Source organism: Schistocerca cancellata, chromosome 12 (genome assembly GCF_023864275.1).
Source record: "Schistocerca cancellata isolate TAMUIC-IGC-003103 chromosome 12, iqSchCanc2.1, whole genome shotgun sequence".
Classification (NCBI taxonomy): domain Eukaryota; kingdom Metazoa; phylum Arthropoda; class Insecta; order Orthoptera; family Acrididae; genus Schistocerca; species Schistocerca cancellata.
In genome coordinates, this window is record NC_064637.1 from 136,243,501 (window position 1) to 136,820,216 (window position 576,716).

Sequence of the window (576,716 nt, forward strand, 5' to 3'; positions counted from 1 at the left end):
TCTTACTGGCCGATTGCATCAACGTAGATTCTTATTCTGTGTTCTAGTGTGCTGCTTGTACTGTGTCTGCATACCGCATCACGCGACAAGGGCTTGCAGACGATAAATGTAACCGTTTCAGAGAGAAAAGCGACCACTGTGACGATCTGGCGTTATGTCGATTCGATAGTAAATGACGGAAACGGGAGAATTTCTTAGGTTTTTACTACATATTAACACTTTACACAATTTCTCGTGTTACCTGGCTGCCAGTCCTCGGTTCATGCAAAATCTTAAGGTCCTCGGTCTGGTCCAAGGCACCAAACCGCCCAATAATTCATTAATCGATAACTAAAACTTGAAATGTAGCTCTTCTTACTGGGCGATTGCATCAACGTAGATTCTTATTCTGTGTTCTAGTGTGCTGCTTGTACTGTGTCTGCATACCGCATCACGCGACAAGGGCTTGCAGACGATACATGTAACCGTTTCAGAGAGAAAAGCGACCAATGTGACGATCTGGCGTTATGTCGATTCGATAGTAAATGACGGAAACGGGAGATTTTCTTAGGTTTTTACTACATATGAACACTTTACACAATTTCTCGTGTTACCTGGCTGCCAGTCCTCGGTTCATGCAAAATCTTAAGGTCCTCGGTCTGGTCCAAGGCACCAAACCGCCCAATAATTCATTAATCGATAACTAAAACTTGAAATGTAGCTCTTCTTACTGGGCGATTGCATAAACTTAGATGCCTCTTCAGTGTTCCACTATGCCGCTTGTAGTGACTCTGCATACCGCATCACGCGACAAGGGCTTGCAGACGATAAATGTAACCGTTTCAGAGAGAAAAGCGACCACTGTGACGATCTGGCGTTATGTCGATTCGATAGTAAATGAAGGAAACGGGAGATTTTCTTGGGCTTTTACTACATATTAACACTTTACACAATTTCTCGTGTTACCTGGCTGCCAGTCCTCGGTTCATGCAAAATCTTAAGGTCCTCGGTCTGGTCCAAGGCACCAAACCGCCCAATAATTCATTAATCGATAACTAAAACTTGAAATGTAGCTCTTCTTACTGGCCGATTGCATCAACGTAGATTCTTATTCTGTGTTCTAGTGTGCTGCTTGTACTGTGTCTGCATACCGCATCACGCGACAAGGGCTTGCAGACGATAAATGTAACCGTTTCAGAGAGAAAAGCGACCAATGTGACGATCGGGCGTTATGTCGATTCGATAGTAAATGACGGAAACGGGAGATTTTCTTAGGTTTTTACTACATATTAACACTTTACACAATTTTTCGTGTTACCTGGCTGCCAGTCCTCGGTTCATGCAAAATCTTAAGGTCCTCGGTCTGGTCCAAGGCACCAAACCGCCCAATAATTCATTAATCGATAACTAAAACTTGAAATGTAGCTCTTCTTACTGGCCGATTGCATCAACGTAGATTCTTATTCTGTGTTCTAGTGTGCTGCTTGTACTGTGTCTGCATACCGCATCACGCGACAAGGGCTTGCAGACGATAAATGTAACCGTTTCAGAGAGAAAAGCGACCAATGTGACGATCTGGCGTTATGTCGATTCGATAGTAAATGACGGAAACGGGAGATTTTCTTAGGTTTTTACTACATATTAACACTTTACACAATTTCTCGTGTTACCTGGCTGCCAGTCCTCGGTTCATGCAAAATCTTAAGGTCCTCGGTCTGGTCCAAGGCACCAAACCGCCCAAGAATTCATTAATCGATAACTAAAACTTGAAATGTAGCTCTTCTTACTGGGCGATTGCATAAACTTAGATGCTTCTTCAGTGTTCTACTATGCCGCTTGTAGTGACTCTGCATACCGCATCACGCGACAAGGGCTTGCAGACGATAAATGTAACCGTTTCAGAGAGAAAAGCGACCACTGTGACGATCTGGCGTTATGTCGATTCGATAGTAAATGACGGAAACGGGAGATTTTCTTAGGTTTTTACTACATATTAACACTTTACACAATTTCTCGTGTTACCTGGCTGCCAGTCCTCGGTTCATGCAAAATCTTAAGGTCCTCGGTCTGGTCCAAGGCACCAAACCGCCCAATAATTCATTAATCGATAACTAAAACTTGAAATGTAGCTCTTCTTACTGGCCGATTGCATCAACGTAGATTCTTATTCTGTGTTCTAGTGTGCTGCTTGTACTGTGTCTGCATACCGCATCACGCGACTAGGGCTTGCAGACGATAAATGTAACCGTTTCTGAGAGAAAAGCGACCACTGTGACGATCTGGCGTTATGTCGATTCGATAGTAAATGACGGAAACGGGAGATTTTCTTAGGTTTTTACTACATATTAACACATTACACAATTTCTCGTGTTACCTGGCTGCCAGTCCTCGGTTCATGCAAAATCTTAAGGTCCTCGGTCTGGTCCAAGGCACCAAACCGCCCAATAATTCATTAATCGATAACTAAAACTTGAAATGTAGCTCTTCTTACTGGCCGATTGCATCAACGTAGATCCTTATTCTGTGTTCTAGTGTGCTGCTTGTACTGTGTCTGCATACCGCATCACGCGACAAGGGCTTGCAGACGATAAATGTAACCGTTTCAGAGAGAAAAGCGACCAATGTGACGATCTGGCGTTATGTCGATTCGATAGTAAATGACGGAAACGGGAGATTTTCTTAGGTTTTTACTACATATTAACACTTTACACAATTTCTCGTGTTACCTGGCTGCCAGTCCTCGGCTCATGCAAAATCTTAAGGTCCTCGGTCTGGTCCAAGGCACCAAACCGCCCAATAATTCATTAATCGATAACTAAAACTTGAAATGTAGCTCTTCTTACTGGCCGATTGCATCAACGTAGATTCTTATTCTGTGTTCTAGTGTGCTGCTTGTACTGTGTCTGCATACCGCATCACGCGACAAGGGCTTGCAGATGATAAATGTAACCGTTTCAGAGAGAAAAGCGACCACTGTGACGATCTGGCGTTATGTCGATTCGATAGTAAATGACGGAAACGGGAGATTTTCTTAGGTTTCTACTACATATTAACACTTTACACAATTTCTCGTGTTACCTGGCTGCCAGTCCTCGGCTCATGCAAAATCTTAAGGTCCTCGGTCTGGTCCAAGGCACCAAACCGCCCAATAATTCATTAATCGATAAATAAAACTTGAAATGTAGCTCTTCTTACTGGGCGATTGCATCAACGTAGATTCATATTCTGTGTTCTAGTGTGCTGCTTGTACTGTGTCTGCATACCGCATCACGCGACAACGGCTTGCAGACGATAAATGTAACCGTTTCAGAGAGAAAAGCGACCAATGTGACGATCTGGCGTTATGTCGATTCGATAGTAAATGACGGAAACGGGAGATTTTCTTAGGTTTTTACTACATATTAACACTTTACACAATTTCTCGTGTTACCTGGCTGCCAGTCCTCGGTTCATGCAAAACTGGAGGTCCTCGGTCTGGTCCAAGGCACCAAACCGCCCAATAATTCATTAATCGATAACTATAACTTGAAATGTAGCTTTTCTTACTGGCCGATTGCATCAACGTAGATTCTTATTCTGTGTTCTAGTGTGCTGCTTGTACTGTGTCTGCATACCGCATCACGCGACAAGGGCTTGCAGACGATAAATGTAACCGTTTCAGAGAGAAAAGCGACCAATGTGACGATCTGGCGTTATGTCGATTCGATAGTAAATGACGGAAACGGGAGATTTTCTTAGGTTTTTACTACATATTAACACTTTACACAATTTCTCGTGTTACCTGGCTGCCAGTCCTCGGTTCATGTAAAATCTTAAGGTCCTCGGTCTGGTCCAAGGCACCAAACCGCCCAATAATTCATTAATCGATAACTAAAACTTGAAATGTAGCTCTTCTTACTGGCCGATTGCATCAACGTAGATTCTTATTCTGTGTTCTAGTGTGCTGCTTGTACTGTGTCTGTATACCGCATCACGCGACAAGGGCTTGCAGACGATAAATGTAACCGTTTCAGAGAGAAAAGCGACCACTGTGACGATCTGGCGTTATGTGGATTCGATAGTAAATGACGGAAACGGGAGATTTTCTTAGGTTTTTACTACATATTAACACTTTACACAATTTCTCGTGTTACCTGGCTGCCAGTCCTCGGTTCATGCAAAATCTTAAGGTCCTCGGTCTGGCCCAAGGCACCAAACCGCCCAATAATTCATTAATCGATAACTAAAACTTGAAATGTAGCTCTTCTTACTGGGCGATTGCATCAACGTACATTCTTATTCTGTGTTCTAGTGTGCTGCTTGTACTGTGTCTGCATACCGCATCACGCGACAAGGGCTTGCAGACGATAAATGTAACCGTTTCAGAGAGAAAAGCGACCACTGTGACGATCTGGCGTTATGTCGATTCGATAGTAAATGACGGAAACGGAAGATTTTCTTAGGTTTATACTACATATTAACACTTTACACAATTTCTGGTGTTACCTGGCTGCCTGTCCTCGGTTCATGCAAAATCTTAAGGTCCTCGGTCTGGTCCAAGGCACCAAACCGCCCAATAATTCATTAATCGATAACTAAAACTTTAAATGTAGCTGTTCTTACTATCCGATTGCATCAACGTAGATTCTTATTCTGTGTTCTAGTGTGCTGCTTGTACTGTGTCTGCATACCGCATCACGCGACAAGGGCTTGCAGACGATAAATGTAACCGTTTCAGAGAGAAAAGCGACCACTGTGACGATCTGGCGTTATGTCGATTCGATAGTAAATGACGGAAACGGGAGATTTTCTTAGGTTTTTACTACATATTAACACTTTACACAATTTCTCGTGTTACCTGGCTGCCAGTCTTCGGTTCATGCAAAATCTTAAGGTCCTCGGTCTGGTCCAAGGCACCAAACCGCCCAATAATTCATTAATCGATAACTAAAACTTGAAATGTAGCTCTTCTTACTGGCCGATTGCATCAACGTAGATTCTTATTCTGTGTTCTAGTGTGCTGCTTGTACTGTGTCTGCATACCGCATCACGCGACAACGGCTTGCAGACGATAAATGTAACCGTTTCAGAGAGAAAAGCGACCACTGTGACGATCTGGCGTTATGTCGATTCGATAGTAAATGACGGAAACGGGAGATTTTCTTAGGTTTTTACTACATATTAACACTTTACACAATTTCTCGTGTTACCTGGCTGCCAGTCCTCGGTTCATGCAAAATCTTAAGGTCCTCGGTCTGGTCCAAGGCACCAAACCGCCCAATAATTCATTAATCGATAACTAAAACTTGAAATGTAGCTCTGCTTACTGGCCGATTGCATCAACGTAGATTCTTATTCTGTGTTCTAGTGTGCTGCTTGTACTGTGTCTGCATACCGCATCACGCGACAACGGCTTGCAGACGATAAATGTAACCGTTTCAGAGAGAAAAGCGACCACTGTGACGATCTGGCGTTATGTCGATTCGATAGTAAATGACGGAAACGGGAGATTTTCTTAGGTTTTTACTACATATTAACACTTTACACAATTTCTCGTGTTACCTGGCTGCCAGTCCTCGGTTCATGCAAAATCTTAAGGTCCTCGGTCTGGTCCGAGGCACCAACCGCCCAATAATTCATTAATCGATAACTAAAACTTGAAATGTAGCTCTTCTTACTGGCCGATTGCATCAACGTAGATTCTTATTCTGTGTTCTAGTGTGCTGCTTGTACTGTGTCTGCATACCGCATCACGCGACAAGGGCTTGCAGACGATAAATGTAACCGTTTCAGAGAGAAAAGCGACCACTGTGACGATCTGGCGTTATGTCGATTCGATAGTAAATGACGGAAACGGGAGATTTTCTTAGGTTTTTACTACATATTAACACTTTACACAATTTCTCGTGTTACCTGGCTGTCAGTCCTCGGTTCATGCAAATTCTTAAGGTCCTCGGTCTGGTCCAAGGCACCAAACCGCCCAATAATTCATTAATCGATAACTAAAACTTGAAATGTAGCTCTTCTTACTGGCCGATTGCATCAACGTAGATTCTTATTCTGTGTTCTAGTGTGCTGCTTGTATAGTGTCTGCATACCGCATCACGCGACAAGGGCTTGCAGACGATAAATGTAACCGTTTCAGAGAGAAAAGCGACCACTGTGACGATCTGGCGTTATGTCGATTCGATAGTAAATGACGGAAACGGGAGATTTTCTTAGGTTTTTACTACATATTAACACTTTACACAATTTCTCGTGTTACCTGGCTGCCAGTCCTCGGTTCATGCAAAATCTTAAGGTCCTCGGTCTGGTCCAAGGCACCAAACCGCCCAATAATTCATTAATCGATAACTAAAACTTGAAATGTAGCTCTTCTTACTGGCCGATTGCATCAACGTAGATTCTTATTCTGTGTTCTAGTGTGCTGCTTGTACTGTGTCTGCATACCGCATCACGCGACAACGGCTTGCAGACGATAAATGTAACCATTTCAGAGAGAAAAGCGACCACTGTGACGATCTGGCGTTATGTCGATTCGATAGTAAATGACGGAAACGGGAGATTTTCTTGGGATTTTACTACATATTAACACTTTACACAATTTCTCGTGTTACCTGGCTGCCAGTCCTCGGTTCATGCAAAATCTTAAGGTACTCGGTCTGGTCCAAGGCACCAAACCGCCCAATAATTCATTAATCGGTAACGAAAACTTGAAATGTAGCTCTTCTTACTGGCCGATTGCATCAACGTAGATTCTTATTCTGTGTTCTAGTGTGCTGCTTGTACTGTGTCTGCATACCGCATCACGTGACAAGGGCTTGCAGACGATAAATGTAACCGTTTCAGAGAGAAAAGCGACCACTGTGACGATCTGGCGTTATGTCGATTCGATAGTAAATGACGGAAACGGGAGATTTTCTTAGGTTTTTACTACATATTAACACTTTACACAATTTCTCGTGTTACCTGGGTGCCAGTCCTCGGTTCATGCAAAATCTTAAGGTCCTCGGTCTGGTCCAAGGCACCAAACCGCCCAATAATTCATTAATCGATAACTAAAACTTGAAATGTAGCTCTTCTTACTGGCCGATTGCATCAACGTAGATTCTTATTCTGTGTTCTAGTGTGCTGCTTGTACTGTGTCTGCATACCGCATCACGCGACAAGGGCTTGCAGACGATAAATGTAACCGTTTCAGAGAGAAAAGCGACCACTGTGACGATCTGGCGTTATGTCGATTCGATAGTAAATGACGGAAACGGGAGATTTTCTTAGGTTTTTACTACATATTAACACTTTACACAATTTCTCGTGTTACCTGGCTGCCAGTCCTCGGTTCATGCAAAATCTTAAGGTCCTCGGTCTGGTCCAAGGCACCAAACCGCCCAATAATTCATTAATCGATAACTAAAACTTGAAATGTAGCTTTTTTACTGGCCGATTGCATCAACGTAGATTCTTATTCTGTGTTCTAGTGTGCTGCTTGTATAGTGTCTGCATACCGCATCACGCGACAAGGGCTTGCAGACGATAAATGTAACCGTTTCAGAGAGAAAAGCGACCACTGTGACGATCTGGCGTTATGTCGATTCGATAGTAAATGACGGAAACGGGAGATTTTCTTAGGTTTTTACTACATATTAACACTTTACACAATTTCTCGTGTTACCTGGCTGCCAGTCCTCGGTTCATGCAAAATCTTAAGGTCCTCGGTCTGGTCCAAGGCACCAAACCGCCCAATAATTCATTAATCGATAACTAAAACTTGAAATGTAGCTCTTCTTACTGGCCGATTGCATCAACGTAGATTCTTATTCTGTGTTCTAGTGTGCTGCTTGTACTGTGTCTGCATACCGCATCACGCGACAACGGCTTGCAGACGATAAATGTAACCATTTCAGAGAGAAAAGCGACCACTGTGACGATCTGGCGTTATGTCGATTCGATAGTAAATGACGGAAACGGGAGATTTTCTTGGGATTTTACTACATATTAACACTTTACACAATTTCTCGTGTTACCTGGCTGCCAGTCCTCGGTTCATGCAAAATCTTAAGGTACTCGGTCTGGTCCAAGGCACCAAACCGCCCAATAATTCATTAATCGGTAACGAAAACTTGAAATGTAGCTCTTCTTACTGGCCGATTGCATCAACGTAGATTCTTATTCTGTGTTCTAGTGTGCTGCTTGTACTGTGTCTGCATACCGCATCACGTGACAAGGGCTTGCAGACGATAAATGTAACCGTTTCAGAGAGAAAAGCGACCACTGTGACGATCTGGCGTTATGTCGATTCGATAGTAAATGACGGAAACGGGAGATTTTCTTAGGTTTTTACTACATATTAACACTTTACACAATTTCTCGTGTTACCTGGGTGCCAGTCCTCGGTTCATGCAAAATCTTAAGGTCCTCGGTCTGGTCCAAGGCACCAAACCGCCCAATAATTCATTAATCGATAACTAAAACTTGAAATGTAGCTCTTCTTACTGGCCGATTGCATCAACGTAGATTCTTATTCTGTGTTCTAGTGTGCTGCTTGTACTGTGTCTGCATACCGCATCACGCGACAAGGGCTTGCAGACGATAAATGTAACCGTTTCAGAGAGAAAAGCGACCACTGTGACGATCTGGCGTTATGTCGATTCGATAGTAAATGACGGAAACGGGAGATTTTCTTAGGTTTTTACTACATATTAACACTTTACACAATTTCTCGTGTTACCTGGCTGCCAGTCCTCGGTTCATGCAAAATCTTAAGGTCCTCGGTCTGGTCCAAGGCACCAAACCGCCCAATAATTCATTAATCGATAACTAAAACTTGAAATGTAGCTTTTTTACTGGCCGATTGCATCAACGTAGATTCTTATTCTGTGTTCTAGTGTGCTGCTTGTACTGTGTCTGCATACCGCATCACGCGACAACGGCTTGCAGACGATAAATGTAACCGTTTCAGAGAGAAAAGCGACCACTGTGACGATCTGGCGTTATGTCGATTCGATAGTAAATGACGGAAACGGGAGATTTTCTTGGGATTTTACTACATATTAACACTTTACACAATTTCTCGTGTTACCTGGCTGCCAGTCCTCGGTTCATGCAAAATCTTAAGGTACTCGGTCTGGTCCAAGGCACCAAACCGCCCAATAATTCATTAATCGGTAACGAAAACTTGAAATGTAGCTCTTCTTACTGGCCGATTGCATCAACGTAGATTCTTATTCTGTGTTCTAGTGTGCTGCTTGTACTGTGTCTGCATACTGCATCACGTGACAAGGGCTTGCAGACGATAAATGTAACCGTTTCAGAGAGAAAAGCGACCACTGTGACGATCTGGCGTTATGTCGATTCGATAGTAAATGACGGAAACGGGAGATTTTCTTAGGTTTTTACTACATATTAACACTTTACACAATTTCTCGTGTTACCTGGGTGCCAGTCATCGGTTCATGCAAAATCTTAAGGTCCTCGGTCTGGTCCAAGGCACCAAACCGCCCAATAATTCATTAATCGATAACTAAAACTTGAAATGTAGCTCTTCTTACTGGGCGATTGCATAAACTTAGATGCTTCTTCAGTGTTCTACTATGCCGCTTGTAGTGACTCTGCATACCGCATCACGCGACAAGGGCTTGCAGACGATAAATGTAACCGTTTCAGAGAGAAAAGCGACCACTGTGACGATCTGGCGTTATGTCGATCCGATAGTAAATGGCGGAAACGGGAGATTTTCTTGGGTTTTTACTACATATTAACACTTTACACAATTTCTCGTGTTACCTGGCTGCCAGTCCTCGGTTCATGCAAAATCTTAAGGTCCTCGGTCTGGTCCAAGGCACCAAACCGCCCAATAATTCATTAATCGATAACTAAAACTTGAAATGTAGCTCTTCTTACTGGCCGATTGCATCAACGTAGATTCTTATTCTGTGTTCTAGTGTGCTGCTTGTACTGTGTCTGCATACCGCATCACGTGACAAGGGATTGCAGACGATAAATGTAACCGTTTCAGAGAGAAAAGCGACCACTGTGACGATCTGGCGTTATGTCGATTCGATAGTAAATGACGGAAACGGGAGATTTTCTTAGGTTTTTACTACATATTAACACTTTACACAATTTCTCGTGTTACCTGGCTGCCAGTCCTCGGTTCATGCAAAATCTTAAGGTCCTCGGTCTGGTCCAAGGCACCAAACCGCCCAATAATTCATTAATCGATAACTAAAACTTGAAATGTAGCTCTTCTTACTGGCCGATTGCATCAACGTAGATTCTTATTCTGTGTTCTAGTGTGCTGCTTGTACTGTGTCTGCATACCGCATCACGCGACAAGGGCTTGCAGACGATAAATGTAACCGTTTCAGAGAGAAAAGCGACCACTGTGACGATCTGGCGTTATGTCGATTCGATAGTAAATGACGGAAACGGGAGATTTTCTTGGGATTTTACTACATATTAACACTTTACATAATTTCTCGTGTTACCTGGCTGCCAGTCCTCGGTTCATGCAAAATCTTAAGGTACTCGGTCTGGTCCAACGCACCAAACCGCCCAATAATTCATTAATCGGTAACGAAAACTTGAAATGTAGCTCTTCTTACTGGCCGATTGCATCAACGTAGATTCTTATTCTGTGTTCTAGTGTGCTGCTTGTACTGTGTCTGCATACCGCATCACGTGACAAGGGCTTGCAGACGATAAATGTAACCGTTTCAGAGAGAAAAGCGACCAATGTGATGATCTGGCGTTATGTTGATTCGATAGTAAATGACGGAAACGGGAGATTATCTTAGGTTTTTACTACATATTAACACTTTACACAATTTCTCGTGTTACCTGGGTGCCAGTCCTCGGTTCATGCAAAATCTTAAGGTCCTCGGTCTGGTCCAAGGCACCAAACCGCCCAATAATTCATTAATCGATAACTAAAACTTGAAATGTAGCTCTTCTTACTGGGCGATTGCATAAACTTAGATGCCTCTTCAGTGTTCCACTATGCCGCTTGTAGTGACTCTGCATACCGCATCACGCGACAAGGGCTTGCAGACGATAAATGTAACCGTTTCAGAGAGAAAAGCGACCACTGTGACGATCTGGCGTTATGTCGATTCGATAGTAAATGAAGGAAACGGGAGATTTTCTTGGGCTTTTACTACATATTAACACTTTACACAATTTCTCGTGTTACCTGGCTGCCAGTCCTCGGTTCATGCAAAATCTTAAGGTCCTCGGTCTGGTCCAAGGCACCAAACCGCCCAATAATTCATTAATCGATAACTAAAACTTGAAATGTAGCTCTTCTTACTGGCCGATTGCATCAACGTAGATTCTTATTCTGTGTTCTAGTGTGCTGCTTGTACTGTGTCTGCATACCGCATCACGCGACAAGGGCTTGCAGACGATAAATGTAACCGTTTCAGAGAGAAAAGCGACCAATGTGACGATCGGGCGTTATGTCGATTCGATAGTAAATGACGGAAACGGGAGATTTTCTTAGGTTTTTACTACATATTAACACTTTACACAATTTTTCGTGTTACCTGGCTGCCAGTCCTCGGTTCATGCAAAATCTTAAGGTCCTCGGTCTGGTCCAAGGCACCAAACCGCCCAATAATTCATTAATCGATAACTAAAACTTGAAATGTAGCTCTTCTTACTGGCCGATTGCATCAACGTAGATTCTTATTCTGTGTTCTAGTGTGCTGCTTGTACTGTGTCTGCATACCGCATCACGCGACAAGGGCTTGCAGACGATAAATGTAACCGTTTCAGAGAGAAAAGCGACCACTGTGACGATCTGGCGTTATGTCGATTCGATAGTAAATGACGGAAACGGGAGATTTTCTTAGGTTATTACTACATATTAACACTTTACACAATTTCTCGTGTTACCTGGCTGCCAGTCCTCGGTTCATGCAAAATCTTAAGGTCCTCGGTCTGGTCCAAGGCACCAAACCGCCCAATAATTCATTAACCGATAACTAAAACTTGAAATGTAGCTCTTCTTACTGGCCGATTGCATCAACGTAGATTCTTATTCTGTGTTCTAGTGTGCTGCTTGTACTGTGTCTGCATACCGCATCACGCGACAACGGCTTGCAGACGATAAATGTAACCGTTTCAGAGAGAAAAGCGACCACTGTGACGATCTGGCGTTATGTCGATTCGATAGTAAATGACGGAAACGGGAAATTTTCTTAGGTTTTTACTACATATTAACATTTTACACAATTCCTCGTGTTACCTGGCTGCCAGTCCTAGGTTCATGCAAAATCTTAAGGTCCTCGGTCAGGTCCAAGGCACCAAACCGCCCAATTATTCATTAATCGATAACTAAAACTTGAAATGTAGCTCTTCTTACTGGGCGATTGCATAAACTTAGATGCTTCTTCAGTGTTCTACTATGCCGCTTGTAGTGACTCTGCATACCGCATCACGCGACAAGGGCTTGCAGACGATAAATGTAACCGTTTCAGAGAGAAAAGCGACCACTGTGACGATCTGGCGTTATGTCGATTCGATAGTAAATGACGGAAACGGGAGATTTACTTAGGTTTTTACTACATATTAACACTTTACACAATTTCTCGTGTTACCTGGCTGCCAGTCCTCGGTTCATGCAAAATCTTAAGGTCCTCGGTCTGGTCCAAGGCACCAAACCGCCCAATAATTCATAATCGATAACTAAAACTTGAAATGTAGCTCTTCTTACTGGCCGATTGCATCAACGTAGATTCTTATTCTGTGTTCTAGTGTGCTGCTTGTACTGTGTCTGCATACCGCATCACGCGACAACGGCTTGCAGACGATAAATGTAACCGTTTCAGAGAGAAAAGCGACCACTGTGACGATCTGGCGTTATGTCGATTCGATAGTAAATGACGGAAACGGGAGATTTTCTTAGGTTTTTACTACATATTAACACTTTACACAATTTCTCGTGTTACCTGGCTGCCAGTCCTCGGTTCATGCAAAATCTTAAGGTCCTCGGTCTGGTCCAAGGCACCAAACCGCCCAATAATTCATTAATCGATAACTAAAACTTGAAATGTAGCTCTTCTTACTGGCCGATTGCATCAACGTAGATCCTTATTCTGTGTTCTAGTGTGCTGCTTGTACTGTTTCTGCATTCCGCATCACGCGACAAGGGCTTGCAGACGATAAATGTAACCGTTTCAGAGAGAAAAGCGACCAATGTGACGATCTGGCGTTATGTCGATTCGATAGTAAATGACGGAAACGGGAGATTTTCTTAGGTTTTTACTACATATTAACACTTTACACAATATCTCGTGTTACCTGGCTGCCAGTCCTCGGTTCATGCAAAATCTTAAGGTCCTCGGTCTGGTCCAAGGCACCAAACCGCCCAATAATTCATTAATCGATAACTAAAACTTGAAATGTAGCTCTTCTTACTGGCCGATTGCATCAACGTAGATCCTTATTCTGTGTTCTAGTGTGCTGCTTGTACTGTGTCTGCATACCGCATCACGCGACAAGGGCTTGCAGACGATAAATGTAACCGTTTCAGAGAGAAAAGCGACCAATGTGACGATCTGGCGTTATGTCGATTCGATAGTAAATGACGGAAACGGGAGATTTTCTTGGGATTTTACTACATATTAACACTTTACACAATTTCTCGTGTTACCTGGCTGCCAGTCCTCGGTTCATGCAAAATCTTAAGGTACTCGGTCTGGTCCAAGGCACCAAACCGCCCAATAATTCATTAATCGGTAACGAAAACTTGAAATGTAGCTCTTCTTACTGGCCGATTGCATCAACGTAGATTCTTATTCTGTGTTCTAGTGTGCTGCTTGTACTGTGTCTGCATACCGCATCACGTGACAAGGGCTTGCAGACGATAAATGTAACCGTTTCAGAGAGAAAAGCGACCACTGTGACGATCTGGCGTTATGTCGATTCGATAGTAAATGACGGAAACGGGAGATTTTCTTAGGTTTTTACTACATATTAACACTTTACACAATTTCTCGTGTTACCTGGGTGCCAGTCCTCGGTTCATGCAAAATCTTAAGGTCCTCGGTCTGGTCCAAGGCACCAAACCGCCCAATAATTCATTAATCGATAACTAAAACTTGAAATGTAGCTCTTCTTACTGGCCGATTGCATCAACGTAGATTCTTATTCTGTGTTCTAGTGTGCTGCTTGTACTGTGTCTGCATACCGCATCACGCGACAAGGGCTTGCAGACGATAAATGTAACCGTTTCAGAGAGAAAAGCGACCACTGTGACGATCTGGCGTTATGTCGATTCGATAGTAAATGACGGAAACGGGAGATTTTCTTAGGTTTTTACTACATATTAACACTTTACACAATTTCTCGTGTTACCTGGCTGCCAGTCCTCGGTTCATGCAAAATCTTAAGGTCCTCGGTCTGGTCCAAGGCACCAAACCGCCCAATAATTCATTAATCGATAACTAAAACTTGAAATGTAGCTTTTTTACTGGCCGATTGCATCAACGTAGATTCTTATTCTGTGTTCTAGTGTGCTGCTTGTACTGTGTCTGCATACCGCATCACGCGACAACGGCTTGCAGACGATAAATGTAACCGTTTCAGAGAGAAAAGCGACCACTGTGACGATCTGGCGTTATGTCGATTCGATAGTAAATGACGGAAACGGGAGATTTTCTTGGGATTTTACTACATATTAACACTTTACACAATTTCTCGTGTTACCTGGCTGCCAGTCCTCGGTTCATGCAAAATCTTAAGGTACTCGGTCTGGTCCAAGGCACCAAACCGCCCAATAATTCATTAATCGGTAACGAAAACTTGAAATGTAGCTCTTCTTACTGGCCGATTGCATCAACGTAGATTCTTATTCTGTGTTCTAGTGTGCTGCTTGTACTGTGTCTGCATACTGCATCACGTGACAAGGGCTTGCAGACGATAAATGTAACCGTTTCAGAGAGAAAAGCGACCACTGTGACGATCTGGCGTTATGTCGATTCGATAGTAAATGACGGAAACGGGAGATTTTCTTAGGTTTTTACTACATATTAACACTTTACACAATTTCTCGTGTTACCTGGGTGCCAGTCATCGGTTCATGCAAAATCTTAAGGTCCTCGGTCTGGTCCAAGGCACCAAACCGCCCAATAATTCATTAATCGATAACTAAAACTTGAAATGTAGCTCTTCTTACTGGCCGATTGCATCAACGTAGATTCTTATTCTGTGTTCTAGTGTGCTGCTTGTACTGTGTCTGAATACCGCATCACGCGACAAGGGCTTGCAGACGATAAATGTAACCGTTTCAGAGAGAAAAGCGACCACTGTGACGATCTGGCGTTATGTCGATTCGATAGTAAATGACGGAAACGGGAGATTTTCTTAGGTTTTTACTACATATTAACACTTTACACAATTTCTCGTGTTACCTGGCTGCCAGTCCTCGGTTCATGCAAAATCTTAAGGTCCTCGGTCTGGTCCAAGGCACCAAACCGCCCAATAATTCATTAATCGATAACTAAAACTTGAAATGTAGCTCTTCTTACTGGCCGATTGCATCAACGTAGATTCTTATTCTGTGTTCTAGTGTGCTGCTTGTACTGTGTCTGCATACCGCATCACGCGACAAGGGATTGCAGACGATAAATGTAACCGTTTCAGAGAGAAAAGCGACCACTGTGACGATCTGGCGTTATGTCGATTCGATAGTAAATGACGGAAACGGGAGATTTTCTTAGGTTTTTACTACATATTAACACTTTACACAATTTCTCGTGTTACCTGGCTGCCAGTCCTCGGTTCATGCAAAATCTTAAGGTCCTCGGTCTGGTCCAAGGCACCAAACCGCCCAATAATTCATTAATCGATAACTAAAACTTGAAATGTAGCTCTTCTTACTGGCCGATTGCATCAACGTAGATTCTTATTCTGTGTTCTAGTGTGCTGCTTGTACTGTGTCTGCATACCGCATCACGCGACAAGGGCTTGCAGACGATAAATGTAACCGTTTCAGAGAGAAAAGCGACCACTGTGACGATCTGGCGTTATGTCGATTCGATAGTAAATGACGGAAACGGGAGATTTTCTTGGGATTTTACTACATATTAACACTTTACATAATTTCTCGTGTTACCTGGCTGCCAGTCCTCGGTTCATGCAAAATCTTAAGGTACTCGGTCTGGTCCAACGCACCAAACCGCCCAATAATTCATTAATCGGTAACGAAAACTTGAAATGTAGCTCTTCTTACTGGCCGATTGCATCAACGTAGATTCTTATTCTGTGTTCTAGTGTGCTGCTTGTACTGTGTCTGCATACCGCATCACGTGACAAGGGCTTGCAGACGATAAATGTAACCGTTTCAGAGAGAAAAGCGACCAATGTGATGATCTGGCGTTATGTTGATTCGATAGTAAATGACGGAAACGGGAGATTTTCTTAGGTTTTTACTACATATTAACACTTTACACAATTTCTCGTGTTACCTGGGTGCCAGTCCTCGGTTCATGCAAAATCTTAAGGTCCTCGGTCTGGTCCAAGGCACCAAACCGCCCAATAATTCATTAATCGATAACTAAAACTTGAAATGTAGCTCTTCTTACTGGGCGATTGCATAAACTTAGATGCCTCTTCAGTGTTCCACTATGCCGCTTGTAGTGACTCTGCATACCGCATCACGCGACAAGGGCTTGCAGACGATAAATGTAACCGTTTCAGAGAGAAAAGCGACCACTGTGACGATCTGGCGTTATGTCGATTCGATAGTAAATGAAGGAAACGGGAGATTTTCTTGGGCTTTTACTACATATTAACACTTTACACAATTTCTCGTGTTACCTGGCTGCCAGTCCTCGGTTCATGCAAAATCTTAAGGTCCTCGGTCTGGTCCAAGGCACCAAACCGCCCAATAATTCATTAATCGATAACTAAAACTTGAAATGTAGCTCTTCTTACTGGCCGATTGCATCAACGTAGATTCTTATTCTGTGTTCTAGTGTGCTGCTTGTACTGTGTCTGCATACCGCATCACGCGACAAGGGCTTGCAGACGATAAATGTAACCGTTTCAGAGAGAAAAGCGACCACTGTGACGATCTGGCGTTATGTCGATTCGATAGTAAATGACGGAAACGGGAGATTTTCTTAGGTTATTACTACATATTAACACTTTACACAATTTCTCGTGTTACCTGGCTGCCAGTCCTCGGTTCATGCAAAATCTTAAGGTCCTCGGTCTGGTCCAAGGCACCAAACCGCCCAATAATTCATTAACCGATAACTAAAACTTGAAATGTAGCTCTTCTTACTGGCCGATTGCATCAACGTAGATTCTTATTCTGTGTTCTAGTGTGCTGCTTGTACTGTGTCTGCATACCGCATCACGCGACAACGGCTTGCAGACGATAAATGTAACCGTTTCAGAGAGAAAAGCGACCACTGTGACGATCTGGCGTTATGTCGATTCGATAGTAAATGACGGAAACGGGAAATTTTCTTAGGTTTTTACTACATATTAACATTTTACACAATTCCTCGTGTTACCTGGCTGCCAGTCCTAGGTTCATGCAAAATCTTAAGGTCCTCGGTCAGGTCCAAGGCACCAAACCGCCCAATTATTCATTAATCGATAACTAAAACTTGAAATGTAGCTCTTCTTACTGGGCGATTGCATAAACTTAGATGCTTCTTCAGTGTTCTACTATGCCGCTTGTAGTGACTCTGCATACCGCATCACGCGACAAGGGCTTGCAGACGATAAATGTAACCGTTTCAGAGAGAAAAGCGACCACTGTGACGATCTGGCGTTATGTCGATTCGATAGTAAATGACGGAAACGGGAGATTTACTTAGGTTTTTACTACATATTAACACTTTACACAATTTCTCGTGTTACCTGGCTGCCAGTCCTCGGCTCATGCAAAATCTTAAGGTCCTCGGTCTAGTCCAAGGCACCAAACCGCCCAATAATTCATTAATCGATAACTAAAACTTGAAATGTAGCTCTTCTTACTGGGCGATTGCATAAACTTAGATGCTTCTTCAGTGTTCTACTATGCCGCTTGTAGTGACTCTGCATACCGCATCACGCGACAAGGGCTTGCAGACGATAAATGTAACCGTTTCAGAGAGAAAAGCGACCACTGTGACGATCTGGCGTTATGTCGATTCGATAGTAAATGACGGAAACGGGAGATTTACTTAGGTTTTTACTACATATTAACACTTTACACAATTTCTCGTGTTACCTGGCTGCCAGTCCTCGGTTCATGCAAAATCTTAAGGTCCTCGGTCTGGTCCAAGGCACCAAACCGCCCAATAATTCATAATCGATAACTAAAACTTGAAATGTAGCTCTTCTTACTGGCCGATTGCATCAACGTAGATTCTTATTCTGTGTTCTAGTGTGCTGCTTGTACTGTGTCTGCATACCGCATCACGCGACAAGGGCTTGCAGACGATAAATGTAACCGTTTCAGAGAGAAAAGCGACCACTGTGACGATCTGGCGTTATGTCGATTCGATAGTAAATGACGGAAACGGGAGATTTTCTTAGGTTTTTACTACATATTAACACTTTACACAATTTCTCGTGTTACCTGGCTGCCAGTCCTCGGTTCATGCAAAATCTTAAGGTCCTCGGTCTGGTCCAAGGCACCAAACCGCCCAATAATTCATTAATCGATAACTAAAACTTGAAATGTAGCTCTTCTTACTGGCCGATTGCATCAACGTAGATTCTTATTCTGTGTTCTAGTGTGCTGCTTGTACTGTGTCTGCATACCGCATCACGCGACAAGGGCTTGCAGACGATAAACGTAACCGTTTCAGAGAGAAAAGCGACCACTGTGACGATCTGGCGTTATGTCGATTCGATAGTAAATGACGGAAACGGGAGATTTTCTTAGGTTTTTACTACATATTAACACTTTACACAATTTCTCGTGTTACCTGGCTGCCAGTCCTCGGTTCATGCAAAATCTTAAGGTCCTCGGTCTGGTCCAAGGCACCAAACCGCCCAATAATTCATTAATCGATAACTAAAACTTGAAATGTAGCTCTTCTTACTGGCCGATTGCATCAACGTAGATCCTTATTCTGTGTTCTAGTGTGCTGCTTGTACTGTTTCTGCATTCCGCATCACGCGACAAGGGCTTGCAGACGATAAATGTAACCGTTTCAGAGAGAAAAGCGACCAATGTGGCGATCTGGCGTTATGTCGATTCGATAGTAAATGACGGAAACGGGAGATTTTCTTAGGTTTTTACTACATATTAACACTTTACACAATATCTCGTGTTACCTGGCTGCCAGTCCTCGGTTCATGCAAAATCTTAAGGTCCTCGGTCTGGTCCAAGGCACCAAACCGCCCAATAATTCATTAATCGATAACTAAAACTTGAAATGTAGCTCTTCTTACTGGCCGATTGCATCAACGTAGATCCTTATTCTGTGTTCTAGTGTGCTGCTTGTACTGTGTCTGCATACCGCATCACGCGACAAGGGCTTGCAGACGATAAATGTAACCGTTTCAGAGAGAAAAGCGACCAATGTGACGATCTGGCGTTATGTCGATTCGATAGTAAATGACGGAAACGGGAGATTTTCTTAGGTTTTTACTACATATTAACACTTTACACAATTTCTCGTGTTACCTGGCTGCCAGTCCTCGGTTCATGCAAAATCTTAAGGTCCTCGGTCTGGTCCAAGGCACCAAACCGCCCAATAATTCATTAATCGATAACTAAAACTTGAAATGTAGCTCTGCTTACTGGCCGATTGCATCAACGTAGATTCTTATTCTGTGTTCTAGTGTGCTGCTTGTACTGTGTCTGCATACCGCATCACGCGACAACGGCTTGCAGACGATAAATGTAACCGTTTCAGAGAGAAAAGCGACCACTGTGACGATCTGGCGTTATGTCGATTCGATAGTAAATGACGGAAACGGGAGATTTTCTTAGGTTTTTACTACATATTAACACTTTACACAATTTCTCGTGTTACCTGGCTGCCAGTCCTCGGTTCATGCAAAATCTTAAGGTCCTCGGTCTGGTCCAAGGCACCAAACCGCCCAATAATTCATTAATCGATAACTAAAACTTGAAATGTAGCTCTTCTTACTGGCCGATTGCATCAACGTAGATTCTTATTCTGTGTTCTAGTGTGCTGCTTGTACTGTGTCTGCATACCGCATCACGCGACAAGGGCTTGCAGACGATAAATGTAACCGTTTCAGAGAGAAAAGCGACCACTGTGACGATCTGGCGTTATGTCGATCCGATAGTAAATGGCGGAAACGGGAGATTTTCTTGGGTTTTTACTACATATTAACACTTTACACAATTTCTCGTGTTACCTGGCTGCCAGTCCTCGGTTCATGCAAAATCTTAAGGTCCTCGGTCTGGTCCAAGGCACCAAACCGCCCAATAATTCATTAATCGGTAACGAAAACTTGAAATGTAGCTCTTCTTACTGGCCGATTGCATCAACGTAGATTCTTATTCTGTGTTCTAGTGTGCTGCTTGTACTGTGTCTGCATACCGCATCACGTGACAAGGGCTTGCAGACGATAAATGTAACCGTTTCAGAGAGAAAAGCGACCAATGTGATGATATGGCGTTATGTTGATTCGATAGTAAATGACGGAAACGGGAGATTTTCTTAGGTTTTTACTACATATTAACACTTTACACAATTTCTCGTGTTACCTGGGTGCCAGTCCTCGGTTCATGCAAAATCTTAAGGTCCTCGGTCTGGTCCAAGGCACCAAACCACCCAATAATTCATTAATCGATAACTAAAACTTGAAATGTAGCTCTTCTTACTGGCCGATTGCATCAACGTAGATTCTTATTCTGTGTTCTAGTGTTCTGCTTGTACTGTGTCTGCATACCGCATCACGCGACAAGGGCTTGCAGACGATAAATGTAACCGTTTCAGAGAGAAAAGCGACCACTGTGACGATCTGGCGTTATGTCGATTCGATAGTAAATGACGGAAACGGGAGATTTTCTTAGGTTTTTACTACATATTAACACTTTACACAATTTCTCGTGTTACCTGGCTGCCAGTCCTCGGTTCATGCAAAATCTTAAGGTCCTCGGTCTGGTCCAAGGCACCAAACCGCCCAATACTTCATTAATCGATAACTAAAACTTGAAATGTAGCTCTTCTTACTGGCCGATTGCATCAACGTAGATTCTTATTCTGTGTTCTAGTGTGCTGCTTGTACTGTGTCTGCATACCGCATCACGCGACAAGGGCTTGCAGACGATAAATGTAACCGTTTCAGAGAGAAAAGCGACCACTGTGACGATCTGGCGTTATGTCGATTCGATAGTAAATGACGGAAACGGGAGATTTTCTTAGGTTTTTACTACATATTAACACTTTACACAATTTCTCGTGTTACCTGGCTGCCAGTCCTCGGTTCATGCAAAATCTTAAGGTCCTCGGTCTGGTCCAAGGCACCAAACCGCCCAATAATTCATTAATCGATAACTAAAACTTGAAATGTAGCTCTTCTTACTGGGCGATTGCATAAACTTAGATGCTTCTTCAGTGTTCTACTATGCCGCTTGTAGTGACTCTGCATACCGCATCACGCGACAAGGGCTTGCAGACGATAAATGTAACCGTTTCAGAGAGAAAAGCGACCACTGTGACGATCTGGCGTTATGTCGATTCGATAGTAAATGACGGAAACGGGAGATTTTCTTAGGTTTTTACTACATATTAACACTTTACACAATTTCTCGTGTTACCTGGCTGCCAGTCCTCGGTTCATGCAAAATCTTAAGGTCCTCGGTCTGGTCCAAGGCACCAAACCGCCCAATAATTCATTAATCGATAACTAAAACTTGATATGTAGCTCTTCTTACTGGCCGATTGCATCAACGTAGATTCTTATTCTGTGTTCTAGTGTGCTGCTTGTACTGTGTCTGCATACCGCATCACGCGACAAGGGCTTGCAGACGATAAATGTAACCGTTTCAGAGAGAAAAGCGACCACTGTGACGATCTGGCGTTATGTCGATTCGATAGTAAATGACGGAAACGGGAGATTTTCTTAGGTTTTTACTACATATTAACACTTTACACAATTTCTCGTGTTACCTGGCTGCCAGTCCTCGGTTCATGCAAAATCTTAAGGTCCTCGGTCTGGTCCAAGGCACCAAACCGCCCAATAATTCATTAATCGATAACTAAAACTTGAAATGTAGCTCTTCTTACTGGCCGATTGCATCAACGTAGATTCTTATTCTGTGTTCTAGTGTGCTGCTTGTACTGTGTCTGCATACCGCAACACGCGACAACGGCTTGCAGACGATAAATGTAACCGTTTCAGAGAGAAAAGCGACCACTGTGACGATCTGGCGTTATGTCGATTCGATAGTAAATGACGGAAACGGGAGATTTTCTTAGGTTTTTACTACATATTAACACTTTACACAATTTCTCGTGTTACCTGGCTGCCAGTCCTCGGTTCATGCAAAATCTTAAGGTCCTCGGTCTGGTCCGAGGCACCAAACCGCCCAATAATTCATTAATCGATAACTAAAACTTGAAATGTAGCTCTTCTTACTGGCCGATTGCATCAACGTAGATTCTTATTCTGTGTTCTAGTGTGCTGCTTGTACTGTGTCTGCATACCGCATCACGCGACAAGGGCTTGCAGACGATAAATGTAACCGTTTCAGAGAGAAAAGCGACCACTGTGACGATCTGGCGTTATGTCGATTCGATAGTAAATGACGGAAACGGGAGATTTTCTTAGGTTTTTACTACATATTAACACTTTACACAATTTCTCGTGTTACCTGGCTGCCAGTCCTCGGTTCATGCAAAATCTTAAGGTCCTCGGTCTGGTCCAAGGCACCAAACCGCCCAATAATTCATTAATCGATAACTAAAACTTGAAATGTAGCTCTTCTTACTGGCCGATTGCATCAACGTAGATTCTTATTCTGTGTTCTAGTGTGCTGCTTGTACTGTGTCTGCATACCGCATCACGCGACAAGGGCTTGCAGACGATAAATGTAACCGTTTCAGAGAGAAAAGCGACCACTGTGACGATCTGGCGTTATGTCGATTCGATAGTAAATGACGGAAACGGGAGATTTTCTTAGGTTTTTACTACATATTAACACTTTACACAATTTCTCGTGTTACCTGGCTGCCAGTCCTAGGTTCATGCAAAATCTTAAGGTCCTCGGTCTGGTCCAAGGCACCAAACCGCCCAATAATTCATTAATCGATAACTAAAACTTGAAATGTAGCTCTTCTTACTGGGCGATTGCATAAACTTAGATGCTTCTTCAGTGTTCTACTATGCCGCTTGTAGTGACTCTGCATACCGCATCACGCGACAAGGGCTTGCAGACGATAAATGTAACCGTTTCAGAGAGAAAAGCGACCACTGTGACGATCTGGCGTTATGTCGATTCGATAGTAAATGACGGAAACGGGAGATTTTCTTAGGTTTTTACTACATATTAACACTTTACAACAATTTCTCGTGTTACCTGGCTGCCAGTCCTCGGTTCATGCAAAATCTTAAGGTCCTCGGTCTGGTCCAAGGCACCAAACCGCCCAATAATTCATTAATCGATAACTAAAACTTGAAATGTAGCTCTTCTTACTGGCCGATTGCATCAACGTAGATTCTTATTCTGTGTTCTAGTGTGCTGCTTGTACTGTGTCTGCATACCGCATCACGCGACAAGGGCTTGCAGACGATAAATGTAACCGTTTCAGAGAGAAAAGCGACCACTGTGACGATCTGGCGTTATGTCGATTCGATAGTAAATGACGGGAACGGGAGGTTTTCTTAGGTTTTTACTACATATTAACACTTTACACAATTTCTCGTGTTACCTGGCTGCCAGTCCTCGGCTCATGCAAAATCTTAAGATCCTCGGTCTGGTCCAAGGCACCAAACCGCCCAATAATTCATTAATCGATAACTAAAACTTGAAATGTAGCTCTTCTTACTGGGCGATTGCATAAACTTAGATGCTTCTTCAGTGTTCTACTATGCCGCTTGTAGTGACTCTGCATACCGCATCACGCGACAAGGGCTTGCAGACGATAAATGTAACCGTTTCAGAGAGAAAAGCGACCACTGTGACGATCTGGCGTTATGTCGATTCGATAGTAAATGACGGAAACGGGAGATTTTCTTAGGTTTTTACTACATATTAACACTTTACACAATATCTCGTGTTACCTGGCTGCCAGTCCTCGGTTCATGCAAAATCTTAAGGTCCTCGGTCTGGTCCAAGGCACCAAACCGCCCAATAATTCATTAATCGATAACTAAAACTTGAAATGTAGCTCTTCTTACTGGCCGATTGCATCAACGTAGATTCTTATTCTGTGTTCTAGTGTGCTGCTTGTACTGTGTCTGCATACCGCATCACGCGACAAGGGCTTGCAGACGATAAATGTAACCGTTTCAGAGAGAAAAGCGACCACTGTGACGATCTGGCGTTATGTCGATTCGATAGTAAATGACGGAAACGGGAGATTTTCTTAGGTTTTTACTACATATTAACACTTTACACAATTTCTCGTGTTACCTGGCTGCCAGTCCTCGGTTCATGCAAAATCTTAAGGTCCTCGGTCTGGTCCGAGGCACCAAACCGCCCAATAATTCATTAATCGATAACTAAAACTTGAAATGTAGCTCTTCTTACTGGCCGATTGCATCAACGTAGATTCTTATTCTGTGTTCTAGTGTGCTGCTTGTACTGTGTCTGCATACCGCATCACGCGACAAGGGCTTGCAGACGATAAATGTAACCGTTTCAGAGAGAAAAGCGACCACTGTGACGATCTGGCGTTATGTCGATTCGATAGTAAATGACGGAAACGGGAGATTTTCTTAGGTTTTTACTACATATTAACACTTTACACAATTTCTCGTGTTACCTGGCTGCCAGTCCTAGGTTCATGCAAAATCTTAAGGTCCTCGGTCAGGTCCAAGGCACCAAACCGCCCAATAATTCATTAATCGATAACTAAAACTTGAAATGTAGCTCTTCTTACTGGGCGATTGCATAAACTTAGATGCTTCTTCAGTGTTCTACTATGCCGCTTGTAGTGACTCTGCATACCGCATCACGCGACAAGGGCTTGCAGACGATAAATGTAACCGTTTCAGAGAGAAAAGCGACCACTGTGACGATCTGGCGTTATGTCGATTCGATAGTAAATGACGGAAACGGGAGATTTTCTTAGGTTTTTACTACATATTAACACTTTACACAATTTCTCGTGTTACCTGGCTGCCAGTCCTCGGTTCATGCAAAATCTTAAGGTCCTCGGTCTGGTCCAAGGCACATAACCGCCCAATAATTCATTAATCGATAACTAAAACTTGAAATGTAGCTCTTCTTACTGGGCGATTGCATAAACTTAGATGCTTCTTCAGTGTTCTACTATGCCGCTTGTAGTGACTCTGCATACCGCATCACGCGACAAGGGCTTGCAGACGATAAATGTAACCGTTTCAGAGAGAAAAGCGACCACTGTGACGATCTGGCGTTATGTCGATTCGATAGTAAATGACGGAAACGGGAGATTTTCTTAGGTTTTTACTACATATTAACACTTTACACAATTTCTCGTGTTACCTGGCTGCCAGTCCTCGGTTCATGCAAAATCTTAAGGTCCTCGGTCTGGTCCAAGGCACCAAACCGCCCAATAATTCATTAATCGATAACTAAAACTTGAAATGTAGCTCTTCTTACTGGCCGATTGCATCAACGTAGATTCTTATTCTGTGTTCTAGTGTGCTGCTTGTACTGTGTCTGCATACCGCATCACGCGACAAGGGCTTGCAGACGATAAATGTAACCGTTTCAGAGAGAAAAGCGACCACTGTGACGATCTGGCGTTATGTCGATTCGATAGTAAATGACGGAAACGGGAGATTTTCCTAGGTTTTTACTACATATTAGCACTTTACACAATTTCTCGTGTTACCTGGCTGCCAGTCCTAGGTTCATGCAAAATCTTGAGGTCCTCGGTCAGGTCCAAGGCACCAAACCGCCCAATAATTCATTAATCGATAACTAAAACTTGAAATGTAGCTCTTCTTACTGGGCGATCGCATAAACTTAGATGCTTCTTCAGTGTTCTACTATGCCGCTTGTAGTGACTCTGCATACCGCATCACGCGACAAGGGCTTGCAGACGATAAATGTAACCGTTTCAGAGAGAAAAGCGACCACTGTGACGATCTGGCGTTATGTCGATTCGATAGTAAATGACGGAAACGGGAGATTTTCTTAGGTTTTTACTACATATTAACACTTTACAACAATTTCTCGTGTTACCTGGCTGCCAGTCCTCGGTTCATGCAAAATCTTAAGGTCCTCGGTCTGGTCCAATGCACCAAACCGCCCAATAATTCATTAATCGATAACTAAAACTTGAAATGTAGCTCTTCTTACTGGCCGATTGCATCAACGTAGATTCTTATTCTGTGTTCTAGTGTGCTGCTTGTACTGTGTCTGCATACCGCATCACGCGACAAGTGCTTGCAGACGATAAATGTAACCGTTTCAGAGAGAAAAGCGACCACTGTGACGATCTGGCGTTATGTCGATTCGATAGTAAATGACGGGAACGGGAGATTTTCTTAGGTTTTTACTATATATTAACACTTTACACAATTTCTCGTGTTACCTGGCTGCCAGTCCTCGGCTCATGCAAAATCTTAAGGTCCTCGGTCTGGTCCAAGGCACCAAACCGCCCAATAATTCATTAATCGATAACTAAAACTTGAAATGTAGCTCTTCTTACTGGGCGATTGCATAAACTTAGATGCTTCTTCAGTGTTCTACTATGCCGCTTGTAGTGACTCTGCATACCGCATCACGCGACAAGGGCTTGCAGACGATAAATGTAACCGTTTCAGAGAGAAAAGCGACCACTGTGACGATCTGGCGTTATGTCGATTCGATAGTAAATGACGGAAACGGGAGATTTTCTTAGGTTTTTACTACATATTAACACTTTACTCAATTTCTCGTGTTACCTGGCTGCCAGTCCTCGGTTCATGCAAAATCTTAAGGTCCTCGGTCTGGTCCAAGGCACCAAACCGCCCAATAATTCATAATCGATAACTAAAACTTGAAATGTAGCTCTTCTTACTGGCCGATTGCATCAACGTAGATTCTTATTCTGTGTACTAGTGTGCTGCTTGTACTGTGTCTGCATACCGCATCACGCGACAACGGCTTGCAGACGATAAATGTAACCGTTTCAGAGAGAAAAGCGACCACTGTGACGATCTGGCGTTATGTCGATTCGATAGTAAATGACGGAAACGGGAGATTTTCTTAGGTTTTTACTACATATTAACACTTTACACAATTTCTCGTGTTACCTGGCTGCATGTCCTCGGTTCATGCAAAATCTTAAGGTCCTCGGTCTGGTCCAAGGCACCAAACCGCCCAATAATTCATTAATCGATAACTAAAACTTGAAATGTAGCTCTTCTTACTGGCCGATTGCATCAACGTAGATTCTTATTCTGTGTTCTAGTGTGCTGCTTGTACTGTGTCTGCATACCGCATCACGCGACAAGGGCTTGCAGACGATAAATGTAACCGTTTCAGAGAGAAAAGCGACCACTGTGACGATCTGGCGTTATGTCGATTCGATAGTAAATGACGGAAACGGGAGATTTTCTTAGGTTTTTACTACATATTAACACTTTACAACAATTTCTCGTGTTACCTGGCTGCCAGTCCTCGGTTCATGCAAAATCTTAAGGTCCTCGGTCTGGTCCAAGGCACCAAACCGCCCAATAATTCATTAATCGATAACTAAAACTTGAAATGTAGCTCTTCTTACTGGCCGATTGCATCAACGTAGATTCTTATTCTGTGTTCTAGTGTGCTGCTTGTAGTGTGTCTGCATACCGCATCACGCGACAAGTGCTTGCAGACGATAAATGTAACCGTTTCAGAGAGAAAAGCGACCACTGTGACGATCTGGCGTTATGTCGATTCGATAGTAAATGACGGGAACGGGAGATTTTCTTAGGTTTTTACTATATATTAACACTTTACACAATTTCTCGTGTTACCTGGCTGCCAGTCCTCGGCTCATGCAAAATCTTAAGGTCCTCGGTCTGGTCCAAGGCACCAAACCGCCCAATAATTCATTAATCGATAACTAAAACTTGAAATGTAGCTCTTCTTACTGGGCGATTGCATAAACTTAGATGCTTCTTCAGTGTTCTACTATGCCGCTTGTAGTGACTCTGCATACCGCATCACGCGACAAGGGCTTGCAGACGATAAATGTAACCGTTTCAGAGAGAAAAGCGACCACTGTGACGATCTGGCGTTATGTCGATTCGATAGTAAATGACGGAAACGGGAGATTTTCTTAGGTTTTTACTACATATTAACACTTTACTCAATTTCTCGTGTTACCTGGCTGCCAGTCCTCGGTTCATGCAAAATCTTAAGGTCCTCGGTCTGGTCCAAGGCACCAAACCGCCCAATAATTCATAATCGATAACTAAAACTTGAAATGTAGCTCTTCTTACTGGCCGATTGCATGAACGTAGATTCTTATTCTGTGTTCTAGTGTGCTGCTTGTACTGTGTCTGCATACCGCATCACGCGACAACGGCTTGCAGACGATAAATGTAACCGTTTCAGAGAGAAAAGCGACCACTGTGACGATCTGGCGTTATGTCGATTCGATAGTAAATGACGGAAACGGGAGATTTTCTTAGGTTTTTACTACATATTAACACTTTACACAATTTCTCGTGTTACCTGGCTGCATGTCCTCGGTTCATGCAAAATCTTAAGGTCCTCGGTCTGGTCCAAGGCACCAAACCGCCCAATAATTCATTAATCGATAACTAAAACTTGAAATGTAGCTCTTCTTACTGGCCGATTGCATCAACGTAGATTCTTATTCTGTGTTCTAGTGTGCTGCTTGTACTGTGTCTGCATACCGCATCACGCGACAAGGGCTTGCAGACGATAAATGTAACCGTTTCAGAGAGAAAAGCGACCACTGTGACGATCTGGCGTTATGTCGATTCGATAGTAAATGACGGAAACGGGAGATTTTCTTAGGTTTTTACTACATATTAACACTTTACACAATTTCTCGTGTTACCTGGCTGCCAGTCCTCGGTTCATGCAAAATCTTAAGGTCCTCGGTCTGGTCCAAGGCACCAAACCGCCCAATAATTCATTAATCGATAACTAAAACTTGAAATGTAGCTCTTCTTACTGGCCGATTGCATCAACGTAGATCCTTATTCTGTGTTCTAGTGTGCTGCTTGTACTGTGTCTGCATACCGCATCACGCGACAAGGGCTTGCAGACGATAAATGTAACCGTTTCAGAGAGAAAAGCGACCACTGTGACGATCTGGCGTTATGTCGATTCGATAGTAAATGACGGAAACGGGAGATTTTCTTAGGTTTTTACTACATATTAACACTTTACACAATTTCTCGTGTTACCTGGCTGCCAGTCCTAGGTTCATGCAAAATCTTAAGGTCCTCGGTCTGGTCCAAGGCACCAAACCGCCCAATAATTCATTAATCAATAACTAAAACTTGATATGTAGCCCTTCTTACTGGCCGATTGCATCAACGTAGATCCTTATTCTGTGTTCTAGTGTGCTGCTTGTACTGTGTCTGCATACCGCATCACGCGACAAGGGCTTGCAGACGATAAATGTAACCGTTTCAGAGAGAAAAGCGACCAATGTGACGATCTGGCGTTATGTCGATTCGATAGTAAATGACGGAAACGGGAGATTTTCTTAGGTTTTTACTACATATTAACACTTTACACAATTTCTCGTGTTACCTGGCTGCCAGTCCTCGGCTCATGCAAAATCTTAAGGTCCTCGGTCTGGTCCAAGGCACCAAACCGCCCAATAATTCATTAATCGATAACTAAAACTTGAAATGTAGCTCTTCTTACTGGGCGATTGCATAAACTTAGATGCTTCTTCAGTGTTCTACTATGCCGCTTGTAGTGACTCTGCATACCGCATCACGCGACAAGGGCTTGCAGACGATAAATGTAACCGTTTCAGAGAGAAAAGCGACCACTGTGACGATCTGGCGTTATGTCGATTCGATAGTAAATGACGGAAACGGGAGATTTTCTTGGGTTTTTACTACATATTAACACTTTACACAATTTCTCGTGTTACCTGGCTGCCAGTCCTCGGTTCATGCAAAATCTTAAGGTCCTCGGTCTGGTCCAAGGCACCAAACCGCCCAATAATTCATTAATCGATAACTAAAACTTGAAATGTAGCTCTTCTTACTGGCCGATTGCATCAACGTAGATTCTTATTCTGTGTTCTAGTGTGCTGCTTGTACTGTGTCTGCATACCGCATCACGCGACAAGGGCTTGCAGACGATAAATGTAACCGTTTCAGAGAGAAAAGCGACCACTGTGACGATCTGGCGTTATGTCGATTCGATAGTAAATGACGGAAACGGGAGATTTTCTTAGGTTTTTACTACATATTAACACTTTACACAATTTCTCGTGTTACCTGGCTGCCAGTCCTCGGTTCATGCAAAATCTTAAGGTCCTCGGTCTGGTCCAAGGCACCAAACCGCCCAATAATTCATAATCGATAACTAAAACTTGAAATGTAGCTCTTCTTACTGGCCGATTCCATCAACGTAGATTCTTATTCTGTGTTCTAGTGTGCTGCTTGTACTGTGTCTGCATACCGCATCACGCGACAACGGCTTGCAGACGATAAATGTAACCGTTTCAGAGAGAAAAGCGACCACTGTGACGATCTGGCGTTATGTCGATTCGATAGTAAATGACGGAAACGGGAGATTTTCTTAGGTTTTTACTACATATTAACACTTTACACAATTTCTCGTGTTACCTGGCTGCCAGTCCTCGGTTCATGCAAAATCTTAAGGTCCTCGGTCTGGTCCAAGGCACCAAACCGCCCAATAATTCATTAATCGATAACTAAAACTTGAAATGTAGCTCTTCTTACTGGCCGATTGCATCAACGTAGATTCTTATTCTGTGTTCTAGTGTGCTGCTTGTACTGTGTCTGCATACCGCATCACGCGACAAGGGCTTGCAGACGATAAATGTAACCGTTTCAGAGAGAAAAGCGACCACTGTGACGATCTGGCGTTATGTCGATTCGATAGTAAATGACGGAAACGGGAGATTTTCTTAGGTTTTTACTACATATTAACACTTTACACAATTTCTCGTGTTACCTGGCTGCCAGTCCTCGGTTCATGCAAAATCTTAAGGTCCTCGGTCTGGTCCAAGGCACCAAACCGCCCAATAATTCATAATCGATAACTAAAACTTGAAATGTAGCTCTTCTTACTGGCCGATTCCATCAACGTAGATTCTTATTCTGTGTTCTAGTGTGCTGCTTGTACTGTGTCTGCATACCGCATCACGCGACAAGGGCTTGCAGACGATAAATGTAACCGTTTCAGAGAGAAAAGCGACCACTGTGACGATCTGGCGTTATGTCGATTCGATAGTAAATGACGGAAACGGGAGATTTTCTTAGGTTTTTACTACATATTAACACTTTACACAATTTCTCGTGTTACCTGGCTGCCAGTCCTCGGTTCATGCAAAATCTTAAGGTCCTCGGTCTGGTCCAAGGCACCAAACCGCCCAATAATTCATTAATCGATAACTAAAACTTGAAATGTAGCTCTTCTTACTGGCCGATTGCATCAACGTAGATCCTTATTCTGTGTTCTAGTGTGCTGCTTGTACTGTGTCTGCATACCGCATCACGCGACAAGGGCTTGCAGACGATAAATGTAACCGTTTCAGAGAGAAAAGCGACCACTGTGACGATCTGGCGTTATGTCGATTCGATAGTAAATGACGGAAACGGGAGATTTTCTTAGGTTTTTACTACATATTAACACTTTACACAATTTCTCGTGTTACCTGGCTGCCAGTCCTAGGTTCATGCAAAATCTTAAGGTCCTCGGTCTGGTCCAAGGCACCAAACCGCCCAATAATTCATTAATCAATAACTAAAACTTGATATGTAGCCCTTCTTACTGGCCGATTGCATCAACGTAGATCCTTATTCTGTGTTCTAGTGTGCTGCTTGTACTGTGTCTGCATACCGCATCACGCGACAAGGGCTTGCAGACGATAAATGTAACCGTTTCAGAGAGAAAAGCGACCAATGTGACGATCTGGCGTTATGTCGATTCGATAGTAAATGACGGAAACGGGAGATTTTCTTAGGTTTTTACTACATATTAACACTTTACACAATTTCTCGTGTTACCTGGCTGCCAGTCCTCGGCTCATGCAAAATCTTAAGGTCCTCGGTCTGGTCCAAGGCACCAAACCGCCCAATAATTCATTAATCGATAACTAAAACTTGAAATGTAGCTCTTCTTACTGGGCGATTGCATAAACTTAGATGCTTCTTCAGTGTTCTACTATGCCGCTTGTAGTGACTCTGCATACCGCATCACGCGACAAGGGCTTGCAGACGATAAATGTAACCGTTTCAGAGAGAAAAGCGACCACTGTGACGATCTGGCGTTATGTCGATTCGATAGTAAATGACGGAAACGGGAGATTTTCTTGGGTTTTTACTACATATTAACACTTTACACAATTTCTCGTGTTACCTGGCTGCCAGTCCTCGGTTCATGCAAAATCTTAAGGTCCTCGGTCTGGTCCAAGGCACCAAACCGCCCAATAATTCATTAATCGATAACTAAAACTTGAAATGTAGCTCTTCTTACTGGCCGATTGCATCAACGTAGATTCTTATTCTGTGTTCTAGTGTGCTGCTTGTACTGTGTCTGCATACCGCATCACGCGACAAGGGCTTGCAGACGATAAATGTAACCGTTTCAGAGAGAAAAGCGACCACTGTGACGATCTGGCGTTATGTCGATTCGATAGTAAATGACGGAAACGGGAGATTTTCTTAGGTTTTTACTACATATTAACACTTTACACAATTTCTCGTGTTACCTGGCTGCCAGTCCTCGGTTCATGCAAAATCTTAAGGTCCTCGGTCTGGTCCAAGGCACCAAACCGCCCAATAATTCATAATCGATAACTAAAACTTGAAATGTAGCTCTTCTTACTGGCCGATTCCATCAACGTAGATTCTTATTCTGTGTTCTAGTGTGCTGCTTGTACTGTGTCTGCATACCGCATCACGCGACAACGGCTTGCAGACGATAAATGTAACCGTTTCAGAGAGAAAAGCGACCACTGTGACGATCTGGCGTTATGTCGATTCGATAGTAAATGACGGAAACGGGAGATTTTCTTAGGTTTTTACTACATATTAACACTTTACACAATTTCTCGTGTTACCTGGCTGCCAGTCCTCGGTTCATGCAAAATCTTAAGGTCCTCGGTCTGGTCCAAGGCACCAAACCGCCCAATAATTCATTAATCGATAACTAAAACTTGAAATGTAGCTCTTCTTACTGGCCGATTGCATCAACGTAGATTCTTATTCTGTGTTCTAGTGTGCTGCTTGTACTGTGTCTGCATACCGCATCACGCGACAAGGGCTTGCAGACGATAAATGTAACCGTTTCAGAGAGAAAAGCGACCACTGTGACGATCTGGCGTTATGTCGATTCGATAGTAAATGACGGAAACGGGAGATTTTCTTAGGTTTTTACTACATATTAACACTTTACACAATTTCTCGTGTTACCTGGCTGCCAGTCCTCGGTTCATGCAAAATCTTAAGGTCCTCGGTCTGGTCCAAGGCACCAAACCGCCCAATAATTCATTAATCGATAACTAAAACTTGAAATGTAGCTCTTCTTACTGGCCGATTGCATCAACGTAGATTCTTATTCTGTGTTCTAGTGTGCTGCTTGTACTGTGTCTGCATACCGCATCACGCGACAAGGGCTTGCAGACGATAAATGTAACCGTTTCAGAGAGAAAAGCGACCAATGTGACGATCTGGCGTTATGTCGATTCGATAGTAAATGACGGAAACGGGAGATTTTCTTAGGTTTTTACTACATATTAACACTTTACACAATTTCTCGTGTTACCTGGCTGCCAGTCCTCGGTTCATGCAAAATCTTAAGGTCCTCGGTCTGGTCCAAGGCACCAAACCGCCCAATAATTCATTAATCAATAACTAAAACATGATATGTAGCTCTTCTTACTGGCCGATTGCATCAACGTAGATCCTTATTCTGTGTTCTAGTGTGCTGCTTGTACTGTGTCTGCATACCGCATCACGCGACAAGGGCTTGCAGACGATAAATGTAACCGTTTCAGAGAGAAAAGCGACCAATGTGACGATCTGGCGTTATGTCGATTCGATAGTAAATGACGGAAACGGGAGATTTTCTTAGGTTTTTACTACATATTAACACTTTACACAATTTCTCGTGTTACCTGGGTGCCAGTCCTCGGCTCATGCAAAATCTTAAGGTCCTCGGTCTGGTCCAAGGCACCAAAATGCCCAATAATTCATTAATCGATAACTAAAACTTGAAATGTAGCTCTTCTTACTGGGCGATTGCATAAACTTAGATGCTTCTTCAGTGTTCTACTATGCCGCTTGTAGTGACTCTGCATACCGCATCACGCGACAAGGGCTTGCAGACGATAAATGTAACCGTTTCAGAGAGAAAAGCGACCACTGTGACGATCTGGCGTTATGTCGATCCGATAGTAAATGACGGAAACGGGAGATTTTCTTGGGTTTTTACTACATATTAACACTTTACACAATTTCTCGTGTTACCTGGCTGCCTGTCCGCGGTTCATGCAAAATCTTAAGGTCCTCGGTCTGGTCCAAGGCACCAAACCGCCCAATAATTCATTAATCGATAACTAAAACTTGAAATGTAGCTCTTCTTACTGGCCGATTGCATCAACGTAGATTCTTATTCTGTGTTTTAGTGTGCTGCTTGTACTGTGTCTGCATACCGCATCACGCGACAAGGGCTTGCAGACGATAAATGTAACCGTTTCAGAGAGAAAAGCGACCACTGTGACGATCTGGCGTTATGTCGATTCGATAGTAAATGACGGAAATGGGAGATTTTCTTAGGTTTTTACTACATATTAACACTTTACACAATTTCTCGTGTTACCTGGCTGCCAGTCCTCGGTTCATGCAAAATCTTAAGGTCCTCGGTCTGGTCCAAGGCACCAAACCGCCCAATAATTCATTAATCGATAACTAAAACTTGAAATGTAGCTCTTCTTACTGGCCGATTGCATCAACGTAGATTCTTATTCTGTGTTCTAGTGTGCTGCTTGTACTGTGTCTGCATACCGCATCACGCGACAAGGGCTTGCAGACGATAAATGTAACCGTGTCAGAGAGAAAAGCAACCAATGTGACGATGTGGCGTTATGTCGATTCGATAGTAAATGACGGAAACGGGAGATTTTCTTAGGTTTTTACTACATATTAACACTTTACACAATTTCTCGTGTTACCTGGGTGCCAGTCCTCGGTTCATGCAAAATCTTAAGGTCCTCGGTCTGGTCCAAGGCACCAAACCGCCCAATAATTCATTAATCGATAACTAAATCTTGAAATGTAGCTCTTCTTTCTGGCCGATTGCATCAACGTAGATTCTTATTCTGCGTTCTAGTGTGCTGCTTGTACTGTGTCTGCATACCGCATCACGCGATTAGGGCTTGCAGACGATAAATGTAACCGTTTCAGAGAGAAAAGCGACCACTGTGACGATCTGGCGTTATGTCGATTCGATAGTAAATGACGGAAACGGGAGATTTTCTTAGGTTTTTACTACATATTAACACTTTACACAATTTCTCGTGTTACCTGGCTGCCAGTCCTCGGTTCATGCAAAATCTTAAGGTCCTCGGTCTGGTCCAAGGCACCAAACCGCCCAATAATTCATTAATCGATAACTAAAACTTGAAATGTAGCTCTTCTTACTGGGCGATTGCATAAACTTAGATGCTTCTTCAGTGTTCTACTATGCCGCTTGTAGTGACTCTGCATACCGCATCACGCGACAAGGGCTTGCAGACGATAAATGTAACCGTTTCAGAGAGAAAAGCGACCACTGTGACGATCTGGCGTTATGTCGATTCGATAGTAAATGACGGAAACGGGAGATTTTCTTAGGTTTTTACTACATATTAACACTTTACACAATTTCTCGTGTTACCTGGCTGCCAGTCCTCGGTTCATGCAAAATCTTAAGGTCCTCGGTCTGGTCCAAGGCACCAAACCGCCCAATAATTCATTAATCGATAACTAAAACTTGAAATGTAGCTCTTCTTACTGGGCGATTGCATAAACTTAGATGCTTCTTCAGTGTTCTACTATGCCGCTTGTAGTGACTCTGCATACCGCATCACGCGACAAGGGCTTGCAGACGATAAATGTAACCGTTTCAGAGAGAAAAGCGACCACTGTGACGATCTGGCGTTATGTCGATTCGATAGTAAATGACGGAAACGGGAGATTTTCTTAGGTTTTTACTACATATTAACACTTTACACAATTTCTCGTGTTACCTGGCTGCCAGTCCTCGGTTCATGCAAAATCTTAAGGTCCTCGGTCTGGTCCAAGGCACCAAACCGCCCAATAATTCATTAATCGATAACTAAAACTTGAAATGTAGCTCTTCTTACTGGCCGATCGCATCAACGTAGATTCTTATTCTGTGTTCTAGTGTGCTGCTTGTACTGTGTCTGCATACCGCATCACGCGACAAGGGCTTGCAGACGATAAATGTAACCGTTTCAGAGAGAAAAGCGACCACTGTGACGATCTGGCGTTATGTCGATTCGATAGTAAATGACGGAAACGGGAGATTTTCTTAGGTTTTTACTACATATTAACACTTTACACAATTTCTCGTGTTACCTGGCTGCCAGTCCTCGGTTCATGCAAAATCTTAAGGTCCTCGGTCTGCTCCAAGGCACCAAACCGCCCAATAATTCATTAATCGATAACTAAAACTCGAAGTGTAGCTCTTCTTACTGGGCGATTGCATAAACTTAGATGCTTCTTCAGTGTTCTACTATGCCACTTGTAGTGACTCTGCATACCGCATCACGCGACAAGGGCTTGCAGACGATAAATGTAACCGTTTCAGAGAGAAAAGCGACCACTGTGACGATCTGGCGTTATGTCGATTCGATAGTAAATGACGGAAACGGGAGATTTTCTTAGGTTTTTACTACATATTAACACTTTACACAATTTCTCGTGTTACCTGGCTGCCAGTCCTCGGTTCATGCAAAATCTTAAGGTCCTCGGTCTGGTCCAAGGCACCAAACCGCCCAATAATTCATTAATCGATAACTAAAACTTGAAATGTAGCTCTTCTTACTGGCCGATTGCATCAACGTAGATCCTTATTCTGTGTTCTAGTGTGCTGCTTGTACTGTGTCTGCATACCGCATCACGCGACAAGGGCTTGCAGACGATAAATGTAACCGTTTCAGAGAGAAAAGCGACCAATGTGACGATCTGGCGTAATGACGATTCGATAGTAAATGACGGAAACGGGAGATTTTCTTAGGTTTTTACTACATATTAACACTTTACACAATTTCTCGTGTTACCTGGCTGCCAGTCCTCGGTTCATGCAAAATCTTAAGGTCCTCGGTCTGCTCCAAGGCACCAAACCGCCCAATAATTCATTAATCGATAACTAAAACTCGAAGTGTAGCTCTTCTTACTGGGCGATTGCATAAACTTAGATGCTTCTTCAGTGTTCTACTATGCCGCTTGTAGTGACTCTGCATACCGCATCACGCGACAAGGGCTTGCAGACGATAAATGTAACCGTTTCAGAGAGAAAAGCGACCACTGTGACGATCTGGCGTTATGTCGATCCGATAGTAAATGACGGAAACGGGAGATTTTCTTGGGTTTTTACTACATATTAACACTTTACACAATTTCTCGTGTTACCTGGCTGCCAGTCCTCGGTTCATGCAAAATCTTAAGGTCCTCGGTCTGGTCCAAGGCACCAAACCGCCCAATAATTCATTAATCGATAACTAAAACTTGAAATGTAGCTCTTCTTACTGGCCGATTGCATCAACGTAGATTCTTATTCTGTGTTCTAGTGTGCTGCTTGTACTGTGTCTGCATACCGCATCACGCGACAAGGGCTTGCAGACGATAAATGTAACCGTTTCAGAGAGAAAAGCGACCACTGTGACGATCTGGCGTTATGTCGATTCGATAGTAAATGACGGAAACGGGAGATTTTCTTAGGTTTTTACTACATATTAACACTTTACACAATTTCTCGTGTTACCTGGCTGCCAGTCCTCGGTTCATGCAAAATCTTAAGGTCCTCGGTCTGGTCCAAGGCACCAAACCGCCCAATAATTCATTAATCGATAACTAAAACTTGAAATGTAGCTCTTCTTACTGGCCAATTGCATCAACGTAGATTCTTATTCTGTGGTCTAGTGTACTGCTTGTACTGTGTCTGCATACCGCATCACGCGACAAGGGCTTGCAGACGATAAATGTAACCGTTTCAGAGAGAAAAGCGACCACTGTGACGATCTGGCGTTATGTCGATTCGATAGTAAATGACGGAAACGGGAGATTTTCTTAGTTTTTTACTACATATTAACACTTTACACAATTTCTCGTGTTACCTGGCTGCCAGTCCTCGGTTCATGCTAAATCTTAAGGTCCTCGGTCTGCTCCAAGGCACCAAACCGCCCAATAATTCATTAATCGATAACTAAAACTTGAAATGTAGCTCTTCTTACTGGCCGATCGCATCAACGTAGATTCTTATTCTGTGTTCTAGTGTGCTGCTTGTACTGTGTCTGCATACCGCATCACGCGACAAGGGCTTGCAGACGATAAATGTAACCGTTTCAGAGAGAAAAGCGACCACTGTGACGATCTGGCGTTATGTCGATTCGATAGTAAATGACGGAAACGGGAGATTTTCTTAGGTTTTTACTACATATTAACACTTTACACAATTTCTCGTGTTACCTGGCTGCCAGTCCTCGGTTCATGCAAAATCTTAAGGTCCTCGGTCTGCTCCAAGGCACCAAACCGCCCAATAATTCATTAATCGATAACTAAAACTCGAAGTGTAGCTCTTCTTACTGGGCGATTGCATAAACTTAGATGCTTCTTCAGTGTTCTACTATGCCACTTGTAGTGACTCTGCATACCGCATCACGCGACAAGGGCTTGCAGACGATAAATGTAACCGTTTCAGAGAGAAAAGCGACCACTGTGACGATCTGGCGTTATGTCGATTCGATAGTAAATGACGGAAACGGGAGATTTTCTTAGGTTTTTACTACATATTAACACTTTACACAATTTCTCGTGTTACCTGGCTGCCAGTCCTCGGTTCATGCAAAATCTTAAGGTCCTCGGTTTGGTCCAAGGCACCAAACCGCCCAATAATTCATTAATCGATAACTAAAACTTGAAATGTAGCTCTTCTTACTGGCCGATTGCATCAACGTAGATCCTTATTCTGTGTTCTAGTGTGCTGCTTGTACTGTGTCTGCATACCGCATCACGCGACAAGGGCTTGCAGACGATAAATGTAACCGTTTCAGAGAGAAAAGCGACCAATGTGACGATCTGGCGTTATGACGATTCGATAGTAAATGACGGAAACGGGAGATTTTCTTAGGTTTTTACTACATATTAACACTTTACACAATTTCTCGTGTTACCTGGCTGCCAGTCCTCGGTTCATGCAAAATCTTAAGGTCCTCGGTCTGCTCCAAGGCACCAAACCGCCCAATAATTCATTAATCGATAACTAAAACTCGAAGTGTAGCTCTTCTTACTGGGCGATTGCATAAACTTAGATGCTTCTTCAGTGTTCTACTATGCCGCTTGTAGTGACTCTGCATACCGCATCACGCGACAAGGGCTTGCAGACGATAAATGTAACCGTTTCAGAGAGAAAAGCGACCACTGTGACGATCTGGCGTTATGTCGATCCGATAGTAAATGACGGAAACGGGAGATTTTCTTGGGTTTTTACTACATATTAACACTTTACACAATTTCTCGTGTTACCTGGCTGCCAGTCCTCGGTTCATGCAAAATCTTAAGGTCCTCGGTCTGGTCCAAGGCACCAAACCGCCCAATAATTCATTAATCGATAACTAAAACTTGAAATGTAGCTCTTCTTACTGGCCGATTGCATCAACGTAGATTCTTATTCTGTGTTCTAGTGTGCTGCTTGTACTGTGTCTGCATACCGCATCACGCGACAAGGGCTTGCAGACGATAAATGTAACCGTTTCAGAGAGAAAAGCGACCACTGTGACGATCTGGCGTTATGTCGATTCGATAGTAAATGACGGAAACGGGAGATTTTCTTAGGTTTTTACTACATATTAACACTTTACACAATTTCTCGTGTTACCTGGCTGCCAGTCCTCGGTTCATGCAAAATCTTAAGGTCCTCGGTCTGGTCCAAGGCACCAAACCGCCCAATAATTCATTAATCGATAACTAAAACTTGAAATGTAGCTCTTCTTACTGGCCAATTGCATCAACGTAGATTCTTATTCTGTGGTCTAGTGTACTGCTTGTACTGTGTCTGCATACCGCATCACGCGACAAGGGCTTGCAGACGATAAATGTAACCGTTTCAGAGAGAAAAGCGACCACTGTGACGATCTGGCGTTATGTCGATTCGATAGTAAATGACGGAAACGGGAGATTTTCTTAGGTTTTTACTACATATTAACACTTTACACAATTTCTCGTGTTACCTGGCTGCCAGTCCTCGGTTCATGCAAAATCTTAAGGTCCTCGGTCTGCTCCAAGGCACCAAACCGCCCAATAATTCATTAATCGATAACTAAAACTCGAAGTGTAGCTCTTCTTACTGGGCGATTGCATAAACTTAGATGCTTCTTCAGTGTTCTACTATGCCGCTTGTAGTGACTCTGCATACCGCATCACGCGACAAGGGCTTGCAGACGATAAATGTAAACGTTTCAGAGAGAAAAGCGACCAATGTGACGATCTGGCGTTATGTCGATTCGATAGTAAATGACGGAAACGGGAGATTTTCTTAGGTTTTTACTACATATTAACACTTTACACAATTTCTCGTGTTACCTGGCTGCCAGTCCTCGGTTCATGCAATATCTTAAGGTCCTCGGTCTGGTCCAAGGCACCAAACCGCCCAATAATTCATTAATCAATAACTAAAACTTGATATGTAGCTCTTCTTACTGGCCGATTGCATCAACGTAGATCCTTATTCTGTGTTCTAGTGTGCTGCTTGTACTGTGTCTGCATACCGCATCACGCGACAAGGGCTTGCAGACGATAAATGTAACCGTTTCAGAGAGAAAAGCGACCAATGTGACGATCTGGCGTTATGTCGATTCGATAGTAAATGACGGAAACGGGAGATTTTCTTAGGTTTTTACTACATATTAACACTTTACACAATTTCTCGTGTTACCTGGCTGCCAGTCCTCGGTTCATGCAAAATCTTAAGGTCCTCGGTCTGGTCCAAGGCACCAAACCGCCCAATAATTCATTAATCGATAACTAAAAGTTGAAATGTAGCTCTTCTTACTGGGCGATTGCATAAACTTAGATGCTTCTTCAGTGTTCTACTATGCCGCTTGTAGTGACTCTGCATACCGCATCACGCGACAAGGGCTTGCAGACGATAAATGTAACCGTTTCAGAGAGAAAAGCGACCACTGTGACGATGTGGCGTTATGTCGATCCGATAGTAAATGACGGAAACGGGAGATTTTCTTGGGTTTTTACTACATATTAACACTTTACACAATTTCTCGTGTTACCTGGCTGCCAGTCCTCGGTTCATGCAAAATCTTAAGGTCCTCGGTCTGGTCCAAGGCACCAAACCGCCCAATAATTCATTAATCGATAACTAAAACTTGAAATGTAGCTCTTCTTACTGGCCGATTGCATCAACGTAGATTCTTATTCTGTGTTCTATTGTGCTGCTTGTACTGTGTCTGCATACCGCATCACGCGACAAGGGCTTGCAGACGATAAATGTAACCGTTTCAGAGAGAAAAGCGACCACTGTGACGATCTGGCGTTATGTCGATTCGATAGTAAATGACGGAAACGGGAGATTTTCTTAGGTTTTTACTACATATTAACACTTTACACAATTTCTCGTGTTACCTGGCTGCCAGTCCTCGGTTCATGCAAAATCTTAAGGTCCTCGGCCTGGTCCAAGGCACCAAACCGCCCAATAATTCATTAATCGATAACTAAAACTTGAAATGTAGCTCTTCTTACTGGCCGATTGCATCAACGTAGATTCTTATTCTGTGTTCTAGTGTGCTGCTTGTACTGTGTCTGCATACCGCATCACGCGACAAGGGCTTGCAGACGATAAATGTAACCGTTTCAGAGAGAAAAGCGACCAATGTGACGATCTGGCGTTATGTCGATTCGATAGTAAATGACGGAAACGGGAGATTTTCTTAGGTTTTTACTACATATTAACACTTTACACAATTTCTCGTGTTACCTGGCTGCCAGTCCTCGGTTCATGCAAAATCTTAAGGTCCTCGGTCTGGTCCAAGGCACCAAACCGCCCAATAATTCATTAATCGATAACTAAAACTTGAAATGTAGCTCTTCTTTCTGGCCGATTGCATCAACGTAGATTCTTATTCTGTGTTGTAGTGTGCTGCTTGTACTGTGTCTGCATACCGCATCACGCGACAAGGGCTTGCAGACGATAAATGTAACCGTTTCAGAGAGAAAAGCGACCACTGTGACGATCTGGCGTTATGTCGATTCGATAGTAAATGACGGAAACGGGAGATTTTCTTAGGTTTTTACTACATATTAACACTTTACACAATTTCTCGTGTTACCTGGCTGCCAGTCCTCGGTTCATGCAAAATCTTAAGGTCCTCGGTCTGGTCCAAGGCACCAAACCGCCCAATAATTCATTAATCGATAACTAAAACTTGAAATGTAGCTCTTCTTACTGGCCGATTGCATCAACGTAGATTCTTATTCTGTGTTCTAGTGTGCTGCTTGTACTGTGTCTGCATACCGCATCACGCGACAAGGGCTTGCAGACGATAAATATAACCGTTTCAGAGAGAAAAGCGACCACTGTGACGATCTGGCGTTATGAGATTCGATAGTAAATGACGGAAACGGGAGATTTTCTTAGGTTTTTACTACATATTAACACTTTACACAATTTCTCGTGTTACCTGGCCGCCAGTCCTCGGTTCATGCAAAATCTTAAGGTCCTCGGTCTGGTCCAAGGCACCAAACCGCCCAATAATTCATTAATCGATAACTAAAACTCGAAGTGTAGCTCTTCTTACTGGGCGATTGCATAAACTTAGATGCTTCTTCAGTGTTCTACTATGCCGCTTGTAGTGACTCTGCATACCGCATCACGCGACAAGGGCTTGCAGACGATAAATGTAACCGTTTCAGAGAGAAAAGCGACCACTGTGACGATCTGGCGTTATGTCGATTCGATAGTAAATGACGGAAACGGGAGATTTTCTTAGGTTTTTACTACATATTAACACTTTACACAATTTCTCGTGTTACCTGCCTGCCAGTCCTCGGTTCATGCAAAATCTTAAGGTCCTCGGTCTGGTCCAAGGCACCAAACCGCCCAATAATTCATTAATCGATAACTAAAACTTGAAATGTAGCTCTTCTTACTGGGCGATTGCATAAACTTAGATGCTTCTTCAGTGTTCCACTATGCCGCTTGTAGTGACTCTGCATACCGCATCACGCGACAAGGGCTTGCAGACGATAAATGTAACCGTTTCAGAGAGAAAAGCGACCACTGTGACGATCTGGCGTTATGTCGATTCGATAGTAAATGACGGAAACGGGAGATTTTCTTAGGTTTTTACTACATATTAACACTTTACACAATTTCTCGTGTTACCTGGCTGCCAGTCCTCGGTTCATGCAAAATCTTAAGGTCCTCGGTCTGGTCCAAGGCACCAAACCGCCCAATAATTCATTAATCGATAACTAAAACTTGAAATGTAGCTCTTCTTACTGGCCGATTGCATCAACGTAGATTCTTATTCTGTGTTCTAGTGTGCTGCTTGTACTGTGTCTGCATACCGCATCACGCGACAAGGGCTTGCAGACGATAAATGTAACCGTTTCAGAGAGAAAAGCGACCAATGTGACGATCTGGCGTTATGTCGATTCGATAGTAAATGACGGAAACGGGAGATTTTCTTAGGTTTTTACTACATATTAACACTTTACACAATTTCTCGTGTTACCTGGCTGCCAGTCCTCGGTTCATGCAAAATCTTAAGGTCCTCGGTCTGGTCCAAGGCACCAAACCGCCCAATAATTCATTAATAGATAACTAAAACTTGAAATGTAGCTCTTCTTTCTGGCCGATTGCATCAACGTAGATTCTTATTCTGTGTTCTAGTGTGCTGCTTGTACTGTGTCTGCATACCGCATCACGCGATTAGGGCTTGCAGACGATAAATGTAACCGTTTCAGAGAGAAAAGCGACCACTGTGACGATCTGGCGTTATGTCGATTCGATAGTAAATGACGGAAACGGGAGATTTTCTTAGGTTTTTACTACATATTAACACTTTACACAATTTCTCGTGTTACCTGGCTGCCAGTCCTCGGTTCATGCAAAATCTTAAGGTCCTCGGTCTGGTCCAAGGCACCAAACCGCCCAATATTTCATTAATCGATAACTAAAACTTGAAATGTAGCTCTTCTTACTGGCCGATTCCATCAACGTAGATTCTTATTCTGTGTTCTAGTGTGCTGCTTGTACTGTGTCTGCATACCGCATCACGCGACAAGGGCTTGCAGACGATAAATGTAACCGTTTCAGAGAGAAAAGCGACCACTGTGACGATCTGGCGTTATGTCGATTCGATAGTAAATGACGGAAACGGGAGATTTTCTTAGGTTTTTACTACATATTAACACTTTACACAATTTCTCGTGTTACCTGGCTGCCAGTCCTCGGTTCATGCAAAATCTTAAGGTCCTCGGTCTGGTCCAAGGCACCAAACCGCCCAATAATTCATTAATCGATAACTAAAACTTGAAATGTAGCTCTTCTTACTGGGCGATTGCATAAACTTAGATGCTTCTTCAGTGTTCTACTATGCCGCTTGTAGTGACTCTGCATACCGCATCACGCGACAAGGGCTTGCAGACGATAAATGTAACCGTTTCAGAGAGAAAAGCGACCACTGTGACGATCTGGCGTTATGTCGATTCGATAGTAAATGACGGAAACGGGAGATTTTCTTAGGTTTTTACTACTTATTAACACTTTACACAATTTCTCGTGTTACCTGGCTGCCAGTCCTCAGTTCATGCAAAATCTTAAGGTCCTCGGTCTGGTCCAAGGCACCAAACCGCCCAATAATTCATTAATCGATAACTAAAACTTGAAATGTAGCTCTTCTTACTGGGCGATTGCATAAACTTAGATGCTTCTTCAGTGTTCTACTATGCCGCTTGTAGTGACTCTGCATACCGCATCACGCGACAAGGGCTTGCAGACGATAAATGTAACCGTTTCAGAGAGAAAAGCGACCACTGTGACGATCTGGCGTTATGTCGATTCGATAGTAAATGACGGAAACGGGAGATTTTCTTAGGTTTTTACTACATATTAACACTTTACACAATTTCTCGTGTTACCTGGCTGCCAGTCCTCGGTTCATGCAAAATCTTAAGGTCCTCGGTCTGGTCCAAGGCACCAAACCGCCCAATAATTCATTAATCGATAACTAAAACTTGAAATGTAGCTCTTCTTACTGGCCGATTGCATCAACGTAGATTCTTATTCTGTGTTCTAGTGTGCTGCTTGTACTGTGTCTGCATACCGCATCACGCGACAAGGGCTTGCAGACGATAAATGTAACCGTTTCAGAGAGAAAAGCGACCACTGTGACGATCTGGCGTTATGTCGATTCGATAGTAAATGACGGAAACGGGAGATTTTCTTAGGTTTTTACTACATATTAACACTTTACAAAATTTCTCGTGTTACCTGGCTGCCAGTCCTCGGTTCATGCATAATCTTAAGGTCCTCGGTCTGGTCCAAGGCACCAAACCGCCCAATAATTCATTAATCGATAACTAAAACTCGAAGTGTAGCTCTTCTTACTGGGCGATTGCATAAACTTAGATGCTTCTTCAGTGTTCTACTATGCCGCTTGTAGTGACTCTGCATACCGCATCACGCGACAAGGGCTTGCAGACGATAAATGTAACCGTTTCAGAGAGAAAAGCGACCACTGTGACGATCTGGCGTTATGTCGATTCGATAGTAAATGACGGAAACGGGAGATTTTCTTAGGTTTTTACTACATATTAACACTTTACACAATTTCTCGTGTTACCTGGCTGCCAGTCCTCGGTTCATGCAAAATCTTAAGGTCCTCGGTCTGGTCCAAGGCACCAAACCGCCCAATAATTCATTAATCGATAACTAAAACTTGAAATGTACCTCTTCTTACTGGGCGATTGCATAAACTTAGATGCTTCTTCAGTGTTCTACTATGCCGCTTGTAGTGACTCTGCATACCGCATCACGCGACAAGGGCTTGCAGACGATAAATGTAACCGTTTCAGAGAGAAAAGCGACCACTGTGACGATCTGGCGTTATGTCGATTCGATAGTAAATGACGGAAACGGGAGATTTTCAGAGGTTTTTACTACATATTAACACTTTACACAATTTCTCGTGTTACCTGGCTGCCAGTCCTCGGTTCATGCAAAATCTTAAGGTCCTCGGTCTGGTCCAAGGCACCAAACCGCCCAATAATTCATTAATCGATAACTAAAACTTGAAATGTAGCTCTTCTTACTGGCCGATTCCATCAACGTAGATTCTTATTCTGTGTTCTAGTGTGCTGCTTGTACTGTGTCTGCATACCGCATCACGCGACAAGGGCTTGCAGACGATAAATGTAACCGTTTCAGAGAGAAAAGCGACCACTGTGACGATCTGGCGTTATGTCGATTCGATAGTAAATGACGGAAACGGGAGATTTTCTTAGGTTTTTACTACATATTAACACTTTACACAATTTCTCGTGTTACCTGGCTGCCAGTCCTCGGTTCATGCAAAATCTTAAGGTCCTCGGTCTGGTCCAAGGCACCAAACCGCCCAATAATTCATTAATCGATAACTAAAACTTGAAATGTAGCTCTTCTTACTGGGCGATTGCATAAACTTAGATGCTTCCTCAGTGTTCTACTATGCCGCTTGTAGTGACTCTGCATACCGCATCACGCGACAAGGGCTTGCAGACGATAAATGTAACCGTTTCAGAGAGAAAAGCGACCACTGTGACGATCTGGCGTTATGTCGATTCGATAGTAAATGACGGAAACGGGAGATTTTCTTAGGTTTTTACTACATATTAACACTTTACACAATTTCTCGTGTTACCTGGCTGCCAGTCCTCGGTTCATGCAAAATCTTAAGGTCCTCGGTCTGGTCCAAGGCACCAAACCGCCCAATAATTCATTAATCGATAACTAAAACTTGAAATGTAGCTCTTCTTACTGGCCGATTCCATCAACGTAGATTCTTATTCTGTGTTCTAGTGTGCTGCTTGTACTGTGTCTGCATACCGCATCACGCGACAAGGGCTTGCAGACGATAAATGTAACCGTTTCAGAGAGAAAAGCGACCACTGTGACGATCTGGCGTTATGTCGATTCGATAGTAAATGACGGAAACGGGAGATTTTCTTAGGTTTTTACTACATATTAACACTTTACACAATTTCTCGTGTTACCTGGCTGCCAGTCCTCGGTTCATGCATAATCTTAAGGTCCTCGGTCTGGTCCAAGGCACCAAACCGCCCAATAATTCATTAATCGATAACTAAAACTCGAAGTGTAGCTCTTCTTACTGGGCGATTGCATAAACTTAGATGCTTCTTCAGTGTTCTACTATGCCGCTTGTAGTGACTCTGCATACCGCATCACGCGACAAGGGCTTGCAGACGATAAATGTAACCGTTTCAGAGAGAAAAGCGACCACTGTGACGATCTGGCGTTATGTCGATTCGATAGTAAATGACGGAAACGGGAGATTTTCTTAGGTTTTTACTACATATTAACACTTTACACAATTTCTCGTGTTACCTGGCTGCCAGTCCTCGGTTCATGCAAAATCTTAAGGTCCTCGGTCTGGTCCAAGGCACCAAACCGCCCAATAATTCATTAATCGATAACTAAAACTTGAAATGTACCTCTTCTTACTGGGCGATTGCATAAACTTAGATGCTTCTTCAGTGTTCTACTATGCCGCTTGTAGTGACTCTGCATACCGCATCACGCGACAAGGGCTTGCAGACGATAAATGTAACCGTTTCAGAGAGAAAAGCGACCACTGTGACGATCTGGCGTTATGTCGATTCGATAGTAAATGACGGAAACGGGAGATTTTCTTAGGTTTTTACTACATATTAACACTTTACACAATTTCTCGTGTTACCTGGCTGCCAGTCCTCGGTTCATGCAAAATCTTAAGGTCCTCGGTCTGGTCCAAGGCACCAAACCGCCCAATAATTCATTAATCGATAACTAAAACTTGAAATGTAGCTCTTCTTTCTGGCCGATTGCATCAACGTAGATTCTCATTCTGTGTTCTAGTGTGCTGCTTGTACTGTGTCTGCATACCGCATCACGCGATTAGGGCTTGCAGACGATAAATGTAACCGTTTCAGAGAGAAAAGCGACCACTGTGACGATCTGGCGTTATGTCGATTCGATAGTAAATGACGGAAACGGGAGATTTTCTTAGGTTTTTACTACATATTAACACTTTACACAATTTATCGTGTTACCTGGCTGCCAGTCCATGGTTCATGCAAAATATTAAGGTCCTCGGTCTGGTCCAAGGCACCAAACCGCCCAATAATTCATTAATCGATAACTAAAACTTGAAATGTAGCTCTTCTTACTGGCCGATTCCATCAACGTAGATTCTTATTCTGTGTTCTAGTGTGCTGCTTGTACTGTGTCTGCATACCGCATCACGCGACAAGGGCTTGCAGACGATAAATGTAACCGTTTCAGAGAGAAAAGCGACCACTGTGACGATCTGGCGTTATGTCGATTCGATAGTAAATGACGGAAACGGGAGATTTTCTTAGGTTTTTACTACATATTAACACTTTACACAATTTCTCGTGTTACCTGGCTGCCAGTCCTCGGTTCATGCAAAATCTTAAGGTCCTCGGTCTGGTCCAAGGCACCAAACCGCCCAATAATTCATTAATCGATAACTAAAACTTGAAATGTAGCTCTTCTTACTGGGCGATTGCATAAACTTAGATGCTTCTTCAGTGTTCTACTATGCCGCTTGTAGTGACTCTGCATACCGCATCACGCGACAAGGGCTTGCAGACGATAAATGTAACCGTTTCAGAGAGAAAAGCGACCACTGTGACGATCTGGCGTTATGTCGATTCGATAGTAAATGACGGAAACGGGAGATTTTCTTAGGTTTTTACTACATATTAACACTTTACACAATTTCTCGTGTTACCTGGCTGCCAGTCCTCGGTTCATGCAAAATCTTAAGGTCCTCGGTCTGGTCCAAGGCACCAAACCGCCCAATAATTCATTAATCGATAACTAAAACTTGAAATGTAGCTCTTCTTACTGGGCGATTGCATAAACTTAGATGCTTCTTCAGTGTTCTACTATGCCGCTTGTAGTGACTCTGCATACCGCATCACGCGACAAGGGCTTGCAGACGATAAATGTAACCGTTTCAGAGAGCAAAGCGACCACTGTGACGATCTGGCGTTATGTCGATTCGATAGTAAATGACGGAAACGGGAGATTTTCTTAGGTTTTTACTACATATTAACACTTTACACAATTTCTCGTGTTACCTGGCTGCCAGTCCTCGGTTCATGCAAAATCTTAAGGTCCTCGGCCTGGTCCAAGGCACCAAACCGCCCAATAATTCATTAATCGATAACTAAAACTTGAAATGTAGCTCTTCTTACTGGCCGATTGCATCAACGTAGATTCTTATTCTGTGTTCTAGTGTGCTGCTTGTACTGTGTCTGCATACCGCATCACGCGACAAGGGCTTGCAGACGATAAATGTAACCGTTTCAGAGAGAAAAGCGACCACTGTGACGATCTGGCGTTATGTCGATTCGATAGTAAATGACGGAAACGGGAGATTTTCTTAGGTTTTTACTACATATTAACACTTTACACAATTTCTCGTGTTACCTGGCTGCCAGTCCTCGGTTCATGCAAAATCTTAAGGTCCTCGGTCTGGTCCAAGGCACCAAACCGCCCAATAATTCATTAATCGATAACTAAAACTTGAAATGTAGCTCTTCTTACTGGGCGATTGCATAAACTTAGATGCTTCTTCAGTGTTCTACTATGCCGCTTGTAGTGACTCTGCATACCGCATCACGCGACAAGGGCTTGCAGACGATAAATGTAACCGTTTCAGAGAGAAAAGCGACCACTGTGACGATCTGGCGTTATGTCGATTCGATAGTAAATGACGGAAACGGGAGATTTTCTTAGGTTTTTACTACATATTAACACTTTACACAATTTCTCGTGTTACCTGGCTGCCAGTCCTCGGTTCATGCAAAATCTTAAGGTCCTCGGTCTGGTCCAAGGCACCAAACCGCCCAATAATTCATTAATCGATAACTAAAACTTGAAATGTAGCTCTTCTTACTGGGCGATTGCATAAACTTAGATGCTTCTTCAGTGTTCTACTATGCCGCTTGTAGTGACTCTGCATACCGCATCACGCGACAAGGGCTTGCAGACGATAAATGTAACCGTTTCAGAGAGAAAAGCGACCACTGTGACGATCTGGCGTTATGTCGATTCGATAGTAAATGACGGAAACGGGAGATTTTCTTAGGTTTTTACTACATATTAACACTTTACACAATTTCTCGTGTTACCTGGCTGCCAGTCCTCGGTTCATGCAAAATCTTAAGGTCCTCGGTCTGGTCCAAGGCACCAAACCGCCCAATAATTCATTAATCGATAACTAAAACTTGAAATGTAGCTCTTCTTACTGGCCGATTGCATCAACGTAGATTCTTATTCTGTGTTCTAGTGTGCTGCTTGTACTGTGTCTGCATACCGCATCACGCGACAAGGGCTTGCAGACGATAAATGTAACCGTTTCAGAGAGAAAAGCGACCACTGTGACGATCTGGCGTTATGTCGATTCGATAGTAAATGACGGAAACGGGAGATTTTCTTAGGTTTTTACTACATATTAACACTTTACACAATTTCTCGTGTTACCTGGCTGCCAGTCCTCGGTTCATGCAAAATCTTAAGGTCCTCGGTCTGGTCCAAGGCACCAAACCGCCCAATAATTCATTAATCGATAACTAAAACTCGAAGTGTAGCTCTTCTTACTGGGCGATTGCATAAACTTAGATGCTTCTTCAGTGTTCTACTATGCCGCTTGTAGTGACTCTGCATACCGCATCACGCGACAAGGGCTTGCAGACGATAAATGTAACCGTTTCAGAGAGAAAAGCGACCACTGTGACGATCTGGCGTTATGTCGATTCGATAGTAAATGACGGAAACGGGAGATTTTCTTGGGTTTTTACTACATATTAACACTTTACACAATTTCTCGTGTTACCTGGCTGCCAGTCCTCGGTTCATGCAAAATCTTAAGGTCCTCGGTCTGGTCCAAGGCACCAAACCGCCCAATACTTCATTAATCGATAACTAAAACTTGAAATGTAGCTCTTCTTACTGGCCGATTGCATCAACGTAGATTCTTATTCTGTGTTCTAGTGTGCTGCTTGTACTGTGTCTCTATACCGCATCACGCGACAAGGGCTTGCAGACGATAAATGTAACCGTTTCGGAGAGAAAAGCGACCACTGTGACGATCTGGCGTTATGTCGATTCGATAGTAAATGACGGAAACGGGAGATTTTCTTAGGTTTTTACTACATATTAACACTTTACACAATTTCTCGTGTTACCTGGCTGCCAGTCCTCGGTTCATGCAAAATCTTAAGGTCCTCGGTCTGGTCCAAGGCACCAAACCGCCCAATAATTCATTAATCGATAACTAAAACTTGAAATGTAGCTCTTCTTACTGGCCGATTGCATCAACGTAGATTCTTATTCTGTGTTCTAGTGTGCTGCTTGTACTGTGTCTGCATACCGCATCACGCGACAAGGGCTTGCAGACGATAAATGTAACCGTTTCAGAGAGAAAAGCGACCAATGTGACGATCTGGCGTTATGTCGATTCGATAGTAAATGACGGAAACGGGAGATTTTCTTAGGTTTTTACTACATATTAACACTTTACACAATTTCTCGTGTTACCTGGCTGCCAGTCCTCGGTTCATGCAAAATCTTAAGGTCCTCGGTCTGGTCCAAGGCACCAAACCGCCCAATAATTCATTAATCGATAACTAAAACTTGAAATGTAGCTCTTCTTACTGGCCGATTGCATCAACGTAGATTCTTATTCTGTGTTCTAGTGTGCTGCTTGTACTGTGTCTGCATACCGCATCACGCGACAAGGGCTTGCAGACGATAAATGTAACCGTTTCAGAGAGAAAAGCGACCAATGTGACGATCTGGCGTTATGTCGATTCGATAGTAAATGACGGAAACGGGAGATTTTCTTAGGTTTTTACTACATATTAACACTTTACACAATTTCTCGTGTTACCTGGCTGCCAGTCCTCGGTTCATGCAAAATCTTAAGGTCCTCGGTCTGGTCCAAGGCACCAAACCGCCCAATAATTCATTAATCGATAACTAAAACTTGAAATGTAGCTCTTCTTACTGGGCGATTGCATAAACTTAGATGCTTCTTCAGTGTTCTACTATGCCGCTTGTAGTGACTCTGCATACCGCATCACGCGACAAGGGCTTGCAGACGATAAATGTAACCGTTTCAGAGAGAAAAGCGACCACTGTGACGATCTGGCGTTATGTCGATTCGATAGTAAATGACGGAAACGGGAGATTTTCTTAGGTTTTTACTACATATTAACACTTTACACAATTTCTCGTGTTACCTGGCTGCCAGTCCTCGGTTCATGCAAAATCTTAAGGTCCTCGGTCTGGTCCAAGGCACCAAACCGCCCAATAATTCATTAATCGATAACTAAAACTTGAAATGTAGCTCTTCTTACTGGGCGATTGCATAAACTTAGATGCTTCTTCAGTGTTCTACTATGCCGCTTGTAGTGACTCTGCATACCGCATCACGCGACAAGGGCTTGCAGACGATAAATGTAACCGTTTCAGAGAGAAAAGCGACCACTGTGACGATCTGGCGTTATGTCGATTCGATAGTAAATGACGGAAACGGGAGATTTTCTTAGGTTTTTACTACATATTAACACTTTACACAATTTCTCGTGTTACCTGGCTGCCAGTCCTCGGTTCATGCAAAATCTTAAGGTCCTCGGTCTGGTCCAAGGCACCAAACCGCCCAATAATTCATTAATCGATAACTAAAACTTGAAATGTAGCTCTTCTTACTGGGCGATTGCATAAACTTAGATGCTTCTTCAGTGTTCTACTATGCCGCTTGTAGTGACTCTGCATACCGCATCACGCGACAAGGGCTTGCAGACGATAAATGTAACCGTTTCAGAGAGCAAAGCGACCACTGTGACGATCTGGCGTTATGTCGATTCGATAGTAAATGACGGAAACGGGAGATTTTCTTAGGTTTTTACTACATATTAACACTTTACACAATTTCTCGTGTTACCTGGCTGCCAGTCCTCGGTTCATGCAAAATCTTAAGGTCCTCGGCCTGGTCCAAGGCACCAAACCGCCCAATAATTCATTAATCGATAACTAAAACTTGAAATGTAGCTCTTCTTACTGGCCGATTGCATCAACGTAGATTCTTATTCTGTGTTCTAGTGTGCTGCTTGTACTGTGTCTGCATACCGCATCACGCGACAAGGGCTTGCAGACGATAAATGTAACCGTTTCAGAGAGAAAAGCGACCACTGTGACGATCTGGCGTTATGTCGATTCGATAGTAAATGACGGAAACGGGAGATTTTCTTAGGTTTTTACTACATATTAACACTTTACACAATTTCTCGTGTTACCTGGCTGCCAGTCCTCGGTTCATGCAAAATCTTAAGGTCCTCGGTCTGGTCCAAGGCACCAAACCGCCCAATAATTCATTAATCGATAACTAAAACTTGAAATGTAGCTCTTCTTACTGGGCGATTGCATAAACTTAGATGCTTCTTCAGTGTTCTACTATGCCGCTTGTAGTGACTCTGCATACCGCATCACGCGACAAGGGCTTGCAGACGATAAATGTAACCGTTTCAGAGAGAAAAGCGACCACTGTGACGATCTGGCGTTATGTCGATTCGATAGTAAATGACGGAAACGGGAGATTTTCTTAGGTTTTTACTACATATTAACACTTTACACAATTTCTCGTGTTACCTGGCTGCCAGTCCTCGGTTCATGCAAAATCTTAAGGTCCTCGGTCTGGTCCAAGGCACCAAACCGCCCAATAATTCATTAATCGATAACTAAAACTTGAAATGTAGCTCTTCTTACTGGCCGATTGCATCAACGTAGATTCTTATTCTGTGTTCTAGTGTGCTGCTTGTACTGTGTCTGCATACCGCATCACGCGACAAGGGCTTGCAGACGATAAATGTAACCGTTTCAGAGAGAAAAGCGACCACTGTGACGATCTGGCGTTATGTCGATTCGATAGTAAATGACGGAAACGGGAGATTTTCTTAGGTTTTTACTACATATTAACACTTTACACAATTTCTCGTGTTACCTGGCTGCCAGTCCTCGGTTCATGCAAAATCTTAAGGTCCTCGGTCTGGTCCAAGGCACCAAACCGCCCAATAATTCATTAATCGATAACTAAAACTCGAAGTGTAGCTCTTCTTACTGGGCGATTGCATAAACTTAGATGCTTCTTCAGTGTTCTACTATGCCGCTTGTAGTGACTCTGCATACCGCATCACGCGACAAGGGCTTGCAGACGATAAATGTAACCGTTTCAGAGAGAAAAGCGACCACTGTGACGATCTGGCGTTATGTCGATTCGATAGTAAATGACGGAAACGGGAGATTTTCTTGGGTTTTTACTACATATTAACACTTTACACAATTTCTCGTGTTACCTGGCTGCCAGTCCTCGGTTCATGCAAAATCTTAAGGTCCTCGGTCTGGTCCAAGGCACCAAACCGCCCAATACTTCATTAATCGATAACTAAAACTTGAAATGTAGCTCTTCTTACTGGCCGATTGCATCAACGTAGATTCTTATTCTGTGTTCTAGTGTGCTGCTTGTACTGTGTCTCTATACCGCATCACGCGACAAGGGCTTGCAGACGATAAATGTAACCGTTTCGGAGAGAAAAGCGACCACTGTGACGATCTGGCGTTATGTCGATTCGATAGTAAATGACGGAAACGGGAGATTTTCTTAGGTTTTTACTACATATTAACACTTTACACAATTTCTCGTGTTACCTGGCTGCCAGTCCTCGGTTCATGCAAAATCTTAAGGTCCTCGGTCTGGTCCAAGGCACCAAACCGCCCAATAATTCATTAATCGATAACTAAAACTTGAAATGTAGCTCTTCTTACTGGCCGATTGCATCAACGTAGATTCTTATTCTGTGTTCTAGTGTGCTGCTTGTACTGTGTCTGCATACCGCATCACGCGACAAGGGCTTGCAGACGATAAATGTAACCGTTTCAGAGAGAAAAGCGACCAATGTGACGATCTGGCGTTATGTCGATTCGATAGTAAATGACGGAAACGGGAGATTTTCTTAGGTTTTTACTACATATTAACACTTTACACAATTTCTCGTGTTACCTGGCTGCCAGTCCTCGGTTCATGCAAAATCTTAAGGTCCTCGGTCTGGTCCAAGGCACCAAACCGCCCAATAATTCATTAATCGATAACTAAAACTTGAAATGTAGCTCTTCTTACTGGCCGATTGCATCAACGTAGATTCTTATTCTGTGTTCTAGTGTGCTGCTTGTACTGTGTCTGCATACCGCATCACGCGACAAGGGCTTGCAGACGATAAATGTAACCGTTTCAGAGAGAAAAGCGACCAATGTGACGATCTGGCGTTATGTCGATTCGATAGTAAATGACGGAAACGGGAGATTTTCTTAGGTTTTTACTACATATTAACACTTTACACAATTTCTCGTGTTACCTGGCTGCCAGTCCTCGGTTCATGCAAAATCTTAAGGTCCTCGGTCTGGTCCAAGGCACCAAACCGCCCAATAATTCATTAATCGATAACTAAAACTTGAAATGTAGCTCTTCTTACTGGGCGATTGCATAAACTTAGATGCTTCTTCAGTGTTCTACTATGCCGCTTGTAGTGACTCTGCATACCGCATCACGCGACAAGGGCTTGCAGACGATAAATGTAACCGTTTCAGAGAGAAAAGCGACCACTGTGACGATCTGGCGTTATGTCGATTCGATAGTAAATGACGGAAACGGGAGATTTTCTTAGGTTTTTACTACATATTAACACTTTACACAATTTCTCGTGTTACCTGGCTGCCAGTCCTCGGTTCATGCAAAATCTTAAGGTCCTCGGTCTGGTCCAAGGCACCAAACCGCCCAATAATTCATTAATCGATAACTAAAACTTGAAATGTAGCTCTTCCTACTGGGCGATTGCATAAACTTAGATGCTTCTTCAGTGTTCTACTATGCCGCTTGTAGTGACTCTGCATACCGCATCACGCGACAAGGGCTTGCAGACGATAAATGTAACCGTTTCAGAGAGAAAAGCGACCACTGTGACGATCTGGCGTTATGTCGATTCGATAGTAAATGACGGAAACGGGATATTTTCTTCGGTTTTTACTACATATTAACACTTTACACAATTTCTCGTGTTACCTGGCTGCCAGTCCTCGGTTCATGCAAAATCTTAAGGTCCTCGGTCTGGTCCAAGGCACCAAACCGCCCAATAATTCATTAATCGATAACTAAAACTTGAAATGTAGCTCTTCTTACTGGGCGATTGCATAAACTTAGATGCTTCTTCAGTGTTCTACTATGCCGCTTGTAGTGACTCTGCATACCGCATCACGCGACAAGGGCTTGCAGACGATAAATGTAACCGTTTCAGAGAGAAAAGCGACCACTGTGACGATCTGGCGTTATGTCGATTCGATAGTAAATGACGGAAACGGGAGATTTTCTTAGGTTTTTACTACATATTAACACTTTACACAATTTCTCGTGTTACCTGGCTGCCAGTCCTCGGTTCATGCAAAATCTTAAGGTCCTCGGTCTGGTCCAAGGCACCAAACCGCCCAATAATTCATTAATCGATAACTAAAACTTGAAATGTAGCTCTTCTTACTGGGCGATTGCATAAACTTAGATGCTTCTTCAGTGTTCTACTATGCCGCTTGTAGTGACTCTGCATACCGCATCACGCGACAAGGGCTTGCAGACGATAAATGTAACCGTTTCAGAGAGAAAAGCGACCACTGTGACGATCTGGCGTTATGTCGATCCGATAGTAAATGACGGAAACGGGAGATTTTCTTAGGTTTTTACTACATATTAACACTTTACACAATTTCTCGTGTTACCTGGCTGACAGTCCTCGGTTCATGCAAAATCTTAAGGTCCTCGGTCTGGTCCAAGGCACCAAACCGCCCAATAATTCATTAATCGATAACTAAAACTTGAAATGTAGCTCTTCTTACTGGCCGATTGCATCAACGTAGATTCTTATTCTGTGTTCTAGTGTGCTGCTTGTACTGTGTCTGCATACCGCATCACGCGACAAGGGCTTGCAGACGATAAATGTAACCGTTTCAGAGAGAAAAGCGACCACTGTGACGATCTGGCGTTATGTCGATTCGATAGTAAATGACGGAAACGGGAGATTTTCTTAGGTTTTTACTACATATTAACACTTTACACAATTTCTCGTGTTACCTGGCTGCCAGTCCTCGGTTCATGCAAAATCTTAAGGTCCTCGGTCTGGTCCAAGGCACCAAACCGCCCAATAATTCATTAATCGATAACTAAAACTCGAAGTGTAGCTCTTCTTACTGGGCGATTGCATAAACTTAGATGCTTCTTCAGTGTTCTACTATGCCGCTTGTAGTGACTCTGCATACCGCATCACGCGACAAGGGCTTGCAGACGATAAATGTAACCGTTTCAGAGAGAAAAGCGACCACTGTGACGATCTGGCGTTATGTCGATTCGATAGTAAATGACGGAAACGGGAGATTTTCTTAGGTTTTTACTACATATTAACACTTTACACAATTTCTCGTGTTACCTGGCTGCCAGTCCTCGGTTCATGCAAAATCTTAAGGTCCTCGGTCTGGTCCAAGGCACCAAACCGCCCAATAATTCATTAATCGATAACTAAAACTTGAAATGTAGCTCTTCTTACTGGGCGATTGCATAAACTTAGATGCTTCTTCAGTGTTCTACTATGCCGCTTGTAGTGACTCTGCATACCGCATCACGCGACAAGGGCTTGCAGACGATAAATGTAACCGTTTCAGAGAGAAAAGCGACCACTGTGACGATCTAGCGTTATGTCGATTCGATAGTAAATGACGGAAACGGGAGATTTTCTTGGGTTTTTACTACATATTAACACTTTACACAATTTCTCGTGTTACCTGGCTGCCAGTCCTCGGTTCATGCAAAATCTTAAGGTCCTCGGTCTGGTCCAAGGCACCAAACCGCCCAATAATTCATTAATCGATAACTAAAACTTGAAATGTAGCTCTTCTTACTGGCCGATTGCATCAACGTAGATTCTTATTCTGTGTTCTAGTGTGCTGCTTGTACTGTGTCTGCATACCGCATCACGCGACAAGGGCTTGCAGACGATAAATGTAACCGTTTCGGAGAGAAAAGCGACCACTGTGACGATCTGGCGTTATGTCGATTCGATAGTAAATGACGGAAACGGGAGATTTTCTTAGGTTTTTACTACATATTAACACTTTACACAATTTCTCGTGTTACCTGGCTGCCAGTCCTCGGTTCATGCAAAATCTTAAGGTCCTCGGTCTGGTCCAAGGCACCAAACCGCCCAATAATTCATTAATCGATAACTAAAACTTGAAATGTAGCTCTTCTTACTGGCCGATTGCATCAACGTAGATTCTTATTCTGTGTTCTAGTGTGCTGCTTGTACTGTGTCTGCATACCGCATCACGCGACAAGGGCTTGCAGACGATAAATGTAACCGTTTCAGAGAGAAAAGCGACCAATGTGACGATCTGGCGTTATGTCGATTCGATAGTAAATGACGGAAACGGGAGATTTTCTTAGGTTTTTACTACATATTAACACTTTACACAATTTCTCGTGTTACCTGGCTGCCAGTCCTCGGTTCATGCAAAATCTTAAGGTCCTCGGTCTGGTCCAAGGCACCAAACCGCCCAATAATTCATTAATCGATAACTAAAACTTGAAATGTAGCTCTTCTTATTGGCCGATTGCATCAACGTAGATTCTTATTCTGTGTTCTAGTGTGCTGCTTGTACTGTGTCTGCATACCGCATCACGCGACAAGGGCTTGCAGACGATAAATGTAACCGTTTCAGAGAGAAAAGCGACCACTGTGACGATCTGGCGTTATGTCGATTCGATAGTAAATGACGGAAACGGGATATTTTCTTCGGTTTTTACTACATATTAACACTTTACACAATTTCTCGTGTTACCTGGCTGCCAGTCCTCGGTTCATGCAAAATCTTAAGGTCCTCGGTCTGGTCCAAGGCACCAAACCGCCCAATAATTCATTAATCGATAACTAAAACTTGAAATGTAGCTCTTCTTACTGGGCGATTGCATAAACTTAGATGCTTCTTCAGTGTTCTACTATGCCGCTTGTAGTGACTCTGCATACCGCATCACGCGACAAGGGCTTGCAGACGATAAATGTAACCGTTTCAGAGAGAAAAGCGACCACTGTGACGATCTGGCGTTATGTCGATCCGATAGTAAATGACGGAAACGGGAGATTTTCTTAGGTTTTTACTACATATTAACACTTTACACAATTTCTCGTGTTACCTGGCTGCCAGTCCTCGGTTCATGCAAAATCTTAAGGTCCTCGGTCTGGTCCAAGGCACCAAACCGCCCAATAATTCATTAATCGATAACTAAAACTTGAAATGTAGCTCTTCTTACTGGCCGATTGCATCAACGTAGATTCTTATTCTGTGTTCTAGTGTGCTGCTTGTACTGTGTCTGCATACCGCATCACGCGACAAGGGCTTGCAGACGATAAATGTAACCGTTTCAGAGAGAAAAGCGACCACTGTGACGATCTGGCGTTATGTCGATTCGATAGTAAATGACGGAAACGGGAGATTTTCTTAGGTTTTTACTACATATTAACACTTTACACAATTTCTCGTGTTACCTGGCTGCCAGTCCTCGGTTCATGCAAAATCTTAAGGTCCTCGGTCTGGTCCAAGGCACCAAACCGCCCAATAATTCATTAATCGATAACTAAAACTTGAAATGTAGCTCTTCTTACTGGGCGATTGCATAAACTTAGATGCTTCTTCAGTGTTCTACTATGCCGCTTGTAGTGACTCTGCATACCGCATCACGCGACAAGGGCTTGCAGACGATAAATGTAACCGTTTCAGAGAGAAAAGCGACCACTGTGACGATCTGGCGTTATGTCGATTCGATAGTAAATGACGGAAACGGGAGATTTTCTTGGGTTTTTACTACATATTAACACTTTACACAATTTCTCGTGTTACCTGGCTGCCAGTCCTCGGTTCATGCAAAATCTTAAGGTCCTCGGTCTGGTCCAAGGCACCAAACCGCCCAATAATTCATTAATCGATAACTAAAACTTGAAATGTAGCTCTTCTTACTGGGCGATTGCATAATCTTAGATGCTTCTTCAGTGTTCTACTATGCCGCTTGTAGTGACTCTGCATACCGCATCACGCGACAAGGGCTTGCAGACGATAAATGTAACCGTTTCAGAGAGAAAAGCGACCACTGTGACGATCTGGCGTTATGTCGATTCGATAGTAAATGACGGAAACGGGAGATTTTCTTGGGTTTTTACTACATATTAACACTTTACACAATTTCTCGTGTTACCTGGCTGCCAGTCCTCGGTTCATGCAAAATCTTAAGGTCCTCGGTCTGGTCCAAGGCACCAAACCGCCCAATAATTCATTAATCGATAACTAAAACTTGAAATGTAGCTCTTCTTACTGGCCGATTGCATCAACGTAGATTCTTATTCTGTGTTCTAGTGTGCTGCTTGTACTGTGTCTGCATACCGCATCACGCGACAGGGGCTTGCAGACGATAAATGTAACCGTTTCAGAGAGAAAAGCGACCACTGTGACGATCTGGCGTTATGTCGATTCGATAGTAAATGACGGAAACGGGAGATTTTCTTAGGTTTTTACTACATATTAACACTTTACACAATTTCTCGTGTTACCTGGCTGCCAGTCCTCGGTTCATGCAAAATCTTAAGGTCCTCGGTCTGGTCCAAGGCACCAAACCGCCCAATAATTCATTAATCGATAACTAAAACTTGAAATGTAGCTCTTCTTACTGGGCGATTGCATAAACTTAGATGCTTCTTCAGTGTTCTACTATGCCGCTTGTAGTGACTCTGCATACCGCATCACGCGACAAGGGCTTGCAGACGATAAATGTAACCGTTTCAGAGAGAAAAGCGACCACTGTGACGATCTGGCGTTATGTCGATTCGATAGTAAATGACGGAAACGGGAGATTTTCTTGGGTTTTTACTACATATTAACACTTTACACAATTTCTCGTGTTACCTGGCTGCCAGTCCTCGGTTCATGCAACATCTTAAGGTCCTCGGTCTGGTCCAAGGCACCAAACCGCCCAATAATTCATTAATCGATAACTAAAACTTGAAATGTAGCTCTTCTTACTGGCCGATTGCATCAACGTAGATTCTTATTCTGTGTTCTAGTGTGCTGCTTGTACTGTGTCTGCATACCGCATCACGCGACAAGGGCTTGCAGACGATAAATGTAACCGTTTCAGAGAGAAAAGCGACCAATGTGACGATCTGGCGTTATGTCGATTCGATAGTAAATGACGGAAACGGGAGATTTTCTTAGGTTTTTACTACATATTAACACTTTACACAATTTCTCGTGTTACCTGGCTGCCAGTCCTCGGTTCATGCATAATCTTAAGGTCCTCGGTCTGGTCCAAGGCACCAAACCGCCCAATAATTCATTAATCGATAACTAAAACTTGAAATGTAGCTCTTCTTACTGGCCGATTGCATCAACGTAGATTCCTATTCTGTGTTCTAGTGTGCTGCTTGTACTGTGTCTGCATACCGCATGACGCGACAAGGGCTTGCAGACGATAAATGTAACCGTTTCAGAGAGAAAAGCGACCAATGTGACGATCTGGCGTTATGTCGATTCGATAGTAAATGACGGAAACGGGAGATTTTCTTAGGTTTTTACTACATATTAACACTTTACACAATTTCTCGTGTTACCTGGCTGCCAGTCCTCGGTTCATGCAAAATCTTAAGGTCTTCGGTCTGGTCCAAGGCACCAAACCGCCCAATAATTCATTAATCGATAACTAAAACTTGAAATGTAGCTTTTCTTTCTGGCCGATTGCATCAACGTAGATTCTTATTCTGTGTTCTAGTGTGCTGCTTGTACTGTGTCTGCATACCGCATCACGCGACAAGGGCTTGCAGACGATAAATGTAACCGTTTCAGAGAGAAAAGCGACCACTGTGACGATCTGGCGTTATGTCGATTCGATAGTAAATGACGGAAACGGGAGATTTTCTTAGGTTTTTACTACATATTAACACTTTACACAATTTCTCGTGTTACCTGGCTGCCAGTCCTCGGTTCATGCAAAATCTTAAGGTCCTCGGTCTGGTCCAAGGCACCAAACCGCCCAATAATTCATTAATCGATAACTAAAACTTGAAATGTAGCTCCTCTTACTGGGCGATTGCATAAACTTAGATGCTTCTTCAGTGTTCTACTATGCCGCTTGTAGTGACTCTGCATACCGCATCACGCGACAAGGGCTTGCAGACGATAAATGTAACCGTTTCAGAGAGAAAAGCGACCACTGTGACGATCTGGCGTTATGTCGATTCGATAGTAAATGACGGAAACGGGAGATTTTCTTAGGTTTTTACTACATATTAACACTTTACACAATTTCTCGTGTTACCTGGCTGCCAGTCCTCGGTTCATGCAAAATCTTAAGGTCCTCGGTCTGGTCCAAGGCACCAAACCGCCCAATAATTCATTAATCGATAACTAAAACTTGAAATGTAGCTCTTCTTACTGGGCGATTGCATAAACTTAGATGCTTCTTCAGTGTTCTACTATGCCGCTTGTAGTGACTCTGCATACCGCATCACGCGACAAGGGCTTGCAGACGATAAATGTAACCGTTTCAGAGAGAAAAGCGACCACTGTGACGATCTGGCGTTATGTCGATTCGATAGTAAATGACGGAAACGGGAGATTTTCTTAGGTTTTTACTACATATTAACACTTTACACAATTTCTCGTGTTACCTGGCTGCCAGTCCTCGGTTCATGAAAAATCTTAAGGTCCTCGGTCTGGTCCAAGGCACCAAACCGCCCAATAATTCATTAATCGATAACTAAAACTCGAAGTGTAGCTCTTCTTACTGGGCGATTGCATAAACTTAGATGCTTCTTCAGTGTTCTACTATGCCGCTTGTAGTGACTCTGCATACCGCATCACGCGACAAGGGCTTGCAGACGATAAATGTAACCGTTTCAGAGAGAAAAGCGACCACTGTGACGATCTGGCGTTATGTCGATTCGATAGTAAATGACGGAAACGGGAGATTTTCTTAGGTTTTTACTACATATTAACACTTTACACAATTTCTCGTGTTACCTGGCTGCCAGTCCTCGGTTCATGCAAAATCTTAAGGTCCTCGGTCTGGTCCAAGGCACCAAACCGCCCAATAATTCATTAATCGATAACTAAAACTTGAAATGTAGCTCTTCTTACTGGGCGATTGCATAAACTTAGATGCTTCTTCAGTGTTCTACTATGCCGCTTGTAGTGACTCTGCATACCGCATCACGCGACAAGGGCTTGCAGACGATAAATGTAACCGTTTCAGAGAGAAAAGCGACCACTGTGACGATCTAGCGTTATGTCGATTCGATAGTAAATGACGGAAACGGGAGATTTTCTTGGGTTTTTACTACATATTAACACTTTACACAATTTCTCGTGTTACCTGGCTGCCAGTCCTCGGTTCATGCAAAATCTTAAGGTCCTCGGTCTGGTCCAAGGCACCAAACCGCCCAATAATTCATTAATCGATAACTAAAACTTGAAATGTAGCTCTTCTTACTGGCCGATTGCATCAACGTAGATTCTTATTCTGTGTTCTAGTGTGCTGCTTGTACTGTGTCTGCATACCGCATCACGCGACAAGGGCTTGCAGACGATAAATGTAACCGTTTCGGAGAGAAAAGCGACCACTGTGACGATCTGGCGTTATGTCGATTCGATAGTAAATGACGGAAACGGGAGATTTTCTTAGGTTTTTACTACATATTAACACTTTACACAATTTCTCGTGTTACCTGGCTGCCAGTCCTCGGTTCATGCAAAATCTTAAGGTCCTCGGTCTGGTCCAAGGCACCAAACCGCCCAATAAATCATTAATCGATAACTAAAACTTGAAATGTAGCTCTTCTTACTGGCCGATTGCATCAACGTAGATTCTTATTCTGTGTTCTAGTGTGCTGCTTGTACTGTGTCTGCATACTGCATCACGCGACAAGGGCTTGCAGACGATAAATGTAACCGTGTCAGAGAGAAAAGCGACCAATGTGACGATCTGGCGTTATGTCGATTCGATAGTAAATGACGGAAACGGGAGATTTTCTTAGGTTTTTACTACATATTAACACTTTACACAATTTCTCGTGTTACCTGGCTGCCAGTCCTCGGTTCATGCAAAATCTTAAGGTCCTCGGTCTGGTCCAAGGCACCAAACCGCCCAATAATTCATTAATCGATAACTAAAACTTGAAATGTAGCTCTTCTTACTGGCCGATTGCATCAACGTAGATTCTTATTCTGTGTTCTAGTGTGCTGCTTGTACTGTGTCTGCATACCGCATCACGCGACAAGGGCTTGCAGACGATAAATGTAACCGTTTCAGAGAGAAAAGCGACCAATGTGACGATCTGGCGTTATGTCGATTCGATAGTAAATGACGGAAACGGGAGATTTTCTTAGGTTTTTACTACATATTAACACTTTACACAATTTCTCGTGTTACCTGGCTGCCAGTCCTCGGTTCATGCAAAATCTTAAGGTCCTCGGTCTGGTCCAAGGCACCAAACCGCCCAATAATTCATTAATCGATAACTAAAACTTGAAATGTAGCTCTTCTTACTGGCCGATTGCATCAACGTAGATTCTTATTCTGTGTTCTAGTGTGCTGCTTGTACTGTGTCTGCATACCGCATCACGCGACAAGGGCTTGCAGACGATAAATGTAACCGTTTCAGAGAGAAAAGCGACCACTGTGACGATCTGGCGTTATGTCGATTCGATAGTAAATGACGGAAACGGGAGATTTTCTTAGGTTTTTACTACATATTAACACTTTACACAATTTCTCGTGTTACCTGGCTGCCAGTCCTCGGTTCATGCAAAATCTTAAGGTCCTCGGTCTGGTCCAAGGCACCAAACCGCCCAATAATTCATTAATCGATAACTAAAACTTGAAATGTAGCTCTTCTTACTGGGCGATTGCATAAACTTAGATGCTTCTTCAGTGTTCTACTATGCCGCTTGTAGTGACTCTGCATACCGCATCACGCGACAAGGGCTTGCAGACGATAAATGTAACCGTTTCAGAGAGAAAAGCGACCACTGTGACGATCTGGCGTTATGTCGATTCGATAGTAAATGACGGAAACGGGAGATTTTCTTAGGTTTTTACTACATATTAACACTTTACACAATTTCTCGTGTTACCTGGCTGCCAGTCCTCGGTTCATGCAAAATCTTAAGGTCCTCGGTCTGGTCCAAGGCACCAAACCGCCCAATAATTCATTAATCGATAACTAAAACTTGAAATGTAGCTCTTCTTACTGGGCGATTGCATAAACTTAGATGCTTCTTCAGTGTTCTACTATGCCGCTTGTAGTGACTCTGCATACCGCATCACGCGACAAGGGCTTGCAGACGATAAATGTAACCGTTTCAGAGAGAAAAGCGACCACTGTGACGATCTGGCGTTATGTCGATTCGATAGTAAATGACGGAAACGGGAGATTTTCTTAGGTTTTTACTACATATTAACACTTTACACAATTTCTCGTGTTACCTGGCTGCCAGTCCTCGGTTCATGCAAAATCTTAAGGTCCTCGGTCTGGTCCAAGGCACCAAACCGCCCAATAATTCATTAATCGATAACTAAAACTCGAAGTGTAGCTCTTCTTACTGGGCGATTGCATAAACTTAGATGCTTCTTCAGTGTTCTACTATGCCGCTTGTAGTGACTCTGCATACCGCATCACGCGACAAGGGCTTGCAGACGATAAATGTAACCGTTTCAGAGAGAAAAGCGACCACTGTGACGATCTGGCGTTATGTCGATTCGATAGTAAATGACGGAAACGGGAGATTTTCTTAGGTTTTTACTACATATTAACACTTTACACAATTTCTCGTGTTACCTGGCTGCCAGTCCTCGGTTCATGCAAAATCTTAAGGTCCTCGGTCTGGTCCAAGGCACCAAACCGCCCAATAATTCATTAATCGATAACTAAAACTTGAAATGTAGCTCTTCTTATTGGGCGATTGCATAAACTTAGATGCTTCTTCAGTGTTCTACTATGCCGCTTGTAGTGACTCTGCATACCGCATCACGCGACAAGGGCTTGCAGACGATAAATGTAACCGTTTCAGAGAGAAAAGCGACCACTGTGACGATCTAGCGTTATGTCGATTCGATAGTAAATGACGGAAACGGGAGATTTTCTTGGGTTTTTACTACATATTAACACTTTACACAATTTCTCGTGTTACCTGGCTGCCAGTCCTCGGTTCATGCAAAATCTTAAGGTCCTCGGTCTGGTCCAAGGCACCAAACCGCCCAATAATTCATTAATCGATAACTAAAACTTGAAATGTAGCTCTTCTTACTGGCCGATTGCATCAACGTAGATTCTTATTCTGTGTTCTAGTGTGCTGCTTGTACTGTGTCTGCATACCGCATCACGCGACAAGGGCTTGCAGACGATAAATGAAACCGTTTCGGAGAGAAAAGCGACCACTGTGACGATCTGGCGTTATGTCGATTCGATAGTAAATGACGGAAACGGGAGATTTTCTTAGGTTTTTACTACATATTAACACTTTACACAATTTCTCGTGTTACCTGGCTGCCAGTCCTCGGTTCATGCAAAATCTTAAGGTCCTCGGTCTGGTCCAAGGCACCAAACCGCCCAATAAATCATTAATCGATAACTAAAACTTGAAATGTAGCTCTTCTTACTGGCCGATTGCATCAACGTAGATTCTTATTCTGTGTTCTAGTGTGCTGCTTGTACTGTGTCTGCATACTGCATCACGCGACAAGGGCTTGCAGACGATAAATGTAACCGTGTCAGAGAGAAAAGCGACCAATGTGACGATCTGGCGTTATGTCGATTCGATAGTAAATGACGGAAACGGGAGATTTTCTTAGGTTTTTACTACATATTAACACTTTACACAATTTCTCGTGTTACCTGGCTGCCAGTCCTCGGTTCATGCAAAATCTTAAGGTCCTCGGTCTGGTCCAAGGCACCAAACCGCCCAATAATTCATTAATCGATAACTAAAACTTGAAATGTAGCTCTTCTTACTGGCCGATTGCATCAACGTAGATTCTTATTCTGTGTTCTAGTGTGCTGCTTGTACTGTGTCTGCATACCGCATCACGCGACAAGGGCTTGCAGACGATAAATGTAACCGTTTCAGAGAGAAAAGCGACCACTGTGACGATCTGGCGTTATGTCGATTCGATAGTAAATGACGGAAACGGGAGATTTTCTTAGGTTTTTACTACATATTAACACTTTACACAATTTCTCGTGTTACCTGGCTGCCAGTCCTCGGTTCATGCAAAATCTTAAGGTCCTCGGTCTGGTCCAAGGCACCAAACCGCCCAATAATTCATTAATCGATAACTAAAACTTGAAATGTAGCTCTTCTTACTGGCCGATTGCATCAACGTAGATTCTTATTCTGTGTTCTAGTGTGCTGCTTGTACTGTGTCTGCATACCGCATCACGCGACAAGGGCTTGCAGACGATAAATGTAACCGTTTCAGAGAGAAAAGCGACCACTGTGACGATCTGGCGTTATGTCGATTCGATAGTAAATGACGGAAACGGGAGATTTTCTTAGGTTTTTACTACATATTAACACTTTACACAATTTCTCGTGTTACCTGGCTGCCAGTCCTCGGTTCATGCAAAATCTTAAGGTCCTCGGTCTGGTCCAAGGCACCAAACCGCCCAATAATTCATTAATCGATAACTAAAACTTGAAATGTAGCTCTTCTTACTGGGCGATTGCATAAACTTAGATGCTTCTTCAGTGTTCTACTATGCCGCTTGTAGTGACTCTGCATACCGCATCACGCGACAAGGGCTTGCAGACGATAAATGTAACCGTTTCAGAGAGAAAAGCGACCACTGTGACGATCTGGCGTTATGTCGATTCGATAGTAAATGACGGAAACGGGAGATTTTCTTGGGTTTTTACTACATATTAACACTTTACACAATTTCTCGTGTTACCTGGCTGCCAGTCCTCGGTTCATGCAAAATCTTAAGGTCCTCGGTCTGGTCCAAGGCACCAAACCGCCCAATAATTCATTAATCGATAACTAAAACTTGAAATGTAGCTCTTCTTACTGGCCGATTACATCAACGTAGATTCTTATTCTGTGTTCTAGTGTGCTGCTTGTACTGTGTCTGCATACCGCATCACGCGACAAGGGCTTGCAGACGATAAATGTAACCGTTTCGGAGAGAAAAGCGACCACTGTGACGATCTGGCGTTATGTCGATTCGATAGTAAATGACGGAAACGGGAGATTTTCTTAGGTTTTTACTACATATTAACACTTTACACAATTTCTCGTGTTACCTGGCTGCCAGTCCTCGGTTCATGCAAAATCTTAAGGTCCTCGGTCTGGTCCAAGGCACCAAACCGCCCAATAATTCATTAATCGATAACTAAAACTTGAAATGTAGCTCTTCTTACTGGCCGATTGCATCAACGTAGATTCTTATTCTGTGTTCTAGTGTGCTGCTTGTACTGTGTCTGCATACCGCATCACGCGACAAGGGCTTGCAGACGATAAATGTAACCGTTTCAGAGAGAAAAGCGACCACTGTGACGATCTGGCGTTATGTCGATTCGATAGTAAATGACGGAAACGGGAGATTTTCTTAGGTTTTTACTACATATTAACACTTTACACAATTTCTCGTGTTACCTGGCTGCCAGTCCTCGGTTCATGCAAAATCTTAAGGTCCTCGGTCTGGTCCAAGGCACCAAACCGCCCAATAATTCATTAATCGATAACTAAAACTTGAAATGTAGCTCTTCTTACTGGGCGATTGCATAAACTTAGATGCTTCTTCAGTGTTCTACTATGCCGCTTGTAGTGACTCTGCATACCGCATCACGCGACAAGGGCTTGCAGACGATAAATGTAACCGTTTCAGAGAGAAAAGCGACCACTGTGACGATCTGGCGTTATGTCGATTCGATAGTAAATGACGGAAACGGGAGATTTTCTTGGGTTTTTACTACATATTAACACTTTACACAATTTCTCGTGTTACCTGGCTGCCAGTCCTCGGTTCATGCAAAATCTTAAGGTCCTCGGTCTGGTCCAAGGCACCAAACCGCCCAATAATTCATTAATCGATAACTAAAACTTGAAATGTAGCTCTTCTTACTGGCCGATTGCATCAACGTAGATTCTTATTCTGTGTTCTAGTGAGCTGCTTGTACTGTGTCTGCATACCGCATCACGCGACAAGGGCTTGCAGACAATAAATGTAACCGTTTCGGAGAGAAAAGCGACCACTGTGACGATCTGGCGTTATGTCGATTCGATAGTAAATGACGGAAACAGGAGATTTTCTTAGGTTTTTACTACATATTAACACTTTACACAATTTCTCGTGTTACCTGGCTGCCAGTCCTCGGTTCATGCAAAATCTTAAGGTCCTCGGTCTGGTCCAAGGCACCAAACCGCCCAATAATTCATTAATCGATAACTAAAACTTGAAATGTAGCTCTTCTTACTGGCCGATTGCATCAACGTAGATTCTTATTCTGTGTTCTAGTGTGCTGCTTGTACTGTGTCTGCATACCGCATCACGCGACAAGGGCTTGCAGACGATAAATGTAACCGTTTCAGAGAGAAAAGCGACCACTGTGACGATCTGGCGTTATGTCGATTCGATAGTAAATGACGGAAACGGGAGATTTTCTTAGGTTTTTACTACATATTAACAATTTACACAATTTCTCGTGTTACCTGGCTGCCAGTCCTCGGTTCATGCAAAATCTTAAGGTCCTCGGTCTGGTCCAAGGCACCAAACCGCCCAATAATTCATTAATCGATAACTAAAACTTGAAATGTAGCTCTTCTTACTGGCCGATTGCATCAACGTAGATTCTTATTCTGTGTTCTAGTGTGCTGCTTGTACTGTGTCTGCATACCGCATCACGCGACAAGGGCTTGCAGACGATAAATGTAACCGTTTCAGAGAGAAAAGCGACCACTGTGACGATCTGGCGTTATGTCGATTCGATAGTAAATGACGGAAACGGGAGATTTTCTTAGGTTTTTACTACATATTAACACTTTACACAATTTCTCGTGTTACCTGGCTGCCAGTCCTCGGTTCATGCAAAATCTTAAGGTCCTCGGTCTGGTCCAAGGCACCAAACCGCCCAATAATTCATTAATCGATAACTAAAACTTGAAATGTAGCTCTTCTTACTGGGCGATTGCATAAACTTAGATGCTTCTTCAGTGTTCTACTATGCCGCTTGTAGTGACTCTGCATACCGCATCACGCGACAAGGGCTTGCAGACGATAAATGTAACCGTTTCAGAGAGAAAAGCGACCACTGTGACGATCTGGCGTTATGTCGATTCGATAGTAAATGACGGAAACGGGAGATTTTCTTGGGTTTTTACTACATATTAACACTTTACACAATTTCTCGTGTTACCTGGCTGCCAGTCCTCGGTTCATGCAAAATCTTAAGGTCCTCGGTCTGGTCCAAGGCACCAAACCGCCCAATAATTCATTAATCGATAACTAAAACGTGAAATGTAGCTCTTCTTACTGGCCGATTGCATCAACGTAGATTCTTATTCTGTGTTCTAGTGTGCTGCTTGTACTGTGTCTGCATACCGCATCACGCGACAAGGGCTTGCAGACGATAAATGTAACCGTTTCAGAGAGAAAAGCGACCACTGTGACGATCTGGCGTTATGTCGATTCGATAGTAAATGACGGAAACGGGAGATTTTCTTAGGTTTTTACTACATATTAACACTTTACACAATTTCTCGTGTTACCTGGCTGCCAGTCCTCGGTTCATGCAAAATCTTAAGGTCCTCGGTCTGGTCCAAGGCACCAAACCGCCCAATAATTCATTAATCGATAACTAAAACTTGAAATGTAGCTCTTCTTACTGGCCGATTGCATCAACGTAGATTCCTATTCTGTGTTCTAGTGTGCTGCTTGTACTGTGTCTGCATACCGCATGACGCGACAAGGGCTTGCAGACGATAAATGTAACCGTTTCAGAGAGAAAAGCGACCAATGTGACGATCTGGCGTTATGTCGATTCGATAGTAAATGACGGAAACGGGAGATTTTCTTAGGTTTTTACTACATATTAACACTTTACACAATTTCTCGTGTTACCTGGCTGCCAGTCCTCGGTTCATGCAAAATCTTAAGGTCCTCGGTCTGGTCCAAGGCACCAAACCGCCCAATAATTCATTAATCGATAACTAAAACTTGAAATGTAGCTCTTCTTACTGGCCGATTGCATCAACGTAGATTCCTATTCTGTGTTCTAGTGTGCTGCTTGTACTGTGTCTGCATACCGCATGACGCGACAAGGGCTTGCAGACGATAAATGTAACCGTTTCAGAGAGAAAAGCGACCAATGTGACGATCTGGCGTTATGTCGATTCGATAGTAAATGACGGAAACGGGAGATTTTCTTAGGTTTTTACTACATATTAACACTTTACACAATTTCTCGTGTTACCTGGCTGCCAGTCCTCGGTTCATGCAAAATCTTAAGGTCCTCGGTCTGGTCCAAGGCACCAAACCGCCCAATAATTCATTAATCGATAACTAAAACTTGAAATGTAGCTCTTCTTTCTGGCCGATTGCATCAACGTAGATTCTTATTCTGTGTTATAGTGTGCTGCTTGTACTGTGTCTGCATACCGCATCACGCGATTAGGGCTTGCAGACGATAAATGTAACCGTTTCAGAGAGAAAAGCGACCACTGTGACGATCTGGCGTTATGTCGATTCGATAGTAAATGACGGAAACGGGAGATTTTCTTAGGTTTTTACTACATATTAACACTTTACACAATTTCTCGTGTTACCTGGCTGCCAGTCCTCGGTTCATGCAAAATCTTAAGGTCCTCGGTCTGGTCCAAGGCACCAAACCGCCCAATAATTCATTAATCGATAACTAAAACTTGAAATGTAGCTCTTCTTACTGGGCGATTGCATAAACTTAGATGCTTCTTCAGTGTTCTACTATGCCGCTTGTAGTGACTCTGCATACCGCATCACGCGACAAGGGCTTGCAGACGATAAATGTAACCGTTTCAGAGAGAAAAGCGACCACTGTGACGATCTGGCGTTATGTCGATTCGATAGTAAATGACGGAAACGGGAGATTTTCTTGGGTTTTTACTACATATTAACACTTTACACAATTTCTCGTGTTACCTGGCTGCCAGTCCTCGGTTCATGCAAAATCTTAAGGTCCTCGGTCTGGTCCAAGGCACCAAACCGCCCAATAATTCATTAATCGATAACTAAAACGTGAAATGTAGCTCTTCTTACTGGCCGATTGCATCAACGTAGATTCTTATTCTGTGTTCTAGTGTGCTGCTTGTACTGTGTCTGCATACCGCATCACGCGACAAGGGCTTGCAGACGATAAATGTAACCGTTTCAGAGAGAAAAGCGACCACTGTGACGATCTGGCGTTATGTCGATTCGATAGTAAATGACGGAAACGGGAGATTTTCTTAGGTTTTTACTACATATTAACACTTTACACAATTTCTCGTGTTACCTGGCTGCCAGTCCTCGGTTCATGCAAAATCTTAAGGTCCTCGGTCTGGTCCAAGGCACCAAACCGCCCAATAATTCATTAATCGATAACTAAAACTTGAAATGTAGCTCTTCTTACTGGCCGATTGCATCAACGTAGATTCCTATTCTGTGTTCTAGTGTGCTGCTTGTACTGTGTCTGCATACCGCATGACGCGACAAGGGCTTGCAGACGATAAATGTAACCGTTTCAGAGAGAAAAGCGACCAATGTGACGATCTGGCGTTATGTCGATTCGATAGTAAATGACGGAAACGGGAGATTTTCTTAGGTTTTTACTACATATTAACACTTTACACAATTTCTCGTGTTACCTGGCTGCCAGTCCTCGGTTCATGCAAAATCTTAAGGTCTTCGGTCTGGTCCAAGGCACCAAACCGCCCAATAATTCATTAATCGATAACTAAAACTTGAAATGTAGCTCTTCTTTCTGGCCGATTGCATCAACGTAGATTCTTATTCTGTGTTCTAGTGTGCTGCTTGTACTGTGTCTGCATACCGCATCACGCGACAAGGGCTTGCAGACGATAAATGTAACCGTTTCAGAGAGAAAAGCGACCACTGTGACGATCTGGCGTTATGTCGATTCGATAGTAAATGACGGAAACGGGAGATTTTCTTAGGTTTTTACTACATATTAACACTTTACACAATTTCTCGTGTTACCTGGCTGCCATTCCTCGGTTCATGCAAAATCTTAAGGTCCTCGGTCTGGTCCAAGGCACCAAACCGCCCAATAATTCATTAATCGATAACTAAAACTTGAAATGTAGCTCTTCTTACTGGGCGATTGCATAAACTTAGATGCTTCTTCAGTGTTCTACTATGCCGCTTGTAGTGACTCTGCATACCGCATCACGCGACAAGGGCTTGCAGACGATAAATGTAACCGTTTCAGAGAGAAAAGCGACCACTGTGACGATCTGGCGTTATGTCGATTCGATAGTAAATGACGGAAACGGGAGATTTTCTTAGGTTTTTACTACATATTAACACTTTACACAATTTCTCGTGTTACCTGGCTGCCAGTCCTCGGTTCATGCAAAATCTTAAGGTCCTCGGTCTGGTCCAAGGCACCAAACCGCCCAATAATTCATTAATCGATAACTAAAACTTGAAATGTAGCTCTTCTTACTGGGCGATTGCATAAACTTAGATGCTTCTTCAGTGTTCTACTATGCCGCTTGTAGTGACTCTGCATACCGCATCACGCGACAAGGGCTTGCAGACGATAAATGTAACCGTTTCAGAGAGAAAAGCGACCACTGTGACGATCTGGCGTTATGACGATTCGATAGTAAATGACGGAAACGGGAGATTTTCTTAGGTTTTTACTACATATTAACACTTTACACAATTTCTCGTGTTACCTGGCTGCCAGTCCTCGGTTCATGCAAAATCTTAAGGTCCTCGGTCTGGTCCAAGGCACCAAACCGCCCAATAATTCATTAATCGATAACTAAAACTTGAAATGTAGCTCTTCTTACTGGGCGATTGCATAAACTTAGATGCTTCTTCAGTGTTCTACTATGCCGCTTGTAGTGACTCTGCATACCGCATCACGCGACAAGGGCTTGCAGACGATAAATGTAACCGTTTCAGAGAGAAAAGCGACCACTGTGACGATCTGGCGTTATGTCGATTCGATAGTAAATGACGGAAACGGGAGATTTTCTTAGGTTTTTACTACATATTAACACTTTACACAATTTCTCGTGTTACCTGGCTGCCAGTCCTCGGTTCATGCAAAATCTTAAGGTCCTCGGTCTGGTCCAAGGCACCAAACCGCCCAATAATTCATTAATCGATAACTAAAACTTGAAATGTAGCTCTTCTTACTGGGCGATTGCATAAACTTAGATGCTTCTTCAGTGTTCTACTATGCCGCTTGTAGTGACTCTGCATACCGCATCACGCGACAAGGGCTTGCAGACGATAAATGTAACCGTTTCAGAGAGAAAAGCGACCACTGTGACGATCTGGCGTTATGTCGATTCGATAGTAAATGACGGAAACGGGAGATTTTCTTAGGTTTTTACTACATATTAACACTTTACACAATTTCTCGTGTTACCTGGCTGCCAGTCCTCGGTTCATGCAAAATCTTAAGGTCTTCGGTCTGGTCCAAGGCACCAAACCGCCCAATAATTCATTAATCGATAACTAAAACTTGAAATGTAGCTCTTCTTTCTGGCCGATTGCATCAACGTAGATTCTTATTCTGTGTTCTAGTGTGCTGCTTGTACTGTGTCTGCATACCGCATCACGCGACAAGGGCTTGCAGACGATAAATGTAACCGTTTCAGAGAGAAAAGCGACCACTGTGACGATCTGGCGTTATGTCGATTCGATAGTAAATGACGGAAACGGGAGATTTTCTTGGGTTTTTACTACATATTAACACTTTACACAATTTCTCGTGTTACCTGGCTGCCAGTCCTCGGTTCATGCAAAATCTTAAGGTCCTCGGTCTGGTCCAAGGCACCAAACCGCCCAATAATTCATTAATCGATAACTAAAACGTGAAATGTAGCTCTTCTTACTGGCCGATTGCATCAACGTAGATTCTTATTCTGTGTTCTAGTGTGCTGCTTGTACTGTGTCTGCATACCGCATCACGCGACAAGGGCTTGCAGACGATAAATGTAACCGTTTCAGAGAGAAAAGCGACCACTGTGACGATCTGGCGTTATGTCGATTCGATAGTAAATGACGGAAACGGGAGATTTTCTTAGGTTTTTACTACATATTAACACTTTACACAATTTCTCGTGTTACCTGGCTGCCAGTCCTCGGTTCATGCAAAATCTTAAGGTCCTCGGTCTGGTCCAAGGCACCAAACCGCCCAATAATTCATTAATCGATAACTAAAACTTGAAATGTAGCTCTTCTTACTGGCCGATTGCATCAACGTAGATTCCTATTCTGTGTTCTAGTGTGCTGCTTGTACTGTGTCTGCATACCGCATGACGCGACAAGGGCTTGCAGACGATAAATGTAACCGTTTCAGAGAGAAAAGCGACCAATGTGACGATCTGGCGTTATGTCGATTCGATAGTAAATGACGGAAACGGGAGATTTTCTTAGGTTTTTACTACATATTAACACTTTACACAATTTCTCGTGTTACCTGGCTGCCAGTCCTCGGTTCATGCAAAATCTTAAGGTCTTCGGTCTGGTCCAAGGCACCAAACCGCCCAATAATTCATTAATCGATAACTAAAACTTGAAATGTAGCTCTTCTTTCTGGCCGATTGCATCAACGTAGATTCTTATTCTGTGTTCTAGTGTGCTGCTTGTACTGTGTCTGCATACCGCATCACGCGACAAGGGCTTGCAGACGATAAATGTAACCGTTTCAGAGAGAAAAGCGACCACTGTGACGATCTGGCGTTATGTCGATTCGATAGTAAATGACGGAAACGGGAGATTTTCTTAGGTTTTTACTACATATTAACACTTTACACAATTTCTCGTGTTACCTGGCTGCCAGTCCTCGGTTCATGCAAAATCTTAAGGTCCTCGGTCTGGTCCAAGGCACCAAACCGCCCAATAATTCATTAATCGATAACTAAAACTTGAAATGTAGCTCCTCTTACTGGGCGATTGCATAAACTTAGATGCTTCTTCAGTGTTCTACTATGCCGCTTGTAGTGACTCTGCATACCGCATCACGCGACAAGGGCTTGCAGACGATAAATGTAACCGTTTCAGAGAGAAAAGCGACCACTGTGACGATCTGGCGTTATGTCGATTCGATAGTAAATGACGGAAACGGGAGATTTTCTTAGGTTTTTACTACATATTAACACTTTACACAATTTCTCGTGTTACCTGGCTGCCAGTCCTCGGTTCATGCAAAATCTTAAGGTCCTCGGTCTGGTCCAAGGCACCAAACCGCCCAATAATTCATTAATCGATAACTAAAACTTGAAATGTAGCTCTTCTTACTGGGCGATTGCATAAACTTAGATGCTTCTTCAGTGTTCTACTATGCCGCTTGTAGTGACTCTGCATACCGCATCACGCGACAAGGGCTTGCAGACGATAAATGTAACCGTTTCAGAGAGAAAAGCGACCACTGTGACGATCTGGCGTTATGACGATTCGATAGTAAATGACGGAAACGGGAGATTTTCTTAGGTTTTTACTACATATTAACACTTTACACAATTTCTCGTGTTACCTGGCTGCCAGTCCTCGGTTCATGCAAAATCTTAAGGTCCTCGGTCTGGTCCAAGGCACCAAACCGCCCAATAATTCATTAATCGATAACTAAAACTTGAAATGTAGCTCTTCTTACTGGGCGATTGCATAAACTTAGATGCTTCTTCAGTGTTCTACTATGCCGCTTGTAGTGACTCTGCATACCGCATCACGCGACAAGGGCTTGCAGACGATAAATGTAACCGTTTCAGAGAGAAAAGCGACCACTGTGACGATCTGGCGTTATGTCGATTCGATAGTAAATGACGGAAACGGGAGATTTTCTTAGGTTTTTACTACATATTAACACTTTACACAATTTCTCGTGTTACCTGGCTGCCAGTCCTCGGTTCATGCAAAATCTTAAGGTCCTCGGTCTGGTCCAAGGCACCAAACCGCCCAATAATTCATTAATCGATAACTAAAACTTGAAATGTAGCTCTTCTTACTGGGCGATTGCATAAACTTAGATGCTTCTTCAGTGTTCTACTATGCCGCTTGTAGTGACTCTGCATACCGCATCACGCGACAAGGGCTTGCAGACGATAAATGTAACCGTTTCAGAGAGAAGAGCGACCACTGTGACGATCTAGCGTTATGTCGATTCGATAGTAAATGACGGAAACGGGAGATTTTCTTGGGTTTTTACTACATATTAACACTTTACACAATTTCTCGTGTTACCTGGCTGCCAGTCCTCGGTTCATGCAAAATCTTAAGGTCCTCGGTCTGGTCCAAGGCACCAAACCGCCCAATAATTCATTAATCGATAACTAAAACTTGAAATGTAGCTCTTCTTACTGGGCGATTGCATAAACTTAGATGCTTCTTCAGTGTTCTACTATGCCGCTTGTAGTGACTCTGCATACCGCATCACGCGACAAGGGCTTGCAGACGATAAATGTAACCGTTTCAGAGAGAAAAGCGACCACTGTGACGATCTGGCGTTATGTCGATTCGATAGTAAATGACGGAAACGGGAGATTTTCTTGGGTTTTTACTACATATTAACACTTTACACAATTTCTCGTGTAACCTGGCTGCCAGTCCTCGGTTCATGCAAAATCTTAAGGTCCTCGGTCTGGTCCAAGGCACCAAACCGCCCAATAATTCATTAATCGATAACTAAAACTTGAAATGTAGCTCTTCTTACTGGCCGATTGCATCAACGTAGATTCTTATTCTGTGTTCTAGTGTGCTGCTTGTACTGTGTCTGCATACCGCATCACGCGACAAGGGCTTGCAGACGATAAATGTAACCGTTTCGGAGAGAAAAGCGACCACTGTGACGATCTGGCGTTATGTCGATTCGATAGTAAATGACGGAAACGGGAGATTTTCTTAGGTTTTTACTACATATTAACACTTTACACAATTTCTCGTGTTACCTGGCTGCCAGTCCTCGGTTCATGCAAAATCTTAAGGTCCTCGGTCTGGTCCAAGGCACCAAACCGCCCAATAATTCATTAATCGATAACTAAAACTTGAAATGTAGCTCTTCTTACTGGCCGATTGCATCAACGTAGATTCTTATTCTGTGTTCTAGTGTGCTGCTTGTACTGTGTCTGCATACCGCATCACGCGACAAGGGCTTGCAGACGATAAATGTAACCGTTTCAGAGAGAAAAGCGACCACTGTGACGATCTGGCGTTATGTCGATTCGATAGTAAATGACGGAAACGGGAGATTTTCTTAGGTTTTTACTACATATTAACACTTTACACAATTTCTCGTGTTACCTGGCTGCCAGTCCTCGGTTCATGCAAAATCTTAAGGTCCTCGGTCTGGTCCAAGGCACCAAACCGCCCAATAATTCATTAATCGATAACTAAAACTTGAAATGTAGCTCTTCTTACTGGGCGATTGCATAAACTTAGATGCTTCTTCAGTGTTCTACTATGCCGCTTGTAGTGACTCTGCATACCGCATCACGCGACAAGGGCTTGCAGACGATAAATGTAACCGTTTCAGAGAGAAAAGCGACCACTGTGACGATCTGGCGTTATGTCGATTCGATAGTAAATGACGGAAACGGGAGATTTTCTTGGGTTTTTACTACATATTAACACTTTACACAATTTCTCGTGTTACCTGGCTGCCAGTCCTCGGTTCATGCAAAATCTTAAGGTCCTCGGTCTGGTCCAAGGCACCAAACCGCCCAATAATTCATTAATCGATAACTAAAACTTGAAGTGTAGCTCTTCTTACTGGTCGATTGCATAAACTTAGATGCTTCTTCAGTGTCCTACTATGCCGCTTGTAGTGACTCTGCATACCGCATCACGCGACAAGGGCTTGCAGACGATAAATGTAACCGTTTCAGAGAGAAAAGCGACCACTGTGACGATCTGGCGTTATGTCGATTCGATAGTAAATGACGGAAACAGGAGATTTTCTTAGGTTTTTACTACATATTAACACTTTACACAATTTCTCGTGTTACCTGGCTGCCAGTCCTCGGTTCATGCAAAATCTTAAGGTCCTCGGTCTGGTCCAAGGCACCAAACCGCCCAATAATTCATTAATCGATAACTAAAACTTGAAATGTAGCTCTTCTTACTGGGCGATTGCATAAACTTAGATGCTTCTTCAGTGTTCTACTATGCCGCTTGTAGTGACTCTGCATACCGCATCACGCGACAAGGGCTTGCAGACGATAAATGTAACCGTTTCAGAGAGAAAAGCGACCACTGTGACGATCTGGCGTTATGTCGATTCGATAGTAAATGACGGAAACGGGAGATTTTCTTGGGTTTTTACTACATATTAACACTTTACACAATTTCTCGTGTTACCTGGCTGCCAGTCCTCGGTTCATGCAAAATCTTAAGGTCCTCGGTCTGGTCCAAGGCACCAAACCGCCCAATAATTCATTAATCGATAACTAAAACGTGAAATGTAGCTCTTCTTACTGGCCGATTGCATCAACGTAGATTCTTATTCTGTGTTCTAGTGTGCTGCTTGTACTGTGTCTGCATACCGCATCACGCGACAAGGGCTTGCAGACGATAAATGTAACCGTTTCAGAGAGAAAAGCGACCACTGTGACGATCTGGCGTTATGTCGATTCGATAGTAAATGACGGAAACGGGAGATTTTCTTAGGTTTTTACTACATATTAACACTTTACACAATTTCTCGTGTTACCTGGCTGCCAGTCCTCGGTTCATGCAAAATCTTAAGGTCCTCGGTCTGGTCCAAGGCACCAAACCGCCCAGTAATTCATTAATCGATAACTAAAACTTGAAATGTAGCTCTTCTTACTGGCCGATTGCATCAACGTAGATTCTTATTCTGTGTTCTAGTGTGCTGCTTGTACTGTGTCTGCATACCGCATCACGCGACAAGGGCTTGCAGACGATAAATGTAACCGTTTCAGAGAGAAAAGCGACCAATGTGACGATCTGGCGTTATGTCGATTCGATAGTAAATGACGGAAACGGGAGATTTTCTTAGGTTTTTACTACATATTAACACTTTACACAATTTCTCGTGTTACCTGGCTGCCAGTCCTCGGTTCATGCAAAATCTTAAGGTCTTCGGTCTGGTCCAAGGCACCAAACCGCCCAATAATTCATTAATCGATAACTAAAACTTGAAATGTAGCTCTTCTTTCTGGCCGATTGCATCAACGTAGATTCTTATTCTGTGTTCTAGTGTGCTGCTTGTACTGTGTCTGCATACCGCATCACGCGACAAGGGCTTGCAGACGATAAATGTAACCGTTTCAGAGAGAAAAGCGACCACTGTGACGATCTGGCGTTATGTCGATTCGATAGTAAATGACGGAAACGGGAGATTTTCTTAGGTTTTTACTACATATTAACACTTTACACAATTTCTCGTGTTACCTGGCTGCCAGTCCTCGGTTCATGCAAAATCTTAAGGTCCTCGGTCTGGTCCAAGGCACCAAACCGCCCAATAATTCATTAATCGATAACTAAAACTTGAAATGTAGCTCCTCTTACTGGGCGATTGCATAAACTTAGATGCTTCTTCAGTGTTCTACTATGCCGCTTGTAGTGACTCTGCATACCGCATCACGCGACAAGGGCTTGCAGACGATAAATGTAACCGTTTCAGAGAGAAAAGCGACCACTGTGACGATCTGGCGTTATGTCGATTCGATAGTAAATGACGGAAACGGGAGATTTTCTTAGGTTTTTACTACATATTAACACTTTACACAATTTCTCATGTTACCTGGCTGCCAGTCCTCGGTTCATGCAAAATCTTAAGGTCCTCGGTCTGGTCCAAGGCACCAAACCGCCCAATAATTCATTAATCGATAACTAAAACTTGAAATGTAGCTCTTCTTACTGGGCGATTGCATAAACTTAGATGCTTCTTCAGTGTTCTACTATGCCGCTTGTAGTGACTCTGCATACCGCATCACGCGACAAGGGCTTGCAGACGATAAATGTAACCGTTTCAGAGAGAAAAGCGACCACTGTGACGATCTGGCGTTATGACGATTCGATAGTAAATGACGGAAACGGGAGATTTTCTTAGGTTTTTACTACATATTAACACTTTACACAATTTCTCGTGTTACCTGGCTGCCAGTCCTCGGTTCATGCAAAATCTTAAGGTCCTCGGTCTGGTCCAAGGCACCAAACCGCCCAATAATTCATTAATCGATAACTAAAACTTGAAATGTAGCTCTTCTTACTGGGCGATTGCATAAACTTAGATGCTTCTTCAGTGTTCTACTATGCCGCTTGTAGTGACTCTGCATACCGCATCACGCGACAAGGGCTTGCAGACGATAAATGTAACCGTTTCAGAGAGAAAAGCGACCACTGTGACGATCTGGCGTTATGTCGATTCGATAGTAAATGACGGAAACGGGAGATTTTCTTAGGTTTTTACTACATATTAACACTTTACACAATTTCTCGTGTTACCTGGCTGCCAGTCCTCGGTTCATGCAAAATCTTAAGGTCCTCGGTCTGGTCCAAGGCACCAAACCGCCCAATAATTCATTAATCGATAACTAAAACTTGAAATGTAGCTCTTCTTACTGGGCGATTGCATAAACTTAGATGCTTCTTCAGTGTTCTACTATGCCGCTTGTAGTGACTCTGCATACCGCATCACGCGACAAGGGCTTGCTGACGATAAATGTAACCGTTTCAGAGAGAAAAGCGACCACTGTGACGATCTAGCGTTATGTCGATTCGATAGTAAATGACGGAAACGGGAGATTTTCTTGGGTTTTTACTACATATTAACACTTTACACAATTTCTCGTGTTACCTGGCTGCCAGTCCTCGGTTCATGCAAAATCTTAAGGTCCTGGGTCTGGTCCAAGGCACCAAACCGCCCAATAATTCATTAATCGATAACTAAAACGTGAAATGTAGCTCTTCTTACTGGCCGATTGCATCAACGTAGATTCTTATTCTGTGTTCTAGTGTGCTGCTTGTACTGTGTCTGCATACCGCATCACGCGACAAGGGCTTGCAGACGATAAATGTAACCGTTTCAGAGAGAAAAGCGACCACTGTGACGATCTGGCGTTATGTCGATTCGATAGTAAATGACGGAAACGGGAGATTTTCTTAGGTTTTTACTACATATTAACACTTTACACAATTTCTCGTGTTACCTGGCTGCCAGTCCTCGGTTCATGCAAAATCTTAAGGTCCTCGGTCTGGTCCAAGGCACCAAACCGCCCAATAATTCATTAATCGATAACTAAAACTTGAAATGTAGCTCTTCTTACTGGCCGATTGCATCAACGTAGATTCCTATTCTGTGTTCTAGTGTGCTGCTTGTACTGTGTCTGCATACCGCATCACGCGACAAGGGCTTGCAGACGATAAATGTAACCGTTTCAGAGAGAAAAGCGACCAATGTGACGATCTGGCGTTATGTCGATTCGATAGTAAATGACGGAAACGGGAGATTTTCTTAGGTTTTTACTACATATTAACACTTTACACAATTTCTCGTGTTACCTGGCTGCCAGTCCTCGGTTCATGCAAAATCTTAAGGTCTTCGGTCTGGTCCAAGGCACCAAACCGCCCAATAATTCATTAATCGATAACTAAAACTTGAAATGTAGCTCTTCTTTCTGGCCGATTGCATCAACGTAGATTCTTATTCTGTGTTCTAGTGTGCTGCTTATACTGTGTCTGCATACCGCATCACGCGACAAGGGCTTGCAGACGATAAATGTAACCGTTTCAGAGAGAAAAGCGACCACTGTGACGATCTGGCGTTATGTCGATTCGATAGTAAATGACGGAAACGGGAGATTTTCTTAGGTTTTTACTACATATTAACACTTTACACAATTTCTCGTGTTACCTGGCTGCCAGTCCTCGGTTCATGCAAAATCTTAAGGTCCTCGGTCTGGTCCAAGGCACCAAACCGCCCAATAATTCATTAATCGATAACTAAAACTTGAAATGTAGCTCCTCTTACTGGGCGATTGCATAAACTTAGATGCTTCTTCAGTGTTCTACTATGCCGCTTGTAGTGACTCTGCATACCGCATCACGCGACAAGGGCTTGCAGACGATAAATGTAACCGTTTCAGAGAGAAAAGCGACCACTGTGACGATCTGGCGTTATGTCGATTCGATAGTAAATGACGGAAACGGGAGATTTTCTTAGGTTTTTACTACATATTAACACTTTACACAATTTCTCATGTTACCTGGCTGCCAGTCCTCGGTTCATGCAAAATCTTAAGGTCCTCGGTCTGGTCCAAGGCACCAAACCGCCCAATAATTCATTAATCGATAACTAAAACTTGAAATGTAGCTCTTCTTACTGGGCGATTGCATAAACTTAGATGCTTCTTCAGTGTTCTACTATGCCGCTTGTAGTGACTCTGCATACCGCATCACGCGACAAGGGCTTGCAGACGATAAATGTAACCGTTTCAGAGAGAAAAGCGACCACTGTGACGATCTGGCGTTATGACGATTCGATAGTAAATGACGGAAACGGGAGATTTTCTTAGGTTTTTACTACATATTAACACTTTACACAATTTCTCGTGTTACCTGGCTGCCAGTCCTCGGTTCATGCAAAATCTTAAGGTCCTCGGTCTGGTCCAAGGCACCAAACCGCCCAATAATTCATTAATCGATAACTAAAACTTGAAATGTAGCTCTTCTTACTGGGCGATTGCATAAACTTAGATGCTTCTTCAGTGTTCTACTATGCCGCTTGTAGTGACTCTGCATACCGCATCACGCGACAAGGGCTTGCAGACGATAAATGTAACCGTTTCAGAGAGAAAAGCGACCACTGTGACGATCTGGCGTTATGTCGATTCGATAGTAAATGACGGAAACGGGAGATTTTCTTAGGTTTTTACTACATATTAACACTTTACACAATTTCTCGTGTTACCTGGCTGCCAGTCCTCGGTTCATGCAAAATCTTAAGGTCCTCGGTCTGGTCCAAGGCACCAAACCGCCCAATAATTCATTAATCGATAACTAAAACTTGAAATGTAGCTCTTCTTACTGGGCGATTGCATAAACTTAGATGCTTCTTCAGTGTTCTACTATGCCGCTTGTAGTGACTCTGCATACCGCATCACGCGACAAGGGCTTGCAGACGATAAATGTAACCGTTTCAGAGAGAAAAGCGACCACTGTGACGATCTAGCGTTATGTCGATTCGATAGTAAATGACGGAAACGGGAGATTTTCTTGGGTTTTTACTACATATTAACACTTTACACAATTTCTCGTGTTACCTGGCTGCCAGTCCTCGGTTCATGCAAAATTTTAAGGTCCTCGGTCTGGTCCAAGGCACCAAACCGCCCAATAATTCATTAATCGATAACTAAAACTTGAAATGTAGCTCTTCTTACTGGCCGATTGCATCAACGTAGATTCTTATTCTGTGTTCTAGTGTGCTGCTTGTACTGTGTCTGCATACCGCATCACGCGACAAGGGCTTGCAGACGATAAATGTAACCGTTTCGGAGAGAAAAGCGACCACTGTGACGATCTGGCGTTATGTCGATTCGATAGTAAATGACGGAAACGGGAGATTTTCTTAGGATTTTACTACATATTAACACTTTACACAATTTCTCGTGTTACCTGGCTGCCAGTCCTCGGTTCATGCAAAATCTTAAGGTCCTCGGTCTGGTCCAAGGCACCTAACCGCCCAATAATTCATTAATCGATAACTAAAACTTGAAATGTAGCTCTTCTTACTGGCCGATTGCATCAACGTAGATTCTTATTCTGTGTTCTAGTGTGCTGCTTGTACTGTGTCTGCATACCGCATCACGCGACAAGGGCTTGCAGACGATAAATGTAACCGTTTCAGAGAGAAAAGCGACCAATGTGACGATCTGGCGTTAAGTCGATTCGATAGTAAATGACGGAAACGGGAGATTTTCTTAGGTTTTTACTACATATTAACACTTTACACAATTTCTCGTGTTACCTGGCTGCCAGTCCTCAGCTCATGCAAAATCTTAAGGTCCTCGGTCTGGTCCAAGGCACCAAACCGCCCAATAATTCATTAATCGATAACTAAAACTTGAAATGTAGCTCTTCTTACTGGGCGATTGCATAAACTTAGATGCTTCTTCAGTGTTCTACTATGCCGCTTGTAGTGACTCTGCATACCGCATCACGCGACAAGGGCTTGCAGACGATAAATGTAACCGTTTCAGAGAGAAAAGCGACCACTGTGACGATCTGGCGTTATGTCGATTCGATAGTAAATGACGGAAACGGGAGATTTTCTTAGGTTTTTACTACATATTAACACTTTACACAATTTCTCGTGTTACCTGGCTGCCAGTCCTCGGTTCATGCAAAATCTTAAGGTCCTCGGTCTGGTCCAAGGCACCAAACCGCCCAATAATTCATTAATCGATAACTAAAACTTGAAATGTAGCTCTTCTTACTGGGCTAATGCATAAACTTAGTAGCTTCTTCAATGTTCTACTATGCCGCTTGTAGTGACTCTGCATACCGCATCACGCGACAAGGGCTTGCAGACGATAAATGTAACCGTTTCAGAGAGAAAAGCGACCACTGTGACGATCTGGCGTTATGTCGATTCGATAGTAAATGACGGAAACGGGAGATTTTCTTGGGTTTTTACTACATATTAACACTTTACACAATTTCTCGTGTTACCTGGCTGCCAGTCCTCGGTTCATGCAAAATCTTAAGGTCCTTGGTCTGGTCCAAGGCACCAAACCGCCCAATAATTCATTAATCGATAACTAAAACTTGAAATGTAGCTCTTCTTACTGGCCGATTGCATCAACGTAGATTCTTATTCTGTGTTCTAGTGTGCTGCTTGTACTGTGTCTGCATACCGCATCACGCGACAAGGGCTTGCAGACGATAAATGTAACCGTTTCAGAGAGAAAAGCGACCAATGTGACGATCTGGCGTTAAGTCGATTCGATAGTAAATGACGGAAACGGGAGATTTTCTTAGGTTTTTACTACATATTAACACTTTACACAATTTCTCGTGTTACCTGGCTGCCAGTCCTCAGCTCATGCAAAATCTTAAGGTCCTCGGTCTGGTCCAAGGCACCAAACCGCCCAATAATTCATTAATCGATAACTAAAACTTGAAATGTAGCTCTTCTTACTGGGCGATTGCATAAACTTAGATGCTTCTTCAGTGTTCTACTATGCCGCTTGTAGTGACTCTGCATACCGCATCACGCGACAAGGGCTTGCAGACGATAAATGTAACCGTTTCAGAGAGAAAAGCGACCACTGTGACGATCTGGCGTTATGTCGATTCGATAGTAAATGACGGAAACGGGAGATTTTCTTAGGTTTTTACTACATATTAACACTTTACACAATTTCTCGTGTTACCTGGCTGCCAGTCCTCGGTTCATGCAAAATCTTAAGGTCCTCGGTCTGGTCCAAGGCACCAAACCGCCCAATAATTCATTAATCGATAACTAAAACTTGAAATGTAGCTCTTCTTACTGGGCTAATGCATAAACTTAGTAGCTTCTTCAATGTTCTACTATGCCGCTTGTAGTGACTCTGCATACCGCATCACGCGACAAGGGCTTGCAGACGATAAATGTAACCGTTTCAGAGAGAAAAGCGACCACTGTGACGATCTGGCGTTATGTCGATTCGATAGTAAATGACGGAAACGGGAGATTTTCTTGGGTTTTTACTACATATTAACACTTTACACAATTTCTCGTGTTACCTGGCTGCCAGTCCTCGGTTCATGCAAAATCTTAAGGTCCTCGGTCTGGTCCAAGGCACCAAACCGCCCAATAATTCATTAATCGATAACTAAAACTTGAAATATAGCTCTTCTTACTGGCCGATTGCATCAACGTAGATCCTTATTCTGTGTTCTAGTGTGCTGCTTGTACTGTGTCTGCATACCGCATCACGCGACAAGGGCTTGCAGACGATAAATGTAACCGTTTCAGAGAGAAAAGCGACCAATGTGACGATCTGGCGTTATGTCGATTCGATAGTAAATGACGGAAACGGGAGATTTTCTTAGGTTTTTACTACATATTAACACTTTACACAATTTCTCGTGTTACCTGGCTGCCAGTCCTCAGCTCATGCAAAATCTTAAGGTCCTCGGTCTGGTCCAAGGCACCAAACCGCCCAATAATTCATTAATCGATAACTAAAACTTGAAATGTAGCTCTTCTTACTGGGCGATTGCATAAACTTAGATGCTTCTTCAGTGTTCTACTATGCCGCTTGTAGTGACTCTGCATACCGCATCACGCGACAAGGGCTTGCAGACGATAAATGTAACCGTTTCAGAGAGAAAAGCGACCACTGTGACGATCTGGCGTTATGTCGATTCGATAGTAAATGACGGAAACGGGAGATTTTCTTGGGTTTTTACTACATATTAACACTTTACACAATTTCTCGTGTTACCTGGCTGCCAGTCCTCGGTTCATGCAAAATCTTAAGGTCCTCGGTCTGGTCCAAGGCACCAAACCGCCCAATAATTCATTAATCGATAACTAAAACTTGAAATGTAGCTCTTCTTACTGGCCGATTGCATCAACGTAGATTCTTATTCTGTGTTCTAGTGTGCTGCTTGTACTGTGTCTGCATACCGCATCACGCGACAAGGGCTTGCAGACGATAAATGTAACCGTTTCAGAGAGAAAAGCGACCACTGTGACGATCTGGCGTTATGTCGATTCGATAGTAAATGACGGAAACGGGAGATTTTCTTAGGTTTTTACTACATATTAACACTTTACACAATTTCTCGTGTTACCTGGCTGCCAGTCCTCGGTTCATGCAAAATCTTAAGGTCCTCGGTCTGGTCCAAGGCACCAAACCGCCCAATAATTCATTAATCGATAACTAAAACTTGAAATATAGCTCTTCTTACTGGCCGATTGCATCAACGTAGATCCTTATTCTGTGTTCTAGTGTGCTGCTTGTACTGTGTCTGCATACCGCATCACGCGACAAGGGCTTGCAGACGATAAATGTAACCGTTTCAGAGAGAAAAGCGACCAATGTGACGATCTGGCGTTAAGTCGATTCGATAGTAAATGACGGAAACGGGAGATTTTCTTAGGTTTTTACTACATATTAACACTTTACACAATTTCTCGTGTTACCTGGCTGCCAGTCCTCAGCTCATGCAAAATCTTAAGGTCCTCGGTCTGGTCCAAGGCACCAAACCGCCCAATAATTCATTAATCGATAACTAAAACTTGAAATGTAGCTCTTCTTACTGGGCGATTGCATAAACTTAGATGCTTCTTCAGTGTTCTACTATGAAGCTTGTAGTGACTCTGCATACCGCATCACGCGACAAGGGCTTGCAGACGATAAATGTAACCGTTTCAGAGAGAAAAGCGACCACTGTGACGATCTGGCGTTATGTCGATTCGATAGTAAATGACGGAAACGGGAGATTTTCTTGGGTTTTTACTACATATTAACACTTTACACAATTTCTCGTGTTACCTGGCTGCCAGTCCTCGGTTCATGCAAAATCTTAAGGTCCTCGGTCTGGTCCAAGGCACCAAACCGCCCAATAATTCATTAATCGATAACTAAAACTTGAAATGTAGCTCTTCTTACTGGCCGATTGCATCAACGTAGATTCTTATTCTGTGTTCTAGTGTGCTGCTTGTACTGTGTCTGCATACCGCATCACGCGACAAGGGCTTGCAGACGATAAATGTAACCGTTTCAGAGAGAAAAGCGACCAATGTGACGATCTGGCGTTATGTCGATTCGATAGTAAATGACGGAAACGGGAGATTTTCTTAGGTATTTACTACATATTAACACTTTACACAATTTCTCGTGTTACCTGGCTGCCAGTCCTCAGCTCATGCAAAATCTTAAGGTCCTCGGTCTGGTCCAAGGCACCAAACCGCCCAATAATTCATTAATCGATAACTAAAACTTGAAATGTAGCTCTTCTTACTGGGCGATTGCATAAACTTAGATGCTTCTTCAGTGTTCTACTATGCCGCTTGTAGTGACTCTGCATACCGCATCACGCGACAAGGGCTTGCAGACGATAAATGTAACCGTTTCAGAGAGAAAAGCGACCACTGTGACGATCTGGCGTTATGTCGATTCGATAGTAAAAGACGGAAACGGGAGATTTTCTTGGGTTTTTACTACATATTAACACTTTACACAATTTCTCGTGTTACCTGGCTGCCAGTCCTCGGTTCATGCAAAATCTTAAGGTCCTCGGTCTGGTCCAAGGCACCAAACCGCCCAATAATTCATTAATCGATAACTAAAACTTGAAATGTAGCTCTTCTTACTGGCCGATTGCATCAACGTAGATTCTTATTCTGTGTTCTAGTGTGCTGCTTGTACTGTGTCTGCATACCGCATCACGCGACAAGGGCTTGCAGACGATAAATGTAACCGTTTCAGAGAGAAAAGCGACCAATGTGACGATCTGGCGTTATGTCGATTCGATAGTAAATGACGGAAACGGGAGATTTTCTTAGGTTTTTACTACATATTAACACTTTACACAATTTCTCGTGTTACCTGGCTGCCAGTCCTCGGTTCGTGCAAAATCTTAAGGTCCTCGGTCTGGTCCAAGGCACCAAACCGCCCAATAATTCATTAATCGATAACTAAAACTTGAAATGTAGCTCTTCTTACTGGGCGATTGCATAAACTTAGATGCTTCTTCAGTGTTCTACTATGCCGCTTGTAGTGACTCTGCATACCGCATCACGCGACAAGGGCTTGCAGACGATAAATGTAACCGTTTCAGAGAGAAAAGCGACCACTGTGACGATCTGGCGTTATGTCGATTCGATAGTAAATGACGGAAACGGGAGATTTTCTTGGGTTTTTACTACATATTAACACTTTACACAATTTCTCGTGTTACCTGGCTGCCAGTCCTCGGTTCATGCAAAATCTTAAGGTCCTCGGTCTGGTCCAAGGCACCAAACCGCCCAATAATTCATTAATCGATAACTAAAACTTGAAATGTAGCTCTTCTTACTGGCCGACTGCATCAACGTAGATTCTTATTCTGTGTTCTAGTGTGCTGCTTGTACTGTGTCTGCATACCGCATCACGCGACAAGGGCTTGCAGACGATAAATGTAACCGTTTCAGAGAGAAAAGCGACCAATGTGACGATCTGGCGTTATGTCGATTCGATAGTAAATGACGGAAACGGGAGATTTTCTTGGGTTTTTACTACATATTAACACTTTACACAATTTCTCGTGTTACCTGGCTGCCAGTCCTCGGTTCATGCAAAATCTTAAGGTCCTCGGTCTGGTCCAAGGCACCAAACCGCCCAATAATTCATTAATCGATAACTAAAACTCGAAGTGTAGCTCTTCTTACTGGGCGATTGCATAAACTTAGATGCTTCTTCAGTGTTCTACTATGCCCCTTGTAGTGACTCTGCATACCGCATCACGCGACAAGGGCTTGCAGACGATAAATGTAACCGTTTCAGAGAGAAAAGCGACCACTGTGACGATCTGGCGTTATGTCGATTCGATAGTAAATGACGGAAACGGGAGATTTTCTTAGGTTTTTACTACATATTAACACTTTACACAATTTCTCGTGTTACCTGGCTGCCAGTCCTCGGTTCATGCAAAATCTTAAGGTCCTCGGTCTGGTCCAAGGCACCAAACCGCCCAATAATTCATTAATCGATAACTAAAACTTGAAATGTAGCTCTTCTTACTGGGCTAATGCATAAACTTAGTAGCTTCTTCAATGTTCTACTATGCCGCTTGTAGTGACTCTGCATACCGCATCACGCGACAAGGGCTTGCAGACGATAAATGTAACCGTTTCAGAGAGAAAAGCGACCACTGTGACGATCTGGCGTTATGTCGATTCGATAGTAAATGACGGAAACGGGAGATTTTCTTGGGTTTTTACTACATATTAACACTTTACACAATTTCTCGTGTTACCTGGCTGCCAGTCCTCGGTTCATGCAAAATCTTAAGGTCCTCGGTCTGGTCCAAGGCACCAAACCGCCCAATAATTCATTAATCGATAACTAAAACTTGAAATGTAGCTCTTCTTACTGGCCGATTGCATCAACGTAGATTCTTATTCTGTGTTCTAGTGTGCTGCTTGTACTGTGTCTGCATACCGCATCACGCGACAAGGGCTTGCAGACGATAAATGTAACCGTTTCAGAGAGAAAAGCGACCACTGTGACGATCTGGCGTTATGTCGATTCGATAGTAAATGACGGAAACGGGAGATTTTCTTAGGTTTTTACTACATATTAACACTTTACACAATTTCTCGTGTTACCTGGCTGCCAGTCCTCGGTTCATGCAAAATCTTAAGGTCCTCGGTCTGGTCCAAGACACCAAACCGCCCAATAATTCATTAATCGATAACTAAAACTTGAAATGTAGCTCTTCTTACTGGCCGATTGCATCAACGTAGATTCTTAATCTGTGTTCTAGTGTGCTGCTTGTACTGTGTCTGCATACCGCATCACGCGACAAGGGCTTGCAGACGATAAATGTAACCGTTTCAGAGAGAAAAGCGACCAATGTGACGATCTGGCGTTATGTCGATTCGATAGTATATGACGGAAACGGGAGATTTTCTTAGGTTTTTACTACATATTAACACTTTACACAATTTCTCGTGTTACCTGGCTGCCAGTCCTCAGCTCATGCAAAATCTTAAGGTCCTCGGTCTGGTCCAAGGCACCAAACCGCCCAATAATTCATTAATCGATAACTAAAACATGAAATGTAGCTCTTCTTACAGGGCGATTGCATAAACTTAGATGCTTCTTCAGTGTTCTACTATGCCGCTTGTAGTGACTCTGCATACCGCATCACGCGACAAGGGCTTGCAGACGATAAATGTAACCGTTTCAGAGAGAAAAGCGACCAATGTGACGATCTGGCGTTATGTCGATTCAATAGTAAATGACGGAAACGGGAGATTTTCTTAGGTTTTTACTACATATTAACACTTTACACAATTTCTCGTGTTACCTGGCTGCCAGTCCTCGGTTCATGCAAAATCTTAAGGTCCTCGGTCTGGTCCAAGGCACCAAACCGCCCAATAATTCATTAATCGATAACTAAAACTTGAAATGTAGCTCTTCTTACTGGCCGATTGCATCAACGTAGATTCTTATTCTGTGTTCTAGTGTGCTGCTTGTACTGTGTCTGCATACCGCATCACGCGACAAGGGCTTGCAGACGATAAATGTAACCGTTTCAGAGAGAAAAGCGACCAATGTGACGATCTGGCGTTATGTCGATTCGATAGTAAATGACGGAAACGGGAGATTTTCTTAGGTTTTTACTACATATTAACACTTTACACAATTTCTCGTGTTACCTGGCTGCCAGTCCTCGGTTCATGCAAAATCTTAAAGTCCTCGGTCTGGTCCAAGGCACCAAACCGCCCAATAATTCATTAATCGATAACTAAAACTTGAAATGTAGCTTTTCTTACTGGCCGATTGCATCAACGTAGATTCTTATTCTGTGTTCTAGTGTGCTGCTTGTACTGTGTCTGCATACCGCATCACGCGACAAGGGCTTGCAGACGATAAATGTAACCGTTTCAGAGAGAAAAGCGACCAATGTGACGATCTGGCGTTACGTCGATTCGATAGTATATGACGGAAACGGGAGATTTTCTTAGGTTTTTACTACATATTAACACTTTACACAATTTCTCGTGTTACCTGGCTGCCAGTCCTCAGCTCATGCAAAATCTTAAGGTCCTCGGTCTGGTCCAAGGCACCAAACCGCCCAATAATTCATTAATCGATAACTAAAACTTGAAATGTAGCTCTTCTTACAGGGCGATTGCATAAACTTAGATGCTTCTTCAGTGTTCTACTATGCCGCTTGTAGTGACTCTGCATACCGCATCACGCGACAAGGGCTTGCAGACGATAAATGTAACCGTTTCAGAGAGAAAAGCGACCACTGTGACGATCTGGCGTTATGTCGATTCGATAGTAAATGACGGAAACGGGAGATTTTCTTGGGTTTTTACTACATATTAACACTTTACACAATTTCTCGTGTTACCTGGCTGCCAGTCCTCGGTTCATGCAAAATCTTAAGGTCCTCGATCTGGTCCAAGGCACCAAACCGCCCAATAATTCATTAATCGATAACTAAAACATGAAATGTAGCTCTTCTTACTGGCCGATTGCATCAACGTAGATTCTTATTCTGTGTTCTAGTGTGCTGCTTGTACTGTGTCTGCATACCGCATCACGCGACAAGGGCTTGCAGACGATAAATGTAACCGTTTCAGAGAGAAAAGCGACCAATGTGACGATCTGGCGTTATGTGGTTTCGATAGTAAATGACGGAAACGGGAGATTTTCTTAGGTTTTTACTACATATTAACACTTTACACAATTTCTCGTGTTACCTGGCTGCCAGTCCTCGGTTCATGCAAAATCTTAAGGTCCTCGGTCTGGTCCAAGGCACCAAACCGCCCAATAATTCATTAATCGATAACTAAAACTTGAAATGTAGCTCTTCTTACTGGGCGATTGCATAAACTTAGATGCTTCGTCAGTGTTCTACTATGCCGCTTGTAGTGACTCTGCATACCGCATCACGCGACAAGGGCTTGCAGACGATAAATGTAACCGTTTCAGAGAGAAAAGCGACCACTGTGACGATCTGGCGTTATGTCGATTCGATAGTAAATGACGGAAACGGGAGATTTTCTTGGGTTTTTACTACATATTAACACTTTACACAATTTCTCGTGTTACCTGGCTGCCAGTCCTCGGTTCATGCAAAATCTTAAGGTCCTCGGTCTGGTCCAAGGCACCAAACCGCCCAATAATTCATTAATCGATAACTAAAACTTGAAATGTAGCTCTTCTTACTGGCCGATTGCATCAACGTAGATTCTTATTCTGTGTTCTAGTGTGCTGCTTGTACTGTGTCTGCATACCGCATCACGCGACAAGGGCTTGCAGACGATAAATGTAACCGTTTCAGAGAGAAAAGCGACCAATGTGACGATCTGGCGTTATGTCGATTCGATAGTAAATGACGGAAACGGGAGATTTTCTTAGGTTTTTACTACATATTAACACTTTACACAATTTCTCGTGTTACCTGGCTGCCAGTCCTCGGTTCGTGCAAAATCTTAAGGTCCTCGATCTGGTCCAAGGCACCAAACCGCCCAATAATTCATTAATCGATAACTAAAACTTGAAATGTAGCTCTCCTTACTGGGCGATTGCATAAACTTAGATGCTTCTTCAGTGTTCTACTATGCCGCTTGTAGTGACTCTGCATACCGCATCACGCGACAAGGGCTTGCAGACGATAAATGTAACCGTTTCAGAGAGAAAAGCGACCACTGTGACGATCTGGCGTTATGTCGATTCGATAGTAAATGACGGAAACGGGAGATTTTCTTAGGTTTTTACTACATATTAACACTTTACACAATTTCTCGTGTTACCTGGCTGCCAGTCCTCGGTTCATGCAAAATCTTAAGGTCCTCGGTCTGGTCCAAGGCACCAAACCGCCCAATAATTCATTAATCGATAACTAAAACTTGAAATGTAGCTCTTCTTACTGGCCGATTGCATCAACGTAGATTCTTAATCTGTGTTCTAGTGTGCTGCTTGTACTGTGTCTGCATACCGCATCACGCGACAAGGGCTTGCAGACGATAAATGTAACCGTTTCAGAGAGAAAAGCGACCAATGTGACGATCTGGCGTTATGTCGATTCGATAGTATATGACGGAAACGGGAGATTTTCTTAGGTTTTTACTACATATTAACACTTTACACAATTTCTCGTGTTACCTGGCTGCCAGTCCTCAGCTCATGCAAAATCTTAAGGTCCTCGGTCTGGTCCAAGGCACCAAACCGCCCAATAATTCATTAATCGATAACTAAAACATGAAATGTAGCTCTTCGTACAGGGCGATTGCATAAACTTAGATGCTTCTTCAGTGTTCTACTATGCCGCTTGTAGTGACTCTGCATACCGCATCACGCGACAAGGGCTTGCAGACGATAAATGTAACCGTTTCAGAGAGAAAAGCGACCAATGTGACGATCTGGCGTTATGTCGATTCAATAGTAAATGACGGAAACGGGAGATTTTCTTAGGTTTTTACTACATATTAACACTTTACACAATTTCTCGTGTTACCTGGCTGCCAGTCCTCGGTTCATGCAAAATCTTAAGGTCCTCGGTCTGGTCCAAGGCACCAAACCGCCCAATAATTCATTAATCGATAACTAAAACTTGAAATGTAGCTCTTCTTACTGGCCGATTGCATCAACGTAGATTCTTATTCTGTGTTCTAGTGTGCTGCTTGTACTGTGTCTGCATACCGCATCACGCGACAAGGGCTTGCAGACGATAAATGTAACCGTTTCAGAGAGAAAAGCGACCAATGTGACGATCTGGCGTTATGTCGATTCGATAGTAAATGACGGAAACGGGAGATTTTCTTAGGTTTTTACTACATATTAACACTTTACACAATTTCTCGTGTTACCTGGCTGCCAGTCCTCGGTTCATGCAAAATCTTAAAGTCCTCGGTCTGGTCCAAGGCACCAAACCGCCCAATAATTCATTAATCGATAACTAAAACTTGAAATGTAGCTTTTCTTACTGGCCGATTGCATCAACGTAGATTCTTATTCTGTGTTCTAGTGTGCTGCTTGTACTGTGTCTGCATACCGCATCACGCGACAAGGGCTTGCAGACGATAAATGTAACCGTTTCAGAGAGAAAAGCGACCAATGTGACGATCTTGCGTTATGTCGATTCGATAGTATATGACGGAAACGGGAGATTTTCTTAGGTTTTTACTACATATTAACACTTTACACAATTTCTCGTGTTACCTGGCTGCCAGTCCTCAGCTCATGCAAAATCTTAAGGTCCTCGGTCTGGTCCAAGGCACCAAACCGCCCAATAATTCATTAATCGATAACTAAAACTTGAAATGTAGCTCTTCTTACAGGGCGATTGCATAAACTTAGATGCTTCTTCAGTGTTCTACTATGCCGCTTGTAGTGACTCTGCATACCGCATCACGCGACAAGGGCTTGCAGACGATAAATGTAACCGTTTCAGAGAGAAAAGCGACCACTGTGACGATCTGGCGTTATGTCGATTCGATAGTAAATGACGGAAACGGGAGATTTTCTTGGGTTTTTACTACATATTAACACTTTACACAATTTCTCGTGTTACCTGGCTGCCAGTCCTCGGTTCATGCAAAATCTTAAGGTCCTCGATCTGGTCCAAGGCACCAAACCGCCCAATAATTCATTAATCGATAACTAAAACATGAAATGTAGCTCTTCTTACTGGCCGATTGCATCAACGTAGATTCTTATTCTGTGTTCTAGTGTGCTGCTTGTACTGTGTCTGCATACCGCATCACGCGACAAGGGCTTGCAGACGATAAATGTAACCGTTTCAGAGAGAAAAGCGACCAATGTGACGATCTGGCGTTATGTCGATTCGATAGTAAATGACGGAAACGGGAGATTTTCTTAGGTTTTTACTACATATTAACACTTTACACAATTTCTCGTGTTACCTGGCTGCCAGTCCTCGGTTCATGCAAAATCTTAAGGTCCTCGGTCTGGTCCAAGGCACCAAACCGCCCAATAATTCATTAATCGATAACTAAAACTTGAAATGTAGCTCTTCTTACTGGGCGATTGCATAAACTTAGATGCTTCTTCAGTGTTCTACTATGCCGCTTGTAGTGACTCTGCATACCGCATCACGCGACAAGGGCTTGCAGACGATAAATGTAACCGTTTCAGAGAGAAAAGCGACCACTGTGACGATCTGGCGTTATGTCGATTCGATAGTAAATGACGGAAACGGGAGATTTTCTTGGGTTTTTACTACATATTAACACTTTACACAATTTCTCGTGTTACCTGGCTGCCAGTCCTCGGTTCATGCAAAATCTTAAGGTCCTCGGTCTGGTCCAAGGCACCAAACCGCCCAATAATTCATTAATCGATAACTAAAACTTGAAATGTAGCTCTTCTTACTGGCCGATTGCATCAACGTAGATTCTTATTCTGTGTTCTAGTGTGCTGCTTGTACTGTGTCTGCATACCGCATCACGCGACAAGGGCTTGCAGACGATAAATGTAACCGTTTCAGAGAGAAAAGCGACCAATGTGACGATCTGGCGTTATGTCGATTCGATAGTAAATGACGGAAACGGGAGATTTTCTTAGGTTTTTACTACATATTAACACTTTACACAATTTCTCGTGTTACCTGGCTGCCAGTCCTCGGTTCGTGCAAAATCTTAAGGTCCTCGGTCTGGTCCAAGGCACCAAACCGCCCAATAATTCATTAATCGATAACTAAAACTTGAAATGTAGCTCTCCTTACTGGGCGATTGCATAAACTTAGATGCTTCTTCAGTGTTCTACTATGCCGCTTGTAGTGACTCTGCATACCGCATCACGCGACAAGGGCTTGCAGACGATAAATGTAACCGTTTCAGAGAGAAAAGCGACCACTGTGACGATCTGGCGTTATGTCGATTCGATAGTAAATGACGGAAACGGGAGATTTTCTTGGGTTTTTACTACATATTAACACTTTACACAATTTCTCGTGTTACCTGGCTGCCAGTCCTCGGTTCATGCAAAATCTTAAGGTCCTCGATCTGGTCCAAGGCACCAAACCGCCCAATAATTCATTAATCGATAACTAAAACATGAAATGTAGCTCTTCTTACTGGCCGATTGCATCAACGTAGATTCTTATTCTGTGTTCTAGTGTGCTGCTTGTACTGTGTCTGCATACCGCATCACGCGACAAGGGCTTGCAGACGATAAATGTAACCGTTTCAGAGAGAAAAGCGACCAATGTGACGATCTGGCGTTATGTGGATTCGATAGTAAATGACGGAAACGGGAGATTTTCTTAGGTTTTTACTACATATTAACACTTTACACAATTTCTCGTGTTACCTGGCTGCCAGTCCTCGGTTCATGCCAAATCTTAAGGTCCTCGGTCTGGTCCAAGGCACCAAACCGCCCAATAATTCATTAATCGATAACTAAAACTTGAAATGTAGCTCTTCTTACTGGGCGATTGCATAAACTTAGATGCTTCTTCAGTGTTCTACTATGCCGCTTGTAGTGACTCTGCATACCGCATCACGCGACAAGGGCTTGCAGACGATAAATGTAACCGTTTCAGAGAGAAAAGCGACCACTGTGACGATCTGGCGTTATGTCGATTCGATAGTAAATGACGGAAACGGGAGATTTTCTTGGGTTTTTACTACATATTAACACTTTACACAATTTCTCGTGTTACCTGGCTGCCAGTCCTCGGTTCATGCAAAATCTTAAGGTCCTCGGTCTGGTCCAAGGCACCAAACCGCCCAATAATTCATTAATCGATAACTAAAACTTGAAATGTAGCTCTTCTTACTGGCCGATTGCATCAACGTAGATTCTTATTCTGTGTTCTAGTGTGCTGCTTGTACTGTGTCTGCATACCGCATCACGCGACAAGGGCTTGCAGACGATAAATGTAACCGTTTCAGAGAGAAAAGCGACCAATGTGACGATCTGGCGTTATGTCGATTCGATAGTAAATGACGGAAACGGGAGATTTTCTTAGGTTTTTACTACATATTAACACTTTACACAATTTCTCGTGTTACCTGGCTGCCAGTCCTCGGTTCGTGCAAAATCTTAAGGTCCTCGGTCTGGTCCAAGGCACCAAACCGCCCAATAATTCATTAATCGATAACTAAAACTTGAAATATAGCTCTTCTTACTGGGCGATTGCATAAACTTAGATGCTTCTTCAGTGTTCTACTATGCCGCTTGTAGTGACTCTGCATACCGCATCACGCGACAAGGGCTTGCAGACGATAAATGTAACCGTTTCAGAGAGAAAAGCGACCAATGTGACGATCTGGCGTTATGTCGATTCGATAGTATATGACGGAAACGGGAGATTTTCTTAGGTTTTTACTACATATTAACACTTTACACAATTTCTCGTGTTACCTGGCTGCCAGTCCTCAGCTCATGCAAAATCTTAAGGTCCTCGGTCTGGTCCAAGGCACCAAACCGCCCAATAATTCATTAATCGATAACTAAAACATGAAATGTAGCTCTTCGTACAGGGCGATTGCATAAACTTAGATGCTTCTTCAGTGTTCTACTATGCCGCTTGTAGTGACTCTGCATACCGCATCACGCGACAAGGGCTTGCAGACGATAAATGTAACCGTTTCAGAGAGAAAAGCGACCAATGTGACGATCTGGCGTTATGTCGATTCAATAGTAAATGACGGAAACGGGAGATTTTCTTAGGTTTTTACTACATATTAACACTTTACACAATTTCTCGTGTTACCTGGCTGCCAGTCCTCGGTTCATGCAAAATCTTAAGGTCCTCGGTCTGGTCCAAGGCACCAAACCGCCCAATAATTCATTAATCGATAACTAAAACTTGAAATGTAGCTCTTCTTACTGGCCGATTGCATCAACGTAGATTCTTATTCTGTGTTCTAGTGTGCTGCTTGTACTGTGTCTGCATACCGCATCACGCGACAAGGGCTTGCAGACGATAAATGTAACCGTTTCAGAGAGAAAAGCGACCACTGTGACGATCTGGCGTTATGTCGATTCGATAGTAAATGACGGAAACGGGAGATTTTCTTGGGTTTTTACTACATATTAACACTTTACACAATTTCTCGTGTTACCTGGCTGCCAGTCCTCGGTTCATGCAAAATCTTAAGGTCCTCGGTCTGGTCCAAGGCACCAAACCGCCCAATAATTCATTAATCGATAACTAAAACTTGAAATGTAGCTCTTCTTACTGGCCGATTGCATCAACGTAGATTCTTATTCTGTGTTCTAGTGTGCTGCTTGTACTGTGTCTGCATACCGCATCACGCGACAAGGGCTTGCAGACGATAAATGTAACCCTTTCAGAGAGAAAAGCGACCACTGTGACGATCTGGCGTTATGTCGATTCGATAGTAAATGACGGAAACGGGAGATTTTCTTAGGTTTTTACTACATGTTAACACTTTACACAATTTCTCGTGTTACCTGGCTGCCAGTCCTCGGTTCATGCAGAATCTTAAGGTCCTCGGTCTGGTCCAAGGCACCAAACCGCCCAATAATTCATTAATCGACAACTAAAACTTGAAATGTAGCTCTTCTTACTGGCCGATTGCATCAACGTAGATTCTTATTCTGTGTTCTAGTGTGCTGCTTGTACTGTGTCTGCATACCGCATCACGCGACAACGGCTTGCAGACGATAAATGTAACCGTTTCAGAGAGAAAAGCGACCACTGTGACGATCTGGCGTTATGTCGATTCGATAGTAAATGACGGAAACGGGAGATTTTCTTAGGTTTTTACTACATATTAACACTTTACACAATTTCTCGTGTTACCTGGCTGCCAGTCCTCGGTTCATGCAAAATCTTAAGGTCCTCGGTCTGGTCCAAGGCACCAAACCGCCCAATAATTCATTAATCGATAACTAAAACTTGAAATGTAGCTCTTCTTACTGGCCGATTGCATCAACGTAGATTCTTATTCTGTGTTCTAGTGTGCTGCTTGTACTGTGTCTGCATACCGCATCACGCGACAAGGGCTTGCAGACGATAAATGTAACCGTTTCAGAGAGAAAAGCGACCACTGTGACGATCTGGCGTTATGTCGATTCGATAGTAAATGACGGAAACGGGAGATTTTCTTAGGTTTTTACTACATATTAACACTTTACACAATTTCTCGTGTTACCTGGCTGCCAGTCCTCGGTTCATGCAAAATCTTAAGGTCCTCGGTCTGGTCCAAGGCACCAAACCGCCCAATAATTCATTAATCGATAACTAAAACTTGAAATGTAGCTCTTCTTACTGGGCGAATGCATAAACTTAGTAGCTTCTTCAATGTTCTACTATGCCGCTTGTAGTGACTCTGCATACCGCATCACGCGACAAGGGCTTGCAGACGATAAATGTAACCGTTTCAGAGAGAAAAGCGACCACTGTGACGATCTGGCGTTATGTCGATTCGATAGTAAATGACGGAAACGGGAGATTTTCTTGGGTTTTTACTACATATTAACACTTTACACAATTTCTCGTGTTACCTGGCTGCCAGTCCTCGGTTCATGCAAAATCTTAAGGTCCTCGGTCTGGTCCAAGGCACCAAACCGCCCAATAATTCATTAATCGATAACTAAAACTTGAAATGTAGCTCTTCTTACTGGCCGATTGCATCAACGTAGATTCTTATTCTGTGTTCTAGTGTGCTGCTTGTACTGTGTCTGCATACCGCATCACGCGACAAGGGCTTGCAGACGATAAATGTAACCGTTTCAGAGAGAAAAGCGACCACTGTGACGATCTGGCGTTATGTCGATTCGATAGTAAATGACGGAAACGGGAGATTTTCTTAGGTTTTTACTACATATTAACACTTTACACAATTTCTCGTGTTACCTGGCTGCCAGTCCTCGGTTCATGCAAAATCTTAAGGTCCTCGGTCTGGTCCAAGGCACCAAACCGCCCAATAATTCATTAATCGATAACTAAAACTTGAAATATAGCTCTTCTTACTGGCCGATTGCATCAACGTAGATCCTTATTCTGTGTTCTAGTGTGCTGCTTGTACTGTGTCTGCATACCGCATCACGCGACAAGGGCTTGCAGACGATAAATGTAACCGTTTCAGAGAGAAAAGCGACCAATGTGACGATCTGGCGTTAAGTCGATTCGATAGTAAATGACGGAAACGGGAGATTTTCTTAGGTTTTTACTACATATTAACACTTTACACAATTTCTCGTGTTACCTGGCCGCCAGTCCTCAGCTCATGCAAAATCTTAAGGTCCTCGGTCTGGTCCAAGGCACCAAACCGCCCAATAATTCATTAATCGATAACTAAAACTTGAAATGTAGCTCTTCTTACTGGGCGATTGCATAAACTTAGATGCTTCTTCAGTGTTCTACTATGCCGCTTGTAGTGACTCTGCATACCGCATCACGCGACAACGGCTTGAAGACGATAAATGTAACCGTTTCAGAGAGAAAAGCGACCACTGTGACGATATGGCGTTATGTCGATTCGATAGTAAATTACGGAAACGGGAGATTTTCTTGGGTTTTTACTACATATTAACACTTTACACAATTTCTCGTGTTACCTGGCTGCCAGTCCTCGGTTCATGCAAAATCTTAAGGTCCTCGGTCTGGTCCAAGGCACCAAACCGCCCAATAATTCATTAATCGATAACTAAAACTTGAAATGTAGCTCTTCTTACTGGCCGATTGCATCAACGTAGATTCTTATTCTGTGTTCTAGTGTGCTGCTTGTACTGTGTCTGCATACCGCATCACGCGACAAGGGCTTGCAGACGATAAATGTAACCGTTTCAGAGAGAAAAGCGACCAATGTGACGATCTGGCGTTATGTCGATTCGATAGTAAATGACGGAAACGGGAGATTTTCTTAGGTTTTTACTACATATTAACACTTTACACAATTTCTGGTGTTACCTGGCTGCCAGTCCTCAGCTCATGCAAAATCTTAAGGTCCTCGGTCTGGTCCAAGGCACCAAACCGCCCAATAATTCATTAATCGATAACTAAAACTTGAAATGTAGCTCTTGTTACAGGGCGATTGCATAAACTTAGATGCTTCTTCAGTGTTCTACTATGCCGCTTGTAGTGACTCTGCATACCGCATCACGCGACAAGGGCTTGCAGACGATAAATGTAACCGTTTCAGAGAGAAAAGCGACCACTGTGACGATCTGGCGTTATGTCGATTCGATAGTAAATGACGGAAACGGGAGATTTTCTTGGGTTTTTACTACATATTAACACTTTACACAATTTCTCGTGTTACCTGGCTGCCAGTCCTCGGTTCATGCAAAATCTTAAGGTCCTCGGTCTGGTACAAGGCACCAAACCGCCCAATAATTCATTAATCGATAACTAAAACATGAAATGTAGCTCTTCTTACTGGCCGATTGCATCAACGTAGATTCTTATTCTGTGTTCTAGTGTGCTGCTTGTACTGTGTCTGCATACCGCATCACGCGACAAGGGCTTGCAGACGATAAATGTAACCGTTTCAGAGAGAAAAGCGACCAATGTGACGATCTGGCGTTATGTGGATTCGATAGTAAATGACGGAAACGGGAAATTTTCTTAGGTTTTTACTACATATTAACACTTTACACAATTTCTCGTGTTACCTGGCTGCCAGTCCTCGGTTCATGCAAAATCTTAAGGTCCTCGGTCTGGTCCAAGGCACCAAACCGCCCAATAATTCATTAATCGATAACTAAAACTTGAAATGTAGCTCTTCTTACTGGGCGATTGCATAAACTTAGATGCTTCTTCAGTGTTCTACTATGCCGCTTGTAGTGACTCTGCATACCGCATCACGCGACAAGGGCTTGCAGACGATAAATGTAACCGTTTCAGAGAGAAAAGCGACCAATGTGACGATCTGGCGTTATGTCGATTCGATAGTAAATGACGGAAACGGGAGATTTTATTAGGTTTTTACTACATATTAACACTTTACACAATTTCTCGTGTTACCTGGCTGCCAGTCCTCGGTTTGTGCAAAATCTTAAGGTCCTCGGTCTGGTCCAAGGCACCAAACCGCCCAATAATTCATTAATCGTTAACTAAAACTTGAAATATAGCTCTTCTTACTGGGCGATTGCATAAACTTAGATGCTTCTTCAGTGTTCTACTATGCCGCTTGTAGTGACTCTGCATACCGCATCACGCGACAAGGGCTTGCAGACGATAAATGTAACCGTTTCAGAGAGAAAAGCGACCACTGTGACGATCTGGCGTTATGTCGATTCGATAGTAAATGACGGAAACGGGAGATTTTCTTGGGTTTTTACTACATATTAACACTTTACACAATTTCTCGTGTTACCTGGCTGCCAGTCCTCGGTTCATGCAAAATCTTAAGGTCCTCGGTCTGGTCCAAGGCACCAAACCGCCCAATAATTCATTAATCGATAACTAAAACTTGAAATGTAGCTCTTCTTACTGGCCGATTGCATCAACGTAGATTCTTATTCTGTGTTCTAGTGTGCTGCTTGTACTGTGTCTGCATACCGCATCACGCGACAAGGGCTTGCAGACGATAAATGTAACCGTTTCAGAGAGAAAAGCGACCAATGTGACGATCTGGCGTTATGTCGATTCGATAGTAAATGACGGAAACGGGAGATTTTCTTAGGTTTTTACTACATATTAACACTTTACACAATTTCTCGTGTTACCTGGCTGCCAGTCCTCGGTTCGTGCAAAATCTTAAGGTCCTCGGTCTGGTCCAAGGCACCAAACAGCCCAATAATTCATTAATCGATAACTAAAACTTGAAATGTAGCTCTTCTTACTGGGCGATTGCATAAACTTAGATGCTTCTTCAGTGTTCTACTATGCCGCTTGTAGTGACTCTGCATACCGCATCACGCGACAAGGGCTTGCAGACGATAAATGTAACCGTTTCAGAGAGAAAAGCGACCACTGTGACGATCTGGCGTTATGTCGATTCGATAGTAAATGACGGAAACGGGAGATTTTCTTGGGTTTTTACTACATATTAACACTTTACACAATTTCTCGTGTTACCTGGCTGCCAGTCCTCGGTTCATGCAAAATCTTAAGGTCCTCGGTCTGGTCCAAGGCACCAAACCGCCCAATAATTCATTAATCGATAACTAAAACTTGAAATGTAGCTCTTCTTACTGGCCGATTGCATCAACGTAGATTCTTATTCTGTGTTCTAGTGTGCTGCTTGTACTGTGTCTGCATACCGCATCACGCGACAAGGGCTTGCAGACGATAAATGTAACCCTTTAAGAGAGAAAAGCGACCACTGTGACGATCTGGCGTTATGTCGATTCGATAGTAAATGACGGAAACGGGAGATTTTCTTAGGTTTTTACTACATATTAACACTTTACACAATTTCTCGTGTTACCTGGCTGCCAGTCCTCGGTTCATGCAGAATCTTAAGGTCCTCGGTCTGGTCCAAGGCACCAAACCGCCCAATAATTCATTAATCGACAACTAAAACTTGAAATGTAGCTCTTCTTACTGGCCGATTGCATCAACGTAGATTCTTATTCTGTGTTCTAGTGTGCTGCTTGTACTGTGTCTGCATACCGCATCACGCGACAAGGGCTTGCAGACGATAAATGTAACCGTTTCAGAGAGAAAAGCGACCACTGTGACGATCTGGCGTTATGTCGATTCGATAGTAAATGACGGAAACGGGAGATTTTCTTAGGTTTTTACTACATATTAACACTTTACACAATTTCTCGTGTTACCTGGCTGCCAGTCCTCGGTTCATGCAAAATCTTAAGGTCCTCGGTCTGGTCCAAGGCACCAAACCGCCCAATAATTCATTAATCGATAACTAAAACTTGAAATGTAGCTCTTCTTACTGGCCGATTGCATCAACGTAGATTCTTATTCTGTGTTCTAGTGTGCTGCTTGTACTGTGTCTGCATACCGCATCACGCGACAAGGGCTTGCAGACGATAAATGTAACCGTTTCAGAGAGAAAAGCGACCACTGTGACGATCTGGCGTTATGTCGATTCGATAGTAAATGACGGAAACGGGAGATTTTCTTAGGTTTTTACTACATATTAACACTTTACACAATTTCTCGTGTTACCTGGCTGCCAGTCCTCGGTTCATGCAAAATCTTAAGGTCCTCGGTCTGGTCCAAGGCACCAAACCGCCCAATAATTCATTAATCGATAACTAAAACTTGAAATGTAGCTCTTCTTACTGGGCGAATGCATAAACTTAGTAGCTTCTTCAATGTTCTACTATGCCGCTTGTAGTGACTCTGCATACCGCATCACGCGACAAGGGCTTGCAGACGATAAATGTAACCGTTTCAGAGAGAAAAGCGACCACTGTGACGATCTGGCGTTATGTCGATTCGATAGTAAATGACGGAAACGGGAGATTTTCTTGGGTTTTTACTACATATTAACACTTTACACAATTTCTCGTGTTACCTGGCTGCCAGTCCTCGGTTCATGCAAAATCTTAAGGTCCTCGGTCTGGTCCAAGGCACCAAACCGCCCAATAATTCATTAATCGATAACTAAAACTTGAAATGTAGCTCTTCTTACTGGCCGATTGCATCAACGTAGATTCTTATTCTGTGTTCTAGTGTGCTGCTTGTACTGTGTCTGCATACCGCATCACGCGACATGGGCTTGCAGACGATAAATGTAACCGTTTCAGAGAGAAAAGCGACCACTGTGACGATCTGGCGTTATGTCGATTCGATAGTAAATGACGGAAACGGGAGATTTTCTTAGGTTTTTACTACATATTAACACTTTACACAATTTCTCGTGTTACCTGGCTGCCAGTCCTCGGTTCATGCAAAATCTTAAGGTCCTCGGTCTGGTCCAAGGCACCAAACCGCCCAATAATTCATTAATCGATAACTAAAACTTGAAATATAGCTCTTCTTACTGGCCGATTGCATCAACGTAGATCCTTATTCTGTGTTCTAGTGTGCTGCTTGTACTGTGTCTGCATACCGCATCACGCGACAAGGGCTTGCAGACGATAAATGTAACCGTTTCAGAGAGAAAAGCGACCAATGTGACGATCTGGCGTTAAGTCGATTCGATAGTAAATGACGGAAACGGGAGATTTTCTTAGGTTTTTACTACATATTAACACTTTACACAATTTCTCGTGTTACCTGGCTGCCAGTCCTCAGCTCATGCAAAATCTTAAGGTCCTCGGTCTGGTCCAAGGCACCAAACCGCCCAATAATTCATTAATCGATAACTAAAACTTGAAATGTAGCTCTTCTTACAGGGCGATTGCATAAACTTAGATGCTTCTTCAGTGTTCTACTATGCCGCTTGTAGTGACTCTGCATACCGCATCACGCGACAAGGGCTTGCAGACGATAAATGTAACCGTTTCAGAGAGAAAAGCGACCACTGTGACGATCTGGCGTTATGTCGATTCGATAGTAAATGACGGAAACGGGAGATTTTCTTGGGTTTTTACTACATATTAACACTTTACACAATTTCTCGTGTTACCTGGCTGCCAGTCCTCGGTTCATGCAAAATCTTAAGGTCCTCGGTCTGGTCCAAGGCACCAAACCGCCCAATAATTCATTAATCGATAACTAAAACATGAAATGTAGCTCTTCTTACTGGCCGATTGCATCAACGTAGATTCTTATTCTGTGTTCTAGTGTGCTGCTTGTACTGTGTCTGCATACCGCATCACGCGACAAGGGCTTGCAGACGATAAATGTAACCGTTTCAGAGAGAAAAGCGACCAATGTGACGATCTGGCGTTATGTGGATTCGATAGTAAATGACGGAAACGGGAGATTTTCTTAGGTTTTTACTACATATTAACACTTTACACAATTTCTCGTGTTACCTGGCTGCCAGTCCTCGGTTCATGCAAAATCTTAAGGTCCTCGGTCTGGTCCAAGGCACCAAACCGCCCAATAATTCATTAATCGATAACTAAAACTTGAAATGTAGCTCTTCTTACTGGGCGATTGCATAAACTTAGATGCTTCTTCAGTGTTCTACTATGCCGCTTGTAGTGACTCTGCATACCGCATCACGCGACAAGGGCTTGCAGACGATAAATGTAACCGTTTCAGAGAGAAAAGCGACCACTGTGACGATCTGGCGTTATGTCGATTCGATAGTAAATGACGGAAACGGGAGATTTTCTTGGGTTTTTACTACATATTAACACTTTACACAATTTCTCGTGTTACCTGGCTGCCAGTCCTCGGTTCATGCAAAATCTTAAGGTCCTCGGTCTGGTCCAAGGCACCAAACCGCCCAATAATTCATTAATCGATAACTAAAACTTGAAATGTAGCTCTTCTTACTGGCCGATTGCATCAACGTAGATTCTTATTCTGTGTTCTAGTGTGCTGCTTGTACTGTGTCTGCATACCGCATCACGCGACAAGGGCTTGCAGACGATAAATGTAACCCTTTCAGAGAGAAAAGCGACCACTGTGACGATCTGGCGTTATGTCGATTCGATAGTAAATGACGGAAACGGGAGATTTTCTTAGGTTTTTACTACATATTAACACTTTACACAATTTCTCGTGTTACCTGGCTGCCAGTCCTCGGTTCATGCAGAATCTTAAGGTCCTCGGTCTGGTCCAAGGCACCAAACCGCCCAATTATTCACTAATCGACAACTAAAACTTGAAATGTAGCTCTTCTTACTGGCCGATTGCATCAACGTAGATTCTTATTCTGTGTTCTAGTGTGCTGCTTGTACTGTGTCTGCATACCGCATCACGCGACAAGGGCTTGCAGACGATAAATGTAACCGTTACAGAGAGAAAATCGACCAATGTGACGATCTGGCGTTATGTCGATTCGATAGTAAATGACGGAAACGGGAGATTTTCTTAGGTTTTTACTACATATTAACACTTTACACAATTTCTCGTGTTACCTGGCTGCCAGTCCTCGGCTCATGCAAAATCTTAAGGTCCTCGGTCTGGTCCAAGGCACCAAACCGCCCTATAATTCATTAATCGATAACTAAAACTTGAAATGTAGCTGTTCTTACTGGCCGATTGCATCAACGTAGATTCTTATTCTGTGTGCTAGTGTGCTGCTTGTACTGTGTCTGCATACCGCATCACGCGACAAGGGCTTGCAGACGATAAATGTAACCGTTTCAGAGAGAAAAGCGACCAATGTGACGATCTGGCGTTATGTCGATTTGATAGTAAATGACGGAAACGGGAGATTTTCTTAGGTTTTTACTACATATTAACACTTTACACAATTTCTCGTGTTACCTGGCTGCCAGTCCTCGGTTCATGCAAAATCTTAAGGTCCTCGATCTGGTCCAAGGCACCAAACCGCCCAATAATTCATTAATCGATAACTAAAACTTGAAATGTAGCTCTTCTTACTGGCCGCTTGCATCAACGTAGATTCTCATTCTGTGTTCTAGTGTGCTGCTTGTACTGTGTCTGCATACCGCATCACGCGACAAGGGCTTGCAGACGATAAATGTAACCGTTTCAGAGAGAAAAGCGACCAATGTGACGATCTGGCGTTATGTCGATTCGATAGTAAATGACGGAAACGGGAGATTTTCTTAGGTTTTTACTACATATTAACACTTTACACAATTTCTCGTGTTACCTGGCTGCCAGTCCTCGGTTCATGCAAAATCTTAAGGTCCTCGGTCTGGTCCAAGGCACCAAACCGCCCAATAATTCATTAATCGATAACTAAAACTTGAAATGTAGCTCTTCTTACTGGGCGATTGCATAAACTTAGATGCTTCTTCAGTGTTCTACTATGCCGCTTGTAGTGACTCTGGATACCGCATCACGCGACAAGGGCTTGCAGACGATAAATGTAACCGTTTCAGAGAGAAAAGCGACCACTGTGACGATCTGGCGTTATGTCGATTCGATAGTATATGACGGAAACGGGAGATTTTCTTAGGTTTTTACTACATATTAACACTTTACACAATTTCTCGTGTTACCTGGCTGCCAGTCCTCGGTTCATGCAAAATCTTAAGGTCCTCGGTCTGGTCCAAGGCACCAAACCGCCCAATAATTCATTAATCGATAACTAAAACTTGAAATGTAGCTCTTCTTACTGGCCGATTGCATCAACGTAGATTCTTATTCTGTGTTCTAGTGTGCTGCTTGTAGTGTGTCTGCATACCGCATCACGCGACAAGGGCTTGCAGACGATAAATGTAACCGTTTCAGAGAGAAAAGCGACCAATGTGACGATCTGGCGTTATGTCGATTCGATAGTAAATGACGGAAACGGGAGATTTTCTTAGGTTTTTACTACATATTAACACTTTACACAATTTCTCGTGTTACCTGGCTGCCAGTCCTCGGTTCATGCAAAATCTTAAGGTCCTCGGTCTGGTCCAAGGCACCAAACCGCCCAATAATTCATTAATCGATAACTAAAACTTGAAATGTAGCTCTTCTTAGTGGCCGATTGCATCAACGTAGATTCTTATTCTGTGTTCTAGTGTGCTGCTTGTACTGTGTCTGCATACCGCATCACGCGACAAGGGCTTGCAGACGATAAATGCAACCGTTTCAGAGAGAAAAGCGACCAATGTGACGATCTGGCGTTATGTCGATTCGATAGTAAATGACGGAAACGGGAGATTTTCTTAGGTTTTTACTACATATTAACACTTTACACAATTTCTCGTGTTACCTGGCTGCCAGTCCTCGGTTCATGCAAAATCTTAAGGTCCTCGGTCTGGTCCAAGGCACCAAACCGCCCAATTAATCATTAATCGATAACTAAAACTTGAAATGTAGCTCTTCTTACTGGCCGATTGCATCAACGTAGATTCTTATTCTGTGTTCTAGTGTGCTGCTTGTAATGTGTCTGCATACCGCATCACGCGACAAGGGCTTGCAGACGATAAATGTAACCGTTTCAGAGAGAAAAGCGACCACTGTGACGATCTGGCGTTATGTCGATTCGATAGTAAATGACGGAAACGGGAGATTTTCTTAGGTTTTTACTACATATTAACACTTTACACAATTTCTCGTGTTACCTGGCTGCCAGTCCTCGGTTCATCGCAAAATCTTAAGGTCCTCGGTCTGGTCCAAGGCACCAACCCCCCGAATAATTCATTAATCGATAACTAAAACTTGAAATGTAGCTCTTCTTACTGGCCGATTGCATCAACGTAGATTCTTATTCTGTGTTCTAGTGTGGTGCTTGTACTGTGTCTGCATACCGCATCACGCGACAAGGGCTTGCAGACGATAAATGTAACCGTTTCAGAGAGAAAAGCGACCACTGTGAAGATCTGGCGTTATGTCGATTCGATAGTAAATGACGGAAACGGGAGATTTTCTTAGGTTTTTACTACATATTAACACTTTACACAATTTCTCGTGTTACCTGGCTGCCAGTCCTCGGTTCATGCAAAATCCTAAGGTCCTCGGTCTGGTCCAAGGCACCAAACCCCCCAATAATTCATTAATCGATAACTAAAACTTGAAATGTAGCTCTTCTTACTGGGCGATTGCATAAACTTAGATGCTTCTTCAGTGTTCTACTATGCCGCTTGTAGTGACTCTGCATACCGCATCACGCGACAAGGGCTTGCAGACGATAAATGTAACCGTTTCAGAGAGAAAAGCGACCACTGTGACGATCTGGCGTTATGTCGATTCGATAGTAAATGACGGAAACGGGAGATTTTAATGGGTTTTTACTACATATTAACACTTTACACAATTTCTCGTGTTACCTGGCTGCCAGTCCTCGGTTCATGCAAAATCTTAAGGTCCTCGGTCTGGTCCAAGGCACCAAACCGCCCAATAATTCATTAATCGATAACTAAAACTTGAAATGTAGCTCTTCTTACTGGCCGATTGCATCAACGTAGATTCTTATTCTGTGTTCTAGTGTGCTGCTTGTACTGTGTCTGCATACCGCATCACGCGATAACGGCTTGCAGACGATAAATGTAACCGTTTCAGAGAGAAAAGCGACCAATGTGACGATCTGGCGTTATGTCGATTCGATAGCAAATGACGGAAACGGGAGATTTTCTTAGGTTTTTACTACATATTAACACTTTACACAATTTCTCGTGTTACCTGGCTGCCAGTCCTCGGTTCATGCAAAATCTTAAGGTCCTCGGTCTGGTCCAAGGCACCAAACCGCCCAATAATTCATTAATCGATAACTAAAACTTGAAATGTAGCTCTTCTTACTGGGCGATTGCATCAACGTAGATTCTTATTCTGTGTTCTAGTGTGCTGCTTGTACTGTGTCTGCATACCGCATCACGCGACAAGGGCTTGCAGACGGTAAATGTAACCGTTTCAGAGAGAAAAGCGACCAATGTGACGATCTGGCGTTATGTCGATTCGGTAGTAAATGACGGAAACGGGAGATTTTCTTAGGTTTTTACTACATATTAACACTTTACACAATTTCTCGTGTTACCTGGCTGCCAGTCCTCGGTTCATGCAAAACCTTAAGGTCCACGGTCTGGTCCAAGGCACCAAACCGCCCAATAATTCATTAATCGATAACTAAAACTTGAAATGTAGCTCTTCTTACTGGGCGATTGCATAAACTTAGATGCTTCTTCAGTGTTCTACTATGCCGCTTGTAGTGACTCTGCATACCGCATCACGCGACAAGGGCTTGCAGACGATAAATGTAACCGTTTCAGAGAGAAAAGCGACCACTGTGACGATCTGGCGTTATTTCGATTCGATAGTAAATGACGGAAACGGGAGATTTTCTTAGGTTTTTACTACATATTAACACTTTACACAATTTCTCGTGTTACCTGGCTGCCAGTCCTCGGTTCATGCAAAATCTTAAGGTCCTCGGTCTGGTCCAAGGCACCAAACCGCCCAATAATTCATTAATCGATAACTAAAACTTGAAATGTAGCTCTTCTTACTGGCCGATTGCATCAACGTAGATTCTTATTCTGTGTTCTAGTGTGCTGCTTGTACTGTGTCTGCATACCGCATCACGCAACAAGGGCTTGCAGACGATAAATGTAACCGTTTCAGAGAGAAAAGCGACCAATGTGACGATCTGGCGTTATGTCGATTCGATAGTAAATGACGGAAACGGGAGATTTTCTTAGGTTTTTACTACATATTAACACTTTACACAATTTCTCGTGTTACCTGGCTGCCAGTCCTCGGTTCATGCATAATCTTAAGGTCCTCGGTCTGGTCCAAGGCACCAAACCGCCCAATAATTCATTAATCGATAACTAAAACTTGAAATGTAGCTCTTCTTAGTGGCCGATTGCATCAACGTAGATTCTTATTCTGTGTTCTAGTGTGCTGCTTGTACTGTGTCTGCATACCGCATCACGCGACAAGGGCTTGCAGACGATAAATGTAACCGTTTCAGAGAGAAAAGCGACCACTGTGACGTTCTGGCGTTATGTCGATTCGATAGTAAATGACGGAAACGGCAGATTTTCTTAGGTTTTTACTACATATTAACACTTTACACAATTTCTCGTGTTACCTGGCTGCCAGTCCTCGGTTCATGCAAAATCTTAAGGTACTCGGTCTGGTCCAAGGCACCAAACAGCCCAATAATTCATTAATCGATAACTAAAACTTGAAATGTAGCTCTTCTTACTGGGCGATTGCATAAACTTAGATGCTTCTTCAGTGTTCTACTATGCCGCTTGTAGTGACTCTGCATACCGCATCACGCGACAAGGGCTTGCAGACGATAAATGTAACCGTTTCAGAGAGAAAAGCGACCACTGTGACGATCTGGCGTTATGTCGATTCGATTGTAAATGACGGAAACGGGAGATTTTCTTAGGTTTTTACTACATATTAACACTTTACACAATTTCTGGTGTTACCTGGCTGCCAGTCCTCGGTTCATGCAAAATCTTAAGGTCCTCGGTCTGGTCCAAGGCACCAAACCGCCCAACAATTCATTAATCGATATCTAAAACTTGAAATGTAGCTCTTCTTACTGGCCGATTGCATCAACGTAGATTCTTATTCTGTGTTCTAGTGTGCTGCTTGTACTGTGTCTGCATACCGCATCACGCGACAAGGGCTTGCAGACGATAAATGTAACCGTTTCAGAGAGAAAAGCGACCACTGAGACGATCTGGCGTTATGTCGATTCGATAGTAAATGACGGAACCGGGAGATTTTCTTAGGTTTTTACTACATATTAACACTTTACACAATTTCTCGTGTTACCTGGCTGCCAGTCCTCGGTTCATGCAAAATCTTAAGGTCCTCGGTCTGGTCCAAGGCACCAAACCGCCCAATAATTCATTAATCGATAACTAAAACTTGAAATGTAGCTCTTCTTACTGGCCGATTGCATCAACGTAGATTCTTATTCTGTGTTCTAGTGTGCTGCTTGTACTGTGTCTGCATACCGCATCACGCGACAAGGGCTTGCAGACGATAAATGTAACCGTTTCAGAGAGAAAAGCGACCAATGTGAAGATCTGGCGTTATGTCGATTCGATAGTAAATGACGGAAACGGGAGATTTTCTTAGGTTTTTACTACATATTAACACTTTACACAATTTCTCGTGTTACCTGGCTGCCAGTCCTCGGTTCATGCAAAATCTTAAGGTCCTCGGTCTGGTCCAAGGCACCAAACCGCCCAATAATTCATTAATCGATAACTAAAACTTGAAATGTAGCTCTTCTTACTGGGCGATTGCATAAACTTAGATGCTTCTTCAGTGTTCTACTATGCCGCTTGTAGTGACTCTGCATACCGCATGACGCGACTAGGGCTTGCAGACGATAAATGTAACCGTTTCAGAGAGAAAAGCGACCAATGTGACGATCTGGCGTTATGTCGATTCGATAGTAAATGACGGAAACGGGAGATTTTCTTAGGTTTTTACTACATATTAACACTTTACACAATTTCTCGTGTTACCTGGCTGCCAGTCCTCGGTTCATGCAAAATCTTAAGGTCCTCGGTCTGGTCCAAGGCACCAAACCGCCCAATAATTCATTAATCGATAACTAAAACTTGAAATGTAGCTCTTCTTACTGGCCGATTGCATCAACGTAGATTCTTATTCTGTGTTCTAGTGTGCTGCTTGTACTGTGTATGCATACCGCATCACGCAACAAGGGGTTGCAGACGATAAATGTAACCGTTTCAGAGAGAAAAGCGACCAATGTGAAGATCTGGCGTTATGTCGATTCGATAGTAAATGACGGAAACGGGAGATTTTCTTAGGTTTTTACTACATATTAACACTTTAAACAATTTCTCGTGTTACCTGGCTGCCAGTCCTCGGTTCATGCAAAATCTTAAGGTCCTCGGTCTGGTCCAAGGCACCAAACCGCCCAATAATTCATTAATCGATAACTAAAACTTGAAATGTAGCTCTTCTTACTGGCCGATTGCATCAACGTAGATTCTTATTCTGTGTTCTAGTGTGCTGCTTGTACTGTGTCTGCATACCGCATCACGCGACAAGGGCTTGCAGACGATAAATGTAACCGTTTCAGAGAGAAAAGCGACCACTGTGACGATCTGGCGTTATGTCGATTCGATAGTAAATGACGGAAACGGGAGAATTTCTTAGGTTTTTACTACATATGACACTTTACACAATTTCTCGTGTTACCTGGCTGCCAGTCCTCGGTTCATGCAAAATCTTAAGGTCCTCGGTCTGGTCCAAGGCACCAAACCGCCCAATAATTCATTAATCGATAACAAAAACTTGAAATGTAGCTCTTCTTCCTGGCCGATTGCATCAACGTAGTTTCTTATTCTGTGTTCTAGTGTGGTGCTTGTACTGTGTCTGCATACCGCATCACGCGACAAGGGCTTGCAGACGATAAATGTAACCGTTTCAGAGAGAAAAGCGACCACTGTGACGATCTGGCGTTATGTCGATTCGATAGTAAATGACGGAAACGGGAGATTTTCTTAGGTTTTTACTACATATTAACACTTTACACAATTTCTCGTGTTACCTGGCTGCCAGTCCTCGGTTCATGCAAAATCTTAAGGTCCTCGGTCTGGTCCAAGGCACCAAACCGCCCAATAATTCATTAATCGATAACTAAAACTTGAAATGTAGCTCTTCTTACTGGGCGATTGCATAAACTTAGATGCTTCTTCAGTGTTCTACTATGCCGCTTGTAGTGACTCTGCATACCGCATCACGCGACAAGGGCTTGCAGACGATAAATGTAACCGTTTCAGAGAGAAAAGCGACCACTGTGACGATCTGGCGTTATGTCGATTCGATAGTAAATGACGGAAACGGGAGATTTTCTTGGGTTTTTACTACATATTAACACTTTACACAATTTCTCGTGTTACCTGGCTGCCAGTCCTCGGTTCATGCATAATCTTAAGGTCCTCGGTCTGGTCCAAGGCACCAAACCGCCCAATAATTCATTAATCGATAACTAAAACTTGAAATGTAGCTCTTCTTACTGGCCGATTGCATCAACGTAGATTCTTATTCTGTGTTCTAGTGTGCTGCTTGTACTGTGTCTGCATACCGCATCACGCGACAAGGGCTTGCAGACGATAAATGTAACCGTTTCAGAGAGAAAAGCGACCACTGTGACGTTCTGGCGTTATGTCGATTCGATAGTAAATGACGGAAACGGCAGATTTTCTTAGGTTTTTACTACATATTAACACTTTACACAATTTCTCGTGTTACCTGGCTGCCAGTCCTCGGTTCATGCAAAATCTTAAGGTCCACGGTCTGGTCCAAGGCACCAAACAGCCCAATAATTCATTAATCGATAACTAAAACTTGAAATGTAGCTCTTCTTACTGGGCGATTGCATAAACTTAGATGCTTCATCAGTGTTCTACTATGCCGCTTGTAGTGACTCTGCATACCGCATCACGCGACAAGGGCTTGCAGACGATAAATGTAACCGTTTCAGAGAGAAAAGCGACCAATGTGACGATCTGGCGTTATGTCGATTCGATTGTAAGTGACGGAAACGGGAGATTTTCTTAGGTTTTTACTACATATTAACACTTTACACAATTTCTCGTGTTACCTGGCTGCCAGTCCTCGGTTCATGCAAAATCTTAAGGTCCTCGGTCTGGTCCAAGGCACCAAACCGCCCAACAATTCATTAATCGATAACTAAAACTTGAAATGTAGCTCTTCTTACTGGCCGATTGCATCAACGTAGATTCTTATTCTGTGTTCTAGTGTGCTGCTTGTACTGTGTCTGCATACCGCATCACGCGACAAGGGCTTGCAGACGATAAATGTAACCGTTTCAGAGAGAAAAGCGACCACTGTGACGATCTGGCGTTATGTCGATTCGATAGTAAATGACGGAACCGGGAGATTTTCTTAGGTTTTTACTACATATTAACACTTTACACAATTTCTCGTGTTACCTGGCTGCCAGTCCTCGGTTCATGCAAAATCTTAAGGTCCTCGGTCTGGTCCAAGGCACCAAACCGCCCAATAATTCATTAATCGATAACTAAAACTTGAAATGTAGCTCTTCTTACTGGCCGATTGCATCAACGTAGATTCTTATTCTGTGTTCTAGTGTGCTGCTTGTACTGTGTCTGCATACCGCATCACGCGACAAGGGCTTGCAGACGATAAATGTAACCGTTTCAGAGAGAAAAGCGACCAATGTGAAGATCTGGCGTTATGTCGATTCGATAGTAAATGACGGAAACGGGAGATTTTCTTAGGTTTTTACTACATATTAACACTTTACACAATTTCTCGTGTTACCTGGCTGCCAGTCCTCGGTTCATGCAAAATCTTAAGGTCCTCGGTCTGGTCCAAGGCACCAAACCGCCCAATAATTCATTAATCGATAACTAAAACTTGAAATGTAGCTCTTCTTACTGGGCGATTGCATAAACTTAGATGCTTCTTCAGTGTTCTACTATGCCGCTTGTAGTGACTCTGCATACCGCATCACGCGACAAGGGCTTGCAGACGATAAATGTAACCGTTTCAGAAAAAAAAGCGACCAATGTGACGATCTGGCGTTATGTCGATTCGATAGTAAATGACGGAAACGGGAGATTTTCTTAGGTTTTTACAACATATTAACACTTTACACAATTTCTCGTGTTACCTGGCTGCCAGTCCTCGGTTCATGCAAAATCTTAAGGTATTCGGTCTGGTCCAAGGCACCAAACCGCCCAATAATTCATTAATCGATAACTAAAACTTGAAATGTAGCTCTTCTTACTGGCCGATTGCATCAACGTAGATCCTTATTCTGTGTTCTAGTGTGCTGCTTGTACTGTGTCTGCATACCGCATCACGCGACAAGGGCTTGCAGACGATAAATGTAACCGTTTCAGAGAGAAAAGCGACCAATGTGACGATCTGGCGTTATGTCGATTCGATAGTAAATGACGGAAACGGGAGATTTTCTTAGGTTTTTACTACATATTAACACTTTACACAATTTCTCGTGTTACCTGGCTGCCAGTCCTCGGTTCATGCAAAATCTTAAGGTCCTCGGTCTGATCCAAGGCACCAAACCGCCCAATAATTCATTAATCGATAACTAAAACTTGAAATGTAGCTCTTCTCACTGGGCGATTGCATAAACTTAGATGCTTCTTCAGTGTTCTACTATGCCGCTTGTAGTGACTCTGCATACCGCATCACGCGACAAGGGCTTGCAGACGATAAATGTAACCGTTTCAGAGAGAAAAGCGACCACTGTGACGATCTGGCGTTATGTCGATTCGATCATAAATGACGGAAACGGGAGATTTTCTTGGGTTTTTACTACATATTAACACTTTACACAATTTTTCGTGTTACCTGGCTGCCAGTCCTCGGTTCATGCATAATCTTAAGGTCCTCGGTCTGGTCCAAGGCACCAAACCGCCCAATAATTCATTAATCGATAACTAAAACTTGAAATGTAGCTCTTCTTACTGGCCGATTGCATCAACGTAGATTCTTATTCTGTGTTCTAGTGTGCTGCTTGTACTGTGTATGCATACCGCATCACGCAACAAGGGGTTGCAGACGATAAATGTAACCGTTTCAGAGAGAAAAGCGACCAATGTGAAGATCTGGCGTTATGTCGATTCGATAGTAAATGACGGAAACGGGAGATTTTCTTAGGTTTTTACTACATATTAACACTTTAAACAATTTCTCGTGTTACCTGGCTGCCAGTCCTCGGTTCATGCAAAATCTTAAGGTCCTCGGTCTGGTCAAAGGCACCAAACCGCCCAATAATTCATTAATCGATAACTAAAACTTGAAATGTAGCTCTTCTTACTGGCCGATTGCATCAACGTAGATTCTTATTCTGTGTTCTAGTGTGCTGCTTGTACTGTGTCTGCATACCGCATCACGCGACAAGGGCTTGCAGACGATAAATGTAACCGTTTCAGAGAGAAAAGCGACCACTGTGACGATCTGGCGTTATGTCGATTCGATAGTAAATGACGGAAACGGGAGAATTTCTTAGGTTTTTACTACATATTAACACTTTACACAATTTCTCGTGTTACCTGGCTGCCAGTCCTCGGTTCATGCAAAATCTTAAGGTCCTCGGTCTGGTCCAAGGCACCAAACCGCCCAATAATTCATTAATCGATAACAAAAACTTGAAATGTAGCTCTTCTTCCTGGCCGATTGCATCAACGTAGATTCTTATTCTGTGTTCTAGTGTGCTGCTTGTACTGTGTCTGCATACCGCATCACGCGACAAGGGCTTGCAGACGATAAATGTAACTGTTTCAGAGAGAAAAGCGACCAATGTGACGATCTGGCGTTATGTCGATTCGATAGTAAATGACGGAAACGGGAGATTTTCTTAGGTTTTTACTACATATTAATACTTTACACAATTTCTCGTGTTACCTGGCTGGCAGTCCTCGGTTCATGCAAAATCTTAAGGTCCTCGGTCTGGTCCAAGGCACCAAACCGCCCAATAATTCATTAATCGATAACTAAAACTTTAAATGTAGCTCTTCTTACTGGCCGATTGCATCAACGTAGATTCTTATTCTGTGATCTGGTGTGCTGCTTCTACTGTGTCTGCATACCGCATCACGCGACAAGGGCTTGCAGACGATAAATGAAACCGTTTCAGAGAGAAAAGCGACCAATGTGACGATCTGGCGTTATGTCGATTCGATAGTAAATGACGGAAACGGGAGATTTTCTTAGGTTTTTACTACATATTAACACTTTACACAATTTCTCGTGTTACCTGGCTGCCAGTCCTCGGTTCATGCAAAATCTTAAGGTCCTCGGTCTGGTCCAAGGAACCAAACCGCCCAATAATTCATTAATCGATAACTAAAACTTGAAATGTAGCTCTTCTTACTGGGCGATTGCATAAACTTAGATGCTTCTTCAGTGTTCTACTATGCCGCTTGTAGTGACTCTGCATACCGCATCACGCGACAAGGGCTTGCAGACGATAAATGTAACCGTTTCAGAGAGAAAAGCGACCACTGTGACGATCTGGCGTTATGTCGATTCGATAGTAAATGAGGGAAACGGGAGATTTTCTTAGGTTTTTACTACATATTAACACTTTACACAATTTCTCGTGTTACCTGGCTGCCAGTCCTCGGTTCATGCAAAATCTTAAGGTCCTCGGTCTGGTCCAAGGCACCAAACCGCCCAATAATTCATTAATCGATAACTAAAACTTGAAATGTAGCTCTTCTTACTGGCCGATTGCATCAACGTAGATTCTTATTCTGTGTTCTAGTGTGCTGCTTGTACTGTGTCTGCATACCGCATCACGCGACAAGGGCTTGCAGACGATAAATGTAACCGTTTCAGAGAGAAAAGCGACCAATGTGACGATCTGGCGTTATGTTGATTCGATAGTATATGACGGATACGGGAGATTTTCTTAGGTTTTTACTACATATTAACACTTTACACAATTTCTCGTGTTACCTGGCTGCCAGTCCTCGGTTCATGCAAAATCTTAAGGTCCTCGGTCTGGTCCAAGGCACCAAATCGCCCAATAATTCATTAATCGATAACTAAAACTTGAAATGTAGCTCTTCTTACTGGCCGATTGCGTCAACGTAGATTCTTATTCTGTGTTCTAGTGTGCTGCTTGTACTGTGTCTGCATACCGCATCACGCGACAAGGGCTTGCAGACGGTAAATGTAACCGTTTCAGAGAGAAAAGCGACCAATGTGACGATCTGGCGTTATGTCGATTCGATAGTAAATGACGGAAACGGGAGATTTTCTTAGGTTTTTACTACATATTAACACTTTACACAATTACTCGTGTTACCTGGCTGCCAGTCCTCGGTTCATGCAAAATCTTAAGGTCCACGGTCTGGTCCAAGGCTCCAAACCGCCCAATAATTCATTAATCGATAACTAAAACTTGATATGTAGCTCTTCTTACTGGGCGATTGCATAAACTTAGATGCTTCTTCAGTGTTCTACTATGCCGCTTGTAGTGACTCTGCATACCGCATCACGCGACAAGGGCTTGCAGACGATAAATGTAACCGTTTCAGAGAGAAAAGCTACCACTGTGACGATCTGGCGTTATTTCGATTCGATAGTAAATGACGGAAACGGGAGATTTTCTTAGGTTTTTACTACATATTAACACTTTACACAATTTCTCGTGTTACCTGGCTGCCAGCCCTCGGTTCATGCAAAATCTTAAGGTCCTCGGACTGGTCCAAGGCACCAAACCGCCCAATAATTCATTAATCGATAACTAAAACTTGAAATGTAGCTCTTCTTACTGGCCGATTGCATCAACGTAGATTCTTATTCTGTGTTCTAGTGTGCTGCTTGTACTGTGTCTGCATACCGCATCACGCGACAAGGGCTTGCAGACGATAAATGTAACCGTTTCAGAGAGAAAAGCGACCACTGACGATCTGGCGTTATGTCGATTCGATAGTAAATGACGGAAACGGGAGATTTTCTTAGGTTTTTACTACATATTAACACTTTACACAATTTCTCGTGTTACCTGGCTGCCAGTCCTCGGTTCATGCAAAATCTTAAGGTCCTCGGTCTGGTCCAAGGCACCAAACCGCCCAATAATTCATTAATCGATAACTAAAACTTGAAATGTAGCTCTTCTTACTGGGCGATTGCATCAACGTAGGTCCTTATTCTGTGTTCTAGTGTGCTGCTTGTACTGTGTCTGCATACCGCATCACGCGACAAGGGCTTGCAGACGATAAATGTAACCGTTTCAGAGAGAAAAGCGACCAATCTGACGATCTGGCGTTATGTCGATTCGATAGTAAATGACGGAAACGGGAGATTGTCTTAGGTTTTTACTACATATTAACACTTTACACAATTTCTGGTGTTACCTGGCTGCCAGTCCTCGGCTCATGCAAAATCTTAAGGTCCTCGGTCTGGTCCAAGGCACCAAACCGCCCAATAATTCATTAATCGATAACTAAAACTTGAAATGTAGCTCTTCTTACCGGGCGATTGCATAAACTTAGATGCTTCTTCAGTGTTCTACTATGCCGCTTGTAGTGACTCTGCATACCGCATCACGCGACAAGGGCTTGCAGACGATAAATGTAACCGTTTCAGAGAGAAAAGCGACCACTGTGACGATCTGGCGTTATGTCGATTCGATAGTAAATGACGGAAACGGGAGATTTTCTTGGGTTTTTACTACATATTAACACTTTACACAATTTCTCGTGTTACCTGGCTGCCAGTCCTCGGTTCATGCATAATCTTAAGGTCCCTGGTCTGGTCCAAGGCACCAAACCGCCCAATAATTCATTAATCGATAACTAAAACTTGAATGTAGCTCTTCTTACTGGCCGATTGCATCAACGTAGATTCTCATTCTGTGTTCTAGTGAGCTGCTTGTACTGTGTCTGCATACCGCATCACGCGACAACGGCTTGCAGACGATAAATGTAACCGTTTCTGAGAGAAGAGCGACCAATGTGACGATCTGGCGTTATGTCGATTCGATAGTAAATGACGGAAACGGGAGATTTTCTTAGGTTTTTACTACATATTAACACTTTACACAATTTCTCGTGTTACCTGGCTGCCAGTCCTCGGTTCATGCAAAATCTTAAGGTCCTCGGTCTGGTCCAAGGCACCAAACCGCCCAATAATTCATTAATCGATAACTAAAACTTGAAATGTAGCTCTTCTTACTGGCCGATTGCATCAACGTAGATTCTTATTCTGTGTTCTGGTGTGCTGCTCGTACTGTGTCTGCATACCGCATCACGCGACAATGGCTTGCAGGACATAAATGTAACCGTTTCAGAGAGAAAAGCGACCACTGTGACGATCTGGCGTTATGTCGATTCGATAGTAAATGACGGAAACGGGAGAATTTCTTAGGTTTTTACTACATATTAACACTTTACACAATTTCTCGTGTTACCTGGCTGCCAGTCCTCGGTTCATGCAAAATCTTAAGGTCCTCGGTCTGGTCCAAGGCACCAAACCGCCCAATAATTCATTAATCGATAACTAAAACTTGAAATGTAGCTCTTCTTACTGGCCGATTGCATCAACGTAGATTCTTATTCTGTGTTCTAGTGTGCTGCTTCTACTGTGTCTGCATACCGCATCATGCGACAAGGGCTTGCAGACGATAAATGTAACCGTTTCAGAGAGAAAAGCGACCAATGTGACGATCTGGCGTTATGTCGATTCGATAGTAAATGACGGAAACGGGAGATTTTCTTAGGTTTTTACTACATATTAACACTTTACACAATTTCTCGTGTTACCTGGCTGCCAGTCCTCGGTTCATGCAAAATCTTAAGGTCCTCAGTCTGGTCCAAGTCGCCAAACCGCCCAATAATTCATTAATCGATAACTAAAACTTGAAGTGTAGCTCTTCTTACTGGGCGATTGCATAAACTTAGATGCTTCTTCAGTGTTCTACTATGCCGCTTGTAGTGACTCTGCATACCGCATCACGCGACAAGGGCTTGCAGACGATAAATGTAACCGTTTCAGAGAGAAAAGCGACCAGTGTGACGATCTGGCGTTATGTCGATTCGATAGTAAATGACGGAAACGGGAGATTTTCTTGGGTTTTTACTACATATTAACACTTTACACAATTTCTCGTGTTACCTGGCTGCCAGTCCTCGGTTTATGCAAAATCTTAAGGTCCTCGGTCTGGTCCAAGGCACCAAACCGCCCAATAATTCATTAATCGATAACTAAAACTTGAAATGTAGCTCTTCTTACTGGCCGATTGCATCAACGTAGATTCTTATTCTGTGTTCTAGTGTGCTGCTTGTACTGTGTCTGCATACCGCATCACGCGACAAGGGCTTGCAGACGATAAATGTAACCGTTTCAGAGAGAAAAGCGGCCACTGTGACGATCTGGCGTTATGTCGATTCGATAGTAAATGACGGAAACGGGAGATTTTCTTCGGTTTTTACTACATATTAACACTTTACACAATTTCTCGTGTTACCTGGCTGCCAGTCCTCGGTTCATGCAAAATCTTAAGGTCCTCGGTCTGGTCCAAGGCACCAAACCGCCCAATAATTCATTAATCGATAACTAAAGCTTGAAATGTAGCTCTTCTTACTGGCCGATTGCATCAACGTAGATTCTTATTCTGTGTTCTAGTGTGCTGCTTGTACTGTGTCTGCATACCGCATCACGCGACAAGGGCTTGCAGACGATAAATGTAACCGTTTCAGAGAGAAAAGCGACCACTGTGACGATCTGGCGTTATGTCGATTCGATAGTAAATGACGGAAACGGGAGATTTTCTTAGGTTTTTACTACATATTAACACTTTACACAATTTCTCGTGTTACCTGGCTGCCAGTCCTCGGTTCATGCAAAATCTTAAGGTCCTCGGTCTGGTCCAAGGCACCAAACCGCCCAATAATTCATTAATCGATAACTAAAACTTGAAATGTAGCTCTTCTTACTGGGCGATTTCATAAACTTAGATGCTTCTTCAGTGTTCTACTATGCCGCTTCTAGTGACTCTGCATACCGCATCACGCGACAAGGGCTTGCAGACGATAAATGTAACCGTTTCAGAGAGAAAAGCGACCACTGTGACGAATTGGCGTTATGTCGATTCGATAGTAAATGACGGAAACGGGATATTTTCTTGGGTTTTTACTACATATTAACACTTTACACAATTTCTCGTGTTACCTGGCTGCCAGTCCTCGGTTCATGCAAAATCTTAAGGTCCTCGGTCTGGTCCAAGGCACCAACCCGCCCAATAATTCATTAATCGATAACTAAAACTTGAAATGTAGCTCTTCTTACTGGCCGATTGCATCAACGTAGATTCGTATTCTGTGTTCTAGTGTGCTGCTTGTACTGTGTCTGCATACCGCATCACGCGACAAGGGCTTGCAGACGATAAATGTAACCGTTTCAGAGAGAAAAGCGACCACTGTGACGATCTGGCGTTATGTCGATTCGATAGTAAATGACGGAAACGGGAGATTTTCTTAGGTTTTTACTACATATTAACACTTTACACAATTTCTCGTGTTACCTGGCTGCCAGTCCTCGGTTCATGCAAAATCTTAAGGTCCTCGGTCTGGTCCAAGGCACCAAACCGCCCAATAATTCATTAATCGATAACTTAAACTTGAAATGTAGCTCTTCTTACTGGCCGATTGCATCAACGTAGATTCTTATTCTGTGTTCTAGTGTGCTGCTTGTACTGTGTCTGCATACCGCATTACGCGACAACTGCTTGCAGACGATAAATGTAACCGTTTCAGAGAGAAAAGCGACCACTGTGACGATCTGGCGTTATGTCGATTCGATAGTAAATGACGGAAACGGGAGATTTTCTTAGGTTTTTACTACATATTAACACATTACACAATTTCTCGTGTTACCTGGCTGCCAGTCCTCGGTTCATGCAAAATCTTAAGGTCCTCGGTCTGGTCCAAGGCACCAAACCGCCCAATAATTCATTAATCGATAACTAAAACTTGAAAAGTAGCTCTTCTTACTGGGCGATTGCATAAACTTAGATGCTTCTTCTGTGTTCTACTATGCCGCTTGTAGTGACTCTGCATACCGCATCACGCGACAAGGGCTTGCAGACGATAAATGTAACCGTTTCAGAGAGAAAAGCGACCACTGTGACGATCTGGCGTTATGTCGATTCGATAGTAAATGAAGGAAACGGGAGATTTTCTTAGGTTTTTACTACATATTAACACTTTACACAATTTCTCGTGTTATCTGGCTGCCAGTCCTCGGTTCATGCAAAATCTTAAGGTCCTCGGTCTGGTCCAAGGCACCAAACCGCCCAATAATTCATTAATCGATAACTAAAACTTGAAATGTAGCTCTTCTTACTGGGCGATTGCATAAACTTAGATGCTTCTTCAGTGTTCTACTATGCCGCTTGTAGTAACTCTGCATACCGCATCACGCGACAAGGGCTTGCAGACGATAAATGTAACCGTTTCAGAGAGAAAAGCGACCACTGTGACGATCTGGCGTTATGTCGATTCGATAGTAAATGACGGAAACGGGAGATTTTCTTAGGTTTTTACTACATATTAACACTTTACACAATTTCTCGTGTTACCTGGCTGCCAGTCCTCGGTTCATGCAAAATCTTAAGGTCCTCGGTCTGGTCCAAGGCACCAAACCGCCCAATAATTCATTAATCGATAACTAAAACTTGAAATGTAGCTCTTCTTACTGGCCGATTGCATCAACGTAGATTCTTATTCTGTGTTCTAGTGTGCCGCTTGTACTGTGTCTGCATACCGCATCACGCGACAACGGCTTCCAGACGATAAATGTAACCGTTTCAGAGAGAAAAGCGACCACTGTGACGAGCTGGCGTTATGTCGATTCGATAGTAAATGACGGAAACGGGAGATTTTCTTAGGTTTTTACTACATATTAACACTTTACACAATTTCTCGTGTTACCTGGCTGCCAGTCCTCGGTTCATGCATAATCTTAAGGTCCTCGGTCTGGTCCAAGGCACCAAACCGCCCAATAATTCATTAATCGATAACTAAAACTTGAAATGTAGCTCTTCTTACTGGCCGATTGCATCAACGTTGATTCTTATTCTGTGTTCTAGTGTGCTGCTTGTACTGTGTCTGCATACCGCATCACGCGACAACGGCTTGCAGACGATAAATGTAACCGTTTCAGAGAGAAAAGCGACCACTGTGACGATCTGTCGTTATGTCGATTCGATAGTAAATGACGGAAACGGGAGATTTTCTTAGGTTTTTACTACATATTAACACTTTACACAATTTCTCGTGTTACCTGGCTGCCAGTCCTCGGTTCATGCAAAATCTTAAGGTCCTCGGTCTGGTCCAAGGCACCAAACCGCCCAATAATTCATTAATCGATAACTAAAACTTGAAATGTAGCTCTTCTTACTGGCCGATTGCATCAACGTAGATTCTTATTCTGTGTTCTAGTGTGCTGCTTGTACTGTGTCTGCATACCGCATCACGCGACAAGGGCTTGCAGACGATAAATGTAACCGTTTCAGAGAGAAAAGCGACCACTGTGACGATCTGGCGTTATGTCGATTCGATAGTAAATGACGGAAACGGGAGATTTTCTTAGGTTTTTACTACATATTAACACTTTACACAATTTCTCGTGTTACCTGGCTGCCAGTCCTCGGTTCATGCAAAATCTTAAGGTCCTCGGTCTGGTCCAAGGCACCAAACCGCCCAATAATTCATTAATCGATAACTAAAACTTGAAATGTAGCTCTTCTTACTGGCCGATTGCATCAACGTAGATTCTTATTCTGTATTCTAGTGTGCTGCTTGTACTGTGTCTGCATACCGCATCACGCGACAAGGGCTTGCAGACGATAAATGTAACCGTTTCAGAGAGAAAAGCGACCAATGTGACGATCTGGCGTTATGTCGATTCGATAGTAAATGACGGAAACGGGAGATTTTCTTAGGTTTTTACTACATATTAACACTTTACACAATTTCTGGTGTTACCTGGCAGCCAGTCCCCGGTTCATGCAAAATCTTAAGGTTCTCGGTCTGGTCCAAGGCACCAAACCGCCCAATAATTCATTAATCGATAACTCAAACTTGAAATGTAGCTCTTCTTACTGGCCGATTGCATCAACGTAGATTCTTATTCTGTGTTCTAGTGTGCTGCTTGTACTGTGTCTGCATACCGCATCACGCGACAAGGGCTTGCAGACGATAAATGTAACCGTTTCAGAGAGAAAAGCGACCACTGTGACGATCTGGCGTTATGTCGATTCGATAGTAAATGACGGAAACGGGAGATTTTCTTTGGTTTTTACTACATATTAACACTTTACACAATTTCTGGTGTTACCTGGCTGCCAGTCCTCGGTTCATGCAAAATCTTAAGGTCCTCGGTCTGGTCCAAGGCACCAAACCGCCCAATAATTCATTAATCGATAACTAAAACTTGAAATGTAGCTCTTCTTACTGGGCGATTGCATAAACTTAGATGCTTCTTCAGTGTTCTACTATGCCGCTTGTAGTGACTCTGCATACCGCATCACGCGACAAGGGCTTGCAGACGATAAATGTAACCGTTTCAGAGTGAAAAGCGAACACTGTGACGATCTGGCGTTATGTCGATTCGATAGTAAATGACGGAAACGGGAGATTTTCTTAGGTTTTTACTACATATTAACACATTACACAATTTCTCGTTTTACCTGGCTGCCAGTCCTCGGTTCATGGAAAATCTTAAGGTCCTCGGTCTGGTCCAAGGCACCAAACCGCCCAATAATTCATTAATCGATAACTAAAACTTGAAGTGTAGCTCTTCTTACTGGGCGATTGCATAAACTTAGATGCTTCTTCAGTGTTCTACTATGCCGCTTGTAGTGACTCTGCATACCGCATCACGCGACAAGGGCTTGCAGACGATAAATGTAACCGTTTCAGAGAGAAAAGCGACCACTGTGACGATTTGGCGTTATGTCGATTCGATAGTAAATGACGGAAACGGGAGATTTTCTTAGGTTTTTACTACATATTAACACTTTACACAATTTCTCGTGTTACCTGGCTGCCAGTCCTCGGTTCATGCAAAATCTTAAGGTCCTCGGTCTGGTCCAAGGCACCAAACCGCCCAATAATTCATTAATAGATAACTAAAACTTGAAAAGTAGCTCTTCTTACTGGCCGATTGCATCAACGTAGATTCTTATTCTGTGTTCTAGTGTGCTGCTTGTACTGTGTCTGCATACCGCATCACGCAACAACGGCTTGCAGACGATAAATGTAACCGTTTCAGAGAGAAAAGCGACCACTGTGACGATCTGGCGTTATGTCGATTCGATAGTAAATGACGGAAACGGGAGATTTTCTTAGGTTTTTACTACATATTAACACTTTACACAATTTCTCGTGTTACCTGGCTGCCAGTCCTCGGTTCATGCAAAATCTTAAGGTCCTCGGTCTGGTCCAAGGCACCAAACCGCCCAATAATTCATTAATCGATAACTAAAACTTGAAATGTAGCTCTTCTTACTGGCCGATTGCATCAACGTAGATTCTTATTCTGTGTTCTAGTGTGCTGCTTGTACTGTGTCTGCATACCGCATCACGCGACAAGGGCTTGCAGACGATAAATGTAACCGTTTCAGAGAGAAAAGCGACCAATGTGACGATCTGGCGTTATGTCGATTCGATAGTAAATGACGGAAACGGGAGATTTTCTTAGGTTTTTACTACATATTAACACTTTACACAATTTCTGGTGTTACCTGGCTGCCAGTCCTCGGTTCATGCAAAATCTTAAGGTCCTCGGTCTGGTCCAAGGCACCAAACCGCCCAATAATTCATTAATCGATAACTAAAACTTGAAATGTAGCTCTTCTTACTGGCCGATTGCATCAACGTAGATTCTTATTCTGTGTTCTAGTGTGCTGCTTGTACTGTGTCTGCATACCGCATCACGCGACAAGGGCTTGCAGACGATAAATGTAACCGTTTCAGAGAGAAAAGCGACCACTGTGACGATCTGGCGTTATGTCGATTCGATAGTAAATGACGGAAACGGGAGATTTTCTTAGGTTTTTACTACATATTAACACTTTACACAATTTCTCGTGTTACCTGGCTGCCAGTCCTCGGTTCATGCAAAATCTTAAGGTCCTCGGTCTGGTCCAAGGCACCAAACCGCCCAATAATTCATTAATCGATAACTAAAACTTGAAATGTAGCTCTTCTTACTGGGCGATTGCATAAACTTAGATGCTTCTTCAGTGTTCTACTATGCCGCTTGTAGTGACTCTGCATACCGCATCACGCGACAAGGGCTTGCAGACGATAAATGTAACCGTTTCAGAGAGAAAAGCGAACACTGTGACGATCTGGCGTTATGTCGATTCGATAGTAAATGACGGAAACGGGAGATTTTCTTAGGTTTTTACTACATATTAACACATTCCACAATTTCTCGTGTTACCTGGCTGCCAGTCCTCGGTTCATGCAAAATCTTAAGGTCCTCGGTCTGGTCCAAGGCACCAAACCGCCCAATAATTCATTAATCGATAACTAAAACTTGAAGTGTAGCTCTTCTTACTGGGCGATTGCATAAGCTTAGATGCTTCTTCAGTGTTCTACTATGCCGCTTGTAGTGACTCTGTATACCGCATCACGCGACAAGGGCTTGCAGACGATAAATGTAACCGTTTCAGAGAGAAAAGCGACCACTGTGACGATCTGGCGTTATGTCGATTCGATAGTAAATGACGGAAACGGGAGATATTCTTAGGTTTTTACTACATATTAACACTTTACACAATTTCTCGTGTTACCTGGCTGCCAGTCCTCGGTTCATGGAAAATCTTAAGGTCCTCGGTCTGGTCCAAGGCACCAAACCGGCCAATAATTCATTAATCGATAACTAAAACTTGAAATGTAGCTCTTCTTACTGGCCGATTGCATCAACGTAGATTCTTATTCTGTGTTGTAGTGTGCTGCTTGTACTGTGTCTGCATACCGCATCACGCGACAAGGGCTTGCAGAGGATAAATGTAACCGTTTCAGAGAGAAAAGCGACCACTGTGACGATCTGGCGTTATGTCGATTCGATAGTAAATGACGGAAACGGGAGATTTTCTTAGGTTTTTACTACATATTAACACTTTACACAATTTCTCGTAATACCTGGCTGCCAGTCCTCGGTTCATGCAAAATCTTAAGGTCCTCGGTCTGGTCCAAGGCACCAAACCGCCCAATAATTCATTAATCGATAACTAAAACTTGAAATGTAGCTCTTCTTACTGGCCGATTGCATCAACGTAGATTCTTATTCTGTGTTCTAGTGTGCTGCTTGTACTGTGTCTGCATACCGCATCACGCGACAAGGGCTTGCAGACGATAAATGTAACCGTTTCAGAGAGAAAAGCGACCACTGTGACGATCTGGCGTTATGTCGATTCGATAGTAAATGACGGAAACGGGAGATTTTCGAGGTTTTTACTACATATTAACACTTTACACAATTTCTCGTGTTACCTGGCTGCCAGTCCTCGGTTCATGCAAAATTTTAAGGTCCTCGGTCTGGTCCAAGGCACCAAACCGCCCAATAATTCATTAATCGATAACTAAAACTTGAAATGTAGCCCTTCTTACTGGCCGATTGCATCAACGTAGATTCTTATTCTGTGTTCTAGTGTGCTGCTTGTACTGTGCCTGCATACCGCATCACGCGACAAGGGCTTGCAGACGATAAATGTAACCGTTTCAGAGAGAAAAGCGACCACTGTGACGATCTGGCGTTATGTCGATTCGATTGTAAATGACGGAAACGGGAGATTTTCTTAGGTTTTTACTACATATTAACACTTTACACAATTTCTGGTGTTACCTGGCTGCCAGTCCTCGGTTCATGCAAAATCTTAAGGTCCTCGGTCTGGTCCAAGGCACCAAACCGCCCAATAATTCATTAATCGATAACTAAAACTTGAAATGTAGCTCTTCTTACTGGCCGATTGCATCAACGTAGATTCTTATTCTGTGTTCTAGTGTGCTGCTTGTACTGTGTCTGCATACCGCATCACGCGACAAGGGCTTGCAGACGATAAATGTAACCGTTTCAGAGAGAAAAGCGACCAATGTGACGATCTGGCGTTATGTCGATTCGATAGTAAATGACGGAAACGGGAGATTTTCTTAGGTTTTTACTACATATTAACACTTTACACAATTTCTCGTGTTACCTGGCTGCCAGTCCTCGGTTCATGCAAAATCTTAAGGTCCTCGGTCTGGTCCAAGGCACCAAACCGCCCAATAATTCATTAATCGATAACTAAAACTTGAAATGTAGCTCTTCTTACTGGCCGATTGCATCAACGTAGATTCTTATTCTGTGTTCTAGTGTGCTGCTTGTACTGTGTCTGCATACCGCATCACGCGACAAGGGCTTGCAGACGATAAATGTAACCGTTTCAGAGAGAAAAGCGACCACTGTGACGATCTGGCGTTATGTCGATTCGATAGTAAATGACGGAAACGGGAGATTTTCTTAGGTTTTTACTACATATTAACACTTTACACAATTTCTCGTGTTACCTGGCTGCCAGTCCTCGGTTCATGCAAAATCTTAAGGTCCTCGGTCTGGTCCAAGGCACCAAACCGCCCAATAATTCATTAATCGATAACTAAAACTTGAAGTGTAGCTCTTCTTACTGGGCGATTGCATAAACTTAGATGCTTCTTCAGTGTTCTACTATGCCGCTTGTAGTGACTCTGCATACCGCATCACGCGAAAACGGCTTGCAGACGATAAATGTAACCGTTTCAGAGAGAAAAGCGACCACTGTGACGATCTGGCGTTATGTCGATTCGATAGTAAATGACGGAAACGGGAGATTTTCTTAGGTTTTTACTACATATTAACACTTTACACAATTTCTCGTGTTACCTGGCTGCCAGTCCTCGGTTCATGCAAAATCTTAAGGTCCTCGGTCTGGTCCAAGACACCAAACCGCCCAATAATTCATTAATCGATAACTAAAACTTGAAATGTAGCTCTTCTTACTGGCCGATTCCATAAAATTAGATGCTTCTTCAGTGTTCTACTATGCCGCTTGTAGTGACTCTGCATACCGCATCACGCGACAAGGGCTTGCAGACGATAAATGTAACCGTTTCAGAGAGAAAAGCGACCACTGTGACGATCTGGCGTTATGTCGATTCGATAGTAAATGACGGAAACGGGAGATTTTCTTAGGTTTTTACTACATATTAACACTTTACACAATTTCTCGGGTTACCTGGCTGCCAGTCCTCGGTACATGCAAAATCTTAAGGTCCTCGGTCTGGTCCAAGGCACCAAACCGCCCAATAATTTATTAATCGATAACTAAAACTTGAAATGTAGCTCTTCTTACTGGCCGATTGCATCAACGTAGATTCTTATTCTGTGTTCTAGTGTGCTGCTTGTACTGTGTCTGCATACCGCATCACGCGACAAGGGCTTGCAGACGATAAATGTAACCGTTTCAGAGAGAAAAGCGACCAATGTGACGATCTGGCGTTATGTCGATTCGATAGTAAATGACGGAAACGGGAGATTTTCTTAGGTTTTTACTACATATTAACACTTTACACAATTTCTCGTGTTACCTGGCTGCCAGTCCTCGGTTCATGCAAAATATTAAGGTCCTCGGTCTGGTCCAAGGCACCAAACCGCCCAATAATTCATTAATCGATAACTAAAACTTGAAATGTAGCTCTCCTTACTGGCCGATTGCATCAACGTAGATTCTTATTCTGTGTTCTAGTGTGCTCCTTGTACTGTGTCTGCATACCGCATCACGCGACAAGGGCTTGCAGACGATAAATGTAACCGTTTCAGAGAGAAAAGCGACCACTGTGACGATCTGGCGTTATGTCGATTCGATAGTAAATGACGGAAACGGGAGATTTTCTTAGGTTTTTACTACATATTAACACTTTACACAATTTCTCGTGTTACCTGGCTGCCAGTCCTCGGTTCATGCAAAATCTTAAGGTCCTCGGTCTGGTCCAAGGCACCAAACCGCCCAATAATTCATTAATCGATAACTAAAACTTGAAGTGTAGCTCTTCTTACTGGGCGATTGCATAAACTTAGATGCTTCTTCAGTGTTCTACTATGCCGCTTGTAGTGACTCTGCATACCGCATCACGCGAAAACGGCTTGCAGACGATAAATGTAACCGTTTCAGAGAGAAAAGCGACCACTGTGACGATCTGGCGTTATGTCGATTCGATAGTAAATGACGGAAACGGGAGATTTTCTTAGGTTTTTACTACATATTAACACTTTACACAATTTCTCGTGTTACCTGGCTGCCAGTCCTCGGTTCATGCAAAATCTTAAGGTCCTCGGTCTGGTCCAAGGCACCAAACCGCCCAATAATTCATTAATCGATAACTAAAACTTGAAATGTAGCTCTTCTTACTGGGCGATTGCATAAACTTAGATGCTTCTTCAGTGTTCTACTATGCCGCTTGTAGTGACTCTGCATACCGCATCACGCGACAAGGGCTTGCAGACGATAAATGTAACCGTTTCAGAGAGAAAAGCGACCAATGTGACGATCTGGCGTTTTGTCGATTCGATAGTAAAAGACGGAAACGGGAGATTTTCTTAGGTTTTTACTACATATTAACACTTTACACAATTTCTGGTGTTACCTGGCTGCCAGTCCTCGGTTCATGCAAAATCTTAAGGTCCTCGGTCTGGTCCAAGGCACCAAACCGCCCAATAATTCATTAATCGATAACTAAAACTTGAAGTGTAGCTCTTCTTACTGGTCGATTGCATAAACTTAGATGCTTCTTCAGTGTCCTACTATGCCGCTTGTAGTGACTCTGCATACCGCATCACGCGACAAGGGCTTGCAGACGATAAATGTAACCGTTTCAGAGAGAAAAGCGACCACTGTGACGATCTGGCGTTATGTCGATTCGATAGTAAATGACGGGAACAGGAGATTTTCTTAGGTTTTTACTACATATTAACACTTTACACAATTTCTCGTGTTACCTGGCTGCCAGTCCTCGGTTCATGCAAAATCTTAAGGTCCTCGGTCTGGTCCAAGGCACCAAACCGCCCAATAATTCATTAATCGATAACTAAAACTTGAAATGTAGCTCTTCTTGCTGGGCGATTGCATAAACTTAGATGCTTCTTCAGTGTTCTACTATGCCGCTTGTAGTGACTCTGCATACCGCATCATGCGACAAGGGCTTGCAGACGATAAATGTAACCGTTTGAGAGAGAAAAGCGACCACTTTGACGATCTGGCGTTATGTCGATTCGATAGTAAATGACGGAAACGGGAGATTTTCTTAGGTTTTTACTACATATTAACACTTTACACAATTTCTCGTGTTATTTGGCTGCCAGTCCTCGGTTCATGCAAAATCTTAAGGTCCTCGGTCTGGTCCAAGGCACCAAACCGCCCAATAATTCATTAATCGATAACTAAAACTTGAAACGTAGCTCTTCTTACTGGCCGATTGCATCAACGTAGATTCTTATTCTGTGTTCTAGTGTGCTGCTTGTACTGTGTCTGCATACCGCATCACGCGACAACGGCTTGCAGACGATAAATGTAACCGTTTCAGAGAGAAAAGCGACCACTGTGACGATCTGGCGTTATGTCGATTCGATAGTAAATGACGGAAACGGGAGATTTTCTTAGGTTTTTACTACATATTAACACTTTACACAATTTCTGGTGTTACCTGGCTGCCAGTCCTCGGTTCATGCAAAATCTTAAGGTCCTCGGTCTGGTCCAAGGCACCAAACCGCCCAATAATTCATTAATCGATAACTAAAACTTGAAATGTAGCTCTTCTTACTGGCCGATTGCATCAACGTAGATTCTTATTCTGTGTTCTAGTGTGCTGCTTGTACTGTGTCTGCATACCGCATCACGCGACAAGGGCTTGCAGACGATAAATGTAACCGTTTCAGAGAGAAAAGCGACCAATGTGACGATCTGGCGTTATGTCGATTCGATAGTAAATGACGGAAACGGGAGATTTTCTTAGGTTTTTACTACATATTAACACTTTACACAATTTCTCGTGTTACCTGGCTGCCAGTCCTCGGTTCATGCAAAATCTTAAGGTCCTCGGTCTGGTCCAAGGCACCAAACCGCCCAATAATTCATTAATCGATAACTAAAACTTGAAATGTAGCTCTTCTTACTGGCCGATTGCATCAACGTAGATTCTTATTCTGTGTTCTAGTGTGCTGCTTGTACTGTGTCTGCATACCGCATCACGCGACAAGGGCTTGCAGACGATAAATGTAACCGTTTCAGAGAGAAAAGCGACCACTGTGACGATCTGGCGTTATGTCGATTCGATAGTAAATGACGGAAACGGGAGATTTTCTTAGGTTTTTACTACATATTAACACTTTACACAATTTCTCGTGTTACCTGGCTGCCAGTCCTCGGTTCATGCAAAATCTTAAGGTCCTCGGTCTGGTCCAAGGCACCAAACCGCCCAATAATTCATTAATCGATAACTAAAACTTGAAGTGTAGCTCTTCTTACTGGGCGATTGCATAAACTTAGATGCTTCTTCAGTGTTCTACTATGCCGCTTGTAGTGACTCTGCATACCGCATCACGCGAAAACGGCTTGCAGACGATAAATGTAACCGTTTCAGAGAGAAAAGCGACCACTGTGACGATCTGGCGTTATGTCGATTCGATAGTAAATGACGGAAACGGGAGATTTTCTTAGGTTTTTACTACATATTAACACTTTACACAATTTCTCGTGTTACCTGGCTGCCAGTCCTCGGTTCATGCAAAATCTTAAGGTCCTCGGTCTGGTCCAAGACACCAAACCGCCCAATAATTCATTAATCGATAACTAAAACTTGAAATGTAGCTCTTCTTACTGGCCGATTCCATAAAATTAGATGCTTCTTCAGTGTTCTACTATGCCGCTTGTAGTGACTCTGCATACCGCATCACGCGACAAGGGCTTGCAGACGATAAATGTAACCGTTTCAGAGAGAAAAGCGACCACTGTGACGATCTGGCGTTATGTCGATTCGATAGTAAATGACGGAAACGGGAGATTTTCTTAGGTTTTTACTACATATTAACACTTTACACAATTTCTCGGGTTACCTGGCTGCCAGTCCTCGGTACATGCAAAATCTTAAGGTCCTCGGTCTGGTCCAAGGCACCAAACCGCCCATTAATTTATTAATCGATAACTAAAACTTGAAATGTAGCTCTTCTTACTGGCCGATTGCATCAACGTAGATTCTTATTCTGTGTTCTAGTGTGCTGCTTGTACTGTGTCTGCATACCGCATCACGCGACAAGGGCTTGCAGACGATAAATGTAACCGTTTCAGAGAGAAAAGCGACCAATGTGACGATCTGGCGTTATGTCGATTCGATAGTAAATGACGGAAACGGGAGATTTTCTTAGGTTTTTACTACATATTAACACTTTACACAATTTCTCGTGTTACCTGGCTGCCAGTCCTCGGTTCATGCAAAATATTAAGGTCCTCGGTCTGGTCCAAGGCACCAAACCGCCCAATAATTCATTAATCGATAACTAAAACTTGAAATGTAGCTCTTCTTACTGGCCGATTGCATCAACGTAGATTCTTATTCTGTGTTCTAGTGTGCTGCTTGTACTGTGTCTGCATACCGCATCACGCGACAAGGGCTTGCAGACGGTAAATGTAACCGTTTCAGAGAGAAAAGCGACCACTGTGACGATCTGGCGTTATGTCGATTCGATAGTAAATGACGGAAACGGGAGATTTTCTTAGGTTTTTACTACATATTAACACTTTACACAATTTCTCGGGTTACCTGGCTGCCAGTCCTCGGTACATGCAAAATCTTAAGGTCCTCGGTCTGGTCCAAGGCACCAAACCGCCCAATAATTTATTAATCGATAACTAAAACTTGAAATGTAGCTCTTCTTACTGGCCGATTGCATCAACGTAGATTCTTATTCTGTGTTCTAGTGTGCTGCTTGTACAGTGTCTGCATACCGCATCACGCGACAAGGGCTTGCAGACGATAAATGTAACCGTTTCAGAGAGAAAAGCGACCAATGTGACGATCTGGCGTTTTGTTGATTCGATAGTAAATGACGGAAACGGGAGATTTTCTTAGGTTTTTACTACATATTAACACTTTACACAATTTCTCGTGTTACCTGGCTGCCAGTCCTCGGTTCATGCAAAATCTTAAGGTCCTCGGTCTGGTCCAAGGCACCAAACCGCCCAATAATTCATTAATCGATAACTAAAACTTGAAATGTAGCTCTTCTTACTGGCCGATTGCATCAACGTAGATTCTTATTCTGTGTTCTAGTGTGCTGCTTGTACTGTGTCTGCATACCGCATCACGCGACAAGGGCTTGCAGACGATAAATGTAACCGTTTCAGAGAGAAAAGCGACCAATGTGACGATCTGGCGTTATGTCGATTCGATAGTAAATGACGGAAACGGGAGATTTTCTTAGGTTTTTACTACATATTAACACTTTACACAATTTCTGGTGTTACCTGGCTGCCAGTCCTCGGTTCATGCAAAATCTTAAGGTCCTCGGTCTGGTCCAAGGCACCAAACCGCCCAATAATTCATTAATCGATAACTAAAACTTGAAATGTAGCTCTTCTTACTGGCCGATTGCATCAACGTAGATTCTTATTCTGTGTTCTAGTGTGCTGCTTGTACTGTGTCTGCATACCGCATCACGCGACAAGGGCTTGCAGACGATAAATGTAACCGTTTCAGAGAGAAAAGCGACCACTGTGACGATCTGGCGTTATGTCGATTCGATAGTAAATGACGGAAACGGGAGATTTTCTTAGGTTTTTACTACATATTAACACTTTACACAATTTCTCGTGTTACCTGGCTGCCAGTCCTCGGTTCATGCAAAATCTTAAGGTCCTCGGTCTGGTCCAAGGCACCAAACCGCCCAATAATTCATTAATCGATAACTAAAACTTGAAATGTAGCTCTTCTTACTGGGCGATTGCATAAACTTAGATGCTTCTTCAGTGTTCTACTATGCCGCTTGTAGTGACTCTGCATACCGCATCACGCGACAAGGGCTTGCAGACGATAAATGTAACCGTTTCAGAGAGAAAAGCGAACACTGTGACGATCTGGCGTTATGTCGATTCGATAGTAAATGACGGAAACGGGAGATTTTCTTAGGTTTTTACTACATATTAACACATTCCACAATTTCTCGTGTTACCTGGCTGCCAGTCCTCGGTTCATGCAAAATCTTAAGGTCCTCGGTCTGGTCCAAGGCACCAAACCGCCCAATAATTCATTAATCGATAACTAAAACTTGAAGTGTAGCTCTTCTTACTGGGCGATTGCATAAACTTAGATGCTTCTTCAGTGTTCTACTATGCCGCTTGTAGTGACTCTGTATACCGCATCACGCGACAAGGGCTTGCAGACGATAAATGTAACCGTTTCAGAGAGAAAAGCGACCACTGTGACGATCTGGCGTTATGTCGATTCGATAGTAAATGACGGAAACGGGAGATATTCTTAGGTTTTTACTACATATTAACACTTTACACAATTTCTCGTGTTACCTGGCTGCCAGTCCTCGGTTCATGGAAAATCTTAAGGTCCTCGGTCTGGTCCAAGGCACCAAACCGCCCAATAATTCATTAATCGATAACTAAAACTTGAAATGTAGCTCTTCTTACTGGCCGATTGCATCAACGTAGATTCTTATTCTGTGTTCTAGTGTGCTGCTTGTACTGTGTCTGCATACCGCATCACGCGACAAGGGCTTGCAGAGGATAAATGTAACCGTTTCAGAGAGAAAAGCGACCACTGTGACGATCTGGCGTTATGTCGATTCGATAGTAAATGACGGAAACGGGAGATTTTCTTAGGTTTTTACTACATATTAACACTTTACACAATTTCTCGTGTTACCTGGCTGCCAGTCCTCGGTTCATGCAAAATCTTAAGGTCCTCGGTCTGGTCCAAGGCACCAAACCGCCCAATAATTCATTAATCGATAACTAAAACTTGAAATGTAGCTCTTCTTACTGGCCGATTGCATCAACGTAGATTCTTATTCTGTGTTCTAGTGTGCTGCTTGTACTGTGTCTGCATACCGCATCACGCGACAAGGGCTTGCAGACGATAAATGTAACCGTTTCAGAGAGAAAAGCGACCACTGTGACGATCTGGCGTTATGTCGATTCGATAGTAAATGACGGAAACGGGAGATTTTCGAGGTTTTTACTACATATTAACACTTTACACAATTTCTCGTGTTACCTGGCTGCCAGTCCTCGGTTCATGCAAAATTTTAAGGTCCTCGGTCTGGTCCAAGGCACCAAACCGCCCAATAATTCATTAATCGATAACTAAAACTTGAAATGTAGCCCTTCTTACTGGCCGATTGCATCAACGTAGATTCTTATTCTGTGTTCTAGTGTGCTGCTTGTACTGTGCCTGCATACCGCATCACGCGACAAGGGCTTGCAGACGATAAATGTAACCGTTTCAGAGAGAAAAGCGACCACTGTGACGATCTGGCGTTATGTCGATTCGATTGTAAATGACGGAAACGGGAGATTTTCTTAGGTTTTTACTACATATTAACACTTTACACAATTTCTGGTGTTACCTGGCTGCCAGTCCTCGGTTCATGCAAAATCTTAAGGTCCTCGGTCTGGTCCAAGGCACCAAACCGCCCAATAATTCATTAATCGATAACTAAAACTTGAAATGTAGCTCTTCTTACTGGCCGATTGCATCAACGTAGATTCTTATTCTGTGTTCTAGTGTGCTGCTTGTACTGTGTCTGCATACCGCATCACGCGACAAGGGCTTGCAGACGATAAATGTAACCGTTTCAGAGAGAAAAGCGACCAATGTGACGATCTGGCGTTATGTCGATTCGATAGTAAATGACGGAAACGGGAGATTTTCTTAGGTTTTTACTACATATTAACACTTTACACAATTTCTCGTGTTACCTGGCTGCCAGTCCTCGGTTCATGCAAAATCTTAAGGTCCTCGGTCTGGTCCAAGGCACCAAACCGCCCAATAATTCATTAATCGATAACTAAAACTTGAAATGTAGCTCTTCTTACTGGCCGATTGCATCAACGTAGATTCTTATTCTGTGTTCTAGTGTGCTGCTTGTACTGTGTCTGCATACCGCATCACGCGACAAGGGCTTGCAGACGATAAATGTAACCGTTTCAGAGAGAAAAGCGACCACTGTGACGATCTGGCGTTATGTCGATTCGATAGTAAATGACGGAAACGGGAGATTTTCTTAGGTTTTTACTACATATTAACACTTTACACAATTTCTCGTGTTACCTGGCTGCCAGTCCTCGGTTCATGCAAAATCTTAAGGTCCTCGGTCTGGTCCAAGGCACCAAACCGCCCAATAATTCATTAATCGATAACTAAAACTTGAAGTGTAGCTCTTCTTACTGGGCGATTGCATAAACTTAGATGCTTCTTCAGTGTTCTACTATGCCGCTTGTAGTGACTCTGCATACCGCATCACGCGAAAACGGCTTGCAGACGATAAATGTAACCGTTTCAGAGAGAAAAGCGACCACTGTGACGATCTGGCGTTATGTCGATTCGATAGTAAATGACGGAAACGGGAGATTTTCTTAGGTTTTTACTACATATTAACACTTTACACAATTTCTCGTGTTACCTGGCTGCCAGTCCTCGGTTCATGCAAAATCTTAAGGTCCTCGGTCTGGTCCAAGACACCAAACCGCCCAATAATTCATTAATCGATAACTAAAACTTGAAATGTAGCTCTTCTTACTGGCCGATTCCATAAAATTAGATGCTTCTTCAGTGTTCTACTATGCCGCTTGTAGTGACTCTGCATACCGCATCACGCGACAAGGGCTTGCAGACGATAAATGTAACCGTTTCAGAGAGAAAAGCGACCACTGTGACGATCTGGCGTTATGTCGATTCGATAGTAAATGACGGAAACGGGAGATTTTCTTAGGTTTTTACTACATATTAACACTTTACACAATTTCTCGGGTTACCTGGCTGCCAGTCCTCGGTACATCCAAAATCTTAAGGTCCTCGGTCTGGTCCAAGGCACCAAACCGCCCAATAATTTATTAATCGATAACTAAAACTTGAAATGTAGCTCTTCTTACTGGCCGATTGCATCAACGTAGATTCTTATTCTGTGTTCTAGTGTGCTGCTTGTACTGTGTCTGCATACCGCATCACGCGACAAGGGCTTGCAGACGATAAATGTAACCGTTTCAGAGAGAAAAGCGACCAATGTGACGATCTGGCGTTATGTCGATTCGATAGTAAATGACGGAAACGGGAGATTTTCTTAGGTTTTTACTACATATTAACACTTTACACAATTTCTCGTGTTACCTGGCTGCCAGTCCTCGGTTCATGCAAAATATTAAGGTCCTCGGTCTGGTCCAAGGCACCAAACCGCCCAATAATTCATTAATCGATAACTAAAACTTGAAATGTAGCTCTTCTTACTGGCCGATTGCATCAACGTAGATTCTTATTCTGTGTTCTAGTGTGCTCCTTGTACTGTGTCTGCATACCGCATCACGCGACAAGGGCTTGCAGACGGTAAATGTAACCGTTTCAGAGAGAAAAGCGACCACTGTGACGATCTGGCGTTATGTCAATTCGATAGTAAATGACGGAAACGGGAGATTTTCTTAGGTTTTTACTACATATTAACACTTTACACAATTTCTCGGGTTACCTGGCTGCCAGTCCTCGGTACATGCAAAATCTTAAGGTCCTCGGTCTGGTCCAAGGCACCAAACCGCCCAATAATTTATTAATCGATAACTAAAACTTGAAATGTAGCTCTTCTTACTGGCCGATTGCATCAACGTAGATTCTTATTCTGTGTTCTAGTGTGCTGCTTGTACAGTGTCTGCATACCGCATCACGCGACAAGGGCTTGCAGACGATAAATGTAACCGTTTCAGAGAGAAAAGCGACCAATGTGACGATCTGGCGTTTTGTTGATTCGATAGTAAATGACGGAAACGGGAGATTTTCTTAGGTTTTTACTACATATTAACACTTTACACAATTTCTGGTGTTACCTGGCTGCCAGTCCTCGGTTCATGCAAAATCTTAAGGTCCTCGGTCTGGTCCAAGGCACCAAACCGCCCAATAATTCATTAATCGATAACTAAAACTTGAAGTGTAGCTCTTCTTACTGGTCGATTGCATAAACTTAGATGCTTCTTCAGTGTCCTACTATGCCGCTTGTAGTGACTCTGCATACCGCATCACGCGACAAGGGCTTGCAGACGATAAATGTAACCGTTTCAGAGAGAAAAGCGACCACTGTGACGATCTGGCGTTATGTCGATTCGATAGTAAATGACGGGAACGGGAGATTTTCTTAGGTTTTTACTACATATTAACACTTTACACAATTTCTCGTGTTACCTGGCTGCCAGTCCTCGGTTCATGCAAAATCTTAAGGTCCTCGGTCTGGTCCAAGGCACCAAACCGCCCAATAATTCATTAATCGATAACTAAAACTTGAAATGTAGCTCTTCTTGCTGGGCGATTGCATAAACTTAGATGCTTCTTCAGTGTTCTACTATGCCGCTTGTAGTGACTCTGCATACCGCATCATGCGACAAGGGCTTGCAGACGATAAATGTAACCGTTTGAGAGAGAAAAGCGACCACTTTGACGATCTGGCGTTATGTCGATTCGATAGTAAATGACGGAAACGGGAGATTTTCTTAGGTTTTTACTACATATTAACACTTTACACAATTTCTCGTGTTACTTGGCTGCCAGTCCTCGGTTCATGCAAAATCTTAAGGTCCTCGGTCTGGTCCAAGGCACCAAACCGCCCAATAATTCATTAATCGATAACTAAAACTTGAAACGTAGCTCTTCTTACTGGCCGATTGCATCAACGTAGATTCTTATTCTGTGTTCTAGTGTGCTGCTTGTACTGTGTCTGCATACCGCATCACGCGACAACGGCTTGCAGACGATAAATGTAACCGTTTCAGAGAGAAAAGCGACCACTGTGACGATCTGGCGTTATGTCGATTCGATAGTAAATGACGGAAACGGGAGATTTTCTTAGGTTTTTACTACATATTAACACTTTACACAATTTCTGGTGTTACCTGGCTGCCAGTCCTCGGTTCATGCAAAATCTTAAGGTCCTCGGTCTGGTCCAAGGCACCAAACCGACCAATAATTCATTAATCGATAACTAAAACTTGAAATGTAGCTCTTCTTACTGGCCGATTGCATCAACGTAGATTCTTATTCTGTGTTCTAGTGTGCTGCTTGTACTGTGTCTGCATACCGCATCACGCGACAAGGGCTTGCAGACGATAAATGTAACCGTTTCAGAGAGAAAAGCGACCAATGTGACGATCTGGCGTTATGTCGATTCGATAGTAAATGACGGAAACGGGAGATTTTCTTAGGTTTTTACTACATATTAACACTTTACACAATTTCTCGTGTTACCTGGCTGCCAGTCCTCGGTTCATGCAAAATCTTAAGGTCCTCGGTCTGGTCCAAGGCACCAAACCGCCCAATAATTCATTAATCGATAACTAAAACTTGAAATGTAGCTCTTCTTACTGGCCGATTGCATCAACGTAGATTCTTATTCTGTGTTCTAGTGTGCTGCTTGTACTGTGTCTGCATACCGCATCACGCGACAAGGGCTTGCAGACGATAAATGTAACCGTTTCAGAGAGAAAAGCGACCACTGTGACGATCTGGCGTTATGTCGATTCGATAGTAAATGACGGAAACGGGAGATTTTCTTAGGTTTTTACTACATATTAACACTTTACACAATTTCTCGTGTTACCTGGCTGCCAGTCCTCGGTTCATGCAAAATCTTAAGGTCCTCGGTCTGGTCCAAGGCACCAAACCGCCCAATAATTCATTAATCGATAACTAAAACTTGAAGTGTAGCTCTTCTTACTGGCCGATTGCATAAACTTAGATGCTTCTTCAGTGTTCTACTATGCCGCTTGTAGTGACTCTGCATACCGCATCACGCGAAAACGGCTTGCAGACGATAAATGTAACCGTTTCAGAGAGAAAAGCGACCACTGTGACGATCTGGCGTTATGTCGATTCGATAGTAAATGACGGAAACGGGAGATTTTCTTAGGTTTTTACTACATATTAACACTTTACACAATTTCTCGTGTTACCTGGCTGCCAGTCCTCGGTTCATGCAAAATCTTAAGGTCCTCGGTCTGGTCCAAGACACCAAACCGCCCAATAATTCATTAATCGATAACTAAAACTTGAAATGTAGCTCTTCTTACTGGCCGATTCCATAAAATTAGATGCTTCTTCAGTGTTCTACTATGCCGCTTGTAGTGACTCTGCATACCGCATCACGCGACAAGGGCTTGCAGACGATAAATGTAACCGTTTCAGAGAGAAAAGCGACCACTGTGACGATCTGGCGTTATGTCGATTCGATAGTAAATGACGGAAACGGGAGATTTTCTTAGGTTTTTACTACATATTAACACTTTACACAATTTCTCGGGTTACCTGGCTGCCAGTCCTCGGTACATGCAAAATCTTAAGGTCCTCGGTCTGGTCCAAGGCACCAAACCGCCCAATAATTTATTAATCGATAACTAAAACTTGAAATGTAGCTCTTCTTACTGGCCGATTGCATCAACGTAGATTCTTATTCTGTGTTCTAGTGTGCTGCTTGTACTGTGTCTGCATACCGCATCACGCGACAAGGGCTTGCAGACGATAAATGTAACCGTTTCAGAGAGAAAAGCGACCAATGTGACGATCTGGCGTTATGTCGATTCGATAGTAAATGACGGAAACGGGAGATTTTCTTAGGTTTTTACTACATATTAACACTTTACACAATTTCTCGTGTTACCTGGCTGCCAGTCCTCGGTTCATGCAAAATATTAAGGTCCTCGGTCTGGTCCAAGGCACCAAACCGCCCAATAATTCATTAATCGATAACTAAAACTTGAAATGTAGCTCTTCTTACTGGCCGATTGCATCAACGTAGATTCTTATTCTGTGTTCTAGTGTGCTGCTTGTACTGTGTCTGCATACCGCATCACGCGACAAGGGCTTGCAGACGGTAAATGTAACCGTTTCAGAGAGAAAAGCGACCACTGTGACGATCTGGCGTTATGTCGATTCGATAGTAAATGACGGAAACGGGAGATTTTCTTAGGTTTTTACTACATATTAACACTTTACACAATTTCTCGGGTTACCTGGCTGCCAGTCCTCGGTACATGCAAAATCTTAAGGTCCTCGGTCTGGTCCAAGGCACCAAACCGCCCAATAATTTATTAATCGATAACTAAAACTTGAAATGTAGCTCTTCTTACTGGCCGATTGCATCAACGTAGATTCTTATTCTGTGTTCTAGTGTGCTGCTTGTACAGTGTCTGCATACCGCATCACGCGACAAGGGCTTGCAGACGATAAATGTAACCGTTTCAGAGAGAAAAGCGACCAATGTGACGATCTGGCGTTTTGTTGATTCGATAGTAAATGACGGAAACGGGAGATTTTCTTAGGTTTTTACTACATATTAACACTTTACACAATTTCTCGTGTTACCTGGCTGCCAGTCCTCGGTTCATGCAAAATCTTAAGGTCCTCGGTCTGGTCCAAGGCACCAAACCGCCCAATAATTCATTAATCGATAACTAAAACTTGAAATGTAGCTCTTCTTACTGGGCGATTGCATAAACTTAGATGCTTCTTCAGTGTTCTACTATGCCGCTTGTAGTGACTCTGCATACCGCATCACGCGACAAGGGCTTGCAGACGATAAATGTAACCGTTTCAGAGAGAAAAGCGACCAATGTGACGATCTGGCGTTTTGTCGATTCGATAGTAAATGACGGAAACGGGAGATTTTCTTAGGTTTTTACTACATATTAACACTTTACACAATTTCTGGTGTTACCTGGCTGCCAGTCCTCGGTTCATGCAAAATCTTAAGGTCCTCGGTCTGGTCCAAGGCACCAAACCGCCCAATAATTCATTAATCGATAACTAAAACTTGAAGTGTAGCTCTTCTTACTGGTCGATTGCATAAACTTAGATGCTTCTTCAGTGTCCTACTATGCCGCTTGTAGTGACTCTGCATACCGCATCACGCGACAAGGGCTTGCAGACGATAAATGTAACCGTTTCAGAGAGAAAAGCGACCACTGTGACGATCTGGCGTTATGTCGATTCGATAGTAAATGACGGGAACGGGAGATTTTCTTAGGTTTTTACTACATATTAACACTTTACACAATTTCTCGTGTTACCTGGCTGCCAGTCCTCGGTTCATGCAAAATCTTAAGGTCCTCGGTCTGGTCCAAGGCACCAAACCGCCCAATAATTCATTAATCGATAACTAAAACTTGAAATGTAGCTCTTCTTACTGGGCGATTGCATAAACTTAGATGCTTCTTCAGTGTTCTACTATGCCGCTTGTAGTGACTCTGCATACCGCATCATGCGACAAGGGCTTGCAGACGATAAATGTAACCGTTTTAGAGAGAAAAGCGACCACTTTGACGATCTGGCGTTATGTCGATTCGATAGTAAATGACGGAAACGGGAGATTTTCTTAGGTTTTTACTACATATTAACACTTTACACAATTTCTCGTGTTACTTGGCTGCCAGTCCTCGGTTCATGCAAAATCTTAAGGTCCTCGGTCTGGTCCAAGGCACCAAACCGCCCAATAATTCATTAATCGATAACTAAAACTTGAAACGTAGCTCTTCTTACTGGCCGATTGCATCAACGTAGATTCTTATTCTGTGTTCTAGTGTGCTGCTTGTACTGTGTCTGCATACCGCATCACGCGACAACGGCTTGCAGACGATAAATGTAACCGTTTCAGAGAGAAAAGCGACCACTGTGACGATCTGGCGTTATGTCGATTCGATAGTAAATGACGGAAACAGGAGATTTTCTTAGGTTTTTACTACATATTAACACTTTACACAATTTCTGGTGTTGCCTGGCTGCCAGTCCTCGGTTCATGCAAAATCTTAAGGTCCTCGGTCTGGTCCAAGGCACCAAACCGACCAATAATTCATTAATCGATAACTAAAACTTGAAATGTAGCTCTTCTTACTGGCCGATTGCATCAACGTAGATTCTTATTCTGTGTTCTAGTGTGCTGCTTGTACTGTGTCTGCATACCGCATCACGCGACAAGGGCTTGCAGACGTTAAATGTAACCGTTTCAGAGAGAAAAGCGACCACTGTGACGATCTGGCGTTATGTCGATTCGATAGTAAATGACGGAAACGGGAGATTTTCTTAGGTTTTTACTACATATTAACACTTTACACAATTTCTCGTGTTACCTGGCTGCCAGTCCTCGGTTCATGCAAAATCTTAAGGTCCTCGGTCTGGTCCAAGGCACCAAACCGCCCAATAATTCATTAATCGATAACTAAAACTTGAAATTTAGCTCTTCTTACTGGCCGATTGCATCAACGTAGATTCTTATTCTGTGTTCTAGTGTGCTGCTTGTACTGTGTCTGCATACCGCATCACGCGACAAGGGCTTGCAGACGATAAATGTAACCGTTTCAGAGAGAAAAGCGACCACTGTGACGATCTGTCGTTATGTCGATTCGATAGTAAATGACGAAAACGGGAGATTTTCTTAGGTTTTTTTCTACATATTAACACTTTACACAATTTCTCGGGTTACCTGGCTGCCAGTCCTCGGTTCATGCAAAATCTTAAGGTCCTCGGTCTGGTCCAAGGCACCAAACCGCCCAATAATTCATTAATCGATAACTAAACTTGAAATGTAGCTCTTCTTACTGGCCGATTGCATCAACGTAGATTCTTATTCTGTGTTCTAGTGTGCTGCTTGTACTGTGTCTGCATACCGCATCACGCGACAAGGGCTTGCAGACGATAAATGTAACCGTTTCAGAGAGAAAAGCGACCAATGTGACGATCTGGCGTTTTGTCGATTCGATAGTAAATGACGGAAACGGGAGATTTTCTTAGGTTTTTACTACATATTAACACTTTACACAATTTCTGGTGTTACCTGGCTGCCAGTCCTCGGTTCATGCAAAATCTTAAGGTCCTCGGTCTGGTCCAAGGCACCAAACCGCCCAATAATTCATTAATCGATAACTAAAACTTGAAATGTAGCTCTTCTTACTGGGCGATTGCATAAACTTAGATGCTTCTTCAGTGTTCTACTATGCCGCTTGTAGTGACTCTGCATACCGCATCACGCGACAAGGGCTTGCAGACGATAAATGTAACCGTTTCATAGAGAAAAGCGACCACTGTGACGATCTGGCGTTATGTCGATTCGATAGTAAATGACGGAAACGGGAGATTTTCTTAGGTTTTTACTACATATTAACACTTTACACAATTTCTCGTGTTATCTGGCTGCCAGTCCTCTGTTCATGCAAAATCTTAAGGTCCTCGGTCTGGTCCAAGGCACCAAACCGCCCAATAATTCATTAATCGATAACTAAAACTTGAAATGTAGCTCTTCTTACTGGGCGATTGCATAAACTTAGATGCTTCTTCAGTGTTCTACTATGCCGCTTGTAGTGACTCTGCATACCGCATCACGCGACAAGGGCTTGCAGACGATAAATGTAACCGTTTCAGAGAGAAAAGCGACCACTGTGACGATCTGGCGTTATGTCGATTCGATAGTAAATGACGGAAACGGGAGATTTTCTTAGGTTTTTACTACATATTAACACTTTACACAATTTCTCGGGTTACCTGGCTGCCAGTCCTCGGTACATGCAAAATCTTAAGGTCCTCGGTCTGGTCCAAGGCACCAAACCGCCCAATAATTCATTAATCGATAACTAAAACTTGAAATGTAGCTCTTCTTACTGGCCGATTGCATCAACGTAGATTCTTATTCTGTGTTCTAGTGTGCTGCTTGTACTGTGTCTGCATACCGCATCACGCGACAAGGGCTTGCAGACGATAAATGTAACCGTTTCAGAGAGAAAAGCGACCAATGTGACGATCTGGCGATTTGTCGATTCGATAGTAAATGACGGAAACGGGAGATTTTCTTAGGTTTTTACTACATATTAACACTTTACACAATTTCTCGGGTTACCTGGCTGCCAGTCCTCGGTTCATGCAAAATCTTAAGGTCCTCGGTCTGGTCCAAGGCACCAAACCGCCCAATAATTCATTAATCGATAACTAAAACTTGAAATGTAGCTCTTCTTACTGGGCGATTGCATAAACTTAGATGCTTCTTCAGTGTTCTACTATGCCGCTTGTAGTGACTCTGCATACCGCATCACGCGACAAGGGCTTGCAGACGATAAATGTAACCGTTTCAGAGAGAAAAGCGACCACTGTGACGATCTGGCGTTATGTCGATTCGATAGTAAATGACGGAAACGGGAGATTTTCTTAGGTTTTTACTACATATTAACACTTTACACAATTTCTCGTGTTATCTGGCTGCCAGTCCTCGGTTCATGCAAAATCTTAAGGTCCTCGGTCTGGTCCAAGGCACCAAACCGCCCGATAATTCATTAATCGATAACTAAAACTTGAAATGTAGCTCTTCTTACTGGGCGATTGCATAAACTTAGATGCTTCTTCAGTGTTCTACTATGCCGCTTGTAGTAACTCTGCATACCGCATCACGCGACAAGGGCTTGCAGACGATAAATGTAACCGTTTCAGAGAGAAAAGCGACCACTGTGACGATCTGGCGTTATGTCGATTCGATAGTAAATGACGGAAACGGGAGATTTTCTTAGGTTTTTACTACATATTAACACTTTACACAATTTCTGGTGTTACCTGGCTGCCAGTCCTCGGTTCATGCAAAATATTAAGGTCCTCGGTCTGGTCCAAGGCACCAAACCGCCCAATAATTCATTAATCGATAACTAAAACTTGAAATGTAGCTCTTCTTACTGGCCGATTGCATCAACGTAGATTCTTATTCTGTGTTCTAGTGTGCTGCTTGTACTGTGTCTGCATACCGCATCACGCGACAAGGGCTTGCAGACGATAAATGTAACCGTTTCAGAGAGAAAAGCGACCACTGTGACGATCTGGCGTTATGTCGATTCGATAGTAAATGACGGAAACGGGAGATTTTCTTAGGTTTTTACTACATATTAACACTTTACACAATTTCTCGTGTTACCTGGCTGCCAGTCCTCGGTTCATGCAAAATCTTAAGGTCCTCGGTCTGGTCCAAGGCACCAAACCGCCCAATAATTCATTAATCGATAACTAAAACTTGAAGTGTAGCTCTTCTTACTGGTCGATTGCATAAACTTAGATGCTTCTTCAGTGTTCTACTATGCCGCTTGTAGTGACTCTGCATACCGCATCACGCGACAAGGGCTTGCAGACGATAAATGTAACCGTTTCAGAGAGAAAAGCGACCACTGTGACGATCTGGCGTTATGTCGATTCGATAGTAAATGACGGAAACGGGAGATTTTCTTAGGTTTTTACTACATATTAACACTTTACACAATTTCTCGTGTTACCTGGCTGCCAGTCCTCGGTTCATGCAAAATCTTAAGGTCCTCGGTCTGGTCCAAGGCACCAAACCGCCCAATAATTCATTAATCGATAACTAAACTTGAAATGTAGCTCTTCTTACTGGCCGATTGCATCAACGTAGATTCTTATTCTGTGTTCTAGTGTGCTGCTTGTACTGTGTCTGCATACCGCATCACGCGACAAGGGCTTGCAGACGATAAATGTAACCGTTTCAGAGAGAAAAGCGACCAATGTGACGATCTGGCGTTTTGTTGATTCGATAGTAAATGACGGAAACGGGAGATTTTCTTAGGTTTTTACTACATATTAACACTTAACACAATTTCTGGTGTTACCTGGCTGCCAGTCCTCGGTTCATGCAAAATCTTAAGGTCCTCGGTCTGGTCCAAGGCACCAAACCGCCCAATAATTCATTAATCGATAACTAAAACTTGAAATGTAGCTCTTCTTACTGGGCGATTGCATAAACTTAGATGCTTCTTCAGTGTTCTACTATGCCGCTTGTAGTGACTCTGCATACCGCATCACGCGACAAGGGCTTGCAGACGATAAATGTAACCGTTTCATAGAGAAAAGCGACCACTGTGACGATCTGGCGTTATGTCGATTCGATAGTAAATGACGGAAACGGGAGATTTTCTTAGGTTTTTACTACATATTAACACTTTACACAATTTCTCGGGTTACCTGGCTGCCAGTCCTCGGTACATGCAAAATCTTAAGGTCCTCGGTCTGGTCCAAGGCACCAAACCGCCCAATAATTTATTAATCGATAACTAAAACTTGAAATGTAGCTCTTCTTACTGGCCGATTGCATCAACGTAGATTCTTATTCTGTGTTCTAGTGTGCTGCTTGTACTGTGTCTGCATACCGCATCACGCGACAAGGGCTTGCAGACGATAAATGTAACCGTTTCAGAGAGAAAAGCGACCAATGTGACGATCTGGCGTTTTGTTGATTCGATAGTAAATGACGGAAACGGGAGATTTTCTTAGGTTTTTACTACATATTAACACTTTACACAATTTCTGGTGTTACCTGGCTGCCAGTCCTCGGTTCATGCAAAATCTTAAGGTCCTCGGTCTGGTCCAAGGCACCAAACCGCCCAATAATTCATTAATCGATAACTAAAACTTGAAATGTAGCTCTTCTTACTGGGCGATTGCATAAACTTAGATGCTTCTTCAGTGTTCTACTATGCCGCTTGTAGTGACTCTGCATACCGCATCACGCGACAAGGGCTTGCAGACGATAAATGTAACCGTTTCATAGAGAAAAGCGACCACTGTGACGATCTGGCGTTATGTCGATTCGATAGTAAATGACGGAAACGGGAGATTTTCTTAGGTTTTTACTACATATTAACACTTTACACAATTTCTCGTGTTATCTGGCTGCCAGTCCTCTGTTCATGCAAAATCTTAAGGTCCTCGGTCTGGTCCAAGGCACCAAACCGCCCAATAATTCATTAATCGATAACTAAAACTTGAAATGTAGCTCTTCTTACTGGGCGATTGCATAAACTTAGATGCTTCTTCAGTGTTCTACTATGCCGCTTGTAGTGACTCTGCATACCGCATCACGCGACAAGGGCTTGCAGACGATAAATGTAACCGTTTCAGAGAGAAAAGCGACCACTGTGACGATCTGGCGTTATGTCGATTCGATAGTAAATGACGGAAACGGGAGATTTTCTTAGGTTTTTACTACATATTAACACTTTACACTATTTCTCGGGTTACCTGGCTGCCAGTCCTCGGTACATGCAAAATCTTAAGGTCCTCGGTCTGGTCCAAGGCACCAAACCGCCCAATAATTCATTAATCGATAACTAAAACTTGAAATGTAGCTCTTCTTACTGGCCGATTGCATCAACGTAGATTCTTATTCTGTGTTCTAGTGTGCTGCTTGTACTGTGTCTGCATACCGCATCACGCGACAAGGGCTTGCAGACGATAAATGTAACCGTTTCAGAGAGAAAAGCGACCAATGTGACGATCTGGCGTTTTGTCGATTCGATAGTAAATGACGGAAACGGGAGATTTTCTTAGGTTTTTACTACATATTAACACTTTACACAATTTCTCGTGTTACCTGGCTGCCAGTCCTCGGTTCATGCAAAATCTTAAGGTCCTCGGTCTGGACCAAGGCACCAAACCGCCCAATAATTCATTAATCGATAACTAAAACTTGAAATGTAGCTCTTCTTACTGGGCGATTGCATAAACTTAGATGCTTCTTCAGTGTTCTACTATGCCGCTTGTAGTGACTCTGCATACCGCATCACGCGACAAGGGCTTGCAGACGATAAATGTAACCGTTTCAGAGAGAAAAGCGACCACTGTGACGATCTGGCGTTATGTCGATTCGATAGTAAATGACGGAAACGGGAGATTTTCTTAGGTTTTTACTACATATTAACACTTTACACAATTTCTCGTGTTATCTGGCTGCCAGTCCTCGGTTCATGCAAAATCTTAAGGTCCTCGGTCTGGTCCAAGGCACCAAACCGCCCAATAATTCATTAATCGATAACTAAAACTTGAAATGTAGCTCTTCTTACTGGGCGATTGCATAAACTTAGATGCTTCTTCAGTGTTCTACTATGCCGCTTGTAGTAACTCTGCATACCGCATCACGCGACAAGGGCTTGCAGACGATAAATGTAACCGTTTCAGAGAGAAAAGCGACCACTGTGACGATCTGGCGTTATGTCGATTCGATAGTAAATGACGGAAACGGGAGATTTTCTTAGGTTTTTACTACATATTAACACTTTACACAATTTCTGGTGTTACCTGGCTGCCAGTCCTCGGTTCATGCAAAATATTAAGGTCCTCGGTCTGGTCCAAGGCACCAAACCGCCCAATAATTCATTAATCGATAACTAAAACTTGAAATGTAGCTCTTCTTACTGGCCGATTGCATCAACGTAGATTCTTATTCTGTGTTCTAGTGTGCTGCTTGTACTGTGTCTGCATACCGCATCACGCGACAAGGGCTTGCAGACGATAAATGTAACCGTTTCAGAGAGAAAAGCGACCACTGTGACGATCTGGCGTTATGTCGATTCGATAGTAAATGACGGAAACGGGAGATTTTCTTAGGTTTTTACTACATATTAACACTTTACACAATTTCTCGTGTTACCTGGCTGCCAGTCCTCGGTTCATGCAAAATCTTAAGGTCCTCGGTCTGGTCCAAGGCACCAAACCGCCCAATAATTCATTAATCGATAACTAAAACTTGAAGTGTAGCTCTTCTTACTGGTCGATTGCATAAACTTAGATGCTTCTTCAGTGTTCTACTATGCCGCTTGTAGTGACTTTGCATACCGCATCACGCGACAAGGGCTTGTAGACGATAAATGTAACCGTTTCAGAGAGAAAAGCGACCACTGTGACGATCTGGCGTTATGTCGATTCGATAGTAAATGACGGAAACGGGAGATTTTCTTAGGTTTTTACTACATATTAACACTTTACACAATTTCTCGTGTTACCTGGCTGCCAGTCCTCGGTTCATGCAAAATCTTAAGGTCCTCGTTCTGGTCCAAGGCACAAAAACCGCCCAATAATTCATTAATCGATAACTAAAACTTGAAGTGTAGCTCTTCTTACTGGGCGATTGCATAAACTTAGATGCTTCTTCAGTGTTCTACTATGCCGCTTGTAGTGACTCTGCATACCGCATCACGCGAAAACGGCTTGCAGACGATAAATGTAACCGTTTCAGAGAGAAAAGCGACCACTGTGACGATCTGGCGTTATGTCGATTCGATAGTAAATGACGGAAACGGGAGATTTTCTTAGGTTTTCACTACATATTAACACTTTACACAATTTCTCGTGTTACCTGGCTGCCAGTCCTCGGTTCATGCAAAATCTTAAGGTCCTCGGTCTGGTCCAAGGCACCAAACCGCCCAATAATTCATTAATCGATAACTAAAACTTGAAGTGTAGCTCTTCTTACTGGGCGATTGCATAAACTTAGATGCTTCTTCAGTGTTCTACTATGCCGCTTGCAGTGACTCTGCATACCGCATCACGCGACAAGGGCTTGCAGACGATAAATGTAACCGTTTCAGAGAGAAAAGCGACCACTGTGACGATCTGGCATTATGTCGATTCGATAGTAAATGACGGAAACGGGAGATTTTCTTAGGTTTTTACTACATATTAACACTTTACACAATTTCTTGTGTTACCTGGCTGCCAGTCCTCGGTTCATGCAAAATATTAAGGTCCTCGGTCTGGTCCAAGGCACCAAACCGCCCAATAATTCGTTAATCGATAACTAAAACTTGAAATGTAGCTCTTCTTACTGGCCGATTGCATCAACGTAGATTCTTATTCTGTGTTCTAGTGTGCTGCTTGTACTGTGTCTGCATCCCGCATCACGCGACAACGGCTTGCAGACGATAAATGTAACCGTTTCAGAGAGAAAAGCGACCACTGTGACGATCTGGCGTTATGTCGATTCGATAGTAAATGACGGAAACGGGAGATTTTCTTAGGTTTTTACTACATATTAACACTTTACACAATTTCTCGTGTTACCTGGCTGCCAGTCCTCGGTTCATGCAAAATCTTAAGGTCCTCGGTCTGGTCCAAGGCACCAAACCGCCCAATAATTCATTAATCGATAACTAAAACTTGAAATGTAGCTCTTCTTACTGGCCGATTGCATCAACGTAGATTCTTATTCTGTGTTCTAGTGTGCTGCTTGTACTGTATCTGCATACCGCATCACGCGACAAGGGCTTGCAGACGATAAATGTAACCGTTTCAGAGAGAAAAGCGACCAATGTGACGATCTGGCGTTATGTCGATTCGATAGTAAATGACGGAAACGGGAGATTATCTTAGGTTTTTACTACATATTAACACTTTACACAATTTCTCGTGTTACCTGGCTGCCAGTCCTCGGTTCATGCAAAATCTTAAGGTCCTCGGTCTGGTCCAAGGCACCAAACCGCCCAATAATTCATTAATCGATAACTAAAACTTGGAATGTAGCTCTTCTTACTGGCCGATTGCATCAACGTAGATTCTTATTCTGTGTTCTAGTGTGCTGCTTGTACTGTGTCTGCATACCGCATCACGCGACAACGGCTTGCAGACGATAAATGTAACCGTTTCAGAGAGAAAAGCGACCACTGTGACGATCTGGCGTTATGTCGATTCGATAGTAAATGACGGAAACGGGAGATTTTCTTAGGTTTTTACTACATATTAACACTTTACACAATTTCTCGTGTTACCTGGCTGCCAGTCCTCGGTTCATGCAAAATCTTAAGGTCCTCGGTCTGGTCCAAGGCACCAAACCGCCCAATAATTCATTAATCGATAACTAAAACTTGAAATGTAGCTCTTCTTACTGGCCGATTGCATCAACGTAGATTCTTATACTGTGTTCTAGTGTGCTGCTTGTACTGTGTCTGCATACCGCATCACGCGACAAGGGCTTGCAGACGATAAATGTAACCGTTTCAGAAAGAAAAGCGACCACTGTGACGATCTGGCATTATGTCGATTCGATAGTAAATGACGGAAACGGGAGATTTTCTTAGGTTTTTACTACATATTAACACTTTACACAATTTCTTGTGTTACCTGGCTGCCAGTCCTCGGTTCATGCAAAATATTAAGGTCCTCGGTCTGGTCCAAGGCACCAAACCGCCCAATAATTCGTTAATCGATAACTAAAACTTGAAATGTAGCTCTTCTTACTGGCCGATTGCATCAACGTAGATTCTTATTCTGTGTTCTAGTGTGCTGCTTGTACTGTGTCTGCATCCCGCATCACGCGACAACGGCTTGCAGACGATAAATGTAACCGTTTCAGAGAGAAAAGCGACCACTGTGACGATCTGGCGTTATGTCGATTCGATAGTAAATGACGGAAACGGGAGATTTTCTTAGGTTTTTACTAGATATTAACACTTTACACAATTTCTCGTGTTACCTGGCTGCCAGTCCTCGGTTCATGCAAAATCTTAAGGTCCTCGGTCTGGTCCAAGGCACCAAACCGCCCAATAATTCATTAATCGATAACTAAAACTTGAAATGTAGCTCTTCTTACTGGCCGATTGCATCAACGTAGATTCTTATTCTGTGTTCTAGTGTGCTGCTTGTACTGTATCTGCATACCGCATCACGCGACAAGGGCTTGCAGACGATAAATGTAACCGTTTCAGAGAGAAAAGCGACCAATGTGACGATCTGGCGTTATGTCGATTCGATAGTAAATGACGGAAACGGGAGATTATCTTAGGTTTTTACTACATATTAACACTTTACACAATTTCTCGTGTTACCTGGCTGCCAGTCCTCGGTTCATGCAAAATCTTAAGGTCCTCGGTCTGGTCCAAGGCACCAAACCGCCCAATAATTCATTAATCGATAACTAAAACTTGGAATGTAGCTCTTCTTACTGGCCGATTGCATCAACGTAGATTCTTATTCTGTGTTCTAGTGTGCTGCTTGTACTGTGTCTGCATACCGCATCACGCGACAACGGCTTGCAGACGATAAATGTAACCGTTTCAGAGAGAAAAGCGACCACTGTGACGATCTGGCGTTATGTCGATTCGATAGTAAATGACGGAAACGGGAGATTTTCTTAGGTTTTTACTACATATTAACACTTTACACAATTTCTCGTGTTACCTGGCTGCCAGTCCTCGGTTCATGCAAAATCTTAAGGTCCTCGGTCTGGTCCAAGGCACCAAACCGCCCAATAATTCATTAATCGATAACTAAAACTTGAAATGTAGCTCTTCTTACTGGCCGATTGCATCAACGTAGATTCTTATACTGTGTTCTAGTGTGCTGCTTGTACTGTGTCTGCATACCGCATCACGCGACAACGGCTTGCAGACGATAAATGTAACCGTTTCAGAGAGAAAAGCGACCACTGTGACGATCTGGCGTTATGTCGATTCGATAGTAAATAACGGAAACGGGAGATTTTCTTAGGTTTTTTCTACATATTAACACTTTACACAATTTCTCGTGTTACCTGGCTGCCAGTCCTCGGTTCATGCAAAATCTTAAGGTCCTCGGTCTGGTCCAAGGCACCAAACCGCCCAATAATTCATTAATCGATAACTAAAACCAGAAAAGTAGCTCTTCTTACTGGCCGATTGCGTCAACGTAGAATCTTATTCTGTGTTCTAGTGTGCTGCTTGTACTGTGTCTGCATACCGCATCACGCGACAACGGCTTGCAGACGATAAATGTAACCGTTTCAGAGAGAAAAGCGACCACTGTGACGATCTGGCGTTATGTTGATTTGATAGTAAATGACGGAAATGGGAGATTTTCTTAGGTTTTTACTACATATTAACACTTTACACAATTTCTCGTGTTACCTGGCTGCCAGTCCTCGGTTCATGCAAAATCTTAAGGTCCTCGGTCTGGTCCAAGGCACCAAACCGCCCAATAATTCATTAATCGATAACTAAAACTTGAAATGTAGCTCTTCTTACTGGCCGATTGCATCAACGTAGATTTTTATTCTGTGTTCTAGTGTGCTGCTTGTACTGTGTCTGCATACCGCATCACGCGACAACGGCTTGCAGACGATAAATGTAACCGTTTCAGAGAGAAAAGCGACCACTGTGACGATCTGGCGTTATGTCGATTCGATAGTAAATGACGGAAACGGGAGATTTTCTTAGGTTTTTACTACATATTAACACTTTACACAATTTCTCGTGTTACCTGGCTGCCAGTCCTCGGTTCATGCAAAATCTTAAGGTCCTCGGTCTGGTCCAAGGCACCAAACCGCCCGATAATTCATTAATCGATAACTAAAACTTGAAATGTAGCTCTTCTTACTGGCCGATTGCATCAACGTAGATTCTTATTCTGTGTTCTAGTGTGCTGCTTGTACTGTGTCTGCATACCGCATCATGGGACAAGGGCTTGCAGACGATAAATGTAACCGTTTCAGAGAGAAAAGCGACCAATGTGACGATCTGGCGTTATGTCGATTCGATAGTAAATGACGGAAACGGGAGATTTTCTTAGGTTTTTACTACATATTAACACTTTACACAATTTCTGGTGTTACCTGGCTGCCAGTCCTCGGTTCATGCAAAATCTTAAGGTCCTCGGTGTGGTCCAAGGCACAAAACCGCCCAATAATTCATTAATCGATAACTAAAACTTGAAATGTAGCTCTTCTTACTGGCCGATTGCATCAACGTAGATTCTTATTCTGTGTTCTAGTGTGCTGCTTGTACTGTGTCTGCATACCGCATCACGCGACAAGGGCTTGCAGACGATAAATGTAACCGTTTCAGAGAGAAAAGCGACCACTGTGACGATCTGGCGTTATGTCGATTCGATAGTAAATGACGGAAACGGGAGATTTTCTTAGGTTTTTACTACATATTAACACTTTACACAATTTCTCGTGTTACCTGGCTGCCAGTCCTCGGTTCATGAAAATGTTAAGGTCCTCGGTGTGGTCCAAGGCACCAAACCGCCCAATAATTCATTAATCGATAACTAAAACTTGAAATGTAGCTCTTCTTACTGGCCGATTGCATCAACGTAGATTCTTATTCTGTGTTCTAGTGTGCTGCTTGTACTGTGTCTGCATACCGCATCACGCGACAAGGGCTTGCAGACGATAAATGTAACCGTTTCAGAGAGAAAAGCGACCACTGTGACGATCTGGCGTTATGTCGATTCGATAGTAAATGACGGAAACGGGAGATTTTCTTTGGTTTTTACTACATATTAACACTTTACACAATTTCTCGTGTTACCTGGCTGCCAGTCCTCGGTTCATGCAAAATCTTAAGGTCCTCGGTCTGGTCCAAGGCACCAAACCGCCCAATAATTCATTAATCGATAACTAAAACTTGAAATGTAGCTCTTCTTACTGGCCGATTGCATCAACGTAGATTCTTATTCTGTGTTCTAGTGTGCTGCTTGTACTGTGCCTGCATACCGCATCACGCGACAAGGGCTTGCAGACGATAAATGTAACCGTTTCAGAGAGAAAAGCGACCAATGTGACGATCTGGCGTTATGTCGATTCGATAGTAAATGACGGAAACGGGAGATTTTCTTAGGTTTTTACTACATATTAACACTTTACACAATTTCTCGTGTTACCTGGCTGCCAGTCCTCGGTTCATGCAAAATCTTAAGGTCCTCGGTCTGGTCCAAGGCACCAAACCGCCCAATAATTCATTAATCGATAACTAAAACTTGAAGTGTAGCTCTTCTTACTGGGCGATTGCATAAACTTAGATGCTTCTTCAGTGTTCTACTATGCCGCTTGTAGTGACTCTGCATACCGCATCACGCGACAAGGGCTTGCAGACGATAAATGTAACCGTTTCAGAGAGAAAAGCGACCACTGTGACGATCTGGCGTTATGTCGATTCGATAGTAAATAACGGAAACGGGAGATTTTCTTAGGTTTTTTCTACATATTAACACATTACACAATTTCTCGTGTTACCTGGCTGCCAGTCCTCGGTTCATGCAAAATCTTAAGGTCCTCGGTCTGGTCCAAGGCACCAAACCGCCCAATAATTCATTAATCGATAACTAAACCTTGAAATGTAGCTCTTCTTACTGGCCGATTGCATCAACGTAGATTCTTATTCTGTGTTTTAGTGTGCTGCTTGTACTGTGTCTGCATACCGCATCACGCGACAACGGCTTGCAGACGATAAATGTAACCGTTTCAGAGAGAAAAGCGACCACTGTGACGATCTGGCGTTATGTCGATTCGATAGTAAATGACGGAAACGGGAGATTTTCTTAGGTTTTTACTACATATTAACACTTTACACAATTTCTCGTGTACCTGGCTGCCAGTCCTCGGTTCATGCAAAATCTTAAGGTCTTCGGTCTGGTCCAAGGCACCAAACCGCCCAATAATTCATTAATCGATAACTAAAACTTGAAATGTAGCTCTTCTTACTGGCCGATTGCATCAACGTAGATTCTTATTCTGTGTTCTAGTGTGCTGCTTGTACTGTGTCTGCATACCGCATCACGCGACAAGGGCTTGCAGACGATAAATGTAACCGTTTCAGAGAGAAAAGCGACCACTGTGACGATCTGGCGTTATGTTGATTCGATAGTAAATGACGGAAACTGGAGATTTTCTAAGGTTTTTACTACATATTAACACTTTACACAATTTCTCGTGTTACCTGGCTGCCAGTCCTCGGTTCATGCAAAATCTTAAGGTCCTCGGTCTGGTCCAAGGCACCAAACCGCCCAATAATTCATTAATCGATAACTAAAACTTGAAATGTAGCTGTTCTTACTGGCCGATTGCATCAACGTAGATTCTTATTCTGTGTTCTAGTGTGCTGCTTGTACTGTGTCTGCATACCGCATCACGCGACAAGGGCTTGCAGACGATAAATGTAACCGTTTCAGAGAGAAAAACGACCACTGTGACGATCTGGTGTTATGTCGATTCGATAGTAAATGACGGTAACGGGAGATTTTCTTAGGTTTTTACTACATATTAACACTTTACACAATTTCTCGTGTTACCTGGCTGCCAGTCCTCGGTTCATGCAAAATCTTAAGGTCCTCGGTCTGGTCCAAGGCACCAAACCGCCCAATAATTCATTAATCGATAACTAAAACTTGAAATGTAGCTCTTCTTACTGGCCGATTGCATAAACTTAGATGCTTCTTCATTGTTCTACTATGCCGCTTGTAGTGACTCTGCTTACCGCATCACGCGACAAGGGCTTGCAGACGATAAATGTAACCGTTTCAGAGAGAAAAGCGACCACTGTGACGATCTGGCGTTATGTCGATTCGATAGTAAATGACGAAACGGGAGATTTTCTTGGGATTTTACTACATATTAACACTTTACACAATTTCTCGTGTTACCTGGCTGCCAGTCCTCGGTTCATGCAAAATCTTAAGGTCCTCGGTCTGGTCCAAGGCACCAAACCGCCCAATAATTCATTAATCAATAACTAAAACTTGAAATGTAGCTCTTCTTACTGGGCGATTGCATAAACTTAGATGCTTCTTCAGTGTTCTACTATGCCGCTTGTAGTGACTCTGCATACCGCATCACGCGACAAGGGCTTGCAGACGATAAATGTAACCGTTTCAGAGAGAAAAGCGACCAATGTGACGATCTGGCGTTATGTCGATTCGATAGTAAATGACGGAAACGGGAGATTTTCTGGGGTTTTTACTACATATTAACACTTTACACAATTTCTCGTGTTACCTGGCTGCCAGTCCTCGGTTCATGCAAAATCTTAAGGTCCTCGGTCTGGTCCAAGGCACCAAACCGCCCAATAATTCATTAATCGATAACTAAAACTTGAAATGTAGCTCTTCTTACTGGCCGATTGCATCAACGTAGATTCTTATTCTGTGTTCTAGTGTGCTGCTTGTACTGTGTCTGCATAACGCATCACGCGACAAGGGCTTGCAGACGATAAATGTAACCGTTTCAGAGAGAAAAGCGACCACGGTGACGATCTGGCGTTATGTCGATTCGATAGTAAATGACGGAACCGGGAGATTTTCTTAGGTTTTTACTACATATTAACACTTTACACAATTTCTCGTGTTACCTGGCTGCCAGTCCTCGGTTCATGCAAAATCTTAAGGTCCTCGGTCTGGTCCAAGGCACCAAACCGCCCAATAATTCATTAATCGATAACTAAAACTTGAAATGTAGCTCTTCTTACTGGCCGATTGCATCAACGTAGATTCTTATTCTGTGTTCTAGTGTGCTGCTTGTACTGTGTCTGCATACCGCATCACGCGACAAGGGCTTGCAGACGATAAATGTAACCGTTTCAGAGAGAAAAGCGACCAATGTGACGATCTGGCGTTATGTCGATTCGATAGTAAATGACGGAAACGGGAGATTTTCTTAGGTTTTTACTACATATTAACACTTTACACAATTTCTCGTGTTACCTGGCTGCCAGTCCTCGGTTCATGCAAAATCTTAAGGTCCTCGGTCTAGTCCAAGGCACCAAACCGCCCAATAATTCATTAATCGATGACTAAAACTTGAAATGTAGCTCTTCTTACTGGGCGATTGCATAAACTTAGATGCTTCTTCAGTTTTCTACTATGCCGCTTGTAGTGACTCTGCATACCGCATCACGCGACAAGGGCTTGCAGACGATAAATGTAACCGTTTCAGAGAGAAAAGCGACCACTGTGACGATCTGGCGTTATGTCGATTCGATAGTAAATGACGGAAACGGGAGATTTTCTTAGGTTTTTACTACATATTAACACTTTACACAATTTCTCGTGTTACCTGGCTGCCAGTCCTCGGTTCATGCAAAATCTTAAGGTCCTCGGTCTGGTCCAAGGCACCAAACCGCCCAATAATTCATTAATCGATAACTAAAACTTGAAATGTAGCTCTTCTTACTGGCCGATTGCATCAACGTAGATTCTTATTCTGTGTTCTAGTGTGCTGCTTGTACTGTGTCTGCATACCGCATCACGCGACAAGGGCTTGCAGACGATAAATGTAACCGTTTCAGAGAGAAAAGCGACCAATGTGACGATCTGGCGTTATGTCGATTCGATAGTAAATGACGGAAACGGGAGATTTTCTTAGGTTTTTACTACATATTAACACTTTACACAATAACTCGTGTTACCTGGCTGCCAGTCCTCGGTTCATGCAAAATCTTAAGGTCCTCGGTCTGGTCCTAGGCACCAAACCGCCCAATAATTCATTAATCGATAACTAAAACTTGAAATGTAGCTCTTATTACTGGGCGATTGCATAAACTTAGATGCTTCTTCAGTGTTCTACTATGCCGCTTGTAGTGACTCTGCATACCGCATCACGCGACAAGGGCTTGCAGACGATAAATGTAACCGTTTCAGAGAGAAAAGCGACCACTGTGACGATCTGGCGTTATGTCGATTCGATAGTAAATGACGGAAACGGGAAATTTTCTTGGGTTTTTACTACATATTAACACTTTATACAATTTCTCGTGTTACCTGGCTGCCAGTCCTCGGTTCATGCAAAATCTTAAGGTCCTCGGTCTGGTCCAAGGCACCAAACCGCCCAATAATTCATTAATCGATAACTAAAACTTGAAATGTAGCTCTTCTTACTGGCCGATTGCATCAACGTAGATTCTTATTCTGTGTTCTAGTGTGCTGCTTGTACTGAGTCTGCATACCGCATCACGCGACAAGGGCTTGCAGACGATAAATGTAACCGTTTCAGAGAGAAAAGCGACCACTGTGACGATCTGGCGTTATGTCGATTCGATAGTAAATGACGGAAACGGGAGATTTTCTTAAGTTTTTACTACATATTAACACTTTACACAATTTCTCGTGTTACCTGGCTGCCAGTCCTCGGTTCATGCAAAATCTTAAGGTCCTCGGTCTGGTCCAAGGCACCAAACCGCCCAATAATTCATTAATCGATAACTAAAACTTGAAATGTAGCTCTTCTTACTGGCCGATTGCATCAACGTAGATTCTTATTCTGTGTTCTAGTGTGCTGCTTGTACTGTGTCTGCATACCGCATCACGCGACAAGGGCTTGCAGACGATAAATGTAACCGTTTCAGAGAGAAAAGCGACCAATGTGACGATCTGGCGTTATGTCGATTCGATAGTAAATGACGGAAACGGGAGATTTTCTTAGGTTTTTACTACATATTAACACTTTACACAATTTCTCGTGTTACCTGGCTGCCAGTCCTCGGTTCATGCAAAATCTTAAGGTCCTCGGTCTGGTCCAAGGCACCAAACCGCCCAATAATTCATTAATCGATAACTAAAACTTGAAATGTAGCTCTTCTTACTGGCCGATTGCATCAACGTAGATTCTTATTCTGTGTTCTAGTGTGCTGCTTGTACTGTGTCTGCATACCGCATCACGCGACAACGGCTTGCAGACGATAAATGTAACCGTTTCAGAGAGAAAAGCGACCAATGTGATGATCTGGCGTTATGTCGATTCGATAGTAAACGACGGAAACGGGAGATTTTCTTAGGTTTTTACTAGATATTAACACTTTACACAATTTCTCGTGTTACCTGGCTGCCAGTCCTCGGTTCATGCAAAATCTTAAGGTCCTCGGTCTAGTCCAAGGCACCAAACCGCCCAATAATTCATTAATCGATGACTAAAACTTGAAATGTAGCTCTTCTTACTGGGCGATTGCATAAACTTAGATGCTTCTTCAGTGTTCTACTATGCAGCTTGTAGTGACTCTGCATACCGCATCACGCGACAAGGACTTGCAGACGATAAATGTAACCGTTTCAGAGAGAAAAGCGACCACTGTGACGATCTGGCGTTATGTCGATTCGATAGTAAATGACGGAAACGGGAGATTTTCTTAGGTTTTTACTACATATTAACACTTTACACAATTTCTCGTGTTACCTGGCTGCCAGTCCTCGGTTCATGCAAAATCTTAAGGTCCTCGGTCTGGTCCAAGGCACCAAACCGCCCAATATTTCATTAATCGATAACTAAAACTTGAAATGTAGCTCTTCTTACTGGCCGATTGCATCAACGTAGATTCTTATTCTGTGTTCTAGTGTGCTGCTTGTACTGTGTCTGCATACCGCATCACGCGACAAGGGCTTGCAGACGATAAATGTAACCGTTTCAGAGAGAAAAGCGACCAATGTGACGATCTGGCGTTATGTCGATTCGATAGTAAATGACGGAAACGGGAGATTTTCTTAGGTTTTTACTACATATTAACACTTTACACAATTTCTCGTGTTACCTGGCTGCCAGTCCTCGGTTCATGCAAAATCTTAAGGTCCTCGGTCTGGTCCAAGGCACCAAACCGCCCAATAATTCATTAATCGATAACTAAAACTTGAAATGTAGCTCTTCTTACTGGCCGATTGCATCAACGTAGATTCTTATTCTGTGTTCTAGTGTGCTGCTTGTACTGTGTCTGCATACCGCATCACGCGACAAGGGCTTGCAGACGATAAATGTAACCGTTTCAGAGAGAAAAGCGACCAATGTGACGATCTGGCGTTATGTCGATTCGATAGTAAATGACGGAAACGGGAGATTTTCTTAGGTTTTTACTACATATTAACACTTTACACAATTTCCCGTGTTACCTGGCTGCCAGTCCTCGGTTCATGCAAAATCTTAAGGTCCTCGGTCTGGTCCAAGGCACCAAACCGACCAATAATTCATTAATCGATAACTAAAACTTGAAATGTAGCTCTTCTTACTGGCCGATTGCATCAACGTAGATTCTTATTCTGTGTTCTAGTGTGCTGCTTGTACTGTGTCTGCATACCGCATCATGGGACAAGGGCTTGCAGACGATAAATGTAACCGTTTCAGAGAGAAAAGCGACCAATGTGACGATCTGGCGTTATGTCGATTCGATAGTAAATGACGGAAACGGGAGATTTTCTTAGGTTTTTACTACATATTAACACTTTACACAATTTCTGGTGTTACCTGGCTGCCAGTCCTCGGTTCATGCAAAATCTTAAGGTCCTCGGTGTGGTCCAAGGCACAAAACCGCCCAATAATTCATTAATCGATAACTAAAACTTGAAATGTAGCTCTTCTTACTGGCCGATTGCATCAACGTAGATTCTTATTCTGTGTTCTAGTGTGCTGCTTGTACTGTGTCTGCATACCGCATCACGCGACAAGGGCTTGCAGACGATAAATGTAACCGTTTCAGAGAGAAAAGCGACCACTGTGACGATCTGGCGTTATGTCGATTCGATAGTAAATGACGGAAACGGGAGATTTTCTTAGGTTTTTACTACATATTAACACTTTACACAATTTCTCGTGTTACCTGGCTGCCAGTCCTCGGTTCATGAAAATGTTAAGGTCCTCGGTGTGGTCCAAGGCACCAAACCGCCCAATAATTCATTAATCGATAACTAAAACTTGAAATGTAGCTCTTCTTACTGGCCGATTGCATCAACGTAGATTCTTATTCTGTGTTCTAGTGTGCTGCTTGTACTGTGTCTGCATACCGCATCACGCGACAAGGGCTTGCAGACGATAAATGTAACCGTTTCAGAGAGAAAAGCGACCACTGTGACGATCTGGCGTTATGTCGATTCGATAGTAAATGACGGAATCGGGAGATTTTCTTTGGTTTTTACTACATATTAACACTTTACACAATTTCTCGTGTTACCTGGCTGCCAGTCCTCGGTTCATGCAAAATCTTAAGGTCCTCGGTCTGGTCCAAGGCACCAAACCGCCCAATAATTCATTAATCGATAACTAAAACTTGAAATGTAGCTCTTCTTACTGGCCGATTGCATCAACGTAGATTCTTATTCTGTGTTCTAGTGTGCTGCTTGTACTGTGCCTGCATACCGCATCACGCGACAAGGGCTTGCAGACGATAAATGTAACCGTTTCAGAGAGAAAAGCGACCAATGTGACGATCTGGCGTTATGTCGATTCGATAGTAAATGACGGAAACGGGAGATTTTCTTAGGTTTTTACTACATATTAACACTTTACACAATTTCTCGTGTTACCTGGCTGCCAGTCCTCGGTTCATGCAAAATCTTAAGGTCCTCGGTCTGGTCCAAGGCACCAAACCGCCCAATAATTCATTAATCGATAACTAAAACTTGAAGTGTAGCTCTTCTTACTGGGCGATTGCATAAACTTAGATGCTTCTTCAGTGTTCTACTATGCCGCTTGTAGTGACTCTGCATACCGCATCACGCGACAAGGGCTTGCAGACGATAAATGTAACCGTTTCAGAGAGAAAAGCGACCACTGTGACGATCTGGCGTTATGTCGATTCGATAGTAAATAACGGAAACGGGAGATTTTCTTAGGTTTTTTCTACATATTAACACATTACACAATTTCTCGTGTTACCTGGCTGCCAGTCCTCGGTTCATGCAAAATCTTAAGGTCCTCGGTCTGGTCCAAGGCACCAAACCGCCCAATAATTCATTAATCGATAACTAAACCTTGAAATGTAGCTCTTCTTACTGGCCGATTGCATCAACGTAGATTCTTATTCTGTGTTTTAGTGTGCTGCTTGTACTGTGTCTGCATACCGCATCACGCGACAACGGCTTGCAGACGATAAATGTAACCGTTTCAGAGAGAAAAGCGACCACTGTGACGATCTGGCGTTATGTCGATTCGATAGTAAATGACGGAAACGGGAGATTTTCTTAGGTTTTTACTACATATTAACACTTTACACAATTTCTCGTGTACCTGGCTGCCAGTCCTCGGTTCATGCAAAATCTTAAGGTCTTCGGTCTGGTCCAAGGCACCAAACCGCCCAATAATTCATTAATCGATAACTAAAACTTGAAATGTAGCTCTTCTTACTGGCCGATTGCATCAACGTAGATTCTTATTCTGTGTTCTAGTGTGCTGCTTGTACTGTGTCTGCATACCGCATCACGCGACAAGGGCTTGCAGACGATAAATGTAACCGTTTCAGAGAGAAAAGCGACCACTGTGACGATCTGGCGTTATGTTGATTCGATAGTAAATGACGGAAACTGGAGATTTTCTAAGGTTTTTACTACATATTAACACTTTACACAATTTCTCGTGTTACCTGGCTGCCAGTCCTCGGTTCATGCAAAATCTTAAGGTCCTCGGTCTGGTCCAAGGCACCAAACCGCCCAATAATTCATTAATCGATAACTAAAACTTGAAATGTAGCTGTTCTTACTGGCCGATTGCATCAACGTAGATTCTTATTCTGTGTTCTAGTGTGCTGCTTGTACTGTGTCTGCATACCGCATCACGCGACAAGGGCTTGCAGACGATAAATGTAACCGTTTCAGAGAGAAAAACGACCACTGTGACGATCTGGTGTTATGTCGATTCGATAGTAAATGACGGTAACGGGAGATTTTCTTAGGTTTTTACTACATATTAACACTTTACACAATTTCTCGTGTTACCTGGCTGCCAGTCCTCGGTTCATGCAAAATCTTAAGGTCCTCGGTCTGGTCCAAGGCACCAAACCGCCCAATAATTCATTAATCGATAACTAAAACTTGAAATGTAGCTCTTCTTACTGGCCGATTGCATAAACTTAGATGCTTCTTCATTGTTCTACTATGCCGCTTGTAGTGACTCTGCTTACCGCATCACGCGACAAGGGCTTGCAGACGATAAATGTAACCGTTTCAGAGAGAAAAGCGACCACTGTGACGATCTGGCGTTATGTCGATTCGATAGTAAATGACGAAACGGGAGATTTTCTTGGGATTTTACTACATATTAACACTTTACACAATTTCTCGTGTTACCTGGCTGCCAGTCCTCGGTTCATGCAAAATCTTAAGGTCCTCGGTCTGGTCCAAGGCACCAAACCGCCCAATAATTCATTAATCAATAACTAAAACTTGAAATGTAGCTCTTCTTACTGGGCGATTGCATAAACTTAGATGCTTCTTCAGTGTTCTACTATGCCGCTTGTAGTGACTCTGCATACCGCATCACGCGACAAGGGCTTGCAGACGATAAATGTAACCGTTTCAGAGAGAAAAGCGACCAATGTGACGATCTGGCGTTATGTCGATTCGATAGTAAATGACGGAAACGGGAGATTTTCTTGGGTTTTTACTACATATTAACACTTTACACAATTTCTCGTGTTACCTGGCTGCCAGTCCTCGGTTCATGCAAAATCTTAAGGTCCTCGGTCTGGTCCAAGGCACCAAACCGCCCAATAATTCATTAATCGATAACTAAAACTTGAAATGTAGCTCTTCTTACTGGCCGATTGCATCAACGTAGATTCTTATTCTGTGTTCTAGTGTGCTGCTTGTACTGTGTCTGCATAACGCATCACGCGACAAGGGCTTGCAGACGATAAATGTAACCGTTTCAGAGAGAAAAGCGACCACGGTGACGATCTGGCGTTATGTCGATTCGATAGTAAATGACGGAACCGGGAGATTTTCTTAGGTTTTTACTACATATTAACACTTTACACAATTTCTCGTGTTACCTGGCTGCCAGTCCTCGGTTCATGCAAAATCTTAAGGTCCTCGGTCTGGTCCAAGGCACCAAACCGCCCAATAATTCATTAATCGATAACTAAAACTTGAAATGTAGCTCTTCTTACTGGCCGATTGCATCAACGTAGATTCTTATTCTGTGTTCTAGTGTGCTGCTTGTACTGTGTCTGCATACCGCATCACGCGACAAGGGCTTGCAGACGATAAATGTAACCGTTTCAGAGAGAAAAGCGACCAATGTGACGATCTGGCGTTATGTCGATTCGATAGTAAATGACGGAAACGGGAGATTTTCTTAGGTTTTTACTACATATTAACACTTTACACAATTTCTCGTGTTACCTGGCTGCCAGTCCTCGGTTCATGCAAAATCTTAAGGTCCTCGGTCTAGTCCAAGGCACCAAACCGCCCAATAATTCATTAATCGATGACTAAAACTTGAAATGTAGCTCTTCTTACTGGGCGATTGCATAAACTTAGATGCTTCTTCAGTTTTCTACTATGCCGCTTGTAGTGACTCTGCATACCGCATCACGCGACAAGGGCTTGCAGACGATAAATGTAACCGTTTCAGAGAGAAAAGCGACCACTGTGACGATCTGGCGTTATGTCGATTCGATAGTAAATGACGGAAACGGGAGATTTTCTTAGGTTTTTACTACATATTAACACTTTACACAATTTCTCGTGTTACCTGGCTGCCAGTCCTCGGTTCATGCAAAATCTTAAGGTCCTCGGTCTGGTCCAAGGCACCAAACCGCCCAATAATTCATTAATCGATAACTAAAACTTGAAATGTAGCTCTTCTTACTGGCCGATTGCATCAACGTAGATTCTTATTCTGTGTTCTAGTGTGCTGCTTGTACTGTGTCTGCATACCGCATCACGCGACAAGGGCTTGCAGACGATAAATGTAACCGTTTCAGAGAGAAAAGCGACCAATGTGACGATCTGGCGTTATGTCGATTCGATAGTAAATGACGGAAACGGGAGATTTTCTTAGGTTTTTACTACATATTAACACTTTACACAATAACTCGTGTTACCTGGCTGCCAGTCCTCGGTTCATGCAAAATCTTAAGGTCCTCGGTCTGGTCCTAGGCACCAAACCGCCCAATAATTCATTAATCGATAACTAAAACTTGAAATGTAGCTCTTATTACTGGGCGATTGCATAAACTTAGATGCTTCTTCAGTGTTCTACTATGCCGCTTGTAGTGACTCTGCATACCGCATCACGCGACAAGGGCTTGCAGACGATAAATGTAACCGTTTCAGAGAGAAAAGCGACCACTGTGACGATCTGGCGTTATGTCGATTCGATAGTAAATGACGGAAACGGGAAATTTTCTTGGGTTTTTACTACATATTAACACTTTATACAATTTCTCGTGTTACCTGGCTGCCAGTCCTCGGTTCATGCAAAATCTTAAGGTCCTCGGTCTGGTCCAAGGCACCAAACCGCCCAATAATTCATTAATCGATAACTAAAACTTGAAATGTAGCTCTTCTTACTGGCCGATTGCATCAACGTAGATTCTTATTCTGTGTTCTAGTGTGCTGCTTGTACTGAGTCTGCATACCGCATCACGCGACAAGGGCTTGCAGACGATAAATGTAACCGTTTCAGAGAGAAAAGCGACCACTGTGACGATCTGGCGTTATGTCGATTCGATAGTAAATGACGGAAACGGGAGATTTTCTTAGGTTTTTACTACATATTAACACTTTACACAATTTCTCGTGTTACCTGGCTGCCAGTCCTCGGTTCATGCAAAATCTTAAGGTCCTCGGTCTGGTCCAAGGCACCAAACCGCCCAATAATTCATTAATCGATAACTAAAACTTGAAATGTAGCTCTTCTTACTGGCCGATTGCATCAACGTAGATTCTTATTCTGTGTTCTAGTGTGCTGCTTGTACTGTGTCTGCATACCGCATCACGCGACAAGGGCTTGCAGACGATAAATGTAACCGTTTCAGAGAGAAAAGCGACCAATGTGACGATCTGGCGTTATGTCGATTCGATAGTAAATGACGGAAACGGGAGATTTTCTTAGGTTTTTACTACATATTAACACTTTACACAATTTCTCGTGTTACCTGGCTGCCAGTCCTCGGTTCATGCAAAATCTTAAGGTCCTCGGTCTGGTCCAAGGCACCAAACCGCCCAATAATTCATTAATCGATAACTAAAACTTGAAATGTAGCTCTTCTTACTGGCCGATTGCATCAACGTAGATTCTTATTCTGTGTTCTAGTGTGCTGCTTGTACTGTGTCTGCATACCGCATCACGCGACAACGGCTTGCAGACGATAAATGTAACCGTTTCAGAGAGAAAAGCGACCAGTGTGATGATCTGGCGTTATGTCGATTCGATAGTAAACGACGGAAACGGGAGATTTTCTTAGGTTTTTACTAGATATTAACACTTTACACAATTTCTCGTGTTACCTGGCTGCCAGTCCTCGGTTCATGCAAAATCTTAAGGTCCTCGGTCTAGTCCAAGGCACCAAACCGCCCAATAATTCATTAATCGATGACTAAAACTTGAAATGTAGCTCTTCTTACTGGGCGATTGCATAAACTTAGATGCTTCTTCAGTGTTCTACTATGCAGCTTGTAGTGACTCTGCATACCGCATCACGCGACAAGGACTTGCAGACGATAAATGTAACCGTTTCAGAGAGAAAAGCGACCACTGTGACGATCTGGCGTTATGTCGATTCGATAGTAAATGACGGAAACGGGAGATTTTCTTAGGTTTTTACTACATATTAACACTTTACACAATTTCTCGTGTTACCTGGCTGCCAGTCCTCGGTTCATGCAAAATCTTAAGGTCCTCGGTCTGGTCCAAGGCACCAAACCGCCCAATATTTCATTAATCGATAACTAAAACTTGAAATGTAGCTCTTCTTACTGGCCGATTGCATCAACGTAGATTCTTATTCTGTGTTCTAGTGTGCTGCTTGTACTGTGTCTGCATACCGCATCACGCGACAAGGGCTTGCAGACGATAAATGTAACCGTTTCAGAGAGAAAAGCGACCAATGTGACGATCTGGCGTTATGTCGATTCGATAGTAAATGACGGAAACGGGAGATTTTCTTAGGTTTTTACTACATATTAACACTTTACACAATTTCTCGTGTTACCTGGCTGCCAGTCCTCGGTTCATGCAAAATCTTAAGGTCCTCGGTCTGGTCCAAGGCACCAAACCGCCCAATAATTCATTAATCGATAACTAAAACTTGAAATGTAGCTCTTCTTACTGGCCGATTGCATCAACGTAGATTCTTATTCTGTGTTCTAGTGTGCTGCTTGTACTGTGTCTGCATACCGCATCACGCGACAAGGGCTTGCAGACGATAAATGTAACCGTTTCAGAGAGAAAAGCGACCAATGTGACGATCTGGCGTTATGTCGATTCGATAGTAAATGACGGAAACGGGAGATTTTCTTAGGTTTTTACTACATATTAACACTTTACACAATTTCCCGTGTTACCTGGCTGCCAGTCCTCGGTTCATGCAAAATCTTAAGGTCCTCGGTCTGGTCCAAGGCACCAAACCGACCAATAATTCATTAATCGATAACTAAAACTTGAAATGTAGCTCTTCTTACTGGCCGATTGCATCAACGTAGATTCTTATTCTGTGTTGTAGTGTGCTGCTTGTACTGTGTCTGCATACCGCATGACGCGACAACGGCTTGCAGACGATGAATGTAACCGTTTCAGAGAGAAAAGCGACCAATGTGACGATCTGGCGTTATGTCGATTCGATAGTAAATGACGGAAACGGGAGATTTTCTTATGTTTTTACTACATATTAACACTTTACACAATTTCTCGTGTTACCTGGCTGCCAGTCCTCGGTTCATGCAAAATCTTAAGGTCCTCGGTCTGGTCCAAGGCACCAAACCGCCCAATAATTCATTAATCGATAACTAAAACTTGAAATGTAGCTCTTCTTACTGGCCGATTGCATCAACGTAGATTCTTATTCTGTGTTCTAGTGTGCTGCTTGTACTGTGTCTGCATACCGCATCACGCGACAACGGCTTGCAGATGATAAATGTAACCGTTTCAGAGAGAAAAGCGACCACTGTGACGATCTGGCGTTATGTCGATTCGATAGTAAATGACGGAAACGGGAGATTTTCTTAGGTTTTTACTACATATTAACACTTTACACAATTTCTCGTGTTACCTGGCTGCCAGTCCTCGGTTCATGCAAAATCTTAAGGTCCTCGGTCTGGTCCAAGGCACCAAACCGCCCAATAATTCATTAATCGATAACTAAAACTTGAAATGTAGCTCTTCTTACTGGCCGATTGCATCAACGTAGATTCTTATTCTGTGTTCTAGTGTGCTGCTTGTACTGTGTCTGCATACCGCATAACGCGACAAGGGCTTGCAGATGATAAATGTAACCGTTTCAGAGAGAAAAGCGACCACTGTGACGATCTGGCGTCATGTCGATTCGATAGTAAATGACGGAAACGGGAGATTTTCTTAGGTTTTTACTACATATTAACACTTTACACAATTTCATGTGTTACCTGGCTGCCAGTCCTCGGTTCATGCAAAATCTTAAGGTCCTCGGTCTGGTCCAAGGCACCAAACCGCCCAATAATTCATTAATCGATAACTAAAACTTGAAATGTAGCTCTTCTTACTGGCCGATTGCATCAACGTAGATTCTTATTCTGTGTTCTAGTGTGCTGCTTGTACTGTGTCTGCATACCGCATCACGCGACTACGGCTTGCAGACGATAAATGTAACCGTTTCAGAGAGAAAAGCGACCACTGTGACGATCTGGCGTTATGTCGATTCGATAGTAAATGATGGAAACGGGAGATTTTCTTGGGTTTTTACTACATCTTAACACTTTACACAATTTCTCGTGTTACCTGGCTGCCAGTCCTCGGTTCATGCAAAATCTTAAGGTCCTCGGTCTGGTCCAAGGCACCAAACCGCCCAATAATTCATTAATCGATAACTAAAACTTGAAATGTAGCTCTTCTTACTGGCCGATTGCATCAACGTAGATTCTTATTCTGTGTTCTAGTGTGCTGCTTGTACTGTGTCTGCATACCGCATCACGCGACTACGGCTTGCAGACGATAAATGTAACCGTTTCAGAGAGAAAAGCGACCACTGTGACGATCTGGCGTTATGTCGATTCGATAGTAAATGACGGAAACGGGAGATTTTCTTAGGTTTTTACTACATATTAACACTTTACACAATTTCTCGTGTTACCTGGCTGCCAGTCCTCGGTTCATGCAAAATCTTAAGGTCCTTGGTCTGGTCCAAGGCACCAAACCGCCCAATAATTTATTAACCGATAACTAAAACTTGAAATGTAGCTCTTCTTACTGGGCGATTGCATAAACTTAGATGCTTCTTCAGTGTTCTACTATGCCGCTTGTAGTGACTCTGCATACCGCATCACGCGACAAGGGCTTGCAGACGATAAATGTAACCGTTTCAGAGAGAAAAGCGACCACTGTGACGATCTGGCGTTATGTCGATTCGATAGTAAATGACGGAAACGGGAAATTTTCTTGGGTTTTTACTACATATTAACACTTTATACAATTTCTCGTGTTACCTGGCTGCCAGTCCTCGGTTCATGCAAAATCTTAAGGTCCTCGGTCTGGTCCAAGGCACCAAACCGCCCAATAATTCATTAATCGATAACTAAAACTTGAAATGTAGCTCTTCTTACTGGCCGATTGCATCAACGTAGATTCTTATTCTGTGTTCTAGTGTGCTGCTTGTACTGAGTCTGCATACCGCATCACGCGACAAGGGCTTGCAGACGATAAATGTAACCGTTTCAGAGAGAAAAGCGACCACTGTGACGATCTGGCGTTATGTCGATTCGATAGTAAATGACGGAAACGGGAGATTTTCTTAGGTTTTTACTACATATTAACACTTTACACAATTTCCCGTGTTACCTGGCTGCCAGTCCTCGGTTCATGCAAAATCTTAAGGTCCTCGGTCTGGTCCAAGGCACCAAACCGCCCAATAATTCATTAATCGATAACTAAAACTTGAAATGTAGCTCTTCTTACTGGCCGATTGCATCAACGTAGATTCTTATTCTGTGTTGTAGTGTGCTGCTTGTACGGTGTCTGCATACCGCATCACGCGACAACGGCTTGCAGACGATAAATGTAACCGTTTCAGAGAGAAAAGCGACCAATGTGACGATCTGGCGTTATGTCGATTCGATAGTAAATGACGGAAACGGGAGATTTTCTTAGGTTTTTACTACATATTAACACTTTACACAATTTCTCGTGTTACCTGGCTGCCAGTCCTCGGTTCATGCAAAATCTTAAGGTCCTCGGTCTGGTCCAAGGCACCAAACCGCCCAATAATTCATTAATCGATAACTAAAACTTGAAATGTAGCTCTTCTTACTGGCCGATTGCATCAACGTAGATTCTTATTCTGTGATCTAGTGTGCTGCTTGTACTGTGTCTGCATACCGCATCACGCGACAACGGCTTGCAGATGATAAATGTAACCGTTTCAGAGAGAAAAGCGACCACTGTGACGATCTGGCGTTATGTCGATTCGATAGTAAATGACGGAAACGGGAGATTTTCTTAGGTTTTTACTACATATTAACACTTTACACAATTTCTCGTGTTACCTGGCAGCCAGTCCTCGGTTCATGCAAAATCTTAAGGTCCTCGGTCTGGTCCAAGGCACCAAACCGCCCAATAATTCATTAATCGATAACTAAAACTTGAAATGTAGCTCTTCTTACTGGCCGATTGCATCAACGTAGATTCTTATTCTGTGTTCTAGAGTGCTGCTTGTACTGTGTCTGCATACCGCATCAGGCGACAACGGCTTGCAGACGATAAATGTAACCGTTTCAGAGAGAAAAGCGACCACTGTGACGATCTGGCGTTATGTCGATTCGATAGTAAATGACGGAAACGGGAGATTTTCTTAGGTTTTTACTACATATTAACACTTTACACAATTTCATGTGTTACCTGGCTGCCAGTCCTCGGTTCATGCAAAATCTTAAGGTCCTCGGTCTGGTCCAAGGCACCAAACCGCCCAATAATTCATTAATCGATAACTAAAACTTGAAATGTAGCTCTTCTTACTGGCCGATTGCATCAACGTAGATTCTTATTCTGTGTTCTAGTGTGCTGCTTGTACTGTGTCTGCATACCGCATCACGCGACTACGGCTTGCAGACGATAAATGTAACCGTTTCAGAGAGAAAAGCGACCACTGTGACGATCCGGCGTTATGTCGATTCGATAGTAAATGACGGAAACGGGAGATTTTCTTAGGTTTTTACTACATATTAACACTTTACACAATTTCTCGTGTTACCTGGCTGCCAGTCCTCGGTTCATGCAAAATCTTAAGGTCCTCGGTCTGGTCCAAGGCACCAAACCGCCCAATAATTCATTAATCGATAACTAAAACTTGAAATGTAGCTCTTCTTACTGGCCGATTGCATCAACGTAGATTCTTATTCTGTGTTCTAGTGTGCTGCTTGTACTGTGTCTGCATACCGCATAACGCGACAAGGGCTTGCAGACGATAAATGTAACCGTTTCAGAGAGAAAAGCGACCACTGTGACGATCTGGCGTTATGTCGATTCGATAGTAAATGACGGAAACGGGAGATTTTCTTGGGTTTTTACTACATATTAACACTTTACACAATTTCTCGTGTTACCTGGCTGCCAGTCCTCGGTTCATGCAAAATCTTAAGGTCCTCGGTCTGGTCCAAGGCACCAAACCGCCCAATAATTCATTAATCGATAACTAAAACTTGAAATGTAGCTCTTCTTACTGGCCGATTGCATCAACGTAGATTCTTATTCTGTGTTCTAGTGTGCTGCTTGTACTGTGTCTGCATACCGCATCACGCGACAAGGGCTTGCAGACGATAAATGTAACCGTTTCAGAGAGAAAAGCGACCACTGTGACGATCTGGCGTTATGTCGATTCGATAGTAAATGACGGAAACGGGAGATTTTCTTAGGTTTTTACTACATATTAACACTTTACACAATTTCTCGTGTTACCTGGCTGCCAGTCCTCGGTTCATGCAAAATCTTAAGGTCCTCGGTCTGGTCCAAGGCACCAAACCGCCCAATAATTCATTAATCGATAACTAAAACTTGAAATGTAGCTCTTCTTACTGGGCGATTGCATAAACTTAGATGCTTCTTCAGTGTTCTACTATGCCGCTTGTAGTGACTCTGCATACCGCATCACGCGACAAGGGCTTGCAGACAATAAATGTAACCGTTTCAGAGAGAAAAGCGACCACTGTGACGATCTGGCGTTATGTCGATTCGATAGTAAATGACGGAAACGGGAGATTTTCTTGGGTTTTTACTACATATAAACACTTTACACAATTTCTCGTGTTACCTGGCTGCCAGTCCTCGGTTCATGCAAAATCTTAAGGTACTCGGTCTGGTCCAAGGCACCAAACCGCCCAATAATTCATTAATCGATAACTAAAACTTGAAATGTAGCTCTTCTTACTGGCCGATTGCATCAACGTAGATTCTTATTCTGTGTTCTAGTGTGCTGCTTGTACTGTGTCTGCATACCGCATCACGCGACAAGGGCTTGCAGACGATAAATGTAACCGTTTCAGAGAGAAAAGCGACCACTGTGACGATCTGGCGTTATGTCGATTCGATAGTAAATGACGGAAACGGGAGATTTTCTTAGGTTTTTACTACATATTAACACTTTACACAATTTCTCGTGTTACCTGGCTGCCAGTCCTCGGTTCATGCAAAATCTTAAGGTCCTCGGTCTGGTCCAAGGCACCAAACCGCCCAATAATTCATTAATCGATAACTAAAACTTGAAATGTAGCTCTTCTTGCTGGCCGATTGCATCAACGTAGATCCTTATTCTGTGTTCTAGTGTGCTGCTTGTACTGTGTCTGCATACCGGATCACGCGACAAGGGCTTGCAGACGATAAATGTAACCGTTTCAGAGAGAAAAGCGAACAATGTGACGATCTGGCGTTATGTCGATTCGATAGTAAATGACGGAAACGGGAGATTTTCTTAGGTTTTTACTACATATTAACACTTTACACAATTTCTCGTGTTACCTGGCTGCCAGTCCTCGGTTCATGCAAAATCTTAAGGTCCTCGGTCTGGTCCAAGGCACGAAACCGCCCAATAATTCATTAATCGATAACTAAAACTTGAAATGTAGCTCTTCTTACTGGCCGATTGCATCAACGTAGATTCTTATTCTGTGATCTAGTGTGCTGCTTGTACTGTGTCTGCATACCGCATCACGCGACAACGGCTTGCAGATGATAAATGTAACCGTTTCAGAGAGAAAAGCGACCACTGTGACGATCTGGCGTTATGTCGATTCGATAGTAAATGACGGAAACGGGAGATTTTCTTAGGTTTTTACTACATATTAACACTTTACACAATTTCTCGTGTTACCTGGCTGCCAGTCCTCGGTTCATGCAAAATCTTAAGGTCCTCGGTCTGGTCCAAGGCACCAAACCGCCCAATAATTCATTAATCGATAACTAAAACTTGAAATGTAGCTCTTCTTACTGGCCGATTGCATCAACGTAGATTCTTATTCTGTGTTCTAGAGTGCTGCTTGTACTGTGTCTGCATACCGCATCAGGCGACAACGGCTTGCAGACGATAAATGTAACCGTTTCAGAGAGAAAAGCGACCACTGTGACGATCTGGCGTTATGTCGATTCGGTAGTAAATGACGGAAACGGGAGATTTTCTTAGGTTTTTACTACATATTAACACTTTACACAATTTCATGTGTTACCTGGCTGCCAGTCCTCGGTTCATGCAAAATCTTAAGGTCCTCGGTCTGGTCCAAGGCACCAAACCGCCCAATAATTCATTAATCGATAACTAAAACTTGAAATGTAGCTCTTCTTACTGGGCGATTGCATAAACTTAGATGCTTCTTCAGTGTTCTACTATGCCGCTTGTAGTGACTCTGCATACCGCATCACGCGACAAGGGCTTGCAGACGATAAATGTAACCGTTTCAGAGAGAAAAGCGACCACTGTGACGATCCGGCGTTATGTCGATTCGATAGTAAATGACGGAAACGGGAGATTTTCTTAGGTTTTTACTACATATTAACACTTTACACAATTTCTCGTGTTACCTGGCTGCCAGTCCTCGGTTCATGCAAAATCTTAAGGTCCTCGGTCTGGTCCAAGGCACCAAACCGCCCAATAATTCATTAATCGATAACTAAAACTTGAAATGTAGCTCTTCTTACTGGCCGATTGCATCAACGTAGATTCTTATTCTGTGTTCTAGTGTGCTGCTTGTACTGTGTCTGCATACCGCATAACGCGACAAGGGCTTGCAGACGATAAATGTAACCGTTTCAGAGAGAAAAGCGACCACTGTGACGATCTGGCGTTATGTCGATTCGATAGTAAATGACGGAAACGGGAGATTTTCTTGGGTTTTTACTACATATTAACACTTTACACAATTTCTCGTGTTACCTGGCTGCCAGTCCTCGGTTCATGCAAAATCTTAAGGTCCTCGGTCTGGTCCAAGGCACCAAACCGCCCAATAATTCATTAATCGATAACTAAAACTTGAAATGTAGCTCTTCTTACTGGCCGATTGCATCAACGTAGATTCTTATTCTGTGTTCTAGTGTGCTGCTTGTACTGTGTCTGCATACCGCATCACGCGACAAGGGCTTGCAGACGATAAATGTAACCGTTTCAGAGAGAAAAGCGACCACTGTGACGATCTGGCGTTATGTCGATTCGATAGTAAATGACGGAAACGGGAGATTTTCTTAGGTTTTTACTACATATTAACACTTTACACAATTTCTCGTGTTACCTGGCTGCCAGTCCTCGGTTCATGCAAAATCTTAAGGTCCTCGGTCTGGTCCAAGGCACCAAACCGCCCAATAATTCATTAATCGATAACTAAAACTTGAAATGTAGCTCTTCTTACTGGGCGATTGCATAAACTTAGATGCTTCTTCAGTGTTCTACTATGCCGCTTGTAGTGACTCTGCATACCGCATCACGCGACAAGGGCTTGCAGACAATAAATGTAACCGTTTCAGAGAGAAAAGCGACCACTGTGACGATCTGGCGTTATGTCGATTCGATAGTAAATGACGGAAACGGGAGATTTTCTTGGGTTTTTACTACATATAAACACTTTACACAATTTCTCGTGTTACCTGGCTGCCAGTCCTCGGTTCATGCAAAATCTTAAGGTACTCGGTCTGGTCCAAGGCACCAAACCGCCCAATAATTCATTAATCGATAACTAAAACTTGAAATGTAGCTCTTCTTACTGGCCGATTGCATCAACGTAGATTCTTATTCTGTGTTCTAGTGTGCTGCTTGTACTGTGTCTGCATACCGCATCACGCGACAAGGGCTTGCAGACGATAAATGTAACCGTTTCAGAGAGAAAAGCGACCACTGTGACGATCTGGCGTTATGTCGATTCGATAGTAAATGACGGAAACGGGAGATTTTCTTAGGTTTTTACTACATATTAACACTTTACACAATTTCTCGTGTTACCTGGCTGCCAGTCCTCGGTTCATGCAAAATCTTAAGGTCCTCGGTCTGGTCCAAGGCACCAAACCGCCCAATAATTCATTAATCGATAACTAAAACTTGAAATGTAGCTCTTCTTGCTGGCCGATTGCATCAACGTAGATCCTTATTCTGTGTTCTAGTGTGCTGCTTGTACTGTGTCTGCATACCGGATCACGCGACAAGGGCTTGCAGACGATAAATGTAACCGTTTCAGAGAGAAAAGCGAACAATGTGACGATCTGGCGTTATGTCGATTCGATAGTAAATGACGGAAACGGGAGATTTTCTTAGGTTTTTACTACATATTAACACTTTACACAATTTCTCGTGTTACCTGGCTGCCAGTCCTCGGTTCATGCAAAATCTTAAGGTCCTCGGTCTGGTCCAAGGCACCAAACCGCCCAATAATTCATTAATCGATAACTAAAACTTGAAATGTAGCTCTTCTTACTGGCCGATTGCATCAACGTAGATTCTTATTCTGTGTTCTAGTGTGCTGCTTGTACTGTGTCTGCATACCGCATCACGCGACTACGGCTTGCAGACGATAAATGTAACCGTTTCAGAGAGAAAAGCGACCACTGTGACGATCCGGCGTTATGTCGATTCGATAGTAAATGACGGAAACGGGAGATTTTCTTAGGTTTTTACTACATATTAACACTTTACACAATTTCTCGTGTTACCTGGCTGCCAGTCCTCGGTTCATGCAAAATCTTAAGGTCCTCGGTCTGGTCCAAGGCACCAAACCGCCCAATAATTCATTAATCGATAACTAAAACTTGAAATGTAGCTCTTCTTACTGGCCGATTGCATCAACGTAGATTCTTATTCTGTGTTCTAGTGTGCTGCTTGTACTGTGTCTGCATACCGCATAACGCGACAAGGGCTTGCAGACGATAAATGTAACCGTTTCAGAGAGAAAAGCGACCACTGTGACGATCTGGCGTTATGTCGATTCGATAGTAAATGACGGAAACGGGAGATTTTCTTAGGTTTTTACTACATATTAACACTTTACACAATTTCTCGAGTTACCTGGCTGCCAGTCCTCGGTTCATGCAAAATCTTAAGGTCCTCGGTCTGGTCCAAGGCACCAAACCGCCCAATAATTCATTAATCGATAACTAAAACTTGAAATGTAGCTCTTCTTACTGGGCGATTGCATAAACTTAGATGCTTCTTCAGTGGTCTACTATGCCGCTTGTAGTGACTCTGCATACCGCATCACGCGACAAGGGCTTGCAGACGATAAATGTAACCGTTTCAGAGAGAAAAGCGACCACTGTGACGATCTGGCGTTAAGTCGATTCGATAGTAAATGACGGAAACGGGAGATTTTCTTAGGTTTTTACTACATATTAACACTTTACACAATTTCTCGTGTTACCTGGCTGCCAGTCCTCGGTTCATGCAAAATCTTAAGGTCCTCGGTCTGGTCCAAGGCACCAAACCGCCTAATAATTCATTAATCGATAACTAAAACTTGAAATGTAGCTCTTCTTACTGGGCGATTGCATAAACTTAGATGCTTCTTCAGTGTTCTACTATGCCGCTTGTAGTGACTCTGCATACCGCATCACGCGACAAGGGCTTGCAGACGATAAATGTAACCGTTTCAGAGAGAAAAGCGACCACTGTGACGATCTGGCGTTATGTCGATTCGATAGTAAATGACGGAAACGGGAGATTTTCTTGGGTTTTTACTACATATAAACACTTTACACAATTTCTCGTGTTACCTGGCTGCCAGTCCTCGGTTCATGCAAAATCTTAAGGTCCTCGGTCTGGTCCAAGGCACCAAACCGCCCAATAATTCATTAATCGATAACTAAAACTTGAAATGTAGCTCTTCTTACTGGCCGATTGCATCAACGTAGATTCTTATTCTGTGTTCTAGTGTGCTGCTTGTACTGTGTCTGCATACCGCATCACGCGACAAGGGCTTGCAGACGATAAATGTAACCGTTTCAGAGAGAAAAGCGACCACTGTGACGATCTGGCGTTATGTCGATTCGATAGTAAATGACGGAAACGGGAGATTTTCTTAGGTTTTTACTACATATTAACACTTTACACAATTTCTCGTGTTACCTGGCTGCCAGTCCTCGGTTCATGCAAAATCTTAAGGTCCTCGGTCTGGTCCAAGGCACCAAACCGCCCAATAATTCATTAATCGATAACTAAAACTTGAAATGTAGCTCTTCTTGCTGGCCGATTGCATCAACGTAGATCCTTATTCTGTGTTCTAGTGTGCTGCTTGTACTGTGTCTGCATACCGGATCACGCGACAAGGGCTTGCAGACGATAAATGTAACCGTTTCAGAGAGAAATGCGAACAATGTGACGATCTGGCGTTATGTCGATTCCATAGTAAATGACGGAAACGGGAGATTTTCTTAGGTTTTTACTACATATTAACACTTTACACAATTTCTCGTGTTACCTGGCTGCCAGTCCTCGGCTCATGCAAAATCTTAAGGTCCTCGGTCTGGTCCAAGGCACCAAACCGCCCAATAATTCATTAATCGATAACTAAAACTTGAAATGTAGCTCTTCTTACTGGCCGATTGCATCAACGTAGATTCTTATTCTGTGTTCTAGTGTGCTGCTTGTACTGTGTCTGCATACCGCATCACGCGACAAGGGCTTGCAGACGATAAATGTAACCGTTTCAGAGAGAAAAGCGACCACTGTGACGATCTGGCGTTATGTCGATTCGATAGTAAATGACGGAAACGGAAGATTTTCTTAGGTTTTTACTACATATTAACACTTTACACAATTTCTCGTGTTACCTGGCTGCCAGTCCTCGGTTCATGCAAAATCTTAATGTCCTCGGTCTGGTCCAAGGCACCAAACCGCCCAATAATTCATTAATCGATAACTAAAACTTGAAATGTAGCTCTTCTTACTGGCCGATTGCATAAACGTAGATTCTTATTCTGTGTTCTAGTGTGCTGCTTGTACTGTGTCTGCATACCGCATCACGCGACAAGGGCTTGCAGACGATAAATGTAACCGTTTCAGAGAGAAAAGCGACCAATGTGACGATCTGGCGTTATGTCGATTCGATAGTAAATGAGGGAAACGGGAGATTTTCTTAGGTTTTTACTACATATTAACACTTTACCCAATTTCTCGTGTTACCTGGCTGCCAGTCCTCGGCTCATGCAAAATCTTAAGGTCCTCGGTCTGGTCCAAGGCACCAAACCGCCCAATAATTCATTAATCGATAACTAAAACTTGAAATGTAGCTCTTCTTACTGGGCGATTGCATAAACTTAGATGCTTCTTCAGTGTTCTACTATGCCGCTTGTAGTGACTCTGCATACCGCATCACGCGACAAGGGCTTGCAGACGATAAATGTAACCGTTTCAGAGAGAAAAGCGACCACTGTGACGATCTGGCGTTATGTCGATTCGATAGTAAATGACGGAAACGGAAGATTTTCTTGGGTTTTTACTACATATTAACACTTTACACAATTTCTCGTGTTACCTGGCTGCCAGTCCTCGGTTCATGCAAAATCTTAAGGTCCTCGGTCTGGTCCAAGGCACCAAACCGCCCAATAACTCATTAATCGATAACTAAAACTTGAAATGTAGCTCATCTTACTGGGCGATTGCATAAACTTAGATGCTTCTTCAGTGTTCTACTATGCCGCTTGTAGTGACTCTGCATACCGCATCACGCGACAAGGGCTTGCAGACGATAAATGTAACCGTTTCAGAGAGAAAAGCGACCACTGTGACGATCTGGCGTTATGTCGATTCGATAGTAAATGAGGGAAACGGGAGATTTTCTTGGGTTTTTACTACATATTAACACCTTACACAATTTCTCGTGTTACCTGACTGCCAGTCCTCGGTTCATGCAAAATCTTAAGGTCCTCGGTCTGGTCCAAGGCACCAAACCGCCCAATAATTCATTAATCGATAACTAAAACTAGATATGTAGCTCTTCTTACTGGCCGATTGCATCAACGTAGATTCTTATTCTGTGTTCTAGTGTGCTGCTTGTACTGTGTCTGCATACCGCATCACGCGACAAGGGCTTGCAGACGATAAATGTAACTGTTTCAGAGAGAAAAGCGACCACTGTGACGATCTGGCGTTATGTCGATTCGATAGTAAATGACGGAAACGGGAGATTTTCTTGGGTTTTTACTACATATTAACACTTTACACAATTTCTCGTGTTACCTGGCTGCCAGTCCTCGGTTCATGCAAAATCTTAAGTTCCTCGGTCTGGTCCAAGGCACGAAACCGCCCAATAATTCATTAATCGATAACTAAAACTTGAAATGTAGCTCTTCTTACTGGCCGATTGCATCAACGTAGATTCTTATTCTGTGTTCTAGTGTGCTGCTTGTACTGTGTCTGCATACCGCATAACGCGACAAGGGCTTGCAGACGATAAATGTAACCGTTTCAGAGAGAAAAGCGACCACTGTGACGATCTGGCGTTATGTCGATTCGATAGTAAATGACGGAAACGGAGATTTTCTTAGGTTTTTACTACATATTAACACTTTACACAATTTCTCGTGTTACCTGGCTGCCAGTCCTCGGTTCATGCAAAATCATAAGGTCCTAGGTCTGGTCCAAGGCACCAAACCGCCCAATAATTCATTAATCGATAACTAAAACTTGAAATGTAGCTCTTCTTACTGGCCGATTGCATCAACGTAGATTCTTATTCTGTGTTCTAGTGTGCTGCTTGTACTGTGTCTGCATACCGGATCACGCGACAAGGGCTTGCAGACTATAAATGTAACCGTTTCAGAGAGAAAAGCGACCACTGTGACGATCTGGCGTTATGTCGATTCGATAGTAAATGACGGAAACGGGAGATTTTCTTAGGTTTTTACTACATATTAACACTTTACACAATTTCTCGTGTTACCTGGCTGCCAGTCCTCGGTTCATGCAAAATCTTAAGGTCCTCGGTCTGGTCCAAGGCACCAAACCGCCCAATAATTCATTAATCGATAACTAAAACTTGAAATGTAGCTCTTCTTACTGGCCGATTGCATCAACGTAGATTCTTATTCTGTGTTCTAGTGTGCTGCTTGTACTGTGTCTGCATACCGCATCACGCGACAAGGGCTTGCAGACGATAAATGTAACCGTTTCAGAGAGAAAAGTGACCAATGTGACGATCTGGCGTTATGTCGATTCGATAGTAAATGACGGAAACGGGAGATTTTCTTAGGTTTTTACTACATATTAACACTTTACACAATTTCTCGTGTTACCTGGCTGCCAGTCCTCGGTTCATGCAAAATCTTAAGGTCCTCGGTCTGGTCCAAGGCACCAAACCGCCCAATAATGCATTAATCGATAACTAAAACTTGAAATGTAGCTCTTCTTACTGGCCGATTGCATCAACGTAGATCCTTATTCTGTGTTCTAGTGTGCTGCTTGTACTGTGTCTGCATACCGCATCACGCGACAAGGGCTTGCAGACGATAAATGTAACCGTTTCAGAGAGAAAAGCGACCAATGTGACGATCTGGCGTTATGTCGATTCGATAGTAAATGACGGAAACGGGAGATTTTCTTAGGTTTTTACTACATATTAACACTTTACACAATTTCTCGTGTTACCTGGCTGCCAGTCCTCGGCTCATGCAAAATCTTAAGGTCCTCGGTCTGGTCCAAGGCACCAAACCGCCCAATAATTCATTAATCGATAACTAAAACTTGAAATGTAGCTCTTCTTACTGGGCGATTGCATAAACTTAGATGCTTCTTCAGTGTTCTACTATGCCGCTTGTAGTGACTCTGCATACCGCATCAAGCGACAAGGGCTTGCAGACGATAAATGTAACCGTTTCAGAGAGAAAAGCGACCACTGTGACGATCTGGTGTTATGTCGATTCGATAGTAAATATCGGAAACGGAAGATTTTCTTGGGTTTTTACTACATATTAACACTTTACACAATTTCTCGTGTTACCTGGCTGCCAGTCCTCGGTTCATGCAAAATCTTAAGGTCCTCGGTCTGGTCCAAGGCACCAAACCGCCCAATAATTCATTAATCGATAACTAAAACTTGAAATGTAGCTCTTCTTACTGGCCGATTGCATCAACGTAGATTCTTATTCTGTGTTCTAGTGTGCTGCTTGTACTGTGTCTGCATACCGCATCACGCGACAAGGGCTTGCAGACGATAAATGTAACCGTTTCAGAGAGAAAAGCGACCACTGTGACGATCTGGCGTTATCTCGATTCGATAGTAAATGAGGGAAACGGGAGATTTTCTTAGGTTTTTACTACATATTAACACTTTACACAATTTCTCGTGTTACCTGGCTGCCAGTCCTCGGTTCATGCAAAATCTTAAGGTCCTCGGTGTGGTCCAAGGCACCAAACCGCCCAATAATTCATTAATCGATAACTAAAACTTGAAATGTAGCTCTTCTTACTGGGCGATTGCATAAACTTAGATGCTTCTTCAGTGTTCTACTATGCCGCTTGTAGTGACTCTGCATACCGCATCACGCGACAAGGGCTTGCAGACGATAAATGTAACCGTTTCATAGAGAAAAGCGACCACTGTGACGATCTGGCGTTATGTCGATTCGATAGTAAATGACGGAAACGGGAGATTTTCTTAGGTTTTTACTACATATTAACACTTTACACAATTTCTCGAGTTACCTGGCTGCCAGTCCTCGGTTCATGCAAAATCTTAAGGTCCTCGGTCTGGTCCAAGGCACCAAACCGCCCAATAATTCATTAATCGATAACTAAAACTTGAAATGTAGCTCTTCTTACTGGGCGATTGCATGAACTTAGATGCTTCTTCAGTGTTCTACTATGCCGCTTGTAGTGACTCTGCAAACCGCATCACGCGACAAGGGCTTGCAGATGATAAATGTAACCGTTTCAGAGAGAAAGGCGACCACTGTGACGATCTGGCGTTATGTCGATTCGATAGTAAATGAGGGAAACGGGAGATTTTCTTGGGTTTTTACTACATATTAACACTTTACACAATTTCTCGTGTTACCTGGCTGCCAGTCCTCGGTTCATGCAAAATCTTTAGGTCCTCGGTCTGGTCCAAGGCACCAAACCGCCCAATAATTCATTAATCGATAACTAAAACTTGAAATGTAGCTCTTCTTACTGGCCGATTGCATCAACGTAGATTCTTATTCTGTGTTCTAGTGTGCTGCTTGTACTGTGTCTGCATACCGCATCACGCGACAAGGGCTTGCAGACGATAAATGTAACCGTTTCAGAGAGAAAAGCGACCACTGTGACGATCTGGCGTTATGTCGATTCGATAGTAAATGAAGGAAACGGGAGATTTTCTTAGGTTTTTACTACATATTAACACTTTAAACAATTTCTCGTGTTACCTGGCGGCCAGTCCTCGGTTCATGCAAAATCTTAAGGTCCTCGGTCTGGTCCAAAGCACCAAACCGCCCAATTATTCATTAATCGATAACTAAAACTTGAAATGTAGCTCTTCTTATAGGCCGATTGCATCAACGTAGATCCTTATTCTGTGTTCTAGTGTGCTGCTTGTACTGTGTCTGCATACCGCATCACGCGACAAGGGCTTGCAGACGATAAATGTAACCGTTTCAGAGAGAAAAGCGACCAAAGTGACGATCTGGCGTTATGTCGATTCGATAGTAAATGACGGAAACGGGAGATTTTCTTAGGTTTTTACTACATATTAACACTTTACACAATTTCTCGTGTTACCTGGCTGCCAGTCCTCGGTTCATGCAAAATCTTAAGGTCCTCGGTCTGGTCCAAGGCACCAAACCGCCCAATAAATCATTAATCGATAACAAAAACTTGAAATGTGGCTCTTCTTACTGGCCGATTGCATCAACGTAGATTCTTATTCTGTGTTCTAGTGTGCTGCTTGTACTGTGTCTGCATACCGCATCACGCGACAAGGGCTTGCAGACGATAAATGTAACCGTTTCAGAGAGAAAAGCGACCACTGTGACGATCTGGCGTTATGTCGATTCGATAGTAAATGACGGAAACGGGAGATTTTCTTAGGTTTTTACTACATATTAACACTTTACACAATTTCTCGTGTTACCTGGCTGCCAGTCCTCGGTTCATGCAAACTCTTAAGGTCCTCGGTCTGGTCCAAGGCACCAAACCGCCCAATAATTCATTAATCGATAACTAAAACTTGAAATGTAGCTCTTCTTACTGGCCGATTGCATTAACGTAGATTCTTATTCTGTGTTCTAGTGTGCTGCTTGTACTGTGTCTGCATACCGCATAACGCGACAAGGGCTTGCAGACGATAAATGTAACCGTTTCAGAGAGAAAAGCGACCAATGTGACGATCTGGCGTTATGTCGATTCGATTGTAAATGACGGAAACGGGAGATTTTCTTAGGTTTTTACTACATATTAACACTTTACACAATTTCTCGAGTTACCTGGCTGCCAGTCCTCGGTTCATGCAAAATCTTAAGGTCCTCGGTCTGGTCCAAGGCACCAAACCGCCCAATAATTCATTAATCGATAACTAAAACTTGAAATGTAGCTCTTCTTACTGGGCGATTGCATAAACTTAGATGCTTCTACAGTGTTCTACTATGCCGCTTGTAGTGACTCTGCATACCGCATCACGCGACAAGGGCTTGCAGACGATAAATGTAACCGTTTCAGAGAGAAAAGCGACCACTGTCACGATCTGGCGTTATGTCGATTCGATAGTAAATGACGGAAACGGGAGATTTTCTTGGGTTTTTACTACATATTAACACTTTACACAATTTCTCGTGTTACCTGGCTGCCAGTCCTCGGTTCATGCAAAATCTTAAGGTCCTCGGTCTGGTCCAAGGCACCAAACCGCCCAATAATTCATTAATCGATAACTAAAACTTGAAATGTAGCTCTTCTTACTGGCCGATTGCATCAACGTAGATTCTTATTCTGTGTTCTAGTGTGCTGCTTGTACTGTGTCTGCATACCGCATCACGCGACAAGGGCTTGCAGACGATAAATGTAACCGTTTCAGAGAGAAAAGCGACCACTGTGACGATCTGGCGTTATGTCGATTCGATAGTAAATGACGGAAACGGGAGATTTTCTTAGGTTTTTACTACATATTAACACTTTACACAATTTCTCGTGTTACCTGGCTGCCAGTCCTCGGCTCATGCAAAATCTTAAGGTCCTCGGTCTGGTCCAAGGCACCAAACCGCCCAATAATTCATTAATCGATAACTAAAACTTGAAATGTAGCTCTTCTTACTGGCCGATTGCATCAACGTAGATTCTTATTCTGTGTTCTAGTGTGCTGCTTGTACTGTGTCTGCATACCGCATCACGCGACAAGGGCTTGCAGACGATAAATGTAACCGTTTCAGAGAGAAAAGCGACCACTGTGACGATCTGGCGTTATGTCGATTCGATAGAAAATGACGGAAACGGGAGATTTTCTTAGGTTTTTACTACATATTAACACTTTACACAATTTCTCGAGTTACCTGGCTGCCAGTCCTCGGTTCATGCAAAATCTTAAGGTCCTCGGTCTGGTCCAAGGCACCAAACTGCCCAATAATTCATTAATCGATAACTAAAACTTGAAATGTAGCTCTTCTTACTGGGCGATTGCATAAACTTAGATGCTTCTTCAGTGTTCTACTATGCCGCTTGTAGTGACTCTGCATACCGCATCACGCGACAAGGGCTTGCAGACGATAAATGTAACCGTTTCAGAGAGAAAAGCGACCACTGTCACGATCTGGCGTTATGTCGATTCGATAGTAAATGACGGAAACGGGAGATTTTCTTGGGTTTTTACTACATATTAACACTTTACACAATTTCTCGTGTTACCTGGCTGCCAGTCCTCGGTTCATGCAAAATCTTAAGGTCCTCGGTCTGGTCCAAGGCACCAAACCGCCCAATAATTCATTAATCGATAACTAAAACTTGAAATGTAGCTCTTCTTACTGGCCGATTGCATCAACGTAGATTCTTATTCTGTGTTCTAGTGTGCTGCTTGTACTGTGTCTGCATACCGCATCACGCGACAAGGGCTTGCAGACGATAAATGTAACCGTTTTAGAGAGAAAAGCGACCACTGTGACGATCTGGCGTTATGTCGATTCGATAGTAAATGACGGAAACGGGAGATTTTCTTAGGTTTTTACTACATATTAACACTTTACACAATTTCTCGTGTTACCTGGCTGCCAGTCCTCGGTTCATGCAAAATCTTAAGGTCCTTGGTCTGGTCCAAGGCACGAAACCGCCCAATAATTCATTAATCGATAACTAAAACTTGAAATGTAGCTCTTCTTACTGGCCGATTGCATCAACGTAGATTCTTATTCTGTGTTCTAGTGTGCTGCTTGTACTGTGTCTGCATACCGCATCACGCGACAAGGGCTTGCAGACGATAAATGTAACCGTTTCAGAGAGAAAAGCGACCACTGTGACGATCTGGCGTTATGTCGATTCGATAGTAAATGACGGAAACGGGAGATTTTCTTAGGTTTTTACTACATATTAACACTTTACACAATTTCTCGTGTTACCTGGCTGCCAGTCCTCGGTTCATGCAAAATCTTAAGGTCCTCGGTCTGGTCCAAGGCACCAAACCGCCCAATAATTCATTAATCGATAACTAAAACTTGAAATGTAGCTCTTCTTACTGGCCGATTGCGTCAACGTAGATCCTTATTCTGTGTTCTAGTGTGCTGCTTGTACTGTGTCTGCATACCGGATCACGCGACAAGGGCTTGCAGACGATAAATGTAACCGTTTCAGAGAGAAAAGCGAACAATGTGACGATCTGGTGTTATGTCGATTCGATAGTAAATGACGGAAACGGGAGATTTTCTTAGGTTTTTACTACATATTAACACTTTACACAATTTCTCGTGTTACCTGGCTGCCAGTCCTCGGCTCATGCAAAATCTTAAGGTCCTCGGTCTGGTCCAAGGCACCAAACCGCCCAATAATTCATTAATCGATAACTAAAACTTGAAATGTAGCTCTTCTTACTGGCCGATAGCATCAACGTAGATTCTTATTCTGTGTTCTAGTGTGCTGCTTGTACTGTGTCTGCATACCGCATCACGCGACAAGGGCTTGCAGACGATAAATGTAACCGTTTCAGAGAAAAAGCGACCACTGTGACGATCTGGCGTTATGTCGATTCGATAGAAAATGACGGAAACGGGAGATTTTCTTAGGTTTTTACTACATATTAACACTTTACACAATTTCTCGTGTTACCTGGCTGCCAGTCCTCAGTTCATGCAAAATCTTAAGGTCCTCGGTCTGGTCCAAGGCACCAAACCGCCCGATAATTCATTAATCGATAACTAAAACTTGAAATGTAGCTCTTCTTACTGGGCGATTGCATAAACTTAGATGCTTCTTCAGTGTTCTACTATGCCGCTTGTAGTGACTCTGCATACCGCATCACGCGACAACGGCTTGCAGACGATAAATGTAACCGTTTCAGAGAGAAAAGCGACCACTGTGACGATCTGGCGTTATGTCGATTCGATAGTAAATGAAGGAAACGGAAGATTTTCTTAGGTTTTTACTACATATTAACACTTTACACAATTTCTCGTGTTACCTGGCTGCCAGTCCTCGGTTCATGCAAAATCTTAAGGTCCTCGGTCTGGTCCAAGGCACCAAACCGCCCAATAATTCATTAATCGATAACTAAAACTTGAAATGTAGCTCTTCTTACTGGGCGATTGCATAAACGTAGATGCTTCTTCAGTGTTCTACTATGCCGCTTGTAGTGACTCTGCATACCGCATCACGCGACAAGGGCTTGCAGACGATAAATGTAACCGTTTCAGAGAGAAAAGCGACCACTGTGACGATCTGGCGTTATGTCGATTCGATAGTAAATGAGGGAAACGGGAGATTTTCTTGGGTTTTTACTACATATTAACACTTTACACAATTTCTCGTGTTACCTGGCTGCCAGTCCTCGGTTCATGCAAAATCTTAAGGTCCTCGGTCTGGTCCAAGGCACCAAACCGCCCAATAATTCATTAATCGATAACTAAAACTTGAAATGTAGCTCTTCTTACTGGCCGATTGCATCAACGTAGATTCTTATTCTGTGTTCTAGTGTGCTGCTTGTACTGTGTCTGCATACCGCATCACGCGACAAGGGCTTGCAGACGATAAATGTAACCGTTTCAGAGAGAAAAGCGACCACTGTGACGATCTGGCGTTATGTCGATTCGATAGTAAATGACGGAAACGGGAGATTTTCTTGGGTTTTTACTACATATTAACACTTTACACAATTTCTCGTGTTACCTGGCTGCCAGTCCTCGGTTCATGCAAAATCTTAAGGTCCTCGGTCTGGTCCAAGGCACCAAACCGCCCAATAATTCATTAATCGATAACTAAAACTTGAAATGTAGCTCTTTTTACTGGCCGATTGCATCAACGTAGATTCTTATTCTGTGTTCTAGTGTGCTGCTTGTACTGTGTCTGCATACCGCATCACGCGACAAGGGCTTGCAGACGATAATTGTAACCGTTTCAGAGAGAAAAGCGACCAATGTGACGATCTGGCGTTATGTCGATTCGATAGTAAATGACGGAAACGGGAGATTTTCTTAGGTTTTTACTACATATTAACACTATACACAATTTCTCGTGTTACCTTATTAACACTATACACAATTTCTCGTGTTACCTGGCTGCCAGTCCTCGGTTCATGCAAAATCTTAAGGTCCTCGGACTGGTCCAAGGCACCAAACCGAACAATAATTCATTAATCGATAACTAAAACTTGAAATGTAGCTCTTCTTACTGGCCGATTGCATCAACGTAGATTCTTATTCTGTGTTCTAGTGTGCTGCTTGTACTGTGTCTGCATACCGCATCACGCGACAAGGGCTTGCAGACGATAAATGTAACCGTTTCAGAGAGAAAAGCGACCAATGTGACGATCTGGCGTTATGTCGATTCGATAGTAAATGACGGAAACGGGAGATTTTCTTAGGTTTTTACTACATATTAACACTTTACACAATTTCTCGTGTTACCTGGCTGCCAGTCCTCGGTTCATGCAAAATCTTAAGGTCCTCGGTCTGGTCCAAGGCACCAAACCGCCCAATAATTCATTAATCGATAACTAAAACTTGAAATGTAGCTCTTCTTACTGGCCGATTGCATCAACGTAGATTCTTATTCTGTGTTCTAGTGTGCTGCTTGTACTGTGTCTGCATACCGCATCACGCGACAAGGGCTTGCAGACGATAAATGTAACCGTTTCAGAGAGAAAAGCGACCAATGTGACGATCTGGCGTTATGTCTATTCGATAGTAAATGACGGAAACGGGAGATTTTCTTAGGTTTTTACTACATATTAACACTTTACACAATTTCTCGTGTTACCTGGCTGCCAGTCCTCGGTTCATGCAAAATCTTAAGGTCCTCGGTCTGGTCCAAGGCACCAAACCGCCCAATAATTCATTAATCGATAACTAAAACTTGAAATGTAGCTCTTCTTACTGGCCGATTGCATCAACGTAGATTCTTATTCTGTGTTCTAGTGTGCTGCTTGTACTGTGTCTGCTTACCGCATCACGCGACAAGGGCTTGCAGACGATAAATGTAACCGTTTCAGAGAGAAAAGCGACCACTGTGACGATCTGGCGTTATGTCGATTCGATAGTAAATGACGGAAACGGGAGATTTTCTTGGGTTTTTACTACATATTAACACTTTACACAATTTCTCGTGTTACCTGGCTGCCAGTCCTCGGTTCATGCAAAATCTTAAGGTCCTCGGTCTGGTCCAAGGCACCAAACCGCCCAATAATTCATTAATCGATAACTAAAACTTGAAATGTAGCTCTTCTTACTGGGCGATTGCATAAACTTAGATGCTTCTTCAGTGTTCTACTATGCCGCTTGTAGTGACTCTGCATACCGCATCACGCGACCAGGGCTTGCAGACGATAAATGTAACCGTTTCAGAGAGAAAAGCGACCACTGTGACGATCTGGCGTTATGTCGATTCGATAGTAAATGACGGAAACGGGAGATTTTCTTGGGTTTTTACTACATATTAACACTTTACACAATTTCTCGTGTTACCTGGCTGCCAGTCCTCGGTTCATGCAAAATCTTAAGGTCCTCGGTCTGGTCCAATGCACCAAACCGCCCAATAATTCATTAATCGATAACTAAAACTTGAAATGTAGCTCTTCTTACTGGCCGATTGCATCAACGTAGATTCTTATTCTGTGTTCTAGTGTGCTGCTTGTACTGTGTCTGCATACCGCATCACGCGACAAGGGCTTGCAGACGATAAATGTAACCGTTTCAGAGAGAAAAGCGACCACTGTGACGATCTGGCGTTATGTCGATTCGATAGTAAATGACGGAAACGGGAGATTTTCTTAGGTTTTTACTACATATTAACACTTTACACAATTTCTCGTGTTACCTGGCTGCCAGTCCTCGGTTCATGCAAAATCTTAAGGTCCTCGGTCTGGTCCAAGGCACCAAACCGCCAAATAATTCATTAATCGATAACTAAAACTTGAAATGTAGCTCTTCTTACTGGGCGATTGCATAAACTTAGATGCTTCTTCAGTGTTCTACTATGCCGCTTGTAGTGACTCTGCATACCGCATCACGCGACCAGGGCTTGCAGACGATAAATGTAACCGTTTCAGAGCGAAAAGCGACCACTGTGACGATCTGGCGTTATGTCGATTCGATAGTAAATGACGGAAACGGGAGATTTTCTTGGGTTTTTACTACATATTAACACTTTACACAATTTCTCGTGTTACCTGGCTGCCAGTCCTCGGTTCATGCAAAATCTTAAGGTCCTCGGTCTGGTCCAATGCACCAAACCGCCCAATAATTCATTAATCGATAACTAAAACTTGAAATGTAGCTCTTCTTACTGGCCGATTGCATCAACGTAGATTCTTATTCTGTGTTCTAGTGTGCTGCTTGTACTGTGTCTGCATACCGCATCACGCGACAAGGGCTTGCAGACGATAAATGTAACCGTTTCAGAGAGAAAAGCGACCACTGTGACGATCTGGCGTTATGTCGATTCGATAGTAAATGACGGAAACGGGAGATTTTCTTAGGTTTTTACTACATATTAACACTTTACACAATTTCTCGTGTTACCTGGCTGCCAGTCCTCGGCTCATGCAAAATCTTAAGGTCCTCGGTCTGGTCCAAGGCACCAAACCGCCAAATAATTCTTTAATCGATAACTAAAACTTGAAATGTAGCTCTTCTTACTGGGCGATTGCATAAACTTAGATGCTTCTTCAGTGTTCTACTATGCCGCTTGTAGTGACTCTGCATACCGCATCACGCGACCAGGGCTTGCAGACGATAAATGTAACCGTTTCAGAGAGAAAAGCGACCACTGTGACGATCTGGCGTTATGTCGATTCGATAGTAAATGACGGAAACGGGAGATTTTCTTGGGTTTTTACTACATATTAACACTTTACACAATTTCTCGTGTTACCTGGCTGCCAGTCCTCGGTTCATGCAAAATCTTAAGGTCCTAGGTCTGGTCCAAGGCACCAAACCGCCCAATAATTCATTAATCGATAACTAAAACTTGAAATGTAGCTCTTCTTACTGGCCGATTGCATCAACGTAGATTCTTATTCTGTATTCTAGTGTGCTGCTTGTACTGTGTCTGCATACCGCATCACGCGACAAGGGCTTGCAGACGATAAATGTAACCGTTTCAGAGAGAAAAGCGACCACTGTGACGATCTGGCGTTATGTCGATTCGATAGTAAATGACGGAAACGGGAGATTTTCTTAGGTTTTTACTACATATTAACACTTTACACAATTTCTCGTGTTACCTGGCTGCCAGTCCTCGGCTCATGCAAAATCTTAAGGTCCTCGGTCTGGTCCAAGGCACCAAACCGCCAAATAATTCATTAATCGATAACTAAAACTTCAAATGTAGCTCTTCTTACTGGGCGATTGCATCAACGTAGATTCTTATTCTGTGTTCTAGTGTGCTGCTTGTACTGTGTCTGCATACCGCATCACGCGACAAGGGCTTGCAGACGATAAATGTAACCGTTTCAGAGCGAAAAGCGACCACTGTGACGATCTGGCGTTATGTCGATTCGATAGTAAATGACGGAAACGGGAGATTTTCTTAGATTTTTACTACATATTAACACTTTACACAATTTCTCGTGTTACCTGGCTGCCAGTCCTCGGTTCATACAAAATCTTAAGGTCCTCGGTCTGGTCCAAGGCACCAAACCGCCCAATAATTCATTAATCGATAACTAAAACTTGAAATGTAGCTCTTTTTACTGGCCGATTGCATCAACGTAGATTCTTATTCTGTGTTCTAGTGTGCTGCTTGTACTGTGTCTGCATACCGCATCACGCGACAAGGGCTTGCAGACGATAAATGTAACCGTTTCAGAGAGAAAAGCGACCAATGTGACGATCTGGCGTTATGTCGATTCGATAGTAAATGACGGAAACGGGAGATTTTCTTAGGTTTTTACTACATATTAACACTATACACAATTTCTCGTGTTACCTGGCTGCCAGTCCTCGGTTCATGCAAAATCTTAAGGTCCTCGGACTGGTCCAAGGCACCAAACCGAACAATAATTCATTAATCGATAACTAAAACTTGAAATGTAGCTCTTCTTACTGGCCGATTGCATCAACGTAGATTCTTATTCTGTGTTCTAGTGTGCTGCTTGTACTGTGTCTGCATACCGCATCACGCGACAAGGGCTTGCAGACGATAAATGTAACCGTTTCAGAGAGAAAAGCGACCAATGTGACGATCTGGCGTTATGTCGATTCGATAGTAAATGACGGAAACGGGAGATTTTCTTAGGTTTTTACTACATATTAACACTTTACACAATTTCTCGTGTTACCTGGCTGCCAGTCCTCGGTTCATGCAAAATCTTAAGGTCCTCGGTCTGGTCCAAGGCACCAAACCGCCCAATAATTCATTAATCGATAACTAAAACTTGAAATGTAGCTCTTCTTACTGGCCGATTGCATCAACGTAGATGCTTCTTCAGTGTTCTACTATGCCGCTTGTAGTGACTCTGCATACCGCAGCACGCGACAAGGGCTTGCAGACGATAAATGTAACCGTTTCAGAGAGAAAAGCGACCACTGTGACGATCTGGCGTTATGTCGATTCGATAGTAAATGAGGGAAACGGGAGATTTTCTTGGGTTTTTACTACATATTAACACTTTACACAATTTCTCGTGTTACCTGGCTGCCAGTCCTCGGTTCATGCAAAATCTTAAGGTCCTCGATCTGGTCCAAGGCACCAAACCGCCCAATAATTCATTAATCGATAACTAAAACTTGAAATGTAGCTCTTCTTACTGGCCGATTGCATCAACGTAGATTCTTATTCTGTGTTCTAGTGTGCTGCTTGTACTGTGTCTGCATACCGCATCACGCGACAAGGGCTTGCAGACGATAAATGTAACCGTTTCAGAGAGAAAAGCGACCACTGTGACGATCTGGCGTTATGTCGATTCGATAGTAAATGACGGAAACGGGAGATTTTCTTGGGTTTTTACTACATATTAACACTTTACACAATTTCTCGTGTTACCTGGCTGCCAGTCCTCGGTTCATGCAAAATCTTAAGGTCCTCGGTCTGGTCCAAGGCACCAAACCGCCCAATAATTCATTAATCGATAACTAAAACTTGAAATGTAGCTCTTCTTACTGGCCGATTGCATCAACGTAGATTCTTATTCTGTGTTCTAGTGTGCTGCTTGTACTGTGTCTGCATACCGCATCACGCGACAAGGGCTTGCAGACGATAAATGTAACCGTTTCAGAGAGAAAAGCGACCAATGTGACGATCTGGCGTTATGTCGATTCGATAGTAAATGACGGAAACGGGAGATTTTCTTAGGTTTTTACTACATATTAACACTATACACAATTTCTCGTGTTACCTTATTAACACTATACACAATTTCTCGTGTTACCTGGCTGCCAGTCCTCGGTTCATGCAAAATCTTAAGGTCCTCGGACTGGTCCAAGGCACCAAACCGAACAATAATTCATTAATCGATAACTAAAACTTGAAATGTAGCTCTTCTTACTGGCCGATTGCATCAACATAGATTCTTATTCTGTGTTCTAGTGTGCTGCTTGTACTGTGTCTGCATACCGCATCACGCGACAAGGGCTTGCAGACGATAAATGTAACCGTTTCAGAGAGAAAAGCGACCAATGTGACGATCTGGCGTTATGTCGATTCGATAGTAAATGACGGAAACGGGAGATTTTCTTAGGTTTTTACTACATATTAACACTTTACACAATTTCTCGTGTTACCTGGCTGCCAGTCCTCGGTTCATGCAAAATCTTAAGGTCCTCGGTCTGGTCCAAGGCACCAAACCGCCCAATAATTCATTAATCGATAACTAAAACTTGAAATGTAGGTCTTCTTACTGGCCGATTGCATCAACGTAGATTCTTATTCTGTGTTCTAGTGTGCTGCTTGTACTGTGTCTGCATACCGCATCACGCGACAAGGGCTTGCAGACGATAAATGTATCCGTTTCAGAGAGAAAAGCGACCACTGTGACGATCTGGCGTTATGTCGATTCGATAGTAAATGACGGAAACGGGAGATTTTCTTAGGTTTTTACTACATATTAACACTTTACACAATTTCTCGTGTTACCTGGCTGCCAGTCCTCGGTTCATGCAAAATCTTAAGGTCCTCGGTCTGGTCCAAGGCACCAAACCGCCCAATAATTCATTAATCGATAACTAAAACTTGAAATGTAGCTCTTCTTACTGGCCGATTGCATCAACGTAGATTCTTATTCTGTGTTCTAGTGTGCTGCTTGTACTGTGTCTGCATACCGCATCACGCGACAACGGCTTGCAGACGATAAATGTAACCGTTTCAGAGAGAAAAGCGACCACTGTGACGATCTGGCGTTATGTCGATTCAATAGTAAATGACGGAAACGGGAGATTTTCTTGGGTTTTTACTACATATTAACACTTTACACAATTTCTCGAGTTACCTTGCTGCCAGTCCTCGGTTCATGCAAAATCTTAAGGTCCTCGGTCTGGTCCAAGGCACCAAACCGCCCAATAATTCATTAATCGATAACTAAAACTTGAAATGTAGCTCTTCTTACTGGGCGATTGCATAAACTTAGATGCTTCTTCAGTGTTCTACTATGCCGCATGTAGTGACTCTGCATACCGCATCACGCGACAAGGGCTTGCAGACGATAAATGTAACCGTTTCAGAGAGAAAAGCGACCACTGTGACGATCTGGCGTTATGTCGATTCGATAGTAAATGACGGAAACGGGAGATTTTCTTAGGTTTTTACTACATATTAACACTTTACACAATTTCTCGTGTTACCTGGCTGCCAGTTCTCGGTTCATGCAAAATCTTAAGGTCCTCAGTCTGGTCCAAGGTACCAAACCGCCCAATAATTCATTAATCGATAACTAAAACTTGAAATGTAGCTCTTCTTACTGGCCGATTGCATCAACGTAGATTCTTATTCTGTGTTATAGTGTGCTGCTTGTACTGTGTCTGCATACCGCATCACGCGACAACGGCTTGCAGACGATAAATGTAACCGTTTCAGAGAGAAAAGCGACCACTGTGACGATCTGGCGTTATGTCGATTCGATAGTAAATGACGGAAACGGGAGATTTTCTTGGGTTTTTACTACATATTAACACTTTACACAATTTCTCGTGTTACCTGGCTGCCAGTCCTCGGTTCATGCAAAATCTTAAGGTCCTCGGTCTGGTCCAAGGCACCAAACCGCCCAATAATTCATTAATCGATAACTAAAACTTGAAATGTAGCTCTTCTTACTGGCCGAATGCATCAACGTAGATTCTTATTCTGTGTTCTAGTGTGCTGCTTGTACTGTGTCTGCATACCGCATCACGCGACAAGGGCTTGCAGACGATAAATGTAACCGTTTCAGAGAGAAAAGCGACCACTGTGACGATCTGGCGTTATGTCGATTCGATAGTAAATGACAGAAACGGGAGATTTTCTTAGGTTTTTACTACATATTAACACTTTACACAATTTCTGGTGCTACCTGGCGGCCAGTCCTCGGTTCATGCAAAATCTTAAGGTCCTCGGTCTGGTCCAAGGCACCAAACCGCCCAATAATTCATTAATCGATAACTAAAACTTGAAATGTAGCTCTTCTTACTGGCCGATTGCATCAACATAGATTCTTATTCTGTGTTCTAGTGTGCTGCTTGTACTGTGTCTGCATACCGCATCACGCGACAAGGGCTTGCAGACGATAAATGTAACCGTTTCAGAGAGAAAAGCGACCAATGTGACGATCTGGCGTTATGTCGATTCGATAGTAAATGACGGAAACGGGAGATTTTCTTAGGTTTTTACTACATATTAACACTTTACACAATTTCTCGTGTTACCTGGCTGCCAGTTCTCGGTTCATGCAAAATCTTAAGGTCCTCAGTCTGGTCCAAGGTACCAAACCGCCCAATAATTCATTAATCGATAACTAAAACTTGAAATGTAGCTCTTCTTACTGGCCGATTGCATCAACGTAGATTCTTATTCTGTGTTATAGTGTGCTGCTTGTACTGTGTCTGCATACCGCATCACGCGACAACGGCTTGCAGACGATAAATGTAACCGTTTCAGAGAGAAAAGCGACCACTGTGACGATCTGGCGTTATGTCGATTCGATAGTAAATGACGGAAACGGGAGATTTTCTTAGGTTTTTACTACATATTAACACTTTACACAATTTCTCGTGTTACCTGTATGCCAGTCCTCGGTTCATGCAAAATCTTAAGGTCCTCGGTCTGGTCCAAGGCACCAAACCGCCCAATAATTCATTAATCGATAACTAAAACTTGAAATGTAGCTCTTCTTACTGGCCGATTGCATCAACGTAGATTCTTATTCTGTGTTCTAGTGTGCTGCTTGTACTGTGTCTGCATACCGCATCACGCGACAAGGGCTTGCAGACGATAAATGTAACCGTTTCAGAGAGAAAAGCGACCACTGTGACGATCTGGCGTTATGTCGATTCGATAGTAAATGACGGAAACGGGAGATTTTCTTAGGTTTTTACTACATATTAACTCTTTACACAATATCTCGTGTTACCTGGCTGCCAGTCCTCGGCTCATGCAAAATCTTAAGGTCCTCGGTCTGGTCCAAGGCACCAAACCGCCCAATAATTCATTAATCGATAACTAAAACTTGAAATGTAGCTCTTCTTACTGGCCGATTGCATCAACGTAGATTCTTATTCTGTGTTCTAGTGTGCTGCTTGTACTGTGTCTGCATACCGCATCACGCGACAAGGGCTTGCAGACGATAAATGTAACCGTTTCAGAGAGAAAAGCGACCAATGTGACGATCTGGCGTTATGTCTATTCGATAGTAAATGACGGAAACGGGAGATTTTCTTAGGTTTTTACTACATATTAACACTTTACACAATTTCTCGTGTTACCTGGCTGCCAGTCCTCGGTTCATGCAAAATCTTAAGTTCCTCGGTCTGGTCCAAGGCACCAAACCGCCCAATAATTCATTAATCGATAACTAAAACTTGAAATGTAGCTCTTCTTACTGGCCGATTGCATCAACGTAGATTCTTATTCTGTGTTCTAGTGTGCTGCTTGTACTGTGTCTGCTTACCGCATCACGCGACAAGGGCTTGCAGACGATAAATGTAACCGTTTCAGAGAGAAAAGCGACCACTGTGACGATCTGGCGTTATGTCGATTCGATAGTAAATGACGGAAACGGGAGATTTTCTTGGGTTTTTACTACATATTAACACTTTACACAATTTCTCGTGTTACCTGGCTGCCAGTCCTCGGTTCATGCAAAATCTTAAGGTCCTCGGTCTGGTCCAAGGCACCAAACCGCCCAATAATTCATTAATCGATAACTAAAACTTGAAATGTAGCTCTTCTTACTGGGCGATTGCATAAACTTAGATGCTTCTTCAGTGTTCTACTATGCCGCTTGTAGTGACTCTGCATACCGCATCACGCGACCAGGGCTTGCAGACGATAAATGTAACCGTTTCAGAGAGAAAAGCGACCACTGTGACGATCTGGCGTTATGTCGATTCGATAGTAAATGACGGAAACGGGAGATTTTCTTGGGTTTTTACTACATATTAACACTTTACACAATTTCTCGTGTTACCTGGCTGCCAGTCCTCGGTTCATGCAAAATCTTAAGGTCCTCGGTCTGGTCCAATGCACCAAACCGCCCAATAATTCATTAATCGATAACTAAAACTTGAAATGTAGCTCTTCTTACTGGCCGATTGCATCAACGTAGATTCTTATTCTGTGTTCTAGTGTGCTGCTTGTACTGTGTCTGCATACCGCATCACGCGACAAGGGCTTGCAGACGATAAATGTAACCGTTTCAGAGAGAAAAGCGACCACTGTGACGATCTGGCGTTATGTCGATTCGATAGTAAATGACGGAAACGGGAGATTTTCTTAGGTTTTTACTACATATTAACACTTTACACAATTTCTCGTGTTACCTGGCTGCCAGTCCTCGGTTCATGCAAAATCTTAAGGTCCTCGGTCTGGTCCAAGGCACCAAACCGCCCAATAATTCATTAATCGATAACTAAAACTTGAAATGTAGCTCTTCTTACTGGGCGATTGCATAAACTTAGATGCTTCTTCAGTGTTCTACTATGCCGCTTGTAGTGACTCTGCATACCGCATCACGCGACCAGGGCTTGCAGACGATAAATGTAACCGTTTCAGAGCGAAAAGCGACCACTGTGACGATCTGGCGTTATGTCGATTCGATAGTAAATGACGGAAACGGGAGATTTTCTTGGGTTTTTACTACATATTAACACTTTACACAATTTCTCGTGTTACCTGGCTGCCAGTCCTCGGTTCATGCAAAATCTTAAGGTCCTAGGTCTGGTCCAAGGCACGAAACCGCCCAATAATTCATTAATCGATAACTAAAACTTGAAATGTAGCTCTTCTTACTGGCCGATTGCATCAACGTAGATTCTTATTCTGTATTCTAGTGTGCTGCTTGTACTGTGTCTGCATACCGCATCACGCGACAAGGGCTTGCAGACGATAAATGTAACCGTTTCAGAGAGAAAAGCGACCACTGTGACGATCTGGCGTTATATCGATTCGATAGTAAATGACGGAAACGGGAGATTTTCTTAGGTTTTTACTACATATTAACACTTTACACAATTTCTCGTGTTACCTGGCTGCCAGTCCTCGGCTCATGCAAAATCTTAAGGTCCTCGGTCTGGTCCAAGGCACCAAACCGCCAAATAATTCATTAATCGATAACTAAAACTTCAAATGTAGCTCTTCTTACTGGGCGATTGCATAAACTTAGATGCTTCTTCAGTGTTCTACTATGCCGCTTGTAGTGACTCTGCATACCGCATCACGCGACCAGGGCTTGCAGACGATAAATGTAACCGTTTCAGAGAGAAAAGCGACCACTGTGACGATCTGGCGTTATGTCGATTCGATAGTAAATGACGGAAACGGAAGATTTTCTTGGGTTTTTACTACATATTAACACTTTACACAATTTCTCGTGTTACCTGGCTGCCAGTCCTCGGTTCATGCAAAATCTTAAGGTCCTCGGTCTGGTCCAAGGCACCAAACCGCCCAATAATTCATTAATCGATAACTAAAACTTGAAATGTAGCTCTTCTTACTGGCCGATTGCATCAACGTAGATTCTTATTCTGTGTTCTAGTGTGCTGCTTGTACTGTGTCTGCATACCGCATCACGCCACAAGGGCTTGCAGACGATAAATGTAACCGTTTCAGAGAGAAAAGCGACCACTGTGACGATCTGGCGTTATGTCGATTCGATAGTAAATGACGGAAACGGGAGATTTTCTTAGGTTTTTACTACATATTAACTCTTTACACAATTTCTCGTGTTACCTGGCTGCCAGTCCTCGGCTCATGCAAAATCTTAAGGTCCTCGGTCTGGTCCAAGGCACCAAACCGCCCAATAATTGATTAATCGATAACTAAAACTTGAAATGTAGCTCTTCTTACTGGCCGATTGCATCAACGTAGATTCTTATTCTGTGTTCTAGTGTGCTGCTTGTACTGTGTCTGCATACCGCATCACGCGACAAGGGCTTGCAGACGATAAATGTAACCGTTTCAGAGAGAAATGCGACCAATGTGACGATCTGGCGTTATGTCGATTCGATAGTAAATGACGGAAACGGGAGATTTTCTTAGGTTTTTACTACATATTAACACTTTACACAATTTCTCGTGTTACCTGGCTGCCAGTTCTCGGTTCATGCAAAATCTTAAGGTCCTCGGTCTGGTCCAAGGCACCAAACCGCCCAATAATTCATTAATCGATAACTAAAACTTGAAATGTAGCTCTTCTTACTGGCCGATTGCATCAACGTAGATTCTTATTCTGTGTTCTAGTGTGCTGCTTGTACTGTGTCTGCATACCGCATCACGCGACAAGGGCTTGCAGACGATAAATGTAACCGTTTCAGAGAGAAAAGCGACCACTGTGACGATCTGGCGTTATGTCGATTCGATAGTAAATGACGGAAACGGGAGATTTTCTTAGGTTTTTACTACATATTAACACTTTACACAATTTCTCGTGTTACCTGGCTGCCAGTCCTCGGCTCATGCAAAATCTTAAGGTCCTCGGTCTGGTCCAAGGCACCAAACCGCCCAATAATTCATTAATCGATAACTAAAACTTGAAATGTAGCTCTTCTTACTGGGCGATTGCATAAACTTAGATGCTTCTTCAGTGTTCTACTATGCCGCTTGTAGTGACTCTGCATACCGCATCACGCGACAAGGGCTTGCAGACGATAAATGTAACCGTTTCAGAGAGAAAAGCGACCACTGTGACGATCTGGCGTTATGTCGATACGATAGTAAATGACGGAAACGGGAGATTTTCTTAGGTTTTTACTACATATTAACACTTTACACAATTTCTCGTGTTACCTGGCTGCCAGTCCTCGGTTCATGCAAAATCTTAAGGTCCTCGGTCTGGTCCAAGGCACCAAACCGCCCAATAATTCATTAATCGATAACTAAAACTTGAAATGTAGCTCTTCTTACTGGCCGATTGCATCAACGTAGATTCTTATTCTGTGTTCTAGTGTGCTGCTTGTACTGTGTCTGCATACCGCATCACGCGACAACGGCTTGCAGACGATAAATGTAACCGTTTCAGAGAGAAAAGCGACCACTGTGACGATCTGGCGTTATGTCGATTCGATAGTAAATGACGGAAACGGGAGATTTTCTTAGGTTTTTACTACATATTAACACCTTACACAATTTCTCGTGTTACCTGGCTGCCAGTCCTCGGTTCATGCAAAATCTTAAGGTCCTCGGTCTGGTCCAAGGCACCAAACCGCCCAATAATTCATTAATCGATAACTAAAACTTGAAATGTAGCTCTTCTTACTGGCCGATTGCATCAACGTAGATTCTTATTCTGTGTTCTAGTGTGCTGCTTGTACTGTGTCTGCATACCGCATCACGCGACAAGGGCTTGCAGACGATAAATGTAACCGTTTCAGAGAGAAAAGCGACCAATGTGACGATCTGGCGTTATGTCGATTCGATAGTAAATGACGGAAACGGGAGATTTTCTTAGGTTTTTACTACATATTAACACTTTAGACAATTTCTCGTGTTACCTGGCTGCCAGTCCTCGGTTCATGCAAAATCTTAAGGTCCTCGGTCTGGTCCAAGGCACCAAACCGCCCAATAATTCATTAATCGATAACTAAAACTTGAAATGTAGCTCTTCTTACTGGCCGATTGCATCAACGTAGATTCTTATTCTGTGTTCTAGTGTGCTGCTTGTACTGTGTCTGCATACCGCATCACGCGACAAGGGCTTGCAGACGATAAATGTAACTGTTTCAGAGAGAAAAGCGACCACTGTGACGATCTGGCGTTATGTCGATTCGATAGTAAATGACGGAAACGGGAGATTTTCTTGGGTTTTTACTACATATTAACACTTTACACAATTTCTCGTGTTACCTGGCTGCCAGTCCTCGGTTCATGCAAAATCTTAAGGTCCTCGGTCTGGTCCAAGGCACCAAACCGCCCAATAATTCATTAATCGATAACTAAAACTTTAAATGTAGCTCTTCTTACTGGCCGATTGCATCAACGTAGATTCTTATTCTGTGTTCCAGTGTGCTGCTTGTACTGTGTCTGCATACCGCATCACGCGACAAGGGCTTGCAGACGATAAATGTAACCGTTTCAGAGAGAAAAGCGACCACTGTGACGATCTGGCGTTATGTCGATTCGATAGTAAATGACGGAAACGGGAGATTTTCTTAGGTTTTTACTACATATTAACACTTTACACAATTTCTCGTGTTACCTGGCTGCCAGTCCTCGGTTCATGCAAAATCTTAAGGTCCTCGGTCTGGTCCAAGGCACCAAACCGCCCAATAATTCATTAATCGATAACTAAAACTTGAAATGTAGCTCTTCTTACTGGGCGATTGCATAAACTTAGATGCTTCTTCAGTGTTCTACTATGCCGCTTGTAGTGACTCTGCATACCGCATCACGCGACAAGGGCTTGCAGGCGATAAATGTAACCGTTTCAGAGAGAAAAGCGACCACTGTGACGATCTGGCGTTATGTCGATTCGATAGTAAATGACGGAAACGGGAGATTTTCTTGGGTTTTTACTACATATTAACACATTACACAATTTCTCGTGTTACCTGGCTGCCAGTCCTCGGCTCATGCAAAATCTTAAGGTCCTCGGTCTGGTCCAAGGCACCAAACCGCCCAATAATTCATTAATCGATAACAAAAACTTGAAATGCAGCTCTTCTTCCTGGCCGATTGCATCAACGTAGATTCTTATTCTGTGTTCTAGTGTGCTGCTTGTACTGTGTCTGCATACCGCATCACGCGACAAGGGCTTGCAGACGATAAATGTAACCGTTTCAGAGAGAAAAGCGACCACTGTGACGATCTGGCGTTATGTCGATACGATAGTAAATGACGGAAACGGGAGATTTTCTTAGGTTTTTACTACATATTAACACTTTACACAATTTCTCGTGTTACCTGGCTGCCAGTCCTCGGTTCATGCAAAATCTTAAGGTCCTCGGTCTGGTCCAAGGCACCAATCCGCCCAATAATTCATTAATCGATAACTAAAACTTGAAATGTAGCTCTTCTTACTGGCCGATTGCATCAACGTAGATTCTTATTCTGTGTTCTAGTGTGCTGCTTGTACTGTGTCTGCATACCGCATCACGCGACAACGGCTTGCAGACGATAAATGTAACCGTTTCAGAGAGAAAAGCGACCACTGTGACGATCTGGCGTTATGTCGATTCGATAGTAAATGACGGAAACGGGAGATTTTCTTAGGTTTTTACTACATATTAACACCTTACACAATTTTTCGTGTTACCTGGCTGCCAGTCCTCGGTTCATGCAAAATCTTAAGGTCCTCGGTCTGGTCCAAGGCACCAAACCGCCCAATAATTCATTAATCGATAACTAAAACTTGAAATGTAGCTCTTCTTACTGGCCGATTGCATCAACGTAGATTCTTATTCTGTGTTCTAGTGTGCTGCTTGTACTGTGTCTGCATACCGCATCACGCGACAAGGGCTTGCAGACGATAAATGTAACCGTTTCAGAGAGAAAAGCGACCAATATGACGATCTGGCGTTATGTCGATTCGATAGTAAATGACGGAAACGGGAGATTTTCTTAGGTTTTTACTACATATTAACACTTTAGACAATTTCTCGTGTTACCTGGCTGCCAGTCCTCGGTTCATGCAAAATCTTAAGGTCCTCGGTCTGGTCCAAGGCACCAAACCGCCCAATAATTCATTAATCGATAACTAAAACTTGAAATGTAGCTCTTCTTACTGGCCGATTGCATCAACGTAGATTCTTATTCTGTGTTCTAGTGTGCTGCTTGTACTGTGTCTGCATACCGCATCATGCGACAAGGGCTTGCAGACGATAAATGTAACCGTTTCAGAGAGAAAAGCGACCACTGTGACGATCTGGCGTTATGTCGATTCGATAGTAAATGACGGAAACGGGAGATTTTCTTGGGTTTTTACTACATATTAACACTTTACACAATTTCTCGTGTTACCTGGCTGCCAGTCCTCGGTTCATGCAAAATCTTAAGGTCCTCGGTCTGGTCCAAGGCACCAAACCGCCCAATAATTCATTAATCGATAACTAAAACTTTAAATGTAGCTCTTCTTACTGGCCGATTGCATCAACGTAGATTCTTATTCTGTGTTCCAGTGTGCTGCTTGTACTGTGTCTGCATACCGCATCACGCGACAAGGGCTTGCAGACGATAAATGTAACCGTTTCAGAGAGAAAAGCGACCACTGTGACGATCTGGCGTTATGTCGATTCGATAGTAAATGACGGAAACGGGAGATTTTCTTAGGTTTTTACTACATATTAACACTTTACACAATTTCTCGTGTTACCTGGCTGCCAGTCCTCGGTTCATGCAAAATCTTAAGGTCCTCGGTCTGGTCCAAGGCACCAAACCGCCCAATAATTCATTAATCGATAACTAAAACTTGAAATGTAGCTCTTCTTACTGGGCGATTGCATAAACTTAGATGCTTCTTCAGTGTTCTACTATGCCGCTTGTAGTGACTCTGCATACCGCATCACGCGACAAGGGCTTGCAGGCGATAAATGTAACCGTTTCAGAGAGAAAAGCGACCACTGTGACGATCTGGCGTTATGTCGATTCGATAGTAAATGACGGAAACGGGAGATTTTCTTGGGTTTTTACTACATATTAACACTTTACACAATTTCTCGTGTTACCTGGCTGCCAGTCCTCGGTTCATGCAAAATCTTAAGGAGTCTCGGTCTGGTCCAAGGCACCAAACCGCCCAATAATTCATTAATCGATAACTAAAACTTGAAATGTAGCTCTTCTTACTGGGCGATTGCATAAACTTAGATGCTTCTTCAGTGTTCTACTATGCCGCTTGTAGTGACTCTGCATACCGCATCACGCGACAACGGCTTGCAGACGATAAATGTATCCGTTTCAGAGAGAAAAGCGACCACTGTGACGATCTGGCGTTATGTCGATTCGATAGTAAATGAGGGAAACGGGAGATTTTCTTGGGTTTTTACTACATATTAACACTTTACACAATTTCTCGTGTTACCTGGCTGCCAGTCCTCGGTTCATGCAAAATCTTAAGGTCCTCGGTCTGGTCCAAGGCACCAAACCGCCCAATAATTCATTAATCGATAACTAAAACTTGAAATGTAGCTGTTCTTACTGGCCGATTGCATCAACGTAGATTCTTATTCTGTGTTCTAGTGTGCTGCTTGTACTGTGTCTGCATACCGCATCACGCGACAAGGGCTTGCAGACGATAAATGTAACCGTTTCAGAGAGAAAAGCGACCACTGTGACGATCTGGCGTTATGTCGATTCGATAGTAAATGACGGAAACGGGAGATTTTCTTGGGTTTTTACTACATATTAACACTTTACACAATTTCTCGTGTTACCTGGCTGCCAGTCCTCGGTTCATGCAAAATCTTAAGGTCCTCGGTCTGGTCCAAGGCACCAAACCGCCCAATAATTCATTAATCGATAACTAAAACTTGAAATGTAGCTCTTCTTACTGGCCGATTGCATCAACGTAGATTCTTATTCTGTGTTCTAGTGTGCTGCTTGTACTGTGTCTGCATACCGCATCACGCGACAAAGGCTTGCAGACGATAAATGTAACCGTTTCAGAGAGAAAAGCGACCACTGTGACGATCTGGCGTTATGTCGATTCGATAGTAAATGACGGAAACGGGAGATTTTCTTGGGTTTTTACTACATATTAACACTTTACACAATTTCTCGTGTTACCTGGCTGCCAGTCCTCGGTTCATGCAAAATCTTAAGGTCCTCGGTCTGGTCCAAGGCACCAAACCGCCCAATAATTCATTAATCGATAACTAAAACTTGAAATGTAGCTCTTCTTACTGGCCGATTGCATCAACGTAGATTCTTATTCTGTGTTCTAGTGTGCTGCTTGTACTGTGTCTGCATACCGCATCACGCGACAAGGGCTTGCAGACGATAAATGTAACCGTTTCAGAGAGAAAAGCGACCACTGTGACGATCTGGCGTTATGTCGATTCGATAGTAAATGACGGAAACGGGAGATTTTCTTAGGTTTTTACTACATATTAACACTTTACACAATTTCTCGTGTTACCTGGCTGCCAGTCCTCGGCTCATGCAAAATCTTAAGGTCCTCGGTCTGGTCCAAGGCACCAAACCGCCCAATAATTCATTAATCGATAACTAAAACTTGAAATGTAGCTCTTCTTACTGGGCGATTGCATAAACTTAGATGCTTCTTCAGTGTTCTACTACGCCGCTTGTAGTGACTCTGCATACCGCATCACGCGACAAGGGCTTGCAGACGATAAATGTAACCGTTTCAGAGAGAAAAGCGACCACTGTGACGATCTGGCGTTATGTCGATTCGATAGTAAATGACGGAAACGGGAGATTTTCTTGGGTTTTTACTACATATTAACACATTACACAATTTCTCGTGTTACCTGGCTGCCAGTCCTCGGTTCATGCAAAATCTTAAGGTCCTCGGTCTGGTCCAAGGCACCAAACCGCCCAATAATTCATTAATCGATAACTAAAACTTGAAATGTAGCTCTTCTTACTGGCCGATTGCATCAACGTTGATTCTTATTCTGTGTTCTAGTGTGCTGCTTGTACTGTGTCTGCATACCGCATCACGCGACAAGGGCTTGCAGACGATAAATGTAACCGTTTCAGAGAGAAAAGCGACCACTGTGACGATCTGGCGTTATGTCGATTCGATAGTAAATGACGGAAACGGGAGATTTTCTTGGGTTTTTACTACATATTAACACTTTACACAATTTCTCGTGTTACCTGGCTGCCAGTCCTCGGTTCATGCAAAATCTTAAGGTCCTCGGTCTGGTCCAAGGCACCAAACCGCCCAATAATTCATTAATCGATAACTAAAACTTGAAATGTAGCTCTTCTTACTGGCCGATTGCATCAACGTAGATTCTTATTCTGTGTTCTAGTGTGCTGCTTGTACTGTGTCTGCATACCACATCACGCGACAAGGGCTTGCAGACGATAAATGCAACCGTTTCAGAGAGAAAAGCGACCAATGTGACGATCTGGCGTTATGTCGATTCGATAGTAAATGACGGAAACGGGAGATTTTCTTAGGTTTTTACTACATATTAACACTTTACACAATTTCTGGTGTTACCTGGCTGCCAGTCCTCGGTTCATGCAAAATCTTAAGGTCCTCGGTCTGGTCCAAGGCACCAAACCGCCCAATAATTCATTAATCGATAACTAAAACTTGAAATGTAGCTCTTCTTACTGGCCGATTGCATCAACGTAGATTCTTATTCTGTGTTCTAGTGTGCTGCTTGTACTGTGTCTGCATACCGCATCACGCGACAACGGCTTGCAGACGATAAATGTAACCGTTTCAGAGAGAAAAGCGACCACTGTGACGATCTGGCGTTATGTCGATTCTATAGTAAATGACGGAAACGGGAGATTTTCTTGGGTTTTTACTACATATTAACACTTTACACAATTTCTCGTGTTACCTGGCTGCCAGTCCTCGGTTCATGCAAAATCTTAAGGTCCTCGGTCTGGTCCAAGGCACCAAACCGCCCAATAATTCATTAATCGATAACTAAAACTTGAAATGTAGCTCTTCTTACTGGCCGATTGCATCAACGTAGATTCTTATTCTGTGTTCTAGTGTGCTGCTTGTACTGTGTCTGCATACCGCATCACGCGACAAGGGCTTGCAGACGATAAATGTAACCGTTTCAGAGAGAAAAGCGACCACTGTGACGATCTGGCGTTATGTCGATTCGATAGTAAATGACGGAAACGGGAGATTTTCTTAGGTTTTTACTACATATTAACACTTTACACAATTTCTCGTGTTACCTGGCTGCCAGTCCTCGGCTCATGCAAAATCTTAAGGTCCTCGGTCTGGTCCAAGGCACCAAACCGCCCAATAATTCATTAATCGATAACTAAAACTTGAAATGTAGCTCTTCTTACTGGGCGATTGCATAAACTTAGATGCTTCTTCAGTGTTCTACTATGCCGCTTGTAGTGACTCTGCATACCGCATCACGCGACAAGGGCTTGCAGACGATAAATGTAACCGTTTCAGAGAGAAAAGCGATCACTTTGACGATCTGGCGTTATGTCGATTCGATAGTAAATGACGGAAACGGGAGATTTTCTTGGGTTTTTACTACATATTAACACTTTACACAATTTCTCGTGTTACCTGGCTGCCAGTCCTCGGTTCATGCAAAATCTTAATGTCCTCGGTCTGGTCCAAGGCACCAAACCGCCCAATAATTCATTAATCGATAACTAAAACTTGAAATGTAGCTCTTCTTACTGGCCGATTGCATCAACGTAGATTCTTATTCTGTGTTCTAGTGTGCTGCTTGTACTGTGTCTGCATACCGCATCACGCGACAAGGGCTTGCAGACGATAAATGTAACCGTTTCAGAGAGAAAAGCGACCACTGTGACGATCTGGCGTTATGTCGATTCGATAGTAAATGACGGAAACGGGAGATTTTCTTAGGTTTTTACTACATATTAACACTTTACACAATTTCTCGTGTTACCTGGCTGCCAGTCCTCGGTTCATGCAAAATCTTAAGGTCCTCGGTCTGGTCCAAGGCACCAAACCGCCCAATAATTCATTAATCGATAACTAAAACTTGAAATGTAGCTCGTCTTACTGGCCGATTGCATCAACGTAGATTCTTATTCTGTGTTCTAGTGTGCTGCTTGTACTGTGTCTGCATACCGCATCACGCGACAAGGGCTTGCAGACGATAAATGTAACCGTTTCAGAGAGAAAAGCGACCAATGTGACGATCTGGCGTTATGTCGATTCGATAGTAAATGACGGAAACGGGAGATTTTCTTAGGTTTTTACTACATATTAACACTTTACACAATTTCTGGTGTTACCTGGCTGCCAGTTCTCGGTTCATGCAAAATCTTAAGGTCCTCGGTCTGGTCCAAGGCACCAAACCGCCCAATAATTCATTAATCGATAACTAAAACTTGAAATGTAGCTCTTCTTACTGGCCGATTGCATCAACGTAGATTCTTATTCTGTGTTCTAGTGTGCTGCTTGTACTGTGTCTGCATACCGCATCACGCGACAAGGGCTTGCAGACGATAAATGTAACCGTTTCAGAGAGAAAAGCGACCACTGTGACGATCTGGCGTTATGTCGATTCGATAGTAAATGACGGAAACGGGAGATTTTCTTAGGTTTTTACTACATATTAACACCTTACACAATTTCTCGTGTTACCTGGCTGCCAGTCCTCGGTTCATGCAAAATCTTAAGGTCCTCGGTCTGGTCCAAGGCACCAAACCGCCCAATAATTCATTAATCGATAACTAAAACTTGAAATGTAGCTCTTCTTACTGGCCGATTGCATCAACGTAGATTCTTATTCTGTGTTCTAGTGTGCTGCTTGTACTGTGTCTGCATACCGCATCACGCGACAACGGCTTGCAGACGATAAATGTAACCGTTTCAGAGAGAAAAGCGACCACTGTGACGATCTGGCGTTATGCCGATTCGATAGTAAATGACGGAAACGGGAGATTTTCTTAGGTTTTTACTACATATTAACACTTTACACAATTTCTCGTGTTACCTGGCTGCCAGTCCTCGATTCATGCAAAATCTTAAGGTCCTCGGTCTGGTCCAAGGCACCAAACCGCCCAATAATTCATTAATCGATAACTAAAACTTGAAATGTAGCTCTTCTTACTGGCCGATTGCATCAACGTAGATTCTTATTCTGTGTTCTAGTGTGCTGCTTGTACTGTGTCTGCATACCGCATCACTCGACAAGGGCTTGCAGACGGTAAATGTAACCGTTTCAGAGAGAAAACCGACCAATGTGACGATCTGGCGTTATGTCGATTCGATAGTAAATGACGGAAACGGGAGATTTTCTTAGGTTTTTACTACATATTAACACTTTACACAATTTCTCGTGTTACCTGGCTGCCAGTCCTCGGTTCATGCAAAATCTTAAGGTCCTCGGTCTGGTCCAAGGCACCAAACCGCCCAATAATTCATTAATCGATAACTAAAACTTGAAATGTAGCTCTTCTTACTGGGCGATTGCATAAACTTAGATGCTTCTTCAGTGTTCTACTATGCCGCTTGTAGTGACTCTGCATACCGCATCACGCGACAAGGGCTTGCAGACGATAAATGTAACCGTTTCAGAGAGAAAAGCGACCACTGTGACGATCTGGCGTTATGTCGATTCGATAGTAAATGACGGAAACGGGAGATTTTCTTAGGTTTTTACTACATATTAACACTTTACACAATTTCTCGTGTTACCTGGCTGCCAGTCCTCGGTTCATGCAAAATCTTAAGGTCCTCGGTCTGGTCCAAGGCAACAAACCGCCCAATAATTCATTAATCGATAACTAAAACTTGAAATGTAGCTCTTCTTACTGGCCGATTGCATCAACGTAGATCCTTATTCTGTGTTCTAGTGTGCTGCTTGTACTGTGTCTGCATACCGCATCACGCGACAAGGGCTTGCAGACGACAAATGTAACCGTTTCAGAGAGAAAAGCGACCAATGTGACGATCTGGCGTTATGTCGATTCGATAGTAAATGACGGAAACGGGAGATTTTCTTAGGTTTTTACTACATATTAACACTTTACACAACTTCTCGTGTTACCTGGCTGCCAGTCCTCGGTTCATGCAAAATCTTAAGGTCCTCGGTCTGGTCCAAGGCACCAAACCGCCCAATAATTCATTAATCGATAACTAAAACTTGAAATGTAGCTCTTCTTACTGGCCGATTGCATCAACGTAGATCCTTATTCTGTGTTCTAGTGTGCTGCTTGTACTGTGTCTGCATACCGCATCACGCGACAACGGCTTGCAGACGATAAATGTAACCGTTTCAGAGAGAAAAGCGACCACTGTGACGATCTGGCGTTATGTCGATTCGATAGTAAATGACGGAAACGGGAGATTTTCTTAGGTTTTTACTACATATTAACACTTTACACAATTCCTCGTGTTACCTGGCTGCCAGTCCTCGGTTCATGCAAAATCTTAAGGTCCTCGGTCTGGTCCAAGGCACCAAACCGCCCAATAATTCATTAATCGATAACTAAAACTTGAAATGTAGCTCTTCTTACTGGCCGATTGCATCAACGTAGATTCTTATTCTGTGTTCGAGTGTGCTGCTTGTACTGTGTCTGCATACCGCATCACGCGACAACGGCTTGTAACCGTTTCAGAGAGAAAAGCGACCACTGTGACGATCTGGCGTTATGTCGATTCGATAGTATATGACGGAAACGGGAGATTTTCTTGGGTTTTTACTACATATTAACACTTTACACAATTTCTCGTGTTACCTGGCTGCCAGTCCTCGGTTCATGCAAAATCTTAAGGTCCTCGGTCTGGTCCAAGGCACCAAACCGCCCAATAATTCATTAATCGATAACTAAAACTTGAAATGTAGCTCTTCTTACTGGCCGATTGCATCAACGTAGATCCTTATTCTGTGTTCTAGTGTGCTGCTTGTACTGTGTCTGCATACCGCATCACGCAACAAGGGCTTGCAGACGATAAATGTAACCGTTTCAGAGAGAAAAGCGACCAATGTGACGATCTGGCGTTATGTCGATTCGATAGTAAATGACGGAAACGGGAGATTTTCTTAGGTTTTTACTACATATTAACACTTTACACAATTTCTCGTGTTACCTGGCTGCCAGTCCTGGGTTCATGCAAAATCTTAAGGTCCTCGTTCTGGTCCAAAACACCAACCGCCCAATAATTCATTAATCGATAACTAAAACTTGAAATGTAGCTCCTCTTACTGGCCGATTGCATCAACGTAGATTCTTATTCTGTGTTCTAGTGTGCTGCTTGTACTGTGTCTGCATACCGCATCACGCGACAACAGCTTGCAGACGATAAATGTAACCGTTTCAGAGAGAAAAGCGACCACTGTGACGATCTGGCGTTATGTCGATTCGAGAGTAAATGAGGGAAACGGGAGATTTTCTTGGGTTTTTACTACATATTAACACTTTACACAATTTCTCGTGTTACCTGGCTGCCAGTCCTCGGTTCATGCAAAATCTTAAGGTCCTCGGTCTGGTCCAAGGCACCAAACCGCCCAATAATTCATTAATCGATAACTAAAACTTGAAATGTAGCTCTTCTTACTGGCCGATTGCATCAACGTAGATCCTTATTCTGTGTTCTAGTGTGCTGCTTGTACTGTGTCTGCATACCGCATCACGCGACAAGGGCTTGCAGACGATAAATGTAACCGTTTCAGAGAGAAAAGCGACCAATGTGACGATCTGGCGTTATGTCGATTCGATAGTAAATGACGGAAACGGGAGATTTTCTTAGGTTTTTACTACATATTAACACTTTACACAATTTCTCGTGTTACCTGGCTGCCAGTCCTCGGCTCATGCAAAATCTTAAGGTCCTCGGTCTGGTCCAAGGCACCAAACCGCCCAATAATTCATTAATCGATAACTAAAACTTGAAATGTAGCACTTCTTACTGGCCGATTGCATCAACGTAGATCCTTATTCTGTGTTCTAGTGTGTTGCTTGTACTGTGTCTGCATACCGCATCACGCGACAACGGCTTGCAGACGATAAATGTAACCGTTTCAGAGAGAAAAGCGACCACTGTGACGATCTGGCGTTATGTCGATTCGAGAGTAAATGAGGGAAACGGGAGATTTTCTTGGGTTTTTACTACATATTAACACTTTACACAATTTCTCGTGTTAGCTGGCTGCCAGTCCTCGGTTCATGCAAAATCTTAAGGTCCTCGGTCTGGTCCAAGGCACCAAACCGCCCAATAATTCATTAATCGATAACTAAAACTTGAAATGTAGCTCTTCTTACTGGCCGATTGCATCAACGTAGATTCTTATTCTGTGTTCTAGTGTGCTGCTTGTACTGTGTCTGCATACCGCATCACGCGACAACGGCTTGCAGACGATAAATGTAACCGTTTTAGAGAGAAAAGCGACCACTGTGACGATCTGGCGTTATGTCGATTCGATAGTAAATGACGGAAACGGGAGATTTTCTTAGGTTTTTACTACATATTAACACTTTACACAATTTCTCGTGTTACCTGGCTGCCAGTCCTCGGTTCATGCAAAATCTTAAGGTCCTCGGTCTGGTCCAAGGCACCAAACCGCCCAATAATTCATTAATCGATAACTAAAACTTGAAATGTAGCTCTTCTTACTGGCCGATTGCATCAACGTAGATCCTTATTCTGTGTTCTAGTGTGCTGCTTGTACTGTGTCTGCATACCGCATCACGCGACAAGGGCTTGCAGACGACAAATGTAACCGTTTCAGAGAGAAAAGCGACCAATGTGACGATCTGGCGTTATGTCGATTCGATAGTAAATGACGGAAACGGGAGATTTTCTTAGGTTTTTACTACATATTAACACTTTACACAACTTCTCGTGTTACCTGGCTGCCAGTCCTCGGTTCATGCAAAATCTTAAGGTCCTCGGTCTGGTCCAAGGCACCAAACCGCCCAATAATTCATTAATCGATAACTAAAACTTGAAATGTAGCTCTTCTTACTGGCCGATTGCATCAACGTAGATCCTTATTCTGTGTTCTAGTGTGCTGCTTGAACTGTGTCTGCATACCGCATCACGCGACAACGGCTTGCAGACGATAAATGTAACCGTTTCAGAGAGAAAAGCGACCACTGTGACGATCTGGCGTTATGTCGATTCGATAGTAAATGACGGAAACGGGAGATTTTCTTAGGTTTTTACTACATATTAACACTTTACACAATTTCTCGTGTTACCTGGCTGCCAGTCCTCGGTTCATGCAAAATCTTAAGGTCCTCGGTCTGGTCCAAGGCACCAAACCGCCCAATAATTCATTAATCGATAACTAAAACTTGAAATGTAGCTCTTCTTACTGGCCGATTGCATCAACGTAGATTCTTATTCTGTGTTCTAGTGTGCTGCTTGTACTGTGTCTGCATACCGCATCACGCGACAACGGATTGCAGACGATAAATGTAACCGTTTCAGAGAGAAACGCGACCAATGTGACGATCTGGCGTTATGTCGATTCGATAGTAAATGATGGAAACGGGAGATTTTCTTAGGTTTTTACTACATATTAACACTTTACACAATTTCTCGTGTTACCTGGCTGCCAGTCCTCGGTTCATGCAAAATCTTAAGGTCCTCGGTCTGGTCCAAGGCACCAAACCGCCCAATAATTCATTAATCGATAACTAAAACTTGAAATGTAGCACTTCTTACTGGCCGATTGCATCAACGTAGGTCCTTATTCTGTGTTCTAGTGTGCTGCTTGTACTGTGTCTGCATACCGCATCACGCGACAACGGCTCGCAGACGATAAATGTAACCGTTTCAGAGAGAAAAGCGACCACTGTGACGATCTGGCGTTATGTCGATTCGATAGTAAATGACGGAAACGGGAGATTTGCTTAGGTTTTTACTACATATTAACACTTTACACAATTTCTCGTGTTACCTGGCTGCCAGTCCTCGGTTCATGCAAAATCTTAAGGTCCTCGGTCTGGTCCAAGGCACCAAACCGCCCAATAATTCATTAATCGATAACTAAAACTTGAAATGTAGCTCTTCTTACTGGCCGATTGCATCAACGTAGATCCTTATTCTGTGTTCTAGTGTGCTGCTTGTACTGTGTCTGCATACCGCATCACGCGACAAGGGCTTGCAGACGATAAATGTAACCGTTTCAGAGAGAAAAGCGACCAATGTGACGATCTGGCGTTATGTCGATTCGATAGTAAATGGCGGAAACGGGAGATTTTCTTAGGTTTTTACTACATATTAACACTTTACACAATTTCTCGTGTTACCTGGCTGCCAGTCCTCGGTTCATGCAAAATCTTAAGGTCCTCGGTCTGGTCCAAGGCACCAAACCGCCCAATAATTCATTAATCGATAACTAAAACTTGAAATGTAGCTCTTCTTACTGGCCGATTGCATCAACGTAGATTCTTATTCTGTGTTCTAGTGTGCTGCTTGTACTGTGTCTGCATACCGCATCACGCGACAAGGGCTTGCAGACGATAAATGTAACCGTTTCAGAGAGAAAAGCGACCACTGTGACGATCTGGCGTTATGTCGATTCGATAGTAAATGACGGAAACGGGAGATTTTCTTAGGTTTTTACTACATATTAACACTTTACACAATTTCTCGTGTTACCTGGCTGCCAGTCCTCGGTTCATGCAAAATCTTAAGGTCCTCGGTCTGGTCCAAGGCACCAAACCGCCCAATAATTCATTAATCGATAACTAAAACTTGAAATGTAGCTCGTCTTACTGGCCGATTGCATCAACGTAGATTCTTATTCTGTGTTCTAGTGTGCTGCTTGTACTGTGTCTGCATACCGCATCACGCGACAACGGCTTGCAGACGATAAATGTAACCGTTTCAGAGAGAAAAGCGACCAATGTGACGATCTGGCGTTATGTCGATTCGATAGTAAATGACGGAAACGGGAGATTTTCTTAGGTTTTTACTACATATTAACACTTTACACAATTTCTGGTGTTACCTGGCTGCCAGTTCTCGGTTCATGCAAAATCTTAAGGTCCTCGGTCTGGTCCAAGGCACCAAACCGCCCAATAATTCATTAATCGATAACTAAAACTTGAAATGTAGCTCTTCTTACTGGCCGATTGCATCAACGTAGATTCTTATTCTGTGTTCTAGTGTGCTGCTTGTACTGTGTCTGCATACCGCATCACGCGACAAGGGCTTGCAGACGATAAATGTAACCGTTTCAGAGAGAAAAGCGACCACTGTGACGATCTGGCGTTATGTCGATTCGATAGTAAATGACGGAAACGGGAGATTTTCTTAGGTTTTTACTACATATTAACACTTTACACAATTTCTCGTGTTACCTGGCTGCCAGTCCTCGGTTCATGCAAAATCTTAAGGTCCTCGGTCTGGTCCAAGGCACCAAACCGCCCAATAATTCATTAATCGATAACTAAAACTTGAAATGTAGCTCTTCTTACTGGCCGATTGCATCAACGTAGATTCTTATTCTGTGTTCTAGTGTGCTGCTTGTACTGTGTCTGCATACCGCATCACGCGACAACGGCTTGCAGACGATAAATGTAACCGTTTCAGAGAGAAAAGCGACCACTGTGACGATCTGGCGTTATGTCGATTCGATAGTAAATGACGGAAACGGGAGATTTTCTTAGGTTTTTACTACATATTAACACTTTACACAATTTCTCGTGTTACCTGGCTGCCAGTCCTCGATTCATGCAAAATCTTAAGGTCCTCGGTCTGGTCCAAGGCACCAAACCGCCCAATAATTCATTAATCGATAACTAAAACTTGAAATGTAGCTCTTCTTACTGGCCGATTGCATCAACGTAGATTCTTATTCTGTGTTCTAGTGTGCTGCTTGTACTGTGTCTGCATACCGCATCACTCGACAAGGGCTTGCAGACGGTAAATGTAACCGTTTCAGAGAGAAAACCGACCAATGTGACGATCTGGCGTTATGTCGATTCGATAGTAAATGACGGAAACGGGAGATTTTCTTAGGTTTTTACTACATATTAACACTTTACACAATTTCTCGTGTTACCTGGCTGCCAGTCCTCGGTTCATGCAAAATCTTAAGGTCCTCGGTCTGGTCCAAGGCACCAAACCGCCCAATAATTCATTAATCGATAACTAAAACTTGAAATGTAGCTCTTCTTACTGGGCGATTGCATAAACTTAGATGCTTCTTCAGTGTTCTACTATGCCGCTTGTAGTGACTCTGCATACCGCATCACGCGACAAGGGCTTGCAGACGATAAATGTAACCGTTTCAGAGAGAAAAGCGACCACTGTGACGATCTGGCGTTATGTCGATTCGATAGTAAATGACGGAAACGGGAGATTTTCTTAGGTTTTTACTACATATTAACACTTTACACAATTTCTCGTGTTACCTGGCTGCCAGTCCTCGGTTCATGCAAAATCTTAAGGTCCTCGGTCTGGTCCAAGGCAACAAACCGCCCAATAATTCATTAATCGATAACTAAAACTTGAAATGTAGCTCTTCTTACTGGCCGATTGCATCAACGTAGATCCTTATTCTGTGTTCTAGTGTGCTGCTTGTACTGTGTCTGCATACCGCATCACGCGACAAGGGCTTGCAGACGACAAATGTAACCGTTTCAGAGAGAAAAGCGACCAATGTGACGATCTGGCGTTATGTCGATTCGATAGTAAATGACGGAAACGGGAGATTTTCTTAGGTTTTTACTACATATTAACACTTTACACAACTTCTCGTGTTACCTGGCTGCCAGTCCTCGGTTCATGCAAAATCTTAAGGTCCTCGGTCTGGTCCAAGGCACCAAACCGCCCAATAATACATTAATCGATAACTAAAACTTGAAATGTAGCTCTTCTTACTGGCCGATTGCATCAACGTAGATCCTTATTCTGTAATCTAGTGTGCTGCTTGAACTGTGTCTGCATACCGCATCACGCGACAACGGCTTGCAGACGATAAATGTAACCGTTTCAGAGAGAAAAGCGACCACTGTGACGATCTGGCGTTATGTCGATTCGATAGTAAATGACGGAAACGGGAGATTTTCTTAGGTTTTTACTACATATTAACACTTTACACAATTCCTCGTGTTACCTGGCTGCCAGTCCTCGGTTCATGCAAAATCTTAAGGTCCTCGGTCTGGTCCAAGGCACCAAACCGCCCAATAATTCATTAATCGATAACTAAAACTTGAAATGTCGCTCTTCTTACTGGCCGATTGCATCAACGTAGATCCTTATTCTGTGTTCTAGTGTGCTGCTTGTACTGTGTCTGCATACCGCATCACGCGACAACGGATTGCAGACGATAAATGTAACCGTTTCAGAGAGAAACGCGACCAATGTGACGATCTGGCGTTATGTCGATTCGATAGTAAATGATGGAAACGGGAGATTTTCTTAGGTTTTTACTACATATTAACACTTTACACAATTTCTCGTGTTACCTGGCTGCCAGTCCTCGGTTCATGCAAAATCTTAAGGTCCTCGGTCTGGTCCAAGGCACCAAACCGCCCAATAATTCATTAATCGATAACTAAAACTTGAAATGTAGCACTTCTTACTGGCCGATTGCATCAACGTAGATCCTTATTCTGTGTTCTAGTGTGTTGCTTGTACTGTGTCTGCATACCGCATCACGCGACAACGGCTTGCAGACGATAAATGTAACCGTTTCAGAGAGAAAAGCGACCACTGTGACGATCTGGCGTTATGTCGATTCGATAGTAAATGACGGAAACGGGAGATTTGCTTAGGTTTTTACTACATATTAACACTTTACACAATTTCTCGTGTTACCTGGCTGCCAGTCCTCGGTTCATGCAAAATCTTAAGGTCCTCGGTCTGGTCCAAGGCACCAAACCGCCCAATAATTCATTAATCGATAACTAAAACTTGAAATGTAGCTCTTCTTACTGGCCGATTGCATCAACGTAGATCCTTATTCTGTGTTCTAGTGTGCTGCTTGTACTGTGTCTGCATACCGCATCACGCGACAAGGGCTTGCAGACGATAAATGTAACCGTTTCAGAGAGAAAAGCGACCAATGTGACGATCTGGCGTTATGTCGATTCGATAGTAAATGGCGGAAACGGGAGATTTTCTTAGGTTTTTACTACATATTAACACTTTACACAATTTCTCGTGTTACCTGGCTGCCAGTCCTCGGTTCATGCAAAATCTTAAGGTCCTCGGTCTGGTCCAAGGCACCAAACCGCCCAATAATTCATTAATCGATAACTAAAACTTGAAATGTAGCTCTTCTTACTGGCCGATTGCATCAACGTAGATTCTTATTCTGTGTTCTAGTGTGCTGCTTGTACTGTGTCTGCATACCGCATCACGCGACAACGGCTTGTAACCGTTTCAGAGAGAAAAGCGACCACTGTGACGATCTGGCGTTATGTCGATTCGATAGTATATGACGGAAACGGGAGATTTTCTTGGGTTTTTACTACATATTAACACTTTACACAATTTCTCGTGTTACCTGGCTGCCAGTCCTCGGTTCATGCAAAATCTTAAGGTCCTCGGTCTGGTCCAAGGCACCAAACCGCCCAATAATTCATTAATCGATAACTAAAACTTGAAATGTAGCTCTTCTTACTGGCCGATTGCATCAACGTAGATCCTTATTCTGTGTTCTAGTGTGCTGCTTGTACTGTGTCTGCATACCGCATCACGCAACAAGGGCTTGCAGACGATAAATGTAACCGTTTCAGAGAGAAAAGCGACCAATGTGACGATCTGGCGTTATGTCGATTCGATAGTAAATGACGGAAACGGGAGATTTGCTTAGGTTTTTACTACATATTAACACTTTACACAATTTCTCGTGTTACCTGGCTGCCAGTCCTGGGTTCATGCAAAATCTTAAGGTCCTCGTTCTGGTCCAAGACACCAACCGCCCAATAATTCATTAATCGATAACTAAAACTTGAAATGTAGCTCCTCTTACTGGCCGATTGCATCAACGTAGATTCTTATTCTGTGTTCTAGTGTGCTGCTTGTACTGTGTCTGCATACCGCATCACGCGACAACAGCTTGCAGACGATAAATGTAACCGTTTCAGAGAGAAAAGCGACCACTGTGACGATCTGGCGTTATGTCGATTCGAGAGTAAATGAGGGAAACGGGAGATTTTCTTGGGTTTTTACTACATATTAACACTTTACACAATTTCTCGTGTTACCTGGCTGCCAGTCCTCGGTTCATGCAAAATCTTAAGGTCCTCGGTCTGGTCCAAGGCACCAAACCGCCCAATAATTCATTAATCGATAACTAAAACTTGAAATGTAGCTCTTCTTACTGGCCGATTGCATCAACGTAGATCCTTATTCTGTGTTCTAGTGTGCTGCTTGTACTGTGTCTGCATACCGCATCACGCGACAAGGGCTTGCAGACGATAAATGTAACCGTTTCAGAGAGAAAAGCGACCACTGTGACGATCTGGCGTTATGTCGATTCGATAGTAAATGACGGAAACGGGAGATTTTCTTAGGTTTTTACTACATATTAACACTTTACACAATTTCTCGTGTTACCTGGCTGCCAGTCCTCGGCTCATGCAAAATCTTAAGGTCCTCGGTCTGGTCCAAGGCACCAAACCGCCCAATAATTCATTAATCGATAACTAAAACTTGAAATGTAGCACTTCTTACTGGCCGATTGCATCAACGTAGATCCTTATTCTGTGTTCTAGTGTGTTGCTTGTACTGTGTCTGCATACCGCATCACGCGACAACGGCTTGCAGACGATAAATGTAACCGTTTCAGAGAGAAAAGCGACCACTGTGACGATCTGGCGTTATGTCGATTCGAGAGTAAATGAGGGAAACGGGAGATTTTCTTGGGTTTTTACTACATATTAACACTTTACACAATTTCTCGTGTTAGCTGGCTGCCAGTCCTCGGTTCATGCAAAATCTTAAGGTCCTCGGTCTGGTCCAAGGCACCAAACCGCCCAATAATTCATTAATCGATAACTAAAACTTGAAATGTAGCTCTTCTTACTGGCCGATTGCATCAACGTAGATTCTTATTCTGTGTTCTAGTGTGCTGCTTGTACTGTGTCTGCATACCGCATCACGCGACAACGGCTTGCAGACGATAAATGTAACCGTTTCAGAGAGAAAAGCGACCACTGTGACGATCTGGCGTTATGTCGATTCGATAGTAAATGACGGAAACGGGAGATTTTCTTAGGTTTTTACTACATATTAACACTTTACACAATTTCTCGTGTTACCTGGCTGCCAGTCCTCGGTTCATGCAAAATCTTAAGGTCCTCGGTCTGGTCCAAGGCACCAAACCGCCCAATAATTCATTAATCGATAACTAAAACTTGAAATGTAGCTCTTCTTACTGGCCGATTGCATCAACGTAGATCCTTATTCTGTGTTCTAGTGTGCTGCTTGTACTGTGTCTGCATACCGCATCACGCGACAAGGGCTTGCAGACGACAAATGTAACCGTTTCAGAGAGAAAAGCGACCAATGTGACGATCTGGCGTTATGTCGATTCGATAGTAAATGACGGAAACGGGAGATTTTCTTAGGTTTTTACTACATATTAACACTTTACACAACTTCTCGTGTTACCTGGCTGCCAGTCCTCGGTTCATGCAAAATCTTAAGGTCCTCGGTCTGGTCCAAGGCACCAAACCGCCCAATAATTCATTAATCGATAACTAAAACTTGAAATGTAGCTCTTCTTACTGGCCGATTGCATCAACGTAGATCCTTATTCTGTGTTCTAGTGTGCTGCTTGAACTGTGTCTGCATACCGCATCACGCGACAACGGCTTGCAGACGATAAATGTAACCGTTTCAGAGAGAAAAGCGACCACTGTGACGATCTGGCGTTATGTCGATTCGATAGTAAATGACGGAAACGGGAGATTTTCTTAGGTTTTTACTACATATTAACACTTTACACAATTTCTCGTGTTACCTGGCTGCCAGTCCTCGGTTCATGCAAAATCTTAAGGTCCTCGGTCTGGTCCAAGGCACCAAACCGCCCAATAATTCATTAATCGATAACTAAAACTTGAAATGTAGCTCTTCTTACTGGCCGATTGCATCAACGTAGATTCTTATTCTGTGTTCTAGTGTGCTGCTTGTACTGTGTCTGCATACCGCATCACGCGACAACGGATTGCAGACGATAAATGTAACCGTTTCAGAGAGAAACGCGACCAATGTGACGATCTGGCGTTATGTCGATTCGATAGTAAATGATGGAAACGGGAGATTTTCTTAGGTTTTTACTACATATTAACACTTTACACAATTTCTCGTGTTACCTGGCTGCCAGTCCTCGGTTCATGCAAAATCTTAAGGTCCTCGGTCTGGTCCAAGGCACCAAACCGCCCAATAATTCATTAATCGATAACTAAAACTTGAAATGTAGCACTTCTTACTGGCCGATTGCATCAACGTAGGTCCTTATTCTGTGTTCTAGTGTGCTGCTTGTACTGTGTCTGCATACCGCATCACGCGACAACGGCTCGCAGACGATAAATGTAACCGTTTCAGAGAGAAAAGCGACCACTGTGACGATCTGGCGTTATGTCGATTCGATAGTAAATGACGGAAACGGGAGATTTGCTTAGGTTTTTACTACATATTAACACTTTACACAATTTCTCGTGTTACCTGGCTGCCAGTCCTCGGTTCATGCAAAATCTTAAGGTCCTCGGTCTGGTCCAAGGCACCAAACCGCCCAATAATTCATTAATCGATAACTAAAACTTGAAATGTAGCTCTTCTTACTGGCCGATTGCATCAACGTAGATTCTTATTCTGTGTTCTAGTGTGCTGCTTGTACTGTGTCTGCATACCGCATCACGCGACAACGGCTTGTAACCGTTTCAGAGAGAAAAGCGACCACTGTGACGATCTGGCGTTATGTCGATTCGATAGTATATGACGGAAACGGGAGATTTTCTTGGGTTTTTACTACATATTAACACTTTACACAATTTCTCGTGATACCTGGCTGCCAGTCCTCGGTTCATGCAAAATCTTAAGGTCCTCGGTCTGGTCCAAGGCACCAAACCGCCCAATAATTCATTAATCGATAACTAAAACTTGAAATGTAGCTCTTCTTACTGGCCGATTGCATCAACGTAGATTCTTATTCTGTGTTCTAGTGTGCTGCTTGTACTGTGTCTGCATACCGCATCACGCGACAAGGGCTTGCAGACGATAAATGTAACCGTTTCAGAGAGAAAAGCGACCACTGTGACGATCTGGCGTTATGTCGATTCGATAGTAAATGACGGAAACGGGAGATTTTCTTAGGTTTTTACTACATATTAACACTTTACACAATTTCTCGTGTTACCTGGCTGCCAGTCCTCGGTTCATGCAAAATCTTAAGGTCCTCGTTCTGGTCCAAGACACCAACCGCCCAATAATTCATTAATCGATAACTAAAACTTGAAATGTAGCTCCTCTTACTGGCCGATTGCATCAACGTAGATTCTTATTCTGTGTTCTAGTGTGCTGCTTGTACTGTGTCTGCATACCGCATCACGCGACAACAGCTTGCAGACGATAAATGTAACCGTTTCAGAGAGAAAAGCGACCACTGTGACGATCTGGCGTTATGTCGATTCGAGAGTAAATGAAAGAAACGGGAGATTTTCTTGGGTTTTTACTACATATTAACACTTTACACAATTTCTCGTGTTACCTGGCTGCCAGTCCTCGGTTCATGCAAAATCTTAAGGTCCTCGGTCTGGTCCAAGGCACCAAACCGCCCAATAATTCATTAATCGATAACTAAAACTTGAAATGTAGCTCTTCTTACTGGCCGATTGCATCAACGTAGATCCTTATTCTGTGTTCTAGTGTGCTGCTTGTACTGTGTCTGCATACCGCATCACGCGACAAGGGCTTGCAGACGATAAATGTAACCGTTTCAGAGAGAAAAGCGACCAATGTGACGATCTGGCGTTATGTCGATTCGATAGTAAATGACGGAAACGGGAGATTTTCTTAGGTTTTTACTACATATTAACACTTTACACAACTTCTCGTGTTACCTGGCTGCCAGTCCTCGGCTCACGCAAAATCTTAAGGTCCTCGGTCTGGTCCAAGGCACCAAACCGCCCAATAATTCATTAATCGATAACTAAAACTTGAAATGTAGCACTTCTTACTGGCCGATTGCATCAACGTAGATCCTTATTCTGTGTTCTAGTGTGTTGCTTGTACTGTGTCTGCATACCGCATCACGCGACAACGGCTTGCAGACGATAAATGTAACCGTTTCAGAGAGAAAAGCGACCAATGTGACGATCTGGCGTTATGTCGATTCGATAGTAAATGACGGAAACGGGAGATTTTCTTAGGTTTTTACTACATATTAACACTTTACACAATTTCTCGTGTTACCTGGCTGCCAGTCCTCGGCTCATGCAAAGTCTTAAGGTCCTCGGTCTGGTCCAAGGCACCAAACCGCCCAATAATTCATTAATCGATAACTAAAACTTGAAATGTAGCTCTTCTTACTGGGCGATTGCATAAACTTAGATGCTTCTTCAGTGTTCTACTATGCCGCTTGTAGTGACTCTGCATACCGCATCACGCGACAATGGATTGCAGACGATAAATGTAACCGTTTCAGAGAGAAAAGCGACCACTGTGACGATCTGGCGTTATGTCGATTCGATAGTAAATGACGGAAACGGGAGATTTTCTTGGGTTTTTACTACATATTAACACTTTACACAATTTCTCGTGTTACCTGGCTGCCAGTCCTCGGTTCATGCAAAATCTTAAGGTCCTCGGTCTGGTCCAAGGCACCAAACCGGCTAATAATTCATTAATCGATAACTAAAACACGAAATGTAGCTCTTCTTACTGGCCGATTGCATCAACGTAGATTCTTATTCTGTGTTCTAGTGTGCTGCTTGTACTGTGTCTGCATACCGCATCACGCGACAACGGCTTGCAGACGATAAATGTAACCGTTTCAGAGAGAAAAGCGACCACTGTGACGATCTGGCGTTATGTGGATTCGATAGTAAATGACGGAAACGGGAGATTTTCTTAGGTTTTTACTACATATTAACACTTTAGACAATTTCTCGTGTTACCTGGCTGCCAGTCCTCGGTTCATGCAAAATCTTAAGGTCCTCGGTCTGGTCCAAGGCACCAAACCGCCCAATAATTCATTAATCGATAACTAAAACTTGAAATGTAGCTCTTCTTACTGGCCGATTGCATCAACGTAGATTCTTATTCTGTGTTCTAGTGTGCTGCTTGTACTGTGTCTGCATACCGCATCACGCGACAAGGGCTTGCAGACGATAAATGTAACCGTTTCAGAGAGAAAAGCGACCAATGTGACGATCTGGCGTTATGTCGATTCGATAGTAAATGACGGAAACGGGAGATTTTCTTAGGTTTTTACTACATATTAACACTTTACACAATTTCTCGTGTTACCTGGCTGCCAGTCCTCGGTTCATGCAAAATCTTAAGGTCCTCGGTCTGGTCCAAGGCACCAAACCGCCTAATAATTCATTAATCGATAACTAAAACTTGAAATGTAGCTCTTCTTACTGGCCGATTGCATCAACGTAGATTTTTATTCTGTGTTCTAGTGTGCTGCTTGTACTGAGTCTGCATACCGCATCACGCGACAAGGGCTTGCAGACGATAAATGTAACCGTTTCAGAGAGAAAAGCGACCACTGTGACGATCTGGCGTTATGTCGATTCGATAGTAAATGACGGAAACGGGAGATTTTCTTAGGTTTTTACTACATATTAACACTTTACACAATTTCTCGTGTTACCTGGCTGCCAGTCCTCGGTTCATGCAAAATCTTAAGGTCCTCGGTCTGGTCCAAGGCACCAAACCGCCCAATAATTCATTAATCGATAACTAAAACTTGAAATGTAGCTCTTCTTACTGGCCGATTGCATCAACGTAGATTCTTATTCTGTGTTCTAGTGTGCTGCTTGTACTGTGTCTGCATACCGCATCACGCGACAAGGGCTTGCAGACGATAAATGTAACCGTTTCAGAGAGAAAAGCGACCACTGTGACGATCTGGCGTTATGTCGATTCGATAGTAAATGACGGAAACGGGAGATTTTCTTAGGTTTTTACTACATATTAACACTTTACACAATTTCTCGTGTTACCTGGCTGCCAGTCCTCGGTTCATGCAAAATCTTAAGGTCCTCGGTCTGGTCCAAGGCACCAAACCGCCCAATAATTCATTAATCGATAACTAAAACTTGAAATGTAGCTCTTCTTACTGGGCGATTGCATAAACTTAGATGCTTCTTCAGTGTTGTACTATGCCGCTTGTAGTGACTCTGCATACCGCATCATGCGACAAGGGCTTGAAGACGATAAATGTAACCGTTTCAGAGAGAAAAGCGACCACTGTGACGATCTGGCGTTATGTCGATTCGATAGTAAATGACGGAAACGGGAGATTTTCTTAGGTTTTTACTACATATTAACACTTTACACAATTTCTCGTGTTACCTGGCTGCCAGTCCTCGGTTCATGCAAAATCTTAAGGTCCTCGGTCTGGTCCAAGGCACCAAACCGCCCAATAATTCATTAATCCATAACTAAAACTTGAAATGTAGCTCTTCTTACTGGCCGATTGCATCAACGTAGATTCTTATTCTGTGTTCTAGTGTGCCGCTTGTACTGTGTCTGCATACCGCATCACGCGACAAGGGCTTGCAGACGATAAATGTAACCGTTTCAGAGAGAAAAGCGACCACTGTGACGATCTGGCGTTATGTCGATTCGATAGTAAATGACGGAAACGGGAGATTTTCATGGGTTTTTACTACATATTAACACTTTACACAATTTCTGGTGTTACCTGGCTGCCAGTCCTCGGTTCATGCAAAATCTTAAGGTCCTCGGTCTGGTCCAAGGCACCAAACCGCCCAATAATTCATTAATCGATAACTAAAACTTGAAATGTAGCTCTTCTTACTGGCCGATTGCATCAACGTAGATACTTATTCTGTGTTCTAGTGTGCTGCTTGTACTGTGTCTGCATACCGCATCACGCGACAAGGGCTTGCAGACGATAAATGTAACCGTTTCAGAGAGAAAAGCGACCACTGTGACGATCTGGCGTTATGTCGATTCGATAGTAAATGACGGAAACGGGATATTTTCTTCGGTTTTTACTACATATTAACACTTTACACAATTTCTCGTGTTACCTGGCTGCCAGTCCTCGGTTCATGCAAAATCTTAAGGTCCTCGGTCTGGTCCAAGGCACCAAACCGCCCAATAATTCATTAATCGATAACTAAAACTTGAAATGTAGCTCTTCTTACTGGCCGATTGCATCAACGTAGATTCTTATTCTGTGTTCTAGTGTGCTACTTGTACTGTGTCTGCATACCGCATCACGCGACAACGGCTTGCAGACGATAAATGTAACCGTTTCAGAGAGAAAAGCGACCACTGTGACGATCTGGCGTTATGTCGATTCGATAGTAAATGAGGGAAACGGGAGATTTTCTTGGGTTTTTACTACATATTAACACTTTACACAATTTCTCGTGTTACCTGGCTGCCAGTCCTCGGTTCATGCAAAATCTTAAGGTCCTCGGTCTGGTCCAAGGCACCAAACCGCCCAATACTTCATTAATCGATAACTAAAACTTGAAATGTAGCTGTTCTTACTGGCCGATTGCATCAACGTAGATTCTTATTCTGTGTTCTAGTGTGCTGCTTGTACTGTGTCTGCATACCGCATCACGCGACAAGGGCTTGCAGACGATAAATGTAACCGTTTCAGAGAGAAAAGCGACCACTGTGACGATCTGGCGTTATGTCGATTCGATAGTAAATGACGGAAACGGGAGATTTTCTTAGGTTTTTACTACATATTAACACTTTACACAATTTCTCGTGTTACCTGGCTGCCAGTCCTCGGTTCATGCAAAATCTTAAGGTCCTCGGTCTGGTCCAAGGCACCAAACCGCCCAATAATTCATTAATCGATAACTAAAACTTGAAATGTAGCTCTTCTTACTGGCCGATTGCATCAACGTAGATTCTTATTCTGTGTTCTAGTGTGCTACTTGTACTGTGTCTGCATACCGCATCACGCGACAAGGGCTTGCAGACGATAAATGTAACCGTTTCAGAGAGAAAAGCGACCACTGTGACGATCTGGCGTTATGTCGATTCGATAGTAAATGACGGAAACGGGAGATTTTCTTAGGTTTTTACTACATATTAACACTTTACACAATTTCTCGTGTTACCTGGCTGCCAGTCCTCGGTTCATGCAAAATCTTAAGGTCCTCGGTCTGGTCCAAGGCACCAAACCGCCCAATAATTCATTAATCCATAACTAAAACTTGAAATGTAGCTCTTCTTATTGGGCGATTGCATAAACTTAGATGCTTCTTCAGTGTTCTACTATGCCGCTTGTAGTGACTCTGCAAGCCGCATCACGCGACAAGGGCTTGCAGACGATAAATGTAACCGTTTCAGAGAGAAAAGCGACCACTGTGACGATCTGGCGTTATGTCGATTCGATAGTAAATGACGGAAACGGGAGATTTTCTTGGGTTTTTACTACATATTAACACTTTACACAATTTCTCGTGTTACCTGGCTGCCAGTCCTCGGTTCATGCAAAATCTTAAGGTCCTCGGTCTGGTCCAAGGCACCAAACCGCCCAATAATTCATTAATCGATAACTAAAACTTCAAATGTAGCTCTTCTTACTGGCCGATTGCATCAACGTAGATTCTTATTCTGTGTTCTAGTGTGCTGCTTGTACTGTGTCTGCATACCGCATCACGCGACAAGGGCTTGCAGACGATAAATGTAACCGTTTCAGAGAGAAAAGCGACCAATGTGACGATCTGGCGTTATGTCGATTCGATAGTAAATGACGGAAACGGGAGATTTTCTTAGGTTTTTACTACATATTAACACTTTACACAATTTCTCGTGTTACCTGGCTGCCAGTCCTCGGTTCATGCAAAATCTTAAGGTCCTCGGTCTGGTCCAAGGCACCAAACCGCCCAATAATTCATTAATCGATAACTAAAACTTGAAATGTAGCTCTTCTTACTGGCCGATTGCATCAACGTAGATTCTTATTCTGTGTTCTAGTGTGCTGCTTGTACTGTGTCTGCATACCGCATCACGCGACAAGGGCTTGCAGACGATAAATGTAACCGTTTCAGAGAGAAAAGCGACCACTGTGACGATCTGGCGTTATGTCGATTCGATAGTAAATGACGGAAACGGGAGATTATCTTAGGTTTTTACTACATATTAACACTTTACACAATTTCTCGTGTTACCTGGCTGCCAGTCCTCGGTTCATGCAAAATCTTAAGGTCCTCGATCTGGTCCAAGGCACCAAACCGCCCAATGATTCATTAATCGATAACTAAAACTTGAAATGTAGCTCTTCTTACTGGCCGATTGCATCAACGTAGATTCTTATTCTGTGTTCTAGTGTGCTGCTTGTACTGTGTCTGCATACCGCATCACGCGACAAGGGCTTGCAGACGATAAATGTAACCGTTTCAGAGTGAAAAGCGACCACTGTGACGATCTGGCGTTATGTCGATTCGATAGTAAATGACGGAAACGGGAGATTTTCTTAGGTTTTTACTACATATTAACACTTTACACAATTTCTCGTGTTACCTGGCTGCCAGTCCTCGGTTCATGCAAAATCTTAAGGTCCTCGGTCTGGTCCAAGGCACCAAACCGCCCAATAATTCATTAATCGATAACTAAAACTTGAAATGTAGCTCTTCTTACTGGCCGATTGCATCAACGTAGATTCTTATTCTGTGTTCTAGTGTGCTGCTTGTACTGTGTCTGCATACCGCATCACGCGACAAGGGCTTGCAGACGATAAATGTAACCGTTTCAGAGAGAAAAGCGACCACTGTGACGATCTGGCGTTATGTCGATTCGATAGTAAATGAGGGAAACGGGAGATTTTCTTAGGTTTTTACTACATATTAACACTTTACACAATTTCTCGTGTTACCTGGCTGCCAGTCCTCGGTTCATGCAAAATCTTAAGGTCCTCGGTCTGGTCCAAGGCACCAAACCGCCCAATAATTCATTAATCGATAACTAAAACTTGAAATGTAGCTCTTCCTACTGGGCGATTGCATAAACTTAGATGCTTCTTCAGTGTTCTACTATGCCGCTTGTAGTGACTCTGCATACCGCATCACGCGACAAGGGCTTGCAGACGATAAATGTAACCGTTTCAGAGAGAAAAGCGACCACTGTGACGATCTGGCGTTATGTCGATTCGATAGTAAATGACGGAAACGGGATATTTTCTTCGGTTTTTACTACATATTAACACTTTACACAATTTCTCGTGTTACCTGGCTGCCAGTCCTCGGTTCATGCAAAATCTTAAGGTCCTCGGTCTGGTCCAAGGCACCAAACCGCCCAATAATTCATTAATCGATAACTAAAACTTGAAATGTAGCTCTTCTTACTGGCCGATTGCATCAACGTAGATTCTTATTCTGTGTTCTAGTGTGCTGCTTGTACTGTGTCTGCATACCGCATCACGCGACAAGGGCTTGCAGACGATAAATGTAACCGTTTCAGAGAGAAAAGCGACCACTGTGACGATCTGGCGTTATGTCGATTCGATAGTAAATGACGGAAACGGGAGATTTTATTAGGTTTTTACTACATATTAACACTTTACACAATTTCTCGTGTTACCTGGCTGCCAGTCCTCGGTTCATGCAAAATCTTAAGGTCCTCGGTCTGGTCCAAGGCACCAAACCGCCCAATAATTCATTAATCGATAACTAAAACTTGAAATGTAGCTCTTCTTACTGGCCGATTGCATCAACGTAGATTCTTATTCTGTGTTCTAGTGTGCTGCTTGTACTGTGTCTGCATACCGCATCACGCGACAAGGGCTTGCAGACGATAAATGTAACCATTTCAGAGAGAAAAGCGACCAATGTGACGATCTGGCGTTATGTCGATTCGATAGTAAATGACGGAAACGGGAGATTTTCTTAGGTTTTTACTACATATTAACACTTTACACAATTTCTCGTGTTACCTGGCTGCCAGTCCTCGGTTCATGCAAAATCTTAAGGTCCTCGGTCTGGTCCAAGGCACCAAACCGCCCAATTATTCATTAATCGATAACTAAAACTTGAAATGTAGCTCTTCTTACTGGGCGATTGCATAAACTTAGATGCTTCTTCAGTGTTCTACTATGCCGCTTGTAGTGACTTTGCATACCGCATCACGCGACAAGGGCTTGCAGACGATAAATGTAACCGTTTCAGAGAGAAAAGCGACCACTGGGACGATCTGGCGTTATGTCGATTCGATAGTAAATGACGGAAACGGGAGATTTTCTTGGGTTTTTACTACATATTATCACTTTACACAATTTCTCGTGTTACCTGGCTGCCAATCCTCGGTTTATGCAAAATCTTAAGGTCCTCGGTCTGGTCCAAGGCACCAAACCGCCCAATAATTCATTAATCGATAACTAAAACTTGAAATGTAGCTCTTCTTACTGGTCGATTGCAGAAACTTAGATGCTTCTTCAGTGTTCTACTATGCCGCTTGTAGTGACTCTGCATACCGCATCACGCGACAAGGGCTTGCAGACGATAAATGTAACCGTTTCAGAGAGAAAAGCGACCACTGTGACGATCTGGCGTTATGTCGATTCGATAGTAAATGACGGAAACGAGAGATTTTCTTGGGTTTTCACTACATATTAACACTTTACACAATTTCTCGTGTTACCTGGCTGCCAGTCCTCGGATCATGCAAAATCTTAAGGTCCTCGGTCTGGTCCAAGGCACCAAACCGCCCAATAATTCATTAATCGATAACTAAAACTTCAAATGTAGCTCTTCTTACTGGCCGATTGCATCAACGTAGATTCTTATTCTGTGTTCTAGTGTGCTGCTTGTACTGTGTCATCATGCCGCATCACGCGACATGGGCTTGCAGACGATAAATGTAACCGTTTCAGAGAGAAAAGCGACCACTGTGACGATCTGGCGTTATGTCGATTCGATAGTAAATGACGGAAACGGGAGATTTTCTTAGGTTTTTACTACATATTAACACTTTACACAATTTCTCGTGTTACCTGGCTGCCAGTCCTCGGTTCATGCAAAATCTTAAGGTCCTCGGTCTGGTCCAAGGCACCAAACCGCCCAATAATTCATTAATCGATAACTAATACTTGAAATGTAGCTCTTCTTACTGGCCGATTGCATCAACGTAGATCCTTATTCTGTGTTCTAGTGTGCTGCTAGTACTGTGTCTGCATACCGAATCACGCGACAAGGGCTTGCAGACGATAAATGTAACCGTTTCAGAGAGAAAAGCGACCACTGTGACGATCTGGCGTTATGTCGATTCGATAGTAAATGACGGAAACGGGAGATTTTCTTAGGTTTTTACTACATATTAACACTTTACACAATTTCTCGTGTTACCTGGCTGCCAGTCCTCGGTTCATGCAAAATCTTAAGGTCCTCGGTCTGGTCCAAGGCACCAAACCGCCCAATAATTCATTAATCGATAACTAAAACTTGAAATGTAGCTCTTCTTACTGGCCGATTGCATCAACGTAGATTCTTATTCTGTGTTCTAGTGTGCTGCTTGTACTGTGTCTGCATACCGCATCACGCGACAAGGGCTTGCAGACGATAAATGTAACCGTTTCAGAGAGAAAAGCGACCACTGTGACGATCTGGCGTTATGTCGATTCGATAGTAAATGACGGAAACGGGAGATTTTCTTAGGTTTTTACTACATATTAACACTTTACACAATTTCTCGTGTTACCTGGCTGCCAGTCCTCGGTTCATGCAAAATCTTAAGGTCCTCGGTCTGGTCCAAGGCACCAAACCGCCCAATAATTCATTAATCGATAACTAAAACTTGAAATGTAGCTCTTCTTACTGGGCGATTGCATAAACTTAGATGCTTCTTCAGTGTTGTACTATGCCGCTTGTAGTGACTCTGCATACCGCATCATGCGACAAGGGCTTGAAGACGATAAATGTAACCGTTTCAGAGAGAAAAGCGACCACTGTGACGATCTGGCGTTATGTCGATTCGATAGTAAATGACGGAAACGGGAGATTTTCTTAGGTTTTTACTACATATTAACACTTTACACAATTTCTCGTGTTACCTGGCTGCCAGTCCTCGGTTCATGCAAAATCTTAAGGTCCTCGGTCTGGTCCAAGGCACCAAACCGCCCAATAATTCATTAATCCATAACTAAAACTTGAAATGTAGCTCTTCTTACTGGCCGATTGCATCAACGTAGATTCTTATTCTGTGTTCTAGTGTGCCGCTTGTACTGTGTCTGCATACCGCATCACGCGACAAGGGCTTGCAGACGATAAATGTAACCGTTTCAGAGAGAAAAGCGACCACTGTGACGATCTGGCGTTATGTCGATTCGATAGTAAATGACGGAAACGGGAGATTTTCATGGGTTTTTACTACATATTAACACTTTACACAATTTCTGGTGTTACCTGGCTGCCAGTCCTCGGTTCATGCAAAATCTTAAGGTCCTCGGTCTGGTCCAAGGCACCAAACCGCCCAATAATTCATTAATCGATAACTAAAACTTGAAATGTAGCTCTTCTTACTGGCCGATTGCATCAACGTAGATTCTTATTCTGTGTTCTAGTGTGCTACTTGTACTGTGTCTGCATACCGCATCACGCGACAACGGCTTGCAGACGATAAATGTAACCGTTTCAGAGAGAAAAGCGACCACTGTGACGATCTGGCGTTATGTCGATTCGATAGTAAATGAGGGAAACGGGAGATTTTCTTGGGTTTTTACTACATATTAACACTTTACACAATTTTTCGTGTTACCTGGCTGCCAGTCCTCGGTTCATGCAAAATCTTAAGGTCCTCGGTCTGGTCCAAGGCACCAAACCGCCCAATACTTCATTAATCGATAACTAAAACTTGAAATGTAGCTGTTCTTACTGGCCGATTGCATCAACGTAGATTCTTATTCTGTGTTCTAGTGTGCTGCTTGTACTGTGTCTGCATACCGCATCACGCGACAAGGGCTTGCAGACGATAAATGTAACCGTTTCAGAGAGAAAAGCGACCACTGTGACGATCTGGCGTTATGTCGATTCGATAGTAAATGACGGAAACGGGATATTTTCTTCGGTTTTTACTACATATTAACACTTTACACAATTTCTCGTGTTACCTGGCTGCCAGTCCTCGGTTCATGCAAAATCTTAAGGTCCTCGGTCTGGTCCAAGGCACCAAACCGCCCAATAATTCATTAATCGATAACTAAAACTTGAAATGTAGCTCTTCTTACTGGCCGATTGCATCAACGTAGATTCTTATTCTGTGTTCTAGTGTGCTACTTGTACTGTGTCTGCATACCGCATCACGCGACAACGGCTTGCAGACGATAAATGTAACCGTTTCAGAGAGAAAAGCGACCACTGTGACGATCTGGCGTTATGTCGATTCGATAGTAAATGAGGGAAACGGGAGATTTTCTTGGGTTTTTACTACATATTAACACTTTACACAATTTTTCGTGTTACCTGGCTGCCAGTCCTCGGTTCATGCAAAATCTTAAGGTCCTCGGTCTGGTCCAAGGCACCAAACCGCCCAATACTTCATTAATCGATAACTAAAACTTGAAATGTAGCTGTTCTTACTGGCCGATTGCATCAACGTAGATTCTTATTCTGTGTTCTAGTGTGCTGCTTGTACTGTGTCTGCATACCGCATCACGCGACAAGGGCTTGCAGACGATAAATGTAACCGTTTCAGAGAGAAAAGCGACCACTGTGACGATCTGGCGTTATGTCGATTCGATAGTAAATGACGGAAACGGGAGATTTTCTTAGGTTTTTACTACATATTAACACTTTACACAATTTCTCGTGTTACCTGGCTGCCAGTCCTCGGTTCATGCAAAATCTTAAGGTCCTCGGTCTGGTCCAAGGCACCAAACCGCCCAATAATTCATTAATCGATAACTAAAACTTGAAATGTAGCTCTTCTTACTGGCCGATTGCATCAACGTAGATTCTTATTCTGTGTTCTAGTGTGCTACTTGTACTGTGTCTGCATACCGCATCACGCGACAAGGGCTTGCAGACGATAAATGTAACCGTTTCAGAGAGAAAAGCGACCACTGTGACGATCTGGCGTTATGTCGATTCGATAGTAAATGACGGAAACGGGAGATTTTCTTAGGTTTTTACTACATATTAACACTTTACACAATTTCTCGTGTTACCTGGCTGCCAGTCCTCGGTTCATGCAAAATCTTAAGGTCCTCGGTCTGGTCCAAGGCACCAAACCGCCCAATAATTCATTAATCCATAACTAAAACTTGAAATGTAGCTCTTCTTATTGGGCGATTGCATAAACTTAGATGCTTCTTCAGTGTTCTACTATGCCGCTTGTAGTGACTCTGCAAGCCGCATCACGCGACAAGGGCTTGCAGACGATAAATGTAACCGTTTCAGAGAGAAAAGCGACCACTGTGACGATCTGGCGTTATGTCGATTCGATAGTAAATGACGGAAACGGGAGATTTTCTTGGGTTTTTACTACATATTAACACTTTACACAATTTCTCGTGTTACCTGGCTGCCAGTCCTCGGTTCATGCAAAATCTTAAGGTCCTCGGTCTGGTCCAAGGCACCAAACCGCCCAATAATTCATTAATCGATAACTAAAACTTCAAATGTAGCTCTTCTTACTGGCCGATTGCATCAACGTAGATTCTTATTCTGTGTTCTAGTGTGCTGCTTGTACTGTGTCTGCATACCGCATCACGCGACAAGGGCTTGCAGACGATAAATGTAACCGTTTCAGAGAGAAAAGCGACCAATGTGACGATCTGGCGTTATGTCGATTCGATAGTAAATGACGGAAACGGGAGATTTTCTTAGGTTTTTACTACATATTAACACTTTACACAATTTCTCGTGTTACCTGGCTGCCAGTCCTCGGTTCATGCAAAATCTTAAGGTCCTCGGTCTGGTCCAAGGCACCAAACCGCCCAATAATTCATTAATCGATAACTAAAACTTGAAATGTAGCTCTTCTTACTGGCCGATTGCATCAACGTAGATTCTTATTCTGTGTTCTAGTGTGCTGCTTGTACTGTGTCTGCATACCGCATCACGCGACAAGGGCTTGCAGACGATAAATGTAACCGTTTCAGAGAGAAAAGCGACCACTGTGACGATCTGGCGTTATGTCGATTCGATAGTAAATGAGGGAAACGGGAGATTTTCTTAGGTTTTTACTACATATTAACACTTTACACAATTTCTCGTGTTACCTGGCTGCCAGTCCTCGGTTCATGCAAAATCTTAAGGTCCTCGATCTGGTCCAAGGCACCAAACCGCCCAATGATTCATTAATCGATAACTAAAACTTGAAATGTAGCTCTTCTTACTGGCCGATTGCATCAACGTAGATTCTTATTCTGTGTTCTAGTGTGCTGCTTGTACTGTGTCTGCATACCGCATCACGCGACAAGGGCTTGCAGACGATAAATGTAACCGTTTCAGAGTGAAAAGCGACCACTGTGACGATCTGGCGTTATGTCGATTCGATAGTAAATGACGGAAACGGGAGATTTTCTTAGGTTTTTACTACATATTAACACTTTACACAATTTCTCGTGTTACCTGGCTGCCAGTCCTCGGTTCATGCAAAATCTTAAGGTCCTCGGTCTGGTCCAAGGCACCAAACCGCCCAATAATTCATTAATCGATAACTAAAACTTGAAATGTAGCTCTTCTTACTGGCCGATTGCATCAACGTAGATTCTTATTCTGTGTTCTAGTGTGCTGCTTGTACTGTGTCTGCATACCGCATCACGCGACAAGGGCTTGCAGACGATAAATGTAACCGTTTCAGAGAGAAAAGCGACCACTGTGACGATCTGGCGTTATGTCGATTCGATAGTAAATGAGGGAAACGGGAGATTTTCTTAGGTTTTTACTACATATTAACACTTTACACAATTTCTCGTGTTACCTGGCTGCCAGTCCTCGGTTCATGCAAAATCTTAAGGTCCTCGGTCTGGTCCAAGGCACCAAACCGCCCAATAATTCATTAATCGATAACTAAAACTTGAAATGTAGCTCTTCCTACTGGGCGATTGCATAAACTTAGATGCTTCTTCAGTGTTCTACTATGCCGCTTGTAGTGACTCTGCATACCGCATCACGCGACAAGGGCTTGCAGACGATAAATGTAACCGTTTCAGAGAGAAAAGCGACCACTGTGACGATCTGGCGTTATGTCGATTCGATAGTAAATGACGGAAACGGGATATTTTCTTCGGTTTTTACTACATATTAACACTTTACACAATTTCTCGTGTTACCTGGCTGCCAGTCCTCGGTTCATGCAAAATCTTAAGGTCCTCGGTCTGGTCCAAGGCACCAAACCGCCCAATAATTCATTAATCGATAACTAAAACTTGAAATGTAGCTCTTCTTACTGGCCGATTGCATCAACGTAGATTCTTATTCTGTGTTCTAGTGTGCTGCTTGTACTGTGTCTGCATACCGCATCACGCGACAAGGGCTTGCAGACGATAAATGTAACCGTTTCAGAGAGAAAAGCGACCACTGTGACGATCTGGCGTTATGTCGATTCGATAGTAAATGACGGAAACGGGAGATTTTATTAGGTTTTTACTACATATTAACACTTTACACAATTTCTCGTGTTACCTGGCTGCCAGTCCTCGGTTCATGCAAAATCTTAAGGTCCTCGGTCTGGTCCAAGGCACCAAACCGCCCAATAATTCATTAATCGATAACTAAAACTTGAAATGTAGCTCTTCTTACTGGCCGATTGCATCAACGTAGATTCTTATTCTGTGTTCTAGTGTGCTGCTTGTACTGTGTCTGCATACCGCATCACGCGACAAGGGCTTGCAGACGATAAATGTAACCATTTCAGAGAGAAAAGCGACCAATGTGACGATCTGGCGTTATGTCGATTCGATAGTAAATGACGGAAACGGGAGATTTTCTTAGGTTTTTACTACATATTAACACTTTACACAATTTCTCGTGTTACCTGGCTGCCAGTCCTCGGTTCATGCAAAATCTTAAGGTCCTCGGTCTGGTCCAAGGCACCAAACCGCCCAATTATTCATTAATCGATAACTAAAACTTGAAATGTAGCTCTTCTTACTGGGCGATTGCATAAACTTAGATGCTTCTTCAGTGTTCTACTATGCCGCTTGTAGTGACTTTGCATACCGCATCACGCGACAAGGGCTTGCAGACGATAAATGTAACCGTTTCAGAGAGAAAAGCGACCACTGGGACGATCTGGCGTTATGTCGATTCGATAGTAAATGACGGAAACGGGAGATTTTCTTGGGTTTTTACTACATATTATCACTTTACACAATTTCTCGTGTTACCTGGCTGCCAATCCTCGGTTTATGCAAAATCTTAAGGTCCTCGGTCTGGTCCAAGGCACCAAACCGCCCAATAATTCATTAATCGATAACTAAAACTTGAAATGTAGCTCTTCTTACTGGTCGATTGCAGAAACTTAGATGCTTCTTCAGTGTTCTACTATGCCGCTTGTAGTGACTCTGCATACCGCATCACGCGACAAGGGCTTGCAGACGATAAATGTAACCGTTTCAGAGAGAAAAGCGACCACTGTGACGATCTGGCGTTATGTCGATTCGATAGTAAATGACGGAAACGAGAGATTTTCTTGGGTTTTCACTACATATTAACACTTTACACAATTTCTCGTGTTACCTGGCTGCCAGTCCTCGGATCATGCAAAATCTTAAGGTCCTCGGTCTGGTCCAAGGCACCAAACCGCCCAATAATTCATTAATCGATAACTAAAACTTCAAATGTAGCTCTTCTTACTGGCCGATTGCATCAACGTAGATTCTTATTCTGTGTTCTAGTGTGCTGCTTGTACTGTGTCATCATGCCGCATCACGCGACATGGGCTTGCAGACGATAAATGTAACCGTTTCAGAGAGAAAAGCGACCACTGTGACGATCTGGCGTTATGTCGATTCGATAGTAAATGACGGAAACGGGAGATTTTCTTAGGTTTTTACTACATATTAACACTTTACACAATTTCTCGTGTTACCTGGCTGCCAGTCCTCGGTTCATGCAAAATCTTAAGGTCCTCGGTCTGGTCCAAGGCACCAAACCGCCCAATAATTCATTAATCGATAACTAATACTTGAAATGTAGCTCTTCTTACTGGCCGATTGCATCAACGTAGATCCTTATTCTGTGTTCTAGTGTGCTGCTAGTACTGTGTCTGCATACCGAATCACGCGACAAGGGCTTGCAGACGATAAATGTAACCGTTTCAGAGAGAAAAGCGACCACTGTGACGATCTGGCGTTATGTCGATTCGATAGTAAATGACGGAAACGGGAGATTTTCTTAGGTTTTTACTACATATTAACACTTTACACAATTTCTCGTGTTACCTGGCTGCCAGTCCTCGGTTCATGCAAAATCTTAAGGTCCTCGGTCTGGTCCAAGGCACCAAACCGCCCAATAATTCATTAATCGATAATTAAACTTGAAATGTAGCTCTTCTTACTGGCCGATTGCATAAACGTAGATTCTTATTCTGTGTTCTAGTGTGCTGCTTGTACTGTGTCTGCATACCGCATCACGCGACAAGGGCTTGCAGACGATAAATGTAACCGTTTCAGAGAGAAAAGCGACCACTGTGACGATCTGGCGTTATGTCGATTCGATAGTAAATGACGGAAACGGGAGATTTTCTTAGGTTTTTACTACATATTAACACTTTACACAATTTCTCGTGTTACCTGGCTACCAGTCCTCGGTTCATGCAAAATCTTAAGGTCCTCGGTCTGGTCCAAGGCACCAAACCGCCCAATAATTCATTAATCGATAACTAAAACTTGAAATGTAGCTCTTCTTACTGGGCGATTGCATAAACTTAGATGCTTCTTCAGTGTTCTACTATGCCGCTTGTAGTGACTCTGCATACCGCATCACGCGACAAGGGCTTGCAGACGATAAATGTAACCGTTTCAGAGAGAAAAGCGACAACTGTGACGATCTGGCGTTATGTCGATTCGATAGTAAATGACGGAAACGGGAGATTTTCTTGGGTTTTTACTACATATTAACACTTTACACAATTTCTCGTGTTACCTGGCTGCCAGTCCTCGGTTCATGCAAAATCTTAAGGTCCTCGGTCTGGTCCAAGGCACCAAACCGCCCAATAATTCATTAATCGATAACTAAAACTTGAAATGTAACTCTTCTTACTGGCCGATTGCATCAACGTAGATTCGTATTCTGTGTTCTAGTGTGCTGCTTGTACTGTGTCTGCATACCGCATCACGCGACAAAGGCTTGCAGACGATAAATGTAACCGTTTCAGAGAGAAAAGCGACCACTGTGACGATCTGGCGTTATGTCGATTCAATAGTAAATGACGGAAACGGGAGAATTTCTTAGGTTTTTACTACATATTAACACTTTACACAATTTCTCGTGTTACCTGGCTGCCAGTCCTCGGTTCATGCAAAATCTTAAGGTCCTCGGTCTGGTCCAAGGCACCAAACCGCCCAATAATTCATTAATTGATAACTAAAACTTTAAATGTAGCTCTTCTTACTGGCCGATTGCATCAACGTAGATTCTTATTCTGTGTTCTAGTGTGCTGCTTGTACTGTGTCTGCATGCCGCATCACGCGACATGGGCTTGCAGACGATAAATGTAACCGTTTCAGAGAGAAAAGCGACCACTGTGACGATCTGGCGTTATGTCGATTCGATAGTAAATGACGGAAACGGGAGATTTTCTTAGGTTTTTACTACATATTAACACTTTACACAATTTCTCGTGTTACCTGGCTGCCAGTCCTCGGTTCATGCAAAATCTTAAGGTCCTCGGTCTGGTCCAAGGCACCAAATCGCCCAATAATTCATTAATCGATAACTAATACTTGAAATGTAGCTCTTCTTACTGGCCGATTGCATCAACGTAGATCCTTATTCTGTGTTCTAGTGTGCTGCTAGTACTGTGTCTGCATACCGCATCACGCGACAACGGCTTGCAGACGATAAATGTAACCGTTTCAGAGAGAAAAGCGACCACTGTGACGATCTGGCGTTATGTCGATTCGATAGTAAATGACGGAAACGGGAGATTTTCTTAGGTTTTTACTACATATTAACACTTTACACAATTTCTCGTGTTACCTGGCTACCAGTCCTCGGTTCATGCAAAATCTTAAGGTCCTCGGTCTGGTCCAAGGCACCAAACCGCCCAATAATTCATTAATCGATAACTAAAACTTGAAATGTAGCTCTTCTTACTGGCCGATTGCATCAACGTAGATTCTTATTCTGTGTTCTAGTGTGCTGCTTGCACTGTGTCTGCATACCGCATCACGCGACAAGGGCTTGCAGACGATAAATGTAACCGTTTCAGAGAGAAAAGCGACCACTTTGACGATCTGGCGTTATGTCGATTCGATAGTAAATGAGGGAAACGGGAGATTTTCTTAGGTTTTTACTACATATTAACACTTTACACAATTTCTGGTGTTACCTGGCTGCCAGTCCTCGGTTCATGCAAAATCTTAAGGTCCTCGGTCTGGTCCAAGGCACCAAACCGCCCAATAATTCATTAATCGATAACTAAAATTTTAAATGTAGCTCTTCTTACTGGCCGATTGCATCAACGTAGATTCTTATTCTGTGTTCTAGTGTGCTGCTTGTACTGTGTCTGCATGCCGCATCACGCGACATGGGCTTGCAGACGATAAATGTAACCGTTTCAGAGAGAAAAGCGACCACTGTGACAATCTGGCGTTATGTCGATTCGATAGTAAATGACGGAAACGGGAGATTTTCTTAGGTTTTTACTACATATTAACACTTTACACAATTTCTCGTGTTACCTGGCTGCCAGTCCTCGGTTCATGCAAAATCTTAAGGTCCTCGGTCTGGTCCAAGGCACCAAACCGCCCAATAATTCATTAATCGATAATTAAACTTGAAATGTAGCTCTTCTTACTGGCTGATTGCATCAACGTAGATTCTTATTCTGTGTTCTAGTGTGCTGCTTGTACTGTGTCTGCATACCGCATCACGTGACAAGGGCTTGCAGACGATAAATGTAACCGTTTCAGAGAGAAAAGCGACCACTGTGACGATCTGGCGTTATGTCGATTCGATAGTAAATGACGGAAACGGGAGATTTTCTTAGGTTTTTACTACATATTAACACTTTACACAATTTCTCGTGTTACCTGGCTACCAGTCCTCGGTTCATGCAAAATCTTAAGGTCCTCGGTCTGGTCCAAGGCACCAAACCGCCCAATAATTCATTAATCGATAACTAAAACTTGAAATGTAGCTCTTCTTACTGGCCGATTGCATCAACGTAGATTCTTATTCTGTGTTCTAGTGTGCTGCTTGCACTGTGTCTGCATACCGCATCACGCGACAAGGGCTTGCAGACGATAAATGTAACCGTTTCAGAGAGAAAAGCGACCACTGTGACGATCTGGCGTTATGTCGATTCGATAGTAAATGACGGAAACGGGAGATTTTCTTAGGTTTTTACTACATATTATCACTTTACACAATTTCTGGTGTTACCTGGCTGCCAGTCCTCGGTTCATGCAAAATCTTAAGGTCCTCGGTCTGGTCCAAGGCACCAAACCGCCCAATAATTCATTAATCGATAACTAAAACTTGAAATGTAGCTCTTCTTACTGGCCGATTGCATCAACGTAGATTCTTATTCTGTGTTTAAGTGTGCTGCTTGTACTGTGTCTGCATACCGCATCACGCGACAACGGCTTGCAGACGATAAATGTAACCGTTTCAGAGAGAAAAGCGACCACTGTGACGATCTGGCGTTATGTCGATTCGATAGTAAATGACGGAAACGGGAGATTTTCTTGGGTTTTTACTACATATTAACACTTTACACAATTTCTCGTGTTACCTGGCTGCCAGTCCTCGGTTCATGCAAAATCTTAAGGTCCTCGGTCTGGTCCAAGGCACCAAACCGCCCAATAATTCATTAATCGATAACTAAAACTTGAAATGTAGCTCTTCTTATTGGGCGATTGCATAAACTTAGATGCTTCTTCAGTGTTCTACTATGCCGCTTGTAGTGACTCTGCATACCGCATCACGCGACAAGGGCTTGCAGACGATAAATGTAACCGTTTCAGAGAGAAAAGCGACCACTGTGACGATCTGGCGTTATGTCGATTCGATAGTAAATGACGGAAACGGGAGATTTTCTTGGGTTTTTACTACATATTAACACTTTACACAATTTCTCGTGTTACCTGGCTGCCAGTCCTCGGTTCATGCAAAATCTTAAGGTCCTCGGTCTGGTCCAAGGCACCAAACCGCCCAATAATTCATTAATCGATAACTAAAACTTGAAATGTAGCTCTTCTTACTGGCCGATTGCATCAACGTAGATTCTTATTCTGTGTTCTAGTGTGCTGCTTGTACTGTGTCTGCATACCGCATCACGCGACAAGGGCTTGCAGACGATAAATGTAACCGTTTCAGAGAGAAAAGCGACCAATGTGACGATCTGGCGTTATGTCGATTCGATAGTAAATGACGGAAACGGGAGATTTTCTTAGGTTTTTACTACATATTAACACTTTACACAATTTCTCGTGTTACCTGGCTGCCAGTCCTCGGCTCATGCAAAATCTTAAGGTCCTCGGTCTGGTCCAAGGCACCAAACCGCCCAATAATTCATTAATCGATAACTAAAACTTGAAATGTAGCTCTTCTTACTGGGCGATTGCATAAACTTAGATGCTTCTTCAGTGTTCTACTATGCCGCTTGTAGTGACTTTGCATACCGCATCACGCGACAAGGGCTTGCAGACGATAAATGTAACCGTTTCAGAGAGAAAAGCGACCACTGTGACGATCTGGCGTTATGTCGATTCGATAGTAAATGACGGAAACGGGAGATTTTCTTGGGTTTTTACTACATATTAACACTTTACACAATTTCTCGTGTTACCTGGCTGCCAATCCTCGGTTCATGCAAAATCTTAAGGTCCTCGGTCTGGTCCAAGGCACCAAACCGCCCAATAATTCATTAATCGATAACTAAAACTTGAAATGTAGCTCTTCTTACTGGGCGATTGCATAAACTTAGATGCTTCTTCAGTGTTCTACTATGCCGCTTGTAGTGACTCTGCATACCGCATCACGCGACAAGGGCTTGCAGACGATAAATGTAACCGTTTCAGAGAGAAAAGCGACCACTGTGACGATCTGGCGTTATGTCGATTCGATAGTAAATGACGGAAACGGGAGATTTTCTTGGGTTTTTACTACATATTAACACTTTACACAATTTCTCGTGTTACCTGGCTGCCAGTCCTCGGATCATGCAAAATCTTAAGGTCCTCGGTCTGGTCCAAGGCACCAAACCTCCCAATAATTCATTAATCGATAACTAAAACTTGAAATGTAGCTCTTCTTACTGGCCGATTGCATCAACGTAGATTCGTATTCTGTGTTCTAGTGTGCTGCTTGTACTGTGTCTGCATACCGCATCACGCGACAAAGGCTTGCAGACGATAAATGTAACCGTTTCAGAGAGTAAAGCGACCACTGTGACGATCTGGCGTTATGTCGATTCAATAGTAAATGACGGAAACGGGAGAATTTCTTACGTTTTTACTACATATTAACACTTTACACAATTTCTCGTGTTACCTGGCTGCCAGTCCTCGGTTCATGCAAAATCTTAAGGTCCTCGGTCTGGTCCAAGGCACCAAACCGCCCAATAATTCATTAATCGATAACTAAAACTTGAAATGTAGCTCTTCTTACTGGCCGATTGCATCAACGTAGATTCTTATTCTGTGTTCTAGTGTGCTGCTTGTACTGTGTCTGCATACCGCATCACGCGACAAGGGCTTGCAGACGATAAATGTAACCGTTTCAGAGAGAAAAGCGACCAATGTGACGATCTGGCGTTATGTCGATTCGATAGTAAATGACGGAAACGGGAGATTTTCTTAGGTTTTTACTACATATTAACACTTTACAGAATTTCTCGTGTTACCTGGCTGCCAGTCCTCGGTTCATGCAAAATCTTAAGGTCCTCGGTCTGGTCCAAGGCACCAAACCGCCCAATAATTCATTAATCGATAACTAAAACTTGAAATGTAGCTCTTCTTACTGGCCGATTGCATCAACGTAGATTCTTATTCTGTGTTCTAGTGTGCTGCTTGTACTGTGTCTGCATACCGCATCACGCGACAAGGGCTTGCAGACGATAAATGTAACCGTTTCAGAGAGAAAAGCGACCAATGTGACGATCTGGCGTTATGTCGATTCGATAGTAAATGACGGAAACGGGAGATTTTCTTAGGTTTTTACTACATATTAACACTTTACACAATTTCTCGTGTTACCTGGCTGCCAGTCCTCGGTTCATGCAAAATCTTAAGGTCCTCGGTCTGGTCCAAGGCACCAAACCGCCCAATAATTCATTAATCGATAACTAAAACTTGAAGTGTAGCTCTTCTTACTGGGCGATTGCATAAACTTAGATGCTTCTTCAGTGTTCTACTATGCCGCTTGTAGTGACTCTGCATACCGCATCACGCGAAAACGGCTTGCAGACGATAAATGTAACCGTTTCAGAGAGAAAAGCGACCACTGTGACGATCTGGCGTTATGTCGATTCGATAGTAAATGACGGAAACGGGAGATTTTCTTGGGTTTTTACTACATATTACACTTTACACAATTTCTCGTGTTACCTGGCTGCCAGTCCTCGGTTCATGCAAAATCTTAAGGTCCTCGGTAGGGCCCAAGGCACCAAACCGCCCAATAATTCATTAATCGATAACTAAAACTTGAAATGTAGCTCTTCTTACTGGGCGATTGCATAAACTTAGATGCTTCTTCAGTGTTGTACTATGCCGCTTGTAGTGACTCTGCATACCGCATCACGCGACAAGGGCTTGCAGACGATAAATGTAACCGTTTCAGAGAGAAAAGCGACCACTGTGACGATCTGGCGTTATGTCGATTCGATAGTAAATGACGGAAACCGGAGATTTTCTTGGGTTTTTACTACATATTAACACTTTACACAATTTCTCGTGTTACCTGGCTGCCAGTCCTCGGTTCATGCAAAATCTTAAGGTCCTCGGTCTGGTCCAAGGCACCAAACCGCCCAATAATTCATTAATCGATAACTAAAACTTGAAATGTAGCTCTTCTTACTGGCCGATTGCATCAACGTAGATTCTTATTCTGTGTTCTAGTGTGCTGCTTGTACTGTGTCTGCATGCCGCATCACGCGACAAGGGCTTGCAGACGATAAATGTAACCGTTTCAGAGAGAAAAGCGACCACTGTGACGATCTGGCGTTATGTCGATTCGATAGTAAATGACGGAAACGGGAGATTTTCATAGGTTTTTACTACATATTAACACTTTACACAATTTCTCGTGTTACCTGGCTGCCAGTCCTCGGCTCATGCAAAATCTTAAGGTCCTCGGTCTGGTCCAAGGCACCAAACCGCCCAATAATTCATTAATCGATAACTAAAACTTGAAATGTAGCTCTTCTTACTGGCCGATTGCATCAACGTAGATTCTTATTCTGTGTTCTAGTGTGCTGCTTGTACTGTATCTGCATACCGCATCACGCGACAAGGGCTTGCAGACGATAAATGTAACCGTTTCAGAGAGAAAAGCGACCTCTGTGACGATCTGGCGTTATGTCGATTCGATAGTAAATGACGGAAACGGGAGATTTTCTTAGGTTTTTACTACATATTAACACTTTACACAATTTCTCGTGTTACCTGGCTGCCAGTCCTCGGCTCATGCAAAATCTTAAGGTCCTCGGTCTGGTCCAAGGTACCAAACCGCCCAATAATTCATTAATCGATAACTAAAACTTGAAATGTAGCTCTTCTTACTGGGCGATTGCATAAACTTAGATGCTTCTTCAGTGTTCTACTATTCCGCTTGTAGTGACACTGCATACCGCATCACGCGACAAGGGCTTGCAGACGATAAATGTAACCGTTTCAGAGAGAAAAGCGACCACTGTGACGATCTGGCGTTATGTCGATTCGATAGTAAATGACGGAAACGGGAGATTTTCTTAGGTTTTTACTACATATTAACACTTTACACAATTTCTCGAGTTACCTGGCTGCCAGTCCTCGGTTCATGCAAAATCTTAAGGTCCTCGGTCTGGTCCAAGGCACCAAACCGCCCAATAATTCATTAATCGATAACTAAAACTTGAAATGTAGCTCTTCTTACTGGCCGATTGCATCAACGTAGATTCTTATTCTGTGTTCTAGTGTGCTGCTTGTACTGTGTCTGCATACCGCATCACGCGACAGGGGCTTGCAGACGATAAATGTAACCGTTTCAGAGAGAAAAGCGACCACTGTGACGATCTGGCGTTATGTCGATTCGATAGTAAATGACGGAAACGGGAGATTTTCTTAGGTTTTTACTACATATTAACACTTTACACAATTTCTCGTGTTACCTGGCTGCCAGTCCTCGGTTCATGCAAAATCTTAAGGTCCTCGGTCTGGTCCAAGGCACCAAACCGCCCAATAATTCATTAATCGATAACTAAAACTTGAAGTGTAGCTCTTCTTACTGGGCGATTGCATAAACTTAGATGCTTCTTCAGTGTTCTACTATGCCGCTTGTAGTGACTCTGCATACCGCATCACGCGAAAACGGCTTGCAGACGATAAATGTAACCGTTTCAGAGAGAAAAGCGACCACTGTGACGATCTGGCGTTATGTCGATTCGATAGTAAATGACGGAAACGGGAGATTTTCTTAGGTTTTTACTACATATTAACACTTTACACAATTTCTCGTGTTACCTGGCTGCCAGTCCTCGGTTCATGCAAAATCTTAAGGTCCTCGGTCTGGTCCAAGGCACCAAACCGCCCAATAATTCATTAATCGATAACTAAAACTTGAAGTGTAGCTCTTCTTACTGGGCGATTGCATAAACTTAGATGCTTCTTCAGTGTTCTACTATGCCGCTTGTAGTGACTCTGCATACCGCATCACGCGACAAGGGCTTGCAGACGATAAATGTAACCGTTTCAGAGAGAAAAGCGACCACTGTGACGATCTGGCGTTATGTCGATTCGATAGTAAATGACGGAAACGGGAGATTTTCTTAGGTTTTTACTACATATTAACACTTTACACAATTTCTCGTGTTACCTGGCTGCCAGTCCTCGGTTCATGCAAAATCTTAAGGTCCTCGGTCTGGTCCAAGGCACCAAACCGCCCAATAATTCATTAATCGATAACTAAAACTTGAAATGTAGCTCTTCTTACTGGCCGATTGCATCAACGTAGATTCTTATTCTGTGTTCTAGTGTGCTGCTTGTACTGTGTCTGCATGCCGCATCACGCGACAAGGGCTTGCAGACGATAAATGTAACCGTTTCAGAGAGAAAAGCGACCACTGTGACGATCTGGCGTTATGTCGATTCGATAGTAAATGACGGAAACGGGAGAATTTCTTAGGTTTTTACTACACATTAACACTTTACACAATTTCTCGTGTTACCTGGCTGCCAGTCCTCGGCTCATGCAAAATCTTAAGGTCCTCGGTCTGGTCCAAGGCACCAAACCGCCCAATAATTCATTAATCGATAACTAAAACTTGAAATGTAGCTCTTCTTACTGGCCGATTGCATCAACGTAGATTCTTATTCTGTGTTCTAGTGTGCTGCTTGTACTGTGTCTGCATACCGCATCACGCGACAAGGGCTTGCAGACGATAAATGTAACCGTTTCAGAGAGAAAAGAGACCAATGTGACGATCTGGCGTTATGTCGATTCGATAGTAAATGACGGAAACGGGAGATTTTCTTAGGTTTTTACTACATATTAACACTTTACACAATTTCTCGTGTTACCTGGCTGCCAGTCCTCGGTTCATGCAAAATCTTAAGGTCCTCGGTCTGGTCCAAGGCACCAAACCGCCCAATAATTCATTAATCGATAACAAAAACTTGAAATGTAGCTCTTCTTACTGGCCGATTGCATCAACGTAGATTCTTATTCTGTGTTCTAGTGTGCTGCTTGTACTGTGTCTGCATACCGCATCACGCGACAACGGCTTGCAGACGATAAATGTAACCGTTTCAGAGAGAAAAGCGACCACTGTGACGATCTGGCGTTATGTCGATTCGATAGTAAATGACGGAAACGGGAGATTTTCTTAGGTTTTTACTACATATTAACACTTTACACAATTTCTCGTGTTACCTGGCTGCCAGTCCTCGGTTCATGCAAAATCTTAAGGTCCTCGGTCTGGTCCAAGGCACCGAACCGCCCAATAATTCATTAATCGATAACTAAAACTTGAAATGTACCTCTTCTTACTGGGCGATTGCATAAACTTAGATGCTTCTTCAGTGTTCTACTATGCCGCTTGTAGTGACTCTGCATACCGCATCACGCGACAAGGGCTTGCAGACGATAAATGTAACCGTTTCAGAGAGAAAAGCGACCACTGTGACCATCTGGCGTTATGTCGATTCGATAGTAAATGACGGAAACGGGAGATTTTCTTAGGTTTTTACTACATATTAACACTTTACACAATTTCTCGTGTTACCTGGCTGCCAGTCCTCGGTTCATGAAAAATCTTAAGGTCCTCGGTCTGGTCCAAGGCACCAAACCGCCCAATAATTCATTAATCGATAACTAAAACTTGAAATTTAGCTCTTCTTACTGGCCGATTGCATCAACGTAGATTCTTATTCTGTGTTCTAGTGTGCTGCTTGTACTGTGTCTGCATACCGCATCACGCGACAAGGGCTTGCAGACGATAAATGTAACCGTTTCAGAGAGAAAAGCGACCAATGTGACGATCTGGCGTTATGTCGATTCGATAGTAAATGACGGAAACGGGAGATTTTCTTAGGTTTTTACTACATATTAACACTTTACACAATTTCTCGTGTTACCTGGCTGCCAGTCCTCGGTTCATGCAAAATCTTAAGGTCCTCGGTCTGGTCCAAGGCACCAAACCGCCCAATAATTCATTAATCGATAACTAAAACTTGAAATGTAGCTATTGTTACTGGCCGATTGCATCAAAGTAGATTCTTATTCTGTGTTCTAGTGTGCTACTTGTACTGTGTCTGCATACCGCATCACGCGACAACGGCTTGCAGACGATAAATGTAACCGTTTCAGAGAGAAAAGCGACCACTGTGACGATCTGGCGTTATGTCGATTCGATAGTAAATGACGGAAACGGGAGATTTTCTTAGGTTTTTACTACATATTAACACTTTACACAATTTCTCGTGTTACCTGGCTGCCAGTCCTCGGTTCATGCAAAATCTTAAGGTCCTCGGTCTGGTCCAAGGCACCAAACCGCCCAATAATTCATTAATCGATAACTAAAACTTGAAATGTAGCTCTTCTTACTGGCCGATTGCATCAACGTAGATTCTTATTCTGTGTTCTAGTGTGCTGCTTGTACTATCTCTGCATACCGCATCACGCGACAACGGCTTGCAGACGATAAATGTAACCGTTTCAGAGAGAAAAGCGACCACTGTGACGATCTGGCATTATGTCGATTCGATAGTAAATGACGGAAACGGGAGATTTTCTTAGGTTTTTACTACATATTAACACTTTACACAATTTCTCGTGTTACCTGGCTGCCAGTCCTCGGTTCATGCAAAATCTTAAGGTCCTCGGTCTGGTCCAAGGCACCAAACCGCCCAATAATTCATTAATCGATAACTAAAACTTGAAGTGTAGCTCTTCTTACTGGGCGATTGCATAAACTTAGATGCTTCTTCAGTGTTCTACTATGCCGCTTGTAGTGACTCTGCATACCGCATCACGCGAAAACGGCTTGCAGACGATAAATGTAACCGTTTCAGAGAGAAAAGCGACCACTGTGACGATCTGGCGTTATGTCGATTCGATAGTAAATGACGGAAACGGGAGATTTTCTTAGGTTTTTACTACATATTAACACTTTACACAATTTCTCGTGTTACCTGGCTGCCAGTCCTCGGTTCATGCAAAATCTTAAGGTCCTCGGACTGGTCCAAGGCACCAAACCGCCCAATAATTCATTAATCGATAACTAAAACTTGAAGTGTAGCTCTTCTTACTGGGCGATTGCATAAACTTAGATGCTTCTTCAGTGTTCTACTATGCCGCTTGTAGTGACTCTGCATACCGCATCACGCGACAAGGGCTTGCAGACGATAAATGTAACCGTTTCAGAGAGAAAAGCGACCACTGTGACGATCTGGCGTTATGTCGATTCGATAGTAAATGACGGAAACGGGAGATTTTCTTAGGTTTTTACTACATATTAACACTTTACACAATTTCTCGTGTTACCTGGCTGCCAGTCCTCGGTTCATGCAAAATCTTAAGGTCCTCGGTCTGGTCCAAGGCACCAAACCGCCCAATAATTCATTAATCGATAACTAAAACTTGAAATGTAGCTCTTCTTACTGGCCGATTGCATCAACGTAGATTCTTATTCTGTGTTCTAGTGTGCTGCTTGTACTGTGTCTGCATGCCGCATCACGCGACAAGGGCTTGCAGACGATAAATGTAACCGTTTCAGAGAGAAAAGCGACCACTGTGACGATCTGGCGTTATGTCGATTCGATAGTAAATGACGGAAACGGGAGAATTTCTTAGGTTTTTACTACATATTAACACTTTACACAATTTCTCGTGTTACCTGGCTGCCAGTTCTCGGCTCATGCAAAATCTTAAGGTCCTCGGTCTGGTCCAAGGCACCAAACCGCCCAATAATTCATTAATCGATAACTAAAACTTGAAATGTAGCTCTTCTTACTGGCCGATTGCATCAACGTAGATTCTTATTCTGTGTTCTAGTGTGCTGCTTGTACTGTGTCTGCATACCGCATCACGCTACAAGGGCTTGCAGACGATAAATGTAACCGTTTCAGAGAGAAAAGCGACCACTGTGACGATCTGGCGTTATGTCGATTCGATAGTAAATGACGGAAACGGGAGATTTTCTTAGGTTTTTACTACATATTAACACTTTACACAATTTCTCGTGTTACCTGGCTGCCAGTCCTCGGTTCATGCAAAATCTTAAGGTCCTCGGTCTGGTCCAAAGCACCAAACCGCCCAATAATTCATTAATCGATAACTAAAACTTGAAATGTAGCTCTTCTTACTGGCCGATTGCATCAACGTAGATTCTTATTCTGTGTTCTAGTGTGCTGCTTGTACTGTGTCTGCATACCGCATCACGCGACAAGGGCTTGCAGACGATAAATGTAACCGTTTCAGAGAGAAAAGCGACCAATGTGACGATCTGGCGTTATGTCGATTCGATAGTAAATGACGGAAACGGGAGATTTTCTTAGGTTTTTACTACATATTAACACTTTACACAATTTCTCGTGTTACCTGGCTGCCAGTCCTCGGTTCATGCAAAATCTTAAGGTCCTCGGTCTGGTCCAAGGCACCAAACCGCCCAATAATTCATTAATCGATAACTAAAACTTGAAATGTAGCTCTTCTTACTGGCCGATTGCATCAACGTAGATTCTTATTCTGTGTTCTAGTGTGCTGCTTGTACTGTGTCTGCATACCGCATCACGCGACAACGGCTTGCAGACGATAAATGTAACCGTTTCAGAGAGAAAAGCGACCACTGTGACGATCTGGCGTTATGTCGATTCGATAGTAAATGACGGAAACGGGAGATTTTCTTAGGTTTTTACTACATATTAACACTTTACACAATTTCTCGTGTTACCTGGCTGCCAGTCCTCGGTTCATGCAAAATCTTAAGGTCCTCGGTCTGGTCCAAGGCACCAAACCGCCCAATAATTCATTAATCGATAACTAAAACTTGAAATGTAGCTCTTCTTACTGGCCGATTGCATCAACGTAGATTCTTATTCTGTGTTCTAGTGTGCTGCTTGTACTGTGTCTGCATACCGCATCACGCGACAACGGCTTGCAGACGATAAATGTAACCGTTTCAGAGAGAAAAGCGACCACTGTGACGATCTGGCGTTATGTCGATTCGATAGTAAATGACGGAAACGGGAGATTTTCTTAGGTTTTTACTACATATTAACACTTTACACAATTTCTCGTGTTACCTGGCTGCCAGTCCTCGGTTCATGCAAAATCTTAAGGTCCTCGGTCTGGTCCAAGGCACCAAACCGCCCAATAATTCATTAATCGATAACTAAAACTTGAAATGTAGCTCTTCTTACTGGCCGATTGCATCAACGTAGATTCTTATTCTGTGTTCTAGTGTGCTGCTTGTACTGTGTCTGCATACCGCATCACGCGACAAGGGCTTGCAGACGATAAATGTAACCGTTTCAGAGAGAAAAGCGACCACTGTGACGATCTGGCGTTATGTCGATTCGATAGTAAATGACGGAAACGGGAGATTTTCTTAGTTTTTTACTACATATTAACACTTTACACAATTTCTCGTGTTACCTGGCTGCCAGTCCTCGGTTCATGCAAAATCTTAAGGTCCTCGGTGTGGTCCAAGGCACCAAACCGCCCAATAATTCATTAATCGATAACTAAAACTTGAAATGTAGCTCTTCTTCCTGGCCGATTGCATCAACGTAGATTCTTATTCTGTGTTCTAGTGTGCTGCTTGTACTGTGTCTGCATACCGCATCACGCGACAAGGGCTTGCAGACGATAAATGTAACCGTTTCAGAGAGAAAAGCGACCACTGTGACGATCTGGCGTTATGTCGATTCGATAGTAAATGACGGAAACGGGAGATTTTCTTAGGTTTTTACTACATATTAACACTTTACACAATTTCTCGTGTTACCTGGCTGCCAGTCCTCGGTTCATGCAAAATCTTAAGGTCCTCGGTCTGGTCCAAGGCACCAAACCGCCCAATAATTCATTAATCGATAACTAAAACTTGAAATGTAGCTCTTCTTACTGGCCGATTGCATAAACTTAGATGCTTCTTCAGTGTTCTACTATGCCGCTTGTAGTGACTCTGCATACCGCATCACGCGACAAGGGCTTGCAGACGATAAATGTAACCGTTTCAGAGAGAAAAGCGACCACTGTGACGATCTGGCGTTATGTCGATTCGATAGTAAATGACGGAAACGGGAGATTTTCTTGGGTTTTTACTACATATTAACACTTTACACAATTTCTCGTGTTACCTGGCTGCCAGTCCTCGGTTCATGCAAAATCTTAAGGTCCTCGGTCTGGTCCAAGGCACCAAACCGCCCAATAATTCATTAATCGATAACTAAAACTTGAAATGTAGCTCTTCTTACTGGGCGATTGCATAAACTTAGATGCTTCTTCAGTGTTGTACTATGCCGCTTGTAGTGACTCTGCATACCGCATCATGCGACAAGGGCTTGCAGACGATAAATGTAACCGTTTCAGAGAGAAAAGCGACCACTGTGACGATCTGGCGTTATGTCGATTCGATAGTAAATGACGGAAACGGGAGATTTTCTTAGGTTTTTACTACATATTAACACTTTACACAATTTCTCGTGTTACCTGGCTGCCAGTCCTCGGTTCATGCAAAATCTTAAGGTCCTCGGTCTGGTCCAAGGCACCAAACCGCCCAATAATTCATTAATCGATAACTAAAACTTGAAATGTAGCTCTTCTTACTGGCCGATTGCATCAACGTAGATTCTTATTCTGTGTTCTAGTGTGCTGCTTGTACTGTGTCTGCATACCGCATCACGCGACAAGGGCTTGCAGACGATAAATGTAACCGTTTCAGAGAGAAAAGCGACCACTGTGACGATCTGGCGTTATGTCGATTCGATAGTAAATGACGGAAACGGGAGATTTTCTTAGTTTTTTACTACATATTAACACTTTACACAATTTCTCGTGTTACCTGGCTGCCAGTCCTCGGTTCATGCAAAATCTTAAGGTCCTCGGTGTGGTCCAAGGCACCAAACCGCCCAATAATTCATTAATCGATAACTAAAACTTGAAATGTAGCTCTTCTTACTGGGCGATTGCATAAACTTAGATGCTTCTTCAGTGTTCTACTATGCCGCTTGTAGTGACTCTGCATACCGCATCACGCGACATGGGCTTGCAGACGATAAATGTAACCGTTTCAGAGAGAAAAGCGACCACTGTGACCATCTGGCGTTATGTCGATTCGATAGTAAATGACGGAAACGGGAGATTTTCTTAGGTTTTTACTACATATTAACACTTTACACAATTTCTCGTGTTACCTGGCTGCCAGTCCTCGGTTCATGCAAAATCTTAAGGTCCTCGGTCTGGTCCAAGGCACCAAACCGCCCAATAATTCATTAATCGATAACTAAAACTTGAAATGTAGCTCTTCTTACTGGCCGATTGCATCAACGTAGATTCTTATTCTGTGTTCTAGTGTGCTGCTTGTACTGTGTCTGCATACCGCATCACGCGACAAGGGCTTGCAGACGATAAATGTAACCGTTTCAGAGAGAAAAGCGACCAATGTGACGATCTGGCGTTATGTCGATTCGATAGTAAATGACGGAAACGGGAGATTTTCTTAGGTTTTTACTACATATTAACACTTTACACAATTTCTCGTGTTACCTGGCTGCCAGTCCTCGGTTCATGCAAAATCTTAAGGTCCTCGGTCTGGTCCAAGGCACCAAACCGCCCAATAATTCATTAATCGATAACTAAAACTTGAAATGTAGCTATTGTTACTGGCCGATTGCATCAACGTAGATTCTTATTCTGTGTTCTAGTGTGCTACTTGTACTGTGTCTGCATACCGCATCACGCGACAACGGCTTGCAGACGATAAATGTAACCGTTTCAGAGAGAAAAGCGACCACTGTGACGATCTGGCGTTATGTCGATTCGATAGTAAATGACGGAAACGGGAGATTTTCTTAGGTTTTTACTACATATTAACACTTTACACAATTTCTCGTGTTACCTGGCTGCCAGTCCTCGGTTCATGCAAAATCTTAAGGTCCTCGGTCTGGTCCAAGGCACCAAACCACCCAATAATTCATTAATCAATAACTAAAACTTTAAATGTAGCTCTTCTTACTGGCCGATTGCATCAACGTAGATTCTTATTCTGTGTTCTAGTGTGCTGCTTGTACTATCTCTGCATACCGCATCACGCGACAACGGCTTGCAGACGATAAATGTAACCGTTTCAGAGAGAAAAGCGACCACTGTGACGATCTGGCGTTATGTCGATTCGATAGTAAATGACGGAAACGGGAGATTTTCTTAGGTTTTTACTACATATTAACACTTTACACAATTTCTCGTGTTACCTGGCTGCCAGTCCTCGGTTCATGCAAAATCTTAAGGTCCTCGGTCTGGTCCAAAGCACCAAACCGCCCAATAATTCATTAATCGATAACTAAAACTTGAAATTTAGCTCTTCTTACTGGCCGATTGCATCGACGTAGATTCTTATTCTGTGTTCTAGTGTGCTGCTTGTACTGTGTCTGCATACCGCATCACGCGACAAGGGCTTGCAGACGATAAATGTAACCGTTTCAGAGAGAAAAGCGACCAATGTGACGATCTGGCGTTATGTCGATTCGATAGTAAATGACGGAAACGGGAGATTTTCTTAGGTTTTTACTACATATTAACACTTTACACAATTTCTCGTGTTACCTGGCTGCCAGTCCTCGGTTCATGCAAAATCTTAAGGTCCTCGGTCTGGTCCAAGGCACCAAACCGCCCAATAATTCATTAATCGATAACTAAAACTTGAAATGTAGCTCTTCTTACTGGCCGATTGCATCAACGTAGATTCTTATTCTGTGTTCTAGTGTGCTGCTTGTACTGTGTCTGCATACCGCATCACGCGACAACGGCTTGCAGACGATAAATGTAACCGTTTCAGAGAGAAAAGCGACCACTGTGACGATCTGGCGTTATGTCGATTCGATAGTAAATGACGGAAACGGGAGATTTTCTTAGGTTTTTACTACATATTAACACTTTACACAATTTCTCGTGTTACCTGGCTGCCAGTCCTCGGTTCATGCAAAATCTTAAGGTCCTCGGTCTGGTCCAAGGCACCAAACCGCCCAATAATTCATTAATCGATAACTAAAACTTGAAATGTAGCTCTTCTTACTGGCCGATTGCATCAACGTAGATTCTTATTCTGTGTTCTAGTGTGCTGCTTGTACTGTGTCTGCATACCGCATCACGCGACAAGGGCTTGCAGACGATAAATGTAACCGTTTCAGAGAGAAAAGCGACCACTGTGACGATCTGGCGTTATGTCGATTCGATAGTAAATGACGGAAACGGGAGATTTTCTTTAGTTTTTAATACATATTAACACTTTACACAATTTCTCGTGTTACGTGGCTGCCAGTCCTCGGTTCATGCAAAATCTTAAGGTCCTCGGTCTGGTCCAAGGCACCAAACCGCCCAATAATTCATTAATCGATAACTAAAACTTGAAATGTAGCTCTTCTTACTGGGCGATTGCATAAACTTAGATGCTTCTTCAGTGTTGTACTATGCCGCTTGTAGTGACTCTGCATACCGCATCATGCGACAAGGGCTTGCAGACGATAAATGTAACCGTTTCAGAGAGAAAAGCGACCACTGTGACGATCTGGCGTTATGTCGATTCGATAGTAAATGACGGAAACGGGAGATTTTCTTAGGTTTTTACTACATATTAACACTTTACACAATTTCTCGTGTTACCTGGCTTTCAGTCCTCGGTTCATGCAAAATCTTAAGGTCCTCGGTCTGGTCCAAGGCACCAAACCGCCCAATAATTCATTAATCGATAACTAAAACTTGAAATGTAGCTCTTCTTACTGCCCGATTGCATCAACGTAGATCCTTATTCTGTGTTCTAGTGTGCTGCTTGTACTGTGTCTGCATACCGCATCACGCGACAAGGGCTTGCAGACGATAAATGTAACCGTTTCAGAGAGAATAGCGACCAATGTGACGATCTGGCGTTATGTCGATTCGATAGTAAATGACGGAAACGGGAGATTTTCTTAGTTTTTCACTACATATTAACACTTTACACAATTTCTCGTGTTACCTGGCTGCCAGTCCTCGGCTCATGCAAAATCTTAAGGTCCTCGGTCTGGTCCAAGGCACCAAACCGCCCAATAATTCATTAATCGATAACTAAAACTTGAAATGTAGCTCTTCTTACTGGCCGATTGCATCAACGTAGATTCTTATTCTGTGTTCTAGTGTGCTGCTTGTACTGTGTCTGCATACCGCATCACGCGACAACGGCTTGCAGACGATAAATGTAACCGTTTCAGAGAGAAAAGCGACCACTGTGACGATCTGGCGTTATGTCGATTCGATAGTAAATGACGGAAACGGGAGATTTTCGTAGGTTTTTACTACATATTAACACTTTACACAATTTCTCGTGTTACCTGGCTGCCAGTCCTCGGTTCATGCAAAATCTTAAGGTCCTCGGTCTGGTCCAAGGCACCAAACCGCCCAATAATTCATTAATCGATAACTAAAACTTGAAATGTAGCTCTTCTTACTGGCCGATTGCATCAACGTAGATTCTTATTCTGTGTTCTAGTGTGCTACTTGTACTGTGTCTGCATACCGCATCACGCGACAACGGCTTGCAGACGATAAATGTAACCGTTTCAGAGAGAAAAGCGACCACTGTGACGATCTGGCGTTATGTCGATTCGATAGTAAATGACGGAAACAGGAGATTTTCTTAGGTTTTCTCTACATATTAACACTTTACACAATTTCTCGTGTTACCTGGCTGCCAGTCCTCGGCTCATGCAAAATCTTAAGGTCCTCGGTCTGGTCCAAGGCACCAAACCGCCCAATAATACATTAATCGATAACTAAAACTTGAAATGTAGCTCTTCTTACTGGGCGATTGAATAAACTTAGATGCTTCTTCAGTGTTCTACTATGCCGCTTGTAGTGACTCTGCATACCGCATCACGCGACAAGGGCTTGCAGACGATAAATGTAACCGTTTCAGAGAGAAAAGCGACCACTGTGACGATCTGGCGTTATGTCGATTCGATAGTAAATGACGGAAACGGGAGATTTTCTTAGGTTTTTACTACATATTAACACTTTACACAATTTCTCGTGTTACCTGGCTGCCAGTCCTCGGTTCATGCAAAATCTTAAGGTCCTCGGTCTGGTCCAAGGCACCAAACCGCCCAATAATTCATTAATCGATAACTAAAACTTGAAATGTAGCTCTTCTTACTGGCCGATTGCATCAACGTAGATTCTTATTCTGTGTTCTAGTGTGCTGCTTGTACTGTGTCTGCATACCGCATCACGCGACAAGGGCTTGCAGACGCTGAATGTAACCGTTTCAGAGAGAAAAGCGACCACTGTGACGATCTGGCGTTATGTCGATTCGATAGTAAATGACGGAAACGGGAGATTTTCGTAGGTTTTTACTACATATTAACACTTTACACAATTTCTCGTGTTACCTGGCTGCCAGTCCTCGGTTCATGCAAAATCTTAAGGTCCTCGGTCTGGTCCAAGGCACCAAACCGCCCAATAATTCATTAATCCATAACTAAAACTTGAAATGTAGCTCTTCTTACTGGCCGATTGCATCAACGTAGATTCTTATTCTGTGTTCTAGTGTGCTACTTGTACTGTGTCTGCATACTGCATCACGCGACAACGGCTTGCAGACGATAAATGTAACCGTTTCAGAGAGAAAAGCGACCACTGTGACGATCTGGCGTTATGTCGATTCGATAGTAAATGACGGAAACAGGAGATTTTCATAGGTTTTTACTACATATTAACACTTTACACAATTTCTCGTGTTACCTGGCTGCCAGTCCTCGGTTCATGCAAAATCTTAAGGTCCTCGGTCTGGTCCAAGGCACCAAACCGCCCAATAATTTATTAATCGATAACTAAAACTTGAAATGTAGCTCTTCTTACTGGCCGATTGCATCAACGTAGATTCTTATTCTGTGTTCTAGTGTGCTGCTTGTACTGTGTCTGCATACCGCATCACGCGACAACGGCTTGCAGACGATAAATGTAACCGTTTCAGAGAGAAAAGCGACCACTGTGACGATCTGGCGTTATGTCGATTCGATAGTAAATGATGGAAACGGGAGATTTTCTTAGGTTTTTACTACATATTAACACTTTACACAATATCTCGTGTTACCTGGCTACCAGTCCTCGGTTCATGCAAAATCTTAAGGTCCTCGGTCTGGTCCAAGGCACCAAACCGCCCAATAATTCATTAATCGATAACTAAAACTTGAAATGTAGCTCTTCTTACTGGGCGATTGCATAAACTTAGATGCTTCTTCAGTGTTCTACTATGCCGCTTGTAGTGACTCTGCATACCGCATCACGCGACAAGGGCTTGTAGACGATAAATGTAACCGTTTCAGAGAGAAAAGCGACCACTGTGACGATCTGGCGTTATGTCGATTCGATAGTAAATGACGGAAACAGGAGATTTTCTTGGGTTTTTACTACATATTAACACTTTACACAATTTCTCGTGTTACCTGGCTGCCAGTCCTCGGTTCATGCAAAATCTTAAGGTCCTCGGTCTGGTCCAAGGCACCAAACCGCCAAATAATTCATTAATCGATAACTAAAACTTGAAATGTAGCTCTTCTTACTGGCCGATTGCATCAACGTAGATTCTTATTCTGTGTTCTAGTGTGCTGCTTGTACTGTGTCTGCATACCGCATCACGCGACAACGGCTTGCAGACGATAAATGTAACCGTTTCAGAGAGAAAAGCGACCACTGTGACGATCTGGCGTTATGTCGATTCGATAGTAAATGACGGAAACGGGAGATCTTCGTAGGTTTTTACTACATATTAACACTTTACACAATTTCTCGTGTTACCTGGCTGCCAGTCCTCGGTTCATGCAAAATCTTAAGGTCCTCGGTCTGGTCCAAGGCACCAAACCGCCCAATAATTCATTAATCGATAACTAAAACTTGAAATGTAGCTCTTCTTACTGGCCGATTGCATCAACGTAGATTCTTATTCTGTGTTCTAGTGTGCTGCTTGTACTGTGTCTGCATACCGCATCACGCGACAACGGCTTGCAGACGATAAATGTACCCGTTTCAGAGAGAAAAGCGACCACTGTGACGATCTGGCGTTATGTCGATTCGATAGTAAATGACGGAAACGGGAGATTTTCTTAGGTTTTTACTACATATTAACACTTTACACAATATCTCGTGTTACCTGGCTACCAGTCCTCGGTTCATGCAAAATCTTAAGGTCCTCGGTCTGGTCCAAGGCACCAAACCGCCCAATAATTCATTAATCGATAACTAAAACTTGAAATGTAGCTCTTCTTACTGGGCGATTGCATAAACTTAGATGCTTCTTCAGTGTTCTACTATGCCGCTTGTAGTGACTCTGCATACCGCATCACGCGACAAGGGCTTGCAGACGATAAATGTAACCGTTTCAGAGAGAAAAGCGACCACTGTGACGATCTGGCGTTATGTCGATTCGATAGTAAATGACGGAAACGGGAGATTTTCTTGGGTTTTTACTACATAATAACACTTTACACAATTTCTCGTGTTACCTGGCTGCCAGTCCTCGGTTCATGCAAAATCTTAAGGTCCTCGGTCTGGTCCAAGGCACCAAACCGCCCAATAATTCATTAATCGATAACTAAAACTTGAAATGTAGCTCTTCTTACTGGCCGATTGCATCAACGTAGATTCTTATTCTGTGTTCTAGTGTGCTGCTTGTACTGTGTCTGCATACCGCATCACGCGACAACGGCTTGCAGACGATAAATGTAACCGTTTCAGAGAGAAAAGCGACCACTGTGACGATCTGGCGTTATGTCGATTCGATAGTAAATGACGGAAACGGGAGATTTTCTTAGGTTTTTACTACATATTAACACTTTACACAATTTCTCGTGTTACCTGGCTACCAGTCCTCGGTTCATGCAAAATCTTAAGGTCCTCGGTCTGGTCCAAGGCACCAAACCGCCCAATAATTCATTAATCGATAACTAAAACTTGAAATGTAGCTCTTCTTACTGGCCGATTGCATCAACGTAGATTCTTATTCTGTGTTCTAGTGTGCTACTTGTACTGTGTCTGCATACCGCATCACGCGACAACGGCTTGCAGACGATAAATGTAACCGTTTCAGAGAGAAAAGCGACCACTGTGACGATCTGGCGTTATGTCGATTCGATAGTAAATGAAGGAAACGGGAGATTTTCTTAGGTTTTTACTACATATTAACACTTTACACAATTTCTCGTGTTACCTGGCTGCCAGTCCTCGCCTCATGCAAAATCTTAAGGGCCCTCGGTCTGGTCCAAGGCACCAAACCGCCCAATAATACATTAATCGATAACTAAAACTTGAAATGTAGCTCTTCTTACTGGGCGATTGCATAAACTTAGATGCTTCTTCAGTGTTCTACTATGCCGCTTGTAGTGACTCTGCATACCGCATCACCCGACAAGGGCTTGCAGACGATAAATGTAACCGTTTCAGAGAGAAAAGCGACCACTGTGACGATCTGGCGTTATGTCGATTCGATAGTAAATGACGGAAACGGGAGATTTTCTTAGGTTTTTACTACATATTAACACTTTACACAATTTCTCGTGTTATCTGGCTGCCAGTCCTCGGTTCATGCAAAATCTTAAGGTCCTCGGTCTGGTCCAAGGCACCAAACCGCCCAATAATTCATTAATCGATAACTAAAACTTGAAATGTAGCTCTTCTTACTGGCCGATTGCATCAACGTAGATTCTTATTCTGTGTTCTAGTGTGCTGCTTGTACTGTGTCTGCATACCGCATCACGCGACAAGGGCTTGCAGACGATAAATGTAACCGTTTCAGAGAGAAAAGCGACCAATGTGACGATCTGGCGTTATGTCGATTCGATAGTAAATGACGGAAACGGGAGATTTTCATAGGTTTTTACTACATATTAACACTTTACACAATTTCTCGTGTAACCTGGCTGCCAGTCCTCGGTTCATGCAAAATCTTAAGGTCCTCGGTCTGGTCCAAGGCACCAAACCGCCCAATAATTCATTAATCGATAACTAAAACTTGAAATGTAGCTCTTCTTACTGGCCGATTGCATCAACGTAGATTCTTATTCTGTGTTCTAGTGTGCTACTTGTACTGTGTCTGCATACCGCATCACGCGACAACGGCTTGCAGACGATAAATGTAACCGTTTCAGAGAGAAAAGCGACCACTGTGACGATCTGGCGTTATGTCGATTCGATAGTAAATGACGGAAACGGGAGATTTTCTTAGGTTTTAACTACATATTAACACTTTACACAATTTCTCGTGTTACCTGGCTGCCAGTCCTCGGCTCATGCAAAATCTTAAGGTCCTCGGTCTGGTCCAAGGCACCAAACCGCCCAATAATACATTAATCGATAACTAAAACTTGAAATGTAGCTCTTCTTACTGGGCGATTGCATAAACTTAGATGCTTCTTCAGTGTTCTACTATGCCGCTTGTAGTGACTCTGCATACCGCATCACCCGACAAGGGCTTGCAGACGATAAATGTAACCGTTTCAGAGAGAAAAGCGACCACTGTGACGATCTGGCGTTATGTCGATTCGATAGTAAATGACGGAAACGGGAGATTTTCTTGGGTTTTTACTACATATTAACACTTTACACAATTTCTCGTGTTACCTGGCTGCCAGTCCTCGGTTCATGCAAAATCTTAAGGTCCTCGGTCTGGTCCAAGGCACCAAACCGCCCAATAATTCATTAATCGATAACTAAAACTTGAAATGTAGCTCTTCTTACTGGGCGATTGCATAAACTTAGATGCTTCTTCAGTGTTCTACTATGCCGCTTGTAGTAACTCTGCATACCGCATCACGCGACAAGGGCTTGCAGACGATAAATGTAACCGTTTCAGAGAGAAAAGCGACCACTGTGACGATATGGCGTTATGTCGATTCGATAGTAAATGACGGAAACGGGAGATTTTCTTAGGTTTTTACTACATATTAACACTTTACACAATTTCTCGTGTTACCTGGCTGCCAGTCCTCGGTTCATGCAAAATCTTAAGGTCCTCGGTGTGGTCCAAGGCACCAAACCGCCCAATAATTCATTAATCGATAACTAAAACTTGAAATGTAGCTCTTCTTACTGGCCGATTGCATCAACGTAGATTCTTATTCTGTGTTCTAGTGTGCTGCTTGTACTGTGTCTGCATACCGCATCACGCGACAACGGCTTGCAGACGACAAATGTAACCGTTTCAGAGAGAAAAGCGACCAATGTGACGATCTGGCGTTATGTCGATTCGATAGTAAATGACGGAAACGGGAGATTTTCTTAGGTTTTTACTACATATTAACACTTTACACAATTTCTCGTGTTACCTGGCTGCCAGTCCTCGGTTCATGCAAAATCTTAAGGTCCTCGGTCTGGTCCAAGGCACCAAACCGCCCAATAATTCATTAATCGATAACTAAAACTTGAAATGTAGCTCTTCTTACTGGCCGATTGCATCAACGTAGATTCTTATTCTGTGTTCTAGTGTGCTGCTTGTACTGTGTCTGCATACCGCATCTCGCGACAACGGCTTGCAGACGATAAATGTAACCGTTTCAGAGAGAAAAGCGACCACTGTGACGATCTGGCGTTATGTCGATTCGATAGTAAATGACGGAAACGGGAGATTTTCTTAGGTTTTTACTACATATTAACACTTTACACAATTTCTCGTGTTACCTGGCTGCCAGTCCTCGGTTCATGCAAAATCTTAAGGTCCTCGGTCTGGTCCAAGGCACCAAACCGCCCAATAATTCATTAATCGATAACTAAAACTTGAAATGTAGCTCTTCTTACTGGCCGATTGCATCAACGTAGATCCTTATTCTGTGTTCTAGTGTGCTGCTTGTACTGTGTCTGCATACCGCATCACGCGACAAGGCCTTGCAGACGATAAATGTAACCGTTTCAGAGAGAATAGCGACCAATGTGACGATCTGGCGTTATGTCGATTCGATAGTAAATGACGGAAACGGTAGATTTTCTTAGGTTTTTACTACATATTAACACTTTACACAATTTCTCGTGTTACCTGGCTGCCAGTCCTCGGCTCATGCAAAATCTTAAGGTCCTCGGTCTGGTCCAAGGCACCAAACCGCCCAATAATACATTAATCGATAACTAAAACTTGAAATGTAGCTCTTCTTACTGGGCGATTGCATAAACATAGATGCTTCTTCAGTGTTCTACTATGCCGCTTGTAGTGTCTCTGCATACCGCATCATGCGACAAGGGCTTGCAGACGATAAATGTAACCGTTTCAGAGAGAAAAAGCGACCACTGTGACGATCTGGCGTTATGTCGATTCGATAGTAAATGACGGAAACGGGAGATTTTCTTGGGTTTTTACTACATATTAACACTTTACACAATTTCTCGTGTTACCTGGCTGCCAGTCCTCGGTTCATGCAAAATCTTAAGGTCCTCGGTCTGGTCCAAGGCACCAAACCGCCCAATAATTCATTAATCGATAACTAAAACTTGAAATGTAGCTCTTCTTACTGGCCGATTGCATCAACGTAGATTCTTATTCTGTGTTCTAGTGTGCTGCTTGTACTGTGTCTGCATACCGCATCACGCGACAAGGGCTTGCAGACGATAAATGTAACCGTTTCAGAGAGAAAAGCGACCACTGTGACGATCTGGCGTTATGTCGATTCGATAGTAAATGACGGAAACGGGAGATTTTCTTAGGTTTTTACTACATATTAACACTTTACACAATTTCTCGTGTTACCTGGCTGCCAGTCCTCGGTTCATGCAAAATCTTAAGGTCCTCGGTCTGGTCCAAGGCACCAAACCGCCCAATAATTCATTAATCGATAACTAAAACTTGAAATGTAGCTCTTCTTACTGGCCGATTGCATCAACGTAGATTCTTATTCTGTGTTCTAGTGTGCTGCTTGTACTGTGTCTGCATACCGCATCACGCGACAAGGGCTTGCAGACGATAAATGTAACAGTTTCAGAGAGAAAAGCGACCACTGTGACGATCTGGCGTTATGTCGATTCGATAGTAAATGACGGAAACGGGAGATTTTCTTAGGTTTTTACTACATATTAACACTTTACACAATTTCTGGTGTTACCTGGCTGCCAGTCCTCGGTTCATGCAAAATCTTAAGGTCCTCGGTCTGGTCCAAGGCACCAAACCGCCCAATAATTCATTAATCGATAACTAAAACTTGAAATGTAGCTCTTCTTACTGGCCGATTGCATCAACGTAGATTCTTATTCTGTGTTCTAGTGTGCTGCTTGTACTGTGTCTGCCTACCGCATCACGCGACAACCGCTTGCAGACGATAAATGTAACCGTTTCAGAGAGAAAAGCGACCACTGTGACGATCTGGCGTTATGTCGATTCGATAGTAAATGACGGAAACGGGAGATTTTCTTAGGTTTTTACTACATATTAACACTTTACACAATTTCTCGTGTTACCTGGCTGCCAGTCCTCGGTTCATGCAAAATCTTAAGGTCCTCGGTCTGGTCCAAGGCACCAAACCGCCCAATAATTCATTAATCGATAACTAAAACTTGAAATGTAACTCTTCTTACTGGCCGATTGCATCAACGTAGATTCGTATTCTGTGTTCTAGTGTGCTGCTTGTACTGTGTCTGCATACCGCATCACGCGACAAAGGCTTGCAGACGATAAATGTAACCGTTTCAGAGAGAAAAGCGACCACTGTGACGATCTGGCGTTATGTCGATTCAATAGTAAATGACGGAAACGGGAGAATTTCTTAGGTTTTTACTACATATTAACACTTTACACAATTTCTCGTGTTACCTGGCTGCCAGTCCTCGGTTCATGCAAAATCTTAAGGTCCTCGGTCTGGTCCAAAGCACCAAACCGCCCAATAATTCATTAATCGATAACTAAAACTTGAAATGTAGCTCTTCTTACTGGCCGATTGCATCAACGTAGATTCTTATTCTGTGTTCTAGTGTGCTGCTTGTACTGTGTCTGCATACCGCATCACGCGACAAGGGCTTGCAGACGATAAATGTAACCGTTTCAGAGAGAAAAGCGACCAATGTGACGATCTGGCGTTATGTCGATTCGATAGTAAATGACGGAAACGGGAGATTTTCTTCGGTTTTTACTACATATTAACACTTTACACAATTTCTCGTGTTACCTGGCTGCCAGTCCTCGGTTCATGCAAAATCTTAAGGTCCTCGGTCTGGTCCAAGGCACCAAACCGCCCAATAATTCATTAATCGATAACAAAAACTGGAAATGTAGCTCTTCTTACTGGCCGATTGCATCAACGTAGATTCTTATTCTGTGTTCTAGTGTGCTGCTTGTACTGTGTCTGCATACCGCATCACGCGACAACGGCTTGCAGACGATAAATGTAACCGTTTCAGAGAGAAAAGCGACCACTGTGACGATCTGGCGTTATGTCGATTCGATAGTAAATGACGGAAACGGGAGATTTTCTAAGGTTTTTACTACATATTAACACTTTACACAATTTCTCGTGTTACCTGGCTGCCAGTCCTCGGTTCATGCAAAATCTTAAGGTCCTCGGTCTGGTCCAAGGCACCAAACCGCCCAATAATTCACTAATCGATAACTAAAACTTGAAATGTAGCTCTTCTTACTGGCCGATTGCATCAACGTAGATTCTTATTCTGTGTTCTAGTGTGCTGCTTGTACTGTGTCTGCATACCGCATCACGCGACGACGGCTTGCAGACGATAAATGTAACCGTTTCAGAGAGAAAAGCGACCACTGTGACGATCTGGCGTTATGTCGATTCGATAGTAAATGACGGAAACCGGAGATTTTCTTGGGTTTTTACTACATATTAACACTTTAGACAATTTCTCGTGTTACCTGGCTGCCAGTCCTCGGTTCATGCAAAATCTTAAGGTCCTCGGTCTGGTCCAAGGCACCAAACCGCCCAATAATTCATTAATCGATAACTAAAACTTGAAATGTAGCCCTTCTTACTGGCCGATTGCATCAACGTAGATTCTTATTCTGTGTTCTAGTGTGCTGCTTGTACTGTGTCTGCATACCGCATCACGCGACAAGGGCTTGTAGACGATAAATGTAACCGTTTCAGAGAGAAAAGCGACCAATGTGACGATCTGGGGTTATGTCGATTCGATAGTAAATGACGGAAACGGGAGATTTTCTTAGGTTTTTACTACATATTAACACTTTACACAATTTCTCGTGTTACCTGGCTGCCAGTCCTCGGTTCATGCAAAATCTTAAGGTCCTCGGTCCGGTCCAAGGCACCAAACCGCCCAATAATTCATTAATCGATAACTAAAACTTGAAATGTAGCTCTTCTTACTGGCCGATTGCATCAACGTAGATTCTTATTCTGTGTTCTAGTACTGTGTCTGCATACCGCATCACGCGACAACGGCTTGCAGACGATAAATGTAACCGTTTCAGAGAGAAAAGCGACCACTGTGACGATCTGGCGTTATGTCGATTCGATAGTAAATGACGGAAACGGGAGATTTTCTTAGGTTTTTACTACATATTAACACTTTACACAATTTCTCGTGTTACCTGGCTGCCAGTCCTCGGTTCATGCAAAATCTTAAGGTCCTCGGTCTGGTCCAAGGCACCAAAACGCCCAATAATTCATTAATCGATAACTAAAACTTGAAATGTAGCTCTTCTTACTGGCCGATTGCATCAACGTAGATTCTTATTCTGTGTTCTAGTGTGCTGCTTGTACTGTATCTGCATACCGCATCACGCGACAAGGGCTTGCAGACGATAAATGTAACCGTTTCAGAGAGAAAAGCGACCACTGTGACGATCTGGCGTTATGTCGATTCGATAGTAAATGAAGGAAACGGGAGATTTTCTTAGGTTTTTACTACATATTAAAACTTTACACAATTTCTCGTGTTACCTGGCTGCCAGTCCTCGGCTCATGCAAAATCTTAAGGTCCTCGGTCTGGTCCAAGGCACCAAACCGCCCAATAATTCATTAATCGATAACTAAATCTTGAAATGTAGCTCTTCTTACTGGGCGATTGCATGAACTTAGATGCTTCTTCAGTGTTCTACTATGCCGCTTGTAGTGACTCTGCATACCGCATCACGCGACAAGGGCTTGCAGACGATAAATGTAACCGTTTCAGAGAGAAAAGCGACCACTGTGACGATCTGGCGTTATGTCGATTCGATAGTAAATGACGGAAACGGGAGATTTTCTTGGGTTTTTACTTCATATTAACACTTTACACAATTTCTCGTGTTACCTGGCTGCCAGTCCTCGGTTCATGCAAAATCTTAAGGTCCTCGGTCTGGTCCAAGGCACCAAACCGCCCAATAATTCATTAATCGATAACTAAAACTTGAAATGTAGCTCTTCTTACTGGCCGATTGCATCATGTAGATTCTTATTCTGTATTCTAGTGTGCTGCTTGTACTGTGTCTGCATACCGCATCACGCGACAAGGGCTTGCAGACGATAAATATAACCGTTTCAGAGAGAAAAGCGACCACTGTGACGATCTGGCGTTATGTCGATTCGATAGTAAATGACGGAAACGGGAGATTTTCTTAGGTTTTTACTACATTTTTACACTTTACACAATTTCTCGTGTTACCTGGCTGCCAGTCCTCGGTTCATGCAAAATCTTAAGGTCCTCGGTCAGGTCCAAGGCACCAAACCGCCCAATAATTCATTAATCGATAGCTAAATCTTGAAATGTAGCTCTTCTTACTGGGCGATTGCATAAACTTAGATGCTTCTTCAGTGTTCTACTATGCCGCTTGTAGTGACTCTGCATACCGCATCACGCGACAAGGGCTTGCAGACGATAAATGTAACCGTTTCAGAGAGAAAAGCGACCACTGTGACGATCTGGCGTTATGTCGATTCGATAGTAAATGACGGAAACGGGAGATTTTCTTAGGTTTTTACTACATATTAACACTTTACACAATTTCTCGTGTTACCTGGCTGCCAGTCCTCGGTTCATGCAAAATCTTAAGGTCCTCGGTCTGACCCAAGGCACCAAACCGCCCAATAATTCATTAATCGATAACTAAAACTTGAAATGTAGCTCTTCTTACTGGCCGATTGCATCAACGTAGATTCTTATTCTGTGTTCTAGTGTGCTGCTGGTACTGTGTCTGCATACCGCATCACGCGACAAGGGCTTGCAGACGATAAATGTAACCGTTTTAGAGAGAAAAGCGACCACTGTGACGATCTGGCGTTATGTCGATTCGATAGTAAATGACAGAAACGGGAGATTTTCTTAGGTTTTTACTACATATTAACACTTTACACAATTTCTGGTGTTACCTGGCTGCCAGTCCTCGGTTCATACAAAATCATAAGGTCCTCGGTCTGGTCCAAGGCACCAAACCGCCCAATAATTCATTAATCGATAACTAAAACTTGAAATGTAGCTCTTCTTACTGGCCGATAGCATCAACGTAGATTCTTATTTTGTGTTGTAGTGTGCTGCTTGTACAGTGTAAGCATACCGCATCACGCGACAACGGCTTGCAGACGATAAATGTAACCGTTTCAGAGAGAAAAGCGACCACTGCGACGATCTGGCGTTATGTCGATTCGATAGTAAATGACGGAAACGGGAGATTTTCTTAGGTTTTTACTACATATTAACACTTTACACAATTTCTGGTGTTACCTGGCTGCCAGTCCTCGGTTCGTGCAAAATCTTAAGGTCCTCGGTCTGGTCCAAGGCACCAAACCGCCCAATAATTCATTAATCGATAACTAAAACTTGAAATGTAGCTCTTCTTACTGGCCGATTGCATCAACGTAGATTCTTATTCTGTGTTCTAGTGTGCTGCTTGTACTGTGTCTGCATACCGCATCACGCGACAAGGGGTTGCAGACGATAAATGTAACCGTTTCAGAGAGAAAAGCGACCAATGTGACGATCTGAAGTTATGTCGATTCGATAGTAAATGACGGAAATGGGAGATTTTCTTAGGTTTTTACTACATATTAACACTTTACACAATTTCTGGTGTTACCTGGCTGCCAGTCCTCGGTTCATGCAAAATCTTAAGGTCCTCGGTCTGGTCCAAGGCACCAAACCGCCAAATAATTCATTAATCGATAACTAAAACTTGAAATGTAGCTCTTCTTACTGGCCGATTGCATCAACGTAGATTCTTATTTTGTGTTCTAGTGTGCTGCTTGTACTGTGTCTGCATACCGCATCACGCGACAAGGGCTTGCAGACGATAAATGTAACCGTTTCAGAGAGAAAAGCGACCAATGTGACGATTTGGCGTTATGTCGATTCGATAGTAAATGACGGAAACGGGAGATTTTCTTGGGTTTTTACTACATATTAACACTTTACACAATTTCTCGTGTTACCTGGCTGCCAGTCCTCGGTTCATGCAAAATCTTAAGGTCCTCGGTCTGGTCCAAGGCACCAAACCGCCCAATAATTCATTAATCGATAACTAAAACTTGAAATGTAGCTCTTCTTACTGGCCGATTGCATCAACGTAGATTCTTATTCTGTGTTCTAGTGTGCTGCTTGTACTGTGTCTGCATACCGCATCACGCGACAAGGGCTTGCAGACGATAAATGTAACCGTTTCAGAGAGAAAAGCGACCAATGTGACGATTGGCGTTATGTCGATTCGATAGTAAATGACGGAAACGGGAGATTTTCTTAGGTTTTTACTACATATTAACACTTTACACAATTTCTCGTGTTACCTGGCTGCCAGTCCTCGGTTCATGAAAAATCTTAAGGTCCTCGGTCTGGTCCAAGGCACCAAACCGCCCAATAATTCATTAATCGATAACTAAAACTTGAAATGTAGCTCTTCTTACTGGCCGATTGCATAAACGTAGATTCTTATTCTGTGTTCTAGTGTGCTGCTTGTACTGTGTCTGCATACCGCATCACGCGACAAGGGCTTGCAGACGATAAATGTAACCGTTTCAGAGAGAAAAGCAACCAATGTGACGATCTGGCGTTATGTCGATTCGATAGTAAATGATGGAAACGGGAGATTTTCTTAGGTTTTTACTACATATTAACACTTTACACAATTTCTCGTGTTACCTGGCTGCCAGTTCTCGGTTCATGCAAAATCTTAAGGTCCTCGGTCTGGTCCAAGGCACCAAACCGCCCAATAATTCATTAATCGATAACTAAAACTTGAAATGTAGCTCTTCTTACTGGCCGATTGCATCAACGTAGATTTTTATTCTGTGTTCTAGTGTGCTGCTTGTACTGTGTCTGCATACCGCAACACGCGACAAGGGCTTGCAGACGATAAATGTAACAGTTCCAGAGAGAAAAGCGACCACTGTGACGATCTGGCGTTATGTCGATTCGATAGTAAATGACGGAAACGGGAGATTTTCTTAGGTTTTTACTACATATTAACACTTTACACAATTTCTCGTGTTACCTGGCTGCCAGTCCTCGGTTCATGCAAAATCTTAAGGTCCTCGGTCTGACCCAAGGCACCAAACCGCCCAATAATTCATTAATCGATAACTAAAACTTGAAATGTAGCTCTTCTTACTGGCCGATTGCATCAACGTAGATTCTTATTCTGTGTTCTAGTGTGCTGCTGGTACTGTGTCCGCATACCGCATCACGCGACAAGGGCTTGCAGACGACAAATGTAACCGTTTCAGAGAGAAAAGCGACCACTGTGACGATCTGGCGTTATGTCGATTCGATAGTAAATGACGGAAACGGGAGATTTTCTTAGGTTTTTATTACATATTAACACTTTACACAATTTCTCGTGTTACCTGGCTGCCAGTCCTCGGTTCATACAAAATCATAAGGTCCTCGGTCTGGTCCAAGGCACCAAACCGCCCAATAATTCATTAATCGATAACTAAAACTTGAAATGTAGCTCTTCTTACTGGCCGATTGCATCAACGTAGATTCTTATTTTGTGTTGTAGTGTGCTGCTTGTACAGTGTAAGCATACCGCATCACGCGACAACGGCTTGCAGACGATAAATGTAACCGTTTCAGAGAGAAAAGCGACCACTGCGACGATCTGGCGTTATGTCGATTCGATAGTAAATGACGGAAACGGGAGATTTTCTTAGGTTTTTACTACATATTAACACTTTACACAATTTCTGGTGTTACCTGGCTGCCAGTCCTCGGTTCATGCAAAATCTTAAGGTCCTCGGTCTGGTCCAAGGCACCAAACCGCCCAATAATTCATTAATCGATAACTAAAACTTGAAATGTAGCTCTTCTTACTGGCCGATTGCATAAACTTAGATGCTTCTTCAGTGTTCTACTATGCCGCTTGTATTGACTCTGCATACCGCATCACGCGACAAGGGCTTGCAGACGATAAATGTAACCGTTTCAGAGAGAAAAGCGACCACTGTGACGATCTGGCGTTATGTCGATTCGATAGTAAATGACGGAAACGGGAGATTTTCTTGGGTTTTTACTACATATTAACACTTTAGACAATTTCTCGTGTTACCTGGCTGCCAGTCCTCGGTTCATGCAAAATCTTAAGGTCCTCGGTCTGGTCCAAGGCACCAAACCGCCCAATAATTCATTAATCGATAACTAAAACTTGAAATGTAGCCCTTCTTACTGGCCGATTGCATCAACGTAGATTCTTATTCTGTGTTCTAGTGTGCTGCTTGTACTGTGTCTGCATACCGCATCACGCGACAAGGGCTTGTAGACGATAAATGTAACCGTTTCAGAGAGAAAAGCGACCAATGTGACGATCTGGGGTTATGTCGATTCGATAGTAAATGACGGAAACGGGAGATTTTCTTAGGTTTTTACTACATATTAACACTTTACACAATTTCTCGTGTTACCTGGCTGCCAATCCTCGGTTCATGCAAAATCTTAAGGTCCTCGGTCCGGTCCAAGCACCAAACCGCCCAATAATTCATTAATCGATAACTAAAACTTGAAATGTAGCTCTTCTTACTGGCCGATTGCATCAACGTAGATTCTTATTCTGTGTTCTAGTACTGTGTCTGCATACCGCATCACGCGACAACGGCTTGCAGACGATAAATGTAACCGTTTCAGAGAGAAAAGCGACCACTGTGACGATCTGGCGTTATGTCGATTCGATAGTAAATGACGGAAACGGGAGATTTTCTTAGGTTTTTACTACATATTAACACTTTACACAATTTCTCGTGTTACCTGGCTGCCAGTCCTCGGTTCATGAAAAATCTTAAGGTCCTCGGTCTGGTCCAAGGCACCAAAACGCCCAATAATTCATTAATCGATAACTAAAACTTGAAATGTAGCTCTTCTTACTGGCCGATTGCATCAACGTAGATTTTTATTCTGTGTTCTAGTGTGCTGCTTGTACTGTGTCTGCATACCGCATCACGCGACAAGGGCTTGCAGACGATAAATGTAACCGTTTCAGAGAGAAAAGCGACCACTGCGACGATCTGGCGTTATGTCGATTCGATAGTAAATGACGGAAACGGGAGATTTTCTTAGGTTTTTACTACATATTAACACTTTACACAATTTCACGTGTTACCTGGCTGCCAGTCCTCGGCTCATGCAAAATCTTAAGGTCCTCGGTCTGGTCCAAGGCACCAAACCGCCCAATAATTCTTTAATCGATAAATAAATCTTGAAATGTAGCTCTTCTTACTGGGCGATTGCATGAACTTAGATGCTTCTTCAGTGTTCTACTATGCCGCTTGTAGTGACTCTGCATACCGCATCACGCGACAAGGGCTTGCAGACGATAAATGTAACCGTTTCAGAGAGAAAAGCGACCACTGTGACGCTCTGGCGTTATGTCGATTCCATAGTAAATGACGGAAACGGGAGATTTTCTTGGGTTTTTACTTCATATTAACACTTTACACAATTTCTCGTGTTACCTGGCTGCCAGTCCTCGGTTCATGCAAAATCTTAAGGTCCTCGGTCTGGTCCAAGGCACCAAACCGCCCAATAATTCATTAATCGATAACTAAAACTTGAAATGTAGCTCTTCTTACTGGCCGATTGCATCACATAGATTCTTATTCTGTATTCTAGTGTGCTGCTTGTACTGTGTCTGCATACCGCATCACGCGACAAGGGCTTGCAGACGATAAATGTAACCGTTTCAGAGAGAAAAGCGACCACTGTGACGATCTGGCGTTATGTCGATTCGATAGTAAATGACGGAAACGGGAGATTTTCTTAGGTTTTTACTACATTTTAACACTTTACACAATTTCTCGTGTTACCTGGCTGCCAGTCCTCGGTTCATGCAAAATCTTAAGGTCCTCGGTCTGGTCCAAGGCACCAAACCGCCCAATAATTCATTAATCGATAGCTAAATCTTGAAATGTAGCTCTTCTTACTGGGCGATTGCATAAACTTAGATGCTTCATCAGTGTTCTACTATGCCGCTTGTAGTGACTCTGCATACCGCATCACGCGACAAGGGCTTGCAGACGATAAATGTAACCGTTTCAGAGAGAAAAGCGACCACTGTGACGATCTGGCGTTATGTCGATTCGATAGTAAATGACGGAAACGGGAGATTTTCTTAGGTTTTTACTACATATTAACACTTTACACAATTTCTCGTGTTACCTGGCTGCCAGTCCTCGGTTCATGCAAAATCTTAAGGTCCTCGGTCTGACCCAAGGCACCAAACCGCCCAATAATTCATTAATCGATAACTAAAACTTGAAATGTAGCTCTTCTTACTGGCCGATTGCATCAACGTAGATTCTTATTCTGTGTTCTAGTGTGCTGCTAGTACTGTGTCTGCATACCGCATCACGCGACAACGGCTTGCAGACGATAAATGTAACCGTTTCAGAGAGAAAAGCGACCACTGTGACGATCTGGCGTTATGTCGATTCGATAGTAAATGACGGAAACGGGAGATTTTCTTAGGTTTTTACTACATATTAACACTTTACACAATTTCTGGTGTTACCTGGCTGCCAGTCCTCGGTTCATACAAAATCATAAGGTCCTCGGTCTGGTCCAAGGCACCAAACCGCCCAATAATTCATTAATCGATAACTAAAACTTGAAATGTAGCTCTTCTTACTGGCCGATTGCATCAACGTAGATTCTTATTTTGTGTTGTAGTGTGCTGCTTGTACAGTGTAAGCATACCGCATCACGCGACAACGGCTTGCAGACGATAAATGTAACCGTTTCAGAGAGAAAAGCGACCACTGCGACGATCTGGCGTTATGTCGATTCGATAGTAAATGACGGAAACGGGAGATTTTCTTAGGTTTTTACTACATATTAACACTTTACACAATTTCTGGTGTTACCTGGCTGCCAGTCCTCGGTTCATGCAAAATCTTAAGGTCCTCGGTCTGGTCCAAGGCACCAAACCGCCCAATAATTCATTAATCGATAACTAAAACTTGAAATGTAGCTCTTCTTACTGGCCGATTGCATCAACGTAGATTCTTATTCTGTGTTCTAGTGTGCTGCTTGTACTGTGTCTGCATACCGCATCACGCGACAAGGGGTTGCAGACGATAAATGTAACCGTTTCAGAGAGAAAAGCGACCAATGTGACGATCTGGCGTTATGTCGATTCGATAGTAAATGACGGAAATGGGAGATTTTCTTAGGTTTTTACTACATATTAACACTTTACACAATTTCTGGTGTTACCTAGCTGCCAGTCCTCGGTTCATGCAAAATCTTAAGGTCCTCGGTCTGGTCCAAGGCACCAAACCGCCAAATAATTCATTAATCGATAACTAAAGCTTGAAATGTAGCTCTTCTTACTGGCCGATTGCATCAACGTAGATTCTTATTTTGTGTTCTAGTGTGCTGCTTGTACTGTGTCTGCATACCGCATCACGCGACAAGGGCTTGCAGACGATAAATGTAACCGTTTCAGAGAGAAAAGCGACCAATGTGACGATTTGGCGTTATGTCGATTCGATAGTAAATGACGGAAACGGGAGATTTTCTTGGGTTTTTACTACATATTAACACTTTACACAATTTCTCGTGTTACCTGGCTGCCAGTCCTCGGTTCATGCAAAATCTTAAGGTCCTCGGTCTGGTCCAAGGCACCGAACCGCCCAATAATTCATTAATCGATAACTAAAACTTGAAATGTAGCTCTTCTTACTGGCCGATTGCATCAACGTAGATTCTTATTCTGTGTTCTAGTGTGCTGCTTGTACTGTGTCTGCATACCGCATCACGCGACAAGGGCTTGCAGACGATAAATGTAACCGTTTCAGAGAGAAAAGCGACCAATGTGACGATTGGCGTTATGTCGATTCGATAGTAAATGACGGAAACGGGAGATTTTCTTAGGTTTTTACTACATATTAACACTTTACACAATTTCTCGTGTTACCTGGCTGCCAGTCCTCGGTTCATGAAAAATCTTAAGGTCCTCGGTCTGGTCCAAGTCACAAAACCGCCCAATAATTCATTAATCGATAACTAAAACTTGAAATGTAGCTCTTCTTACTGGCCGATTGCATAAACGTAGATTCTTATTCTGTGTTCTAGTGTGCTGCTTGTACTGTGTCTGCATACCGCATCACGCGACAAGGGCTTGCAGACGATAAATGTAACCGTTTCAGAGAGAAAAGCAACCAATGTGACGATCTGGCGTTATGTCGATTCGATAGTAAATGATGGAAACGGGAGATTTTCTTAGGTTTTTACTACATATTAACACTTTACACAATTTCTCGTGTTACCTGGCTGCCAGTTCTCGGTTCATGCAAAATCTTAAGGTCCTCGGTCTGGTTCAAGGCACCAAACCGCCCAATAATTCATTAATCGATAACTAAAACTTGAAATGTAGCTCTTCTTACTGGCCGATTGCATCAACGTAGATTTTAATTCTGTGTTCTAGTGTGCTGCTTGTACTGTGTCTGCATACCGCATCACGCGACAAGGGCTTGCAGACGATAAATGTAACAGTTCCAGAGAGAAAAGCGACCACTGTGACGATCTGGCGTTATGTCGATTCGATAGTAAATGACGGAAACGGGAGATTTTCTTAGGTTTTTACTACATATTAACACTTTACACAATTTCTCGTGTTACCTGGCTGCCAGTCCTCGGTTCATGCAAAATCTTAAGGTCCTCGGTCTGGTCCAAGGCACCAAACCGCCCAATAATTCATTAATCGATAACTAAAACTTGAAATGTAGCTCTTCTTACTGGCCGATTGCATCAACGTAGATTCTTATTCTGTGTTCTAGTGTGCTGCTTGTACTGTGTCTGCATACCGCATCACGCGACAACGGCTTGCAGACGATAAATGTAACCGTTTCAGAGAGAAAAGCGACCACTGTGACGATCTGGCGTTATGTCGATTCGATAGTAAATGACGGAAACGGGAGATTTTCTTAGGTTTTTACTACATATTAACACTTTACACAATTTCTCGTGTTACCTGGCTGCCAGTCCTCGGTTCATGCAAAATCTTAAGGTCCTCGGTCTGGTCCAAGGCACCAAACCGCCCAATAATTCATTAATCGATAACTAAAACTTGAAATGTAGCTCTACTTACTGGCCGATTGCATCAACGTAGATTTTTATTCTGTGTTCTAGTGTGCTGCTTGTACTGTGTCTGCATACCGCATCACGCGACAAGGGCTTGCAGACGATAAATGTAACAGTTCCAGAGAGAAAAGCGACCAATGTGACGATATGGCGTTATGTCGATTCGATAGTAATTGACGGAAACGGGAGATTTTCTTAGGTTTTTACTACATATTAACACTTTACACAATTTCTCGTGTTACCTGGCTGCCAGTCCTCGGTTCATGCAAAATCTTAAGGTCCTCGGTCTGGTCCAAGGCACCAAACCGCCCAATAATTCATTAATCGATAACTAAAACTTGAAATGTAGCTCTTCTTACTGGGCGATTGCATAAACTTAGATGCTTCTTCAGTGTTCTACCATGCCGCTTGTAGTAACTCTGCATACCGCATCACGCGACAAGGGCTTACAGACGATAAATGTAACCGTTTCAGAGAGAAAAGCGACCAATGTGACGATCTGGCGTTATGTCGATTCGATAGTAAATGACGGAAACGGGAGATTTTCTTAGGTTTTTACTACATATTAACACTTTACACAATTTCTCGTGTTACCTGGCTGCCAGTCCTCGGTTCATGCAAAATCTTAAGGTCCTCGGTCTGGTCCAAGGCACCAAACCGCCCAATAATTCATTAATCGATAACTAAAACTTGAAATGTAGCTCTTCTTACTGGCCGATTGCATCAACGTAGATTCTTATTCTGTGTTCTAGTGTGCTGCTTGTACTGTGTCTGCATACCGCATCACGCGACAAGGGCTTGCAGACGATAAATGTAACCGTTTCAGAGAGAAAAGCGACCAATGTGACGATCTGGCGTTATGTCGATTCGATAGTAAATGACGGAAACGGGAGATTTTCTTAGGTTTTTACTACATATTAACACTTTACACAATTTCTCGTGTTACCTGGCTGCCAGTCCTCGGTTCATGCAAAATCTTAAGGTCCTCGGTCTGGTCCAAGGCACCAAACCGCCCAATAATTCATTAATCGATAACTAAAACTTGAAATGTAGCTCTTCTTACTGGGCGATTGCATCAACGTAGATTCTTATTCTGTGTTCTAGTGTGCTGCTTGTACTGTGTCTGCGTACCGCATCACGCGACAAGGGCTTGCAGACGATAAATGTAACCGTTTCAGAGAGAAAAGCGACCAATGTGACGATTGGCGTTATGTCGATTCGATAGTAAATGACGGAAACGGGAGATTTTCTTAGGTTTTTACTACATATTAACACTTTACACAATTTCTCGTGTTACCTGGCTGCCAGTCCTCGGTTCATGAAAAATCTTAAGGTCCTCGGTCTGGTCCAAGTCACCAAACCGCCCAATAATTCATTAATCGATAACTAAAACTTGAAATGTAGCTCTTCTTACTGGCCGATTGCATAAACGTAGATTCTTATTCTGTGTTCTAGTGTGCTGCTTGTACTGTGTCTGCATACCGCATCACGCGACAAGGGCTTGCAGACGATAAATGTAACCGTTTCAGAGAGAAAAGCAACCAATGTGACGATCTGGCGTTATGTCGATTCGATAGTAAATGATGGAAACGGGAGATTTTCTTAGGTTTTTACTACATATTAACACTTTACACAATTTCTCGTGTTACCTGGCTGCCAGTTCTCGGTACATGCAAAATCTTAAGGTCCTCGGTCTGGTCCAAGGCACCAAACCGCCCAATAATTCATTAATCGATAACTAAAACTTGAAATGTAGCTCTTCTTACTGGCCGATTGCATCAACGTAGATTTTTATTCTGTGTTCTAGTGTGCTGCTTGTACTGTGTCTGCATACCGCATCACGCGACAAGGGCTTGCAGACGATAAATGTAACAGTTCCAGAGAGAAAAGCGACCACTGTGACGATCTGGCGTTATGTCGATTCGATAGTAAATGACGGAAACGGGAGATTTTCTTAGGTTTTTACTACATATTAACACTTTACACAATTTCTCGTGTTACCTGGCTGCCAGTTCTCGGTTCATGCAAAATCTTAAGGTCCTCGGTCTGGTCCAAGGCACCAAACCGCCCAATAATTCATTAATCGATAACTAAAACTTGAAATGTAGCTCTTCTTACTGGCCGATTGCATCAACGTAGATTTTTATTCTGTGTTCTAGTGTGCTGCTTGTACTGTGTCTGCATACCGCATCACGCGACAAGGGCTTACAGACGATAAATGTAACCGTTTCAGAGAGAAAAGCAACCAATGTGACGATCTGGCGTTATGTCGATTCGATAGTAAATGATGGAAACGGGAGATTTTCTTAGGTTTTTACTACATATTAACACTTTACACAATTTCTCGTGTTACCTGGCTGCCAGTTCTCGGTTCATGCAAAATCTTAAGGTCCTCGGTCTGGTCCAAGGCACCAAACCGCCCAATAATTCATTAATCGATAACTAAAACTTGAAATGTAGCTCTTCTTACTGGCCGATTGCATCAACGTAGATTTTTATTCTGTGTTCTAGTGTGCTGCTTGTACTGTGTCTGCATACCGCATCACGCGACAAGGGCTTGCAGACGATAAATGTAACAGTTCCAGAGAGAAAAGCGACCACTGTGACGATCTGGCGTTATGTCGATTCGATAGTAAATGACGGAAACGGGAGATTTTCTTAGGTTTTTACTACATATTAACACTTTACACAATTTCTCGTGTTACCTGGCTGCCAGTCCTCGGTTCATGCAAAATCTTAAGGTCCTCGGTCTGGTCCAAGGCACCAAACCGCCCAATAATTCATTAATCGATAACTAAAACTTGAAATGTAGCTCTTCTTACTGGCCGATTGCATCAACGTAGATTCTTATTCTGTGTTCTAGTGTGCTGCTTGTACTGTGTCTGCATACCGCATCACGCGACAACGGCTTGCAGACGATAAATGTAACCGTTTCAGAGAGAAAAGCGACCACTGTGACGATCTGGCGTTATGTCGATTCGATAGTAAATGACGGAAACGGGAGATTTTCTTAGGTTTTTACTACATATTAACACTTTACACAATTTCTCGTGTTACCTGGCTGCCAGTCCTCGGTTCATGCAAAATCTTAAGGTCCTCGGTCTGGTCCAAGGCACTAAACCGCCCAATAATTCATTAATCGATAACTAAAACTTGAAATGTAGCTCTTCTTACTGGCCGATTGCATCAACGTAGATTTTTATTCTGTGTTCTAGTGTGCTGCTTGTACTGTGTCTGCATACCGCATCACGCGACAAGGGCTTGCAGACGATAAATGTAACAGTTCCAGAGAGAAAAGCGACCAATGTGACGATATGGCGTTATGTCGATTCGATAGTAATTGACGGAAACGGGAGATTTTCTTCGGTTTTTACTACATATTAACACTTTACACAATTTCTCGTGTTACCTGGCTGCCAGTCCTCGGTTCATGCAAAATCTTAAGGTCCTCGGTCTGGTCCAAGGCACCAAACCGCCCAATAATTCATTAATCGATAACTAAAACTTGAAATGTAGCTCTTCTTACTGGCCGATTGCATCAACGTAGATTCTTATTCTGTGTTCTAGTGTGCTGCTTGTACTGTGTCTGCATACCGCATCACGCGACAAGGGCTTGCAGACGATAAATGTAACCGTTTCAGAGAGAAAAGCGACCAATGTGACGATCTGGCGTTATGTCGATTCGATAGTAAATGACGGAAACGGGAGATTTTCTTAGGTTTTTACTACATATTAACACTTTACACAATTTCTCGTGTTACCTGGCTGCCAGTCCTCGGTTCATGCAAAATCTTAAGGTCCTCGGTCTGGTCCAAGGCACCAAACCGCCCAATAATTCATTAATCGATAACTAAAACTTGAAATGTAGCTCTTCTTACTGGGCGATTGCATCAACGTAGATTCTTATTCTGTGTTCTAGTGTGCTGCTTGTACTGTGTCTGCATACCGCATCACGCGACAAGGGCTTGCAGACGATAAATGTAACCGTTTCAGAGAGAAAAGCGACCACTGTGACGATCTGGCGTTATGTCGATTCGATAGTAAATGACGGAAACGGGAGATTTTCTTGGGTTTTTACTACATATTAATACTTTACACAATTTCTCGTGTTACCTGGCTGCCAGTCCTCGGTTCATGCAAAATCTTAAGGTCCTCGATCTGGTCCAAGGCACCAAACCGCCCAATAATTCATTAATCGATAACTAAAACTTGAAATGTAGCTCTTCTTACTGGCCGATTGCATCACGTAGATTCTTATTCTGTGTTCTAGTGTGCTGCTTGTACTGTGTCTGCATACCGCATCACGCGACAAGGGCTTGCAGACGATAAATGTAACCGTTTCAGAGAGAAAAGCGACCACTGTGACGATCTGGCGTTATGTCGATTCGATAGTAAATGACGGAAACGGGAGATTTTCTTAGAATTTTACTACATATTAACACTTTACACAATTTCTCGTGTTACCTGGCTGCCAGTCCTCGGTTCATGCAAAATCTTAAGGTCCTCGGTCTGGTCCAAGGCACCAAACCGCCCAATAATTCATTAATCGATAACTAAAACTTGAAATGTAGCTCTTCTTACTGGCCGATTGCATCAACGTAGATTCTTATTTTGTGTTGTAGTGTGCTGCTTGTACTGTGTAAGCATACCGCATCACGCGACAACGGCTTGCAGACGATAAATGTAACCGTTTCAGAGAGAAAAGCGACCACTGCGACGATCTGGCGTTATGTCGATTCGATAGTAATTGACGGAAACGGGAGATTTTCTTAGGTTTTTACTACATATTAACACTTTACACAATTTCTCGTGTTACCTGGCTGCCAGTCCTCGGTTCATGCAAAATCTTAAGGTCCTCGGTCTGGTCCAAGGCACCAAACCGCCCAATAATTCATTAATCGATAACTAAAACTTGAAATGTAGCTCTTCTTACTGGGCGATTGCATAAACTTAGATGCTTCTTCAGTGTTCTACTATGCCGCTTGTAGTAACTCTGCATACCGCATCACGCGACAAGGGCTTGCAGACGATAAATGTAACCGTTTCAGAGAGAAAAGCGACCAATGTGACGATCTGGCGTTATGTCGATTCGATAGTAAATGACGGAAACGGGAGATTTTCTTAGGTTTTTACTACATATTAACACTTTACACAATTTCTCGTGTTACCTGGCTGCCAGTCCTCGGTTCATGCAAAATCTTAAGGTCCTCGGTCTGGTCCAAGGCACCAAACCGCCCAATAATTCATTAATCGATAACTAAAACTTGAAATGTAGCTCTTCTTACTGGCCGATTGCATCAACGTAGATTCTTATTCTGTGTTCTAGTGTGCTGCTTGTACTGTGTCTGCATACCGCATCACGCGACAACGGCTTGCAGACGATAAATGTAACCGTTTCAGAGAGAAAAGCGACCACTGTGACGATCTGGCGTTATGTCGATTCGATAGTAAATGACGGAAACGGGAGATTTTCTTAGGTTTTTACTACATATTAACACTTTACACAATTTCTCGTGTTACCTGGCTGTCAGTCCTCGGTTCATGCAAAATCTTAAGGTCCTCGGTCTGGTCCAAGGCACTAAACCGCCCAATAATTCATTAATCGATAACTAAAACTTGAAATGTAGCTCTTCTTACTGGCCGATTGCATCAACGTAGATTTTTATTCTGTGTTCTAGTGTGCTGCTTGTACTGTGTCTGCATACCGCATCACGCGACAAGGGCTTGCAGACGATAAATGTAACAGTTCCAGAGAGAAAAGCGACCAATGTGACGATATGGCGTTATGTCGATTCGATAGTAATTGACGGAAACGGGAGATTTTCTTCGGTTTTTACTACATATTAACACTTTACACAATTTCTCGTGTTACCTGGCTGCCAGTCCTCGGTTCATGCAAAATCTTAAGGTCCTCGGTCTGGTCCAAGGCACCAAACCGCCCAATAATTCATTAATCGATAACTAAAACTTGAAATGTAGCTCTTCTTACTGGGCGATTGCATAAACTTAGATGCTTCTTCAGTGTTCTACTATGCCGCTTGTAGTAACTCTGCATACCGCATCACGCGACAAGGGCTTGCAGACGATAAATGTAACCGTTTCAGAGAGAAAAGCGACCAATGTGACGATCTGGCGTTATGTCGATTCGATAGTAAATGACGGAAACGGGAGATTTTCTTAGGTTTTTACTACATATTAACACTTTACACAATTTCTCGTGTTACCTGGCTGCCAGTCCTCGGTTCATGCAAAATCTTAAGGTCCTCGGTCTGGTCCAAGGCACCAAACCGCCCAATAATTCATTAATCGATAACTAAAACTTGAAATGTAGCTCTTCTTACTGGGCGATTGCATCAACGTAGATTCTTATTCTGTGTTCTAGTGTGCTGCTTGTACTGTGTCTGCATACCGCATCACGCGACAAGGGCTTGCAGACGATAAATGTAACCGTTTCAGAGAGAAAAGCGACCACTGTGACGATCTGGCGTTATGTCGATTCGATAGTAAATGACGGAAACGGGAGATTTTCTTAGGTTTTTACTACATATTAACACTTTACACAATTTCTCGTGTTACCTGGCTGCCAGTCCTCGGTTCATGCAAAATCTTAAGGTCCTCGGTCTGGTCCAAGGCACCAAACCGCCCAATAATTCATTAATCGATAACTAAAACTTGAAATGTAGCTCTTCTTACTGGCCGATTGCATCAACGTAGATTCTTATTCTGTGTTCTAGTGTGCTGCTTGTACTGTGTCTGCATACCGCATCACGCGACAACGGCTTGCAGACGATAAATGTAACCGTTTCAGAGAGAAAAGCGACCACTGTGACGATCTGGCGTTATGTCAATTCGATAGTAAATGACGGAAACGGGAGATTCTCTTAGGTTTTTACTACATATTAACACTTTACACAATTTCTCGTGTTACCTGGCTGCCAGTCCTCGGCTCATGCAAAATCTTAAGGTCCTCGGTCTGGTCCAAGGCACCAAACCGCCCAATAATTCATTAATCGATAACTAAAACTTGAAATGTAGCTCTTCTTACTGGGCGATTGCATAAACTTAGATGCTTCTTCAGTGTTCTACTATGCCGCTTGTAGTGACTCTGCATACCGCATCACGCGACAAGGGCTTGCAGACGATAAATGTAACCGTTTCAGAGAGAAAAGCGACCACTGTGACGATCTGGCGTTATGTCGATTCGATAGTAAATGACGGAAACGGGAGATTTTCTTGGGTTTTTACTACATATTAATACTTTACACAATTTCTCGTGTTACCTGGCTGCCAGTCCTCGGTTCATGCAAAATCTTAAGGTCCTCGATCTGGTCCAAGGCACCAAACCGCCCAATAATTCATTAATCGATAACTAAAACTTCAAATGTAGCTCTTCTTACTGGGCGATTGCATCAACGTAGATTCTTATTCTGTGTTCTAGTGTGCTGCTTGTACTGTGTCTGCATACCGCATCACGCGACAAGGGCTTGCAGACGATAAATGTAACCGTTTCAGAGAGAAAAGCGACCACTGTGACGATCTGGCGTTATGTCGATTCGATAGTAAATGACGGAAACGGGAGATTTTCTTGGGTTTTTACTACATATTAATACTTTACACAATTTCTCGTGTTACCTGGCTGCCAGTCCTCGGTTCATGCAAAATCTTAAGGTCCTCGATCTGGTCCAAGGCACCAAACCGCCCAATAATTCATTAATCGATAACTAAAACTTGAAATGTAGCTCTTCTTACTGGCCGATTGCATCACGTAGATTCTTATTCTGTGTTCTAGTGTGCTGCTTGTACTGTGTCTGCATACCGCATCACGCGACAAGGGCTTGCAGACGATAAATGTAACCGTTTCAGAGAGAAAAGCGACCACTGTGACGATCTGGCGTTATGTCGATTCGATAGTAAATGACGGAAACGGGAGATTTTCTTAGAATTTTACTACATATTAACACTTTACACAATTTCTCGTGTTACCTGGCTGCCAGTCCTCGGTTCATGCAAAATCTTAAGGTCCTCGGTCTGGTCCAAGGCACCAAACCGCCCAATAATTCATTAATCGATAACTAAAACTTGAAATGTAGCTCTTCTTACTGGCCGATTGCATCAACGTAGATTCTTATTTTGTGTTGTAGTGTGCTGCTTGTACTGTGTAAGCATACCGCATCACGCGACAACGGCTTGCAGACGATAAATGTAACCGTTTCAGAGAGAAAAGCGACCACTGCGACGATCTGGCGTTATGTCGATTCGATAGTAATTGACGGAAACGGGAGATTTTCTTAGGTTTTTACTACATATTAACACTTTACACAATTTCTCGTGTTACCTGGCTGCCAGTCCTCGGTTCATGCAAAATCTTAAGGTCCTCGGTCTGGTCCAAGGCACCAAACCGCCCAATAATTCATTAATCGATAACTAAAACTTGAAATGTAGCTCTTCTTACTGGGCGATTGCATAAACTTAGATGCTTCTTCAGTGTTCTACTATGCCGCTTGTAGTAACTCTGCATACCGCATCACGCGACAAGGGCTTGCAGACGATAAATGTAACCGTTTCAGAGAGAAAAGCGACCAATGTGACGATCTGGCGTTATGTCGATTCGATAGTAAATGACGGAAACGGGAGATTTTCTTAGGTTTTTACTACATATTAACACTTTACACAATTTCTCGTGTTACCTGGCTGCCAGTCCTCGGTTCATGCAAAATCTTAAGGTCCTCGGTCTGGTCCAAGGCACCAAACCGCCCAATAATTCATTAATCGATAACTAAAACTTGAAATGTAGCTCTTCTTACTGGCCGATTGCATCAACGTAGATTCTTATTCTGTGTTCTAGTGTGCTGCTTGTACTGTGTCTGCATACCGCATCACGCGACAACGGCTTGCAGACGATAAATGTAACCGTTTCAGAGAGAAAAGCGACCACTGTGACGATCTGGCGTTATGTCGATTCGATAGTAAATGACGGAAACGGGAGATTTTCTTAGGTTTTTACTACATATTAACACTTTACACAATTTCTCGTGTTACCTGGCTGTCAGTCCTCGGTTCATGCAAAATCTTAAGGTCCTCGGTCTGGTCCAAGGCACTAAACCGCCCAATAATTCATTAATCGATAACTAAAACTTGAAATGTAGCTCTTCTTACTGGCCGATTGCATCAACGTAGATTTTTATTCTGTGTTCTAGTGTGCTGCTTGTACTGTGTCTGCATACCGCATCACGCGACAAGGGCTTGCAGACGATAAATGTAACAGTTCCAGAGAGAAAAGCGACCAATGTGACGATATGGCGTTATGTCGATTCGATAGTAATTGACGGAAACGGGAGATTTTCTTCGGTTTTTACTACATATTAACACTTTACACAATTTCTCGTGTTACCTGGCTGCCAGTCCTCGGTTCATGCAAAATCTTAAGGTCCTCGGTCTGGTCCAAGGCACCAAACCGCCCAATAATTCATTAATCGATAACTAAAACTTGAAATGTAGCTCTTCTTACTGGGCGATTGCATAAACTTAGATGCTTCTTCAGTGTTCTACTATGCCGCTTGTAGTAACTCTGCATACCGCATCACGCGACAAGGGCTTGCAGACGATAAATGTAACCGTTTCAGAGAGAAAAGCGACCAATGTGACGATCTGGCGTTATGTCGATTCGATAGTAAATGACGGAAACGGGAGATTTTCTTAGGTTTTTACTACATATTAACACTTTACACAATTTCTCGTGTTACCTGGCTGCCAGTCCTCGGTTCATGCAAAATCTTAAGGTCCTCGGTCTGGTCCAAGGCACCAAACCGCCCAATAATTCATTAATCGATAACTAAAACTTGAAATGTAGCTCTTCTTACTGGGCGATTGCATCAACGTAGATTCTTATTCTGTGTTCTAGTGTGCTGCTTGTACTGTGTCTGCATACCGCATCACGCGACAAGGGCTTGCAGACGATAAATGTAACCGTTTCAGAGAGAAAAGCGACCACTGTGACGATCTGGCGTTATGTCGATTCGATAGTAAATGACGGAAACGGGAGATTTTCTTGGGTTTTTACTACATATTAATACTTTACACAATTTCTCGTGTTACCTGGCTGCCAGTCCTCGGTTCATGCAAAATCTTAAGGTCCTCGATCTGGTCCAAGGCACCAAACCGCCCAATAATTCATTAATCGATAACTAAAACTTGAAATGTAGCTCTTCTTACTGGCCGATTGCATCACGTAGATTCTTATTCTGTGTTCTAGTGTGCTGCTTGTACTGTGTCTGCATACCGCATCACGCGACAAGGGCTTGCAGACGATAAATGTAACCGTTTCAGAGAGAAAAGCGACCACTGTGACGATCTGGCGTTATGTCGATTCGATAGTAAATGACGGAAACGGGAGATTTTCTTAGAATTTTACTACATATTAACACTTTACACAATTTCTCGTGTTACCTGGCTGCCAGTCCTCGGTTCATGCAAAATCTTAAGGTCCTCGGTCTGGTCCAAGGCACCAAACCGCCCAATAATTCATTAATCGATAACTAAAACTTGAAATGTAGCTCTTCTTACTGGCCGATTGCATCAACGTAGATTCTTATTTTGTGTTGTAGTGTGCTGCTTGTACTGTGTAAGCATACCGCATCACGCGACAACGGCTTGCAGACGATAAATGTAACCGTTTCAGAGAGAAAAGCGACCACTGCGACGATCTGGCGTTATGTCGATTCGATAGTAATTGACGGAAACGGGAGATTTTCTTAGGTTTTTACTACATATTAACACTTTACACAATTTCTCGTGTTACCTGGCTGCCAGTCCTCGGTTCATGCAAAATCTTAAGGTCCTCGGTCTGGTCCAAGGCACCAAACCGCCCAATAATTCATTAATCGATAACTAAAACTTGAAATGTAGCTCTTCTTACTGGGCGATTGCATAAACTTAGATGCTTCTTCAGTGTTCTACTATGCCGCTTGTAGTAACTCTGCATACCGCATCACGCGACAAGGGCTTGCAGACGATAAATGTAACCGTTTCAGAGAGAAAAGCGACCAATGTGACGATCTGGCGTTATGTCGATTCGATAGTAAATGACGGAAACGGGAGATTTTCTTAGGTTTTTACTACATATTAACACTTTACACAATTTCTCGTGTTACCTGGCTGCCAGTCCTCGGTTCATGCAAAATCTTAAGGTCCTCGGTCTGGTCCAAGGCACCAAACCGCCCAATAATTCATTAATCGATAACTAAAACTTGAAATGTAGCTCTTCTTACTGGCCGATTGCATCAACGTAGATTCTTATTCTGTGTTCTAGTGTGCTGCTTGTACTGTGTCTGCATACCGCATCACGCGACAACGGCTTGCAGACGATAAATGTAACCGTTTCAGAGAGAAAAGCGACCACTGTGACGATCTGGCGTTATGTCGATTCGATAGTAAATGACGGAAACGGGAGATTTTCTTAGGTTTTTACTACATATTAACACTTTACACAATTTCTCGTGTTACCTGGCTGTCAGTCCTCGGTTCATGCAAAATCTTAAGGTCCTCGGTCTGGTCCAAGGCACTAAACCGCCCAATAATTCATTAATCGATAACTAAAACTTGAAATGTAGCTCTTCTTACTGGCCGATTGCATCAACGTAGATTTTTATTCTGTGTTCTAGTGTGCTGCTTGTACTGTGTCTGCATACCGCATCACGCGACAAGGGCTTGCAGACGATAAATGTAACAGTTCCAGAGAGAAAAGCGACCAATGTGACGATATGGCGTTATGTCGATTCGATAGTAATTGACGGAAACGGGAGATTTTCTTCGGTTTTTACTACATATTAACACTTTACACAATTTCTCGTGTTACCTGGCTGCCAGTCCTCGGTTCATGCAAAATCTTAAGGTCCTCGGTCTGGTCCAAGGCACCAAACCGCCCAATAATTCATTAATCGATAACTAAAACTTGAAATGTAGCTCTTCTTACTGGGCGATTGCATAAACTTAGATGCTTCTTCAGTGTTCTACTATGCCGCTTGTAGTAACTCTGCATACCGCATCACGCGACAAGGGCTTGCAGACGATAAATGTAACCGTTTCAGAGAGAAAAGCGACCAATGTGACGATCTGGCGTTATGTCGATTCGATAGTAAATGACGGAAACGGGAGATTTTCTTAGGTTTTTACTACATATTAACACTTTACACAATTTCTCGTGTTACCTGGCTGCCAGTCCTCGGTTCATGCAAAATCTTAAGGTCCTCGGTCTGGTCCAAGGCACCAAACCGCCCAATAATTCATTAATCGATAACTAAAACTTGAAATGTAGCTCTTCTTACTGGGCGATTGCATCAACGTAGATTCTTATTCTGTGTTCTAGTGTGCTGCTTGTACTGTGTCTGCATACCGCATCACGCGACAAGGGCTTGCAGACGATAAATGTAACCGTTTCAGAGAGAAAAGCGACCACTGTGACGATCTGGCGTTATGTCGATTCGATAGTAAATGACGGAAACGGGAGATTTTCTTAGGTTTTTACTACATATTAACACTTTACACAATTTCTCGTGTTACCTGGCTGCCAGTCCTCGGTTCATGCAAAATCTTAAGGTCCTCGGTCTGGTCCAAGGCACCAAACCGCCCAATAATTCATTAATCGATAACTAAAACTTGAAATGTAGCTCTTCTTACTGGCCGATTGCATCAACGTAGATTCTTATTCTGTGTTCTAGTGTGCTGCTTGTACTGTGTCTGCATACCGCATCACGCGACAACGGCTTGCAGACGATAAATGTAACCGTTTCAGAGAGAAAAGCGACCACTGTGACGATCTGGCGTTATGTCAATTCGATAGTAAATGACGGAAACGGGAGATTCTCTTAGGTTTTTACTACATATTAACACTTTACACAATTTCTCGTGTTACCTGGCTGCCAGTCCTCGGCTCATGCAAAATCTTAAGGTCCTCGGTCTGGTCCAAGGCACCAAACCGCCCAATAATTCATTAATCGATAACTAAAACTTGAAATGTAGCTCTTCTTACTGGGCGATTGCATAAACTTAGATGCTTCTTCAGTGTTCTACTATGCCGCTTGTAGTGACTCTGCATACCGCATCACGCGACAAGGGCTTGCAGACGATAAATGTAACCGTTTCAGAGAGAAAAGCGACCACTGTGACGATCTGGCGTTATGTCGATTCGATAGTAAATGACGGAAACGGGAGATTTTCTTGGGTTTTTACTACATATTAATACTTTACACAATTTCTCGTGTTACCTGGCTGCCAGTCCTCGGTTCATGCAAAATCTTAAGGTCCTCGATCTGGTCCAAGGCACCAAACCGCCCAATAATTCATTAATCGATAACTAAAACTTCAAATGTAGCTCTTCTTACTGGCCGATTGCATCACGTAGATTCTTATTCTGTGTTCTAGTGTGCTGCTTGTACTGTGTCTGCATACCGCATCACGCGACAAGGGCTTGCAGACGATAAATGTAACCGTTTCAGAGAGAAAAGCGACCACTGTGACGATCTGGCGTTATGTCGATTCGATAGTAAATGACGGAAACGGGAGATTTTCTTAGAATTTTACTACATATTAACACTTTACACAATTTCTCGTGTTACCTGGCTGCCAGTCCTCGGTTCATGCAAAATCTTAAGGTCCTCGGTCCGGTCCAAGGCACCAAACCGCCCAATAAATCATTAATCGATAACTAAATCTTGAAATGTAGCTCTTCTTACTGGGCGATTGCATAAACTTAGATGCTTCTTCAGTGTTCTACTATGCCGCTTGTAGTGACTCTGCATACCGCATCTCGCGACAAGGGCTTGCAGACGATAAATGTAACCGTTTCAGAGAGAAAAGCGACCACTGTGACGATCTGGCGTTATGTCGATTCGATAGTAAATGACGGAAACGGGAGATTTTCTTAGGTTTTTACTACATATTAACACTTTACACAATTTCTCGTGTTACCTGGCTGCCAGTCCTCGGTTCATGCAAAATCTTAAGGTCCTCGGTCTGGTCCAAGGCACCAAACCGCCCAATAATTCATTAATCGATAACTAAAACTTGAAATGTAGCTCTTCTTACTGGCCGATTGCATCAACGTAGATTCTTATTTTGTGTTGTAGTGTGCTGCTTGTACTGTGTAAGCATACCGCATCACGCGACAACGGCTTGCAGACGATAAATGTAACCGTTTCAGAGAGAAAAGCGACCACTGCGACGATCTGGCGTTATGTCGATTCGATAGTAATTGACGGAAACGGGAGATTTTCTTAGGTTTTTACTACATATTAACACTTTACACAATTTCTCGTGTTACCTGGCTGCCAGTCCTCGGTTCATGCAAAATCTTAAGGTCCTCGGTCTGGTCCAAGGCACCAAACCGCCCAATAATTCATTAATCGATAACTAAAACTTGAAATGTAGCTCTTCTTACTGGGCGATTGCATAAACTTAGATGCTTCTTCAGTGTTCTACTATGCCGCTTGTAGTAACTCTGCATACCGCATCACGCGACAAGGGCTTGCAGACGATAAATGTAACCGTTTCAGAGAGAAAAGCGACCAATGTGACGATCTGGCGTTATGTCGATTCGATAGTAAATGACGGAAACGGGAGATTTTCTTAGGTTTTTACTACATATTAACACTTTACACAATTTCTCGTGTTACCTGGCTGCCAGTCCTCGGTTCATGCAAAATCTTAAGGTCCTCGGTCTGGTCCAAGGCACCAAACCGCCCAATAATTCATTAATCGATAACTAAAACTCGACATGTAGCTCTTCTTACTGGCCGATTGCATCAACGTAGATTCTTATTCTGTGTTCTAGTGTGCTGCTTGTACTGTGTCTGCATACCGCATCACGCGACAAGGGCTTGCAGACGATAAATGTAACCGTTTCAGAGAGAAAAGCGACCAATGTGACGATCTGGCGTTATGTCGATTCGATAGTAAATGACGGAAACGGGAGATTTTCTTAGGTTTTTACTACATATTAACACTTTACACAATTTCTCGTGTTACCTGGCTGCCAGTCCTCGGTTCATGCAAAATCTTAAGGTCCTCGGTCTGGTCCAAGGCACCAAACCGCCCAATAATTCATTAATCGATAACTAAAACTTGAAATGTAGCTCTTCTTACTGGGCGATTGCATCAACGTAGATTCTTATTCTGTGTTCTAGTGTGCTGCTTGTACTGTGTCTGCATACCGCATCACGCGACAAGGGCTTGCAGACGATAAATGTAACCGTTTCAGAGAGAAAAGCGACCACTGTGACGATCTGGCGTTATGTCGATTCGATAGTAAATGACGGAAACGGGAGATTTTCTTAGGTTTTTACTACATATTAACACTCTCTGTACCAGGCCTATTTTATGCACCCGTCCCTAGAAACCGGGCAATTTTACCAATATTAAAAAAATTACTGCATCAAATCTACTGTTTGGATTGTGGCAAATTTGGTACCATCTTGAAGCTGCACATTTCTACTTTAATTCTGAGTGAAAGAAACTACTTTACAATGCACAGCTTTAAGGTACAGTTATAGAAATCACTTAGATGTTTTAAGAATTTAGAAAAAGTCATACGAATAAGGGAATACAATTGTGATTTATTTTTAACCAAAATTGTGGCACTACATTACATGTTTCTGATAGTATACAGTATTACATATAAATTTCACACAGAATCATATTGTTTTTTAGTGTGGAAAATTTTAAAGCAAGGTTCCAGGCAGAGTGCAACGCCACACTGTTCACATTCGTATCGTGTCTCTTTGCGAGAAGCCTTGCCACTCTGTTTCTTGCTCCTGGAACTGCACACGTGACACACACGAGCAGCATACTTCTTAGTAGTTGCAGGTATGTGCTGCAAAAAATGTCTCTTTGTTAGCCGACCTACAGTTCCTTCATTTCTTGGAATGAATTCAAGTGTGTCGTCTTCAACAAGCTGAACTGCAAGCACTGTTATAAAGTCTGTTATTGTAATTTTCTTCCTGTGCACTGCATTGTACAGCCAAAATGCATTTGATACTCCCATAAGCAGCAAATGGAAATATAATTTTCGCCACCATTTCACAGTTCTGTGCTGGAACGGATTGTACTGCAGGCGTTGGTCTCCAATATCCACTCCAATTTTATTGAGGTTGTAATCAAGTACCTGAAGTGGTTTCAATACTACAGACCCATTTCTCTTAGTATGCGTACCAAATGTTGCTTGATGCCTTGTAGACAATGTATACACATCTCTCTTATCTTTCCACTTCATTGCCAATACATTATCTTTACGCCGAAAAGACATTTCGCCCTTTTTCAGCTTAGCAGATACTAAATCTTTAGGCAATCCTTTCCTGGATTTGTTCACAGTACCAACAGCTCCAGTGCCTTTCTCTGCCAGTTGCTGAAATAGCTCTGGACTGGAATAAAATCGATCTAAATACACAGTGTGGCCTTTGTTCAGCAAGCTGCTGTCAGACAACAATCGCAAAATAACCGCAGACGAAGAATTGTCAACAATATGCTTACCAGCATAAACTTCAAAATTTACAACATAGCCACTACTGGCTTCAGCAACAGCATATACTTTCAGTCCATACTTATGAGGCTTATTTTGCATGTAAACACGGAAACTCACACGACCTCGAAATGGGCAAATTCCTTCATCAATTGTCACTTTTTCTGAGGGACGATATGCCTGGATACATCGCTCCTTCAAATTATTATAATATGGCAAAACTTTGTAAAGTGGATGAAATCCATCTTCGCCTGGTTTTTTCTGATTTGAATTGTCAACAAGATGCAAGCATGACAGTATCTGAGTGAAACGCAAACGGCTCATGACATGGGGACAAAAGTTACAACTAAGAACAGGATTAGTGCTCCAATGGTCCGCAATTTTGGGCTTTTTCGAAACACACATGTGGAAAATAATACCCAAGAAACGCCTCATCTCACTTATAGTCACTGGCTTCCACGAACTCAAAACTGAATGGGGCTTCAGATTATTTCCTCTTCTTTTCTTCTGTATTGTCTGTGATGCATACAAATTTGTCTGTCTCTTGAGTTCATTTACGTCACTGTCAGTAAGGAACACTTTACTGCAATCCAGTACAGAACTCGACTCATCAATATCCACTAGTATCTGCCTGGGTGTCGTGTTGACAGGCAGAGGTCGGTAGGTGTCAACTGCAGTCCACTCACTGTCTTTCGGATACGGCACAGCTGCTGGATTTGAAGCAACACCTTCAACATCATTCTCGTCTTCATCTGAAGACAAACTGTCATCAATCTCGTCTTCTAAAAAGAATATCACATTATGTGTAACTACATACATCGTTTACACATGTTCAACAGATATGTGCGTACTGCACAATTACGTGGAAAATTCGGAAATACGTACCTTCAAACACACCATTGCATTCAGAATCGTCTGAATCACTCTCTACATTATCCAGAGTGTCGCTATGATTGATCAAATCCGCAATTTCTGCGTCTGATAAACCGCGCCGAAACATGATGACAAACAACTGAATGATATACAGACTGAGAACGCAAAGATAAGTTTTAACATGAATTACAGCGCTGCCGTGACATCTATGGACGCATTTTGTTAATAAACATCTGAAAAACGTATAGCGCTGGCCAAACCCGTAGAAATAACGTTGCAGTGTTTTGAATGAAATTAAATGTAGCGGCCCGTAAATTTTACGGGCTTGGTGATTTTCGCGCGATCCCAGGCCCGTAAATTTTACGGGCTTGGCGCTTAGAGTGTTAACACTTTACACAATTTCTCGTGTTACCTGGCTGCCAGTCCTCGGTTCATGCAAAATCTTAAGGTCCTCGGTCTGGTCCAAGGCACCAAACCGCCCAATAATTCATTAATCGATAACTAAAACTTGAATTTGTAGCTCTTCTTACTGGCCGATTGCATCAACGTAGATTCTTATTCTGTGTTCTAGTGTGCTGCTTGTACTGTGTCTGCATACCGCATCACGCGACAACGGCTTGCAGACGATAAATGTAACCGTTTCAGAGAGAAAAGCGACCACTGTGACGATCTGGCGTTATGTCGATTCGATAGTAAATGACGGAAACGGGAGATTTTCTTAGGTTTTTACTACATATTAACACTTTACACAATTTCTCGTGTTACCTGGCTGCCAGTCCTCGGCTCATGCAAAATCTTAAGGTCCTCGGTCTGGTCCAAGGCACCAAACCGCCCAATAATTCATTAATCGATAACTAAAACTTGAAATGTAGCTCTTCTTACTGGGCGATTGCATAAACTTAGATGCTTCTTCAGTGTTCTACTATGCCGCTTGTAGTGACTCTGCATACCGCATCACGCGACAAGGGCTTGCAGACGATAAATGTAACCGTTTCAGAGAGAAAAGCGACCACTGTGACGATCTGGCGTTATGTCGATTCGATAGTAAATGACGGAAACGGGAGATTTTCTTGGGTTTTTACTACATATTAATACTTTACACAATTTCTCGTGTTACCTGGCTGCCAGTCCTCGGTTCATGCAAAATCTTAAGGTCCTCGATCTGGTCCAAGGCACCAAACCGCCCAATAATTCATTAATCGATAACTAAAACTTGAAAAGTAGCTCTTCTTACTGGCCGATTGCATCACGTAGATTCTTATTCTGTGTTCTAGTGTGCTGCTTGTACTGTGTCTGCATACCGCATCACGCGACAAGGGCTTGCAGACGATAAATGTAACCGTTTCAGAGAGAAAAGCGACCACTGTGACGATCTGGCGTTATGTCGATTCGATAGTAAATGACGGAAACGGGAGATTTTCTTAGAATTTTACTACATATTAACACTTTACACAATTTCTCGTGTTACCTGGCTGCCAGTCCTCGGTTCATGCAAAATCTTAAGGTCCTCGGTCTGGTCCAAGGCACCAAACCGCCCAATAAATCATTAATCGATAACTAAATCTTGAAATGTAGCTCTTCTTACTGGGCGATTGCATAAACTTAGATGCTTCTTCAGTGTTCTACTATGCCGCTTGTAGTGACTCTGCATACCGCATCTCGCGACAAGGGCTTGCAGACGATAAATGTAACCGTTTCAGAGAGAAAAGCGACCACTGTGACGATCTGGCGTTATGTCGATTCGATAGTAAATGACGGAAACGGGAGATTTTCTTAGGTTTTTACTACATATTAACACTTTACACAATTTCTCGTGTTACCTGGCTGCCAGTCCTCGGTTCATGCAAAATCTTAAGGTCCTCGGTCTGGTCCAAGGCACCAAACCGCCCAATAATTCATTAATCGATAACTAAAACTTGAAATGTAGCTCTTCTTACTGGGCGATTGCATAAACTTAGATGCTTCTTCAGTGTTCTACTATGCCGCTTGTAGTGACTCTGCATACCGCATCACGCGACAAGGGCTTGCAGACGATAAATGTAACCGTTTCAGAGAGAAAAGCGACCACTGTGACGATCTGGCGTTATGTCGATTCGATAGTAAATGACGGAAACGGGAGATTTTCTTGGGTTTTTACTACATATTAATACTTTACACAATTTCTCGTGTTACCTGGCTGCCAGTCCTCGGTTCATGCAAAATCTTAAGGTCCTCGATCTGGTCCAAGGCACCAAACCGCCCAATAATTCATTAATCGATAACTAAAACTTCAAATGTAGCTCTTCTTACTGGCCGATTGCATCACGTAGATTCTTATTCTGTGTTCTAGTGTGCTGCTTGTACTGTGTCTGCATACCGCTTCACGCGACAAGGGCTTGCAGACGATAAATGTAACCGTTTCAGAGAGAAAAGCGACCACTGTGACGATCTGGCGTTATGTCGATTCGATAGTAAATGACGGAAACGGGAGATTTTCTTAGAATTTTACTACATATTAACACTTTACACAATTTCTCGTGTTACCTGGCTGCCAGTCCTCGGTTCATGCAAAATCTTAAGGTCCTCGGTCCGGTCCAAGGCACCAAACCGCCCAATAAATCATTAATCGATAACTAAATCTTGAAATGTAGCTCTTCTTACTGGGCGATTGCATAAACTTAGATGCTTCTTCAGTGTTCTACTATGCCGCTTGTAGTGACTCTGCATACCGCATCTCGCGACAAGTGCTTGCAGACGATAAATGTAACCGTTTCAGAGAGAAAAGCGACCACTGTGACGATCTGGCGTTATGTCGATTCGATAGTAAATGACGGAAACGGGAGATTTTCTTAGGTTTTTACTACATATTAACACTTTACACAATTTCTCGTGTTACCTGGCTGCCAGTCCTCGGTTCATGCAAAATCTTAAGGTCCTCGGTCTGGTCCAAGGCACCAAACCGCCCAATAATTCATTAATCGATAACTAAAACTTGAAATGTAGCTCTTCTTACTGGCCGATTGCATCAACGTAGATTCTTATTTTGTGTTGTAGTGTGCTGCTTGTACTGTGTAAGCATACCGCATCACGCGACAACGGCTTGCAGACGATAAATGTAACCGTTTCAGAGAGAAAAGCGACCACTGCGACGATCTGGCGTTATGTCGATTCGATAGTAATTGACGGAAACGGGAGATTTTCTTAGGTTTTTACTACATATTAACACTTTACACAATTTCTCGTGTTACCTGGCTGCCAGTCCTCGGTTCATGCAAAATCTTAAGGTCCTCGGTCTGGTCCAAGGCACCAAACCGCCCAATAATTCATTAATCGATAACTAAAACTTGAAATGTAGCTCTTCTTACTGGGCGATTGCATAAACTTAGATGCTTCTTCAGTGTTCTACTATGCCGCTTGTAGTAACTCTGCATACCGCATCACGCGACAAGGGCTTGCAGACGATAAATGTAACCGTTTCAGAGAGAAAAGCGACCAATGTGACGATCTGGCGTTATGTCGATTCGATAGTAAATGACGGAAACGGGAGATTTTCTTAGGTTTTTACTACATATTAACACTTTACACAATTTCTCGTGTTACCTGGCTGCCAGTCCTCGGTTCATGCAAAATCTTAAGGTCCTCGGTCTGGTCCAAGGCACCAAACCGCCCAATAATTCATTAATCGATAACTAAAACTTGAAATGTAGCTCTTCTTACTGGCCGATTGCATCAACGTAGATTCTTATTCTGTGTTCTAGTGTGCTGCTTGTACTGTGTCTGCATACCGCATCACGCGACAAGGGCTTGCAGACGATAAATGTAACCGTTTCAGAGAGAAAAGAGACCAATGTGACGATCTGGCGTTATGTCGATTCGATAGTAAATGACGGAAACGGGAGATTTTCTTAGGTTTTTACTACATATTAACACTTTACACAATTTCTCGTGTTACCTGGCTGCCAGTCCTCGGTTCATGCAAAATCTTAAGGTCCTCGGTCTGGTCCAAGGCACCAAACCGCCCAATAATTCATTAATCGATAACTAAAACTTGAAATGTAGCTCTTCTTACTGGGCGATTGCATCAACGTAGATTCTTATTCTGTGTTCTAGTGTGCTGCTTGTACTGTGTCTGCATACCGCATCACGCGACAAGGGCTTGCAGACGATAAATGTAACCGTTTCAGAGAGAAAAGCGACCACTGTGACGATCTGGCGTTATGTCGATTCGATAGTAAATGACGGAAACGGGAGATTTTCTTGGGTTTTTACTACATATTAATACTTTACACAATTTCTCGTGTTACCTGGCTGCCAGTCCTCGGTTCATGCAAAATCTTAAGGTCCTCGATCTGGTCCAAGGCACCAAACCGCCCAATAATTCATTAATCGATAACTAAAACTTGAAAAGTAGCTCTTCTTACTGGCCGATTGCATCACGTAGATTCTTATTCTGTGTTCTAGTGTGCTGCTTGTACTGTGTCTGCATACCGCATCACGCGACAAGGGCTTGCAGACGATAAATGTAACCGTTTCAGAGAGAAAAGCGACCACTGTGACGATCTGGCGTTATGTCGATTCGATAGTAAATGACGGAAACGGGAGATTTTCTTAGAATTTTACTACATATTAACACTTTACACAATTTCTCGTGTTACCTGGCTGCCAGTCCTCGGTTCATGCAAAATCTTAAGGTCCTCGGTCTGGTCCAAGGCACCAAACCGCCCAATAAATCATTAATCGATAACTAAATCTTGAAATGTAGCTCTTCTTACTGGGCGATTGCATAAACTTAGATGCTTCTTCAGTGTTCTACTATGCCGCTTGTAGTGACTCTGCATACCGCATCTCGCGACAAGGGCTTGCAGACGATAAATGTAACCGTTTCAGAGAGAAAAGCGACCACTGTGACGATCTGGCGTTATGTCGATTCGATAGTAAATGACGGAAACGGGAGATTTTCTTAGGTTTTTACTACATATTAACACTTTACACAATTTCTCGTGTTACCTGGCTGCCAGTCCTCGGTTCATGCAAAATCTTAAGGTCCTCGGTCTGGTCCAAGGCACCAAACCGCCCAATAATTCATTAATCGATAACTAAAACTTGAAATGTAGCTCTTCTTACTGGCCGATTGCATCAACGTAGATTCTTATTTTGTGTTGTAGTGTGCTGCTTGTACTGTGTAAGCATACCGCATCACGCGACAACGGCTTGCAGACGATAAATGTAACCGTTTCAGAGAGAAAAGCGACCACTGCGACGATCTGGCGTTATGTCGATTCGATAGTAAATGACGGAAACGGGAGATTTTATAGGTTTTTACTACATATTAACACTTTACACAACTTCTGGTGTTACCTGGCTGCCAGTCCTCGGTTCATGCAAAATCTTAAGGTCCTCGGTCTGGTCCAAGGCACCAAACCGCCCAATAATTCATTAATCGATAACTAAAACTTGAAATGTAGCTCTTCTTACTGGCCGATTGCATCAACGTAGATTCTTATTCTGTGTTCTAGTGTGCTGCTTGTACTGTGTCTGCATACCGCATCACGCGACAAGGGCTTGCAGACGATAAATGTAACCGTTTCAGAGAGAAAAGCGACCAATGTGACGATCTGGCGTTATGTCGATTCGATAGTAAATGACGGAAACGGGAGATTTTCTTAGGTTTTTACTACATATTAACACTTTACACAATTTCTGGTGTTACCTGGCTGCCAGTCCTCGGTTCATGCAAAATCTTAAGGTCCTCGGTCTGGTCCAAGGCACCAAACCGCCCAATAATTCATTAATCGATAACTAAAACTTGAAATGTAGCACTTCTTACTGGCCGATTGCATCAACGTAGATTCTTATTCTGTGTTCTAGTGTGCTGCTTGTACTGTGTCTGCATACCGCATCACGCGACAAGGGCTTGCAGACGATAAATGTAACCGTTTCAGAGAGAAAAGCGACCAATGTGACGATTGGCGTTATGTCGATTCGATAGTAAATGACGGAAACGGGAGATTTTCTTAGGTTTTTACTACATATTAACACTTTACACAATTTCTCGTGTTACCTGGCTGCCAGTCCTCGGTTCATGAAAAATCTTAAGGTCCTCGGTCTGGTCCAAGGCACCAAACCGCCCAATAATTCATTAATCGATAACTAAAACTTCAAATGTAGCTCTTCTTACTGGCCGATTGCATCAACGTAGATTCTTATTCTGTGTTCTAGTGTGCTGCTTGTACTGTGTCTGCATACCGCATCACGCGACAAGGGCTTGCAGACGATAAATGTAACCGTTCCAGAGAGAAAAGCGACCAATGTGACGATCTGGCGTTATGTCGATTCGATAGTAAATGACGGAAACGGGAGATTTTCCTAGGTTTTTATTACATATTAACACTTTACACAATTTCTCGTGTTACCTGGCTGCCAGTCCTCGGTTCATGCAAAATCTTAAGGTCCTCGGTCTGGTCCAAGGCACCAAACCGCCCAATAATTCATTAATCGATAACTAAAACTTGAAATGTAGCTCTTCTTACTGGCCGATTGCATCAACGTAGATTCTTATTCTGTGTTCTAGTGTGCTGCTTGTACTGTGTCTGCATACCGCATCACGCGACAAGGGCTTGCAGACGATAAATGTAACCGTTTCAGAGAGAAAAGCGACCACTGTGACGATCTGGCGTTATGTCAATTCGATAGTAAATGACGGAAACGGGAGATTTTCTTAGGTTTTTACTACATATTAACACTTTACACAATTTCTCGTGTTACCTGGCTGCCAGTCCTCGGCTCATGCAAAATCTTAAGGTCCTCGGTCTGGTCCAAGGCACCAAACCGCCCAATAATTCATTAATCGATAACTAAAACTTGAAATGTAGCTCTTCTTACTGGGCGATTGCATAAACTTAGATGCTTCTTCAGTGTTCTACTATGCCGCTTGTAGTGACTCTGCATACCGCATCACGCGACAAGGGCTTGCAGACGATAAATGTAACGGTTTCAGAGAGAAAAGCGACCACTGTGACGATCTGGCGTTATGTCGATTCGATAGTAAATGACGGAAACGGGAGATTTTCTTGGGTTTTTACTACATATTAACACTTTACACAATTTCTCGTGTTACCTGGCTGCCAGTCCTCGGTTCATGCAAAATCTTAAGGTCCTCGGTCTGGTCCAAGGCACCAAACCGCCCAATAATTCATTAATCGATAACTAAAACTTGAAATGTAGCTCTTCTTACTGGCCGATTGCATCAACGTAGATTCTTATTCTGTGTTCTAGTGTGCTGCTTGTACTGTGTCTGCATACCGCATCACGCGACAAGGGCTTGCAGACGATAAATGTAACCGTTTCAGAGAGAAAAGCGACCAATGTGACGATTGGCGTTATGTCGATTCGATAGTAAATGACGGAAACGGGAGATTTTCTTAGGTTTTTACTACATATTAACACTTTACACAATTTCTCGTGTTACCTGGCTGCCAGTCCTCGGTTCATGCAAAATCTTAAGGTCCTCGGTCTGGTCCAAGGCACCAAACCGCCCAATAATTCATTAATCGATAACTAAAACTTGAAATGTAGCTCTTCTTACTGGCCGATTGCATAAACGTAGATTCTTATTCTGTGTTCTAGTGTGCTGCTTGTACTGTGTCTGCATTCCGCATCACGCGACAAGGGGTTGCAGACGATAAATGTAACCGTTTCAGAGAGAAAAGCGACCAATGTGACGATCTGGCGTTATGTCGATTCGATAGTAAATGACGGAAACGGGAGATTTTCTTAGGTTTTTACTACATATTAACACTTTACACAATTTCTCGTGTTTCCTGGCTGCCAGTCCTCGGTTCATGCAAAATCTTAAGGTCCTCGGTCTGGTCCAAGGCACCAAACCGCCCAATAATTCATTAATCGATAACTAAAACTTGAAATGTAGCTTTTCTTACTGGCCGATTGCATCAACGTAGATTCTTATTCTGTGTTCTAGTGTGCTGCTTGTACTGTGTCTGCATACCGCATCACGCGACAAGGGCTTGCAGACGATAAATGTAACCGTTTCAGAGAGAAAAGCGACCACTGTGACGATCTGGCGTTATGTCGATTCGATAGTAAATGACGGAAACGGGAGATTTTCTTAGAATCTTACTACATATTAACACTCTACACAATTTCTCGTGTTACCTGGCTGCCAGTCCTCGGTTCATGCAAAATCTTAAGGTCCTCGGTCTGGTCCAAGGCACCAAACCGCCCAATAATTCATTAATCGATAACTAAAACTTGAAATGTAGCTCTTCTTACTGGCCGATTGCATCAACGTAGATTCTTATTCTGTGTTCTAGTGTGCTGCTTGTACTGTGTCTGCATACCGCATCACGCGACAACGGCTTGCAGACGATAAATGTAACCGTTTCAGAGAGAAAAGCGACCACTGTGACGATCTGGCGTTATGTCGATTCGATAGTAAATGACGGAAACGGGAGATTTTCTTAGGTTTTTACTACATATTAACACTTTACACAATTTCTGGTGTTACCTGGCTGCCAGTCCTCGGTTCATGCAAAATCTTAAGGTCCTCGGTCTGGTCCAAGGCACCAAACCGCCCAATAATTCATTAATCGATAACTAAAACTTGAAATGTAGCACTTCTTACTGGCCGATTGCATCAACGTAGATTCTTATTCTGTGTTCTAGTGTGCTGCTTGTACTGTGTCTGCATACCGCATCACGCGACAAGGGCTTGCAGACGATAAATGTAACCGTTTCAGAGAGAAAAGCGACCAATGTGACGATTGGCGTTATGTCGATTCGATAGTAAATGACGGAAACGGGAGATTTTCTTAGGTTTTTACTACATATTAACACTTTACACAATTTCTCGTGTTACCTGGCTGCCAGTCCTCGGTTCATGAAAAATCTTAAGGTCCTCGGTCTGGTCCAAGGCACCAAACCGCCCAATAATTCATTAATCGATAACTAAAACTTCAAATGTAGCTCTTCTTACTGGCCGATTGCATCAACGTAGATTCTTATTCTGTGTTCTAGTGTGCTGCTTGTACTGTGTCTGCATACCGCATCACGCGACAAGGGCTTGCAGACGATAAATGTAACCGTTCCAGAGAGAAAAGCGACCAATGTGACGATCTGGCGTTATGTCGATTCGATAGTAAATGACGGAAACGGGAGATTTTCCTAGGTTTTTATTACATATTAACACTTTACACAATTTCTCGTGTTACCTGGCTGCCAGTCCTCGGTTCATGCAAAATCTTAAGGTCCTCGGTCTGGTCCAAGGCACCAAACCGCCCAATAATTCATTAATCGATAACTAAAACTTGAAATGTAGCTCTTCTTACTGGCCGATTGCATCAACGTAGATTCTTATTCTGTGTTCTAGTGTGCTGCTTGTACTGTGTCTGCATACCGCATCACGCGACAAGGGCTTGCAGACGATAAATGTAACCGTTTCAGAGAGAAAAGCGACCACTGTGACGATCTGGCGTTATGTCAATTCGATAGTAAATGACGGAAACGGGAGATTTTCTTAGGTTTTTACTACATATTAACACTTTACACAATTTCTCGTGTTACCTGGCTGCCAGTCCTCGGCTCATGCAAAATCTTAAGGTCCTCGGTCTGGTCCAAGGCACCAAACCGCCCAATAATTCATTAATCGATAACTAAAACTTGAAATGTAGCTCTTCTTACTGGGCGATTGCATAAACTTAGATGCTTCTTCAGTGTTCTACTATGCCGCTTGTAGTGACTCTGCATACCGCATCACGCGACAAGGGCTTGCAGACGATAAATGTAACGGTTTCAGAGAGAAAAGCGACCACTGTGACGATCTGGCGTTATGTCGATTCGATAGTAAATGACGGAAACGGGAGATTTTCTTGGGTTTTTACTACATATTAACACTTTACACAATTTCTCGTGTTACCTGGCTGCCAGTCCTCGGTTCATGCAAAATCTTAAGGTCCTCGGTCTGGTCCAAGGCACCAAACCGCCCAATAATTCATTAATCGATAACTAAAACTTGAAATGTAGCTCTTCTTACTGGCCGATTGCATCAACGTAGATTCTTATTCTGTGTTCTAGTGTGCTGCTTGTACTGTGTCTGCATACCGCATCACGCGACAAGGGCTTGCAGACGATAAATGTAACCGTTTCAGAGAGAAAAGCGACCAATGTGACGATTGGCGTTATGTCGATTCGATAGTAAATGACGGAAACGGGAGATTTTCTTAGGTTTTTACTACATATTAACACTTTACACAATTTCTCGTGTTACCTGGCTGCCAGTCCTCGGTTCATGCAAAATCTTAAGGTCCTCGGTCTGGTCCAAGGCACCAAACCGCCCAATAATTCATTAATCGATAACTAAAACTTGAAATGTAGCTCTTCTTACTGGCCGATTGCATAAACGTAGATTCTTATTCTGTGTTCTAGTGTGCTGCTTGTACTGTGTCTGCATTCCGCATCACGCGACAAGGGGTTGCAGACGATAAATGTAACCGTTTCAGAGAGAAAAGCGACCAATGTGACGATCTGGCGTTATGTCGATTCGATAGTAAATGACGGAAACGGGAGATTTTCTTAGGTTTTTACTACATATTAACACTTTACACAATTTCTCGTGTTTCCTGGCTGCCAGTCCTCGGTTCATGCAAAATCTTAAGGTCCTCGGTCTGGTCCAAGGCACCAAACCGCCCAATAATTCATTAATCGATAACTAAAACTTGAAATGTAGCTCTTCTTACTGGCCGATTGCATCAACGTAGATTCTTATTCTGTGTTCTAGTGTGCTGCTTGTACTGTGTCTGCATACCGCATCACGCGACAAGGGCTTGCAGACGATAAATGTAACCGTTTCAGAGAGAAAAGCGACCACTGTGACGATCTGGCGTTATGTCGATTCGATAGTAAATGACGGAAACGGGAGATTTTCTTAGAATCTTACTACATATTAACACTCTACACAATTTCTCGTGTTACCTGGCTGCCAGTCCTCGGTTCATGCAAAATCTTAAGGTCCTCGGTCTGGTCCAAGGCACCAAACCGCCCAATAATTCATTAATCGATAACTAAAACTTGAAATGTAGCTCTTCTTACTGGCCGATTGCATCAACGTAGATTCTTATTCTGTGTTCTAGTGTGCTGCTTGTACTGTGTCTGCATACCGCATCACGCGACAACGGCTTGCAGACGATAAATGTAACCGTTTCAGAGAGAAAAGCGACCACTGTGACGATCTGGCGTTATGTCGATTCGATAGTAAATGACGGAAACGGGAGATTTTCTTAGGTTTTTACTACATATTAACACTTTACACAATTTCTCGTGTTACCTGGCTGCCAGTCCTCGGCTCATGCAAAATCTTAAGGTCCTCGGTCTGGTCCAAGGCACCAAACCGCCAAATAATTCATTAATCGATAACTAAAACTTGAAATGTAGCTCTTCTTACTGGGCGATTGCATAAACTTAGATGCTTCTTCAGTGTTCTACTATGCCGCTTGTAGTGACTCTGCATACCGCATCACGCGACAAGGGCTTGCAGACGATAAATGTAACCGTTTCAGAGAGAAAAGCGACCACTGTGACGATCTGGCGTTATGTCGATTCGATAGTAAATGACGGAAACGGGAGATTTTCTTGGGTTTTTACTACATATTAATACTTTACACAATTTCTCGTGTTACCTGGCTGCCAGTCCTCGGTTCATGCAAAATCTTAAGGTCCTCGGTCTGGTCCATGGCACCAAACCGCCCAATAATTCATTAATCGATAACTAAAACTTCAAATGTAGCTCTTCTTACTGGCCGATTGCATCACGTAGATTCTTATTCTGTGTTCTAGTGTGCTGCTTGTACTGTGTCTGCATACAGCATCACGCGACAAGGGCTTGCAGACGATAAATGTAACCGTTTCAGAGAGAAAAGCGACCACTGTGACGATCTGGCGTTATGTCGATTCGATAGTAAATGACGGAAACGGGAGATTTTCTTAGAATTTTACTACATATTAACACTTTACACAATTTCTCGTGTTACCTGGCTGCCAGTCCTCGGTTCATGCAAAATCTTAAGGTCCTCGGTCTGGTCCAAGGCACCAAACCGCCCAATAAATCATTAATCGATAACTAAATCTTGAAATGTAGCTCTTCTTACTGGGCGATTGGATAAACTTAGATGCTTCTTCAGTGTTCTACTATGCCGCTTGTAGTGACTCTGCATACCGCATCTCGCGACAAGAGCTTGCAGACGATAAATGTAACCGTTTCAGAGAGAAAAGCGACCACTGTGACGATCTGGCGTTTTGTCAATTCGATAGTAAATGACGGAAACGGGAGATTTTCTTAGGTTTTTACTACATATTAACACTTTACTCAATTTCTCGTGTTACCTGGCTGCCAGTCCTCGGTTCATGCAAAATCTTAAGGTCCTCGGTCTGGTCCAAGGCACCAAACCGCCCAATAATTCATTAATCGATAACTAAAACTTGAAATGTAGCTCTTCTTACTGGCCGATTGCATCAACGTAGATTCTTATTCTGTGTTCTAGTGTGCTGCTTGTACTGTGTCTGCATACCGCATCACGCGACAACGGCTTGCAGACGATAAATGTAACCGTTTCAGAGAGAAAAGCGACCACTGTGACGATCTGGCGTTATGTCGATTCGATAGTAAATGACGGAAACGGGAGATTTTCTTAGAATCTTACTACATATTAACACTTTACACAATTTCTCGTGTTACCTGGCTGCCAGTCCTCGGTTCATGCAAAATCTTAAGGTCCTCGGTCTGGTCCAAGGCACCAAACCGCCCAATAAATCATTAATCGATAACTAAATCTTGAAATGTAGCTCTTCTTACTGGGCGATTGCATAAACTTAGATGCTTCTTCAGTGTTCTACTATGCCGCTTGTAGTGACTCTGCATACCGCATCTCGCGACAAGGGCTTGCAGACGATAAATGTAACCGTTTCAGAGAGAAAAGCGACCACTGTGACGATCTGGCGTTATGTCGATTCGATAGTAAATGACGGAAACGGGAGATTTTCTTAGGTTTTTACTACATATTAACACTTTACACAATTTCTCGTGTTTCCTGGCTGCCAGTCCTCGGTTCATGCAAAATCTTAAGGTCCTCGGTCTGGTCCAAGGCACCAAACCGCCCAATAATTCATTAATCGATAACTAAAACTTGAAATGTAGCTCTTCTTACTGGCCGATTGCATCACGTAGATTCTTATTCTGTGTTCTAGTGTGCTGCTTGTACTGTGTCTGCATACCGCATCACGCGACAAGGGCTTGCAGACGATAAATGTAACCGTTTCAGAGAGAAAAGCGACCACTGTGACGATCTGGCGTTATGTCGATTCGATAGTAAATGACGGAAACGGGAGATTTTCTTAGAATTTTACTACATATTAACACTTTACACAATTTCTCGTATTACCTGGCTGCCAGTCCTCGGTTCATGCAAAATCTTAAGGTCCTCGGTCTGGTCCAAGGCACCAAACCGCCCAATAAATCATTAATCGATAACAAAATCTTGAAATGTAGCTCTTCTTACTGGGCGATTGCATAAACTTAGATGCTTCTTCAGTGTTCTACTATGCCGCTTGTAGTGACTCTGCATACCGCATCTCGCGACAAGGGCTTGCAGACGATAAATGTAACCGTTTCAGAGAGAAAAGCGACCACTGTGACGATCTGGCGTTATGTCGATTCGATAGTAAATGACGGAAACGGGAGATTTTCTTAGGTTTTTACTACATATTAACACTTTACACAATTTCTCGTGTTACCTAGCTGCCAGTCCTCGGTTCATGCAAAATCTTAAGGTCCTCGGTCTGACCCAAAGCACCAAACCGCCCAATAATTCATTAATCGATAACTAAAACTTGGAATGTAGCTCTTCTTACTGGCCGATTGCATCAACGTAGATTCTTATTCTGTGTTCTAGTGTGCTGCTTGTACTGTGTCTGCATACCGCATCAAGCGACAACGGCTTGCAGACGATAAATGTAACCGTTTCAGAGAGAAAAGCGACCACTGTGACGATCTGGCGTTATGTCGATTCGATAGTAAATGACGGAAACGGGAGATTTTCTTAGGTTTTTACTACATATTAACACTTTACACAATTTCTGGTGTTACCTGGCTGCCAGTCCTCGGTTCATGCAAAATCTTAAGGTCCTCGGTCTGGTCCAAGGCACCAAACCGCCCAATAATTCATTAATTGATAACTAAAACTTGAAATGTAGCTCTTCTTACTGGCCGATTGCATCAACGTAGATTCTTATTCTGTGTTCTAGTGTGCTGCTTGTACTGTGTCTGCATACCGCATCACGCGACAAGGGCTTGCAGACGATAAATGTAACCGTTTCAGAGAGAAAAGCGACCAATGTGACGATCTGGCGTTATGTCGATTCGATAGTAAATGACGGAAACGGGAGATTTTCTTAGGTTTTTACTACATATTAACACTTTACACAATTTCTGGTGTTACCTGGCTGCCAGTCCTCGGTTCATGCAAAATCTTAAGGTCCTCGGTCTGGTCCAAGGCACCAAACCACCCAATAATTCATTAATCGATAACTAAACCTTGAAATGTAGCTCTTCTTACTGGCCGATTGCATCAACGTAAATTCTTATTCTGTGTTCTAGTGTGCTGCTTGTACTGTGTCTGCATACCGCATCACGCGACAAGGGCTTGCAGACGATAAATGTAACCGTTTCAGAGAGAAAAGCGACCAATGTGACGATTTGGCGTTATGTCGATTCGATAGTAAATGACGGAAACGGGAGATTTTCTTAGGTTTTTACTACATATTAACACTTTACACAATTTCTGGTGTTACCTGGCGGCCAGTCCTCGGTTCATGCAAAATCTTAAGGTCCTCGGTCTGGTCCAAGGCACCAAACCGCCCAATAATTCATTAATCGATAACTAAAACTTGAAATGTAGCTCTTCTTACTGGCCGATTGCATCAACGTAGATTCTTATTCTGTGTTCTAGTGTGCTGCTTGTACTGTGTCTGCATACCGCATCACGCGACAAGGGCTTGCAGACGATAAATGTAACCGTTTCAGAGAGAAAAGCGACCAATGTGACGATCTGGCGTTATGTCGATTCGATAGTAAATGACGGAAACGGGAGATTTTTTAGGTTTTTACTACATATTAACACTTTACACAATTTCTGGTGTTACCTGGCTGCCAGTCCTCGGTTCATGCAAAATCTTAAGGTCCTCGGTCTGGTCCAAGGCACCAAACCGCCCAATAATTCATTAATCGATAACTAAAACTTGATATGTAGCTCTTCTTACTGGCCGATTGCATCAACGTAGATTCTTATTCTGTGTTCTAGTGTGCTGCTTGTACTGTGTCTGCATACCGCATCACGCGACAAGGGCTTGCAGACGATAAATGTAACCGTTTCAGAGAGAAAAGCGACCAATGTGACGATCTGGCGTTATGTCGATTCGATAGTAAATGACGGAAACGGGAGATTTTCTTAGGTTTTTACTACATATTAACACTTTACACAATTTCTCGTGTTACCTGGCTGCCAGTCCTCGGTTCATGCAAAATCTTAAGGTCCTCGGTCTGGTCCAAGGCACCAAACCGCCCAATAATTCATTAATCGATAACAAAAACTTGAAATGTAGCTCTTCTTACTGGCCGATTGCATCAACGTAGATTCTTATTCTGTGTTCTAGTGTGCTGCTTGTACTGTGTCTGCATACCGCATCACGCGACAACGGCTTGCAGACGATAAATGTAACCGTTTCAGAGAGAAAAGCGACCACTGTGACGATCTGGCGTTATGTCGATTCGATAGTAAATGACGGAAACGGGAGATTTTCTTAGGTTTTTACTACATATTAACACTTTACACAATTTCTCGTGTTACCTGGCTGCCAGTCCTCGGTTCATGCAAAATCTTAAGGTCCTCGGTCTGGTCCAAGGCACCAAACCGCCCAATAATTCATTAATCGATAACTAAAACTTGAAATGTAGCTCTTCTTACTGGCCGATTGCATCAACGTAGATTCTTATTCTGTGTTCTAGTGTGCTGCTTGTACTGTGTCTGCATACCGCATCACGCGACAAGGGCTTGCAGACGATAAATGTAACCGTTTCAGAGAGAAACGCGACCAATGTGACGATCTGGCGTTATGTCGATTCGATAGTAAATGACGGAAACGGGAGATTTTCTTAGGTTTTTACTACATATTAACACTTTACACAATTTCTCGTGTTACCTGGCTGCCAGTCCTCGGTTCATGCAAAATCTTAAGGTCCTCGGTCTGGTCCAGGCACCAAACCGCCCAATAATTCATTAATCGATAACTAAAACTTGAAATGTAGCTCTTCTTACTGGCCGATTGCATCAACGTAGATTCTTATTCTGTGTTCTAGTGTGCTGCTTGTACTGTGTCTGCATACCGCATCACGCGAAAAGGGCTTGCAGACGATAAATGTAACCGTTTCAGAGAGAAAAATGACCAATGTGACGATCTGGCGTTATGTCGATTCGATAGTAAATGACGGAAACGGGAGATTTTCTTAGGTTTTTACTACATATTAACACTTTACACAATTTCTGGTGTTACCTGGCTGCCAGTCCTCGGTTCATGCAAAATCTTAAGGTCCTCGGTCTGGTCCAAGGCACCAAACCGCCCAATAATTCATTAATCGATAACTAAAACTTGAAATGTAGCTCTTCTTACTGGCCGATTGCATCAACGTAGATTCTTATTCTGTGTTCTAGTGTGCTGCTTGTACTGTGTCTGCATACCGCATCACGCGACAAGGGCTTGCAGACGATAAATGTAACCGTTTCAGAGAGAAAAGCGACCAATGTGACGATCTGGCGTTATGTCGATTCGATAGTAAATGACGGAAACGGGAGATTTTTTAGGTTTTTACTACATATTAACACTTTACACAATTTCTGGTGTTACCTGGCTGCCAGTCCTCGGTTCATGCAAAATCTTAAGGTCCTCGGTCTGGTCCAAGGCACCAAACCGCCCAATAATTCATTAATCGATAACTAAAACTTGATATGTAGCTCTTCTTACTGGCCGATTGCATCAACGTAGATTCTTATTCTGTGTTCTAGTGTGCTGCTTGTACTGTGTCTGCATACCGCATCACGCGACAAGGGCTTGCAGACGATAAATGTAACCGTTTCAGAGAGAAAAGCGACCAATGTGACGATCTGGCGTTATGTCGATTCGATAGTAAATGACGGAAACGGGAGATTTTCTTAGGTTTTTACTACATATTAACACTTTACACAATTTCTCGTGTTACCTGGCTGCCAGTCCTCGGTTCATGCAAAATCTTAAGGTCCTCGGTCTGGTCCAAGGCACCAAACCGCCCAATAATTCATTAATCGATAACAAAAACTTGAAATGTAGCTCTTCTTACTGGCCGATTGCATCAACGTAGATTCTTATTCTGTGTTCTAGTGTGCTGCTTGTACTGTGTCTGCATACCGCATCACGCGACAACGGCTTGCAGACGATAAATGTAACCGTTTCAGAGAGAAAAGCGACCACTGTGACGATCTGGCGTTATGTCGATTCGATAGTAAATGACGGAAACGGGAGATTTTCTTAGGTTTTTACTACATATTAACACTTTACACAATTTCTCGTGTTACCTGGCTGCCAGTCCTCGGTTCATGCAAAATCTTAAGGTCCTCGGTCTGGTCCAAGGCACCAAACCGCCCAATAATTCATTAATCGATAACTAAAACTTGAAATGTAGCTCTTCTTACTGGCCGATTGCATCAACGTAGATTCTTATTCTGTGTTCTAGTGTGCTGCTTGTACTGTGTCTGCATACCGCATCACGCGACAAGGGCTTGCAGACGATAAATGTAACCGTTTCAGAGAGAAACGCGACCAATGTGACGATCTGGCGTTATGTCGATTCGATAGTAAATGACGGAAACGGGAGATTTTCTTAGGTTTTTACTACATATTAACACTTTACACAATTTCTCGTGTTACCTGGCTGCCAGTCCTCGGTTCATGCAAAATCTTAAGGTCCTCGGTCTGGTCCAGGCACCAAACCGCCCAATAATTCATTAATCGATAACTAAAACTTGAAATGTAGCTCTTCTTACTGGCCGATTGCATCAACGTAGATTCTTATTCTGTGTTCTAGTGTGCTGCTTGTACTGTGTCTGCATACCGCATCACGCGAAAAGGGCTTGCAGACGATAAATGTAACCGTTTCAGAGAGAAAAATGACCAATGTGACGATCTGGCGTTATGTCGATTCGATAGTAAATGACGGAAACGGGAGATTTTCTTAGGTTTTTACTACATATTAACACTTTACACAATTTCTGGTGTTACCTGGCTGCCAGTCCTCGGTTCATGCAAAATCTTAAGGTCCTCGGTCTGGTCCAAGGCACCAAACCGCCCAATAATTCATTAATCGATAACTAAAACTTGAAATGTAGCTCTTCTTACTGGCCGATTGCATCAACGTAGATTCTTATTCTGTGTTCTAGTGTGCTGCTTGTACTGTGTCTGCATACCGCATCACGCGACAAGGGCTTGCAGACGATAAATGTAACCGTTTCAGAGAGAAAAGCGACCAATGTGACGATCTGGCGTTATGTCGATTCGATAGTAAATGACGGAAACGGGAGATTTTTTAGGTTTTTACTACATATTAACACTTTACACAATTTCTGGTGTTACCTGGCTGCCAGTCCTCGGTTCATGCAAAATCTTAAGGTCCTCGGTCTGGTCCAAGGCACCAAACCGCCCAATAATTCATTAATCGATAACTAAAACTTGAAATGTAGCTCTTCTTACTGGCCGATTGCATCAACGTAGATTCTTATTCTGTGTTCTAGTGTGCTGCTTGTACTGTGTCTGCATACCGCATCACGCGACAAGGGCTTGCAGACGATAAATGTAACCGTTTCAGAGAGAAAAGCGACCAATGTGACGATCTGGCGTTATGTCGATTCGATAGTAAATGACGGAAACGGGAGATTTTCTTAGGTTTTTACTACATATTAACACTTTACACAATTTCTCGTGTTACCTGGCTGCCAGTCCTCGGTTCATGCAAAATCTTAAGGTCCTCGGTCTGGTCCAAGGCACCAAACCGCCCAATAATTCATTAATCGATAACAAAAACTTGAAATGTAGCTCTTCTTACTGGCCGATTGCATCAACGTAGATTCTTATTCTGTGTTCTAGTGTGCTGCTTGTACTGTGTCTGCATACCGCATCACGCGACAACGGCTTGCAGACGATAAATGTAACCGTTTCAGAGAGAAAAGCGACCACTGTGACGATCTGGCGTTATGTCGATTCGATAGTAAATGACGGAAACGGGAGATTTTCTTAGGTTTTTACTACATATTAACACTTTACACAATTTCTCGTGTTACCTGGCTGCCAGTCCTCGGTTCATGCAAAATCTTAAGGTCCTCGGTCTGGTCCAAGGCACCAAACCGCCCAATAATTCATTAATCGATAACTAAAACTTGAAATGTAGCTCTTCTTACTGGCCGATTGCATCAACGTAGATTCTTATTCTGTGTTCTAGTGTGCTGCTTGTACTGTGTCTGCATACCGCATCACGCGACAAGGGCTTGCAGACGATAAATGTAACCGTTTCAGAGAGAAACGCGACCAATGTGACGATCTGGCGTTATGTCGATTCGATAGTAAATGACGGAAACGGGAGATTTTCTTAGGTTTTTACTACATATTAACACTTTACACAATTTCTCGTGTTACCTGGCTGCCAGTCCTCGGTTCATGCAAAATCTTAAGGTCCTCGGTCTGGTCCAGGCACCAAACCGCCCAATAATTCATTAATCGATAACTAAAACTTGAAATGTAGCTCTTCTTACTGGCCGATTGCATCAACGTAGATTCTTATTCTGTGTTCTAGTGTGCTGCTTGTACTGTGTCTGCATACCGCATCACGCGAAAAGGGCTTGCAGACGATAAATGTAACCGTTTCAGAGAGAAAAATGACCAATGTGACGATCTGGCGTTATGTCGATTCGATAGTAAATGACGGAAACGGGAGATTTTCTTAGGTTTTTACTACATATTAACACTTTACACAATTTCTCGTGTTACCTGGCTGCCAGTCCTCGGTTCATGCAAAATCTTAATGTCCTCGGTCTGGTCCAAGGCACCAAACCGCCCAATAATTCATTAATCGATAACTAAAACTTGAAATGTAGCTCTTCTTACTGGCCGATTGCATCATCGTAGATTCTTATTCTGTGTTCTAGTGTGCTGCTTGTACTGTGTCTGCATACCGCATCACGCGACAAGGGCTTGCAGACGATAAATGTAACCGTTTCAGAGAGAAAAGCGACCAATGTGGCGATCTGGCGTTATGTCGATTCGATAGTAAATGACGGAAACGGGAGATTTTCTTAGGTTTGTACTACATATTAACACTTTACACAATTTCTGGTGTTACCTGGCTGCCAGTCCTCGGTTCATGCAAAATCTTAAGGTCCTCGGTCTGGTCCAAGGCACCAAACCGCCCAATAATTCATTAATCGATAACTAAAACTTGAAATGTAGCTCTTCTTACTGGCCGATTGCATCAACGTAGATTCTTATTCTGTGTTCTAGTGTGCTGCTTGTACTGTGTCTGCATACCGCATCACGCGACAACGGCTTGCAGACGATAAATGTAACCGTTTCAGAGAGAACAGCGACCACTGTGGCGATCTGGCGTTATGTCGATTTGATAGTAAATGACGGAAACGGGAGATTTTCTTAGGTTTTTACTACATATTAACACTTTACACAATTTCTCGTGTTACCTGGCTGCCAGTCCTCGGTTCATGCAAAATCTTAAGGTCCTCGGTCTGGTCCAAGGCACCAAACTGCCCAATAATTCATTAATCGATAACTAAAACTTGAAATGTAGCTCTTCTTACTGGCCGATTGCATCAACGTAGATTCTTATTCTGTGTTCTAGTGTGCTGCTTGTACTGTGTCTGCATACCGCATCACGCGACAAGGGCTTGCAGACGATAAATGTAACCGTTTCAGAGAGAAAAGCGACCACTGTGACGATCTGGCGTTATGTCGATTCGATAGTAAATGACGGAAACGGGAGATTTTCTTAGGTTTTTACTACATATTAACACTTTACACAATTTCTCGTGTTACCTGGCTGCCAGTCCTCGGTTCATGCAAAATCTTAAGGTCCTCGGTCTGGTCCTAGGCACCAAACCGCCCAATAATTCATTAATCGATAACTAAAACTTGAAATGTAGCTCTTCTTACTGGGCGATTGCATAAACTTAGATGCTTCTTCAGTGTTCTACTATGCCGCTTGTAGTGACTCTGCATACCGCATCACGCGACAAGGGCTTGCAGACGATAAATGTAACCGTTTCAGAGAGAAAAGCGACCACTGTGATGATCTGGCGTTATGTCGATTCGATAGTAAATGACGGAAACGGGAGATTTTCTTAGGTTTTTACTACATATTAACACTTTACACAATTTCTGGTGTTACCTGGCTGCCAGTCCTCGGTTCATGCAAAATCTTAAGGTCCTCGGTCTGGTCCAAGGCACCAAACCGCCCAATAATTCATTAATCGATAACTAAAACTTGAAATGTAGCTCTTCTTACTGGCCGATTGCATCAACGTAGATTCTTATTCTGTGTTCTAGTGTGCTGCTTGTACTGTGTCTGCATACCGCATCACGCGACAACGGCTTGCAGACGATAAATGTAACCGTTTCAGAGAGAAAAGCGACCACTGTGACGATCTGGCGTTATGTCGATTCGATAGTAAATGACAGAAACGGGAGATTTTCTTAGGTTTTTACTACATATTAACACTTTACACAATTTCTCGTGTTACCTGGCTGCCAGTCCTCGGTTCATGCAAAATCTTAAGGTCCTCGGTCTGGTCCAAGGCACCAAACCGCCCAATAATTCATTAATCGATAACTAAAACTTGAAATGTAGCTCTTCTTACTGGCCGATTGCATCAACGTAGATTCTTATTCTGTGTTCTAGTGTGCTGCTTGTACTGTGTCTGCATACCGCATCACGCGACAAGGGCTTGCAGACGATAAATGTAACCGTTTCAGAGAGAAAAGCGACCACTGTGACGATCTGGCGTTATGTCGATTCGATAGTAAATGACGGAAACGGGAGATTTTCTTAGGTTTTTACTACATATTAACACTTTACACAATTTCTCGTGTTACCTGGCTGCCAGTCCTCGGTTCATGCAAAATCTTAAGGTCCTCGGCCTGGTCCAAGGCACCAAACCGCCCAATAATTCATTAATCGATAACAAAAACTTGAAATGTGGCCCTTCTTACTGGGCGATTGCATAAACTTAGATGCTTCTTCAGTGTTCTACTATGCCGCTTGTAGTGACTCTGCATACCGCATCACGCGACAAGGGCTTGCAGACGAGAAATGTAACCGTTTCAGAGAGAAAAGCGACCACTGTGACGATCTGGCGTTATGTCGATTCGATAGTAAATGACGGAAACGGGAGATTTTCTTAGGTTTTTACTACATATTAACACTTTACACAATTTCTCGTGTTACCTGGCTGCCAGTCCTCGGTTCATGCAAAATCTTAAGGTCCTCGGTCTGGTCCTAGGCACCAAATCGCCCAATAATTCATTAATCGATAACTAAAACTTGAAATGTAGCTCTTCTTACTGGGCGATTGCATAAACTTAGACGCTTCTTCAGTGTTCTACTATGCCGCTTGTAGTGACTCTGCATACCGCATCACGCGACAAGGGCTTGCAGACGATAAATGTAACCGTTTCAAAGAGTAAAGCGACCACTGTGACGATCTGGCGTTATGTCGATTCGATAGTAAATGACGGAAACGGGAGATTTTCTTAGGTTTTTACTACATATTAACACTTTACACAATTTCTCGTGTTACCTGGCTGCCAGTCCTCGGTTCATGCAAAATCTTAAGGTCCTCGGTCTGGTCCAAGGCACCAAACCGCCCAATAATTCATTAATCGATAACTAAAACTTGAAATGTAGCTCTTCTTACTGGCGATTGCATAAACTTAGATGCTTCTTCAGTGTTCTACTATACCGCTTGTAGTGACTCTGCATACCGCATCACGCGACAAGGGCTTGCAGACGATAAATGTAACCGTATCGGAGAGAAAAGCGACCACTGTGACGATCTGGCGTTATGTCGATTCGATAGTAAATGACGGAAACGGGAGATTTTCTTAGGTTTTTACTACATATTAATACTTTACACAATTTCTCGTGTTACCTGGCTGCCAGTCCTCGGTTCATGCAAAATCTTAAGGTCCTCGGTCTGGTCCAAGGCACCAAACCGCCCAATAATTCATTAATCGATAACTAAAACTTGAAATGTAGCTCTTCTTACTGGCCGATTGCATCAACGTAGATTCTTATTCTGTGTTCTAGTGTGCTGCTTGTGCTGTGTCTGCCTACCGCATCACGCGACAAGGGCTTGCAGACGATAAATGTAACCGTTTCAGAGAGAAAAGCGACCAATGTGACGATCTGGCGTTATGTCGATTCGATAGTAAATGACGGAAACGGGAGATTTTCTTAGGTTTTTACTACATATTAACACTTTACACAATTTCTGGTGTTACCTGGCTGCCAGTCCTCGGTTCATGCAAAATCTTAAGGTCCTCGGTCTGGTCCAAGGCACCAAACCGCCCAATAATTCATTAATCGATAACTAAAACTTGAAATGTAGCTCTTCTTACTGGCCGATTGTATCAACGTAGATTCTTATTCTGTGTTCTAGTGTGCTGCTTGTACTGTGTCTGCATACCGCATCACGCGACAACGGCTTGCAGACGATAAATGTAACCGTTTCAGAGAGAAAAGCGACCACTGTGACGATCTGGCGTTATGTCGATTCGATAGTAAATGACGGAAACGGGAGATTTTCTTAGGTTTTTACTACATATTAACACTTTACACAATCTCTCGTGTTACCTGGCTGCCAGTCCTCGGTTCATGCAAAATCTTAAGGTCCTCGGTCTGGTCCAAGGCACCAAACCGCCCAATAATTCATTAATCGATAACTAAAACTTGAAATGTAGCTCTTCTTACTGGCCGATTGCATCAACGTAGATTCTTATTCTGTGTTCTAGTGTGCTGCTTGTACTGTGTCTGCATACCGCATCACGCGACAACGGCTTGCAGACGATAAATGTAACCGTTTCAGAGAGAAAAGCGACCACTGTGACGATCTGGCGTTATGTCGATTCGATAGTAAATGACGGAAACGGGAGATTTTCTTAGGTTTTTACTACATATTAACACTTTACACAATTTCTCGTGTTACCTGGCTGCCAGTCCTCGGTTCATGCAAAATCTTAAGGTCCTCGGTCTGGTCCAAGGCACCAAACCGCCCAATAATTCATTAATCGATAACTAAAACTTGAAATGTAGCTCTTCTTACTGGCCGATTGCATCAACGTAGATTCTTGTTCTGTGTTCTAGTGTGCTGCTTGTACTGTGTCTGCATACCGCATCACGCGACAAGGGCTTGCAGACGATAAATGTAACCGTTTCAGAGAGAAAAGCGACCAATGTGACGATCTGGCGTTATGTCGATTCGATAGTAAATGACGGAAACGGGAGATTTTCGTAGGTTTTTACTACATATTAACACTTTACACAATTTCTGGTGTTACCTGGCTGCCAGTCCTCGGTTCATGCAAAATCTTAAGGTCCTCGGTCTGGTCCAAGGCACCAAACCGCCCAATAATTCATTAATCGATAACTAAAACTTGAAATGTAGCTCTTCTTATTGGCCGATTGCATCAACGTAGATTCTTATTCTGTGTTCTAGTGTGCTGCTTGTACTGTGTCTGCATACCGCATCTCGCGACAACGGCTTGCAGACGATAAATGTAACCGTTTCAGAGAGAAAAGCGACCACTGTGACGATCTGGCGTTATGTCGATTCGATAGTAAATGACGGAAACGGGAGATTTTCTTAGGTTTTTACTACATATTAACACTTTACACAAATTCTCGTGTTACCTGGCTGCCATTCCTCGGTTCATGCAAAATCTTAAGGTCTTCGGTCTGGTCCAAGGCACCAAACCGCCCAATAATTCATTAATCGATAACTAAAACTTGAAATGTAGCTCTTCTTACTGGCCGATTGCATCAACGTAGATTCTTATTCTGTGTTCTAGTGTGCTGCTTGTACTGTGTCTGCATACCGCATCACGCGACAACGGCTTGCAGACGATAAATGTAACCGTTTCAGAGAGAAAAGCGACCACTGTGACGATCTGGCGTTATGTCGATTCGATAGTAAATGACGGAAACGGGAGATTTTCTTAGGTTTTTACTACATATTAACACTTTACACAAATTCTCGTGTTACCTGGCTGCCAGTCCTCGGTTCATGCAAAATCTTAAGGTCCTCGGTCTGGTCCAAGGCACCAAACCGCCCAATAATTCATTAATCGATAACTAAAACTTGAAATGTAGCTCTTTTTACTAACCGATTGCATCAACGTAGATTCTTATTCTGTGTTCTAGTGTGCTGCTTGTACTGTGTCTGCATACCGCATCACGCGACAAGGGCTTGCAGACGATAAATGTAACCGTTTCAGAGAGAAAAGCGACCACTGTGACGATCTGGCGTTATGTCGATTCGATAGTAAATGACGGAAACGGGAGATTTTCTTAGGTTTTTACTACATATTAACACTTTACACAATTTCTGGTGTTACCTGGCTGCCAGTCCTCGGTTCATGCAAAATCTTAAGGTCCTCGGTCTGGTCCAAGGCACCAAACCGCCCAATAATTCATTAATCGATAACTAAAACTTGAAATGTAGCTCTTCTTACTGGCCGATTGCATCAACGTAGATTCTTATTCTGTGTTCTAGTGTGCTGCTTGTACTGTGTCTGCATACCGCATCACGCGACAAGGGCTTGCAGACGATAAATGTAACCGTTTCAGAGAGAAAAGCGACCAATGTGACGATCTGGCGTTATGTCGATTCGATAGTAAATGACGGAAACGGGAGATTTTCTTAGGTTTTTACTACATATTAACACTTTACACAATTTCTGGTGTTACCTGGCTGCCAGTCCTCGGTTCATGCAAAATCTTAAGGTCCTCGGTCTGGTCCAAGGCACCAAACCGCCCAATAATTCATTAATCGATAACTAAAACTTGAAATGTAGCTCTTCTTACTGGCCGATTGCATAAACTTAGATGCTTCTTCAGTGTTCTACTATGCCGCTTGTAGTGACTCTGCATACCGCATCACGCGACAAGGGCTTGCAGACGATAAATGTTTCCGTTTCAGAGAGAAAAGCGACCACTGTGACGATCTGGCGTTATGTCGATTCGATAGTAAATGACGGAAACGGGAGATTTTCTTAGGTTTTTACTACATATTAACACTTTACACAATTTCTCGTGTTACCTGGCTGCCAGTCCTCGGTTCATGCAAAATCTTAAGGTCCTCGGTCTGGTCCAAGGCACCAAACCGCCCAATAATTCATTAATCGATAACTAAAACTTGAAATGTAGCTCTTCTTACTGGCCGATTGCATCAACGTAGATTCTTATTCTGTGCTCTAGTGTGCTGCTTGTACTGTGTCTGCATACCGCATCACGCGACAAGGGCTTGCAGACGATAAATGTAACCGTTTCAGAGAGAAAAGCGACCACTGTGTCGATCTGGCGTTATGTCGATTCGATAGTAAATGACGGAAACGGGAGATTTTCTTAGGTTTTTACTACATATTAACACTTTACACAATTTCTCGTGTTACCTGGCTGCCAGTCCTCGGTTCATGCAAAATCTTAAGGTCCTCGGTCTGGTCCAAGGCACCAAACTGCCCAATAATTCATTAATCGATAACTAAAACTTGAAATGTAGCTCTTCTTACTGGCCGATTGCATCAACGTAGATTCTTATTCTGTGTTCTAGTGTGCTGCTTGTACTGTGTCTGCATACCGCATCACGCGACAAGGGCTTGCAGACGATAAATGTAACCGTTTCAGAGAGAAAAGCGACCACTGTGACGATCTGGCGTTATGTCGATTCGATAGTAAATGACGGAAACGGGAGATTTTCTTAGGTTTTTACTACATATTAACACTTTACACAATTTCTGGTGTTACCTGGCTGCCAGTCCTCGGTTCATGCAAAATCTTAAGGTCCTCGGTCTGGTCCAAGGCACCAAACCGCCCAATAATTCATTAATCGATAACTAAAACTTGAAATGTAGCTCTTCTTACTGGCCGATTGCATCAACGTAGATTCTTATTCTGTGTTCTAGTGTGCTGCTTGTACTGTGTCTGCATACCGCATCACGCGACAACGGCTTGCAGACGATAAATGTAACCGTTTCAGAGAGAACAGCGACCACTGTGGCGATCTGGCGTTATGTCGATTTGATAGTAAATGACGGAAACGGGAGATTTTCTTAGGTTTTTACTACATATTAACACTTTACACAATTTCTCGTGATACCTGGCTGCCAGTCCTCGGTTCATGCAAAATCTTAAGGTCCTCGGTCTGGTCCAAGGCACCAAACTGCCCAATAATTCATTAATCGATAACTAAAACTTGAAATGTAGCTCTTCTTACTGGCCGATTGCATCAACGTAGATTCTTATTCTGTGTTCTAGTGTGCTGCTTGTACTGTGTCTGCATACCGCATCACGCGACAAGGGCTTGCAGACGACAAATGTAACCGTTTCAGAGAGAAAAGCGACCACTGTGACGATCTGGCGTTATGTCGATTCGATAGTAAATGACGGAAACGGGAGATTTTCTTAGGTTTTTACTACATATTAACACTTTACACAATTTCTCGTGTTACCTGGCTGCCAGTCCTCGGTTCATGCAAAATCTTAAGGTCCTCGGTCTGGTCCTAGGCACCAAACCGCCCAATAATTCATTAATCGATAACTAAAACTTGAAATGTAGCTCTTCTTACTGGGCGATTGCATAAACTTAGATGCTTCTTCAGTGTTCTACTATGCCGCTTGTAGTGACTCTGCATACCGCATCACGCGACAAGGGCTTGCAGACGATAAATGTAACCGTTTCAGAGAGAAAAGCGACCACTGTGATGATCTGGCGTTATGTCGATTCGATAGTAAATGACGGAAACGGGAAATTTTCTTAGGTTTTTACTACATATTAACACTTTACACAATTTCTGGTGTTACCTGGCTGCCAGTCCTCGGTTCATGCAAAATCTTAAGGTCCTCGGTCTGGTCCAAGGCACCAAACCGCCCAATAATTCATTAATCGATAACTAAAACTTGAAATGTAGCTCTTCTTACTGGCCGATTGCATCAACGTAGATTCTTATTCTGTGTTCTAGTGTGCTGCTTGTACTGTGTCTGCATACCGCATCACGCGACAACGGCTTGCAGACGATAAATGTAACCGTTTCAGAGAGAAAAGCGACCACTGTGACGATCTGGCGTTATGTCGATTCGATAGTAAATGACAGAAACGGGAGATTTTCTTAGGTTTTTACTACATATTAACACTTTACACAATTTCTCGTGTTACCTGGCTGCCAGTCCTCGGTTCATGCAAAATCTTAAGGTCCTCGGTCTGGTCCAAGGCACCAAACCGCCCAATAATTCATTAATCGATAACTAAAACTTGAAATGTAGCTCTTTTTACTGGCCGATTGCATCAACGTAGATTCTTATTCTGTGTTCTAGTGTGCTGCTTGTACTGTGTCTGCATACCGCATCACGCGACAAGGGCTTGCAGACGATAAATGTAACCGTTTCAGAGAGAAAAGCGACCACTGTGACGATCTGGCGTTATGTCGATTCGATAGTAAATGACGGAAACGGGAGATTTTCTTAGGTTTTTACTACATATTAACACTTTACACAAATTCTCGTGTTACCTGGCTGCCATTCCTCGGTTCATGCAAAATCTTAAGGTCTTCGGTCTGGTCCAAGGCACCAAACCGCCCAATAATTCATTAATCGATAACTAAAACTTGAAATGTAGCTCTTCTTACTGGCCGATTGCATCAACGTAGATTCTTATTCTGTGTTCTAGTGTGCTGCTTGTACTGTGTCTGCATACCGCATCACGCGACAACGGCTTGCAGACGATAAATGTAACCGTTTCAGAGAGAAAAGCGACCACTGTGACGATCTGGCGTTATGTCGATTCGATAGTAAATGACGGAAACGGGAGATTTTCTTAGGTTTTTACTACATATTAACACTTTACACAAATTCTCGTGTTACCTGGCTGCCAGTCCTCGGTTCATGCAAAATCTTAAGGTCCTCGGTCTGGTCCAAGGCACCAAACCGCCCAATAATTCATTAATCGATAACTAAAACTTGAAATGTAGCTCTTTTTACTAACCGATTGCATCAACGTAGATTCTTATTCTGTGTTCTAGTGTGCTGCTTGTACTGTGTCTGCATACCGCATCACGCGACAAGGGCTTGCAGACGATAAATGTAACCGTTTCAGAGAGAAAAGCGACCACTGTGACGATCTGGCGTTATGTCGATTCGATAGTAAATGACGGAAACGGGAGATTTTCTTAGGTTTTTACTACATATTAACACTTTACACAATTTCTGGTGTTACCTGGCTGCCAGTCCTCGGTTCATGCAAAATCTTAAGGTCCTCGGTCTGGTCCAAGGCACCAAACCGCCCAATAATTCATTAATCGATAACTAAAACTTGAAATGTAGCTCTTCTTACTGGCCGATTGCATCAACGTAGATTCTTATTCTGTGTTCTAGTGTGCTGCTTGTACTGTGTCTGCATACCGCATCACGCGACAAGGGCTTGCAGACGATAAATGTAACCGTTTCAGAGAGAAAAGCGACCAATGTGACGATCTGGCGTTATGTCGATTCGATAGTAAATGACGGAAACGGGAGATTTTCTTAGGTTTTTACTACATATTAACACTTTACACAATTTCTGGTGTTACCTGGCTGCCAGTCCTCGGTTCATGCAAAATCTTAAGGTCCTCGGTCTGGTCCAAGGCACCAAACCGCCCAATAATTCATTAATCGATAACTAAAACTTGAAATGTAGCTCTTCTTACTGGCCGATTGCATAAACTTAGATGCTTCTTCAGTGTTCTACTATGCCGCTTGTAGTGACTCTGCATACCGCATCACGCGACAAGGGCTTGCAGACGATAAATGTTTCCGTTTCAGAGAGAAAAGCGACCACTGTGACGATCTGGCGTTATGTCGATTCGATAGTAAATGACGGAAACGGGAGATTTTCTTAGGTTTTTACTACATATTAACACTTTACACAATTTCTCGTGTTTCCTGGCTGCCAGTCCTCGGTTCATGCAAAATCTTAAGGTCCTCGGTCTGGTCCAAGGCACCAAACCGCCCAATAATTCATTAATCGATAACTAAAACTTGAAATGTAGCTCTTCTTACTGGCCGATTGCATCAACGTAGATTCTTATTCTGTGCTCTAGTGTGCTGCTTGTACTGTGTCTGCATACCGCATCACGCGACAAGGGCTTGCAGACGATAAATGTAACCGTTTCAGAGAGAAAAGCGACCACTGTGTCGATCTGGCGTTATGTCGATTCGATAGTAAATGACGGAAACGGGAGATTTTCTTAGGTTTTTACTGCATATTAACACTTTACACAATTTCTCGTGTTACCTGGCTGCCAGTCCTCGGTTCATGCAAAATCTTAAGGTCCTCGGTCTGGTCCAAGGCACCAAACCGCCCAATAATTCATTAATCGATAACTAAAACTTGAAATGTAGCTCTTCTTACTGGCCGATTGCATCAACGTAGATTCTTATTCTGTGTTCTAGTGTGCTGCTTGTACTGTGTCTGCATACCGCATCACGCGACAACGGCTTGCAGACGATAAATGTAACCGTTTCAGAGAGAACAGCGACCACTGTGGCGATCTGGCGTTATGTCGATTTGATAGTAAATGACGGAAACGGGAGATTTTCTTAGGTTTTTACTACATATTAACACTTTACACAATTTCTCGTGTTACCTGGCTGCCAGTCCTCGGTTCATGCAAAATCTTAAGGTCCTCGGTCTGGTCCAAGGCACCAAACCGCCCAATAATTCATTAATCGATAACTAAAACTTGAAATGTAGCTCTTCTTACTGGCCGATTGCATCAACGTAGATTCTTATTCTGTGTTCTAGTGTGCTGCTTGTACTGTGTCTGCATACCGCATCACGCGACAAGGGCTTGCAGACGATAAATGTAACCGTTTCAGAGAGAAAAGCGACCACTGTGACGATCTGGCGTTATGTCGATTCGATAGTAAATGACGGAAACGGGAGATTTTCTTAGGTTTTTACTACATATTAACACTTTACACAATTTCTCGTGTTACCTGGCTGCCAGTCCTCGGTTCATGCAAAATCTTAAGGTCCTCGGTCTGGTCCTAGGCACCAAACCGCCCAATAATTCATTAATCGATAACTAAAACTTGAAATGTAGCTCTTCTTACTGGGCGATTGCATAAACTTAGATGCTTCTTCAGTGTTCTACTATGCCGCTTGTAGTGACTCTGCATACCGCATCACGCGACAAGGGCTTGCAGACGATAAATGTAACCGTTTCAGAGAGAAAAGCGACCACTGTGATGATCTGGCGTTATGTCGATTCGATAGTAAATGACGGAAACGGGAAATTTTCTTAGGTTTTTACTACATATTAACACTTTACACAATTTCTGGTGTTACCTGGCTGCCAGTCCTCGGTTCATGCAAAATCTTAAGGTCCTCGGTCTGGTCCAAGGCACCAAACCGCCCAATAATTCATTAATCGATAACTAAAACTTGAAATGTAGCTCTTCTTACTGGCCGATTGCATCAACGTAGATTCTTATTGTGTGTTCTAGTGTGCTGCTTGTACTGTGTCTGCATACCGCATCACGCGACAACGGCTTGCAGACGATAAATGTAACCGTTTCAGAGAGAAAAGCGACCACTGTGACGATCTGGCGTTATGTCGATTCGATAGTAAATGACAGAAACGGGAGATTTTCTTAGGTTTTTACTACATATTAACACTTTACACAATTTCTCGTGTTACCTGGCTGCCAGTCCTCGGTTCATGCAAAATCTTAAGGTCCTCGGTCTGGTCCAAGGCACCAAACCGCCCAATAATTCATTAATCGATAACTAAAACTTGAAATGTAGCTCTTCTTACTGGCCGATTGCATCAACGTAGATTCTTATTCTGTGTTGTAGTGTGCTGCTTGTACTGTGTCTGCATACCGCATCACGCGACAACGGCTTGCAGACGATAAATGTAACCGTTTCAGAGAGAAAAGCGACCACTGTGACGATCTGGCGTTATGTCGATTCGATAGTAAATGACGGAAACGGGAGATTTTCTTAGGTTTTTACTACATATTAACACTTTACACAATTTCTCGTGTTACCTGGCGTCCAGTCCTCGGTTCATGCAAAATCTTAAGGTCCTCGGCCTGGTCCAAGGCACCAAACCGCCCAATAATTCATTAATCGATAACTAAAACTTGAAATGTAGCCCTTCTTACTGGGCGATTGCATAAACTTAGATGCTTCTTCAGTGTTCTACTATGCCGCTTGTAGTGACTCTGCATACCGCATCACGCGACAAGGGCTTGCAGACGAGAAATGTAACCGTTTCAGAGAGAAAAGCGACCACTGTGACGATCTGGCGTTATGTCGATTCGATAGTAAATGACGGAAACGGGAGATTTTCTTAGGTTTTTACTACATATTAACACTTTACACAATTTCTCGTGTTACCTGGCTGCCAGTCCTCGGTTCATGCAAAATCTTAAGGTCCTCGGTCTGGTCCTAGGCACCAAATCGCCCAATAATTCATTAATCGATAACTAAAACTTGAAATGTAGCTCTTCTTACTGGGCGATTGCATAAACTTAGACGCTTCTTCAGTGTTCTACTATGCCGCTTGTAGTGACTCTGCATACCGCATCACGCGACAAGGGCTTGCAGACGATAAATGTAACCGTATCGGAGAGAAAAGCGACCACTGTGACGATCTGGCGTTATGTCGATTCGATAGTAAATGACGGAAACGGGAGATTTTCTTAGGTTTTTACTACATATTAATACTTTACACAATTTCTCGTGTTACCTGGCTGCCAGTCCTCGGTTCATGCAAAATCTTAAGGTCCTCGGTCTGGTCCAAGGCACCAAACCGCCCAATAATTCATTAATCGATAACTAAAACTTGAAATGTAGCTCTTCTTACTGGCCGATTGCATCAACGTAGATTCTTATTCTGTGCTCTAGTGTGCTGCTTGTACTGTGTCTGCATACCGCATCACGCGACAAGGGCTTGCAGACGATAAATGTAACCGTTTCAGAGAGAAAAGCGACCACTGTGTCGATCTGGCGTTATGTCGATTCGATAGTAAATGACGGAAACGGGAGATTTTCTTAGGTTTTTACTACATATTAACACTTTACACAATTTCTCGTGTTACCTGGCTGCCAGTCCTCGGTTCATGCAAAATCTTAAGGTCCTCGGTCTGGTCCAAGGCACCAAACCGCCCAATAATTCATTAATCGATAACTAAAACTTGAAATGTAGCTCTTCTTACTGGCCGATTGCATCAACGTAGATTCATATTCTGTGTTGTAGTGTGCTGCTTGTACTGTGTCTGCATACCGCATCACGCGACAAGGGCTTGCAGACGATAAATGTAACCGTTTCAGAGAGAAAAGCGACCAATGTGACGATCTGGCGTTATGTCGATTCGATAGTAAATGACGGAAACGGGAGATTTTCTTAGGTTTTTACTACATATTAACACTTTACACAATTTCTCGTGTTACCTGGCTGCCAGTCCTCGGTTCATGCAAAATCTTAAGGTCCTCGGTCTGGTCCAAGGCACCAAACCGCCCAATAATTCATTAATCGATAACTAAAACTTGAAATGTAGCTCTTTTTACTGGCCGATTGCATCAACGTAGATTCTTATTCTGTGTTCTAGTGTGCTGCTTGTACTGTGTCTGCATACCGCATCACGCGACAAGGGCTTGCAGACGATAAATGTAACCGTTTCAGAGAGAAAAGCGACCACTGTGACGATCTGGCGTTATGTCGATTCGATAGTAAATGACGGAAACGGGAGATTTTCTTAGGTTTTTGCTACATATTAACACTTTACACAAGTTCTCGTGTTACCTGGCTGCCAGTCCTCGGTTCATGCAAAATCTTAAGGTCCTCGGCCTGGTCCAAGGCACCAAACCGCCCAATAATTCATTAATCGATAACTAAAACTTGAAATGTAGCCCTTCTTACTGGGCGATTGCATAAACTTAGATGCTTCTTCAGTGTTCTACTATGCCGCTTGTAGTGACTCTGCATACCGCATCACGCGACAAGGGCTTGCAGACGAGAAATGTAACCGTTTCAGAGAGAAAAGCGACCACTGTGACGATCTGGCGTTATGTCGATTCGATAGTAAATGACGGAAACGGGAGATTTTCTTAGGTTTTTACTACATATTAACACTTTACACAATTTCTCGTGTTACCTGGCTGCCAGTCCTCGGTTCATGCAAAATCTTAAGGTCCTCGGTCTGGTCCTAGGCACCAAATCGCCCAATAATTCATTAATCGATAACTAAAACTTGAAATGTAGCTCTTCTTACTGGGCGATTGCATAAACTTAGACGCTTCTTCAGTGTTCTACTATGCCGCTTGTAGTGACTCTGCATACCGCATCACGCGACAAGGGCTTGCAGACGATAAATGTAACCGTTTCAGAGAGAAATGCGACCACTGTGACGATCTGGCGTTATGTCGATTCGATAGTAAATGACGGAAACGGGAGATTTTCTTAGGTTTTTACTACATATTAACACTTTACACAATTTCTCGTGTTACCTGGCTGCCAGTCCTCGGTTCATGCAAAATCTTAAGGTCCTCGGTCTGGTCCAAGGCACCAAACCGCCTAATAATTCATTAATCGATAACTAAAACTTGAAATGTAGCTCTTCTTACTGGCCGATTGCATCACGTAGATTCTTATTCTGTATTCTAGTGTGCTGCTTGTACTGTGTCTGCATACCGCATCACGCGACAAGGGCTTGCAGACGATAAATATAACCGTTTCAGAGAGAAAAGCGACCACTGTGACGATCTGGCGTTATGTCGATTCGATAGTAAATGACGGAAACGGGAGATTTTCTTAGGTTTTTACTACATATTAACACTTTACACAATTTCTCGTGTTACCTGGCTGCCAGTCCTCGGTTCATGCAAAATCTTAAGGTCCTCGGTCTGGTCCAAGGCACCAAACCGCCCAATAATTCATTAATCGATAGCTAAATCTTGAAATGTAGCTCTTCTTACTGGGCGATTGCATAAACTTAGATGCTTCTTCAGTGTTCTACTATGCCGCTTGTAGTGACTCTGCATACCGCATCACGCGACAAGGGCTTGCAGACGATAAATGTAACCGTTTCAGAGAGAAAAGCGACCAATGTGACGATCTGGCGTTATGTCGATTCGATAGTAAATGACGGAAACGTGAGATTTTCTTAGGTTTTTACTACATATTAACACTTTACACAATTTCTCGTGTTACTTGGCTGCCAGTCCTCGGTTCATGCAAAATCTTAAGGTCCTCGGTCTGGTCCTAGGCACCAAACCGCCCAATAATTCATTAATCGATAACTAAAACTTGAAATGTAGCTCTTCTTACTGGCCGATTGCATAAACTTAGATGCTTCTTCAGTGTTCTACTATGCCGCTTGTAGTGACTCTGCATACCGCATCACGCGACAAGGGCTTGCAGACGATAAATGTAACCGTTTCAGAGAGAAAAGCGACCACTGTGACGATCTGGCGTTATGTCGATTCGATAGTAAATGACGGAAACGGGAGATTTTCTTAGGTTTTTGCTACATATTAACACTTTACACAAGTTCTCGTGTTACCTGGCTGCCAGTCCTCGGTTCATGCAAAATCTTAAGGTCCTCGGTCTGGTCCAAGGCACCAAACCGCCCAATAATTCATTAATCGATAACTAAAACTTGAAATGTAGCTCTTCTTACTGGCCGATTGCATCAACGTAGATTCTTATTCTGTGTTCTAGTGTGCTGCTTGTACTGTGTCTGCATACCGCATCACGCGACAAGGGCTTGCAGACGATAAATGTAACCGTTGAGAGAGAAAAGCGACCAATGTGACGATCTGGCGTTATGTCGATTCGATAGTAAATGACGGAAACGGGAGATTTTCTTAGGTTTTTACTACATATTAACACTTTACACAATTTCTGGTGTTACCTGGCTGCCAGTCCTCGGTTCATGCAAAATCTTAAGGTCCTCGGTCTGGTCCAAGGCACCAAACCGCCCAATAATTCATTAATCGATAACTAAAACTTGAAATGTAGCTCTTCTTACTGGCCGATTGCATAAACTTAGATGCTTCTTCAGTGTTCTACTATGCCGCTTGTAGTGACTCTGCATACCGCATCACGCGACAAGGGCTTGCAGACGATATATGTAACCGTTTCAGAGAGAAAAGCGACCACTGTGACGATCTGGCGTTATGTCGATTCGATAGTAAATGACGGAAACGGGAGATTTGCTTAGGTTTTTACTACATATTAACACTTTACACAATTTCTCGTGTTACCTGGCTGCCAGTCCTCGGTTCATGCAAAATCTTAAGGTCCTCGGTCTGGTCCAAGGCACCAAACCGCCCAATAATTCATTAATCGATAACTAAAACTTGAAATGTAGCTCTTCTTACTGGCCGATTGCATCAACGTAGATTCTTATTCTGTGTTCTAGTGTGCTGCTTGTACTGTGTCTGCATACCGCATCACGCGACAAGGGCTTGCAGACGATAAATGTAACCGTTTCAGAGAGAAAAGCGACCAATGTGACGATCTGGCGTTATGTCGATTCGATAGTAAATGACGGAAACGGGAGATTTTCTTAGGTTTTTACTACATATTAACACTTTACACAAATTCTCGTGTTACCTGGCTGCCAGTCCTCGGTTCATGCAAAATCTTAAGGTCCTCGGTCTGGTCCAAGTCACCAAACCGCCCAATAATTCATTAATCGATAACTAAAACTTGAAATGTAGCTCTTTTTACTGGCCGATTGCATCAACGTAGATTCTTATTCTGTGTTCTAGTGTGCTGCTTGTACTGTGTCTGCATACCGCATCACGCGACAAGGGCTTGCAGACGATAAATGTAACCGTTTCAGAGAGAAAAGCGACCACTGTGACGATCTGGCGTTATGTCGATTCGATAGTAAATGACGGAAACGGGAGATTTTCTTAGGTTTTTACTACATATTAACACTTTACACAATTTCTCGTGTTACCTGGCTGCCAGTCCTCGGTTCATGCAAAATCTTAAGGTCCTCGGTCTGGTCCTAGGCACCAAATCGCCCAATAATTCATTAATCGATAACTAAAACTTGAAATGTAGCTCTTCTTACTGGGCGATTGCATAAACTTAGACGCTTCTTCAGTGTTCTACTATGCCGCTTGTAGTGACTCTGCATACCGCATCACGCGACAAGGGCTTGCAGACGATAAATGTAACCGTTTCAGAGAGAAATGCGACCACTGTGACGATCTGGCGTTATGTCGATTCGATAGTAAATGACGGAAACGGGAGATTTTCTTAGGTTTTTACTACATATTAACACTTTACACAATTTCTCGTGTTACCTGGCTGCCAGTCCTCGGTTCATGCAAAATCGTAAGGTCCTCGGTCTGGTCCAAGGCACCAAACCGCCCAATAATTCATTAATCGATAAATAAAACTTGAAATGTTGCTCTTCTTACTGGCCGATTGCATCACTTAGATTCTTATTCTGTATTCTAGTGTGCTGCTTGTACTGTGTCTGCATACCGCATCACGCGACAAGGGCTTGCAGACGATAAATATAACCGTTTCAGAGAGAAAAGCGACCACTGTGACGATCTGGCGTTATGTCGATTCGATAGTAAATGACGGAAACGGGAGATTTTCTTAGGTTTTTACTACATTTTTACACTTTACACAATTTCTCGTGTTACCTGGCTGCCAGTCCTCGGTTCATGCAAAATCTTAAGGTCCTCGGTCTGGTCCAAGGCACCAAACCGCCCAATAATTCATTAATCGATAACTAAAACTTGAAATGTAGCTCTTCTTACTGGCCGATTGCATAAACTTAGATGCTTCTTCAGTGTTCTACTATGCCGCTTGTAGTGACTCTGCATACCGCATCACGCGACAAGGGCTTGCAGACGATAAATGTAACCGTTTCAGAGAGAAAAGCGACCAATGTGACGATCTGGCGTTATGTCGATTCGATAGTAAATGACGGAAACGTGAGATTTTCTTAGGTTTTTACTACATATTAACACTTTACACAATTTCTCGTGTTACTTGGCTGCCAGTCCTCGGTTCATGCAAAATCTTAAGGTCCTCGGTCTGGTCCTAGGCACCAAACCGCCCAATAATTCATTAATCGATAACTAAAACTTGAAATGTAGCTCTTCTTACTGGCCGATTGCATAAACTTAGATGCTTCTTCAGTGTTCTACTATGCCGCTTGTAGTGACTCTGCATACCGCATCACGCGACAAGGGCTTGCAGACGATAAATGTAACCGTTTCAGAGAGAAAAGCGACCACTGTGACGATCTGGCGTTATGTCGATTCGATAGTAAATGACGGAAACGGGAGATTTTCTTAGGTTTTTACTACATATTAACACTTTACACAATTTCTCGTGTTACCTGGCTGCCAGTCCTCGGTTCATGCAAAATCTTAAGGTCCTCGGTCTGGTCCAAGGCACCAAACCGCCCAATAATTCATTAATCGATAACTAAAACTTGAAATGTAGCTCTTCTTACTGGCCGATTGCATCAACGTAGATTCTTATTCTGTGTTCTAGTGTGCTGCTTGTACTGTGTCTGCATACCGCATCACGCGACAAGGGCTTGCAGACGATAAATGTAACCGTTGAGAGAGAAAAGCGACCAATGTGACGATCTGGCGTTATGTCGATTCGATAGTAAATGACGGAAACGGGAGATTTTCTTAGGTTTTTACTACATATTAACACTTTACACAATTTCTGGTGTTACCTGGCTGCCAGTCCTCGGTTCATGCAAAATCTTAAGGTCCTCGGTCTGGTCCAAGGCACCAAACCGCCCAATAATTCATTAATCGATAACTAAAACTTGAAATGTAGCTCTTCTTACTGGCCGATTGCATAAACTTAGATGCTTCTTCAGTGTTCTACTATGCCGCTTGTAGTGACTCTGCATACCGCATCACGCGACAAGGGCTTGCAGACGATATATGTAACCGTTTCAGAGAGAAAAGCGACCACTGTGACGATCTGGCGTTATGTCGATTCGATAGTAAATGACGGAAACGGGAGATTTTCTTAGGTTTTTACTACATATTAACACTTTACACAATTTCTCGTGTTACCTGGCTGCCAGTCCTCGGTTCATGCAAAATCTTAAGGTCCTCGGTCTGGTCCAAGGCACCAAACCGCCCAATAATTCATTAATCGATAACTAAAACTTGAAATGTAGCTGTTCTTACTGGCCGATTGCATCAACGTAGATTCTTATTCTGTGTTCTAGTGTGCTGCTTGTACTGTGTCTGCATACCGCATCACGCGACAAGGGCTTGCAGACGATAAATGTAACCGTTTCAGAGAGAAAAGCGACCAATGTGACGATCTGGCGTTATGTCGATTCGATAGTAAATGACGGAAACGGGAGATTTTCTTAGGTTTTTACTACATATTAACACTTTACACAAATTCTTGTGTTACCTGGCTGCCAGTCCTCGGTTCATGCAAAATCTTAAGGTCCTCGGTCTGGTCCAAGGCACCAAACCGCCCAATAATTCATTAATCGATAACTAAAACTTGAAATGTAGCTCTTTTTACTGGCCGATTGCATCAACGTAGATTCTTATTCTGTGTTCTAGTGTGCTGCTTGTACTGTGTCTGCATACCGCATCACGCGACAAGGGCTTGCAGACGATAAATGTAACCGTTTCAGAGAGAAAAGCGACCACTGTGACGATCTGGCGTTATGTCGATTCGATAGTAAATGACGGAAACGGGAGATTTTCTTAGGTTTTTACTACATATTAACACTTTACACAATTTCTCGTGTTACCTGGCTGCCAGTCCTCGGTTCATGCAAAATCTTAAGGTCCTCGGTCTGGTCCTAGGCACCAAATCGCCCAATAATTCATTAATCGATAACTAAAACTTGAAATGTAGCTCTTCTTACTGGGCGATTGCATAAACTTAGACGCTTCTTCAGTGTTCTACTATGCCGCTTGTAGTGACTCTGCATACCGCATCACGCGACAAGGGCTTGCAGACGATAAATGTAACCGTTTCAGAGAGAAAAGCGACCACTGTGACGATCTGGCGTTATGTCGATTCGATAGTAAATGACGGAAACGGGAGATTTTCTTAGGTTTTTACTACATATTAACACTTTACACAATTTCTCGTGTTACCTGGCTGTCAGTCCTCGGTTCATGCAAAATCTTAAGGTCCTCGGTCTGGTCCAAGGCACCAAACCGCCCAATAATTCATTAATCGATAACTAAAACTTGAAATGTAGCTCTTCTTACTGGCCGATTGCATCAACGTAGATTCTTATTCTGTGTTCTAGTGTGCTGCTTGTACTGTGTCTGCATACCGCATCACGCGACAAGGGCTTGCAGACGATAAATGTAACCGTTTCAGAGAGAAAAGCGACCAATGTGACGATCTGGCGTTATGTCGATTCGATAGTAAATGACGGAAACGGGAGATTTTCTTAGGTTTTTACTACATATTAACACTTTACACAATTTCTGGTGTTACCTGGCTGCCAGTCCTCGGTTCATGCAAAATCTTAAGGTCCTCGGTCTGGTCCAAGGCACCAAACCGCCGAATAATTCATTAATCGATAACTAAAACTTGAAATGTAGCTCTTCTTACTGGCCGATTGCATCAACGTAGATTCTTAATCTGTGTTCTAGTGTGCTGCTTGTACTGTGTCTGCATACCGCATCACGCGACAAGGGCTTGCAGACGATAAATGTAACCGTTTCAGAGAGAAAAGCGACCAATGTGACGATCTGGCGTTATGTCGATTCGATAGTAAATGACGGAAACGTGAGATTTTCTTAGGTTTTTACTACATATTAACACTTTACACAATTTCTCGTGTTACTTGGCTGCCAGTCCTCGGTTCATGCAAAATCTTAAGGTCCTCGGTCTGGTCCTAGGCACCAAACCGCCCAATAATTCATTAATCGATAACTAAAACTTGAAATGTAGCTCTTCTTACTGGCCGATTGCATAAACTTAGATGCTTCTTCAGTGTTCTACTATGCCGCTTGTAGTGACTCTGCATACCGCATCACGCGACAAGGGCTTGCAGACGATAAATGTAACCGTTTCAGAGAGAAAAGCGACCACTGTGACGATCTGGCGTTATGTCGATTCGATAGTAAATGACGGAAACGGGAGATTTTCTTAGGTTTTTACTACATATTAACACTTTACACAATTTCTCGTGTTACCTGGCTGCCAGTCCTCGGTTCATGCAAAATCTTAAGGTCCTCGGTCTGGTCCAAGGCACCAAACCGCCCAATAATTCATTAATCGATAACTAAAACTTGAAATGTAGCTCTTCTTACTGGCCGATTGCATCAACGTAGATTCTTATTCTGTGTTCTAGTGTGCTGCTTGTACTGTGTCTGCATACCGCATCACGCGACAAGGGCTTGCAGACGATAAATGTAACCGTTGAGAGAGAAAAGCGACCAATGTGACGATCTGGCGTTATGTCGATCCGATAGTAAATGACGGAAACGGGAGATTTTCTTAAGTTTTTACTACATATTAACACTTTACACAATTTCTGGTGTTACCTGGCTGCCAGTCCTCGGTTCATGCAAAATCTTAAGGTCCTCGGTCTGGTCCAAGGCACCAAACCGCCCAATAATTCATTAATCGATAACTAAAACTTGAAATGTAGCTCTTCTTACTGGCCGATTGCATAAACTTAGATGCTTCTTCAGTGTTCTACTATGCCGCTTGTAGTGACTCTGCATACCGCATCACGCGACAAGGGCTTGCAGACGATATATGTAACCGTTTCAGAGAGAAAAGCGACCACTGTGATGATCTGGCGTTATGTCGATTCGATAGTAAATGACGGAAACGGGAGATTTTCTTAGGTTTTTACTACATATTAACACTTTACACAATTTCTCGTGTTACCTGGCTGCCAGTCCTCGGTTCATGCAAAATCTTAAGGTCCTCGGTCTGGTCCAAGGCACCAAACCGCCCAATAATTCATTAATCGATAACTAAAACTTGAAATGTAGCTCTTCTTACTGGCCGATTGCATCAACGTAGATTCTTATTCTGTGCTCTAGTGTGCTGCTTGTACTGTGTCTGCATACCGCATCACGCGACAAGGGCTTGCAGACGATAAATGTAACCGTTTCAGAGAGAAAAGCGACCACTGTGACGATCTGGCGTTATGTCGATTCGATAGTAAATGACGGAAACGGGAGATTTTCTTAGGTTTTTACTACATATTAACACTTTACACAATTTCTCGTGTTACCTGGCTGCCAGTCCTCGGTTCATGCAAAATCTTAAGGTCCTCGGTCTGGTCCAAGGCACCAAACCGCCCAATAATTCATTAATCGATAACTAAAACTTGAAATGTAGCTCTTCTTACTGGCCGATTGCATCAACGTAGATTCTTATTCTGTGTTCTAGTGTGCTGCTTGTACTGTGTCTGCATACCGCATCACGCGACAAGTGCTTGCCCACGATAAATGTAACCGTTTCAGAGAGAAAAGCGACCAATGTAACGATCTGGCGTTATGTCGATTCGATAGTAAATGACGGAAACGGGAGATTTTCTTAGGTTTTTACTACATATTAACACTTTACACAATTTCTCGTGTTACCTGGCTGCCAGTCCTCGGTTCATGCAAAATCTTAAGGTCCTCGGTCTGGTCCAAGGCACCAAACCGCCCAATAATTCATTAATCGATAACTAAAACTTGAAATGTAGCTCTTCTTACTGGGCGATTGCATAAACTTAGATGCTTTTTCAGTGTTCTACTATGCCGCTTGTAGTGACTCTGCATACCGCATGACGCGACAAGCGCTTGCAGACGATAAATGTAACCGTTTCAGAGAGAAAAGTGACCACTGTGACGATCTGGCGTTATGTCGATTCGATAGTAAATGACGGAAACGGGAGATTTTCTTAGGTTTTTACTACATATTAACACTTTACACAATTTCTCGTGTTACCTGGCTGCCAGTCCTCGGTTCATGCAAAATCTTAAGGTCCTCGGTCTGGTCCAAGGCACCAAACCGCCCAATAATTCATTAATCGATAACTAAACCTTGAAATGTAGCTCTTCTTACTGGCCGATTGCATCAACGTAGATTCTTATTCTGTGTTCTAGTGTGCTGCTTGTACTGTGTCTGCATACCGCATCACGCGACAAGGGCTTGCAGACGATAAATGTAACCGTTTCAGAGAGAAAAGCGACCAATGTGACGATCTGGCGTTATGTCGATTCGATAGTAAATGACGGAAACGGGAGATTTTCTTAGGTTTTTACTACATATTAACACTTTACACAATTCTGGTGTTACCTGGCTGCCAGTCCTCGGTTCATGCAAAATCTTAAGGTCCTCGGTCTGGTCCTAGGCACCAAACCGCCCAATAATTCATTAATCGATAACTAAAACTTGAAATGTAGCTCTTCTTAATGGCCGATTGCATCAACGTAGATTCTTATTCTGTGTTCTAGTGTGCTGCTTGTACTGTGTCTGCATACCGCATCACGCGACAACGGCTTGCAGACGATAAATGTAACCGTTTCAGAGAGAAAAGCGACCACTGTGACGATCTGGCGTTATGTCGATTCGATAGTAAATGACGGAAACGGGAGATTTTCTTAGGTTTTTACTACATATTAACACTTTACACAATTTCTCGTGTTACCTGGCTGCCAGTCCTCGGTTCATGCAAAATCTTAAGGTCCTCGGTCTGGTCCAAGGCACCAAACCGCCCAATAATTCATTAATCGATAACTAAAACTTGAAATGTAGCTCTTCTTACTGGCCGATTGCATCAACGTAGATTCTTATTCTGTGTTCTAGTGTGCTGCTTGTACTGTGTCTGCATACCGCATCACGCGACAACGGCTTGCAGACGATAAATGTAACCGTTTCAGAGAGAAAAGCGACCACTGTGACGATCTGGCGTTATGTCGATTCGATAGTAAATGACGGAAACGGGAGATTTTCTTAGGTTTTTACTACGTATTAACACTTTACACAAATTCTCGTGTTACCTGGCTGCCAGTCCTCGGTTCATGCAAAATCTTAAGGTCCTCGGTCTGGTCCAAGGCACCAAACCGCCCAATAATTCATTAATCGATAACTAAAACTTGAAATGTAGCTCTTTTTACTGGCCGATTGCATCAACGTAGATTCTTATTCTGTGTTCTAGTGTGCTGCTTGTACTGTGTCTGCATACCGCATCACGCGACAAGGGCTTGCAGACGATAAATGTAACCGTTTCAGAGAGAAAAGCGACCAATGTGACGATCTGGCGTTATGTCGATTCGATAGTAAATGACGGAAACGGGAGATTTTCTTAGGTTTTTACTACATATTAACACTTTACACAATTTCTCGTGTTACCTGGCTGCCAGTCCTCGGTTCATGCAAAATCTTAAGGTCCTCGGTCTGGTCCTAGGCACCAAACCGCCCAATAATTCATTAATCGATAACTAAAACTTGAAATGTAGCTCTTCTTACTGGGCGATTGCATAAACTTAGATGCTTCTTCAGTGTTCTACTATGCCGCTTGTAGTGACTCTGCATACCGCATCACGCGACAAGGGCTTGCAGACGATAAATGTAACCGTTTCAGAGAGAATAGCGACCACTGTGACGATCTGGCGTTATGTCGATTCGATAGTAAATGACGGAAACGGGAGATTTTCTTAGGTTTTTACTACATATTAACACTTTACACAATTTCTCGTGTTACCTGGCTGCCAGTCCTCGGTTCATGCAAAATCTTAAGGTCCTCGGTCTGGTCCAAGGCACCAAACCGCCGAATAATTCATTAATCGATAACTAAAACTTGAAATGTAGCTCTTCTTACTGGCCGATTGCATCAACGTAGATTCTTATTCTGTGTTCTAGTGTGCTGCTTGTACTGTGTCTGCATACCGCATCACGCGACAAGGGCTTGCAGACGATAAATGTAACCGTTTCAGAGAGAAAAGCGACCAATGTGACGATCTGGCGTTATGTCGATTCGATAGTAAATGACGGAAACGGGAGATTTTCTTAGGTTTTTACTACATATTAACACTTTACACAATTTCTCGTGTTACCTGGCTGCCATTCCTCGGTTCATGCAAAATCTTAAGGTCCTCGGTCTGGTTCAAGGCACCAAACCGCCCAATAATTCATTAATCGATAACTAAAACTTGAAATGTAGCTCTTCTTACTGGGCGATTGCATAAACTTAGATGCTTCTTCAGTGTTCTACTATGCCGCTTGTAGTGACTCTGCATACCGCATCACGTGACAAGGGCTTGCAGACGATAAATGTAACCGTTTCAGAGAGAAAAGCGACCACTGTGACGATCTGGCGTTATGTCGATTCGATAGTAAATGACGGAAACGGGAGATTTTCTTAGGTTTTTACTACATATTAACACTTTACACAATTTCTCGTGTTACCTGGCTGCCAGTCCTCGGTTCATGCAAAATCTTAAGGTCCTCGGTCTGGTCCAAGGCACCAAACCGCCCAATAATTCATTAATCGATAACTAAAACTTGAAATGTAGCTCTTCTTACTGGCCGATTGCATCAACGTAGATTCTTATTCTGTGTTCTAGTGTGCTGCTTGTACTGTGTCTGCATACCGCATCACGCGACAAGGGCTTGCAGACGATAAATGTAATCGTTTCAGAGAGAAAAGCGACCACTGTGACGATCTGGCGTTATGTCGATTCGATAGTAAATGACGGAAACGGGAGATTTTCTTAGGTTTTTACTACATATTAACACTTTACACAATTTCTCGTTTTACGTGGCTGCCAGTCCTCGGTTCATGCAAAATCTTAAGGTCCTCGGTCTGGTCCAAGGCACCAAACCGTCCAATAATTCATTAATCGATAACTAAAACTTGAAATGTGGCTCATCTTACTGGCCGATTGCATCAACGTAGATCCTTATTCTGTGTTCTAGTGTGCTGATTGTACTGTGTCTGCATACCGAATCACGCGACAAGGGCTTGCAGACGATAAATGTAACCGTTTCAGAGAGAAAAGCGACCAATGTGACGATCTGGCGTTATGTCGTTTCGATAGTAAATGAGGGAAACGGGAGATTTTCTTAGGTTTGTACTACATATTAACACTTTACACAATTTCTCGTGTTACCTGGCTTCCAGTCCTCGGCTCATGGAAAATCTTAAGGTCCTCGGTCTGGTCCAAGGCACCAAACCGCCCAATAATTCATTAATCGATAACTAAAACTTGAAATGTAGCTCTTCTTACTGGGCGATTGCATAAACTTAGATGCTTCTTCAGTGTTCTACTATGCCGCTTGTAGTGACTCTGCATACCGCATCATGCGACAAGGGCTTGCAGACGATAAATGTAACCGTTTCAGAGAGAAAGGCGACCACTGTGACGATCTGGCGTTATGTCGATTCGATAGTAAATGACGGAAACGGGAGATTTTCTTGGGTTTTAACTACATCTTAACACTTTACACAATTTCTCGTGTTACCTGGCTGCCAGTCCTCGGTTCATGCAAAATCTTAAGGTCCTCGGTCTGGTCCAAGGCACCAAACCGCCCAATAATTCATTAATCGATAACTAAAACTTGAAATGTAGCTCTTCTTACTGGCCGATTGCATCAACGTAGATTCTTATTCTGTGTTCTAGTGTGCTGCTTGTACTGTGTCTGCATACCGCATCACGCGACAAGGGCTTGCAGACGATAAATGTAACCGTTTCAGAGAGAAAAGCGACCAATGTGACGATCTGGCGTTATGTCGATTCGATAGTAAATGACGGAAACGGGAGATTTTCTTAGGTTTTTACTACATATTAGCACTTTACACAATTTCTCGTGTTACCTGGCTGCCAGTCCTCGGTTCATGCAAAATCTTAAGGTCCTCGGTCTGGTCCAAGGCACCAAACCGCCCAATAATTCATTAATCGATAACTAAAACTTGAAATGTAGCTCTTCTTACTGGGCGATTGCATAAACTTAGATGCTTCTTCAGTGTTCTACTATGCCGCTTGTAGTGACTCTGCATACCGCATCACGCGACAAGGGCTTGCAGACGATAAATGTAACCGTTTCAGAGAGGAAAGCGACCACTGTGACGATCTGGCGTTATGTCGATTCGATAGTAAATGACGGAAACGGGAGATTTTCTTGGGTTTTTACTACATATTAACACTTCACACAATTTCTCGTGTTACCTGGCTGCCAGTCCTCGGTTCATGCAAAATCTTAAGGTCCTCGGTCTGGTCCAAGGCACCAAACCGTCCAATAATTCATTAATCGATAACTAAAACTTGAAATGTAGCTCTTCTTACTGGCCGATTGCATCAACGTAGATTCTTATTCTGTGTTCTAGTGTGCTGCTTGTACTGTGTCTGCATACCGCATCACACGACAAGGGCTTGCAGACGATATATGTAACCGTTTCAGAGAGAAAAGCGACCAATGTGACGATCTGGCGTTATGTCGATTCGATAGTAAATGACGGAAACGGGAGATTTTCTTAGGCTTTTACTACGTATTAACACTTTACACAATTTCTCGTGTTACCTGGCTGCCAGTCCTCGGTTCATTCAAAATCTTAAGGTCCTCGGTCTGGTCCAAGGCACCAAACCGCCCAATAATTCATTAATCGATAACTAAAACTTGAAATGTAGCTCTTCTTACCGGCCGATTGCATCAACGTAGATTCTTATTCTGTGTTCTAGTGTGCTGCTTGTACTGTGTCTGCATACCGCATCACGCGACAACGGCTTGCAGACGATAAATGTAACCGTTTCAGAGAGAAAAGCGACCAATGTGACGATCTGGCGTTATGTCGATTCGATAGTAAATGACGGAAACGGGAGATTTTCTTAGGTTTTTACTACATATTAACACTTTACACTATTTCTGGTGTTACCTGGCTGCCAGTCCTCGGTTCATGCAAAATCTTAAGGTCCTCGGTCTGGTCCAAGGAACCAAACCGCCCAATAATTCATTAATCGATAACTAAAACTTGAAATGTAGCTCTTCTTACTGGCCGATTGCATCAACGTAGATTCTTATTCTGTGTTCTAGTGTGCTGCTTGTACTGTGTCTGCATACCGCATCACGCGACAAGGGCTTGCAGACGATAAATGTAACCGTTTCAGAGAGAAAAGCGACCAATGTGACGATCTGGCGTTATGTCGATTCGATAGTAAGTGACGGAAACGGGAGATTTTCTTAGGTTTTTACTACATATTAACACTTTACACAATTTCTGGTGTTACCTGGCTGCCAGTCCTCGGTTCATGCAAAATCTTAAGGTCCTCGGTCTGGTCCAAGGCACCAAACCGCCCAATAATTCATTAATCGATAACTAAAACTTGAAATGTAGCTCTTCTTACTGGCCGATTGCATGAACGTAGATTCTTATTCTGTGTTCTAGTGTGCTGCTTGTACTGTGTCTGCATACCGCATCACGCGACAAGGGCTTGCAGACGATAAATGTAACCGTTACAGAGAGAAAAGCGACCACTGTGACGATCTGGCGTTATGTCGATTCGATAGTAAATGACGGAAACGGGAGATTTTCTTAGGTGTTTACTACATATTAACACTTTACACAATTTCTCGTGTTACCTGGCTGCCAGTCCTCGGTTCATGCAAAATCTTAAGGTCCTCGGTCTGGTCCAAGGCACCAAACCGCCCAATAATTCATTAATCGATAACTAAAACTTGAAATGTAGCTCTTCTTACTGGGCGATTGCATAAACTTAGATGCTTCTTCAGTGTTCTACTATGCCGCTTGTAGTGACTCTGCATACCGCATCACGCGACAAGGGCTTGCAGACGATAAATGTAACCGTTTCAGAGAGAAAAGCGACCACTGTGACGATCTGGCGTTATGTCGATTCGATAGTAAATGACGGAAACGGGAGATTTTCTTAGGTTTTTACTACATATTAACACTTTACACAATTTCTCGTGTTACCTGGCTGCCAGTCCTCGGTTCATGCAAAATCTTAAGGTCCTCGGTCTGGTCCAAGGCACCAAACCGCCCAATAATTCATTAATCGATACTAAATTTGAAATGTAGCTCTTCTTACTGGCCGATTGCATCAACGTAGATCCTTATTCTGTGTTCTAGTGTGCTGCTTGTACTGTGTCTGCATACCGCATCACGCGACAAGGGCTTGCAGACGATAAATGTATCCGTTTCAGAGAGAAAAGCGACCAATGTGACGATCTGTCGTTATGCCGATTCGATAGTAAATGACGGAAACGGGAGATTTTCTTAGGTTTTTACTACATATTAACACTTTACACAATTTCTCGTGTTACCTGGCTGCCAGTCCTCGGCTCATGCAAAATCTTAAGGTCCTCGGTCTGGTCCAAGGCACCAAACCGCCCAATAATTCATTAATCGATAACTAAAACTTGAAATGTAGCTCTTCTTACTGGCCGATTGCATCAACGTAGATTCTTATTCTGTGTTCTAGTGTGCTGCTTGTACTGTGTCTGCATACCGCATCACACGACAAGGGCTTGCAGACGATAAATGTAACCGTTTCAGAGAGAAAAGCGACCACTGTGACGATCTGGCGTTATGTCGATTCGATAGTAAATGACGGAAACGGGAGATTTTCATAGGTTTTTACTACATATTAACACTTTACACAATTTCTCGTGTTACCTGGCTGCCAGTCCTCGGTTCATGCAAAATCTTAAGGTCCTCGGTCTGGTCCAAGGCACCAAACCGCCCAATAATTCATTAATCGATAACTGAAACTTGAAATGTAGCTCTTCTTACTCTCTGATTGCATCAACGTAGATTCTTATACTGTGTTCTAGTGTGCTGCTTGTACTGTGTCTGCATACCGCATCACGCGACAAGGGCTTGCAGACGATAAATGTAACCGTTTCAGAGAGAAAAGCGACCAATGTGACGATCTGGCCTTATGTCGATTCGATAGTAAATGACGGAAACGGGAGATTTTCTTAGGTTTTTACTACATATTAACACTTTACACAATTTCTCGTGTTACCTGGCTGCCAGTCCTCGGTTCATGCAAAATCTTAAGGTGCTCGGTCTGGTCCAAGGCACCAAACCGCCCAATAATTCATTAATCGATAACTAAAACTTGAAATGTAGCTCTTCTTACTGGGCGATTGCATAAACTTAGATGCTTCTTCAGTGTTCTACTATGCCGCTTGTAGTGACTCTGCATACCGCATCACGCGACAAGGGATTGCAGACGATAAATGTAACCGTGTCAGAGAGAAAAGCGACCACTGTGACGATCTGGCGTTATGTCGATTCGATAGTAAATGACGGAAACGGGAGATGTTCTTGGGTTTTTACTACATATTAACACTTTACACAATTTCTCGTGTTACCTGGCTGCCAGTCCTCGGTTCATGCAAAATCTTAAGGTCCTCGGTCTGGTCCAAGGCACCAAACCGCCCAATAATTCATTAATCGATAACTAAAACTTGAAATGTAGCTCTTCTTACTGGCCGATTGCATCAACGTAGATTCTTATTCTGTGTTCTAGTGTGCTGCTTGTACTGTGTCTGCATACCGCATCACACGACAAGGGCTTGCAGACGATATATGTAACCGTTTCAGAGAGAAAAGCGACCAATGTGACGATCTGGCGTTATGTCGATTCGATAGTAAATGACGGAAACGGGAGATTTTCTTAGGTTTTTACTACGTATTAACACTTTACACAATTTCTCGTGTTACCTGGCTGCCAGTCCTCGGTTCATGCAAAATCTTAAGGTCCTCGGTCTGGTCCAAGGCACCAAACCGCCCAATAATTCATTAATCGATAACTAAAACTTGACATGTAGCTCTTCTTACTGGCCGATTGCATCAACGTAGATTCTTATTCTGTGTTCTAGTGTGCTGCTTGTACTGTGTCTGCATACCGCATCACGCGACAACGGCTTGCAGACGATAAATGTAACCGTTTCAGAGAGAAAAGCGACCAATGTGACGATCTGGCGTTATGTCGATTCGATAGTAAATGACGGAAACGGGAGATTTTCTTAGGTTTTTACTACATATTAACACTTTACACTATTTCTGGTGTTACCTGGCTGCCAGTCCTCGGTTCATGCAAAATCTTAAGGTCCTCGGTCTGGTCCAAGGCACCAAACCGCCCAATAATTCATTAATCGATAACTAAAACTTGAAATGTAGCTCTTCTTACTGGCCGATTGCATCAACGTAGATTCTTATTCTGTGTTCTAGTGTGCTGCTTGTACTGTGTCTGCATACCGCATCACGCGACAACGGCTTGCAGACGATAAATGTAACCGTTACAGAGAGAAAAGCGACCACTGTGACGATCTGGCGTTATGTCGATTCGATAGTAAATGACGGAAACGGGAGATTTTCTTAGGTTTTTACTACATATTAACACTTTACACAATTTCTCGTGTTACCTGGCTGCCAGTCCTCGGTTCATGCAAAATCTTAAGGTCCTCGGTCTGGTCCAAGGCACCAAACCGCCCAATAATTCATTAATCGATAACTAAAACTTGAAATGTAGCTCTTCTTACTGGCCGATTGCATAAACTTAGATGCTTCTTCAGTGTTCTACTATGCCGCTTGTAGTGACTCTGCATACCGCATCACGCGACAAGGGCTTGCAGACGATAAATGTAACCGTTTCAGAGAGAAAAGCGACCACTGTGACGATCTGGCGTTATGTCGATTCGATAGTAAATGACGGAAACGGGAGATTTTCTTAGGTTTTTACTACATATTAACACTTTACACAATTTCTCGTGTTCCTGGCTGCCAGTCCTCGGTTCATGCAAAATCTTAAGGTGCTCAGTCTGGTCCAAGGCACCAAACCGCCCAATAATTCATTAATCGATAACTAAATTTGAAATGTAGCTCTTCTTACTGGCCGATTGCATCAACGTAGATCCTTATTCTGTGTTCTAGTGTGCTGCTTGTACTGTGTCTGCATACCGCATCACGCGACAAGGGCTTGCAGACGATAAATGTAACCGTTTCAGAGAGAAAAGCGACCAATGTGACGATCTGTCGTTATGCCGATTCGATAGTAAATGACGGAAACGGGAGATTTTCTTAGGTTTTTACTACATATTAACACTTTACACAATCTCTCGTGTTACCTGGCTGCCAGTCCTCGGCTCATGCAAAATCTTAAGGTCCTCGGTCTGGTCCAAGGCACCAAACCGCCCAATAATTCATTAATCGATAACTAAAACTTGAAATGTAGCTCTTCTTACTGGCCGATTGCATCAACGTAGATTCTTATTCTGTGTTCTAGTGTGCTGCTTGTACTGTGTCTGCATACCGCATCACGCGACAACGGCTTGCAGACGATAAATGTAACCGTTACAGAAAGAAAAGCGACCACTGTGACGATCTGGCGTTATGTCGATTCGATAGTAAATGACGGAAACGGGAGATTTTCTTAGGTTTTTACTACATATTAACACTTTACACAATTTCTCGTGTTACCTGGCTGCCAGTCCTCGGTTCATGCAAAATCTTAAGGTCCTCGGTCTGGTCCAAGGCACCAAACCGCCCAATAATTCATTAATCGATAACTAAAACTTGAAATGTAGCTCTTCTTACTGGCCGATTGCATCAACGTAGATTCTTATTCTGTGTTCTAGTGTGCTGCTTGTACTGTGTCTGCATACCGCATCACGCGACAAGGGCTTGCAGACGATAAATGTAACCGTTTCAGAGAGAAAAGCGACCACTGTGACGATCTGGCGTTATGTCGATTCGATAGTAAATGACGGAAACGGGAGATTTTCTTAGGTTTTTACTACATATTAACACTTTACACAATTTCTCGTGTTACCTGGCTGCCAGTCCTCGGTTCATGCAAAATCTTAAGGTCCTCAGTCTGGTCCAAGGCACCAAACCGCCCAATAATTCATTAATCGATAACTAAAACTTGAAATGTAGCTCTTCTTACTGGCCGATTGCATCAACGTAGATCCTTATTCTGTGTTCTAGTGTGCTGCTTGTACTGTGTCTGCATACCGCATCACGCGACAAGGGCTTGCAGACGATAAATGTAACCGTTTCAGAGAGAAAAGCGACGAATGTGACGATCTGTCGTTATGCCGATTCGATAGTAAATGACGGAAACGGGAGATTTTCTTAGGTTTTTACTACATATTAACACTTTACACAATTTCTCGTGTTACCTGGCTGCCAGTCCTCGGCTGATGCAAAATCTTAAGGTCCTCGGTCTGGTCCAAGGCACCAAACCGCCCAATAATTCATTAATCGATAACTAAAACTTGAAATGTAGCTCTTCTTACTGGGCGATTGCATAAACTTAGATGCTTCTTCAGTGTTCTACTATGCCACTTGTAGTGACTCTGCATACCGCATCACGCGACAAGGGCTTGCAGACGATAAATGTAACCGTTTCAGAGAGAAAAGCGACCACTGTGACGATCTGGCGTTATGTCGATTCGATAGTAAATGACGGAAACGGGAGATTTTCTTAGGTTTTTACTACATATTAACACTTTACACAATTTCTCGTGTTACCTGGCTGCCAGTCCTCGGTTCATGCAAAATCTTAAGGTCCTCAGTCTGGTCCAAGGCACCAAACCGCCCAATAATTCATTAATCGATAACTAAAACTTGAAATGTAGCTTTTCTTACTGGCCGATTGCATCAACGTAGATCCTTATTCTGTGTTCTAGTGTGCTGCTTGTACTGTGTCTGCATACCGCATCACGCGACAAGGGCTTGCAGACGATAAATGTAACCGTTTCAGAGAGAAAAGCGACCAATGTGACGATCTGTCGTTATGCCGATTCGATAGTAAATGACGGAAACGGGAGATTTTCTTAGGTTTTTACTACATATTAACACTTTACACAATTTCTCGTGTTACCTGGCTGCCAGTCCTCGGCTGATGCAAAATCTTAAGGTCCTCGGTCTGGTCCAAGGCACCAAACCGCCCAATAATTCATTAATCGATAACTAAAAATTGAAATGTAGCTCTTCTTACTGGCCGATTGCATCAACGTAGATTCTTATTCTGTGTTCTAGTGTGCTGCTTGTACTGTGTCTGCATACCGCATCACACGACAAGGGCTTGCAGACGATATATGTAACCGTTTCAGAGAGAAAAGCGACCAATGTGACGATCTGGCGTTATGTCGATTCGATAGTAAATGACGGAAACGGGAGATTTTCTTAGGTTTTTACTACGTATTAACACTTTACACAATTTCTCGTGTTACCTGGCTGCCAGTCCTCGGTTCATGCAAAATCTTAAGGTCCTCGGTCTGGTCCAAGGCACCAAACCGCCCAATAATTCATTAATCGATAACTAAAACTTGAAATGTAGCTCTTCTTACTGGCCGATTGCATCAACGTAGATTCTTATTCTGTGTTCTAGTGTGCTGCTTGTACTGTGTCTGCATACCGCATCACGCGACAACGGCTTGCAGACGATAAATGTAACCGTTACAGAAAGAAAAGCGACCACTGTGACGATCTGGCGTTATGTCGATTCGATAGTAAATGACGGAAACGGGAGATTTTCTTAGGTTTTTACTACATATTAACACTTTACACAATTTCTCGTGTTACCTGGCTGCCAGTCCTCGGTTCATGCAAAATCTTAAGGTCCTCGGTCTGGTCCAAGGCACCAAACCGCCCAATAATTCATTAATCGATAACTAAAACTTGAAATGTAGCTCTTCTTACTGGCCGATTGCATCAACGTAGATTCTTATTCTGTGTTCTAGTGTGCTGCTTGTACTGTGTCTGCATACCGCGTCACGCGACAAGGGCTTGCAGACGATAAATGTAACCGTTTCAGAGAGAAAAGCGACCACTGTGACGATCTGGCGTTATGTCGATTCGATAGTAAATGACGGAAACGGGAGATTTTCTTAGGTTTTTACTACATATTAACACTTTACACAATTTCTCGTGTTACCTGGCTGCCAGTCCTCGGTTCATGCAAAATCTTAAGGTCCTCAGTCTGGTCCAAGGCACCAAACCGCCCAATAATTCATTAATCGATAAGTAAAACTTGAAATGTAGCTCTTCTTACTGGCCGATTGCAACAACGTAGATCCTTATTCTGTGTTCTAGTGTGCTGCTTGTACTGTGTCTGCATACCGCATCACGCGACAAGGGCTTGCAGACGATATATGTAACCGTTTCAGAGAGAAAAGCGACCAATGTGACGATCTGTCGTTATGCCGATTCGATAGTAAATGACGGAAACGGGAGATTTTCTTAGGTTTTTACTACATATTAACACTTTACACAATTTCTCGTGTTACCTGGCTGCCAGTCCTCGGCTCATGCAAAATCTTAAGGTCCTCGGTCTGGTCCAAGGCACCAAACCGCCCAATAATTCATTAATCGATAACTAAAACTTGAAATGTAGCTCTTCTTACTGGCCGATTGCATCAACGTAGATTCTTATTCTGTGTTCTAGTGTGCTGCTTGTACTGTGTCTGCATACCGCATCACACGACAAGGGCTTGCAGACGATATATGTAACCGTTTCAGAGAGAAAAGCGACCAATGTGACGATCTGGCGTTATGTCGATTCGATAGTAAATGACGGAAACGGGAGATTTTCTTAGGTTTTTACTACGTATTAACACTTTACACAATTTCTCGTGTTACCTGGCTGCCAGTCCTCGGTTCATGCAAAATCTTAAGGTCCTCGGTCTGGTCCAAGGCACCAAACCGCCCAATAATTCATTAATCGATAACTAAAACTTGAAATGTAGCTCTTCTTACTGGCCGATTGCATCAACGTAGATTCTTATTCTGTGTTCTAGTGTGCTGCTTGTACTGTGTCTGCATACCGCATCACGCGACAACTGCTTGCAGACGATAAATGTAACCGTTTCAGAGAGAAAAGCGACCAATGTGACGATCTAGCGTTATGTCGATTCGATAGTAAATGACCGAAACGGGAGATTTTCTTAGGTTTTTACTACATATTAACACTTTACACTATTTCTGGTGTTACCTGGCTGCCAGTCCTCGGTTCATGCAAAATCTTAAGGTCCTCGGTCTGGTCCAAGGCACCAAACCGCCCAATAATTCATTAATCGATAACTAAAACTTGAAATGTAGCTCTTCTTACTGGCCGATTGCATCAACGTAGATTCTTATTCTGTGTTCTAGTGTGCTGCTTGTACTGTGTCTGCATACCGCATCACACGACACGGGCTTGCAGACGATATATGTAACCGTTTCAGAGAGAAAAGCGACCAATGTGACGATCTGGCGTTATGTCGATTCGATAGTAAATGACGGAAACGGGAGATTTTCTTAGGTTTTTACTACGTATTAACACTTTACACAATTTCTCGTGTTACCTGGCTGCCAGTCCTCGGTTCATGCAAAATCTTAAGGTCCTCGGTCTGGTCCAAGGCACCAAACCGCCCAATAATTCATTAATCGATAACTAAAACTTGAAATGTAGCTCTTCTTACTGGCCGATTGCATCAACGTAGATTCTTATTCTGTGTTCTAGTGTGCTGCTTGTACTGTGTCTGCATACCGCATCACGCGACAACGGCTTGCAGACGATAAATGTAACCGTTTCAGAGAGAAAAGCGACCAATGTGACGATCTGGCGTTATGTCGATTCGATAGTAAATGACCGAAACGGGAGATTTTCTTAGGTTTTTACTACATATTAACACTTTACACTATTTCTGGTGTTACCTGGCTGCCAGTCCTCGGTTCATGCAAAATCTTAAGGTCCTCGGTCTGGTCCAAGGCACCAAACCGCCCAATAATTCATTAATCGATAACTAAAACTTGAAATGTAGCTCTTCTTACTGGCCGATTGCATCAACGTAGATTCTTATTCTGTGTTCTAGTGTGCTGCTTGTACTGTGTCTGCATACCGCATCACGCGACAACGGCTTGCAGACGATAAATGTAACCGTTACAGAGAGAAAAGCGACCACTGTGACGATCTGGCGTTATGTCGATTCGATAGTAAATGACGGAAACGGGAGATTTTCTTAGGTTTTTACTACATATTAACACTTTACACAATTACTCGTGTTACCTGGCTGCCAGTCCTCGGATCATGCAAAATCTTAAGGTCCTCGGTCTGGTCCAAGGCACCAAACCGCCCAATAATTCATTAATCGATAACTAAAACTTGAAATGTAGCTCTTCTTACTGGGCGATTGCATAAACTTAGATGCTTCTTCAGTGTTCTACTATGCCGCTTGTAGTGACTCTGCGTACCGCATCACGCGACAAGGGCTTGCAGACGATAAATGTAACCGTTTCAGAGAGAAAAGCGACCACTGTGACGATCTGGCGTTATGTCGATTCGATAGTAAATGACGGAAACGGGAGATTTTCTTAGGTTTTTACTACATATTAACACTTTACACAATTTCTCGTGTTACCTGGCTGCCAGTCCTCGGTTCATGCAAAATCTTAAGGTCCTCAGTCTGGTCCAAGGCACCAAACCGCCCAATAATTCATTAATCGATAACTAAATTTGAAATGTAGCTCTTCTTACTGGCCGATTGCATCAACGTAGATCCTTATTCTGTGTTCTAGTGTGCTGCTTGTACTGTGTCTGCATACCGCATCACGCGACAAGGGCTTGCAGACGATAAATGTAACCGTTTCAGAGAGAAAAGCGACCAATGTGACGATCTGTCGTTATGCCGATTCGAAAGTAAATGACGGAAACGGGAGATTTTCTTGGGTTTTTACTACATATTAACACTTTACACAATTTCTCGTGTTACCTGGCTGCCAGTCCTCGGCTCATGCAAAATCTTAAGGTCCTCGGTCTGGTCCAAGGCACCAAACCGCCCAATAATTCATTAATCGATAACTAAAACTTGAAATGTAGCTCTTCTTACTGGCCGATTGCATCAACGTAGATTCTTATTCTGTGTTCTAGTGTGCTGCTTGTACTGTGTCTGCATACCGCATCACGCGACAACGGCTTGCAGACGATAAATGTAACCGTTACAGAGAGAAAAGCGACCACTGTGACGATCTGGCGTTATGTCGATTCGATAGTAAATGACGGAAACGGGAGATTTTCTTAGGTTTTTACTACATATTAACACTTTACACAATTTCTCGTGTTACCTGGCTGCCAGTCCTCGGTTCATGCAAAATCTTAAGGTCCTCGGTCCGGTCCAAGGCACCAAACCGCCCAATAATTCATTAATCGATAACTAAAACTTGAAATGTAGCCCTTCTTACTGGGCGATTGCATAAACTTAGATGCTTCTTCAGTGTTCTACTATGCCGCTTGTAGTGACTCTGCATACCGCATCACGCGACAAGGGCTTGCAGACGAGAAATGTAACCGTTTCAGAGAGAAAAGCAACCACTGTGACGATATGGCGTTATGTCGATTCGATAGTAAATGACGGAAACGGGAGATTTTCTTAGGTTTTTACTACATATTAACACTTTACACAATTTCTCGTGTTACCTGGCTGCCAGTCCTCGGTTCATGCAAAATCTTAAGGTCCTCAGTCTGGTCCAAGGCACCAAACCGCCCAATAATTCATTAATCGATAACTAAATTTGAAATGTAGCTCTTCTTACTGGCCGATTGCATCAACGTAGATCCTTATTCTGTGTTCTAGTGTGCTGCTTGTACTGTGTCTGCATACCGCATCACGCGACAAGGGCTTGCAGACGATAAATGTAACCGTTTCAGATAGAAAAGCGACCAATGTGACGATCTGTCGTTATGCCGATTCGATAGTAAATGACGGAAACGGGAGATTTTCTTAGGTTTTTACTACATATTAACACTTTACACAATTTCTCGTGTTACCTGGCTGCCAGTCCTCGGCTCATGCAAAATCTTAAGGTCCTCGGTCTGGTCCAAGGCACCAAACTGCCCAATAATTCATTAATCGATAACTAAAACTTGAAATGTAGCTCTTCTTACTGTCCGATTGCATCAACGTAGATTCTTATTCTGTGTTCTAGTGTGCTGCTTGTACTGTGTCTGCATACCGCATCACGCGACAACGGCTTGCAGACGATAAATGTTACCGTTACAGAGAGAAAAGCGACCACTGTGACGATCTGGCGTTATGTCGATTCGATAGTAAATGACGGAAACGGGAGATTTTCTTAGGTTTTTACTACATATTAACACTTTACACAATTTCTCGTGTTACCTGGCTGCCAGTCCTCGGTTCATGCAAAATCTTAAGGTCCTCGGTCTGGTCCAAGGCACCAAACCGCCCAATAATTCATTAATCGATAACTAAAACTTGAAATGTAGCTCTTCTTACTGGCCGATTGCATCAACGTAGATTCTTATTCTGTGTTCTAGTGTGCTGCTTGTACTGTGTCTGCATACCGCATCACGCGACAACGGCTTGCAGACGATAAATGTAACCGTTTCAGAGAGAAAAGCGACCAATGTGACGATCTAGCGTTATGTCGATTCGATAGTAAATGACCGAAACGGGAGATTTTCTTAGGTTTTTACTTCATATTAACACTTTACACAATTTCTCGTGTTACCTGGCTGCCAGTCCTCGGTTCATGCAAAATCTTAAGGTCCTCAGTCTGGTCCAAGGCACCAAACCGCCCAATAATTCATTAATCGATAACTAAATTTGAAATGTAGCTCTTCTTACTGGCCGATTGCATCAACGTAGATCCTTATTCCGTGTTCTAGTGTGCTGCTTGTACTGTGTCTGCATACCGCATCACGCGACAAGGGCTTGCAGACGATAAATGTAACCGTTTCAGAGAGAAAAGCGACCAATGTGACGATCTGTCGTTATGCCGATTCGATAGTAAATGACGGAAACGGGAGTTTTTCTTAGGTTTTTACTACATATTAACACTTTACACAATTTCTCGTGTTACCTGGCTGCCAGTCCTCGGCTCATGCAAAATCTTAAGGTCCTCGGTCTGGTCCAAGGCACCAAACCGCCCAATAATTCATTAATCGATAACTAAAACTTGAAATGTAGCTCTTCTTACTGGCCGATTGCATCAACGTAGATTCTTATTCTGTGTTCTAGTGTGCTGCTTGTACTGTGTCTGCATACCGCATCACGCGACAACGGCTTGCAGACGATAAATGTAACCGTTACAGAGAGAAAAGCGACCACTGTGACGATCTGGCGTTATGTCGATTCGATAGTAAATGACGGAAACGGGAGAGTTTCTTAGGTTTTTACTACATATTAACACTTTACACAATTTCTCGTGTTACCTGGCTGCCAGTCCTCGGTTGATGCAAAATCTTAAGGTCCTCGGTGTGGTCCAAGGCACCAAACCGCCCAATAATTCATTAATCGATAACTAAAACTTGAAATGTAGCCCTTCTTACTGGGCGATTGCATAAACTTAGATGCTTCTTCAGTGTTCTGCTATGCCGCTTGTAGTGACTCTGCATACCGCATCACGCGACAAGGGCTTGCAGACGAGAAATGTAACCGTTTCAGAGAGAAAAGCGACCACTGTGACGATATGGCGTTATGTCGATTCGATAGTAAATGACGGAAACGGGAGATTTTCTTAGGTTTTTACTACATATTAACACTTTACACAATTTCTCGTGTTACCTGGCTTCCAGTCCTCGGTTCATGCAAAATCTTAAGGTCCTCAGTCTGGTCCAAGGCACCAAACCGCCCAATAATTCATTAATCGATAACTAAATTTGAAATGTAGCTCTTCTTACTGGCCGATTGCATCAACGTAGATCCTTATTCTGTGTTCTAGTGTGCTGCTTGTACTGTGTCTGCATACCGCATCACGCGACAAGGGCTTGCAGACGATATATGTAACCGTTTCAGAGAGAAAAGCGACCAATGTGACGATCTGTCGTTATGCCGATTCGATAGTAAATGACGGAAACGGGAGATTTTCTTAGGTTTTTACTACATATTAACACTTTACACAATTTCTCGTGTTACCTGGCTGCCAGTCCTCGGCACATGCAAAATCTTAAGGTCCTCGGTCTGGTCCAAGGCACCAAACCGCCCAATAATTCATTAATCGATAACTAAAACTTGAAATGTAGCTCTTCTTACTGGCCGATTCCATCAACGTAGATTCTTATTCTGTGTTCTAGTGTGCTGCTTGTACTGTGTCTGCATACCGCATCACACGACAACGGCTTGCAGACGATAAATGTAACCGTTACAGAGAGAAAAGCGACCACTGTGACGATCTGGCGTTATGTCGATTCGATAGTAAATGACGGAAACGGGAGATTTTCTTAGGTTTTTACTACATATTAACACTTTACACAATTTCTCGTGTTACCTGGCTGCCAGTCCTCGGTTCATGCAAAATCTTAAGGTCCTCGGTCTGGTCCAAGGCACCAAACCGCCCAATAATTCATTAATCGATAACTAAAACTTGAAATGTAGCTCTTCTTACTGGCCGATTGCATCAACGTAGATTCTTATTCTGTGTTCTAGTGTGCTGCTTGTACTGTGTCTGCATACCGCATCACGCGACAAGGGCTTGCAGACGATAAATGTAACCGTTTCAGAGAGAAAAGCGACCACCGTGACGATCTGGCGTTATGTCGATTCGATAGTAAATGACGGAAACGGGAGATTTTCTTGGGTTTTTACTACATATTAACACTTTACACAATTTCTCGTGTTACCTGGCTGCCAGTCCTCGGTTCATGCAAAATCTTAAGGTCCTCGGTCTGGTCCAAGGCACCAAACCGCCCAATAATTCATTAATCGATAACTAAAACTTGAAATGTAGCTCTTCTTACTGGCCGATTGCATCAACGTAGATTCTTATTCTGTGTTCTAGTGTGCTGCTTGTACTGTGTCTGCATACCGCATCACGCGACAAGGGCTTGCAGACGATAAATGTAACCGTTTCAGAGAGAAAAGCGACCAATGTGACGATCTGGCGTTATGTCGATTCGATAGTAAATGAAGGAAACGGGAGATTTTCTTAGGTTTTTACTACATATTAACACTTTACACAATTTCTCGTGTTACCTGGCTGCCAGTCCTCGGTTCATGCAAAATCTTAAGGTCCTCGGTCTGGTCCAAGGCACCAAACCGCCCAATAATTCATTAATCGATAACTAAAACTTGAAATGTAGCTCTTCTTACTGGCCGATTGCATCAACGTAGATTCTTATTCTGTGTTCTAGTGTGCTGCTTGTACTGTGTCTGCATACCGCATCACGCGACAAGGGCTTGCAGACGGTAAATGTAACCGTTTCAGAGAGAAAAGCGACCAATGTGACGATCTGGCGTTATGTCGATTCGATAGTAAATGACGGAAACGGGAGATTTTCTTAGGTTTTTACTACATATTAACACTTTACACAATTTCTCGTGTTACCTGGCTGCCAGTCCTCGGTTCATGCAAAATCTTAAGGTCCTCGGTCTGGTCCAAGGCACCAAACCGCCCAATAATTCATTAATCGATAACTAAAACTTGAAATGTAGCTCTTCTTACTGGGCGATTGCATGAACTTAGATGCTTCTTCAGTGTTCTACTATGCCGCTTGTAGTGACTCTGCATACAGCATCACGCGACAAGGGCTTGCAGACGATAAATGTAACCGTTTCAGAGAGAAAAGCGACCACTGTGACGATCTGGCGTTATGTCGATTCGATAGTAAATGACGGAAACGGGAGATTTTCTTAGGTTTTTACTACATATTAACACTTTACACAAATTCTCGTGTTACCTGGCTGCCAGTCCTCGGTTCATGCAAAATCTTAAGGTCCTCGGTCTGGTCCAAGGCACCAAACCGCCCAATAATTCATTAATCGATAACTAAAACTTGAAATGTAGCTCTTCTTACTGGCCGATTGCATCAACGTAGATTCTTATTCTGTGTTCTAGTGTGCTGCTTGTACTGTGTCTGCATACCGCATCACGCGACAAGGGCTTGCAGACGATAAATGTAACCGTTTCAGAGAGAAAAGCGACCAATGTGACGATCTGGCGTTATGTCGATTCGATAGTAAATGACGGAAACGGGAGATTTTCTTAGGTTTTTACTACATATTAACACTTTACACAATTACTCGTGTTACCTGGCTGCCAGTCCTCGGATCATGCAAAATCTTAAGGTCCTCGGTCTGGTCCAAGGCACCAAACCGCCCAATAATTCATTAATCGATAACTAAAACTTGAAATGTAGCTCTTCTTACTGGGCGATTGCATAAACTTAGATGCTTCTTCAGTGTTCTACTATGCCGCTTGTAGTGACTCTGCGTACCGCATCACGCGACAAGGGCTTGCAGACGATAAATGTAACCGTTTCAGAGAGAAAAGCGACCACTGTGACGATCTGGCGTTATGTCGATTCGATAGTAAATGACGGAAACGGGAGATTTTCTTAAGTTTTTACTACATATTAACACTTTACACAATTTCTCGTGTTACCTGGCTGCCAGTCCTCGGTTCATGCAAAATCTTAAGGTCCTCAGTCTGGTCCAAGGCACCAAACCGCCCAATAATTCATTAATCGATAACTAAATTTGAAATGTAGCTCTTCTTACTGGCCGATTGCATCAACGTAGATCCTTATTCTGTGTTCTAGTGTGCTGCTTGTACTGTGTCTGCATACCGCATCACGCGACAAGGGCTTGCAGACGATAAATGTAACCGTTTCAGAGAGAAAAGCGACCAATGTGACGATCTGTCGTTATGCCGATTCGAAAGTAAATGACGGAAACGGGAGATTTTCTTAGGTTTTTACTACATATTAACACTTTACACAATTTCTCGTGTTACCTGGCTGCCAGTCCTCGGCTCATGCAAAATCTTAAGGTCCTCGGTCTGGTCCAAGGCACCAAACCGCCCAATAATTCATTAATCGATAACTAAAACTTGAAATGTAGCTCTTCTTACTGGCCGATTGCATCAACGTAGATTCTTATTCTGTGTTCTAGTGTGCTGCTTGTACTGTGTCTGCATACCGCATCACGCGACAACGGCTTGCAGACGATAAATGTAACCGTTACAGAGAGAAAAGCGACCACTGTGACGATCTGGCGTTATGTCGATTCGATAGTAAATGACGGAAACGGGAGATTTTCTTAGGTTTTTACTACATATTAACACTTTACACAATTTCTCGTGTTACCTGGCTGCCAGTCCTCGGTTCATGCAAAATCTTAAGGTCCTCGGTCTGGTCCAAGGCACCAAACCGCCCAATAATTCATTAATCGATAACTAAAACTTGAAATGTAGCCCTTCTTACTGGGCGATTGCATAAACTTAGATGCTTCTTCAGTGTTCTACTATGCCGCTTGTAGTGACTCTGCATACCGCATCACGCGACAAGGGCTTGCAGACGAGAAATGTAACCGTTTCAGAGAGAAAAGCGACCACTGTGACGATATGGCGTTATGTCGATTCGATAGTAAATGACGGAAACGGGAGATTTTCTTAGGTTTTTACTACATATTAACACTTTACACAATTTCTCGTGTTACCTGGCTGCCAGTCCTCGGTTCATGCAAAATCTTAAGGTCCTCAGTCTGGTCCAAGGCACCAAACCGCCCAATAATTCATTAATCGATAACTAAATTTGAAATGTAGCTCTTCTTACTGGCCGATTGCATCAACGTAGATCCTTATTCTGTGTTCTAGTGTGCTGCTTGTACTGTGTCTGCATACCGCATCACGCGACAAGGGCTTGCAGACGATAAATGTAACCGTTTCAGAGAGAAAAGCGACCAATGTGACGATCTGTCGTTATGCCGATTCGAAAGTAAATGACGGAAACGGGAGATTTTCTTAGGTTTTTACTACATATTAACACTTTACACAATTTCTCGTGTTACCTGGCTGCTAGTCCTCGGCTCATGCAAAATCTTAAGGTCCTCGGTCTGGTCCAAGGCACCAAACTGCCCAATAATTCATTAATCGATAACTAAAACTTGAAATGTAGCTCTTCTTACTGGCCGATTGCATCAACGTAGATTCTTATTCTGTGTTCTAGTGTGCTGCTTGTACTGTGTCTGCATACCGCATCACGCGACAACGGCTTGCAGACGATAAATGTTACCGTTACAGAGAGAAAAGCGACCACTGTGACGATCTGGCGTTATGTCGATTCGATAGTAAATGACGGAAACGGGAGATTTTCTTAGGTTTTTACTACATATTAACACTTTACACAATTTCTCGTGTTACCTGGCTGCCAGTCCTCGGTTCATGCAAAATCTTAAGGTCCTCGGTCTGGTCCAAGGCACCAAACCGCCCAATAATTCATTAATCGATAACTAAAACTTGAAATGTAGCTCTTCGTACTGGGCGATTGCATAATCTTAGATGCTTCTTCAGTGTTCTACTATGCCGCTTGTAGTGACTCTGCATACCGCATCACGCGACAAGGGCTTGCAGACGATAAATGTAACCGTTTCAGAGAGAAAAGCGACCACTGTGACGATCTGGCGTTATGTCGATTCGATAGTAAATGACGGAAACGGGAGATTTTCTTAGGTTTTTACTACATATTAACACTTTACACAATTTCTCGTGTTACCTGGCTGCCAGTCCTCGGTTCATGCAAAATCTTAAGGTCCTCAGTCTGGTCCAAGGCACCAAACCGCCCAATAATTCATTAATCGATAACTAAATTTGAAATGTGGCTCTTCTTACTGGCCGATTGCATCAACGTAGATCCTTATTCTGTGTTCTAGTGTGCTGCTTGTACTGTGTCTGCATACCGCATCACGCGACAAGGGCTTGCAGACGATAAATGTAACCGTTTCAGAGAGAAAAGCGACCAATGTGACGATCTGTCGTTATGCCGATTCGATAGTAAATGACGGAAACGGGAGTTTTTCTTAGGTTTTTACTACATATTAACACTTTACACAATTTCTCGTGTTACCTGGCTGCCAGTCCTCGGCTCATGCAAAATCTTAAGGTCCTCGGTCTGGTCCAAGGCACCAAACCGCCCAATAATTCATTAATCGATAACTAAAACTTGAAATGTAGCTCTTCTTACTGGCCGATTGCATCAACGTAGATTCTTATTCTGTGTTCTAGTGTGCTGCTTGTACTGTGTCTGCATACCGCATCACGCGACAAGGGCTTGCAGACGGTAAATGTAACCGTTTCAGAGAGAAAAGCGACCAATGTGACGATCTGGCGTTATGTCGATTCGATAGTAAATGACGGAAACGGGAGATTTTCTTAGGTTTTTACTACATATTAACACTTTACACAATTTCTGGTGTTACCTGGCTGCCAGTCCTCGGTTCATGCAAAATCTTAAGGTCCTCGGTCTGGTCCAAGGCACCAAACCGCCCAATAATTCATTAATCGATAACTAAAACTTGAAATGTAGCTCTTCTTACTGGGCGATTGCATGAACTTAGATGCTTCTTCAGTGTTCTACTATGCCGCTTGTAGTGACTCTGCATACAGCATCACGCGACAAGGGCTTGCAGACGATAAATGTAACCGTTTCAGAGAGAAAAGCGACCACTGTGACGATCTGGCGTTATGTCGATTCGATAGTAAATGACGGAAACGGGAGATTTTCTTAGGTTTTTACTACATATTAACACTTTACACAATTTCTCGTGTTACCTGGCTGCCAGTCCTCGGTTCATGCAAAATCTTAAGGTCCTCGGTCTGGTCCAAGGCACCAAACCGCCCAATAATTCATTAATCGATAACTAAAACTTGAAATGTAGCTCTTCTTACTGGCCGATTGCATCAACGTAGATTCTTATTCTGTGTTCTAGTGTGCTGCTTGTACTGTGTCTGCATACCGCATCACGCGACAAGGGCTTGCAGACGATAAATGTAACCGTTTCAGAGAGAAAAGCGACCAATGTGACGATCTGGCGTTATGTCGATTCGATAGTAAATGACGGAAACGGGAGATTTTCTTAGGTTTTTACTACATATTAACACTTTACACAATATCTCGTGTTACCTGGCTGCCAGTCCTCGGTTCATGTAAAATCTTAAGGTCCTCGGTCTGGTCCAAGGCTCCAAACCGCCTAATAATTCATTAATCGGTAACTAAAACTTGAAATGTAGCTCTTCTTACTGGGCGATTGCATAAACTTAGATGCTTCTTCAGTGTTCTACTATGCCGCTTGTAGTGACTCTGCATACCGCATCACGCGACAAGGGCTTGCAGACGATAAATGTAACCGTTTCAGAGAGAAAAGCGACCACTGTGACGATCTGGCGTTATGTCGATTCGATAGTAAATGAGGGAAACGGGAGATTTTCTTAGGTTTTTACTACATATTAACACTTTACACAATTTCTCGTGTTACCTGGCTGCCAGTCCTCGGTTCATGCAAAATCTTAAGGTCCTCGGTCTGGTCCAAGGCACCAAACCGCCCAATAATTCATTAATCGATAACTAAATCTTGAAATGTAGCTCTTCTTACTGGGCGATTGCATAAACTTAGATGCTTCTTCAGTGTTCTACTATGCCGCTTGTAGTGACTCTGCATACCGCATCACGCGACAAGGGCTTGCAGACGATAAATGTAACCGTTTCAGAGAGAAAAGCGACCACTGTGACGATCTGGCGTTATGTCGATTCGATAGTAAATGACGGAAACGGGAGATTTTCTTAGGTTTTTACTACATATTAACACTTTACACAATTTCTCGTGTTACCTGGCTGCCAGTCCTCGGTTCATAGAAAATCTTAAGGTCCTCGGTCTGGTCCAAGGCACCAAACCGCCCAATAATTCATTAATCGATAACTAAAACTTGAAATGTAGCTTTTCTTACTGGGCGATTGCATAAACTTAGATGCTTCTTCAGTGTTCTACTATGCCGCTTGTAGTGACTCTGCATACCGCATCATGCGACAAGGGCTTGCAGACGATAAATGTAACCGTTTCAGAGAGAAAAGCGACCGCTGTGACGATCTGGCGTTTTGTCGATTCGATAGTGAATGACGGAAACGGGAGATTTTCTTAGGTTTTTACTACATATTAACACTTTACACAATTTCTCGTGTTACCTGGCTGCCAGTCCTCGGTTCATGCAAAATCTTAAGGTCCTCGGTCTGGTCCAAGGCACCAAACCGCCCAATAATTCATTAATCGATAACTAAAACTTGATATGTAGCTCTTCTTACTGGCCGATTGCATCAACGTAGATTCTTAATCTGTGTTCTAGTGTGCTGCTTGTACTGTGTCTGCATACCGCATCACGCGACAAGGGCTTGCAGACGATAAATGTAACCGTTTCAGAGAGAAAAGCGACCAATGTGACGATCTGGTGTTATGTCGATTCGATAGTAAATGACGGAAACGGGAGATTTTCTTAGGTTTTTACTACATATTAACACTTTACACAATTTCTCGTGTTACCTGGCTCCAAGTCCTCGGTTCATGCAAAATCTTAAGGTCCTCGGTCTGGTCCAAGGCACCAAACCGTGCAATAATTCATTAATCGATTACTAAAACTTGAAATGTAGCTCTTCTTACTGGGCGATTGCATGAACGTAGATGCTTCTTCAGTGTTCTACTATGCCGCTTGTAGTGACTCTGCATACCGCATCACGCGACAAGGGCTTGCAGACGATAAATGTAACCGTTTCAGAGAGAAAAGCGACCACTGTGACGATCTGGCGTTCTGTCGATTCGATAGTAAATGACGGAAACGGGAGATTTTCTTAGGTTCTTACTACATATTAACACTTTACACAATTTCTCGTGTTACCTGGCTGCCAGTCCTCGGTTCATGCAAAATCTTAAGGTCCTCGGTCTGGTCCAAGGCACCAAACCGCCCAATAATTCATTAATCGATAACTAAAACTTGAAATGTAGCTCTTCTTACTGGGCGATTGCATAAACTTAGATGCTTCTTCAGTTTTCTACTATGCCGCTTGTAGTGACTCTGCATACCGCATCACGCGACAAGGGCTTGCAGACGATAAATGTAACCGTTTCAGAGAGAAAAGCGACCACTGTGACGATCTGGCGTTATGTCGATTCGATAGTAAATGACGGAAACGGGAGATTTTCTTAGGTTTTTACTACATATTAACACTTTACACAATTTCTGGTGTTACCTGGCTGCCAGTCCTCGGTTCATGCAAAATCTTAAGGTCCTCGGTCTGGTCCAAGGCACCAAACCGCCCAATAATTCATTAATCGATAACTAAAACTTGAAATGTAGCTCTTCTTACTGGGCGATTGCATAAACTTAGATGCTTCTTCAGTGTTCTACTATGCCGCTTGTAGTGACTCTGCATACCGCATCACGCGACAACTGCTTGCAGACGATAAATGTAACCGTTTCAGAGAGAAAAGCGACCACTGTGACGATCTGGCGTTATGTCGATTCGATAGTAAATGACGGAAACGGGAGATTTTCTTAGGTTTTTACTACATATTAACACTTTACACAATTTCTCGTGTTACCTGGCTGCCAGTCCTCGGTTCATGCAAAATCTTAAGGTCCTCGGTCTGGTCCAAGGCACCAAACCGCCCAATAATTCATTAATCGATAACTAAAACTTGAAATGTAGCTCTTCTTACTGGCCGATTGCATCAACGTAGATTCTTATTCTGTGTTCTAGTGTGCTGCTTGTACTGTGTCTGCATACCGCATCACGCGACAAGGGCTTGCAGACGATAAATGTAACCGCTTCAGAGAGAAAAGCGACCAATGTGACGAAATGGCGTTATGTCGATTCGATAGTAAATGACGGAAACGGGAGATTTTCTTAGGTTTTTACTACATATTAACACTTTACACAATTTCTCGTGTTACCTGGCTGCCAGTCCTCGGTTCATGCAAAATCTTAAGGTCCTCGGTCTGGTCCAAGTCACCAAACCGCCAAATAATTCATTAATCGATAACTAAAACTTGAAATGTAGCTCTTCTTACTGGGCGATTGCATAAACTTAGTTGCTTCTTCAGTGTTCTACTATGCCGCTTGTAGTGACTCTGCATACCGCATCACGCGACAAGGGCTTGCAGACGATAAATGTAACCGTTTCAGAGAGAAAAGCGACCACTGTGACGATCTGGCGTTATGTCGATTCGATAGTAAATGACGGAAACGGGAGATTTTCTTAGGTTTTTACTACATATTAACACTTTACACAATTTCTCGTGTTACCTGGCTGCCAGTCCTCGGTTCATGCAAAATCTTAAGGTCCTCGGTCTGGTCCAAGGCACCAAACCGCCCAATAATTCATTAATCGATAACTAAAACTTGAAGTGTAGCTCTTCTTACTGGGCGATTGCATAAACTTAGATGCTTCTTCAGTGTTCTACTATGCCGCTTGTAGTGACTCTGCATACCGCATCACGCGACAAGGGCTTGTAGACGATAAATGTAACCGTTTCAGAGAGAAAAGCGACCACTGTGACGATCTGGCGTTATGTCGATTCGATAGTAAATGACGGAAACGGGAGATTTTCTTAGGTTTTTACTACATATTAACACTTTACACAATTTCTCGTGTTACCTGGCTGCCAGTCCTCGGTTCATGCAAAATCTTAAGGTCCTCGGTCTGGTCCAAGGCACCAAACCGCCCAATAATTCATTAATCGATAACTAAAACTTGAAATGTAGCCCTTCTTACTGGGCGATTGCATAAACTTAGATGCTTCTTCAGTGTTCTACTATGCCGCTTGTAGTGACTCTGCATACCGCATCACGCGACAAGGGCTTGCAGACGATAAATGTAACCGTTTCAGAGAGAAAAGCGACCGCTGTGACGATCTGGCGTTATGTCGATTCGATAGTAAATGACGGAAACGGGAGATTTTCTTAGGTTTTTACTACATATTAACACCTTACACAATTTCTCGTGTTACCTGGCTGCCAGTCCTCGGTTCATGCAAAATCTTAAGGTCCTCGGTCTGGTCCAAGGCTCCAAACCGCCCAATAATTCATTAATCGATAACTAAAACTTGAAATGTAGCTCTTCTTACTGGCCGATTGCATCAACGTAGATTCTTAGTCTGTGTTCTAGTGTGCTGCTTGTACTGTGTCTGCATACCGCATCACGCGACAAGGGCTTGCAGACGATAAATGTAACCGTTTCAGAGAGAAAAGCGACCAATGTGACGATCTGGTGTTATGTCGATTCGATAGTAAATGACGGAAACGGGAGATTTTCTTAGGTTTTTACTACATATTAACACTTTACACAATTTCTCGTGTTACCTGGCTGCCAGTCCTCGGTTCATGCAAAATCTTAAGGTCCTCGGTCTGGTCCAAGGCACCAAACCGCCCAATAATTCATTAATCGATAACTAAAACTTGAAATGTAGCTCTTCTTACTGGGCGATTGCATGAACTTAGATGCTTCTTCAGTGTTCTACTATGCCGCTTGTAGTGACTCTGCATACCGCATCACGCGACAAGGGCTTGCAGACGATAAATGTAACCGTTTCAGAGAGAAAAGCGACCACTGTGACGATCTGGCGTTATGTCGATTCGATAGTAAATGACGGAAACGGGAGATTTTCTTAGGTTTTTACTACATATTAACACTTTACACAATTTCTCGTGTTACCTGGCTGCCAGTCCTCGGTTCATGCAATATCTTAAGGTCCTCGGTCTGGTCCAAGGCACCAAACCGCCCAATAATTTATTAATCGATAACTAAAACTTGAAATGTAGCTCTTCTTACTGGGCGATTGCATAAACTTAGATGCTTCTTCAGTGTTCTACTATGCCGCTTGTAGTGACTCTGCATACCGCATCACGCGACAAGGGCTTGCAGACGATAAATGTAACCGTTTCAGAGAGAAAAGCGACCACTGTGACGATCTGGCGTTATGTCGATTCGATAGTAAATGACGGAAACGGGAGATTTTCTTAGGTTTTTACTACATATTAACACTTTACACAATATCTCGTGTTACCTGGCTGCCAGTCCTCGGTTCATGCAAAATCTTAAGGTCCTCGGTCTGGTCCAAGGCACCAAACCGCCCAATAATTCATTAATCGATAACTAAAACTTGAAATGTAGCTCTTCTTACTGGGCGATTGCATAAACTTAGATGCTTCTTCAGTGTTCTACTATGCCGCTTGTAGTGACTCTGCATACCGCATCACGCGACAAGGGCTTGCAGACGATAAATGTAACCGTTTCAGAGAGAAAAGCGACCACTGTGACGATCTGGCGTTATGTCGATTCGATAGTAAATGACGGAAACGGGAGATTTTCTTAGGTTTTTACTACATATTAACACTTTACACAATATCTCGTGTTACCTGGCTGCCAGTCCTCGGTTCATGCAAAATCTTAAGGTCCTCGGTCTGGTCCAAGGCACCAAACCGCCCAATAATTCATTAATCGATAACTAAAACTTGAAATGTAGCTCTTCTTACTGGCCGATTGCATCAACGTAGATTCTTATTCTGTGTTCTAGTGTGCTGCTTGTACTGTGTCTGCATACCGCATCACGCGACAAGGGCTTGCAGACGATAAATGTAACCGTTTCAGAGAGAAAAGCGACCGCTGTGACGATCTGGCGTTATGTCGATTCGATAGTGAATGACGGAAACGGGAGATTTTCTTAGGTTTTTACTACATATTAACACCTTACACAATTTCTCGTGTTACCTGGCTGCCAGTCCTCGGTTCATGCAAAATCTTAAGGTCCTCGGTCTGGTCCAAGGCTCCAAACCGCCCAATAATTCATTAATCGATAACTAAAACTTGAAATGTAGCTCTTCTTACTGGCCGATTGCATCAACGTAGATTCTTAGTCTGTGTTCTAGTGTGCTGCTTGTACTGTGTCTGCATACCGCATCACGCGACAAGGGCTTGCAGACGATAAATGTAACCGTTTCAGAGAGAAAAGCGACCAATGTGACGATCTGGTGTTATGTCGATTCGATAGTAAATGACGGAAACGGGAGATTTTCTTAGGTTTTTACTACATATTAACACTTTACACAATTTCTCGTGTTACCTGGCTGCCAGTCCTCGGTTCATGCAATATCTTAAGGTCCTCGGTCTGGTCCAAGGCACCAAACCGCCCAATAATTCATTAATCGATAACTAAAACTTGAAATGTAGCTCTTCTTACTGGGCGATTGCATGAACTTAGATGCTTCTTCAGTGTTCTACTATGCCGCTTGTAGTGACTCTGCATACCGCATCACGCGACAAGGGCTTGCAGACGATAAATGTAACCGTTTCAGAGAGAAAAGCGACCACTGTGACGATCTGGCGTTATGTCGATTCGATAGTAAATGACGGAAACGGGAGATTTTCTTAGGTTTTTACTACATATTAACACTTTACACAATTTCTCGTGTTAACTGGCTGCCAGTCCTCGGTTCATGCAATATCTTAAGGTCCTCGGCCTGGTCCAAGGCACCAAACCGCCCAATAATTCATTAATCGATAATTAAAACTTGAAATGTAGCTCTTCTTACTGGGCGATTGCATAAACTTAGATGCTTCTTCAGTGTTCTACTATGCCGCTTGTAGTGACTCTGCATACCGCATCACGCCACAAGGGCTTGCAGACGATAAATGTAACCGTTTCAGAGAGAAAAGCGACCACTGTGACGATCTGGCGTTATGTCGATTCGATAGTAAATGACGGAAACGGGAGATTTTCTTAGGTTTTTACTACATATTAACACTTTACACAATATCTCGTGTTACCTGGCTGCCAGTCCTCGGTTCATGCAAAATCTTAAGGTCCTCGGTCTGGTCCAAGGCACCAAACCGCCCAATAATTCATTAATCGATAACTAAAACTTGAAATGTAGCTCTTCTTACTGGCCGATTGCATCAACGTAGATTCTTATTCTGTGTTCTAGTGTGCTGCTTGTACTGTGTCTGCATACCGCATCACGCGACAAGGGCTTGCAGACGATAAATGTAACCCTTTCAGAGAGAAAAGCGACCAATGTGACGATCTGGCGTTATGTCGATTCGATAGTAAATGACGGAAACGTGAGATTTTCTTAGGTTTTTACTACATATTAACACTTTACACAATATCTCGTGTTACCTGGCTGCCAGTCCTCGGTTAATGCAAAATCTTAAGGTCCTCGGTCTGGTCCAAGGCACCAAACCGCCCAATAATTCATTAATCGATAACTAAAACTTGAAATGTAGCTCTTCTTACTGGCCGATTGCATCAACGTAGATTCTTATTCTGTGTTCTAGTGTGCTGCTTGAACTGTGTCTGGATACCGCATCACGCGACAAGGGCTTGCAGACGATAAATGTAACCCTTTCAGAGAGAAAAGCGACCAATGTGACGATCTGGCGTTATGTCGATTCGATAGTAAATGACGGAAACGGGAGATTTTCTTAGGTTTTTACTACATATTAACACTTTACACAATTTCTCGTGTTACCTGGCTGCCAGTCCTCGGTTCATGCAAAATCTTAAGGTCCTCGGTCTGGTCCAAGGCACCAAACCGCCCAATAATTCATTAATCGATAACTAAAACTTGAAATGTAGCTCTTCTTACTGGGCGATTGCATAAACTTAGTTGCTTCTTCAGTGTTCTACTATGCCGCTTGTAGGGACTCTGCATACCGCATCACGCGACAAGGGCTTGCAGACGATAAATGTAACCGTTTCAGAGAGAAAAGCGACCACTGTGACGATCTGGCGTTATGTCGATTCGATAGTAAATGACGGAAACGGGAGATTTTCTTAGGTTTTTACTACATATTAACACTTTACACAATATCTCGTGTTACCTGGCTGCCAGTCCTCGGTTCATGCAAAATCTTAAGGTCCTCGGTCTGGTCCAAGGCACCAAACCGCCCAATAATTCATTAATCGGTAACTAAAACTTGAAATGTAGCTCTTCTTACTGGCCGATTGCATCAATGTAGATTCTTATTCTGTGTTCTAGTGTGCTGCTTGTACTGTGTCTGCATACCGCATCACGCGACAAGGGCTTGCAGACGATAAATGTAACCCTTTCAGAGAGAAAAGCGACCAATGTGACGATCTGGCGTTATGTCGATTCGATAGTAAATGACGGAAACGTGAGATTTTCTTAGGTTTTTACTACATATTAACACTTTACACAATATCTCGTGTTACCTGGCTGCCAGTCCTCGGTTCATGCAAAATCTTAAGGTCCTCGGTCTGGTCCAAGGCACCAAACCGCCCAATAATTCATTAATCGATAACTAAAACTTGAAATGTAGCTCTTCTTACTGGCCGATTGCATCAACGTAGATTCTTATTCTGTGTTCTAGTGTGCTGCTTGTACTGTGTCTGCATACCGCATCACGCGACAAGGGCTTGCAGACGATAAATGTAACCGTTTCAGAGAGAAAAGCGACCAATGTGACGATCTGGCGTTATGTCGATTCGATAGTAAATGACGGAAACGGGAGATTTTCTTAGGTTTTTACTACATATTAACACTTTACACAATTTCTCGTGTTACCTGGCTGCCAGTCCTCGGTTCATGCAAAATCTTAAGGTCCTCGGTCTGGTCCAAGGCACCAAACCGCCCAATAATTCATTAATCGATAACTAAAACTTGAAATGTAGCTCTTCTTACTGGGCGATTGCATAAACTTAGTTGCTTCTTCAGTGTTCTACTATGCCGCTTGTAGTGACTCTGCATACCGCATCACGCGACAAGGGCTTGCAGACGATAAATGTAACCGTTTCAGAGAGAAAAGCGACCACTGTGACGATCTGGCGTTATGTCGATTCGATAGTAAATGACGGAAACGGGAGATTTTCTTAGGTTTTTACTACATATTAACACTTTACACAATTTCTCGTGTTACCTGGCTGCCAGTCCTCGGTTCATGCAAAATCTTAAGGTCCTCGGTCTGGTCCAAGGCACCAAACCGCCCAATAATTCATTAATCAATAACTAAAACTTGAAATGTAGCTCTTCTTACTGGCCGACAGCATCAACGTAGATTCTTATTCTGTGTTCTAGTGTGCTGCTTGTACTGTGTCTGCATACCGCATCACGCGACAAGGGCTTGCAGACGATAAATGTAACCGTTTCAGAGAGAAAAGCGACCAATGTGACGATCTGGCTTTATGCCGATTCGATAGTAAATGACGGAAACGGGAGATTTTCTTAGGTTTTTACTACATATTAACACTTTACACAATTTCTCGTGTTACCTGGCTGCCAGTCCTCTGTTCATGCAAAATCTTAAGGTCCTCGGTCTGCTCCAAGGCACCAAACCACTCAATAATTCATTAATCGATAACTAAAACTTGAAATGTAGCTCTTCTTACTGGCCGATTGCATCAACGTAGATTCTTATTCTGTGTTCTAGTGTGCTGCTTGTACTGTGTCTGCATACCGCATCACGCGACAAGGGCTTGCAGACGATAAATGTAACCGTTTCAGAGAGAAAAGCGACCAATGTGACGATCTGGCGTTATGTCGATTCGATAGTAAATGACGGAAACGGGAGATTTTCTTAGGTTTTTACTACATATTAACACTTTACACAATATCTCGTGTTACCTGGCTGCCAGTCCTCGGTTCATGCAAAATCTTAAGGTCCTCGGTCTGGTCCAAGGCACCAAACCGCCCAATAATTCATTAATCGATAACTAAAACTTGAAATGTAGCTCTTCTTACAGGCCGATTGCATCAACGTAGATTCTTATTCTGTGTTCTAGTGTGCTGCTTGTACTGTGTCTGCATACCGCATCACGCGACAAGGGCTTGCAGACGATAAACGTAACCGTTTCAGAGAGAAAAGCGACCAATGTGACGATCTGGCGTTATGTCGATTCGATAGTAAATGACGGAAACGGGTGATTTTCTTAGGTTTTTACTACATATTAACACTTTACACAATTTCTCGTGTTACCTGGCTGCCAGTCCTCGGTTCATGCAAAATCTTAAGGTCCTCGGTCTGGTCCAAGGCACCAAACCGCCCAATAATTCATTAATCGATAACTAAAACTTGAAATGTAGCTCTTCTTACTGGGCGATTGCATAAACTTAGATGCTTCTTCAGTGTTCTACTATGCCGCTTGTAGTGACTCTGCATACCGCATCACGCGACAAGGGCTTGCAGACGATAAATGTAACCGTTTCAGAGAGAAAAGCGACCACTGTGACGATCTGGCGTTATGTCGATTCGATAGTAAATGACGGAAACGGGAGATTTTCTTAGGTTTTTACTACATATTAACACTTTACACAATTTCTCGTGTTACCTGGCTGCCAGTCCTCGGTTCATGCAACATCTTAAGGTCCTCGGTCTGGTCCAAGGCACCAAACCGCCCAATAATTCATTAAACGATAACTAAAACTTGAAGTGTAGCTCTTCTTACTGGGCGATTGCATAAACTTAGATGCTTCTTCAGTGTTCTACTATGCCGCTTGTAGTGACTCTGCATACCGCATCACGCGACAAGGGCTTGCAGACGATAAATGTAACCGTTTCAGAGAGAAAAGCGACCACTGTGACGATCTGGCGTTATGTCGATTCGATAGTAAATGACGGAAACGGGAGATTTTCTTAGGTTTTTACTACATATTAACACTTTACACAATTTCTCGTGTTACCTGGCTGCCAGTCCTCGGTTCATGCAAAATCTTAAGGTCCTCGGTCTGGTCCAAGGCACCAAACCGCCCAATAATTCATTAATCGATAACTAAAACTTGAAATGTAGCTCTTCTTACTGGGCGATTGCATAAACTTAGATGCTTCTTCAGTGTTCTACAATGCCGCTTGTAGTGACTCTGCATACCGCATCACGCGACAAGGGCTTGCAGACGATAAATGTAACCGTTTCAGAGAGAAAAGCGACCACTGTGACGATCTGGCGTTATGTCGATTCGATAGTAAATGACGGAAACGGGAGATTTTCTTAGGTTTTTACTACATATTAACACTTTACACAATTTCTCGTGTTACCTGGCTGCCAGTCCTCGGTTCATGCAAAATCTTAAGGTCCTCGGTCTGGTCCAAGGCACCAAACCGCCCAATAATTCATTAATCGATAACTAAAACTTGAAATGTAGCTCTTCTTACTGGGCGATTGCATAAACTTAGATGCTTCTTCAGTGTTCTACTATGCCGCTTGTAGTGACTCTGCATACCGCATCACGCGACAAGGGCTTGCAGACGATAAATGTAACCGTTTCAGAGAGAAAAGCGACCACTGTGACGATCTGGCGTTATGTCGATTCGATAGTAAATGACGGAAACGGGAGATTTTCTTAGGTTTTTACTACATATTAACAATTTACACAATTTCTCGTGTTACCTGGCTGCCAGTCCTCGGTTCATGCAAAATCTTAAGGTCCTCGGTCTGGTCCAAGGCACCAAACCGCCCAATAATTCATTAATCGATAACTAAAACTTGAAATGTAGCTCTTCTTACTGGCCGCCAGCATCAACGTAGATTCTTATTCTGTGTTCTAGTGTGCTGCTTGTACTGTGTCTGCATACCGCATCACGCGACAAGGGCTTGCAGACGATAAATGTAACCGTTTCAGAGAGAAAAGCGACCAATGTGACGATCTGGCTTTATGCCGATTCGATAGTAAATGACGGAAACGGGAGATTTTCTTAGGTTTTTACTACATATTAACACTTTACACAATTTCTCGTGTTACCTGGCTGCCAGTCCTCTGTTCATGCAAAATCTTAAGGTCCTCGGTCTGCTCCAAGGCACCAAACCACTCAATAATTCATTAATCGATAACTAAAACTTGAAATGTAGCTCTTCTTACTGGCCGATTGCATCAACGTAGATTCTTATTCTGTGTTCTAGTGTGCTGCTTGTACTGTGTCTGCATACCGCATCACGCGACAAGGGCTTGCAGACGATAAACGTAACCGTTTCAGAGAGAAAAGCGACCAATGTGACGATCTGGCGTTATGTCGATTCGATAGTAAATGACGGAAACGGGAGATTTTCTTAGGTTTTTACTACATATTAACACTTTACACAATTTCTCGTGTTACCTGGCTGCCAGTCCTCGGTTCATGCAAAATCTTAAGGTCCTCGGTCTGGTCCAAGGCACCAAACCGCCCAATAATTCATTAATCGATAACTAAAACTTGAAATGTAGCTCTTCTTACTGGGCGATTGCATAAACTTAGATGCTTCTTCAGTGTTCTACTATGCCGCTTGTAGTGACTCTGCATACCGCATCACGCGACAAGGGCTTGCAGACGATAAATGTAACCGTTTCAGAGAGAAAAGCGACCACTGTGACGATCTGGCGTTATGTCGATTCGATAGTAAATGACGGAAACGGGAGATTTTCTTAGGTTTTTACTACATATTAACACTTTACACAATTTCTCGTGTTACCTGGCTGCCAGTCCTCGGTTCGTGCAACATCTTAAGGTCCTCGGTCTGGTCCAAGGCACCAAACCGCCCAATAATTCATTAATCGATAACTAAAACTTGAAGTGTAGCTCTTCTTACTGGGCGATTGCATAAACTTAGATGCTTCTTCAGTGTTCTACTATGCCGCTTGTAGTGACTCTGCATACCGCATCACGCGACAAGGGCTTGCAGACGATAAATGTAACCGTTTCAGAGAGAAAAGCGACCACTGTGACGATCTGGCGTTATGTCGATTCGATAGTAAATGACGGAAACGGGAGATTTTCTTAGGTTTTTACTACATATTAACACTTTACACAATTTCTCGTGTTACCTGGCTGCCAGTCCTCGGTTCATGCAAAATCTTAAGGTCCTCGGTCTGGTCCAAGGCACCAAACCGCCCAATAATTCATTAATCGATAACTAAAACTTGAAATGTAGCTCTTCTTACTGGGCGATTGCATAAACTTAGATGCTTCTTCAGTGTTCTACAATGCCGCTTGTAGTGACTCTGCATACCGCATCACGCGACAAGGGCTTGCAGACGATAAATGTAACCGTTTCAGAGAGAAAAGCGACCACTGTGACGATCTGGCGTTATGTCGATTCGATAGTAAATGACGGAAACGGGAGATTTTCTTAGGTTTTTACTACATATTAACACTTTACACAATTTCTCGTGTTACCTGGCTGCCAGTCCTCGGTTCATGCAAAATCTTAAGGTCCTCGGTCTGGTCCAAGGCACCAAACCGCCCAATAATTCATTAATCGATAACTAAAACTTGAAATGTAGCTCTTCTTACTGGGCGATTGCATAAACTTAGATGCTTCTTCAGTGTTCTACTATGCCGCTTGTAGTGACTCTGCATACCGCATCACGCGACAAGGGCTTGCAGACGATAAATGTAACCGTTTCAGAGAGAAAAGCGACCACTGTGACGATCTGGCGTTATGTCGATTCGATAGTAAATGACGGAAACGGGAGATTTTCTTAGGTTTTTACTACATATTAACCATTTACACAATTTCTCGTGTTACCTGGCTGCCAGTCCTCGGTTCATGCAAAATCTTAAGGTCCTCGGTCTGGTCCAAGGCACCAAACCGCCCAATAATTCATTAATCGATAACTAAAACTTGAAATGTAGCTCTTCTTACTGGCCGACAGCATCAACGTAGATTCTTATTCTGTGTTCTAGTGTGCTGCTTGTACTGTGTCTGCATACCGCATCACGCGACAAGGGCTTGCAGACGATAAATGTAACCGTTTCAGAGAGAAAAGCGACCAATGTGACGATCTGGCTTTATGCCGATTCGATAGTAAATGACGGAAACGGGAGATTTTCTTAGGTTTTTACTACATATTAACACTTTACACAATTTCTCGTGTTACCTGGCTGCCAGTCCTCTGTTCATGCAAAATCTTAAGGTCCTCGGTCTGCTCCAAGGCACCAAACCACTCAATAATTCATTAATCGATAACTAAAACTTGAAATGTAGCTCTTCTTACTGGCCGATTGCATCAACGTAGATTCTTATTCTGTGTTCTAGTGTGCTGCTTGTACTGTGTCTGCATACCGCATCACGCGACAACGGCTTGCAGACGATAAATGTAACCGTTTCAGAGAGAAAAGCGACCACTGTGACGATATGGCGTTATGTCCATTCGATAGTAAATGACGGAAACGGGAGATTTTCTTAGGTTTTTACTACATATTAACACTTTACACAATTTCTGGTGTTACCTGGCTGCCAGTCCTCGGTTCATGCAAAATCTTAAGGTCCTCGGTCTGGTCCAAGGCACCAAACCGCCCAATAATTCATTAATCGATAACTAAAACTTGAAATGTAGCTCTTCTTACTGGGCGATTGCATAAACTTAGATGCTTCTTCAGTGTTCTACTATGCCGCTTGTAGTGACTCTGCATACAGCATCACGCGACAAGGGCTTGCAGACGATAAATGTAACCGTTTCAGAGAGAAAAGCGACCACTGTGACGATCTGGCGTTATGTCGATTCGATAGTAAATGACGGAAACGGTAGATTTTCTTAGGTTTTTACTACATATTAACACTTTACACAGTTTCTCGTGTTACGTGGCTGCCAGTCCTCGGTTCATGCAAAATCTTAAGGTCCTCGGTCTGGTCCAAGGCACCAAACCGCCCAATAATTCATTAATCGATAACTAAAACTTGAAATGTAGCTCTTCTTACTGGGCGATTGCATAAACTTAGATGCTTCTTCAGTGTTCTACTATGCCGCTTGAAGTGACTCTGCATACCGCATCACGCGACAAGGGCTTGCAGACGATAAATGTAACCGTTTCAGAGAGAAAAGCGACCACTGTGACGATCTGGCGTTATGTCGATTCGATAGTAAATGACGGAAACGGGAGATTTTCTTAGGTTTTTACTACATATTAACACTTTACACAATTTCTCGTGTTACCTGGCTGCCAGTCCTCGGTTCATGCAAAATCTTAAGGTCCTCGGTCTGGTCCAAGGCACCAAACCGCCCATTAATTCATTAATCGATAACTAAAACTTGAAATGTAGCTCTTCTTACTGGGCGATTGCATAAACTTAGATGCTTCTTCAGTGTTCTACTATGCCGCTTGTAGTGACTCTGCATACCGCATCACGCGACAAGGGCTTGCAGACGATAAATGTAACCGTTTCAGAGAGAAAAGCGACCACTGTGACGATCTGGCGTTATGTCGATTCGATAGTAAATGACGGAAACGGGAGATTTTCTTAGGTTTTTACTACATATTAACACTTTACACAATTTCTCGTGTTACCTGGCTGCCAGTCCTCGGTTCATGCAAAATCTTAAGGTCCTCGGTCTGGTCCAAGGCACCAAACCGCCCAATAATTCATTAATCGATAACTAAAACTTGAAATGTAGCTCTTCTTACTGGGCGATTGCATAAACTTAGATGCTTCTTCAGTGTTCTACCATGCCGCTTGTAGTGACTCTGCATACCGCATCACGCGACAAGGGCTTGCAGACGATAAATGTAACCGTTTCAGAGAGAAAAGCGACCACTGTGACGATCTGGCGTTATGTCGATTCGATAGTAAATGACGGAAACGGGAGATTTTCTTAGGTTTTTAGTACATATTAACAATTTACACAATTTCTCGTGTTACCTGGCTGCCAGTCCTCGGTTCATGCAAAATCTTAAGGTCCTCGGTCTGGTCCAAGGCACCAAACCGCCCAATAATTCATTAATCGATAACTAAAACTTGAAATGTAGCTCTTCTTACTGGCCGACAGCATCAACGTAGATTCTTATTCTGTGTTCTAGTGTGCTGCTTGTACTGTGTCTGCATACCGCATCACGCGACAAGGGCTTGCAGACGATAAATGTAACCGTTTCAGAGAGAAAAGCGACCAATGTGACGATCTGGCTTTATGCCGATTCGATAGTAAATGACGGAAACGGGAGATTTTCTTAGGTTTTTACTACATATTAACGCTTTACACAATTTCTCGTGTTACCTGGCTGCCAGTCCTCTGTTCATGCAAAATCTTAAGGTCCTCGGTCTGCTCCAAGGCACCAAACCACTCAATAATTCATTAATCGATAACTAAAACTTGAAATGTAGCTCTTCTTACTGGCCGATTGCATCAACGTAGATTCTTATTCTGTGTTCTAGTGTGCTGCTTGTACTGTGTCTGCATACCGCATCACGCGACAACGGCTTGCAGACGATAAATGTAACCGTTTCAGAGAGAAAAGCGACCACTGTGACGATATGGCGTTATGTCCATTCGATAGTAAATGACGGAAACGGGAGATTTTCTTAGGTTTTTACTACATATTAACACTTTACACAATTTCTGGTGTTACCTGGCTGCCAGTCCTCGGTTCATGCAAAATCTTAAGGTCCTCGGTCTGGTCCAAGGCACCAAACCGCCCAATAATTCATTAATCGATAACTAAAACTTGAAATGTAGCTCTTCTTACTGGGCGATTGCATAAACTTAGATGCTTCTTCAGTGTTCTACTATGCCGCTTGTAGTGACTCTGCATACAGCATCACGCGACAAGGGCTTGCAGACGATAAATGTAACCGTTTCAGAGAGAAAAGCGACCACTGTGACGATCTGGCGTTATGTCGATTCGATAGTAAATGACGGAAACGGGAGATTTTCTTAGGTTTTTACTACATATTAACACTTTACACAGTTTCTCGTGTTACGTGGCTGCCAGTCCTCGGTTCATGCAAAATCTTAAGGTCCTCGGTCTGGTCCAAGGCACCAAACCGCCCAATAATTCATTAATCGATAACTAAAACTTGAAATGTAGCTCTTCTTACTGGGCGATTGCATAAACTTAGATGCTTCTTCAGTGTTCTACTATGCCGCTTGAAGTGACTCTGCATACCGCATCACGCGACAAGGGCTTGCAGACGATAAATGTAACCCTTTCAGAGAGAAAAGCGACCACTGTGACGATCTGGCGTTATGTCGATTCGATAGTAAATGACGGAAACGGGAGATTTTCTTAGGTTTTTACTACATATTAACACTTTACACAATTTCTCGTGTTACCTGGCTGCCAGTCCTCGGTTCATGCAAAATCTTAAGGTCCTCGGTCTGGTCCAAGGCACCAAACCGCCCAATAATTCATTAATCGATAACTAAAACTTGAAATGTAGCTCTTCTTACTGAGCGATTGCATAAACTTAGATGCTTCTTCAGAGTTCTACTATGCCGCTTGTAGTGACTCTGCATACCGCATCACGCGACAAGGGCTTGCAGACGATAAATGTAACCGTTTCAGAGAGAAAAGCGACCACTGTGACGATCTGGCGTTATGTCGATTCGATAGTAAATGACGGAAACGGGAGATTTTCTTAGGTTTTTACTACATATTAACACTTTACACAATTTTTCGTGTTACCTGGCTGCCAGTCCTCGGTTCATGCAAAATCTTAAGGTCCTCGGTCTGGTCCAAGGCACCAAACCGCCCAATAATTCATTAATCGACAACTAAAACTTGAAATGTAGCTCTTCTTACTGGCCGATAGCATCAACGTAGATTCTTATTCTGTGTTCTAGTGTGCTGATTGTACTGTGTCTGCATACCGCATCACGCGACAAGGGCTTGCAGACGATAAATGTAACCGTTTCAGAGAGAAAAGCGACCAATGTGACGATCTGGCTTTATGTCGATTCGATAGTAAATGACGGAAACGGGAGATTTTCTTCGGTTTTTACTACATATTAACACTTTACACAATTTCTCGTGTTACCTGGCTGCCAGTCCTCTGTTCATGCAAAATCTTAAGGTCCTCGGTCTGGTCCAAGGCACCAAACCGCCCAATAATTCATTAATCGATAACTAAAACTTGAAATGTAGCTCCTCTTACTGGCCGATTGCATCAACGTAGATTCTTATTCTGTGTTCTAGTGTGCTGCTTGTACTGTGTCTGCATACCGCATCACGCGACAACGGCTTGCAGACGATAAATGTAACCGTTTCAGAGAGAAAAGCGACCACTGTGACGATATGGCGTTATGTCCTTTCGATAGTAAATGACGGAAACGGGAGATTTTCTTAGGTTTTTACTACATATTAACACTTTACACAATTTGTGGTGTTACCTGGCTGCCAGTCCTCGGTTCATGCAAAATCTTAAGGTCCTCGGTCTGGTCCAAGGCACCAAACCGCCCAATAATTCATTAATCGATAACTAAAACTTGAAATGTAGCTCTTCTTACTGGGCGATTGCATAAACTTAGATGCTTCTTCAGTGTTCTACTATGCCGCTTGTAGTGACTCTGCATACCGCATCACGCGACAAGGGCTTGCAGACGATAAATGTAACCGTTTCAGAGAGAAAAGCGACCACTGTGACGATCTGGCGTTATGTCGATTCGATAGTAAATGACGGAAATGGGAGATTTTCTTAGGTTTTTACTACATATTAACACTTTACACAATTTCTCGTGTTACCTGGCTGCCAGTCCTCGGTTCATGCAAAATCTTAAGGTCCTCGGTCTGGTCCAAGGCACCAAACCGCCCAATAATTCATTAATCGATAACTAAAACTTGAAGTGTAGCTCTTCTGACTGGGCGATTGCATAAACTTAGATGCTTCTTCAGTGTTCTACTATGCCGCTTGAAGTGACTCTGCATACCGCATCACGCGACAAGGGCTTGCAGACGATAAATGTAACCGTTTCAGAGAGAAAAGCGACCAATGTGACGATCTGTCGTTATGCCGATTCGATAGTAAATGACGGAAACGGGAGATTTTCTTAGGTTTTTACTACATATTAACACTTTACACAATTTCTCGTGTTACCTGGCTGCCAGTCCTCGGCTCATGCAAAATCTTAAGGTCCTCGGTCTGGTCCAAGGCACCAAACCGCCCAATAATTCATTAATCGATAACTAAAACTTGCAATGTAGCTCTTCTTACTGGCCGATTGCATCAACGTAGATTCTTATTCTGTGTTCTAGTGTGCTGCTTGTACTGTGTCTGCATACCGCATCACGCGACAACGGCTTGCAGACGATAAATGTAACCGTTTCAGAGAGAAAAGCGACCACTGTGACGATCTGGCGTTATGTCGCTTCGAAAGTAAATGACGGAAACGGGAGATTTTCTTAGGTTTTTACTACATATTAACACTTTACACAATTTCTCGTGTTACCTGGCTGCCAGTCCTCGGTTCATGCAAAATCTTAAGGTCCTCGGTCTGGTCCAAGGCACCAAACCGCCCAATAATTCATTAATCGATAACTAAAACTTGAAATGTAGCTCTTCCTACTGGCCGATTTCATCAACGTAGATTCTTATTCTGTGTCTAGTGTGCTGCTTGTACTGTGTCTGCATACCGCATCACGCGACAAGGGCTTGCAGACGATAAATGTAACCGTTTCAGAGAGAAAAGCGACCAATGTGCCGATCTGGCGTTATGTCGATTCGACAGTAAATGACGGAAACGGGAGATTTTCTTAGGTTTTTACTACATTTTAACACTTTACACAATTTCTGGTGTTACCTGGCTGCCAGTCCTCGGTTCATGCAAAATCTTAAGGTCCTCGGTCTGGTCCAAGGCACCAAACCGCCCAATAATTCATTAATCGATAACTAAAACTTGAAATGTAGCTCTTCTTACTGGCCGATTGCATCAACGTAGATTCTTATTCTGTGTTCTAGTGTGCTGCTTGTACTGTGTCTGCATACCGCATCACGCGACAAGGGCTTGCAGACGGTAAATGTAACCGTTTCAGAGAGAAAAGCGACCAATGTGACGATCTGGCGTTATGTCGATTCGATAGTAAATGACGGAAACGGGAGATTTTCTTAGGTTTTTACTACATATTAACACTTTACACAATTTCTCGTGTTACCTGGCTGCCAGTCCTCGGTTCATGCAAAATCTTAAGGTCCTCGGTCTGGTCCAAGGCACCAAACCGCCCAATAATTCATTAATCGATAACTAAAACTTGAAATGTAGCTCTTCTTACTGGGCGATTGCATAAACTTAGATGCTTCTTCAGTGTTCTACTATGCCGCTTGTAGTGACTCTGCATACCGCATCACGCGACAAGGGCTTGCAGACGATAAATGTAACCGTTTCAGAGAGAAAAGCGACCACCGTGACGATCTGGCGTTATGTCGATTCGATAGTAAATGACGGAAACGGGAGATTTTCTTAGGTTTTTACTACATATTAACACTTTACACAATTTCTCGTGTTACCTGGCTGCCAGTCCTCGGTTCATGCAATATCTTAAGGTCCTCGGTCTGGTCCAAGGCACCAAACCGCCCAATAATTCATTAATCGATAACTAAAACTAGAAATGTAGCTCTTCTTACTGGCCGATTGCATCAACGTAGATTCTTATTCTGTGTTCTAGTGTGCTGCTTGTACTGCGTCTGCATACCGCATCACGCGACAAGGGCTTGCAGACGATAAATGTAACCGTTTCAGAGAGAAAAGCGACCAATGTGACGATCTGGCGTTATGTCGATTCGATAGTAAATGACGGAAACGGGAGATTTTCTTAGGTTTTTACTACATATTAACACTTTACACAATTTCTGGTGTTACCTGGCTGCCAGTCCTCGGTTCATGCAAAATCTTAAGGTCCTCGGTCTGGTCCAAGGCACCAAACCGCCCAATAATTCATTAATCGATAACTAAAACTTGAAGTGTAGCTCTTCTTACTGGGCGATTGCATAAACTTAGATGCTTCTTCAGTGTTCTACTATACCGCTTGTAGTGACTCTGCATACCGCATCACGCGACAAGGGCTTGCAGACGATAAATGTAACCGTTTCAGAGAGAAAAGCGACCACTGTGACGATCTGGCGTTATGTCGATTCGATAGTAAATGACGGAAACGGGAGATTTTCTTAGGTTTTTACTACATATTAACACTTTACACAATTTCTCGTGTTACCTGGCTGCCAGTCCTCGGTTCATGCAAAATCTTAAGGTCCTCGGTCTGGTCCAAGGCACCAAACCGCCCAATAATTCATTAATCGATAACTAAAACTTGAAGTGTAGCTCTTCTTACTGGGCGATTGCATAAACTTAGATGCTTCTTCAGTGTTCTACTATGCCGCTTGTAGTGACTCTGCATACCGCATCACGCGACAAGGGCTTGCAGACGATAAATGTAACCGTTTCAGAGAGAAAAGCGACCACTGTGACGATCTGGCGTTATGTCGATTCGATAGTAAATGACGGAAACGGGAGATTTTCTTAGGTTTTTACTACATATTAACACTTTACACAATTTCTCGTGTTACCTGGCGGCCAGTCCTCGGTTCATGCAAAATCTTAAGGTCCTCGGTCTGGTCCAAGGCACCAAACCGCCCAATAATTCATTAATCGATAACTAAAACTTGAAATGTAGCTCTTCTTACTGGCCGATTGCATCAACGTAGATTCTTATTCTGTGTTCTAGTGTGCTGTTTGTACTGTGTCTGCATACCGCATCACGCGACAAGGGCTTGCAGACGATAAATGTAACCGTTTCAGAGAGAAAAGCGACCAATGTGACGATCTGGCGTTATGTCGATTCGATAGTAAATGACGGAAACGGGAGATTTTCTTAGGTTTTTACTACATATTAACACTTTACACAATTTCTCGTGTTACCTGGCTGCCAGTCCTCGGTTCATGCAAAATCTTAAGGTCCTCGGTCTGGTCCAAGGCACCAAACCGCCCAATAATTCATTAATCGATAACTAAAACTTGAAATGTAGCTCTTCTTACTGGCCGATTGCATCAACGTAGATTCTTATTCTGTGTTCTAGTGTGCTGCTTGTACTGTGTCTGCATACCGCATCACGCGACAAGGGCTTGCAGACGGTAAATGTAACCGTTTCAGAGAGAAAAGCGACCAATGTGACGATCTGGCGTTATGTCGATTCGATAGTAAATGACGGAAACGGGAGATTTTCTTAGGTTTTTACTACATATTAACACTTTACACAATTTCTCGTGTTACCTGGCTGCCAGTCCTCGGTTCATGCAAAATCTTAAGGTCCTCGGTCTGGTCCAAGGCACCAAACCGCCCAATAATTCATTAATCGATAACTAAAACTTGAAATGTAGCTCTTCTTACTGGGCGATTGCATAAACTTAGATGCTTCTTCAGTGTTCTACTATGCCGCTTGGAGTGACTCTGCATACCGCATCACGCGACAAGGGCTTGCAGACGATAAATGTATCCGTTTCAGAGAGAAAAGCGACCACTGTGACGATCTGGCGTTATGTCGATTCGATAGTAAATGACGGAAACGGGAGATTTTCTTAGGTTTTTACTACATATTAACACTTTACACAATTTCTCGTGTTACCTGGCTGCCAGTCCTCGGTTCATGCAAAATCTTAAGGTCCTCGGTCTGGTCCAAGGCACCAAACCGCCCAATAATTCATTAATCGATAACTAAAACTTGAAATGTAGCTCTTCTTACTGGCCGATTGCATCAACGTAGATTCTTATTCTGTGTTCTAGTGTGCTGCTTGTACTGTGTCTGCATACCGCATCACGCGACAAGGGCTTGCAGACGATAAATGTAACCGTTTCAGAGAGAAAAGCGACCAATGTGACGATATGGCGTTATGTCGATTCGATAGTAAATGACAGAAACGGGAGATTTTCTTAGGTTTTTACTACATATTAACACTTTATCCAATTTCTCGTGTTACCTGGCTGCCAGTCCTCGGTTCATGCAAAATCTTAAGGTCCTCGGTCTGGTCCAAGGCACCAAACCGCCCAATAACTCATTAATCGATAACTAAAACTTGAAATGTAGCTCTTCTTACTGGCCGATTGCATCAACGTAGATTCTTATTCTGTGTTCTAGTGTGCTGCTTGTACTGTGTCTGCATACCGCATCACGCGACAAGGGCTTGCAGACGGTAAATGTAACCGTTTCAGAGAGAAAAGCGACCACTGTGACGATCTGGCGTTATGTCGATTCGATAGTAAATGACGGAAACGGGAGATTTTCTTAGGTTTTTACTACATATTAACACTTTACACAATTTCTCGTGTTACCTGGCTGCCAGTCCTCGGTTCATGCAAAATCTTAAGGTCCTCGGTCTGGTCCAAGGCACCAAACCGCCCAATAAATCATTAATCGATAACTAAAACTTGAAATGTAGCTCTTCTTACTGGCCGATTGCATCAACGTAGATTCTTATTCTGTGTTCTAGTGTGCTGCTTGTACTGTGTCTGCATACCGAATCACGCGACAAGGGCTTGCAGACGATAAATGTAACCGTTTCAGAGAGAAAAGCGACCACTGTGACGATCTGGCGTTATGTCGATTAGATAGTAAATGACGGAAACGGGAGATTTTCTTAGGTTTTTACTACATATTAACACTTTACACAATTTCTCGTGTTACCTGGCTGCCAGTCCTCGGTTCATGCAAAATCTTAAGGTCCTCGGTCTGGTCCAAGGCACCAAACTGTCCAATAATTCATTAATCGATAACTAAAACTTGAAAAGTAGCTCTTCTTACTGGGCGATTGCATAAACTTAGATGCTTCTTCAGTGTTCTACTATGCCGCTTGTAGTGACTCTGCATACCGCATCACGCGACAAGGGCTTGCAGACGATAAATGTAACCGTTTCAGAGAGAAAAGCGACCACTGTGACGATCTGGCGTTATGTCGATTCGATAGTAAATGACGGAAACGGGAGATTTTCTTAGGTTTTTACTACATATTAACACTTTACACAATTTCTGGTGTTACCTGGCTGCCAGTCCTCGGTTCATGCTAAATCTTAAGGTCCTCGGTCTGGACCAAGGCACCAAACCGCCCAATAATTCATTAATCGATAACTAAAACTTGAAATGTAGCTCTTCTTACTGGCCGATTGCATCAACGTAGATTCTTATTCTGTGTTCTAGTGTGCTGCTTGTACTGTGTCTGCATACCGCATCATGCGACAAGGGCTTGCAGACGGTAAATGTAACCGTTTCAGAGAGAAAAGCGACCAATGTGACGATCTGGCGTTATGTCGATTCGATAGTAAATGACGGAAACGGGAGATTTTCTTAGGTTTTTACTACATATTAACACTTTACACAATTTCTCGTGTTACCTGGCTGCCAGTCCTCGGTTCATGCAAAATCTTAAGGTCCTCGTTCTGGTCCAAGGCACCAAACCGCCCAATAATTCATTAATCGATAACTAAAACTTGAAATGTAGCTCTTCTTACTGGCCGATTGCATCAACGTAGATTCTTATTCTGTGTTCTAGTGTGCTGCTTGTACTGTGTCTGCATACCGCATCACGCGACAAGGGCTTGCAGACGATAAATGTAACCGTTTCAGAGAGAAAAGCGACCAATGTGACGATCTGGCGTTATGTCGATTCGATAGTAAATGACGGAAACGGGAGATTTTCTTAGGTTTTTACTACATATTAACACTTTACACAATTTCTCGTGTTTCCTGGCTGCCAGTCCTTGGTTCATGCAAAATCTTAAGGTCCTCGGTCTGGTCCAAGGCACCAAACCGCCCAATAATTCATTAATCGATAACTAAAACTTGAAATGTAGCTCTTCTTACTGGCCGATTGCATCAACGTAGATTCTTATTCTGTGTTCTAGTGTGCTGCTTGTACTGTGTCTGCATACCGCATCACGCGACAAGGGCTTGCAGACGGTAAATGTAACCGTTTCAGAGAGAAAAGCGGTAAATGTGACGATATGGCGTTATGTCGATTCGATAGTAAATGACGGAAACGGGAGATTTTCTTAGGTTTTTACTACATATTAACACTTTACACAATTTCTGGTGTTACCTGGCTGCCAGTCCTCGGTTCATGCAAAATCTTAAGGTCCTCGGTCTGGTCCAAGGCACCAAACCGCCCAATAACTCATTAATCGATAACTAAAACTTGAAATGTAGCGCTTCTTACTGGGCGATTGCATAAACTTAGATGCTTCTTCAGTGTTCTACTATGCCGCTTGTAGTGACTCTGCTTACCGCATCACGCGACAAGGGCTTGCAGACGATAAATGTAACCGTTTCAGAGAGAAAAGCGACCACTGTGACGATCTGGCGTTATGTCGATTCGATAGTAAATGACGGAAACGGGAGATTTTCTTAGGTTTTTACTACATATTAACACTTTACACAATATCTCGTGTTACCTGGCTGCCAGTCCTCGGTTCATGCAAAATCTTAAGGTCCTCGGTCTGGTCCAAGGCACCAAACCGCCCAATAATTCATTAATCGATAACTAATACTTGAAATGTAGCTCTTCTTACTGGGCGATTGCATAAACTTAGATGCTTCTTCAGTGTTCTACTATGCCGCTTGTAGTGACTCTGCATACCGCATCACGCGACAAGGGCTTGCAGACGATAAATGTAACCGTTTCAGAGAGAAAAGCGACCACTGTGACGATCTGGCGTTTTGTCGATTCGATAGTAAATGACGGAAACGGGAGATTTTCTTAGGTTTTTACTACATATTAACACTTTACACAATTTCTGGTGTTACCTGGCTGCCAGTCCTCGGTTCATGCAAAATCTTAAGGTCCTCGGTCTGGTCCAAGGCACCAAACCGCCCAATAATTCATTAATCGATAACTAAAACTTGAAATGTAGCTCTTCTTACTGGGCGATTGCATAAACTTAGTTGCTTCTTCAGTGTTCTACTATGCCGCTTGTAGTGACTCTGCATACCGCATCACGCGACAAGTGCTTGCAGACGATAAATGTAACCGTTTCAGAGAGAAAAGCGACCACTGTGACGATCTGGCGTTATGTCGATTCGATAGTAAATGACGGAAACGGGAGATTTTCTTAGGTTTTTACTACATATTAACACTTTACACAATTTCTCGTGTTACCTGGCTGCCAGTCCTCGGTTCATGCAAAATCTTAAGGTCCTCGGTCTGGTCCAAGGCACCAAACCGCCCAATAATTCATTAATCGATAACTAAAACTTGAAATGTAGCTCTTCTTACTGGCCGAGTGCATCAACGTAGATTCTTATTCTGTGTTCTAGTGTGCTGCTTGTACTGTGTCTGCATACCGCATCACGCGACAAGGGCTTGCAGACGATAAATGTAACCGTTTCAGAGAGGAAAGCGACCAATGTGACGAAATGGCGTTATGTCGATTCGATAGTAAATAACGGAAACGGGAGATTTTCTTAGGTTTTTACTACATATTAACACTTTACACAATTTCTCGTGTTACCTGGCTGCCAGTCCTCGGTTCATGCAAAATCTTAAGGTCCTCGGTCTGGTCCAAGGCACCAAACCGCCCAATAACTCATTAATCGATAACTAAAACTTGAAATGTAGCTCTTCTTACTGGCCGATTGCATCAACGTAGATTCTTATTCTGTGTTCTAGTGTGCTGCTTGTACTGTGTCTGCATACCGCATCACGCGACAAGGGCTTGCAGACGGTAAATGTAACCGTTTAAGAGAGAAAAGCGACCAATGTGACGATCTGGCGTTATGTCGATTCGATAGTAAATGACGGAAACGGGAGATTTTCTTAGGTTTTTACTACATATTAACACTTTACACAATTTCTCGTGTTACCTGGCTGCCAGTCCTCGGTTCATGCAAAAACTTAAGGTCCTCGGTCTGGTCCAAGGCACCAAACCGCCCAATAATTCATTAATCGATAACTAAAACTTGAAATGTAGCTCTTCTTACTGGGCGATTGCATAAACTTAGATGCTTCTTCAGTGTTCTACTATGCCGCTTGTAGTGACTCTGAATACCGCATCACGCGACAAGGGCTTGCAGACGATAAATGTAACCGTTTCAGAGAGAAAAGCGACCACTGTGACGATCTGGCGTTATGTCGATTCGATAGTAAATGACGGAAACGGGAGATTTTCTTAGGTTTTTACTACATATTAACACTTTACACAATTTCTGGTGTTACCTGGCTGCCAGTCCTCGGACCATGCAAAATCTTAAGGTCCTCGGTCTGGTCCAAGGCACCAAACTGCCCCATAATTCATTAATCGATAACTAAAACTTGAAAAGTAGCTCTTCTTACTGGGCGATTGCATAAACTTAGATGCTTCTTCAGTGTTCTACTATGCCGCTTGTAGTGACTCTGCATACCGCATCACGCGACAAGGGCTTGTAGACGATAAATGTAACCGTTTCAGAGAGAAAAGCGACCACTGTGACGATCTGGCGTTATGTCGATTCGATAGTAAATGACGGAAACGGGAGATTTTCTTAGGTTTTTACTACATATTAACACTTTACACAATTTCTCGTGTTACCTGGCTGCCAGTCCTCGGTTCATGCAAAATCTTAAGGTCCTCGGTCTGGTCCAAGGCACCAAACCGCCCAATAATTCATTAATCGATAACTAAAACTTGAAATGTAGCTCTTCTTACTGGCCGATTGCATCAACGTAGATTCTTATTCTGTGTTCTAGTGTGCTGCTTGTACTGTGTCTGCATACCGCATCACGCGACAAGGGCTTGCAGACGGTAAATGTAACCGTTTCAGAGAGAAAAGCGACCAATGTGACGATCTGGCGTTATGTCGATTCGATAGTAAATGACGGAAACGGGAGATTTTCTTATGTTTTTACTACATATTAACACTTTACACAATTTCTCGTGTTACCTGGCTGCCAGTCCTCGGTTCATGCAAAATCTTAAGGTCCTCGGTCTGGTCCAAGGCACCAAACGGCCCAATAATTCATTAATCGATAACTAAAACTTGAAATGTAGCTCTTCTTACTGGGCGATTGCATAAACTTAGATGCTTCTTCAGTGTTCTACTATGCCGCTTGTAGTGACTCTGCATACCGCATCACGCGACAAGGGCTTGCAGACGATAAATGTAACCGTTTCAGAGAGAAAAGCGACCAATGTTACGATCTGGCGATATGTCGATTCGATAGTAAATGACGGAAACGGGAGATTTTCTTAGGTTTTTACTACATATTAACACTTTACACAATTTCTCGTGTTACCTGGCTGCCAGTCCTCGGTTCATGCAAAATCTTAAGGTCCTCGGTCTGGTCCAAGGCACCAAACCGCCCAATAATTCATTAATCGATAACTAAAACTTGAAATGTAGCTCTTCTTACTGGCCGATTGCATCAACGTAGATTCTTATTCTGTGTTCTAGTGTGCTGCTTGTACTGTGTCTGCATACCGCATCACGCGACAAGGGCTTGCAGACGGTAAATGTAACCGTTTCAGAGAGAAAAGCGACCAATGTGACGATCTGGCGTTATGTCGATTCGATAGTAAATGACGGAAACGGGAGATTTTCTTAGGTTTTTACTACATATTAACACTTTACACAATTTCTCGTGTTACCTGGCTGCCAGTCCTCGGTTCATGCAAAATCTTAAGGTCCTCGGTCTGGTCCAAGGCACCAAACCGCCCAATAATTCATTAATCGATAACTAAAACTTGAAATGTAGCTCTTCTTACTGGCCGATTGCATCAACGTAGATTCTTATTCTGTGTTCTAGTGTGCTGCTTGTACTGTGTCTGCATACCGCATCACGCGACAAGGGCTTGCAGACGATAAATGTAACCGTTTCAGAGAGAAAAGCGACCAATGTGACGATCTGGCGTTATGTCGATTCGATAGTAAATGACGGAAAAGGGAGATTTTCTTAGGTTTTTACTACATATTAACGCTTTACACAATTTCTCGTGTTACCTGGCTGCCAGTCCTCGGTTCATGCAAAATCTTAAGGTCCTCGGTCTGGTCCAAGGCACCAAACCGCCCAATAATTCATTAATCGATAACTAAAACTTGAAGTATAGCTCATCTTACTGGGCGATTGCATAAACTTAGATGCTTCTTCAGTGTTCTACTATGCCGCTTGTAGTGACTCTGCATACCGCATCACGCGACAAGGGCTTGCAGACGATAAATGTAACCGTTTCAGAGAGAAAAGCCCCCACTGTGACGATCTGGCGTTATGTCGATTCGATAGTAAATGACGGAAACGGGAGATTTTCTTAGGTTTTTACTACATATTAACACTTTACACAATTTCTCGTGTTACCTGGCTGCCAGTCCTCGGTTCATGCAAAATCTTAAGGTCCTCGGTCTGGTCCAAGGCACCAAACCGCCCAATAATTCATTAATCGATAACTAAAACTTGAAATGTAGCTCTTCTTACTGGGCGATTGCATAAACTTAGATGCTTCTTCAGTGTTCTACTATGCCGCTTGGAGTGACTCTGCATACCGCATCACGCGACAAGGGCTTGCAGACGATAAATGTATCCGTTTCAGAGAGAAAAGCGACCACTGTGACGATCTGGCGTTATGTCGATTCGATAGTAAATGACGGAAACGGGAGATTTTCTTAGGTTTTTACTACATATTAACACTTTACACAATTTCTCGTGTTACCTGGCTGCCAGTCCTCGGTTCATGCAAAATCTTAAGGTCCTCGGTCTGGTCCAAGGCACCAAACCGCCCAATAATTCATTAATCGATAACTAAAACTTGAAATGTAGCTCTTCTTACTGGCCGATTGCATCAACGTAGATTCTTATTCTGTGTTCTAGTGTGCTGCTTGTACTGTGTCTGCATACCGCATCACGCGACAAGGGCTTGCAGACGATAAATGTAACCGTTTCAGAGAGAAAAGCGACCAATGTGACGATCTGGCGTTATGTCGATTCGATAGTAAATGACGGAAACGGGAGATTTTCTTAGGTTTTTACTACATATTAACACTTTACACAATTTCTCGTGTTACCTGGCTGCCAGTCCTCGGTTCATGCAAAATCTTAAGGTCCTCGGTCTGGTCCAAGGCACCAAACCGCCCAATAATTCATTAATCGATAACTAAAACTTGAAATGTAGCTCTTCTTACTGGCCGATTGCATCAACGTAGATTCTTATTCTGTGTTCTAGTGTGCTGCTTGTACTGTGTCTGCATACCGCATCACGCGACAAGGGCTTGCAGACGATAAATGTAACCGTTTCAGAGAGAAAAGCGACCACTGTGACGATCTGGCGTTATGTCGATTCGATAGTAAATGACGGAAACGGGAGATTTTCTTAGGTTTTTACTACATATTAACACTTTACACAATTTCTCGTGTTACCTGGCTGCCAGTCCTCGGTTCATGCAAAATCTTAAGGTCCTCGGTCTGGTCCAAGGCACCAAACCGCCCAATAATTCATTAATCGATAACTAAAACTTGAAGTGTAGTTCATCTTACTGGGCGATTGCATAAACTTAGATGCTTCTTCAGTGTTCTACTATGCCGCTTGTAGTGACTCTGCATACCGCATCACGCGACAAGGGCTTGCAGACGATAAATGTAACCGTTTCAGAGAGAAAAGCCCCCACTGTGACGATCTGGCGTTATGTCGATTCGATAGTAAATGACGGAAACGGGAGATTTTCTTAGGTTTTTACTACATATTAACACTTTACACAATTTCTCGTGTTACCTGGCTGCCAGTCCTCGGTTCATGCAAAATCTTAAGGTCCTCGGTCTGGTCCAAGGCACCAAACCGCCCAATAATTCATTAATCGATAACTAAAACTTGAAATGTAGCTCTTCTTACTGGCCGATTGCATCAACGTAGATTCTTATTCTGTGTTCTAGTGTGCTGCTTGTACTGTGTCTGCATACCGCATCACGCGACAAGGGCTTGCAGACGGTAAATGTAACCGTTTCAGAGAGAAAAGCGACCAATGTGACGATCTGGCGTTATGTCGATTCGATAGTAAATGACGGAAACGGGAGATTTTCTTAGGTTTTTACTACATATTAACACTTTACACAATTTCTCGTGTTACCTGTCTGCCAGTCCTCGGTTCATGCAAAATCTTAAGGTCCTCGGTCTGGTCCAAGGCACCAAACCGCCCAATAATTAATTAATCGATAACTAAAACTTGAAATGTAGCTCTTCTTACTGGGCGATTGCATAAACTTAGATGCTTCTTCAGTGTTCTACTATGCCGCATGTAGTGACTCTGCATACCGCATCACGCGACAAGGGCTTGCAGACGATAAATGTAACCGTTTCAGAGAGAAAAGCGACCACTGTGACGATCTGGCGTTATGTCGATTCGATAGTAAATGACGGAAACGGGAGATTTTCTTAGGTTTTTACTACATATTAACACTTTACACAATTTCTCGTGTTACCTGGCTGCCAGTCCTCGGTTCATGCAAAATCTTAAGGTCCTCGGTCTGGTCCAAGGCACCAAACCGCCCAATAATTCATTAATCGATAACTAAAACTTGAAATGTAGCTCTTCTTACTGGCCGATTGCATCAACGTAGATTCTTATTCTGTATTCTAGTGTGCTGCTTGTACTGTGTCTGCATACCGCATCACGCGACAAGGGCCTGCAGACGATAAATGTAACCGTTTCAGAGAGAAAAGCGACCAATGTTACGATCTGGCGTTATGTCGATTCGATAGTAAATGACGGAAACGGGAGATTTTCTTAGGTTTTTACTACATATTAACACTTTACACAATTTCTCGTGTTACCTGGCTGCCAGTCCTCGGTTCATGCAAAATCTTAAGGTCCTCGGTCTGGTCCAAGGCACCAAACCGCCCAATAATTCATTAATCGATAACTAAAACTTGAAATGTAGCTCTTCTTACTGGCCGATTGCATCAACGTAGATTCTTATTCTGTGTTCTAGTGTGCTGCTTGTACTGTGTCTGCATACCGCATCACGCGACAAGGGCTTGCAGACGGTAAATGTAACCGTTTCACCGAGAAAAGCGACCAATGTGACGATCTGGCGTTATGTCGATTCGATAGTAAATGACGGAAACGGGAGATTTTCTTAGGTTTTTACTACATATTAAAACTTTACACAATTTCTCGTGTTACCTGGCTGCCAGTCCTCGGTTCATGCAAAATCTTAAGGTCCTCGGTCTGGTCCAAGGCACCAAACCGCCCAATAATTCATTAATCGATAACTAAAACTTGAAATGTAGCTCTTCTTACTGGGCGATTGCATATACTTAGATGCTTCTTCAGTGTTCTACTATGCCGCTTGTAGTGACTCTGCATACCGCATCACGCGACAAGGGCTTGCAGACGATAAATGTAACCGTTTCAGAGAGAAAAGCGACCACTGTGACGATCTGGCGTTATGTCGATTCGATAGTAAATGACGGAAACGGGAGATTTTCTTAGGTTTTTACTACATATTAACACTTTACACAATTTCTCGTGTTACCTGGCTGCCAGTCCTCGGTTCATGCAAAATCTTAAGGTCCTCGGTCTGGTCCAAGGCACCAAACCGCCCAATAATTCATTAATCGATAACTAAAACTTGAAATGTAGCTCTTCTTACTGGCCGATTGCATCAACGTAGATTCTTATTCTGTGTTCTAGTGTGCTGCTTGTACTGTGTCTGCATACCGCATCACGCGACAAGGGCTTGCAGACGATAAATGTAACCGTTTCAGAGAGAAAAGCGACCACTGTGACGATATGGCGTTATGTCGATTCGATAGTAAATGACGGAAACGGGAGATTTTCTTAGGTTTTTACTACATATTAACACTTTACACAATTTCTCGTGTTACCTGGCTGCCAGTCCTCGGTTCATGCAAAATCTTAAGGTCCTCGGTCTGGTCCAAGGCACCAAACCGCCCAATAACTCATTAATCGATAACTAAAACTTGAAATGTAGCTCTTCTTACTGGCCGATTGCATCAACGTAGATTCTTATTCTGTGTTCTAGTGTGCTGCTTGTACTGTGTCTGCATACCGCATCACGCGACAAGGGCTTGCAGACGGTAAATGTAACCGTTTCAGAGAGAAAAGCGACCAATGTGACGATCTGGCGTTATGTCGATTCGATAGTAAATGACGGAAACGGGAGATTTTCTTAGGTTTTTACTACATATTAACACTTTACACAATTTCTCGTGTTACCTGGCTGCCAGTCCTCGGTTCATGCAAAATCTTAAGGTCCTCGGTCTGGTCCAAGGCACCAAACCGCCCAATAATTCATTAATCGATAACTAAAACTTGAAATGTAGCTCTTCTTACTGGGCGATTGCATAAACTTAGTTGCTTCTTCAGTGTTCTACTATGCCGCTTGTAGTGACTCTGCATACCGCATCACGCGACAAGGGCTTGCAGACGATAAATGTAACCGTTTCAGAGAGAAAAGCGACCACTGTGACGATCTGGCGTTATGTCGATTCGATAGTAAATGACGGAAACGGGAGATTTTCTTAGGTTTTTACTACATATTAACACTTTACACAATTTCTGGTGTTACCTGGCTGCCAGTCCTCGGTTCATGCAAAATCTTAAGGTCCTCGGTCTGGTCCAAGGCACCAAACTGCCCAATAATTCATTAATCGATAACTAAAACTTGAAAAGTAGCTCTTCTTACTGGGCGATTGCATAAACTTAGATGCTTCTTCAGTGTTCTACTATGCCGCTTGTAGTGACTCTGCATACCGCATCACGCGACAAGGGCTTGCAGACGATAAATGTAACCGTTTCAGAGAGAAAAGCGACCACTGTGACGATCTGGCGTTATGTCGAATCGATAGTAAATGACGGAAACGGGAGATTTTCTTAGGTTTTTACTACATATTAACACTTTACACAATTTCTCGTGTTACCTGGCTGCCAGTCCTCGGTTCATGCAAAATCTTAAGGTCCTCGGTCTGGTCCAAGGCACCAAACCGCCCAATAATTCATTAATCGATAACTAAAACTTGAAATAAAGCTCTCCTTACTGGGCGATTGCATAAACTTAGATGCTTCTTCAGTGTTCTACTATGCCGCTTGTAGTGACTCTGCATACCGCATCACGCGACAAGGGCTTGCAGACGATAAATGTAACCGTTTCAGAGAGAAAAGCGACCACTGTGACGATCTGGCGTTATGTCGATTCGATAGTAAATGACGGAAACGGGAGATTTTCTTAGGTTTTTACTACATATTAACACTTTACACAATTTCTGGTGTTACCTGGCTGCCAGTCCTCGGTTCATGCAAAATCTTAAGGTCCTCGGTCTGGTCCAAGGCACCAAACCGCCCAATAATTCATTAATCGATAACTAAAACTTGAAATGTAGCTCTTCTTACTGGGCGATTGCATAAACTTAGATGCTTCTTCAGTGTTCTACAATGCCGCTTGTAGTGACTCTGCATACCGCATCACGCGACAAGGGCTTGCAGACGATAAATGTAACCGTTTCAGAGAGAAAAGCGACCAATGTGACGATCTGGCGTTATGTCGATTCGATAGTAAATGACGGAAACGGGAGATTTTCTTAGGTTTTTACTACATATTAACACTTTACACAATTTCTCGTGTTACCTGGCTGCCAGTCCTCGGTTCATGCAAAATCTTAAGGTCCTCGGTCTGGTCCAAGGCACCAAACCGCCCAATAATTCATTAATCGATAACTAAAACTTGAAATGTAGCTCTTCTTACTGGCCGATTGCATCAACGTAGATTCTTATTCTGTGTTCTAAAGTGCTGCTTGTACTGTGTCTGCATACCGCATCACGCGACAACGGCTTGCAGACGATAAATGTAACCGTTTCAGAGAGAAAAGCGACCACTGTGACGATCTGGCGTTATGTCGATTCGATAGTAAATGACGGAAACGGGAGATTTTCTTAGGTTTTTACTACATATTAACACTTTACACAATTTCTCGTGTTACCTGGCTGCCAGTCCTCGGTTCATGCAAAATCTTAAGGTCCTCGGTCTGGTCCAAGGCACCAAACCGCCCAATAATTCATTAATCGATAACTAAAACTTGAAATGTAGCTCTTCTTACTGGGCGATTGCATAAACTTAGATGCTTCTTCAGTGTTCTACTATGCCGCTTGTAGTGACTCTGCATACCGCATCACGCGACAAGGGCTTGCAGACGATAAATGTAACCGTTTCAGAGAGAAAAGCGACCACTGTGACGATCTGGCGTTATGTCGATTCGATAGTAAATGACGGAAACGGGAGATTTTCTTAGGTTTTTACTACATATTAACACTTTACACAATTTCTGGTGTTACCTGGCTGCCAGTCCTCGGTTCATGCAAAATCTTAAGGTCCTCGGTCTGGTCCAAGGCACCAAACCGCCCAATAATTCATTAATCGATAACTAAAACTTGAAATGTAGCTCTTCTTACTGGGCGATTGGATAAACTTAGATGCTTCTTCAGTGTTCTACTATGCCGCTTGTAGTGACTCTGCATACCGCATCACGCGACAAGGGCTTGCAGACGATAAATGTAACCGTTTCAGAGAGAAAAGCGACCACTGTGACGATCTGGCGTTATGTCGATTCGATAGTAAATGACGGAAACGGGAGATTTTCTTAGGTTTTTACTACATATTAACACTTTACACAATTTCTCGTGTTACCTGGCTGCCAGTCCTCGGTTCGTGCAAAATCTTAAGGTCCTCGGTCTGGTCCAAGGCACCAAACCGCCCAATAATTCATTAATCGATAACTAAAACTTGAAATGTAGCTCTTCTTACTGGCCGATTGCATCAACGTAGATTCTTATTCTGTGTTCTAGTGTGCTGCTTGTACTGTGTCTGCATACCGCATCACGCGACAAGGGCTTGCAGACGATAAATGTAACCGTTTCAGAGAGAAAAGCGTCCAATGTGACGATCTGGCGTTATGTCGATTCGATAGTAAATGACGGAAACGGGAGATTTTCTTAGGTTTTTACTACATATTAACACTTTACACAATTTCTCGTGTTACCTGGCTGCCAGTCCTCGGTTCATGCAAAATCTTAAGGTCCTCGGTCTGGTCCAAGGCACCAAACCGCCCAATAATTCATTAATCGATAACTAAAACTTGAAATGTAGCTCTTCTTACTGGGCGATTGCATCAACGTAGATTCTTATTCTGTGTTCTAGTGTGCTGCTTGTACTGTGTCTGCATACCGCATCACGCGACAAGGGCTTGCAGACGGTAAATGTAACCGTTTCAGAGAGAAAAGCGACCAATGTGACGATCTGGCGTTATGTCGATTCGATAGTAATTGACGGAAACGGGAGATTTTCTTAGGTTTTTACTACATATTAACACTTTACACAATTTCTCGTGTTACCTGGCTGCCAGTCCTCGGTTCATGCAAAATCTTAAGGTCCTCGGTCTGGTCCAAGGCACCAAACCGCCCAATAATTCATTAATCGATAACTAAAACTTGAAATGTAGCTCTTCTTACTGGGCGATTGCATAAACTTAGATGCTTCTTCAGTGTTCTACTATGCCGCTTGTAGTGACTCTGCATACCGCATCACGCGACAAGGGCTTGCAGACGATAAATGTAACCGTTTCAGAGAGAAAAGCGACCACTGTGACGATCTGGCGTTATGTCGATTCGATAGTAAATGACGGAAACGGGAGATTTTCTTAGGTTTTTACTACATATTAACACTTTACACAATTTCTGGTGTTACCTGGCTGCCAGTCCTCGGTTCATGCAAAATCTTAAGGTCCTCGGTCTGGTCCAAGGCACCAAACCGCCCAATAATTCATTAATCGATAACTAAAACTTGAAATGTAGCTCTTCTTACTGGGCGATTGCATAAACTTAGATGCTTCTTCAGTGTTCTACTATGCCGCTTGTAGTGACTCTGCATACCGCATCACGCGACAAGGGCTTGCAGACGATAAATGTAACCGTTTCAGAGAGAAAAGCGACCACTGTGACGATCTGGCGTTATGTCGATTCGATAGTAAATGACGGAAACGGGAGATTTTCTTAGGTTTTTACTACATATTAACACTTTACACAATTTCTCGTGTTACCTGGCTGCCAGTCCTCGGTTCATGCAAAATCTTAAGGTCCTCGGTCTGGTCCAAGGCACCAAACCGCCCAATAATTCATTAATCGATAACTAAAACTTGAAATGTAGCTCTTCTTACTGGGCGATTGCATAAACTTAGATGCTTCTTCAGTGTTCTACTATGCCGCTTGTAGTGACTCTGCATACCGCATCACGCGACAAGGGCTTGCAGACGATAAATGTAACCGTTTCAGAGAGAAAAGCGACCACTGTGACGATCTGGCGTTATGTCGATTCGATAGTAAATGACGGAAACGGGAGATTTTCTTAGGTTTTTACTACATATTAACACTTTACACAATTTCTCGTGTTACCTGGCTGCCAGTCCTCGGTTCATGCAAAATCTTAAGGTCCTCGGTCTGGTCCAAGGCACCAAACCGCCCAATAATTCATTAATCGATAACTAAAACTTGAAATGTAGCTCTTCTTACTGGGCGATTGCATAAACTTAGATGCTTCTTCAGTGTTCTACTATGCCGCTTGTAGCGACTCTGCATACCGCATCACGCGACAAGGGCTTGCAGACGATAAATGTAACCGTTTCAGAGAGAAAAGCGACCACTGTGACGATCTGGCGTTATGTCGATTCGATAGTAAATGACGGAAACGGGAGATTTTCTTAGGTTTTTCTACATATTAACACTTTACACAATTTCTGGTGATACCTGGCTGCCAGTCCTCGGTTCATGCAAAATCTTAAGGTCCTCGGTCTGGTCCAAGGCACCAAACCGCCCAATAATTCATTAATCGATAACTAAAACTTGAAATGTAGCTCTTCTTACTGGCCGATTGCATCAACGTAGATTCTTATTCTGTGTTCTAGTGTGCTGCTTGTACTGTGTCTGCATACCGCATCACACGACAAGGGCTTGCAGACGGTAAATGTAACCGTTTCAGAGAGAAAAGCGACCAATGTGACGATCTGGCGTTATGTCGATTCGATAGTAAATGACGGAAACGGGAGATTTTCTTAGGTTTTTACTACATATTAACACTTTACACAATTTCTCGTGTTACCTGGCTGCCAGTCCTCGGTTCATGCAAAATCTTAAGGTCCTCGGTCTGGTCCAAGGCACCAAACCGCCCAATAATTCATTAATCGATAACTAAAACTTGAAATGTAGCTCTTCTTACTGGGCGATTGCATAAACTTAGATGCTTCTTCAGTGTTCTACTATGCCGCTTGTAGTGACTCTGCATACCGCATCACGCGACAAGGGCTTGCAGACGATAAATGTAACCGTTTCAGAGAGAAAAGCGACCACTGTGACGATCTGGCGTTATGTCGATTCGATAGTAAATGACGGAAACGGGAGATTTTCTTAGGTTTTTACTACATATTAACACTTTACACAATTTCTCGTGTTACCTGGCTGCCAGTCCTCGGTTCATGCAAAATCTTAAGGTCCTCGGTCTGGTCCAAGGCACCAAACGGCCCAATAATTCATTAATCGATAACTAAAACTTGAAATGTAGCTCTTCTTACTGGGCGATTGCATAAACTTAGATGCTTCTTCAGTGTTCTACTATGCCGCTTGTAGTGACTCTGCATACCGCATCACGCGACAAGGGCTTGCAGACGATAAATGTAACCGTTTCAGAGAGAAAAGCGACCACTGTGACGATCTGGCGTTATGTCGATTCGATAGTAAATGACGGAAACGGGAGATTTTCTTAGGTTTTTACTACATATTAACACTTTACACAATTTCTCGTGTTACCTGGCTGCCAGTCCTCGGTTCGTGCAAAATCTTAAGGTCCTCGGTCTGGTCCAAGGCACCAAACCGCCCAATAATTCATTAATCGATAACTAAAACTTGAAATGTAGCTCTTCTTACTGGCCGATTGCATCAACGTAGATTCTTATTCTGTGTTCTAGTGTGCTGCTTGTACTGTGTCTGCATACCGCATCACGCGACAACGGCTTGCAGACGATAAATGTAACCGTTTCAGAGAGAAAAGCGACCAATGTGACGATCTGGCGTTATGTCGATTCGATAGTAAATGACGGAAACGGGAGATTTTCTTAGGTTTTTACTACATATTAACACTTTACACAATTTCTCGTGTTACCTGGCTGCCAGTCCTCGGTTCATGCAAAATCTTAAGGTCCTCGGTCTGGTCCAAGGCACCAAACCGCCCAATAATTCATTAATCGATAACTAAAACTTCAAATGTAGCTCTTCTTACTGGCCGATTGCATCAACGTAGATTCTTATTCTGTGTTCTAGTGTGCTGCTTGTACTGTGTCTGCATACCGCATCACGCGACAAGGGCTTGCAGACGGTAAATGTAACCGTTTCAGAGAGAAAAGCGACCACTGTGACGATCTGGCGTTATGTCGATTCGATAGTAAATGACGGAAACGGGAGATTTTCTTAGGTTTTTACTACATATTAACACTTTACAAAATTTCTGGTGTTACCTGGCTGCCAGTCCTCGGTTCATGCAAAATCTTAAGGTCCTCGGTCTGGTCCAAGGCACCAAACCGCCCAATAATTCATTAATCGATAACTAAAACTTGAAATGTAGCTCTTCTTACTGGGCGAGTGCATAAACTTAGATGCTTCTTCAGTGTTCTACTATGCCGCTTGTAGTGACTCTGCATACCGCATCACGCGACAAGGGCTTGCAGACGATAAATGTAACTGTTTCAGAGAGAAAAGCGACCACTGTGACGATCTGGCGTTATGTCGATTCGATAGTAAATGACGGAAACGGGAGATTTTCTTAGGTTTTTACTACATATTAACACTTTACACAATTTCTGGTGTTACCTGGCTGCCAGTCCTCGGTTCATGCAAAATCTTAAGGTCCTCGGTCTGGTCCAAGGCACCAAACGGCCCAATAATTCATTAATCGATAACTAAAACTTGAAATGTAGCTCTTCTTACTGGGCGATTGCATAAACTTAGATGCTTCTTCAGTGTTCTACTATGCCGCTTGTAGTGACTCTGCATACCGCATCACGCGACAAGGGCTTGCAGACGATAAATGTAACCGTTTCAGAGAGAAAAGCGACCACTGTGACGATCTGGCGTTATGTCGATTCGATAGTAAATGACGGAAACGGGAGATTTTCTTAGGTTTTTACTACATATTAACACTTTACACAATTTCTCGTGTTACCTGGCTGCCAGTCCTCGGTTCATGCAAAATCTTAAGGTCCTCGGTCTGGTCCAAGGCACCAAACCGCCCAATAATTCATTAATCGATAACTAAAACTTGAAATGTAGCTCTTCTTACTGGGCGATTGCATAAACTTAGATGCTTCTTCAGTGTTCTACTATGCCGCTTGTAGCGACTCTGCATACCGCATCACGCGACAAGGGCTTGCAGACGATAAATGTAACCGTTTCAGAGAGAAAAGCGACCACTGTGACGATCTGGCGTTATGTCGATTCGATAGTAAATGACGGAAACGGGAGATTTTCTTAGGTTTTTACTACATATTAACACTTTACACAATTTGTGGTGATACCTGGCTGCCAGTCCTCGGTTCATGCAAAGTCTTAAGGTCCTCGGTCTGGTCCAAGGCACCAAACCGCCCAATAATTCATTAATCGATAACTAAAACTTGAAATGTAGCTCTTCTTACTGGCCGATTGCATCAACGTAGATTCATATTCGGTGTTCTAGTGTGCTGCTTGTACTGTGTCTGCATACCGCATCACGCGACAAGGGCTTGCAGACGGTAAATGTAACCGTTTCAGAGAGAAAAGCGACCAATGTGACGATCTGGCGTTATGTCGATTCGATAGTAAATGACGGAAACGGGAGATTTTCTTAGGTTTTTACTACATATTAACACTTTACACAATTTCTCGTGTTACCTGGCTGCCAGTCCTCGGTTCATGCAAAATCTTAAGGTCCTCGGTCTGGTCCAAGGCACCAAACCGCCCAATAATTCATTAATCGATAACTAAAACTTGAAATGTAGCTCTTCTTACTGGGCGATTGCATTAACTTAGATGCTTCTTCAGTGTTCTACTATGCCGCTTGTAGTGACTCTGCATACCGCATCACGCGACAAGGGCTTGCAGACGATAAATGTAACCGTTTCAGAGAGAAAAGCGACCACTGTGACGATCTGGCGTTATGTCGATTCGATAGTAAATGACGGAAACGGGAGATTTTCTTAGGTTTTTACTACATATTAACACTTTACACAATTTCTCGTGTTACCTGGCTGCCAGTCCTCGGTTCATGCAAAATCTTAAGGTCCTCGGTCTGGTCCAAGGCACCAAACCGCCCAATAATTCATTAATCGATAACTAAAACTTGAAATGTAGCTCTTCTTACTGGCCGATTGCATCAACGTAGATTCTTATTCTGTGTTCTAGTGGTCTGCTTGTACTGTGTCTGCATACCGCATCACGCGACAAGGGCTTGCAGACGGTAAATGTAACCGTTTCAGAGAGAAAAGCGACCAATGTGACGATCTGGCGTTATGTCGATTCGATAGTAAATGACGGAAACGGGAGATTTTCTTAGGTTTTTACTACATATTAACACTTTACACAATATCTCGTGTTACCTGGCTGCCAGTCCTCGGTTCATGCAAAATCTTAAGGTCCTCGGTCTGGTCCAAGGCACCAAACCGCCCAATAATTCATTAATCGATAACTAAAACTTGAAATGTAGCTCTTCTTACTGGGCGATTGCATAAACTTAGATGCTTCTTCAGTGTTCTACTATGCCGCTTGTAGTGACTCTGCATACCGCATCACGCGACAAGGGCTTGCAGACGATAAATGTAACCGTTTCAGAGAGAAAAGCGACCACTGTGACGATCTGGCGTTATGTCGATTCGATAGTAAATGACGGAAACGGGAGATTTTCTTAGGTTTTTACTACATATTAACACTTTACACAATTTCTGGTGTTACCTGGCTGCCAGTCCTCGGTTCATGCAAAATCTTAAGGTCCTCGGTCTGGTCCAAGGCACCAAACCGCCCAATAATTCATTAATCGATAACTAAAACTTGAAATGTAGCTCCTCTTACTGGCCGATTGCATAAACTTAGATGCTTCTTCAGTGTTCTACTATGCCGCTTGTAGTGACTCTGCATACCGCATCACGCGACAAGGGCTTGCAGACGATAAATGTAACCGTTTCAGAGAGAAAAGCGACCACTGTGACGATCTGGCGTTATGTCGATTCGATAGTAAATGACGGAAACGGGAGATTTTCTTAGGTTTTTACTACATATTAACACTTTACACAATTTCTCGTGTTACCTGGCTGCCAGTCTTCGGTTCATGCAAAATCTTAAGGTCCTCGGTCTGGTCCAAGGCACCAAACCGCCCAATAATTCATTAATCGATAACTAAAACTTGAAGTGTAGCTCTTCTTACTGGGCGATTGCATAAACTTAGATGCTTCTTCAGTGTTCTACTATGCCGCTTGTAGTGACTCTGCATACCGCATCACGCGACAAGGGCTTGCAGACGATAAATGTAACCGTTTCAGAGAGAAAAGCGACCACTGTGACGATCTGGCGTTATGTCGATTCGATAGTAAATGACGGAAACGGGAGATTTTCTTAGGTTTTTACTACATATTAACACTTTACACAATTTCTCGTGTTACCTGGCTGCCAGTCCTCGGTTCATGCAAAATCTTAAGGTCCTTGGTCTGGTCCAAGGCACCAAACCGCCCAATAATTCATTAATCGATAACTAAAACTTGAAATGTAGCTCTTCTTACTGGGCGATTGCATAAACTTAGATGCTTCTTCAGTGTTCTACTATGCCGCTTGTAGTGACTCTGCATACCGCATCACGCGACAAGGGCTTGCAGACGATAAATGTAACCGTTTCAGAGAGAAAAGCGACCACTGTGACGATCTGGCGTTATGTCGATTCGATAGTAAATGACGGAAACGGGAGATTTTCTTAGGTTTTTCTACATATTAACACTTTACACAATTTCTCGTGTTACCTGGCTGCCAGTCCTCGGTTCATGCAAAATCTTAAGGTCCTCGGTCTGGTCCAAGGCACCAAACCGCCCAATAATTCATTAATCGATAACTAAAACTTGAAATGTAGCTCTCCTTACTGGGCGATTGCATAAACTTAGATGCTTCTTCAGTGTTCTACTATGCCGCTTGTAGTGACTCTGCATACCGCATCACGCGACAAGGGCTTGCAGACGATAAATGTAACCGTTTCAGAGAGAAAAGCGACCACTGTGACGATCTGGCGTTATGTCGATTCGATAGTAAATGACGGAAACGGGAGATTTTCTTAGGTTTTTACCACATATTAACACTTTACACAATTTCTCGTGTTACCTGGCTGCCAGTCCTCGGTTCATGCAAAATCTTAAGGTCCTCGGTCTGGTCCAAGGCACCAAACCGCCCAATAATTCATTAATCGATAACTAAAACTTGAAATGTAGCTCTTCTTACTGGCCGATTGCATCAACGTAGATACTTATTCTGTGTTCTAGTGTGCTGCTTGTACTGTGTCTGCATACCGCATCACGCGACAAGGGCTTGCAGACGATAAATGTAACCGTTTCAGAGAGAAAAGCGACCACTGTGACGATCTGGCGTTATGTCGATTCGATAGTAAATGACGGAAACGGGAGATTTTCTTAGGTTTTTACTACATATTAACACTTTACACAATTTCTCGTGTTACCTGGCTGCCAGTCTTCGGTTCATGCAAAATCTTAAGGTCCTCGGTCTGGTCCAAGGCACCAAACCGCCCAATAATTCATTAATCGATAACTAAAACTTGAAGTGTAGCTCTTCTTACTGGGCGATTGCATAAACTTAGATGCTTCTTCAGTGTTCTACTATGCCGCTTGTAGTGACTCTGCATACCGCATCACGCGACAAGGGCTTGCAGACGATAAATGTAACCGTTTCAGAGAGAAAAGCGACCACTGTGACGATCTGGCGTTATGTCGATTCGATAGTAAATGACGGAAACGGGAGATTTTCTTAGGTTTTTACTACATATTAACACTTTACACAATTTCTCGTGTTACCTGGCTGCCAGTCCTCGGTTCATGCAAAATCTTAAGGTCCTCGGTCTGGTCCAAGGCACCAAACCGCCCAATAATTCATTAATCGATAACTAAAACTTGAAATGTAGCTCTTCTTACTGGCCGTTTGCATCAACGTAGAATCTTATTCTGTGTTCTAGTGTGCTGCTTGTACTGTGTCTGCATACCGCATCACGCGACAAGGGCTTGCAGACGATAAATGTAACCGTTTCAGAGAGAAAAACGACCACTGTGACGATCTGGCGTTATGTCGATTCGATAGTAAATGACGGAAACGGGAGATTTTCTTAGGTTTTTACTACATATTAACACTTTACACAATTTCTCGTGTTACCTGGCTGCCAGTCCTCGGTTCATGCAAAATCTTAAGGTCCTCGGTCTGGTCCAAGGCACCAAACCGCCCAATAATTCATTAATCGATAACTAAAACTTGAAATGTAGCTCTTCTTACTGGGCGATTGCATAAACTTAGATGCTTCTTCAGTGTTCTACTATGCCGCTTGTAGTGACTCTGCATACCGCATCACGCGACAAGGGCTTGCAGACGATAAATGTAACCGTTTCAGAGAGAAAAGCGACCACTGTGACGATCTGGCGTTATGTCGATTCGATAGTAAATGAAGGAAACGGGAGATTTTCTTAGGTTTTTACTACATATTAACACTTTACACAATTTCTCGTGTTACCTGGCTGCCAGTCCTCGGTTCATGCAAAATCTTAAGGTCCTCGGTCTGGTCCAAGGCACCAAACCGCCCAATAATTCATTAATCGATAACTAAAACTTGAAATGTAGCTCTTCTTACTGGCCGATTGCATAAACGTAGATTCTTATTCTGTGTTCTAGTGTGCCGCTTGTACTGTGTCTGCATACCGCATCACGCGACAAGGGCTTGCAGACGATAAATGTAACCGTTTCAGAGAGAAAAGCGACCACTGTGACGATCTGGCGTTATGTCGATTCGATAGTAAATGACGGAAACGGGAGATTTTCTTAGGTTTTTACTACATATTAACACTTTACACAATTTCTCGTGTTACCTGGCTGCCAGTCCTCGGTTCATGCAAAATCTTAAGTTCCTCGGTCTGGTCCAAGGCACCAAACCGCCCAATAATTCATTAATCGATAACTAAAACTTGAAATGTAGCTCTTCTTACTGGGCGATTGCATAAACTTAGATGCTTCTTCAGTGTTCTACTATGCCGCTTGTAGTGACTCTGCATACCGCATCACCCGACAAGGGCTTGCAGACGATAAATGTAACCGTTTCAGAGAGAAAAGCGACCACTGTGACGATCTGGCGTTATGTCGATTCGATAGTAAATGACGGAAACGGGAGATTTTCTTAGGTTTTTACTACATATTAACACTTTACACAATTTCTCGTGTTACCTGGCTGCCAGGCTTCGGTTCATGCAAAATCTTAAGGTCCTCGGTTTGGTCCAAGGCACCAAACCGCCCAATAATTCATTAATCGATAACTAAAACTTGAAGTGTAGCTCTTCTTACTGGGCGATTGCATAAACTTAGATGCTTCTTCAGTGTTCTACTATGCCGCTTGTAGTGACTCTGCATACCGCATCACGCGACAAGGGCTTGCAGACGATAAATGTAACCGTTTCAGAGAGAAAAGCGACCACTGTGACGATCTGGCGTTATGTCGATTCGATAGTAAATGACGGAAACGGGAGATTTTCTTAGGTTTTTACTACATATTAACACTTTACACAATTTCTCGTGTTACCTGGCTGCCAGTCCTCGGTTCATGCAAAATCTTAAGGTCCTCGGTCTGGTCCAAGGCACCAAACCGCCCAATAATTCATTAATCGATAACTAAAACTTGAAATGTAGCTCTTCTTACTGGCCGTTTGCATCAACGTAGATTCTTATTCTGTGTTCTAGTGTGCTTCTTGTACTGTGTCTGCATACCGCATCACGCGACAAGGGCTTGCAGACGATAAATGTAACCGTTTCAGAGAGAAAAACGACCACTGTGACGATCTGGCGTTATGTCGATTCGATAGTAAATGACGGAAACGGGAGATTTTCTTAGGTTTTTACTACATATTAACACTTTACACAATTTCTCGTGTTACCTGGCTGCCAGTCCTCGGTTCATGCAAAATCTTAAGGTCCTCGGTCTAGTTCAAGGCAACAAACCGCCCAATAATTCATTAATCGATAACTAAAACTTGAAATGTAGCTCTTCTTACTGGCCGATTGCATCAACGTAGATTCTTATTCTGTGTTCTAGTGTGCTGCTTGTACTGTGTCTGCATACCGCATCACGCGACAAGGGCTTGCAGACGATAAATGTAACCGTTTCAGAGAGAAAAGCGACCAATGTGACGATCTGGCGTTATGTCGATTCGATAGTAAATGACGGAAACGGGAGATTTTCCTAGGTTTTTACTACATATTAACACTTTACACAATTTCTCGTGTTACCTGGCTGCCAGTCCTCGGTCCATGCAAAATCTTAAGGTCCTCGGTCTGGTCCAAGGCACCAAACCGCCCAATAATTCATTAATCGATAACTAAAACTTCAAATGTAACTCTTCTTACTGGCCGATTGCATCAACGTAGATTCTTATTCTGTGTTCTAGTGTGCTGCTTGTACTGTGTCTGCATACCGCATCACGCGACAACGGCTTGCAGACGATAAATGTAACCGTTTCAGAGAGAAAAGCGACCACTGTGACGATCTGGCGTTATGTCGATTCGATAGTAAATGACGGAAACGGGAGATTTTCTTAGGTTTTTACTACATATTAACACTTTACACAATTTCTCGTGTTACCTGGCTGCCAGTCCTCGGTTCATGCAAAAACTTAAGGTCCTCGGTCTGGTCCAAGGCACCAAACCGCCCAATAATTCATTAATCGATAACTAAAACTTGAAATGTAGCTCTTCTTACTGGCCGATTGCATCAACGTAGATTCTTATTCTGTGTTCTAGTGTGCTGCTTGTACTGTGTCTGCATACCGCATCACGCGACAACTGCTTGCAGACGATAAATGTAACCGTTTCAGAGAGAAAAGCGACCACTGTGACGATCTGGCGTTATGTCGATTCGATAGTAAATGACGGAAACGGGAGATTTTCTTAGGTTTTTACTACATATTAACACTTTACACAATTTCTCGTGTTACCTGGCTGCCAGTCCTCGGTTCATGCAAAAACTTAAGGTCCTCGGTCTGGTCCAAGGCACCAAACCGCCCAATAATTCATTAATCGATAACTAAAACTTGAAATGTAGCTCTTCTTACTGGCCGATTGCATCAACGTAGATTCTTATTCTGTTTTCTAGTGTGCTGCTTGTACTGTGTCTGCATACCGCATCACGCGACAACTGCTTGCAGACGATAAATGTAACCGTTTCAGAGAGAAAAGCGACCACTGTGACGATCTGGCGTTATGTCGATTCGATAGTAAATGACGGAAACGGGAGATTTTCTTAGGTTTTTACTACATATTAACACTTTACACAATTTCTCGTGTTACCTGGCTGCCAGTCCTCGGTTCATGCAAAATCTTAAGGTCCTCGGTCTGGTCCAAGGCACCAAACCGGCCAATAATTCATTAATCGATAACTAAAACTTGAAATGTAGCTCTTCTTACTGGCCGATTGCATCAACGTAGATTCTTATTCTGTGTTCTAGTGTGCTGCTTGTACTGTGTCTGCATACCGCATCACGCGACAAGGGCTTGCAGACGATAAATGTAACCGTTTCAGAGAGAAAAGCGACCAATGTGACGATCTGGCGTTATGTCGATTCGATAGTAAATGACGGAAACGGGAGATTTTCTTAGGTTTTTACTACATATTAACACTTTACACAATTTCTCGTGTTACCTGGCTGCCAGTCCTCGGTTCAAGCAAAATCTTAAGGTCCTCGGTCTGGTCCAAGGCACCAAACCGCCCAATAATTCATTAATCGATAACTAAAACTTGAAATGTAGCTCTTCTTACTGGCCGATTGCATCAACGTAGATTCTTATTCTGTGTTCTAGTGTGCTGCTTGTACTGTGTCTGCATACCGCATCACGCGACAAGGGCTTGCAGACGATAAATGTAACCGTTTCAGAGAGAAAAGCGACCAATGTGACGATGTGGCGTTATGTCGATTCGATAGTAAATGACGGAAACGGGAGATTTTCTTAGGTTTTTACTACATATTAACACTTTACACAATTTCTCGTGTTACCTGGCTGCCAGTCCTCGGTTCATGCAAAATCTTAAGGTCCTCGGTCTGGTCCAAGGCACCAAACCGCCCAATAATTCATTAATCGATAACTAAAACTTGAAATGTAGCTCTTCTTACTGGCCGATTGCATCAACGTAGATTCTTATTCTGTGTTCTAGTGTGCTGCTTGTACTGTGTCTGCATACCGCATCACGCGACAAGGGCTTGCAGACGGTAAATGTAACCGTTTCAGAGAGAAAAGAAAACCGACCACTGTGACGATCTGGCGTTATGTCGATTCGATAGTAAATGACGGAAACGGGAGATTTTCTTAGGTTTTTACTACATATTAACACTTTACACAATTTCTCGTGTTACCTGGCTGCCAGTCCTCGGTTCATGCAAAATCTTAAGGTCCTCGGTCTGGTCCAAGGCACCAAACCGCCCAATAATTCATTAATCGATAACTAAAACTTGAAATATAGCACTTCTTACTGGGAGATTGCATAAACTTAGATGCTTCATCAGTGTTCTACTATGCCGCTTGTAGTGACTCTGCATACCGCATCACGCTACAAGGGCTTGCAGACGATAAATGTAACCGTTTCAGAGAGAAAAGTGACCAATGTGACGATCTGGCGTTATGTCGATTCGGTAGTAAATGACGGAAACGGGAGATTTTCTTAGGTTTTTACTACATATTAACACTTTACACAATTTCTCGTGTTACCTGGCTGCCAGTCCTCGGTTCATGCAAAATCTTAAGGTCCTCGGTCTGGTCCAAGGCACCAAACCGCCCAATAATTCATTAATCGATAACTAAAACTTGAAATGTAGCTCTTCTTACTGGGCGATTGCATAAACTTAGATGCTTCTTCAGTGTTCTACTATGCCGCTTGTAGTGACTCTGCATACCGCATCACGCGACAAGGGCTTGCAGACGATAAATGTAACCGTTTCAGAGAGAAAAGCGACCACTGTGACGATCTGGCGTTATGTCGATTCGATAGTAAATGACGGAAACGGGAGATTTTCTTGGGTTTTTACTACATATTAACACTTTACACAATTTCTCGTGTTACCTGGCTGCCAGTCCTCGGTTCATGCAAAATCTTAAGGTCCTCGGTGTGGTCCAAGGCACCAAACCGCCCAATAATTCATTAATCGATAACTAAAACTTGAAATGTAGCTCTTCTTACTGGCCGATTGCATCAACGTAGATTTTTATTCTGTGTTCTAGTGTGCTGCTTGTACTGTGTCTGCATACCGCATCACGCGACAAGGGCTTGCAGACGATAAATGTAACCGTTTCAGAGAGAAAAGCGACCAATGTGACGATCTGGCGTTATGTCGATTCGATAGTAAATGACGGAAACGGGAGATTTTCTTAGGTTTTTACTACATATTAACACTTTACACAATTTCTGGTGTTACCTGGCTGCCAGTCCTCGGTTCATGCAAAATCTTAAGGTCCTCGGTCTGGTCCAAGGCACCAAACCGCCCAATAATTCATTAATCGATAACTAAAACTTGAAATGTAGCTCTTCTTACTGGCCGAATGCATCAACGTAGATTCTTATTCTGTGTTCTAGTGTGCTGCTTGTACTGTGTCTGCATACCGCATCACGCGACAAGGGCTTGCAGACGATAAATGTAACCGTTTCAGAGAGAAAAGCGACCAATGTGACGATCTGGCGTTATGTCGATTCGATAGTAAATGACGGAAACGGGAGATTTTCTTAGGTTTTTACTACATATTAACACTTTACACAATTTCTCGTGTTACCTGGCTGCCAGTCCTCGGTTCATGCAAAATCTTAAGGTCCTCGGTCTGGTCCAAGGCACCAAACCGCCCAATAATTCATTAATCGATAACTAAAACTTGAAATGTAGCTCTTCTTACTGGGCGATTGCATAAACTTAGATGCTTCTTCAGTGTTCTACTATGCCGCTTGTAGTGACTCTGCATACCGCATCACCCGACAAGGGCTTTCAGACGATAAATGTAACCGTTTCAGAGAGAAAAGCGACCACTGTGACGATCTGGCGTTATGTCGATTCGATAGTAAATGACGGAAACGGGAGATTTTCTTAGGTTTTTACTACATATTAACACTTTACACAATTTCTGGTGTTACCTGGCTGCCTGTCCTTGGTTCATGCAAAATCTTAAGGTCCTCGGTCTGGTCCAAGGCACCAAACCGCCCAATAATTCATTAATCGATAACTAAAACTTGAAATGTAGCTCTTCTTACTGGGCGATTGCATAAACTTAGATGCTTCTTCAGTGTTCTACTATGCCGCTTGTAGTGACTCTGCATACCGCATCACCCGACAAGGGCTTTCAGACGATAAATGTAACCGTTTCAGAGAGAAAAGCGACCACTGTGACGATCTGGCGTTATGTCGATTCGATAGTAAATGACGGAAACGGGAGATTTTCTTAGGTTTTTACTACATATTAACACTTTACACAATTTCTCGTGTTACCTGGCTGCCAGTCCTCGGTTCATGCAAAATCTTAAGGTCCTCGGTCTGGTCCAAGGCACCAAACCGCCCAATAATTCATTAATCGATAACTAAAACTTGAAATGTAGCTCTTCTTACTGGCCGATTGCATCAACGTAGATTCTTATTCTGTGTTCTAGTGTGCTGCTTGTACTGTGTCTGCATACCGCATCACGCGACAAGGGCTTGCAGACGATAAATGTAACCGTTTCAGAGAGAAAAGCGACCACTGTGACGATCTGGCGTTATGTCGATTCGATAGTAAATGACGGAAACGGGAGATTTTCTTAGGTTTTTACTACATATTAACACTTTACACAATTTCTCGTGTTACCTGGCTGCCAGTCCTCGGTTCATGCAAAATCTTAAGGTCCTCGGTCTGGTCCAAGGCACCAAACCGCCCAATAAATCATTAATCGATAACTAAAACTTGAAGTGTACCTCTTCTTACTGGGCGATTTCATAAACTTAGATGCTTCTTCAGTGATCTACTATGCCGCTTGTAGTGACTCTGCATACCGCATCACGCGACAAGGGCTTGCAGACGATAAATGTAACCGTTTCAGAGAGAAAAGCGACCACTGTGACGATCGGGCGTTATGTCGATTCGATAGTAAATGACGGAAACGGGAGATTTTCTTAGGTTTTTACAACATTTTAACTCTTTACACAATTTCTCGTGTTACCTGGCTGCCAGTCCTCGGTTCATGCAAAATCTTAAGGTCCTCGGTCTGGTCCAAGGCACCAAACCGCCCAATAATTCATTAATCGATAACTAAAACTTGAAATGTAGCTCTTCTTACTGGCCGATTGCATCAACGTAGATTCTTATTCTGTGTTCTAGTGTGCTGCTTGTACTGTGTCTGCATACCGCATCACGCGACAAGGTCTTGCAGACGATAAATGTAACCGTTTCAGAGAGAATAACGACCACAGTGACGATCTGGCGTTATGTCGATTCGATAGTAAATGACGGAAACGGGAGATTTTCTTAGGTTTTTACTACATATTAACACTTTACACAATTTCTGGTGTTACCTGGCTGCCAGTCCTCGGTTCATGCAAAATCTTAAGGTCCTCGGTCTGGTCCAAGGCCCCAAACCGACCAATAATTCATTAATCGATAACTAAAACTTGAAATGTAGCTCTTCTTACTGACCGATTGCGTCAACGTAGATTCTTATTCTGTGTTCTAGTGTGCTGCTTGTACTGTGTCTGCATACCGCATCACGCGACAAGGGCTTGCAGACGATAAATGTAACCGTTTCAGAGAGAAAAACGACCACTGTGACGATCTGGCGTTATGTCGATTCGATAGTAAATGACGGAAACGGGAGATTTTCTTAGGTTTTTACTACATATTAACACTTTACACAATTTCTCGTGTTACCTGGCTGCCAGTCCTCGGTTCATGCAAAATCTTAAGGTCCTCGGTCTGGTCCAAGGCACCAAACCGCCCAATAATTCATTAATCGATAACTAAAACTTGAAATGTAGCTCTTCTTACTGGCCGATTGCATCAACGTAGATTCTTAATCTGTGTTCTAGTGTGCTGCTTGTACTGTGTCTGCATACCGCATCACGCGACAAGGGCTTGCAGACGATAAATGTAACCGTTTCAGAGAGAAAAGCGACCAATGTGACGATCTGGCGTTATGTCGATTCGATAGTAAATGACGGAAACGGGAGATTTTCTTAGGTTTTTACTACATATTAACACTTTACACAATTTCTCGTGTTACCTGGCTGCCAGTCCTCGGTTCATGCAAAATCTTAAGGTCCTCGGTCTGGTCCAAGGCACCAAACCGCCCAATAATTCATTAATCGATAACTAAAACTTGAAATGTAGCTCTTCTTACTGGCCGATTGCATCAACGTAGATTATTATTCTGTGTTCTAGTGTTCTGCTTGTACTGTGTCTGCATACCGCATCTCGCGACAAGGGCTTGCAGACGGTAAATGTAACCGTTTCAGAGAGAAAAGAAAAGCGACCACTGTGACGATCTGGCGTTATGTCGATTCGATAGTAAATGACGGAAACGGGAGATTTTCTTAGGTTTTTACTACATATTAACACTTTACACAATTTCTCGTGTTACCTGGCTGCCAGTCCTCGGTTCATGCAAAATCTTAAGGTCCTCGGTCTGGTCCAAGGCACCAAACCGCCCAATAATTCATTAATCGATAACTATAACTTGAAATGTAGCTCTTCTTACTGGGCGATTGCATAAACTTAGATGCTTCTTCAGTGTTCTACTATGCCGCTTGTAGTGACTCTGCATACCGCATCACCCGACAAGGGCTTGCAGACGATAAATGTAACCGTTTCAGAGAGAAAAGCGACCATTGTGACGATCTGGCGTTATGTCGATTCGATAGTAAATGACGGAAACGGGAGATTTTCTTAGGTTTTTACTACATTTTAACACTTTACACAATTTCTCGTGTTACCTGGCTGCCAGTCCTCGGTTCATGCAAAATCTTAAGGTCCTCGGTCTGGTCCAAGGCACCAAACCGCCCAATAATTCATTAATCGATAACTAAAACTTGAAGTGTAGCTATTCTTACTAGGCGATTTCATAAACTTAGATGCTTCTTCAGTGTTCTACTATGCCGCTTGTAGTGACTCTGCATACCGCATCACGCGACAAGGGCTTGCAGACGATAAATGTAACCGTTTCAGAGAGAAAAGTGACCACTGTGACGATCTGGCGTTATGTCGATTCGATAGTAAATGACGGAAGCGGGAGATTTTCTTAGGTTTTTACTACATTTTAACACTTTACACAATTTCTCGTGTTACCTGGCTGCCAGTCCTCGGTTCATGCAAAATCTTAAGGTCCTCGGTCTGGTCCAAGGCACCAAACCGCCCAATAATTCATTAATCGATAACTAAAACTTGAAATGTAGCTCTTCTTACTGGCCGATATCATCAACGTAGATTCTTATTCTGTGTTCTAGTGTGCTGCTTGTACTGTGTCTGCATACCGCATCACGCGACAAGGGCTTGCAGACGATAAATGTAACCGTTTCAGAGAGAAAAACGACCACTGTGACGATCTGGCGTTATGTCGATTCGATAGTAAATGACGGAAACGGGAGATTTTCTTAGGTTTTTACTACATATTAACACTTTACACAATTTCTCGTGTTACCTGGCTGCCAGTCCTCGGTTCATGCAAAATCTTAAGGTCCTCGGTCTGGTCCAAGGCACCAAACCGCCCAATAATTCATTAATCGATAACTAAAACTTGAAATGTAGCTCTTCTTACTGGCCGATTGCATCAACGTAGATTCTTAATCTGTGTTCTAGTGTGCTGCTTGTACTGTGTCTGCATACCGCATCACGCGACAAGGGCTTGCAGACGATAAATGTAACCGTTTCAGAGAGAAAAGCGACCAATGTGACGATCTGGCGTTATGTCGATTCGATAGTAAATGACGGAAACGGGAGATTTTCTTAGGTTTTTACTACATATTAACACTTTACACAATTTCTCGTGTTACCTGGCTGCCAGTCCTCGGTTCATGCAAAATCTTAAGGTCCTCGGTCTGGTCCAAGGCACCAAACCGCCCAATAATTCATTAATCGATAACTAAAACTTGAAATGTAGCTCTTCTTACTGGCCGATTGCATCAACGTAGATTCTTATTCTGTGTTCTAGTGTGCTGCTTGTACTGTGTCTGCATACCGCATCTCGCGACAAGGGCTTGCAGACGGTAAATGTAACCGTTTCAGAGAGAAAAGAAAAGCGACCACTGTGACGATCTGGCGTTATGTCGATTCGATAGTAAATGACGGAAACGGGAGATTTTCTTAGGTTTTTACTACATATTAACACTTTACACAATTTCTCGTGTTACCTGGCTGCCAGTCCTCGGTTCATGCAAAATCTTAAGGTCCTCGGTCTGGTCCAAGGCACCAAACCGCCCAATAATTCATTAATCGATAACTAAAACTTGAAATGTAGCTCTTCTTACTGGGCGATTGCATAAACTTAGATGCTTCTTCAGTGTTCTACTCTGCCGCTTGTAGTGACTCTGCATACCGCATCACCCGACAAGGGCTTGCAGACGATAAATGTATCCGTTTCAGAGAGAAAAGCGACCATTGTGACGATCTGGCGTTATGTCGATTCGATAGTAAATGACGGAAACGGGAGATTTTCTTAGGTTTTTACTACATTTTAACACTTTACACAATTTCTCGTGTTACCTGGCTGCCAGTCCTCGGTTCATGCAAAATCTTAAGGTCCTCGGTCTGGTCCAAGGCACCAAACCGCCCAATAATTCATTAATCGATAACTAAAACTTGAAGTGTAGCTCTTCTTACTAGGCGATTTCATAAACTTAGATGCTTCTTCAGTGTTCTACTATGCCGCTTGTAGTGACTCTGCATACCGCATCACGCGACAAGGGCTTGCAGACGATAAATGTAACCGTTTCAGAGAGAAAAGTGACCACTGTGACGATCTGGCGTTATGTCGATTCGATAGTAAATGACGGAAACGGGAGATTTTCTTAGGTTTTTACTACATTTTAACACTTTACACAATTTCTCGTGTTACCTGGCTGCCAGTCCTCGGTTCATGCAAAATCTTAAGGTCCTCGGTCTGGTCCAAGGCACCAAACCGCCCAATAATTCATTAATCGATAACTAAAACTTGAAATGTAGCTCTTCTTACTGGCCGATTGCATCAACGTAGATTCTTATTCTGTGTTCTAGTGTGCTGCTTGTACTGTGTCTGCATACCGCATCACGCGACAAGGTCTTGCAGACGATAAATGTAACCGTTTCAGAGAGAAAAACGACCACAGTGACGATCTGGCGTTATGTCGATTCGATAGTAAATGACGGAAACGGGAGATTTTCTTAGGTCTTTACAACATTTTAACACTTCACACAATTTCTGGTGTTACCTGGCTGCCTGTCCTTGGTTCATGCAAAATCTTAAGGTCCTCGGTCTGGTCCAAGGCACCAAACCACCCAATAATTCATTAATCGATAACTAAAACCTGAAATGTAGCTCTTCTTACTGGGCGATTGCATAAACTTAGATGCTTTTTCAGTGTTCTATTATGCCGCTTGTAGTGACTCTGCATACCGCATCACGCGACAAGGGCTTGCAGACGATAAATGTAACCGTTTCAGAGAGAAAAGCGACCACTGTGACGATCTGGCGTTATGTCGATTCGATAGTAAATGACGGAAACGGGTGATTTTCTTAGGTTTTTACTACATATTAACACTTTACACAATTTCTCGTGTTACCTGGCTGCCAGTCCTCGGTTCATGCAAAATCTTAAGGTCCTCGGTCTGGTCCAAGGCACCAAACCGCCCAATAATTCATTAATCGATAACTAAAACTTGAAGTGTAGCTCTTCTTACTGGGCGATTTCATGAACTTAGATGCTTCTTCAGTGTTCTACTATGCCGCTTGAAGTGACTCTGCATACCGCATCACGCGACAAGGGCTTGCAGACGATAAATGTAACCGTTTCAGAGAGAAAAGCGACCACTGTGACGATCTGGCGTTATGTCGATTCGATAGTAAATGACGGAAACGGGAGATTTTCTTAGGTTTTTACTACATATTAACACTTTACACAATTTCTGGTGTTACCTGGCTGCCAGTCCTCGGTTCATGCAAAATCTTAAGGTCCTCGGTCTGGTCCAATGCACCAAACCGCCCAATAATTCATTAATCGATAACTAAAACTTGAAATGTAGCTCTTCTTACTGGGCGATTGCATAAACTTAGATGCTTCTTCAGTGTTCTACTATGCCGCTTGTAGTGACTCTGCGTACCGCATCACGCGACAAGGGCTTGCAGACGATAAATGTAACCGTTTCAGAGAGAAAAGCGACCACTGTGACGATCTGGCGTTATGTCGATTCGATAGTAAATGACGGAAACGGGAGATTTTCTTAGGTTTTTACTACATATTAACACTTTACACAATTTCTCGTGTTACCTGGCTGCCAGTCCTCGGTTCATGCAAAATCTTAAGGTCATCGGTCTGGTCCAAGGCACCAAACCGCCCAATAATTCATTAATCGATAACTAAAACTTGAAATGTAGCTCTTCTTACTGGCCAATTGCATCAACGTAGATTCTTATTCTGTGTTCTAGTGTGCTGCTTGTACTGTGTCTGCATACCGCATCACGCGACAAGGGCTTGCAGACGATAAATGTAACCGTTTCAGAGAGAAAAGCGACCAATGTGACGATCTGGCGTTATGTCGATTCGATAGTAAATGACGGAAACGGGAGATTTTCTTAGGTTTTTACTACATATTAACACTTTACACAATTTCTCGTGTTACCTGGCTGCCAGTCCTCGGTTCATGCAAAATCTTAAGGTCCTCGGTCTGGTCCAAGGCCCCAAACCGCCCAATAATTCATTAATCGATAACTAAAACTTGAAATGTAGCTCTTCTTACTGGCCGATTGCATCAACGTAGATTCTTATTCTGTGTTCTAGTGTGCTGCTTGTACTGTGTCTGCATACCGCATCACGCGACAACGGCTTGCAGACGATAAATGTAACCGTTTCAGAGAGAAAAGCGACCAATGTGACGATCTGGCGTTATGTCGATTCGATAGTAAATGACGGAAACGGGAGATTTTCTTAGGTTTTTACTACATATTAACACTTTACACAATTTCTCGTGTTACCTGGCTGCCAGTCCTCGGTTCATGCAAAATCTTAAGGTCCTCGGTCAGGTCCAAGGCACCAAACCGCCCAATAATTCATTAATCGATAACTAAAACTTGAAATGTAGCTCTTCTTACTGGCCGATTGCATCAACGTAGATTCTTATTCTGTGTTCTAGTGTGCTGCTTGTACTGTGTCTGCATACCGCATCGCGCGACAACGGCTTGCAGACGATAAATGTAACCGTTTCAGAGAGAAAAGCGACCAATGTGACGATCTGGCGTTATGTCGATTCGATAGTAAATGACGGAAACGGGAGATTTTCTTAGGTTTTTATTACATATTAACACTTTACACAATTTCTGGTGTTACCTGGCTGCCAGTCCTCGGTTCAAGCAAAATCTTAAGGTCCTCGGTCTGGTCCAAGGCACCAAACCGCCCAATAATTCATTAATCGATAACTAAAACTTGAAATGTAGCTCTTCTTACTGGCCGATTGCATCAACGTAGATTCATATTCTGTGTTCTAGTGTGCTGCTTGTACTGTGTCTGCATACCGCATCACGCGACAAGGGCTTGCAGACGATAAATGTAACCGTTTCAGAGAGAAAAGCGACCAATGTGACGATCTGGCGTTATGTCGATTCGATAGTAAATGACGGAAACGGGAGATTTTCTTAGGTTTTTACTACATATTAACACTTTACACAATTTCTCGTGTTACCTGGCTGCCAGTCCTCGGTTCATGCAAAATCTTAAGGTCCTCGGTCTGGTCCAAGGCACCAAACCGCCCAATAATTCATTAATCGATAACTAAAACTTGAAATGTAGCTCTTCTTACTGGCCGATTGCATCAACGTAGATTCTTATTCTGTGTTCTAGTGTGCTGCTTGTACTGTGTCTGCATACCGCATCACGCGACAAGGGCTTGCAGACGGTAAATGTAACCGTTTCAGAGAGAAAAGCGACCAATGTGACGATCTGGCGTTATGTCGATTCGATAGTAAATGACGGAAACGGGAGATTTTCTTAGGTTTTTACTACATATTAACACTTTACACAATTTCTCGTGTTACCTGGCTGCCAGTCCTCGGTTCATGCAAAATCTTAAGGTCCTCGGTCTGGTCCAAGGCACCAAACCGCCCAATAATTCATTAATCGATAACTAAAACTTGAAATGTAGCTCTTCTTACTAGGCGATTGCATAAACTTAGATGCTTCTTCAGTGTTCTACTATGCCGCTTGTAGTGACTCTGCATACCGCATCACGCGACAAGGGCTTGCAGACGATAAATGTAACCGTTTCACAGAGAAAAGCGACCACTGTGACGATCTGGCGTTATGTCGATTCGATAGTAAATGACGGAAACGGGAGATTTTCCTAGGTTTTTACTACATATTAACACTTTACACAATTTCTGGTGTTACCTGGCTGCCAGTCCTCGGTTCATGCAAAATCTTAAGGTCCTCGGTCTGGTCCAAGGCACCAAACCGCCCAATAATTCATTAATCGATAACTAAAACTTGAAATGTAGCTCTTCTTACTGGGCGATTGCATAAACTTAGATGCTTCTTCAGTGTTCTACTATGCCGCTTGTAGTGACTCTGCATACCGCATCACGCGACAAGGGCCTGCAGACGATAAATGTAACCGTTTCAGAGAGAAAAGCGACCACTGTGACGATCTGGCGTTATGTCGATTCGATAGTAAATGACGGAAACGGGAGATTTTCTTAGGTTTTTACTACATATTAACACTTTACACAATTTCTCGTGTTACCTGGCTACCAGTCCTCGGTTCATGCAATATCTTAAGGTCCTCGGTCTGGTCCAAGGCACCAAACCGCCCAATAATTCATTAATCGATAACTAAAACTTGAAATGTAGCTCTACTTACTGGCCGATTGCATCAACGTAGATTCTTATTCTGTGTTCTAGTGTGCTGCTTGTACTGTGTCTGCATACCGCATCACGCGACAAGGGCTTGCAGACGATAAATGTAACCGTTTCAGAGAGAAAAACGACCACTGTGACGATCTGGCGTTATGTCGATTCGATAGTAAATGACGGAAACGGGAGATTTTCTTAGGTTTTTACTACATATTAACACTTTACACAATTTCTCGTGTTACCTGGCTGCCAGTCCTCGGTTCATGCAAAATCTTAAGGTCCTCGGTCTGGTCCAAGGCACCAAACCGCCCAATAATTCATTAATCGATAACTAAAACTTGAAGTGTAGCTATTCTTACTAGGCGATTTCATAAACTTAGATGCTTCTTCAGTGTTCTACTATGCCGCTTGTAGTGACTCTGCATACCGCATCACGCGACAAGGGCTTGCAGACGATAAATGTAACCGTTTCAGAGAGAAAAGTGACCACTGTGACGATCTGGCGTTATGTCGATTCGATAGTAAATGACGGAAACGGGAGATTTTCTTAGGTTTTTACTACATTTTAACACTTTACACAATTTCTCGTGTTACCTGGCTGCCAGTCCTCGGTTCATGCAAAATCTTAAGGTCCTCGGTCTGGTCCAAGGCACCAAACCGCCCAATAATTCATTAATCGATAACTAAAACTTGAAATGTAGCTCTTCTTACTGGCCGATATCATCAACGTAGATTCTTATTCTGTGTTCTAGTGTGCTGCTTGTACTGTGTCTGCATACCGCATCACGCGACAAGGGCCTGCAGACGATAAATGTAACCGTTTCAGAGAGAAAAGCGACCACTGTGACGATCTGGCGTTATGTCGATTCGATAGTAAATGACGGAAACGGGAGATTTTCTTAGGTTTTTACTACATATTAACACTTTACACAATTTCTCGTGTTACCTGGCTACCAGTCCTCGGTTCATGCAATATCTTAAGGTCCTCGGTCTGGTCCAAGGCACCAAACCGCCCAATAATTCATTAATCGATAACTAAAACTTGAAATGTAGCTCTACTTACTGGCCGATTGCATCAACGTAGATTCTTATTCTGTGTTCTAGTGTGCTGCTTGTACTGTGTCTGCATACCGCATCACGCGACAAGGGCTTGCAGACGATAAATGTAACCGTTTCAGAGAGAAAAACGACCACTGTGACGATCTGGCGTTATGTCGATTCGATAGTAAATGACGGAAACGGGAGATTTTCTTAGGTTTTTACTACATATTAACACTTTACACAATTTCTCGTGTTACCTGGCTGCCAGTCCTCGGTTCATGCAAAATCTTAAGGTCCTCGGTCTGGTCCAAGGCACCAAACCGACCAATAATTCATTAATCGATAACTAAAACTTGAAATGTAGCTCTTCTTACTGGCCGATTGCATCAACGTAGATTCTTATTCTGTGTTCTAGTGTGCTGCTTGTACTGTGTCTGCATACCGCATCATGCGACAAGGTCTTGCAGACGATAAATGTAACCGTTTCAGAGAGAAAAACGACCACAGTGACGATCTGGCGTTATGTCGATTCGATAGTAAATGACGGAAACGGGAGATTTTCTTAGGTCTTTACAACATTTTAACACTTTACACAATTTCTGGTGTTACCTGGCTGCCTGTCCTTGGTTCATGCAAAATCTTAAGGTCCTCGGTCTGGTCCAAGGCACCAAACCGCCCAATAATTCATTAATCGATAACTAAAACCTGAAATGTAGCTCTTCTTACTGGGCGATTGCATAAACTTAGATGCTTCTTCAGTGTTCTACTATGCCGCTTGTAGTGACTCTGCATACCGCATCACGCGACAAGGGCTTGCAGACGATAAATGTAACCGTTTCAGAGAGAAAAGCGACCACTGTGACGATCTGGCGTTATGTCGATTCGATAGTAAATGACGGAAACGGGTGATTTTCTTAGGTTTTTACTACATATTAACACTTTACACAATTTCTCGTGTTACCTGGCTGCCAGTCCTCGGTTCATGCAAAATCTTAAGGTCCTCGGTCTGGTCCAAGGCACCAAACCGCCCAATAATTCATTAATCGATAACTAAAACTTGAAGTGTAGCTCTTCTTACTGGGCGATTTCATAAACTTAGATGCTTCTCCAGTGTTCTACTATGCCGCTTGTAGTGACTCTGCATACCGCATCACGCGACAAGGGCTTGCAGACGATAAATGTAACCGTTTCAGGGAGAAAAGCGACCACTGTGACGATCTGGCGTTATGTCGATTCGATAGTAAATGACGGAAACGGGAGATTTTCTTAGGTTTTTACTACATATTAACACTTTACACAATTTCTCGTGTTACCTGGCTGCCAGTCCTCGGTTCATGCAAAATCTTAAGGTCCTCGGTCAGGTCCAAGGCACCAAACCGCCCAATAATTCATTAATCGATAACTAAAACTTGAAATGTAGCTCTTCTTACTGGCCGATTGCATCAACGTAGATTCTTATTCTGTGTTCTAGTGTGCTGCTTGTACTGTGTCTGCATACCGCATCGCGCGACAACGGCTTGCAGACGATAAATGTAACCGTTTCAGAGAGAAAAGCGACCAATGTGACGATCTGGCGTTATGTCGATTCGATAGTAAATGACGGAAACGGGAGATTTTCTTAGGTTTTTATTACATATTAACACTTTACACAATTTCTGGTGTTACCTGGCTGCCAGTCCTCGGTTCAAGCAAAATCTTAAGGTCCTCGGTCTGGTCCAAGGCACCAAACCGCCCAATAATTCATTAATCGATAACTAAAACTTGAAATGTAGCTCTTCTTACTGGCCGATTGCATCAACGTAGATTCATATTCTGTGTTCTAGTGTGCTGCTTGTACTGTGTCTGCATACCGCATCACGCGACAAGGGCTTGCAGACGATAAATGTAACCGTTTCAGAGAGAAAAGCGACCAATGTGACGATCTGGCGTTATGTCGATTCGATAGTAAATGACGGAAACGGGAGATTTTCTTAGGTTTTTACTACATATTAACACTTTACACAATTTCTCGTGTTACCTGGCTGCCAGTCCTCGGTTCATGCAAAATCTTAAGGTCCTCGGTCTGGTCCAAGGCACCAAACCGCCCAATAATTCATTAATCGATAACTAAAACTTGAAATGTAGCTCTTCTTACTGGCCGATTGCATCAACGTAGATTCTTATTCTGTGTTCTAGTGTGCTGCTTGTACTGTGTCTGCATACCGCATCACGCGACAAGGGCTTGCAGACGGTAAATGTAACCGTTTCAGAGAGAAAAGCGACCAATGTGACGATCTGGCGTTATGTCGATTCGATAGTAAATGACGGAAACGGGAGATTTTCTTAGGTTTTTACTACATATTAACACTTTACACAATTTCTCGTGTTACCTGGCTGCCAGTCCTCGGTTCATGCAAAATCTTAAGGTCCTCGGTCTGGTCCAAGGCACCAAACCGCCCAATAATTCATTAATCGATAACTAAAACTTGAAATGTAGCTCTTCTTACTAGGCGATTGCATAAACTTAGATGCTTCTTCAGTGTTCTACTATGCCGCTTGTAGTGACTCTGCATACCGCATCACGAGACAAGGGCTTGCAGACGATAAATGTAACCGTTTCACAGAGAAAAGCGACCACTGTGACGATCTGGCGTTATGTCGATTCGATAGTAAATGACGGAAACGGGAGATTTTCCTAGGTTTTTACTACATATTAACACTTTACACAATTTCTGGTGTTACCTGGCTGCCAGTCCTCGGTTCATGCAAAATCTTAAGGTCCTCGGTCTGGTCCAAGGCACCAAACCGCCCAATAATTCATTAATCGATAACTAAAACTTGAAATGTAGCTCTTCTTACTGGGCGATTGCATAAACTTAGATGCTTCTTCAGTGTTCTACTATGCCGCTTGTAGTGACTCTGCATACCGCATCACGCGACAAGGGCCTGCAGACGATAAATGTAACCGTTTCAGAGAGAAAAGCGACCACTGTGACGATCTGGCGTTATGTCGATTCGATAGTAAATGACGGAAACGGGAGATTTTCTTAGGTTTTTACTACATATTAACACTTTACACAATTTCTCGTGTTACCTGGCTACCAGTCCTCGGTTCATGCAATATCTTAAGGTCCTCGGTCTGGTCCAAGGCACCAAACCGCCCAATAATTCATTAATCGATAACTAAAACTTGAAATGTAGCTCTACTTACTGGCCGATTGCATCAACGTAGATTCTTATTCTGTGTTCTAGTGTGCTGCTTGTACTGTGTCTGCATACCGCATCACGCGACAAGGGCTTGCAGACGATAAATGTAACCGTTTCAGAGAGAAAAACGACCACTGTGACGATCTGGCGTTATGTCGATTCGATAGTAAATGACGGAAACGGGAGATTTTCTTAGGTTTTTACTACATATTAACACTTTACACAATTTCTCGTGTTACCTGGCTGCCAGTCCTCGGTTCATGCAAAATCTTAAGGTCCTCGGTCTGGTCCAAGGCACCAAACCGCCCAATAATTCATTAATCGATAACTAAAACTTGAAATGTAGCTCTTCTTACTAGGCGATTGCATAAACTTAGATGCTTCTTCAGTGTTCTACTATGCCGCTTGTAGTGACTCTGCATACCGCATCACGCGACAAGGGCTTGCAGACGATAAATGTAACCGTTTCACAGAGAAAAGCGACCACTGTGACGATCTGGCGTTATGTCGATTCGATAGTAAATGACGGAAACGGGAGATTTTCCTAGGTTTTTACTACATATTAACACTTTACACAATTTCTGGTGTTACCTGGCTGCCAGTCCTCGGTTCATGCAAAATCTTAAGGTCCTCGGTCTGGTCCAAGGCACCAAACCGCCCAATAATTCATTAATCGATAACTAAAACTTGAAATGTAGCTCTTCTTACTGGGCGATTGCATAAACTTAGATGCTTCTTCAGTGTTCTACTATGCCGCTTGTAGTGACTCTGCATACCGCATCACGCGACAAGGGCCTGCAGACGATAAATGTAACCGTTTCAGAGAGAAAAGCGACCACTGTGACGATCTGGCGTTATGTCGATTCGATAGTAAATGACGGAAACGGGAGATTTTCTTAGGTTTTTACTACATATTAACACTTTACACAATTTCTCGTGTTACCTGGCTACCAGTCCTCGGTTCATGCAATATCTTAAGGTCCTCGGTCTGGTCCAAGGCACCAAACCGCCCAATAATTCATTAATCGATAACTAAAACTTGAAATGTAGCTCTACTTACTGGCCGATTGCATCAACGTAGATTCTTATTCTGTGTTCTAGTGTGCTGCTTGTACTGTGTCTGCATACCGCATCACGCGACAAGGGCTTGCAGACGATAAATGTAACCGTTTCAGAGAGAAAAACGACCACTGTGACGATCTGGCGTTATGTCGATTCGATAGTAAATGACGGAAACGGGAGATTTTCTTAGGTTTTTACTACATATTAACACTTTACACAATTTCTCGTGTTACCTGGCTGCCAGTCCTCGGTTCATGCAAAATCTTAAGGTCCTCGGTCTGGTCCAAGGCACCAAACCGACCAATAATTCATTAATCGATAACTAAAACTTGAAATGTAGCTCTTCTTACTGGCCGATTGCATCAACGTAGATTCTTATTCTGTGTTCTAGTGTGCTGCTTGTACTGTGTCTGCATACCGCATCATGCGACAAGGTCTTGCAGACGATAAATGTAACCGTTTCAGAGAGAAAAACGACCACAGTGACGATCTGGCGTTATGTCGATTCGATAGTAAATGACGGAAACGGGAGATTTTCTTAGGTCTTTACAACATTTTAACACTTTACACAATTTCTGGTGTTACCTGGCTGCCTGTCCTTGGTTCATGCAAAATCTTAAGGTCCTCGGTCTGGTCCAAGGCACCAAACCGCCCAATAATTCATTAATCGATAACTAAAACCTGAAATGTAGCTCTTCTTACTGGGCGATTGCATAAACTTAGATGCTTCTTCAGTGTTCTACTATGCCGCTTGTAGTGACTCTGCATACCGCATCACGCGACAAGGGCTTGCAGACGATAAATGTAACCGTTTCAGAGAGAAAAGCGACCACTGTGACGATCTGGCGTTATGTCGATTCGATAGTAAATGACGGAAACGGGTGATTTTCTTAGGTTTTTACTACATATTAACACTTTACACAATTTCTCGTGTTACCTGGCTGCCAGTCCTCGGTTCATGCAAAATCTTAAGGTCCTCGGTCTGGTCCAAGGCACCAAACCGCCCAATAATTCATTAATCGATAACTAAAACTTGAAGTGTAGCTCTTCTTACTGGGCGATTTCATAAACTTAGATGCTTCTCCAGTGTTCTACTATGCCGCTTGTAGTGACTCTGCATACCGCATCACGCGACAAGGGCTTGCAGACGATAAATGTAACCGTTTCAGGGAGAAAAGCGACCACTGTGACGATCTGGCGTTATGTCGATTCGATAGTAAATGACGGAAACGGGAGATTTTCTTAGGTTTTTACTACATTTTAACACTTTACACAATTTCTCGTGTTACCTGGCTGCCAGTCCTCGGTTCATGCAAAATCTTAAGGTCCTCGGTCTGGTCCAAGGTACCAAACCGCCCAATAATTCATTAATCGATAACTAAAACTTGAAACGTAGCTCTTCTTACTGGCCGATTGCATCAACGTAGATTCTTATTCTGTGTTCTAGTGTGCTGCTTGTACTGTGTCTGCATACCGCATCACGCGACAAGGTCTTGCAGACGATAAATGTAACCGTTTCAGATTGAAAAACGACCACAGTGACGATCTGGCGTTATGTCGATTCGATAGTAAATGACGGAAACGGGAGATTTTCTTAGGTTTTTACTACATATTAACACTTTACACAATTTCTGGTGTTACCTGGCTGCCAGTCCTCGGTTCATGCAAAATCTTAAGGTCCTCGGTCTGGTCCAAGGCACCAAACCGCCCAATAATTCATTAATCGATAACTAAAACTTGAAATGTAGCTCTGCTTACTGGGCGATTGCATAAACTTAGATGGTTCTTCAGTGTTCTACTATGCCGCTTGTAGTGACTCTGCGTACCGCATCACGCGACAAGGGCTTGCAGACGATAAATGTAACCGTTTCAGAGAGGAAAGCGACCAATGTGACGATCTGGCGTTATGTCGATTCGATAGTAAATGACGGAAACGGGAGATTTTCTTAGGTTTTTACTACATATTAACACTTTACACAATTTCTCGTGTTACCTGGCTGCCAGTCCTCGGTTCATGCAAAATCTTAAGGTCCTCGGTCTGGTCCAAGGCACCAAACCGCCCAATAATTCATTAATCGATAACTAAAACTTGAAATGTAGCTCTTCTTACTGGCCGATTGCATCAACGTAGATTCTTATTCTGTGTTCTAGTGTGCTGCTTGTACTGTGTCTGCATACCGCATCACGCGACAAGGGCTTGCAGACGATAAATGTAACCGTTTCAGAGAGAAAAGCGACCAATGTGACGATCTGGCGTTATGTCGATTCGATAGTAAATGACGGAAACGGGAGATTTTCTTAGGTTTTTACTACATATTAACACTTTACACAATTTCTCGTGTTACCTGGCTGCCAGTCCTCGGTTCATGCAAAATCTTAAGGTCCTCGGTCTGGTCCAAGGCCCCAAACCGCCCAATAATTCATTAATCGATAACTAAAACTTGAAATGTAGCTCTTCTTACTGGCCGATTGCATCAACGTAGATTCTTATTCTGTGTTCTAGTGTGCTGCTTGTACTGTGTCTGCATACCGCATCACGCGACAACGGCTTACAGACGATAAATGTAACCGTTTCAGAGAGAAAAGCGACCAATGTGACGATCTGGCGTTATGTCGATTCGATAGTAAATGACGGAAACGGGAGATTTTCTTAGGTTTTTACTACATATTAACACTTTACACAATTTCTCGTGTTACCTGGCTGCCAGTCCTCGGTTCATGCAAAATCTTAAGGTCCTCGGTCTGGTCCAAGGCACCAAACCGCCCAATAATTCATTAATCGATAACTAAAACTTGAAATGTAGCTCTCCTTACTGGCCGATTGCATCAACGTAGATTCTTATTCTGTGTTCTAGTGTGCTGCTTGTACTGTGTCTGCATACCGCATCACGCGACAAGGGCTTGCAGACGGTAAATGTAACCGTTTCAGAGAGAAAAGCGACCAATGTGACGATCTGGCGTTATGTCGATTCGATAGTAAATGACGGAAACGGGAGATTTTCTTAGGTTTTTACTACATATTAACACTTTACACAATTTCTCGTGTTACCTGGCTGCCAGTCCTCGGTTCATGCAAAATCTTAAGGTCCTCGGTCTGGTCCAAGGCACCAAACCGCCCAATAATTCATTAATCGATAACTAAAACTTGAAATGTAGCTCTTCTTACTGGGCGATTGCATAAACTTAGATGCTTCTTCAGTGTTCTACTATGCCGCTTGTAGTGACTCTGCATACCGCATCACGCGACAAGGGCCTGCAGACGATAAATGTAACCGTTACAGAGAGAAAAGCGACCACTGTGACGATCTGGCGTTATGTCGATTCGATAGTAAATGACGGAAACGGGAGATTTTCTTAGGTTTTTACTACATATTAACACTTTACACAATTTCTCGTGTTACCTGGCTGCCAGTCCCCGGTTCATGCAAAATCTTAAGGTCCTCGGTCTGGTCCAAGGCACCAAACCGCCCAATAATTCATTAATCGATAACTAAAACTTGAAATGTAGCTCTCCTTACTGGCCGATTGCATCAACGTAGATTCTTATTCTGTGTTCTAGTGTGCTGCTTGTACTGTGTCTGCATACCGCATCACGCGACAAGGGCTTGCAGACGATAAATGTAACCGTTTCAGAGAGAAAAACGACCACTGTGACGATCTGGCGTTATGTCGATTCGATAGTAAATGACGGAAACGGGAGATTTTCTTAGGTTTTTACTACATATTAACACTTTACACAATTTCTCGTGTTACCTGGCTGCCAGTCCTCGGTTCATGCAAAATCTTAAGGTCCTCGGTCTGGTCCAAGGCACCAAACCGACCAATAATTCATTAATCGATAACTAAAACTTGAAATGTAGCTCTTCTTACTTGCCGATTGCATCAACGTAGATTCTTATTCTGTGTTCTAGTGTGCTGCTTGTACTGTGTCTGCATACCGCATCACGCGACAAGGGCTTGCAGACGGTAAATGTAACCGTTTCAGAGAGAAAAGCGACCAATGTGACGATCTGGCGTTATGTCGATTCGATAGTAAATGACGGAAACGGGAGATTTTCTTAGGTTTTTACCACATATTAACACTTTACACAATTTCTCGTGTTACCTGGCTGCCAGTCCTCGGTTCATGCAAAATCTTAAGGTCCTCGGTCTGGTCCAAGGCACCAAACCGCCCAATAATTCATTAATCGATAACTAAAACTTGAAATGTAGCTCTTCTTACTGGGCGATTGCATAAACTTAGATGCTTCTTCAGTGTTCTACTATGCCGCTTGTAGTGACTCTGCATACCGCATCACGCGACAAGGGCCTGCAGACGATAAATGTAACCGTTTCAGAGAGAAAAGCGACCACTGTGACGATCTGGCGTTATGTCGATTCGATAGTAAATGACGGAAACGGGAGATTTTCTTAGGTTTTTACTACATATTAACACTTTACACAATTTCTCGTGTTACCTGGCTGCCAGTCCTCGGTTCATGCAAAATCTTAAGGTCCTCGGTCTGGTCCAAGGCACCAAACCGCCCAATAATTCATTAATCGATAACTAAAACTTGAAATGTAGCTCTCCTTACTGGCCGATTGCATCAACGTAGATTCTTATTCTGTGTTCTAGTGTGCTGCTTGTACTGTGTCTGCATACCGCATCACGCGACAAGGGCTTGCAGACGATAAATGTAACCGTTTCAGAGAGAAAAACGACCAATGTGACGATCTGGCGTTATGTCGATTCGATAGTAAATGACGGAAACGGGAGATTTTCTTAGGTTTTTACTACATATTAACACTTTACACAATTTCTCGTGTTACCTGGCTGCCAGTCCTCGGTTCATGCAAAATCTTAAGGTCCTCGGTCTGGTCCAAGGCACCAAACCGCCCAATAATTCATTAATCGATAACTAAAACTTGAAATGTAGCTCTTCTTACTGGCCGATTGCATCAACGTAGATTCTTATTCTGTGTTCTAGTGTGCTGCTTGTACTGTGTCTGCATACCGCATCACGCGACAAGGGCCTGCAGACGATAAATGTAACCGTTTCAGAGAGAAAAGCGACCAATGTGACGATCTGGCGTTATGTCGATTCGATAGTAAATGACGGAAACGGGAGATTTTCTTAGGTTTTTACTACATATTAACACTTTACACAATTTCTCGTGTTACCTGGCTGCCAGTCCTCGGTTCATGCAAAATCTTAAGGTCCTCGGTCTGGTCCAAGGCACCAAACCGCCCAATAATTCATTAATCGATAACTAAAACTTGAAATGTAGCTCTTCTTACTGGGCGATTGCATAAACTTAGATGCTTCTTCAGTGTTCTACTATGCCGCTTGTAGTGACTCTGCATACCGCATCACACGACAAGGGCTTGCAGACGATAAATGTAACCGTTTCAGAGAGAAAAGCGACCACTGTGACGATCTGGCGTTATGTCGATTCGATAGTAAATGACGGAAACGGGAGATTTTCTTAGGTTTTTACTACATATTAACACTTTACACAATTTCTCGTGTTACCTTGCTGCCAGTCCTCGGTTCATGCAAAATCTTAAGGTCCTCGGTCTGGTCCAAGGCACCAAAACGCCCAATAATTCATTAATCGATAACTAAATCTTGAAATGTAGCTCTTCTTACTGGCCGATTGCATCAACGTAGATTCTTATTCTGTGTTCTAGTGTGCTGCTTGTACTGTGTCTGCATACCGCATCACGCGACAAGGGCTTGCAGACGATAAATGTAACCGTTTCAGAGAGAAAAGCGACCACTGTGACGATCTGGCGTTATGTCGATTCGATAGTAAATGACGGAACCGGGAGATTTTCTTAGGTTTTTACTACATATTAACACTTTACACAATTTCTGGTGTTACCTCGCTGCCAGTCCTCGGTTCATGCAAAATCTTAAGCTCCTCGGTCTGGTCCAAGGCACCAAACCGCCCAATAATTCATTAATCAATAACTAAAACTTGAAATGTAGCTCTTCTTACTGGCCGATTGCATCAACGTAGATTCTTATTCTGTGTTCTAGTGTGCTGCTTGTACTGTGTCGGCATACCGCATCACGCGACAAGGGCTTGCAGACGATAAATGTAACCGTTTCAGAGAGAAAAGCGACCAATGTGACGATCTGGCGTTATGTCGATTCGATAGTAAATGACGGAAACGGGAGATTTTCTTAGGTTTTTACTACATATTAACACTTTACACAATTTCTCGTGTTACCTGGCTGCCAGTCCTCGGTTCATGCAAAATCTTAAGGTCCTCGGTCTGGTCCAAGGCACCAAACCGCCCAATAATTCATTAATCGATAACTAAAACTTGAAATGTAGCTCTTCTTACTGGGCGATTGCATAAACTTAGATGCTTCTTCAGTGTTCTACTATGCCGCTTGTAGTGACTCTGCATACCGCATCACGCGACAAGGGCCTGCAGACGATAAATGTAACCGTTTCAGAGAGAAAAGCGACCAATGTGACGATCTGGCGTTATGTCGATTCGATAGTAAATGACGGAAACGGGAGATTTTCTTAGGTTTTTACTACATATTAACACTTTACACAATTTCTCGTGTTACCTGGCTGCCAGTCCTCGGTTAATGCAAAATCTTAAGGTCCTCGGTCTGGTCCAAGGCACCAAACCGCCCAATAATTCATTAATCGATAACTAAAACTTGAAATGTAGCTCTTCTTACTGGGCGATTGCATAAACTTAGATGCTTCTTCAGTGTTCTACTATGCCGCTTGTAGTGACTCTGCATACCGCATCACGCGACAAGGGCTTGCAGACGATAAATGTAACCGTTTCAGAGAGAAAAGCGACCACTGTGACGATCTGGCGTTATGTCGATTCGATAGTAAATGACGGAAACGGGAGATTTTCTTAGGTTTTTACTACATATTAACACTTTACACAATTTCTCGTGTTACCTGGCTGCCAGTCCTCGGTTCATGCAAAATCTTAAGGTCCTCGGTCTGGTCCAAGGCACCAAACCGCCCAATAATTCATTAATCGATAACTAAAACTTGAAATGTAGCTCTTCTTACTGGGCGATTGCATAAACTTAGATGCTTCTTCAGTGTTCTACTATGCCGCTTGTAGTGACTCTGCATACCGCATCACGCGACAAGGGCCTGCAGACGATAAATGTAACCGTTTCAGAGAGAAAAGCGACCACTGTGACGATCTGGCGTTATGTCGATTCGATAGTAAATGACGGAAACGGGAGATTTTCTTAGGTTTTTACTACATATTAACACTTTACACAATTTCTCGTGTTACCTGGCTGCCAGTCCTCGGCTCATGCAAAATCTTAAGGTCCTCGGTCTGGTCCAAGGCACCAAACCGCCCAATAATTCATTAATCGATAACTAAAACTTGAAATGTAGCTCTTCTTACTGGGCGATTGCATAAACTTAGATGCTTCTTCAGTGTTCTACTATGCCGCTTGTAGTGACTCTGCATACCGCATCACGCGACAAGGGCTTGCAGACGATTAATGTAACCGTTTCAGAGAGAAAAGCGACCACTGTGACGATCTGGCGTTATGTCGATTCGATAGTAAATGACGGAAACGGGAGATTTCCTTGGGTTTTTACTACATATTAACACTTTACACAATTTCTCGTGTTACCTGGCTGCCAGTCCTCGGTTCATGCAAAATCTTAAGGTCCTCGGTCTGGTCCAAGTCACCAAACCGACCAATAATTCATTAATCGATAACTAAAACTTGAAATGTAGCTCCCCTTACTGGCCGATTGCATCAACGTAGATTCTTATTCTGTGTTCTAGTGTGCTGCTTGTACTGTGTCTGCATACCGCATCACGCGACAAGGGCTTGCAGACGATAAATGTAACCGTTTCAGAGAGAAAAACGACCACTGTGACGATCTGGCGTTATGTCGATTCGATAGTAAATGACGGAAACGGGAGATTTTCTTAGGTTTTTACTACATATTAACACTTTACACAATTTCACGTGTTACCTGGCTGCCAGTCCTCGGTTCATGCAAAATCTTAAGGTCCTCGGTCTGGTCCAAGGCACCAAACCGCCCAATAATTCATTAATCGATAACTAAAACTTGAAATGTAGCTCTTCTCACTGGCCGATTGCATCAACGTAGATTTTTATTCTGTGTTCTAGTGTGCTGCTTGTACTGTGTCTGCATACCGCATCACGCGACAAGGTCTTGCAGACGATAAATGTAACCGTTTCAGAGAGAAAAACGACCACAGTGACGATCTGGCGTTATGTCGATTCGATAGTAAATGACGGAAACGGGAGATTTTCTTAGGTCTTTACAACATTTTAACACTTTACACAATATCTGGTGTTACCTGGCTGCCTGTCCTTGGTTCATGCAAAATCTTAAGGTCCTCGGTCTGGGCCAAGGCACCAAACCGCCCAATAATTCATTAATCGATAACTAAAACCTGAAATGTAGCTCTTCTTACTGGGCGATTGCATAAACTTAGATGCTTCTTCAGTGTTCTACTATGCCGCTTGTAGTGACTCTGCATACCGCATCACGCGACAAGGGCTTGCAGACGATAAATGTAACCGTTTCAGAGAGAAAAGCGACCACTGTGACGATCTGGCGTTATGTCGATTCGATAGTAAATGACGGAAACGGGTGATTTTCTTAGGTTTTTACTACATATTAACACTTTACGCAATTTCTCGTGTTACCTGGCTGCCAGTCCTCGGTTCATGCAAAATCTTAAGGTCCTCGGTCTGGTCCAAGGCACCAAACCGCCCAATAATTCATTAATCGATAACTAAAACTTGAAGTGTAGCTCTTCTTACTGGGCGATTTCATAAACTTAGATGCTTCTCCAGTGTTCTACTATGCCGCTTGTAGTGACTCTGCATACCGCATCACGCGACAAGGGCTTGCAGACGATAAATGTAACCGTTTCAGAGAGAAAGGCGACCACTGTGACGATCTGGCGTTCTGTCGATTCGATAGTAAATGACGGAAACGGGAGATTTTCTTAGGTTTTTACTACATTTTAACACTTTACACAATATGTCGTGTTACCTGGCTGCCAGTCCTCGGTTCATGCAAAATCTTAAGGTCCTCGGTCTGGTCCAAGGCACCAAACCGCCCAATAATTCATTAATCGATAACTAAAACTTGAAATGTAGCTCTTCTTACTGGCCGATTGCATCAACGTAGATTCTTATTCTGTGTTCTAGTGTGCTGCTTGTACTGTGTCTGCATACCGCATCACGCGACAAGGTCTTGCAGACGATAAATGTAACCGTTTCAGAGAGAAAAACGACCACAGTGACGATCTGGCGTTATGTCGATTCGATAGTAAATGACGGAAACGGGAGATTTTCTTAGGTTTTTACTACATATTAACACTTTACACAATTTCTGGTGTTACCTGGCTGCCAGTCCTCGGTTCATGCAAAATCTTAAGGTCCTCGGTCTGGTCCAAGGCACCAAACCGCCCAATAATTCATTAATCGATAACTAAAACTTGAAATGTAGCTCTTCTTACTGGGCGATTGCATAAACTTAGATGCTTCCTCAGTGTTCTACTATGCCGCTTGTAGTGACTCTGCGTACCGCATCACGCGACAAGGGCTTGCAGACGATAAATGTAACCGTTTCAGAGAGAAAAGCGACCACTGTGACGATCTGGCGTTATGTCGATTCGATAGTAAATGACGGAAACGGGAGATTTTCTTAGGTTTTTACTACATATTAACACTTTACACAATTTCTCGTGTTACCTGGCTGCCAGTCCTCGGTTCATGCAAAATCTTAAGGTCCTCGGTCTGGTCCAAGGCACCAAACCGCCCAATAATTCATTAATCGATAACTAAAACTTGAAATGTAGCTCTTCTTACTGGCCGATTGCATCAACGTAGATTCTTATTCTGTGTTCTAGTGTGCTGCTTGTACTGTGTCTGCATACCGCATCACGCGACAAGGGCTTGCAGACGATAAATGTAACCGTTTCAGAGAGAAAAGCGACCACTGTGACGATCTGGCGTTATGTCGATTCGATAGTAAATGACGGAAACGGGAGATTTTCTTAGGTTTTTACTACATATTAACACTTTACACAATTTCTCGTGTTACCTGGCTGCCAGTCCTCGGTTCATGCAAAATCTTAAGGTCCTCGGTCTGGTCCAAGGCCCCAAACCGCCCAATAATTCATTAATCGATAACTAAAACTTGAAATGTAGCTCTTCTTACTGGCCGATTGCATCAACGTAGATTCTTATTCTGTGTTCTAGTGTGCTGCTTGTACTGTGTCTGCATACCGCATCACGCGACAACGGCTTGCAGACGATAAATGTAACCGTTTCAGAGAGAAAAGCGACCAATGTGACGATCTGGCGTTATGTCGATTCGATAGTAAATGACGGAAACGGGAGATTTTCTTAGGTTTTTACTACATATTAACACTTTACACAATTTCTCGTGTTACCTGGCTGCCAGTCCTCGGTTCATGCAAAATCTTAAGGTCCTCGGTCTGGTCCAAGGCACCAAACCGCCCAATAATTCATTAATCGATAACTAAAACTTGAAATGTAGCTCTTCTTACTGGCCGATTGCATCAACGTAGATTCTTATTCTGTGTTCTAGTGTGCTGCTTGTACTGTGTCTGCATACCGCATCACGCGACAAGGGCTTGCAGACGATAAATGTAACCGTTTCAGAGAGAAAAGCGACCAATGTGACGATCTGGCGTTATGTCGATTCGATAGTAAATGACGGAAACGGGAGATTTTCTTAGGTTTTTATTACATATTAACACTTTACACAATTTCTGGTGTTACCTGGCTGCCAGTCCTCGGTTCATGCAAAATCTTAAGGTCCTCGGTCTGGTCCAAGGCACCAAACCGCCCAATAATTCATTAATCGATAACTAAAACTTGAAATGTAGCTCTTCTTACTGGGCGATTGCATAAACTTAGATGCTTCTTCAGTGTTCTACTATGCCGCTTGTAGTGACTCTGCATACCGCATCACGCGACAAGGGCTTGCAGACGATAAATGTAACCGTTTCAGAGAGAAAAGCGACCACTGTGACGATCTGGCGTTATGTCGATTCGATAGTAAATGACGGAAACGGGTGATTTTCTTAGGTTTTTACTACATATTAACACTTTACACAATTTCTCGTGTTACCTGGCTGCCAGTCCGCGGTTCATGCAAAATCTTAAGGTCCTCGGTCTGGTCCAAGGCACCAAACCGCCCAATAATTCATTAATCGATAACTAAAACTTGAAGTGTAGCTCTTCTTACTGGGCGATTTCATAAACTTAGATGCTTCTCCAGTGTTCTACTATGCCGCTTGTAGTGACTCTGCATACCGCATCACGCGACAAGAGCTTGCAGACGATAAATGTAACCGTTTCAGAGAGAAAAGCGACCACTGTGACGATCTGGCGTTATGTCGATTCGATAGTAAATGACGGAAACGGGAGATTTTCTTAGGTTTTTACTACATTTTAACACTTTACACAATTTCTCGTGTTACCTGGCTGCCAGTCCTCGGTTCATGCAAAATCTTAAGGTCCTCGGTCTGGTCCAAGGCACCAAACCGACCAATAATTCATTAATCGATAACTAAAACTTGAAATGTAGCTCTTCTTACTGGCCGATTGCATCAACGTAGATTCTTATTCTGTGTTCTAGTGTGCTGCTTGTACTGTGTCTGCATACCGCATCACGCGACAAGGTCTTGCAGACGATAAATGTAACCGTTTCAGAGAGAAAAACGACCACAGTGACGATCTGGCGTTATGTCGATTCGATAGTAAATGACGGAAACGGGAGATTTTCTTAGGTTTTTACTACATATTAACACTTTACACAATTTCTGGTGTTACCTGGCTGCCAGTCCTCGGTTCATGCAAAATCTTAAGGTCCTCGGTCTGGTCCAAGGCACCAAACCGCCCAATAATTCATTAATTGATAACTAAAACTTGAAATGTAGCTCTTCTTACTGGGCGATTGCATAAACTTAGATGCTTCTTCAGTGTTCTACTATGCCGCTTGTAGTGACTCTGCGTACCGCATCACGCGACAAGGGCTTGCAGACGATAAATGTAACCGTTTCAGAGAGAAAAGCGACCACTGTGACGATCTGGCGTTATGTCGATTCGATAGTAAATGACGGAAACGGGAGATTTTCTTAGGTTTTTACTACATATTAACACTTTACACAATTTCTCGTGTTACCTGGCTGCCAGTCCTCGGTTCATGCAAAATCTTAAGGTCCTCGGTCTGGTCCAAGGCACCAAACCGCCCAATAATTCATTAATCGATAACTAAAACTTGAAATGTAGCTCTTCTTACTGGCCGATTGCATCAACGTAGATTCTTATTCTGTGTTCTAGTGTGCTGCTTGTACTGTGTCTGCATACCGCATCACGCGACAAGGGCTTGCAGACGATAAATGTAACCGTTTCAGAGAGAAAAGCGACCAATGTGACGATCTGGCGTTATGTCGATTCGATAGTAAATGACGGAAACGGGAGATTTTCTTAGGTTTTTACTACATATTAACACTTTACACAATTTCTCGTGTTACCTGGCTGCCAGTCCTCGGTTCATGCAAAATCTTAAGGTCCTCGGTCTGGTCCAAGGCCCCAAACCGCCCAATAATTCATTAATCGATAACTAAAACTTGAAATGTAGCTCTTCTTACTGGCCGATTGCATCAACGTAGATTCTTATTCTGTGTTCTAGTGTGCTGCTTGTACTGTGTCTGCATACCGCATCACGCGACAACGGCTTGCAGACGATAAATGTAACCGTTTCAGAGAGAAAAGCGACCAATGTGACGATCTGGCGTTATGTCGATTCGATAGTAAATGACGGAAACGGGAGATTTTCTTAGGTTTTTACTACATATTAACACTTTACACAATTTCTCGTGTTACCTGGCTGCCAGTCCTCGGTTCATGCAAAATCTTAAGGTCCTCGGTCTGGTCCAAGGCACCAAACCGCCCAATAATTCATTAATCGATAACTAAAACTTGAAATGTAGCTCTTCTTACTGGCCGATTGCATCAACGTAGATTCTTATTCTGTGTTCTAGTGTGCTGCTTGTACTGTGTCTGCATACCGCATCACGCGACAACGGCTTGCAGACGATAAATGTAACCGTTTCAGAGAGAAAAGCGACCAATGTGACGATCTGGCGTTATGTCGATTCGATAGTAAATGACGGAAACGGGAGATTTTCTTAGGTTTTTATTACATATTAACACTTTACACAATTTCTGGTGTTACCTGGGAGCCAGTCCTCGGTTCATGCAAAATCTTAAGGTCCTCGGTCTGGTCCAAGGCACCAAACCGCCCAATAATTCATTAATCGATAACTAAAACTTGAAATGTAGCTCTTCTTACTGGCCGATTGCATCAACGTAGATTCTTATTCTGTGTTCTAGTGTGCTGCTTGTACTGTGTCTGCATACCGCATCACGCGACAACGGCTTGCAGACGATAAATGTAACCGTTTCAGAGAGAAAAGCGACCACTGTGACGATCTGGCGTTATGTCGATTTGATAGTAAATGACGGAAACGGGAGATTTTCTTAGGTTTTTACTACATATTAACACTTTACACAATTTCTCGTGTTACCTGGCTGCCAGTCCTCGGCTCATGCAAAATCTTAAGGTCCTCGGTCTGGTCCAAGGCACCAAACCGCCCAATAATTCATTAATCGATAACTAAAACTTGAAATGTAGCTCTTCTTACTGGCCGATTGCATCAACGTAGATTCTTATTCTATGTTCTAGTGTGCTGCTTGTACTGTGTCTGCATACCGCATCACGCGACAAGGGCTTGCAGACGATAAATGTAACCGTTTCAGAGAGAAAAGCGACCAATGTGACGATCTGGCGTTATGTCGATTCGATAGTAAATGACGGAAACGGGAGATTTTCTTAGGTTTTTACTACATATTAACACTTTACACAATTTCTCGTGTTACCTGGCTGCCAGTCCTCGGTTCATGCAAAATCTTAAGGTCCTCGGTCTGGTCCAAGGCCCCAAACCGCCCAATAATTCATTAATCGATAACTAAAACTTGAAATGTAGCTCTTCTTACTGGCCGATTGCATCAACGTAGATTCTTATTCTGTGTTCTAGTGTGCTGCTTGTACTGTGTCTGCATACCGCATCACGCGACAACGGCTTGCAGGCGATAAATGTAACCGTTTCAGAGAGAAAAGCGACCAATGTGACGATCTGGCGTTATGTCGATTCGATAGTAAATGACGGAAACGGGAGATTTTCTTAGGTTTTTACTACATATTAACACTTTACACAATTTCTCGTGTTACCTGGCTGCCAGTCCTCGGTTCATGCAAAATCTTAAGGTCCTCGGTCTGGTCCAAGGCACCAAACCGCCCAATAAATCATTAATCGATAACTAAAACTTGAAATGTAGCTCTTCTTACTGGCCGATTGTATCAACGTAGATTCTTATTCTGTGTTCTAGTGTGCTGCTTGTACTGTGTCTGCATACCGCATCACGCGACAACGGCTTGCAGACGATAAATGTAACCGTTTCAGAGAGAAAAGCGACCAATGTGACGATCTGGCGTTATGTCGATTCGATAGTAAATGACGGAAACGGGAGATTTTCTTAGGTTTTTATTACATATTAACACTTTACACAATTTCTGGTGTTACCTGGCTGCCAGTCCTCGGTTCATGCAAAATCTTAAGGTCCTCGGTCTGGTCCAAGGCACCAAACCGCCCAATAATTCATTAATCGATAACTAAAACTTGAAATGTAGCTCTTCTTACTGGCCGATTGCATCAACGTAGATTCTTATTCTGTGTTCTAGTGTGCTGCTTGTACTGTGTCTGCATACCGCATCACGCGACAACGGCTTGCAGACGATAAATGTAACCGTTTCAGAGAGAAAAGCGACCACTGTGACGATCTGGCGTTATGTCGATCCGATAGTAAATGACGGAAACGGGAGATTTTCTTAGGTTTTTACTACATATTAACACTTTACACAATTTCTCGTGTTACCTGGCTGCCAGTCCTCGGCTCATGCAAAATCTTAAGGTCCTCGGTCTGGTCCAAGGCACCAAACCGCCCAATAATTCATTAATCGATAACTAAAACTTGAAATGTAGCTCTTCTTACTGGGCGATTGCATAAACTTAGATGCTTCTTCAGTGTTCTACTATGCCGCTTGTAGTGACTCTGCATACCGCATCACGCGACAAGGGCTTGCAGACGATAAATGTAACCGTTTCAGAGAGAAAAGCGACCACTGTGACGATCTGGCGTTAAGTCGATTCGATAGTAAATGACGGAAACGGGAGATTTTCTTAGGTTTTTACTACATATTAACACTTTACACAATTTCTCGTGTTACCTTGCTGCCAGTCCTCGGTTCATGCAAAATCTTAAGGTCCTCGGTCTGGTCCAAGGCACCAAACCGCCCAATAATTCATTAATCGATAACTAAATCTTGAAATGTAGCTCTTCTTACTGGCCGATTGCATCAACGTAGATTCTTATTCTGTGTTCTAGTGTGCTGCTTGTACTGTGTCTGCATACCGCATCACGCGACAAGGGCTTGCAGACGATAAATGTAACCGTTTCAGAGAGAAAAGCGACCACTGTGACGATCTGGCGTTATGTCGATTCGATAGTAAATGACGGAAACGGGAGATTTTCTTAGGTTTTTACTACATATTAACACTTTACACAATTCCTGGTGTTACCTCGCTGCCAGTCCTCGGTTCATGCAAAATCTTAAGGTCCTCGGTCTGGTCCAAGGCACCAAACCGCCCAATAATTCATTAATCAATAACTAAAACTTGAATTGTAGCTCTTCTTACTGGGCGATTGCATAAACTTAGATGCTTCTTCAGTGTTCTACTATGCCGCTTGTAGTGACTCTGCATACCGCATCACGCGACAAGGGCTTGCAGACGATAAATGTAACCGTTTCAGAGAGAAAAGCGACCACTGTGACGATCTGGCGTTATGTCGATTCGATAGTAAATGACGGAAACGGGAGATTTTCTTGGGTTTTTACTACATATTAACACTTTACACAATTTCTTGTGTTACCTGGCTGCCAGTCCTCGGTTCATGCAAAATCTTAAGGTCCTCGGTCTGGTCCAAGGCACCAAACCGCCCAATAATTCATTAATCGATAACTAAAACTTGAAATGTAGCTCTCCTTACTGGCCGATTGCATCAACGTAGATTCTTATTCTGTGTTCTAGTGTGCTGCTTGTACTGTGTCTGCATACCGCATCACGCGACAAGGGCTTGCAGACGATAAATGTAACCGTTTCAGAGAGAAAAGCGACCAATGTGACGATCGGGCGTTATGTCGATTCGATAGTAAATGACGGAAACGGGAGATTTTCTTAGGTTTTTACTACATATTAACACTTTACACAATTTCTCGTGTTACCTGGCTGCCAGTCCTCGGTTCATGCAAAATCTTAAGGTCCTCGGTCTGGTCCAAGGCACCAAACCGCCCAATAATTCATTAATCGATAACTAAAACTAGAAATGTAGCTCTTCTTACTGGCCGATTGCATCAACGTAGATTCTTATTCTGTGTTCTAGTGTGCTGCTTGTACTGTGTCGGCATACCGCATCACGCGACAAGGGCTTTCAGACGATAAATGTAACCGTTTCAGAGAGAAAAGCGACCAATGTGACGATCTGGCGTTATGTCGATTCGATAGCAAATGACGGAAACGGGAGATTTTCTTAGGTTTTTACTACATATTAACACTTTACACAATTTCTCGTGTTACCTGGCTGCCAGTCCTCGGTTCATGCAAAATCTTAAGGTCCTCGGTCTGGTCCAAGGCACCAAACCGCTCAATAATTCATTAATCGATAACTAAAACTTGAAATGTAGCTCTTCTTACTGGGCGATTGCATAAACTTAGTTGCTTCTTCAGTGTTCTACTATGCCGCTTGTAGTGACTCTGCATACCGCATCACGCGACAAGGGCCTGCAGAAGATAAATGTAACTGTTTCAGAGAGAAAAGCGACCAATGTGACGATCTGGCGTTATGTCGATTCGATAGTAAATGACGGAAACGGGAGATTTTCTTAGGTTTTTACTACATATTAACACTTTACACAATTTCTCGTGTTACCTGGCTGCCAGTCCTCGGTTCATGCAAAATCTTAAGGTCCTCGGTCTGGTCCAAGGCCCCAAACCGCCCAATAATTCATTAATCGATAACTAAAACTTGAAATGTAGCTCTTCTTACTGGGCGATTGCATAAACTTAGATGCTTCTTCAGTGTTCTACTATGCCGCTTGTAGCGACTCTGCATACCGCATCACGCGACAAGGGCTTGCAGACGATAAATGTAACCTTTTCAGAGAGAAAAGCGACCACTGTGACGATCTGCCGTTATGTCGATTCGATAGTAAATGACGGAAACGGGAGATTTTCTTAGGTTTTTACTACATATTAACACTTTACACAATTTCTCGTGTTACCTTGCTGCCAGTCCTCGGTTCATGCAAAATCTTAAGGTCCTCGGTCTGGTCCAAGGCACCAAACCGCCCAATAATTCATTAATCGATAACTAAATCTTGAAATGTAGCTCTTCTTACTGGCCGATTGCATCAACGTAGATTCTTATTCTGTGTTCTAGTGTGCTGCTTGTACTGTGTCTGCATACCGCATCACGCGACAAGGGCTTGCAGACGATAAATGTAACCGTTTCAGAGAGAAAAGCGACCACTGTGACGATCTGGCGTTATGTCGATTCGATAGTAAATGACGGAAACGGGAGATTTTCTTAGGTTTTTACTACATATTAACACTTTACACAATTTCTGGTGTTACCTCGCTGCCAGTCCTCGGTTCATGCAAAATCTTAAGGTCCTCGGTCTGGTCCAAGGCACCAAACCGCCCAATAATTCATTAATCAATAACTAAAACTTGAAATGTAGCTCTTCTTACTGGGCGATTGCATAAACTTAGATGCTTCTTCAGTGTTCTACTATGCCGCTTGTAGTGACTCTGCATACCGCATCACGCGACAAGGGCTTGCAGACGATAAATGTAACCGTTTCAGAGAGAAAAGCGACCACTGTGACAACTGGCGTTATGTCGATTCGATAGTAAATGACGGAAACGGGAGATTTTCTTGCGTTTTTACTACATATTAACACTTTACACAATTTCTCGTGTTACCTGGCTGCCAGTCCTCGGTTCATGCAAAATCTTAAGGTCCTCGGTCTGGTCCAAGGCACCAAACCGCCCAATAATTCATTAATCGATAACTAAAACTTGAAATGTAGCTCTCCTTACTGGCCGATTGCATCAACGTAGATTCTTATTCTGTGTTCTAGTGTGCTGCTTGTACTGTGTCTGCATACCGCATCACGCGACAAGGGCTTGCAGACGATAAATGTAACCGTTTCAGAGAGAAAAGCGACCAATGTGACGATCTGGCGTTATGTCGATTCGATAGTAAATGACGGAAACGGGAGATTTTCTTAGGTTTTTACTACATATTAACACTTTACACAATTTCTCGTGTTACCTGGCTGCCAGTCCTCGGTTCATGCAAAATCTTAAGGTCCTCGGTCTGGTCCAAGGCACCAAACCGCCCAATAATTCATTAATTGATAACTAAAACTAGAAATGTAGCTCTTCTTACTGGCCGATTGCATCAACGTAGATTCTTATTCTGTGTTCTAGTGTGCTGCTTGTACTGTGTCGGCATACCGCATCACGCGACAAGGGCTTGCAGACGATAAATGTAACCGTTTCAGAGAGAAAAGCGACCAATGTGACGATCTGGCGTTATGTCGATTCGATAGTAAATGACGGAAACGGGAGATTTTCTTAGGTTTTTACTACATATTAACACTTTACACAATTTCTCGTGTTACCTGGCTGCCAGTCCTCGGTTCATGCAAAATCTTATGGTCCTCGGTCTGGTCCAAGGCACCAAACCGCCCAATAATTCATTAATCGATAACTAAAACTTGAAATGTAGCTCTTCTTACTGGGCCATTGCATAAACTTAGATGCTTCTTCAGAGTTCTACTATGCCGCTTGTAGTGACTCTGCATACCGCATCACGCGACAAGGGCTTGCAGACGATAAATGTAACCGTTTCAGAGAGAAAAGCGACCACTGTGACGATCTGGCGTTATGTCGATTCGATAGTAAATGACGGAAACGGGAGATTTTCTTAGGTTTTTACTACATATTAACACTTTACACAATTTCTCGTGTTACCTGGCTGCCAGTCCTCGGTTCATGCAAAATCTTAAGGTCCTCGGTCTTTTCCAAGGCACCAAACCGCCCAATAATTCATTAATCGATAACTAAAACTTGAAATGTAGCTCTTCTTACTGGGCGATTGCATAAACTTAGATGCTTCTTCAGTGTTCTACTATGCCGCTTGTAGCGACTCTGCATACCGCATCACGCGACAAGGGCTTGCAGACGATAAATGTAACCGTTTCAGAGAGAAAAGCGACCACTGTGACGATCTGGCGTTATGTCGATTCGATAGTAAATGACGGAAACGGGAGATATTCTTAGGTTTTTACTACATATTAACACTTTACACAATTTCTCGTGTTACCTTGCTGCCAGTCCTCGGTTCATGCAAAATCTTAAGGTCCTCGGTCTGGTCCAAGGCACCAAACCGCCCTATAATTCATTAATCGATAACTAAATCTTGAAATGTAGCTCTTCTTACTGGCCGATTGCATCAACGTAGATTCTTATTCTGTGTTCTAGTGTGCTGCTTGTACTGTGTCTGCATACCGCATCACGCGACAAGGGCTTGCAGACGATAAATGTAACCGTTTCAGAGAGAAAAGCGACCACTGTGACGATCTGGCGTTATGTCGATTCGATAGTAAATGACGGAAACGGGAGATTTTCTTAGGTTTTTACTACATATTAACACTTTACACAATTTCTGGTGTTACCTCGCTGCCAGTCCTCGGTTCATGCAAAATCTTAAGGTCCTCGGTCTGGTCCAAGGCACCAAACCGCCCAATAATTCATTAATCAATAACTAAAACTTGAAATGTAGCTCTTTTTACTGGGCGATTGCATAAACTTAGATGCTTCTTCAGTGTTCTACTATGCCGCTTGTAGTGACTCTGCATACCGCATCACGCGACAAGGGCTTGCAGACGATAAATGTAACCGTTTCAGAGAGAAAAGCGACCACTGTGACGATCTGGCGTTATGTCGATTAGATAGTAAATGACGGAAACGGGAGATTTTCTTGGGTTTTTACTACATATTAACACTTTACACAATTTCTCGTGTTACCTGGCTGCCAGTCCTCGGTTCATGCAAAATCTTAAGGTCCTCGGTCTGGTCCAAGGCACCAAACCGCCCAATAATTCATTAATCGATAACTAAAACTTGAAATGTAGCTCTCCTTACTGGCCGATTGCATCAACGTAGATTCTTATTCTGTGTTCTAGTGTGCTGCTTGTACTGTGTCTGCATACCGCATCACGCGACAAGGGCTTGCAGACGATAAATGTAACCGTTTCAGAGAGAAAAGCGACCAATGTGACGATCTGGCGTTATGTCGATTCGATAGTAAATGACGGAAACGGGAGATTTTCTTAGGTTTTTACTACATATTAACACTTTACACAATTTCTCGTGTTACCTGGCTGCCAGTCCTCGGTTCATGCAAAATCTTAAGGTCCTCGGTCTGGTCCAAGGCACCAAACCGCCCAATAATTCATTAATCGATAACTAAAACTAGAAATGTAGCTCTTCTTACTGGCCGATTGCATCAACGTAGATTCTTATTCTGTGTTCTAGTGTGCTGCTTGTACTGTGTCTGCATACCGCATCACGCGACAAGGGCTTGCAGACGATAAATGTAACCGTTTCAGAGAGAAAAGCGACCACTGTGACGATCTGGCGTTATGTCGATTCGATAGTAAATGACGGAAACGGGAGATTTTCTTAGGTTTTTACTACATATTAACACTTTACACAATTTCTCGTGTTACCTGGCTGCCAGTCCTCGGCTCATGCAAAATCTTAAGGTCCTCGGTCTGGTCCAAGGCACCAAACCGCCCAATAATTCATTAATCGATAACTAAAACTTGAAATGTAGCTCTTCTTACTGGGCGATTGCATAAACTTAGATGCTTCTTCAGTGTTCTACTATGCCGCTTGTAGTGACTCTGCATACCGCATCACGCGACAAGGGCTTGCAGACGATTAATGTAACCGTTTCAGAGAGAAAAGCGACCACTGTGACGATCTGGCGTTATGTCGATTCGATAGTAAATGACGGAAACGGGAGATTTTCTTGGGTTTTTACTACATATTAACACTTTACACAATTTCTCGTGTTACCTGGCTGCCAGTCCTCGGTTCATGCAAAATCTTAAGGTCCTCGGTCTGGTCCAAGGCACCAAACCGCCCAATAATTCATTAATCGATAACTAAAACTTGAAATGTAGCTCTTCTTACTGGCCGATTGCATCAACGTAGATTCTTATTCTGTGTTCTAGTGTGCTGCATGTACTGTTTCTGCATACCGCATCACGCGACAACGGCTTGCAGACGATAAATGTAACCGTTTCAGAGAGAAAAGCGACCACTGTGACGATCTGGCGTTATGTCGATTCCATAATATGACGGAAACGGGAGATTTTCTTAGGTTTTTACTACATATTAACACTTTACACAATTTCTCGTGTTACCTGGCTGCCAGTCCTCGGTTCATGCAAAATCTTAAGGTCCTCGGTCTGGTCCAAGGCACCAAACCGCCCAATAATTCATTAATCGATAACTAAAACTTGAAATGTAGCTCTTCTTACTGGCCGATTGCATCAACGTAGATTCTTATTCTGTGTTCTAGTGTGCTGCTTGTACTGTGTCTGCATACCGCATCACGCGACAAGGGCTTGCAGACGATAAATGTAACCGTTTCAGAGAGAAAAGCGACCAATGTGACGATCTGGCGTTATGTCGATACGATAGTAAATGACGGAAACGGGAGATTTTCTTAGGTTTTTACTACATATTAACACTTTACACAATTTCTGGTGTTACCTGGCTGCCAGTCCTCGGTTCATGCAAAATCTTAAGGTCCTCGGTCTGGTCCAAGGCACCAAACCGCCCAATAATTCATTAATCGATAACTAAAACTTGAAATGTAGCTCTTCTTACTGGGCGATTGCATAAACTTAGATGCTTCTTCAGTGTTCTACTATGCCGCTTGTAGTGACTCTGCATACCGCATCACGCGACAAGGGCTTGCAGACGATAAATGTAACCGTTTCAGAGAGAAAAGCGACCACTGTGACGATCTGGCGTTATGTCGATTCGATAGTAAATGACGGAAACGGGAGATTTTCTTGGGTTTTTACTACATATTAACACTTTACACAATTTCTCGTGTTACCTGGCTGCCAGTCCTCGGTTCATGCAAAATCTTAAGGTTCTCGGTCTGGTCCAAGGCACCAAACCGCCCAATAATTCATTAATCGATAACTAAAACTTGAAATGTATCTCTTCTTACTGGGCGATTGCATAAACTTAAATGCTTCTTCAGTGTTCTACTATGCCGCTTGTAGTGACTCTGCATACCGCATCACGCGACAAGGGCCTGCAGACGATAAATGTAACCGTTTCAGAGAGAAAAGCGACCACTGTGACGATCTGGCGTTATGTCGATTCGATAGTAAATGACGGAAACGGGAGATTTTCTTAGGTTTTTACTACATATTAACACTTTACACAATTTCTCGTGTTACCTTGCTGCCAGTCCTCGGTTCATGCAAAATCTTAAGGTCCTCGGTCTGGTCCAAGGCACCAAACCGCCCAATAATTCATTAATCGATAACTAAAACTTGAAATGTAGCTCTTCTTACTGGCAGATTGCATCAACGTAGATTCTTATTCTGTGTTCTAGTGTGCTGCTTGTACTGTGTCTGCATACCGCATCACGCGACAAGGGCTTGCAGACGATAAATGTAACCGTTTCAGAGAGAAAAGCGACCACTGTGACGATCTGGCGTTATGTCGATTCGATAGTAAATGACGGAAACGGGAGATTTTCTTAGGTTTTTACTACATATTAACACTTTACACAATTTCTGGTGTTACCTGGCTGCCAGTCCTCGGTTCATGCAAAATCTTAAGGTCCTCGGTCTGGTCCAAGGCACCAAACCGCCCAATAATTCATTAATCAATAACTAAAACTTGAAATGTAGCTCTTCTTACTGGGCGATTGCATAAACTTAGATGCTTCTTCAGTGTTCTACTATGCCGCTTGTAGTGACTCTGCATACCGCATCACGCGAGAAGGGCTTGCAGACGATAAATGTAACCGTTTCAGAGAGAAAAGCGACCACTGTGACGATCTGGCGTTATGTCGATTCGATAGTAAATGACGGAAACGGGAGATTTTCTTGGGTTTTTACTACATATTAACACTTTATACAATTTCTCGTGTTACCTGGCTGCCAGTCCTCGGTTCATGCAAAATCTTAAGGTCCTCGTTCTGGTCCAAGGCACCAAACCGCCCAATAATTCATTAATCGATAACTAAAACTTGAAATGTAGCTCTCCTTACTGGCCGATTGCATCAACGTAGATTTTTATTCTGTGTTCTAGTGTGCTGCTTGTACTGTGTCTGCATACCGCATCACGCGACAAGGGCTTGCAGACGATAAATGTAACCGTTTCAGAGAGAAAAGCGACCAATGTGACGATCTGGCGTTATGTCGATTCGATAGTAAATGACGGAAACGGGAGATTTTCTTAGGTTTTTACTACATATTAACACTTTACACAATTTCTCGTGTTACCTGGCTGCCAGTCCTCGGTTCATGCAAAATCTTAAGGTCCTCGGTCTGGTACAAGGCACCAAACCGCCCAATAATTCATTAATCGATAACTAAAACTAGAAATGTAGCTCTTCTTACTGGCCGATTGCATCAACGTAGATTCTTATTCTGAGTTCTAGTGTGCTGCTTGTACTGTGTCGGCATACCGCATCACGCGACAAGGGCTTGCAGACGATAAATGAAACCGTTTCAGAGAGAAAAGCGACCAATGTGACGATCTGGCGTTATGTCGATTCGATAGTAAATGACGGAAACGGGAGATTTTCTTAGGTTTTTACTACATATTAACACTTTACACAATTTCTCGTGTTACCTGGCTGCCAGTCCTCGGTTCATGCAAAATCTTAAGGTCCTCGGTCTGGTCCAAGGCACCAAACCGCCCAATAATTCATTAATCGATAACTAAAACTTGAAATGTAGCTCTTCTTACTGGCCGATTGCATCAACGTAGATTCTTATTCTGTGTTCTAGTGTGCTGCTTGTACTGTGTCTGCATACCGCATCACGCGACAAGGGCTTGCAGACGATAAATGTAACCGTTTCAGAGAGAAAAGCGACCACTGTGACGATCTGGCGTTATGTCGATTCGATAGTAAATGACGGAAACGGGAGATTTTCTTAGGTTTTTACTACATATTAACACTTTACACAATTTCTCGTGTTACCTGGCTGCCAGTCCTCGGTTCATGCAAAATCTTAAGGTCCTCGGTCTGGTCCAAGGCACCAAACCGCCCAATAATTCATTAATCGATAACTAAAACTTGAAATGTAGCTCTTCTTACTGACCGATTGCATCAACGTAGATCCTTATTCTGTGTTCTAGTGTGCTGCTTGTACTGTGTCTGCATACCGCATCACGCGACAACGGCTTGCAGACGATAAATGTAACCGTTTCAGAGAGAAAAGCGACCAATGTGACGATCTGGCGTTATGTCGATTCGATAGTAAATGACGGAAACGGGAGATTTTCTTAGGTTTTTACTACATATTAACACTTTACACAATTTCTCGTGTTACCTGGCTGCCAGTCCTCGGTTCATGCAAAATCTTAAGGTCCTCGGTCTGGTCCAAGGCACCAAACCGCCCAATAATTCATTAATCGATAACTAAAACTTGAAATGTAGCTCTTCTTACTGGGCGATTGCATAAACTTAGATGCTTCTTCAGTGTTCTACTATGCCGCTTGTAGTGACTCTGAATACCGCATCACGCGACAAGGGCTTGCAGACGATTAATGTAACCGTTTCAGAGAGAAAAGCGACCACTGTGACGATCTGGCGTTATGTCGATTCGATAGTAAATGACGGAAACGGGAGATTTTCTTGGGTTTTTACTACATATTAACACTTTACACAATTTCTCGTGTTACCTGGCTGCCAGTCCTCGGTTCATGCAAAATCTTAAGGTCCTCGGTCTGGTCCAAGGCACCAAACCGCCCAATAATTCATTAATCGATAACTAAAACTTGAAATGTAGCTCTTCTTACTGGCCGATTGCATCAACGTAGATTCTTATTCTGTGTTCTAGTGTGCTGCTTGTACTGTGTCTGCATACCGCATCACGCGACAAGGGCTTGCAGACGATAAATAAAACCGTTTCAGAGAGAAAAGCGACCACTGTGACGATCTGGCGTTATGTCGATTCGATAATATGACGGAAACGGGAGATTTTCTTGGGTTTTTACTACATATTAACACTTTACACAATTTCTCGTGTTACCTGGCTGCCAGTCCTCGGTTCATGCAAAATCTTAAGGTCCTCGGTCTGGTCCAAGGCACCAAAACGCCCAATAATTCATTAATCGATAACTAACAGTTGAAATGTAGCTCCTCTTACTGGCCGATTGCATCAACGTAGATTCTTATTCTGTGTTCTAGTGTGCTGCTTGTACTGTGTCTGCATACCGCATCACGCGACAAGGGCTTGCAGACGATAAATGTAACCGTTTCAGAGAGAAAAGCGACCACTGTGACGATCTGGCGTTATGTCGATTCGATAGTAAATGACGGAAACGGGAGATTTTCTTGGGTTTTTACTACATATTAACACTTTACACAATTTCTCGTGTTACCTGGCTGCCAGTCCTCGGTTCATGCAAAATCTTAAGGTCCTCGGTCTGGTCCAAGGCACCAAACCGCCCAATAATTCATTAATCGATAACTAAAACTTGAAATGTAGCTCTTCTTACTGGGCGATTGCATAAACTTAGATGCTTCTTCAGAGTTCTACTATGCCGCTTGTAGTGACTCTGCATACCGCATCACGCGACAAGGGCTTGCAGACGATAAATGTAACCGTTTCAGAGAGAAAAGCGACCACTGTGACGATCTGGCGTTATGTCGATTCGATAGTAAATGACGGAAACGGGAGATTTTCTTAGGTTTTTACTACATATTAACACTTTACACAATTTCTCGTGTTACCTGGCTGCCAGTCCTCGGTTCATGCAAAATCTTAAGGTCCTCGGTCTGGTCCAAGGCACCAAACCGCCCAATAATTCATTAATCGATAACTAAAACTTGAAATGTAGCTCTTCTTACTGGCAGATTGCATCAACGTAGATTCTTATTCTGTGTTCTAGTGTGCTGCTTGTACTGTGTCTGCATACCGCATCACGCGACAAGGGCTTGCAGACGATAAATGTAACCGTTTCAGAGAGAAAAGCGACCACTGTGACGATCTGGCGTTATGTCGATTCGATAGTAAATGACGGAAACGGGAGATTTTCTTAGGTTTTTACTACATATTAACACTTTACACAATTTCTCGTGTTACCTGGCTGCCAGTCCTCGGTTCATGCATAATCTTAAGGTCCTCGGTCTGGTCCAAGGCACCAAACCGCCCAATAATTCATTAATCGATAACTAAAACTTGAAATGTAGCTCTTCTTACTGGCCGATTGCATCAACGTAGATCCTTATTCTGTGTTCTAGTGTGCTGCTTGTACTGTGTCTGCATACCGCATCACGCGACAAGGGCTTGCAGACGATAAATGTAACCGTTTCAGAGAGAAAAGCGACCACTGTGACGATCTGGCGTTATGTCGATTCGATAGTAAATGACGGAAACGGGAGATTTTCTTGGGTTTTTACTACATATTAACACTTTACACAATTTCTCGTGTTACCTGGCTGCCAGTCCTCGGTTCATGCAAAATCTTAAGGTCCTCGGTCTGGTCCAAGGCACCAAACCGCCCAATAATTCATTAATCGATAACTAAAACTTGAAATGTAGCTCTTCTTACTGGGCGATTGCATAAACTTAGATGCTTCTTCAGAGTTCTACTATGCCGCTTGTAGTGACTCTGCATACCGCATCACGCGACAAGGGCTTGCAGACGATAAATGTAATCGTTTCAGAGAGAAAAGCGACCACTGTGACGATCTGGCGTTATGTCGATTCGATAGTAAATGACGGAAACGGGAGATTTTCTTAGGTTTTTACTACATATTAACACTTTACACAATTTCTCGTGTTACCTGGCTGCCAGTCCTCGGTTCATGCAAAATCTTAAGGTCCTCGGTCTGGTCCAAGGCACCAAACCGCCCAATAATTCATTAATCGATAACTAAAACTTGAAATGTAGCTCTTCTTACTGGCAGATTGCATCAACGTAGATTCTTATTCTGTGTTCTAGTGTGCTGCTTGTACTGTGTCTGCATACCGCATCACGCGACAAGGGCTTGCAGACGATAAATGTAACCGTTTCAGAGAGAAAAGCGACCACTGTGACGATCTGGCGTTATGTCGATTCGATAATATGACGGAAACGGGAGATTTTCTTAGGTTTTTACTACATATTAACACTTTACACAATTTCTCGTGTTACCTGGCTGCCAGTCCTCGGTTCATGCAAAATCTTAAGGTCCTCGGTCTGGTCCAAGGCACCAAACCGCCCAATAATTCATTAATCGATAACTAAAACTTGAAATGTAGCTCTCCTTACTGGCCGATTGCATCAACGTAGATTTTTATTCTGTGTTCTAGTGTGCTGCTTGTACTGTGTCTGCATACCGCATCACGCGACAAGGGCTTGCAGACGATAAATGTAACCGTTTCAGAGAGAAAAGCGACCAATGTGACGATCTGGCGTTATGTCGATTCGATAGTAAATGACGGAAACGGGAGATTTTCTTAGGTTTTTACTACATATTAACACTTTACACAATTTCTCGTGTTACCTGGCTGCCAGTCCTCGGTTCATGCAAAATCTTAAGGTCCTCGGTCTGGTACAAGGCACCAAACCGCCCAATAATTCATTAATCGATAACTAAAACTAGAAATGTAGCTCTTCTTACTGGCCGATTGCATCAACGTAGATTCTTATTCTGAGTTCTAGTGTGCTGCTTGTACTGTGTCGGCATACCGCATCACGCGACAAGGGCTTGCAGACGATAAATGAAACCGTTTCAGAGAGAAAAGCGACCAATGTGACGATCTGGCGTTATGTCGATTCGATAGTAAATGACGGAAACGGGAGATTTTCTTAGGTTTTTACTACATATTAACACTTTACACAATTTCTCGTGTTACCTGGCTGCCAGTCCTCGGTTCATGCAAAATCTTAAGGTCCTCGGTCTGGTCCAAGGCACCAAACCGCCCAATAATTCATTAATCGATAACTAAAACTTGAAATGTAGCTCTTCTTACTGGCCGATTGCATCAACGTAGATTCTTATTCTGTGTTCTAGTGTGCTGCTTGTACTGTGTCTGCATACCGCATCACGCGACAAGGGCTTGCAGACGATAAATGTAACCGTTTCAGAGAGAAAAGCGACCACTGTGACGATCTGGCGTTATGTCGATTCGATAGTAAATGACGGAAACGGGAGATTTTCTTAGGTTTTTACTACATATTAACACTTTACACAATTTCTCGTGTTACCTGGCTGCCAGTCCTCGGTTCATGCAAAATCTTAAGGTCCTCGGTCTGGTCCAAGGCACCAAACCGCCCAATAATTCATTAATCGATAACTAAAACTTGAAATGTAGCTCTTCTTACTGACCGATTGCATCAACGTAGATCCTTATTCTGTGTTCTAGTGTGCTGCTTGTACTGTGTCTGCATACCGCATCACGCGACAACGGCTTGCAGACGATAAATGTAACCGTTTCAGAGAGAAAAGCGACCAATGTGACGATCTGGCGTTATGTCGATTCGATAGTAAATGACGGAAACGGGAGATTTTCTTAGGTTTTTACTACATATTAACACTTTACACAATTTCTCGTGTTACCTGGCTGCCAGTCCTCGGTTCATGCAAAATCTTAAGGTCCTCGGTCTGGTCCAAGGCACCAAACCGCCCAATAATTCATTAATCGATAACTAAAACTTGAAATGTAGCTCTTCTTACTGGGCGATTGCATAAACTTAGATGCTTCTTCAGTGTTCTACTATGCCGCTTGTAGTGACTCTGAATACCGCATCACGCGACAAGGGCTTGCAGACGATTAATGTAACCGTTTCAGAGAGAAAAGCGACCACTGTGACGATCTGGCGTTATGTCGATTCGATAGTAAATGACGGAAACGGGAGATTTTCTTGGGTTTTTACTACATATTAACACTTTACACAATTTCTCGTGTTACCTGGCTGCCAGTCCTCGGTTCATGCAAAATCTTAAGGTCCTCGGTCTGGTCCAAGGCACCAAACCGCCCAATAATTCATTAATCGATAACTAAAACTTGAAATGTAGCTCTTCTTACTGGCCGATTGCATCAACGTAGATTCTTATTCTGTGTTCTAGTGTGCTGCTTGTACTGTGTCTGCATACCGCATCACGCGACAAGGGCTTGCAGACGATAAATAAAACCGTTTCAGAGAGAAAAGCGACCACTGTGACGATCTGGCGTTATGTCGATTCGATAATATGACGGAAACGGGAGATTTTCTTGGGTTTTTACTACATATTAACACTTTACACAATTTCTCGTGTTACCTGGCTGCCAGTCCTCGGTTCATGCAAAATCTTAAGGTCCTCGGTCTGGTCCAAGGCACCAAAACGCCCAATAATTCATTAATCGATAACTAACAGTTGAAATGTAGCTCCTCTTACTGGCCGATTGCATCAACGTAGATTCTTATTCTGTGTTCTAGTGTGCTGCTTGTACTGTGTCTGCATACCGCATCACGCGACAAGGGCTTGCAGACGATAAATGTAACCGTTTCAGAGAGAAAAGCGACCACTGTGACGATCTGGCGTTATGTCGATTCGATAGTAAATGACGGAAACGGGAGATTTTCTTGGGTTTTTACTACATATTAACACTTTACACAATTTCTCGTGTTACCTGGCTGCCAGTCCTCGGTTCATGCAAAATCTTAAGGTCCTCGGTCTGGTCCAAGGCACCAAACCGCCCAATAATTCATTAATCGATAACTAAAACTTGAAATGTAGCTCTTCTTACTGGGCGATTGCATAAACTTAGATGCTTCTTCAGAGTTCTACTATGCCGCTTGTAGTGACTCTGCATACCGCATCACGCGACAAGGGCTTGCAGACGATAAATGTAACCGTTTCAGAGAGAAAAGCGACCACTGTGACGATCTGGCGTTATGTCGATTCGATAGTAAATGACGGAAACGGGAGATTTTCTTAGGTTTTTACTACATATTAACACTTTACACAATTTCTCGTGTTACCTGGCTGCCAGTCCTCGGTTCATGCAAAATCTTAAGGTCCTCGGTCTGGTCCAAGGCACCAAACCGCCCAATAATTCATTAATCGATAACTAAAACTTGAAATGTAGCTCTTCTTACTGGCAGATTGCATCAACGTAGATTCTTATTCTGTGTTCTAGTGTGCTGCTTGTACTGTGTCTGCATACCGCATCACGCGACAAGGGCTTGCAGACGATAAATGTAACCGTTTCAGAGAGAAAAGCGACCACTGTGACGATCTGGCGTTATGTCGATTCGATAGTAAATGACGGAAACGGGAGATTTTCTTAGGTTTTTACTACATATTAACACTTTACACAATTTCTCGTGTTACCTGGCTGCCAGTCCTCGGTTCATGCATAATCTTAAGGTCCTCGGTCTGGTCCAAGGCACCAAACCGCCCAATAATTCATTAATCGATAACTAAAACTTGAAATGTAGCTCTTCTTACTGGCCGATTGCATCAACGTAGATCCTTATTCTGTGTTCTAGTGTGCTGCTTGTACTGTGTCTGCATACCGCATCACGCGACAAGGGCTTGCAGACGATAAATGTAACCGTTTCAGAGAGAAAAGCGACCACTGTGACGATCTGGCGTTATGTCGATTCGATAGTAAATGACGGAAACGGGAGATTTTCTTGGGTTTTTACTACATATTAACACTTTACACAATTTCTCGTGTTACCTGGCTGCCAGTCCTCGGTTCATGCAAAATCTTAAGGTCCTCGGTCTGGTCCAAGGCACCAAACCGCCCAATAATTCATTAATCGATAACTAAAACTTGAAATGTAGCTCTTCTTACTGGGCGATTGCATAAACTTAGATGCTTCTTCAGAGTTCTACTATGCCGCTTGTAGTGACTCTGCATACCGCATCACGCGACAAGGGCTTGCAGACGATAAATGTAATCGTTTCAGAGAGAAAAGCGACCACTGTGACGATCTGGCGTTATGTCGATTCGATAGTAAATGACGGAAACGGGAGATTTTCTTAGGTTTTTACTACATATTAACACTTTACACAATTTCTCGTGTTACCTGGCTGCCAGTCCTCGGTTCATGCAAAATCTTAAGGTCCTCGGTCTGGTCCAAGGCACCAAACCGCCCAATAATTCATTAATCGATAACTAAAACTTGAAATGTAGCTCTTCTTACTGGCAGATTGCATCAACGTAGATTCTTATTCTGTGTTCTAGTGTGCTGCTTGTACTGTGTCTGCATACCGCATCACGCGACAAGGGCTTGCAGACGATAAATGTAACCGTTTCAGAGAGAAAAGCGACCACTGTGACGATCTGGCGTTATGTCGATTCGATAATATGACGGAAACGGGAGATTTTCTTAGGTTTTTACTACATATTAACACTTTACACAATTTCTCGTGTTACCTGGCTGCCAGTCCTCGGTTCATGCAAAATCTTAAGGTCCTCGGTCTGGTCCAAGGCACCAAACCGCCCAATAATTCATTAATCGATAACTAAAACTTGAAATGTAGCTCTTCTTACTGGCCGATTGCATCAACGTAGATTCTTATTCTGTGTTCTAGTGTGCTGCTTGTACTGTGTCTGCATACCGCATCACGCGACAAGGGCTTGCAGACGATAAATGTAACCGTTTCAGAGAGAAAAGCGACCAATGTGACGATCTGGCGTTATGTCGATTCGATAGTAAATGACGGAAACGGGAGATTTTCTTAGGTTTTTACTACATATTAACACTTTACACAATTTCTCGTGTTACCTGGCTGCCAGTCCTCGGTTCATGCAAAATCTTAAGGTCCTCGGTCTGGTCCAAGGCACCAAAACGCCCAATAATTCATTAATCGATAACTAACAGTTGAAATGTAGCTCTTCTTACTGGCCGATTGCATCAACGTAGATTCTTATTCTGTGTTCTAGTGTGCTGCTTGTACTGTGTCTGCATACCGCATCACGCGACAAGGGCTTGCAGACGATAAATGTAACCGTTTCAGAGAGAAAAGCGACCACTGTGACGATCTGGCGTTATGTCGATTCGATAGTAAATGACGGAAACGGGAGATTTTCTTGGGTTTTTACTACATATTAACACTTTACACAATTTCTCGTGTTACCTGGCTGCCAGTCCTCGGTTCATGCAAAATCTTAAGGTCCTCGGTCTGGTCCAAGGCACCAAACCGCCCAATAATTCATTAATCGATAACTAAAACTTGAAATGTAGCTCTTCTTACTGGCCGATTGCATCAACGTAGATTCTTATTCTGTGTTCTAGTGTGCTGCTTGTACTGTGTCTGCATACCGCATCTCGCGACAAGGGCTTGCAGACGGTAAATGTAACCGTTTCAGAGAGAAAAGAAAAGCGACCACTGTGACGATCTGGCGTTATGTCGATTCGATAGTAAATGACGGAAACGGGAGATTTTCTTAGGTTTTTACTACATATTAACACTTTACACAATTTCTCGTGTTACCTGGCTGCCAGTCCTCGGTTCATGCAAAATCTTAAGGTCCTCGGTCTGGTCCAAGGCACCAAACCGCCCAATAATTCATTAATCGATAACTAAAACTTGAAATGTAGCTCTTCTTACTGGCAGATTGCATCAACGTAGATTCTTATTCTGTGTTCTAGTGTGCTGCTTGTACTGTGTCTGCATACCGCATCACGCGACAAGGGCTTGCAGACTATAAATGTAACCGTTTCAGAGAGAAAAGCGACCACTGTGACGATCTGGCGTTATGTCGATTCGATAGTAAATGACGGAAACGGGAGATTTTCTTAGGTTTTTACTACATATTAACACTTTACACAATTTCTCGTGTTACCTGGCTGCCAGTCCTCGGTTCATGCATAATCTTAAGGTCCTCGGTCTGGTCCAAGGCACCAAACCGCCCAATAATTCATTAATCGATAACTAAAACTTGAAATGTAGCTCTTCTTACTGGCCGATTGCATCAACGTAGATCCTTATTCTGTGTTCTAGTGTGCTGCTTGTACTGTGTCTGCATACCGCATCACGCGACAAGGGCTTGCAGACGATAAATGTAACCGTTTCAGAGAGAAAAGCGACCAATGGGACGATCTGGCGTTATGTCGATTCGATAGTAAATGACGGAAACGGGAGATTTTCTTAGGTTTTTACTACATATTAACACTTTACACAATTTCTCGTGTTACCTGGCTGCCAGTCCTCGGTTCATGCAAAATCTTAAGGTCCTCGGTCTGGTCCAAGGCACCAAACCGCCCAATAATTCATTAATCGATAACTAAAACTTGAAATGTAGCTCTTCTTACTGGGCGATTGCATAAACTTAGATGCTTCTTCAGAGTTCAACTATGCCGCTTGTAGTGACTCTGCATACCGCATCACGCGACAAGGGCTTGCAGACGATAAATGTAACCGTTTCAGAGAGAAAAGCGACCACTGTGACGATCTGGCGTTATGTCGATTCGATAGTAAATGACGGAAACGGGAGATTTTCTTAGGTTTTTACTACATATTAACACTTTACACAATTTCTCGTGTTACCTGGCTGCCAGTCCTCGGTTCATGCAAAATCTTAAGGTCCTCGGTCTGGTCCAAGGCACCAAACCGCCCAATAATTCATTAATCGATAACTAAAACTTGAAATGTAGCTCTTCTTACTGGCCGATTGCATCAACGTAGATTCTTATTCTGTGTTCTAGTGTGCTGCTTGTACTGTGTCTGCATACCGCATCACGCGACAAGGGCTTGCAGACGATAAATGTAACCGTTTCAGAGAGAAAAGCGACCACTGTGACGATCTGGCGTTATGTCGATTCGATAATATGACGGAAACGGGAGATTTTCTTAGGTTTTTACTACATATTAACACTTTACACAATTTCTCGTGTTACCTGGCTGCCAGTCCTCGGTTCATGCAAAATCTTAAGGTCCTCGGTCTGGTCCAAGGCACCAAACCACCCAATAATTCATTAATCGATAACTAAGACTTGAAATGTAGCTCTTCTTACTGGCCGATTGCATCAACGTAGATTTTTATTCTGTGTTCAAGTGTGCTGCTTGTACTGTGTCTGCATACCGCATCACGCGACAAGGGCTTGCAGACGATAAATGTAACCGTTTCAGAGAGAAAAGCGACCAATGTGACGATCTGGCGTTATGTCGATTCGATAGTAAATGACGGAAACGGGAGATTTTCTTAGGTTTTTACTACATATTAACACTTTACACAATTTCTCGTGTTACCTGGCTGCCAGTCCTCGGTTCATGCAAAATCTTAAGGTCCTCGGTCTGGTCCAAGGCACCAAAACGCCCAATAATTCATTAATCGATAACTAACAGTTGAAATGTAGCTCTTCTTACTGGCCGATTGCATCAACGTAGATTCTTATTCTGTGTTCTAGTGTGCTGCTTGTACTGTGTCTGCATACCGCATCACGCGACAAGGGCTTGCAGACGATAAATGTAACCGTTTCAGAGAGAAAAGCGACCACTGTGACGATCTGGCGTTATGTCGATTCGATAGTAAATGACGGAAACGGGAGATTTTCTTGGGTTTTTACTACATATTAACACTTTACACAATTTCTCGTGTTACCTGGCTGCCAGTCCTCGGTTCATGCAAAATCTTAAGGTCCTCGGTCTGGTCCAAGGCACCAAACCGCCCAATAATTCATTAATCGATAACTAAAACTTGAAATGTAGCTCTTCTTACTGGGCGATTGCATAAACTTAGATGCTTCTTCAGAGTTCTACTATGCCGCTTGTAGTGACTCTGCATACCGCATCACGCGACAAGGGCTTGCAGACGATAAATGTAACCGTTTCAGAGAGAAAAGCGACCACTGTGACGATCTGGCGTTATGTCGATTCGATAGTAAATGACGGAAACGGGAGATTTTCTTAGGTTTTTACTACATATTAACACTTTACACAATTTCTCGTGTTACCTGGCTGCCAGTCCTCGGTTCATGCAAAATCTTAAGGTCCTCGGTCTGGTCCAAGGCACCAAACCGCCCAATAATTCATTAATCGATAACTAAAACTTGAAATGTAGCTCTTCTTACTGGCAGATTGCATCAACGTAGATTCTTATTCTGTGTTCTAGTGTGCTGCTTGTACTGTGTCTGCATACCGCATCACGGGACAAGGGCTTGCAGACGATAAATGTAACCGTTTCAGAGAGAAAAGCGACCACTGTGACGATCTGGCGTTATGTCGATTCGATAGTAAATGACGGAAACGGGAGATTTTCTTAGGTTTTTACTACATATTAACACTTTACACAATTTCTCGTGTTACCTGGCTGCCAGTCCTCGGTTCATGCATAATCTTAAGGTCCTCGGTCTGGTCCAAGGCACCAAACCGCCCAATAATTCATTAATCGATAACTAAAACTTGAAATGTAGCTCTTCTTACTGGCCGATTGCATCAACGTAGATCCTTATTCTGTGTTCTAGTGTGCTGCTTGTACTGTGTCTGCATACCGCATCACGCGACAAGGGCTTGCAGACGATAAATGTAACCGTTTCAGAGAGAAAAGCGACCACTGTGACCATTGGCGTTATGTCGATTCGATAGTAAATGACGGAAATGGGAGATTTTCTTAGGTTTTTACTACATATTAACACTTTACACAATTTCTCGTGTTACCTGGCTGCCAGTCCTCGGTTCATGCAAAATCTTAAGGTCCTCGGTCTGGTCCAAGGCACCAAACCGCCCAATAATTCATTAATCGATAACTAAAACTTGAAATGTAGCTCTTCTTACTGGCAGATTGCATCAACGTAGATTCTTATTCTGTGTTCTAGTGTGCTGCTTGTACTGTGTCTGCATACCGCATCACGCGACAAGGGCTTGCAGACGATAAATGTAACCGTTTCAGAGAGAAAAGCGACCACTGTGACGATCTGGCGTTATGTCGATTCGATAGTAAATGACGGAAACGGGAGATTTTCTTAGGTTTTTACTACATATTAACACTTTACACAATTTCTCGTGTTACCTGGCTGCCAGTCCTCGGTTCATGCATAATCTTAAGGTCCTCGGTCTGGTCCAAGGCACCAAACCGCCCAATAATTCATTAATCGATAACTAAAACTTGAAATGTAGCTCTTCTTACTGGCCGATTGCATCAACGTAGATCCTTATTCTGTGTTCTAGTGTGCTGCTTGTACTGTGTCTGCATACCGCATCACGCGACAAGGGCTTGCAGACGATAAATGTAACCGTTTCAGAGAGAAAAGCGACCACTGTGACCATTGGCGTTATGTCGATTCGATAGTAAATGACGGAAACGGGAGATTTTCTTAGGTTTTTACTACATATTAACACTTTACACAATTTCTCGTGTTACCTGGCTGCCAGTCCTCGGTTCATGCAAAATCTTAAGGTCCTCGGTCTGGTCCAAGGCACCAAAACGCCCAATAATTCATTAATCGATAACTAACAGTTGAAATGTAGCTCTTCTTACTGGCCGATTGCATCAACGTAGATTCTTATTCTGTGTTCTAGTGTGCTGCTTGTACTGTGTCTGCATACCGCATCACGCGACAAGGGCTTGCAGACGATAAATGTAACCGTTTCAGAGAGAAAAGCGACCACTGTGACGATCTGGCGTTATGTCGATTCGATAGTAAATGACGGAAACGGGAGATTTTCTTGGGTTTTTACTACATATTAACTCTTTACACAATTTCTCGTGTTACCTGGCTGCCAGTCCTCGGTTCATGCAAAATCTTAAGGTCCTCGGTCTGGTCCAAGGCACCAAACCGCCCAATAATTCATTAATCGATAACTAAAACTTGAAATGTAGCTCTTCTTACTGGGCGATTGCATAAACTTAGATGCTTCTTCAGAGTTCTACTATGCCGCTTGTAGTGACTCTGCATACCGCATCACGCGACAAGGGCTTGCAGACGATAAATGTAACCGTTTCAGAGAGAAAAGCGACCACTGTGACGATCTGGCGTTATGTCGATTCGATAGTAAATGACGGAAACGGGAGATTTTCTTAGGTTTTTACTACATATTAACACTTTACACAATTTCTCGTGTTACCTGGCTGCCAGTCCTCGGTTCATGCAAAATCTTAAGGTCCTCGGTCTGGTCCAAGGCACCAAACCGCCCAATAATTCATTAATCGATAACTAAAACTTGAAATGTAGCTCTTCTTACTGGCAGATTGCATCAACGTAGATTCTTATTCTGTGTTCTAGTGTGCTGCTTGTACTGTGTCTGCATACCGCATCACGCGACAAGGGCTTGCAGACGATAAATGTAACCGTTTCAGAGAGAAAAGCGACCACTGTGACGATCTGGCGTTATGTCGATTCGATAGTAAATGACGGAAACGGGAGATTTTCTTAGGTTTTTACTACATATTAACACTTTACACAATTTCTCGTGTTACCTGGCTGCCAGTCCTCGGTTCATGCAAAATCTTAAGGTCCTCGGTCTGGTCCACGGCACCAAACCGCCCAATAATTCATTAATCGATAACTAAAACTTGAAATGTAGCTCTTCTTACTGGGCGATTGCATAAACTTAGATGCTTCTTCAGAGTTCAACTATGCCGCTTGTAGTGACTCTGCATACCGCATCACGCGACAAGGGCTTGCAGACGATAAATGTAACCGTTTCAGAGAGAAAAGCGACCACTGTGACGATCTGGCGTTATGTCGATTCGATAGTAAATGACGGAAACGGGAGATTTTCTTAGGTTTTTACTACATATTAACACTTTACACAATTTCTCGTGTTACCTGGCTGCCAGTCCTCGGTTCATGCAAAATCTTAAGGTCCTCGGTCTGGTCCAAGGCACCAAACCGCCCAATAATTCATTAATCGATAACTAAAACTTGAAATGTAGCTCTTCTTACTGGCCGATTGCATCAACGTAGATTCTTATTCTGTGTTCTAGTGTGCTGCTTGTACTGCGTCTGCATACCGCATCACGCGACAAGGGCTTGCAGACGATAAATGTAACCGTTTCAGAGAGAAAAGCGACCACTGTGACGATCTGGCGTTATGTCGATTCGATAATATGACGGAAACGGGAGATTTTCTTAGGTTTTTACTACATATTAACACTTTACACAATTTCTCGTGTTACCTGGCTGCCAGTCCTCGGTTCATGCAAAATCTTAAGGTCCTCGGTCTGGTCCAAGGCACCAAACCACCCAATAATTCATTAATCGATAACTAAAACTTGAAATGTAGCTCTTCTTACTGGCCGATTGCATCAACGTAGATTCTTATTCTGTGTTCTAGTGTGCTGCTTGTACTGTGTCTGCATACCGCATCACGCGACAAGGGCTTGCAGACGATAAATGTAACCGTTTCAGAGAGAAAAGCGACCACTGTGACGATCTGGCGTTATGTCGATTCGATAGTAAATGACGGAAACGGGAGATTTTCTTGGGTTTTTACTACATATTAACACTTTACACAATTTCTCGTGTTACCTGGCTGCCAGTCCTCGGTTCATGCAAAATCTTAAGGTCCTCGGTCTGGTCCAAGGCACCAAACCGCCCAATAATTCATTAATCGATAACTAAAACTTGAAATGTAGCTCTTCTTACTGGGCGATTGCATAAACTTAGATGCTTCTTCAGAGTTCTACTATGCCGCTTGTAGTGACTCTGCATACCGCATCACGCGACAAGGGCTTGCAGACGATAAATGTAACCGTTTCAGAGAGAAAAGCGACCACTGTGACGATCTGGCGTTATGTCGATTCGATAGTAAATGACGGAAACGGGAGATTTTCTTAGGTTTTTACTACATATTAACACTTTACACAATTTCTCGTGTTACCTGGCTGCCAGTCCTCGGTTCATGCAAAATCTTAAGGTCCTCGGTCTGGTCCAAGGCACCAAACCGCCCAATAATTCATTAATCGATAACTAAAACTTGAAATGTAGCTCTTCTTACTGGCAGATTGCATCAACGTAGATTCTTATTCTGTGTTCTAGTGTGCTGCTTGTACTGTGTCTGCATACCGCATCACGCGACAAGGGCTTATAGACGATAAATGTAACCGTTTCAGAGAGAAAAGCGACCACTGTGACGATCTGGCGTTACGTCGATTCGATAGTAAATGACGGAAACGGGAGATTTTCTTAGGTTTTTACTACATATTAACACTTTACACAATTTCTCGTGTTACCTGGCTGCCAGTCCTCGGTTCATGCATAATCTTAAGGTCCTCGGTCTGGTCCAAGGCACCAAACCGCCCAATAATTCATTAATCGATAACTAAAACTTGAAATGTAGCACTTCTTACTGGCCGATTGCATCAACGTAGATCCTTATTCTGTGTTCTAGTGTGCTGCTTGTACTGTGTCTGCATACCGCATCACGCGACAAGGGCTTGCAGACGATAAATGTAACCGTTTCAGAGAGAAAAGCGACCACTGTGACCATTGGCGTTATGTCGATTCGATAGTAAATGACGGAAACGGGAGATTTTCTTAGGTTTTTACTACATATTAACACTTTACACAATTTCTCGTGTTACCTGGCTGCCAGTCCTCGGTTCATGCAAAATCTTAAGGTCCTCGGTCTGGTCCAAGGCACCAAACCGCCCAATAATTCATTAATCGATAACTAAAACTTGAAATGTAGCTCTTCTTACTGGGCGATTGCATAAACTTAGATGCTTCTTCAGAGTTCAACTATGCCGCTTGTAGTGACTCTGCATACCGCATCACGCGACAAGGGCTTGCAGACGATAAATGTAACCGTTTCAGAGAGAAAAGCGACCACTGTGACGATCTGGCGTTATGTCGATTCGATAGTAAATGACGGAAACGGGAGATTTTCTTAGGTTTTTACTACATATTAACACTTTACACAATTTCTCGTGTTACCTGGCTGCCAGTCCTCGGTTCATGCAAAATCTTAAGGTCCTCGGTCTGGTCCAAGGCACCAAACCGCCCAATAATTCATTAATCGATAACTAAAACTTGAAATGTAGCTCTTCTTACTGGCCGATTGCATCAACGTAGATTCTTATTCTGTGTTCTAGTGTGCTGCTTGTACTGCGTCTGCATACCGCATCACGCGACAAGGGCTTGCAGACGATAAATGTAACCGTTTCAGAGAGAAAAGCGACCACTGTGACGATCTGGCGTTATGTCGATTCGATAATATGACGGAAACGGGAGATTTTCTTAGGTTTTTACTACATATTAACACTTTACACAATTTCTCGTGTTACCTGGCTGCCAGTCCTCGGTTCATGCAAAATCTTAAGGTCCTCGGTCTGGTCCAAGGCACCAAACCACCCAATAATTCATTAATCGATAACTAAAACTTGAAATGTAGCTCTTCTTACTGGCCGATTGCATCAACGTAGATTCTTATTCTGTGTTCTAGTGTGCTGCTTGTACTGTGTCTGCATACCGCATCACGAGACAAGGGCTTGCAGACGATAAATGTAACCGTTTCAGAGAGAAAAGCGACCAATGTGACGATCTGGCGTTATGTCGATACGATAGTAAATGACGGAAACGGGAGATTTTCTTAGGTTTTTACTACATATTAACACTTTACACAATTTCTGGTGTTACCTGGCTGCCAGTCCTCGGTTCATGCAAAGTCTTAAGGTCCTCGGTCTGGTCCAAGGCACCAAACCGCCCAATAATTCATTAATCGATAACTAAAACTTGAAATGTAGCTCTTCTTACTGGGCGATTGCATAAACTTAGATGCTTCTTCAGTGTTCTACTATGCCGCTTGTAGTGACTCTGCATACCGCATCACGCGACAAGGGCTTGCAGACGATAAATGTAACCGTTTCAGAGAGAAAAGCGACCACTGTGACGATCTGGCGTTATGTCGATTCGATAGTAAATGACGGAAACGGGAGATTTTCTTGGGTTTTTACTACATATTAACACTTTACACAATTTCTCGTGTTACCTGGCTGCCAGTCCTCGGTTCATGCAAAATCTTAAGGTCCTCTGTCTGGTCCAAGGCACCAAACCGCCCAATAATTCATTAATCTATAACTAAAACTTGAAATGTAGCTCTTCTTACTGGCCGATTGCATCAACGTAGATTTTTATTCTGTGTTCTAGTGTGCTGCTTGTACTGTGTCTGCATACCGCATCACGCGACAAGGGCTTGCAGACGATAAATGTAACCGTTTCAGAGAGAAAAGCGACCAATGTGACGATCTGGCGTTATGTCGATTCGATAGTAAATGACGGAAACGGGAGATTTTCTTAGGTTTTTACTACATATTAACACTTTACACAATTTCTCGTGTTACCTGGCTGCCAGTCCTCGGTTCATGCAAAATCTTAAGGTCCTCGGTCTGGTCCAAGGCACCAAACCGCCGAATAATTCATTAATCGATAACTAAAACTTGAAATGTAGCTCTTCTTACTGGGCGATTGCATAAACTTAGATGCTTCTTCAGAGTTCTACAATGCCGCTTGTAGTGACTCTGCATACCGCATCACGCGACAAGGGCTTGCAGACGATAAATGTAACCGTTTCAGAGAGAAAAGCGACCACTGTGACGATCTGGCGTTATGTCGATTCGATAGTAAATGACGGAAACGGGAGATTTTCTTAGGTTTTTACTACATATTAACACTTTACACAATTTCTCGTGTTACCTGGCTGCCAGTCCTCGGTTCATGCAAAATCTTAAGGTCCTCGGTCTGGTCCAAGGCACCAAACCGCCCAATAATTCATTAATCCATAACTAAAACTTGAAATGTAGCTCTTCTTACTGGCAGATTGCATCAACGTAGATTCTTATTCTGTGTTCTAGTGTGCTGCTTGTACTGTGTCTGCATACCGCATCACGCGACAAGGGCTTGCAGACGATAAATGTAACCGTTTCAGAGAGAAAAGCGACCACTGTGACGATCTGGCGTTATGTCGATTCGATAGTAAATGACGGAAACGGGAGATTTTCTTAGGTTTTTACTACATATTAACACTTTACACAATTTCTCGTGTTACCTGGCTGCCAGTCCTCGGTTCATGCAAAATCTTAAGGTCCTCGGTCTGGTCCAAGGCACCAAACCGCCCAATAATTCATTAATCGATAACTAAAACTTGAAATGTAGCTCTTCTTACTGGCCGATTGCATCAACGTAGATCCTTATTCTGTGTTCTAGTGTGCTGCTTGTACTGTGTCTGCATACCGCATCACGCGACAAGGGCTTGCAGACGATAAATGTAACCGTTTCAGAGAGAAAAGCGACCAATGTGACGATCTGGCGTTATGTCGATTCGATAGTAAATGACGGAAACGGGAGATTTTCTTAGGTTTTTACTACATATTAACACTTTACACAATTTCTCGTGTTATCTGGCTGCCAGTCCTCGGCTCATGCAAAATCTTAAGGTCCTCGGTCTGGTCCAAGGCACGAAACCGCCCAATAATTCATTAATCGATAACTAAAACTTGAAATGTAGCTCTTCTTACTGGGCGATTGCATAAACTTAGATGCTTCTTCAGTGTTCTACTATGCCGCTTGTAGTCACTCTGCATACCGCATCACGCGACAAGGACTTGCAGACGATTAATGTAACCGTTTCAGAGAGAAAAGCGACCAATGTGACGATCTGGCGTTATGTCGATTCGATAGTAAATGACGGAAACGGTAGATTTTCTTGGGTTTTTACTACATATTTACACTTTACACAATTTCTCGTGTTACCTGGCTGCCAGTCCTCGGTTCATGCAAAATCTTAAGGTCCTCGGTCTGGTCCAAGGCACCAAACCGCCCAATAATTCATTAATCGATAACTAAAACTTGAAATGTAGCTCCTCTTACTGGCGGATTGCATCAACGTAGATTCTTATTCTGTGTTCTAGTGTGCTGCTTGTACTGTGTCTGCATACCGCATCACGCGACAAGGGCTTGCAGACGATAAATGTAACCGTTTCAGAGAGAAAAGCGACCACTGTGACGATCTGGCGTTATGTCGATTCGATAGTAAATGACGGAAACGGGAGATTTTCTTAGGTTTTTACTACATATTAACACTTTACACAATTTCTCGTGTTACCTGGCTGCCAGTCCTCGGTTCATGCAAAATCTTAAGGTCCTCGGTCTGGTCCAAGGCACCAAACCACCCAATAATTCATTAATCGATAACTAAAACTTGAAATGTAGCTCTTCTTACTGGCCGATTGCATCAACGTAGATTCTTATTCTGTGTTCTAGTGTGCTGCTTGTACTGTGTCTGCATACCGCATCACGAGACAAGGGCTTGCAGACGATAAATGTAACCGTTTCAGAGAGAAAAGCGACCAATGTGACGATCTGGCCTTATGTCGATACGATAGTAAATGACGGAAACGGGAGATTTTCTTAGGTTTTTACTACATATTAACACTTTACACAATTTCTGGTGTTACCTGGCTGCCAGTCCTCGGTTCATGCAAAATCTTAAGGTCCTCGGTCTGGTCCAAGGCACCAAACCGCCCAATAATTCATTAATCGATAACTAAAACTTGAAATGTAGCTCTTCTTACTGGGCGATTGCATAAACTTAGATGCTTCTTCAGTGTTCTACTATGCCGCTTGTAGTGACTCTGCATACCGCATCACGCGACAAGGGCTTGCAGACGATAAATGTAACCGTTTCAGAGAGAAAAGCGACCACTGTGACGATCTGGCGTTATGTCGATTCGATAGTAAATGACGGAAACGGGAGATTTTCTTGGGTTTTTACTACATATTAACACTTTACACAATTTCTCGTGATACCTGGCTGCCAGTCCTCGGTTCATGCAAAATCTTAAGGTCCTCGGTCTGGTCCAAGGCACCAAACCGCCCAATAATTCATTAATCGATAACTAAAACTTGAAATGTAGCTCTTCATACTGGCCGATTGCATCAACGTAGATTCTTATTCTGTGTTCTAGTGTGCTGCTTGTACTGTGTCTGCATACCGCATCACGCGACAACGGCTTGCAGACGATAAATGTAACCGTTTCAGAGAGAAAAGCGACCACTGTGACGATCTGGCGTTATGTCGATTCGATAGTAAATGACGGAAACGGGAGATTTTCTTAGGTTATTACTACATATTAACACTTTACACAATTTCTCGTGTTACCTGGCTGCCAGTCCTCGGTTCATGCAAAATCTTAAGGTCCTCGGTCTGGTCCAAGGCACCAAACCGCCCAATAATTCATTAATCGATAACTAAAACTTGAAATGTAGCTCTTCTTACTGGCCGATTGCATCAACGTAGATTCTTATTCTGTGTTCTAGTGTGCTGCTTGTACTGTGTCTGCATACCGCATCACGCGACAACGGCTTGCAGACGATAAATGTAACCGTTTCAGAGAGAAAAGCGACCACTGTGACGATCTGGCGTTATGTCGATTCGATAGTAAATGACGGAAACGGGAGATTTTCTTAGGTTATTACTACATGTTAACACTTTACACAATTTCTCGTGTTACCTGGCTGCCAGTCCTCGGTTCATGCAAAATCTTAAGGTCCTCGGTCTGGTCCAAGGCACCAAACCGCCCAATAATTCATTAATCGATAACTAAAACTTGAAATGTAGCTCTTCTTACTGGGCGATTGCATAAACTTAGATGCTTCTTCAGTGTTCTACTATGCCGCTTGTAGTGACTCTGCATACCGCATCACGCGACAAGGGCTTGCAGACGATAAATGTAACCGTTTCAGAGAGAAAAGCGACCACTGTGACGATCTGGCGTTATGTCGATTCGATAGTAAATGACGGAAACGGGAGATTTTCTTAGGTTTTTACTACATATTAACACTTTACACAATTTCTCGTGTTACCTGGCTGCCAGTCCTCGGTTCATGCAAAATCTTATGGTCCTCGGTCTGGTCCAAGGCACCAAACCGCCCAATAATTCGTTAATCGATAACTAAAACTTGAAATGTAGCTCTTCTTACTGGCCGATTGCATCAACGTAGATTCTTATTCTGCGTTCTAGTGTGCTGCTTGTACTGTGTCAGCATACCGCATCACGCGACAAGGGCTTGCAGACGATAAATGTAACCGTTTCAGAGAGAAAAGCGACCACTGTGACGATCTGGCGTTATGTCGATTCGATAGTAAATGACGGAAACGGGATATTTTCTTAGGTTTTTACTACATATTAACACTTTACACAATTTCTCGTGTTACCTGGCTGCCAGTCCTCGGTTCATGCAAAATCTTAAGGTCCTCGGTTTGGTCCAAGGCACCAAACCGCCCAATAATTCATTAATCGATAACTAAAACTTGAAATGTAGCTCTTCTTACTGGCCGATTGCATCAACGTAGATTCTTATTCTGTGTTCTAGTGTGCTGCTTGTACTGTGTCTGCATACCGCATCACGCGACGAGGGCTTGCTGACGACAAATGTAACCGTTTCAGAGAGAAAAACGACCACTGTGACGATCTGGCGTTATGTCGATTCGATAGTAAATGACGGAAACGGGAGATTTTCTTAGGTTTTTACTACATATTAACACTTTACACAATTTCTCGTGTTACCTGGCTGCCAGTCCTCGGTTCATGCAAAATCTTAAGGTCCTCGGTCTGGTCCAAGGCACCAAACCGCCCAATAATTCATTAATCGATAACTAAAACTTGAAATGTAGCTCTTCTTACTGGGCGATTGCATAAACCTAGATGCTTCTTCAGTGTTCTACTATGCCGCTTGTAGTGACTCTGCATACCGCATCACGCGACAAGGGCTTGCAGACGATAAATGTAACCGTTTCAGAGAGAAAAGCGACCACTGTGACGATCTGGCGTTATGTCGATTCGATAGTAAATGACGGAAACGGGAGAATTCTTGGGTTTTTACTACATATTAACACTTTACACAATTTCTCGTGTTACCTGGCTGCCAGTCCTCGGTTCATGCAAAATCTTAAGGTCCTCGGTCTGGTCCAAGGCACCAAACCGCCCAATAATTCATTAATCGATAACTAAAACTTGAAATGTAGCTCTTCTTACTGGCCGATTGCATCAACGTAGATTCTTATTCTGTGTTCTAGTGTGCTGCTTGTACTGTGTCTGCATACCGCATCACGCGACAAGGGCTTGCAGACGATAAATGTAACCGTTTCAGAGAGAAAAGCGACCAATGTGACGATCTGGCGTTATGTCGATTCGATAGTAAATGACGGAAACGGGAGATTTTCTTAGGTTTTTACTACATATTAACACTTTACACAATTTCTCGTGTTACCTGGCTGCCAGTCCTCGGTTCATGCAAAATCTTAAGGTCCTCGGTCTGGTCCAAGGCACCAAACCGCCCAATAATTCATTAATCGATAACGAAAACTTGAAATGTAGCTCTTCTTACTGGCCGATTGCATCAACGTAGATTCTTATTCTGTGTTCTAGTGTGCTGCTTGTACTGTGTCTGCATACCGCATCACGCGACAAGGGCTTGCAGACAATAAATGTAACCGTTTCAGAGAGAAAAGCGACCACTGTGACGATCTGGCGTTATGTCCATTCGATGGTAAATGACGGAAACGGGAGATTTTCTTAGGTTTTTACTACATATTAACACTTTACACAATTTCTCGTGTTACCTTGCTGCCAGTCCTCGGGTCATGCAAAATCTTAAGGTCCTCGGTCTGGTCCAAGGCACCAAACCGCCCAATAATTCATTAATCGATAACTAAAACTTGAAATGTAGCTCTTCTTACTGGCCGATTGCATCAACGTAGATTCTTATTCTGTGTTCTAGTGTGCTGCTTGTACTGTGTCTGCATACCGCATCACGCGACAAGGGCTTGCAGACGGTAAATGTAACCGTTTCAGAGAGAAAAGCGACCAATGTGACGATCTGGCGTTATGTCGATTCGATAGTAAATGACGGAAACGGGAGATTTTCTTAGGTTTTTACTACATATTAACACTTTACACAATTTCTCGTGTTACCTGGCTGCCAGTCCTCGGTTCATGCAAAATCTTAAGGTCCTCGGTCTGGTCCAAGGCACCAAAATGCACAATAATTCATTAATCGATAACTAAAACTTGAAATGTAGCTCTTCTTACTGGCCGATTGCATCAACGTAGATTCTTATTCTGTGTTCTAGTGTGCTGCTTGTACTGTGTCTGCATACCGCATCACGCGACAAGGGCTTGCAGACGATAAATGTAACCGTTTCAGAGAGAAAAGCGACCAATGTGACGATCTGGCGTTATGTCGATTCGATAGTAAATGACGGAAACGGGAGATTTTCTTAGGTTTTTACTACATATTAACACTTTACACAATTTCTCGTGTTACGTGGCTGCCAGTCCTCGGTTCATGCAAAATCTTAAGGTCCTCGGTCTGGTCCAAGGCACCAAACCGCCCAATAATTCATTAATCGATAACTAAAACTTGAAATGTAGCTCTTCTTACTCGGCGATTGCATAAACTTAGATGCTTCTTCAGAGTTCTACTATGCCGCTTGTAGTGACTCTGCATACCGCATCACGCGACAAGGGCTTGCAGACGATAAATGTAACCGTTTCAGAGCGAAAAGCGACCACTGTGACGATCTGGCGTTATGTCGATTCGATAGTAAATGACGGAAACGGGAGATTTTCTTAGGTTTTTACTACATATTAACACTTTACACAATTTCTCGTGTTACCTGGCTGCCAGTCCTCGGTTCATGCAAAATCTTAAGGTCCTCGGTCTGGTCCAAGGCACCAAACCGCCCAATAATTCATTAATCGATAACTACAACTTGAAATGTAGCTCTTCTTACTGGCCGATTGCATCAACGTAGATTCTTATTCTGTGTTCTAGTGTGCTGCTTGTACTGTGTCTGCATACCGCATCACGCGACAAGGGCTTGCAGACGATAAATGTAACCGTTTCAGAGAGAAAAGCGACCACTGTGACGATCTGGCGTTATGTCGATTCGATAGTAAATGACGGAAACGGGAGATTTTCTTAGGTTTTTACTACATATTAACACTTTACACAAGTTCTCGTGTTACCTGGCTGCCAGTCCTCGGTTCATGCAAAATCTTAAGGTCCTCGGTCTGGTCCAAGGCACCAAACCGCCCAATAATTCATTAATCGATAACTAAAACTTGAAATGTAGCTCTTCTTACTGGGCGATTGCATAAACTTAGATGCTTCTTCAGTGTTCTACTATGCCGCTTGTAGTGACTCTGCATACCGCATCAGACAACAAGGGCATGCAGACGATAAATGTAACCGTTTCAGAGAGAAAAGCGACCACTGTGACGATCTGGCGTTATGTCGATTCGATAGTAAATGACGGAAACGGGAGCTTTTCTTGGGTTTTTACTACATATTAACACTTTACACAATTTCTCGTGTTACCTGGCTGCCAGTCCTCGGTTCATGCATAATCTTAAGGTTCTCGGTCTGGTCCAAGGCACCAAACCGCCCAATAATTCATTAATCGATAACTAAAACTTGAAATGTAGCTCTTCTTACTGGCCGATTGCATCAACGTAGATTCTTATTCTGTGTTCTAGTGTGCTGCTTGTACTGTGTCTGCATACCGCATCACGCGACAATGGCTTGCAGACGATAAATGTAACCGTTTCAGAGAGAAAAGCGACCAATGTGACGATCTGGCGTTATGTCGATTCGATAGTAAATGACAGAACGGGAGATTTTCTTAGGTTTTTACTACATATTAACACTTTACACAATTTCTCGTGTTACCTGGCTGCCAGTCCTCGGTTCATGCAAAATCTTAAGGTCCTCGGTCTGGTCCAAGGCACCAAACTGCCCAATAATTCATAAATCGATAACTAAAACTTGAAATGTAGCTCTTCTTACTGGCCGATTGCATCAAAGTAGATTCTTATTCTGTGTTCTAGTGTGCTGCTTGTACTGTGTCTGCATACCGCATCACGCGACAAGGGCTTGCAGACGATAAATGTAACCGTTTCAGAGAGAAAAGCGACCAATGTGACGATCTGGCGTTATGTCGATTCGATAGTAAATGACGGAAACGGGAGATTTTCTTAGGCTTTTACTACATATTAACACTTTACACAATTTCTCGTGTTACCTGGCTGCCAGTCCTCGGTTCATGCAAAATCTTAAGGTCCTCGGTCTGGTCCAAGGTACCAAACCGCCCAATAATTCATTAATCGATAACTAAAACTTGAAATGTAGCTCTACTTACTGGCCGATTGCATCAACGTAGATTCTTATTCTGTGTTCTAGTGTGCTGCTTGTACTGTGTCTGCATACCGCATCACGCGGCAAGGGCTTGCAGACGGTAAATGTAACCGTTTCAGAGAGAAAAGCGACCAATGTGACGATTTGGCGTTATGTCGATTCGATAGTAAATGACGGAAACGGGAGATTTTCTTAGGTTTTTACTACATATTAACACTTTACACAATTTCTCGTGTTACCTGGCTGCCAGTCCTCGGTTCATGCAAAATCTTAAGGTCCTCGGTCTGGTCCAAGGCACCAAACCGCCCAATAATTCATTAATCGATAACTAAAACTTGAAATGTAGCTCTTCTTACTGGCCGATTGCATCAACGTAGATTCTTATTCTGTGTTCTAGTGTGCTGCTTGTACTGTGTCTGCATACCGCATCACGCGACAAGGGCTTGCAGACGATAAATGTAACCGTTTCAGAGAGAAAAACGACCACTGTGACGATCTGGCGTTATGTCGATTCGATAGTAAATGACGGAAACGGGAGATTTTCTTAGGTTTTTACTACATATTAACACTTTACACAATTTCTCGTGTTACCTGGCTGCCAGTCCTCGGTTCATGCAAAATCTTAAGGTCCTCGGTCTGGTCCAAGGCACCAAACCGCCCAATAATTCATTAATCGATAACTAAAACTTGAAATGTAGCTCTTCTTACTGGGAGATTGCATAAACTTAGATGCTTCTTCAGTGTTCTACTATGCCGCTTGTAGTGACTCTGCATACCGCATCACGCGACAAGGGCTTGCAGACGATAAATGTAACCGTATCAGAGAGAAAAGCGACCACTGTGACGATCTGGCGTTATGTCGATTCGATAGTAAATGACGGAAACGGGAGATTTTCTTAGGTTTTTACTACATATGAACACTTTACACAATTTCTCGTGTTACCTGGCTGCCAGTCCTCGGTTCATGCAAAATCTTAAGGTCCTCGGTCAGGTCCAAGGCACCAAACCGCCCAATAATTCATTAATCGATAACTACAACTTGAAATGTAGCTCTTCTTACTGGCCGATTGCATCAACGTAGATTCTTATTCTGTGTTCTAGTGTGCTGCTTGTACTGTGTCTGCATACCGCATCACGCGACAAGGGCTTGCAGACGATAAATGTAACCGTTTCAGAGAGAAAAGCGACCACTGTGACGATCTGGCGTTATGTCGATTCGATAGTAAATGACGGAAACGGGAGATTTTCTTAGGTTTTTACTACATATTAACACTTTACACAATTTCTCGTGTTACCTGGCTGCCAGTCCTCGGTTCATGCAAAATCTTAAGGTCCTCGGTCTGGTCCAAGGCACCAAACCGCCCAATAATTCATTAATCGATAACTAAAACTTGAAATGTAGCTCTTCTTACTGGCCGATTGCATAAACTTAGATGCTTCTTAAGTGTTCTACTATGCCGCTTGTAGTGACTCTGCATACCGCATCACGCGACAAGGGCTTGCAGACGATAAATGTAACCGTTTCAGAGAGAAAAACGACCACTGTGACGATCTGGCGTTATGTCGATTCGATAGTAAATGACGGAAACGGGAGATTTTCTTAGGTTTTTACTACATATTAACACTTTACACAATTTCTCGTGTTACCTGGCTGCCAGTCCTCGGTTCATGCAAAATCTTAAGGTCCTCGGTCTGGTCCAAGGCACCAAACCGCCCAATAATTCATTAATCGATAACTACAACTTGAAATGTAGCTCTTCTTACTGGCCGATTGCATCAACGTAGATTCTTATTCTGTGTTCTAGTGTGCTGCTTGTACTGTGTCTGCATACCGCATCACGCGACAAGGGCTTGCAGACGATAAACGTAACCGTTTCAGAGAGAAAAGCGACCACTGTGACGATCTGGCGTTATGTCGATTCGATAGTAAATGACGGAAACGGGAGATTTTCTTAGGTTTTTACTACATATTAACACTTTACACAATTTCTCGTGTTACCTGGCTGCCGGTCCTCGGTTCATGCAAAATCTTAAGGTCCTCGGTCTGGTCCAAGGCACCAAACCGCCCAATAATTCATTAATCGATAACTAAAACTTGAAATGTAGCTCTTCTTACTGGGCGATTGCATAAACTTAGATGCTTCTTCAGTGTTCTACTATGCCGCTTGTAGTGACTCTGCATACCGCATAACGCGACAAGGGCTTGCAGACGATGAATGTAACCGTTTCAGAGAGAAAAGCGACCACTGTGACGATCTGGCGTTATGTCGATTCGATAGTAAATGACGGAAACGGGAGATTTTCTTGGGTTTTTACTACATATTAACACTTTACACATTTTCTCGTGTTACCTGGCTGCCAGTCCTAGATTCATGCAAAATCTTAAGGTCCTCGGTCTGGTCCAAGGCACCAAACCGCCCAATAATTCATTAATCGATAACTAAAACTTGAAATGTAGCTCTTCTTACTGGGCGATTGCATAAACTTAGATGCTTCTTAAGTGTTCTACTATGCCGCTTGTAGTGACTCTGCATACCGCATCACGCGACAAGGGCTTGCAGACGATAAATGTAACCGTTTCAGAGAGAAAAGCGACCACTGTGACGATCTGGCGTTATGTCGATTCGATAGTAAATGACGGAAACGGGAGATTTTCTTGGGTTTTTACTACATATTAACACTTTACACAATTTCTCGTGTTACCTGGCTGCCAGTCCTCGGTTCATGCAAAATCTTAAGGTTCTCGGTCTGGTCCAAGGCACCAAACCGCCCAATAATTCATTAATCGATAACTAAAACTTGAAATGTAGCTCTTCTTACTGGCCGATTGCATCAACGCAGATTCTTATTCTGTGTTCTAGTGTGCTGCTTGTACTGTGTCTGCATACCGCATCACGCGACAAGGGTTTGCAGACGATAAATGTAACCGTTTCAGAGAGAAAAGCGACCAATGTGACGATCTGGCGTTATGTCGATTCGATAGTAAATGACGGAAACGAGAGATTTTCTTAGATTTTTACTACATATTAACACTTTACACAATTTCTCGTGTTACCTGGCTGCCAGTCCTCGGTTCATGCAAAATCTTAAGGTCCTCGGTCTGGTCCAAGGCACCAAACCGCCCAATAATTCATTAATCGATAACTAAAACTTGAAATGTAGCTCTTCTTACTGGGCGATTGCATAAACATAGATGCTTCTTCAGTGTTCTACTATGCCGCTTGTAGTGACTCTGCATACCGCATCACACAACAAGGGCATGCAGACGATAAATGTAACCGTTTCAGAGAGAAAAGCGACCACTGTGACGATCTGGCGTTATGTCGATTCGATAGTAAATGACAGAACGGGAGATTTTCTTGGGTTTTTACTACATATTAACACTTTACACAATTTCTCGTGTTACCTGGCTGCCAGTCCTCGGTTCATGCAAAATCTTAAGGTCCTCGGTCTGGTCCAAGGCACCAAACTGCCCAATAACTCATTAATCGATAACTAAAACTTGAAATGTAGCTCTTCTTACTGGCCGATTGCATCAACGTAGATTCTTATTCTGTGTTCTAGTGTGCTGCTTGTACTGTGTCTGCATACCGCATCACGCGACAAGGGCTTGCAGACGATAAATGTAACCGTTTCAGAGAGAAAACGACCAATGTGACGATCTGGCGTTATGTCGATTCGATAGTAAATGACGGAAACGGGAGATTTTCTTAGGCTTTTACTACATATTAACACTTTACACAATTTCTCGTGTTACCTGGCTGCCAGTCCTCGGTTCATGCAAAATCTTAAGGTCCTCGGTCTGGTCCAAGGCACCAAACCGCCCAATAATTCATTAATCGATAACTAAAACTTGAAATGTAGCTCTTCTTACTGGCCGATTGCATCAACGTAGATTCTTATTCTGTGTTCTAGTGTGCTGCTTGTACTGTGTCTGCATACCGCATCACGCGGCAAGAGCTTGCAGACGGTAAATGTAACCGTTTCAGAGAGAAAAGCGACCAATGTGACGATTTGGCGTTATGTCGATTCGATAGTAAATGACGGAAACGGGAGATTTTCTTAGGTTTTTACTACATATTAACACTTTACACAATTTCTCGTGTTACCTGGCTGCCAGTCCTCGGTTCATGCAAAATCTTAAGGTCCTCGGTCTGGTCCAAGGCACCAAACCGCCCAATAATTCATTAATCGATAACTAAAACTTGAAATGTAGCTCTTCTTACTGGCCGATTGCATCAACGTAGATTCTTATTCTGTGTTCTAGTGTGCTGCTTGTACTGTGTCTGCATACCGCATCACGCGACAAGGGCTTGCAGACGATAAATGTAACCGTTTCAGAGAGAAAAACGACCACTGTGACGATCTGGCGTTATGTCGATTCGATAGTAAATGACGGAAACGGGAGATTTTCTTAGGTTTTTACTACATATTAACACTTTACACAATTTCTCGTGTTACCTGGCTGCCAGTCCTCGGTTCATGCAAAATCTTAAGGTCCTCGGTTTGGTCCAAGGCACCAAACCGCCCAATAATTCATTAATCGATAACTAAAACTTGAAATGTAGCTCTTCTTACTGGGCGATTGCATAAACTTAGATGCTTCTTCAGTGTTCTACTATGCCGCTTGTAGTGACTCTGCATACCGCATCACGCGACAAGGGCTTGCAGACGATAAATGTAACCGTATCAGAGAGAAAAGCGACCACTGTGACGATCTGGCGTTATATCGATTCGATAGTAAATGACGGAAACGGGAGATTTTCTTAGGTTTTTACTACATATGAACACTTTACACAATTTCTCGTGTTACCTGGCTGCCAGTCCTCGGTTCATGCAAAATCTTAAGGTCCTCGAGTTGGTCCAAGGCACCAAACCGCCCAATAATTCATTAATCGATAACTAAAACTTGAAATGTAGCTCTTCTTACTGGCCGATTGCATCAACGTAGATTCTTATTCTGTGTTCTAGTGTGCTGCTTGTACTGTGTCTGCATACCGCATCACGCGACAAGGGCTTGCAGACGATAAATGTAACCGTTTCAGAGAGAAAAGCGACCAATGTGACGATCTGGCGTTATGTCGATTCGATAGTAAATGACGGAAACGGGAGATTTTCTTAGGTTTTTACTACATATTAACACTTTACACAATTTCTCGTGTTACCTGTTTGCCAGTCCTCGGTTCATGCAAAATCTTAAGGTCCTCGGTCTGGTCCAAGGCACCAAACTGCCCAATAATTCATTAATCGATAACTAAAACTTGAAATGTAGCTCTTCTTACTGGCCGATTGCATCAACGTAGATTCTTATTCTGTGTTCTAGTGTGCTGCTTGTACTGTGTCTGCATACCGCATCACGCGACAAGGGCTTGCAGACGATAAATGTAACCGTTTCAGAGAGAAAAGCGACCAATGTGACGATCTGGGGTTATGTCGATTCGATAGTAAATGACGGAAACGGGAGATTTTCTTAGGCTTTTACTACATATTAACACTTTACACAATTTCTCGTGTTACCTGGCTGCCAGTCCTCGGTTCATGCAAAATCTTAAGGTCCTCGGTCTGGTCCAAGGCACCAAACCGCCCAATAATTCATTAATCGATAACTAAAACTTGAAATGTAGCTCTTCTTACTGGCCGATTGCATCAACGTAGATTCTTATTCTGTGTTCTAGTGTGCTGCTTGTACTGTGTCTGCATTCCGCATCACGCGACAAGGGCTTGCAGACGGTAAATGTAACCGTTTCAGAGAGAAAAGCGACCAATGTGACGATCTGGCGTTATGTCGATTCGAGAGTAAATGACGGAAACGGGAGATTTTCTTAGGTTTTTACTACATATTAACACTTTACACAATTTCTCGTGTTACCTGGCTGCCAGTCCTCTGTTCATGCAAAATCTTAAGGTCCTCGGTCTGGTCCAAGGCACCAAACCGCCCAATAATTCATTAATCGATAACTAAAACTTGAAATGTAGCTCTTCTTACTGGCCGATTGCATCAACGTAGATTCTTATTCTGTGTTCTAGTGTGCTGCTTGTACTGTGTCTGCATACCGCATCACGCGACAAGGGCTTGCAGACGATAAATGTAACCGTTTCAGAGAGAAAAACGACCATTGTGACGATCTGGCGTTATGTCGATTCGATAGTAAATGACGGAAACGGGAGATTTTCTTAGGTTTTTACTACATATTAACACTTTACACAATTTCTCGTGTTACCTGGCTGCCAGTCCTCGGTTCATGCAAAATCTTAAGGTCGTCGGTCTGCTCCAAGGCACCAAACCGCCCAATAATTCATTAATCGATAACTAAAACTTGAAATGTAGCTCTTCTTACTGGGCGATTGCATAAACTTAGATGCTTCTTCAGTGTTCTACTATGCCGCTTGTAGTGACTCTGCATACCGCATCACGCGACAAGGGCTTGCAGACGATAAATGTAACCGTTTCAGAGAGAAAAGCGACCACTGTGACGATCTGGCGTTATGTCGATTCGATAGTAAATGACGGAAACGGGAGATTTTCTTAGGTTTTTACTACATATTAACACTTTACACAATTTCTCGTGTTACCTGGCTGCCAGTCCTCGGTTCATGCAAAATCTTAAGGTCCTTGGTCTGGTCCAAGGCACCAAACCGCCCAATAATTCATTAATCGATAACTAAAACTTGAAATGTAGCTCTTCTTACTGGGCGATTGCATAAACTTAGATGCTTCTTCAGTGTTCTACTATGCCGCATGTAGTGACTCTGCGTACCGCATCACGCGACAAGGGCTTGCAGACGATAAATGTAACCGTTTCAGAGAGAAAAGCGACCACTGTGACGATCTGGCGTTATGTCGATTCGATAGTAAATGACGGAAACGGGAGATTTTCTTAGGTTTTTACTACATATTAACACTTTACACAATTTCTCGTGTTACCTGTCTGCCAGTCCTCGGTTCATGCAAAATCTTAAGGTCCTCGGTCTGGTCCAAGGCACCAAACCGCCCAATAATTCATTAATCGATAACTAAAACTTGAAATGTAGCTCTTCTTACTGGCCGATTGCATCAACGTAGATTCTTATTCTGTGTTCTAGTGTGCTGCTTGTACTGTGTCTGCATACCGCATCACGCGACAAGGGCTTGCAGACGATAAATGTAACCGTTTCAGTGAGAAAAACGACCACTGTGACGATCTGGCGTTATGTCGATTCGATAATAAATGACGGAAACGGGAGATTTTCTTTGGTTTTTACTACATATTAACACTTTACACAATTTCTCGTGTTACCTGGCTGCCAGTCCATGGTTCATGCAAAATCTTAAGGTCCTCGGTCTGGTCCAAGGCACCAAACCGCCCAATAATTCATTAATCGATAACTAAAACTAGAAATGTAGCTCTTCTTACTGGCCGATTGCATCAACGTAGATTCTTATTCTGTGTTCTAGTGTGCTGCTTGTACTGTGTCTGCATACCGCATCACGCGACAAGGGCTTGCAGACGATAAATGTAACCGTTTCAGAGAGAAAAACGACCACTGTGACGATCTGGCGTTATGTCGATTCGATAGTAAATGACGGAAACGGGAGATTTTCTTAGGTTTTTACTACATATTAACACTTTACACAATTTCTCGTGTTACCTGGCTGCCAGTCCTCGGTTCATGCAAAATCTTAAGGTCCTCGGTCTGGTCCAAGGCACCAAACCGCCCAATAATTCATTAATCGATAACTAAAACTTGAAATGTAGCTCTTCTTACTGGCCGATTGCATCAATGTAGATTCTTATTCTGTGTTCTAGTCTGCTGCTTGTACTGTGTCTGCATACCGCATCACGCGACAAGGGCTTGCAGACGATAAATGTAACCGTTTCAGAGAGAAAAGCGACCAATGTGACGATCTGGCGTTATGTCGATTCGATAGTAAATGACGGAAACGGGAGCGTTTCTTAGGTTTTTACTACATATTAACACTTTACACAATTTCTGGTATTACCTGGCTGCCAGTACTCGGTTCATGCAAAATCTTAAGGTCCTCGGTCTGGTCCAAGGCACCAAACCGCCCAATAATTCATTAATCGATAACTAAAACTTGAAATGTAGCTCTTCTTACTGGGCGATTGCATAAACTTAGATGCTTCTTCAGTGTTCTACTATGCCGCTTGTAGTGACTCTGCATACCGCATCACGCGACAAGGGCTTGCAGACGATAAATGTAACCGTTTCAGAGAGAAAAGCGACCACTGTGACGATCTGGCGTTATGTCGATTCGATAGTAAATGACGGAAACGGGAGATTTTCTTAGGTTTTTACTACATATTAACACTTTACACAATTTCTCGTGTTACCTGGCTGCCAGTCCTCGGTTCATGCAAAATCTTAAGGTCCTCGGTCTGGTCCAAGGCACCAAACCGCCCAATAATTCATTAATCGATAACTAAAACTTGAAATGTAGCTCTTCTTACTGGGCGATTGCATAAACTTAGATGCTTCTTCAGTGTTCTACTATGCCGCTTGTAGTGACTCTGCGTACCGCATCACGCGACAAGGGCTTGCAGACGATAAATGTAACCGTTTCAGAGAGAAAAGCGACCACTGTGACGATCTGGCGTTATGTCGATTCGATAGTAAATGACGGAAACGGGAGATTTTCTTAGGTTTTTACTACATATTAACACTTTACACAATTTCTCGTGTTACCTGGCTGCCAGTCCTCGGTTCATGCAAAATCTTAAGGTCCTCGGTCTGGTCCAAGGCACCAAACCGCCCAATAATTCATTAATCGATAACTAAAACTTGAAATGTAGCTCTTCTTACTGGCCGACTGCATCAACGTAGATTCTTATTCTGTGTTCTAGTGTGCTGCTTGTACTGTGTCTGCATACCGCATCACGCGACAAGGGCTTGCAGACGGTAAATGTAACCGTTTCAGAGAGAAAAACGACCAATGTGACGATCTGGCGTTATGTCGATTCGATAGTAAATGACGGAAACGGGAGATTTTCTTAGGTTTTTACTACATATTAACACTTTACTCAATTTCTCGTGTTACCTGGCTGCCAGTCCTCGGTTCATGCAAAATCTTAAGGTCCTCGGTCTGGTCCAAGGCACCAAACCGCCCAATAATTCATTAATCGATAACTAAAACTTGAAATGTAGCTCTTCTTACTGGGCGATTGCATAAACTTAGATGCTTCTTCAGTGTTCTACTATGCCGCTTGTAGTGACTCTGCGTACCGCATCACGCGACAAGGGCTTGCAGACGATAAATGTAACCGTTTCAGAGAGAAAAGCGACCACTGTGACGATCTGGCGTTATGTCGATTCGATAGTAAATGACGGAAACGGGAGATTTTCTTAGGTTTTTACTACATATTAACACTTTACACAATTTCTCGTGTTACCTGGCTGCCAGTCCTCGGTTCATGCAAAATCTTAAGGTCCTCGGTCTGGTCCAAGGCACCAAACCGCCCAATAATTCATTAATCGATAACTAAAACTTGAAATGTAGCTCTTCTTACTGGGCGATTGCATAAACTTAGATGCTTCTTCAGTGTTCTACTATGCCGCTTGTAGTGACTCTGCATACCGCATCACGCGACAAGGGCTTGCAGACGATAAATGTAACCGTTTCAGAGAGAAAAGCGACCACTGTGACGATCTGGCGTTATGTCGATTCGATAGTAAATGACGGAAACGGGAGATTTTCTTAGGTTTTTACTACATATTAACACTTTACACAATTTCTCGTGTTACCTGGCTGCCAGTCCTCGGTTCATGCAAAATCTTAAGGTCCTCGGTCTGGTCCAAGGCACCAAACCGCCCAATAATTCATTAATCGATAACTAAAACTTGAAATGTAGCTCTTCTTACTGGCCGATTGCATCAACGTAGATTCATATTCTGTGTTCTAGTGTGCTGCTTGTACTGTGTCTGCATACCGCATCACGCGACAACGGCTTGCAGACGATAAATGTAACCGTTTCAGAGAGAAAAGCGACCAATGTGACGATCTGGCGTTATGTCGATTCGATAGTAAATGACGGAAACGGGAGATTTTCTTAGGTTTTTACTACATATTAACACATTACACAATTTCTCGTGTTACCTGGCTGCCAGTCCTCGGTTCATGCAAAATCTTAAGGTCCTCGGTCTGGTCCAAGGCACCAAACCGCCCAATAATTCATTAATCGATAACTAAAACTTGAAATGTAGCTCTTCTTACTGGCCGATTACATCAACGTAGATTCTTATTCTGTGTTCTAGTGTGCTGCTTGTACTGTGTCTGCATACCGCATCACGCGACAAGGGCTTGCAGACGGTAAATGTAACCGTTTCAGAGAGAAAAGCGACCAATGTGACGATCTGGCGTTATGTCGATTCGATAGTAAATGACGGAAACGGGAGATTTTCTTAGGTTTTTACTACATATTAACACTTTACACAATTTCTCGTGTTACCTGGCTGCCAGTCCTCGGTTCATGCAAAATCTTAAGGTCCTTGGTCTGGTCCAAGGCACCAAACTGCCCAATAATTCATTAATCGATAACTAAAACTTGAAATGTAGCTCTTCTTACTGGGCGATTGCATAAACTTAGATGCTTCTTCAGTGTTCTACTATGCCGCATGTAGTGACTCTGCGTACCGCATCACGCGACAAGGGCTTGCAGACGATAAATGTAACCGTTTCAGAGAGAAAAGCGACCACTGTGACGATCTGGCGTTATGTCGATTCGATAGTAAATGACGGAAACGGGAGATTTTCTTAGGTTTTTACTACATATTAACACTTTACACAATTTCTCGTGTTACCTGGCTGCCAGTCCTCGGTTCATGCAAAATCTTAAGGTCCTCGGTCTGGTCCAAGGCACCAAACCGCCCAATAATTCATTAATCGATAACTAAAACTTGAAATGTAGCTCTTCTTACTGGCCGATTGCATCAACGTAGATTCTTATTCTGTGTTCTAGTGTGCTGCTTGTACTGTGTCTGCATACCGCATCACGCGACAAGGGCTTGCAGACGATAAATGTAACCGTTTCAGAGAGAAAAACGACCACTGTGACGATCTGGCGTTATGTCGATTCGATAGTAAATGACGGAAACGGGAGATATTCTTAGGTTTTTACTACATATTAACACTTTACACAATTTCTCGTGTTACCTGGCTGCCAGTCCTCGGTTCATGCAAAATCTTAAGGTCCTCGGTCTGGTCCAAGGCACCAAACCGCCCAATAATTCATTAATCGATAACTAAAACTTGAAATGTAGCTCTTCTTACTGGCCGATTGCATCAACGTAGATTCTTATTCTGTGTTCTATTGTGCTGCTTGTACTGTGTCTGCATACCGCATCACGCGACAAGGGCTTGCAGACGATAAATGTAACCGTTTCAGAGAGAAAAACGACCACTGTGACGATCTGGCGTTATGTCGATTCGATAGTAAATGACGGAAACGGGAGATTTTCTTAGGTTTTTACTACATATTAACACTTTACACAATTTCTCGTGTTACCTGGCTGCCAGTCTTCGGTTCATGCAAAATCTTAAGGTCCTCGGTCTGGTCCAAGGCACCAAACCGCCCAATAATTCATTAATCGATAACTAAAACTTGAAATGTAGCTCTTCTTACTGGCCGATTGCATCAATGTAGATTCTTATTCTGTGTTCTAGTCTGCTGCTTGTACTGTGTCTGCATACCGCATCACGCGACAAGGGCTTGCAGACGATAAATGTAACCGTTTCAGAGAGAAAAGCGACCAATGTGACGATCTGGCGTTATGTCGATTCGATAGTAAATGACGGAAACGGGAGCTTTTCTTAGGTTTTTACTACATATTAACACTTTACACAATTTCTGGTATTACCTGGCTGCCAGTCCTCGGTTCATGCAAAATCTTAAGGTCCTCGGTCTGGTCCAAGGCACAAAACCGCCCAATAATTCATTAATCGATAACTAAAAATTGAAATGTAGCTCTTCTTACTGGCCGATTGCATCAACGTAGATTCTTATTCTGTGTTCTAGTGTGCTGCTTGTACTGTGTCTGCATACCGCATCACGCGACAACGGCTTGCAGACGATAAATGTAACCGTTTCAGAGAGAAAAGCGACCACTGTGACGATCTGGCGTTATGTCGATTCGATAGTAAATGACGGAAACGGGAGATTTTCTTAGGTTTTTACTACATATTAACACTTTACACAATTTCTCGTGTTACCTGGCTGCCAGTCCTCGGTTCATGCAAAATCTTAAGGTCCTCGGTCTGGTCCAAGGCACCAAACCGCCCAATAATTCATTAATCGATAACTAAAACTTGAAATGTAGCTCTTCTTACTGGCCGATTGCATCAACGTAGATTCTTATTCTGTGTTCTAGTGTGCTGCTTGTACTGTGTCTGCATACCGCATCACGCGACAAGGGCTTGCAGACGATAAATGTAACCGTTTCAGAGAGAAAAGCGACCAATGTGACGATCTGGCGTTATGTCGATTCGATAGTAAATGACGGAAACGGGAGATTTTCTTAGGTTTTTACTACATATTAACACTTTACACAATTTCTCGTGTTACCTGGCTGCCAGTCCTCGGTTCATGCAAAATCTTAAGGGGGGACGTACACGAAACTGCAGTAATTTTAAAAGTATTTTATAAAACTCTAATTTTTTAAGATAATCAATCCAAATTTGGTACAGTTATTAAGAAATGTTATGCGCATATGAACCTAAATTTTCATTTTTATTGACCTTTTACATCTTTAATTATTAACAATTAATTTTTTTTCAACAATGTAATTACAAATGTTCCTTTTTTGAGAAAACTGTGAGAGCAATGTTAATGAATTTTTGTACACACTTTCATACCAAATAATTACAAAACTCTGTGGAGCAGAATTTTTATATCTTCTTTTGTTCAGTTTTTACGGGTCTCCCAATTTCCCTGAAAAATAATATATCAAATTTAAGGAATATTTTCTACCATAAATACCTTACTATTTTATTAAATGAAAATTCCTTCCACAGAATTTTTCACTATAGTACTGACTAGTCATATACCAAATTTCACTTCTCTACCTTTTGTGGTTTTTGAGAAAAAGGTACATAAAGTTATAAAAATGTAAGTTACGGGAAAACTGAATCAATGATTTGATAGTGTTTGTATTAGGTCTTACCCTCTCTGTGTGAACTAGTGCAAGCCATATGCATACTCCTCTTCATCTGCAAGCAGTCTCTTCTTTGCTTGTCTTCTTTGGTTAACCTGCTGTTCAATTTTATTGGCTGTAATATCAGCCGCAGCAACTCTTTTGTCATCGATGTCCTTCAATATTGAATAGGTGAAAGCTCCTGGATGAAATCCTAGCCTCTGTAGAGTTTTTATTCTTCCAAGATTACCATTGTTAAAAACTAAACAAGCATCATATGCAGCAATTTCAACAATAATTGTTGAAACAAATGTTGTTTTTGGGCAACGTTTCCAAATCAGTGAGTTGTAACTTTCATTAGGGTTTTGTGTCTTTCCATGCACACACTTTCGTAGGAGGTCTGGCTCTGCTAAACACCTAAATGTTGGTTTTATAGCACTTAAAACAGCCACAGGTAAACTGTGCTTGTGTGAATAGTTCATGCCATCACGCTCAGCCTGCTTGAATTTGCACCACGATATGTCACACAAATTATGTACAGGTTTGTCATCTGTGGATAGTTTATGAAAATAAATAGACCACACAGCCTTCTGCATGTTATTCAAATTTCCACTGTTGTCCCTTATTGCCTTGCCATAGTACACTTGTAAAGAATGAATTTCTTTGTCTGTGAGTCTGTTGGGACCACCTAAAAGTTTTCCATCCTCAAGTTTCCTGCCCTTCAATTCACGTTTCAATTTTAAAAGTCTGCCTCCCATTCGTTTTTGCACATGTCCAACACATTCCAACTTTTCTATAGCACAATGGGGACCATAAGGTTCACTTTCCAAAACAGTTTTGAAGGAGCTGGAGTCACCATCACCAAGGTATTTTGTGTATCTAACACCGTACTTTTCCACACTTCGATGGAACATAAGTTTCATAGCTGCAGGTTCCATTCCACCACTAGAACCAGAATAATTTCTACAGCACACTTTCTTGTGTTCAACCTGCCACTTATTTTCTTCCACTTCACCAGCTCTCTTTCCGAGTACACAGCTATAGCAATATTTGCTCATTACCTGAACGTCAAGAATTTTTCCAGTATCAACACTAATGACAGATGATACTCCATACAGTGATGTATGTCCACGCTTCATCCACGTTCCATCACATGACACACACAAATCGGTGTCTGGCGTGTTATCTGCTTCTGTCTTTAGTTCACTATTCATCTTCACAGCTTCCTTTGCAGAGGACTTCAAGTTTTCTTCCACTTCCTCTTGAAGAGCACTTAGCAGTGTTTTATTTCCAGTGGTGTACCTAGCACTTGGTTGTGGCATGTTCATGATCCCACAAAACAGTCTGGTACCTTCCCTGCCTATGCCCAAACATCTCATGCCATATATTAAACGCATATTTGCTTCATATATCCGGTTACTTGATGCCGAAGTTCTAAAAGCAGTGTCTGAATGACAGCTTTCACAAGTAAGATGCAACATACACACTATTCCAATTCTGTTTTCTTCGTCATATAATCTCAAACTTTTTGCACCACAGTCAGCACATACACAAGCAGATGATATAATATCAGATAGTATTTTCAAATCAATAAGCCTAAAACCACTAGTAGCTTGAGTGTCTGAGCCACAATCATCAAGTGATTGACAGCTGTCAATTTTCCTTCTCGAAGCACTCGCTTTCTTGGTTGAAGTATCGTTTCCATTTGTTATTATGGGGCTGGTTTTCAAGTTGTCTTTACTACATCGAGAAGCTTGACACTTTCTAACCTTTTTAAACACCTTACTAGAACGCGGCATGCTGCAAAATATAATAACAAGTCTACTTACAACTTTCGTAAAAATGTATTCCAAACAAACACTCGTAAACAAACGCTATAAATCAAAGAATATAAAACCAGCGGCAGAGATATTATTCCACAGCCTTCTTGATGTAGTACACAAACGTTCCCTGCATTGTGACTGCACAAAACTGGAAAAAAACGCAGTATAAATAGATATACGAGAGGATGAAGACCAAGATGGGGGGGCGTCGCCCTGTGCAAGCTATTACAAATTATTATTTTTTTCCCCCTTAGAAGCGGAATTGGAACGTAATATTTGGTAATTGAAATTTCAATACCATGTAGTAAATGAAGAGCCAATAAAATTTTTTTCACAAATTTGGTCATTTTCATGTACGTCCCCCCTTAAGGTCCTCGGTCTGGTCCAAGGCACCAAACCGCCCAATAATTCATTAATCGATAACTAAAACTTGAAATGTAGCTGTTCTTACTGGCCGATTGCATCAACGTAGATTCATATTCTGTGTTCTAGTGTGCTGCTTGTACTGTGTCTGCATACCGCATCACGCGACAAGGGCTTGCAGACGATAAATGTAACCGTTTCAGAGAGAAAAGCGACCAATGTGACGATCTGGCGTTATGTCGATTCGATAGTAAATGACGGAAACGGGAGATTTTCTTAGGTTTTTACTACATATTAACACTTTACACAATTTCTCGTGTTACCTGGCTACCAGTCCTCGGTTCATGCAAAATCTTAAGGTCCTCGGTCTGGTCCAAGGCACCAAACCGCCCAATAATTCATTAATCGATAACTAAAACTTGAAATGTAGCTCTTCTTACTGGCCGATTGCATCAACGTAGATTCATATTCTGTGTTCTAGTGTGCTGCTTGTACTGTGTCTGCATACCGCATCACGCGACAAGGGCTTGCAGACGATAAATGTAACCGTTTCAGAGAGAAAAGCGACCAATGTGACGATCTGGCGTTATGTCGATTCGATAGTAAATGACGGAAACGGGAGATTTTCTTAGGTTTTTACTACATATTAACACTTTACACAATTTCCTTTGTTACCTGGCTGCCAGTCCTCGGTTCATGCAAAATCTTAAGGTCCTCGGTCTGGTCCAAGGCACCAAACCGCCCAATAATTCATTAATCGATAACTAAAACTTGAAATGTAGCTCTTCTTACTGGCCGATTGCATCAACGTAGATTCTTATTCTGTGTTCTAGTGTGCTGCTTGTACTGTGTCTGCATACCGCATCACGCGACAAGGGCTTGCAGACGGTAAATGTAACCGTTTCAGAGAGAAAAGCGACCAATGTGACGATCTGGCGTTATGTCGATTCGATAGTAAATGACGGAAACGGGAGATTTTCTTAGGTTTTTACTACATATTAACACTTTACACAATTTCTCGTGTTACCTGGCTGCCAGTCCTCGGTTCATGCAAAATCTTAAGGTCCTTGGTCTGGTCCAAGGCACCAAACTGCCCAATAATTCATTAATCGATAACTAAAACTTGAAATGTAGCTCTTCTTACTGGGCGATTGCATAAACTTAGATGCTTCTTCAGTGTTCTACTATGCCGCATGTAGTGACTCTGCGTACCGCATCACGCGACAAGGGCTTGCAGACGATAAATGTAACCGTTTCAGAGAGAAAAGCGACCACTGTGACGATCTGGCGTTATGTCGATTCGATAGTAAATGACGGAAACGGGAGATTTTCTTAGGTTTTTACTACATATTAACACTTTACACAATTTCTCGTGTTACCTGGCTGCCAGTCCTCGGTTCATGCAAAATCTTAAGGTCCTCGGTCTGGTCCAAGGCACCAAACCGCCCAATAATTCATTAATCGATAACTAAAACTTGAAATGTAGCTCTTCTTACTGGCCGATTGCATCAACGTAGATTCTTATTCTGTGTTCTAGTGTGCTGCTTGTACTGTGTCTGCATACCGCATCACGCGACAAGGGCTTGCAGACGATAAATGTAACCGTTTCAGAGAGAAAAACGACCACTGTGACGATCTGGCGTTATGTCGATTCGATAGTAAATGACGGAAACGGGAGATTTTCTTAGGTTTTTACTACATATTAACACTTTACACAATTTCTCGTGTTACCTGGCTGATAGTCCTCGGTTCATGCAAAATCTTAAGGTCCTCGGTCTGGTCCAAGGCACCAAACCGCCCAATAATTCATTAATCGATAAATAAAACTTGAAATGTAGCTCTTCTTACTGGCCGATTGCATCAACGTAGATTCTTATTCTGTGTTCTAGTGTGCTGCTTGTACTGTGTCTGCATACCGCATCACGCGACAAGGGCTTGCAGACGATAAATGTAACCGTTTCAGAGAGAAAAGCGACCACTGTGACGATCTGGCGTTATGTCGATTCGATAGTAAATGACGGAAACGGGAGCTTTTCTTAGGTTTTTACTACATATTAACACTTTACACAATTTCTGGTATTACTTGGCTGCCAGTCCTCGGTTCATGCAAAATCTTAAGGTCCTCGGTCGGGTCCAAGGCACCAAACCGCCCAATAATTCATTAAACGATAACTAAAACTTGAAATGTAGCTCTTCTTACTGGGCGATTGCATAAACTTAGATGCTTCTTCAGTGTTCTACTATGCCGCTTGTAGTGACTCTGCATACCACATCACGCGACAAGGGCTTGCAGACGATAAATGTAACCGTTTCAGAGAGAAAAGCGACCACTGTGACGATCTGGCGTTATGTCGATTCGATAGTAAATGACGGAAACGGGAGATTTTCTTAGGTTTTTACAACATATTAACACTTTACACAATGTCTCGTGTTACCTGGCTGCCAGTCCTCGGTTCATGCAAAATCTTAAGGTCCTCGGTCTGGTCCAAGGCACCAAACCGCCCAATAATTCATTAATCGATAAATAAAACTTGAAATGTAGCTCTTCTTACTGGGCGATTGCATAAACTTAGATGCTTCTTCAGTGTTCTACTATGCCGCTTGTAGTGACTCTGCATACCGCATCACGCGACAAGGGCTTGCAGACGATAAATGTAACCGTTTCAGAGAGAAAAGCGACCACTGTGACGATCTGGCGTTATGTCGATTCGATAGTAAATGACGGAAACGGGAGATTTTCTTAGGTTTTTACTACATATTAACACTTTACACAATTTCTCGTGTTACCTGGCTGCCAGTCCTCGGTTCATGCAAAATCTTAAGGTCCTCGGTCTGGTCCAAGGCACCAAACCGCCCAATAATTCATTAATCGATAACTAAAACTTGAAATGTAGCTCTTCTTACTGGCCGATTGCATCAACGTAGATTCTTATTCTGTGTTCTAGTGTGCTGCTTGTACTGTGTCTGCATACCGCATCACGCGACAAGGGCTTGCAGACGATAAATGTAACCGTTTCAGAGAGAAAAGCGACCAATGTGACGATCTGGCGTTATGTCGATTCGATAGTAAATGACGGAAACGGGAGATTTTCTTAGGTTTTTACTACATATTAACACTTTACACAATTTCTCGTGTTACCTGGCTGCCAGTCCTCGGTTCATGCAAAATCTTAAGGTCCTCGGTCTGGTCCAAGGCACCAAACCGCCCAATAATTCATTAATCGATAACTAAAACTTGAAATGTAGCTCTTCTTACTGGCCGATTGCATCAACGTAGATTCTTATTCTGTGTTCTAGTGTGCTGCTTGTACTGTGTCTGCATACCGCATCACGCGACAACGGCTTGCAGACGATAAATGTAACCGTTTCAGAGAGAAAAGCGACCACTGTGACGATCTGGCGTTATGTGGATTCGATAGTAAATGACGGAAACGGGAGATTTTCTTAGGTTTTTACTACATATTAACACTTTACACAATTTCTCGTGTTACCTGGCTGCCAGTCCTCGGTTCATGCAAAATCTTAAGGTCCTCGGTCTGGTCCAAGGCACCAAACTGCCCAATAATTCATTAATCGATAACTAAAACTTGAAATGTAGCTCTTCTTACTGGGCGATTGCATAAACTTAGATGCTTCTTCAGTGTTCTACTATGCCGCTTGTAGTGACTCTGCATACCGCATCACGCGACAAGGGCTTGCAGACGATAAATGTAACCGTTTCAGAGAGAAAAGCGACCACTGTGACGATCTGGCGTTATGTCGATTCGATAGTAAATGACGGAAACGGGAGATTTTCTTAGGTTTTTACTACATATTAACACTTTACACAATTTCTCGTGTTACCTGGCTGCCAGTCCTCGGTTCATGCAAAATCTTAAGGTCCTCGGTCTGGTCCAAGGCACCAAACCGCCCAATAATTCATTAATCGATAACTAAAACTTGAAATGTAGCTCTTCTTACTGGCCGATTGCATCAACGTAGATTCTTATTCTGTGTTCTAGTGTGCTGCTTGTACTGTGTCTGCATACCGCATCACACGACAAGGGCTTGCAGACGATAAATGTAACCGTTTCAGAGAGAAAAGCGACCAATGTGACGATCTGGCGTTATGTCGATTCGATAGTAAATGACGGAAACGGGAGATTTTCTTAGGTTTTTACTACATATTAACACTTTACACAATTTCTGGTGTTACCTGGCTGCCAATCCTCGGTTCATGCCATATCTTAAGGTCCTCCGTCTGGTCCAAGGCACCAAACCGCCCAATAATTCATTAATCGATAACTAAAACTTGAAATGTAGCTCTTCTTACTGGCCGATTGCATCAACGTAGATTCTTATTCTGTGTTCTAGTGTGCTGCTTGTACTGTGTCTGCATACCGCATCACGCGACAACGGCTTGCAGACGATAAATGTAACCGTTTCAGAGAGAAAAGCGACCATTGTGACGATCTGGCGTTATGTCGATTCGATAGTAAATGACGGAAACGGGAGATTTTCTTAGGTTTTTACTACATATTAACACTTTACACAATTTCTCGTGTTACCTGGCTGCCAGTCCTCGGTTCATGCAAAATCTTAAGGTCATCGGTCTGGTCCAAGGCACCAAACCGCCCAATAATTCATTAATCGATAACTAAAACTTGAAATGTAGCTCTTCTTACTGGGCGATTGCATAAACTTAGATGCTTCTTCAGTGTTCTACTATGCCGCTTGTAGTGACTCTGCATACCGCATCACGCGACAAGGGCTTGCAGACGATAAATGTAACCGTTTCAGAGAGAAAAGCGACCACTGTGACGATCTGGCGTTATGTCGATTCGATAGTAAATGACGGAAACGGGAGATTTTCTTAGGTTTTTACTACATATTAACACTTTACACAATTTCTCGTGTTACCTGGCTGCCAGTCCTCGGTTCATGCAAAATCTTAAGGTCCTCGGTCTGGTCCAAGGCACCAAACCGCCCAATAATTCATTAATCGATAACTAAAACTTGAAATGTAGCTCTTCTTACTGGGCGATTGCATAAACTTAGATGCTTCTTCAGTGTTCTACTATGCCGCTTGTAGTGACTCTGCATACCGCATCACGCGACAAGGGCTTGCAGACGATAAATGTAACCGTTTCAGAGAGAAAAGCGACCACTGTGACGATCTGGCGTTATGTCGATTCGATAGTAAATGACGGAAACGGGAGATTTTCTTAGGTTTTTACTACATATTAACACTTTACACAATTTCTCGTGTTACCTGGCTGCCAGTCCTCGGTTCATGCAAAATCTTAAGGTCCTCGGTCTGGTCCAAGGCACCAAACCGCCCAATAATTCATTAATCGATAACTAAAACTTGAAATGTAGCTCTTCTTACTGGCCGATTGCATCAACGTAGATTCTTATTCTGTGTTCTAGTGTGCTGCTTGTACTGTGTCTGCATACCGCATCACGCGACAAGGGCTTGCAGACGATAAATGTAACCGTTTCAGAGAGAAAAGCGATCAATGTGACGATCTGGCGTTATGTCGATTCGATAGTAAATGACGGAAACGGGAGATTTTCTTAGGTTTTTACTACATATTAACACTTTACACAATTTCTCGTGTTACCTGGCTGCCAGTCCTCGGTTCATGCAAAATCTTAAGGTCCTCAGTCTGGTCCAAGGCACCAAACCGCCCAATAATTCATTAATCGATAACTAAAACTTGAAATGTAGCTCTTCTTACTGGCCGATTGCATCAACGTAGATTCTTATTCTGTGTTCTAGTGTGCTGCTTGTACTGTGTCTGCATACCGCATCACGCGACAACGGCTTGCAGACGATAAATGTAACCGTTTCAGAGAGAAAAGCGACCACTGTGACGATCTGGCGTTATGTGGATTCGATAGTAAATGACGGAAACGGGAGATTTTCTTAGGTTTTTACTACATATTAACACTTTACACAATTTCTCGTGTTACCTGGCTGCCAGTCCTCGGTTCATGCAAAATCTTAAGGTCCTCGGTCTGGTCCAAGGCACCAAACTGCCCAATAATTCATTAATCGATAACTAAAACTTGAAATGTAGCTCTTCTTACTGGGCGATTGCATAAACTTAGATGCTTCTTCAGTGTTCTACTATGCCGCTTGTAGTGACTCTGCATACCGCATCACGCGACAAGGGCTTGCAGACGATAAATGTAACCGTTTCAGAGAGAAAAGCGACCACTGTGACGATCTGGCGTTATGTCGATTCGATAGTAAATGACGGAAACGGGAGATTTTCTTAGGTTTTTACTACATATTAACACTTTACACAATTTCTCGTGTTACCTGGCTGCCAGTCCTCGGTTCATGCAAAATCTTAAGGTCCTCGGTCTGGTCCAAGGCACCAAACCGCCCAATAATTCATTAATCGATAACTAAAACTTGAAATGTAGCTCTTCTTACTGGCCGATTGCATCAACGTAGATTCTTATTCTGTGTTCTAGTGTGCTGCTTGTACTGTGTCTGCATACCGCATCACACGACAAGGGCTTGCAGACGATAAATGTAACCGTTTCAGAGAGAAAAGCGACCAATGTGACGATCTGGCGTTATGTCGATTCGATAGTAAATGACGGAAACGGGAGATTTTCTTAGGTTTTTACTACATATTAACACTTTACACAATTTCTCGTGTTACCTGGCTGCCAGTCCTCGGTTCATGCAAAATCTTAAGGTCCTCGGTCTGGTCCAAGGCACCAAACCGCCCAATAATTCATTAATCGATAACTAAAACTTGAAATGTAGCTCTTCTTACTGGCCGATTGCATCAACGTAGATTCTTATTCTGTGTTCTAGTGTGCTGCTTGTACTGTGTCTGCATACCGCATCACGCGACAACGGCTTGCAGACGATAAATGTAACCGTTTCAGAGAGAAAAGCGACCACTGTGACGATCTGGCGTTATGTGGATTCGATAGTAAATGACGGAAACGGGAGATTTTCTTAGGTTTTTACTACATATTAACACTTTACACAATTTCTCGTGTTACCTGGCTGCCAGTCCTCGGTTCATGCAAAATCTTAAGGTCCTCGGTCTGGTCCAAGGCACCAAACTGCCCAATAATTCATTAATCGATAACTAAAACTTGAAATGTAGCTCTTCTTACTGGGCGATTGCATAAACTTAGATGCTTCTTCAGTGTTCTACTATGCCGCTTGTAGTGACTCTGCATACCGCATCACGCGACAAGGGCTTGCAGACGATAAATGTAACCGTTTCAGAGAGAAAAGCGACCACTGTGACGATCTGGCGTTATGTCGATTCGATAGTAAATGACGGAAACGGGAGATTTTCTTAGGTTTTTACTACATATTAACACTTTACACAATTTCTCGTGTTACCTGGCTGCCAGTCCTCGGTTCATGCAAAATCTTAAGGTCCTCGGTCTGGTCCAAGGCACCAAACCGCCCAATAATTCATTAATCGATAACTAAAACTTGAAATGTAGCTCTTCTTACTGGCCGATTGCATCAACGTAGATTTTTATTCTGTGTTCTAGTGTGCTGCTTGTACTGTGTCTGCATACCGCATCACACGACAAGGGCTTGCAGACGATAAATGTAACCGTTTCAGAGAGAAAAGCGACCAATGTGACGATCTGGCGTTATGTCGATTCGATAGTAAATGACGGAAACGGGAGATTTTCTTAGGTTTTTACTACATATTAACACTTTACACAATTTCTGGTGTTACCTGGCTGCCAATCCTCGGTTCATGCCATATCTTAAGGTCCTCCGTCTGGTCCAAGGCACCAAACCGCCCAATAATTCATTAATCGATAACTAAAACTTGAAATGTAGCTCTTCTTACTGGCCGATTGCATCAACGTAGATTCTTATTCTGTGTTCTAGTGTGCTGCTTGTACTGTGTCTGCATACCGCATCACGCGACAACGGCTTGCAGACGATAAATGTAACCGTTTCAGAGAGAAAAGCGACCATTGTGACGATCTGGCGTTATGTCGATTCGATAGTAAATGACGGAAACGGGAGATTTTCTTAGGTTTTTACTACATATTAACACTTTACACAATTTCTCGTGTTACCTGGCTGCCAGTCCTCGGTTCATGCAAAATCTTAAGGTCATCGGTCTGGTCCAAGGCACCAAACCGCCCAATAATTCATTAATCGATAACTAAAACTTGAAATGTAGCTCTTCTTACTGGGCGATTGCATAAACTTAGATGCTTCTTCAGTGTTCTACTATGCCGCTTGTAGTGACTCTGCATACCGCATCACGCGACAAGGGCTTGCAGACGATAAATGTAACCGTTTCAGAGAGAAAAGCGACCACTGTGACGATCTGGCGTTATGTCGATTCGATAGTAAATGACGGAAACGGGAGATTTTCTTAGGTTTTTACTACATATTAACACTTTACACAATTTCTCGTGTTACCTGGCTGCCAGTCCTCGGTTCATGCAAAATCTTAAGGTCCTCGGTCTGGTCCAAGGCACCAAACCGCCCAATAATTCATTAATCGATAACTAAAACTTGAAATGTAGCTCTTCTTACTGGGCGATTGCATAAACTTAGATGCTTCTTCAGTGTTCTACTATGCCGCTTGTAGTGACTCTGCATACCGCATCACGCGACAAGGGCTTGCAGACGATAAATGTAACCGTTTCAGAGAGAAAAGCGACCACTGTGACGATCTGGCGTTATGTCGATTCGATAGTAAATGACGGAAACGGGAGATTTTCTTAGGTTTTTACTACATATTAACACTTTACACAATTTCTCGTGTTACCTGGCTGCCAGTCCTCGGTTCATGCAAAATCTTAAGGTCCTCGGTCTGGTCCAAGGCACCAAACCGCCCAATAATTCATTAATCGATAACTAAAACTTGAAATGTAGCTCTTCTTACTGGCCGATTGCATCAACGTAGATTCTTATTCTGTGTTCTAGTGTGCTGCTTGTACTGTGTCTGCATACCGCATCACGCGACAAGGGCTTGCAGACGATAAATGTAACCGTTTCAGAGAGAAAAGCGACCAATGTGACGATCTGGCGTTATGTCGATTCGATAGTAAATGACGGAAACGGGAGATTTTCTTAGGTTTTTACTACATATTAACACTTTACACAATTTCTCGTGTTACCTGGCTGCCAGTCCTCGGTTCATGCAAAATCTTAAGGTCCTCGGTCTGGTCCAAGGCACCAAACCGCCCAATAATTCATTAATCGATAACTAAAACTTGAAATGTAGCTCTTCTTACTGGCCGATTGCATCAACGTAGATTCTTATTCTGTGTTCTAGTGTGCTGCTTGTACTGTGTCTGCATACCGCATCACGCGACAACGGCTTGCAGACGATAAATGTAACCGTTTCAGAGAGAAAAGCGACCACTGTGACGATCTGGCGTTATGTCGATTCGATAGTAAATGACGGAAACGGGAGATTTTCTTAGGTTTTTACTACATATTAACACTTTACACAATTTCTGGTGTTACCTGGCTGCCAGTCCTCGGTTCATGCCATATCTTAAGGTCCTCCGTCTGGTCCAAGGCACCAAACCGCCCAATAATTCATTAATAGATAACTAAAACTTGAAATGTAGCTCTTCTTACTGGGCGATTGCATAAACTTAGATGCTTCTTCAGTGTTCTACTATGCCGCTTGTAGTGACTCTGCATACCGCATCACGCGACAAGGGCTTGCAGACGATAAATGTAACCGTTTCAGAGAGAAAAGCGACCACTGTGACGATCTGGCGTTATGTCGATTCGATAGTAAATGACGGAAACGGGAGATTTTCTTAGGTTTTTACTACATATTAACACTTTACACAATTTCTCGTGTTACCTGGCTGCCAGTCCTCGGTTCATGCAAAATCTTAAGGTCCTCGGTCTGGTCCAAGGCACCAAACCGCCCAATAATTCATTAATCGATAACTAAAACTTGAAATGTAGCTCTTCTTACTGGCCGATTGCATCAACGTAGATTCTTATTCTGTGTTCTAGTGTGCTGCTTGTACTGTGTCTGCATACCGCATCACACGACAAGGGCTTGCAGACGATAAATGTAACCGTTTCAGAGAGAAAAGCGACCAATGTGACGATCTGGCGTTATGTCGAATCGATAGTAAATGACGGAAACGGGAGATTTTCTTAGGTTTTTACTACATATTAACACTTTACACAATTTCTGGTGTTACCTGGCTGCCAGTCCTCGGTTCATGCCATATCTTAAGGTCCTCCGTCTGGTCCAAGGCACCAAACCGCCCAATAATTCATTAATCGATAACTAAAACTTGAAATGTAGCTCTTCTTACTGGCCGATTGCATCAACGTAGATTCTTATTCTGTGTTCTAGTGTGCTGCTTGTACTGTGTCTGCATACCGCATCACGCGACAACGGCTTGCAGACGATAAATGTAACCGTTTCAGAGAGAAAAGCGACCATTGTGACGATCTGGCGTTATGTCGATTCGATAGTAAATGACGGAAACGGGAGATTTTCTTAGGTTTTTACTACATATTAACACTTTACACAATTTCTCGTGTTACCTGGCTGCCAGTCCTCGGTTCATGCAAAATCTTAAGGTCATCGGTCTGGTCCAAGGCACCAAACCGCCCAATAATTCATTAATCGATAACTAAAACTTGAAATGTAGCTCTTCTTACTGGGCGATTGCATAAACTTAGATGCTTCTTCAGTGTTCTACTATGCCGCTTGTAGTGACTCTGCATACCGCATCACGCGACAAGGGCTTGCAGACGATAAATGTAACCGTTTCAGAGAGAAAAGCGACCACTGTGACGATCTGGCGTTATGTCGATTCGATAGTAAATGACGGAAACGGGAGATTTTCTTAGGTTTTTACTACATATTAACACTTTACACAATTTCTCGTGTTACCTGGCTGCCAGTCCTCGGTTCATGCAAAATCTTAAGGTCCTCGGTCTGGTCCAAGGCACCAAACCGCCCAATAATTCATTAATCGATAACTAAAACTTGAAATGTAGCTCTTCTTACTGGGCGATTGCATAAACTTAGATGCTTCTTCAGTGTTCTACTATGCCGCTTGTAGTGACTCTGCATACCGCATCACGCGACAAGGGCTTGCAGACGATAAATGTAACCGTTTCAGAGAGAAAAGCGACCACTGTGACGATCTGGCGTTATGTCGATTCGATAGTAAATGACGGAAACGGGAGATTTTCTTAGGTTTTTACTACATATTAACACTTTACACAATTTCTCGTGTTACCTGGCTGCCAGTCCTCGGTTCATGCAAAATCTTAAGGTCCTCGGTCTGGTCCAAGGCACCAAACCGCCCAATAATTCATTAATCGATAACTAAAACTTGAAATGTAGCTCTTCTTACTGGCCGATTGCATCAACGTAGATTCTTATTCTGTGTTCTAGTGTGCTGCTTGTACTGTGTCTGCATACCGCATCACGCGACAAGGGCTTGCAGACGATAAATGTAACCGTTTCAGAGGGAAAAGCGACCAATGTGACGATCTGGCGTTATGTCGATTCGATAGTAAATGACGGAAACGGGAGATTTTCTTAGGTTTTTACTACATATTAACACTTTACACAATTTCTCGTGTTACCTGGCTGCCAGTCCTCGGTTCATGCAAAATCTTAAGGTCCTCGGTCTGGTCCAAGGCACCAAACCGCCCAATAATTCATTAATCGATAACTAAAACTTGAAATGTAGCTCTTCTTACTGGCCGATTGCATCAACGTAGATTCTTATTCTGTGTTCTAGTGTGCTGCTTGTACTGTGTCTGCATACCGCATCACGCGACAACGGCTTGCAGACGATAAATGTAACCGTTTCAGAGAGAAAAGCGACCACTGTGACGATCTGGCGTTATGTGGATTCGATAGTAAATGACGGAAACGGGAGAATTTCTTAGGTTTTTACTACATATTAACACTTTACACAATTTCTCGTGTTACCTGGCTGCCAGTCCTCGGTTCATGCAAAATCTTAAGGTCCTCGGTCTGGTCCAAGGCACCAAACTGCCCAATAATTCATTAATCGATAACTAAAACTTGAAATGTAGCTCTTCTTACTGGGCGATTGCATAAACTTAGATGCTTCTTCAGTGTTCTACTATGCCGCTTGTAGTGACTCTGCATACCGCATCACGCGACAAGGGCTTGCAGACGATAAATGTAACCGTTTCAGAGAGAAAAGCGACCACTGTGACGATCTGGCGTTATGTCGATTCGATAGTAAATGACGGAAACGGGAGATTTTCTTAGGTTTTTACTACATATTAACACTTTACACAATTTCTCGTGTTACCTGGCTGCCAGTCCTCGGTTCATGCAAAATCTTAAGGTCCTCGGTCTGGTCCAAGGCACCAAACCGCCCAATAATTCATTAATCGATAACTAAAACTTGAAATGTAGCTCTTCTTACTGGCCGATTGCATCAACGTAGATTCTTATTCTGTGTTCTAGTGTGCTGCTTGTACTGTGTCTGCATACCGCATCACGCGACAACGGCTTGCAGACGATAAATGTAACCGTTTCAGAGAGAAAAGCGACCATTGTGACGATCTGGCGTTATGTCGATTCGATAGTAAATGACGGAAACGGGAGATTTTCTTAGGTTTTTACTACATATTAACACTTTACACAATTTCTCGTGTTACCTGGCTGCCAGTCCTCGGTTCATGCAAAATCTTAAGGTCATCGGTCTGGTCCAAGGCACCAAACCGCCCAATAATTCATTAATCGATAACTAAAACTTGAAATGTAGCTCTTCTTACTGGGCGATTGCATAAACTTAGATGCTTCTTCAGTGTTCTACTATGCCGCTTGTAGTGACTCTGCATACCGCATCACGCGACAAGGGCTTGCAGACGATAAATGTAACCGTTTCAGAGAGAAAAGCGACCACTGTGACGATCTGGCGTTATGTCGATTCGATAGTAAATGACGGAAACGGGAGATTTTCTTAGGTTTTTACTACATATTAACACTTTACACAATTTCTCGTGTTACCTGGCTGCCAGTCCTCGGTTCATGCAAAATCTTAAGGTCCTCGGTCTGGTCCAAGGCACCAAACCGCCCAATAATTCATTAATCGATAACTAAAACTTGAAATGTAGCTCTTCTTACTGGGCGATTGCATAAACTTAGATGCTTCTTCAGTGTTCTACTATGCCGCTTGTAGTGACTCTGCATACCGCATCACGCGACAAGGGCTTGCAGACGATAAATGTAACCGTTTCAGAGAGAAAAGCGACCACTGTGACGATCTGGCGTTATGTCGATTCGATAGTAAATGACGGAAACGGGAGATTTTCTTAGGTTTTTACTACATATTAACACTTTACACAATTTCTCGTGTTACCTGGCTGCCAGTCCTCGGTTCATGCAAAATCTTAAGGTCCTCGGTCTGGTCCAAGGCACCAAACCGCCCAATAATTCATTAATCGATAACTAAATCTTGAAATGTAGCTCTTCTTACTGGGCGATTGCATAAACTTAGATGCTTCTTCAGTGTTCTACTATGCCGCTTGTAGTGACTCTGCATACCGCATCACGCGACAAGGGCTTGCAGACGATAAATGTAACCGTTTCAGAGAGAAAAGCGACCACTGTGACGATCTGGCGTTATGTCGATTCGATAGTAAATGACGGAAACGGGAGATTTTCTTAGGTTTTTACTACATATTAATACCTTACACAATTTCTCGTGTTACCTGGCTGCCAGTCCTCGGTTCATGCAAAATCTTAAGGTCCTCGGTCTGGTCCAAGGCACCAAACCGCCCAATAATTCATTAGTCGATAACTAAAACTTGAAATGTAGCTCTTCTTACTGGGCGATTGCATAAACTTAGATGCTTCTTCAGTGTTCTACTATGCCGCTTGTAGTGACTCTGCATACCGCATCACGCGACAAGGGCTTGCAGACGATAAATGTAACCGTTTCAGAGAGAAAAGCGACCACTGTGACGATCTGGCGTTATGTCGATTCGATAGTAAATGACGGAAACGGGAGATTTTCTTAGGTTTTTACTACATATTAATACCTTACACAATTTCTCGTGTTACCTGGCTGCCAGTCCTCGGTTCATGCAAAATCTTAAGGTCCTCGGTCTGGTCCAAGGCACCAAACCGTCCAATAATTCATTAATCGATAACTAAAACTTGAAATGTAGCTCTTCTTACTGGCCGATTGCATCAACGTAGATCCTTATTCTGTGTTCTAGTGTGCTACTTGTACTGTGTCTGCATACCGCATCACGCGACAAGGGCTTGCAGACGATAAATGTAACCGTTTCAGAGAGAAAAGCGACCAATGTGACGATCTGGCGTTATGTCGATTCGATAGTAAATGACGGAAACGGGAGATTTTCTTAGGTATTTACTACATATTAACACTTTACACAATTTCTCGTGTTACCTGGCTGCCAGTCCTCGGCTCATGCAAAATCTTAAGGTCCTCGGTCTGGTCCAAGGCACCAAACCGCCCAATAATTCATTAATCGATAACTAAAACTTGAAATGTAGCTCTTCTTACTGGGCGATTGCATAAACTTAGATGCTTCTTCAGTGTTCTACTATGCCGCTTGTAGTGACTCTGCATACCGCATCACGCGACAAGGGCTTGCTGACGATAAATGTAACCGTTTCAGAGAGAAAAGCGACCACTGTGACGATCTGGCGTTATGTCGATTCGATAGTAAATGACGGAAACGGGAGATTTTCTTGGGTTTTTACTACATATTAACACTTTACAATATTTCTCGTGTTACCTGGCTGCCAGTCCTCGGTTCATGCAAAATCTTAAGGTCCTCGGTCTGGTCCAAGGCACCAATCCGCCCAATAATTCATTAATCGATAACTAAAACTTGAAATGTAGCTCTTCTTACTGGCCGATTGCATCAACGTAAATTCTTATTCTGTGTTCTAGTGTGCTGCTTGTACTGTGTCTGCATACCGCATCACGCGACAACGGCTTGCAGACGATAAATGTAACCGTTTCAGAGAGAAAAGCGACCACTGTGACGATCTGGCGTTATGTCGATTCGATTGTAAATGACGGAAACGGGAGATTTTCTTAGGTTTATACTACATATTAACACTTTACACAATTTCTCGTGTTACCTGGCGGCCAGTCCTCGGTTCATGCAAAATCTTAAGGTCCTCGGTCTGGTCCAAGGCACCAAACCGCCCAATAATTCATTAATCGATAACTAAAACTTGAAATGTAGCTCTTCTTACTGGCCGATTGCATCAACGTAGATTCTTATTCTGTGTTCTAGTGTGCTGCTTGTACTGTGTCTGCACACCGCATCACGCGACAAGGGCTTGCAGACGATAAATGTAACCGTTTCAGAGAGAAAAGCGACCACTGTGACGATCTGGCGTTATGTCGATTCGATAGTAAATGACGGAAACGGGAGATTTTCTTAGGTTTTTACTACATATTAATACCTTACACAATTTCTCGTGTTACCTGGCTGCCAGTCCTCGGTTCATGCAAAATCTTAAGGTCCTCGGTCTGGTCCAAGGCACCAAACCGCCCAATAATTCATTAATCGATAACTAAAACTTGAAATGTAGCTCTTCTTACTGGGCGATTGCATAAACTTAGATGCTTCTTCAGTGTTCTACTATGCCGCTTGCAGTGACTCTGCATACCGCATCACGCGACAAGGGCCTGCAGACGATAAATGTAACCGTTTCAGAGAGAAAAGCGACCACTGTGACGATCTGGCGTTATGTCGATTCGATAGTAAATGACGGAAACGGGAGATTTTCTTGGGTTTTTACTACATATTAACACTTTACACAATTTCTCGTGTTACCTGGCTGCCAGTCCTCGGTTCATGCAAAATCTTAAGGTCCTCGGTCTGGTCCAAGGCACCAAACCGCCCAATAATTCATTAATCGATAACTAAAACTTGAAATGTAGCTCTTCTTACTGGCCGATTGCATCAACGTAGATTCTTATTCTGTGTTCTAGTGTGCTGCTTGTACTGTGTCTGCATACCGCATCACGCGACAACGGCTTGCAGACGATAAATGTAACCGTTTCAGAGAGAAAAGCGACCACTGTGACGATCTGGCGTTATGTCGATTCGATAGTAAATGACGGAAACGGGAGATTTTCTTAGGTTTTTACTACATATTAACACTTTACACAATTTCTCGTGTTACCTGGCTGCCAGTCCTAGGTTCATGCAAAATCTTAAGGTCCTCGGTCTGGTCCAAGGCACCAAACCGCCCAATAATTCATTAATCGATAACTAAAACTTGAAATGTAGCTCTTCTTACTGGCCGATTGCATCAACGTAGATTCTTATTCTGTGTTCTAGTGTGCTGCTTGTACTGTGTCTGCATACCGCATCACGCGACAAGGGCTTGCAGACGGTAAATGTAACCGTTTCAGAGAGAAAAGCGACCAATGGGACGATCTGGCGTTATGTCGATTCGATAGTAAATGACGGAAACGGGAGATTTTCTTAGGTTTTTACTACATATTAACACTTTACACAATTTCTCGTGTTACCTGGCTGCCAGTCCTCGGTTCATGCAAAATCTTAAGGTCCTCGGTCTGGTCCAAGGCACCAAACCGCCCAATAATTCATTAATCGATAACTAAAACTTGAAATGTAGCTCTTCTTACTGGGCGATTGCATAAACTTAGATGCTTCTTCAGTGTTCTACTATGCCGCTTGTAGTGACTCTGCGTACCGCATCACGCGACAAGGGCTTACAGACGATAAATGTAACCGTTTCAGAGAGAAAAGCGACCACTGTGACGATCTGGCGTTATGTCGATTCGATAGTAAATGACGGAAACGGGAGATTTTCTTAGGTTTTTACTACATATTAACACTTTACACAATTTCTCGTGTTACCTGGCTGCCAGTCCTCGGTTCATGCAAAATCTTAAGGTCCTCGGTCTGGTCCAAGGCACCAAACCGCCCAATAATTCATTAATCGATAACTAAAACTTGAAATGTAGCTCTTCTTACTGGGCGATTGCATAAACTTAGATGCTTCTTCAGTGTTCTACTATGCCGCTTGTAGTGACTCTGCATACCGCATCACGCGACAAGGGCTTGCAGACGATAAATGTAACCGTTTCAGAGAGAAAAGCGACCACTGTGACGATCTGGCGTTATGTCGATTCGATAGTAAATGACGGAAACGGGAGATTTTCTTAGGTTTTTACTACATATTAACACTTTACACAATTTCTCGTGTTACCTGGCTGCCAGTCCTCGGTTCATGCAAAATCTTAAGGTCCTCGGTCTGGTCCAAGGCACCAAACCGCCCAATAATTCATTAATCGATAACTAAATCTTGAAATGTAGCTCTTCTTACTGGCCGATTGCATCAACGTAGATTCTTATTCCGTGTTCTAGTGTGCTGCTTGTACTGTGTCTGCATACCGCATCACGCGACAAGGGCTTACAGACGATAAATGTAACCGTTTCAGAGAGAAAAGCGACCACTGTGACGATCTGGCGTTATGTCGATTCGATAGTAAATGACGGAAACGGGAGATTTTCTTAGGTTTTTACTACATATTAACACTTTACACAATTTCTCGTGTTACCTGGCTGCCAGTCCTCGGTTCATGCAAAATCTTAAGGTCCTCGGTCTTGTCCAAGGCACCTAACCGCCCAATAATTCATTAATCGATAACTAAAACTTGAAATGTAGCTCTTCTTACTGGCCGATTGCATCAACGTAGATTCTTATTCTGTGTTCTAGTGTGCTGCTTGTACTGTGTCTGCATACCGCATCACGCGACAAGGGCTTGCAGACGATAAATGTAACCGTTTCAGAGAGAAAAGCGACCAATGTGACGATCTGGCGTTATGTCGATTCGATAGTAAATGACGGAAACGGGAGATTTTCTTAGGTTTTTACTACATATTAACACTTTACACAATTTCTCGTGTTACCTGGCTGCCAGTCCTCGGTTCATGCAAAATCTTAAGGTCCTCGGTCTGGTCCAAGGCACCAAACCGCCCAATAATTCATTAATCGATAACTAAAACTTGAAATGTAGCTCTTCTTACTGGGCGATTGCATAAACTTAGATGCTTCTTCAGTGTTCTACTATGCCGCTTGTAGTGACTCTGCATACCGCATCACGTGACAAGGGCTTGCAGACGATAAATGTAACCGTTTCAGAGAGAAAAGCGACCACTGTGACGATCTGGCGTTATGTCGATTCGATAGTAAATGACGGAAACGGGAGATTTTCTTAGGTTTTTACTACATATTAACACTTTACACAATTTCTAGTGTTACCTGGCTGCCAGTCCTCGGTTCATGCAAAATCTTAAGGTCCTCGGTCTGGTCCAAGGCACCAAACCGCCCAATAATTCATTAATCGATAACTAAAACTTGAAATGTAGCTCTTCTTACTGGGCGATTGCATAAACTTAGATGCTTCTTCAGTGTTCTACTATGCCGCTTGTAGTGACTCTGCGTACCGCATCACGCGACAAGGGCTTACAGACGATAAATGTAACCGTTTCAGAGAGAAAAGCGACCACTGTGACGATCTGGCGTTATGTCGATTCGATAGTAAATGACGGAAACGGGAGATTTTCTTAGGTTTTTACTACATATTAACACTTTACACAATTTCTCGTGTTACCTGGCTGCCAGTCCTCGGTTCATGCAAAATCTTAAGGTCCTCGGTCTGGTCCAAGGCACCAAACCGCCCAATAATTCATTAATCGATAACTAAAACTAGAAATGTAGCTCTTCTTACTGGGCGAATGCATAAACTTAGATGCTTCTTCAGTGTTCTACTATGCCGCTTGTAGTGACTCTGCATACCGCATCACGCGACAAGGGCTTGCAGACGATAAATGTAACCGTTTCAGAGAGAAAAGCGACCACTGTGACGATCTGGCGTTATGTCGATTCGATAGTAAATGACGGAAACGGGAGATTTTCTTAGGTTTTTACTACATATTAACACTTTACACAATTTCTCGTGTTACCTGGCTGCCAGTCCTCGGTTCATGCAAAATCTTAAGGTCCTCGGTCTGGTCCAAGGCACCAAACCGCCCAATAATTCATTAATCGATAACTAAAACTTGAAATGTAGCTCTTCTTACTGGGCGATTGCATAAACTTAGATGCTTCTTCAGTGTTCTACTATGCCGCTTGTAGTGACTCTGCATACCGCATCACGCGACAAGGGCTTGCAGACGATAAATGTAACCGTTTCAGAGAGAAAAGCGACCACTGTGACGATCTGGCGTTATGTCGATTCGATAGTAAATGACGGAAACGGGAGATTTTCTTAGGTTTTTACTACATATTAACGCTTTACACAATTTCTCGTGTTACGTGGCTGCCAGTCCTCGGTTCATGCAAAATCTTAAGGTCCTCGGTCTGGTCCAAGGCACCAAACCGCCCAATAATTCATTAATCGATAACTAAAACTTGAAATGTAGCACATCTTACTGGCCGATTGCATCAACGTAGATTCTTATTCTGTATTCTAGTGTGCTGCTTGTACTGTGTCTGCATACCGCATCACGCGACAACGGCTTGCAGACGATAAATGTAACCGTTTCAGAGAGAAAAGCGACCACTGTGACGATCTGGCGTTATGTCGATTCGATAGTAAATGACGGAAACGGGAGATTTTCTTAGGTTTTTACTACATATTAACACTTTACACAATTTCTCGTGTTACCTGGCTGCCAGTCCTCGGTTCATGCAAAATCTTAAGGTCCTCGGTTTGGTCCAAGGCACCAAACCGCCCAATAATTCATTAATCGATAACTAAAACTTGAAATGTAGCTCTTCTTACTGGCCGATTGCATCAACGTAGACTCTTATTCTGTGTTCTAGTGTGCTGCTTGTACTGTGTCTGCATACCGCATCACGCGACAGGGGTTGCAGACGGTAAATGTAACCGTTTCAGAGAGAAAAGCGACCAATGTGACGATCTGGCGTTATGTCGATTCGATAGTAAATGACGGAAACGGGAAATTTTATTAGGTTTTTACTACATATTAACACTTTACACAATTTCTCGTGTTACCTGGCTGCCAGTCCTCGGTTCATGCAAAATCTTAAGGTCCTCGGTCTGGTCCAAGGCACCAAACCGCCCAATAATTCATTAATCGATAACTAAAACTTGAAATGTAGCTCTTCTTACTGGGCGATTGCATAAACTTAGATGCTTCTTCAGTGTTCTACTATGCCGCTTGTAGTGACTCTGCATACCGCATCACGTGACAAGGGCTTGCAGACGATAAATGTAACCGTTTCAGAGAGAAAAGCGACCACTGTGACGATCTGGCGTTATGTCGATTCGATAGTAAATGACGGAAACGGGAGATTTTCTTAGGTTTTTACTACATATTAACACTTTACACAATTTCTCGTGTTACCTGGCTGCCAGTCCTCGGTTCATGCAAAATCTTAAGGTCCTCGGTCTGGTCCAAGGCACCAAACCGCCCAATAATTCATTAATCGATAACTAAAACTTGAAATGTAGCTCTTCTTACTGGGCGATTGCATAAACTTAGATGCTTCTTCAGTGTTCTACTATGCCTCTTGTAGTGATTCTGCATACCGCATCACGCGACAAGGGCTTGCAGACGATAAATGTAACCGTTTCAGAGAGAAAAGCGACCACTGTGACGATCTGGCGTTATGTCGATTCGATAGTAAATGACGGAAACGGGAGATTTTCTTGGGTTTTTACTACATATTAACACTTTACAATATTTCTCGTGTTACCTGGCTGCCAGTCCTCGGTTCATGCAAAATCTTAAGGTCCTCGGTCTGGTCCAAGGCACCAAACCGCCCAATAATTCATTAATCGATAACTAAAACTTGAAATGTAGCTCTTCTTACTGGCCGATTGCATCAACGTAGTTTCTTATTCCGTGTTCTAGTGTGCTGCTTGTACTGTGTCTGCATACCGCATCACGCGACAAGGGCTTACAGACGATAAATGTAACCGTTTCAGAGAGAAAAGCGACCACTGTGACGATCTGGCGTTATGTCGATTCGATAGTAAATGACGGAAACGGGAGATTTTCTTAGGTTTTTACTACATATTAACACTTTACACAATTTCTCGTGTTACCTGGCTGCCAGTCCTCGGTTCATGCAAAATCTTAAGGTCCTCGGTCTGGTCCAAGGCACCTAACCGCCCAATAATTCATTAATCGATAACTAAAACTTGAAATGTAGCTCTTCTTACTGGCCGATTGCATCAACGTAGATTCTTATTCTGTGTTCTAGTGTGCTGCTTGTACTGTGTCTGCATACCGCATCACGCGACAAGGGCTTGCAGACGATAAATGTAACCGTTTCAGAGAGAAAAGCGACCAATGTGACGATCTGGCGTTATGTCGATTCGATAGTAAATGACGGAAACGGGAGATTTTCTTAGGTTTTTACTACATATTAACACTTTACAATATTTCTCGTGTTACCTGGCTGCCAGTCCTCGGTTCATGCAATATCTTAAGGTCCTCGGTCTGGTCCAAGGCACCAAACCGCCCAATAATTCATTAATCGATAACTAAAACTTGAAATGTAGCTCTTCTAACTGGGCGATTGCATAAAATTTGATGCTTCTTCAGTGTTCTACTATGCCGCTTGTAGTGACTCTGCATACCGCATCACGCGACAAGGGCTTGCAGACGATAAATGTAACCGTTTCAGAGAGAAAAGCGACCACTGTGACGATCTGGCGTTATGTCGATTCGATAGTAAATGACGGAAACGGGAGATTTTCTTAGGTTTTTACTACATATTAACACTTTACAGTATTTCTCGTGTTACCTGGCTGCCAGTCCTCGGTTCATGCAAAATCTTAAGGTCCTCGATCTGGTCCAAGGCACCAAACCGCCCAATAATTCATTAATCGATAACTAAAACTTGAAAAGTAGCTTTTCTTACTGGCCGATTGCATCAACGTAGATTCTTATTCCGTGTTCTAGTGTGCTGCTTGTACTGTGTCTGCATACCGCATCACGCGACAAGGGCTTACAGACGATAAATGTAACCGTTTCAGAGAGAAAAGCGACCACTGTGACGATCTGGCGTTATGTCGATTCGATAGTAAATGACGGAAACGGGAGATTTTCTTAGGTTTTTACTACATATTAACACTTTACACAATTTCTCGTGTTACCTGGCTGCCAGTCCTCGGTTCATGCAAAATCTTAAGGTCCTCGGTCTGGTCCAAGGCACCTAACCGCCCAATAATTCATTAATCGATAACTAAAACTTGAAATGTAGCTCTTCTTACTGGCCGATTGCATCAACGTAGATTCTTATTCTGTGTTCTAGTGTGCTGCTTGTACTGTGTCTGCATACCGCATCACGCGACAGGGGTTGCAGACGGTAAATGTAACCGTTTCAGAGAGAAAAGCGACCAATGTGACGATCTGGCGTTATGTCGATTCGATAGTAAATATCGGAAACGGGAAATTTTCTTAGGTTTTTACTACATATTAACGCTTTACACAATTTCTCGTGTTACCTGGCTGCCAGTCCTCGGTTCATGCAAAATCTTAAGGTCCTCGGTCTGGTCCAAGGCACCAAACCGCCCAATAATTCATTAATCGATAACTAAAACTTGAAATGTAGCTCTTCTTACTGGGCGATTGCATAAACTTAGATGCTTCTTCAGTGTTCTACTATGCCGCTTGTAGTGACTCTGCATACCGCAACACGTGACAAGGGCTTGCAGACGATAAATGTAACCGTTTCAGAGAGAAAAGCGACCACTGTGACGATCTGGCGTTATGTCGATTCGATAGTAAATGACGGAAACGGGAGATTTTCTTAGGTTTTTACTACATATTAACACTTTACACAATTTCTCGTGTTACCTGGCTGCCAGTCCTCGGTTCATGCAAAATCTTAAGGTCCTCGGTCTGGTCCAAGGCACCAAACCGCCCAATAATTCATTAATCGATAACTAAAACTTGAAATGTAGCTCTTCTTACTGGGCGAATGCATAAACTTAGATGCTTCTTCAGTGTTCTACTATGCCGCTTGTAGTGACTCTGCATACCGCATCACGCGACAAGGGCTTGCAGACGATAAATGTAACCGTTTCAGAGAGAAAAGCGACCACTGTGACGATCTGGCGTTATGTCGATTCGATAGTAAATGACGGAAACGGGAGATTTTCTTGGGTTTTTACTACATATTAACACTTTATACAATTTCTCGTGTTACCTGGCTGCCAGTCCTCGGTTCATGCAAAATCTTAAGGTCCTCGGTCTGGTCCAAGGCACCAAACCGCCCAATAATTCATTAATCGATAACTAAAACTTGAAATGTAGCTCTTCTTACTGGCCGATTGCATCAACGTAGATTCTTAATCTGTGTTCTAGTGTGCTGCTTGTACTGTGTCTGCATACCGCATCACGCGACAAGGGCTTGCAGACGATAAATGTAACCGTTTCAGAGAGAAAAGCGACCAATGTGACGATCTGGCGTTATGTCGATTCGATAGTAAATGACGGAAACGGGAGATTTTCTTAGGTTTTTACTACATATTAACACTTTACACAATTTCTCGTGTTACCTGGCTGCCAGTCCTCGGTTCATGCAAAATCTTAAGGTCCTCGGTCTGGTCCAAGGCACCAAACCGCCCAATAATTCATTAATCGATAACTAAAACTTGAAATGTAGCTCTTCTTACTGGCCGATTGCATCAACGTAGATTCTTATTCTGTGTTCTAGTGTGCTGCTTGTACTGTGTCTGCATACCGCATCACGCGACAAGGGCTTGCAGACGGTAAATGTAACCGTTTCAGAGAGAAAAGCGACCAATGTGACGATCTGGCGTTATGTCGATTCGATAGTAAATGACGGAAACGGGAGATTTTCTTAGGTTTTTACTACATATTAACACTTTACACAATTTCTCGTGTTACCTGGCTGCCAGTCCTCGGTTCATGCAAAATCTTAAGGTCCTCGGTCTGGTCCAAGGCACCAAACCGCCCAATAATTCATTAATCGATAACTAAAACTTGAAGTGTAGCTCTTCTTACTGGGCGATTGCATAAACTTAGATGCTTCTTCAGTGTTCTACTATGCCGCTTGTAGTGACTCTGCATACCGCATCACGCGACAAGGGCTTGCAGACGATAAATGTAACCGTTTCAGAGAGAAAAGCGACCACTGTGACGATCTGGCGTTATGTCGATTCGATAGTAAATGACGGAAACGGGAGATTTTCTTAGCTTTTTACTACATATTAACGCTTTACACAATTTCTCGTGTTACCTGGCTGCCAGTCCTCGGTTCATGCAAAATCTTAAGGTCCTCGGTCTGGTCCAAGGCACCAAACCGCCCAATAATTCATTAATCGATAACTAAAACTTGAAATGTAGCACTTCTTACTGGCCGATTGCATCAACGTAGATTCTTATTCTGTGTTCTAGTGTGCTGCTTGTACTGTGTCTGCATACCGCATCACGCGACAACGGCTTGCAGACGATAAATGTAACCGTTTCAGAGAGAAAAGCGACCACTGTGACGATCTGGCGTTATGTCGATTCGATAGTAAATGACGGAAACGGGAGATTTTCTTAGGTTTTTACTACATATTAACACTTTACACAATTTCTCGTGTTACCTGGCTGCCAGTCCTCGGTTCATGCAAAATCTTAAGGTCCTCGGTCTGGTCCAAGGCACCAAACCGCCCAATAATTCATTAATCGATAACTAAAACTTGAAATGTAGCTCTTCTTACTGGCCGATTGCATCAACGTAGATTCTTATTCTGTGTTCTAGTGTGCTGCTTGTACTGTGTCTGCATACCGCATCACGCGACAAGGGCTTGCAGACGGTAAATGTAACCGTTTCAGAGAGAAAAGCGACCAATGTGACGATCTGGCGTTATGTCGATTCGATAGTAAATGACGGAAACGGGAGATTTTCTTAGGTTTTTACTACATATTAACACTTTACACAATTTCTCGTGTTACCTGGCTGCCAGTCCTCGGTTCATGCAAAATCTTAAGGTCCTCGGTCTGGTCCAAGGCACCAAACCGCCCAATAATTCATTAATCGATAACTAAAACTTGAAGTGTAGCTCTTCTTACTGGGCAATTGCATAAACTTAGATGCTTCTTCAGTGTTCTACTATGCCGCTTGTAGTGACTCTGCATACCGCATCACGCGACAAGGGCTTGCAGACGATAAATGTAACCGTTTCAGAGAGAAAAGCGACCACTGTGACGATCTGGCGTTATGTCGATTCGATAGTAAATGACGGAAACGGGAGATTTTCTTGGGTTTTTACTACATATTAACACTTTACACAATTTCTCGTGTTACCTGGCTGCCAGTCCTCGGTTCATGCAAAATCTTAAGGTCCTCGGTCTGGTCCTAGGCACCAAACCGCACAATAATTCATTAATCGATAACTAAAACTTGAAATGTAGCTCTTCTTACTGGGCGATTGCATAAACTTAGATGCTTCTTCAGTGTTCTACTATGCCGCTTGTAGTGACTCTGCATACCGCATCACGCGACAACGGCTTGCAGACGATAAATGTAACCGTTTCAGAGAGAAAAGCGACCACTGTGACGATCTGGCGTTATGTCGATTCGATAGTAAATGACGGAAACGGGAGATTTTCTTGGGTTTTTACTACATATTAACACTTTATACAATTTCTCGTGTTACCTGGCTGCCAGTCCTCGGTTCATGCAAAATCTTAAGGTCCTCGGTCTGGTCCAAGGCACCAAACCGCACAATAATTCATTAATCGATAACTAAAACTTGAAATGTAGCTCTTCTTACTGGCCGACTGCATCAACGTAGATCCTTATTCTGTGTTCTAGTGTGCTGCTTGTACTGTGTCTGCATACCGCATCACGCGACAAGGGCTTGCAGACGATAAATGTAACCGTTTCAGAGAGAAAAGCGACCAATGTGACGATCTGGCGTTATGTCGATTCGATAGTAAATGACGGAAACGGGAGATTTTCTTAGGTTTTTACTACATATTAACACTTTACACAATTTCTTGTGTTACCTGGCTGCCAGTCCTCGGTTCATGCAAAATCTTAAGGTCCTCGGTCTGGTCCAAGGCACCAAACCGCCCAATAATTCATTAATCGATAACTAAAACTTGAAATGTAGCTCTTCTTACTGGCCGATTGCATCAACGTAGATTCTTATTCTGTGTTCTAGTGTGCTGCTTGTACTGTGTCTGCATACCGCATCACGCGACAAGGGCTTGCAGACGATAAATGTAACCGTTTCAGAGAGAAAAGCGACCACTGTGACGATCTGGCGTTATGTCGATTCGATAGTAAATGACGGAAACGGGAGATTTTCTTAGGTTTTTACTACATATTAACACTTTACACAATTTCTCGTGTTACCTGGCTGCCAGTCCTCGGTTAATGCAAAATCTTAAGGTCCTCGGTCTGGTCCAAGGCACCAAACCGCCCAATAATTCATTAATCGATAACTAAAACTTGAAATGTAGCTCTTCTTACTGGGCGATTGCATAAACTTAGATGCTTCTTCAGTGTTCTACTATGCCGCTTGTAGTGACTCTGCATACCGCATCACGCGACAAGGGCTTGCAGACGATAAATGTAACCGTTTCAGAGAGAAAAGCGACCACTGTGACGATCTGGCGTTATGTCGATTCGATAGTAAATGACGGAAACGGGAGGTTTTCTTAGGTTTTTACTACATATTAACACTTTACACAATGTCTCGTGTTACCTGGCTGCCAGTCCTCGGTTCATGCAAAATCTTAAGGTCCTCGGTCTGGTCCAAGGCACCAAACCGCCCAATAATTCATTAATCGATAACTAAAACTTGAAATGTAGCTCTTCTTACTGGGCGATTGCATAAACTTAGATGCTTCTTCAGTGTTCTACTATGCCGCTTGTAGTGACTCTGCATACCGCATCACGCGACAAGGGCTTGCAGACGATAAATGTAACCGTTTCAGAGAGAAAAGCGACTACTGTGACGATCTGGCGTTATGTCGATTCGATAGTAAATGACGGAAACGGGAGATTTTCTTGGGTTTTTACTACATATTAACACTTTATACAATTTCTCGTGTTACCTGGCTGCCAGTCCTCGGTTCATGCAAAATCTTAAGGTCCTCGGTCTGGTCCAAGGCACCAAACCGCACAATAATTCATTAATCGATAACTAAAACTTGAAATGTAGCTCTTCTTACTGGCCGATTGCATCAACGTAGATCCTTATTCTGTGTTCTAGTGTGCTGCTTGTACTGTGTCTGCATACCGCATCACGCGACAAGGGCTTGCAGACGATAAATGTAACCGTTTCAGAGAGAAAAGCGACCAATGTGACGATCTGGCGTTATGTCGATTCGATAGTAAATGACGGAAACGGGAGATTTTCTTAGGTTTTTACTACATATTAACACTTTACACAATTTCTTGTGTTACCTGGCTGCCAGTCCTCGGTTCATGCAAAATCTTAAGGTTATCGGTCTGGTCCAAGGCACCAAACCGCCCAATAATTCATTAATCGATAACTAAAACTTGAAATGTAGCTCTTCTTACTGGCCGATTGCATCAACGTAGATTCTTATTCTGTGTTCTAGTGTGCTGCTTGTACTGTGTCTGCATACCGCATCACGCGACAAGGGCTTGCAGACGATAAATGTAACCGTTTCAGAGAGAAAAGCGACCACTGTGACGATCTGGCGTTATGTCGATTCGATAGTAAATGACGGAAACGGGAGATTTTCTTGGGTTTTTACTACATATTAACACTTTACACAATTTCTCGTGTTACCTGGCTGCCAGTCCTCGGTTCATGCAAAATCTTAAGGTCCTCGGTCTGGTCCAAGGCACCAAACCGCCCAATAATTCATTAATCCATAACTAAAACTTGAAATGTAGCTCTTCTTACTGGCCGATTGCATCAACGTAGATTCTTATTCTGTGTTCTAGTGTGCTGCTTGTACTGTGTCTGCATACCGCATCACGCGACAAGGGCTTGCTGACGATAAATGTAACCGTTTCAGAGAGAAAAGCGACCACTGTGACGATCTGGCGTTATGTCGATTCGATAGTAAATGACGGAAACGGGAGATTTTCTGAGGTTTTTACTACATATTAACACTTTACACAATTTCTCGTGTTACCTGGCTGCCAGTCCTCGGTTCATGCAAAATCTTAAGGTCCTCGGTCTGGTCCAAGGCACCAAACCGCCCAATAATTCATTAATCGATAACTAAAACTTGAAATATAGCTCTTCTTACTGGGCGATTGCATAAACTTAGATGCTTCTTCAGTGTTCTACTATGCCGCTTGTAGTGACTCTGCATACCGCATCACGCGACAAGGGCTTGCAGACGATAAATGTAACCGTTTCAGAGAGAAAAGCGACCACTGTGACGATCTGGCGTTATGTCGATTCGATAGTAAATGACGGAAACGGGAGATTTTCTTGGGTTTTTACTACATATTAACACTTTACACAATTTCTCGTGTTACCTGGCTGCCAGTCCTCGGTTCATGCAAAATCTTAAGGTCCTCGGTCTGGTCCAAGGCACCAAACCGCCCAATAATTCATTAATCGATAACTAAAACTTGAAATGTAGCTCTTCTTACTGGGCGATTGCATAAACTTAGATGCTTCTTCAGTGTACTACTATGCCGCTTGTAGTGACTCTGCATACCGCATCACGCGACAAGGGCTTGCTGACGATAAATGTAACCGTTTCAGAGAGGAAAGCGACCAATGTGACGATCTGGCGTTATGTCGATTCGATAGTAAATGACGGAAACGGGAGATTTTCTTAGGTTTTTACTACATATTAACACTTTACACAATTTCTCGTGTTACCTGGCTGCCAGTCCTCGGTTCACGCAAAATCTTAAGGTCCTCGGTCTGGTCCAAGGCACCAAACCGCCCAATAATTCATTAATCGATAACTAAAACTTGAAATGTAGCTCTTCTTACTGGCCGATTGCATCAACGTAGATTCTTATTCTGTGTTCTAGTGTGCTGCTTGTACTGTGTCTGCATACCGCATCACGCGACAACGGCTTGCAGACGATAAATGTAACCGTTTCAGAGAGAAAAGCGACCACTGTGACGATCTGGCGTTATGTCGATTCGATAGTAAATGACGGAAACGGGAGATTTTCTTGGGTTTTTACTACATATTAACACTTTACACAATTTCTCGTGTTACCTGGCTGCCAGTCCTCGGTTCATGCAAAATCTTAAGGTCCTCGGTCTGGTCCAAGGCACCAAACCGCCCAATAATTCATTAATCGATAACTAAAACTTGAAATGTAGCTCTTCTTACTGGCCGATTGCATCAACGTAGATTCTTATTCTGTGTTCTAGTGTGTGCTTGTACTGTGTCTGCATACCGCATCACGCGACAACGGCTTGCAGACGATAAATGTAACCGTTTCAGAGAGAAAAGCGACCACTGTGACGATCTGGCGTTATGTCGATTCGATAGTAAATGACGGAAACGGAAGATTTTCTTAGGTTTTTACTACATATTAACACTTTACACAATTTCTCGTGTTACCTGGCTGCCAGTCCTCGGTTCATGCAAAATCTTAAGGTCCTCGGTCTGGTCCAAGGCACCAAACCGCACAATAATTCATTAATCGATAACTAAAACTTGAAATGTAGCTCTTCTTACTGGCCGATTGCATCAACGTAGATCCTTATTCTGTGTTCTAGTGTGCTGCTTGTACTGTGTCTGCATACCGCATCACGCGACAAGGGCTTGCAGACGATAAATGTAACCGTTTCAGAGAGAAAAGCGACCAATGTGACGATCTGGCGTTATGTCGATTCGATAGTAAATGACGGAAACGGGAGATTTTCTTAGGTTTTTACTACATATTAACACTTTACACAATTTCTCGTGTTACCTGGCTGCCAGTCCTCGGTTCATGCAAAATCTTAAGGTCCTCGGTCTGGTCCAAGGCACCAAACCGCCCAATAATTCATTAATCGATAACTAAAACTTGAAATGTAGCTCTTCTTACTGGCCGATTGCATCAACGTAGATTCTTATTCTGTGTTCTAGTGTGCTGCTTGTACTGTGTCTGCATACCGCATCACGCGACAAGGGCTTGCAGACGATAAATGTAACCGTTTCAGAGAGAAAAGCGACCACTGTAACGATCTGGCGTTATGTCGATTCGATAGTAAATGACAGAAACGGGAGATTTTCTTAGGTTTTTACTACATATTAACACTTTACACAATTTCTCGTGTTACCTGGCTGCCAGTCCTCGGTTCATGCAAAATCTTAAGGTCCTCGGTCTGGTCCAAGGCACCAAACCGCCCAATAATTCATTAATCGATAACTAAAACTTGAAATGTAGCTCTTCTTAATGGCCGATTGCATCAACGTAGATTCTTATTCTGTGTTCTAGTGTGCTGCTTGTTCTGTGTCTGCATACCGCATCACGCGACAAGGGCTTGCAGACGATAAATGTAACCGTTTCAGAGAGAAAAGCGACCACTGTGACAATCTGGCGTTATGTCGATTCGATAGTAAATGACGGAAACGGGAGATTTTCTTAGGTTTTTACTACATATTAACACTTTACACAATTTCTCGTGTTACCTGGCTGCCAGTCCTCGGTTCATGCAAAATCTTAAGGTCCTCGGTCTGGTCCAAGGCACCAAACCGCCCAATAATTCATTAATCGATAACTAAAACTTGAAATATAGCTCTTCTTACTGGGCGATTGCATAAACTTAGATGCTTCTTCAGTGTTCTACTATGCCGCTTGTAGTGACTCTGCATACCGCATCACGCGACAAGGGCTTGCAGACGATAAATGTAACCGTTTCAGAGAGAAAAGCGACCACTGTGACGATCTGGCGTTATGTCGATTCGATAGTAAATGACGGAAACGGGAGATTTTCTTGGGTTTTTACTACATATTAACACTTTACACAATTTCTCGTGTTACCTGGCTGCCAGTCCTCGGTTCATGCAAAATCTTAAGGTCCTCGGTCTGGTCCAAGGCACCAAACCGCACAATAATTCATTAATCGATAACTAAAACTTAAAATGTAGCTCTTCTTACTGGCCGATTGCATCAACGTAGATTCTTAATCTGTGTTCTAGTGTGCTGCTTGTACTGTGTCTGCATACCGCATCACGCGACAAGGGCTTGCAGACGATAAATGTAACCGTTTCAGAGAGAAAAGCGACCAATGTGACGATCTGGCGTTATGTCGATTCGATAGTAAATGACGGAAACGGGAGATTTTCTTAGGTTTTTACTACATATTAACACTTTACACAATTTCTCGTGTTACCTGGCTGCCAGTCCTCGGTTCATGCAAAATCTTAAGGTCCTCGGTCTGGTCCAAGGCACCAAACCGCCCATTAATTCATTAATCGACAACTAAAACTTGAAATGTAGCTCTTCTTAATGGCCGATTGCATCAACGTAGATTCTTATTCTGTGTTCTAGTGTGCTGCTTGTACTGTGTCTGCATTCCGCATCACGCGACAAGGGCTTGCAGACGATAAATGTAACCGTTTCAGAGAGAAAAGCGACCACTGTGACAATCTGGCGTTATGTCGATTCGATAGTAAATGACGGAAACGGGAGATTTTCTTAGGTTTTTACTACATATTAACACTTTACACAATTGCTCGTGTTACCTGGCTGCCAGTCCTCGGTTCATGCAAAATCCTAAGGTCCTCGGTCTGCTCCAAGGCACCAACCGCCCAATAATTCATTAATCGATAACTAAAACTTGAAATGTAGCTCTTCTTACTGGGCGATTGCATAAACTTAGATGCTTCTTCAGTGTTCTACTATGCCGCTTGTAGTGACTCTGCATACCGCATCACGTGACAAGGGCTTGCAGACGATAAATGTAACCGTTTCAGAGAGAAAAGCGACCACTGTGACGATCTGGCGTTATGTCGATTCGATAGTAAATGACGGAAACGGGAGATTTTCTTAGGTTTTTACTACATATTAACACTTTACACAATTTCTCGTGTTACCTGGCTGCCAGTCCTCGGTTCATGCAAAATCTTAAGGTCCTCGGTCTGGTCCAAGGCACCAAACCGCCCAATAATTCATTAATCGATAACTAAAACTTGAAATGTAGCTCTTCTTACTGGGCGATTGCATAAACTTAGATGCCTCTTCAGTATTCTACTATGCCGCTTGTAGTGACTCTGCATACCGCATCACGCGACAAGGGCTTGCAGACGATAAATGTAACCGTTTCAGAGAGAAAAGCGACCACTGTGACGATCTGGCGTTATGTCGATTCGATAGTAAATGACGGAAACGGGAGATTTTCTTGGGTTTTTACTACATATTAACACTTTACACAATTTCTCGTGTTACCTGGCTGCCAGTCCTCGGTTCATGCAAAATCTTAAGGTCCTCGGTCTGGTCCTAGGCACCAAACCGCACAATAATTCATTAATCGATAACTAAAACTTGAAATGTAGCTCTTCTTACTGGGCGATTGCATAAACTTAGATGCTTCTTCAGTGTTCTACTATGCCGCTTGTAGTGACTCTGCATACCGCATCACGCGACAAGGGCTTGCAGACGATAAATGTAACCGTTTCAGAGAGAAAAGCGACCACTGTGACGATCTGGCGTTATGTCGATTCGATAGTAAATGACGGAAACGGGAGATTTTCTTAGGTTTTTACAACATATTAACACTTTACACAATTTCTCGTGTTACCTGGCTGCCAGTCCTCGGTTAATGCAAAATCTTAAGGTCCTCGGTCTGGTCCAAGGCACCAAACCGCCCAATAATTCATTAATCGATAACTAAAACTTGAAATGTAGCTCTTCTTACTGGGCGATTGCATAAACTTAGATGCTTCTTCAGTGTTCTACTATGCCGCTTGTAGTGACTCTGCATACCGCATCACGCGACAAGGGCTTGCAGACGATAAATGTAACCGTTTCAGAGAGAAAAGCGACCACTGTGACGATCTGGCGTTATGTCGATTCGATAGTAAATGACGGAAACGGGAGGTTTTCTTAGGTTTTTACTACATATTAACACTTTACACAATGTCTCGTGTTACCTGGCTGCCAGTCCTCGGTTCATGCAAAATCTTAAGGTCCTCGGTCTGGTCCAAGGCACCAAACCGCCCAATAATTCATTAATCGATAACTAAAACTTGAAATGTAGCTCTTCTTACTGGGCGATTGCATAAACTTAGATGCTTCTTCAGTGTTCTACTATGCCGCTTGTAGTGACTCTGCATACCGCATCACGCGACAAGGGCTTGCAGACGATAAATGTAACCGTTTCAGAGAGAAAAGCGACCACTGTGACGATCTGGCGTTATGTCGATTCGATAGTAAATGACGGAAACGGGAGATTTTCTTGGGTTTTTACTACATATTAACACTTTATACAATTTCTCGTGTTACCTGGCTGCCAGTCCTCGGTTCATGCAAAATCTTAAGGTCCTCGGTCTGGTCCAAGGCACCAAACCGCACAATAATTCATTAATCGATAACTAAAACTTGAAATGTAGCTCTTCTTACTGGCCGATTGCATCAACGTAGATCCTTATTCTGTGTTCTAGTGTGCTGCTTGTACTGTGTCTGCATACCGCATCACGCGACAAGGGCTTGCAGACGATAAATGTAACCGTTTCAGAGAGAAAAGCGACCAATGTGACGATCTGGCGTTATGTCGATTCGATAGTAAATGACGGAAACGGGAGATTTTCTTAGGTTTTTACTACATATTAACACTTTACACAATTTCTTGTGTTACCTGGCTGCCAGTCCTCGGTTCATGCAAAATCTTAAGGTCCTCGGTCTGGTCCAAGGCACCAAACCGCCCAATAATTCATTAATCGATAACTAAAACTTGAAATGTAGCTCTTCTTACTGGCCGATTGCATCAACGTAGATTCTTATTCTGTGTTCTAGTGTGCTGCTTGTACTGTGTCTGCATACCGCATCACGCGACAAGGGCTTGCAGACGATAAATGTAACCGTTTCAGAGAGAAAAGCGACCACTGTGACGATCTGGCGTTATGTCGATTCGATAGTAAATGACGGAAACGGGAGATTTTCTTGGGTTTTTACTACATATTAACACTTTACCCAATTTCTCGTGTTACCTGGCTGCCAGTCCTCGGTTCATGCAAAATCTTAAGGTCCTCGGTCTGGTCCAAGGCACCAAACCGCCCAATAATTCATTAATCGATAACTAAAACTTGAAATGTAGCTCTTCTTACTGGCCGATTGCATCAACGTAGATTCTTATTCTGTGTTCTAGTGTGCTGCTTGTACTGTGTCTGCATACCGCATCACGCGACAAGGGCTTGCTGACGATAAATGTAACCGTTTCAGAGAGAAAAGCGACCACTGTGACGATCTGGCGTTATGTCGATTCGATAGTAAATGACGGAAACGGGAGATTTTCTGAGGTTTTTACTACATATTAACACTTTACACAATTTCTCGTGTTACCTGGCTGCCAGTCCTCGGTTCATGCAAAATCTTAAGGTCCTCGGTCTGGTCCAAGGCACCAAACCGCCCAATAATTCATTAATCGATAACTAAAACTTGAAATATAGCTCTTCTTACTGGGCGATTGCATAAACTTAGATGCTTCTTCAGTGTTCTACTATGCCGCTTGTAGTGACTCTGCATACCGCATCACGCGACAAGGGCTTGCAGACGATAAATGTAACCGTTTCAGAGAGAAAAGCGACCACTGTGACGATCTGGCGTTATGTCGATTCGATAGTAAATGACGGAAACGGGAGATTTTCTTGGGTTTTCACTACATATTAACACTTTACACAATTTCTCGTGTTACCTGGCTGCCAGTCCTCGGTTCATGCAAAATCTTAAGGTCCTCGGTCTGGTCCAAGGCACCAAACCGCCCAATAATTCATTAATCGATAACTAAAACTTGAAATGTAGCTCTTCTTACTGGGCGATTGCATAAACTTAGATGCTTCTTGAGTGTACTACTATGCCGCTTGTAGTGACTCTGCATACCGCATCACGCGACAAGGGCTTGCAGACGATAAATGTAACCGTTTCAGAGAGGAAAGCGACCAATGTGACGATCTGGCGTTATGTCGATTCGATAGTAAATGACGGAAACGGGAGATTTTCTTAGGTTTTTACTACATATTAACACTTTACACAATTTCTCGTGTTACCTGGCTGCCAGTCCTCGGTTCACGCAAAATCTTAAGGTCCTCGGTCTGGTCCAAGGCACCAAACCGCCCAATAATTCATTAATCGATAACTAAAACTTGAAATGTAGCTCTTCTTACTGGCCGATTGCATCAACGTAGATTCTTATTCTGTGTTCTAGTGTGCTGCTTGTACTGTGTCTGCATACCGCATCACGCGACAACGGCTTGCAGACGATAAATGTAACCGTTTCAGAGAGAAAAGCGACCACTGTGACGATCTGGCGTTATGTCGATTCGATAGTAAATGACGGAAACGGGAGATTTTCTTAGGTTTTTACTACATATTAACACTTTACACAATTTCTCGTGTTACCTGGCTGCCAGTCCTCGGTTCATGCAAAATCTTAAGGTCCTCGGTCTGGTCCAGGGCACCAAACCGCCCAATAATTCATTAATCGATAACTAAAACTTGAAATGTAGCTCTTCTTACTGGCCGATTGCATCAACGTAGATTCTTATTCTGTGTTCTAGTGTGCTGCTTGTACTGTGTCTGCATACCGCATCACGCGACAACGGCTTGCAGACGATAAATGTAACCGTTTCAGAGAGAAAAGCGACCACTGTGACGATCTGGCGTTATGTCGATTCGATAGTAAATGACGGAAACGGGAGATTTTCTTAGGTTTTTACTACATATTAACACTTTACACAATTTCTCGTGTTACCTGGCTGCCAGTCCTCGGTTCATGCAAAATCTTAAGGTCCTCGGTCTGGTCCAAGGCACCAAACCGCCCAATAATTCATTAATCGATAACTAAAACTTGAAATGTAGCTCTTCTTACTGGCCGATTGCATCAACGTAGATTCTTATTCTGTGTTCTAGTGTGTGCTTGTACTGTGTCTGCATACCGCATCACGCGACAACGGCTTGCAGACGATAAATGTAACCGTTTCAGAGAGAAAAGCGACCACTGTGACGATCTGGCGTTATGTCGATTCGATAGTAAATGACGGAAACGGGAGATTTTCTTAGGTTTTTACTACATATTAACACTTTACACAATTTCTCGTGTTACCTGGCTGCCAGTCCTCGGTTCATGCAAAATCTTAAGGTCCTCGGTCTGGTCCAAGGCACCAAACCGCCCAATAATTCATTAATCGATAACTAAAACTTGAAATGTAGCTCTTCTTACTGGCCGATTGCATCAACGTAGATTCTTATTCTGTGTTCTAGTGTGCTGCTTGTACTGTGTCTGCATACCGCATCACGCGACAACGGCTTGCAGACGATAAATGTAACCGTTTCAGAGAGAAAAGCGACCACTGTGACGATCTGGTGTTATGTCGATTCGATAGTAAATGACGGAAACGGGAGATTTTCTTAGGTTTTTACTACATATTAACACTTTACACAATTTCTCGTGTTACCTGGCTGCCAGTCCTCGGTTCATGCAAAATCTTAAGGTCCTCGGTCTGGTCCAAGGCACCAAACCGCCCAATAATTCATTAATCGATAACTAAAACTTGAAATGTAGCTCTTCTTACTGGGCGATTGCATAAACGTAGATGCTTCTTCAGTGTTCTACTATGCCGCTTGTAGTGACTCTGCATACCGCATCACGCGACAAGGGCTTGCAGACGATAAATGTAACCGTTTCAGAGAGAAAAGCGACCACTGTGACGATCTGGCGTTATGTCGATTCGATAGTAAATGACGGAAACGGGAGGTTTTCTTAGGTTTTTACTACATATTAACACTTTACACAATTTCTCGTGTTACCTGGCTGCCAGTCCTCGGTTCATGCAAAATCTTAAGGTCCTCGGTCTGGTCCAAGGCACCAAACCGCCCAATAATTCATTAATCGATAACTAAAACTTGAAATGTAGCTCTTCTTACTGGGCGATTGCATAAACTTAGATGCTTCTTCAGTGTTCTACTATGCCGCTTGTAGTGACTCTGCATACCGCATCACGCGACAAGGGCTTGCAGACGATAAATGTAACCGTTTCAGAGAGAAAAGCGACCACTGTGACGATCTGGCGTTATGTCGATTGGATAGTAAATGACGGAAACGGGAGATTTTCTTAGGTTTTTACTACATATTAACACTTTACACAATTTCTCGTGTTACCTGGCTGCATGTCCTCGGTTCATGCAAAATCTTAAGGTCCTCGGTCTGGTCCAAGGCACCAAACCGCACAATAATTCATTAATCGATAACTAAAACTTGAAATGTAGCTCTTCTTACTGGCCGATTGCATCAACGTAGATCCTTATTCTGTGTTCTAGTGTGCTGCTTGTACTGTGTCTGCATACCGCATCACGCGACAAGGGCTTGCAGACGATAAATGTAACCGTTTCAGAGAGAAAAGCGACCAATGTGACGATCTGGCGTTATGTCGATTCGATAGTAAATGACGGAAACGGGAGATTTTCTTAGGTTTTTACTACATATTAACACTTTACACAATTTCTCGTGTTACCTGGCTGCCAGTCCTCGGTTCATGCAAAATCTTAAGGTCCTCGGTCTGGTCCAAGGCACCAAACCGCCCAATAATTCATTAATCGATAACTAAAACTTGAAATGTAGCTCTTCTTACTGGCCGATTGCATCAACGTAGATTCTTTTTCTGTGTTCTAGTGTGCTGCTTGTACTGTGTCTGCATACCGCATCACGCGACAAGGGCTTGCAGACGATAAATGTAACCGTTTCAGAGAGAAAAGCGACCACTGTAACGATCTGGCGTTATGTCGATTCGATAGTAAATGACAGAAACGGGAGATTTTCTTAGGTTTTTACTACATATTAACACTTTACACAATTTCTCGTGTTACCTGGCTGCCAGTCCTCGGTTCATGCAAAATCTTAAGGTCCTCGGTCTGGTCCAAGGCACCAAACCGCCCAATAATTCATTAATCGATAACTAAAACTTGAAATGTAGCTCTTCTTACTGGCCGATTGCATCAACGTAGATTCTTATTCTGTGTTCTAGTGTGCTGCTTGTACTGTGTCTGCATACCGCATCACGCGACAAGGGCTTGCAGACGATAAATGTAACCGTTTCAGAGAGAAAAGCGACCACTGTGACAATCTGGCGTTATGTCGATTCGATAGTAAATGACGGAAACGGGAGATTTTCTTAGGTTTTTACTACATATTAACACTTTAAACAATTTCTCGTGTTACCTGGCTGCCAGTCCTCGGTTCATGCAAAATCTTAAGGTCCTCGGTCTGGTCCAAGGCACCAAACCGCCCAATAATTCATTAATCGATAACTAAAACTTGAAATGTAGCTCTTCTTACTGGGCGAATGCATAAACTTAGATGCTTCTTCAGTGTTCTACTATGCCGCTTGTAGTGACTCTGCATACCGCATCACGCGACAAGGGCTTGCAGACGATAAATGTAACCGTTTCAGAGAGAAAAGCGACCACTGTGACGATCTGGCGTTATGTCGATTCGATAGTAAATGACGGTAACGGGAGATTTTCTTGGGTTTTTACTACATATTAACACTTTACACAATTTCTCGTGTTACCTGGCTGCCAGTCCTCGGTTCATGCAAAATCTTAAGGTCCTCGGTCTGGTCCAAGGCACCAAACCGCCCAATAATTCATTAATCGATAACTAAAACTTGAAATGTAGCTCTTCTTACTGGCCGATTGCATCAACGTAGATTCTTAATCTGTGTTCTAGTGTGCTGCTTGTACTGTGTCTGCATACCGCATCACGCGACAAGGGCTTGCAGACGATAAATGTAACCGTTTCAGAGAGAAAAGCGACCAATGTGACGATCTGGCGTTATGTCGATTCGATAGTAAATGAAGGTAACGGGAGATTTTCTTAGGTTTTTACTACATATTAACACTTTACACAATTTCTCGTGTTACCTGGCTGCCAGTCCTCGGTTCATGCAAAATCTTAAGGTCCTCGGTCTGGTCCAAGGCACCAAACCGCCCATTAATTCATTAATCGACAACTAAAACTTGAAATGTAGCTCTTCTTAATGGCCGATTGCATCAACGTAGATTCTTATTCTGTGTTCTAGTGTGCTGCTTGTACTGTGTCTGCATACCGCATCACGCGACAAGGGCTTGCAGACGATAAATGTAACCGTTTCAGAGAGAAAAGCGACCACTGTGACAATCTGGCGTTATGTCGATTCGATAGTAAATGACGGAAACGGGAGATTTTCTTAGGTTTTTACTACATATTAACACTTTACACAATTGCTCGTGTTACCTGGCTGCCAGTCCTCGGTTCATGCAAAATCCTAAGGTCCTCGGTCTGGTCCAAGGCACCAACCGCCCAATAATTCATTAATCGATAACTAAAACTTAAAATGTAGCTCTTCTTACTGGGCGAATGCATAAACTTAGATGCTTCTTCAGTGTTCTACTATGCCGCTTGTAGTGACTCTGCATACCGCATCACGCGACAAGGGCTTGCAGACGATAAATGTAACCGTTTCAGAGAGAAAAGCGACCACTGTGACGATCTGGCGTTATGTCGATTCGATAGTAAATGACGGAAACGGGAGATTTTCTTGGGTTTTTACTACATATTAACACTTTACACAATTTCTCGTGTTACCTGGCTGCCAGTCCTCGGTTCATGCAAAATCTTAAGGTCCTCGGTCTGGTCCAAGGCACCAAACCGCCCAATAATTCATTAATCGATAACTAAAACTTGAAATGTAGCTCTTCTTACTGGCCGATTGCATCAACGTAGATTCTTAATCTGTGTTCTAGTGTGCTGCTTGTACTGTGTCTGCATACCGCATCACGCGACAAGGGCTTGCAGACGATAAATGTAACCGTTTCAGAGAGAAAAGCGACCACTGTGACGATCTGGCGTTATGTCGATTCGATAGTAAATGACGGAAACGGGAGATTTTCTTAGGTTTTTACAACATATTAACACTTTACACAATTTCTCGTGTTACCTGGCTGCCAGTCCTCGGTTCATGCAAAATCTTAAGGTCCTCGGTCTGGTCCAAGGCACCAAACCGCCCAATAATTCATTAATCGATAACTAAAACTTGAAATGTAGCTCTTCTTACTGGGCGATTGCATAAACTTAGATGCTTCTTCAGTGTTCTACTATGCCGCTTGTAGTGACTCTGCATACCGCATCACGCGACAAGGGCTTGCAGACGATAAATGTAACCGTTTCAGAGAGAAAAGCGACCACTGTGACGATCTGGCGTTATGTCGATTCGATAGTAAATGACGGAAACGGGAGGTTTTCTTAGGTTTTTACTACATATTAACACTTTACACAATTTCTCGTGTTACCTGGCTGCCAGTCGTCGGTTCATGCAAAATCTTAAGGTCCTCGGTCTGGTCCAAGGCACCAAACCGCCCAATAATTCATTAATCGATAACTAAAACTTGAAATGTAGCTCTTCTTACTGGGCGATTGCATAAACTTAGATGCTTCTTCAGTGTTCTACTATGCCGCTTGTAGTGACTCTGCATACCGCATCACGCGACAAGGGCTTGCAGACGATAAATGTAACCGTTTCAGAGAGAAAAGCGACCACTGTGACGATCTGGCGTTATGTCGATTCGATAGTAAATGACGGAAACGGGAGATTTTCTTGGGTTTTTACTATATATTAACACTTTACACAATTTCTCGTGTTACCTGCCTGCCAGTCCTCGGTTCATGCAAAATCTTAAGGTCCTCGGTCTGGTCCAAGGCACCAAACCGCACAATAATTCATTAATCGATAACTAAAACTTGAAATGTAGCTCTTCTTACTGGCCGATTGCATCAACGTAGATTCTTAATCTGTGTTCTAGTGTGCTGCTTGTACTGTGTCTGCATACCGCATCACGCGACAAGGGCTTGCAGACGATAAATGTAACCGTTTCAGAGAGAAAAGCGACCAATGTGACGATCTGGCGTTATGTCGATTCGATAGTAAATGACGGAAACGGGAGATTTTCTTAGGTTTTTACTACATATTAACACTTTACACAATTTCTCGTGTTACCTGGCTGCCAGTCCTCGGTTCATGCAAAATCTTAAGGTCCTCGGTCTGGTCCAAGGCACCAAACCGCCCAATAATTCATTAATCGATAACTAAAACTTGAAATGTAGCTCTTCTTACTGGCCGATTGCATCAACGTAGATTCTTATTCTGTGTTCTAGTGTGCTGCTTGTACTGTGTCTGCATACCGCATCACGCGACAAGGGCTTGCAGACGATAAATGTAACCGTTTCAGAGAGAAAAGCGACCACTGTGACAATCTGGCGTTATGTCGATTCGATAGTAAATGACGGAAACGGGAGATTTTCTTAGGTTTTTACTACATATTAACACTTTACACAATTTCTCGTGTTACCTGGCTGCCAGTCCTCGGTTCATGCAAAATCTTAAGGTCCTCGGTCTGGTCCAAGGCACCAAACCGCCCAATAATTCATTAATCGATAACTAAAACTTGAAATGTAGCTCTTCTTACTGGGCGAATGCATAAACTTAGATGCTTCTTCAGTGTTCTACTATGCCGCTTGTAGTGACTCTGCATACCGCATCACGCGACAAGGGCTTGCAGACGATAAATGTAACCGTTTCAGAGAGAAAAGCGACCACTGTGACGATCTGGCGTTATGTCGATTCGATAGTAAATGACGGAAACGGGAGATTTTCTTGGGTTTTTACTACATATTAACACTTTACACAATTTCTCGTGTTACCTGGCTGCCAGTCCTCGGTTCATGCAAAATCTTAAGGTCCTCGGTCTGGTCCAAGGCACCAAACCGCCCAATAATTCATTAATCGATAACTAAAACTTGAAATGTAGCTCTTCTTACTGGCCGATTGCATCAACGTAGATTCTTAATCTGTGTTCTAGTGTGCTGCTTGTACTGTGTCTGCATACCGCATCACGCGACAAGGGCTTGCAGACGATAAATGTAACCGTTTCAGAGAGAAAAGCGACCAATGTGACGATCTGGCGTTATGTCGATTCGATAGTAAATGACGGAAACGGGAGATTTTCTTAGGTTTTTACTACATATTAACACTTTACACAATTTCTCGTGTTACCTGGCTGCCAGTCCTCGGTTCATGCAAAATCTTAAGGTCCTCGGTCTGGTCCAAGGCACCAAACCGCCCAATAATTCATTAATCGACAACTAAAACTTGAAATGTAGCTCTTCTTAATGGCCGATTGCATCAACGTAGATTCTTATTCTGTGTTCTAGTGTGCTGCTTGTACTGTGTCTGCATACCGCATCACGCGACAAGGGCTTGCAGACGATAAATGTAACCGTTTCAGAGAGAAAATCGACCACTGTGACAATCTGGCGTTATGTGGATTCGATAGTAAATGACGGAAACGGGAGATTTTCTTAGGTTTTTACTACATATTAACACTTTACACAATTTCTCGTGTTACCTGGCTGCCAGTCCTCGGTTCATGCAAAATCTTAAGGTCCTCGGTCTGGTCCAAGGCACCAAACCGCACAATAATTCATTAATCGATAACTAAAACTTGAAATGTAGCTCTTCTTACTGGCCGATTGCATCAACGTAGATTCTTAATCTGTGTTCTAGTGTGCTGCTTGTACTGTGTCTGCATACCGCATCACGCGACAAGGGCTTGCAGACGATAAATGTAACCGTTTCAGAGAGAAAAGCGACCAATGTGACGATCTGGCGTTATATCGATTGGATAGTAAATGACGGAAACGGGAGATTTTCTTAGGTTTTTACTACATATTAACACTTTACACAATTTCTCGTGTTACCTGGCTGCCAGTCCTCGGTTCATGCAAAATCTTAAGGTCCTCGGTCTGGTCCAAGGCACCAAACAGCCCAATAATTCATTAATCGATAACTAAAGCTTGAAATGTAGCTCTTCTTACTGGCCGATTGCATCAACGTAGATTCTTATTCTGTGTTCTAGTGTGCTGCTTGTACTGTGTCTGCATACCGCATCACGCGACAAGGGCTTGCAGACGATAAATGTAACCGTTTCAGAGAGAAAAGCGACCACTGTGACAATCTGGCGTTATGTCGATTCGATAGTAAATGACGGAAACGGGAGATTTTCTTAGGTTTTTATTACATATTAACACTTTACACAATTTCTCGTGTTACCTGGCTGCCAGTCTTCGGTTCATGCAAAATCTTAAGGTCCTCGGTCTGGTCCAAGGCACCAAACCGCCCAATAATTCATTAATCGATAACTAAAACTTGAAATGTAGCTCTTCTTACTGGGCGAATGCATAAACTTAGATGCTTCTTCAGTGTTCTACTATGCCGCTTGTAGTGACTCTGCATACCGCATCACGCGACAAGGGCTTGCAGACGATAAATGTAACCGTTTCAGAGAGAAAAGCGACCACTGTGACGATCTGGCGTTATGTCGATTCGATAGTAAATGACGGAAACGGGAGATTTTCTTGGGTTTTTACTACATATTAACACTTTACACAATTTCTCGTGTTACCTGGCTGCCAGTCCTCGGTTCATGCAAAATCTTAAGCTCCTCGGTCTGGTCCAAGGCACCAAACCGCCCAATAATTCATTAATCGATAACTAAAACTTGAAATGTATCTCTTCTTACTGGCCGATTGCATCAACGTAGATTCTTATTCTGTGTTCTAGTGTGCTGCTTGTACTGTGTCTGCATACCGCATCACGCGACAAGGGCTTGCAGACGGTAAATGTAACCGTTTCAGAGAGAAAAGCGACCAATGTGACGATCTGGCGTTATGTCGATTCGATAGTAAATGACGGAAACGGGAAATTTTCTTAGGTTTTTACTACATATTAACACTTTACACAATTTCTCGTGTTACCTGGCTGCCAGTCCTCGGTTCATGCAAAATCTTAAGGTCCTCGGTCTGGTCCAAGGCACCAAACCGCCCAATAATTCATTAATCGATAACTAAAACTTGAAATGTAGCTCTTCTTACTGGCCGATTGCATCAACGTAGATTCTTATTCTGTGTTGTAGTGTGCTGCTTGTACTGTGTCTGCATACCGCATCACGCGACAACGGCTTGCAGACGATAAATGTAACCGTTTCAGAGAGAAAAGCGACCACTGTGACGATCTGGCGTTATGTCGATTCGATAGTAAATGACGGTAACGGGAGATTTTCTTAGGTTTTTACTACATATTAACACTTTACACAATTTCTCGTGTTACCTGGCTGCCAGTCCTCGGTTCATGCAAAATCTTAAGGTCCTCGGTCTGGTCCAAGGCACCAAACCGCCCAATAATTCATTAATCGATAACTAAAACTTGAAATGTAGCTCTTCTTACTGGGCGATTGCATAAACTTAGATGCTTCTTCAGTGTTCTACTATGCCGCTTGTAGTGACTCTGCATACCGCATCACGCGACAAGGGCTTGCAGACGATAAATGTAACCGTTTCAGAGAGAAAAGCGACCACTGTGACGATCTGGCGTTATGTCGATTCGATAGTAAATAACGGAAACGGGAGATTTTCTTGGGTTTTTACTACATATTAACACTTTACACAATTTCTGGTGTTACCTGGCTGCCAGTCCTCGGTTCATGCAAAATCTTAAGGTCCTCGGTCTGGTCCAAGGCACCAAACCGCACAATAATTCATTAATCGATAACTAAAACTTGAAATGTAGCTCTTCTTACTGGGCGATTGCATAAACTTAGATGCTTCTTCAGTGTTCTACTATGCCGCTTGTAGTGACTCTGCATACCGCATCACGCGACAAGGGCTTGCAGACGATAAATGTAACCGTTTCAGAGAGAAAAGCGACCACTGTGACGATCTGGCGTTATGTCGATTCGATAGTAAATGACGGAAACGGGAGATTTTCTTAGGTTTTTACAACATATTAACACTTTACACAATTTCTCGTGTTACCTGGCTGCCAGTCCTCGGTTCATGCAAAATCTTAAGGTCCTCGGTCTGGTCCAAGGCACCAATACGCCCAATAATTCATTAATCGATAACTAAAACTTGAAATGTAGCTCTTCTTACTGGGCGATTGCATAAACTTAGATGCTTCTTCAGTGTTCTACTATGCCGCTTGTAGTGACTCTGCATACCGCATCACGCGACAAGGGCTTGCAGACGATAAATGTAACCGTTTCAGAGAGAAAAGCGACCACTGTGACGATCTGGCGTTATGTCGATTCGATAGTAAATGACGGAAACGGGAGGTTTTCTTAGGTTTTTACTACATATTAACACTTTACACAATTTCTCGTGTTACCTGGCTGCCAGTCGTCGGTTCATGCAAAATCTTAAGGTCCTCGGTCTGGTCCAAGGCACCAAACCGCCCAATAATTCATTAATCGATAACTAAAACTTGAAATGTAGCTCTTCTTACTGGGCGATTGCATAAACTTAGATGCTTCTTCAGTGTTCTACTATGCCGCTTGTAGTGACTCTGCATACCGCATCACGCGACAAGGGCTTGCAGACGATAAATGTAACCGTTTCAGAGAGAAAAGCGACCACTGTGACGATCTGGCGTTATGTCGATTCGATAGTAAATGACGGAAACGGGAGATTTTCTTGGGTTTTTACTATATATTAACACTTTACACAATTTCTCGTGTTACCTGCCTGCCAGTCCTCGGTTCATGCAAAATCTTAAGGTCCTCGGTCTGGTCCAAGGCACCAAACCGCACAATAATTCATTAATCGATAACTAAAACTTGAAATGTAGCTCTTCTTACTGGCCGATTGCATCAACGTAGATTCTTAATCTGTGTTCTAGTGTGCTGCTTGTACTGTGTCTGCATACCGCATCACGCGACAAGGGCTTGCAGACGATAAATGTAACCGTTTCAGAGAGAAAAGCGACCAATGTGACGATCTGGCGTTATGTCGATTCGATAGTAAATGACGGAAACGGGAGATTTTCTTAGGTTTTTACTACATATTAACACTTTACACAATTTCTCGTGTTACCTGGCTGCCAGTCCTCGGTTCATGCAAAATCTTAAGGTCCTCGGTCTGGTCCAAGGCACCAAACCGCCCAATAATTCATTAATCGATAACTAAAACTTGAAATGTAGCTCTTCTTACTGGCCGATTGCATCAACGTAGATTCTTATTCTGTGTTCTAGTGTGCTGCTTGTACTGTGTCTGCATACCGCATCACGCGACAAGGGCTTGCAGACGATAAATGTAACCGTTTCAGAGAGAAAAGCGACCACTGTGACAATCTGGCGTTATGTCGATTCGATAGTAAATGACGGAAACGGGAGATTTTCTTAGGTTTTTACTACATATTAACACTTTACACAATTTCTCGTGTTACCTGGCTGTCAGTCCTCGGTTCATGCAAAATCTTAAGGTCCTCGGTCTGGTCCAAGGCACCAAACCGCCCAATAATTCATTAATCGATAACTAAAACTTGAAATGTAGCTCTTCTTACTGGGCGAATGCATAAACTTAGATGCTTCTTCAGTGTTCTACTATGCCGCTTGTAGTGACTCTGCATACCGCATCACGCGACAAGGGCTTGCAGACGATAAATGTAACCGTTTCAGAGAGAAAAGCGACCACTGTGACGATCTGGCGTTATGTCGATTCGATAGTAAATGACGGAAACGGGAGATTTTCTTGGGTTTTTACTACATATTAACACTTTACACAATTTCTCGTGTTACCTGGCTGCCAGTCCTCGGTTCATGCAAAATCTTAAGGTCCTCGGTCTGGTCCAAGGCACCAAACCGCCCAATAATTCATTAATCGATAACTAAAACTTGAAATGTAGCTCTTCTTACTGGCCGATTGCATCAACGTAGATTCTTAATCTGTGTTCTAGTGTGCTGCTTGTACTGTGTCTGCATACCGCATCACGCGACAAGGGCTTGCAGACGATAAATGTAACCGTTTCAGAGAGAAAAGCGACCAATGTGACGATCTGGCGTTATGTCGATTCGATAGTAAATGACGGAAACGGGAGATTTTCTTAGGTTTTTACTACATATTAACACTTTACACAATTTCTCGTGTTACCTGGCTGCCAGTCCTCGGTTCATGCAAAATCTTAAGGTCCTCGGTCTGGTCCAAGGCACCAAACCGCCCAATAATTCATTAATCGACAACTAAAACTTGAAATGTAGCTCTTCTTAATGGCCGATTGCATCAACGTAGATTCTTATTCTGTGTTCTAGTGTGCTGCTTGTACTGTGTCTGCATACCGCATCACGCGACAAGGGCTTGCAGACGATAAATGTAACCGTTTCAGAGAGAAAATCGACCACTGTGACAATCTGGCGTTATGTGGATTCGATAGTAAATGACGGAAACGGGAGATTTTCTTAGGTTTTTACTACATATTAACACTTTACACAATTTCTCGTGTTACCTGGCTGCCAGTCCTCGGTTCATGCAAAATCTTAAGGTCCTCGGTCTGGTCCAAGGCACCAAACCGCACAATAATTCATTAATCGATAACTAAAACTTGAAATGTAGCTCTTCTTACTGGCCGATTGCATCAACGTAGATTCTTAATCTGTGTTCTAGTGTGCTGCTTGTACTGTGTCTGCATACCGCATCACGCGACAAGGGCTTGCAGACGATAAATGTAACCGTTTCAGAGAGAAAAGCGACCAATGTGACGATCTGGCGTTATATCGATTGGATAGTAAATGACGGAAACGGGAGATTTTCTTAGGTTTTTACTACATATTAACACTTTACACAATTTCTCGTGTTACCTGGCTGCCAGTCCTCGGTTCATGCAAAATCTTAAGGTCCTCGGTCTGGTCCAAGGCACCAAACAGCCCAATAATTCATTAATCGATAACTAAAGCTTGAAATGTAGCTCTTCTTACTGGCCGATTGCATCAACGTAGATTCTTATTCTGTGTTCTAGTGTGCTGCTTGTACTGTGTCTGCATACCGCATCACGCGACAAGGGCTTGCAGACGATAAATGTAACCGTTTCAGAGAGAAAAGCGACCACTGTGACAATCTGGCGTTATGTCGATTCGATAGTAAATGACGGAAACGGGAGATTTTCTTAGGTTTTTATTACATATTAACACTTTACACAATTTCTCGTGTTACCTGGCTGCCAGTCTTCGGTTCATGCAAAATCTTAAGGTCCTCGGTCTGGTCCAAGGCACCAAACCGCCCAATAATTCATTAATCGATAACTAAAACTTGAAATGTAGCTCTTCTTACTGGGCGAATGCATAAACTTAGATGCTTCATCAGTGTTCTACTATGCCGCTTGTAGTGACTCTGCATACCGCATCACGCGACAAGGGCTTGCAGACGATAAATGTAACCGTTTCAGAGAGAAAAGCGACCACTGTGACGATCTGGCGTTATGTCGATTCGATAGTAAATGACGGAAACGGGAGATTTTCTTGGGTTTTTACTACATATTAACACTTTACACAATTTCTCGTGTTACCTGGCTGCCAGTCCTCGGTTCATGCAAAATCTTAAGCTCCTCGGTCTGGTCCAAGGCACCAAACCGCCCAATAATTCATTAATCGATAACTAAAACTTGAAATGTATCTCTTCTTACTGGCCGATTGCATCAACGTAGATTCTTATTCTGTGTTCTAGTGTGATGCTTGTACTGTGTCTGCATACCGCATCACGCGACAAGGGCTTGCAGACGGTAAATGTAACCGTTTCAGAGAGAAAAGCGACCAATGTGACGATCTGGCGTTATGTCGATTCGATAGTAAATGACGGAAACGGGAAATTTTCTTAGGTTTTTACTACATATTAACACTTTACACAATTTCTCGTGTTACCTGGCTGCCAGTCCTCGGTTCATGCAAAATCTTAAGGTCCTCGGTCTGGTCCAAGGCACCAAACCGCCCAATAATTCATTAATCGATAACTAAAACTTGAAATGTAGCTCTTCTTACTGGCCGATTGCATCAACGTAGATTCTTATTCTGTGTTGTAGTGTGCTGCTTGTACTGTGTCTGCATACCGCATCACGCGACAACGGCTTGCAGACGATAAATGTAACCGTTTCAGAGAGAAAAGCGACCACTGTGACGATCTGGCGTTATGTCGATTCGATAGTAAATGACGGTAACGGGAGATTTTCTTAGGTTTTTACTACATATTAACACTTTACACAATTTCTCGTGTTACCTGGCTGCCAGTCCTCGGTTCATGCAAAATCTTAAGGTCCTCGGTCTGGTCCAAGGCACCAAACCGCCCAATAATTCATTAATCGATAACTAAAACTTGAAATGTAGCTCTTCTTACTGGGCGATTGCATAAACTTAGATGCTTCTTCAGTGTTCTACTATGCCGCTTGTAGTGACTCTGCATACCGCATCACGCGACAAGGGCTTGCAGACGATAAATGTAACCGTTTCAGAGAGAAAAGCGACCACTGTGACGATCTGGCGTTATGTCGATTCGATAGTAAATGACGGAAACGGGAGATTTTCTTGGGTTTTTACTACATATTAACACTTTACACAATTTCTGGTGTTACCTGGCTGCCAGTCCTCGGTTCATGCAAAATCTTAAGGTCCTCGGTCTGGTCCAAGGCACCAAACCGCACAATAATTCATTAATCGATAACTAAAACTTGAAATGTAGCTCTTCTTACTGGGCGATTGCATAAACTTAGATGCTTCTTCAGTGTTCTACTATGCCGCTTGTAGTGACTCTGCATACCGCATCACGCGACAAGGGCTTGCAGACGATAAATGTAACCGTTTCAGAGAGAAAAGCGACCACTGTGACGATCTGGCGTTATGTCGATTCGATAGTAAATGACGGAAACGGGAGATTTTCTTAGGTTTTTACAACATATTAACACTTTACACAATTTCTCGTGTTACCTGGCTGCCAGTCCTCGGTTCATGCAAAATCTTAAGGTCCTCGGTCTGGTCCAAGGCACCAATACGCCCAATAATTCATTAATCGATAACTAAAACTTGAAATGTAGCTCTTCTTACTGGGCGATTGCATAAACTTAGATGCTTCTTCAGTGTTCTACTATGCCGCTTGTAGTGACTCTGCATACCGCATCACGCGACAAGGGCTTGCAGACGATAAATGTAACCGTTTCAGAGAGAAAAGCGACCACTGTGACGATCTGGCGTTATGTCGATTCGATAGTAAATGACGGAAACGGGAGGTTTTCTTAGGTTTTTACTACATATTAACACTTTACACAATTTCTCGTGTTACCTGGCTGCCAGTCGTCGGTTCATGCAAAATCTTAAGGTCCTCGGTCTGGTCCAAGGCACCAAACCGCCCAATAATTCATTAATCGATAACTAAAACTTGAAATGTAGCTCTTCTTACTGGGCGATTGCATAAACTTAGATGCTTCTTCAGTGTTCTACTATGCCGCTTGTAGTGACTCTGCATACCGCATCACGCGACAAGGGCTTGCAGACGATAAATGTAACCGTTTCAGAGAGAAAAGCGACCACTGTGACGATCTGGCGTTATGTCGATTCGATAGTAAATGACGGAAACGGGAGATTTTCTTGGGTTTTTACTATATATTAACACTTTACACAATTTCTCGTGTTACCTGGCTGCCAGTCCTCGGTTCATGCAAAATCTTAAGCTCCTCGGTCTGGTCCAAGGCACCAAACCGCACAATAATTCATTAATCGATAACTAAAACTTGAAATGTAGCTCTTCTTACTGGCCGATTGCATCAACGTAGATTCTTAATCTGTGTTCTAGTGTGCTGCTTGTACTGTGTCTGCATACCGCATCACGCGACAAGGGCTTGCAGACGATAAATGTAACCGTTTCAGAGAGAAAAGCGACCAATGTGACGATCTGGCGTTATGTCGATTCGATAGTAAATGACGGAAACGGGAGATTTTCTTAGGTTTTTACTACATATTAACACTTTACACAATTTCTCGTGTTACCTGGCTGCCAGTCCTCGGTTCATGCAAAATCTTAAGGTCCTCGGTCTGGTCCAAGGCACCAAACCGCCCAATAATTCATTAATCGATAACTAAAACTTGAAATGTAGCTCTTCTTACTGGCCGATTGCATCAACGTAGATTCTTATTCTGTGTTCTAGTGTGCTGCTTGTACTGTGTCTGCATACCGCATCACGCGACAAGGGCTTGCAGACGATAAATGTAACCGTTTCAGAGAGAAAAGCGACCACTGTGACAATCTGGCGTTATGTCGATTCGATAGTAAATGACGGAAACGGGAGATTTTCTTAGGTTTTTACTACATATTAACACTTTACACAATTTCTCGTGTTACCTGGCTGCCAGTCCTCGGTTCATGCAAAATCTTAAGGTCCTCGGTCTGGTCCAAGGCACCAAACCGCCCAATAATTCATTAATCGATAACTAAAACTTGAAATGTAGCTCTTCTTACTGGGCGAATGCATAAACTTAGATGCTTCTTCAGTGTTCTACTATGCCGCTTGTAGTGACTCTGCATACCGCATCACGCGACAAGGGCTTGCAGACGATAAATGTAACCGTTTCAGAGAGAAAAGCGACCACTGTGACGATCTGGCGTTATGTCGATTCGATAGTAAATGACGGAAACGGGAGATTTTCTTGGGTTTTTACTACATATTAACACTTTACACAATTTCTCGTGTTACCTGGCTGCCAGTCCTCGGTTCATGCAAAATCTTAAGGTCCTCGGTCTGGTCCAAGGCACCAAACCGCCCAATAATTCATTAATCGATAACTAAAACTTGAAATGTAGCTCTTCTTACTGGCCGATTGCATCAACGTAGATTCTTAATCTGTGTTCTAGTGTGCTGCTTGTACTGTGTCTGCATACCGCATCACGCGACAAGGGCTTGCAGACGATAAATGTAACCGTTTCAGAGAGAAAAGCGACCAATGTGACGATCTGGCGTTATGTCGATTCGATAGTAAATGACGGAAACGGGAGATTTTCTTAGGTTTTTACTACATATTAACACTTTACACAATTTCTCGTGTTACCTGGCTGCCAGTCCTCGGTTCATGCAAAATCTTAAGGTCCTCGGTCTGGTCCAAGGCACCAAACCGCCCAATAATTCATTAATCGACAACTAAAACTTGAAATGTAGCTCTTCTTAATGGCCGATTGCATCAACGTAGATTCTTATTCTGTGTTCTAGTGTGCTGCTTGTACTGTGTCTGCATACCGCATCACGCGACAAGGGCTTGCAGACGATAAATGTAACCGTTTCAGAGAGAAAATCGACCACTGTGACAATCTGGCGTTATGTGGATTCGATAGTAAATGACGGAAACGGGAGATTTTCTTAGGTTTTTACTACATATTAACACTTTACACAATTTCTCGTGTTACCTGGCTGCCAGTCCTCGGTTCATGCAAAATCTTAAGGTCCTCGGTCTGGTCCAAGGCACCAAACCGCACAATAATTCATTAATCGATAACTAAAACTTGAAATGTAGCTCTTCTTACTGGCCGATTGCATCAACGTAGATTCTTAATCTGTGTTCTAGTGTGCTGCTTGTACTGTGTCTGCATACCGCATCACGCGACAAGGGCTTGCAGACGATAAATGTAACCGTTTCAGAGAGAAAAGCGACCAATGTGACGATCTGGCGTTATGTCGATTGGATAGTAAATGACGGAAACGGGAGATTTTCTTAGGTTTTTACTACATATTAACACTTTACACAATTTCTCGTGTTACCTGGCTGCCAGTCCTCGGTTCATGCAAAATCTTAAGGTCCTCGGTCTGGTCCAAGGCACCAAACAGCCCAATAATTCATTAATCGATAACTAAAGCTTGAAATGTAGCTCTTCTTACTGGCCGATTGCATCAACGTAGATTCTTATTCTGTGTTCTAGTGTGCTGCTTGTACTGTGTCTGCATACCGCATCACGCGACAAGGGCTTGCAGACGATAAATGTAACCGTTTCAGAGAGAAAAGCGACCACTGTGACAATCTGGCGTTATGTCGATTCGATAGTAAATGACGGAAACGGGAGATTTTCTTAGGTTTTTATTACATATTAACACTTTACACAATTTCTCGTGTTACCTGGCTGCCAGTCCTCGGTTCATGCAAAATCTTAAGGTCCTCGGTCTGGTCCAAGGCACCAAACCGCCCAATAATTCATTAATCGATAACTAAAACTTGAAATGTAGCTCTTCTTACTGGCCGATTGCATCTACGTAGATTCTTAATCTGTGTTCTAGTGTGCTGCTTGTACTGTGTCTGCATACCGCATCACGCGACAAGGGCTTGCAGACGATAAATGTAACCGTTTCAGAGAGAAAAGCGACCAATGTGACGATCTGGCGTTATGTCGATTCGATAGTAAATGACGGAAACGGGAGATTTTCTTAGGTTTTTACTACATATTAACACTTTACACAATTTCTCGTGTTACCTGGCTGCCAGTCCTCGGTTCATGCAAAATCTTAAGGTCCTCGGTCTGGTCCAAGGCACCAAACCGCCCAATAATTCATTAATCGACAACTAAAACTTGAAATGTAGCTCTTCTTAATGGCCGATTGCATCAACGTAGATTCTTATTCTGTGTTCTAGTGTGCTGCTTGTACTGTGTCTGCATACCGCATCACGCGACAAGGGCATGCAGACGATAAATGTAACCGTTTCAGAGAGAAAAGCGACCAATGTGACAATCTGGCGTTATGTCGATTCGATAGTAAATGACGGAAACGGGAGATTTTCTTAGGTTTTTACTACATATTAACACTTTACACAATTTCTCGTGTTACCTGGCTGCCAGTCCTCGGTTCATGCAAAATCCTAAGGTCCTCGGTCTGGTCCAAGGCACCAACCGCCCAATAATTCATTAATCGATAACTAAAACTTAAAATGTAGCTCTTCTTACTGGGCGAATGCATAAACTTAGATGCTTCTTCAGTGTTCTACTATGCCGCTTGTAGTGACTCTGCATACCGCATCACGCGACAAGGGCTTGCAGACGATAAATGTAACCGTTTCAGAGAGAAAAGCGACCACTGTGACGATCTGGCGTTATGTCGATTCGATAGTAAATGACGGAAACGGGAGATTTTCTTGGGTTTTTACTACATATTAACACTTTACACAATTTCTCGTGTTACCTGGCTGCCAGTCCTCGGTTCATGCAAAATCTTAAGGTCCTCGGTCTGGTCCAAGGCACCAAACCGCCCAATAATTCATTAATCGATAACTAAAACTTGAAATGTAGCTCTTCTTACTGGCCGATTGCATCAACGTAGATTCTTAATCTGTGTTCTAGTGTGCTGCTTGTACTGTGTCTGCATACCGCATCACGCGACAAGGGCTTGCAGACGATAAATGTAACCGTTTCAGAGAGAAAAGCGACCAATGTGACGATCTGGCGTTATGTCGATTCGATAGTAAATGACGGAAACGGGAGATTTTCTTAGGTTTTTACTACATATTAACACTTTACACAATTTCTCGTGTTACCTGGCTGCCAGTCCTCGGTTCATGCAAAATCTTAAGGTCCTCGGTCTGGTCCAAGGCACCAAACCGCCCAATAATTCATTAATCGATAACTAAAACTTGAAATGTAGCTCTTCTTACTGGCCAATTGCATCAACGTAGATTCTTAATCTGTGTTCTAGTGTGCTGCTTGTACTGTGTCTGCATACCGCATCACGCGACAAGGGCTTGCAGACGATAAATGTAACCGTTTCAGAGAGAAAAGCGACCAATGTGACGATCTGGCGTTATGTCGATTCGATAGTAAATGACGGAAACGGGAGATTTTCTTAGGTTTTTACTACATATTAACACTTTACACAATTTCTCGTGTTACCTGGCTGCCAGTCCTCGGTTCATGCAAAATCTTAAGGTCCTCGGTCTGGTCCAAGGCACCAAACCGCCCAATAATTCATTAATCGATAACTAAAACTTGAAATGTAGCTCTTCTTACTGGCCGATTGCATCAACGTAGATTCTTATTCTGTGTTCTAGTGTGCTGCTTGTACTGTGTCTGCATACCGCATTACGCGACAAGGGCTTGCAGACGGTAAATGTAACCGTTTCAGAGAGAAAAGCGACCAATGTGACGATCTGGCGTTATGTCGATTCGATAGTAAATGACGGAAACGGGAGATTTTCTTAGGTTTTTACTACATATTAACACTTTACACAATTTCTCGTGTTACCTGGCTGCCAGTCCTCGGTTCATGCAACATCTTAAGGTCCTCGGTCTGGTCCAAGGCACCAAACCGCCCAATAATTCATTAATCGATAACTAAAACTTGAAATGTAGCTCTTCTTACTGGGCGATTGCATAAACTTAGATGCTTCTTCAGTGTTCTACTATGCCGCTTGTAGTGACTCTGCATACCGCATCACGCGACAAGGGCTTGCAGACGATAAATGTAACCGTTTCAGAGAGAAAAGCGACCACTGTGACGATCTGGCGTTATGTCGATTCGATAGTAAATGACGGAAACGGGAGATTTTCTTAGGTTTTTACTACATATTAACGCTTTACACAATTTCTCGTGTTACCTGGCTGCCAGTCCTCGGTTCATGCAAAATCTTAAGGTCCTCGGTCTGGTCCAAGGCACCAAACCGCCCAATAATTCATTAATCGATAACTAAAACTTGAAATGTAGCACTTCTTACTGGCCGATTGCATCAACGTAGATTCTTATTCTGTGTTCTAGTGTGCTGCTTGTACTGTGTCTGCATACCGCATCACGCGACAACGGCTTGCAGACGATAAATGTAACCGTTTCAGAGAGAAAAGCGACCACTGTGACGATCTGGCGTTATGTCGATTCGATAGTAAATGACGGAAACGGGAGATTTTCTTAGGTTTTTACTACATATTAACACTTTACACATTTTCTCGTGTTACCTGGCTGCCAGTCCTCGGTTCATGCAAAATTTTAAGGTCCTCGGTCTGGTCCAAGGCACCAAACCGCCCAATAATTCATTAATCGATAACTAAAACTTGAAATGTAGCTCTTCTTACTGGCCGATTGCATCAACGTAGATTCTTATTCTGTGTTCTAGTGTGCTGCTTGTACTGTGTCTGCATACCGCATCACGCGACAAGGGCTTGCAGACGGTAAATGTAACCGTTTCAGAGAGAAAAGCGACCAATGTGACGATCTGGCGTTATGTCGATTCGATAGTAAATGACGGAAACGGGAAATTTTCTTAGGTTTTTACTACATATTAACACTTTACACAATTTCTCGTGTTACCTGGCTGCCAGTCCTCGGTTCATGCAAAATCTTAAGGTCCTCGGTCTGGTCCAAGGCACCAAACCGCCCAATAATTCATTAATCGATAACTAAAACTTGAAATGTAGCTCTTCTTACTGGGCGATTGCATAAACTTAGATGCTTCTTCAGTGTTCTACTATGCCGCTTGTAGTGACTCTGCATACCGCATCACGCGACAAGGGCTTGCAGACGATAAATGTAACCGTTTCAGAGAGAAAAGCGACCACTGTGACGATCTGGCGTTATGTCGATTCGATAGTAAATGACGGAAACGGGAGATTTTCTTCGGTTTTTACTACATATTAACACTTTACACAATTTCTCGTGTTACCTGGCTGCCAGTCCTCGGTTCATGCAAAATCTTAAGGTCCTCGGTCTGGTCCAAGGCACCAAACCGCCCAATAATTCATTAATCGATAACTAAAGCTTGAAATGTAGCTCTTCTTACTGGGCGAATGCTAAACTTAGATGCTTCTTCAGTGTTCTACTATGCCGCTTGTAGTGACTCTGCATACCGCATCACGCGACAAGGGCTTGCAGACGATAAATGTAACCGTTTCAGAGAGAAAAGCGACCAATGTGACGATCTGGCGTTATGTCGATTCGATAGTAAATGACGGAAACGGGAGATTTTCTTGGGTTTTTACTACATATTAACACTTTACACAATTTCTCGTGTTACCTGGCTGCCAGTCCTCGGTTCATGCAAAATCTTAAGGTCCTCGGTCTGGTCCAAGGCACCAAACCGCCCAATAATTCATTAATCGATAACTAAAACTTGAAATGTAGCTCTTCTTACTGGGCGATTGCATAAACTTAGATGCTTCTTCAGTGTTCTACTATGCCGCTTGTAGTGACTCTGCATACCGCATCACGCGACAAGGGCTTGCAGACGATAAATGTAACCGTTTCAGAGAGAAAAGCGACCAGTGTGACGATCTGGCGTTATGTCGATTCGATAGTAAATGACGGAAACGGGAGGTTTTCTTAGGTTTTTACTACATATTAACACTTTACACAATTTCTCGTGTTACCTGGCTGCCAGTCCTCGGTTCATGCAAAATCTTAAGCTCCTCGGTCTGGTCCAAGGCACCAAACCGCCCAATAATTCATTAATCGATAACTAAAACTTGAAATGTATCTCTTCTTACTGGCCGATTGCATCAACGTAGATTCTTATTCTGTGTTCTAGTGTGCTGCTTGTACTGTGTCTGCATACCGCATCACGCGACAAGGGCTTGCAGACGGTAAATGTAACCGTTTCAGAGAGAAAAGCGACCAATGTGACGATCTGGCGTTATGTCGATTCGATAGTAAATGACGGAAACGGGAAATTTTCTTAGGTTTTTACTACATATTAACACTTTACACAATTTCTCGTGTTACCTGGCTGCCAGTCCTCGGTTCATGCAAAATCTTAAGGTCCTCGGTCTGGTCCAAGGCACCAAACCGCCCAATAATTCATTAATCGATAACTAAAACTTGAAATGTAGCTCTTCTTACTGGGCGATTGCATAAACTTAGATGCTTCTTCGGTGTTCTACTATGCCGCTTGTAGTGACTCTGCATACCGCATCACGCGACAAGGGCTTGCAGACGATAAATGTAACCGTTTCAGAGAGAAAAGCGACCACTGTGACGATCTGGCGTTATGTCGATTCGATAGTAAATGACGGAAACGGGAGATTTTCTTAGGTTTTTACTACATATTAACACTTTACACAATTTCTCGTGTTACCTGGCTGCCAGTCCTCGGTTCATGCAAAATCTTAAGGTCCTCGGTCTGGTCCAAGGCACCAAACCGCCCAATAATTCATTAATCGATAACTAAAACTTGAAATGTAGCTCTTCTTACTGGGCGATTGCATAAACTTAGCTGCTTCTTCAGTGTTCTACTATGCCGCTTGTAGTGACTCTGCATACCGCATCACGCGACAAGGGCTTGCAGACGATAAATGTAACCGTTTCAGAGAGAAAAGCGACCACTGTGACGATCTGGCGTTATGTCGATTCGATAGTAAATGACGGAAACGGGAGATTTTCTTGGGTTTTTACTACATATTAACACTTTACACAATTTCTCGTGTTACCTGGCTGCCAGTCCTCGGTTCATGCAAAATCTTAAGGTCCTCGGTCTGGTCCAAGGCACCAAACCGCACAATAATTCATTAATCGATAACTAAAGCTTGAAATGTAGCTCTTCTTACTGGGCGAATGCTAAACTTAGATGCTTCTTCAGTGTTCTACTATGCCGCTTGTAGTGACTCTGCATACCGCATCACGCGACAAGGGCTTGCAGACGATAAATGTAACCGTTTCAGAGAGAAAAGCGACCACTGTGACGATCTGGCGTTATGTCGATTCGATAGTAAATGACGGAAACGGGAGATTTTCTTGGGTTTTTACTACATATTAACACTTTACACAATTTCTCGTGTTACCTGGCTGCCAGTCCTCGGTTCATGCAAAATCTTAAGGTCCTCGGTCTGGTCCAAGGCACCAAACCGCCCAATAATTCATTAATCGATAACTAAAACTTGAAATGTAGCTCTTCTTACTGGGCGATTGCATAAACTTAGATGCTTCTTCAGTGTTCTACTATGCCGCTTGTAGTGACTCTGCATACCGCATCACGCGACAAGGGCTTGCAGACGATAAATGTAACCGTTTCAGAGAGAAAAGCGACCACTGTGACGATCTGGCGTTATGTCGATTCGATAGTAAATGACGGAAACGGGAGGTTTTCTTAGGTTTTTACCACATATTAACACTTTACACAATTTCTCGTGTTACCTGGCTGCCAGTCCTCGGTTCATGCAAAATCTTAAGCTCCTCGGTCTGGTCCAAGGCACCAAACCGCCCAATAATTCATTAATCGATAACTAAAACTTGAAATGTATCTCTTCTTACTGGCCGATTGCATCAACGTAGATTCTTATTCTGTGTTCTAGTGTGCTGCTTGTACTGTGTCTGCATACCGCATCACGCGACAAGGGCTTGCAGACGGTAAATGTAACCGTTTCAGAGAGAAAAGCGACCAATGTGACGATCTGGCGTTATGTCGATTCGATAGTAAATGACGGAAACGGGAAATTTTCTTAGGTTTTTACTACATATTAACACTTTACACAATTTCTCGTGTTACCTGGCTGCCAGTCCTCGGTTCATGCAAAATCTTAAGGTCCTCGGTCTGGTCCAAGGCACCAAACCGCCCAATAATTCATTAATCGATAACTAAAACTTGAAATGTAGCTCTTCTTACTGGGCGATTGCATAAACTTAGATGCTTCTTCGGTGTTCTACTATGCCGCTTGTAGTGACTCTGCATACCGCATCACGCGACAAGGGCTTGCAGACGATAAATGTAACCGTTTCAGAGAGAAAAGCGACCACTGTGACGATCTGGCGTTATGTCGATTCGATAGTAAATGACGGAAACGGGAGATTTTCTTAGGTTTTTACTACATATTAACACTTTACACAATTTCTCGTGTTACCTGGCTGCCAGTCCTCGGTTCACGCAAAATCTTAAGGTCCTCGGTCTGGTCCAAGGCACCAAACCGCCCAATAATTCATTAATCGATAACTAAAACTTGAAATGTAGCTCTTCTTACTGGGCGATTGCATAAACTTAGATGCTTCTTCAGTGTTCTACTATGCCGCTTGTAGTGACTCTGCATACCGCATCACGCGACAAGGGCTTGCAGACGATAAATGTAACCGTTTCAGAGAGAAAAGCGACCACTGTGACGATCTGGCGTTATGTCGATTCGATAGTAAATGACGGAAACGGGAGGTTTTCTTAGGTTTTTACTACATATTAACACTTTACACAATTTCTCGTGTTACCTGGCTGCCAGTCCTCGGTTCATGCAAAATCTTAAGGTCCTCGGTCTGGTCCAAGGCACCAAACCGCCCAATAATTCATTAATCGATAACTAAATCTTGAAATGTAGCTCTTCTTACTGGGCGATTGCATAAACTTAGATGCTTCTTCAGTGTTCTACTATGCCGCTTGTAGTGACTCTGCATACCGCATCACGCGACAAGGGCTTGCAGACGATAAATGTAACCGTTTCAGAGAGAAAAGCGACCACTGTGACGATCTGGCGTTTTGTCGATTTGATAGTAAATGACGGAAACGGGAGATTTTCTTGGGTTTTTACTACATATTAACACTTTACACAATTTCTCGTGTTACCTGGCTGCCAGTCCTCGGTTCACGCAAAATCTTAAGGTCCTCGGTCTGGTCCAAGGCACCAAACAGCACAATAATTCATTAATCGATAACTAAAACTTGAAATGTAGCTCTTCTTACTGGCCGATTGCATCAACGTAGATCCTTATTCTGTGTTCTAGTGTGCTGCTTGTACTGTGTCTGCATACCGCATCACGCAACAAGGGCTTGCAGACGATAAATGTAACCGTTTCAGAGAGAAAAGCGACCAATGTGACGATCTGGCGTTATGTCGATTCGATAGTAAATGACGGAAACGGGAGATTTTCTTAGGTTTTTACTACATATTAACACTTTACACAATTTCTCGTGTTACCTGGCTGCCAGTCCTCGGTTCATGCAAAATCTTAAGGTCCTCGGTCTGGTCCAAGGCACCAAACCGCCCAATAATTCATTAATCGATAACTAAAACTTGAAATGTAGCTCCTCTTACTGGCCGATTGCATCAACGTAGATTCTTATTCTGTGTTCTAGTGTGCTGCTTGTACTGTGTCTGCATACCGCATCACGCGACAAGGGCTTGCAGACGATAAATGTAACCGTTTCAGAGAGAAAAGCGACCACTGTGACGATCTGGCGTTATGTCGATTCGATAGTAAATGACGGAAACGGGAGATTTTCTTAGGTTTTTACTACATATTAACACTTTACACAATTTCTCGTGTTACCTGGCTGCCAGTCCTCGGTTCATGCAAAATCTTAAGGTCCTCGGTCTGGTCCAAGGCACCAAACCGCCCAATAATTCATTAATCGATAACTAAAACTTGAAATGTAGCTCTTCTTACTGGCCGATTGCATCAACGTAGATTCTAATTCTGTGTTCTAGTGTGCTGCTTGTACTGTGTCTGCATACCGCATCACGCGACAAGGGCTTGCAGACGGTAAATGTAACCGTTTCAGAGAGAAAAGCGACCAATGTGACGATCTGGCGTTATGTCGATTCGATAGTAAATGACGGAAACGGGAAATTTTCTTAGGTTTTTACTACATATTAACACTTTACACAATTTCTCGTGTTACCTGGCTGCCAGTCCTCGGTTCATGCAAAATCTTAAGGTCCTCGGTCTGGTCCAAGGCACCAACCCTCCCAATAATTCATTAATCGATAACTAAAACTTGAAATGTAGCTCTTCTTACTGGGCGATTGCATAAACTTAGATGCTTCTTCAGTGTTCTACTATGCCGCTTGTAGTGACTCTGCATACCGCATCACGCGACAAGGGCTTGCAGACGATAAATGTAACCGTTTCAGAGAGAAAAGCGACCACTGTGACGATCTGGCGTTATGTCGATTCGATAGTAAATGACGGAAACGGGAGATTTTCTTGGGTTTTTACTACATATTAACACTTTACACAATTTCTCGTTTTACCTGGCTGCCAGTCCTCGGTTCATGCAAAATCTTAAGGTCCTCGGTCTGGTCCAAGGCACCAAACCGCCCAATAATTCATTAATCGATAACTAAAACTTGAAATGTAGCTCTTCTTACTGGGCGATTGCATAAACTTAGATGCTTCTTCAGTGTTCTACTATGCCGCTTGTAGTGACTCTTCATACCGCATCACGCGACAAGGGCTTGCAGACGATAAATGTAACCGTTTCAGAGAGAAAAGCGACCACTGTGACGATCTGGCGTTATGTCGATTCGATAGTAAATGACGGAAACGGGAGGTTTTCTTAGGTTTTTACTACATATTAACACTTTACACAATTTCTCGTGTTACCTGGCTGCCAGTCCTCGGTTCATGCAAAATCTTAAGGTCCTCGGTCTGGTCCAAGGCACCAAACCGCCCAATAATTCATTAATCGATAACTAAAACTTGAAATGTATCTCTTCTTACTGGCCGATTGCATCAACGTAGATTCTTATTCTGTGTTCTAGTGTGCTGCTTGTACTGTGTCTGCATACCGCATCACGCGACAAGGGCTTGCAGACGGTAAATGTAACCGTTTCAGAGAGAAAAGCGACCAATGTGACGATCTGGCGTTATGTCGATTCGATAGTAAATGACGGAAACGGGAAATTTTCTTAGGTTTTTACTACATATTACCACTTTACACAATTTCTCGTGTTACCTGGCTGCCAGTCCTCGGTTCATGCAAAATCTTAAGGTCCTCGGTCTGGTCCAAGGCACCAAACCGCCCAATAATTCATTAATCGATAACTAAAACTTGAAATGTAGCTCTTCTTACTGGCCGATTGCATAAACTTAGATGCTTCTTCGGTGTTCTACTATGCCGCTTGTAGTGACTCTGCATACCGCATCACGCGACAAGGGCTTGCAGACGATAAATGTAACCGTTTCAGAGAGAAAAGCGACCACTGTGACGACCTGGCGTTATGTCGATTCGATAGTAAATGACGGAAACGGGAGATTTTCTTAGGTTTTTACTACATATTAACACTTTACACAATTTCTCGTGTTACCTGGCTGCCAGTCCTCGGTTCATGCAAAATCTTAAGGTCCTCGGTCTGGTCCAAGGCACCAAACCGCCCAATAATTCATTAATCGATAACTAAAACTTGAAATGTAGCTCTTCTTACTGGGCGATTGCATAAACTTAGATGCTTCTTCAGTGTTCTACTATGCCGCTTGTAGTGACTCTGCATACCGCATCACGCGACAAGGGCTTGCAGACGATAAATGTATCCGTTTCAGAGAGAAAAGCGACCACTGTGACGATCTGGCGTTAAGTCGATTCGATAGTAAATGACGGAAATGGGAGATTTTCTTGGGTTTTTACTACATATTAACACTTTACACAATTTCTCGTGTTACCTGGCTGCCAGTCCTCGGTTCATGCAAAATCTTAAGGTCCTCGGTCTGGTCCAAGGCACCAAACCGCACAATAATTCATTAATCGATAACTAAAACTTGAAATGTAGCTCTTCTTACTGGGCGATTGCATAAACTTAGATGCTTCTTCAGTGTTCTACTATGCCGCTTGTAGTGACTCTGCATACCGCATCACGCGACAAGGGCTTGCAGACGATAAATGTAACCGTTTCAGAGAGAAAAGCGACCACTGTGACGATCTGGCGTTATGTCGATTCGATAGTAAATGACGGAAACGGGAGATTTTCTTAGGTTTTTACTACATATTAACACTTTACACAATTTCTCGTGTTACCTGGCTGCCAGTCCTCGGTTCATGCAAAATCTTAAGGTCCTCGGTCTGGTCCAAGGCACCAAACCGCCCAATAATTCATTAATCGATAACTAAAACTTGAAATGTAGCTCTTCTTACTGGCCGATTGCATCAACGTAGATTCTTTTCTGTGTTCTAGTGTGCTGCTTGTACTGTGTCTGCATACCGCATCACGCGACAAGGGCTTGCAGACGATAAATGTAACCGTTTCAGAGAGAAAAGCGACCACTGTGACGATCTATCGTTATGTCGATTCGATAGTAAATGACGGAAACGGGAGGTTTTCTTAGGTTTTTACTACATATTAACACTTTACACAATTTCTCGTGTTACCTGGCTGCCAGTCCTCGGTTCATGCAAAATCTTAAGGTCCTCGGTCTGGTCCAAGGCACCAAACCGCCCAATAATTCATTAATCGATAACTAAAACTTGAAATGTAGCTCTTCTTACTGGCCGATTGCATCAACGTAGATTCTTATTCTGTGTTCTAGTGTGCTGCTTGTACTGTGTCTGCATACCGCATCACGCGACAAGGGTTTGCAGACGATAAATGTAACCGTTTCAGAGAGAAAAGCGACCACTGCGACGATCTGGCGTTATGTCGATTCGATAGTAAATGACGGAAACGGGAGATTTTCTTAGGTTTTTACTACATATTAACACTTTACACAATTTCTCGTGTTACCTGGCAGCCAGTCCTCGGTTCATGCAAAATCTTAAGGTCCTCGGTCTGGTCCAAGGCACCAAACCGCCCAATAATTCATTAATCGATAACTAAAACTTGAAATGTAGCTCTTCTTAATGGCCGATTGCATCAACGTAGATTCTTATTCTGTGTTCTAGTGTGCTGCTTGTACTGTGTCTGCATACCGCATCACGCGACAAGGGCTTGCAGACGATAAATGTAACCGTTTCAGAGAGAAAAGCGACCACTGTGACAATCTGGCGTTATGTCGATTCGATAGTAAATGACGGAAACGGGAGATTTTCTTAGGTTTTTACTACATATTAACACTTTACACAATTTCTCTTGTTACCTGGCTGCCAGTCCTCGGTTCATGCAAAATCTTAAGGTCCTCGGTCTGGTCCAAGGCACCAAACCGCCCAATAATTCATTAATCGCTAACTAAAACTTGAAATATAGCTCTTCTTACTGGGCGATTGCATAAACTTAGATGCTTCTTCAGTGTTCTACTATGCCGCTTGTAGTGACTCTGCATACCGCATCACGCGACAAGGGCTTGCAGACGATAAATGTAACCGTTTCAGAGAGAAAAGCGACCACTGTGACGATCTGGCGTTATGTCGATTCGATAGTAAATGACGGAAACGGGAGATTTTCTTGGGTTTTTACTACATATTAACACTTTACACAATTTCTCGTGTTACCTGGCTGCCAGTCCTCGGTTCATGCAAAATCTTAAGGTCCTCGGTCTGGTCCAAGGCACCAAACCGCCCAATAATTCTTTAATCGATAACTAAAACTTGAAATGTAGCTCTTCTTACTGGGCGATTGCATAAACTTAGATGCTTCTTCAGTGTTCTACTATGCCGCTTGTAGTGACTCTGCATACCGCATCACGCGACAAGGGCTTGCAGACGATAAATGTAACCGTTTCAGAGAGAAAAGCGACCAATGTGGCGATCTGGCGTTATGTCAATTCGATAGTAAATGACGGAAACGGGAGATTTTCTTAGGTTTTTACTACATATTAACACTTTACACAATTTCTCGTGTTACCTGGCTGCCAGTCCTCGGTTCACGCAAAATCTTAAGGTCCTCGGTCTGGTCCAAGGCACCAAACCGCCCAATAATTCATTAATCGATAACTAAAACTTGAAATGTAGCTCTTCTTACTGGCCGATTGCATCAACGTAGATTCTTATTCTGTGTTCTAGTGTGCTGCTTGTACTGTGTCTGCATACCGCATCACGCGACAACGGCTTGCAGACGATAAATGTAACCGTTTCAGAGAGAAAAGCGACCACTGTGACGATCTGGCGTTATGTCGATTCGATAGTAAATGACGGAAACGGGAGATTTTCTTAGGTTTTTACTACATATTAACACTTTACACAATTTCTCGTGTTACCTGGCTGCCAGTCCTCGGTTCATGCAAAATCTTAAGGTCCTCGGTCTGGTCCAAGGCACCAAACCGCCCAATAATTCATTAATCGATAACTAAAACTTGAAATGTAGCTCTTCTTACTGGCCGATTGCATCAACGTAGATTCTTATTCTGTGTTCTAGTGTGCTGCTTGTACTGTGTCTGCATACCGCATCACGTGACAAGGGCTTGCAGACGATAAATGTAACCGTTTCAGAGAGAAAAGCGACCAATGTGACGATCTGGCGTTATGTCGATTCGACAGTAAATGACGGAAACGGGAGATTTTCTTAGGTTTTTACTACATATTAACACTTTACACAATTTCTCGTGTTACCTGGCTGTCAGTCCTCGGTTCATGCAAAATCTTAAGGTCCTCGGTCTGGTCCAAGGCACCAAACCGCCCAATAATTCATTAATAGATAACTAAAACTTGAAATGTAGCTCTTCTTACTGGCCGATTGCATCAACGTAGATTCTTATTCTGTGTTCTAGTGTGCTGCTTGTACTGTGTCTGCATACCGCATCACGCGACAACGGCTTGCAGACGATAAATGTAACCGTTTCAGAGAGAAAAGCGACCACTGTGACGATCTGGCGTTATGTCGATTCGATAGTAAATGACGGAAACGGGAGATTTTCTTAGGTTTTTACTACATATTAACACTTTACACAATTTCTCGTGTTACCTGGCTGCCAGTCCTCGGTTCATGCAAAATCTTAAGGTCCTCGGTCTGGTCCAAGGCACCAAACCGCCCAATAATTCATTAATCGATAACTAAAACTTGAAATGTAGCTCTTCTTACTGGCCGATTGCATCAACGTAGATTCTTATTCTGTGTTCTAGTGTGTGCTTGTACTGTGTCTGCATACCGCATCACGCGACAAGGGCTTGCAGACGATAAATGTAACCGTTTCAGAGAGAAAAGCGACCACTGTGACGATCTGGCGTTATGTCGATTCGATAGTAAATGAGGGAAACGGGATTTTTTCTTAGGTTTTTACTACATATTAACACTTTACACAATTTCTCGTGTTACCTGGCTGCCAGTCCTCGGTTCATGCAAAATCTTAAGGTCCTCGGTCTGGTCCAAGGCACCAAACCGCCCAATAATTCATTAATCGATAACTAAAACTTGAAATGTAGCTCTTCTTACTGGCCGATTGCATCAACGTAGATTCTTATTCTGTGTTCTAGTGTGCTGCTTGTACTGTGTCTGCATACCGCATCACGCGACAACGGCTTGCAGACGATAAATGTAACCGTTTCAGAGAGAAAAGCGACCACTGTGACGATCTGGCGTTATGTCGATTCGATAGTAAATGACGGAAACGGGAGATTTTCTTAGGTTTTTACTACATATTAACACTTTACACCATTTCTCGTGTTACCTGGCTGCCAGTCCTCGGTTCATGCAAAATCTTAAGGTCCTCGGTCTGGTCCAAGGCACCAAACCGCCCAATAATTCATTAATCGTTAACTAAAACTTGAAATGTAGCTCTTCTTACTGGCCGATTGCATAAACTTAGATGCTTCTTCAGTGTTCTACTATGCCGCTTGTAGTGACTCTGCATACCGTATCACGCGACAAGGGCTTGCAGACGATAAATGTAACCGTTTCAGAGAGAAAAGCGACCACTGTGACGATCTGGCGTTATGTCGATTCGATAGTAAATGACGGAAACGGGAGATTTTCTTAGGTTTTTACTACATATTAACACTTTACACAATTTCTCGTGTTACCTGGCTGCCAGTCCTCGGTTCATGCAAAATCTTAAGGTCCTCGGTCTGGTCCAAGGCACCAAACCGCCCAACAATTCATTAATCGATAACTATAACTTGAAATGTAGCTCTTCTTACTGGGCGATTGCATAAACTTAGATGCTTCTTCAGTGTTCTACTATGCCGCTTGTAGTGACTCTGCATACCGCATCACGCGACAAGGGCCTGCAGACGATAAATGTAACCGTTTCAGAGAGAAAAGCGACCAATGTGACGATCTGGCGTTATGTCGATTCGATAGTAAATGACGGAAACGGGAGATTTTCTTAGGTTTTTACTACATATTAACACTTTACACAATTTCTCGTGTTACCTGGCTGCCAGTCCTCGGTTCACGCAAAATCTTAAGGTACTCGGTCTGGTCCAAGGCACCAAACCGCCCAATAATTCATTAATCGATAACTAAAACTTGAAATGTAGCTCTTCTTACTGGCCGATTGCATCAACGTAGATTCTTATTCTGTGTTCTAGTGTGCTGCTTGTACTGTGTCTGCATACCGCATCACGCGACAACGGCTTGCAGACGATAAATGTAACCGTTTCAGAGAGAAAAGCGACCACTGTGACGATCTGGCGTTATGTCGATTCGATAGTAAATGACGGAAACGTTAGATTTTCTTAGGTTTTTACTACATATTAACACTTTACACAATTTCTCGTGTTACCTGGCTGCCAGTCCTCGGTTCATGCAAAATCTTAAGGTCCTCGGTCTGGTCCAAGGCACCAAACCGCCCAATAATTCATTAATCGATAACTAAAACTTGAAATGTAGCTCTTCTTACTGGCCGATTGCATCAACGTAGATTCTTATTCTGTGTTCTAGTGTGCTGCTTGTACTGTGTCTGCATACCGCATCACGCGACAACGGCTTGCAGACGACAAATGTAACCGTTTCAGAGAGAAAAGCGACCAATGTGACGATCTGGCGTTATGTCGATTCGATAGTAAATGACGGAAACGGGAGATTTTCTTAGGTTTTTACTACATATTAACACTTTACACAATTTCTCGTGTTACCTGGCTGCCAGTCCTCGGTTCATGCAAAATCTTAAGGTCCTCGGTCTGGTCCAAGGCACCAAACCGCCCAATAATTCATTAATCGATAACTAAAACTTGAAATGTAGCTCTTCTTACTGGCCGATTGCATCAACGTAGATTCTTATTCTGTGTTCTAGTGTGTGCTTGTACTGTGTCTGCATACCGCATCACGCGACAACGGCTTGCAGACGATAAATGTAACCGTTTCAGAGAGAAAAGCGACCACTGTGACGATCTGGCGTTATGTCGATTCGATAGTAAATGACGGAAACGGGATTTTTTCTTAGGTTTTTACTACATATTAACACTTTACACAATTTCTCGTGTTACCTGGCTGCCAGTCCTCGGTTCATGCAAAATCTTAAGGTCCTCGGTCTGGTCCAAGGCACCAAACCGCCCAATAATTCATTAATCGATAACTAAAACTTGAAATGTAGCTCTTCTTACTGGCCGATTGCATCAACGTAGATTCTTATTCTGTGTTCTAGTGTGCTGCTTGTACTGTGTCTGCATACCGCATCACGCGACAACGGCTTGCAGACGATAAATGTAACCGTTTCAGAGAGAAAAGCGACCACTGTGACGATCTGGCGTTATGTCGATTCGATAGTAAATGACGGAAACGGGAGATTTTCTTAGGTTTTTACTACATATTAACACTTTACACCATTTCTCGTGTTACCTGGCTGCCAGTCCTCGGTTCATGCAAAATCTTAAGGTCCTCGGTCTGGTCCAAGGCACCAAACCGCCCAATAATTCATTAATCGTTAACTAAAACTTGAAATGTAGCTCTTCTTACTGGCCGATTGCATAAACTTAGATGCTTCTTCAGTGTTCTACTATGCCGCTTGTAGTGACTCTGCATACCGCATCACGCGACAAGGGCCTGCAGACGATAAATGTAACCGTTTCAGAGAGAAAAGCGACCAATGTGACGATCTGGCGTTATGTCGATTCGATAGTAAATGACGGAAACGGGAGATTTTCTTAGGTTTTTACTACATATTAACACTTTACACAATTTCTCGTGTTACCTGGCTGCCAGTCCTCGGTTCACGCAAAATCTTAAGGTACTCGGTCTGGTCCAAGGCACCAAACCGCCCAATAATTCATTAATCGATAACTAAAACTTGAAATGTAGCTCTTCTTACTGGCCGATTGCATCAACGTAGATTCTTATTCTGTGTTCTAGTGTGCTGCTTGTACTGTGTCTGCATACCGCATCACGCGACAACGGCTTGCAGACGATAAATGTAACCGTTTCAGAGAGAAAAGCGACCACTGTGACGATCTGGCGTTATGTCGATTCGATAGTAAATGACGGAAACGTTAGATTTTCTTAGGTTTTTACTACATATTAACACTTTACACAATTTCTCGTGTTACCTGGCTGCCAGTCCTCGGTTCATGCAAAATCTTAAGGTCCTCGGTCTGGTCCAAGGCACCAAACCGCACAATAATTCATTAATCGATAACTAAAACTTGAAATGTAGCTCTTCTTACTGGCCGATTGCATCAACGTAGATTCTTATTCTGTGTTCTAGTGTGCTGCTTGTACTGTGTCTGCATACCGCATCACGCGACAACGGCTTGCAGACGACAAATGTAACCGTTTCAGAGAGAAAAGCGACCAATGTGACGATCTGGCGTTATGTCGATTCGATAGTAAATGACGGAAACGGGAGATTTTCTTAGGTTTTTACTACATATTAACACTTTACACAATTTCTCGTGTTACCTGGCTGCCAGTCCTCGGTTCATGCAAAATCTTAAGGTCCTCGGTCTGGTCCAAGGCACCAAACCGCCCAATAATTCATTAATCGATAACTAAAACTTGAAATGTAGCTCTTCTTACTGGCCGATTGCATCAACGTAGATTCTTATTCTGTGTTCTAGTGTGTGCTTGTACTGTGTCTGCATACCGCATCACGCGACAACGGCTTGCAGACGATAAATGTAACCGTTTCAGAGAGAAAAGCGACCACTGTGACGATCTGGCGTTATGTCGATTCGATAGTAAATGACGGAAACGGGAGATTTTCTTAGGTTTTTACTACATATTAACACTTTACACAATTTCTCGTGTTACCTGGCTGCCAGTCCTCGGTTCATGCAAAATCTTAAGGTCCTCGGTCTGGTCCAAGGCACCAAACCGCCCAATAATTCATTAATCGATAACTAAAACTTGAAATGTAGCTCTTCTTACTGGCCGATTGCATCAACGTAGATTCTTATTCTGTGTTCTAGTGTGCTGCTTGTACTGTGTCTGCATACCGCATCACGCGACAACGGCTTGCAGACGATAAATGTAACCGTTTCAGAGAGAAAAGCGACCACTGTGACGATCTGGCGTTATGTCGATTCGATAGTAAATGACGGAAACGGGAGATATTCTTAGGTTTTTACTACATATTAACACTTTACACAATTTCTCGTGTTACCTGGCAGCCAGTCCTCGGTTCATGCAAAATCTTAAGGTCCTCGGTCTGGCCCAAGGCACCAAACCGCCCAATAATTCATTAATCGATAACTAAAACTTGAAATGTAGCTCTTCTTACTGGCCGATTGCATAAACTTAGATGCTTCTTCAGTGTTCTACTATGCCGCTTGTAGTGACTCTGCATACCGCATCACGCGACAAGGGCTTGCAGACGATAAATGTAACCGTTTCAGAGAGAAAAGCGACCACTGGGACAATCTGGCGTTATGTCGATTCGATAGTAAATGACGGAAACGGGAGATTTTCTTAGGTTTTTACTACATATTAACACTTTACACAATTTCTCGTGTTACCTGGCTGCCAGTCCTCGGTTCATGCAAAATCTTAAGGTCCTCGGTCTGGTCCAAGGCACCAAACCGCCCAATAATTCATTAATCGATAACTAAAACTTGAAATGTAGCTCTTCTTACTGGGCGATTGCATAAACTTAGATGCTTCTTCAGTGTTCTACTATGCCGCTTGTAGTGACTCTGCATACCGCATCACGCGACAAGGGCTTGCAGACGATAAATGTAACCGTTTCAGAGAGAAAAGCGACCACTGTGACGATCTGGCGTTATGTCGATTCGATAGTAAATGACGGAAACGGGAGATTTTCTTGGGTTTTTACTACATATTAACACTTTACACAATTTCTCGTGTTACCTGGCTGCCAGTCCTCGGTTCATGCAAAATCTTAAGGTCCTCGGTCTGGTCCAAGGCACCAAACCGCCCAATAATTCTTTAATCGATAACTAAAACTTGAAATGTAGCTCTTCTTACTGGGCGATTGCATAAACTTAGATGCTTCTTCAGTGTTCTACTATGCCGCTTGTAGTGACTCTGCATACCGCATCACGCGACAAGGGCTTGCAGACGATAAATGTAACCGTTTCAGAGAGAAAAGCGACCAATGTGGCGATCTGGCGTTATGTCGATTCGATAGTAAATGACGGAAACGGGAGATTTTCTTAGGTTTTTACTACATATTAACACTTTACACAATTTCTCATGTTACCTGGCTGCCAGTCCTCGGTTCATGCAAAATCTTAAGGTCCTCGGTCTGGTCCAAGGCACCAAACCGCCCAATAATTCATTAATCGATAACTAAAACTTGAAATGTAGCTCTTCTTCCTGGCCGATTGCATCAACGTAGATTCTTATTCTGTGTTCTAGTGTGCTGCTTGTACTGTGTCTGCATACCGCATCACGCGACAAGGGCTTGCAGACGATAAATGTAACCGTTTCAGAGAGAAAAGCGACCAATGTGACGATCTGGCGTTATGTCGATTCGACAGTAAATGACGGAAACGGGAGATTTTCTTAGGTTTTTACTACATATTAACACTTTACACAATTTCTCGTGTTACCTGGCTGCCAGTCCTCGGTTCATGCAAAATCTTAAGGTCCTCGGTCTGGTCCAAGGCACCAAACCGCCCAATAATTCATTAATCGATAACTAAAACTTGAAATGTAGCTCTTCTTACTGGCCGATTGCATCAACGTAGATTCTTATTCTGTGTTCTAGTGTGCTGCTTGTACTGTGTCTGCATACCGCATCACGCGACAACGGCTTGCAGACGATAAATGTAACCGTTTCAGAGAGAAAAGCGACCACTGTGACGATCTGGCGTTATGTCGATTCGATAGTAAATGACGGAAACGGGAGATTTTCTTAGGTTTTTACTACATATTAACACTTTACACAATTTCTCGTGTTACCTGGCTGCCAGTCCTCGGTTCATGCAAAATCTTAAGGTCCTCGGTCTGGTCCAAGGCACCAAACCGCCCAATAATTCATTAATCGATAACTAAAACTTGAAATGTAGCTCTTCTTACTGGCCGATTGCATCAACGTAGATTCTTATTCTGTGTTCTAGTGTGTGCTTGTACTGTGTCTGCATACCGCATCACGCGACAAGGGCTTGCAGACGATAAATGTAACCGTTTCAGAGAGAAAAGCGACCACTGTGACGATCTGGCGTTATGTCGATTCGATAGTAAATGACGGAAACGGGATTTTTTCATAGGTTTTTACTACATATTAACACTTTACACAATTTCTCGTGTTACCTGGCTGCCAGTCCTCGGTTCATGCAAAATCTTAAGGTCCTCGGTCTGGTCCAAGGCACCAAACCGCCCAATAATTCATTAATCGATAACTAAAACTTGAAATGTAGCTCTTCTTACTGGCCGATTGCATCAACGTAGATTCTTATTCTGTGTTCTAGTGTGCTGCTTGTACTGTGTCTGCATACCGCATCACGCGACAACGGCTTGCAGACGATAAATGTAACCGTTTCAGAGAGAAAAGCGACCACTGTGACGATCTGGCGTTATGTCGATTCGATAGTAAATGACGGAAACGGGAGATTTTCTTAGGTTTTTACTACATATTAACACTTTACACAATTTCTCGTGTTACCTGGCTGCCAGTCCTCGGTTCATGCAAAATCTTAAGGTCCTCGGTCTGGTCCAAGGCACCAAACCGCCCAATAATTCATTAATCGATAACTAAAACTTGAAATGTAGCTCTTCTTACTGGGCGATTGCATAAACTTAGATGCTTCTTCAGTGTTCTACTATGCCGCTTGTAGTGACTCTGCATACCGCATCACGCGACAAGGGCTTGCAGACGATAAATGTAACCGTTTCAGAGAGAAAAGAGACCACTGTGACGATCTGGCGTTATGTCGATTCGATAGTAAATGACGGAAACGGGAGATTTTCTTAGGTTTTTACTACATATTAACACCTTACACAATTTCTCGTGTTACCTGGCTGCCAGTCCTCGGTTCATGCAAAATCTTAAGGTCCTCGGTCTGGTCCAAGGCACCAAACCGCCCAATTATTCATTAATCGATAACTAAAACTTGAAATGTAGCTCTTCTTACTGGCCGATTGCATCAACGTAGATTCTTATTCTGTGTTCTAGTGTGCTGCTTGTACTGTGTCTGCATACCGCATCACGCGACAAGGGCTTGCAGACGATAAATGTAACCGTTTCAGAGAGAAAAGCGACCAATGTGACGATCTGGCGTTATGTCGATTCGATAGTAAATGACGGAAACGGGAGATTTTCTTAGGTTTTTACTACATATTAACACTTTACACATTTTCTCGTGTTACCTGGCTGCCAGTCCTCGGTTCATGCAAAATCTTAAGGTCCTCGGTCTGGTCCAAGGCACCAAACCGCCCAATAATTCATTAATCGATAACTAAAACTTGAAATGTAGCTCTTCTTACTGGGCGATTGCATAAACTTAGATGCTTCTTCAGTGTTCTACTATGCCGCTTGTAGTGACTCTGCATACCGCATCACGCGACAAGGGCTTGCAGACGATAAATGTAACCGTTTCAGAGAGAAAAGCGACCACTGTGACGATCTGGCGCTATGTCGATTCGATAGTAAATGACGGAAACGGGAGATTTTCTTAGGTTTTTACTACATATTAACACTTTACACAATTTCTCGTGTTACCTGGCTGCCAGTCCTCGGTTCATGCAAAATCTTAAGGTCCTCGGTCTGGTCCAAGGCACCAAACCGCCCAATAATTGATTAATCGATAACTAAAACTTGAAATGTAGCTCATCTTACTGGCCGATTGCATCAACGTAGATTCTTATTCTGTGTTCTAGTGTGCTGCTTGTACTGTGTCTGCATACCGCATCACGCGACAAGGGCTTGCGGACGATAAATGTAACCGTTTCAGAGAGAAAAGCGACCAATGTGACAATCTGGCGTTATGTCGATTCGATAGTAAATGACGGAAACGGGAGATTTTCTTAGGTTTTTACTACATATTAACACTTTAAACAACTTCTGGTGTTACCTGGCTGCCAGTCCTCGGTTCATGCAAAATCTTAAGGTCCTCGGTCTGGTCCAAGGCACCAAACCGCCCAATAATTCATTAATCGATAACTAAAACTTGAAATGTAGCTCTTCTTACTGGCCGATTGCATCAACGTAGATTTTCATTCTGTGTTCTAGTGTGCTGCTTGTACTGTGTCTGCATACCGCATCACGCGACAAGGGCTTGCAGACGATAAATGTAACCGTTTCAGAGAGAAAAGCGACCAATGTGACGATCTGGCGTTATGTCGATTCGATAGTAAATGACGGAAACGGGAGATATTCTTAGGATTTTACTACATATTAACACTTTACACAATTTCTCGTGTTACCTGGCTGCCAGTCCTCGGTTCATGCAAAATCTTAAGGTCCTCGGTCTGGTCCAAGGCACCAAACCGCCCAATAATTCATTAATCGATAACTAAAACTTGAAATGTAGCTCTTCTTACTGGCCGATTGCATCAACGTAGATTCTTATTCTGTGTTCTAGTGTGCTGCTTGTACTGTGTCTGCATACCGCAACACGCGACAACGGCTTGCAGACGATAAATGTAACCGTTTCAGAGAGAAAAGCGACCACTGTGACGATCTGGCGTTATGTCGATTCGATAGTAAATGACGGAAACGGGAGATTTTCTTAGGTTTTTACTACATATTAACACTTTACACAATTTCTCGTGTTAACTGGCTGCCAGTCCTCGGTTCATGCAAAATCTTAAGGTCCTCGGTCTGGTCCAAGGCACCAAACCGCCCAATAATTCATTAATCGATAACTAAAACTTGAAATGTAGCTCTTCTTACTGGCCGATTGCATCAACGTAGATTCTTATTCTGTGTTCTAGTGTGCTGCTTGTACTGTGTCTGCATACCGCATCACGCGACAAGGGCTTGCAGACGATAAATGTAACCGTTTCAGAGAGAAAAGCGACCAATGTGACGATCTGGCGTTATGTCGATTCGATAGTAAATGACGGAAACGGGAGATTTTCTTAGGTTTTTACTACATATTAACACTTTACACAATTTCTCGTGTTACCTGGCTGCCAGTCCTCGGTTCATGCAAAATCTTAAGGTCCTCGGTCTGGTCCAAGGCACCAAACCGCCCAATAATTCATTAATCGATAACTAAAACTTGAAATGTAGCTCTTCTCACTGGCCGATTGCATCAACGTAGATTCTTATTCTGTGTTCTAGTGTGCTGCTTGTACTGTGTCTGCATACCGCATCACGCGACAAGGGCTTGCAGACGATAAATGTAACCGTTTCAGAGAGAAAAGCGACCACTGTGACGATCTGGCGTTATGTCGATTCGATAGTAAATGACGGAAACGGGAGATTTTCTTAGGTGTTTACTACATATTAACACTTTACACAATTTCTCGTGTTACCTGGCTGCCAGTCCTCGGTTCATGCAAAATCTTAAGGTCCTCGGTCTGGTCCAAGGCACCAAACCGCCCAATAATTCATTAATCGATAACTAAAACTTGAAATGTAGCTCTTCTTACTGGGCGATTGCATAAACTTAGATGCTTCTTCAGTGTTCTACTATGCCGCTTGTAGTGACTGCATACCGCATCACGCGACAAGGGCTTGCAGACGATAAATGTAACCGTTTCAGAGAGAAAAGCGACCACTGTGACGATCTGGCGTTATGTCGATTCGATAGTAAATGACGGAAACGGGAGATTTTCTTAGGTTTTTACTACATATTAACACTTTACACAATTTCTCGTGTTACCTGGCTGCCAGTCCTCGGTTCATGCAAAATCTTAAGGTCCTCGGTCTGGTCCAAGGCACCAAACCGCCCAATAATTCATTAATCGATAACTAAAACTTGAAATGTAGCTCTACTTACTGGCCGATTGCATCAACGTAGATTCTTATTCTGTGTTCTAGTGTGCTGCTTGTACTCTGTCTGCATACCGCATCACGCGACAAGGGCTTGCAGACGATAAATGTAACCGTTTCTGAGAGAAAAGCGACCAATGTGACGATCTGGCGTTATGTCGATTCGATAGTAAATGACGGAAACGGGATTTTCTTAGGTTTTTACTACATATTAACACTTTACACAATTTCTCGTGTTACCTGGCTGCCAGTCCTCGGTTCATGCAAAATCTTAAGGTCCTCGGTCTGGTCCAAGGCACCAAACCGCCCAATAATTCATTAATCGATAACTAAAACTTGAAATGTAGCTCTTCTTACTGGCCGATTGCATCAACGTAGATTCTTATTCTGTGTTCTAGTGTGCTGCTTGTACTGTGTCTGCATACCGCATCACGCGACAACGGCTTGCAGACGATAAATGTAACCGTTTCAGAGAGAAAAGCGACCAATGTGACGATCTGGCGTTATGTCGATTCGATAGTAAATGACGGAAACGGGAGATTTTCTTAGGTTTTTACTACATATTAACACTTTACACAATTTCTCGTGTTACCTGGCTGCCAGTCCTCGGTTCATGCAAAATCTTAAGGTCCTCGGTCTGGTCCAAGGCACCAAACCGCCCAATAATTCATTAATCGATAACTAAAACTTGAAATGTAGCTCTTCTTACTGGG